Source organism: Chlorocebus sabaeus, chromosome 14, assembly GCF_047675955.1.
Source record: "Chlorocebus sabaeus isolate Y175 chromosome 14, mChlSab1.0.hap1, whole genome shotgun sequence".
Classification (NCBI taxonomy): Eukaryota; Metazoa; Chordata; class Mammalia; order Primates; family Cercopithecidae; genus Chlorocebus; species Chlorocebus sabaeus.
In genome coordinates this window covers 17,257,327-17,834,042 of record NC_132917.1, presented here as the reverse complement: position 1 = coordinate 17,834,042, position 576,716 = coordinate 17,257,327, and the positions used below count along the sequence as shown (strand labels likewise).

The 576,716-nt window shown below is 40.3% G+C and overlaps 5 protein-coding genes and 1 long non-coding RNA gene across 22 annotated transcripts; 2 read left to right on the top strand and 4 right to left on the bottom strand.

The window, feature by feature from the left end:
- Positions 1–178,298: 178,298 nt before the first annotated feature.
- On the bottom strand, positions 178,299–226,464 carry KCNS3 (potassium voltage-gated channel modifier subfamily S member 3). The gene is made up of 3 exons (XM_007971390.3): positions 226,325–226,464; positions 193,399–193,590; positions 178,299–180,308 (listed from the first exon to the last, which is right to left on the bottom strand). The coding sequence occupies exon 3, from the start codon at positions 180,247–180,249 to the stop codon at positions 178,774–178,776; it is 1,476 nt and encodes a 491-aa protein (XP_007969581.1). The 5' UTR covers positions 180,250–180,308; positions 193,399–193,590; positions 226,325–226,464; the 3' UTR covers positions 178,299–178,773.
- Positions 226,465–289,297: 62,833 nt separating this feature from the next.
- Positions 289,298–290,644, bottom strand: MSGN1 (mesogenin 1). Its single transcript, XM_007971392.3, has one exon. The coding sequence runs from the start codon at positions 290,583–290,585 to the stop codon at positions 290,004–290,006; it is 582 nt and encodes a 193-aa protein (XP_007969583.1). The 5' UTR covers positions 290,586–290,644; the 3' UTR covers positions 289,298–290,003.
- A 28,190-nt stretch (positions 290,645–318,834) lies between these two features.
- Positions 318,835–354,316, bottom strand: GEN1 (GEN1 Holliday junction 5' flap endonuclease). 12 transcript variants are annotated; one of them, XM_038006596.2, is made up of 14 exons: positions 353,995–354,255; positions 347,780–347,848; positions 346,600–346,786; positions 342,845–343,021; positions 341,246–341,356; positions 339,110–339,183; positions 336,628–336,719; positions 335,135–335,285; positions 334,788–334,824; positions 334,621–334,701; positions 333,549–333,679; positions 329,938–329,999; positions 327,575–327,718; positions 318,835–327,091 (listed from the first exon to the last, which is right to left on the bottom strand). In XM_038006596.2, the coding sequence occupies exons 1-14, from the start codon at positions 354,168–354,170 to the stop codon at positions 325,776–325,778; spliced, it is 2,808 nt and encodes a 935-aa protein (XP_037862524.2). In that variant the 5' UTR covers positions 354,171–354,255; the 3' UTR covers positions 318,835–325,775. The 12 variants fall into 12 exon arrangements, with proteins under 12 accessions (XP_037862524.2, XP_007969588.3, XP_037862525.2 ...); XM_007971397.3 differs by lacking the exon at positions 347,780–347,848 and adding an exon at positions 348,081–348,256 and having other exon boundaries at positions 353,785–354,107; XM_038006597.2 differs by lacking the exon at positions 347,780–347,848 and adding an exon at positions 348,081–348,253 and having other exon boundaries at positions 353,785–354,107.
- Positions 354,317–354,338: 22 nt separating this feature from the next.
- On the top strand, positions 354,339–441,409 carry SMC6 (structural maintenance of chromosomes 6). Of its 4 annotated transcripts, none has more exons than XM_007971395.3 (28): positions 354,339–354,576; positions 361,982–362,017; positions 362,131–362,258; positions 366,404–366,521; positions 369,723–369,828; positions 376,126–376,262; positions 376,816–376,877; positions 381,462–381,542; positions 382,578–382,679; positions 386,664–386,783; positions 386,884–386,982; positions 389,707–389,853; positions 390,748–390,836; positions 391,013–391,177; positions 391,649–391,827; positions 392,836–393,040; positions 399,399–399,513; positions 400,757–400,917; positions 405,170–405,305; positions 406,524–406,604; positions 408,030–408,200; positions 411,992–412,129; positions 413,111–413,256; positions 422,078–422,203; positions 427,156–427,261; positions 435,939–436,091; positions 439,999–440,096; positions 440,898–441,409. In XM_007971395.3, the coding sequence occupies exons 3-28, from the start codon at positions 362,136–362,138 to the stop codon at positions 441,010–441,012; spliced, it is 3,279 nt and encodes a 1,092-aa protein (XP_007969586.1). In that variant the 5' UTR covers positions 354,339–354,576; positions 361,982–362,017; positions 362,131–362,135; the 3' UTR covers positions 441,013–441,409. The 4 variants fall into 4 exon arrangements, 3 of the variants coding, with proteins under 3 accessions (XP_007969586.1, XP_037862522.1, XP_007969584.1); XR_005243249.2 differs by lacking the exon at positions 361,982–362,017 and adding an exon at positions 430,575–430,672 and having other exon boundaries at positions 354,383–354,576; XM_007971393.3 differs by lacking the exon at positions 361,982–362,017 and having other exon boundaries at positions 354,384–354,576.
- Positions 441,410–449,894: 8,485 nt separating this feature from the next.
- VSNL1 (visinin like 1) lies at positions 449,895–564,097 on the bottom strand. Of its 3 annotated transcripts, none has more exons than XM_073022794.1 (4): positions 564,028–564,097; positions 510,179–510,345; positions 456,693–456,908; positions 449,895–451,150 (listed from the first exon to the last, which is right to left on the bottom strand). In XM_073022794.1, the coding sequence occupies exons 2-4, from the start codon at positions 510,338–510,340 to the stop codon at positions 450,953–450,955; spliced, it is 576 nt and encodes a 191-aa protein (XP_072878895.1). In that variant the 5' UTR covers positions 510,341–510,345; positions 564,028–564,097; the 3' UTR covers positions 449,895–450,952. The 3 variants fall into 3 exon arrangements, with proteins under 3 accessions (XP_072878895.1, XP_007969607.1, XP_007969605.1); XM_007971416.3 differs by lacking the exon at positions 564,028–564,097 and adding an exon at positions 563,248–563,348; XM_007971414.3 differs by lacking the exon at positions 564,028–564,097 and adding an exon at positions 562,520–562,796.
- Positions 462,734–486,959, top strand: LOC140713411 (uncharacterized). The gene is made up of 3 exons (XR_012095489.1): positions 462,734–463,251; positions 484,532–484,616; positions 486,092–486,959. It is a non-coding gene; the product is annotated as an uncharacterized lncRNA (long non-coding RNA).
- Positions 564,098–576,716: the final 12,619 nt, after the last annotated feature.

Below are 576,716 nucleotides of genomic sequence, written 5' to 3'. Positions count from 1 at the left end.
CTAGCACCTCCAGTTTCCCCCTCCCCCCAACCCCTGGCAACCGCTATTCTATTATCTTCTTTTATGAGTTTCACTATTTTTAATTCCACATATAAGTGAGATCATACAGTATTTGTTCTTCTGTGTTTGGCATTTCACTTAACACAATGTCCTCCAGGTTCATCCGTGTTGTTGAAAATGACAGGACTTTTTTTCTTTCTATGCTCAAAATAATATTCCATTCTAAGCATACACCACATTTTCTTTAACCATTCATCTATCAATAAACATTCAGGTTGCTTCCACATCTTGGGTATTGTGATGCTACAATGAACACAGGAGTACAGATATCTCTTCCAGATCCTAATTCCTTTGAGTATGTACCCAGAAGTGAGAGAGACTGCTGGTTCACAGCGTAGTTTTAATTTTAGGTTGTTTTTTGAGCTTTTCTTTGGTATGTTTGTTTTAGTTTTTGTTTTTGTTTTGAGAAACCTCCGTACCCATTTTCCATAGTGGCTGCACCAATTCACATTCCTACCAACAGTGTACAGGGTTCCCTTTTTCTCCATATCCTCACCAACATTTGTCTTTCATCTTTTTGAGAATAAGCATTGTAACAGGTGTGAGGTGATATCTTATTGTGGTTTTCATTTGCACTTCATTGATAATTAGTGATGTTGAGTACATTTTCATATATCTGTTGTATGTCTTCTTTGGAGAAATGTCTATCAGTTCCTTTATCCATTTTTTAATCGGATTATTTGATTTTTTGCTATTGAGTTACTTGAGTTCCTTATGATTTGAACATTAACCCCTTATCAGATGTGGTTTACAAATATTGTCTCGCATTTTTAGGCTGTCTCTTAATTTCATTGATTATTTCCTTTGCTATGCAAAAGCTTTTTAGTTTCATATAATCCCACTCATCTATTTTTGTTTTTATTGCCTGTACTTCGGTTTCATATCCAAGAAATCATTGCCAAGGCCAATGTCAAGAAGCTTTATTCCTATATGTTCTTCTTCTGTTATTATTACTACTAGCACTACTACTACTGCTACTATTATTGCTTCCTCTCTGCCTGTCTTGTCAGTTGGTCTAGCAGTTGAACCAGAAAGCATTTATTTCTATGTTTTTTTTAACCTTCATAACACTACAGTACTAGTAGAGGATACTTAAAACATGATCAGGTTTATTTTCCTAAAATTTAACAGCTGAGTTCAGCAAACATCTATTGAATCTTCTCAATGTGTCAATAAGTGTGGTAGACAGATGCCTGTGTACATATAGATTAAGGAAGAAGCAAGCTATGGTGTGATTTCAATGGTAACATAAATGCCATGCAGTCCTCTCCCAGTTTTCCTTTTTCTGATGCTTGCTGCTCTGAATTCAACCATTTATGCACTATTTGTTTAGTTTACTCTCAGTCAAAATGTAAACTCCCCTGGGAGGGCTTTTTCTTTCAAAACTTCTGTTTGTAATGGAGGGACCTGAGGGCATTTTCCTGCAAGAAAAAGAGAGTGAGGATTCCAACAACTAAAGGAGAAAGGGGATGCCAGGCATCTAATCCAGTGACCTGGGGCCAGGTCAGTCCTTACCCAGCCTTTTTCAAGGGAAAGGCTACAAAAGCAACTGTCAGAGAGCTGCATTGCTGGATGGTATGATTACCTTAGTGAGGACCAAGTATGTGGCCCACCTGGCGCCTTCCATAGAGGATAAAGTCTGTCTTGTCCCTATCTATCCCTCTGGGGTCACATGAATCCCACCAAAGCTGCAGCACTAACCCACCCCAGGAGCTGGTAGGATATATGGCTCCTCTCCCCACTGCTGTCTTTGTCCTGAATTGGTGATAGCATTCTGAATCTATGAGTTTCCCAGTGTCAGCTCTGCTTGGACATTCTCCTGGGAACAAAGCCAGGCAGAGACACAGAGTAAGAACTGATGATGCCTCCTGCCTGCCATTGCTACATTTGGTAGCCTGCCAGTCTAATTGCAAGAGAGAGGTTCACCAGCTTCCAACTGCCTTCAGCTTCATTTCCAAAGAGCAATGCTGACAAGTGATCACCTCTGTGTCTCCTGGCAACAGCCAACTTATAAACACACACAATTAACCTCCCCTGTCATCATGGAAGAAATATGTTTAGATGGTTTAGAAATTCAATTTAATTTGGTAAGTCATACACCAGGCCTGGCCGGACTCCCATGGAGTCAGAGATGTATAAATAATGTCTCTTGCCCTCAAAATCTAGTAATCTATTGGAGAAGAGAGACTCAAACACAGAACCTGACCCTTAGTAGCACCTAAGAGAAGTCTGATTAAAAGATGCATGGAAGCTGTTTCTGGTGTACAGCAGGGTGAAATATTTATAAAAAGAGATGTTTTCTCAGTTGGAATGGATTCCACATAAAAAAGTGTGAGAAATTGATACTGACCATATTAAGTGTAAGAGAACAAGTTGCTGAAGGAGAAGAGAAAAGGCAGAGAAGGCATGGCATCACAGCAGAGGACACAGCCTACGCAGGACAGAGGGAGGAAGGCTAAGACTTACACACAGTCTGGTGCAGCGTAAGTTTGTGGAACCCACGTGGGAGAGATGAGGTTGGTGTGAAGGAAGCTGGGATCAGATTATAGATTATCAAGAGCTTTGAGATTCTGCTATGAAACAACTTCTTGCAAGTAATTAGTGTTTGACAAAGGTCAAACACTCCCACTGGTGTTTTAGGAAAGGCAATATGGCGGCTGGATGGGAAGGACTGTGATGCAGGCCAGATGCCAGGGAAAAATAGGAAACAGTTATCTATTTCTGAGACCCTGGCGGAGCCCACTCAAAGGCAAACTGCAAGGAGAGAATGGTCAAAGCCATGAGTTCTGAAAATAGCCTCTATCTATGTACATTGATAGCCCTTCCCTTGGAAAATGGGTAGCTGGTAGATTGTCTGAGCCTCGGTCTACATCCCAATGAATCCTGGCAAACACAGATAGAACCCTGGGACCAGAGACGGGCTCCAAATTCAACAGTCATGCATCCGCTGAGTTCCCAGGGGCCTGAGCACAGTGAGCTGAGCTCGGTGCCAGGAGAGTCCTGAGCTTTCTAGAGTGTTCCTCTTGACAGACAGATCTACCCAGTTCAGAGCTACCCTGTTACTCAAAATCCCTGTAGGAAGCTCCAAGGAGACTTGGAGCAAGGAAACACCACATTTGCTGACTCACTCCCTCATCTACAGCACAAATATTTGTGGAGTTCACTCCAATGATTAAATCCTTTCGACAAAGGGAAAGGACTTTACAGTGCTCTTTATTAGTTATTGGATTTTCCATTTCTCAATGCGAAGGTAGAGAAGAAGATGCAATAAAGGCAAACAGTTTGAAATTGATTGTTTACTTCTCTCCAGGGTAATTTCCTGGTAACTGACAAAATACACAGACTATTAGAAGCATTCATGGACTTATGGTAAAATCTTTTTCTTTGTATTTTTTAAAAATCTAAGCTACACTGTTTTGTTTTTAAAATGAGAATAATACCACAAAACTCATATGGTAGCTGTGAGCAGGTTCACCACCATGTGACAGTGGAAAGCACTGCATTGCAGAGCTCTAGGGGGCGCCTTTCACAAAGACTACAGTGTAAATGGTGCCTGCTGCAGCTGAGCAGTGCACAACCTGCACAACCATATGTGGCAGCCCTGGCTCTAAAAGAAGATCAGGGGAATTAAGGCTATGAAACCATTTATTAAACTGTAACAGCTGTTGTAATTATCATAACTATTGCCAGAGATATCTAAGGAATGCCTGAATCCCAACAGTGATCTGCCTCTAGCCAGCAGCATTACTGAGCCATAAGCAGCTTGAATTGAAGACCAGACAGCAACAAAATCCTGAACACTGCAAATGGAAAATCTTACAGGCCATTTGACCTGTGGAAGAAAGTAGATCAGGGATCCTGGGAAAATGGAGCAAATGCGAACAGTAGCAGATGTATGTTGTGTTTACTTCCCTCCAGACATTCTTCAAAGCATGTTACATGTATTGTCTCATTAAATCATCACTCCCACTCAATTAGTGGGTATTGTTATCACATCAATTTTACAGATGACAAAATGCTACGTAAGACATTAGGCATTAGACCAAGCTACTATGGTTTGTTTGAAGCAGTGGAACAGAGAGCTGAACCCAGGCAGTCATCTCCAGGGCCCATGATCTCAATCACCTCCCTGGTCTGAGCAGAGGACAGACCTTACTGCACCATGAGGCTTCTGATGCAGAGTCTGAGCATCAGCCATTCAGTGAAGGAAACAGACAAGACCAACAAATCAAGCACAGAAGGTGCCTTGAGCACTTCCTGGATGCTCTGTAAACTCCATGGGACCAAGGAGGAGAATATAAAAACACGACAAGGCTTCTGCCTTTCAGGAGCTCATGCTGTATCTAAGACAACACTACGGCAAAAGCAAAAACAAAACAGAAGATAATTAATCAAAAAAGCACATTCAATCATGTGGTAGGGGTTAAGCGTCCCTAATCCAAAAATCTGAAATCCAGAATACTCCAAAATCTGAAACTTTTTGAGCACAGACAAGATGCTCAAAGAAAATGCTCATAGGAGCATCTCAGATTTTGGATTTTCAGATTAAGGATGCTGGACTGGTATAACGCAAATATTCCAAATTTTTTTTAAAAATCTGAATTCCAAAACACTCTGGTCCCAAGCATTTTGGAAGAGGGAACTCAACCTGTACCAAGCAGAAGGATTTCTAATAAAAGAAAATTATTTTCTGAAAGGTGTTCTGAAGGGTCTGGAGCCTGATTAGGGTTTTGGAAAGAACCATTTGAAATGAGGTGGTAGAGGGAGGTGGCTCTCTCCAAATTTCTCTCTCGGTGTGGATGAGGATATGGATGAGTCATTGAGGCAGAGATACTACTCTGGCTTGCCAGAGATACTACTTGTAGAACTTAGTTGAAGAGAAAAGCAAATAATCTGGATATGGTGGCAATAGTTTCCGCCACAAGCTGATACTCATTTTGTCTTTGTTTTATATTGTTCCCTTGATGAAGGATGTGAGGTTTTTACATTATCATAAAACAACTAAAACCATGAATGATGTTTCATAATATATATAGCTCATTTTATGTACTTTTAGGTAATTTTATTATGTAATATTTATGTAGCTTTTATATTATACAATATTTATATCAGGTTTCAACAGTTATAAAATCTTCCCCTTCTTTGGAACTATATTAGTCCATTTTCACACTGCTGACAAAGACTGGGTAATTTATAAAGAAAAAAAATGTTTAATGGACTCAGTTACACATGGCTTGGGAGGCCTCACAATCAAAGCGGAAGGTGAAAGGCATATCTCACCTGGTGGCAGGCAAGAGAGAAAATGAGAGTCAAGTGAAAGGGGAAAACCCTTATCAAATCATCAGATCTCAAGACTTATTCACCACCCTGAGAATAGTATGGGGGAAACCACCCCCATGATTCAATTATCTCCCACCAGGACTCTCCAACACCATTGGGGAATTATGGGAGCTACAATTCAAAATGAGATTTGGGTGAGAACACAGCCAAACCACATCATTCTGCCCCTGGTCCCTCCCAAATTTTATGTCCTCACATTTCAAAAACAATCATGCCTTCCCAACAGTCCCCCAAAGTTTTAACTCATTTCAGCATTAATTCAAAAGTCCACAGTCCAAAGTCTCATCTTAGACAAGGCAAGTCCCTTCCACCGACGAGCCCGGAAAATCAAAAGCAAGTTAGTGACTTCCCAGATACAATACAGGTACAGGCATTGGGCAAATAAATCCGCTCCAAATAGGAAGAAATGGCCAGAACAAAGGAGCCACAGGCACCATGCAAGTTTGAGATCCAATAGGGCAGTCATTAAACCTTTAAGTTCCAAAATGATCTCCTTTGACTATATGTCTCACATTCAGGGCACGCTGATGCAAGAGGTGGGCTCCCATAGCCTTGGGCTTTGCAGGGTGCAGCTCCTCTCCTTGCTGCTCTCACAGATGGCATGGAGTATCTGCAGCTTTTCCAGGTGCCCAGTGTAAGCTGTCAGTGGATCTACCATTCTGGGGTCTGGAGGACGGTGACCCTCTTCTCACAGCTCCATTAGGCAGTGTCCCAGTAGAGACTCTGTACAGGGCTCCAACCCCACATTTCCCTTCCACACTGCCCTAGTAGAGGTTCTCATGAGGACACTGCCCCTGCAGCAAACTTCTGCCTGGACATCCAGGCATTTGCATACATCCTCTGAAATCTAGGCAGAGGTTCCCAAACCTCAATTCTTGATTTCTGTGCACCCACAGGCTCAATACCACATGGAAGCTGCCAAGACTTGGGGTTTACACCCTCTAAAGTAAAAGCCCATACTGTACCTTGGCCCCTTTTAACCATGGCTGGAGTGGCTGGGATGCAGGGTACGAAGTCCCTAAGTTGCACACAGCAGGGGGACCCTGGGCCTGGCCCATGAAACCACTGTTTGCTCCTAGGCCTCCAGGCCTGTAATGGGAGGGGCTGCCAAGAAGGTTTCTGACAAGCCCTGGAGACATTTCCCCATTGTGTTGGTGATTAACATTTGGCTCCTTATTACTTATGCAAATTTCTGTAGCCAGCTTGAATTTCTCAGAAAATGGTTTTTTCTTTTCTATCTCATGATCATGCTGCAAATTTTCCAAACTTTTATGCTCTGCTTCTTCTTGAACAATTTGCTGCTTAGAAATTTCTTCCCCCAGATACCCTAAATCATCTCTCTCAAGTTCAAAGTACAACAGATTTCTAGGGCAGAGGCAAAATGCTGTCAGTCTCTTTGCATTACAAGAGAGACCTTTACTCTAGTTCCCAACAAGTTCCTCATCTCCATGTGAGACCACATTAGCCTGGACCATATTGTTCATATCACTATCAGCATTTTGGTCAAACCCATTCAACAAGTCTCTAGGAAGTTCCAAACTTTGCCACATCTTCCTGTTTTCTTCTGAGCCCTCCAAACTGTTCCAAACTATGCCTGTTATCCAGTTCCAAAGTCGCTTCCACATTTTTGGGTATCTTTACAGCTGCACCCCACTCCTGGTACCAATTCACTGTATTAGCTACTTTTCACACTGCTGATAAAGACATACCCACGACTGGATAATTTATAAAGAAAAAGAGGTTTAATGGACTCACAGTTCCACGTGGCTGGGAAGGCAGCACAATCATGGTGGAAAGCAAAAGGCATGTCTTACATTGAGGCAGGCAAGACAGAAAATGAGAGCCAAGAGAAGAAGGAATCCCCTTATCAAATCATCAGATCTTGTGAGACTCATTCACTACCAGGAGAACAATATGGAGGAAGCCACCCCCGTGATTCAATTATCTCCCACCAGGACCCTCCCACAACATGTGAGAATTATAGGAGCTATAATTCCAGATGAGATTTGGGTGGGGACACAGCCAAACCATATCAGGAACATTATGATCTTACTTTGGAGGGCAACAGGCTCCACCATCTGCCTTCTCCCTAGTAACATGCTAGTGGCTGACAGATGAAGCCAAAACTGAATCATAAAAACAAGTGAGCATTTAGAGTTGAGAATGGAGCAAGAGGCTGGGTCCAGTAAGCCAGGGAAGGGATATAAACATGTCCAAGAATAAAGGGTCCAAATATTTGTAACAGAGGCAAGGACAGAGAACCAGAGATGAGAGCTCCAAACAGAAGCTGAACAGCAGCTGCTGGAGAGCAGACAGGAAGATGTCTGAATGTCTTCTTAGGAGCAGCAGGTGTTATTACTTAGAGCTGCACATCACTGCCTGCAGAGGTTTGATTCTTGGAGTACTAAGTACACAAACACAGCTAGAGAAACGATAGACTATATATTCCAGATGAGAAATAAAAACAAACCAATGAACACAAGGAATTTGTTGGGCATGCATTTGTCTATAACACTTTTTCAAAGCCCTTGCTTCAAAATTTCACTTCTCCTTCAGTCTGAAATATTTCAGGCTTTTGTGGAAACCCTGGATGTTTAATGAGAATTGTTTTGGTTTCCTACATGGCCATTGCCCTTGTTTCCTCCTTAAATCATCCCCACCTGGCTTAGGAGCTCTTGCAGCAAGACTACTCCACCCACCCCCCTTCCTTAACCATCCATAGACTCCCATACAGTTCTTCCTTGCAGTTTTATGAAAAGGTAGTTCATGGTGTCCTGCCATTACCTCCAATACTACTCCTGTCCTGATTCTTGATTATTTCAATATCCATATATATGATCATTCCTGTACTTAGGCCTTTCAGTTACTTGACATCATCTCCTGCAACGATCTAATCTCCAGCTTCCTTAACTCTCTCCTGTGGCCATATATTAGTCCTCGTTAACACTGAAGGGACCCGACCCTCTTCTCAATCTTAATTTTGGGAAGTTTCTCCCTGACTCATTTGCATGTCTTTGTACCTCACTTTCTCTAATACTCCTCTGTTATTAATCACCACAATGCTGTGACCCGAAAAAGACCTAAAGTCTTCTGGTCTTTTCTTTGCTTGGTTCTCCTTCCTCTTCCAAGCACTCAGCTTGGGTACTATGGTTCATCATTGTTAAAATCTCTCCCTTGTCCCCCTCTTTTTTGTTCAGTCTAACTTTGCTGCTGGCACCACGGGGAGCCTGGGCCTCCACCTTCCTTTCTCCCGATACCATGCTATGGTGAAGGAGGTATCAACCAAACCTGGACTGTGCTCTCCCTTAAAATTTAGGATCACAAATAACTAATTCATGACCAACACGTTGTGCTGCCTGGCAGCCCTTCTATTTTCCAAGTCCACTTTATATCCCCACACTGCTGAAAAACTATTTTGTGCTTCTCTCTCTTTGAACAACTCTAACAACTCATCTGACATACTCACTCATGGCTGATTACTCTGCTTCTTAATTCACTGAGGAAAAAGAAGCAATCAGAAGAAATAGTTCACAAGCTCCCATCATCACATCTTTCAAACGACCTACATTTGTACCCATCTACCCTGCCTTCCTTCTAGTTACTATAAATACCTAGTTCATGCACTTCCTGAGGCAAAATATAAAATTTAAGGCAAATCCTGTGATTACTCTGCTCAAACTTCTTCATAGCTTATCATCAACTCACTCAGGATTCTTTTAAAAAAAAAAAAAAAAATCAAAACCTTCATCATGATGTCCCCATTCTTCATCCTCCTCCTACCTCTGCAGTCTCAATTGCCCTTTACTCTTTCCATCCACAGGCCCCATTGACCTCTTACTATTCTTGGAACTCTGCACACATACACCTATCTCGGGATATTTGCACTTGCTTCTTTGCTTAAAATGTTCATCCTCCTGATATTCTAAAGTCTCCCTCTTTCACTCACTCCAGCTCTCTGTTCCAATGTTAACTTACCGAAGAGTCCTTTCCTAACCACCCAAATTTGGCACTACATAAAACTTGTCAATTTCTAACCTGACCTCCCATCTTCATCTTCTCCATGGCAAATGGTTTGTTGTTGTTGTTGTTATGTCCTCACACTTAGGTGTAAACTCTTTGAAAACCAATTTTTTGTTTACTGATGTTGACAAAAGTGCCTAGTATTGTGTCTGGCATTTGGTATTCAAGTACTATCTGTTGAACTAATAAATTAATCTGGTTTATAACTTTAGCTTTTCCATAAGATATTTTTCCAATTAAGGGTGCTGCTTCTTAAGCAAAAATAAAGTCTAGAAACCACTGATCTAGTTACAGAAGCTATTGCTTGGACAGATTTAGTCCATCACTTTGAAATATTTTGAAATAATAGCTCTATTTTAGGCATCTTGGACTCTAAACTTGGCAGTGACAGGATCACATTCCAAACAGAGGTCCTGATTTTCAGAAGTAAGCAATAGTTTCTCTCCCTTCACCATTTTGGTTTTTAAATTATCCTTTTCTGCAGCACAACCTGTAAGTTCCAACAGTGGGGCTGAGACACAATGATAAGGGCCTCCCCAAGCAGCATTGTCAACATGACAAGATTATAGGGTGGTATTTCTTACATCATGACTGGATGCACAAAATGAGTGCCTAAAATGAATGATCCTGGGGCTGGAGCCTATCATAAAGCACTTTCAGTATAGTCTCTGGTTATTTTGAAGACAAAATGACTGTCCCTTGTTGATTCATCCTGCCAAAACCAGGGGAAAGCTGTTTTGAAACGATAAAGCCAGAGAGACACATTAGTTACTTGTGGGACCTTGTTTTATTTCTCCAAATACACCTTAACCACTGACTTTATCATGCATTCATTTCTACCTACTATATACTGTAAGCTGCATGAAAACAGAAACTTAATGGGTCTTGGCCACTGCTTGCTCACAAGCTTTTATAACAGTGCCTGGCATAGAGTCAGTACTCAAAATCAGTTGTTGAATGAGTCAATGTATATATAAAACCTATATATACATTAATCTGCAAATATTTGCTCATTAGGGACAATGTATCATGCACAGGGAGACATGAAAAAGATACAATCCAGTGTTCAAGTGGGAGAAGCCAATAACACCAGCTCCCTAATGGGTAGAAACAAAACATGAATCTTATCCTTGGGGGATCTAAATTAAATGTGGAGTGAAGACAGACATGCAGACAACTATAAAACCAAGCAGAATGCAATAGTAGCAAATAAAGTTACAAGAAATGTGGGTGCACAATGGAAGGAACAATTAAGTGTGACTTGGAAGAGATAGGCAGAGAAGGTGTCTGTGAACGTGCAGTTGAAGCTAAGATGTCAAGGACAAGGAAAGCAGAAGGAATAGCAAAACTAACTGGGATGATCCTTACCTTGTGCCTTCCTCCAAAACGACAGGCTGAACGTCAAGGACTCTACAATACAGGAGTATTTTTTAATCTAATCCATTGTGAACTGGTACTTGTAATAAACACAGTCAAAATGTCAAGACAAGGTCAGCCTGTTTGTTGTAAAAGGGACTGATTGCTTGTTGTCACTTTCTGTATTTATCTCATTGTGAACCAATCATAAATTTGAGAGGCACTAATCTTGGAGCAAGTTGATGGTATCCACGAAAAAGTTGGGCAGCATGGCTGAGAGATCTAGAAGCAAGTAAACATTTGTCAAATTTCAGCAGCAAGCACAAGGATGGGCCAGGGTCAGCAACGAATAGCCCAAGGTATCAAACTGTAACCCTTACTCCTGTAGTTTTTAACAACTAGCAACTGTAAACCTCTGCTACTATAGAAGTTGAGCTACCATAGAAAGAGGGATTATGTGAGACCTTTAACACTGACATTCTATTAATTCATTACTCTTCCAATAATTTGTTTTAAGAAAGCAGCAAAAGTGTTGAGCTTTGGATCTGTGCCTAAGTTGTAGAGCAGCTATTTCCAGGAGTCCTGTGATGGAGAAATAGACAATGTTTCTGCATAGGAAATGTGAGGATCTCAAAGAAGGGGGTGTAACTCTAGAGAAAGGGTTTTACTCACAGGAGGTGGTATTCACCTGGACAGTAGAATTACTATTTCCAGCATTATTATTATATTTTTCAATTATTGAAATTTAAGCCTATATTTAAGTCAAATGAAATAGACCTGTCATGACTTTAGAAGCACAAGCACACACTGGTTGGTCTGGTCTGCCAGTTTTCTTTAATGCCCACAATATCACATTTCCTAAGCTTATAAGTGGGAGAAATTTCATTAGCAGAGGTTTCAAGGGAAAGAACTCTTTCCCTTCAGAACTCTGATGGAGGTCAAAGGAGTAAGTCAAGGAGTGAACTCTGAACTCTTCTACTCAACACTGTAATAGAGGTCCTGGTCAGTGCCTGAATTTAACAAAAAGAAATCAGAGTATAAAAATTGGAGTGTAAAGAAATAAAACATATTATGTGCAGGTGATAGGATTTTCTATGTTAAAAATACAAGACAATCTACATATTCATTATTTGAATTACTTAGAGACTTTAGCAAATTTTCTAGATACAAAATCAGTATGAGAATTCACTATATTGCTACATGCCAACAATATCTAGAAATTTTAATTTCTAGAAATGCATACTTTTATACTGGGAAGAACAAAGAAAAACCTTTGAATATCTAGGAATAAATCTTTTTGAAAAAGATATGCAAGATCTTTATGGAGAATATTATAAAATTCTACTGAAAGACTGTTGAAAAGAAATGAAAGTTAAAAGAGAAACACAATGTTCTTGGAAAAGGAGACTCAATATTGTAAACTTGCCAGTTCTTCCCAAATATATACAAAGATTCAACACAATTCCAATGAAAATCCATACAGGATTTTGTGTGGAATTTGAAAAACTGACACTAATACAAATAAGAAAGAAAAAAAGGCATTATCCAAGACACTTCTGAAGAATAAAGTAAATGACTTGCCCTACCAAATAGTAAGACTTGTTTAAAAAAAATGAGGAAGAAAGAAATAAGCTACAAGAATTAAGAAAAATTAGTACTGGTTTGGCTTAGAATACAAAGTCATAAATTTATTTCATGACAAAGTTGCAGATCCGTGAACAAATGAGAGATAGTTCAACAATAGATGTTAAAGTATTTAGTTATTGATATGGAAAAGCAACAGTAATTTGATCCCTACCTCACACTACACCCAGAATCTGATCCAAGATAACTAATTCCTTAATTGTAAAAGGTTTTGAAGATGTCAGAGAATTCCATCGTAATCTTGTAGGAGAAAATAATTTTTTAAACAAAATTATACAAAACATAAAAGACAGATTGACTAAATTTATCTAAGGTTAAAAACAAACTTCCATTCATCAAAGGACACTATAAAAGGAGCAAAAAGACAAGCCTCAAACTAGAAGAAGATATAACTGGCAAAGGTTAATAGCCAGGCTGTATAAATAACTCCACAGGTTAATTAGACGAAGATTTTAAAACAGTTAAAGAAAAGAACAAAAGACATGGAAAGGCATTTCACAGGAGATGAAGCACAAATAGCCCACAAAAATGTGAAAAGACTCTCAACCTCTTTATTAATGAGGGAGAAGTCAATTGAAATCTCAACAAGATACTATTTCAAATCTAACAGGTTTATAAAATTTTAAAGTTGGTCAAAAAGCTAGAATAATTTGAATAAGAAAATAAATAGTATTATATTATAATCCACAATATAAAATAAATATCCATTAGCCCATTCTGATATAAATAAATGATCAAATGAATTAATAAATACAGAAAAAAGATAATCTTCTATGTAGAAGAATTCCAAATAAATTATGAAGACAATCCACTTTAAAGAAAAGGGAGCAAAATTTCACACTCCTTAAGGGTGGGCTGCGCATAGCAGCTTCCTTCCAAAGTGTACAGTCTGGAATGGGGAGAAAAAAGAATAACTTGATAGTGTAGAAATCTGACAAATACCACATCAGATAGGTGATCAAAGTCAATATCAGCAGTCATAAATTATGTTGGTAGTATGTATTCTTAACATAATGTGATAAAAATGGCACTTTCACCAGCACTTTGGGAGGCCGAGACGGGCGGATCACGAGGTCAGGAGATCAAGACCATCCTGGCTAATACAGTGAAACCCCGTCTCTACTAAAAAAAATACAAAAATCTAGCCGGGCGAGGTGGCGGGCGCCTGTAATCCCAGCTACTCGGGAGGCTGAGGCAGGAGAATGGCGGGAACCCGGGAGGCGGAGCTTGCAGTGAGCTGAGATCTGGCCACTGCACTCCAGCCTGGGCAACAGAGCGAGACTCTACCTCAAAAAAAAAAAAAAAATGGCACTTTCCCTTTGTGATCCTCCCCTCAAAAACCTATGACTCCAGTGTCATCATAAGAAAAACATCAGACAAATAAATAATTAATTTAAAAAATAGAAAAGCATCAGACAAATTCCAATAGAGGGGCATTGTATAAATTACATAACCAGCATGTCTGAAAACTGTCAGCAAACTACAGCCTGCAGGTCAATTCCAGCCTGCCATCTGCTTTTGTAAATAACATTTCATTGCAACACAGGCATATCCATTCATTTGCACATTCTGTATGGCTACTTTTGCTCCACAATGACAGAGTAGTGTACTCACAACAAAGACCACATGTCTTGCAAAGCCAAAAAAATATTTGCTATCTGCTTCTTTATAAAAAAGTTTTCCTGACCCGTTTCATCTTCAAAGCCATCAAGTTACATGCTTCCAATTTCTCCAACTTTTCTTTATGCCACATTTCTGTGACTCCAGCATGAGAAAAATTCTTGCTTTTAATGGCTCATGTGATTATATAGGGCCCATATGGATAATCCAGAATAATCTCCGTACCTTAAAGCCTGTAACCTTAGTTATGTCTGCAATATCCCTTGTGCTGTGTAATGGAATATATTCATTGGCTCCTCGGATTTGAGTATAAAATTTTGGTGGGTCGTCTTGCCCGCCCTAGAAGCTTGCTTCCTGAGAAAGTACTCACCTAGGACAAGCATGACAGGTACACTACAGAGGAGCTGCTGCTTCCATTTCAGGCCCCTAGCCATGCAGAGGCAGCTGATTCATTGTGTTTCCTTCTTCTTCAATCTCACACAGCCTGGAATCCTTCACTCCAGGTAATAAGTACCAATTAAGTGAAACACATTTTATTATTCCTCCTTAGGGCACACCACAGGGTCATAGAAAGCCACAGAGCCAGAATTTGAGAAATATCAACTTTTAGCTATGTGACCTTTATGCAAATCACTTAACAGTTCTTCCTCTGAACAATGGAGGTAATGTTATATGTCTTAACCTTCTTCATAGGACTCTGTGAGATCATGAGATAGGGAAATGAAAAAGACTATTTATGGAGGCCTACTGCATGTCAGGCATTGTAGCAGATTCCTGACATTTATCTACTTGAATCCTAACATCAGCCTTGTAGCATGGGTACTCCTGCGCCTATTTCACAAAAGAAGAAGATATAGCTCAAAGATATAAGTTAATGAACTGAAGAAGTTAAGAAACACAGCTAGTAAATGGCAGAGCAGGGATTCATTCTCTCATTTGACTCAAAGTGGGACCCCTTTCCAGAATGTGTCATTACTCTGGAATGCATCACACATGAAAGAGATTGTGAGAATGAAAAGTCTAGAGTCACCGTGCCTCACACAAAGTGGGGCCAGAAGGGCTGTTTTTGCCCCCAACCATGGTCACCTTCCCCAGTATCTTAGAACCAGGTTCCATGAACCCAGTGATAGTACCATTTCAATCTCCTTGGTCATCGCAGCCACCAAGGACAGAGACAGTTCAGCAAATGTTCTGAACTCAGTTCACAATCAGTGGCAGGATGTCTGGATGTTCAACACCAAGCTCCTCTCTGCTATTAAATTTTATTTAGTTAGATTTTCCTGGCCCTATCTTCTCTACCTCATCTCCACCCTCTCAGACCACACTTGTCTCCCCTTAACACTCCTTCCTCACCTGCCTGGGTCAGCCAGCTCTCCCACTCAATCCTGCAAACTCTTTCTTATCTCAGTTTACAATGATAGTGACTACTACAATTATCACTGCTATGTCCACCATCATTTATTATGTGCTTATTGTGCATATTATTGTCTTTAGTGTAATTTAAACCTCATAATAACTCTATAGCATAGATGCTATAAGCCCATTGTACAGATGAGGAAAGTGAAGAACAATAAAGATAAATAACTTGTTCCAGGCCACACAGTTAAGAAATTGCTAAGTCAGAATTTAAGCCATTGTCCAAGGTCAGGAGTCCTGCTTAGCTCAAACCCCTGGCAATTTTGCTTTTAAAAGTAATGTTTATCCCACGAACTTTGATGTCTTTTCATTGTTGGAAAGACTCAAATGGACCCAAGGATTCCTTAGTGCAAGCTAGACATGGGAGAGTGCTTCCTGGAAAGTTATGGATTTCATAGGATCCAGCAAAATCATGAATAGGCAAGATCTGTTTCATCTCTTGACCCTTCTCTTCAGTCTCTTCTTTAGAGACCATGTAGTTTACTGGTCAATGGCAGGTCTCTGGGGTCCAACTAAACCTGGCTGCAAATCTCTGTTCTACCACTAAGTGGTTTCCATCAAGTTTCTTTATTTCTCCGTGTCCCTGAGTCTTCTTCTGTAAGACTGAGATAAATGTACACGTACCTCAGAGCAGCAGTTCTCAAAGTGTGGTCTTCAAGCAGGAGCCTCAGCAGTACTTAGGACCTTGTTAGAAATGCAAATTCCCAAGCTCGACTCAAAGCCTACCAAATCAGAAACTCAGTGGATTGGGTCCCAGCAACCTGCATTCGCAAGTACTCCGGGTGACTCTCATGCATACTAAAGGATGAGAACTACTGCCTTAGAGGGCTATTTTGAGCATTAAATGAAGTTATGTCTATAAAATGCTAAGCCTGGCACCCAAACCCAGAAACTCTGAAAGATCAGGGTACTTCTGATTCCTTTAAAAACAAAAGGACAGTGAACTGATGAATCACTAACACTTTAGTATGAACTAGTTTAAAGTATTTCCTAGGAAATGGTTGCACCTACAAAGCAGTGTGATTTAGTAGATGTTTTTTTCCCTCCTTTTTTAAACAAAACACAAATGGCAGAATTGGGGCTTAAAGAGGTGAAATATTTTCCCCAAGGTTATCTGGAGAGAAAAACAGAAATAGAATCCAGACTATTGACTCTGCACTTGCTTCATTTTCCAGCACCCACACTCCTGTTTAGCATTAAGTGTCAGTACCTAATGGGAACAGACTTCTTCGAGAGCTTATCAAGGCCCTCTCAGGGGCTCAGGCTGTTCACAGGGGCCAGGGCTGTCTCTGTGCTGAGAATCTGAATCTCAGAAGCCCAGAGTCTCTTGCTGGGGGAACTGGACTAATTGTTCTGCCCTACTTGACGAAGGCAAGAAAATGTGACCCTGATCTGCAAGAAGGCATTCATCTCTCATTCCTGCTAAAAATAAAAGAATTGTTGTAACCAAAACTCAAGCAAAGGCCGATTTAAACAGATCTAAATAGGTCACTCACTGTAATGTGTTTACTGTATTAGTCACCTAGTGTTTCAAAGGTGACAGAAAATACTTTCAGGTAAAGTCAACAACCTGGTCTGTGGTTAGTCCGAACTGACAAAATGTCCCTGTGTCAGGAAGACTGTGTGTTCACAGTACCTGTGCAACAGTGAATCTTAGGGTCATTGTAAAGTTGATATTTTTTACACCACATCAGGGACCAGGCAACACTCTAGATATAGGAGGTGGGGTCTCATGTGAAAGGTGGAATTAGCCACTGAGATAGTTACCACATCTGGCAATAGCTTAGAGAAAGGCCTGTGAGGACAGGAATAGGGGGACAGGCCAGAAAGGATAGCACCTGCCTTTAGCCTTGTCTACAAGCTCACCAAGTCATTTGAGAAGGTTGCATCTGGTGGCCTTCTGGGCTAAAAGCAATGTCATTCTGTGCAGGAGCCTGAAACTGTCCCAGAGATGTGGTGGGACAAGAGAGAATGTGCAGGTTCAGGAACTGCATCTGCCAGCCAGCGTCAGGCAGGTCTCGGGCCCTGTATCACATGATTTATTCCACTTTATGCATCTGTCATTTGTGTCTGTCTTTGGGCTACTTGGTGCAGTGTGGTCTTTGAAGAGTCCTAGCCCACCTCAGTGGGCTGGAGAGAACCAAGAGGAGCACCTGGTGTCTACACTGGTTGCTTGGTATCCTAGAGGGCACCTGGAGGGGCCTCAGGTGTCAGAGTAACCCTTAGAAGAGAGGAACCTCAGGAAGAAAGGGCCTTAGCTTTGAAACTCTGAGTGGAATTTTCTTTAGGGAAGTGGGCTCCTTATAATAGTAAAACCTCTAAATCTGGTGTGTAGGACAAATCTTAGTAGGTATATAAATTCCAATTCCAATTCTTGAGTTTTCAAAAATATAATTTAATTTCCAAAAATGTAGGCTAATTTCTTTGCACACTGTCCCAAGGTGACTGATAAGAGGAGATGCCCTCCTTAAATCTGTCGTCCTTGGGAAGCACCCAGGTTGATGGGAAGTACTGTTGGACAGGTGGGAAAATTTCCACACCAGGGTCTATCTATCTAGAAGTCACTCTGTCTCATCCCAGTCACAGGGTCTGTGGGGAGGAGGAAGAGAGGTTTCTAGTTGAGGCAGTGCAGCTCCTCCTTGTGCGTCAAACAACCAGTGTAGCTTAGGTATAGGGGACAGCAAGCTGAGACCCTCCTGAAATCTTCAGCCCGTGGATGTTGTTCACTTTCTAAATCTTTTCATACCCCAGGAAAAGTTGGAGATCTTCATGGTTTGGCATTCAAGGTCAAAGGAGGCATTGGCTGGGGCAGAAGGGATGTTTTTGTTGAAGTGGGAGGATCCAGTTCAGTCTGCTGTTCTGTGGTTGTCCCCAGTCTGAAACTGAGGTCAAGAATAGGGCCTCTCCAGGCCAGATCAGTGAGCAGAGAATCCTCCATCCTCTGTATAAAGGAAGGACAGAAGGATAGATCTCAAGAAATGGGGGGCTGGAGAGCAGGACAGAATAGGGACAAATGCAGTGAGCGGCTGAGCAGCTGCAGCTGGCATCCATGTTCCAGCTCCTCTACCAGCTACGCTGGTCAAGCCCCAGTGGCCAGATCAAGGACCAGATCCTGCTCACCCAGGAAACCTTCACTCCCTCTCCCTTGGGTAAGATCCAGCTGGTGCCTGTCTGCTCCTGCTGCAGGCAGCCCCATCATCTTCCTGCCTGTGCAGGTAGCCATCCCAGCAGTCCTCATCTCTGCCTCCAGCAGGTCTGCCCAGTGCTGCCCCTGCCTTCATTAGCAGGAGCTCCCACCAAATATCAAGTCCATGTAGTTCCTCCAGCTACAAATTCCTGAGCAGTAAGGTTCAGAGGTGCATTGTTTCCAATTCCATTTATGTTCTGATATAGTGGAGAATGCTCTGAATCAGGAGTCTCATCAAGGCCAGTTGTGTGACATTACACTAGTCATATACCTCCTTCGAGTTCCAATTTCCACACTGGAAAGATGGGAGAATTAATAATAAATGCTCTCCCTACAGGGCTATTGTGTGGACAAATGAAAGAATATATGGGAAAATGCCTACCTGTGTCTGGCGCAGGCTAAGAGCATCTTTGGTTGGAAAATAATATCTTTAGTGTTGTCTGGTTGGGAAGACAACATTGATTCTGTCAGTACTATATTTTTCACAAGTCTTTGACAAGTATTACTTTCAAAAACTTAGCCCCTGATTACTATTTGTGTTCTGGCATTTTCATTTTGAGAAGTGACATTAAATGCTCTGATTCAAACAGGTTCTTTTGAAGAATGCCTAGTTAGTTCTCTGCCTGGACACACATAGTGGTAGGCCAAGAGGCCAGAATTTGCATCCACACTTTGCTTCCCACTACACCCATATTCTCTAACTGTAGGCTGATGACTACCTTTACTAGAGTCACCTGGGAAGATTTTAAGAAATGCATATTCCAAAAAGAAGTGGAAGCAGGGTCTCAAAGAGACATTTATACATTCATGTTCATAGCAGCATTATTCATAGTAGCCAAAGGTTGGGAGCAACCCAGATGTCCACTGATGGATGAATGAATAAACAACATTAGGTATGCTCATACAATAGGATATTATTCAGCCTCTAAAAATAAGCAAATTCTGACACATCTACAACATGGATGAACCTTGAGGACAGTGAAGGAGGGCACAAAAAGACAAATACTGCATGACTCCACTTGTATGAGGAACCTAGAGTTGTCATATTTGTAGAAGTAGAAAATAGAATGGTGGTTGTCAGAGGCTAGTTGCGGTAGAGAATTGGGGATAGGTGTCTAATCGGTACAGAGAAGCAATTTTACAGCATGGAAAGATTCTAGAGCTGGATGGTGGTGATGGGTACACGACAATGCAGGGTACCACTGAACTGAATGCTTAACGATGGTTAAAATAGTAAACTTTATGTTATGTGTATTTTATCACAGTTAGAAATAGTAATAATAATTTGTCTAAAAGTAAAAGAAAATGCAAATTCCTCAACTCACTCTGGATTCTCAAAAGCAGAGTTTCTAGTGGTATACTCAGAAATCATCTTAACAAGTTTTACACATGACTCAGATACATACTTCAATGTGAGCACTGCTGCTCTGCAATGTGGCTCACAAGTAGCATCCGCAAAACAAGAACACATGTACCAAGGCATAAGCTGGACCACGTAAGAAACTTTAATTTAAAAAATAAATTTTAAAAGGTCCTATTGTTTTCATGCAAACCAGAGTGATGTGATCTGTTTTTCTTGTGCTCGGATTAGATAAACTGGTAGGTGCCTTTCAGTCCTAACACTTGGCAGTTCCTTCATAGGTCTAGCATTTTCTGGGAATACTTGCTGGGTCTTTCATCGTTTTGGAACAGAACCACTGCCTGGGGGTAAGGAGGTACTGCTGGCTCTTTGTACTAATTAAAACCCCTTTGACAAACAGGCACTCAGGAAGAAAGTAAAGGTATCTGACTGCTCTGGGAGGAATGAGCCTGCAGCGACCTCCTCGAAAGGGCCCACCACGCAACAACAAGTTTGGGCCTCTCTTCACTCAGCCCAGCACCCCAATCTGCCAACTTTACCTTCTCTGACACCTCCCAGAACTCTGGCTGCAGAAAGAAAAATTAATTGAGGAGGCAGATAAGAATAGCTGTGAGGTGACCTGTAAGAACACTTTGTTTACAGAGGTACACAGGAGATTCTCATGCCTTGGCTGGTGAGAAGAAAGAGAAGCAAGTGGATTTGAGATATATTAAGAACACAAAACAGTCAGTCTTGTCTTGACTGGACATTGGTTCCAGCAGAGCATAGTTGTGCCATGGACAACCTGCTTTCCATCCTAGAGGACATAAATGTTTCTCATGGACTAAATGTGGGCCACATGGGGACAGAAAGAGCTGAGTGGAGCCATCGTAAGTTCTACCCAACAAGGCTACCAGAGGGGTGAAGAGACTCCAGCAGCAAGAAGCTAGAGGGGCTGCTGACATTCCTGAAGGCTGAGGAAGGCACATATGACATCCTGGAAGAGAGATGCACCTGCTAAGACAAAGAATCACCTGGGAAGGATGTGTTCAGTAAAGGTGCCTCCAAACAGTCCATGACAATTTCCTGTAAAATATTTATCTTGTGATACAGAAACGTCTTGAAACCCACAATCTAAGAGGTTTTTCTTTTGCCTTACCTTCCTCCCTCCCTCCCTAACACCACCCTGAAGAAGCGTCAGAAGCTGGCTAAGATTGGAGAGTGGAGAGAAGGGAAGCATGAAGTAGAGAAATTGAGAAAAACCAAGTGCTACTTCCTTGATGCAGGTTGCAGACTTGAAGCAAGTCCTAGATAGGAGAAGGGAGAAGAGTGAACATCAAGTCATGTTAATTTTCATAATTTCATAGGCCTGGGAAATCCAATGTCTGAACGAAGACTGAGAGTGACTGCAGTGACTTCTACCACAAATCAGGAGAAAACCATGGGATTTGTGGAGTTTGTACCCAAGGGCAGACAAAGATCACCTGTTCCTGCGAATAAAATGTAAATAAACTGTGAGAGGCAAAATTAAGGAATTTACATTTTATTTACACTGCAAAGTGAAACTTTTGTAATATTTTAAGGAGAAAAATAATATGAAAAATTATATTTAAAAAGATCACCAGATGATATATGAATATATAATATAGGGCAAGAGCAGAAGCAGAAGCAGCATCAGGATGCTCGTACAGTACTCTAGTTGGGGACTTTGGTACCTTTGGAAAGAAGCTGTAATAATGGAAATGGTAAGAAATTACCAGATTTGAAATACATATCTAATTAAGTACTAATGGATTGAACCAGGGTCCTATGATTTGAAGGTCCCCTCCAAAACTCATATTGAAACTTAATCCCCAACCTGGAAGTATTGAGAGGTGGGGCTTTTAAGAAGTGACTGGATTGTGAGAGCTCTGATGAATAAATTTATTTACTCATGGTTAATGGATTAATGGGTTATCATGACAGTGGAACTGTTTGCTTTATAAGAAAAAGGAGAGAAACTTGAGCTAGCATGTGAGCACGCTCAGCCCCCTCACCATGTGATACCCTGCACTGCCTCAGTTCTCGGTAGAGCCTCTACTAGCAAGAAGGCTCTCACCAAATGCAACTCCTCAACCTTGAACTTTTCAGCCTCCATAACTTAGAAATAAATTCCTTTTCTTTATACATTTCCCAGTTTCAGGTATTCTGCTATAAACAACAGAAAACAAAGTAATACAGTGGGATAAGAAGGAAAGAGAAGAATCAAGGATGACTCATAGACATAAGGGTGGAACAACTGAGTAGATGGTGGAACCATTTGTATTGATGAAGACAAAGGAAAACCAGAAGAAGAGGGAGAGAGTGGATCAAAAAATAAGTTTTGTGCTCATTAAGGTTAAGATGTCTCATTAAACATCTAAGTCAAATGTGTGGCTGAGTATGACTTGTAGCTCACATCTGTGTATATAAATTTGACTGTTTTTATCTTATTGATATTGTTTATTTTCATGAGACTGGATGAGAGTAGAATGAATGCAGAGAGAAAGAGTCAGATAAAGAGGTAGTAGTAAAGGACAAGAAGGCAGGCCAATGATGTAAGGAAAAACTAGGAAAATATGTCATCACAGAAGCCTGGAGAAAGAGGAAGTGTTCAGTTCACTCAGCTGCTGCTAACTTAGAGGAAAATGAGAACAGTGTAGCATTCACACCTGGCTTTAGCTTTGGCAAGATGCAGGTCATTCATGACCTTGAAAAGTACAATTTTAATGAAATGGTAGGAATAAAAAGCATGAATGAAGAGAATTGAGAGTATACTAGGGAGAAAGAAAATGGGAAGACTGAGCCTAGAGAACTCTTTTGAGTAGTTTTGATGTATAATAGGTTAAAGTTTTTCAGGCTTAAGAGGGCTCATTTTTAATGCATGAAGGTTATGCAAATGGAAATGGTCCAGTGAAGAGGAGATAATTCCAAGACTTATATATTCAAAGAGGTGATGGAACCCAGGGCTTGAGTGAGGAGGTCTTAAATAGAATCAAGACCACCTCTTCCACTGTAATAGAAAAGCAGAAATTGGTGCATAAAAATCCAAGTCAGTATGTGGATTTAGTGAAAGTAACTTCCCAATGGCACCTATCTTCCAAAGAGTACAGATGTCCATGGTAACTTAGCAAAAGGAGGCTAGAGTTAATGGTGGGAGTGGAAGGCAGATTGGCATGGCATGCAGGGTGAGTGAGAATAAGAAAATGGGAGCAATGAGTATAGGTAATCCTTTTCAGGAAGTGTCTGTGAATGAGAAGAGAGATTGTGTGCTCACAGGATGGCAAAGTGGACTCATGGGAAAGGTTGTTTTAAGGACTATTGTTTTGTGTTACAATGGGAAAAGTATAGACATGCTGAAATGTTGAAATGTTCAACAAAAGATGGAAAGGCTGAATATACAGGAGACAATCTAAGGATGGATTTTCCCAAAATGTCAGGGTTTGGGCTACAGAACAGCAGTGCAGGTATTGATCTCAGGAAGTAGAAGAAACACTTCTAGTGTAACAGGAATGCTGTGGGAATAATGGAACAAATGCAGATGGGTTTCAAATTTGATGGAAAGATGTTATAGAATCTCCCTTTATAGCTGGTTCCAAGTGTTCTGTGAAGTAGAAGGAGTGAGGAGAAACAAAAATAAAGGTTTGAGAAAGTTACATTTTATAGTTCGCATTAACAAAAGGTATATCAAAACTAAAGTGTATTTGTAAAACAAAACAAGGAAGAGGAGAGGAAGCTAAGAAGGGAGGGAGAGAGGACTGAAGGGTAGCAACTTACGAATTTCCTCTGATATTTTTTATGTTGCAGATGGGAAACTTAATGGTGTTCACCAATAAGGAGATGTTATAAAATTTTGAAGATCAGTTTGTTCATGCTGTCACAAAATAGTCCTGTCAAAATATCACAATATTTTAGTGATGGAAGAGGCCTTGGAGATTTCCTAGTCCAATAGGGGATAGATTGGGGAAGTCTCACAGATTGTTGACAGAAGAATCAGAATTAGTAATACCTTATATGCCAATACCCAGGCTACACTGAACACCAACCTCATGGCCAGGCCAACAAAGTCAGGGAGTCATTCCAAGCCAACAGTCAACTGTCTAAAGTGAAGTGTTGATGGTGGGGATGAAGCTGCCTGCCTGATTCCAGGCTCAGCTCCTGACTCTTCCAGAAGGACTTCTCTCTGAATTCAGGCAGGCATTCATCAAGCCACCTCTGCTTTTTTCTGCAAAAGCCCACTTCACTGTTGGGTTCAAGAAAGTCCAACAGTGATTTAGTAGAATAAGGAAGCACACTGGAGTGGGAATCTATAGCTCCCTCATTTAATGAGTTTAACTCCATGATGATAAAGAGGTAGCTGTTAACTAGCCGGGCAGCCCAAGTTCTCTTTCTTTCTCCACTCCTTTGTTGGGTGACATGAGCCAGGTATGACTTCTCTGTGGTAATATAGTACATCTCCAGCTGCACTCTGCTGCATTGTTTGTGTTTCCAGAACACCTCAAAGGAATGCTTTCAAAGTTGGGGCTTGCTAGTATTTTGGGTATGAATAGGAAAGTTCTCAAGTCACCATGCTTTGATGTCTCCTTTCATCCCATTTTTTATAAGTCATAAAGACCCCAGTGTCATTTTACAGATGAAAAAAATTAAACAAGGTGACACATGGACCAGGAACACCAAAACAGCTCTGTAATGCCCCTGAGGACGCTTACAACAAAGAAAGGTTTTAAGCTAAGGCACACAATAGGGTTCATTATTTCACATAATGATACAAAGGCACTTTGGAACAAAATAAAATAAAATTGTGTTCATGGACTTTTCGGGATTTGTCATTTCCTTTTCATTTAGCATAATGGCAATAACCCAGGCTCCCATCAGCCAATATGGAAGATAGTGTCTCAATAGCCATAATGTCTGACAATGACTTCAGCACATCCAAGAACAAGTTCCTGTCATTATCTGAGAGCAGCTCTCAGACAAAGGGCAAAGCCTGGACCATTGTTACCATAGCCTAATGGGGATTCCATCTCTCTGGGAGGATGGAACATTTTGCTACCTTCTATGTAATAATAATAACCACACTTATTGTTCTGGGGAATGGAAGGCCTAGAATATGGAACCAAAAAAAAAAGAAAAAGACAGTGGAAAACTAATATATCATTAATGTGCCTTTGGGAAAGCTCCTTTGGCAACCACAAAAGCATTATCCAGCACCAGTTTGCAGATAAGGATCAATTTAATTAATTTTAAATGGCTTTGCACATTGATAAAGCCAGTGACAGAAGAAAATAGAAACTTGACTCAAATAAATTCTGTGGAAAGAGCTGTTGAGAATAGAAGACAAGCTCTGGAAATGTTCAACTTACTACCCTCATCAGTGAGTTTACGAATGGTTGTTAGTTCCACAGTCCTTTAAGTATAGTAAGTATGAAAAGCAAAGGCGGTTTCAAAAGACCCGAGTTCAAACCTTGGCTCTGCACTTCTTTAGTTGGGCAACTTGAGTGAGTTAATTAACATTTCTAAAGTCTCTGTCTATAATTTATGGACAATTTTCATAGCAGCCATTAATATATAATATTAGACTCTCCAAAAGCCTTCCCTGAAATTCTCTTCATTTGTCATCAATATGCTTGTGGTGAACCCTGGCTTCCTTGATTAACTGTTCAATCGTCTGATCCCAGAGTACCTATTCTAATGCCTGTAAGCATATGGAGAATGATTAGTGGACCCACCACAAAGCTATCTGTTTGTCTAGGCTATGCACCCAAGCATGGAACTTGAAGGATGTATAAGGTTCCATCTCTGGTCATTGGGACTTTTTAGCAGTGTTCAAGAGATAAAATGTACGGACATGGTTTTCCCTTTTAGTGTATTTCCATGGGTATGTACCCATGGAAAGTTAAATGTCACACAGGGCCATCTGCACTTCACGCCCTTAGAATGGCACACATACTAGTGTTGGATAAGATCAGAAGATGAGATAAGGAAAGAAGAAACTTCCTAGAGAGGAAAGTTGATCTCAAAAGATGAATAGAACTCAGATTATTCCTGGCGTACTTAGACTGAAGGGACAAAATAAAATAATACGAAGATGTATCTATACCTCCAGCCCAGTGCCCAGCAGATGGGAGGAGCCCAATTCTCCTAAATGAGTTCCATGTCCACTGAATTTCTAAAAACCATTCCAAACCTCCCCAATCATCAAAGAGGAATAATGGCAAAGACCCACTCTCTGGTCTCTGGGAGTTTACAGCGCTTGAGCTGCTGGCTGGGTCTGTTCTTAAGAGCCCTTGTACTGGGCCAATGCATGCCAACACCCCCATCCTCCAGAAATCACATCCAAAAATCTTATTTGGAATTACTTTTATACTCTTTTGCATTAGGGTCTGAGTCCTGGAAACTTTCTTACCAACCTAGGGCTTCCAGTGCCAAGAAATCAATCTGAGCCAATGCAGGATACAATTCTTATGTTGCTTATGTTCAGCAAGCAGCTGATGAATTAAAAAAAATTATTAAGACATGGTTTCCCCTCTTATGGAGTGCATAGACCAGCAATATACCCAGAACTATTCTAAAAGACCATATGAACTAAATGACATGCGGGAAAGAGCATGTGCCATTGAGGTTCAGTGAAGGAAGCAATCACATCACACAGCAATGATCAGGAGAGGTTTCCTGTAGAATTGGAAATGGCATCTGTTTCTCTTCCCTTGTCTATAAAATGAAGATAATCGTAGTTCCTATCGTGTAGACTGTTTATAATCATCAAATGAGTTATTCCATGTCAAAAACTAAAGATAGCTGCTGGCACATGGTAATTCTCAATAACTGTTCGTTACTTTTTGCTGCTAGCTGAGAATGAACTTGGAGGATAGGTAGTATTGTATAAATGGAAATGAAGGGTGGGAAAGTACAATTTATAATCAAAGAAAAAGTAATATCTATCTTTCCTCACTGCTTATCTCATAACCAGGGAGAAAGAAATCAGAGGCTGAAAAGCAGGAAAGTAAAAGGTGTCAAAGTCAAAGCCCAGGAAACAAAGCATTCTATTGGGAGTGAAACAAAAGCTTCACATGGAAGAGTGGGAAATGAGACATAAAAGCAGTGTGGGGAGGGCCTTGAATGCTAGTCTGAGAATTTGCACACATTCTTGGTTCCTGCCCAAGCTTCTATCATCCACATTGTCTTAATCTGTTAAGTCTTACAGATGGACCCAATTCTGAGTGTGGCATCACCACTCAGCCATTAGATGGAACACAGTCTTTACAGCATCAAAATGGTAAGCCTTCAGAAGAGCAAGGTAAAGTTATTGATCAGTGTTGTCTTTGTGCCTTTTCTTTTGTGTCTACTTGGGCTGAACAAATATTAGCTGAATTTGTCTGAGGACCCTTACTTCAGCATCTCTCAGCAAAATAAAGACCAGGCCAACTATGCAACTCAGGTGCCAGGGAAATGATGAAAGTACACGCATTAGCCATAAGTAGAGATGCATAGCACTTGAAACCAAACGCAAAACTCCTTTTCAGAGAAACTTTCCTTTGCTGGAGAAAAATAGTAAACAGAAGACAAAGCAACATGTCAGAGCATTAAAGAAGCGATGAGTGACCAGGGGCCAGGAGGGTAAGTTGACTGTTGGTGCTCTCAGAGAAGACCTGGGAGTAGAGGGTGTCAGAAAAATCAGGAAGGACACAGGAGTCAAAAGTGGCTTCATAGAGACAGAATATAGACAGGTGGAGAAAGACCAGGGAGGTAATAAATCTTAACCTACTCCATTCATTTATTTATTAATGAATCTCTATTGAACACCTGCTATGTGCCAGATACTGTCTTGGGCTTTATAACAGGAAACATAGTGAAGTCCCTGACTTCATGGGGCTTATGTGTAAGTAGGTGAGACAGAAAATAAATGAAAAGAAAAATATATGATACAATGTCAAACTGTAAGTACTATAAAGAAAAATAAAATTTGGTAGGGGAATAGCATACTATTGATTTAGTGGTTGAGGTGCATATATTAGTCTGCTAGGACTGCCATCACAAAACACCACAGACTGGGTGGTTTAAGCAACAGAAATTTATTTTCTCACAGTTCAAGAGGCTGGAAGTCCAACACTAAATGTTTATTCTAAGGCCTCTCTCCTTAGCTTACAGATTGCCAGCTTGTCATGGTGTCCTCATGTGGCCTTTTCTCAATGTGCTTGCATCCCTGGCATCTCTGTGTGTCAAATTCCTCCTCCTTCTAAAGGCAACAGTCAGATCATATTAGGGCCCACACTAATAGCCTCGTATTTAAGTTTTATTTTGTTTTTAATTGACACATAATAATTATACATATTTTTGCTGTACGGTGTGATGTTTTGACACACATATACATAGTAGCTTCATTTTAACTTCATCACCTCTTTAAAGATCCTATATCCAAATACAGTCACATTCCAAAATGCCGGGGCTTAGAGCTTTGACATATGAAGTGGGAGGGCACAATTCAATCTATAACAGGGGGGTCTTTCTGATGAAAGGGCATCTGAACAGAGACTTAGATGCTGTGATGGATTAAGCCATGAAGCTATCTGGGGCAAGAGAGAACAGCTTGTACAAAGCATGCTCATCATATTCTCAAAACATGCAAATGAGGTGGGCACGGCTGGAAAACGTGAACAAAGAGAATAGCAGGAGATGACAATGAAGAGGTAGCCAGGGGGCAGATCATGTGGGTCTGAGCAGCTGCATTAAGTCAGAATTTTAGAATTTGGGGAGAGAAAGATTTAGAAGGTTTTGAGGAGGTCAGTGACATATTCTTCTTTGCATTCTAAGAGTGCTTCTGGATTCTGAGTGGGAAGCAGACTGTAAGAAGCAGGAGTGTAAGCATGAAGATCGGGTAGGAGGCTACTCTGGTTGTCCCGGAAAAAGAGAATGGTGACTTGAACCAGGGATTACAGGGAGGTAGTAGTATTTATATCCTATCGAATTTCCCAGTCTCTAGAGTAGGGGATACATTCAGCTCTGCCACAAGACAGAGTTAGAGGCAATATCATCATCTTTCCTTTCAAGGAGAAAAAGACAAGTCAGGGGCTAACTGTAGACTTATCACAGATTTGAACTACAGGCATCTTTCAAAAGACTGGAATCTTAAAGGAACTACTCCACTCTATTATCTAAAGGCCCAATGCTGTGGAATGAATATTTTTGTCCTCACAAAATTCATATGTTGAAACGCTAATTTCCAATGAGATTGAGTTTGGAGGTGGGACTTTTGGAAGGTAGTTAGGTGATAAGGGTAAAATTCTTGTGACTGGGATTATCAGTCTCGTAAGAAGAGACAGGAGAGAGATGATCATTCCCCTTCTCTGCCATATGAAGATATAGCAAGAAGGCAGCCTTGCAAGAAGGCAGGACCAGAGAGAGGGTCCTCACCAGACACTGAATCTGCCAGCACCTTGACTTGGACTTTCAACCTCTGCAAGAATAAAAAATAAATGCTTATTGTTTAAACCACCCAGCCTATGCTATTTTTGTTATAGCAGCCCAAACAAACTAAGACACCCATTAACTTACGTAGTTAATGGTGAATCAGACAAGCAAATGCCAGCCTTCCCACTAATTTATGGAAATTTTTGAGATTAAAAAGCATAGCTAAATAAAAATTTCCACAGTCAACTCATAATTAGCCACACTAATGAAGCAGAAAGGTTGTGGATAATCCAAATACCTCCTATTTGTTGCTGTTGCATTAAATAGACTTCCCCATCATTCAATGGATTAACTCTCTTAACCTCTTTTGTTTATGTCAGGAGAGGTTATCTCTCTTAATGTCTTTTGTTTATGTCAATATGTTAAAATTGTTACTTGGCCAGGCGCAGTGGCTCATGCCTATAATTCCAGCACCTTGGGAGGCTGAGGCAGACTGATGACTTGAGGTCAGGAGTTGAAAACCCACCTGGCCAACATGGTGAAACCCCATCTCTACTAAAAATACAAAAATTAGCTGGGCATAGTGGTGGGCACCTGTAATCCAAGCTACTTGGGAGGCTGAGGTAGGAGAATTGCTTAAAACCAGGAGGCAGAGGTTGCAGTAAGCCGAGATTGCGCCACTGCACTCCAGCCTGGGTGACAGAGCAATACTCCGTCTCAAAACAAAACAAAACAAAAAATTGTCACTCAAGTATAGGGAACAGTAAATATCTCTTGCCAGTATAATTTAACCTGAATGATTCTCCTGACACAATCTCAACATTCAGAGTCCTTTAGACACAATAATTAATGTAATTTGAAGTTGGGTAGAACTTTCTAATTTTCAAAACAGTTTAACAATTTATCCTATCTACTGCTCAGAACTTTAGAGCAATTCCTAATTCCCTGTCCCATTATTTCTATTAATGGAATTCATATTTGGAGTCTAATTCTTGAACTTTCTGGGGAAGTATTTATCTCTTGGTAAGTGTAATGTTCCTTTTCTGGGTGTAGTATTTATTAACAAACAGTACCCATTTGTGGCCTTGTTCTCACTCCTGCTCTTCAAGTTCTGATAAACTAATTCACTGCCAGTTCATTCAGCAAGCATCCGCCAGTCTCTCCCTCTGATGGGGTGTCCCAAGGTCTTGAATGGGAATGGATAGGGAAGGCAACCTGAAGGAAGCATGCTACCACCCACAGACTGGTTTTTCCCTAGTAACGGAGCTGATATTCACACTCCAACTATCCAGGTTTTGTCTCCTTATTGATTGGTAACCAGTGACAAAGACAATAAACTTGAAACTTGAGATTGCTACTCAGACAATGTGGAAAAAAAGATCTATAAAACCCAATCAAAAATAATTTTAATATCCAAAAAATATTTGGTCCTGACAAGCAAGAAGAAGAAAAATGAAAATAATTAGAATTTGGCCATTTTAGAAGATCTTTTGAATTAGACTACAAGATGTTTAAATGTTTTGGCCAACAAGTAAAAGTCCAATGTGGGTAGGGATGAAGATTTATTTGAGTTCTAGAATTAAGTAGAATATACTTTATTCTAAATAGAGGCTGCATGACCAACCCCCTTAGGTTACAGAGGTTTTGCTACAGGTATAATTGGAGCCCAGGACTAGCTTCTGTTGCCAACAAAATTCCAGTCAGTTTGGGGCCACAATTCTTTGTTGTACAGACTCAAATGGCTGGAAAAGGTATCTCTCAATTGGCTTAGGGTGACACAATTGTTTAATTAGTGGGTACACATCTTTTAGCCAAGATAACTTAGAACTAAGTATGTAAATATATAAGAAAACCATACATTTTTAACATTTGAAAACATGAATTCCTGGGTGCCTCCTCAAACACTAGATTCAGAATCTCATATGGTGAGTCTGGGAATCTAGTTCTTACAAGCTGCCCCGGTGATTCTTAAGCATATTTTAGTTTAAAAACTACTGCTGCATATAGTTAGAACAATTTTTAAAAATTAATGCATAGCACCATAAAAGCATAAATATTAAATACCCAGGATTAAATTAGGACTTTTCAAATTCAGAATGGCTTTCTTTCCACCCATGGTGAAGGTGCAGGCATTTTATAAATGTCTCTTGCAGCTACCTTTCAGCCTTCAGGGAACCTCTGGCCCTGCCTCCTGTCTTCCTCTCTGGACACATTGACGTTGTTTGGTATTTATTTCCATATTAGGCTTTGTTTCTGTCTTTATATTTGTGACAAGATGAACTTCCTAATTGGCTCTGTTCCCAGCTTCTCCCTCTACTGCCTTCTCCACCGTGAATTTCAGTCCTTCCTTGGCTCCACTCTCTGCAGCCCAAGAGTGGATCCCCTTAGACCCGTATATCTATCCCAGATCCCCAGAAGAACACTTGCTCCTTCAATCCAATGAGAGGGGATTTGCATGGAATGGTCTTAGTGTAGCCACTATACTCTACCCTCTAGAAGATGGCCTGATCCCATAGCAAGGCATGAATACACTTTGAAGCTTCATTAATTAGTCACAGTGTAGTCTATGAACCAGCAGAATCAGCATCACTGGGGCTTGTCGGAATGAAGAAACACAGGCTCTATCCCAGAGCTATGAAAACAGAATCTGCATCTTCAAGAGATCTCCAGGTGACCTATATGCACATTGAAGCTTGCAAAACACTGTTTTGAGACACTTTTTTTTTTTTTAAGTGTTAAGGCATCTAAAGGGTCTTTGAAGGAAATAATGTATATAGTGGTCCATTTCCAAAACAAAGTGCTTTGAATCTGTTTAGGTCAGCAAACTACAGAAAAAAAAAAATAGGATATCCTAGGTCCCTGCTTGAATAGCTGATGCCAGCTTGTTGGCCCTCCCACCCCCTTAGTTGCCCTCACCCAAACCAAAGAAGTTTAGTCGAAGATGAAAGTGTACTAGCCTGCAAAATAGCTCATTTTTTTCTGTTCTTATCAGCCTGCCCAGCTACTTAGCTCATGAGTCAAATACTTAAGGAACCCCTAAGCTAACTAGAATTGCAATGTATTGTGGGCTGCAACAAAATGACAAAGGACAACCCTAAAGAAAGCACCTAAAGCCCCTACCCAACAACTGATATGCAACATCCAGGAAAACTGTGACCCCATAGTACTCAGCCCATGAGGAACCAGGGGAGGAAGCTGGGCCTTAGGGGATACATTGCATGTTGTAACCATGCTGGGTGTGCCTGCCTACCAAACAGCCCATCTTTCAAGACCATCATTAAAAAGTCTTGCTTCTACTGTTCTCCAGATCTCTGAGTCCATTCTTTGGGTTTAGATGGGCAAGTCTGTTTCTCACAACCTGGTGGCCCATACAGAGATCTCTGCACCTGCATGGAGTAAGACTCTGGCCAAGAGGGGAGACACGAGACACAAAAAACCCTCCAAAAAATCAATGAATCCAGGAGTTGGTTTTTTGAAAAGATCAACAAAATTGACAGACCACTAGCAAGACTAATAAAGAAGAAAAGAGAGAAGAATCAAATCGACGCAATTAAAAATGATAAAGGGGATATCACCACCGACCCCACAGAAATACAAACTACCATCAGAGAATACTACAAACACCTCTACGCAAATAAACTGGAAAATCTAGAAGAAATGGATAATTTCCTGGACACCTACACTCTTCCAGGACTAAACCAGGAAGAAGTTGAATCCCTGAATAGACCAATAGTAGGCTCTGAAATTGAGGCAATAATTAATAGCCTACCAACCAAAAAAAGTCCAGGACCAGATGGATTCACAGCTGAATTCTACCAGAGGTACAAGGAGGAGCTGGTACCATTCCTTCTGAAACTATTCTAATCAATAGAAAAAGAGGGAATCCTCCCTAACTCATTTTATGAGGCCAATATCATCCTGATACCAAAGCCTGGCAGAGACACAACAAAAAAAGAGAATTTTAGACCAATATCCCTGATGAACATCGATGCAAAAATCCTCAATAAAATACTGGCAAACCGGATTCAGCAGCACATCAAAAAGCTTATCCACCATGATCAAGTGGGCTTCATCCCTGGGATGCAAGGCTGGTTCAACATTCGCAAATCAATAAACATAATCCAGCATATAAACAGAACCAAAGACAAGAACCACATCATTATCTCAATAGATGCAGAAAAGGCTTTTGACAAAATTCAACAGCCCTTCATGCTAAAAACGCTCAATAAATTCGGTATTGATGGAACGTACCTCAAAATCATAAGAGCTATTTATGACAAACCCACAGTCAATATCATACTGAATGGGCAAAAACTGGAAAAATTCCCTTTGAAAACTGGCACAAGACAGGGATGCCCTCTCTCACCACTCCTATTCAACATAGTGTTGGAAGTTCTGGCTAGGGCAATCAGGCAAGAGAAAGAAATCAAGGGGATTCAGTTAGGAAAAGAAGAAGTCAAATTGTCCCTGTTTGCAGATGACATGATTGTATATTTAGAAAACCCCATTGTCTCAGCCCAAAATCTCCTTAAGCTGATAAGCAACTTCAGCAAAGTCTCAGGATACAAAATTAATGTGCAAAAATCACAAGCATTCTTATACACCAGTGACAGTCAAACAGAGAGCCAAATCAGGAATGAACTTCCATTCACAATTGCTTCAAAGAGAATAAAATACCTAGGAATCCAACTTACAAGGGATGTAAAGGACCTCTTCAAGGAGAACTACAAACCACTGCTCAGTGAAATAAAAGAGGACACAAACAAATGGAAGAACATACCATGCTCATGGATAGGAAGAATCAATATCGTGAAAATGGCCATACTGCCCAAGGTAATTTATAGATTCAATGCCATCCCCATCAAGCTACCAATGAGCTTCTTCACAGAATTGGAAAAAACTGCTTTAAAGTTCATATGGAACCAAAAAAGAGCCCGCATCTCCAAGACAATCCTAAGTCAAAAGAACAAAGCTGGAGGCATCACGCTACCTGACTTCAAACTATACTACAAGGCTACAGTAACCAAAACAGCATGGTACTGGTACCAAAACAGAGATATAGACCAATGGAACAGAACAGAGTCCTCAGAAATAATACCACACATCTACAGCCATCTGATCTTTGACAAACCTGAGAGAAACAAGAAATGGGGAAAGGATTCCCTATTTAATAAATGGTGCTGGGAAAATTGGCTAGCCATAAGTAGAAAGCTGAAACTGGATCCTTTCCTTACTCCTTATACGAAAATTAATTCAAGATGGATTAGAGACTTAAATATTAGACCTAATACCATAAAAATCCTAGAGGAAAACCTAGGTAGTACCATTCAGGACATAGGCATGGGCAAAGACTTCATGTCTAAAACACCAAAAGCAACGGCAGCAAAAGCCAAAATTGACAAATGGGATCTCATTAAACTAAAGAGCTTCTGCACAGCAAAAGAAACTACCATCAGAGTGAACAGGCAACCTACAGAATGGGAGAACATTTTTGCAATCTACTCATCTGACAAAGGGCTAATATCCAGAACCTACAAAGAACTCAAACAAATTTACAAGAAAAAAACAAACAACCCCATCAAAAAGTGGGCCAAGGATATGAACAGACATTTCTCAAAAGAAGACATTCATACAGCCAACAGACACATGAAAAAATGCTCATCATCACTGGCCATCAGAGAAATGCAAATCAAAACCACAATGAGATACCATCTCACACCAGTTAGAATGGCGATCATTCAAAAGTCAGGAAACAACAGGTGCTGGAGAGGATGTGGAGAAATAGGAACACTTTTACACTGTTGGTGGGATTGTAAACTAGTTCAACCATTATGGAAAACAGTATGGCGATTCCTCAAGGATCTAGAACTAGATGTACCATATGACCCAGCCATCCCATTACTAGGTATATACCCAAAGGATTATAAAGTATGCTGCTATAAAGACACATGCACACGTATGTTTATTGCAGCACTATTCACAATAGCAAAGACTTGGAATCAACCCAAATGTCCATCAGTGACAGATTGGATTAAGAAAATGTGGCACATATACACCATGGAATACTATGCAGCCATAAAAAAGGATGAGTTTGTGTCCTTTGTAGGGACATGGATGCAGCTGGAAACCATCATTCTCAGCAAACTATCACAAGAACAGAAAACCAAACACCACATGTTCTCACTCATAGGCAGGAACTGAACAATGAAATCACTTGGACTCGGGAAGGGGAACATCACACACCGGGGCCTATCATGGGGAGGGGGGAGGGGGGAGGGATTGCATTGGGAGTTATACCTGATGTAAATGACGAGTTGATGGGTGCAGCACACCAACATGGCACAAGTATACATATGTAGCAAACCTGCACGTTGTGCACATGTACCCTACAACTTGAAGTTTAATAATAATAAATAAATTAAAAAAAAAAAAAAAAAAAAAAAAGAGGGGAGACACATCCCACTTGATTCAGGTGACCCACACTGTCCCAGTGTCCCTGCACCCCATAGAAGCCATCGACAAACCCAAGACTGTTATTCAGGAGGCAGCAAAACTGACACAGGGAGAAAAGCAGGCATCGTGGCAATCAGGCAACATCATGCATGAGCCAAGTTAGGAACACTGGACTGTATGTACTGCCTTGGTGGTTGAGCATTGTTGGAGGTCAAGTGTGTGTGACTGAGATGTATCTTAAGACACAAAGCAAGTGCAGAGTCTCAATCCACAGCTCCGTTCTGCATGAAGGAAATGGCCGGAGATAGATGAAGCGATTCTCAGGGTGTGCAAGAAACTCCAGTTGTGGAAGCTGAGTACACAGGGAGAAGCTCAGACACACAGACTAACCATAAATGTGAAACAGGACTTCTCGGCCTAAGGAACAAAGGAAAGAGGGAACTAAAGAGACCCCCTCTGACATTCCCCCAGATATTCCATTGGGAAGAATGCCACAGGTCTGGAGGGATAACCCTCAAACTAGGGACAAGGAAAAGCAAAAAATAATAAAGTATTACTGTTTTATTTGGCCCAAAGAGCCCATTTATCAGCCTTTGATCTTTTGGCTTATGTTTGGCTCAGATGAGGATTGGGTGTGCCAAGCTTTGATTCTCTATGTAAATGATAAAACCCCATCCTCACAAGAGGAGATGTTTCCCCTTAAAGAGGAAGAAGAAGAACACAGTAGAGAACCCTCACTCAATGAAAAACCCTGGGATTCCCTAACACGCTCCTCCCAACCATACATCTCAGAAAGTAGAGGACAGGGAGATCAGGGAGCAACAGGAAGGCTAGAGGAAGAGAAATCTGGGGGTCATGAAGGAGCTAAACCCAATTCTCCCTTAAGCAGCTATCCAAACTTAAGGAAAAAATTAAAACAATGTAAGAAGGACATTGAGAACTTCCCTATTCCTTCTAAACAGCAGATGTCTAACATGTACCTTCTTAGAGAAGTTCTCATGGGACAGGGAGGAGTTGGATTTGTAAGTGTGTCTTTAACAAGTACCGAGGTTAGGAATTTGAAAAAGGAAGTAAGGCCACTCTTGGAAGATCCCCCACAGTTTAGCAAAGCAGCTTAATCAATTTTCAGGACCCACTTTTTATACTTGGGCTGAAATAATGTCAATCATAAATATTCTGCTTACTGGGGAAGAGAGGGAAATGATTAGAAGGGCAGCCATGACCATTTGGGAAACACAGCATCCTCCCGGGGAAGAGGTCCTGCCAGCGGATCCAAAAATTCCAAATGCGAATCCTGGATGCAATAATAATAACCCCAGGGACTGGGTCCAAATGCAAGACCTTAGGGAGCTAATAATTAAAGGGATTAAAGAGTCCACTCCTGGGACGCTGAATGTATCAAAAGCATTCAAGATTCAACAAGAAAAAGAGGAGACTCCCTCTGCGTTTCTGCAGAGGCTCAGGGATCAAAGGAGAAAATATTCAGGATTAAATCCAGAGGACCCAGTAGAGCAATGCCTTTTAAAGAAGGTTAATTATGTGACTAAAAGCTGACCTTATATTACTAAGAAACTGCAAAAGATTAATGGATTTAATGAGAAACCAATTGAGGAATTACTGAGGGAAGCTCGGAAGGTTTTTCTAAGAAGAGAGGAAGAGAGACAGAAACAAAAGTCAAAGATCATGGTTTCCACTATAGAGGAGGTAGACAGAGATTAAACAAGGACCCCTCTCAGAGGAGATGAGGGAATACTAGGTCTCAACAAAGAGACAGGAGGGAAATGCAGGAAAAAACTCCTAAGACTGTAAGTGGATGTTACAAATGTGGGAAACCAGGACATTTTAAGAGAGAATGCCCAGAGTGGAAAAAGGAAGAGGAGGTGATCCCCCTTATGACTTTTGATGAAGAGTAGGGAAGTCAGAGACTCCTTCTGAGTAGGTCCCACCAGGAACCTTTGATAAACCTGAGAGTGGGACCCAAAGGGGAAGAAATGACATTTTTGGTCAACACTGGAGTGGCTCACTCCTCCCTAATATACTAACCAAGGGGCATAGAACTCTCCAAGGAAAAGTTAACAGTATCAGGGGTAAAGGCGGGGGGGGGAGTTCAGGTTCTGATATTCAAGAAAATGTTCATTAGGTAGGGATCAGAACAAATTAAGGAGTCATTCTTACATTTTCCCAAAGCAGGAACTAACCTCCTGGGTGGAGACTGGATTATTAGATTAAGTTTGGGATTAGGAGTAGAGGAGAGACAAATAAAAGTAATGATGGGCCTCTTAACAGGGGAGGAAGAAAGTAAAATTGATCCCCTAGTGTGGGTTAAGGAAGGCAACAGGGGAGGATTAAAAATCACACTCTTCTCTATAGAAGCTGTAGGGAACTGGCTTGTGGATGCTGCTGCTAAGCAAGCCTCCCTGGAGGAAGAAGTTAGACTGTTTAGCCTAATCCCAGATATCTCTAAGGTGGTATTATGACCCCAATTTTCTAAAGAGGAGGAGGAAACACTGAGCAAGATAGGGGCCACTCAAACTGAGGATGGGAGGTGGGTGCTCCCTGATGGCAGAGAAATGATAAGCAAATTCGCAATGAGAGAACTGATGTCCATACTGCATAAGGGAAACCACTGGGGTCCTCAGGCCTTGTGTGATGCAATACTCAAGAATTATGGGTAGAGAGGGATTTATACCCTTGCTAAGCAAGTATGTGGGGTTGTGTGACCTGCCAGAGAATAAACAAAAAGGTAGTTAGAAAACAGGCTACCAGAGGAAGACCTCCTGGGTTAAGGCCATTTCAAAGAATTCAAGTCAATTTTACAAAAATGCCTAAAATAGGGAGACTAAAGTATCTACTGGTAATGGTAGACCACTTCTCCAGCTGGGTGGAGGCCTCCCCCAGCAACTGCCACTGCCAGGAATGTGGTCAAAATAATCTTAGAACAAATTATACACATATTTGGCCTGATAGAAAATATTGGACAATGGGAGCCACTTTATCTCAAGGGTGCTAGGGGGAATTATGGAAGGTTTACACATTAGATGGGATTACCACACCCCTTGGCATCCTCCTTCCTCTAGAAAAGTAGAAAGAATGAATCAAACTCTCCAAAAGCATATTACGAAACTAATCTTAAAAACTAAAGTGCCTTGGACCAAATGTCTCCCAGTAGCACTCCTTAGGATTAGGACAACCTCAAGGAAAGACTTAGGACTGTCCCCTTACAAGTTATTATATGGACTCCTATTTTTAGGTAGGACTACTGACCTTGGAAACCAAAGATCAGTTTTTAAGAGATGATATACTGTCCATATTCTCCACCCTGTCATCCCTTAGGCTGAAAGGACTTCTAATTCAAACGCTGCCTCTTCAGTTCATGGGTCACCACTTGCAGCCTGGCAACTCAGTGCTAATTAAGACTTGGAAAGAAGACAAGCTCTGCCCAAGCTGGGAAGGTCCCTATCTAGTGCTCCTGATCACTGAGACAGCCGTACAAACAGCTGAATGGGGATGGACATCTTACAGTAGGGTCAAGAGACTGGTAAAAGAACCCCTGGAAGAAAAGGAAAAGGGTGAATGGGAAGTGAATAGATCGCCTAAGGAACCCTTAAAGCTGACTCTAAGGAAAACCTAGAAGGAAGCTATAAGCAGGCTCTGTCATTGAGGGTGGATGTAATTAGAATTAATCCTACTACCAGGGGTGAGAGGGTACACAATTATTGGATAGAGCCTGTTGAAAGAAGAATATCTAATCAGACAGTCAGCATAACCAGAACCTCCATCCCCCAAACCATAAAGTTCGATGCCTCCCAAGCCTTAGGGACTTAGGCAACCAAAGGCAGCTCTCCCGAGCAAACAAATATCTATGTCCTGAAACAGGCTGCTACTGGGGAAAGCCCTTTGCCAGCTGGAATGAAGTCTGGTCGACCACCTAATTGCGAGACCGGGTGAGCCATTCTTCCCAAAATAAACCCTTAAAGAATAAAATACATTTGTGTAAGGGCCCACGCCACTCAACTGTAAAACTTTAGAATGCAATCCTATATTAATTACCATAAACAACCCAGCTACTCTAGACCAGGAACCTTGGAGGTATAGACTAGGAATAGATAGCTCAGGAAGCGATCGTGTGAGACAGTTAGCTTTCTCTACCCCGAGCACACCCAGGAGCCCCGAATCCACCAAAGCCACCTATAACTCCTGGTCCTATTACTTCCTTTAACCCACTAGACAATAACCCTAAGAGAATAAAAATAATTAAGGTAACTGACTTGAGGCAGACTTTAGAAATTATATGGCGATATAAATGCCTGGGTTAAATGGGTCAGATTTTCAGTACTAGCTCTTAATTGAAGCAACTGCTGTGCATGCTCTGCTGCATGGCCTCAGGCACAAGTGGTTCCATTTCCCCTAGGATGGGATACCAATCCTGAGGGAACGTGTCACGTGTTGGCTATATACCAGACAGGGATGCATGGGGAAATAAGATTTGCCAAAATCTATCATTGCTGTTTCCTGCCTTGCAGAGATCAAACCGTAGAGCAATCCCTTGGTTCTCCATAGGGAATATAAACCACTCCTCTTGCTGCTCTAGGCAGGAGGCAGAGTTCAATAAGCCAGCTAGGGAACTCTCTACTTGTACCCACATCCCAAATGTTACTGGTGAGTCAAACAAAGGCAACTACTCAGCTCTTTATATACCCTGGGCTGATGTCTGGTGGTGTTATGGAAAAAAGAACCTCTGTGACCTATTACTGTCCAACTGGACTGGGACTTGTGCCTTAGTTCAATTGGTCATTCCATTCACCCTGGCATTCCATAAAATCTCCCAAAATCCACATGGCCACCAAAGTCAGCGAGATCTAACAAATTCTTTTAATCCCAACATTTATATTGACTCAATAGAAGTCCCTAGAGGAGTACCTAATGAATTTAAGGTCCCAAACCAAATAGCTGCTGGGTTTGGATCAACACTCTTCTTGTGGTCAACTATTAACAAAAATGTGGATTGGATTAATTACATCTATTATAATCAACAAAGATTCATCAACTATACTCGAAATGTTTTCAAAGGAGTGGCTAGCCAGTTAGATGCCACCAGCTGAATGGCCTAAGAGAACAATTTGCACTAGACATGATCTTAGCAGAGAAAGGGGGCATATGTGTCATGCCGGATGGAAAGTGTTACACTTTCATTCCTAACAATACTGCCCTGGATGGAGCCGTCACAAAGGTGTTACAAAGGTTAACAACTTTAGCCAATGAATAAGCAGAAAATACCAGAATACCCCATTTACTAATTGGCTAAAGAGCTGGTTCGGGAAATAGAAAGGAATGGTAGCCTCCATTCTAATGTCCCTTATAATAGTGACTGGAGTCCTAACAGCTGTAGGGTGTTGCATTATCCCCTGTGTTAGAGGGTTAATCCAAAAATTAATCGAAATTGCCATCAACAAACAAATGCCCATAACATATCAACTATTATTAGAAACCAAATCAGATCTACTCTCTTATAATGAAAAGTCAACAGCTCTTAAAACAATTTAAGGACCAAAGGATACAAAAATAAATGTGGAAATGGGACCAATAGGAGTAAAAAGAGGAGGAGGAGGGAATTGAAGGAAATAATGCATCGATATGCATTGTAATCACCTGTAACTCTTGTTACAAATGCAAATTCCTAGAATCCCACCTTAGATATTTCTGACTCGGTAGACTTGAAATTTATACATTATAACCACTAGCAGCCAATGATCCTTGTGGGACAGAAACACATACCAAGGAACAAGGAATGAAGCCAAAGGTCACAGCTTGCCTCCTTGGTTCAAATGGGAATCAAGCCCGAGAGTCTAACATTGTGGCATGCGCTCTGGGGATGAGATGGTTCATCCAAGTCTTTGTCTAAGGAATATGGAACCCTCCACGAAGCATATGATTTATACAATTTCAAAATGAAGTTTTATTATTTTAAGCCCTGTAACTCTTTAAAGAATCTTTATTTTGCATCAGTGTACATGTATCTATATTTGGTTTTGCATACAGTTGTCCAGAAATGCATTTATATAATTGAAGTTTAAGTCAAAAAATGCTAAAAAGCTGGCAAGTGTTTAGTTTTTTTCACATTGTTTTCCTAGCTACTGTGTATACACCAGCATATTAAGCTTTATGTGCCATGAGAAACTGACTTGTGTCTTTAACAGTACTCTGATTGGGGATTGAATTACTACCTCTAAGTGAATGGCAGGACATTAAAAATGTATAGTTTCAATTATATTGAGATAATTACTCAGATGAATTAAAGCAAATATCAGAATTATGTAAAGATTAAGAATAAACTTCTATTTTTTCTTAAATTGTATGGGAAGAGGAAGGCAAACAAGCATGGCCTGCTTACTTCTGAAACAACTAGTGTGACTATGCTCAGCCTGTGTATTAACAGGCAAAGATATAGTTGAAGAATGTTAGCTCTTATTACTTTAAGGGAGGCATTTAGACAATGCCCTTGTAAAAAATAATTCTGCTTAGCACAAAGCATGTGGAAAGTGCTTCTGAGTAGATAGGCAAATTATTATTATTTTTTAATGCCAGGGTTCTTCTGATGAATCCAAGTTATTTTTTAAGAGTGTAAATGATTTGCTTTATTATTATTATACTTTAATTTCTAGGGTATGTGTGCACAACATGCAGGTTTGATACATAGGTATACATGTGTTATGTTGGTTTGCTGCACCCATCAACTCATCATTTACATTAGGTATTTCTCCTAACGCTATCCCTTCCCCAAGACCCCCCAACCTCCCAACAGGCCCCGATGTGTGATGTTCCCTGCCCTGTGTCCTAGTGTTCTCATTGTTCAATTCCCACTTATGAGTGAGAACATGTGGTGTTTGGTTTTCTGTTCTTGTGATAGTTTGCTGAGAATGATGGTTTCCAGCTTCATCCATGTCCCTGCAAAGGACATGAACTCATCCTTTTTTATGGCTGCATAGTATTCCATGATGTATATGTGCCACATTTTCTTAATCCAGTTTATCATTGATGGGCATTTGGGTTGGTTTCAAGTCTTTGCTATAGTGAACAGTGCCACAATAAACATACATGTGCATGTGTCTTTATAGTAGGATGATTTATAATCCTTTGAGTATATACCCAGTAATGGGATAGCTGGGTCAAATGGTATTTCTAGTTCTAGATCCTTGAGGAATCGCCACACTGTCTTTCACAATGATTGAACTAATTTACACTCCCACCAACAGTGTATTTCTCCACATCGCCTCCAGCACCTGTTGTTTCCTGACTTTTTAACGATCGCCATTCTAACTGGTGTAAGATAGTATCTCATTGTGGTTTTGATTTCCATTTCTCTGATGACCAGTGATGATGAGCATTTTTTCATGCCTGTAGGCTGCATAAATGTCTTCCTTTGAGAAGTGTCTGTTCGTATCCTTTGCCCACGTTTTGATGTTTTTTTCTTGTAAATTTGAGTTCTTTTTAGATTCTGTATATTAGCCCTTTCTCAAATGGGTAGATAGCAAAAATTTTCTCCCATTCTATAGGTTGCCTCTTCACTCTGATGGTAGTTTCTTTTTCTGTGCAGAAGCTCTTTAGATTAATTAGATCCCATTTGTCTATTTTGGTTTTTGTTGCCATCACTTTTGGTGTTTTAATCATGAAGTCCTTGCCCGTGCCTATGTCCTGAATAGTATTGCCTAGGTTTTCTTCTAGGGTTTTTATGGTTTTAGGTCTAACATTTAAGTATTTAATCCATCTTGAATTAATTTTTGTATAAGGAAGGGATCCAGTTTCAGCTTTCTACATATGGCTAGCCAGTTTTCCCAGTACCATTTATTAAATAGGGAATCCTTTCCCCATTTCTTGTTTTTGTCAGGTTTGTCAAAGATCAGGTCATAGATGTGTGATGTTATTTCTGAGGCCTCTGTTCTGTTCCATTGGCCTATATATCTGTTTTGGTGCCAGCATGATGCTTTTTTTTTGTTACTGTAGCCTTGTACTTAGTTTGAAGTTAGGTAGCATGATGCCTCCAGCTTTCTTTTTGCTTAGGATTGTCTTGACAATGCTGGCTCTTTTTTGGTTCCATATGAACTTTAAAGTCATTTTTTCCAATTCTGTGAAGAAAGTCATTGGTAGCTTGATGGGGTTGGCATTGAATCTATAAATTACCTTGGGCAGCATGGCCATTTTTCATGATATTGATTCTGCCTATCCGTGAGCATGGAATGTTCTTCTATTTGTTTGTATCCTCTTTTATTTCGTTGAGCAGTGGTTTGTAGTTCTCCTTGAAGAGGTCCTTCACATCCCTTGTAAGTTGGATTCCTAGGTATTTTATTCTCTTTGTAGCAATTGTGAATGGGAGTTCACTTATAATTTGACTCTCTGTATGTCTGTTATTGGTGTATAGGAATGCTTGTGGGTTTTGCACATTGATTTTGTATCCTGAAATTTTGCTGAAGTTGCTTATCAGCTTAAGGAGATTTTGGGCTGAAACAATGGGGTTTTCTAAATATATAATCATGTCATCTGCAAACAGGGACAATTTGCCTTCCTCTTTTCCTAATTAAATATCCTTTATTTCTTTCTGTTGCCTGATTGCCCTGGGCAGAACTTCCAACACTATGTCTAATAGGAGTGATGAGAGAGGGCATCCTTGTCATGCGCTTGTTTTCAAAGGGAAAGCTTCCAGTTTGGCAAATTTTTTAATGCATGTATTGATATATAATTTACATACATTAACATTCACCTTTTTTAAAGGTACAATTCAATAATTTTTGGCAAAGTTACTCCATTATACAACCATCACCAAAATCCAGTTTTTGAACATTTTTATATCTCCATAAAATCCTTTGTACACATCTATAGTTAATCCCTATTTTCACCCCCATCTCTGAATACTACTAATCTAAAGCAAACTATTATTAAATACCTTTATTGAGAAAATGATACTCTTCTTTCAGGTTCTGTTGGCTCAGTCATTATGGCAAGGAATATTAGAAAAATACTGCAGGAGAGCATTCTATCTACAAATATATCAGGATGCTTGCACTTAGTACCTAAATATGTTGAGAACAACAAATATTTGGCAACCTGTAAGTTTAATGGTTATATTTAAACCTAAAACAGAATGCGTGGGCTGAGAGCCAATATTGGCAGGAATCGCAATGCCTGAAAAGACATTTACTAGTAATTAAAACCCAGATGGAGTGTCAGCAGTTTGATAAATTTACCTGGAAGCAAACTGACCTCTGGTGAAATTTGTAACCTGTTTCAAATTGAAGCAAAATTGTACCATGTGCAGTTGACCAGTGGTTAAATGGTCTATATTTCATTGACCTACTAGCTGCTTTCATGTTATGGACTGAGACTTTTAGAGACCTTGGGATAGGATAAATGTATTTTGCATGTGTGACAGATGTGGATTTTTAGGAATTCAGAGGGTGGACTTAGAAGACAGGATAAAGACCTTCTCAAATATGTCCATCCTAACCTGTGATATGTTCCCTTACATGGCAAAAGGGAATTTGCAACTGTAACTAAGATGATAAACCCTGAGGATAGGGAGATTATCTGGGTGAGCCCAGCTAGTCACATTGAGTCCTTAAAAGAAGAGAACCTTTCCCAGCTGTGGTCAGAGATAATAGAGGGAAGGGTCAGAGAGATGCAAGGTAAGAATGCAGCAGGCAGCTGCAGGCTTTGAAGATAGAGAAAAGGGTCACAAGCCAAGGACTGTGGACAGCCAGTAGAAGCTAGAAACATGAAAAACAGACTATCCCACAGCACCAACAGAAAGGGCACACAATGCTGCCAACTCCTTGATTTAACCCAATTAGACCAATTTCAGGTTTACAAGCTATAAGACTCTAAGTTAACACATCTTGTTTAAGCACTAAGTTTGTGGCAATTTTTTACAGCAGCCATAGAAAACTAATACATTATATTAGGTGACTTAAAAACATCTCCAAAACCATTTCCCTTACCTGTAAAATTAGGATAATAGTACTGATAGAACTGCCGTGAGGATTTGATGTGATGACTGTAAATGTTAGGCACTGTGACTGGTGCCTAACGACTATTTAGCAATAGGCTCAAAAATGTATTCACCAAAGAGCTTCTAAAAAGAGGCAGAGGAAACAGTTCTTACCACAAGCCCGATGGCCCAGACTTTTATCTAGGGCCTGGTACCAACAAGATATATGTGAGCTTAGGCGACTCATATTCCCTCTCCCGGCTGCAGTTTTTCCAAATGAGGAATTTGAACAGAAGATTTATTTTTAAGGGTACCACCTTCTCTGACATGGATGAATAACATAAAAGAAAAGCCATAAAATTTTTGCATTCAAGTATGAAGAAGTAACAGATTATTATAGAAAGAATTCACTTTAACATTTAGAATGTGAAAAAGCCCTTTGAGGAAAGGGGAGGCTTGAGCTAGCTGGCTGCTTCCACTCCACTCTAGAAGAGAAAATGGTGGGAGCTCTGAAATATCCACTCCAAAAGGCTCCAAACCCCACATCCCACATGTGTGCATTCCCCTGGAATTAAGATCCCAGGCAAAGCCCTGGGAAGACTTTCACATAATAATCCCTGGAGTTATTTCAAACATGAATCAGGACACTTAAAGCATAACAAAGAGATAAAAGGCCCTTTTCTAAGTACTATTTGGAAGCAGTTGCCAAATGGCAAAATACCTTTGACTATTTTCTGTTACAGAGTTCTGTCACTGGGGGCTGTCGTTGGAAAAAGCAATGAGCCAATGAGAGTGAGTCTGGAATTTTGAGTTGAAGGAAAAGTTGTGTCCACGGTAGGCCCTGGAATATTTCTATTCAGCCTCTCTAAGGACAAACAGACTTTTTCCTTGACAGGTTATATCAACCCCAAAGTCTAAAGCAATGATCAGGTCTGAAGGCAAATGATAGCTTCCCACTGGAAACCAGGTTGTCTTAACAGGACAACCAGGGTTTGAGTTGGCTTTGGAAAATGTCGGGCCTCTGAAGAGGATCCTTTGGTAGTGGCAGAGTCGGCAGAGTCTGCCATAGGGGCCCCTCTGTGGGAACCATCCTGCAGGGAACAGGCTGCCGTGCTGGATAGAACAGGAGACTGGGCTTTTCCTTCTGCCGCTTTTCAGACTTTTTTTCTCCCTTCCTGGCTTTAGGGAGTCCTGGGCTGGGACATTCGCACCAGGGATTCTTGTAGCTTGTCAAGCAATTTAGTTGTTTAATTTAGACTTGCCTATTCCTTGGGTTAGAAATATTTAACTTTTAGCTCTCTTCACTTCCTGTGATTTAAAAAAAAAAAAAAAAAAAGGAAAAGTAACTTGGGATTCTTAAGAAAAGTACTTGAAAGGTGGGAGGAAAGGGGTATCTTTTCCTTATACACAATTATTGTGAATATAAATTCATAAAATTATTTGATGGGCAAACTGATAAAATTAGTTTTATTAACCATATATATCCGTTAGCTTAGGAGTTCCCTAGGAATGCACCCTAAGGAAATAATCATAAAAAGTATATTAATATGTGAAAAGGTGTTCATTGCAACATGATTTGAGTAGGAAAATGGCAATAACCTAAGTATTCATCATTAGAATGGCTAAATATATTTTAGCACAACCACACAAATAGAATATTAATCAGACATTTAAGATATGGAATATTTATGATACATACTATATGACAAATATATTAATATTTACATAGAGAGATTTGGAAAGATATCTAGTTTATAATTTAACTTAAAAGGCATGTTGGACATTAATAAATATAAGCCACTTCCACAAGGAATACTTATATTTCTGTATTAGATAAAGCTATAAGGTAATCTCAAAAACGTTAAGCTGATTGACAAAAGGTAATCATTGTATGTATTACAATTTCAATCAGCAACAATTATACCACAGCAATAATAGATTAATTATATCATGTTCTCAGCCCTGGAAGAAGGTTTGGTTCTGGGTATTGGGTTGAGGAGGAGGAGGGAGAAGGCATGGGAGAGGTGGCTGTAGAGATAAGAGGATCTGCTAAAGAGGGTCTAGGGAATGGAGATGTACAGTAGCCAGCTCCCAAAGGAGAGAATGTAAGATGATGCCTTAGAAACCTGCCAGAAGACAAAGGAAGGGGACAAGAAGACGCGTACCAAGTGTACCTGCCAGGAGCTAGTGGGTGCTGCTTCACCCTGACAGGATGGGGGATGGGACCAGGCCTGAAAGCTTTTTGACCCTTTGCAAGTTGCGTTCTTTTTATTCTTATATCACTGGGTACCTTCCCTTAATCCTTTATGGTTTTTCTGGTGTGTAATCATGATGGATTAAAAATGACCACAATTCTCTACCACTTCTCCCATCAAAAGGTGGAATCTAATTCTCCCGCTGTGTGATACTGAGCCAGCCACGTGACTTGCTTTGGCCAAAGGGCCATGAACAAACTTGTCTCAAGCAGAGGTTAATAGGTGCTTGCGCATTGAGGCATGTCCTCTTGGAGCTCTGCTTTGAGCTAGCCATGCTGTAAGGAAGCTTCTAGCCCCCTGGAAGATGAAAGGCCATGTGGACAAGGACCAAGGAGCCCAGGCTGGTCTTTGTGCTGGTAGGGAGAGCCGGCACCCCCTACCACATATGTGAATGAGGTCATCTTACACAATCCAGCATTCGATTCATCATCTGGCATCACAGAGGTGAGCCCAGGAGAGACCACAATACCCTGAAGTAGCAATAAATAATTTGTTTTAAAGCCAAAATTTGGAGTATTTTTATGCAGGCATAGATCATGGATATAGGGGTTATTAATGTTCCTTTTGTAAACTCCACTCAGTCTCAGTTGTGCTATGAAATAACAACACTGGTCATAAAAGCAGAGATTAAAACAGGGAAACAGTGAGACTGAGGCCAGACCATTTTACATTTACCACCAGTTCCCCAAACCTGGAAAGGGAATGCCCTTCCAGAGCTCCTTTCTGCTTGAAGCTTTAAATCTTTCAAAGAAATCTTACCTTACAAACCATTTTACCCTGTAAGGAGCTTATGAGAAGCCTTTTTGATTCATGAGCAGAGGAAAAAATTCCATTATTTAATAATGATAAAATTGGATGACACTTCTTAATCACTTGCAATGCAGTAGGACTGGAATAGGCACTGTCATCCTCATTTTACAGATGGAGAAACCGAGCCTCAGAGAATTTGAGTAACTTGACCAAGCTCACACAGCCAGCAAATTGCAGAGCCAGGCTTCAAACTCAGATTCGCTGATGATAAAACCCTTACTGTAAAAGCTACTATCCAACCCTTCCTCTCAAGTTGTGTGCCAATTTCCTTTTATTTTCCTGAACAATCCACTCAGATGGGAAATGAGTCACTTAAGTTTCTGAATCTGCTTTCTCACATATATAATTGAAGCAGTGACACTGCTTATCGCATCGAGTTTTGATGAGGATTAAATGAGATGGCAAGTGAAAGCCCATAGACAGCGTACCTGGCGTGTCATCAGCAATTAGAGGCAAATAGTTGTAGTGACAACAATGGCAGCAGTGAGGGCAGTGGAACCAGCAGCATGATTAGTCTCGAAGGGAATGAGAACTCACTGGTCTGGTTACATCAGTTGCTGAAGGGAGACAGTGTTTCAGTCTTTGACTTAGATCCACAATTCAATGTCTACTGCAAATCCCTCAGATGTGCCTGATGCTTGTGGTGTAAATCACCAAGACTCACACTTCAGCTTCTGAGGATGAGGGGACAGGGAGGCACCAGGAATCACTCCCACTGCAATGAACAGACCTGCAGTTCTTTGCTTATCAGGGCCCTTGTGAGCTGCTGTAGGATCTATATTCAATGTTTCTATTGGGCCAAGACAGGTACGGGGTCCCATGCAGAGTAGTGCACTGTGGGCTCTGTTGATCATCACCTGGATCCCAAAATTGTGTTTTGGCTCTCACCTGTTCACTCCCTGCCACCTTTACATTTATGCTGTTCAGATGAGCAGCCAGATGAGGAGATAATCGGGTTTTGTCTCAGAGATTGTGATGTGTGCATTGTCACCTTGCTTTTGTAACTGGGAACATTTTTTAACAGGAGGCAGAAGCCTAGAGTTTGCTAAGAGGCATGGGGTGCTTCCATAGCCCTGCCCTGCAGAAAAAGTACATGAATTTTAAATGCCGTCCAGTTTCCTCTGCAGCAGACAATTCTCCTGTCATCACCAAGAAAGCCTCAGGTGTCTGATACTCTCCCTCCCCCAAATATACAAGGCCTTTGGGAAACTGAAAGATTCCATTTATTTCCTAAAGCACTATATTCCCTTTATCATCCACCTACAACTCTTCATTCAGAAAATGTAGAGAGGGTGACTGTCAATGTATTGACAATCAAATGTCTTTGGAATCTAAACAAAATTGGCTTTAACCTCTAGTCCTCATCCTAGGGAGGTTCAATCTTCACCCCAAGACACCTGCAAATTCCCAGGGTCTAACATTCCCAGGGCATCTCATTTTCATTTCCTTGTCCTTCTGAACCTCCTCTTTGCTGGGCTCTTGAATAGCGCTCCCTCCCCTGCTCTTTCCACTCTAATCATTCTCTTCTCTCCTACCCACTGATCCAAAATAGAACGTCACCACTTTTCCCTGATTTCCTCAATGTTGAACTCTTGAGACAGCTGTGTGTATTGAAATTTTCTTAAACTGCTGGGCTGGGAGTAGAGGGAGATCACATACAAACAACACAGATGATCAACTTAATATAGAACACTTAAACCTTCCTGTTCTTCAAAAACCCATCTGCCGAAACTTCCTTGGGGGACTTTCCACTGATGATATTTATGTCTAATGCCTCCCTACCTCTTACAAAGGATAGTCACTGTTTTGGGAGGTCACACACAACCGAAAATTCCCATCAGTATCTTCTGCAAGAAAGTCCAGTTTTCTTTTGGTCTCCTTCTTCCTGCCTCCTTGACCAAGGGGATCCAAATTCAGACTTGTCCATCCATGTGTGTTTCTGAACAAAGGCATTTCTCCTCTGGAGAAGAATTCTAATGTCGTAAATTTTGGTTAATACTTTCTAGGGGAAGCTGCCTGGTGGAGTGAAAGAAGCTGTGAACTAGGAATCAGAAGACATTAGTTTGAATCCTGGCTCTGCTGTTTCCTAAGTTTTGGTTGAGAAAAATAAATCTCTCTGAGCTTCTTTCTTCTTTGGAAAAATGCATCTAATGAATCCCTTACAGGGGTCATATTAGGGCAAGCAAAAGAGTGGCTATAGAACCTAATCACAGTGCAAGTCTGTGCGTGATTCCGAAATGATTGTTATATGCTAGACAGTTTGGGTGACACATAGTAACTAATTAAATAATCTTGCCTCACTCTCATGAGCTCACACTTTAGTTGAGGAGAACAGGAGACAGAGACCCTCTGCAAGGGGGCCAGGAGCCCAGAGGAGGGGGAGATCCCTGCAGGGTGGGAGGGGAAGAGGAGGCTTCCTCCAGGGATGGGTGGTGGCTCAAGCTGGGCAGTGAAGGGTATGATGAGGGGAGCAGCAAGACCATTTCAAAGCAAGAGGAAGATGAGACATTGGGATCACATTTCCCATTTTCAGGAGATAAACTCAAGGTCTATGTGGGCTTCTTAAACTAGAGGGTAAACAACTTTTTTGAAATTCTGATGAAACCTCTGCATCCTGTACACAGAACATTTTGCACAGCATTTCAGGAGACTCACTGACTTTGACTCCAGGTGAAAGGCCCTTGGTTTCAGAACTTTATTCCCCCACTTCCTTAACTCTCATGTTTCCCTCTTTGAATCTCAAATTTTTCAACCTTAGGATGCATCTCCATTGATTTTTTCCTTGACTGTTTCTATGCATAGGAGATATTGCGTTTTCACATAGCCTAAGAAATCAGACCCCTTGTTTCATGCCCAAGTTCAGAACTAATTTAGAGAGAAAGGAAAAGGAATCAGGTAGATGAAGACCAAATATTACCCTTATTAGTGAGAAAAGATGTTTTGGATACTGTGGCTTAGAAATGTGTCAACCGTGAAGCTCCTAATACTGCCTGTCCCCAAGTTAGGCATTGGGCCAGCACACTGGAGGGAAATATTGAACCTACAGAGCACACAGGCTTATTCAGGATCACAACCATGCACCACTTGAGAAGAAAGCAAAAGGAGAGTGGATTCCTCTTGCTTGAGACATTTGATAAATTCTCTCTACACCTAATCAAGAAACATACAATCACTGTTTCTTCCTTAAAAAAGGACTCTCTTCTTCATGTCCTTTGCAGGGACAGGGGATGAAGCTGGAAACCATCATCCTCAGCAAACTAACAGAGGAACAGAAAACAAACCACCACATGTTCTCATCATAAGTGGGAGTTGAACAATGAGAACGCATGAACACAGGGAGGGGAATATCACACTCTGGGGCCTGTTGAGGGGTTGGGGGAAAGGGAAGGGAGAACATTGGGACCAACACCTACTGCATGCAGGGCTTAAAACCTAGACAGCAAGTTGATAGGTGCAGCAAACCACCATGGCACATGTATACCTATGTAACAAACCTGCAAGTTCAGCACATGTATGCCAGAACTTAAAGTAAAATTTAAAAAGCAAAAAAGAAAAAAAAAAAAGAACTCATTTGACTTACTTAGGAAGGAATAAGCCTGGAGCAAGACAGCAGGAATATCTGGAAGAAGGTCTGGTCTTGGTTATTGGGCTGAAGAGGAGGAGGGGGAAAGAGTGGGAGAGGTGGCTGTAGAAATAAGAGGATCTGCTAGAAAGGGTCATTAAACAAACTCATTAGACAAAAGAGTCAGTAATAAATGCATCTACCTAAAATGAGCCATTTTTTTCTTTTCGTCCTCTCTTCTTCCCTTTCATTCATTCATCTAATCATTCAACAGGTATGCATTGAGTTTCTAATATGTTGCAATTACCATGCTGGGGATAAAACGGTAAGGTAGGGACATGGTTTCTGCCTTCATGGAGTATTTTGTCAGAAGGATAAGGCAGACCTTGAACAATTAACCCTACCAATAATACATACTACACAATGTAATGTCAGAGCAAGGGCTGGAGGCTGAAAGCTCTGAAGGTTGTGTGGTGCTATGAGAGTGTAGCAGGTGACCTGACAGAGGTAGGTCGGAGAAGATTTTCCCAAGTGACACTTTAGCAGACCAGAATTTCTGGGTCTTTCCTTTGTCTCCTTGGCTTTTTTACCCCATCACCCACAGTGGATGTGCAGCCCCAGAACTTGCCTCAGAATATCTCCAAACACAACCTCTGACATCTGCTGTAGCTCCAAGTAGGTGACCATCGTAGGTCTCAGAGAACATATGTGTCATGTCCCCCTTCACAGGAAAATGCTTCTCAGATGAGATGGATGACTTGCCCCAACTCACCTTCCAGAGACGATTTGACAGAAAGTGTGTATTTTTGATGAGTTTCTATGGCTTATAACAGAATAGCTAAAACTGAATAATTTGTAAAGTAAAGGAATTTATTTCTTACATTGATAGAGGCTGAGAAGTCCAAGGCTGAAGGGCCATGACTGGTAAGGGCCTTGTTACTGGTGGAGACTTTCTGAAGAGTCCAGAGGTGGTACAGGACATCACACATCAAGGGGGCCAAGGGTACCCATGTGCTAGCTCAGGTCTCACTTCCTCCTCTTATAAATTCATCAGGTCTTCTCCCAAGATGACCCATTAATACATTAACCCATTAAGTTATTAACCCATTAATCCATGAGGGTAGAGCCTTCATGATTCAATCGCCTCTTAAAGGCCCCACCTCCCAACATAGCCACATTGAGGATTACATTTCAGCATGACTTTGGAGGGTGCATTCAAACCATAGCACCATGTAACATAGAAGTGGTAGATTATGGAGAGAGAGAATTGTGTTCTTCTTGTCCTGGATGCAACGTCTTGGATTCACAAATAAAGCCAGAAGGCAAGAGCATAGATGTACCAAATGAATTAATGGCATTGGAAAATACAAATGTTTAGTCAATAAAACACACACAAAGGGTAATAATAAACAGCTGCTGCCTAATAAGCTATCAGTGATTATAGAGCCAATATTTCACCAAAAATGTTGAAAATAATTTTATGCCAGTAGCTCAACAAAATATAGAATAGTGGATCAATGAATGACATGGATATGAAGCAGAGAGTTATGTGTGAAAGTGCCTACTTGGTTATGAAATCTGAACTGCTCATAATTCTAGAAGAGATGATTCCAAGGAAATATAAAAGAGATTCAGCATAAACCTTCCCATACCTCCTTTTAATGGCAGAATCAAAGGTAGACAGAAAACTGGTAACAAAGAAGAATTGCCCAATCTAGGCTGGATAACAGGGCCAAGCTGTCCTGCACTACGAAGTCCAGGCTCAGTGAGACAAAGACAGAGGCACTGTGCAGGCTGGCTGGCTGGGAAGGTAGCAGCACCCACTATGACCAGTGTGATCCAGGGCAGGCTATTGGTACGTCACCCTGAAGATGACATCACTCCACAGAGAAAATTCAAGAAGAAAGAGGATCCATGGAACAGCCTGGGTTCAAGATGAGGAGGAAAAAACACCAAGTTTGGAGGTTAGATGCAGATATAAACGGTCCTGTGCAGTTTCATTTGACAGTGTTTGTTTATGTCAGCACCCTTTCAGAAACCCTTGGGCTCTTTTTACATTCCCACAAGTGCATCTGTAACACTTTCAAATGAAAAGCATATTGCTTCTGGAGCTTGACAGATACCATCTGATAACACATGGGAGAAGACACTCCAGCGTGTCAAATAAAAAGAGTGCAGATACAAACAGATTTTTGGATACAACAAAAAAGAAGATACAGGAAAATGAAATTTATGGGATGTATTTCTGTAGCAAAATTGTAACCAAAGGAATAGGAACATCATGTTTCCATTTATACCTGAATTGGGAAACTATGAATCAAATAGACATGTGTGAGATGGTAAAGGGGATGGCAGTAGGTAGGGAGTAAAAATGAAATCTATTGATCAAAACCACAAAGAATTAGCTGAAAAATGTACGTATGGCAGTAGGTCAATGAAATATAGAATTTCTAATTTCATGCTTTTTGCCACACTGTCTTGAAAGTCTCCACTCGTATCTCCTGCTTCCCTTCTCACCCACATATCCCACTGTATTTCAGTCTGACAAGTTCTTAAATCAGGGGCTGAGAAAGAGAATGTGGTTTATAGCTTCTCAATACCACCAACCCAGTCATTATTCAGGAGTAACAACTGGGATATATTCTACTGTTGAGATATAAAAGGTTTTGAAAATAGAGTAGCATTCAATGCTCAAGCAGCTGGGATGTTTTATAACTGGAGAATAAAAATATCTATTACTTCCCTCGAAGAGACTCAGTAGCTGTATATATTGCCATATATTCTTAGTATCATAACTTGAAACTGTTTCACTAACTCAAAATTCCAGATAATTTCAGGATATATATCTTATAGAAATAAAAACTACTGAGGTTGCAGTTGGAAGAGACCTCCAATATCAAACTCCTCCAGTTTAGAAGGTAAAGCAATGAATTTATATGCATAGACTTTGGTAAGCCTATATAGTTTAAGATCTCCCCAAAATCTAAAAGAAATGCAATATGTTTTAGTTAATGACACTTGTAGACAATTGTCTTTGGGGAAGAAAAATGAGTGGACATAGAATAGCAGCTTTCTCCAGTTTATATTAAATCATGTAAGTACTTTAAGATTTCAACTTATTACCCCAATTTATTCTTAAACTAAAACAATTTTCATTAAAATGCCTTTGGTTCTGTTAATTTTGAAATTGAAAACTGCTTTTAAATGCTGTGGCTAGTAGGAGGTTAGATTGGCACAACCCATTTTCAGGTCATGAAACACTTACCTCTGACCTCTTACTCCCCTAGATGCAGAAGCTTCTCTTAAAGTGGATAGTTACTGGCTTGGGGATTGCATTTGCAATATGCCTAATATTTCAGTAAGATAAGATCCTCAGAATGCAATGCTAAGTAAGACCTAGCTTTGCACTAGAATCCAGAGGACTGGAGACTACAAAGAAGCTAACATGAAACTGCCAAATAAGAAAAGATAGTTATAAAGGACCAACTGAGAGAAAACAAAGCAAAACAGAAGCAAATCAACAACTAAATTTAAACAAGCTTGTAAATCAAATGAAACCTGATGGTATGAAGCCTTCCAAATTAACAATTTGAAAAAAAATTGCTCCAGATAAAATTAAGTTTATAAACAAATCCAAGAAAATATTAAAACATATATATTAGGATGCTTGAATTCATACACTAATTTCTTTGTTACCAAAAGTTCACCTTTTATCCAGAAAGGAGAAGAGAGAAGGAGCAGAGTAGAGGCATGGAGAGGGAGGGAGAAAGAAGAGGGAGGGAGAAAGAAGAGAGAGGGAGAAAGGTTAGGAGAGACATATCAGAGCTAAGGCTGACACCTAGATGGCTGTCCTGAAACTTACCCAGCTGAATAATTTTATATCTTTTTGGCCAGAGACAATTCTAGAATAAATGTCTAAGATAGATATTTGTAACAATAAGCATATGTTCTGAAGTTATAGATACTATGTGTCATTATTTCATTGCATACACAGGACTTTGCATTCAAGGAGAATTATTTCTCTAGGAAGCTCAAGGCATTTTATAAAATCTAATTCCAAGCAACCACTAGAGTAGGCATAATAATTCACTGTTAATAGAGAATACTCTCAGTTGGCAGGTAGAAATTTCTTTAAACTTTGAAAATAGCTATAGACCTCCCTTTCTCAGATAAACCCCTCTTTAAAATACAAGACTGTTGAATAAGCCATACTGCAGGAAACAATGCAAGCTTTGTTGAAATAGGAAAGAGCAAAAATCCGTCTCACAAAAAAAAAAAAAAAAAAAAAAAAAGATAAAAAAAGGAAAGAGAAATAGGACTCTGTTTAGATTTCTTACTTACTACTATGAGTTTTCAGAAATCTTGGATACAGCAAAGTATCAAATGTCAAAGTAAACAAAATGAGAAGCACTGTTTTAAAAACAGCAGTGAATTTACCAAATTATCTCCTTTTCCATCCCCAGATCCATTTCCACACTCTGCGTCCTGCTCTGTGCCCTAGGAGGGCAATCTCTAGGGATGCGTCTCTGGACCCCTTTGCCTTCCAGCTTCCTGTTGGGTTCAGCCACGCAGGAAGGGGCTCCAGCAGGCTGTCATGGGGCAGAAGCAGAGAGATGTGGGATTTCATTACCCTGTTGCCTCCCCGCTGGGCCACTGCCTGGAAGTGGCTGCTCTCCCTACAGCCAGAGGTCCTGTCAGGTGGCCCCATCCATGCTTCAGCTCTCATCGAGCTGCAGTCCCCTTTAGCCCTTTTTTTTTTTTTTTTGGCATGGCTTCACACTGCTGCCAGCCCTGCAGTGCTCACCATACCTTATTACTATTTCTAACACTGCCTACTCACTGAGAAATGCACTGGTTATTAATGACTTCTGAATTACTCCTTCAAGTTGGCCCTCTGTTTCCTGCCGTGGCTCTAATTGAAAGAATGACTTTGTTGTGTGTGTCTGAGTCTGTTTGGGCTACTATAACAGAATACCATAGACTCTGTGGCATGAAAACAACAGAATTTTGTTTCTCACAGTCCCAGAAGCCGGGAAGTCCAAGATCAAAATACTGGCAGATTTGCTGTCTGGCAAGGGCCCACTTTCTGGTTCACAAACAGGGTCTTCCTGCTGTGTCCTCACATGGTGAAAGGGACAAGGGAGTTCTCTGGGGCCTCTTTTCTAAGGGTACTAATCCCATTCATGAAAGTTTTGTCCTCATGACCTAATCACCTCCCAAAGGTCCCATATCCTAATACTATCATATTGGGGATTAGATTTCAACACATGATTTGGGGGAGGGCACAAACATTCAGTCTATAGTAATGTACTTTAATCTTATTACCAGGGTGTGCCAAGGGAAAAGCACCAGTAGTGTGCCCCGAGGGTGCTTATCTTTCTGAGATCAGCTTTTTCTTTTCCAAATGGGAAAACTATCTCATTGAGCAGAAATCAACGATGATCATGTCTACACCAGAGAAAAGGTGTTTGAAGTCTTGCAAATTCTGTGTGGTTGTAAGCAGTGAGAGATACAGAGTTTGATAGCTTGGAGGAGGCTCTGCAGAAGCAGTGGTGATGAGCAGGTGCACCCAGTGCACAGAGAATAAGAAAAAGAGCAAAACTGGCTGGAGGGGAGGGAGATATTGGGAGCTTATGAGGACCAGAAGCAATGCCCTTGAAATCTTCTGCCAAAGGAGTCTGCAGGTCCACGCTATACATGCTCAGCGGTGGCAGAGACCCTGCCTGAGGTGAAAGCTGATTCATTCTGAGAGAACACTGGAGACAAGGAGGGAGCAAGCTACGTAGACAGAAGAGATGATAAAATGAATGTCAACGGCCCCTCTTGGTTGAAGGACAAATAATAATTCCTTAGGGAAGAGAAAGGACCACTTGAACTCAACTCGACATCATAAAGTTCACCTACAGGCAAAATGTCAGACATCTGTAGTTAGCAAAATCATGTAATTTAAATGTTCAGCAAATCTAGTTGATCTGTAGCATCCTGACTGAGTCCTTCTCAAGCTGCGCGGCTGGTCTTAATAGCTCCCTTTTTAAAACCCAGAGAGGCTATACTTTTGTATCTGAAAATAGCTGAGGCCAGGTGGACTAGGCCAACCATCTGTTTATTTAATGGGTGCCCAGAAAGAGAAAGAATGTCCAACCCACTTGTCAGACAGAGGTAAGGGGACACAAAATAGGTCTCTGCATACGGTTATGCCTCCAGAAATAGGAAAGTAGGGAACACATAGAAGTGTAAAAGTTTAGAGCATGGAGAAGGCACAGATATCTCCTGTGCCAGCTTCCTCATCTGCCATTACACAGATGAGGAAAGCGAGGTCCCAAAAGGTTTAGAGACTTCTCCACTCTCACAAGATCAATGTTAGAATACACGTTTCTATATTCCCAGCACATTCCTGTCTAAGCAGGATAAATAGCCAGAATAACATATAATTCTCTGGGTCCACCCCCTGGAACAGTTGGAAGATTGTTGGATTCTTGCAAATATGAAGACCTCTAAGGTTGGTGAAGATGTCCACGTATCTTCAGTTCATATTGCTGCATGTACACACTGTTAACATTTCTTGAGAGTATATCAACTGAAGATACTTCACTTTTTTCTCCAAGACAAATCACAAGCTTATTGCAAGCAATAGAGCTTCCTTTGGATTTCTACACAAGGGAAAATAGCAATGGCTGGACTCAAACCTGGACCCTTTCATGGGGCCACCTAGTCAACTTGTTTGCTGCAAGCAGTTTGGCTGGTGGACTAGAGATTGTTTTGTGAAGTGAGACAACATTTAGTAGTCACATTCTTGTTTCATGAAAACACTTTCCAAAATAGCTATTGAGAAAGGAAACCATTCTTACTGAATGTTTACAAATCAACTTCACGATCACTTCACTTGACCTCCCTTGCCATCTGTTGGACCTCTGTGTGACCTCCCTCATCCTCGAGTCTGGGAAGAGAAGGCATTTGTTCCACATGTTCTATCTGAATGCTAGGAGCACTGTAGACGATAGGCAGGCTGAGCTGTTGAAAAAGAACATAACCAACAACTATGCTAAAGATTCCTGGGTTTTCCTCAAATTAAACACACACACACACACGCAGTTTTGAAGAGAGATATATCTCTTTAACCTCATCAACTAAATAGAAAGTCTAAAGTTTGCAAATACCAATGGCTGTCCTGGTGAAAATTGGCTAGCTAAACCAGGTGTCTATCAGGACCAGAATAGTGAGATAATAGTAGTAAAAGAACAGATCATACTGGTTAAGTCTAGAGTCAAATATCCAGGCAGACTCTTGGGACTGGATAAAGGCCAAGGACTTGGCTGAAGAATGAGGCCGTATAGCAGGCGAATGAGTTCAGAGGTAGGTCCAAAATACAGAAATAAGCCCATAGGGAAAAGACGACACATTCTAACATAGTTATCAAAACTTCCAAACGGAGAGTCCAAGTTCTCTTCTATTTCTCTAAAGGGTCAAGGTCAGTCAGGGGTTGTTGAAAGCACGAAAGGACTGGGGATAACTTTTTTAGAGAAACAGCAGGCAGCAGGTAGAAGAGAACTGGTCGTGGGAAGACTTCATGCTTTGTAACTTTCTGGCAAGGAAAGAGGGAGACTAGACAGTTCCTAATGCCTTTTCTACTTTCAATCTTCTTTGCTTCCTTCTGTGGACTTCAGGTTGTTCAGGCAGGTACTGATGACTGGATTCCACAGATTAGAAAACCAAGACCAAAGAGGCAGTGATTTGCTTCCAGCACTCAGCTAAAGAATGGCTCCTCACGAACTAGAGCCAAGCTCTTCTAGCGGCAGTGATGCCAAAAGAGAAGATGATAAGAAGTTTGAAAGAACAAAATTGGTCCTGATTCTATTGCTTAAGTTAGCCCCACCATCTCCCTGATTTCCTCATTTATAAAATAGAGTTAATAAAAGCTATATTTAGGATGGTTGTAAAAATTAAATAATATGTGTATAAGTTATAAAGCAACAAGGTATACAAATGTAATGTATGCTTATGTCTACCTCATTATTATAATTTTTTCAGAAGTCTTTAGTGAACAAAACTAGTTTCAACCTACCATAAAAATTTTCAGATAGATTACACCAGCAATTCTCACACATGCCTCAATTTGAAAACAAGTTTTTTTCTTCCACTCCAAAAAAATAAAACGACATTAACAAATAAAAAGATAATGACCACCTACTACGTGCAGGCCCATCACGTGCTGCACAAACTCAGACAATCTCAGTGTCATAAATGGCCTCCTCCTTCTTAGAAACAGCTAGAATATGACCACTGAAGAAAAGTGTAAGATGGCAGTAAAGAATTTTATCACAACAAGAAACATGACCCAAAAAGTCTTTGAATGTTTCTCGGAGTGGTGAGAATCAGCCTTCTCAGGCATTCCCAGGCTCAGATAAGTGATTCCCATGAATGCTCCTTAGACAGAGATCTATGACATAGCCCTTACATACAGCAGAGTATCTGTTGAGTTTCAAAAGGCTTAAACAAGGGATCTCAGTACTTTATAAATCTAAAGCTCAACAGGCACTATTTTTCATGTTTGCCTCAAGTGACATTATCACCACCATCACCATTAATCAAAGGTATCATATTGAGATGTGCTTTCTTTTGCATGGGGAACTTACGTATTTCTAGTTATCAGGGAGCAAAAGATAAAAAGTAGTTTTGGTGTACCCCTCCATTTAGATAGCAAAATGGTTCTATTTTTAGCTTGAGGATATAAGAGCCAGCTTCTCCAAATCCTCCAGCCTATCATTGTGGCTTAGAAGAATTAAGCAATCTCAACACTAGACACTTAAAGACATTTTTTAAATGTTTTATAAAGGCCAAAAAACAACTGGATGCCACATCCAAAAAGGGAAAACATAGAAGTGATGGCAATTGCCCATCTTTTTATTCTCTCATCCTGGACCCTGTGTTGAAAGATGCCCTTGTGATCTGAGCAGTTCTTCCTCACTGTGTGGAAGATGGAGGGGATATTTATGACCCCCTGAGCTGTGATTTGGTGGCTGCTGTGCTCCTCATATTTTCGGCTGCTGATTCCCCAGGTGAAGCCATTAGGGGTCCATTTGAGCCCCCCATGGCCACATGTACAGGTGGATACTTGACTTAGTCCTCTCATCACTATCCTGCCCTCCACCTGAGCTCCTCCTTCATTGATCTCTTGCTGGATTATTTCCTTTTAAAGCTCAGTCTGAAGGGGAGGACCTAATCCCTACAGGTTCAATTGCTTTTTCTTACCTAAGAAGACAGTTTACTTTTGGTTATACTACAGAGGAAAATGTCTACCTTGTCAGGTCTTAAGAATTACCATAAAATTCTCTCTAATTTATTGTACATTTTAAACCAAAACAGACTTAGACTATAACCTTAAGCATTAGCAGCCTTACTTGGAACTTTCTTCCAAAAGGACGTACCCCTCACAATCATCTGTAGAAATTTTTCCTATACAGGCTGACAAGTAATTTCCTTTTTCCCCACCAACTCCATCCTATGAGATAACAACAAATGTAATTTTATAAAGCCCTCTAAGCAGAGAAAAAAATATCAGTCATCACTTCTGCCTTAAACAAACAATGCACCCATGTAGCTGAATTCTTAGTCCTTTGATGTGTGGGTCAGATCTTGGCTACAAATGCTCAGAGCCTGGCCAGAAGTCAGCACTCCAGCCATGAAAAAGGGATTAGACTTGGGGTGCAGGGAGGACTTTTCCAGCTGTTCACTGTGATAGGGGTTTCTCAACTGGAAATAAAGCCAACAGGGACAGAGCTGCTGCAGTCACTCAGATTGTTCCCTCCACAAGGGTGCCTGACCAAGGGGTAAGGGAGATGAAATCAAGACCATAAGCTGCCCACCTTAAGCCCGGAAAAGCTATCTTTTAAAATTCACCCAAAGCCCCATTCACTTGGCAAAGCTTTGGTTCACAGAGCTGCCAGGCCATCCTCATTTAGGACCCAGGGAGGGTCACTGGACAGAACACGAGGCTACCAGCCTCCCGCCTTGCCTGACTGCCCCTACTCAGCTCAGCCACTCTCTCTGATCAGCCTTTCTAGAGGACTGGAGAGAAAGGAGGTAAGAAATGAGGAAAGGAGGGGAGAGGAGAGGAGGGTAAAAAAGGAAGCATTTTTGCTCAAAACTAAGAGAGATCATGACCAGCTGCATGCAGCACACCCTGGACAGTTTCCTAGAGTGTGTACTCTTGACCTTGGCAAACCGACCTTCAACACCACATCTGTCTCCAACCAGAGGCTGAATGGGATGCTGCAGCTCTGGTTGCCAGTATCTAAGACCAGGCCATCAGTTCGATGTTCCATCCTCACCTTTCTCTGTGCCATTTCCATGCATACACATAGCCCTCCCTCCCCAGCTACGCAGCCAATGCAGAAACCCAAGTAGGCTTTTAGAAAAGTTATAGCAAGAGGGAGAGCAGAAATTCTCTGATTGATGCAATATTCTTCTTCTCTGTCTACAGGAGGTATTTGTAAATGAGTGCTCACCTCCTTGTCTTTCAGGGAGTGACAAAATGGGAATAGGCTTGTTTGGCTTGCAAAGCCTTTCTTGGTCTGCCATGACCAGCCTAACTCATCAGCCTGGAAAAATGGTCTTCAAGTACAAGGAGGAAGTCAGAGCTTCCAGTATTTGTTTTCCACAACCCTCTTTCCCTGGGTCCTTATACCCAGGAACCACACAAGTTTCCTACCATGCATTTTCAGAAGCACTCATCCATTATAATTGGATTCCCCAGTTATCAATTCTTTGACAGAAGCTGCAGGCACCAGCCTGCCTTACTATCATTTACAAGTTGTTACCACCTACTACAGTCTTTGGAATTCTGCTCCCTAACCTTCCCTGCACTGCGCTGATGCTCTGACAGCACTACATTGCTCTTCACTCCAGCTGTCCCATGGTTGAGTCAAAACCTGCATTCTTCTCTGGTCCTCCCTTGCCTTGATCTCATTGCAATGCTTATCTCTACCTCCACGTGACTCTACTGAAACTATAAGCTACTTAAGTACTTAAGGAAAAGTATCATATTTTATTCAACTCTGAATTCCCAGCACTGAGCACAGTGCCTAAGCACAATTTAGATTTGAGTGAATTTAAATGAGAAGAACAAAGTGGTAGCTACAGGAGAATTTGCCATCAATAATGTTTTCTTCCTTACTTCCTTCTTCCCTTCCTTTCTTCCTTCCCTCCCTCTTTCCCTCTTTTTTTTCTTTCTTTTTTTTTTTTTTTTTTTTTTTGAGACAGAGTCTTACTCTGTCATCCAGGCTGGAGTGCAGTGGCAAGCGATCTCAGCTCACTGTAAGCTCCGCCTCCCAGGTTCATGCCATTCTCCTGTCTCACCCTCCCGAGTAGCTGGGACTACAGATGCCCACCACCATGCTGGGCTCTTTTTTTCTTTTTTTTGTATTTTTAGTAGAGATGGGGTTTCACCATGTTAGCCAGGATGGTCTTGATCTCCTGACCTCTTGATCCACCCGGCTCGGCTTTCCAAAGTTCTGGGATTACAGGCGTGAGCCACTGCGCCCAGTTTTTTTTTCCTTTTTCTTAAGAAACGCCTAAACTGACAAAGTAGATCCCTTTAGGCGGAATGAAAGACAGTAAAGATAGATGGCAACCTGGATAAAATGTTTATGGACGAGGAATACAAAATTGAGGGTTACCATAGTGTCTTAGTTGTTGAAAACAAAAAGCAAGTCTACAGTAAGTAAGGAGCTTCTTTAGAGGGGCAGTAGAATCCTAAGACACCTACAAATTGTGGATCCTAGTAATAGAGTTATTCAAGTGTTCAACTACTCAGGACAGGCTGGGTAGATAAGGAAAGTAAGAAAAGGGGGAGCTGATTGACTGGCAGGGAGCAGACAGATCAAGGAACTAGAGGTTTCTGGGAAACAGAAGAACAGGAGTTATGAAACAAAACATTAGTTTCTTGAGAGGATGAGACTGTGACCAGATCTCTGACACAAAGTGGTTCCAAGTGATGCCGAAGAATGTGTGCTAAAATAAAAGAGAAAAGTAAGGCCACCAAGTGAGAAGGTAAAGGAATGTAGGGCCCAGGTACAGGTCACATCACTCACATGGATTGTGAAGTCATGCAGGTCTTGTAAGGGAGAGGAAGCTATGGTACAGGCATTATACCTAAAGGAGCAGTATCTACCTATGGGGGAAGGAGAAAGGTCCAGTATGTACACGGAGGAAGTCAGAGCTTCCAGTATCTCTCTTCTACAACCTTCTTTCCATGGGTCTTTATGCCCAGGAAATATACAAAGGTTTCCTACCATGTATTCTCAGAAGCTCTCATCCACCGCAGTTGGACTTCCTGGTTCTCAATTTTTCATTTAATAAAGGCTGCAGGCACCAGCCTTCTTATCTTTCATTTACCAGTCGTCATCATCTACTAGAGCCTTTGGAATTATGCTCCCTAAAATTCAGCTATGGAGGATCATGCTCTCATGCCATGCAAGCCTAGAATGCATATGCTCTTGTGCCACAAAAGAACCCTGTTGAAACACCGGATCCCAGGCACCAACAGAGCAAAAAGGAAGAGGCATGGGAGCATGTGTTGTACAGAGCAGCTCTATCAGAAAATAGCGTGTTACAGAGTTGACAACATGGAGAGATGTGATAGGCCTGGGTCACAGGAGTGAGAGTAGGAGCTCACACCGTTGATCACTTGATCACAGCTCAAGGTCCTTCACTTCAACATGAGAATAAACATAGCTCACTTTTTGGAAGCTAACAATTTGATTAAAATATGGCAAACTATGGTGAGAAGGTCATCTGTTTTCAACTAAACTGAAAACACTGAAATTAAACATGTTGTTGGGAAAACATTCTCAAAAAATGTCCAGATATTTTAGTTCCTAGGGGCTCATTTCTGCGTCTTTACCATCTTTGATGTGTGTGGGTTCTCATCTAACCTGTTCTGAGAGTTTGTTAACAGCATCTCCTGGCTTTTACAGATGAGGAACTAATGCCAAAAGAGGGAAACTGGTTTACTTCAGATCACAGAGCAGATGAGGAGCAGGATCTGAACTAGACCCTATTCTTATAACCACTAATTCAGACTTTTTTCCAACAGAATGTGATCCCACTGGAGGGGAATAAATGATTCAGTTCTGCAGAAGTGGCTTTTTCTCCCAAGTAATTTGACAGCAATTATGTTTCTGTTATTATTGGACATTTATATTAGTGTTAGTATAAAGGAATACAACAGAATAGAATGACCAGAAATAGATCAACACCTTTATGGACCTTTGGTTACTACAAAGGCAACACTGAAGATCAATTAAAAGGGGGCGTTTTAAAATAAATGGTACTTTTTTCCATATAGAAAAAAGTAAATTTTGACCTTTATTACACACCATGCCCAAAATTCAATTACAGGTGATTGTGGGTTGACATTTAAAGAATAAAACAATAAAGCTTTAAAACACAACACAGGATGATACCTTTATGATCATGGTTTAGGCAAAGATTTCCTTAAAAGGACACAAAAATCAATAACCTAAATGGTAAAAATGGATAAAAACTGGACTTCTTTAAAATTAATAAACTTTCATTTATTAAAGACACTAAGTCAAAGAGTACAAAATGTTTGAAATACATATAACTGACCAAGAACTCATATTTAGAATGTATGAAGAAGTTCTATTATAAATCAATAAGACAAAGGCAAATAAGCCAATTATTTTTAAATTGTAAAGGATTTAACTAGGCACTTCATTAAAAAGGATATTCAAATGGTCAAGTATATAAAAATGATACTCAACATTACCAGTCATCAGGGAAATGCAAATTAAAACTCCAATAAGACACCACTGCATACTCACTAAAATGATGAAAATTTTAAAAATAGACAATACTAATATATTGTTAGAGGGAGTATAAAATCGATCAACCATTTTCAGCAAAATCAAAGTTATATTTATGCATATCCTATTATCCCTAGGTATACACTCAAAAATTGTACACATTTACCAAGTACTTGTACAAGAATGTTTACAACAACGTAGTAACATAAAACTGAAAAATCCAAATGCACATCAACAATAGATAGGATAAATTAGTCATGTTTTACAAAATTGAATACTTTTCAACAATAAAAATAAAAAATATTGTTGTACTTGTATTTCCCAGGAGATCCTCATCACAACTGAGCAACTGAATTAATGAACAGCCAGCATATCCCACAAGACCTTCATAGGAGAACACCACAAGGAGGAGGTGACCTTGACTCCTGCCCATGACCCTGAAGTTGGGACTGGATTTGTGCCATGCCCCAACAATCTTATGAGGCCACCTTCCTCTGGGGAGGGCTCATGAAATCCCTGGGAGCTTGGCAGCCCCTAAGAATCTCAGAAATTTGGAAGACTTAGAGGTCATCTAATGCATACTTTCAGTTTATAGAAAGAAAAGATGAAGCTCAGGAAAAGAAAGAAAATGAGGGTCACAAGCTCACCAGTGGCACTACATTACAACTGTCTCCTTCTCTTGCACACATTTGCCATTTGCAATGAGCCAAAGTCATTATGAAGTTGAAGAACAATATCGGTAATGGATTCAACTCACATCTGTGGTTAAAAGAAATAGCCTGTTTGATGTTTTATGTTTCAATATTCTGTGTACCAATAAAAATGCATAACTGCAGAGAGACTCTATATTGCCGTATGAGGGCATAATAGAGATTTACAATCTGCAAAGAAAATACCAAGATTCCCTGGCACAGAAAAAATCAGAAATTAAAACAGCATCATCAAAATCAAACAAAGAAACTTCCCAGCTGTACTAGCCAACCAATCAGAAATTGAGATAGTCCTTAATTCATTTTTTAATTGCTTGATCAAGGACCTTGGGAATACATTTACGAAAACTTAGATCATTCCATGCTCTGATCTCGCGACCTTGGTAGTGCTTTCCGGGTACATAAAATTGCGTGATTAAATTTACAGTCTGGTGTTCCTGCATCTGGAGGTTCCACATGCTGGAACTCATCCTAGTTGAGCAAAAACTAGTAAGTTGTTATTGACAGAGTAGAGAGTGATGGCCAGGTTTCATTCTGCTCCCACATCTACAACACGGCTTCTCAACCTCGGCATTGTTGACTAGATAAATGGACTGGATAGTTCTTTGCTATGGGGGTTGTCCTGTGCATTGTAGGCTGTTTAGGAGCATCCCTAGACTCTAGATGCCAGTTACACCTCACCCCCAGTTGTGACAATCAAAACTGTCTCCAGACATTACACAACATCCCCTGTAGGGCAACACTACCCAGGTGTATTAGTCCGTTCTCACATTGCTACAAAGAAATACCTGAGTGCCAGGCATGGTGTCTCACGCCTGTAATCCCAACACTTTGGGAGGCCGAGGTGGGTGGATCACGTGAGGTTGGGAGTTTGAGACCAGCCTGACCAACATGGAGAAACCCCATCTCTACTAAAAACACAAAATTAGCCAGGCGTGGTGGCACATGCCTATAATCCCAGCTACTCAGGAGGCTGAGGCAGGAGAATCACTTGAACCCGGGAGGCGGAGGTTGTGGTGAGCCGAGATCGCGCCATTGCACTTCAGCCTGGGCAACAAGAGTGGAACACCCTCTTGAGAGAAAGAGAGAGAGCGAGAAAAAAAGAGAGAGAGAGAGAGAGAGAGAAATACATACCTGAGACTGAGCAATTTATAAAGAAAAGAGGTTCAGTTGGCTCATGGTTCCACAGGCTCTATAGGAAGCATGGCTGGGGAGGCCTCAGGAAATTTGCAATCATGGCAGAAGGTAAATGGAAAGCAGGCACATCTTGCATGGCCAGGGCAGAAGAGAGAGAGGAGAGGTGCCACATACTTTTAAACAACCAAATCTCATGACAACTCTATCAGAAGAACAGCACCAAAGAGGAAACCCATACCACCAGTTGCATCACACCAGACACCACCTCCAACGTTGAGCATTACAATTTGACTCAAGATTTTGGCAGAGACACAGACCCAAACCATATCATCAGAATTTAAATCCTTGGTCTATCTGCATGCAGCTGAGATTTGACTTTCACTCATGAGGTACCCAAGAAACACTGACAAGTAGTAATAAAATAAACATTAAGAGCTACCATTTCCTTAGTGCAACCCACCTATATAAAAGGCACTGTGCCAGGTGCTTTACATGCATTATCTCATTTATCCCCATAATACCCTGAGAGGCAGTGGATCAGTCAATAGTCTCAGTTGCTAAAACAGTGTACATCCTAAGTGGTTTAAGCAGAAGTAAAATGTAATTTATGAGATAAATATAAATCTCACAAATGTAGATCTGAATCTCCAGGCATCCCAGAAGGTCAAACTAGAGCTTGGCAGCTGGGAAAGAGACCCAAGCCACACTGCAGGAATGCTCCAATAGGCACCTCACTGCAGCCTCCCAGGCACAGGCATCTAACACTATATTATGCCATGGCCTAAACTGTGTACACTGAGTTGGACCAGAATAAGGTGGCCTCAAGAGTCAAAGCCTCTGCCACTATAATCTCTAGAAAATTCACTGCTCCTCCTGTCCTTTTTCTCATTAGTACAGTTTAAACCAGTACCTCTCCCCAGCCGTTTGATTGGCAGAACCTTTATCAGATGCCTATACCAGAGCTGTAAGAGAAGCTGGAATAATGATTTTCTCAGGGAATTAGGAATGATGGAGATTCCTCAGACATGGAAGTGTATCCAAATCTCCTAAATGACTACACTACAGGTAGATGCCCATTTAATTTCTGAGGAAACAGACTCAGAGAGTTTAAGTAACGTGCTTACCATCTTACCTACTATGTGAATTCAAAGCAAGCTCTTCTATTCTTTAGCCAATATTATTTTCTATATAGTATCTATAGCCCAAGATCCCTACCTCTCCTTCAACCCCTGGCCTTGATTACTGGTTCCTGAGAAGTCCCTACTCTGAGATGTTCTGAGGTTTTTCCCAATCTAGATTTTTTGGTAAGCCATGAAAAAATGGTCTCTGGTTAGTACCTCCCTAAATCTCCTGCAGGAACCAGGATGCGAATTATGTTGGCTGTGGTAGAACTAGTAGTTTCAAGATGAATGAGGATGGGCTCTTCCCTACTTTGCCTGATGCCTTTAGAGAAAGCCTCTCTTCTACAGTACAGAGGAAAAGAGGGTACAGCAGGCTGCCCAACTGTGATGGACAGCCTCTGCTTTCTCCTGGTACTCAAACTTTTGTACAGTACTTCCTTTGAATGTGGACTAGAGCTGGTGACTCACTCCTAACAAATAGAATACAGCAAAGGTGAAGGTGAATCACTTACAAGATTACGATACAATATACAATGATTTCTGTCTTGCTCTTTCTCTCTGGCTCTCTCTGGTTCTGTTACTTTCTCTCAGGCTCTTTTTGAGGAAATCCAGCTACCATGTTGTCAACTGCCCTCTAGAGAAGTTCACATGGAAGGGAACTGAGGACAACCTCCATCCCATAACCAGCAAGGAATGGAGGTCCTCATCCAACAGCCCATGAAAAACTGAATCCTGCCAACCACTGCATGAACGACCTTGGAAGTGGATTCCTCCTCCCCTTCAAGCCTTGAGATAATCACAGCCCTAGATGACCCCCTGATTGCAGCCTTGTGAAAGACCCTGACCCAAAAGGATCAAACTAAGCCATGCTCAGATTCCTCCCCCACTGAAACTGTCAGATGACAATGCTTTAAGTTGCTAAATTTTGGGATAACTTGTTACACAGCAATAAATAACCAATATAGCTGCTGAAAAAATGATCTATGTCCTCATCTGTGACTAATATTGTTGATCATGCATTTCAACTATGTTTAATTGAGCACATATTTATTGAACATCTACTAACAAGTATTAGATATTGAGCAATTTCTAGGCATTTATATGTTCCCACTATGTTCTTAGTTCCTTGAGGGTGGGGATAATGTCATTTCTTTCCCCAAACACTAATTTATGCCTAGCACTAGTAGTCAGGGCATGGTAGCTGAGTAAACAACTGAATTTACCCCACCTTTATGGCTTTATTCCCATTCTACATTTCAGCTCCACTCAAGTTACCATGTTTTCCTCATGCTCCTTTTCTTATCCTCTAGGTCTATTATGTCCTCCTGCTTGCAATCCCCTTGCACTATCATCTCCCTGATTATTCTTTAAGATCCAGTTAAAGCCTCAATTGTCCAAAAAGGACCTTGCAAACCATCCTAGTCCTGAAGATCTCTTTCTCCTCTGAGATCTGTGGCACTCACAGGTTAAGACCTGATTGTTCTGATTCATAGATGTGCTAGATCAGAAGCTCTTCAAGGGAGCACCCTTTGCTTGTGCCCCTTCATATGTCCTCACTACTATTTGGCACCATGCTGGGCTCATGAAGCCTCAAGAAATATTATTTGAACAAGCGAGTGCCATTGAATCTGATAACAGCTATGCTTGGCCAAACACTCAAATGCTTTTTTTGCTTTTCCTTCCTTCATTTTTTTCATTCATAAAACATTACTGAGCTCATTCATATACTCATCACTCTGCAAAGAATCAGGAATAGAAAGATTAGAATAGAAAGACAAATCAGACACGGTTTATGTTGTCACATTATTTTTGTTTTCAATGCTGCAGCAACAAATTACTACCAACTTGGCAGCTTAAAGAATAAAAATTTATTATCTTACAGTTGTGGCTTAGAATTCTGACATGCATCTCAGTGGGATGAAGTCAGTATCTTAGCAATATTACATTCCTTTTGATATGGTTTGACTGTGTCCCCACCCAAATCTTGAATTGTAATTCCCATAATCCCCCTGGGAGGGACCAGGTGGAGATAATTGAATCACAGGGGCAGGTTCCCCCATTCTGTTCTCATGATAGTGACTGAGTTCTCACAAGATCTGATGATTTTATAGTGCCCTTGGCTGGGCACTCATTCTCTCTCCTGCCACCCTGTGAAAAGATGCCTTTCGCCATAATTGTAAGTTACCTGAGACCTCCCCAGCCATGAAGAACTGTGAGCCAACCTCTTTTCTTCATAAATTTCCCAGTCTTGGGTATATCTTTACTAGCAGCATGAAAATGGACTAATACACCTTTGTAGATGTGCCCTTGCCTTTTTCAGCTTCTAAAGGCTGCCTGTAATCCATGGCTCCATCTTCAAACCAAGCAATGGTAGGTTGAGTCTTTCTCATGCTGCTGTCCCTCTGGTTCTCTGAAACCTTAAATATTCTTTAAGGATTTGGTGATTAGCCTGGGATCACCTGGATAACAGGATAATCTTCACCTATCCAGGTTCTTAACTATAAACACTTCTACAATGTTTATTTTGCCAAGTAAGATAAAATATTTCCAGGTTCCAGAGATTACGGTGTGGTCATGGTTGGAGGCCATTATTGAGGGGGGAAGTAGCATTATTCTTTGGGGGTTATCACTTAGGGGTTATTAACACCCCCTCTTTGTCACTGCACCAAGTCAACCAACTTATGAATGGGTTTCCTGTGCTCCAATGGTTGTCTTATGGCTAGCAAGAGGTATACTGAGACTTAGATGTGGACTTACCATTATGGAAAAGCAGAATAAAATAGAACTTAGCTTAAAATAAAAGCCATATATGATGCAGATTTCAAGTTGTCTCTGCTTCTAATGAAAGCTGGAGTTGATCTGCTTGTTCCTGCATCAGTTGGTTTTCACCTCACAGTGTTTTAGTTTGCCTCCCTTGAAAGGAGTGGATGTGTTATACCTTCTCTGCAGCATCATTCTCTCTGGCCACCACCACTCTTTTTCACTACATCTTAAAATCTTTTGTTGGACAGTTTAAACGTTGTAGAGGAATCTCCTTGGTAATTCTATAGGAATCTGCCTGGAGCTTCAGTAGGAGGTTAATCTTGAAGATGAGTCCCCTGAGCATCCTGGAAACAGGACTTATACTGGGAAGCCCAGTAGGGTCTTGGTAATGCAGTGTTTCTACAGCAAGAGGACATTGTTCCAGCCAACCCACCATCTGCCATCACTACTGTTCAGAATAGGGCACCCTCCTCACCTCTTGCTCACAAGAATGTCAGGGCTCTCATTTATTGGCTACATCTCTAACTTCCAGAAAAGAAGGGGGATGATGCTTCTTATATGTACTAAAAAATTAAAATAAAGATACACAAGTTGTTCTCAATCCTGTACCCCACAAAGGTTGCCCAGAGTTCTAACAAACTTTCCCATTGTGATTGTTTCCATTTGTTCAGACCTGGGTCTTTTGGATTCCACATAAACTCACACTTCTTCTTCCTGGACAAGACAGATGAAGCTCCTTTACTCCAACTCAACATTTGATATGAGCACTGCTCTCCTCTCTACCACTTCACCCTACCTCAAAGTTCTCCACATTGCTATAGGTAGTCAGTAGACATCAATATTCTTCTAATTAAAGTGGAATGTAATCATACATGTCTGTAGGATTTAGAACTGAGGAATACCAAAATCTGGAAGCACCTTTGATACTCTCTCTTTTAATCTCCTAATAGAGAATGCCCCAGATATTTTATTCTAGTGGCTTTCTAAATTCAAAGACTGGAGCTTTTTAAGTTCACTACAACGAGTACATCCACACCTATGCTTCCCAAGCTCCTCATATGTTATGGAAATGTGACTAGATGAGGTTCTGTTCATTCAGTGAATTGAACCAATGTCAGTCTTCTAAGCACACAGGCTTCCTGCACATGCTCAGACTCATTTTGATTCAACCAATTAAAAAAGAGAAGCCTAAAAGGCTTTGCATTAGCCTAAAGTTGTCTCCATTTCATAAATTCCTCCCTCTAATCAATAAGAAAACTGTTTTGGTGCAGCAGAAAGAGCCAGATTTTCTAGCCAGGCCTAGAAGCACGCACCTGTAGTCACAGATACTTGGGAAGCTGAGGTGGGAGGTTTGCTCAAGCCTGGGAAATGGAGGTTGCAGTGAGCCAAGATTGTGCCACTGCACACCAGCCTGAGTAACCAAGTGAGACCTTGTCTTGAAAAGAAAAAGAAAAAGAAAAGAGAAAAGGAAAAGAGCTAGACTTTGGTACTCTTAGTTTGGGTCTCACTTCTACATACTAGCTTCGCAATTTAGGACAAGTCATTTAGTCTCTCTGAGCCTCTGCTTCCTCTCTAGTAAGGCAAGGTTAGAAAACCTCATCTCACCTGGTGACTATGATGGTTAAAGTTAGAGCATGTACAGACAGAGCAGCTGCAGTGCATTTTCACAATGAGCACTCACTCGATAGCAGCTATTATCAATATTGATTACTTTGCTTCTGTGGTGCTACACAAACTAACGAAGCAGCTCCTCCACTTGATACTCAGTTACATCTAGGAAGGGATGTAACAGGGCCACCAGAAAAGACTCGACTTTGCTTTCCAAAAGCCTAAGAGGCCTTCAGGCAAGGCGAAATCTGGCAGAAACATTGTGATAAGGAACATGACTCTCTGCCTCCACCCCCCTTAAAAAAAATTAGAGGAACTTCCCTGGGCCAAGCAATGGGGTGGGCACGAGCGATGGAGGTGGTGAGAAAATAGAGCAGGGAGATGGGTGGGGCCCAGAGAGAAGACCAAAAGGGGCCAGATGTGCTGGAAAAAAGACATTCTTAGCAAGGGCCATGGTACAGGTTTGAGATCCCAGTACATGATCGCAAGATTCTACAAAAAGAAACGAAAAAACAGACTGTGTTTTCCTAAGTCCCAGCCCTTCTGAGTCTTACCTGTGACTTTTAAAAATGCACACAATTGGCCAGACGCGGTGGCTCACGTCCGTAATCCCAGCACTTTGGGTGGCCAAGGCAAGCAGACCACTATGTCAATATATCGAGACCATCCTGGTCAACATGGCGAAATCCTGTCTCTACTAAAAGTAAAAAAAAAATAGCTGGGCCTGGTGGTGCACGCCTGTAGTCCCAGCTACTTGGGAGGCTGAGGCACAAGAATCGCTTGAACCCAGGAAGCAGAGGTTACAGTGAGCAGAGATCGCACCACTGCACTCCAGCCTGGGCTACAGAGCGAAAGTCTCTCTCAAAAAAAAAAAAAAAAAAAAAGGCACACAATCTCTATGAGCCTTAATTTCTGCATGTGAAAATCGAGGGTTTGAGATAAGTGACTCCCTCCATCTCTGAGGTAATAACACGAGTAGTAGTCATTATAATGTTACTGGGGTTTTTATGTGTTACTTTAAAATCTTTCTAAGAGTCACATTTTCCACATAAGAAAACAGAGTCAAAGAAGACGAGGAACCTGGCAAAGCTCACGCAGCTAGAAAATCGTCGAACTAGGACACGGAAAAAGATCCATCTGACTTCAAAGCTCTTGGCCTTTTCATCCCAATGACCTGTAATAGAAACTAAAGAGGCAGCACCCCTACCTGAGTTCCAAGGATCCTGTGGTTCGTTCATATCCAGATACCCAGGAAGCAGCTGACACACGGAAAAGCTGACCCTTCCTGGAGTGAGGGTGGCATCCCTGGGCAAATGCCCACTGTACCTCACTCTCGCTCAAGTAAGCAGATTGTCTGAGCCACCTGTGGAATTCAGGACTTTCCAGTTTACCTGAGGAGTGACCACCAGTGGCTGGAGAGAGCTGAAACCCCCAGCGCTTCTGGGTTTCTGACTGGAGCAGAGAGAATGATTCTTCCAGTGTTCCTGCCACACATCCTCCCTTTGTATCTGGATTGTGGTTCTGCGCTTGGGTGCAAAGCTATGGTTTATGAAGACCTCTCTCAGTTAAATAGAAACACCTTTTGAGCAGATGATGACCTGCTGCTATCTAGGTGTGTGACATAAGAAAATTTAAAATACTCTCAGCTTCAGCTTATTTACAAAGCAGAAAGATTTCCACATTAATCACAGGTGATAAGGAAAATTCAATAAGGATAGAGTCAATGCCTGGTTCAGAGGGAGTGACCTCTGAACTTTCCTAGCTTTCCTAGCTTGTGTGTCAGAGCAAGCAAGGGAGTCAGCCTAAGGAGTGAGTGAGTGGAAGTGTCTCTTTCCGCTGGTATTCTTTCCGGTATTCTCCCCAGCCTCTGGTAGAACTGGCCCCTACCTTCATCGAGCTCCCATAGCATGTTCTCGAACTCATTTCTTGCTTCTTGCTTCTTATCTTCTCAGACAGATAAGTCTCTACCATTGTATTGTGAGCCCTGAGGGTCAGGATCAAGTGGGTTCCTGTCTGAGTCTCCTACAGCCAAGCACGGGACCCAGCCAATGGGAAACGTGAGCTCCAGTAGTCCCCATTTAATCTCTGCAGGCCCACGTGCCCAGGGCCCAGAACCAGTGGGGCACTGAGAAGAACCCCACCTGAGGCTAGGCTGCTGCAGCAGGTACACCTGTTCTTCTAGGAGGCCACTGGATGCAGCACCCACCACATCAGCCCATCAGCCCTGGCTTCACATGTCAGGTGAAACCCATCATCCTGCCTAATCAACACTGTCTCTAGGTTCCACCCCTTCCCCGATGTTTGCGAATAATAACTTTTGAAAGCAAAATGTATAAAAATGGTTGTTGTGCTAAGCAATCTATAGTAGCCGGAAGAACAAATCCAGAAAAATATCGTGCTTGTGTCTTTTAACCTATATTTATATATTTACAGTGTTTGCTTTTGTCTGGAAAAGATACAAAATACATATTGTAAGCTGAACTGTGTCTCCCAAAATCGACTTATTAAAATCCTGACCCCCAATACTTCAGAATGTGACTATTTGGAGATAAGGTCTTTAAAACATACCTGCATACCCAATCACCTGGGCCACCCCAAAACAGCAGGTAAAAAGCAGAGTTGTTTAAGGTCTTTAAAAGGTAATTAAGTTAAAATGAAAACTTCAGCGTGGGTTCTCCTGCCCTCATCAGAAGAGGAGACTAGGACACAAACCCATACAGAGGGAAGAGCATATGAAGACACAGGGGAAGGGTGGGGCCATCTAAAGCCAAGGAGAGTGGCCCAGGAGAAACCAACCCACCAGCACCGTGAGCTTGGACTTCAAGCCTCCAGAACTATAAGGAAATACATTTCTATTTGTTAAGCCACCCAGTCTGTGGTTCTTGGTTATGGCAGCTCAAGCAGGGTAATACAGTACAGCATATAAAATGTTTCTTGCAAAAATGCATCCATCCATAAATATACCCTCACAGAATACTGATGTTCACTTTCTGTTGCTGTTTGCAAACACTGTGAAATATTTTAATTTGGGAAACAAATGGACTATGTATACATTTGTGTACCGACTAATAAAAAAAAAATGCATTCCAGTATAGCCAGAATTATTTTTGGTGTTGAGAACCCAAGCACCAAACCCCTATTGACTCTGACTAATCCATTATAGCGATAAGCCTGGAGACAGAAGGATTTGGGAGGAACACTGGTCCGGTTTCCAGAAAGGTTGGATGAGGAAGAAAATGGAAGGTGGTGGTGGTGGTGGTGGTAGCGTCCTACACCAAGATAACAAAGCCAGAGAAGGTGAAGATTTTCTGAGGACTTTTTGAGGAAATCACCTTGTCCAGTGTCCCCCGTGAACTGCACAGAGAGGGCGGTACAGTGTCATGAAAGCCACGGGGGTGGAATGTTTTGAGGAGGGCATGTTAGCAGCATCGAATGCTCGGTTCCCAGAGAGATAGGTTGGAGGAGGGCCAAAGGAAGATTTAATAGTCTCAGAGAGGCCTGGCAGTCTGGGGGCAGGGAGTGGCTGGAATGTGCCCTGAGGCACATGACTTAATCTTGAGCCATAGTTTCCCTCGTTATGAAACAGTTCATAATCTCACCTGTCACACAAGGCTTCTGAGATGATCAAATGATGTAAATCCCCTGTGAACAAATCATTAGACTGAGAGTACAGTAGTCCTCCCTTATTCATGGGGGATAGGTGTCAAGACCCCCAGTGGATATCTGAAACCACACAGAGTACGAGATCCTACACACACTATGCGCGAATTTCTTTTTCCATCTTCACAATTTCTCAAATAGATTTGTTCTTACTGCAGTTCTTCACAAACTCAGCATACGATTTTTTTCTTTGTTAAGTTGAGACCTTTCACCTTTCACTTAAAGAAAGCATTTCTCTTTGACATATTCAAATTGCCAGCATCACTACTTTTGCACATTGGGCCATTATTAAATAAAATAAAGGTGACTTGAACACAAACATTGCCATACTGTGACAGCTGATATGACAACCTAGAGGGCTACAAAGTGACAGGTGGGGAGTGTAGACAGCATGGAGACACTGGACAAAAAGGATTCATGTCCCTGGCAGGACAGAGCGGGACTACACGAGATTTCATCATGCTATTCAGAATGAGGGACAATTTAAAACTGACGAATTGTTTATTTCTGGAATTTTCCACTTAATATTTTCAGACTGCCGTTGACCATGGGTAACTGAAACCTCAGAAAGCAAAACCAGAATGCGTTAACAGAGTAGGTCTATGTTAGGCACAGCTGCAAGCACAGCTGACTCCTTGGGCCACCATGAGGACAATCAGTTAATTAGCCCTAGGGCTGACCTAACATAATATGACCTAATTTAGCCCTCTGTGCCGCCAAATGAAATCAGCTGCTTGCTTTTTGCTTTTATGAAACTGCTTGAAGCACTTTGAAATTATTTGGGATAAAGAAGCAAACAAGCTCTGGGTGGGCTTGTATTTGATAGAATTTCTCCTCTGGTTTAAAGCAGGATGGCCAGGTGACGCTCAGGCAAGAGACAACCCGTGCTGTCGGCATTGCAGAGACACACGGACAGACACACACATCCAGTGGCACTCACTCCCAGGCAGGACTACCGCCTCGGCCCCCCCACAACGCCTGTGCCACCCCAAAATTGCAGGTAAAAGGCAGAGTTGGTTGAAAGATGGAGCAGTGAGCCCAGGATAAGGGCCCAGTCCACAGAGGCAAGGAGAGCTCTTATGAAGCTCAAAACACGAATCCAGAAGAGGCAGCCGCTAGACCACTGAGCATCTGCACTTCTTGGAAGGAGCTCGCATTCTGCTTGGAAGGCTTAGTCAAGAGTGTAATTAACTTGCCAAGTGACCCTGAGTGAATCATTTCCCTTTCCTGGGCTCCTCTGTGGTGACAGAGAGCTACAACCCAGTCCCGGAATATCAGAACTGCCCACTCCATTGGTAGCTATCCCTTGAGCCATATTCTATCTCCCCTGGGATTCCCACCCTGGCCTCTGTGTAAGGGCCAAGTTCTGGTTTATTTTGACCACAAATGTTACTTAAAGTTTCTAAGACATGGCCATGGAATGCCAAGTCAACCCATTCTGTCAATTTGAAACTGAAAATGCCTCTCCAACTGTCCCTTCCTCTCCATCCCCCACACCCACTGCCACTTCCACAGGCTGAATAGCGTCATCTCTCTCCTAGACTGCGGTATCACCTCCCGAATGGCTTTTCTGCCTCCAAGCTCACTCTCTCCAATCAATTCTCTGCGTAAGCATCCAGAGGGATATTTCTGAAACAGAAATTTATTGCTATAATTTTCCTGCCTAAAAGTACCATATAAATAGCTATTAACTACAGGATCAAGTCCAAGTATGCCATCCATATCCTCCAAATTTTGCATAATTCTCCAGTTCCCCTTCTATGTTGTACTCACTGCATCTTGAGCTCTGCCCAACTTCAGTTTTTCACCATTTTCACACAAGAATAGGACTTATCTACTGATCCCTTTGACTCAAGTGAACCAATAAACAGCATTTTATTTGTTAAGCAAAGTAAACTTCCATTTTCCTGTACCCATTAGTTCCAGAATTTTAATGGTAAAGGCCACCTTACTGAAGTTAGCAAGACAGCCACCAGTCTGGGTCATTGGTTTGTCCCACTGCAGCACAAGACACATAATCAGAAGTTAATGAGCCCATCACTTTCTCATTAATTAATCACAGTACATGGTATAAATGCAGTTATATCAAAGCTCATTGTTTTTGGGCTCTTCTCTTGTGCATGTATGAAATTTAATCTTTAGAGAACAAATCTGTAAGATTCAAAGTCCAAATATTTCTTAATAACAGCTCCATTTCTTCAAAGAAAGGGATTGAATTCTCACAATGTACATCTTGAATATCAGATTCCTCCTTGCACACCCCATAAATAATCTCCTTTCAAACCACCTTTTATTTATTTAACAGACTTATCTTGAGATTTATTATGCAAAAGATTCCATCTTCAGTACAGCCTTTGTCTTGTATTATATTTAAGAAGAGCAATGAGCAATTGCAGAGACTGCACTTAACCTCTGTGAGATGCTGATCTGTGGGATTGTCTGTCCTGTGGAAAGAAAAGCATTTGCCTCATTTTCAAGGAAATCGTTTCCAATGAACTCCAGTGCCAATCTTGCCATCTTGTCCAAACTCCCCTGAGCAAAGTATCAGAGCAATGCAAACAAAGCTATGCAGTCAGGCTCTCTTGAAGCCAAGCCATAGAGGCCAGGTCCTGAGCCTCAGAGAAAGATGGCAGAGCCTCACTCAGGCAAGAGACCATCTCACCATGGGCTGGAGCGCAGATCTCCAGGAAGCCCAAACTGAAGCATCTCCGGTCAGACACAAGATTTGATGTAACACAGCTTACCTGGTACATAAATCACCAGTGTATGAGAGGGTCTCAGGAAAGCAGACAACTTCAAGCTACATTCACAGAAAGATAAGCCTTTGAATCCAATTTACCTTTAATTTGGGGTCAATTAATGCCTTTCATCAACTCCCATTGTCTTAGTTTAACAAATGGAATCATAAATTATACAATCGACAGCAATTGCACTTACTCGCAATTAGAATTTGTCAATGCTCTGCCCATGAATAATTAATACTAGGATAACCTTGATGGAGCAAGTGCACTTTGGAGGGGTGTTCTGAATATTTAGGAAGTCTCCATTGTGATCTCCATTTTGGGTTGAAATGATCAGCTGGTAAATCTCTCCAAATAGCATTCAACCCAGCAAGTCTACAGTGTCTTGAGCTAGAAACAAGAGCCAAGGCACAAATAATTCCAAAAATTTGTGGCTGGAAAGATTGTCAACAGAAGTATCGTGTGTTGGAAAGATTGTCAACAGAAGTATTGTGTTCTTGTGCACACCCACTGAATAAAACGCCCCATTTGATTCTGAACCAAGTTGGGGGAACTGTCTTTGGGAATCACATCTTCTTTCATCTGTAAAGTGAGAATAAAGAAATTTGTGACTCTTAAGTTCCATTTTGGATTTTAAATTTTTGAGACACCCAACCTTTTTTTTTTTTTTTTTTTTTTTTTTGAGACAGAGCCTCACTCTGTCACCAGGCTGGGGTGAAGTGGTGCAATCTCAGCTCACTGCAACCTCCGCCTCCCAGGTTCAAGCAATTCTCCTGCCTAAGCCTCCTGAGTAAATGGAACTATAGGCATGCACCACCACATCCAGCTGATTTTTGTATTTTTAGTAGAGATGGGGTTTCCCCACGTTGGCCAGGGAGGTGGTGAATTCTTTACTTCATAGTAAAATAACCAAAATGACTCATTTTCCAGGCAGATGACAGAAATTGTCAAAACCATTCCTATGTCCCCATCTGAGGTAAGAATGCATTGTCTGAGATCCTGGGGCCACCACAACAAAATGTACTGTAACAACTGAGTCACTATCTTCTACAGATGCAAAGAAATGCTTTAATTCTCAGCATTTCTGTGATATGTTTCTCAAACGAAGTTTTGATCAGAAGTTCTAACTTATAAGAAAATGAATTTTAAACACTTGATTCTTGCTGAACTCAGCCTGTGATACAAAGCGCTGACCTCTGAGGACTGAGGGGATCTTAGCCTCAGAACATTCCAACTCAAGGCACACAGAAGAGTTCAATTCAACAACTTAGTGGCTGCCTACTACCGAACAGCAAGAATATGCCAAGTGCTGAGCTCCGCACCCTGAAAGGATAGGAATAAGATATAAACTCATAGGCCAGGAAAGAAATAAACACATAAAAAAAAATTGCAATACAAGACAGGATGTGCCAAGGCTAATGCAGGAACACACCAAGGAAACAGAGATTCATTTTGACTGGTAAAATAGATGAAGGATTCATGGACTGGGGACCTGGGAAATATCCCTCAAATATATCCCCTTCCCTTCATTTCCACCACCAAGTAAGGTATAAGAAGAGGGTAAAGGATACACTGCAAACATGCAGAGATGTCTCAGGGAAGAGGGGAGGTACAAAGTCAGGGAGGGAATTGCAGGCAGGCCTAAACAGATGACCGTGCTGTCGCAAAGGACCAGATACAGCAAGAGGAGTTCACACCATACCTCATTGCTGACAAGGAACCAGTTGACATTTTAAATAGAAGACAGACATTTTAAATAGAAGATTCACAAAATCTAATTTTTTAGAAAAGTATTTGGGAAGGATGGTGGGGCTGAGGAATTAGAAGCATAGGGGCCACTTAGGAATGAAGTCAGTTAGAAATAGGCTTGCTAAGAGCCTGACATTCAGCAGCAGCTGGGAGACCATTGCAGTTTTATTATATTGAATCCAAAGCTGCCTCCTGGTAACTTTAATGAAGGTATTTTTTCTGAAATTTTATTCAGCAAAAAAGAAACTAATGTTTTATTGAGTTACACTTGATATTTCTTAGGTCCTTAATATAGAAGAAAAATGCAAACCATAAAGTAAATACTTATGTCAATCATCTGGAAATTTCAGTCCTCCAAACGTTTTTAACAGTATGGCTATTCCATGTGGAAAAATGGACTTTAGCCTGAAGTACACATGGCATGTCTTAAAACTCAATGAAGCCAATCCTGGGTCATTATCTTGTGGAAATATCTAACTTCAGTCATGCTACTCAGTCTTTAATTTCGCACTGTACAAAAAATGAAAGAGAGGGAGAGTGTGGGGGAATGGAAAAGGAGGAGGAGAAGAAAAAGGAAGAGAAAGAGTGAAAAAGAGGAGGAAAGAAAGGAACTAAGAGATAGAGACAGAGAGAGAGTAAGAGGGAGTGAGAAAGACAGAGAATGGACCGATGGACCAGGGTGCTAATATGAGAACAAGAGGCTTAGAAGAACAAGGCAGAAGGTGAGGGTTTATGGGCTTGACACCAATGGCCATCTGAACACTTAAAAGTTTCCAATTGCTAAAATCGTCATCCAGCATCTGCTACACACTTGCCTGAAGAAGAAACAGCTGATAAAGTGAGATTGTTTCCCTTGTTACTTGACCTACTTCAGAGGATTTTATGTATGGCACAGTGTGGGATCAGTGGCAATATGAACAGGTAAGATACCTTTACTCCACTACATAGAGTAAATTATTCCATTTTCCCCCCTTTCCATTCATACAGTAAGCACCCTACTGAGACATTTGTTACATTCCAGGGATAGTAGCAGTCTCTGGGAATAAAAATGAATGAATAAGGAAATGAAATAATGAATGAAGGAGCAAAAGAATGAATAAAATTATCCAGTTTGCATGCCTAGCATTTGTTTTGCTTTGGTTCCATATCATTAGAAATGGAGTAAATCTCTGAAGAATCAGAATAGAACAAACTGACTGATCTTTGACTGTGTAGCCTTATATAAGTCACCTAATGCCTCAGACTCTGCATTTTTTCATCTGTGAAACAGAGATAAGGAAACTTCCCTGCTCACCTCATAAAGTTATTGGGAAGACAAAAGGAGCCCATATATAAGAAAAAACTTTGTAATCACTAAAACACAGCATGTGATACCATTATAATAAAGGAAACATCTCAACGTTTAATTTGTGACCACTAAATGTAATTTAAGTTAGAGGTTTGAAGTTCACCTTCTATTCTTTGAAGTGTCAGTTCATTAAATTAGTAATGTAAACAAGATGAGGGAGGGGAAGCAGGCATTTAAGCCACTTAATTATTTTTAACCACAATTGGTGTGCTAATTATGGATCTAATTTGGCCATTAACCAAAGCAAGGTCTTTAAGGACAATGCTATTCATCTTGTTCTAGGTAGTTTGCGTATTTGAAAGAAATGAAAATAAATTTCTTTTAAAAATAGACTAATTCAGATTTCTTTTATTTGAGGTTGTCTTGTTCACCAAAGATCCCTCATCCTCCACCCCTACAAGGGTAGCCTCATGAGGTTTGATATGTAGGACTTCAGAAACAAAGATGGATAACCCGCAGTTCATTGACTCTACAAGTGGCATTTTCTAGGCTGTGAACCACTTGCCCTACATTATCTCATTTGACTCTTATCACAAGCTTCTTCTTCCTTGATGCACACATTGAACTTTGGTTAGAATTGAAAGGAGATGTCTCAATTATGTAAGGGAAAGGATTTCTAGAGACCCTGTGTTCTTTCATTTTCTCTTATAGGGAGACCCATTTTATGAGAAACAGAGTGGTAGCATGGAAAAGGTCAAGAACCAAAGGTTGACTTGGGTTCTAATAAAGCTGAACTCCCACTGACAGGCTTGAAAGCTTGGTTTCCCATTCTTCAAAACATTGATAAGAATGTATGACAGAGGTATTTTAAGGGTTAAATGTGTATAAACTGCGCAGAACAATTCCTAACAGAAAATCAACACTTAATAAGTGGGAGTTGTTTCCCTTTTCTGTCTATCTTCAGGGAAAGTTTAAGGATCAAATAGTCATTTAACAAATGTTTGTTGAATGCTTGCTCCCTGGCACACACTGCTCCAGGATTGGAGGATATACAGGAAAAATGCTTGAATCCCTATAGAAGTGCCACATAAATGTGAGTTGTGTAATTAAGTGGAATCAATACTACATGACTCTATCTGTCCCAAGAGCTGGTTAAGGTTAGGATCCAGAGGAAGACCAAAATGAAATTGTAGAATGGTCTTATGGAAATGAAAACTTGTTCTGTTCAGTCACATGGAAGTTATTATGGGAACTATCATCCTTAGAATTTCTCTATACTATGGTAACTGCTGAAATTGTCACGCATGGTAAATAGGGATTTTTTTTTTTTAATTACACAACCCTACTGTGTCTGTTTATGATGTAGAAAGTCACAAGTTTTTTTCTCACTCTAACAAACAAAACAAACCAGATAAGCTGCATCACTTTTTTTTCAAATATACCAGTTCAAGACACAAAGAAACACAAATTAACTAAATTTCAGAAAAGCACAAGTGCTTTATAAGAGAGAAGAGACCTTAGCTGTTCACATCCCTGGAAGAGTTCTGAGAGGACTTAAAAACAAAAACAAGAAAAGAAAAGAAAAGAAAAGAAAAACACACCATAGTTTGGGATAGGAAGAATCCAGCTGAAATTAAAAAACTAAATAAGAGTGTATATGGACTGGCATGACAGATTAATATTCTGAAGAACCCCATGTACAAAGTGAGATTGAATCCACCTGCCAAATCTTTCTAATGGTCTTCACTGAGTGCTCAGAGATAGTGTGCCAACAGCTTGGGACAGGTAAGGAGAGATCACCTATGAGATATATGGTACCTCCTCAAGTTACAAAGCAGCCCACCTCCAGAGGTAAGGAGCATGACAAGAGAGCTAAAAGATATTCATCAGAGGCACCAAAGATCAGAAGAAATGCCAGATATCTTGCACATATCTTAAAATATAAGTCATTTCAAGGCTTCAAACAATAAAGTTGCCCACAGAAGGTTTGGGCAAGCCAACAGGGGGAAAAAAAAACTCCCAAGCCATGAAAACTCAGGAGCTGTACTGGAGAACAAAGACAATCCTCTAGCAACTTATGAATCTGGCAGGCAGGCTATAAAGCAGAGAGTTTTCACACAGTTTGGAAAGCTGTCAACTCTACTGAAATTCATAAAAAGATCTTCACAATATTGGCAGTTCCAGAGCATAAATCCTGCAAAAGGGAGAATCCCAAACAACCCTCAAAATAACTAAAGCCTGCAGTGAGTGAAACAAACTAAAGCTGCAACAAAGCCCAGACCCAGTTCAATAACTGATCAGATTAATTTTGGCCTTCATTCTAAAAACACTGATAGAAGAAAAGGGATGCTTTTTCCTAGAAGTTATTATTGTTTGCCTCAGTCTTTACTATTCTTTTATACAAAATGTCTATGCTATGACCAAAGATTACAAGATACATATAGAAGCAAGAAAATGTGACTCACAGACAAGAGAAGAAACAGTTAATAAAAGCAGAACCAGAGATAGCCCAGATGATGAAATATCAGACTGGGTCTTGAAGGTATTTAGGATTAAAATGCTAAAGGAGCCTATGGAAAATGTATACAACATGCTTTAAGACAGGGACCAGTACTGGTTTGTGGCCTGTTAGGAACCAGTCCACACAATAGGAGGTGAGTGGTAGGCATATGAACATTACTTCCTGAGCTCCACCTCCTGCCAGATCAACAGCATCATTAGATTCTCATAAAAGCACAAACCCTGTTATGAACAAGGGATCTAAGTTGTGTGTTCCTTATGAGAATCTAATGCCTGATGATCTGAAGTGGAACAGTTTCATCATGAAACAATCCCCTCCACCCATATCCATGGAAAACCTGTCTTCCATGAAACCATTCCCTGGTGCCAAAAAAGGTTGGGGAGTGCTGCTTTAGGAGCTAAGTGGTTATAGCAGAAAAATACACTATTTATTAAACCAAATGAAAACACTAGAAATTAGAAATACTACATCAAAATAAAGAATCCAAGAGAAAACCTTGAGTGCAAAATGCACACAGCAGAGGAAAGGACGAATGAACTTGAAGACAGATCAATATAAAGTAACAGAAATGAAACTCAAAGACAAAAATTATTAAAAACGAAAAAAGCGAGCACCTGTGGCACAAGATGAAAAGCTGTGAGACAATATGAAAAGTTCCAAAACACATGGAATGAGAGTCCTAGGAGTAGAAGAAAAAGAATAGTGCAGAAGAAATATTTAAAAACAAAATAGCTGCAAACTTTTCAAAATTGATGAAGGACATTGACCCACAGATTAAAAACTCAACCCCAAGAAGGACAAATACAAAGAAAACTGTACCTAACACAAGTGTGAAAACATGCAAAGTCAAAGACAAAGAGAAAATTCTAAATAGAGCTAAAGCAACAAAAAGAACAACAATAAAAATAACAGTTGTCTTCTGATCAGAAACAGTACAGACCAAAATTAATAGAATAATAATCCTGAAGTGTTGAAAAGGAAAGAAGGCAGTCAACACATAATTCCATATACAATGAAAATATCCTTCAGGAATGAAGACTAAATAGGCATTTTTATTCACACATATGGGCTATGCTTGGTTCTGCTTTTATTAACTATTTCTTTTCTTGTCTGTGTGAGTCACATTTTCTTGCTTCTATATGTATCTTGTAATTTTTGGTCATAGCATAGACATTTTGTATAAGAGAATAGTAAAGACTGAGACAAACAATAATTACTTCTAGGAAAAAGCACATCTTTTCTTCTATTAGTTTTTTAGAATTAGTCCTGAAAAACTAATCTCAATTTAAAAAATAAAAAGTTTCCTACAACTGATGGAAAGTTAAACCAGATGAAATTCTAGAACTACGGGAAAGAATAATGAACCAAAAAGGATAAATACCTAAGCAAAGATAAAAGCCTTTTTTTGTTAGCTTCTTGAAATATTTTGATGGTTATTAACAGTTTAAAATATAAATAACAATATAATTGGTGCACAGCACATGCAGAGAAAATATGTAAGACAATAAGAGGATAAAAAGCAGAAGAGTGAATAGAAATATATAGTTTTACGTTTCTTAAACATTTGTTTAAAAGTATAATTTTACTTGAAGGTTAACTGTGATAACTTAAAGATCTATGTTGTGATATCTAAAACAACCAATAAAATAAGTCAGAAAAGACACGTTTCTAAAAGATGAATACAGACGTTTGCTCCTGGCTAAAACTGAGTAATGAGATAGAATTTTCCTTCCCATTTGAAGTTAAAAAAAAGCAGGGGACAAAATATATGGAATAAAAGTTCTCAGGCAATGCAGAAAAGCTATCGCTGTGCTCAACAACAACAACAAAAAAAGCGGAGCTCTACTATTGCTAAGCTTGAGATCTGGAGAGAATTTCCAGGCTGCTGTGCAGGAAAATGATCTGTAGAGGAGCTTGTCTCTAGAAGACAAAACAGAGGAGGGAGTCTGGAGAGATTTTTGTAGCTGGAGTTCACAGGGCAGGCCTCCAAAGGGGAAAGATCTGCACAGATTGCTCTGGAGAACTACAGAAATGAGAAATGATTTAAACATGTGTGTAAGGAAACTATAAGAGGAAGAATGAGCTAGAAGAGCAGAAGGAAGAATCATAAGAAAGAGAGCTTACATAGGACTAGGAAAATTCATTTTTCCACCAAAGTGAAAAAACCTCAGTATTTCCAGAGCACTGGGTAAAATGCTTAGATGTGTATGTCTTAGTAGTGGAATAAAATTGGCCCCAAACTAAAGGCTGCCCTGGCCCAGACTAATGAAACTTAAAAGTAGGACTTAAAGGATTAAATTTTGCCAAATAACAAATACATTCCAGAACAAAATGCAAGATTATTCTTTAAACTAATGAATGCCCAGCACCCAACAAACTCAAATTCACCAAGCTTGACATTCAATATAAAATTGCTAGACATTCAAAAAAGCAAGACACTACAATCCATAAAGGTGGGAAAAGTCAATCAATTGAAAAAGACCTTGAAATAACATACGTAATAGAATTAGTAGACAAGAACATTTTAAAAGCTAGTGTAGAAACAATGACCCAATTACAAAACGAGTTAAAGATTTGAATAGACATATCTCCAAAGGAGATTTACAAACGTCCAATAAGCACATGAAAAGATGTTCAACATCATTAGTCATTAAGGAAATGCATATCAAAACCACAATGGGAACCACTTTGCACCCACTAAAATGATTATAAGAAATTGGGGAGGAAAAAGGCAAATAACAAGCAAAGGTGTAGAGAAACTGGAACCTTCATGCAAAAATACTGAAAACCATTGAATTGTATACTTTAACGAGGTGAATTTTCTAGTAAGTGAAATTTGTCTCAAGTTTTTTTAAAAAATCATTCCCAATTTGAGTTCTTGAACAATGTGGCTTTTCAAGCGAGTAGCCTTCTTTCTAGAATTCACATTAGAATGGAAGATGAATCAAAAATAGCTTGAAAAAAGCATTGCATTATTAATATGCCAAGCCAGAATTTGTTAAACTTGCCAATCATAATTCTGAAAATAACAATCCCAAATGCCATAATCCAAATGTTGAAATCCCAAAAGATCAAAAGTCATCCATAAAGATCAAAATCCCTATAGTCTAAAATGCATAATGTCTAATTGAATCCCCAAACCATAATGACAGATTTGGAACTGAGTGTGATCAAGACCTCTAAAATAAATTTCAAGGTGTTACTAATAAAATTTGTTTTATCCATTCAGCCCTATGCATTTGACAGAAAATTCAGATGAGTGGATTGGCCATGCAATAGAGCAATAACAAAACCTTCAAGTTTAAAAATGTGTCATTTTCTGCACTGGCATTCCTTCCAGCTGATGATATTCTAGGAGCGTTTAGTGAATTAAAGTCACATTTACCTGCAGAAGCCAAGGCAGTTACTGACTAGTTCAAAAATAGTTACATGCATGGTAAGGTAAGAAGACACTCAGTGGTGTTGCTGTTCCATCACCAGTATTGTTTCCTCTAAATTTACAGTTTGTATTTTAGTGCATGTGAAATAGATTTTTACGTATGTAAAACAACATGAAAGCAAGGCAGAGAAGATGAAAAATTTTGATAGCGAATGTTCATGTCACAATATATTAAATCATAGCAGAATTTCAAAAAGATCAGTACCACATAGAAAATGAAGTGAACATATTCCCTGAGGAAAGCCATGCCCTAAAAAAACAAGACAAAACAAAACAAAACAGCTATTCATCACTATGTAAGACGTCAAAATATAGTTAATGATCATGAAAGTTGGCCAGTTCTTGTGGACTATCTCCATGCAGTTGTCCATGATCTATCCCTGTAATACATCTTTTATTCATATGTCAAATTTTCTTTCAAGTTTTTCTTTTAGTTTTATTTTCCCCACTATTTTAAATTGTCAGCATTATTTTTTACGATTTGCTATGCCATGTATTTTATCTTTATATCATTTCCAATACTGGAGGTACAGATAAATTTAAGACTTTTAGAGAATTCTAATTTGTTTTATGCATTCTTTGCAAATTTGACTCCATAAAAATGCATTACCACAATACTGACTTTGTGTGCAAGCATTATACATATATATAAAAATGTTGAAACTTCCTCAATAAATGAAGATATATCTTTTCTACATATCTACATGTGTGAAAGATAAAATTTCTCCAGGTCTCCGATCTTCAGGCAACTGAATATGTGATAGTGGCCCATTGCAGTTTTTTATCAGTCTCATCAAGACATTTAGGTTGTCCTTTATAGTATTTCAGATCACTGCAGGTACAAAGCTGGGTGCACACAATTACTGATGAAAGTGATATGTGCCTATACCTTTCCCATTTTGACCCATTTATTAATGTGGTTCATCTGCTCAAAACTGTTATATCTATGTAACTGTTGTTAGTATACTGGAGTGTTTATCCTTGCAAAAATGTGTAATTATTATCCATTTATTTGTGTAAAGTGTCCTATGAAGTGTTCTGCCATGTTTTATATGTTTGTCAAATAAATCCTCTTTAAAAAGTGTAAATAAATGTTTTTCAAAGTATTTTTTAAATTACCTTTTTTCAGAATTATATTTTTGGGATATTGATTTTTCAAGATTATGATGTTTAGATTTTAGACATTAGGGATTTTTATCTTTGAGGAGTTCAACATTCATGATTATAGCATTAGGAATTGAATCTTTTAGGACTATGGCCCAAACCCAGTTAAATCAACCATATATTTTTGAGTTAATACTCAGATGTGAAAATGGCAAGATGAATAAGATTCAATCATATAAACTGCAGACCAATTTCACATCTGTAATGTGCCTATTCAAATGGTCATTTATACTTACACTAATAAATAAATTTTAAGCATGCATTCAATTTTGAACCCAACTCTGGAAGTGGTAAGATATGAGTATAGTAACACAGTCACTGCTAAATATATATTAGAAGCACAGGGCACAGAGTTGGAGAATGTAGAAGAGAGATAGAAAAGCTGGGGACTCCAGATACCTTGGAGTAGAACTTACAATCCAGATCCCAATTTTTCATCTCTAAATTAAGAAGGTGACAGTATTATTGTACTAATAAATATTTGTGTGATTAACTCTAAAAAGGTTATTATAAATGTATTCCATATTTATAGAAAGTAGAGGAAACATTAGCATGTAGAGCAAAAATGAGCAAGTAGAGACATGAGAGAATGTTTTTAAGACACAAACATCAAGAGATGAAAAATAAAATAGCTGAAATGAAAAATACATTGACCAGAGTTAACAGCAGAATAGACTCTGTAGAAGAAGAAAGGATGATTGAAGTTGAAGACATAGCCATAGAAATTATCCAAATAAATCAGAGAAAAAACATTCAAAACAAGAAAAGAACAGGTCATCAGTGAACTATGAGACAATTTTAAGTAGCTGAATATACTTGTAATTGGAGTCCTCTAGAGTAGTAAGAGTGGATAAATAAAAACAGCCAAAATTTTTTCCAAACTTCATGAAAACTATAAAGTCATAGACCCAAGAAGCTCAATGAATACTAAGCAAAAGAAATATGAAAAATAACTACACAAAGGCATATAAAAATCAAATTACCTAGAATGTGTGATAAGTCTTGGAAGCTGCCAAAGGCAAAAGACACGCTAGGTACAGAGAAAGAAAAATAAAATTGACAGCAGACTTCTCATTAGGAACAATGTAAAATAGAAGACAGTGGACCAACTCTAAAATACTAAAAGAAAAAAACTATCAACCACTAATTCTATATCAAGTACATTTTTAAAATGAAAGCAAACTAGAGCTGTTTTTAGAAATACAAATAGTTAAGAGTTCATCACTAGCAAATCTGAAGTACAGAAAGAAGAAAAACAATACCAAATAGAAATCTACATCCACACAAAGAAATGAAGAGTACTAGAAATGCTCAAAATGTGAGTACATGCAAAATTTTTTGTAATTTCTGTAACTCTTTTAAAGATAACTGAATATTAGAAGTAATAACAATGTAGAGTTAGATTTATCTAAAATTAAAATGAGTAACAACAATAACACAACAATCAGAAAGAAGGGATGAAAATACATCTTTGTAAGGATCTTGTGCTATACCCCAAAAGGTATGGCATCTGAAAATGGTACAAGATATATGAGTCCCAAATAAAAGAAAAGAAAGAAAAAGAGAGGGAGAGGTGGTGAGTGGAGGGAGAGAGAAGGAAAAGAAAGAAAGGGAAAAAAAGAAAGGAAGGAAGGAAAAAATGAAGAAAGGAAGGGAGGGAGGGAGGAACAAAGAAAGACAAGAAAAAGAGAAAAGAGGGAAGGGGAAGAGGAAAGAAAGGGACAAACTATAGCAAATAGCACAACAAGGAAAATTAAAATGGAATCATAGAGTATGTTCAATTATCCCAAAGATAGGCAAACAGGAAAGGTAAACAAGTAACAGAGGGAACAGATGTTTTAAAAAACAGATAGACTGATGATAAATTTAACTCCAATCATATCAATAATCACCTTTTATCTATATGTGCTAAATGCCCTTAATTAGTTGTCAGATTAAATTAAAATGACAAGACCTAAGTATATGCTGCTAACAAGAAACACATTCTAAATACAATGACTCACATTTAAACATTTAATCCAAATTTAGTTGATTTTATATATGGTAAAATATAAAGACCAAATTTCATTCTCCTGCATAAGAACATCCAATTTACCCAGCACCATTTATTGAAGAGTGTGTCCTTTCCCCCAGTGCAAGTTCCTAGTGTCTTTGTCAAAAATCAGCTGGTTGTAAATACACGGATTTATTTCTGGTTCTTCATTATATTCCTTTGTTCTATGTGTCTATTTTCATACCAATACCATGCTGTTTGGTTTACTATAGCCTTGTAATATATTTTGAAGTCAAGTAGTGTAATGCCTCCTGCTTTATTCTTTTTGTTCATGATTGTTTGGGCTAATAGGATGCTTTTGAGTTTCCAAGTAAATTTTAGAACTTTTTTCTATTTTTTCTGAAAAATGATATTTGTATTTTGATAGGGATTGCACTGAATCTATATATTGTTTTGGGCAGTACATTTTTTTTTTTTTGAGACAGAGTCTTGCTCTGTCACCCAGGCTGGAGTGCAGTGGCACGATCTCAGCTTATTGCAACGTCCACCTCCTGCATTCAAGCAATTCCCTGCCTCATCTCCCGAGTGGCCGGGATTACAGATGCCTGCCACCAAGCTCAGCTAATTTTTGTATTTTCAGTAGAGATGAGGTTTCACCATCTTGGCCAGGCTGATCTTGAACTCCTGACCTCATGATCCACATGCCTCAAACTCCCAAAGTGCAGGGATTACAGGTGTGAGCCATCACGCCCAACCAATACAATCATTTTAACAGTAGAATCTTTAGGTTTTTCTAGATATAATGTTATATCACCTACAGAGGGATAATTTCATAATAGTCTCTGATGATCTTTTGTATTTCTGTCATATCTGTTGTAATATCTTCTTTCTCATTTCTGATTTTGTTTATTTAGGCCTTTTCTTTTTTTCTTGGTTAGTGTAGCCAACAGGTTTAGCCAACAGGTTTCAATTTTGTTTATCTTATTTTAAAAAACTTTTTGTTTTGTTGTTCTTTGTAAACTTTTTTAGTCTTTATTTGTTTAGTTCTGCTCTGAACTTCATCACTTTTTCCCTTCTGGGGAAACACTTTAGGACATTGGTCTTGGCAAAGATTTTATGGCTAACACCTCAAAAGCACAGGCAAGAAAAACAAAAATAGACAAGTGGACCTGTATTAAAGTTAAAAGCTTCTGCATAGCAAAGGAAACAATCAACAGAATAAAGAGACAACCTGTTAAATGGGAGAAAATGTAGGCAATTAATTATCCAACAAGTGACTAGTATTCAGACTATACAAGGAACTCAAATAACTCAAGAGTAAAAAAATAACAATAATAATCTCACTATAAAGTAGGCAAAGGATATGAATAGACATTTCTCAAAAGAAAACATACAAATGGCCAACAGGTATATGAAAAAAATCACTAATCAATCATCATGGAAATGCGAATCAACACCACAGTGAGATATCACCTTACCCCAGCTAGAAAAGTTATTATTAAAAAGACAATAGACTGGTCCCAGTGATTCACTTCTGTAATCTCAGCACTATGGGAGGCCAAGGCAGGCAGATTGCTCAAGCCCAGGAGTTTGAGGTCAGCCTGGGCAACATAGTGAAACCCTTTCTCTCCAAAAAAAAAAAAAAAAAAGCCAAGTGTGAAGCTGAGGCAGCAGGACTGTTTAAGTACAGGTAGGTCAAGGCAACAGTGAGCCATGATCACACCACTGCACTCTAGCCTGGGGGACAGAGTGAGACTCTGTCTCAAAAAAAAAAAAAAAAAAATAGTACAACACTGTGGAAAACAGTATGGAGATTTCTCAAAAACCTAAAAATAGAACTACCATGTAATCCAGCCATCCCCCACTGAATATTTACTCTAAGAAAAAGAAATCAGCATATCAAAGTGATACCTGAACTTTTATGTTTATTGCAGCACTATTCACAATAAAGAAGATATAGATTCAACCCAAGTGTCCATCAACAAATGAATAAATAAAGAAAATGTGGTATATATACATTATGAAATACTATTCAGCCATAAAAAGGAATGAAATTATGTCATTTACAGAAACGAGGATGGAACTGGAAGTCATTCTATTAAGCGAAAAAAGCTAGGCACAGAAAGCAAATATCACAAGTCCTCACTTGTATATAAAAGCTAAAAAAGGTAATCTCATGGAAGTACAGAGTAGAATGATGGATACCAAAGATTGAGAAGGGTGTGTGGGTGAGGAAACGGGGGTGATAAAAAGAGGCTGGTTAATGGGTACACACACAGAGTTAGATAGAAGGAATAAGTTCTAATGTTTGATGGCAGAGTAAGGTGGCTATAGTTAACAACAATATATTGCATACTTCAAATAGCAAGAAGAGAGGACTTGAAATGTTCCCAACACATAAAAATGGTAAATACTCAAAGTAATGAACACCACAAATACGCAGACATAATCATTACATTGTCTATGAATCTAATAAAACATCATATGCACCTCACAGATATGTACAAATGTTATGTATCCATTTAAAAAGCAAATAATGAAGACTAAAATATTTTAAAAATGAAATGTTAAAAAATATACCCTACAAATACTAATCAAATGAAGGCTGAAGTGGCTGTACTAAAATCAGTTAAAGGAGATTTTGAAGCACAAAACAATATATTAAAATTGTTAATTCTCCCCAACTAACCTATAAATTTAATTAAGTTCCAACTAAAATTCAAGGAGGCTTTTCCATAGAAAGTGACAAGCTGATTCTAAAATTCATATGGAATTCAAAAGACACAGAATAGTCAAAATATTTGAAAAAGAACACAATAGGAAGGCTAAGAGTAGCTAATTTCATGACTTATTATAAACCTATGGTGATCAAGAGTAATTTATTGACTTAAAGATAGACAAGCAGATCAGTAGAACAGAGTGGGCTTCAGTAATTAACCCACACATATATAGACAACTGATTTCTGACAAAGACCCAAAGGCAATTAAGTGAAGAAAGGGTACACTTTTCAAAAAATGGGTGATGAAAATATTGGCTTTCCATATATACACAAATAAAGGTTTTAGATCCATATCCCACACTATATGCAAAAATTAATTCAAACATGGATCTAAGAACAAAATTAGAACCCAAAACTAATGAACATCAAGAAAAACATGGGATAAAAATCTTGTTACCTTTATGTGCTTGCATAATTTCACTTATATGTGGAATCTAAAAAGGATGATCTCATAGAATCCGAACAGAAAGGTGGTTACCAATTCTACTATAAAGACACATGTACACGTAGGTTTATTGCAGCACAATTTACAATAGCAAAGACTTGGAAACAACCCAAATGCCCATAAATGATAGAATGGATAAAGAAAATGTAGCACATATACATGTGGGATACTATGCAGCCATAAAAAAGAATGAGTTCATGTCCTCTGCAGGGACATGGACGAAGCTGGAAGCCATCATTCTCAGCAAACTAACACAGGAACAGAAAACCAAACACCAAATGTTCTCAGTCATAAGTGGGAGTTGAACAATGAGAACACATGGAAACAGGAGGGGAACATCACACACCAGGGCCTGTCAGGGGATGGGGGGGCAAGGGAAGGGAGGGCATTAGGACAAACACCTAATGCATGAGAGGCTTAAAACCTAGATGACAGGTTGATAGGTGCAGCAAACCACCATGGCACATGTATATCTGTAACAAACCTGCACGTTCTGCATATGTATCCCAGAACTTAAAGTAAAATTTTTTTAAAAAAGAAGAAATTTAAAAAATAATAACAACAACAACAATAATAATAATAATAATAATAATGGTTTGTGCTCTTGGGTTGGAGATAATCCTCACAGAAACACAGACACGGGAAGTAAAAGTATGGCACAGAGATCAACATTAATTTAATGCAGTAAGATGGTAATTCGAAGCATTCCTTTATGGTCTTCCCCACTCCTGAGTCCACGATCCTTCAATCTCTGAGGGTTTTCTCCTTTAACCCAGTTAGCCTTCAATGCCCACTTCTAAGCATAACATGGCACAGGGGCTCAGATATAAACTTGCAGGGCAAGTCTTTCCTGCCCTTAGACCAAATAAAAGTCACCACAACCATCTAGAAAGGAGCAGAGTAAAGACAAGAGGTCTCCAGCCACCACAGGCACAAGCACAAATCAGTGTCCAGTTGCCCTTCTCTCTATGGTCCAGTGAGCAGCCTGTTTGTTGACTTGAATTGTCTGCTGGAATGAAAGTCATCTCTGCCTCAACATATTGCTTAGCACCCCCATCTGACCCACTCATGGAGGCAACCTCTCCATTCACCAGCCCTGTACATGAGGTGAAGGGGGTCCTGGAAACCTGGCTGGGAGTTGTAGCCTGGAATGGAGACCTACCCCTCACACATCTGATCATGGTGAAACTAGACAGAACCAGATGTCCTACCTCATCTGAATAGCCATGGACCCCTACTCCTATTACATTAATATAATAACTTAGACACTCTATATAAGTACCTAACTGATGGGGTTCAAAACATACTATCCAAAACATTGAAACTTGGCATATTATTTTAACCTGAAGGTATTTGAAAAACAGCCTGTGCAGGAAGGTCTCTGTGACCTTCTCCTCACCATCTATCTTAAAGCAGGTAAGTAAACAAAAAAAAAGAAAAGAAAAGGAAAGAAAAGAAAAGAAAAGAAAAGAAAAGAAAAGAAAAGAAAAGAAAGAAAGAAAGAAAGAAAGAGAAAGAAAGAAAAAGAAAAAGGAAAGAAAGAGAAAGGAAGGAAGGAAGGAAGGAAGGAAGGAAGGAAGGAAGGAAAGAAAGAAAGAAAGAAAGAAAGAAAGAAAGAAAGAAAGAAAGAAAGAAAGAAAGAAAGAAAGAAAGAAAGAAAGAAAGAAAGAGAGAGAAAAGGAAAGAAAGAAAGAGAAAGAAAGAAAAGAAAAAGAAAGAAGAAAAAGAAAGAAAGAAGGAAAGAAAGAAAGAAAGAAAGAAAGAAAGAAAGAAAGAAAGAAAGAAAGAAAGAAAGAAAGAAAGAAAGAAAGAGAAAGAAAGAGAGAGAAAGAAAAAGAGAGAGGAAGGAAGGTTGTTACCAGAGGCTGGAGGGGAAGGGAAGGAGTGGAGAAAGGGAAAATGTTGATCAAAGGGTACTAACTTTCAGTTAAATCAGAGAAGTAAGTTTTGATTTTTTATTTCACTGTATTTTGACCACAGTTAATAATAATGTATTGTATATTTCAAAATTGCTAAAATAATAGATTTTTAATGTCCTTACCACAAAAAACTTAGTGAAGTGACAGGTATGTTAATTAGATTGATTGACTCTTCCTACAATGTATAGGTAGATCAAAACATCACAATGTACCCCATAAATATACACAATTACTATTTGTCAATTAAACATAAATCAATAAAAAAATATCAAAACTATCAAAGACATGAAAAACAAGGAAAGACTGAGAAAGCATCACAGATTAGAGAGGATTAAAAAGCAAAACAATTAAATATAGGTAGTATTCTACATCGATTCCTGGAACAGAAAAAAAAAAAAAAAAAGACATTAGTACAAAAACTGAATGTCATCTGAAATGTCAGATGTCATCTGGTGACAGATGTCAGATGTCACCAGGTGACATTTGAATTGCCTTTAATTAATAGTATCATACCAATGTTAATTTCCTAATTTTGAGAAATGTACTATGGTCATATAATGTTTACAGGAGGGGAAGTTGGGTGAAGAATATACTGGAACTCTACTGTCTTTGCAACTCCTTTGTAAATGTAAATTTATTTCAAAATAGAAGTTTTTAAAAAGTAATAAAGAAACATAAATAATCTTATGCAAATAAATTCAGTAACAGATAAAAAGGAAAATCTTTGACAATATATTTTTATTAAATCACAAAAATAAAACATAAAATAACATATCTATCAACAAAATTAATAATAAATTTAGAAAAATTACAGGTTAAAAAGCCTAAACACTAGCAATAAACAACTGGAAATCAAAACTAAAAACTACAATTTATAACAGGTTTTAAAAACTTCAAAAACTTGAGCTAAAACTAAAAATATACAAGCACTTTTTACTGAAAACTACAATATATTGCTGAGAAAAAACAAAAGAAGACTGAAATAAATGAATAATGCTTATCAATTAAAAGACTCAATATTGTTAAGATACGCAGTCTCTGTAAACTGGGATACATGTTCAATGCAATCCCTATCAAAATTCTGCAGGTTTTTTTGGAGAAATTGATGATTTGATTAAATAATTTATATGAAACGACCAAAATAGATAGCACAACTTTGAAATAAAAGTAACAAAGAGAATATATAGTTCTTGGTTTTAAGACCTGTAAAATTAAAATAATCGGGAAAATAGGGAGGGAGGGAAGATGGTCAACTAGACATAGCCAAGAACTTCCCCCACCGGGACAAGCCAGAATATCAAGTAGACTGCCATACTCCAAACAGATCATCTGAGAGAAGGCACTGAAAATGGTTAAAGAGATAATACAGATGCTAGGGCTTAACCAAGAGGAAGCTAGGACACCTGCACAGAGTTGTCAAGTGCTAGGACATGCTCTAGGCCCTAAATGACTCCTAAGAAAAAGGGGAGTAGTGAAATAAATGTGTAGCAGCCCACTCTTGCCACTGACCTCTGGAATCATAGCTGCAGGAAGCCCCAAAACCCCATGGACATCTTAGTGGGCAGAGTGAACTGCCTGGAGAGTAGTCAGAGACAACCTGAATCTGCATAAAGCCTAGGTGGTCTATGTGGGGATGGCTGCAGACGAGCACAGAGCCATAGGCACCCATCCCCCAAGATTCTCCATACTCCTCCAAGTGACTCTGATCTGTTTAATCTGCCTGACCTGGAGAAAGCAGGGCTGCATTTCCCATGGTACTGGGGTGAGTCCGACCTGCACGCCCCGCTGTTCATCAGCCCCTCCTGGAGTCCATATCTGGCTGTGCTGACATGCAGCACAACCTTGGGTAACCTACCTGAGTGGTTTTTGCCGGCAAAGACCACCATAGAGCTTTTACTTGAGGTCCCCATCATCCCACTAGAGTGTTTTTGCTGATAGTCTCCTGCTAGAGTGAGTTTCCTCACCATCCCACCACTGCCCCACCAGAGCACATTCACCTGTGGTGCTCTGCCACCCTGCCTGATATGATTTGGCTGTGTCCCCACCCAAATTTCATGTTAAATTATAGCTCCCATAATCCTCATGTGTCATGGGAGGGACCCAGTGGGAGGTAATTGAAATATGATGGTGAGTTTTTCCCATGCTGTTTTCATGATAGTGAATAAGTCTCATGATATCTGATGGTTTTATAAAAAGCAGTTCCCCTGCATGTACTCATTTGCCTGCCACCATGTAAGACTGGCCTTTGCTCCTCTTTTGCCTTCCACCATGATTGTGAGGCCTCCCCAGCCATGTGGAACTGAGTCCGTTAAATCTCTTTTTCTTTATAAATTACCCAGTATTGGGTGTTTCTTCATAGCTCATGAAAATGGACTAATACAGTAAATTGGTATCAGTAGAGTGGAGTACTGCTATTAAGATACCTGAAAATGTGGAAGCGGCTTTGAAACTGGGTAATAAGCAGAGGTTGGAACCATTTGGAGAGTTCAGAAGAAGATAACAAAATGTGGAAAAGTTAGGAATTTCCTAGAGACTTGGAGAGCTCAGAAGACAGAAAAATGTGGGGAAGTTTGGAACTTCCTAGAGACTTATTGAACAGCTTTGACCAAAATGCTGATAGTGACATGGACAATGAAATGCAGGCTGAAGTGGTCTCAGAAGGAGATGAGGGACTCATTGGGAACTGAAGCAAAGGTGATTCTCGTTATGCTTTAGCAAAGAGACTGGTGGCATTTTGCTCCTGCCCTAGAGATCTGTGAAACTTTTAGCTTGAGAGAGATGATTTAGGGTATCTGGTGGAAGAAATTTCTAAGCAGTAAAGCATTCAAAAGAAAGGTGACCATAAAGGTTTGAAAAATCTGCGGCCTGATGATGCAATAAAAAAGAAAAACTCATTTTCTGGGGAGAAATTCAAGCCTGTTGCAGAATTTGCATAAGTAACAAGTCATGGTTAATCACCAAGACAATGGAAAAAATGTCTCCAGGCCATGTCAGAGATCTTCACAGCAGCCCCTCCCATCACAGGCCTGGAGGCCAAGGAGGGCAAATTGTTTCCTGGGCTGATCCAGGGTCCCCTGCTGTGTGCAGCCTAGGGAATTGGTGCCCTGCCTCACAGCAACTCCAGCCATGGCTAAAAGGGACCAAGATACAGGTTGGGCCATGACTCCAAAGGGTGCAAGCCCCAGGCCTTGGTAGCTTCCACATGGTGTTGAGCCTGTAGTTGCACAGAAGTCTACAATTGAGGTCTGGAAACCTCCACATAGATTTCAGAGTACATATGGAAATGCCTGCATGTCCAGGCAGAAGTTTGCTTCAGGGGTGGGGCCCTCATAGCAAACCTCTGCTAGGGCAATGCAACAGGAAATGTAGGGTTGGGACCCCCACACAGAGTCCTCCCTGGGGCACTGCCTTAGTGGAGCTGTGAGAAGAGGGCCACCATGCTCCAGACCCCAGAATGCTAATTTCCTGACATCTTGCACCATGCCCCTGAAATAGCTGCAGACACTCAATTTCAGCCAATGAAAGCTGCCAGGAGGGGGGTTATACCCTGCAAAGTCACAGGGCCAGAGCTTCCCAAAACCATGGGAGTCCATCTCTTCCATCAGTATGACCTAGATGTGAGATATGGAGTCAAAGGCAATCATTTTAGAGCTTTAAGATTTGACTGCTCTGCTGGATTTTAGACTTGCATGGGACCTGTAGCTTCTTCATTTTTGTCAATTTTTCCCATTTGGAATAGGTGTTTTTACCCAATGCCTGTATCCCCATTGTACCTTGGAAGTAACTAACTTGCTTTTAATTTTACAGGCTCATAGGTGAAAGGGACTTGCCTTGTCTCAGATAAGACTTTGGACTGTGGACTTTTCAGTTAATGCTGAAACGAGTTAAAATTTTAGGGGACTGTTGGGAAAACAGGATTGGTTTTGAAATGTGAGGATATGAGATTTGGGAGGGACCAGGGGTGGAATAATATGGCTTGGTTGTGTCCCTGCCCAAATCTCATCTTGAATTGTAGCTCCCATAATCCCCATGTGTCATGGGAGGGACCTAGTGGGAGGTAATTGAATCATAGGGATGGGTTTTTTCCCATGCTGTTCTCGTGATAGTGAAGAAGTCTCATGAGATCTGATGGTTTTATAAAAAGCAGTTCTCCTGTGCATGGTTTCCTGCCTGCTGCCATGTGAGACATACCTTTGCCCCTCCTTCATCTTCTGCCATGACTGTGAGGCTTTCCCAACCATGTGGAACTCTGAGTCGATTAAACCTCTTTTTCTTTAAAAATTAATCAGTTTCTGGTATTTCTTCATAGCAGTATGAAAATGGACTAATACACTACCAGAGTGTTCCCTACCCACAGCAACCAAGCTGCCCATACCAGAGCACTTCCTGCCTGTGGATCCCCTGCTGACCCTGCCAGAGCACTTTTGCTAACCACCTTCTGCCAGAGCATATTTGCTTGAGACCCTGCCATTGCCCCCTTAGGAAAGTGTTTTCCAGCTCCCTGCTGGAGCACTTCCCATCCTTAGCATGCCCACTGCCCCTCCACCACTAACAGAGTACTGTTGTAAGTGGTCTAGGAGTACCTTGGCTCCTCCAGCCCAACCAGGGCTCAATCTTGAGAGACAAGAGGACAAAGCTATGGGCCCAGTCCCAGCCACCCAGGGTTAGAGGACATAGCCCAGAAGTGGAGTACTGAGACTTAGCCATATGAAAGTATCCAGAAACAAAGTCATTCAACTATACCCAATTTGTACCATATTCAAATCTTCAAGGGCAATATGGAACATAGAAACAAAAAACCCCATCCAAAGGACAGCAACTAAAAAGGATAAAAAAAATCAGCCCTCATGGATGAGAAAGAACAAGCTCAAGAATTCTGGCAACTCTAAAAGCCAGAGTGTCTTCTTACCTTTAAAGATCACACTAGCTCCCCATCTATAGTTCTTAGCCAGATTTAAATGGCTGAAATGTCGGACATAGAATTCAGAATCTGGATATCAAGAAAGCTTATTGCAATACAAAAGAAAGTTAAAATGCAATTCAAGGAAATAGTAAAACTATCTGAAGAAGACATACCATTTTAAGATAAGACTAAAATGAACTTCTGAAAACGAAAAATTCACTATGTGATTTCAAAATACAATTGGAATCATTAACAACAAAATAGGCTGAGGAAAGTATCTCAGAGCTTGAATTCTGTTCCTTTGAAGCAATAGGCATACAAAAGTAAAGAAAAAAGACTTTTAAAAAATAAGCAAAATCACCGGGCACGGTGGCTCACACCTGTAATCCCAGCACTTTGGGAGGCTGAGGTGGGTGGATCACCTGAGGTCGGGAGTTCAAGACCACCTGACCAACATGGAGAAACACCGTCTCTACTAAAAATACAAAATTAGCCACTCATGGTGGCGCATGCCTGTAATCCCAGCTACTCGGGAAGCTGAGGCAGGAGAATCGCTTGAACCCGGGAGGCAGAGGTTGCGGTGAGCTGAGATCGTGCCATTGCACTCCAGCCTGGGCAAAAAGAGCAAAACTCCATCTCAAATAAATAAATAAATAAATAAATAAATAAAAACAAGTAAAATCTCTGAGAAATATTGGATTTTGTAAAGAGACCAAACCTACAACTCATTGACATTCCTGCAAGAGGAGAGAGATCAGGCAACTTAGAAAACATATTTGAGCATACGATCCACTAAAATTTTCCCAATTTCACTAGCAATGTCAACATGCAACTTCAAGAAATTCAGAGAATCCTAGAAGTTACTATGCAAGACAACCATCCCCTAAACACATAGGTGTCAGATTCTCCAAGGCCAATGTGAAAGAAAAAATGTTACAGGCAGCTAGTGAAAAGAGGAAGGTCGCTTACAAAGGGAGCTCCATAAGACTAACTGGACCTTTCAGTTGAAATTCTAAAAGCCAGAAGAGATTGTGGACCTATCTTCAACAGCCTTAAATAAAAGAAATTACATCAGCACAGACTCTTTACGGGTGTTGGGCTGGGTGACGGTCAGGTCTTTCCCTTCTCAAGAGGCCATATCTCAGGCTATCACACGGGGAGAAACCTTGGACAGTACTTGGCTTTCCTAGGCAGAGGTCCCTGTGGCCTTCCACAGTTTATTGTGTCCCTGGGTACCTGAGATTAGAGAATGGCAATGACTTTTAACAAGCATACTGCCTTCAAGCACTTTTTTAACAAAGCACAGCCTGCATAGCCCTAAATCCATTAAACATTGAGTCAACACAGCACATGTCTCTGCGAGCACAGGGTTGGGGCTAGGATTACAGATTAACAGCATATCAGGGCAGAAGAATTTCTCTTAGTACAGAACAAAATGGAGTCTCTTATGTCTACTTCTTTCTACATAGACAGTAACAGTCTGATCTCTCTTTTTTCCCCCACATTTCCCCTTTTTGTTTTTGACAAAATTGCCATCGTCATCATGGCCCATTCTCGATGGTCGCTGTCTCTTCGGAGCTGGTGGGTACACTTGCAGACTAACAACAGACAGAACAGGCACACAAGGATTAATATGAAATTTACAATAGAGGTACTTTCGATGGTCTTAACCCAAGAGACAGAGTTAAGATTTGTGAGACCATCAGCAGCTCTTGCTATTGCCTCAGTTTCTGGTACCAAGTTTAAATGGGCTTTTGATACTTTGAAAATTTGTTCTTTTAATTTGGAAATGTTTAAAGTGAGATTATCTTCTCTTACCTGTAGATGGCATCTAACCATGTCCCAGTGATGCTCAGACTCATTATAAACTCAGGGTGTAACACAAAAATCTGACATATTCCAGCCACACTATAACTGGAAACAGTGTTCTAAGCTCATGAGCCTATCTCTCATCCAAATGACAGTTTGTCTAAGATCATTAATTTGATTTGCCAATTTTTGATCAATACCAAATTGTGAATTCCACAATCTTGTAGAATTCTTTTGCCAATTGTTAACAGTTTACTGTCTGAACAGAAGAGCTCAATGCAATTCCTGCCACAGCAGCCATAGCTGTAACTGCAATTAATCCCATAATCACTGCAATTAAAGTAAAAATGAATCTTATAGATCTATTTAAAATGTCTTTTAATACTTCAGTCAAAATATGGATGGATGGTGAGGCCTCCCATGGTTGGTCCATGGATACAGGGATCCACACGCCTTCTCTTGCTCTCACTAGCAGAATATGGTGCTGCCAATTAAAAGTGGAATCAATGCAAGTAAACAATCTGCAATTTTCACAGGTTATAACTTGGGAGTCTGGTTTAGTAAGTATATTTCCTACAACTAGCATATAAGGGGGCTTTATACAACTTTGCAAAGGGACCGTTAGACTGGAATTTAGGTCAATAGTATAAAATGGCTTATGATCTCTTGTTTCTATAGTTCGATTTCCAAATCAAATTCTAATGCAGTATGAAGCCACAGTAATCCTCCATATGCAGAAGATTGAAATTGGACTCATTTCGTTCACCATATAAAAAATTTAACTTAAGATGGATTAAAGACTTAAATGTAAAACCTAAAACTAAAAACCCTAGAAGAAAACCTAGGAAATATCATTGTGGACATTAGCCTTGGCAAGGAATTTATGACTAAGTCCTCAAAAGCAACTGCAACAAAAATAAAAATTGACACATGGGACCTAACTAAACTAAAGAGCTTCTGCATAGCAAAAGCAACTTTCAGTAGAGTGAACAGACAATCTATAGAATGAGAGAAAATACAAGCTATGCATCTGAAAAAGATCTAATATCAAGAATCTATAAGTCACTTAAACAAATTAACAAGAAAAAACCCCGTTTAAGAAACTGGGCAACAGATATGAACAGACTCTTCTCAAAAGAAGACATATGTGCAGCCAACAAATATATGAAAAAAAGTTCATCATCACAAATCATTAGAAAAATGCAAATCAAAACCACAATGAGAACTAATTCATAAAAGTTAGAACGGCTGTTATTTAAAAGTCAAAAAATGACAGATATTGGTGAGGCTGCAGAGAAAATGTAACACTTATACACCGCTAGTGTGAATGTAAATTAGTTCAGCTGCTGTGGAAAGTATAGTGTGGATATTTCTTAAAGAACTTAAAACATAGCTACCATTTGACCCAGCAATCCCACTAGTGGGTATATACTCAAAGGAAAATAAATTGTTATACTGAAAAGTCACATGCATTTATATGTTCCTCACAGCCCTATTCACAATAGAAAAGACAGAATCAACCAAGATGCTCATCAACAGTGGACTAGATACATAAAAATGTTCATCAGTGGTGGACTGGTACACACATACACCATGGAATACTATGCAGCCATAAAAAAGAATGAAATCACGCCCTTTGCAGCAACAGGGATACAGCTGGAGGCCCTCATTTTAAGTGAACTAATATAGGAACAGAAAACCAAATACTGCACATTCTCACTTATAAGTAACAGCTAAATATCAAATACACATGGACATAAAGATAAAAACAATAGACACTGGGGACTGCTTGAGGAGGGAGGGTGGGAGGGGGGTTTGTGGGTTGGAAGGCCACTTCTCAGGTGCTATGCTCACTACTTGGGTAATGGGATCATTTTTACACCAAGCCTCAGTGACACGCAATTTACGTATGTAACAAACCTGCACGTATATCCCCAAACCTAAAATAAAAATAGAAAAGAAAAATAATGTCATTTTGTTGAAAAGAAAAAAAAGCAAACAGATCTTCTGATTTTAACCACCCTTGATGAAAACTTGCCACTGTCAAAAGAAAAGCATAAACCAACATTTTCTAGATGAAATCATTGAGGATAACTACCTTGAGAGCCTTTCACTACTTGCAAAAGGGTGGCAGTAAGGGAGAGCTGTGATGGAGGTAAGCACTGGATAGTCCTAAGATGCTAACTTTCTAGTTTACTCATTATACAAAACTTTATTGTATGCCTTTACTGAAAGATAGTCTTTTACATAAGACAAAATACAAGAAAGAGGAGGAGAATACGGGGTAATAATAAATAAATTAGACATGTGGTTTCTGGTCCTGTATAAGATATTGTATGCATATCATATGAAACATTACCATCCCCATTTCACAGAAGAGGATCCCACAGTTTGGAGAGTTTAGTTAACTTACAGCTACATAGATAGTCATGTGAAAAGGTGAAAATCAAATCTAGGTTAACCTGACTTCTAAATTCTGGCTTTTTTTCCCCACACTACATTGCCTTCCGGGACAGTCTAGCAGGGGAGGTGGATAACAGGAAAATACAATGCAATGTGATGAGTGCTAGATAACCAAGATAAGTCTTACTGGAATTAACTCTCCCTGAAGGAGCTTTGGAAGTCTCAAGAAAGAGGTGACATTTGAGTCAGGTTTTATTAATGATTAGGAACTCACCAGGTAGAGCCCAGAAAAGGCATGCTTGGAAGCCTGTGAAATGGACTTGAGATTGTACAGAGACTGACAAGGAGTTAGGGTGGTCTGGAATACAGAATTGGTTGGTTTGTTCAACTTCCAGAGCTAAGGGTGAACAGTCCATTTTGAGTCTAGATTGAGAAATGCTGTATGTCAAACAAAGGAGTTTATATTTAATTTTACAGACAATGGGGAGTCACTGGAATGCTTGAACAATGTTACTTTAAGATGATTTTGACAATGTATGGAGACTAGATCAAAGGAGAGAGATGGTAAGTGGGAAGATCTGGTAGACATATGGCAGTAACCCACTTGAGAACTAGATTTCCAGAAATGGAAGAGCATCAGTAGAAATGGATTGATGCAATGGAGTGAATACAATGTAGGGCATGAACTTGACTGGTCAGAGTAAATATCTGGATAAATATGAAGATGGAAGAACTTATCTCAGTGTCAGGCTTATGTGACTGTGTGAATGTGAGGGAATGTAGAAGAAACAAGTTGGGGTGGTAGGACACTAATTAGGAAAGTCAGTCTTCCCCTTCTGTTTACTTACCATGGAATGCTCACACATTTTCCCAGTGTTCCAATTTCAGCTTGTAGCATGAAAAGAACAAAAAATTATCTCTGATTACAATAAGGGCTCAGTTTTATTTTGGATGTCTCCCCTCAGCTCACCACTACTTCCTAGTGCCACATCTGTGATATATTCCAGCCAACAGAGCATCACATTTGATTTTGACATCCGCCTTTCAATACTATGTAGTTTTTCTCTGCTTGTAGGCAAATCTAAATGTGGCAGACACTGACTAGCTAGTCATCAAATTTGTTTTCCTTTCTTCCATGCCTACAGCTGGGCCATACTTCCTAGACTCCCTTGCTGTTAGATGTAGTGATATGACCAGATTCTAGCCAATAAAAACTGGAAAGACATGAGAGATGCTGTTGCCAGACCTGACTGTGAAAACTTACTGCACAGTCCTCCACTCTTATTTTCCTCTGTGCCAGCTGGATGTCAGAGTCCAAAGTGTCCTTGAAAGTCACATGTTGAAGACACCAGAGCTTCTGCAAACCTGAATGACAGTATGGTGTGTATTCTTCTCTCCCCAGCCCCATCTCCCCAATGCTGCTGCTGTTAGACTTAACAAAAGCTAGAAATAAACTTCTACTGAGTTAATACACCGAGATTTCAGGTTTTATCTTTTAAGCCACAGAGATCCTGGAGTTTATCTGCTGACTAAAACACCAATACTGCAACTCAGCTGATAATGGACTCTATCCCACCTGTGATACGAATCTGGGTTTCTAGCCAATAGCAGCTTTTAAATTCCATTTATTTGGAGACTACAAAATTAATTCACATACCAAACACCTGTTTAGCCTCCTACATACGGAATCTATGTCCACAAGTGACTCATACTACAGAATTTCAACCTGCAGTCTTTTCTCAGGCTGAGTTCTAGACTGAGGCCAGTGTTCATGGGGACCCACCTTGGGCACAGAAAGCCATGGAGACCTGGACAGATAACCAGATGGTTAGAAACATCACTCTGACTAAACCTTACAGAGTGTGCCCTCACACATATGTCATCTCATTCTGCTGGGGATGAGGGTCACCAAAGGCCCTCATAGCCACATAAGAAAGTTACCCAGTATAGGAAAATGACAGAACCAAGGACTGAAGGCTGAACTCTCAGTGGCTGAAGAGAGACAGAGAGCAGTGATCTATGTTCTTTACTTTTCTTTGTAACTTTTATTGACATATATATTGAGAAAAGTCCACAACTCTCTAGTGTGCCGTGCAAGGAATTTTCCTAAACTAAACACCATCACGTAAATCAGTATCCAGATTGAGAAAAAGAACATTACCAGTATCCCAGAAGCTCTCAGGGTTCCTTCGCATCACATTTCCCCAAGGGTATTCTCTCTCCTGACTTTTCACAACACAGCTTCATTCTGCCTGCTTTTGAACTTTATACAAGTGGAAGTACTCAGTCCATATTCTGTATCTGGCTTCTGGCTTTTTTTTAACTTTATGTTTGTATGGTTCACTCATGGTGTTCCACATGATTTGTTCACGAATAATGATGAATGGCATTTTATTGTATGAATAAGCCACAATGATGTACCAATTCTATAGTCAAGAGACCCCTTGCATCATTTCCAGTTGGGAGATATAAAAAATAGTGTGGTATAAACATTTTGTACATCTCTTCTGGTGAACATATGTAAGCAATTCCGTTGGCTATTTTGGGGTCATGTCCTGTGCATTCATTCAGCTTTAGTAGAAATGATTGAAAAGCTTTCTAAAATGGTTGTACCAACTCCTTGTTCTCTGAGGCAGACACCCTACAAATCACCAAAGTACCAGGAAAATGATGAGTTAATTTGGGGAGATACTGAATCTGAGATGATTATGGAACAGCCAAGGAGAATTAAGAGAAAATTGTTGACTCCAGGGATCTGAGACTCAGGAGGAGGATCTAGGCTGGATCCTTCTATTGGATCCTCCTCCAATAGAAGGAGCCCAAGGAAAGATGTGATCATCAGCAAAAAGATGACAAAGGAAGTCAGGTCAGATGAAATGCCCCAAGTATAGTGTGAGGCATAAGAAGGGAAGAGGACCTGGTATTCAAGAGGAAAGCAGGGGCAGAGAAGCTGGAGTGGGAGGGAGGCTAACAAGCACCATTCCCACTAACAGAGAGCAGGGTGTCATATGGGAGAATTGGGTTCACTCTGTGCTCTTTGGAAACTGACAGAGTATTTAAGGAGATTGATTATGTTACATTCTCTGAAATTTAGATTGAACAAAACTTTCTCCAGACTGTGCATTTACTCTGGCTTCATTACTAATTCTCCCAGTTCTTTCCTGTACATTTGGTATAGGAAAGCACAATCCACAGAGAAGAAATAGCTTCTGGCATTTTTCCTTTTAACAATAATTCAAACACCTCATTAGATTTGAGTTGGCTTTAGATAGTGTTCCCTGTGACAGTTTGACTTACTGCAATGGGGTTCAGCATCTTTATTATATAGGTAACTCTGAAACCTACAACCCCAACATTTCAGGCTGGTTTCTTTCTAACCTTAGTAAATTTCTCTATCATGTTGCTGATGGAATCTATTTGTTCAGGCACTTAAATGCTATATATCCTTCTATCTCAAAAGGCAGGTGGCTGCTCCCCATAAGATTGTTGTCTTTTCTGCAGGCTGTGATAATCAGATACATTTTTAAGAAAACAGATGTGTAATTACTGGGGCTGGCTTTTAGGCACCATGATGAAATTCAATTCGTTTGAAGATCGAAGATTAATGAAATATGGTCCCTTCTTTCATGGGCTTGACAACTGAATGTGAGCAAGAGGACAAACACAATTAGCTCTAGTACAATGCAGAATGATATAAATACTAAAGCAGAGTACAAGCAGCATGTTGTGGAAGGAAACAGGAGTCAGTGCTCCCCCTTTAATACTGACTGATGATTAGTATGAGCTTCCAAAGAAAGTAAAATTAGTTTGAAAAATGAGAGGAATTCTACCAATAGAAGGTGCCCAAGGAAAGAGGAAAGAGTACCAGAAAAATGCTAAGATGAAAAAGTAGACACTAGATATATTCCAAAAGAACCAGCATTTGGTGTGTGTGTGTGTGTTTTTTTTTTTTTTTTTCTTTGAGATAGAGTCTCATTCTGTTGCCTAGTATGGAGTGCAGAGGCACGATCTTGGCTCACTGCAGCCTCCGCCTCCCTAGTTCAAGCAATTCTCTTGACTCAGCCTCCTAAGTAGCTGGGATTACAGGTGAGTACCACCACACGCAGCTAATTTTTTGTATTTTTAGTAGAGATAGGTTTTCACCATGTTGGCCAGGCTGGTCTCGAACTCCTGACCTCAGGTGATCCCCCCAGACTCGGCCTCCCAAAGTGCTGGGATTACAGGTGTGAGCCACTGCGCCCAGCCAACAAGGCCAGCCAACAATGATTCTTAAAAGTGTAGTCCCTAGATAAGCAACATCAGTGTCAACTGGGAGCTTGTTAGAAACGCAAAATTTCAAGGCTCCCACTTAGGCTCACAGAATCAGAAATGCTGGGCATAAGGCCCAGAAACATGTGTTTTAACAAGACATCCAGGTGACTCTGAAGCACACTTAGATTTGAGAATCCCTGAAATAGAGGGTAATGTGCATGCAGTGATACGTTGTGAGATGAGGCTGGAAATGCATGGTGAATCTGAATCACGGTGAGCTTAGAATGCAAGCACAGGGGTGGAATTTTGTTGTGTAAGCAACAGGGAGCCAATGTAGAATTTTGAGCGGAGGAGTAGCATGATCAGAACTGTGCTTTAGAAAGAAAACTCCAACAGCAGGTGGGTAATGCATTGGCAAAAGGGGTAATTGGGCATAGGGAGCTAACACTTAGAAGCCTATACTTGTGAAATAGTTGTCAAAGAGAACATATACTCCAGTCCAAGGTGGTGAACGTAAGAGTCATCATTATCTTTATGAAAGAATAATTCTTTGGTTAAACAAATATTCACAATTTGGCTCTCTAATAGAAGATCCCAGATCATTGTACTTTTATTGTGGCAAGAAAAAAAATTGACATTCAAGAATTTACTCGGTATCATGTATTAAGTGTCATATATATTAACTCATATAATCTATGCATCAACCTTAATCTAAAAGGGTTAGACACTTTCCAACAGCATCCAGGTAGGAAATAAGAAAGGGAGACCACAGGGAGCTAATAATTGAGTTGGACGGAAAAAAATCCAACCCAGGACTATATAAAACATTTTTTTTTTCTGGTCCACCATACTGCTAACATTGAGCCTGGCTTCAATTTGACTAGAGTCCATCTCTATGACAGTATGGAGACATAGAAAAATAGACCCAGTTCTCGGCTGCAATTTTCTCAGAACTCTTCCACTTATCTGCCACCCAGTTTACCACACCCCCTTCAAAAAGAATCATGAACACTCCTCTATTATGCCAGCCACATAGCTTTCTCGGCCTGTTCGTCTATTGAACCTTAACATATTGAACTCTTCCCACATTGAAACTGCCTATGCAAAGTTTCATTTTTTAGTCACCTGGTAGTACTTTGGTAGAAGAGACACATAGAAATTGGAGATCATGCGGTTCAATCCCACCACCCCATTTTACATACATACAGGATAGAGACCAGCGAGGACAAGAAGTTGCCCAAGGCATTTATAGAACTAAAAGCAGCTATGTTTTGTTCAGAGCTCTTTCTACCTCACTACGATCTGTTTTGCGAAAATCTTCTTCCATCGTTACTCAGCAGTCAGCTTCTGAAACAGCGGCTTACACATAGTAGGTACTCAGTAAATATTTTCTTATTGAACAAATGAAGTCTGAATCAATGAATTCTAGTCAGTACTCTCCAGTCATACTTCATCCATCCTCAACTCTTCCTTTTTTCCCAGTCTTCAAAGCTTAACTGATTCCTCCTCCTTGCTGCACACAAAGACAATCATATCACCTTCCCTTTAACTGATGTGACACCAAAAAGGACACAATTTCATTCTTTAAATTAAAAAATCACATGCAATTATTTCTATGTTAAAAAGCTATGTCTGCTTTGAATAACTATGCAGAATGTGAAGGGATTTCTATTTTTTTTTAAAAAAAAGCAATTTTTTGATTTATAAATGCCTACAGCAAAATACAACACGCTGTGATAAGCAAGTACCCTGGGATGTACATTGAGAAATACTGTGTATATCAATTTGATTATTAGTAAATAGATGTTTTCGAAGGGACTAAAAATGAAGTTTCCTTCAAGAAGATTAAACTTCTTTGTTGGCAGCAGCTTAAACAAATATTTACACAGCTACATTATTTGACCTACCAACATTCATTATGTTAATCCATTAACTGGAATGTGCAGAAGTAGTTTCACTTATTCTCTTTTCTGGGGGAAAAAAAGTGAGTTCTTCTCTAAGTCTCTTCTGCTTAGAAAGCCTGGAAATGAGTTTGGATATTTCAGTGTGATTAGAATCTAATAAACAATAAGTTAAACGAGTTTTTCTTCAATGATTCAGGACTTTGTGGGACCACCACATCTTAATTTTGAATATATCTTGGCATTTTCCAACTTTGTTTCCTTCTGGTCGTTCAATCAAACAATATTCCTGAGCAGTTGCTATGTGCCAGACCCTGGGCTAGAGACTGGAGAGCCAGCGGTGCTTCCTCCACCTCCTACACCTATGCATTGACTAGGTTCCTGATGGTCAGGATTTTCAATATAGAGCAAATGGGAGATTGCTACTCTGACCACACCCTAAACAAAAACCAGTAAGAAGCTGGACTTGCTGGGGTATCCTCTATTTGAAAAGCACTCATTTTAGATCAGCTTGGTTCACATTTACTGAAGATGTGTTAGGTTCTAGACCCAAGGCTAAACCCTGAAGACACAGAATACTAGACTCATCCTCAAAGGGTTTAGTGAGGGATACAGATGAGTAAGTAGATGATTAACACTGAGACTGATCGGCAGAGAAGATATTAGGTCCAGAAGAGGTGCACCTAATCTAGATCAGAGAAGTCTGCAGACTTCCACTCTGGGAGAAGGTCAGAGAAGGCTTCCTGGACGAAGGGGCAGGGAGGAGTGAGTTAGCTAGGCACAAAGCGGGAAAGGGTGTATTCAGACAAAGCAAACTGCACAAAGACCTGAAATCTACTGAAGTAATTCTCCTTGACCTTGCAGAAATGATATTGAGGGCAGCAGCAGCAAGAATGAAGGCATCTCAGGTGTTCCCAGTAAGGAAGACCTCCTTGCCATCCTAGACTTGTTCTGTGCCGGCATAGTAAAAAGGGAGGAGGGCACCCTCTTCAAGGGTGTCAACAGTACTCGGTACAGCTGGGACTACAAGAGGAACTCGCTTTTTATTTTATGAATTTTAATGCAGATTTTCTCAAAGTGTAGTTTGAGACCCACATGCACCAGAATCACATGGGCTACTTTTTAAAAACTTTAAGAAGTGATTTCCAACTTTTTAAGTGGTTTTAAAGTTTAAAAACTTTAAATAGTGGTTTCCACAGGCCACTGTACACCTGCTCAGTCAAAGCTCTAGGAGTGGGTACGATAGTTTAAATTTTCTACAAGCATCCAGATAAGCATTGGCACATGAGCATTGGGAATCAGTTTTAATGAGATTAGAGCAGGAATTCTCAACCTTAGATGAACATCAGAATAACCTAGGGAGCTTTTAAAACAAAGGAATTCCCACTCCCACTCCCAGATTTTCTAACATATGTGGTCTTGGTTAGGGGTGAACATTGGCGTGTTTTTCAAGCACCACAGGTGATTCTAATGTTTGGCTAAAGGCGCTCCGATGACCATTTGAGAGTAAAATCAGAGATACTACACATCAAAATGTGTGGAACCTACTAAAAGCAGAGCTTTGGAGGAAAGTATTGACAATAAAGACTTATATTAAAATGAAAAAGGGTTTCAAATTAGTAATCTAAAATTTTATCTTAAAAAACTAGAAAAGTAAGCAAAACAAATTCGAAACAAGCAGATTAAACAAAAAATAAAGAGCAGAAATCAAGGACACTCTGAACAGAGACGACAAAAACAGTGAAATCAATAACTGGTGGTTTGACAAAGCCAGCAAAATTGATAGACCTATAGCCAGACGGCCTAAGGGAAAGAAAAAAAAACAAAAGTTTCAAATTTTAGGAATGAAAAAGAAAACATCATTACAGACCGTACAAACCATTAAAATATAAAAATACTACAAACAATTGTATATCTTAATCTCCAAAATTTTGATGATATAGACAAATTCCTTAAAAGATGCAAATTGCCAAAACTTCATGAGAGAAAGGAAGAAAGAGGGAGAGGATCTATTTCAAACTTACTCTTTTTTTAAAATTATACTTTAAGTTCTGGGATACATGTGCAGAACATGCAGGTTTGTTACATAGGTATACATGTGCCATGGTGGTTGCTGCACCCATCAACCCATCACCTACACTAGGTAGTTCTCCGAATGCTATTGCTACCCTAGCCCCCAATCCCCAACAGGCCCCGGTGTGTGTTGTTCCCCTCCCTGCGTCCATGTGTTCTCATTGTTCAGCTACCACTTATGAGACAGAACATGTGGTGTCTGATTTTTTGTTCCTGTATTAGTTTGCTGAGAATGATGGTTTCCAGCTTCATCCATGTCCCTGCAAATGACATGAACTCATCCTTTTTTTATGGCTGCATAGTATACCATGTGTATATGTGCCATATTTTCTTTATTCTATCATTGATGGGCATTTGGGATGGTTCCATGTCTTTGCTATTGTGGATAATGCTGCAATAAACATATGCCTGCATCTGTCTTTATAGTGGAATGATTTATAATCCTTTGGGCATATACCCAGTAATGGGATTGCTGGGTCAAATGGCATTTCCATTTCTAGATCCTTGGGGAATTTCCACACTGTCTTCCACAATGGTTGAACTAATTTACATTCCTACCAACAGTGTAAAAGCGTTCCTATTTTTCCACATCCTCTCCAGCATCTGTTGTTTCTTGACTTTTTAATGATCGTCGTTCTAACTGGTGTGAGATGATATATCATTGTGGTTTTTGATTTGCATTTCTCTAATGACCAGTGATGATGAGCTTTTTTTAATATGTTTGTTGGCCACATAAATGTCTTCTTTTGAGAAGTGTCTGTTTATATCCTTTGCCCACTTTTTGATGGGGTTGTTTTTTTCTTGTAAATTTGCTTAAGTTCCTTGTAGATTCTGGATTAGCCCTTTGTCAGATGGATAGATTGAAAAAATTTCTCCCATTCTGTAGGTTGCCTGTTCACTCTGATGATAGTTTCCTTTACTGTAGCATTTATTCTTAAAGAAAATAAATTATAATTAAAAAAACAAAACAAACAAACAAAAGCCTCCTGGCTCAGGGGGCTTTACTTGTAAATTCTGCCAAGTATTTAAATAAGAAATACTTCCAATTCTATACAGCCTCTTCTAGAATTACAATAAGAGACAATACTTCCAAACACATTTTATTGATGCAGGATTTTTTACTCCTTAGCTCAGCTAGATCTGGATTCTTCTCTCACAACCAGGAAAAATTAGGCACACAGACATAAAAGAGTGAGTAGAGTACAATTTATTAAGCAAAATGAAAGTTTTCAGCAAAGAGCAGGGTCCTGAAAGCAGGTTCCTGGTTGTCCCCTTCACAGTTGAATACAAAGGCTTTTATATAAAAGCTGATGGGCCTGGGTTCCCTATTTGTATAAGGTGCAAATTCCTGGTGGCTCCACTCCCTCCCCCAAGGGTGCACATGGGCCCTTATTCTGCTGTGGGCACATTCAGGCAAGACCAATAGGCAACTTCCCTTATCTGCACAAGACATCTGGTGTAAGCACTTGTGGGGCTGGTCAGGAGATTCTCTGGGGACCTGCCCTATCTGCCTGGGAGAGTTCTCTGCCTCCTGCCTCTGTCATTTCCCGAGGTGTCTTTAACAGACATTAGAATAGAGAGGAAGGCCAGTCTTAACTGCTTCCTGCTGACAGGGGGCGCTGTTTTGGGAAAACGACAATTAGATCTCCCTCAGAGGCCTATGTAAGGGTCACTGGTAAAAAGAAGTCATCGTTTGAGGCTCCAGTTACATGACTGTTTGGAGTTTGACGGTCTAAAGGTGAGAAAAGAAAAACTGGGTTATTAGAAGACATGCATCAAAACAAAACAAGTGGTGGCAAGGACCCCAAGGCTGCCAACATGCCCAGATTTGGGTGCTTGGGGCTTGGCTTTAGTTAGCTCCCTTGGTCTTAGTTTCCCAAACAAAGAAACCTCCAGGTTATGGGCACCCTATTTACTCCTATCACTCAGCAGGATTTGCAGGATAATTGCTCAGAATTAAAATATTGATCCAGATTTTCACAATACCCAACCCTTTTGTTTCTTCTGAGAGGCAGCCAGAGATCGCTGGTTAGTTCACAGGAATAAGCAGGGTTAGTCTAAAATGTAGGCAAAAACTTTAAAACAATGAATGAGATTAAAATGTAATGACAAATGTATGATAAGTTTTGAAACATAATTTTTCTCTCTCCAGTCCTCATTTTTGTCAAAAACAAATCATGATAGGACTGAGTTGTTTGCAAAATAAACTTTAGTCTCTTGGCTTGATTATTTGTATAAAGTGCAGCAAGAATAATTATTTGTCACATTGGCTTTTCAGTTGGCTTTGATGGAACTCTGTTCCACAAGGAATCTCAAGTAAGACCTATTACAGCTGAGCCCAGCCGGGCGTTTGTACCCTCAAATACCTATGAGTTGTGTAAATTCCTCTCTTCTTGAGGTCCCAAGAATATGGGGCTCCTGGGTCTGTTAGCAAGTGACATTGTTTACTCACAGCAGGTGAGGAACCCTGTGCAGGGACTGTGTAGACAAGGTATGAGGCCAGGTTTCCCAAAGGGCTCTTACTGGCTCTGCAAGTCAAGCTTGATTCCTTAAAGGGAAGCACACCCTTCCATTCAAAGCCTGAGTAAAACAATCAGTTTCTCCAATTGTGTCCTGTTGCAACAGAAAATGGATTCTTATTGCACTGATGCAAATAATTATATTGCCATAAGTCAAGAATACTCACAAATGGTTTCCAAATTCTGGAGAAGCCAGGCAGAGAAAAACAAATATGTTCCAAATTTCATTCACAGGAAGATACCTTACTCAATTATTAAAGACTGCTAGTAGCTCAAAATAAAAGTTTCCTGGACTCTGAAAAACAAAACAAGGATCAGCAACCCTTTAAGCAAAAAGATTAAAAAGATTACTTCAGTTTTCTGTCAGTTCAGTCCATTCTGTTAACCGTTGTTCTGCTTAATATTCATGAACATTTCAGTTCTTTGTGAGTCTTATATGTTCTTCCTTTATGCCAATGTCAAAATCTCCAAAGTTATCAGAAACCTGCATTGAGAGCACGTCAAATTCCTATAGCTGATTATAAACCATCTTTTGAAAAAGGCTCAAAGCAAGACAACAATTGTCTGTGAATGACAAAATATCCAGGGTAGTTGTAGTTACAGTCAAACACAATTGACAAAAAAATTTGCTTATTTCTGTGGTTTACAATAGTTTAACATAAAAACTTTAATTATGATTGATAGCATATACTCAGACATTAGAATTTTAGACACCCCATACAATTTTGGAACATATATTAATATTATTTACTAAAATATAACCTAAAGAGATTGAACATCACTTTGACAACCCCACATAACTAAATACGTCAAATAATCCTGTTTACCTCTCTGTAGCATCCACAAGGTAGGGGTCAGAAAAGACAATTTTTGAAGCTGAAGTTTGATTTGGGGAAGCCTATTAAATATATTAGAGGTTCAAAGCATTGATATTATGAAACAAAATTCCAAATTACCATAAGTCATTTATTTTAGCCAAAATGGTGACTCAAAAATTTTTTAAAAGGCAAAAACCTTTCATTATTGTTTACTATTACATGAAAATATTGTTCAAGGGAGAAAAAGCCAAATTTTATACTTGCATTAGTCTATTAATGTCAACCTCAATTTTTTATGGATCAATAATTTTTTTATTTTTATTAATTTTTATTTTACTTTAAGTTTCAAGATACATGTGTAGAATGGCAGGTTTGTTACATAGATATACATGTGCCATGGTGGTTTGCTACACCTATTGACCTGTCCTCTAAGTTCCTTCCCCTCACCTCCACCCCCTAACAGGCCCCGGTGTGTGATGTTCCCCTCCCTGTGTCCATGTGTTCTCATTGTTCAACTCCCACTTAAGAGTGAGAACATGCGGTATTTGGTTTTCTGTTCCTGTGTTAATTTGCTAAGGATGACAGCTTCCAGCTTCGTCCATGTCCCTGCAAAGGACATGATCTCATTCCTTTTTATGGCTGCATAGTATTCCGTGGTGTATATGTGCCACATTTTTCTATATCCAGTCTGTCATTGATGGGCATTTGGGTTGGCCATGTCTTTGCTATTAGAAATAGTGCTGCAGTATATGTGTGCATGTGTCTTTATAACAAAATGATTTCTATTTCTTTGGGTATATACCCAGTAATGAAATTGCTGGGTCAAATGGTATTTCTGGTTCTAGATCCTTGAGGAATCACCATATTGTTTTCCACAATGGTTGAGCTAATTTACATTCCCACCTACAGTGTAAAAGGATTCCTATTTTTCCACAACCTCACCAACATCTACTGTTTCTTTACTTTTTAATAATCGCTATTCTGACTGGCAAGAGATGGTATCTCATTGTGTTTTCGATTTGCATTTCTCTAATGATCAGTGACATGGAGCTTTTTTTCATATGTTCATTGGCCACATAAATGTCTTCTTTTGAGAAGTGTCTGTTCATATCCTTTTCACACATTTTGATGGGATCAACCCCAATTTTTTTAAATGAAACCTTATAGATATTTCTATCCAATCTTAATCATTTGACCATGAAGTAAGATTCTTATAAACCTTTTATAACCCTTTATAAATTTTTGTTAATATGTTCACACACAGAGTTTCTTTTACAAGATTATTTTTACAAACCTTCCACCATTTGTTTAAACCTCTAGCTTTATCTTATTATCTAATTCAAAACAATCCTTTAATCATTGGGAGAAATTTACATTCCCATGCCTTCTAATACTCTTCTACCAAAAATGCATTTTACTTTCCTTACACACCTTGCATATAAATCTATTTCCAGTAGTCTCAAGTACATGTTATAATGGCAACTCTTAGCAATTTTTAATTTTAGTGTAAAACCTGTTATTTTAATTATGTACCACGCACAGGTAAGGTGTGACTCTTTCCAGCATAGTTAAGGGTGTGGTTAATTCCATATGTCCCCAGGCTTTACCAGTTGTGAAGCAGGTAAGTCAAACAGTTCTCAAAGCCAAAGAAGCAGTTTATAACCTTAAAACATTTAGCAAACCTAGTATCTGACCCACATAATTTAGACCACATATTTACATTTTGAAGACATTCGTATTTTACCAACTATCTTCAAAACTGTTTTTATTCCTTAAAGATTAAAGTCACATTAACTAAAAGGCATTACAGCTTTTATTTTTCCTTCAAAAGAAATTTGATATAAGCACTTATTTTTCTTCAGGTCAGTCAATTAAAGCTCGTTTTTATATAACCATCCACACATAACACATATATGATGATTACACAGATGGACAGAGAAGACCCCGTAGTTGTAAGATTTTTCATTTGCCGAACTCCTAATTGGATTAGGGTGGAGCCTTTTATTTTTCCTTCAAAAAAATTTGATCTAAGCACTTATTTTTCTTCAGGCCAATCAATTAGAGCTCTTTTTTATATAATCATCCACACATAATACATACATGATGATTACACAGACAGACAGAAGAAGACCTCGTAGTTGTAAGATTTTTCATTTGCCAATCTCCTAATTGGATTATTGGCCTCAGGGTAGAGCCTTCCAAGAAACAGGGCTAGGAAAGTGTGTGGTCTAACAGAGCCTAATAAGCAGATACGGCTGGAAGACAGAAACGGATTCTGAGAGGGATCTATCCACTTTTAATTCCTGGGGTTCCTTGAGGAAAACAGAGGGTTTTTTGTTTTTTGTTTTTTTTACCAAAATGGGGTTTGTGGCTCCTTCTCTGCTTTTTCCCGAAGTCTCAGGCTATCAGAAGTTATCTCAGGGCCTGCCATGCATGCACTAAGAGTGGCAAGACAAAATGGAGAAAAACAATTCGGTTGATTGAGAAAAAAACAAGAAAAGTTCTTTCTTTTTACAGAAAAACAAGATCCAAGAAGAGAAAAATGTAAAGGCCTTTAAAAAATACCTATAGCTTAGTTATTCATTTTTAATTAAGCTGAGTGCTCCTTAAGAAAATCTTTTCAAATCCCTTATTACTTGACTTTAGCCATGCCGAGTGGCCAATATTTCTGACCTTTGAACTTTACCAAAGTAACCTCACAGGTGAAAACAAGAAGCCTCAACTATAGTTATGGCTTAACTGCAAGTATACGAGGTATTTTCAAAGAGGTGATAAGCAGTTTTTACAAAATCTAGGATCTTTATAGGTGGCTCAGAGAAAGGAATATTTAATAAAGGAAGCTGGAAGTTGTTCACGGAGTGAAAGAGAATCAGCAAATGGTAAAAGTCACGCAGATATTAACCAGAAAGTACTCATTCTCTATGCCAAGATTGAACCCAGGCCACCATTATAAAATGGCAGAGACCAAAACCAAATGGTAGTTACAGGTTGCCACGCGGTTACAGGTCATGCTCCCAAAGACATAAAACAAGATGGAGACCTGCAACAAAGTTTGTTACTGACCTGTTTGCCAGGCTGGCTTTGAACACTGGACTTATAGAGTCCTAGGTCTGCATTCTGTCCTAATGTAGACTTTATGACAGAACCATACACAAAGACACAAAGCACACCAGACTGGCTACACTTTAAGATTAGCCTCACACATCTTTTTTCCATTAATGAACACTTTATAGAGGATATAAACAGTGATTTTATCATTCATTCAACCAGTTTGCACAGGGAGAGGGAGGCCAGAAGTCTGACTGGTAAAAACTTTTACCCTTTTGCCTACATGTCAGGCTTCTGGGTTCTCTTCCACCAAACTCAATTTTAAGCCCAGCAGTTTAAGGTTTGGGGAAGTTAACTTGTTGCAGTTTGGGGAATGCATCTGAGGGGAGTATCCTGTGGTATGAGAACACCACTATATATCCTGTGGTATGAGGACAGAGGAGGAAAAAGGAAAAATAAGGCATTTTTTTCAAAGGCGTCCCAGTGATTCAGGAGGCATTCAAGAGAAGCAGAGATTGAAGATGATTGTTTACCCATCTAGAAAGAGGGGAACACGTATTTCTAGTTCCTTTTCCTTCCTAGTAAATACCTGGGGTATGTGAGGGAGAGAAAGAAGAGGCATCCCTCTCTCCTTTTTCCATCCTTATACCCCCAAGTTCTGGCAACCTCGAACAGGGTGCCACCTCTGGCTGTCAATGTGACTTTCACTCATGTTAATAGGGGACCTCGGGGGTGGGAATTATCCACCCTTACCCTTGCATAGCTTGTGCCTGTTGTCAGTAACCTTTGAGTTCCCCAGACCTTGTCTATCTCTTGGATGCTAGCATGACCTCCATCCATGAAACAGGAAAGAGCCTAATCCACAGGAATTAGTCATGCTAAGGTGAAGCTGTGGAGCTGGGTCCTCCTTGAACAAGGGAGTCCTGGCCTAATAAAATGCCTTTCAAAAGTGGAAAAAAAAAAAAAAAAAAAAGTCTCTCAAAGAAGTTAACACCAACAGTTTACGTGCGGGGGGGGGGGGGGGGGGGGAGGGGGGAAGATGCCTAGGGAAAAACTTCTTATGCAAATGGATTCCTCCAACTGGGAGATAAGCTTTTAATTGCTGTTTCCTCCCTCTTGGCTTGGCCAGTTGGCCACATGGGGCCCTGCCTGAGACTGCCCTGAGGCCCGGGCCTGGGCAGTGGTCATGGCTTATTCCCACCGCATGTGGCCATTGCATGTAGCATGCACATGTGGCAGACATAGAGCCATGCACCCTAGGCAGGAGGGGACAGGGACAGGGAGCTGCTGCTCACCTGTCCATCCCCTGTGCCAGCCTGTGGCCATTGAAGTGGGAGTAGGGAACATGCTTCTAAGAACAGATGGAAATTACATTGTTCTAAATTGCACATCCGATGGCTGGGGCAAGGGCTCATTCTACCCAGTAACAGCTTGCATCAGCCTTCCTAACATTGTAAAAGAGGAGATAGGTGCCATGACCGTCCCAAAAGAAAGAAGAAAAATGCCATAGAAAAGACTAGACTGGAACAAAGTCAACATTCCCAACTCCTGAGAGCAATCGGTGTGGAGAGGACCCTCCTCTGTAGATGTGCCATCATTCATTCTTAATTGGCTAATCAGAGATTCAGTTTTTCCTCTACCTTCAGAAAAATCTGAGGATAAGAAGGCTGTGAAATGAAAGTAAAAGAGAGGTTTTGGGGCTCTGCATTTTACTCATCCTTCTTCAGGTGCCCATATGGGCCACCAAGATGATGCAGGATTTTTTTACTTCTTAGCTCAGCTAGATCAGGTTTTTGTCTCAAAATCAGGAAAAATTCAGCATGCAGATATTGAAGGGTGAGTGGAGTAGAATTTATTAAGCAAAAGGAAAGTTCTCAGCCAAGAGCTGGGTCCTGAAAGCAGGTTCCCAGCTGCCCGCTTCACAGCTAAATACCAGGGCTGTTATATAAAGGCTGATGGGGCTGGGTTCCCTATTTGTATAAGGTGCAAATTCCTGGTGGCTCTACCCGCTCCCCACAGTGTACATGTGTGCCCTTAGTCTGCTGTAAGAATGTTCAGGCAAACCCCCTGTGCAAGTTCTGCACAAAACATCTGGTGTAAGCACTTGCGGGGTAGGTTGGAGATTCTCTAGGGACCCTCCCTTATCTGCCTAGGAGAGTTCTCTGCCTCTTGCCTCTATCACTATGAGGCAAGCATTAACCTGATACCAAAACCATACAAAGACATTATAAGAAAACAGGACTTCAGAAAAATATCCCACATAAACATATACACAAAGATCCTCAACAAAGTTTAGCAAATTGAAACTAATATATACAAAAAGGATAATATGTCATAATCAAGTAGGATACATGTCAGGTATTCAACTGACTCAACTTTCAAAAGCCAATCAATATAATTCGCCACAGGAATAGACTAAAGAGGGAAAAGCATATCATCATTTCAACAGATGCAGAAAAAGCCTTTGACTAAATTCAATATTCATTCATAATAAAAATTCTCAGGAAATTAGGAATAGAAAGGAACTTCAATCTGATAAAAGGCATTTTGTTAGTCCATTCTCACACTGTTATGAAGATACTACCTGAGACTGGGTAATTTATAAACAAAAGAGGTTTAATTGACTCACAGTTATGCATGGCTTGGGAGGCCTCAGAATACTTACAATCATGGCAGAAGGGGAAGCAGGCACCTTCTTCACAAGGCGGCAGGAGAGAGGGAAGTGAGAGCAAAGGAAAACACTGCCACTTTTTAAAACCATCAGATCTCGTGAGAACTCACTGTCTATCACGAGAACAGCATGGGGGAAACCACCCCCATGATCCAATCATCTTCCTCCCTAGACATGTGGGGATTACAGGTCCCTACCTCAACCCATGAGAATTACAATTCAAGATGAGATTTGGGTGGGGGCACAGACAAATCATATCATTCTGCCCCGGCCCCTCCCAAATCTCATGTCTTTTTTACATTTTAAAACCAGTCATGCTTTTCCAACAGTCCCCCAAAGTCAAAAGTCCTTTAACTCAAAAGGCCAAGTCCAAAGTCTCATCTGAGTCAAGGCAAGTGCTTTCTGCCTATAAGCCTGTAAAATCAAAAGCTAGTTAGTTACTTCCAAGACACAATGGGGGTACAGGCATTGGATACATGCTGCCATTCCAAATGGGAGAAATTGGCCAAAACAAAGGAGCTACAGACCCTACACAAGTCCAATATCCAGTGGGGGCCGTCATTAAATCTTAAAGTTCTGAAATGATCTCCTTTGACTCCATGTCTCACATCTGTGTCATGCTTATGCAAAAGGTAGGCTCCCATGGTCTTAGGCAGCTGCACCTCTGTGGTATTGCAGGGTACAGCACCCCCAACACCCTCTCCCTGGTTGCTTTCATGGGCTGGCATTAAGTGTCTGCAGTTTTTCCAGGCACATGGTGCAAGCTGTCGGTGGATCTGCCATTCTGGGGTCTGGAGGATTGTGGCCTTTGGTCACTGCTCCACTAGGCAGTGCCCCAGTGGGGGCTTCGACCCCACATTTCCCCTTTTCACTGCGCTAGCAGAGTTTCTCCATGAGGGTTTCGCCCCTGCAGTAGACATCTGCCTGGACAGCTAGGTGTTTCCATATATCCTCTGAAACACAGACAAAGGTTCCCAAACCTCAATTCTTGACTTCTGTGTACCCACAGGCCCAACACCACATGGAAGCTGCCAAGGCTTAGGGCTTGCACTCTCTGAAGCAATGGCCCATGCTGTAACTTGGCCCCTTTTAGCCATGGCTGGAGCGGGAGCAGCTAGGACACAGGGCACCAGGTCCCAAGGCTGAACAGAGCCGGGGAGCCCTGAGCCTGGTCCATGAAACCATTTTTTCCTCCTAGGCCTCAGGGCCTATAATGGGAGTGGCTGCTATGAAGATCTCTGATATGCCCTGAAGACATTTCCCCCATTATCTTTGCTATTAACATTTGGCTCCTTATTGCTTATGCAAATTTATGCAGCCAGCTTGAATTTCTCCCCAGAAAATGGGTTTTTTCTTTTTTACCACATGGTCAAGAGTTCCACATGGCTGGGGAGGCCTTAGGAAACATGCAATCATGGAGGAAGGGGAAGCAGGCATGAGAGAGCATGTGAAAGAAGAACTGTCAAACACTTATAAAACCATCAGATCTCGTGATAATTCAGTCACTATCATGAGAACAGCATGGGGGAACCACCCCCATGATCCAATCACCTCCTTCCCTTGACATGTGGCAATTACAGGCCCCTTCCTTGACAAGTGGGAATTACAATTCAGGATGAGATTTCGGTGGGGACTCAGAGCCAAACCGTATCAGGCAGGCATCCACATAAAACTTAAACTAACATCACACTTAATGTTGAAAACCTGAATTTTGCTGCTAAGATTGGGAACAAGACCAGGATATATGCTCTCATGAATCCTATTCATCACCATCTTCAAGGTTGTAGTAGTACCATAAGGCAATAGCAGAAAAAGAAAATGTTTGGACAAGAGCAAATAAAACTGTTTTAATTACAGACAACAAAGAAACCCCTACAAAACCACACACATAAAAAAAAATGCTACTATAATTAGTAAGGCCATGACATATAAAGTAATACATAAAATCAGTTGTATCCTTATACACTGCAATGAAAATTAGAAATTGTATTGTTTTTGAAAGTTTCATTTACATTACCACCAAAAGCATAAAATGTTTAGTCACAAATCTAACAATATTGCAAGATATACAGGTTGAAAACTACAAAACATGAATGAAACCAAGTGAATCTAATTAAATAGAGTGATATACCACGCACATAGATTGAAAGAGTCAATATTGTTAAGATGTCAACTCCCCAAAATCCGTCTCTAGATTCAGTGGAATTTCAATCAAAATCCCAGCAGGATTTAATGGACATGCTGATTCTAAAATTTGTATGGAAAGGTGAGGGAACTAAAATAGTCAAAACACTTTAAAAAACAATAAAGAACTAAGTTGGAGTTCTCACCATACCTGGTTTCCAGGATTACTATAAAGCACAGTAATCAAAATAGTGAGGTACCAGCACAAAGATGGACATGTAGGTAAACAGAACAGAATAGTCAGGCCTGCATAAACCTGCACATATATGATCAACTGATTTTTGACAAAGGCATAAAAGGTTGTTCAATGGAGAAAGGATTGTATTTTCACCGAATGCCACTGGAACAATTAGATACCCACTTGCATATACATATATAGTTTCTGATGACTTTGACAGGTATGAATGAATAGAGGATATGTGTGTGTGTGTGTATATATATATGTATCTTTATATATTATAATTTTTGTATAAGTTTTGTGAGGTAGGAATAAAGGACATATATATGCACATATATACATACACACACACATATATATAAGAGGTAGGAATATAGGACATACATATATGTGTATATGTACCCAGTAGGGGCAGTCATTAAATCTTAAAGCTCCAAAATGGCCTCCTTTGACTCCATGTTTTACATCTGGGTCACGCTGATACAAGAGGTGGTCTCCCACAGTTTTGGGCAGCTATGCCTCTGCGGCTTTGCAGAGTACAGCCCCCAGCCTCCACCCCCTCCACCCAGCTGCTTTCACAGGCTGGCATTAAGTGTCTCATAAATATGTGTGTGTGTCTGTGTGTGTGTGTGTGTGTGTGTGTGTGTGTATCCTCTCTTTCTACCTTACAAAACCTATACAAAAATTAACTCAATATGAATCATATACCTAAATGTAAAACCTAAAATTATAAAACTTCTAGGAGAAAATCTTTTTGACTTTGGATTAAGTAAAGAGTTCTTAGATACACCATCAAAAGCACAATCCATAAAAGAAAAATTGATAAATTAGACTTCATAAAAATTAAGAATTTATACTCTTCAAAAGACTGTTAAGAGAATGAAAAAGTAAACCACCGATTGTGAGAAAAAGTTTCAAGCTATATATAAGATAAAATATCTCATATATTCAAAATACGTTTTTCAAATTCTGCCAAACTTCTAAAACAAGAAAACCAGCAACCCAAATAGAAAACTAGTAGTGAGCAAAAGATGAGCAGAAACTTTACTGAGACGATATAGTATTACTATTGATAAAACTAAAATAAAATAAACTTACTGTACCAAATGCTACCGAGGATATGGAGCAAACAAAACATTCATACATTGATGGTGTGGATGCAAAGTGATATAACCATTTTGGAAAGCAATTTTTCAGGATTTTTTCATTGATAAATTTTATTTTTTAGAATGGATTTAGGTTTACAGAGAAACTGGGCAGATAGTAGAGAGTTCTATCTATCCCTGCAGATAATTTCCCCTTTATTAATATGTTACATAAGCAAGGTACAGTTGCTACAATTAACCAGCCAACACTGATAGGTTATCATCAACTAAAGTCTATAGCTTATTCAGATTTTCTTATTTTGTACCTACTGACCTTTTCTGTTCCAAGATCCCATCTAGGATACCACGTAATGTAAAGTCAACATGTCTCCTTCAGCTCCTCTTGGCTATGTCAGTTTTCTCAGGCTTCCCTTGTTTCTGATGACCTTGACAGCTTTGATGAGTACAGACTGCATATTTTGTAGGCTATCTCTCTATTGCAGTTTGCCTCTTTGTTGGAGATGATTTGGTTATGGGTTTTTGCAGGGAAAACCAAAGAGGTAAAAGTGCCATTTTCATCACATCATATCAAGAGTACATATAATCAACATGATTTTTGGCTGTTGATGTTAACTTTGATCACCTGGCTGTGGTAGTGTTCGTCAGATTTCTCACCTTTAAACTTACTCTTCTTTCCACTTCCCACCCATTTCCATACTGTACACTTTAGAAGGAAGTCACTACATTCAACTGATACTGAAGGACTGGGGAATTATGCTCCCCCATTTTTGTGTGAAATACTTACATAATTTATTTGGAATTCCTGTGCATGGGAGATTTGTCATCTCTTCTCCTCCATTCGTTAATTTATTCGATCATGTATTTGTATCAGTATGGACACATGGATAGCTCTTTTGTACTCTGGGTTACAATTCAATACTACTTTCTCTACTTTGTTTCTCAAATTGTTCCAGCTTTGGCCATTAGGAGGTCTTTCAGTGGCCCTTGTGACTCTTTGATATGTCCCCATCAATGGGCTTTTTTGTTTTTATTTCATTTTTGATACTGCAAGATGCTCCAAGTTCATTTTATATATTTCCTGTCCTAGTCCTTGAATCAGCCATTTCTCCAAAAATCTCTGGTTCCTTTTATTGGAGAATGAGGTATTAGAAACTAAGATTTGCGCACTAGGTAGAAAGGTTTGTATAAAGTTAAATTCACATTTACCATACAACATAGCAATCCATTCTTAGGCACTTACCTGACTGAAATGAATCACATGTTCATATGAAAACGTGTATGTAAATGTTTACAGCAGCTTTTTTGTAATTGTCTAAATATGATCAGATTTATACAAAACCCAAATCAAATGTACCTCACCGAGGGAATTAATATAGTTCATTTATACAATGGGATACTACTTAGCAATAAGAATGAATAAACTGGTTATACACAGAACAACATGTATGAATCGTAAATGCAGTATGTTGAATGTAAGAAGGCAGAACCAAAAGTCTGCATACTGTATGTATTAATCCATTCTCACACTGCTATAAAGAAATACCTGAGACTGGGTAAATATTAAATAAAAGAGGTTTAATTGGCTCACGGTTCTGCAGGGTGTACAGGAATCATGATGCTGGCATCTGCTCAGCTTCTAGGAAAGCTTCAGGAAACTTACAATTATGACAGAAAATGAAGGGAGAGCAGGCAATTCACATGGCCAGAGCAGGAGCAAGAGAGAGACAGAGGGATGTGCCACACACTCTTAAACAACCAGATCTCAGGAGAACTCACTCAGTATCATGAGGATAGCACCAAGGGGGATGGTGCTAAACCATTCATGAGAAATCCTCCCCCATGATCCAATCACCTCCTACCAGGTTCCACATGCAACACTGGGGATTAAAAGTCAACATGAGATTGGGTGGGGACACAGATCCAAACCACATCACTGTATAATTCCATTCACATGAAATTCTTGCAAAAACAAAACTGTAGAAATGGACAACAGATCAGCAGTTTCCAGAATCTGGGATTTAAGGGTGGTTGAATACAGAGTGCCACAGGGGAATTTGAGAGGAAGACGAAATTGTTCTATATCTTGACCGTGGCAGTGGTTACTTGACTGTACACATTCGTCAAACTCATATTCATGAATCTCACAAACTTTTGTATGCTGAAAAACAGTGAATTTACTATAGAAATTACTGTATGTAAATTATATCTTAATTTAAAAGTGTAATAAAAACTGTAAAACAACTATATATTAACATATAATGCTTGTGATATAAAGGCAAGTGAGGGAAAACATATGGTATGTTCTCAACTACTGAAATGTATAGAGATACAGATGAAGGGGGAAATTTTAACACAATTTTAGCGATTATCTTTGTGTGTAGAAATATGGATACAATTATTTCTTGTTATTAGCATTTTTCATATAATTTTATAATGATAAAAGCTAACTTGTTTAAAGGAAAACTATAAAGTTGTATATAAGTGTTAGGGACTTTTTAAAGTGACCATCTCTTTTCTTGTGGCTCCTTTTGTCTAATTCCCTTGTGTGCCTCATGCCTTTTATATGCCATGCAACATAGAGCAGATGTGTAGAAAGCAGTAAAAAGCCCTTATAATATGGACAGTTTCACTCGGAATGCCTGTCAGCTGAAAATCTCTTCACTGGGCTGAAAGTGATGCCCTTCCCTTTCATTCTGTCCCTGACCTTCAGTGATCTTCCCTCTGCTGACTGGGCATACACTCATCTTCATTTAACCACTGATGAAATCAGGCTGCCTCCTGGTTGTGACCACAAGCCTGGGGCAGCAGACGGAAGAGTGTGGTATCCTCTTTTACAGCTTATTCATTAAATCATGGGAAACTTGCCCAAGCTTAATATTTCACCAGTAGGGATTAGTTGAGGATGAATTTGCATTTCTTCCTCAGGGATCAGTGTTTAATAGTGTGTGTGTGTGTGTGTGTGTATATATATATATATTTTTTTTTTTTTTGAGATAAAGTCTTGCTCTGTCACCTAGGCTGGAGTGCAGCGGTGCCATCTTGGCTCACTGCAACCTCTGCCTTCCAGGCTTAAGGGATTTCCTGTCTCAGCCTACCAAGTAGCTGAGACTACAGGTGCCCACCACCATGCCTGGCTAATTATTGTATTTTTAGTAGAGATGGGGTTTCACCATGTTGGCCAGCATGAGATTGGGTGGGGACACAGATCCAAACCATGTTGGCCAGGCTGGTTTTGAACTCCTGACCTCAAGTGATCCCCCGACCTCGGCCCCCCAAAGTGCTGGGATTACAGGCATGAGCCACTGTGCCCGATCTTCATAGTGTATTTTAATATCCAACCTTGAGGTGATCCATATGTATCTGTTAAGTGGAACTAAAAGAGAACTCATTTATTCTTATCACCCCAAGGCAGGTCCTGGTGGGAGCTTCTGAATGGGAGATCTGTATATTTCCTGAGACATCACCAACCCTGGGCACCTTCTGCTCTACCCTACTTTTCCATTATTAATGGCCAGCAAATATGTATTGGACATCTACTAGGAGAAGAAATAAGACTGGGTCCTAAGGAAGCTACAGAATGAATAAAGGAGTTTTTGGCCACAGAAGCTCATGGTCTGGTAGGGATACATACACACAGCTATACACATATACGCAAACACACCAAATCTGAGCCCTCAGAGTAGGTCTCCAACCCACCTGAGAGCATCTACAAAGTTTCCCTAGGAGTGGTATTGTCTGGGCTAAAGCTGAAAGATTAATTAGAGTTTGCATGATGAAGAGGTGAGAGTCATTGTGGGTAGAAACATGTGGGGAGGAGCAGAGACACAGAAGAGCATGAGACAGCCTGGTCTCCACACAGACCTGGAGCACGATGCATGTCGGGAGTGCGGAGAGGCAGGAGAATGGAGAAGAAAAGCAGCAGCCACATTGTGACAAGCTTTATGTACTAAGACGAGGGGTTGGAATTTATTCCACAGGTGATCAAAAGTCATTGAAAACTTTTACACAGGGCCGTGACATGGTCATTTTTGTATTCTGAAATGTCATTCCACTAGAAGGATAAAAAAAAACAACAACAAAGGTAAATTAGAATTGGAGGTAGCAAGACCAGTCAGGATGCTATTGAAATATTCCAGTTGGGACATAGTGGAGTCTTAACCTACCCTTAACCTTAACCTAATTAAGCATATGATATATTAGAGGGATGTGTGAAAGGCATAATCAGGAGGAACTGATAACTTATTAGATGTGTGGTGGAGAAGACATAGGAAATAACTTACAGGGTTTTATTTTTCTTGCCTCTTTTTTCCTATCATATGTAACCTAAATTACCTGGTTTACATTTAAAAGTGAAAACAAAGCCCTCTTTTAGTAGGTGACCCCATACAAGCACAGAAGCTAGTAAATCTATTGGGTACTATGCTCACCACCTGGGTGACTGATTCAATCATACTCCAAACCTCAACATCATTCAATATACCCACGTAACAAATCTGTACATGTATACCCTCTGATTCTAAAAGTTGAAAGAAAAAAAAGAATCTGGAACTGAGCTTTAGGAAGGTCAATTCTAAGCAGTTGCAAGATGAACAGGAACACGACTGTGAACTTCTCACAACCTGGCAGGTATTGTATTGGCATAGCCCTAAGAAGGACATCATGGTGCACTACACTCACAGCACTGCAATGTCTCCTGCTGTGCCCAGTTCATATTCATTTGCCTGCAGGGAATTCTTAGAGTCTGCCCACCAAGTACGTAACAGAGTATTTACCCAGCAAAGGTGCAGAATGTGATTCTGAAATTGTGCTTGGCCTCAATGGGGGTTAAAAATGAAAACACTCTGAGCCAGTAAAAGGAGACATCAGCACACCTCAATCCAAGCTTCCATTTTTTCCTTTCCTAGTAAAGCTGTAAGGCCCTTGCTGGTCTGCAAATAATTTATCTGCTTCAAGTCCTGCCAAACTTTGGACCAGCTCTCTCCAGACACTAGACTATAAATGGCTGAGGAAATAACAGGAAAGAAGCAGGGTTGAAAGGCCAGTGGGCAACTGGTTTTCTTTAGCTCTGCTGAACTGAATAATCAGCCAAATGGGGTCAGCCCAGTCATGTGAATCCCACCTTTTGTTACTCAGCGAGACAACTCATGTGACCTAATCTCAGAGCAGTCACTGGAACTGGCAACGTTCTCAAGAGTCTAAAGCTCCACCGCATATATTCCTAAGAGCCACCAAGACTACTGTTTATTTCTTCTTAAGCCACAAAGAACATTCCACTGTACAAAGTCAGCTTATTACAAGTTTTTTTTTAAGAAAGGAAAAAAAAAGGAGGAAAACCTGGATAATCTCTCATTGGCCTGATCCCATTCTGTTGCAGAAGGAGGAAGGAATGCAGTGTGTGGCAGCTCGAGTGGCCCCTGAGAAGCTGGATCCTGGCTGCTCCAGAGGAGGAGCCATCTGTTCATAGGACTGGGTGGTGCCACGGGTAGGGTCAGGGGACAAAACAAACAGCTACGGTGGTTTCTTTCCAAAATCACTGCCTCGCCCACTTTTTGCTATCTGATACTACTGAGATGCCTATTTTCGGAATCAAAAGCACAGACAGCCTTTCTGGAAGCACCTGTTTACCTACTCAAAATAGAATAGAAATAGCCTCAAAACCCCTCCTCTTGCTGTCCTGAAGGAACATGTGAGTCAGACAGAGTTGAGTTGGGACCAGTTCCCAGGGGGGACTGTGGGGATGAGGCTCTATCGCAGTCATCTGGGCTTTTTCAAACTATACTTCCTATCCCAATTAAAGGGCTATGGCTACTTCCCTCACCACCTTTTGAGAATTCCTGCTGTTGTAAGCCACCAGTTGGTGTTGGCATAACCTTCATGTACGCATAGTGGGTGAAGGGGCTCTAAATAGCACTCATTGGCAGGGCAGCAGTTGGAGAAGGCTGTCTGTAGGCTGAAGTCTGATACCCATCTGCTGCGGTCTGAATATAGTTTGTTTGGTCCTACCAAGACTCATGGTGAAGTTTGATCCCCAGTGTTGGAGATAGAGCTTGGCGGGAAGTGTTTGGGTCATGAGGATGGATCCCTCATGAATGGCTTGGTGCCATCCTCGCAGTAGTTAATGAGTTCTCACTCTATTAGTTCCCATAAGAACTGGTTGTTGAAAAGAGCAGGTAATGCCTGCTTCCCTTTGCCTTCCCCCATGAGTGGAAGCTTCCTGGGGCCCTCACCAGAAACAGATGCTTATGCCATGACAGTCTGCAGAGCCATGAGTCAAATAAACCTCTATTCTTTATGAATTACCCAGCCTCAGATACTCCTTAATAGTAAAACAAATGAACTAAGACCCCATCCCTGAAAGAGGTGAGGCAAAACTGTAAACCCTATGTGGAATACAAAGCAGAAAATTAAGTCAGGACTCAGCAGGGTATTGGCAAGTAAGAGATCCAATCACCAAATTAAAACAGAGCAAGGACCAATTACAAAGCCCTATGTTGTTGTGTTAGTAAGTTTGGGCTGCTATGACAAAAATGGGTGGATTAAACAACAGAAATGTATTTCTCACAGTTCTAGAGGCTGGGAAGTCCAAGATCAGGTGCCAGCATGGTCAGTTCTGGTAAGGGCCCTCTTTCTGGTTTGCAGATGACCATCTTTTTGCTGAGTCCTCACATGGCAGAGAGCAGAGAGAAAAGCAGCAGCCTTTCTCCTGTCTCTTCCTGTAAGAGCACTAATACTATTATAAGGACTCCACCCTTATAACCTAATCATATCACAAAGACTTCATCTCCTAATATCATCCCACTAGGGTTTAGGCCTTAAACATATGAATTTGAAAGGGACATAAACGTGCAGTCTAAACAGTTACGTAGTATACCACAGACATTTATTGCTTAACAAAATCTATGTGCTTTCTTAAATTTCCAAAACTCCTTACAGTTAGCAAAGACCATGTAAACTAGTTCTAGCCAATGGGCAGTGAGCAGAAATGACGTGTGTCATTTCCAAGTGAAAGCATTTAAGAGATGAAGCTCACCCTCCAGCTCACTCTCCCTCTGCTAGGTAACCTGAAAGCCCACATGGTGTGGCTACAGGATGCATGAAACTGAGCTCTTTAAGTTACTGCTTGAAAGAAAATTATCCTACAGTGGTGCCAGACTCATGAGTGAGAAATAAACTTTATATGTTAAGCCACTGATATTTGAGGGTTGGTTTGTTACTGCACTAAATCCTAGATTAGCCTGACTAACAGAGATAACAAGCAAGAAGTCAAGGCAGAGACTTAGGCCTGGGGTTGTCACAAAATAGCTTTTGTCACTGAATCAAGGTGAAGCAAGAACCCAGCAAGAAACAGAGTGATGTCAGAGCAGCACTGAAGCCAGCTTGCCTAAGAACAGAACTCCTGAGCTCCTCACTTTACTTCCACCTTGGGACTGGGCTGCTCTGAGACCCTAGGACAGGTATAAGCTGGGGATGGGGCTGAGTGGCCTCTAGGACTATAAAATTAAAAATTTGGATTTGATGAGCTCTAAAACACTTTAAAGCTTAGACTATCTCTTATAGGACTTATGTGAGAGCATAGGAAGAACCTGCAAGACCACTGAACAGAGAGAATCTGCACTAGAAATAATATATAGAAAAGTCTGAATACGCAAGTTGGAGAGTTTCCAAAAACTTTGGCTGTGCCTATTTATCTAGTTATTCAAAGTGTAGTAACACCACACGGTTCTTCAAAGGTATTATATACTCAAACTATTTCTCCCTTTTTATCTCTGGGTAAGATGTAGAAAATTCCTCTGATAAGCTGGCCAACTTTGAAAACAATCGTTCTTAACACATGCTCAAAGGAAGACACCTTGAGGAAGCATGAGTTCTTCTCTTATTATATCAGATAATTATCTTCAGATATCAGCTTATCTGCACTGAATGAGAATTATATCTCCAAGAGTTTCTATATCTATCAACTACTAAGCTCATCTTCAGAGATGCTTAACTATAAAATTCATCACCTCTATAAACTATTATGCACTATTGATTTTTTTTTCTGTCTACGTACAAGTTTCCCATTTCCCTGTCACTTGCTGATTATCCTGGTCTTTTTTATATACCTAATATCTGAGTAGTTCAAAGACCTCACATTGAATTTGGTTTATGTTCCTCAAAAGGAACATTCTGCCTTTTATTAAAGGAGGATTGTCTGTGAAAATATAGCAAGGATGGCTCTTCTACATGATCTACCATCAAATTCAACTCACATTCTACCTTGTACCTTATCACTCCTTAAAATCATTGTACAATGCAGGATAGTGAAAAGAACATGGGTTTTGTTTCAGACAAATCTAGTTATTAATTCTCAGCTCAGAAATTCATTGGCTATATGAACCGCAGCATGGTTTCTGCCTCCAGAAAAATGGCATGCCAATACCTTACAGAATTTTAATAAAAAATATGTGCCTACTATACATTAGGTACTCAAAATAGTTTTTATTATTATAGAATGTTAGAGCTGAAAGCACCTTAGAGCTTATCTAGTCTGACTCCTTATCTTACAGAGGTAGAAATAGGGACTTGCTTAGATTACTTGAGGGTTTAAGAATCTCTTAGAATTTCACTACAGTGCTGCAGTTGCCCCTTCCGCTCCTCTGCCCCAGATTTCATCAAAGACATCCTAATTTATAATTCCAGTGGAGGTGTTTTCTTTGATATTTTGCTAGACCTCCCTGCTGCATTCATTGGCTGAGCATTTCTAAAAACTCTTTGCCTCTTTGCTCTCAGGGCTCTCAGGACCTCTCACTTTATTGGAATGCCAGGTCTATCTAGTGACATCTTTGTCCCCTTAATTCTGGTGTGCCAAAGGGTTTTATCCTGGGCCACTGTCTTTCATACTCCTGTATGGTTACACTCCTGTTTTCTATAACTCCTATGATAATAATTTGCAAATTTGGACCTCCATCCCAGAGCTCTTCCCCCAAGCCCTAGACAGTCAGCTCTGACTAGCTGCTCAACCATCTACCTGGAGCTCCCTCAGCCCCTTCATGTTCAACAGCACTGAAAGTTAATTCATTAGACTACCCCCAGGTCCATGTATTGGTCCTCTTATAGGCTCTTCTTCAGTAAAAGGCACCACCAATCATCCAAACACTCAGTCAAGAAACTTAGGACTCAGTTTTTAATTCTCTCTCTCTTTCCATGCCCTGCTCCTGTACTAAGTATTTCCAAAATCCATTCCCTTTTGTGCACCAACACCACTCTCGCTCTAGTTTAGGTCTTCATTGTCTTTCTTTGGAATTACTTCTGCATCTATCTTAGGTGGTCTCCCTGCTTCTGAATATATACCCCTCACACCCATCATCCACAGTAAGCAGAATAAATTGTCTAAAAACGCTACTCAAAGTGTGGGCCTCAGACAAGTGGATAGCTTTCCACACATAATCAAATAAGAAGCTTCTGCCAGAATGAAAAACTACATCACTTATCTTGCTGTTTAAGTTCAGTAGACTTTTTTTTTTTTTAATCTCAAGATTTACTCGAGGAAAGACATAGAGTGTTGATTTACATTCTGGCACACGCTTCTTACATCATCACAGATCAGCATGTGGAACAGGACTCATCTCAAAAAGTCCAGGTCCCCAGCATGGCATGTAAGAGCCTCTGTGATCTGCCACCTGCCGCCCTCTCCACCCCCTTCTGTCCCCTTGATCAACCTTATCCCTTCTGTTCCAGCCACACCAACCTTCTTATTGCCCTCTCCTTCTCCCTAACCACAACCTCTTTCCCCCAGCCAAGCCCACATTTGCAAGAAACTCAAAATGATGCATTTCCTCCAGGAAGCCTGTCACCATCAGCGTCCCTTTCTTACCACCTGCTCTACTTCCACTGCATATTATACATTTCATTTGCTATATTGATCATATTGTTTTATAATCATTTATTTAAATGTTTCTCCCACCCAAAATAGTAACTCCTTAAAGATAGGATCTGTATCTTATTCATCTCTATTAGTCAGAGTATATAATACAGTTGCTGCAGTAACAAATAAATCCTGAAATCTCAGTAACTTAACAAAATTAAAGTTCACTTCCTCATCACACAAAGTCCCATCCAGAAGTATCTCAGAAGATAGTTATCCCAGATGGTTCACTGTCATGTGATAATTCAGGAACCCAACTGTTTGATCTAAAGACAGTGCTAACTCCTAAGGCCTGACACTCCTTTTCTGGACCTACTGCTTTCAGCTGGCCATGATGAACGAGGAAGAAAAGTTAAGGTCATGCAAGCAGTCAGACCTGAAAATGGCCCTTATTACAACTGCTCAAATCCATTAATTGGAAGCTAGTCACATGGTCTCATCTGACTGCAGGTGAGCTAAGAAATATGGTTTAGCTATGTGCCCAGGAGGAAACGGAAACTTTCGTATGAGCCGCCAGTTGTGCCTAAGCCACATCATCCCTGAATTTCCAGCATTTATCACAGTACCAGACATAATGCTGCAGGTTCTCAAAACACACTTCTTTAGTGAATAAATGGCTGTGTTCTCACTTTTAGGCAAGTCTTTATTCCTCAATAGACTAGGTCCAGAATGAAAGATGGGTATTGATTGAATGAAGGAAAGAAGGAGTTTGGGAGAATGGGAGCTATGAGAGTCAGTGACAGGCACAAAAGTGGAGAATGACAAGTGAAACATCTTGAGGAGGGACTTCAGGAAGCCATGCTTGGTCTCAAGAGGACTTCACTCCACTCTCTTTGCCATTTCAGGCAACAACTCAACTGCTGATAAAGAACTTTCAAAATCTCTCCCTCATTTATCTGTCTATTTACATTTTTCATTTCTAGCAGCTTAAACTTGAAGAGTAAAGAGTCTTGCATTCCATTTCTAATGACCCCACATTTTTTTCTGTGTGCTTCAGTTCTCTGGGAAAATCTTTAAAGGTTACTCTTAAACTAAAGTAACTTTCCCATTTTTTAACTTAAACCATTCCCTCAAAATCTCTTGATCTCAACTTTATATGGCACTCTTTAAACAAAACATAAATTCAGGGCTTGAACATCTTAACAAGTGTCCCTTTAAAGGAATAGCATTTAATAGTAAGAGCTATTAAATAATCAATCCAAAGTTCAGAATGGTATTAATAGAACATGATGTGAGATGGATCAAAAACACATCACACTCTTGGGGTATGAAACAACCCACTTTAAACACTTACATGGAAATACTCAAGTCCTGTTCTCAGAAGGTGGATCAAAGGGTTTCATTCGGCCTGACCCCTCTTTGAAGAGAATTATGACTTCAAGCTCTTGTAACCTAATGAATGTAACATAATGAAACATCCAACCAAATAATGCCCATTAGATAGCTTTGTAGAAGCAGAGAAATTTTAATTAAAAGACTCCCAGTTTTGTGGAAATCAGACTATTAAAGCTATGGGACATGGAATCTACTCTCTAGTTACAAAGTTCACCAGAGTTAAGCTAGTCCAGCCAGCCACCCTACACACAAATCCCTATTCTTTCCCTAACCACTTTCACACTTCGGCTTCAGGCTTAGAGGACAGATCCTCATCTTTAACACTACATCTTGTCTGACTTTTTATTTCAACAGAGGCTTAGGAAACAAAGACTTGGACCACAATGTTTGCCTTCAGCCCATATGGCTAAGTCCGCATGGCACACTGGGGTGAGATCTCTCATGACACCTGCAGTCTGCTCTGCTCTCTGAAAGGCAACATTAAATAGTCATTTCTGCACACACTTCATTAATACATTGGCTTCTTTGGGAATTATTTGAATACTGATTATGTGCAGGGGCACTGGCTAGCATCCCTGATTATTGCTAAAAAGCAGAAGGCACACTTTAATGATCTTAGGATCTAATAAGGATAAAAGGCATAGACACCAATAATTGAATTTCAAAAATATTTACTGGACACCCGTTCATACCAAATAATGTACTAAGCCTTTGTAATTAAAGTTACATGAGAGTCAGGTTCACACAAATAATAATAACTGTGTGAATGAAATCTGTATAAATAAAAGCACCAGGGAGGTATATATGATGGTAATGGTAGTGGTAGTAATAAATGATAGCAAAAATAATTAAAATTAACACTTACTGAGTTATTGTGTGCTTAAAGGAAACCTTCTTGATTACTTTATTGTCATAGTAAATAACTATTTGTAATATTATTATCTCTATTATACAACTGAGGGAATTAAAGCACAGAGAGATTAAGTGACTTGCCCAAGTTTACAACATTAAGTGGTGGAGACAGGATCCAAACTTGGCATTCTGACTCCAGAACTGTGTTACGAATGTTTGAGATGTAACTGGAAATGGAATCAGTGACATCCCCATGGGGGAGATGACATTTCACTACCTCTCACAGATGAGTATAGAAAAATGAAAGAAGAAAGTCAAGTTTCTCAGGGAGGGAAACAGTGTGGGCAAAGACACAGAGGCATAAAAGAGCATGTCACATTCAGGCACTGGCCAGTTAGAGCTCCCTGGAGCACACAGATAGGGTCCATGCAAGGGAAAAACATAGAAAGATGAAGTGGAAGAAGAGGTGGGTAGAATTCCACGTGCTGCCATGTTTAGGAGCAGGAACGTCACCTTGCAGGCAATGAGAAAGTTTGTGGATTATGGGCCCAGGAAGGGATCTATCAGAAGCCCCGGCCTCCCTGCCAAGCTTGTGCAGCCCTTTCTCACTTCTGCCCAGCTGCTGATCATATTTGTTTCAGCATTTGACCAGTTCCCTCCTCTCCGTGACCATGGGACTCAACTCTCATTCTTTAAGAGTTTGTGGGAAACAGTCACCGTCTCAAATATCTGCTCCTTTTAAGCAAGCTGGAAAAGTTTACTTTTAACTGAAATTCACCAGAATAATGAAAACAACTGCACTTGAAAAATTACTATATAAAGCACCTTTAAAATAAAATAAATTCAGGGCCTAGGCTGTTTGACTGAGCCTCTTGAAAGGATTGATATTTATCTTTTAAAAAAGGAAATAGTATTTAATGACTACAAGTACTTAGAAACACAATCCAAAGTTCAGAATGTGAATACTACACATGCCAGGCAAAGTTAAAGTCCCAACTGTGGCTGACGAACAGTTCATTGCTTGCATTTTTCTGTCATGGGTGTCCTGTTTTTCTGGACCCAGTACTCTATCTCCAGAACCCAAGATAATGGAATCACTCTACTGTTCTTACCGTACGTGGATCTGCAGTGCCTGGTCTCAAAGACTCTCATCAGTCTCTGTGGCCTCTGTATTGCGATTTCTACAGATCTGGGAGGCTGCCACTCAAATGGTGATCAGGCATCTCCATGTCAGTCAAATCAAGCATGGAATACAATTGTTCTTCAATCTCTAGGAGAACAAGTGGGAGGCAGTGGCCGCTGTATCATCTCCTGGTAAACTAAAGGGATGCAGGGGAGCAGTTTGTCACAGGGGAGCAGTCTGCCCCTGGTGCTGGCCATATGGATGCCCTTTGTGGTACAGAATTTAAAAACAATAATGAAATCAAGTATTCTCCTGTGCTGCAAATTCTAAACAAAGACAGTGATGAAACCAGGCTCCCCATCAAGGTGGGCCACATGCACCGCAGGCTCCTTAGTATGTCACAAATTCCTCCGGCGACTGGATGGATTTCACTTGGGACATGGCTGCTGCTTTGGTCACTTTAGGTGGCATTCCATGTGGACTGAAGGCAGAGATTATCAAAGCACCCAGGACAACATCCCTGTTCTCCACCTTCTACTGAGAAATCTTTCCCTTAACTCCTCAAGTGAGAGTTAATGTCCTTTACTGCATTACGAAAGACCACTTTGGATGGGGAGTGGGGAGGTGTCATCTAATAATTAAGATGGGCAAATGGCCCAGACCCATTAGCCTGTGCATGTGTGTCAGTCATGGTCTATCTTGTGTGTCTATCATGATAGCATGTGTGTCTATCATGCCACTGGGTTTTAAACAAGGAAGTAGCATGATCACATTTGTGTTTCACAGAAATTGTTCTGATGGTTGATAGTAAAGGGGGCACTGAGCAAGAATCTATTGGGATGTGATGCAAAAGAAGATGAGATTATTTGGCTGGACAGACAAAAAAATCACATAAAATATTCTGTGATGCTTTTCATCTGTAACCCTATTAAAGCTGTGAGCCACAAGGTTCAGTCCATGAAGAATGCTACATGGAGGTCAACCTCCAAAGGCATTTTTAAAATAATTCCACTCTGTGTTTATGTCCTAACTCCCAAACTGTATTCTCTTCTCCACAACTTTTTCATACTCTTCTCTCTCTAATGCTTCTCATTTGCAAATAGCCCCTAGAAAAATCTCCTCCTGCATCCCCTTTATACTCTGTTCCTATTTCTGCCTCCACTCTTCATTCTCTGCCACAGATGTTCAGCGCGAAGAAAAACTTTTAGGAAACAGACTGGTAGGCGGGTGGAACATTTGACTGCCAATTACAGATTCTCCTTAGCAGAGGAAGAGTCTGAACACTCCCAGGTTGATAATTTTTATTCTATCACACATCCTTAATTAAGTGCTGACTAGCAGAAAAAGTAAGTGCCATAGGAATTCTGAGAAGTATCAATGTAAATGAAAATACTTAGCGACTTGTACTTATTTCTACTTTAAGCAAATTCTTCTGAGCTAGAAACACTTTGTATTTATATTACACACAGAATATAGCCACTTTATTTCTACTGGTCTGAATGCTCAAATATTAAATAATTTTTTATTTTCTATGCTAGACTATAATCATAAAAATGCCAAATTGTCTTAATAATAGACAGCAAAAACAAATATTTTCATTCATCTCTTGCAGTATTAAGACTAAATAAAAATATATTTGTCTAATTTGGTCATACATTATTTTATTTATTACTTGCAGAAGGTGACTGGAATCATTCTTATATACAGATAAACAAAGTGAGGTATTAAGAAACTGGGTTAAGGTCACTGGACTGGAAAAGCAATAGAGCTGGAATAGTAACATAGGTCTTCAAAGCCAAATTTTCAGCTCTATGGACTCAGAGAACTTTACAGATGTGGTTTCCTATATGCCATTCACCTGGTCTTGATTCACACACTAGGAAAACATTCATTAAGTACTGACCACAAGATATCAGCAACAGCGGAGGGTTTCAATGGATGCTGCTTTCATTAAGGGGCCCAGATACCTAATCATGAGACTGGCCTCAGGTCATTGATCCACTGTCATCCTTTAAGCATCTTTTTGTCTTCTGTCTTGATGACACCAAAGGCCTTTGCAAATGTAAGTTTTTCTATGAAGAGTAGAAAAAGAGGGCTATACAGCCTTCCTAAAGCTTTACAAGGGAATTCCTGAGAAAAACAGAAAAATGAGCCATACTTAAACTGGCTACTCCTCTGAGGATTTACCAGTAAACGATCCTACTGGCTCCAACATCCAAATGCAGCCCAGAACCATTAATGTGTATTCTTTAATTCAACACTTACAAAAGCTTGAGTAGTGTAAATAAATAACAAAACATGCTGCATTTAAAACCTGACTTCAGGGGATGCAGAATGGAGAACAGGCTGATTTAAATCTTTAGAACTGAGCTGGGACACAAAACCCACAAAAGAAGTTTGTCAGATGCATCCTCATTTGTCTGTGGCAAGAAGCAGCCAACTGAGAACAGGAAGTAATTTTCAATTAACCGGCCACACAAAACATGCCCGAGCCTTCTTAGCCATAATGATTCAAAAGTAAATACTATTTGCCTTAATGGGCAAGATGTCTTCAGAGCTTATTTGGAATCAAAGCTATTGTATAGCAATGCAACCACATCCCCATGGGTGAGAGTGCCCCTCATCCATGTGAGCACTCAGCTGCTGAGATCCAGGACACCTGCGGCCTTGGTTCAGAAGAGTAAGGGCTTCAGTAGCTCGCTGGCAGAGAAGATGCCAAGGTAAGTGAGGGAGAGAGTAAGGGCGGGCAGAGATGGAAAGAAAGCAAATACATTGATTCCAAGAAAGCCCCATTCCCCAGGCAACACTCAATAATGGATTAACAGGGGCAAAGGAGTTACAGAGAGTTAGAAAGTCAGCTCCAAATAGATCAAATATCCACACCACGTTACCTCTGAGCTCCTCCTCTGCCTCAATCCCCAGAGCAAAGTAAACTGTCAAACCATCATCTGCCTCTGCTCACTGATTTCATAAGAGTATGTCTAAGCAGAACCACCTTTAAAAAGAAAAAGTATATATAAACTCCCTGTAGGGTCGCCATGCCAAAACGAACAGCTCCACGGTGAACATGGCTTGTCACACCACTGCAGGGTGTCAAATTGAGCAAAGTACTGTTTATGGACAAAATGAAGCAGCAGTTTCTTTCCTCTTCTCGCTTTCAAATCTCATCTCTGATTTCTGTTTCAGGTATAGAGCTTGGCACTCTAAAAGAGGTGCTACTGTCGGAGCCTAGTCAGAATTCAAATAATTAGGGGAAAAATGTTCATCTTTATACGGTAACGTTATGGAGTTGATGTCATTGCTTTCATTCCATGACCTTAACATAAAGTTCTGTGCTTTATCTGGTCAATTTAGAATTGTTAAAAGTGCATGTATTAGTAGGTTTTCATGCTGCTGATGAAGACATGCCCGAGACTGGGTGATTTATTTAAAAAAAAAAAAAAAAAAAAAGACTCACAGTTCCACGTGGCTGGGGAGGTCTCACAATCATGGCATCATGGCTGAAGGCAAAAGGCACGTCTTACATGGCAGCAGATAAGAGAGAATGTGGCTGGACACAGTGGCTCACACCTGTAATCCCAGCACTTTGGGAGGCAGAGGTGGTCAGATCACTTGAGGTCAGGAGTTTGAGACAAGCCTGACCAACATGGTGAAACCTTGTCCCTACTAAAAGTACAAAAAATTAGCCAGGCATGCTGGCACACGCCTCTAATCACAGCTGCTCAGGAAGCTGAGACAGGAGAATTGCTTGAACTCGGGAGGCGGAAGTTGCAGTGAGCCGAGATCGCACCACCGCACCCCGGACTGGGTGACAGAGAGAGACTCCATCTCAAAAAAAAAAAGAAAAAAATAAGAGAGAGAATGAGATGCAAGTGAAAAGATGTGTGCGTGCACGCACGCGTGCGCACACACACACACACCCTCTGCAGTCACCTCTCTGGGATGTACACACACATACACACACACCCTCTGCAGTCACCTCTCTGGGATGCACACACACACACACACACACCCTCTGTAGTCACCTCTCTGGGATGCGCACACACACACACACACACCCTCTGTAGTCACCTCTCTGGGATGCACACACACACACACACCCTCTGTAGTCACCTCTCCGGGATGTACACACACACACACACCCCCTCTGTAGTCACCTCTCCGGGATGTACACACACACACACACACCCTCTGTAGTCACCTCTCTGGGATGTACACACACACACACACACACACACACCCTCTGCAGTCACCTCTCCGGGATGCACACACACACATACACACACATACACACCCTCTGGAGTCACCTCTCCGGGATGTACACACACACACACACACATACACACCCTCTGTAGTCACCTCTCCGGGATGTACACACACACACACATACACACGCTCTGCAGTCACCTCTCTGGGATGTACACACACACACACATACACACCCTCTGCAGCCACCTCTCTGGGATGTACACACACACACACACCCTCTGCAGTCACCTCTCCGGGATGCACACACACATACACACCCTCTGCAGTCACCTCTCCGGGATGCACACACACACACACACATACACACCCTCCGCAGTCACCTCTCTGGGATGTACACACACACACACACACACGCTCTGCAGTCACCTCTCCGGGATGTACACACACACACACACCCTCTGCAGTCACCTCTCTCGGATGTACACACACACACACACCCTCTGTAGTCACCTCTCCGGGATGTACACACACACACACACATACACACGCTCTGCAGTCACCTCTCCGGGATGTACACACACACACACATACACACCCTCCGCAGTCACCTCTCTGGGATGTACACACACACACATACACACGCTCTGCAGTCACCTCTCTGGGATGTACACACACATACACACGCTCCGCAGTCACCTCTCTGGGATGTACACACACATACACACGCTCTGCAGTCACCTCTCTGGGATGTACACACACAGACACACACACCCTCTGCAGTCACCTCTCTGGGATGTACACACACATACACACGCTCCGCAGTCACCTCTCTGGGATGTACACGCACACACACACCCTCTGCAGTCACCTCTCTGGGATGTACACACACACACATACACACCCTCCGCAGTCACCTCTCTGGGATGTACACACACACACACACATACACACGCTCTGCAGTCACCTCTCCGGGATGTACACACACACACACCCCCTCTGCAGTCACCTCTCTGGGATGTACACACACATACACACGCTCTGCAGTCACCTCTCTGGGATGTACACACACACACACATACACACCCTCCGCAGTCACCTCTCTGGGATGTACACACACACACACACCCTCTGCAGTCACCTCTCTGGGATGTACACACACATACACACGCTCTGCAGTCACCTCTCTGGGATGTACACACACACACACACACCCTCCGCAGTCACCTCTCTGGGATGTACACACACATACACACACATACACATCCTCTGCAGTCACCTTTCCGGGATGTACACACACACCCTCTGCAGTCACCTCTCTGGGATGCACACACACATACACACCCTCTGTAGTCACCTCTCCGGGATGTACACACACATACACACCCTCTGTAGTCACCTCTCCGGGATGTACACACACATAACACATACACACGCTCTGCAGTCACCTCTCTGGGATGTACACACACACACACACACACACCCTCTGCAGTCACCTCTCCGGGATGCACACACACACACACACATACACACCCTCCGCAGTCACCTCTCTGGGATGTACACACACACATACACACGCTCTGCAGTCACCTCTCTGGGATGTACACACACATACACACCCTCTGCAGTCACCTCTCCGGGATGCACACACACATACACACCCTCTGCAGTCACCTCTCTGGGATGTACACACACACACACACCCTCTGCAGTCACCTCTCTGGGATGTACACACACACACACATACACACCCTCCGCAGTCACCTCTCTGGGATGTACACACACACACACACACACATACACACGCTCTGCAGTCACCTCTCCGGGATGTACACACACACACACATACACACCCTCCGCAGTCACCTCTCTGGGATGTACACACACACACACACACACACACCCTCTGCAGTCATCTCTCCTGGATGTACACATACACACACACACACACACCCTCTGCAGTCCTCTCTCCTGGATGTACACACACACACACACACACACACACACACCCTCTGCAGTCATCTCTCCTGGATGCACACACACACACACACACAGACACCCTCTGCAGTCATCTCTCCTGGATGTACACACACACACAGAGACACCCTCTGCAGTCATCTCTCCTGGATGAACACACACACACACACACACCCTCTGCAGTCATCTCTCCTGGATGTACACACACACACACACACACACCCTCTGCAGTCATCTCTCCTGGATGTACACACACACACACACACACACCCTCTGCAGTCATCTCTCCTGGATGTACACACACACACAGAGACACACCCTCTGCAGTCATCTCTCCTGGATGTACACACACACACACACACACCCTCTGCAGTCATCTCTCCTGGATGTACACACACACACACACACACACACACCCTCTGCAGTCCTCTCTCCTGGATGTACACATACACACACACACACACTCCCTCTGCAGTCCTCTCTCCTGGATGTACACACACACACACACACACACACCCTCTGCAGTCATCTCTCCTGGATGTACACACACACACACACACACCCCCTCTGCAGTCATCTCTCCTGGATGTACACACACACACACATACACACCCCCCTCTGCAGTCATCTCTCCTGTATGTGTGCGCATGCGCACGTGCACACACACACACACACACACACACACACCCTTCGCAGTTATCTCTCCTGGATGGTAACATACACACACACACACACACACACACCGTCTGCAGTCATCTCTCCTGCATGTACACACACACCCTTCGCAGTCATCTCTCCTGGATGGTAACATAAACACACACACACACACACACACATACACCGTCTGCAGTCATCTCTCCTGCATGTACACACACACCCTTCGCAGTCATCTCTCCTGGATGGTAACATACACACACACACACACACACACACACACACCCTCTGCAGTCATCTCTGCTGGATGCCTATCTCCTGCTCCATTCTGGGCTGGCTGCTCTCTTGCCTGAATTGCAGCCTGGGATTTTACTACATCAGCCCTCTGGGAATTCCCTTCCCCTTTCTTCCGGTAGAATCCTGTTTCCTGGATCCTGTGTCTGTCTCCTTTGTGGTTTACTCCCTCCCTTTTATGAGGCATTATGTTGGTGCAATTATGGCAAAAACCGCAATTATCTTTGCACTAATGTATCTGTCAGTAGCTTCCTAATAAAGAGTGCACCAGAAAATTAAAGTTTAAGACATTTCATGTTTAAAATTATCTTTATTTTTACTTCATACTTAAGTGACATTTGGCTGAATATAGAATTATGGACTGGAAATTCTTTTTTCTCAAAATTTTGAAGTTATTACCACATCATCTTCTGGTTTCCCATTACTATTGAAGAAGTAACAGTCTTGATTCTTGTTTTGTATGCAAATTTTTTTAATTTTTTTGAAAACTTTTTAGATGTTTCCTTTATCCACAGTGCAGATAATAATTTGGCCTTATGTGAGTCTTTTTAAATTCATCAAGCTAGGTGTTACATGGTCTTTTCAATATGGAAACATGTCTTTCATTATTTAAATCTGTTCTCTTAAAATTTTTTCTGTAGTAATGTCTTCCTCTCTATTTTATCCTCTATTCTTTCTTTTTGGAAAGCTTACACTTTCAGTGTCAGAGATCCTAGACTGGTCCCCTATTAGCTTTTCTCTTTTATTTTCCAACCTGTTGTTCCATTTCCCAGTACATTTCCTCGAGTTAAGTTCCCAAACTTGCCAATGAATTGTTAAGAATTTGTCCACCATATTTTAAATTTCTTTTATCAGAAGACATTACATAAAATGCCTGAAAATTCTACCTAAGAGATACAACCAAAAGCGATTGCCAAATTTTTGCTCTCAACTGAGAAAATGAATTATAAAGTTGTGTACTAAAATGTAAGGAGTGTTTCCAGTAGTAATTGATTAATCTATCATCATCAGAGAAGGTTTTAATGCAATAATTGATATTTCTACATAATAACTAACTTTAAAAACCAACATAAAAAAATAGGACACATATGTTGACCTAGAATGTATTTACTCAAAAAACAGTCATTTCTAAATGAAAGGTATTATGCTAGGTTTCGTGAAGACGATAGACATGGCAATGAATTTACTTACATAAAGCACTTACATTAAGTGCCTTAGTAAATATGGAAATTAATACATGGTCTTTTCCTGACAGGAACTGAGAGTCCATATTGGTATAAGGGAACCACATTGTTTTTATTCTTGCTTAAACATAAATCTGCTATGCCTGTCATTTCTCTAAATTTCCATTAGATACAGGAACGCTCCTATTATTTTAGTACATCAAATCAGTCAGTCAGTCTGGTAAACAAACCTTTGTGTGCCAGGTTTGTGCCAGGCTGTAAAAATATAAAGTTGAGCAACAAGTGGAGGCTACTTCTGGGGATCTTGTGTCCTTTAGAGAGTAACAGGTTAGTGTAAAAAGAAAAAGAAAGATACACACAGTTGCACACAAAGCCCCTAGGTTTAACCATGAATAAGGGGAGATTTAAGACAGAGGAAGCTTCACTTTATCTAGCCTATGCTCAAACTCTATCTGTTCAAAGTTTCTGTCATTTTGTTTATTTGTGTAGCCAGAGGTGGAAGAAGAGGTAGATAGCACTGTTTTCGAAAAGGCACCCTAAGGGGCCAGGCACCGTGGCTCATGCCTGTAATCCAAGTACTTTGGGAGGCCATGGCAGGCGGATCACTTGAGCCCACAAGTTCGAAACCAGCCTGGTCAACATGGTGAAACCCCGTCTCTACTAAAATTTCAAAAAAATTAGTCGGGCATGGTGGCATGCGACTGTAATCCCAGTTGCTCAGGAGGCTGAGACAGGAGAATCACTTGAACCCAGGAGGCAGAGGTTGCAGTGAGCCAAGATCGCACCACTGCGCTCCAGCCTGGGCAAAAAACCAAAACTCAGTCTAAAGAAAGGTGGGGGACACTGCAAGGGACCCCCCACTTCTTAGGCACAGAAAAAAAAAAAAAAGCAAAAAGTTTCCTGTGGGTGAACTTAAAAGCAGAAGGATGGGAAGAAAAAATATTGCAAATTGTATCACCTTTAGGAAGATAGTTCTCAGCCTCGACCTAGAGTTACTTTGAACTGCCTGCAAATATCTGTGCATGTGCTTGGGGCAGGTGTGCGAGCGTCTGCATCCAGATATGGCTCTGCATCAATGAGTTGTCCTCAGGAGGCTGGCAGGCCACAGGAAGAGCACGCCCCAACTTCATTTGCACTAGTAAAGACCTCAAAGCAGAGTCAGTGAGCCAAGACCTTTTCCCCACTCGCACAACCACATTTGGACAATGAACTGTTAAAAACATTTTGTCCATTTCTGCCCTGTGTCAGAGGAGCTCGCAAGGTCAGATGCTTGGACAAAATCAATTTCTATGAGCAAGGAAGGGTGGTTTCCTTCAAGGTGGTAGAGATTTATACTGTGAAGGATGGAAGAAAAGGCTTTCTCTAGGAGACAGAAAAAGTAAGGCAACATCTAGGGTGCACCCATGAGGGGGCCTCTGAAAATATTAACCTTTCTCTTTTTCCTGTGGATAGAAGTAGCAATATTTAACCTCCAGCTTCAATATTATCGTCTTGTTATCCCAAGTGTTTAGTAAAAGCTATTACATTTTAGCTTTATGTTGATGGTACTGTGGGAAATACAAGGACAGGACAATAAAGAGAATAGTGTCATACCCATTAGGGTCATTAGGGCCAGCAAGGTATTCAGGAAGAAAAGTGATCCAAGAGGTCCTACAGGGGAAGCAAAAGGCTGACCACATGGAAGCATCTGGGAAATGCTCCCTGGAGTTGTGGACAACTGAGCTGTGTTTTGAAAGATGAATAGGAGTTAACCAGAAGAAGAATAAGATAGGGCAGATCATTTCTGTCATCCCAGGCAACCAAGTGGTATTTATAAATTCATCATTTCTCCTTCATCATCAGTCACAGGTCCCACTCAGTGACTCCAGAACAGATATGCACTGAAGTCCATCCAATGCATTTACCACCTGGCGCCATGTGGGAACTGAATTCTCTCAGTCATTCTCTGCGTAACTGTGCCAAAACATTACTGAAAACATTACTGGACCCTTGTTTGTACTCATTCATAACTCCACCTCACATGAGGGCACTGAAATTTGGGGGCAAACGACTCAGAATATCCTTTCATTAATTTTTTTAGATCATCAGAAATTAAACAAAATCTAGTTTAATCTCATTTTATTGTTGCATAAGGGCTATAAGCATTAAAAATTTACAACAATTTTCATGTTTTATGTATTCAAGTAACTAAAATAAAAACAAAGTAAGTGTCCTAGAGATCCTCAAGAATGATTTTTTTTCTTTAAAAGTGGCTTGTATACTGCTGAAATTGATAAACACCACGCAAGCTGCTTTGGATATTGAAAAGTGATCTCTGCATTGTTCAAGAACTAAAGACTTCCGCCTCCCTCTCACCACCCAGCTCCTCCCACCGGAGAGCCTCTAGGTCAGGATCATCTTCTCTTCTTCTGTCTCGGCTTACACTGCATGATTGTTAGCTCTGTGTGGTTCTACACAGAAGAAGAAGACAAAGAATGGCAGAGGAGGAAATGCAGAGGGCCCTGCCACACCCCCTGAGATTTTGCTGTCTGTGATGATGGAGGCTGAACCCCTAGAATGTACCCAATTATCATCATTGTGCCAAATCCCCAGAGTAAAAAACTTAGGCTTTGGTGATTTACACAGTATTACATGACTGCCAAAAAAAAAAAAAGCATCACTAATCCAAACTTGGATAATTATACTGTACCATAATAGGCAGATAAATCTAGAGGGAAGATGATTATTTTTAGGGTTGGGTACCATGAATTCAACTCCAGCCTCTGCCTTTTACCAGCTGTGTGTTTAGGACTTCTGAACCTCAGTTTCCTCATCTATACGGTGGGATAATAACATTGGCCATATCTGTTTTCAAGGATTTTTAAGAGAATTACATGAGACAAAAAGTGTTAAAAAAAAAAAAAAAAAGGGCTTGGCAGGTTGTAAAGTGCTCCATGCATTTGCATGTATAGATAACAAAAGGCAGACCTAGGAGAGTGGCCAGGGCACTCAAGCTAGGTGCTTCCTCAGGCCTGACCCGGATCCTCTCACCATCCCCAGTACCCCTGGCTGGACAAAACTGGGTTGATGCTGCTGACTCCTCAGTGTAACTCATCTGCACGTCTCAGTAGATCGGGATGACTCAGGAGCAGCTGAAGCATTTTCAAATGCACATCCCTCCTCAAATCCAATCTGAACCGGCCACCTAATTCTTTTGTTGTCTTTCAGCTTGGAGCACACTAGGAATGGCAATTATGAAATTTTAGAAGATTCTTTGGCACCATTAGAATGAAATTCATCTTCTGAACAAAGAAGACTTGCTAGCTTTTGCATACAAATAAAATCCACACAAAAGCCTGGGATAACTTCCATTTTCCTCCTTGGCAGAGTTTCTGTCCTCTAGAAATAAAAGTGATTCTAAAAGGCAGCATGCTTTGCAACTCTGTTCTTCTTCATTAGAAATAGACTGAGCCCTGTAGAGGGAATATATGGGGAAAATGCTATGTTGAGAATTAGCAGTGCTTGTCAAAATAATAACAGCCACTTATTCAATGCCTACTACATGCTAGATGCTGTCTCTGTCATGTCATTAAATCCTCACAACAGTTCTTTTTGTTTTTGTTTTTGTTTTTGAGATGGAGTCTCACTCTGTCGCCCGGCTGGAGTGCAGTGGCTGGATCTCAGCTCACTGCAAGCTCTGCTTCCTGGGTTTATGCCATTCTCCTGCCTCAGCCTCCCGAGTAGCTGGGACTACAGGCACCCACCACCTCGCCCGGCTAGTTTTTTGTATTTTTTAGTAGAGACAGGGTTTCACCGTGTTAGCCAGGATGGTCTCGATCTCCTGACCTCGTGATCCGCCCGTCTTGGCCTCCCAAAGTGCTGGGATTACAGGCTTGAGCCACTGCGCCTGGCAATCCTCACAACAGTTCTAAGAAAGGTACAGCCATCCCCACTTTATTTATTTTAAAAAAAAGAAAGAAAAAAAAAACTTGAGGTATAAAGAGGTGACTCCCTTATCCACAGAGACTGAGCAGTGAGACTGAATTCACACTCTGGTGTGGTTCCAAGCCCGTGCTCTTTTCAAAACACAAATTGAACCTTCTCTCAAAAAAAAAAAAAAAGGGAAGAAAATACTCGGCATTTCCCACCCTGGTGTAGCAGGGTCATGGAGTTCCTAGTTGGAAAGGTGAGGAGGCTGGGTTTGCTGTGAGGATCCCTGCATAGACCAAGCTTGTAAGAGCTGGCAGATTAGGCTTTTATTTTATTTTATTTTATTTTATTTTATTATTTTATTTTATTGAGACTGAGTCTTGCTCTGTCTCCCAGGCCACAGTGCGGTGGCATGATCTCAGCTCACTGCAACCTCCGCCTCCCGGGTTGACGCCATTCTCCTGCCTCAGCCTCCTGAGTAGCTGGGACTACAGGCACCCGCTACCACACCCGGCTATTTTTTTGTATTTTTTTTAGTAGAGAGGGGGTTTCACTGTGTTAACCAGGATGGTCTAGATCTCCTGACCACATGATCCGCCCACCTCGGCCTCCCAAAGTGCTGGGATTACAGGCATGAACCACCACACCCAGCTAGATGAGGTTTCTTTCACAATGACTTCTGTGCATAGGAAAGCATCGTAGAGCTTGAGAGGGAATGACGGAAAGCAGGTCCAGCTTTTAGAGATGAGGTACATGCACTGACAGAAAGGAGGGCACCTGCTATTGTCACCCCAAGCACAGGCAGAGCCAGGCCTCAGCAAAGTGGCAGAGTTGGCCGAAGTGGTCTCTCTCGGCTGGGTAGTGAGCTCAGTAAAAGGTACTCTGGACTTGGAGCAAGGCAGACTCAAACCCCAGCTCCACTGTTTATTAGCCTTGTGACTTGGGAAAGATACTGCATGTCTCTGAGCCTTAACAGGGTTACTGGGGCAATTAAATGTATTATCAGCCTTAACATGGAATCTGTCTCACGCAGGTGTTCAAGGCAGATGCACCACTAGACTACAAGGAGGAACACCTTGACTGAACCCACTCTGCCCCTGAGTTGACCCCAGAAAGCTGGCAGTAGAGTGCACAGGACACTGAATGGTTAAAACATTCCCCAAACACCCATTCATTCATTCTATTTCCACTGGATCAAGGGTTTCATATTTTGGTGAGGTATCACTGAAGCCCATGCTCTGGTAAAATAATTTAGAATGGCAAATAAAAAGCAGCTAATCTGTGTTTTCCTATAAAGTATAAATTAGAAGTGATAAAACTGTTAGGAGACACCTAAGTCATCTTGACTAAGGACACTCTGATGCATTTGTCAACTTTACAACCTTTTAAAAATGGGAACCTTGCAATTTTGAGCAAGTCATTTAGGAGACAGAACTGATTCCTCATCTTAAGCATTTCATAGCTTTTCTATTTGTAGAATTGAAAATACCACATAAAGAGGGAGGTCACATAGTTCAAAGTATTTGAATATACAATCCAAATAACCAGTGATTTGGGAAAAGACAGTAAATCTCTCACACACAAGAAATGAAACTTTAAAGTAATGGAATGGTTTCCAAGGACATCCTTCACAGACCCAGTTTGAACAGTGGACACCAGCTGTCTGGACAAGTTTTCACATACAGGAATGTACTGCTCCGTGAAGTCTCATTAAGGATGTAGCTGTGACTGTCTGTATCCTTCCACTCCCTTTTCCCGTGGTTGAGACTTCTGACAATCCAGTGTTGGCCAGCCCTACCCAATTCTCCAGAATATGCTAGACCAAAGAGGGCAGACTTGGGCAGCTATGGCCATTCACTGTTAATCCAGCCTGGTCTTCATGCCCCTCATCAGATGATGAGAAAATAGCTTTGTTAATTCTGTCACTGTTTTTGTTTTAACTCTTAGCTCAACATAATTTAAACTTACAGAAAAGTGATAAGATTCTACAAAATAGTACATTTTGTCCAGCTTGCCCTAATGTTAACATCTTACATAACCATATTAAAATTATAAGCCCAGGAAATCAATGTTGCTACAATGCTAGTAACTGGACTACAGACCAATATTTTTCAATTGCAAACAATGTTGCAGTGAAGAAACTGGTGCATATGCATTTTCCTAATATTGAAATAGGTCTTCAGGGCAGATTCCTAGAAGTGAGATTGCTGGATCAAAAGGTAAGTGCATAGTCTGTGAAGTGTTTATAGCCAGATTATCCTCCAGATGAGTTAAACCAGTTTGTGCGCCCACTAGCAACTGTGTGATAGCACCTGTTTCCATACAGTCTTGCTAACAGGATGTATTATTAGACTTTTAATCTTTGCTAATCTGATAGGTGAGAAATGGTATCTTGTGGTGTTTTAATTTCCATTTCTCTCATGATGAGTGATCTTGAACATTTTCCATTTGTTTGAGGGCCATCCGATTTGCTTTAATTGCTGTCCCAAGGAAAGGCGCAAAAGACCACCTTGGTCAAAATGTCCATCCATTCAGCTAGGTCAGGCAGAGAATGAAGGTCACAGAGACTCCAGTACAAAGGCTACAGACATAGGCAGCCACTGTCCCTCCACTGGCTCTTTCTCAGTGCCCTGGCAACATCCCATTCTGCTTATAGACACCAGGGGCTATCCTCTCCCCAGAAAACTGAACCTGTAGAAAGAACATGGGCTGAAAATCAGATCAACCTGGTACTACTTCCCACCTACATTGTTTTGGGCTAATTACTTCAACTCTGAGTCTCAGTTTCCTTATTTTTCAAATGGGCATAGATAAAATCTATATCACAGACCTGTTATAATGATTAAATGAGTCAGTGGACACAAAGCTTCTCCTTAGTGACTGACAAGCAAGAGATCCTCAGTGAACATTAATTCTCCTGAGTTACCTTTTCCTCCCACACAGCCATGGAGTTGCCCTGCATTCTGGAGTGTCCCTCACCTACAAACACCCACATCTGGTGCAAGGGGTGCCCATTGAAGAGGCCCAAACCCAGACATTTCTCCTTTGACCCCTGAAGCTGGCAAACAGGGTGGCTCTTAGAGACTACAATTTAGACACCATGTTGTCTGGATCAGAAAAACAATTGGAGTGGATAGGGGATATGGTTGCCAGATTCAGCAAACAAAAATACAGAAAACCCAGTTAAATCTGAATTTTAGACTCGATGTATAAAAAGTTACTCAGGTAAGATGCTCTCCTAAATTTAGGAACCTCATAATACTACTATAAGTGCATTCTTAAAATACGGTTATTTGATGGGCCTAGATTAGATGAATAAATACAAGACACTTAAATTAGAATTTCAGATAAGCAATAAATTTTTTGGTATACATATGTCCCACATATTACATAGGACATAAAAATTTATACTAAAATTTTTTTAGTCGTCTGAAATTCAACTTTAACTGGGCATTCTGTATTTTGTCTGGTGACCACGTTAGGAGACTTCCTCATCTCTCTGAAAATCACCTGCTTCCTTCCCCCACATGCACAGGAGGTATCCATTGTCTACTCTCTGCAGACCACGGGACTAGCTGGTGTCAAAGAATACAGAAGTAAATTACACAGGTGATCAAACCAAATAAAGAGAAATTTTCATGGATAAAATGCCTAGAAGTTATATCTCTCAGGACACTTTCAATTGCAAATGACAGAAACCCACCTCATGCTAGTGTATACAAAAGGTGGAATGTATTTCCCACATAGCTGAAAATGCAAGGGATACAGCTGACTTACGTGTGTCAAGATGAAAGAGTTCAATGATGGCATTAAGAAAATTCCTTTTCTCTACCTCTCAACTTCACTTTTCTGTCTTGATTTTTTCTTAGGCACACTTTCCCCACATGGTAGCAACCAGCAATTTCAGCTTATGTCATCCTTACAACCAATGATCCTAGGAAGAAAAAGAACTCTGCCTCCTTCCTGTTTGTTTTTGCAAAAGGCTCAGAAAAGACTCTATCTTAGTCAATTTTCTGTTGCTGTAACAGCATACCACTGACTGGGTGATTTATTTAAAATATATATATATTTTTTTTACAGCCCTGAAGACCAGGCAGGATATCCAAGGTCAAGGGGTCACATCTGGTGAGGGTCTTTACTGTAACTTAATATGGTAGAAGGCAACACATGGTGAGGGGGCAAGAGTATGTCAGCTCAAGTCTCTCTTCTTCTTCTTCTTATAAAGCCACCAATCCCCATCATGGGGGCCTACCCTAATGACTTTATTTAATCCTAATTACCTCCCCAAAATCCCACATCCATACATCATCAACATATGAATTTGGGGATTAAGTTCCAACACATGAAATTGGGGTACACATTCAAACCGTAGCAGACCCAAGGGCCTTGATCATTGCACTCTCCTGTGATTGACAAGTGGAAGTATTAGCCCCAGCAGAGAGCCTATGAATTGGTTTTCCAAAAGAAAGATAAAAGAGACATGGTCTTGGCCACCGAAAGAACTGGCAAAAAGAAAACATGCATGGGGATGCAAAATCTACAATTACTATATTGCTCAATAAAGTTTGTTAGTCAAATATTCAATAACAAAAGAGATTCTTGCTGTTACTCATTCACAAATAGTAGAAGGAAGAAATCAAAGGAAGGATATGACGGATGACTAACACGTGGCCTACAATATCTAAATAAAATACTTAGTATGTGTACGGGGGCAAGGAAATAATGAAATAAAGTAACATTTACCACCCTTTATCAGTCTACCTAAGGTTAAAATTGACAGGGGAAAAATCTCTACAGATGATTGGGCATTAGTAGAAAACAAAGTAATCTCAAGATTCCACCAAGGCTACTAATGACAACTAAACACATATTACTGTCAAACAGAAGGAGGGGGCTGAAGTCTGATTTCTCACCAAGTGAGAAAGCATTTATATGCCTGTCTAAACTTTTTCATAAGATGGCCTGACTCCCACAAATGCATGACTTTATAGATGTCAGCTTTTCTAAAGCTGCCTTCTCCTAATCTAATAGTTGTATCCTAGGGAGATTTTTCTGAATGGAAGAATTCAATAATTATTAAATATCGCAAGCTTGAAATTACTTGCTTTAATGGAAACAACATTTCCGGTGACCAGTCAGCCCTGAAATCAAACAAATAGTTCAAAATGATGGCTAGACATGGAGGCCAGGAAGCCAGTGAAGTGAATCTTTTGTATCTCAAAGGACATACTAATTGGAATTCATGGTAGAATCCAGGTAAGTGATTGCTAAGGTTTGATCCACAGATACCTCTTTCAAAACAGCAGAGAAAATGCCTTGTGGCTTTTGTGAAGGGAGCATTGCACAGAGAGAACATATGGTGCAGAAGGCAGCAGTTAAGGGCATAGAAAAATGTGGGAACTCTGGGGTTCATTGCAGTTCTGTATTCAAAATCCTTATCCCATGTCTTACAGAGTTTCTCCACCAATGAGAATAGTTTTTCTTTAGTAGCATTTGGTATATGTGATCTCAAATACCAGGTCAACAGTAAGGAAATGTTTCTCAAGCTAATTGCTTACAAAAATAGAGTACAGAAAATATTATACTTTATAATTAGAAGAAATAGTCATGTATTTATAACATGTAATACAGGAAAAAAACTAAGTGAAATCACATTTCAAGTTATCTCAGCAAAGTATTATTCAAGGAAACATATTTCCCCCTTATAAAGTTTGAATTCCTGTGTAAAGAACAAAATTAGCTTTCTCTTGTTTGTATTTCTCTGAAAATCTCATTTCACTTTTCCTGGGTCCTAGAGAAGGATGACATTTTAGATATAAAATCACAAGCTACCATCACTCTTTTGTTTTGGGTTTTTGGTTTTTTTGTTTGTTTAGAGATGGAGTCTTGCTCTGTCACCCAGGCTGGAGTACAGTGGCACAATCTCAGCTCACTGCAGCCTCTACCTCCAGGGTCCAAGTGATTCTCGAACCTCAGCCTCATGAGTAGCTGGGAGGCACCACCACACCCAGCTAATTTTCGCCTTTTTTTTTTTTAGCAGAGATGAGGTTTCACCGTGGTGACCAGGCTGGTCTCGAACTCCTGACCTCAAGCAATCTGCCCGCCTCAGCCTCCCAAATTGCTGGGATTATAGGCATGAGCCACTGCACCCAGTCACAAACTACCTTCACTCTAAATCTAAGAGCAAAAACAAGAAACAACCAACAAAACTCAAACTAAGGAAATGTCAATCAAAGACAGGTAACCAAAGAATCAACATTTAACCTCAATAATCCCTGGAGAGCCTCACGTAGCCCAGCCTCTGCATAGAGTCACAGTCAAAGGAAACATAAAGTGGGTAACAGTGGCATTAAGGAAAAATGTAGGTCTTTAAGAGGGGAGAAAAGCATCTTCTTTACACATCTCAGCACCCATGAAACTTCCCAAAAATAGCTTCAGATACTGTTTCCTCTTCCCCACCCCTCCTGCATGCAGGTCCTACACCCCAAGAGTCCCTTCTTTCTTCATATGTATGTAGCAAGTCATTCTGACGCCCAGTCCATGCACATTCCTGGGCCTGCCTTTTCCAACAATTAGTCATGTTTCTCCGATCCAAGGGAGCTGAAGATACCTCCCTTATCTACCTTGACTCCCCCACTCAGAAGCCACTAGGGCCTCCTTTGCTGAGTAGTTCTTCTCTTGCTCTGATTGTTTTCCTTATGAGAGACCCTCAGGCAGCTTTTCCCTTCATTACATGCTCATGCTCCTGCTCGATTCCCCCAGAAGTAAACAAGGGGGAGAAAGTCGAGAAGCAAAATTCTGGGAAAGAATTCACAGACTCCCCACAAAAAAAAATGGTGCTGAGTTGAAGGAAATGGGATAAACAGTACAGGTGAAACTACATGGAATGTCCCTGTGGAACAAAAACTCCTCTGGTTGCTCTGGATGGAAATCTGCAGGGAAATCTACCATGGTGTTGCTCCTAGATGCAAGAAAGGTAGGGGTGAGCCCAGGAAATAGGATTTCATGCAAAAAAAATTACATCATTGGCATGTACACTCATGTGAATAGCAGCATTATTCATAATGGCCAAAAATCAGAGGTAACCCAAGTCCATCAACAGATGATGGATAAACAAAATATGGCACATCCACACAATGCAATATTAGTGAGCCTTAAAAGAGAAGAAATTCGTGACACATGCCTTAATGTATGCATCAGCCTTGAAGATATTATGCTAAGTAAAAGAAGTCAATCACTAAAAGATAAATACTGTAGTCATTAAGCCATTACTGAGAGTAATCAAAATTAGAGAATGGAATGGTGATTGTCAGGATCTGAAGGGAGAAGGAGTGGGGAGTTGTTTAATGGTCATAGTTTCAGTTTCGCAAGATAGAAATGGTTCTGGAGACTGGTTGCACAACAATGTGAATAGAGTAAGTCCTCACTTAACCTCATCAATAGGTTCTTGGGAACTGCAACTTTATGGGAAACTGTGTATAACAAAGTCATTTTTTCCTTATCCCTGTTAGAAGCACATTGAAGGAAACGACATTATTTGAGGACCTTCTGTATGTCTTTTGCTTAAAGTCTCAGTTTCTAAGAGCCTGTCTTTTACTAAAGTCAGTTTCCAAGAACCTACCAAGGACATTAAGTTAGGACTTACTATATACTCAACATCACTAAACTTAAAACACTTAATAATGATTAAGATGGTAAATGTGATGTTATCTCTATTTTACCACAATTAAAGTGTTTTTTTAATCTCACTTAAAAAAAAATGATCAGGAAGATGTAAAGGATATGACTGTATAAACAATGTGCATTGACTGCGGAGAAGCCAGAGGCAGATAGACAAATTATGAAGCCATTGTAGAAGTTCAGTGGAGAGTCTATTTTTACGCACTATATAAATATCAAAATTTCACATGTACCCCCCAAATATTTATATCTGTTAGGTATTAATAAAAAATAAAAAACAAAAATTAAAAAGTTCAGGGGAATCATAGCAGAAGCACAGCCCCCAAGAAGAAAGAGGGAAGGGCTCCGTGCTGCACTGCCTGCCTCTTCCGCTGCCCAGCAACTGGAGGGAGGATCCAACTGAGAAGCTTCTGTCCCTCTGAAGGGCTGACAGGTCAAGTGTAGACACACTGCACACTCGATCACACCTGTGTGATTGGCCCAACTGATCAGAGAGACCAGAAAATCAACATTGTCCCCAGGTATAAATTGTGGTCCTGCTGAGCAAGCAAGGAGTCAGCAAAACTCAGGTCAGAGAACTAGCAAGTCCCTGAGCCACTTGGATGAGAGCCTGAGTACTAGTTCCTCAACTCCTTTGGCATCAGTGGGGCTACAATTTAACCACTAAATTGACCAGAGTGGCCCTTTCACAAAACCAATTTCAGATATTTATTTCTCATAGTTCTGATCATTCCACCCACACCCATATTGCAGGCTGTGGGTGGATTCCTACTGATCATTCCACTCACAGCCTGCAATATCAATGAAGCTTAGTGTCAATCCCAAGATCCCACCAGAAACACAGAGCAGCGACGCCGTCCAGACAGTGGCAATTATTTGTAAACCGAAATGTCTGGGTTCCCTTGAGGCTGTCTCTGCCCCTCGATTCATGTAATAAAGACACAAACCTAATTGCAAGGACCTTGAAGAACAATGTAGGACTATAGTAGGCTTTTGAAGAAACTTAAAGAGAAATTACTCCCATAGGAAACATGGCAAGATTTCTCGAAAGTCTTTTCTGACCATATCCCTTTTCCCCAAGAAGTCCAAGATCAAGGTGCAGCAAGTTCTGCTCCTGATGAGAGCCTTCTTCCTGGTTACAGATGGCCACCTTCTCACTGAGCTCTCCCATGCCAGACAGAAAGAAAGAGAGTGCTCTCGGAAGTCTCTCTTCTTATGAAGGCACTAATGCCGTCATGAGGATCCCACCTTCGTGACCTTGTTTAACCCTAATTCCCTCCCAAAGGCCTCATCTCCAAATACCATTGTATTGAGGGTTAGAGCTCCAACATATGAATTTTGCTGGGACACAAACATTTAGTCCATAAAGTACTTAATATATTTAATCCACAAAGTGGCAAAAACTATCTTTGTCATCAAAAAAGTTCTGTTTTGAACAGATAAGAATCATTGTAGCATTTTTGAATCTTTAAAATGCTTCCAGCTGAAGATTTTAAAAGAGGAGAGAAAACTATATTTTTAAAGAACTGCATGATTACTATGAGTCCAAAAACCCAGTCACTGAAGGCAATCAGTGGGTGTACCCTGAGGAAAAAACCTCACCGTCCAGCAGCCACCTTGTCCTATCCTCCCACGGCTTGGTGTTCTGCACTTCCTTGGATCTGTGAGTCTCTTCTGTGTTTTCTAATAAATTCTCCCCTTTTTTAAGTTAGCTAGAATCAGATTTTGTTGTTTGCCACCAAAAGAGCCTTACCAGACGCAGGGTTTCCTATTCAACTCCGTTAAGGTTATTAAACCGAAGTTGTGTGATATTAAGTGATATTCCACTGTGATCTCAACTTCTTTGTAAAGTGTAAATGATCTCCAAGATGCCTTCCAATTCTGGCAACCTATGATTTTTTGAGAGCTCAGAATGAGCCAATGTATATATTTGTGTAAAGTCACTCCACTGATCATTCCACCCACAGCCTTCAATATTGATGAAGCTTAGTGCCAATCCCAAAATCCCACCAGAAACACAGAGCAGTGAGGCAGTCCAGACACTTCCAATTATTTGTAAACCGAAATGTCTGGGTTTCCTTAAGGCTGCCTCTGCCTCTTGATTCATGTAATAAAGAAACAAATCTAACTCCAAGGACCTTGAAGGCCAATATAGAACTATAGTAGGTTTTTGAAGGAACTTAAAGAGAAGTTATTCCCATAGGACTCATGGCAAAATATCTTGAAAGTCTTTTTTTTTTTTTTTTGGAGACAGAGTCTCGCACTGTCGCCCAGGCTGTCGTGCAGTAGCGCGATCTTGGCCCACTGCAAGCTCCGCCTCCCGGGTTCACGCCATTCTCCTGCCTCAGGCGTAAGAACGCCATTCTTACGCCTCCGGAGTAGCTGGGACTACAGGCGCCCGCCAGCATGCCTGGCTCATTTTTTGCATTTTTGGTAGAGATAGGGTTTCACCGTGTTAGTCACGATGGTCTCCATTTGAAAGTCTTTTTGAACATATCCCTTTTCCCCAAAATTTGATAAGATGAAGCAGCTATTCCACCTTTCACTCTCCATGCAATGTCTTCATTGCCAAATGCTCTCCAATTTTCTTCCCTTCTCTGTGTGATGCACCACCCTTGCCCATGCACCCAAGCCATTTCCTCCAAATCCTTACATGTGATTAGGATTTTCCCCAGCATATCCTAAGTCCGTTGGTCATCTACTTGCTGCTCTGATTTTCTTGCAAGATGCAGCTTCCTAGAATTTTGGCAAATAGATTGCACAGTCATTCAACAAATATTTACTGAACTCTTAACCATATCCCTATAACTGGGAGGAAGAAGGTGCCACTGGGAAAATGCAAGATGCATATCCCATTCCAATTCCAGCCCCATTCCATATTTTATTTCTAAAGTTTAATGAGTAAAAATACATACACACATACATACACGCATACACTACTCCAGCTGGCAGTTAAAAATGCCCTCATTTAACCTAAGCTGCACATGATGCTGGTGGGATGCTGGTGTCAGAGCCTCAGCACAAATGTGACAGCTGTGTCATGCTAGACCAAAGAGGGAAAGGGCCACCACCATTTGCAAGGTGCTGGTGCTATCTGGAGTGCCTTCCTTGGCTGCCTGGAGGGAGATGCTGCTGTAACTTTTTCTAAACAGGGCTCTAGGGCACTGCTGACAGGTGATTTCAGCCTCCTGGCTCATGCAGTGCAACTGACCCATGTTTCATTGGAAGAATAACTACAGAAATGGCCTTATGGGGCAGCAAAGACATTTCTTCAGGAGGACTCAAGTTAAATTATTTAATGAAATCTCTTGCCCTTAGGAAGGACCAGGGTTCACATAATTGAACCTCAAATCTGAACACTTATATTACTCTCCTCCGAGAGGCAAATTGAGTTATTTTAAGCCAAAATGATAGACTTTTTGTAAAGTGACCTCTAGTTTTCTATCCTTGGCAGCCATCCTAATAAGCCACCATCATCTCATGCCTCTTAACTAGCACCTACACAGCCATGTGTTCTCCCCTCTTCTCCGTTCTCCACATTTTAAGACAAAATTAAAATCGATCATATCATCTTTATGCTTATAACCCTTGAACAACTGCCCTTATACATGTAGGATATAGACAAGAACTTGTCACCTGATCCACCAGTCCCTGCATGGTCTACCTAGTCATCTCCCAGCCTCACTCAGGCCCCACTGTTGCCTGTAGAGCTACTCCAGCCTTGTCTCTGTTCCTTCACTGCCCCAGCTTCCTCTTCCCAGGGCCTTTGCATGTGCTATTTCCTCTGCTGAGAACATATCCTCTATCCTTTAACTAGTTAACTCATATTCTTCCTTCAATCTCAATTTAAATCTCAGTTTCTATGGGAAGAATTTTTATTGCATATTCTTATACCAATCTTGATCATAAATAAAATGTTCCATTTATTTTTGCAGTTCTTTGATCAAAGTCAGTCTTTCCCATTACAGTATAAATTTATAAGAGCAAAGGCTGGGACTTTGTTTTGTTATTTACTTTTATTTTCCCACTAACTGGCACAAGACAAGAGAAGAGAAGGGAAGGGAAGGGAAGAGAAGGGAAAGGAAGGGGAGGGGAGGGGAGGGGAGGGGAGGGAAGGGAGAGAGGGAGGGAAGGAAGTAGAGGGAGAGAGGGAGGGAAGGAAGTAGAGGGAGAGAGGGAGGGAAGGAAGGAGAGGGATGAGGGAGGGAGGGAGGAAGCAAGGAGGGAAGGGAAGGGAGGGGAAGGGAGGGGAGGGGAGGGGAGGGAAGGGAAGGAAAGGGAAGGGAAGGGAAGGGAAGGGAAGGGAAGGGAAGGGAAGGGAAAACCTGACTTGAGAAGTGGTTTCCGGGCATCTGACTGGAGTGACAGCGTGGATGTGCTACCATCCCCTGAAACAGACAAGACCATAGGATCACCATCTTGGGAAGATGATGAGCTCAGTTTAAGACTTGCTGTGGAACATCCCAAAGGTGGGGTTCCACAGGATTTTTTTGTCTATCTGAAGCTCAGGAGAACAAGCAAAAACTGAAATATAAATGCCTGTCTGCCACTGCTGCACGAGTGGATGCAATGGCACAACAAAAAAAGAGCAAAGAAAGAAAAGCAGTGGACCAGAGGGAAGCTTGCAAAGAGCCCGTACTTCAGCTACGGGTAAAGACTGAACAAGCCTTTAGGAAGACAGAGACAGAATGTTCAGGATTACAAAGATCCAGAGAATAAGGTCAAAGACACCAAGGAATCACTTCCAGAAGGAGGGAAGGGCCAACACTGTCCAAGGTGACTGAGAGGCCCAGGATGGTGTGGACGCAGAAGTGTTCAATGGAGTGACTTTGATAAGGGCAGTTTCAGACCATGGGGGTTACAAGTGAATGTGCAGACAGGAAGGGAAAGCTATAATTATAGGCAATTCTTTGGAAGCTTGGCTTAGAAGAACAGAATGAAGGTGATAAAAAGAAAGCAGTGGAAGAGGATAAAAATGATTTGGGCATTTTTATAGGCTGAGTTAAAACAAACTAGCAAAAGAGGGAGTGGGTATACCTGACAGGAAAGGGGATGGTAGACACACAGAAGGTTGAAGAAAGTGGAAGGACTGGCATGAAGGGACAAACCACGATTAATTTCCAGAGCCTGGCACCACATCTGGCACCCAGGAGATGATCAATAAATATCGAGTGAATTAATGACAAACAAATAAACAATGGATAGAAATAAGTGATAAGGCTGACTTTGAGAAAGACTAACTTTCTTTCCCCAGGCTAGAAAGAAGGCAAAATGGGTGATGGTATAAGTAAATTGCTATGGATTATGACTAGTGTTGCAGCAGAAGCTTCCATTTTATTTGTTTTTTAATGCCATGCTCATGAGTTTAATCAGCTGTTTTGTTTTTGTTTTTCAGAACAAAGCTGATAGACTTACAAATGACTGTGTTAAGTGAATTGGTGGTAGTATGGGGTGATTCAAACAATCAGTTCACAAAAAGCTTCCATTTTGAATAAGGACTTACTCATTAGCAATTTGGAGGTGGACAGTGTTGAGAGATTGAGGTGTTTGTCACATGGTGACCCCAAATGAGATCCCCCTGATTTTTCCTGGCAACTGTCCCTTGGCCATCATGGATGCCACTGAATAAAACAGAGGTAGCAGTGTGGGGAAATCTGGTCTTCGAAGTCAGGAAGACTCAGGTTTAATCCTACTTAATTTGCCACTCATTTGACTTGGGGAAAATCACCTAAACTCTCTGTGTCTAAATCCATTCTCTATAGAATGGTGCTAAAAATTATTCTTTACTCATGGGATTTTTTGAGAATGAGCAAAGTGTCTACCACAGGAATGCTCAAAACTTGAAGATGATATGATTGCTGTTATTGCTGGTGACATTGATGTTGTTGTTGTTGTGATTTTACAGCTGAGAAGGAAACCCTCCTGCATTTATATGTTTTATTTATCAGAAAATTGAGACTACTTGATGACTGTCCCTGGGTGTGCTAGCACAGTGTCCTACCAACAAATTAAGAAGCCAGCTGGCAACTTCTTGAAACCATCAAACATGCATAAAGTAGTCTGATACAAAGTCAGAGAAGACATGAAGGACAGAAAGCCCAGGCTCCACACTGACAGGTAGCCAACTGGGTGAAACAGACACTCACGCAAAAGAAACAACCGAGCAAAGTAGTCAACTGCAGTGGGTATGGGGCCAACATTTGGTGCAGTGTGTCCCATTAACCCAGACAGTACCTGTCCATATAGGGATTTGGGTTCCATGCACACAAGTTGTGGCAGTCAGGAAAAGTGCTAGAGCAGCCCTGAGCCAACATCCTGAGAAATGCTTTGCTGAGGTCACCATGGGAGGACAGTGTCCAACGCAGAAACCACAGGGCAGGAGCAGAACTAAAAAGAGGAGTCAAAGTCGAGAGTCAGGGTGGAGACAGAAGAGGACCTGATCAGAAGCAAAGTAGGCAAAGCTGGATGATTGCAGAACGGGTGTTTCAAGTTTGCCCTCAGTTTTTGTGCATGCGAAACAAAGGGTCAGGACAGATCCCAGGATAGATCCTAGGGCCAGTCACTGTGCATGGAAACCACACATTTAGAATTTGGGGCTCTATCCAATTTTTCTTCTGTGAATTCCTTTTTGGTTTTTTTGTTTGTTTTTTTGTTCATTTTACTATTAATTTCCTGGTATTTGTTTTTCAGTTCCTAAGTTTAACAAAGTCCTTTGGGGAAGCAGTCAGCACATAAATGCATATATTCCAGTTATTTTCATTTTGTCATGTTAGATGGACATATCTTTGAAACTACTTTAAAAACCCTCCTAAAACAAGTCAGAGCACAAGTAATTAAATAATATATATTTTTAAAGGTACAGCTATGCATATTTTCCAACTTATTTCACATTTGCCACATTTTTTCTCATCTAATTCTTTTTTTTTTTTTTTTTTTTTTTTTTTTTGAGATGTAGTCTCACTCTGTCAGCAAGGCTGGAGTGCAGTGGTGCAATCTCCAGCTCACTGCAACCTTCGCCTCCTGAGTTCAAGTGATTCTTCCACCCCAGCCTCCTGAGTAGCTGGGATTACAGGCACGTGCCGCCACACCCAGCTAATTTTTGTTTTTTTAGTAGAGATGGGGTTTCACCATTTTAGTCAGGCTTGTCTCAAACCCCTGACCTCAAATGATCCACCCATCTCGGCCTCCCAAAGTGCTGGGATTACAGGCGTGAGACTCCCTGCCCGGCCCTAATCATTCTTATCTTCCTGTTTCTGTCACCTCTGTTCCAGAGAGTCCTGATCAATTCTGTAACCACCCCAAATTTCTTTTGGAATGAACTGGAAACTGAGGCTCAGAGAATAAGCATAAATGCCAATACTCTGGTTACTGCTATTGCTGTAACGAAGTGCCTGTTGTTTATTACAACCCAGAAACCATGTGCCTTTCCCAGCTTCCATGAATCTATAGCAGACTAACTTACAACCATGCAAGTAGGGAAAACTTCAGATCTTCCACAGTTCTTGACAAGATCATGCTTAATGATAATTCCCCACTCTTCTCACCAGTAGCCAAGAAAGTCCTTTCCACATAGCAGGGTCTCAGTAATAACAGGAATGTCAAGAAATAATGAGTAATCACTTCTCAGCTTACAAATTTGAGGCCATACTACTGGTAAACGTCAAAAACTCAGCCTCTTGAGATAATCAAAATTTTTTCAATTAAATCTCTAAATGACCATTAGTCAATGACTAACATTAGTATTGAATGTTCAATTATTATTTGTCAATTAAAAATAAAATAAAATTAGTTTTAAAAAAAATAGTTTTGAGCGTGTATACTGTAATACAGGTTGAAGCATGAATTCTGAGCTCAAACTGCCTGGGTTCAATTCCTAGCTCCCCAGTTCCTAGCTGCATGACTTTGGGCATGTTTTATAACTCCCTTGGTTCTTCAGTCTCCTGAATGGTAAAATGAGGACAATAGCACTTACTTCATGGTCTTGTTGTAAGAATTAAATAAGTTAATTTAGATAAAGCACTTAAAACAATGTCAGGCATATATGTAATATTATTATTGTACCGTTTCTATTCCAATTGCAACAGCACATTCCAATGTATCCAAACTACTTTTAAAACTCCAGCTTTATTAGATCTGCTGATTTCAGGCAGTTTCTTGAGATGGATTGAAACATTTAACCATCAGAAATGATGGCCGCTTGTCCCAGGACAAACCTGTGCAATTGCATTGTAGACATCGGGTGCTCAGTGAGGAAGGGAAACCCCTGTCAAAACTTTCATGGAATATGGTGATACTTCAGCACTAAAATACTGGTTTGTGAGGCAGTTATGTGGGGCCTACGTTGTTTTTAAAATGCTTCATTGTTTGATAAGGCAATATTAATTCATAAATGTCAGCAAGTCTGGAACTGCTCGAGGAAGCTCCCAAGACTCAGGGGTCTCCTGACTCATGATACACAGATCATGAGGGGAAGAGGGAAAAGGTCTGTACAAGCAACCTGTCAAGGGTAGAGGATGCTCTTGACCTCAGAGCAGCACTGGAACTTAATATCATACTGATATGCCAATATGAGTTTATCAGCAAAGAATGAGAGGGGAGCAAGTCATTGTAAATCTCAATCACCAACTGTCTACTCTATTCAGATTCACTAAACTAATGTCAAGGTTTCAATTCCGCTTATGTAATAAAACCTTAGCCAAGAATGCAATATTAGTCAACAAAAAAAGGAGAAGAGTAACCTTTTTTGAGCACCTACAATGTGTCCTTAATGTGTGTTATCTCAGCCTTGTAAAATGGGCCTTAGTCCCCTTTGTACAGTTGAGAAAAATGGAAGCTTCAGAGAGGTTAAGTAACCTGACTGTGGTCACAGAGCAAGTAAGTGGTGAAGCCAGACTCTGAACGAAGGTCTGACCTCCAAGGCCTGTGTTCCTTTTCTGCTACCCTTAAGCACCCCAGCCCTGGATGTCCATCCCATCAGACTATGAGCATCTTATAAGCAGGAACTGTGGTTTTTTTTTTTCACCACTATATCAGAGCATAAATATATAATATAATGGAACATAACATAGAGTAGCCTTTAATATATTTTTATTGAACAAATGAAATTGGATATGAGACAAAACCATAAAAATAATCTGATCCTCAAGGACAATCAATCACTCACAACAAAAGCTATAGGGTCCTTCCCTATTCCGCTGGGAAGCTGTCACAAATAACCATACAACTCTACAAAGTCCCTTCTGGACAATCTACCAAGAGCCACTGGGGCTGACTGATTGAAAGAGGGGCAATTATACTGGAGGTTCCAGGAATATGCAAGTGAAGCATGATCCATTTAAAATCCTATTAAATATCACACAGTATCTTATGTTGAAATGACCCCAAGCTTCCAGTGGGAGTTGATAACTCTTACTAAGAAACTTGGAATGGAGTCTGATCAGGCCTGTGTCAGTCACCTGAGGTCATGAACAGCCTGAAACATCCAGGTCTTTCTCTCTGTCGGGCTTTCAAGAAGTTGGACTAAACCCCAGCTGGCTGAGACTTTGGCTTGTCCTTAGAGGCTATCCTGGGGTACGCTTACATGAAAATGCTCTAAAATGCGGAAACACATAGATGGAGGGTATGAGTGGTAACTGGAGTAATGAACAGAGAGATGATTTGCCAAGACGCAAAGGCAGATGGTGGACAAAAACCAAAGCTGAGAGTCAAGAACCAGATTACACCCGATCCAACGGAAGCAGAAAGGGCCAAGGAAGAGAGTCTGGGTATACTGCTGTGAACCTTATGGAGGGTTACAGCTCACTTCTATGGGCTGCTAAGCTGTCTGACTGGCCCAGAGACAAGGGTTTTAAGGAAACATGAACCATTCCTGCACCCATCCCCAGCAAAGCCAACAGCAGGATCCTGGAAAGGATTCTAAAGTTTTGGCTTGTGCAGACCCCAGCAATGGGGCAAAACGGTGTCTGCAATGGTTCTGAAATCTTTTTCTTGCTAGGCAGTGAAGGGTGAAGCTGAGGATTCTGAACGTGCTGACTTTCCATGTTTCGTCTCCTCTATGACACCATACACCTTGTACCATGACTCTTTGCATCTGGAATCTGTTGGGGTTGGCTCAGAAAAGAATGGGCCAACTGTCTGACCCAGGGCCTTACAACGTACTCAGTCCACGATTAAAATGGCACATGCTGGAGTCAACATCATCTATAGAGAGAATCCCTTGCAGCAGTAGATTTGCTGACAGAATTTATAAATCCATCATTAGCTCTTCAGAAACAATGAGACTATTTCTTGCCAGCACTCAGGGATGAATGCATGTGCTGTGCATGCTGACAAACAGTTTTTACAGTTTATAAATACCAGAGCACGTGCTCCCTACTCCAATGGGAATATAGCTGGCTTGTCTGCTGCAACAAGGCACAATTTCATCAGATAATTGCTACTGGAAAAAGAGCTCTGTGTGTGCTTCATACAGCTGGCCTTACAGCACCATGGAACTTTGCAGTAAAATGTATACTCATGCTGGTATCTGGCAGGATTCATTTGGAAAGAAAGCTATCTTCAAATAAAGCTACACAATGCTTCAGGAAACAAATATTCTGCTCATTGATTTTTTTTTTTAATGATGTAATAAAGTCCATCGTGGACACACATGTAGTTGTTTCACCTCTTTATCTTTCTCATCAGAGAAGAGGGACCCCGATGGCTCCTTACTATGAAGTGTTTATGGGACATACTTGAATAATTTTTACATATTTACAGCCATGATCTTGTTCTTTCCTTTTCATACATTAAGACAGTGAAGCTTAGAAAGCTAAGGTAAATAGTTTCCCCATGCCCAGCTAGAGAGAAATAAATCTGGAACACAAACAGGTATTCTCGACTGGGTCCAGTGGCTCACACCTGTAATCTCAGCACTTTGGGAGGCCGAGGCAGGCAGATCACTTGAGGCCAGGAGTTCAAGAGCAGCTTGGCCAACAAGGTGAAACCCCATCTCTACTAAAAATACAAAAATTAGCCAGTGTGGTGGTGTGCACCTGTAATCTCGGCTACTTTGGGAGGCTGAGGCACAAGAATCACTTGAACCTGGGAGGCAGAGGTTGTAGTGAGCTGAGATGACGCCACTGCACTCCAGCCTGGGTGACAGAGCGAGACTCTGTCTCAAAAAAAAAAAAAAGAGAAAAGTATTCCAACTCCAGACCCAGTGCTCCTTCTCATCTTCAAATCCCTTGCCAATCAGTGACATTTTTTGTTTTGCAAAAACCTTTACAAATTTCACTTAAAAGTTGCTCCAATATGCTCTATGATTCTGCTATTTTAGATTTTTATTTCTTAATTCAAAATTCTCATCGTCTTTTCACACAATAATACTTCATAAATTACCCTTCTATTCACTACTGTAAATGTTTTGACATCGAATTGTTTTTGGTTTCATTAATATATTGCAAACAGAAAATACCTGGTTCTGCATGGGTACCACATAAGATAAGCCAAAGGGGGTCTTGCATTATAATAATATGGGAGCTCATTTATGGAATGTGTACTATATGCCAGGCACTGCACCAGATACTTTATGTAGATTAGCCAATTTCATCCTTACACTAGCCCTATGAGAAGATTGATATCATCCCCATATACAGATGAGAAGACTGAGGCTCAGAGAGGTTAAAGTGCTTGCCCATGATCATAGACAAAACTAGGATTAGAACTTAAGTTTGATGCAAAAAGGCATGCTTTTGTCCACTGTCCCTTTTTCCCAACCAGTAAGTTGTAATACATTGGTACATTAACATTAAACCTTGTAGCTGTGTAACTTTGGTGCAGTAGGCTGAATAATGGCCCCTGAAGACATTCATGTTGTAATCCCTGGAAACTGTGAATGTTATATCAACAAAGGACTTTGAGGATGTGATTAAATTGAGGATCTTAATGTGGGAAGGGTACCCTGGATTATCCAGTGGGGCCTAAATGTAATCACAAGTGTCCTTATAAGAGAGGCAGATGGAGATGTGACACAGAAGAGAAGGCAATGAGACTGTGGAGGCAGAGATTGGAATGATGTGGCTACAAGCCAAGGAGTGCCAGCAGCCATCATAAGCTAGAAGAGGCAAGGTCCAGATTCTACCCCCAAAGCCTCCAGCCAGAACCAGCCCTACCAACTCCTTAGGTTTAGCTCCTAAGATTCAGTTCAAACTTCTGGCCTCCAGAACTGGAAGAAGGTAAATTTTTCATCTTTTCAGCAACCAAGTTTGTGATAATTTGTCACAGCAGCCATCTGAAACTAATACTCTTATGAAAGTCATTTAAGCTCTCTACTAAAACACCTACCACACGTGGATGTTGATCAAATTGGGTAGCACCTAATAAATATTTTCTCTTTCTTCTCCTACTTTCCTGGAAAAAAAAAAAAAAACTGCATAAAAGTTTAAAAACAGGGATTCTTTACAGCAGAAGAAGGGAGCTCTAAATGGAAACCAAATAACTTGAAGAACTCAGACATTGATTATTCAGAGGGCAGTTAGTAATTGGTTCTACCTTCAGTAAGTGTGAAATAAGGACAAATGGACTTGAAACTGCCATTAGCAACATTTAAGTCAAATGTAAGCTGTAAGGTGTGTTCTCTCAGCCTCTGGATGTCTTGAAAAACTGAGAATATGTTGAGAATCTAAGCAGACATCATTTCAATTACTTTTTGAGGCTCACTACATTCCTGTGACTCTTCAGCATAACATTTGTAGAAATTCCTACTCAAACCAGGTGTTCAGAAATGCCATGTAACTAGAAAGTGATGGTTAGACAATACTAAGTCTAGCTATTTCATCGCATTAAGGAGTCATCATTAATTTTTAGTTTTACTAATGGCATTGCAATCACGTTTAGAAAAAGACTGCTCTTTTAAAGATACTTTGTGAAATATTTATGGATTAAATGATATGATTGAGACTTGCTTCAAAATAAACTGGGGAGAAGAGGAAATGAGTCACAGAGATGAAACAAGTTTCTCAGGAGTTGATAGCTGTTGAAGCTGGTGATGGTCACAGGAAAGTATATGATACTATTCTTGCAACTTCTGTATATATTTACACTCTTTTATAATAAAAGCAAAGAGCAGAGGGAGGGAGAAAGGAAAGGAGGGCATCAAAGATGAGGGGAGCCAAGGGGAGATGGGGAGGCAGGGGAGGGGAGGACAGAGAGAGAAGGAGGAAGGAAGGGAGGGAGGGGAGGAAGGCAAAAGGAGGCGATAAGAAGGGGGCAGGGAGGGAGGGTGGGTTCTGTGTCTGTATTCTAGTCTGGATTTGGTCTCTGTTGCTGCATGGCATACTGTATTAGGCCGTTCTTGCACTGCTGTAAAGAAATGTCTGAGACTGGGTAATTTATAAAGAAAGGATGTTTAATTGGCTCACAGTTCTGCAGGCTTTACAGGAAGCATAGTCCTGGCATCTGCTTGGCTTCTAGGGAGGCCTCAGGAAGCTTACAGTCAAGGCAGAAAGCAAAGCAGGAATGGACACATCACATGGCAAAGGCAGGAGCAAGCAAGGCAGTGCAGGGGGCAGTGCCACACACTTTTAAATGACCAGATCTTGCAAGAACTATCATAAAGGCATCACCGAGGCATGTGAGATCCAACCCCCTGATCCAAACACCTCCCTCCAGGCCCTGCCTCCAGCATTGGGGATTACAATTAAACATGAGATTTGAGCCGGGACACAGATCCAAACTATATCACATGCCTTATTTAGGTAAGTCATTCCTTTTCCTCATCTATAAAATGGGAGGGGGGCCAGACTGTCACATTCCATGGCTTTAAGCAGTGCTTAGACATCAAGGACCTGTGAGTTTTCTCTCTCTCAGCTCATCCCTCCTCTTTTTCCTGTGTTCTTAAATGCTTTGGCATTCTTCCTGAGAAGGACAAAGCAGCAGATGCTGAAAATGAACAAAGTTTAAGCCACCAGGTGATTTAAAAGCAAACAAAAATCATGCACTTTTTGAAGTTCAAGAGGTTTTCACCCAATATCATTCCAGCATTTTAGGGGCCTTCACTCCTCGCCACCAGACACAGGGAAATAAATGATCTTTGCAAATGTTTTTAATAGCCTAAGTTTTAAGGTAGTCAATCCCTTGGGCCATCAACAACAGGAAGTAAAACCTCATTGGTTAGGATTCTACTGAGAAGATAAGAAAAATCAGAAAGTAGTTTAAAATCGGTTTTTGCTATGCACATTTATAATGAAAGCCAAGTTAGAAGGGAACTAGCCATTTTGCAGTAACAAAGCAAATTATACAAGTGTCAGGGATATAAAGAATTCCAGCAATTGGGCCGGGCACGGTGGCTCACACCTGTAATCCCAGCACTTTGGGAGGCCGAGGCGGGAGGATCGCGAGGTCAGGAGATTGAGACCACCCTGGCTAACACGGTGAAACCCTGTCTCTACTAAAAATACAAAAAATTGCCAGGCATGGTGGCGGGCGCCTGTAGTTCCAGCTACTCAGGAGGCTGAGGCAAGAGAATGGCATGAACCTGGGAGGCGGATCTTGCAGTGAGCTGAGATTGTGCCACTGCACTCCAGCCTGGGTGACATAGCGAGACTCCATCTCAAAAAAAAAAAAAAAAAAAAAATTCCAGCAATTAATATATTCATCTCAAATCTAAGAAAACAAGCTCAGAGAGGTTCTCCCCCATCTCCTACTCACCCAGCCAGCACGCCCTGGTGCTAGTCCTAAATCCCCAGGCATCCTGGTGCCCACTTCTTCCTTAAACCAGACATGTAGTAGATAGGACCTGTTACAAGCTTGTCTAAGAACTTGAGAAATACCTTTGTGCTAACATGAGGCAAACCTTTAACAATAAATTGAACCAATCAAAAAGTGATAGATATTGGCAGTTCCATATGGTACAAATTACCCATTTCTGAACATTAGTTACAGGTTCTCCAGCAACATTAATCCGCCTCTATAAAACAGAACAGCGGTCTCACAGCATAGAAGCCCCAAGACAATGGCCCACCATAACCATCCAGACAGAAACAATAGCAAGTGCCCCTAAAACTCTGAGTTAAATACAAAATAAACACTTGAGGGAGATTTCAGGCATGTACACAAGCAATTGAGGACCAAAAACAAACAATGAAAAAAAAAACAGGAAGAGCAAGTAAAGTCACAAAGTTACCTATATCTGCATATTTAAACCTCTACAGGAAAAAAAAAAAAAAAGAGAGAGAGAGAGAGATCAGCACATCTAAAGGTGAAAGATCTTTTAAGGGAAGTAGGGTGGTCAGCAAAAGGGGAGAAAAGAGAAGCCCCAGAGGCAGAGATTAGTAGTGTATATGGCTGGAAAGTGGGATCTGGGAGGCAACAGACTCCGCCTGCTCAGTATCAGTGAAGGTTTTATCTCTAACATCAAACTGAACTCACCAGATCACCAGACTCAGAGACTAGCGCCCCAAACAGCTCAGGTGTCACCTCCTCCAGGAAGCCTTTTCTCTCTTTGCTCTCTGTCTCCAAACAGAGAGAGAAAGAGGTGAGTCAATTGACCCCTGTTTCCTGTTGGCCTGAAGGCCCCCAGAGGATAAGGATGGAGTCTCAGTTTGCTATTCCCGGAGGCTGCCCTGAACATACATCAGAGCAAGCACTCAGGAAATGCTGAATGAAAACAAGTGGAAGTTGAAACAATCTCCAGGGCAGAGGGAATGGGAAAGAGAAAATCGACTCAGGTGGGACAGGTGCCTGGGGAGTCAATGGCCTTCCAAACCTCCATAAAGAACTGCTGTGGATGAAAACAAATCTGAGGAACTGGAAGGAGAAAAAGCGGTCACAGGACAAGAAGAAAGAACTGGAAAGAATTGCAGGATAAAACTCCTCAAGTGGTCGGGTCTCCCACAAATGAACCCTGATACCCAGGACCAATCAACACAGAAACAGGCAGTGCCTCAGTCCCTGGCCAGCATCCCTGCGAGTGCATGTTCAGCCACTGACTCAAGCCTTGGAGAAAGAAGGAATCCAGCATGTCACCATGTGGGAATGAAGAGAGGAGCCCTTTGTGGATAGTGGGGAAACTGAGAGAGGCTAAAATAAACACAACAAGGCACTGCAATTTGTGGCATGGAGGCCTAGGGATGTGGCAGGGATTCTAACTGAAGAGTATGGCAGGGATTGGGCTGAAAAGGAGTTGAGGGAAGGGTTTGCAGCTGGCCAAGCCCAGAGGGAAGCCACCATCGCCACTCATGCCACATAGCAAGCCGCTCTCCAGCAATTAATATGAGACACAGGCAGAAACCCAGTTCCTACGCAGGTCCAACTATCAAAGCTCCCCTTAATCTACTTGCTCTCACCAGCGAAGAGACATTTCTAGGCTCTTACAGAGCCACAGTTTATGCTGTGTCTGCCATGCAGTGTCCTCAAGGACGGACCCTCAGAGCCTGTTCCAGCTTCAAGGGGCATTCTAGAAAACTGTCTTTGTAAACAAGTGTGTCTGATGTCTGGATTAGGAAAGGAAAGATACATAAGCCAGCATTTCCCCCTTTCAGCTCACATCCTTAAAAAGCCAAAGTTTGACAGCATTTGTGGCTCTTTGTCCCTTCATGCACTCTGTTCTGATGTTTCCTTAAATCCACTACCTAACACGGCAGAGCAGGGGGCAGTGAAAAGCACAGGCCCTGAAGTCAGCCTCCTGGGTCCAGAGCCCAAGCCCACTGCTGACTCTTGAACTTTCGCAAGCCACTTTCCCTGCAAATCTTAGTTTCCTCATGCCTTGAACTTACGCAAGTCACTTTCCCTGCAAACCTTGGTTTCCCATTTTAAAATGGGAACAGTAACAAACTTTTCTTCCGGGGTGTTGTAATAAATAAATGCAATTATACAGTTAGCTTATTATTACATTATTTTACTATTACTACTGTTACTATTATTACATAAGCAGTCTTCAGTTACCTCACCACTAATTAGAAAATCTTTGACAAACCAAGATCCCAAATTCTATTGCTGTGCCTCAAAACTATACTTACCCCAATATCAAAAATGCATTTTGGAGAAAAGATTTTTTTAATGAGCATGGGGTAACACACATGCATGTAATAAACCTCCAGATTTAAAAGTGGCCATAAACACTGTTTAGTTATATCCATCTCAGAAGCCATAGAAACATTAAGAGGAGTGATGAGTCAAAGAGTTACCTATATCTGAAAACGCCCTTCTTTCAATGAAATGCATCTACAAACATAACAAATCCACGTGGCTCTTCCATTGGGAAGATTTCAGGTAAAGAATCCCATAACCAGCCCCTGGTGGCATGCATGAGAGTCTCCACGCGTCTCCAAAATTAACACTTTAGCTAAATTCTCTCCACATGGGATAGAATTGCTCTGCCACTGTCTGAAAATGCATAGGTATGTCTTCTTTCCTTGTGAGAAGTTTCTACACGAGATGCAGAAATTACCATCTCTACGGCTATTGGAAAATGTTGGCTCATTTTATAGCTGCTGGCATAGCTTTTTCGAGAGATTTAAGTTTCACTCCTCTGGTCATAATGAATCACATCTGTGTGTTTGTACAACATTTCTCCCTTCTTCCATTCACTGAAAGTATTCCTGCCTGTGAATGTGTAGGTTGACTCTGCTCTGCAATATTTTTTAGGTAATGAGATTTTGTCTTAGCAGTATACATTATTATAAAATTCAAAATATATACTGAAGAAATATCTGTAAGGGCACACGCTTCATTCATATATGCCAATTTGGAGGGTGTCCCAAACACCTACATGTTTAATCAGTTTATGCTGACAGCACAATTTAGTCACGGACATGTTCTTCTATCTGCCAACTCCCATCAAGTCTACTGAAAAAAGAGTTAGCATATGCTTGGTACATACCCAAAATTCAAAACGTAAAGAAAGGAGGGCTCTTGGTACTCCAGAAAGAACATTTTTCTTCCAAACCAATCCTGAACATACTAAAATGTAGTTACTCAACATAAAAACACACAACCAAGACATTCTCCATACTGAATTAGGAAGTTTATTAGGCTCCTAGTTTCCATGTTTAGAACATGAGCATGGATTGACATGCATTGTCTCATTTTGTGGATCTCACATGCATGTCGTCTCAGTCAGCTGGACCTCTGATTCTACTCATGAGTAATTTAAAGTTAGCTCAATGTGAGTAAATGACAAACACAGAATGATGCAGAAGCTGTAGCCACAAACCCCACCCAATGCCGTTTGTCTTATATTCCAAAACCATATCACAACTCTCTCTTGTAAAAAATAAATTTCAGAACAAGGCATTTAATTGACCTCACAGAGAAAAATAAAGACAATTCTATCATTTCAGAATTCAGCAATGAATGTCCAACTATGGCTGAAAGGTACACCCTGAGAATTAAATGATTTTAACGAACCCATTGAGGTTTATAAAGCTGTGTTAACCTAATGTCGGGAAAGGATAAGAGAAACAGGCACAAACACCCCCACTCATTTTGCTGTGCAATTCTCCAAGGAGGTGGTGTTACAAATGTCCTCATTGTCTTCAATGCTTGAAGCGTCTGTGGAGTCGGGATCGCTTACCACAATGCCTACAGAAGAGAGACTGGTAATGAAGGCATGCATCCGCTGTGCATAAATATCCCTAATGTTAAAGTAAGGTAGCTCATGACACTTCTCTGGTACATCCTCACTGCACTGGTCCACATCAATGTCCTTTTGCTTCTGGTAGTACTTGGAAAACTTGTTGAAGATGATGGTGATGGGAAGGGCCACCACCAAAATGCCACAGATGATGCACGTGCTGGCGATGAGCTTCCCCGCCAAGGTGACTGGGTGGGTGTCTCCATAGCCCACGGTTGTCATGCTGATTGTGGCCCACCACCAGCAGATGGGGATGCTGGTGAGGCTGGATGTGTGGTCATCTTTCTCCACAGAGTAGATAAGCACAGAAAAAATGGAAATGCCCACAGAGAGGAAGAGAAGCAGAAGTCCAACTTCATGGTAGCTGTGCCTCAGTGTGGCACCTAGAGACCGAAGTCCTACTGAGTGCCGGGCAAGTTTTAGAATTCGGAAAATCCTCATAAGCCGTAGGATCTGGACCACCTTGCCCATGTTCTCAATATCCTCACTCTCTTCCTCCTTGGTGTCTACAGCCAACGTGGCATAGAAGGGAATAATGGAGACAAAGTCAATGATGTTCAGAGGGTTTTTCCAGAATTTCTTTTGACAAGGAGCGGCAGCCAGCCGGACGGCAAGCTCCCCGGTGAACCAGGCAATGCACGCGATCTCCACTCCTTCCAGCACTGGATCATCCACTTCTCCATCCTCATTCTGGAACTCCGACATGCTGTGAACGCACATGGCCACAATGGAGGCCAGCACCACGCTCAAGGAAGAGATAGCGATAAGCTTAGCAGACAGGCAGTGTGCTGGGTTCTCCATTCTGATCCAGATTTTCTTACGGAGCTGACCAAATCGCTGTGTGTCAAACTTCTCCAGCTCTTTCTCAAACAGAGACGACTCTTCAAACGAGGAGTCGGTACTCACATCATGGCTTTTCTGATCCCAGTCCTTCTCGTGGTTTTCCTCTTTGCGTTCCTGGTAGCGATTGCTGCAGCAGGAATCAATGAAGAGCTCGTTGATGCCCCAGTACTCGATCTCCTGGCAGAATGAGAACACGCACAGCTCCTCCATGACGTGCAGCTTCCCCGTGTAATAAAAATTCAAAACATATCTGAACAAGGAGGGATTCCGATCAAAGTAGTATTCCTTATCAGCCACACTGTAATCATCACACAGCTCCAGAATGGCCTCTTCAGAATGGCAAGTAAGCAGCTTCCCCAGTCTGGTGTGAGGAAACCGCAGGAGGGTGCTTTGGTCAACAGACTGCTTAAAGCCCCCCACATTCAGGTTGACAAGTTCCTCGTCCTGTCCAGGGCGATGGAAAAACTCACCAAACACCATGGTGGATACAGGAGGCAGAGTGCTGGCTGGCAAGGGAGACGAGGAAGATCAGGCTGCATCTGGAAAGAGCACAAGATGATATTAGCACTCTGTCCTGCCGTGCCCGGCCAAGCTTATTTTTAATCTGCCCTTTCCAGGATGATGGGCTACATTAAAAGCAAAGCAGGAAATGCAATAAAAATGAATACATTATTATGCATTATGATCAGAAGAAAATCAACACAAAACAGATTTTCCCCCTAAAACCTCAGGATTTGGGGAACCCATTTTCTTTAGGAAAGAGAAAAGATGACAACATAACTTTTATGAATGCTAATTGCCATTTCTGTGTTTATTAAGCATTCAAACTGTACTTCCCAACCTTGCCCCCCAAAATACAATGCAATTTAGATCACTTACATAATATAAGCATCTCCAGAGATTCAAGCACAGGCTCTTCATGTTTGGGAAAACTCAATTCAGATGTGATAGGCTAGTTGCTGCCAGGCTTGAAGCTCATCCCTTCCCATCCCTGGGGCTTGGTCATGCCCCCAATGCACACATCAAAGGGGGCTCAGCTCAGCTCTTACAAAGGATGTGAGTTTCCCTTTGCGTATCAATGTTTTACTCCTTTAAGAGAAAGCCCTACTCCCTATGTTTGGATGTGGACAATCAAGAGGATATAATTATCTCCCTGTGCTTAAGTACCTTATATCTTAAAGATATCATTACACTTCATGAGATGGTGTTTCAGGGACATCCACATGAAAAGCACCTGACTTGGGAAAACCTCTTTATGGTAATTGCACTATCAGTTTCCTGACACAAACGCGCTCCACCCCCATCTCCTCCTTCCCCTCACAGACAGTCCCCATGTGGCCCTAATCTATAATTATCTTTCCATAAATTGTCTATACTGGGTGAGCACGTGGCCTGTTTTTAGTTCTGACACTAATCAGGATGCACCAGGTCCATTTCTCAGAGAGAAAATAACAGCTTTTGATCCTCACCCAATGCAATGATGCTTCCTCAGAACAGATGATACAAATAAAAGGAGACTGTCATATACTGAGTCCCCACCTGATACTACTGGATGCCTTTACACATTATGTCATTCAGTCCTTCCAACACTATATGGTAGCTGGATAGAAAAATGGGTACTGCTCTCAGACTCTCTAGGTACATAATAGGTAAATGGTGGAGCCAAGATTTAAACCCAGGTTGAATTAATTCCAAAGTCCATGTTCTCTCCACTACATAGACTTCCCCTGCCTTCTTCCTTTTTATAATCTAATAATCCAACATGAGGCATGCTATGTGAGAGGTCAGTCAAGCATCTTTGGGATTACTGAGAAAAAAGCAGTGACCTTAGCTGGAGAAGCTTCATAGCAGAGGTAATATGCAGCTCAAAGGTTCAAGTGGAGTCCACCTGATATGGTTTGGCTCTCTGTCCCCACCTAAATCTCATGTTGAATTGTGATCCTGTGTGTTGGAGGTGGAGCCTGGTGGCTGGATCATGGAGGTGGTTTCTAATGGCTTAGCATCATCCCCCAAGTGCTACCTCGTGATAGAGTTCTCATGAGACCTGGTTCTTTCAAAGTGTGTAGCATCTCCCCCTTCACTCTCTCTCTCTCTCCTACTCTGCCATGTAAGACATGCTGGCTTCCCTTTTGCCTGCTGCCAGGATTGTAAATTTCCTGAGGGCTCCCCAGTCATGCCTCCTGTACATCCTGCAGAACTGTAAGTCAATTAAATCTTTATAAATTACCCAGTCTCAGGTAGTTCTTTATAGCAGTGTGAGAACAGACTAACACACCACCAAACTGAAAGGAAAAGGACATTCCCACCAGAGGCATCAAAGGGTAGACAGAAGCCAGATTGTGAAGGACCCTGTACATCAGTCCAAAGAATCTGGATTTTATTCTGTCAGCAAGATCACTAAAGGGTCTTAATCAACAAGTGGACATAGCTATGTTTGTGACTGTGACTTAGAAAGCCACCAATGACAGCAGCATGAAAGCTGCATGGGGCAAAAGCTGGGCCCAAGAGGACAGGGCTGCAATAGAACAGGTTAGGGGTGGCAAGGACATGGACACACACAGTGGCGGTGCATAGAAAGAGGAAGTGATAAACTCAGAAGAAGTTTATAAGATAGAATCTACAGGATTTGGTAACTGACTGGAAAAAAAAAAAAAAAAAAAGACAAGGAAGCAGAAAGGCCAAAAGAGGATGTGTTTTCTAGTCTGTAAAAGTGGGCAGACAGTAACACCATCAAAGGGAGCAGAAAGGCCAGGAAAGAATCTCTTTCCCCTCATATTTACGGAAAGGCAAGGTTGCCTGCAAGAGAATAAATTCCTCATCTGAAAAAAAGGAAGGAAATAATAAAGATTAACATGCAAATAAATAAATAGAGAATAAAATTGAAAACAGAAAAAAAATCAACAAAGCCATTGGTCATTTAAGGCAAGCAACAAAATTGACAAATCTTTAACGAGGCTAATCAAGAAAAACTGAAAGTACTTTGGGAGGCCAAGACAGATGGATCATTTGAGGCCAGGAGTTCAAGACCAGTCTGGTGAACATGGCAAAACCCCATCTCTACAAAAAATACAAAAATTAGCTGGGCGTGGTGTCATGCATGTCTAGTCTCAGCTACACGAGAGGCTGAGGCATGAGAATCACTTGAACCAAGGAGGGGGAGGCTGCAATGAGCTGAGATCGCACTACTGCACTCCATCCTCGGTGACAGAGTCAGACTATCTCAAAACTTAAACAAAACAAAGGAAAATAAAAAAATGAGAGAAGATTCAAATTAGCAAAATCAGCAATGAAAGAACAACACCACTATTGACCTTACAAAATGAAAAGAACTATAAAGGAATACTATGAACAATCATATGTTCACAAATTAGATAACCTAGATGAAGTATACGAATTGCTAGTGTCAACAAAAAGAGTCAAACCCTGTAAAATATTTAAAGAGATTTATTTTGAGCCAAATACGAGTGACCAATAGCCTGTGACATAGCCCTCAGGATATCCTGAGAACATGTACCCAAGCTTGTTGGCTTACAACTTGGCTATATACATTTTAGGGAGACACAAGAAATCAATCAATATATGTAAAATGTACATTGATTCTGTCCAGAAAGCCCAGAAAACTGGTAGCTGAGGTGGGGGGGCTTCCAGGCCATAGGTAGATTCAAAGATTGTCTGATTGGCAATTGGTTGAGAGTTAAGTTATTGTCTGATATGGTTGGGCTTTGTATCTCCACCCAAATCTCATCTCCAATTGTGATCCCCAAGTGTCAAGAAAGAGAACTGGTGGGAGGTGACTGGATCACGGGGTGATTTCCCCATGCTCTTCTTGTAATAGTGAGTGAGTTCTCACAAGATCTGATGGTTTTATTAGGAGCTCTTCCCGCTTTGCTCATCTCTCATCTGCTGCCATGTAAGACATGCCTGTTCCCCTTCTATCAGGATTGTAAGTTTCCTGAGGCTTCCTCAGCTCTGCAGAACTGTGAGTCAATTAAACACCTTTTCTTTATAAATTACCCAGTCTCGTGTATGTCTTTATAGCAGTAAGAAAATTGAATAATACTGTAAATTGGTACCACAGAGACTGGGGTACTCCTACAAAGATACCCCAAACTGTGGAAGCAACTTTGGAACTGGGTAACAGGCAGAGGCTGGAAGAGTTTGGAGGATTCCAAAGAAGACAGAAAGATGTGGAAAAGTTTGGAACTTCCCAGAGACTTGTTGAGTGGTTTTGGCCAAAATGCTGGTAGTGATATGGACAATAAGCCCAGGCTGAAGTGGTCCCAGATGGAGATGAAAAACTTATTGGGACCTGGAACAAACACTCAGTCTTGCTATGCTTTAGCAAAGACAGTAATGGCATTTTCCCCCTGCTGTAGAGATCTGTAGAACTTTGAACTTGAGAGAGATGATTCAGGGTATCTGGTGGAAGAAATTTCTAAGCAACAAAGTGTCCAAGATGTGACCTGGGTGCTCTTAAAAACATTCCATTTTACTCATTCACAAAAGATCATTTGAAATTGGAACTTTTGTTTAAAAGGGAAGCAGAGCATAAAGTTTTGGGAAATTTGGAGCCTGATGATGCAATAGAAAAGAAAAACCCATTTTCTGAGGAGAAATTCAAGCTGGCTGCAGAAATTTGCATAAGTAACCAGGAGCTGAATGTTAACTGCCAAGACAATGGGGAAAATTTCTCCAGGGCATGTCAGAGGTCCTGGCGGCAGCCCCTTTCATCACAGGCTTAGAAGCCTAGGAGGAAAAATGGTTTCATGGGCTAGACCCAGGGCCCCACTGCTCTGTGCAGCCTTGGGACATGGCACCCGGCATCCCAGTCATTTCAGCTCCAGTCATGGCTATAAGGGACCATGGTACAGCTCAGACTATGGCTTCAGATGGTGCAAGCCCCAAGCCTTGGTGACTTCCACGTGGTCTTGGGCCTGTGAGTGAATAGAAGTAAGAATTGAGGTTTGGGAACCTCTGCCTAGATTTCAGAGGATGTATGGAAATGCCTGGAAGTCCAGGCAGAAGTTTGCTGCAAGGGCAGAGCCCTCATGGAGAACCTCTGCTAGGGCAGTGCAGAAAGGAAATGTTGGGTTAGAGTACCACATGGAGTCCCCATTGGGGCACTGCCAAGTGGAGCTGTGAAAAGAGAACCACCTACTGTCCTCCTGACCCCAAAATGGTAGATCCACTGACAGCTTGCACTGTGTACCTGGAAAAGCCACAGACACTCAACACCAGTCCATGAAAGCAGCTGTGAAGAGGGCTGTACCTTGCAAAGCCATAGGGGTGGAGCTACCCAAGACCATGGGAGCCCACCTCTTGCATTACTGTGACCCAGATGGGAGACATGGAGTAAAAGGAGATCATTTAGGAGCTTTAAGATTTAATGGCTCCCCTGATGGGTTTCAGACTTACCCCTTTGGGGCCAATTTGTTTTGGGGCCAAAACAATCCTTTGTTTTGGCCAATTTCTCCCATTTGGAATGGGAGCATTTATCCAATGCCTGTACCTCCATTATATCTTGGTAGTAACTAACTTGCTTTTGATTTTAGAGGCTCCTAGTTGGAAGGACTTGCCTTGTCTCAGATGAAACTTTGGACTTGGACTTTTGAATTAATGTTGAAATGAGTTAAGACTTTGGGGGACTGTTGGGAAGGCATGATTGGTTTTAAACATGAGGATATGAGATTTGGAAGGGGCCAGAGGTAGAATGATACAGTCTGGCTTTTTGTCCCCACCCTTGAATTGTAATCCCCATGTGTCAAGGGAGAGACCTGGTAAGAGGTAATTGGATCATGGGGGCAGTTTCTCCCATGCTGTTCTCATGATAGTGAGTGAGTTCTTACAAGGTCTGATGGTTTGATAAGAGGCTCTTTTCTCTTCTCTCACCACTCTCTCTTGCCTGCCACCATGTAAGACATGCCTCTTCCCCTTCCACCATGATTGTAAGTTTCCTGAGACTCCCCCAACCCTGCGGAACTGTGAGTCAATTAAATCTCTTTTCTTTATAAATTACCCGGTATTGGGTATGTCTTTATAGCAATGTGAAAACAATATATTGTCTAAAGACTTACAATCAATAGGAATGTCTGGGTTAAGATAAGCAGTTGTGAAGACCAAGGTTTTATCATGCAGATGAAGCCTCCAGGTAGCAACTTCAGAGAGAATAGATGGTAAATGTTTCTTATCGGAATTAAAGAGACTGCACTATCAGTCCTAAGGTTTGTGTTGATGTTAATGCTGGTAAGCTTTTCCTGAATTCCAAAAAAGAGGAGGGTATAATGAAGCATGTCTGACCTCTCCTTCTCATCATGGTCTGAACTCATTTTTCAGGTTAATTTTGGAATGCCCTTGGCCTAGAGGAGGGGTCCATTCAGATAGTCAGGAGGGTTTAGAATTTTATTTTTAGTTTACACTAGAAAGACATGATCTACACAAACTAACTCAAGAAGAAAAAGGAAATCTGAATAAACCTATTTATTAACAAGTAAAGATACAGAATTTGCAATTTAAAAAATATTCATATGGAAAGCTCACGTACAGAGAGCTTTGCTGGTGAATTCTACCACAATCACCACCAATCTTTCACAAACCCTCCCAAAAATTAGAAGAGAAAGGCATACTTCCCAGCTTCTTCTATGAAGCTAGTATTATCCTAATACCAAAATTAGAAAAAGACATCACAAGAAAACTACTGGCCAGTATCCCTTATGAATACAGATGAATAAATCCTCAACAAAACATCAGCAAACCAAATCCAGCAACATATAAAAAGAATTATATACCATGAGTAGTGGGATTTATCTCAGGAATTTAAGGTTAACTTAACATGTAAATCAATCAAGGTAATATAAATAATAAAGAAATAATGAAAATGACATTATCATCTCAAAAGACACAGAAAAAGCATTTGAAAAAATCTAGCACTCTTTTGTGATTTAAAAAAAAACTCAAAAACTAAGAATAGAACAGAACTTCTCCAATTTGATAAAGAGCATCTATGAAAAACCCACAGCTAAAAACATATTTAATGATAAAAGACTAAAAGCATTTCTCTTAAGATAAGGAACAAAACATGAATGTCCAATCCCACCACTTCTATTCAACATCGTACTGGAAGTTCTAGTCAGGGAAATTAGGCAAGAAAAAGAATGAAAATGCATCCAGACTGAAAAGGAAAAGTTAAACTACTTCTATTTGCAGATGACGTGATCTTGTATATAGAAAATCCTATGGAATATATATACAAAAAACATTATAACTAATAAATAAGTTTAGCAATTTTGCAGGATACTAGATTGATACACAAAAAACTCTATCTCTGTATACTAGCAATAAGAAAATACAAATAAGAAATTAAGAAAACAATCACATTTTCAATAGCATCCAGAAAAATAAAATATTTAGAAATAAATTTAACAAAAGTGGCATAAATCTGTAAAATGAATACTACAAAATGTTGTTGAAAAAATTAACGAAGAAATAAATGAATAGAAAGACACCCAATGTTTATGGATTAAAAGATTTGCTATTGTTAAATGGTAATACCCTTTAAATTAACTCATAGAGTAAATACAATTCCTATAAAAATCCTAGCTGCCTTTTTTCAGAAATTGACAAATTGATTCTAAAATTCTAAAATTTAAGAAATTGACAAATTGATTCTTAACATACTTGTCAAAAACCAATCAATAAACTGAAAAATAAGCCCATATGGGCTTTTTGATTGATTTTTGACAAGTGTGTCAAGACAATTCAACAGGGGTAAGAACAGTCTTTTCGATAAATAGTATTGGAACAACTGGATAGCCATATGCAAAAAAAAAAACCTAAACTGGATATGTATCCCACACTATATATAAAAATTAACTTTAAATACATCAAAGGCCTGAATGTAGGTGCTAAAATTATAAAACTCTTAGAAGAAAATATTAACATAAATTTTCATGACCTTGAGTTAGGGAATGACTTCCTAGCTATAACACAAAAATTACAGTAAAATAAAGAAAAAATAGTTAAATTGACTTTATCAAAATGTAAAATGCACTTCAAAGGACACTATCAAGTCAAAAGTATCAAGAAAACGAAAAGATAACCCACAAAATAGAAGCAAATATTTGCAAATCATATATCTGATAAGGATATAGTATCCAGAATAAAGAACTCTTACAACTCAATAATAAAAAGACAAATAAACTCCTTTAAACTAGGCAAATAATTTTGATAGACATTTCTATGAAAACATATAAATGGCCAAAACGTACTTGAAAAGATGCTCAACATCATTAGACATGAGGAAAATGCAAATCAAAATTACAATGAGATACCACTTCATACCAGTATGATGGCTATAGTCAAAAACTAATAATAATGCAAGTGTTGTATTATGGTACATCAGGTGTTGGCAGGGATGTGGAGAAAGTGGAACCCTTGTGTGTCACTGGAAGTAATGTAAAATAGTACAGCCATTTTAGAAACAGTTTAAGCCCATTCCTCAAAAAGTTACACAGAGTTACCACATGACCCAGCAATTCCATTCCTGGGTATAGTCCCAAGAGAACCGAAAACATATGTTCAAACAAAAACATGTATGTAATGTTCATAGCAGCATTATTCATAATAGCCAAAAAGGGGAGATAATCTAAATGTCCATCAAGGAATGAAGTTCTGACACAGACTACAACCTGGATCAACTTTGAAAGCATTATGCTAATGAAAAAAGCCTACTAAAAAAAAGACAATAAAAGATCATATATTGTATGATTCCATTTATAGGAAATACCCAGAATAGTCAAAACTATAGAAACAGAAAATAGGTTAGTGGTTGCTGGGGGCTGAAGGTAGGGGAGATAAGTACTATTAATGGATTTGGGTTTCTTTTGGGGGTAATAAATATGTCTTGGAATTGGAAAGTTGTACAGTCATGAATATACCAAGAACCACTGCATTAAACATATGTTTTAAAAGGTAGATTTTTGCTGTATTCAAAGCATATCTCAATAATATTGTCATTTAAAAAGGGATTCCATCCCAGCACTTTGGGTGGCCAAGGCAGGAGGATCACTTGAGCCCAAGAGTTTGAGACTAGCCTTGGCAACACACTGAGACTCCATTTCTATTTATTATTTTTAAAATTATGATAAAAATAAGTGAATAAATAAATAGGGATTCTAGATAATAAGTAAAAAAAGAAATAATAGAATTTAAATCTTGCCATTTTGCAACTCATAATAAAATAATAGATCTAGGCAATGATCATCAATGGCTGATAAAATCCAGATAAAAAGCTGACGGGGAATCATAACAGAGATCAGAGTTACAATATCTGAACCCACTAATCAAGCCTAATGTAACAAAATAACTAGATTTTACTGAAACAAAATAAATATTTTAGAGGAATATGTTCAATAATACCAAAGGGGTGCAATCAGCAAAATCAAGACTGGGAAACCTTACAGGACAAATGACACAGATCAAATAAGAGGCATACAAAGCCAATATACAGACTTTGTATAGATCCCAATTCTAACAAGCCAAATGTTTAATATATATACAAATGTATATTTATTTTTTTTCATATATATATACACACACACACACATGAAAATCAGGGACTTTCGAAAACTGATATGGTCTGGCTCTAAGTCCCCACCCAAATCTCATGTCAAATTGTAATCCCCAAGTGTCAGGGGAGGGGCCTGGTAGGAGATGACTGAATCATGGGGGCAGACTTCCCCTTGTTTTTTTCATGATTGTTAGTGAGTTCTCACAAGATCTGGCTGTTTGAAAATGTGTAGCATCTCCCACTTCACTCTCTCTCGCTCTCCTGCTTCACCATGGTAAGATGTGCTTGCTTCCCCTTTGTCTTCTGCCATGATTTTAAGTTTCCTGAGGCTTTCCCAGCCATGCAGAACTCTTAATCAATTAAACCTCTTTCCCTTATAAATTACCCAGTCTCACTTAGTGCTTTATAGCAATGTGAGACTGAACTAGTACAAAAATCAACCAGATACTTGATATTATAAAACAATTATTGTTAATTTTTTAGTGTCCCAATAGTAACATAATTATGTTCTTAAAAGGAAACCCTTATCTTTTGGAAATACATACTAAAATATTTATTGATAAAATTACACAACATTGGGGATTGATTTCATAATAATACATGGAAAGGCAGGAGCACTGATCATACAAGATGGCTATGAGTTAATCACTGTTGCAGTGGGTGACGGGTAGGCACACAGGAGTTTAACATATTATTTTATTTTTGTACATGTTAAAATTCTTCACTAAAAATGTTTTAAGAAAAATGTACTAAGCATCTTTTTTCAGGCTATGCACTGTGGAAACTGCTTTCATATACACTACTATTCACTCTTTTATTCTCAACAACTGGTGCAGTACATAGACACTAGCAGGCAACGAGTACATGTAACTGAATGAATGAATCATTTTCTTTAATTCTCTAACAGCCCTAAGTCACAGACCTTAGACTCCCGTGTTGCAAATGGGGACATCTGAGGCTCAGAATTTGCCCAACGTTGTCCAGCTTTTATTGGGCAGATTCTTTTCACGATGCCTCAAATATGAGTATTTGAAGATTTTTTTTTTAAGTGGGAGGAGGTAGAGACTGGTTGATGTTCTCATTTGCATATTATGTCAGTCATACTGTAAGGACATTGACATTCACACGCTGAAGTCACATGGGGTCTCAAATCAGATGCATCTGAGGGTACAGTGGCATTGGCCACAAAGTAGAAGACCCAACTGCTATTTTCATTCTCTTCTTAAAGCTAAACTTAGCTTCACTGTATTGATTCTCCTCCCTACCATCAACCCAAATCACTCATGGTGAGAACACTATATATACAGTATTTGACCACTTTGACCCTCTTGGTGTTTATAAGATTGAAAAGAAGAAAAATATGTCAAAAATCCAAGATACTCACTGGCAGCTTAAAATAAAAACTACCATTGATTCAGTTATTTCCAACTGGCACCCTGTAAAGCTTTTTCAAAGCCATTAACCTCTTATTTGCCTCCTCTTGGTCCACTTCCTGCTCTTGTTGCTTCATGCTCTCAAACTCACCTAAGAAAATATTCTCAAAATTGTGTCTTTTCAAGGCTGACTCATACACATACACACAAGCTCATGACTGTCTCTGATAATGCACCTGCTTTGCTCAGAAAAGTAATGAAAGTATTATAATACAAGCCAATTTTTCTTACTGGACAGAACTGCTTTATGGTATCAAATTCATAAAAGTAAATAAAAACCCAGATTTGTTTTTCCTTCTTGTTTTGTATATGTCCAAAAATCTATATTAATCCTTTTACATCAAAGAAAAAAATACACCATTTTCAGTATTTAACACTGCCTTCTTTTTGGAACAATATTCTAAGAGTTTTCTTTTGTTCTATTAAATGTAAAAAGAAAGCTCATTTCGATTTTTTTAAAGAGTAGGTCATGCTAAATTCAATTTCTGGTCATGCTATGTGGGGATATACAAAATGGGAAAACCAAGCAAATGTAAACAGAATTAGAAACCTAAACTCAATCCACACCCGTGTCTCCTCCTTACCACCCTCCTACCAGGCGCCTCCCCGGTAAAAGTCTTCTCTTACAGCATTGTCTGAGCATGGTGAGGCTCCTACATGGAGCCATTACCTCCAGTAGCTTTCCAAGTGGTGCAGCCCAGTCCACTGAGAAGACTTTCTGTAAAGCGTAAGCCCCACTGGCCAAATAGGCAGGCAAGAAAACTCCCTGCCAGGTCTGTTCTGCACTTGACATGTTCTGACATCATGGGCCACAGTCAGACAGCACACCAATGACACAGGTCCAGAAAGTTTGCAGGGTCCCAGGGTGCTCTATTCCAGAGCATTCATAAACTGAATGCAACGTTTAAACATTGAACTTAACAAAACAAAAACTGTATCCTCTTATTCATGCTGAATTATCAGCAGTAACTAGCAAAAAAGAGGGAAAGACTAGGATTCTGAAAACTTGTGTCTGAGCTCCCTCTTCTTATGTGCATGACCTTGGGCAGGTGAAGCCTTGATCTATAGAAGGAGATTATAAACCCACCTTGAGGATAAAATAACAAATGTAAAAGTCTTTTGAAACCATAAAGCACGAGACACATGTAAAACTGTATTCCAAAAATAAAAGATTGATATAACGGTATTACTACCTTCCCCCACTTCCTTCCTCTATTCCCTTCCCTTCTCTTACTCCCACCAACTGGTACAATCACATTAAAGTTGTACTCACTCCCTCTGGATCTGTATTTAGTGTGACTGCTACTCTTTGGAAACTCCAGGGATCTCTGTAATTCACACAGCTCATCGCCAAGCAAAGAGCTGCTCAGAAGGCTGAGTGATTTCGTGAGCCAAGCAGCCAGAAAGCTGTCCTTTTTATAAAAAGCAAAGAATCGTAGATGATAGCTTTTCAAACAGAAACAGGAAAAACCTGGACTTTGCCACAAGAGGGGCCCCTAGCCCTGCTGCAAATACTCCATCACATCTCCAACTGAGCCAGGTTGCTTGGAACCATGCACATACAGAGGTCTGTCACGGGAAAACTCTGTTGCCCAGGGGAAGTTTTGGAGAATTTAGGCCCAGGCCAAATTAATGGTTCTCCCTTCTCCACCTCCCCACTGTATTCACCCTCTCCCATAGCTTATTTGTGTACACCTTGATTTTAGCACATATCACAAGGCGTTATGATGTTATCTACAATTGTCCTTATTCCCCACAAGTCTGACTGCTGCTCAGTCTAGACTCCAAGCTCCGCTGTGGAAGGAACCATGTATTATCCTCTTACAGCTATAGCCCGTTATGCTAAGTGCTGCCCATAATCTAGTAAAAGATACTTGCTTTTATCTGGAGGAATTAACAAAAGCTATTACTACTTTTGTCAAAGAGCTAACAGAATGATCTAGAACAGGCATGGCAAAATTAAATACCTCCGGTGACCAAACAAGTCAAACAAATGTGATGACTGGGGATGGTGGTGAGCTGTCCCCAAGAGGCAGAGGCTACTCAGCACTGGAATCCTTTTTAGGAACAGAGGTCCAGTATAGACGTATCATTCGGTCTTCCCAGGAGAACCTGGAAACCCTGATCCTTATGTGCAATATCTCAAGTTTAGTTAGAATTGATCCAACATGTTTTAAGCATTATGTGGCTCAAACAAAGATGTGCCTCTGGGCCAGGTACATCTGATGAGCTACCCAGTCTGTGACCTAAGCCAAACTCTGACCAATTCCAGTCCACAACATACATTTTAAGCCAGACTGGCTAACATGAACACAAATGGAATCTAGTTACAATAGCAGTAGTGTCATTCTCTCAAGTCTGAACTATAAATGTCAAAAAGAGAGAGGGAGGAAATGTGAAACACGGCATTTTCTAAAGTTGTCCAGTGGTGTCCCTTAATGTAACTCCAATCTAATCCTTCAAGACCAACACTTTTCTTCCCATAGTCGTCTGTCCCAACTGCCCAATCAATTTGACCATCCATCAGAAGAGTCTAACTTTCATCTTTCTCACTACACTGGAAGGCTCATTCTCATCTTGCTTTGATAAATAATGGTGCTTGAGAAAATAAGATAGAACGGCAACTCTTACCGTTGAGGCGGAGATGCCACACGCTCTGCCTTCATCCTGCCCGGTGGGATGTCCATCATCATCCAAGACGCTCTGCCCTTCTCAGCACAGTGGAATGTGTGGTGCACGTAGGCATTTGGTGGCCAAAAAGAAGGGAAGAATCCTGTTCTCTGGTTGTACAGGCCAAAGCAATCACCGGAAAATCACTCTCACCTGCAGAAAAAACCATCAGCCAAGCTGTAACTGCAAGGAAGAAATACACCCAAGACATTCTATCTCAGGATCAGCACTCTGGGCACTTTGCTGAGGACTCAAATCTGAAAGCCCCACCTAATTCTCAGCATGTGGAGGGTGGTCTCTTTCCCCTGTGGAACCATCACTGCCAGTGGACACGTGCTAGGTTTAAGGATCCTGGGAACTCAACAGCAGTGAAAGTCTTAGAACTTGGCTACTGGCAGAGGCCACTAAAACATCTAAAGACAAAACCAGGCACTATAATTAGGGCTGCAGTTACCTACTCCCACAAGGTTTCTTATAGAAGTGTTATTCTCCCAGCTAATTCATCAAGGATATACTTGTAAGCTTCTAAATGACTGCATTTTTTTTTTTTTTTTTTTTTTTTTTGAGACAGAGTCTTGCTCTGTCGCCCAGGCTGGAGTGCAGTGGCTGGATATCAGCTCACTGCAAGCTCCGCCTCCCGGGTTTACGCCATTCTCCTGGCTCAGCCTCCCGAGTAGCTGGGACTACAGGCGCCCGCCACCTCGCCCGGCTAGTTTTTTGTATTTTTTTAGTAGAGACGGGGTTTCACCGTGTTAGCCAGGATGGTCTCGATCTCCTGACCTCGTGATCCGCCCGTCTCGGCCTCCCAAAGTGCTGGGATTACAGGTTTGAGCCACCACGCCCGGCCTAAATGACTGCATTCTAATCCATTTCAAAATCCAACTTCTGGGTATTACTGCTATAACAGAATTAACACTGCTGCTCTAATTTGAAATCAATAGATTCAAAGGCTGGCCAAATTCAATGTTGCTTTATTTGCCCATTATTATATTTCACAGATCAGAAATGACACAGGTGTAATCACAGTTTCTGTGTGTGGTTATGTGTATGAAGTGTGTGTTGGGGGGATGTTTTAAGTTTCTGTCACAACAAACAAAAGCCAAATTTCAGTTTGTCTCTGAATAAATTTTAAAAAGCAAAAAAATTCCAGTTTCCACCCACATAAGCCTTGCCTCATGCTGATGCATTCCCATACATTGGCACTAGCTTCTAAGCATCCATCCATTGATTTTCATGTTTTTCAATCAACACCAGGTCCAAAAGGGGGAGAAAAAAAAGAAGAAGAAGAAAATATTGATTCTGAGCAAAAAAAAAAAAAACCATGAAAAAAGTGCCTCTGGCTAGGTCAGTCATTAAACAAAGATTCGCTGTGGTTTATGATCTGCTGGGCATTATCTTAGGCATTGGGATTATAAACCAGATGCAGTGCCTGCCCCAATCCCCCAAGAGCTCTCAGGCCCAAAACCAAATAAACAAGTGAATAGCATCCTAACAACATCAAGGGGCAATGGAGGGGGAATGAAGCAGGAACACAGTTTCCAAGTTGTCCCAACAACAGCAGAGCAATCCTTCAGCACATCTGGACTTTGCAGAGGGGTAAATTCCCACCGCCAACAGAGATGATACTGAAGAAAGATCCAGAAGCAAAATGCAACTCCACCCAAACTGAACTTATAAGATGCTACACTTAGCAAAGGAGGTAGAGAAATCTCAACAGGGTAAGTAAAATAAATTCAGGTGCTAAACTCCTCCTCCTTCGTCCTCCATGCTTTCCTCCTCCTCCCCTTCCTCCTCCTCCTCCTTTCTCCCTCCTCCTCCTTCGTGGCCTCTCAGTAGCATGTCCTTGGGTCAGCCTCAGTTCTCTGCATTCCAATGAAACACACAACTGCTGCTGAACCTTGGTAAAAGGATATAGCACACACATAGTCTTCCTTTCCCTATCAGATGCCTTTCCAACCGTAGCACATCTTAAGGGAAGGTAGGATTAATCTGGTTGAGAGGTAATTAATAAATCACTATATTAATTACTAAAGAAAAAATAACCAAATAATTAGGCTATGCAGCATTTCTAAGAATCCCCAAGCACTACCTAAAGTTCATTGCCCTGGCTTACCACAGGAAGGTCAGGGCCGGTCCAGGGACAGACTGAGAAGTTAGCCAAGTGTATCCTTTTTATAGCACTGGCACCTAATGGGCCTTTAGTCTATGTCTAATGAATAAATGACATCCCAGGCTGTCCCCTTCTCTCCCCCTCCCTGCAAAACTCAGAATTCCTGTGCCTTGCCCCATTTTCCATCACCATGATTCCAATCCAAAAAAAAAAAAAACTGGACTTTTAGACAAGATGTAACACCAGACAATATCTCTTGTTATGAATTTATGTAAACTAGCACCCCTCTAAGAGCACTCACATTCTAAGTGTGACTTCTCAACATAAAATTATAACTAGCATCTTCTGAGACCCACAGGAAGTCAAGTACCTTTTTAGGAGTTTTATACACATCTCCTCTGCCCTCAGCCATGATAAGTGGTATTATTCCCATTTAATAGGTGGGACATTGAGGCTCAGAGAAGTGACCTGTCCAAAGTCCTACACCTGAGGCGCACCACAGCCAGGAGTGAAACTCAGGTGGCTCTGCCTGAGATCAGTTAGTGTGGAAAATCAAGATCTCTCTTAGTTGTCGGGGAAGGTCAAGCAGGGATTGCGGGGAGTGAGCAGAACATGACCCAAGCCAGCAGGCAATGGGGAAGAAAAATGTGTGCATCCAACATATCCTCCCATTCCTGCCTAACAATCCCATCCAGTGTTTCCATTTCTCTGTGTTCCTACCAGCCCAATCCTTGTTGGCTTGTTCAAAAGAAAAGAGCATTGTTTGTGACTTAGCACTTAACAGGTTTCTGACTTTGCTGAGTGATTCAGCCCGATCCTGGAAAACACACTAAGCTCACTCAAGTATTGCCACCTTCTGCAGAATTCCCTCCTTTCTTCACAAAACTCTCTGCATCACCCTTGTACTTCCCTCCAGGGTGGCTATATTTCCTGGTGGGTTGACTACAGCATTCAAAAGTGAACAAGTGACTGCCTCCGTTATTGAGAGGGAAAAGGTAATGACTAAGTGGCATATTGGACTCTTTCGTCTTCCAGACACCTGATACCCAATCGTGGAACAGAACCCAAGGAAAAGCAAATGGACAGCAGACAGTCTACATGACTGAGAATGACTCCCTGAACCCTTCTCCCAGGTCTCAGAATCATAGGAATAAGGTTGCTCTCCAAAAACCACAAAATCAGTGCCTGATAGATCAAAGCAGACACTCCAAGTAACACTGCACCATAAGTCTGTGTCCTCTGTACTTGCACAGAATCCTGTGTGGCCCCATCACTGTCCTGGCCATAATCTTCTGAAATGTTGTCACACCAGTGCCACCCACTACACTGGGAGAAAGCCTCCAGTTAGGGACAGTATCCTAATATTAATCTTCATATTAATTATCCCTGTCACAGAGTAGTGCATGATACATTTTTTGAACCAATTCCTCTTCCCTGAGCCAACAAGACTAAATTAATGAAAAGAATAAATATGGATAATGAAAGGCAGCTGGTAAGTAGTAGAAGCAGAGAAGGAAAATGTGAAAGACTGAGGTTGGTTCCCAAGACCCATCCCAGCAGTGGTGCAAACAGAAGAGTCTCATCCTGAAGACTCAGCACGTCCAACTCAAATGGTGGGACATCTCAAGTGGGGTCTTGAGTTTCAAGACCTTGGAGTTTCAGGTATCTTTATAACCCCCAAAGACTTCCCTCTGTTCTGACTCCAGGCTCCCTGAGGTATCTCCTGCTGATCTGGGTTCCCACACACCTTGCTATCAGGAGCAAATGAGCTATACAGACAACACAAGTATCTACTCTGCTAGTTCTGTCTATGACTGTACTGGAACTGAGTAAGACAGCAAGAGGTCTATTTATGCAGTTTCCTGTGAGTTTCTATGCAAGTCAACCTCCTACAGTTTGATCAGCTCTGGGACATCTGAGAGTGAAATTCTGAAGTTGCAAGGCTAAGAGATAGCTGACTCCAACCTGTGATAATCTTACCTGGGAAATGGGACCTGTGAGTACCTTCCTGGCAGCCGGCTGGCTTATCTGGAGATATCCTGACCTTGAAAACTTCTATGGCAGGATGTCTCAGCCTCAGCACTATTGACATGGTGGGGTCAGGTAATTCTCTTGTGGGGGCTGTCCCATGCACTGTAGAGTGTTTAGCAGCATCCCTAGCCCCCATCTACTAGAGGCCAGTTATACACCACCCGCCCATCACAATGCTGTGACAACCAAAAATGTCTCCAGATACTGCCAATATCCCTTGGGGATCAAAATCAGCCCCACTTGAGAACCAGTGCTCGACAAGTAGAGTAAAAGAACCTCAGGCAGCTGTTTGGGAGCTGGAAGGTCAGAAGGCTTGGAATGACAAATTGTACTAATACTTCATCTGCTGACAGGGGCTGGGGATACCCTCCCAACACTTGTTCTTTCAGAATTCAGTCATGGCATTTCCAGTGTCATACAACCAAAACTTTAAAAATGAAGAAAGATAAAAGCAAGTTTAACCTTTTGTTGAAACTCAAACCATGCTTCATACAATTTGAGCGTAAAGGTTAGTGAGTCTGTCTTAAATTTTCCAACATTTTCAGTGCCAGAATGATATACTGTGCACGTGCACTAATCTAGTTTCAGATCTATAGCCTGCTGCAGCTTTCTGCAGGTAGTGCTGCTCCTGCTGAATACGCCCACTCCTGACCAAAGCTCCAACCCTGTGGAGACTAATTGGTGTCCCTGGAAAAAAATGCAAATTCATGTCAGTTTTGTAGTCTTGCTACCACTCATCAACCACAGACTCACTTTTAATAAAATCTGAAAGCAATAAAATTATATGAATAGTAAAAAAAGGTGAAACCCAACCCTACTTCTCTCTATCTGGCTTAACTAATGAAAATTGTCACCCAGTGTTTTGCTTAAATAAAATTAAAATATCATAATCATACTGCCATAATTGGATTTAGCGTGCTAGAAAAAAATTGTACTGATATTTAAATCCTATAATCCAAAGCAATCAGAATCAAACATCTTCCAGTTGATTCAGACAGGGCATTACTAAGAATATCCCTCCACTACTCACTCTGTCCAAATTTAACTCTGTCAAATTTCAAGAAGTACCTTAAGTTAATATGGCAAATCCTTGAATTAACATGATTTTTAAAAATCTGTCCCTAAAAGAAAATGAAAACTTCTCAGGGTCTAATATATTCAGGGACAAACCAGTAAGTGCTTTCTAAAGCAAAGTCTCTAAATGACTTTGGAAAGGTTAGTATAAATTATATTTTTCTTGGTCATTCAGAGTGAGTAAATGCCATACCAACTGCAGAAATCCCAAGACTTGACGCATGGGTAACTAAACACCACCTTCCTTTCCTCTTGCCCTATGTTTCTAGACAACCTCCCCCTGGGGAATGGAGGGGAGGCAGCAGGGACGCAGCTGTGTCACCTCCGCAAGAAAATCTAGAGAAAGGAAAGGAGAGACAGGCAAACCAGGAGCTTCCCTGGGGAAGGGTGTGCACCTCACAGAAGGAGGCACCACACAGCCACTGAGTGTTGACAAGGCTCTAGGGTCACTCTGAGTGGTCCATGCCACTGCTTCTGGCCCCAGAAAGGAACTGCACTGGCTCCATCCACCTTGTAGTCATCTCCCTACTGCATGGCTAGCTGGAGACAGAGGCTAGGGCTGTCCCGTTTGAATGCATCAAACGACTGCACTAACACAGGCAGATGAAGAGGAACTGAAAGCAAGCAGCTTTGGAGTGAGCAGGAAAGTATCGTACAATGATAGCAGCGAAAACTTCTTAAAGAAACCTTTCTGGAGGACATCATAGCCATGTGTATCACAAAATCCCAGGGTTTCGCATTTTGGAATGTATCCTGAAGAAATAAATCAGACAAGCGTTGAAAGATGCATGTGCAAGGTTGTTCACTGCATCATTAATTATTTGTAAGAGTGAAATGTCAAAGACAACCTGCACATCCATCAACAGAGGAATGATTAAATAGACCGGGGGTAGCCATGCAATGAATACTCTGTAGCCATTAAAAATGCTGAAATAATAAAAGTTACAGAAGTTAAAGCTTCCTTATACTAAGTCTGGCCCTGTGCTTTTTACATGTCTAAATCCATTTAATCCTCGTAGCACTCAGACAAGTGGTGTTTTTATTGCATTCATTTTGCAGACGGAGAAACTGGTAGAGAAGTTAACTGATTTTAGGGAGTCAACAGCTATTAAGTGGCAACTCTACAATTCGAACCCAAACAATAATGCTTCAAAGCCATTCTGTTAGCTACTATAGCTCGACTGCCTTTAAAACCATTACAAAGTCACAATATGCTAAGTACAAAAGAGAAATAATTATGGTGCAATATATAGCATGATTCTATCTTTCTAAACTACATCTTTTTAGAGTAAATAAGAATATATACCAAAATGTTAAATTCATTGTCTCTGGATGATGGAGTTTGGAGTGATTTTCACTTTCTACTTTCTACTCTCTACCTTTCAACATTATGTACATTTCTCACTTTAAACAAATAGGTATTATAAAATATTTATGAAAATAGTTATTTCTACATAGAAAAATAAAAGGTAATAAGCAGCTCCAGTCAGCATTTGGGCAGGGGAAAAGGGGAATGAAAGAGATATCAAATGAACATACAGATTCACGTGAGAAAGGGTCCCCAGCCCCCAGCCAAAGCCCTCCACTATCCTGAGATGCTGCTGTTCATTCATGGCTGCTTTATGATGGGCAGTATCCTGGGAACTACCAAGGATAAAAGATAACATGGATCTTGCCTTCAAAGCTTATAGGAGCTGAGAAGAACAAGAAGGAGGGTAAATGGGTAAATAAATAACTGTAATACAAGGTGCAGTAGTATGTCAGGCATGGGAAAAGGTACAGAGAAGGTATTGAGGAAGTTCAGAAGAGGTAGGGTCCCTCGAGATAAAAAGTGGGGATAGCTACATGAATAGGTAGCATTTGGAGCTAACCCTTGAAGAGCAAGTTAGGTATGAACAAGGTAAAGGAGCCAGGTAAGGGTAAGAAGGTTCTTCTCCAAGGAGAGGAAAGAACACATACAAAATCATGATGGCAGGAAAGTTCATGGTATGGACAGAGAGCAGAAAATGGTAGACTTCGGCTATAGGAGGTAGCCTATGACCTAGAGCTATTTATACAGATTATTTCTTTTAAAATATGAAGAACTCTTCCTGTACTATCTACATCTTTGTGAACTAGGAATACCAAAGTAAGAGATGTCTCTGGGAGAGGAGAATGGATTGATTGTCTGTGGCCATACAGAGAATCCGCGGCTACAAAAGGACCATACCCCAGGCCTCCTGAAAGATTTAGCCACAAGGAACCAATCCGAGACTACAAAGACCTCGTGGAGTTACTGCTCTTCCTAGAACCTTTAAAAAAAAAAAGTAGACACTTCCACTGGGTGTGCCAATCTACCAGGAATCCCAGTGATCTGAAATGGCAAGCAGTGAATTCCAATAGCGCCAACTGACATGCAGACAACAACAGAAACAGCAACATTCCATTACTTCATCCCACTCCTCTTTTGTATTCCATTTAATCTGTTCACTTAAGAGTCAGAGTAGGGGGTCTGTATTGAAATTCAGGAGGTCCTTGAATTTCGACAGAAAAAAAAATATTTATTTTCACCAATTATATATAACTAAAATTTTAGCAATTCCTTCCATTAAAAATGCAGGCATTGGCCCAGGGTAGTGTATATTACCAGTGCCAATGACTTCACACCAACAGAAGTGTGAATAATTTAATATCCTATCAGAGTTGTTGCAGAGATCTCAAAATATCATTGATACTCATTATTACTTTAGAATCATAGTAGTTATGGCCCTACTGCTAGATTTTAATTAATGAATTACTAAGCACATATATTGCTAACTCATAAATTGCTTTTACTATTTTGGTAATTGCATTTCAACATAACTGGATTCCTTTACATCCTGTAGGTTTCATCTTTTGTATTTAAACGTGCTATTCTGAAAAGGGGTCCATAGGCTTCTCAGACTCCCAAAGAAGTTCATGGCAAAAGGAAGGATTAAGAATCCTTTAGCTAGAGATCCTGTTAAAATGTGCATCACATCATGTCACTCCTATGTTCAACCCTCCAGTGGCTTCCACCCTACTCAGAGTCACAATGGCCACCACCCACCCTCCCCTAATTTCATTTGTCTAATCTTACTTCAGACTCCTCTCATCCTCTGTCATTCCCATCTGGCATCCTGATCTCCTTGCTAATGCTTATCCTGCCAAGTGAGGCACATCCTAACTCATGGCCTCTGCAGTGGCTGATCCCTCTGCCTGGAATGCTCTTTCTCCAGGTGAGACTGCATGGCTTGCCTCCTCACTTCCCTCAAGTCTTCACTCAAACAATATCTTCTAAACAACACCTTCCTCAGTTAGCCTATCTAAAATATCAATAACCCCCTAAAAGTTCAATCCCCTTCCTTGCTTTATTTTTAATCCATAGCATTTATCGCTTTCAAAAATATACTTAGACATATACTTTTTAATTTCATTATCTTATTTACTGTTTGCTTCTCCAGTCCAATATGAGCTCCCTTAGTGCAGGGATTTGCATCTGTCTTACATATCACTGCATTCCCAGTCCCTAGAACTTCATCTGACACATGTTAAATTCTTAACAACGTATTTGCTGAAACTATCACAAGGACAGAAAACCAAACACCGCATGTTCTCACTTACAGGTGGGAACTGAACAATGAGAACACTTGGACATAGGAAGGGGAATATCACACACTAGGGCCTGTCGTGGGTTGGGGGTCTGGGGGAGGGATAGCATTAGGAGATATACCTAATGTAAGTGACGAGTTAATGGGTGCAGCACACCAACATGGCACATGTATACAAATGTAAAAAACCTGCACGTTGTGCACCTGTACCCTAGAACGTAAAGTATAATAATTTTTTAAAAAAATTTTTTTGCTGAATTAATGAGTTGGTTGACATTTGCCAATAGCTTAGCTACTGGCTGCTTCCATTCTGTATCAAATTTTAAAGTCTCTCTTGCCCACTGCATTAACTGGGAGAAAAGAAATTACAACAAACGTGCTTTTGAAATGGTGGTCACCACAGAAGACAAGTAGCTTATTTATCAACCACTGCAGATGGCAGGTACATTTTTTCCCTTAATTAGGAGAGTTTTTATTAAAGACAAGATAGATAAGTTCTAACATACACACACATACGAGTTATTGGCTGGATCAAATTATATCATAAAACAAATACCAAAAAGTAAATGGAAAAATTGGGGATGTGGCATAAAATCAACAAAAGCATACTAACCCAGATTGTAATAGAAGTAATGCTGGCTGATAAGATCATCATACAGATTCTACCTGGCTAATATTAAAAGGAAATGGACAGTGTACATACTCATGAGTAACTGTAGGTGGCAAATCACATTAACACTGCTCGACTTAATCTACAATTGTTAAAATGTAAAATTACCCATCTTAAGGCATGGCTGCTCACATACTCAACTAGTAAAAATGCATTTAACACTAGTAAAGATCTAAAGGGGCAGGGCTGTCTTTGCATAGACGTATAAAATGCGCTTTACCCCATCCTGTAACCTGGAGGGCTTTGTTTTCATAAAAACCACCAGTTTTAGAATAATCTATCAACCAAAGTTAAGACTAGACTTTTTGTAGTTCTTATCAAATGTAAGTCAAGGACAAATAAAGTACTATTTTATATTAAATACATTCTTATATAGACATACTCAAAGCACTCACATTAACACACACACACACACACACACACACACACACACAAATATTAAAGTCTCCCAATCTCAAATTCCTCTAACGCAGCTTCTTGAAATTATTTTCTACATTCACCCTTCCTTTTACTCTACAATTCTTGACCTAATACCCCATTTTTAAGCATTTTTGCAAAGGGCAATTCCAGGTACCAAACCCAAAGGACACTTCCCAATCTGCATATCTGCATCTGTCCATAGCATTTGTCCTACTGACCTCCCCTGCTTCTGCAATTCACTAACACCATTTGCTGCATTCTCTCCCACTTGTCTGACTACTCATGTTTAGTTTCTATGAAACTCTGTGCCCTCTTCCCAAATTTTAAATCTGGGCTCACAAAATATTGATAAAATGCCTGCAGGAGAAAGGCAGGGGCCCAAAATGAGAGGAGGAGGACACCTGGCCACTGTAACTACCAGGGAGCACAGGTCCTGCTGAAGGAGGGCACTGGCCAACTGTTGTCCTTTATCTGTGGGTATCAGGTGGCCAGATCACCCAATTTGTGAAGAACACCTATAAATTTTATTTTTATAAAAATCCAATTTTTTAAATGTTGGCAACTATGGTTCTTCCTGTTTTAATATCATCAAGCAAGCTGAAGACACCTGCAGCCTGGGTACAATCTGCAGCCTCCAGCTTTGTGTCGTCTTCCACCCGGCCTCACCTACCACCATGGCCTCCTCTCTGTGCCTCTGCCAACGTCATCTGACAGTGGAGTCCAGATGTGCATCTCCAGCCCAGTCTCCATCCTGCATTCCAGACTCACAGAGCTGCCTACCAGATGTGTCCTTCTGAATGTCCCATTGGGGCCTTACAATAAGCACATCCACTTTCCCTTCATCCTCTACTCCCTTCACACCCGCTTACTCAGGCCAGACACCTGGAGATCACCCTAGGCCCCTCCTTTTTCCTGCCACGCAGGCCTGCTGGCAGCCAGCCAGCACTGAGGGTGAGCAAATACACATCCCATTGCCTCTCAAATCAATTTTTTTTTCTCTCCCTCCTGCTTTAATCCAGACACTTGGTATTTTTCCACTGGTCACCACAACAGACACCTAACTCTCCCCCGTGCCTTAGGCCTATTTCCATTCCCTACCCTCAAATTCTTCCTTCACACTAAGCTGAAGTTACCCTTACCATGCACATTGGATTGAGTTATACGCTACTCACCATACTCAAAGTCCCCACAGGGCTCTTTTGGCCTTCAGGGTAAACTCTGGATCCAGAATGCTTGAGCTGGTATCCTGGCTTCAGCGCTCACTAGCTGTGTGACCTTGGGTCAGTCATTTAGGTTCTTTGAGCTTTAGTTTCCTTATTTGTATAGCATGGATACTAAATATCAGATACCACAGAGAAGTTATGAGGATTAAAAATGAGATAATACAAATAAAACACTCTGTGCTTGGGATATAGAAATGTTCAATTAAATGGTAGCTATTATAAATTGTTATTATTATTATTATTCCTTATCCATTAGCCTTTCCTGTCACAACCCAACTGAAACTCTAGAACAATAAAGAATTAGTGAAAAACAGTCAGACACGGTGGCTCATGCCTGTAATCCCAGCACTTTGGGGAACGAAGACAGGAGGATCACCTGAGGTCAGGAGTTCGAAACCAGCCTGGCCAACATGGTGAAACCCTGTCTCTACTAAAAATACAAAAATTAGCCGGGCATGGTGGCACATGCCCGTACTCACAGCTATTCAGGAGGCTAAGGCAGGAAAATCGCTTGAACCTGGGAGGCAGAGGTTGCAGTGAGCCAAAATCGTGCCACTATATTCCAGCCTGGGTGACAGAGCGAGATCCATCCCCCAGCAAAAAACAATTAATGAAAATCCCTGAAAGTGCTCCAACTTCTCACAACTCCAGGTCTCTGCACTTGTTTGGTCTGCTCAGAACGTCCTTCAAGACTCAGCTCTATCATATTCTCCAGAACCAATCCCAGACCCCAGACCTCTCCCTGCCTCAAAATCAGGCTCCCTTCCACTGCACCCCACGCACCAGTACCTGCCTCCATCAGAGTACTTAACTTGCTGAAATGCAGTAGAACAATTTACTCATTGTCTCCACACTGCACTGTGAGCTCTGCAAAAGTAGGCCTATTTTTTCTTAATTTTTGTATCCTTAATGCCCAGCCAAAAGTAATGAATAAGCAAATGATCTTTTTTAATCCCAAGATCAATGCAGAGAACCAGGCATTAAGATGATTCCCCACTTATGAATGAGGAAATTGAGGTTTCAAATAGTTAAATGGAAAGCAGAGGTGGCAACCCCAGAGCCCACGCCCGCTCTCCAGTGAGCCCCATATTGGGGAGGCACATCGTACTCTTTGCTTCTGTAGGGGGTGGTTGTTGTCTGTCCTAATACACCAGGCTCATGTCCTTAAATTCAACTGTATTTTGGCTTTATCTCCCTAAATGAGTATATAAACAATACCAATGACTTATATCACCTCATGCCCTTTCTGTGAAGAGCTACAAAACATTTACAAAGCACAGGGATAAACAGAAGAGTCACACAGTTTGTTATGTGCTTATCTCTATAAAGTATGTATGTGCAGTCTTCTTTATTAGGTCCATTACAAAATAACTTTTCTGGAAAACATTTATATAGTGCTTACTTTGTGCTGGGCACTATTTGAAGCATTTTACTTTATGCTACCTAATACTAGATAAATAAATACTATTATTACTCCCATTCTGCAAATGCGGATACTGAGGCCACAGAGGTTAAATAACTTGTCCAGCCAAAAAGAAGTGGAGCTAAGATCTGAATCCAGGAGTAAGAGCACAGATTCTGTTACTACCACTTTCTGTTTCTATAATGTAGCTAAATTATTAAAATTATTCCTTGAGATTTCTTCATCTGTTGATAAATAGATGATAGATAGATAGATAACTGACAGCAAAAGGTAGACAGATGTAATATAATAATAGTACCTACATCAAAATTTGATTATAAGAAATAAATGGGCTAATATGTATATCACATTTATAACAGTGTCTGGCATATTATATAAGTGCTATATCAATATTTACTATTGTGATTTTTGTTTTGTTTTGTTTTGTTTTTTGTTTTTTTGAGACAGAGGCTCTGTCACCAGGCTGGAGTGCAGTGGTGCGATCTCGGCTCACTGAAACCTCCGCCTCCCAGATTCAAGCAATTCTCCTGCCTCAGCCTCCTGAGTAGCTGGTACTACAGGCATGCGCCATCACGCCCAGCTAATTTTTGTATTTTTAGTAGAGACAGGGTTTCACCATGTTGGCCAGGATGGTATCTATCTCTTGACCTCATGATCCACCTGCCTCAGACTGCCAAAGTGCTGGGATTACAGGCCTGAGCCATGGCACCCAGCCTATTGTTATTTTTATCACTAAGTACTGACAGAGCCCTGAGTGCCATCTAAGAAAGAACTGGAATTGTAAGTACACAGGAAATGCTCCCACTTATTTGATGCTAATTTGACCCGCTCTAGATAGACCTTGGAGCAAGACCAGCCTGCAGCAATACTGGGATGCCAGCAATTGGTCTGCAGGGATTTAGTTTCCTCCGCCCCTTTGAGAATATCCCTTGCTCCCTCTCTGAAAATAACATCCTCATGTTCTCTCCTTATACCCCTTTCAAACTAGTAGGAAAGGCTAGGAGATTAGTCTTTAAACTGTGGTATGAAGTATAAGACATCTGGACGTTTCCTACATCTATTAGGGTTCTTTCGACACAAGCAGCAGCAACCGGTTGCAGCTAACTCAAACAAATGCAACTTTTTCAGATGGCTATGTGAAGCTCCTAGAACCAAAGAGAAGCCTGAAAAGCCACACCTGGAAACAGGCAGGAGTCAGGGCCCTTCTGAGGAACCTGAAAGTTGAAATTACAGGAATAATCAATATAGTTAAAATGGTAATACAACTCAAAGCAATCTACAGATAGATTCAATGTTATTCCTATCAAACTATTAATGTCATTTTTAAAGAATTAGACAAAACTACTTTAAAATTCATATGGAACCAAAAAAAGAGCCTGAATAGCCAAAGCAATCCTAAGCAAAAAAAAAAAAAAAAGAAAAGAAAAGAAAAAAAAAATACCTAGAGGCATCACATTACTGACTTTAAGCTATACTACAAGGCTACAGTAACTAAAACAGCATGGTACTAGTATAAAAACAGACACATGGACCAATGGAAGAGAACAGAGAACGCAGAATTGAAGCCACATACCCACAACCATCTGATCTTCAACAAAGTCAACAAAAATAAGCCATGGGGAAAGGACTCCCTAATCAATAAATGGTGCTGAGATAACTGGCTAACCATATGTGGAAGAACAAATTTGAACCTCTACTTATAACCATGTACAAAAAATAACTCAAGATGGATTAAAGTCTTAAATGTAACACCTCAAACTATAAAAATCCTAGAAGAAAACATGGGTTTTCTTTCTAAAAAGCGTTTATTAAAGGAAATACCTTTCTCAACATCAGCCTTGGCAAAGAAGTTGTGGCTAAGTCCTCAACGTAATTTCAACAAAAATAATTGACTAGTGGGACCTAATTAAACTAAGGAGATTCTGCACAGTAAAAGAAACTATCAAAGAGTAAACAGACAGCCTACAGAATGGGAGAAAAAAATTGCAAATTATGCATCTGACAAAAGACTAACATCCAGAATCTATAAGGAATTTAAATCAACAACAAAGAACAAATAACCCCACTAACAGACACTTCTCAAAAGAAGACATATAAGTGGCCAACAAGCATATGAAGAAACGCTCATCATTACTCATGATCAGAGCAATGCTGGCAAGGTTGATGAGTAAAGGGAACATTTACACACTGTTGCTGGGAATTTAAGTTAGTTCAGTCATTGTGGAAAGCAGATTGGAGATTTCTCAAAGAACTTAAAACAGAACTACCATTCAACTCAGCAATATCATTACTGGTATATCCAAAGAAAATAAATCATTCTACCAAAAAGAAACATGCATTTGTATGTTCTTCATGGTCTAATCACAATAGCAAAGACATAGAATCAACCTAGTTGCCCATCAACAGTGGAATGGATAAAGAAAATGTGCTACATATACACCATGGAATATTATACAACCATAAAAAAGAACAAAATCATGTACTTTGCAGCAACATGAATGCAGCTAAAGGCCATTATCCTAAAAGAATTAACACAGAAATTGAAAATCAAATACCACATGTTCTCACTTATGTGAGTGGGAGCTAAATGTTGGGTAAAGATGGACATAAAGATAGGAACAATAAACAATGTGAACTACTGGTGGGGGAGGTAGCAAAGGGGGCAAGGGTTGAAAAACTACCTATTTGGTATTATGCTCACTACCTGGGTGACTGGTTCCATCATACCCCAAACCTCAGCATCAAGCAATATACCCATGTAAACAAAGCTGCACACATACTCCCTGAATCTGAAATAAAAGTTGAAAAAATGAAAAAAAGCAACTACAGGAATAATGTATAGAGGAAGAGATCTCTTCAGAGAGCCACCACAGGAAAGAACTCACTCTAGTGGTCTCTTCCATTCTCAGACAGTGTCAGACTGGCTCAGCCTACACCATCTGTCCACCCAATGGCTATACCGGGGCAGGGAGAAGAATCTGGCTGAAGGAACCTCTCGGGGGATCTTAACAGTTACTCACAAAGTCAATATTCAACAGTGCAGTATAATCACCCAAAGGGAATTAGGGAGACCCCAGGAAGATGAAACAGACATGTGGCCAAAAAGTCCACTCAACCTTTCCAGAATTCTTGATTCAAAAAAAAAAAAAAAAAAAAAAAAAAGAGTCTAAGGAATTTCAGCCATCAAGGAACAAAACCAATTAACTATCTGGGTGACAGAGGTCCCTCTCCAATGCCCCCAAAGTCACACCAGTACATAAGCCAGTGACATCATCTTGCTTCTACTTGCAATGCCCTTTCCCCCTCTGTGGATGGCGAGAGGGACTTTTCTAAACTGTTAAGTCACAGGCCATGCACAGTGGCTCACACCTGTAATCCCAGTACTTTAGTGGGGCTGAAGCAGAAGAATCATTGCTTGAGTCCAGGAGTTCAAGACCAGTCTGGACAACATAGCAAGATCCCATTTATACAAAAAAAATAAAAATAAAAAATGAGTCAGATGTGGTGGTACGAGGCTATAGTTCCAGCTATTCAAGAGACTGAGGTGGGAGGATCGCCTGAGCCCAGGAGTTGAAGGCTGTAGTGAACTATGATTGTGCCACTGCACTCCACTGGGCAACAGAGTGAGCCCATCTCTAAAAAATAAAAATAAATAAATAAAATTTAAAAATACATAGGTCAGAATATGCCAATACTCTATGTAAATCTTCAGTAGCTTCTAGCATCTTCAGGATGGAGTCTAAACTCTATCCTGTCTGTTTGGCCTCAGCATCCAACAATACACCTCATACCTCTGCCTTACTCCACCAAATTATCTACCATCCCCAGCTGCACCACACACTCTCCCTTCCAAACCTCGTCGAAGCTGTTCCCTCTGATTGGGGTGTCCTTTTCCCTTCTTTTCCAGTTAACTCCAGTTCTGTCTTCAAGAAATCAGTTCAAATGTCACCTCTTCCAGGAAACTTTCTCTCAATGTACTCCCTTCCTTCCCATATACACGCACCTTATGCTACACAGGCGCCTCACCTTTGTGCCTGCAGAACGGCATTTCTTAGCAATATCACTGACATAATGTGGCATCAGTGCCTGCTACACAGTAAACAAGTGGGAGATGTCCAAGGAAAGTTTAACTAAACGAACATTCTACTTAAAGGAAAAAACAAGGGTTTTCCTGCTCAAAAGGTTGTGGAGACGGCTGCTTGGGAGGTACCTTCTCACCATATTGGCTTTCCTAGGGGCTCCAGGACATGGCGATCACAATGTCTGACTAAGCTGTTGTTTTTCTATACCCCATCTGAGCACCTGACATATTGTAGCATTTCCAAAGGATTTTAGAAAAGTGTTTATAGATGCTAGAAGAAAAGAAGGTGGTTTTTGCCAAGCTATATAAGTCTTCAGCATATTTACAGCAAAACTCTCAGAGGGCCAAGTGTCTATTGCTGTAGTATGTTGCCAGAGTGACTATTTATTTCATGAGGTTAAAAAAAAAAGTTTTACTTAACTTTTTAAAAGATATAATAAACATGATGGTTTATATAGCATCTAGACCATTCTTTGGAAGGTAGTAAAAACAGGTTTATGCTTCACAAACATCCATATCCAGTCCCTGGAAACCATCCTGGGAGGATTTTTTAAATGCTTTGCCCAGAACTATCAATTATAACTAATCCTACACTTCATCAATATAAAAAAATTATAAAATAATGAGATCCCCAGGCAATGCAAGTCAAAAAAAGTTTTAAATTTGACTTATTAAAATGAATTATCACACCTATCCTTTCTCCAGCCCATTTTCTAAATACACCCAGCTCTCTGAGTTTCCAAGTTCTCCATATAAGAACGAACAAGGTAGAATTGAGCTGAGGAAGAAAAGGAGGTCCTTGGAAGAACACCCACACCCTAAGGCAAGCCCAGCAGTGACATTAGCCGGCTCAGGGCCAAGCCTCAGGAGGTGGTTGTAGGCGTCATCTCTGAACAGGTGCAGGCTTTCCTTCTGCCATGTAGAAAGTTCTCACTCCACAGCAAATACAAATGCACGCTTGGAAAAAACAAACCCCAGGCAATCTGGAGTAAAACGTGGCTTTCTTTACCTGATGTTCACAATCAAAGTTTCTGTGAGTTTCCTACCGAAGTCAGTTTAACAAGGGAAATTTGAAATAGTTTCACACTCAATCTATTGGGTGGTATCTGAAGAAGGTCACAGTAGAATGGCATGAACAGGGTTTATGGAGGGCTGTTATTGTCTGTTACATAAAAAAACATAATGTGCTCTTTTGTGGTCTGTCTACTTATATCAAATTAGCTAAGCAGTCCACATTAGTGAGCAGTGCCTCCTAATGGAGACACTAGGGTGTGTGTTTGTATGGATGGGTATGTGGTGCAAGTGTGTGGCCCCCTTCCCAGGAGAGAAAACTCATCTCCTCCCTTCTACATCATACAGTGCTCGGGTCCTAGTACTCAAAACCATATCACTGTGCACTCATTAGGGCTTACATCTGCTTTGGTGGGGCAGTCTGAAACCTAATCCTAGTATCTAATGATGTCTGCATGGAAATTGTTTCTGAGTTGCTCACATAACTTATAAATGAAGGATTGTAAAACGGCTTGCTTATGTATTCTTACCTCCACTGATGTGAGTTATAGGGATGACTGGTAAAAAGCAACTAAAAGCAAATCTACTGGAATTCAGGGCCACATTAAACTGTCCGTCCTGTAATCTGTACTTCAAACCCCCATATAAAAAAAAAAAAGACCCCTAGGATCATGGCAGAGGGGAGGCAGGACTAGACTGCAGCTCCGTACAGCATGCAGAGGCTTGCATTGTGAATTTTATCTTCAGATTGGCTGCAAGAACAAACCAGCAATACCGAGAGGACCATAGACCCTCTGAAGGAAGCAGACTGCTCCTGCAGGACCCAGGAGACCCGCAAATACTGTGAGTGCCCCAACTGCGGAAGTGGGAAAGGCAGACACTTCTCCCCCAGATACACACCCCCAGTGGAGAAGCTGAAGGTCTGTTTGCAGGAGAAGTTTCCAACTGTACCTGGAACTGAGTCAAGTTAGAGAGCCAAGCAAAATACAGAGGAAGCAGCAGAAAGGCCCTGGGAGCTCACTGGGTCCCCTAGCAGCCCATTCCTGTCTGGCACCACGGGGACCATCGTGAGGGTGACCAGAGGTGCAGCGGGTAAAACTCAACAAGGAGAAGGAATTCTCTAGGCAAAGTTTGTAAGAATTTGAACAGGGTGAGAAGTCCCCTGGCCAGAACTCAGGAAAGGGTGCGGATCTGGCATGCAGACTTCACGGGCCGGGCCAGGAAGAACTAAAGCCCCTTCTTTCTCAGCTGGGAGGCAGATAGCCTCAGGTAAGTTTCTAAGACCCTCTCACCCTCCACCTGGAAATAGACTCCGGGCTGTAGGATGGGACACGGTGGGAGTGGGACCAGCCCTTTGGTTTGCCTGGGAACTGGGTGAGGCCTGTGACTGCCAGCTTTCCCCCACTTAACTGAAAACCTGCATGACTCAGCAGAGGTAGCCATAACCCTCCTAGGCACACATCTCCAGTGACCTGGGAATCTCACCTCCATCCCCCTCAGCAGCCACAGCAAGACCCACCCAAGGAGAGTCTGAGCTCAGACACGTGTGCCTAGCCCCATCCCCACCTGATGGTCCTTCCCTAGCCACCTTGGTAACTGAAGATAAAGGGCATATAATCTTGAGAGTTCTAGGGCCCCACCCACTGCTGGTTCCTCCCCATACTAGCACAGCTGAAAGTGCCACCTCCTGGCAGGGGGCCAACCAGCACAAAAATAGAGCATTAAACTACCAAAGCTAAGGATCCTCATGGAGTCCACTGCACCCTCTGCTACCTCCACCGGAACAGGCACTGATATCCACGGCTGAGAGACCATAGACAGTTCACATCACAGGACTCTGTGCAGGTAACCCCCAGGACCAGCCCAGAGCCAGGCAGACTCGCTGGGTGGCTAGACCCAGAAAAGAGACAACAATCACTGCAGTTCGGCTCACAGGAAGCCACATTCATAGGAAAAGGGGGAAAGTACTACATCAAGGGAACACCCCATGGGACAAAAGAATCTGCACAACAGCCTTCAGCCCTAGACCCTCCCTGACAGAGCCTACCCAAATGAGAAGGAACCAGAAAATCAACTCTGGTAATATGACAAAACAAGGCTCTTCAACACACCCAAGCAAATCACACTAGTTCACCAGCAATGGATCCAAACCAAGACGAAATCCCTGATTTACCTGAAAAAGAATTTGGGAGGTTAGTTATTAAGCTAAACAGGGAGGGACCAGAGAAAGGTGAAGCCCAATGCAAGGAGATCCACAAAAATGATACAATAAATGAAGGAAGAAATATTCAAGGAAATAGATAGCTTAAAAAGAAAACAATAAAAATTTCAGGAAACTTCAGACCCACTTTTAGAAATGTGAAATGCTCTGGAAAGTCTCAGCAATAGAATTGAACAAGCAGAAGAAAGAAATTCAGAGCTTGAAGACAAGGTCTTCGAATTAACCCATCCAACAAAGACAAAGAAAAAAGAATAAGAAAATATGAACAAAACCTCAAAAAAGTATAGGATTATGTTACATGACCAAACCCAAGAATAATCAGTGTTCCTGAGGAAGAAGAGAATTCTAAAAGCTTGGAAAATATATTTGGGGGAATAATCAAGGAAAACTTCCCCGGTGGTGCTAGAGACCTAGACATCCAAATCCAAGAAGCACAAAGAACACCTGGGAAGTTCATCACAAAAAGATCTTCACCTAGGCACATTGTCATCAGGTTACCCAAAGCTGAGACAAAGGAAATAATTTTAAGAGCTGTGAGACAGAAGCACCAGGTAACCCATAAAGGAAAACCTATCAGATTAACAACAGATTTCTCAGCAGAAACCCTACAAGCTAGAAGGGACTAGGGCCTTATCTTCAGTCTCCTCAAACAAAACAATTATCAGCCAAGAATTCTGTATCCAGCAAAACTAAGCATCATATACGAAGAAAAGATACAGTCTTTTTAGGCAAACAAATGCTGAGAGAATTAGCCATTACCAAGCCACCACCACAAGAACTGCTAAAAGGAGCTCTAAATCTTGAAACAAATCCTGGAAACACATCAAAACAGAACCTCTCTTTTTTTTTTTTTTTTTTTTTTTTTTTGAGACGGAGTCTCGCTCAGTTGCCCAGGCTGGAGTTCAGTGGCGCAATCTGGGCTCACTGCAAGCTCCGCCTCCCAGGTTCACACCATTCTCCTGCCTCAGCCTCCCGAGTAGCTGGGACTACAGGTGCCCGCCACCACGCCCGGCTAATTTTTTGTATTTTTAGTAGAGACAAGGTTTCACGGTGTTAGCCAGGATGTTCTTGATCTCCTGACCTCGTGATCCGTCCGTCTCGGCCTCCCAAAGTGCTGGGATTACAGGTGTGAGCCACCGTGCCCGGCAAAACAGAACCTTTTTAAAGCAAAAATCACACAGGACCTATAAAGCAAAAATACAACTTTAAAAGCAAAAACAAACAAAAACACAAACTACACAGGCAACAAAGAGCGCGATGAATGCAATGGTATCTCACATTTCAATACTAACATTGAATGTAAATGACCTAAACGCTCCACTTAAAAGATACAGAACTACAGACAGGATAACAATTCACCAACTATCTGCTGCTTTCAGGAGACTCACCTAACACATAAGGAATCACAGAAACTTAAAGTAAAGGGGTGGAAAAAGGCATTACATGCAAATGGACACCAAAAGTGAGCAGGGGTAGCTATTCTTATATCAGACAAAACAAACTTTAAAGCAACAGTGGTTAAAAGAGACAAAGAGGGACATTATGTAATGGTAAAAGGCCTTGTCCAACAGGAAAATATCACAATCCTAAACATACGCACCTAACACTGGAGCATCCAAATTTATAAAACAATTACTAACAGACCTAAGAAATGAGATAGACAGCAACACAATAATATCACGGGACTTCAATACTCCACTGACAACACTAGACAGGTCATCAAGACAGAAAGTCAACAGAGAAACAATGGATTTAAACTATACCTTGGAACAAATGGACTTAACAGATATATACAGAACATTTCATCCAACAACCAAAGAATACACACCCTATTCAACAAATGGAACTTTCTCCAAAATAGACCATATCATAGGCCATAAAATGAGCCTCAATAAGTTTAAGAAAATTGAAATTATATGAAGCACTCTCTCAGACCACAGTGGAATTAAACTGGAAATAACTCTAAAAGGAACCTTCAAAACCATGCAAATACATGGAAATTAAATAACTTGCTCTGAAATGAGCATTGGGTCAAAAATGAAATCAAGATGGAAACTTAAAAATTCTCTGAACTGAATGATAATGATGACACAAACTATCAGAACCTCTGGGATATAGCAAAGGCAGTGTTAAGAGGAAAGTTCATAGCCCTAAATGCCTACCTCAAAAAGTCTGAAAGAGCACAAACAGACAATCTAAAGTCACACCTCAAAGAACTAGAGAATCTAGAACAAACTAAACCCAACCCCAGCAGAAGAAAGGAAATAACCAAGATCAGAGTAGAACTAAATGAAATTGAAAGAAACAAAAAAAAATTACAAAAGATAAATGAAACAAAAAGCGGGTTCTTTGAAAAGATAAATAGAATTGATAGACCATTAGCAAGATTAACCAAGAAAAGAAGAGAGAAAATCCAAATAACCTCACTAAGAAACGAAACAGGAGATACTACAACTGACAGCACTGAAATACAAAAGATCATTCAGGGCTACTATGAATACCTTTATGCACATAAACTAGAAAACATAGAAGAGATAGATAAATTCCTGGAAAAATACAATCTTCCTGGCTTAAATCAGAAAGAATTAGATACCCTGAACAGACCAATAACAAGCAGTGAGATTGAAATGGTAATTTTTAAATTGCCAAAAAAAAAAAAAAAAAAAAAGGCCAGGACCATCTGGATTCACAGCAAAATTCTACCAGACATTCAAAGAACTGGTACCAATCTTTTTGACACTATTCCACAAGACAGAGAAAGGAGGAATCCTCCCTAATTCATTCTATGAAGCTAGGATCACCCAAAACCAGGAAAGGACATAACCAAAAAAGAAAACTTTAGACCGATATCCTTCATGAACATAGATGCTAAAATCCTTAACAAAATACTAGCTAACCAAATCCAACAACATATCAAAAAGATAATCTACCATGATCAACTGGATTTCATACCAGGGATGCCAGGATGGTTTAACATACACAAGTCAATAAATGAGATACACCACGTAAACAAAATTAAAAAACAAAAATCACATGATCATCTCAATAGATGCAGAAAAAGCATTAGACAAAATCCAGCATCCTTTATGATTAAAACTATCAGCAAAATCGGCATATAAGGGACATATCTTAATGTAATAAAAGCCATCTATGACAAAACCACAGCCAACATAATACTGAATGGGGAAAAGTTGAAAGCATTCCCCCTGAGAACGGGAATAAGACAAGGATGCCTACTGCCACCACTCCTCTTCAACATAGTACCTGAAGTCCTAGCTAGAGCAATCAGACAAGAGAAAGAAATAAAGGGCATCCAAATTGGTAAGAAGGAAGTCAAACTGTCGCTGTTTACTGGTGATATGATCACTTACCTGGAAAACTCTAAGGACTCCTCCAGAAAGTTCCTAGAGCTGATAAAAGAATTCAACAAAGTTTCTGGATACAAGATTAACGTACACAAATCAGTAGCTCTTCTATACACCAACAGCGACCAAGTAGAGAATCAAATCAAGAACTTAACCCCTTTTACAATAGCTGCAAAAATAAAATAAAATACTTAGGAATATACCTAACAAAGGAGTCAAAACACCTCTACAAGGAAAACTACAAAACACTGCTGAAAGGAATCATAGATGAGACAAACAAATGGAAACACATCTCATGCTCATGGATGGGTAGAATCAATATTGTGAAAATGACCATACTGCCAAAGGCAATCTACAAATTCAATGCAATCCCCATCAAAATACCACCATTATTCTTCACAGAATTAGAAAAAACAATTCTAAAATTCATATGGAATCAAAAAAGAGCCCACATAACCAAATCAAGACTAAGCAAAAAGAACAAATCTGGAGGCATCACACTACCTGATTTCAAACTACACTGTAAGGCCACAGTCACCAAAACAGCATGGTACTGGTATAAAAATAGGCACATAGACCAATGGAACAGAATAGAGAACCCAGAAATAAACCCAAATACTTACAGCCAACTCATCTTTAACAAAGCAAACAAAAACATAAAGTGAGGAAAGAACACCCTTTTCAACAAATGGTGCTGGGATAATTGGCTAGCCACCTGTAGGAGAATGAAATTGGATGCTCATCTCTCACCTTATACAAAAATCAACAAGATGGATTAAGGACTTAAACCTAAGACCTGAAACTATAAAAATTCTAGAAGATAGCACTGGAACAATAACAAAAATTCTAGAAGATAACATTGGAAAAACCCTTCTAGATACTGGCTTAGGCAAGGATTTCATGACCAAGAACCCAAAAGCAAATGCAATAAAAATGAAGATAAACAGCTGGGACCTAATTAAACTAAAGAGCTTTTGCATGGCAAAAGGAATAGTCAGCAGAGTAAACAGACAACCCACAGAATGGGAGAAAATCTTCACAATCTATATATCTGACAAAGGACTAATATCTAGAATCCATGACAAAAACGAACTCAAACAAATCAGTACAAAAAAAAAAATCCCATCAAAAAGTGTGCTAAGGACATAAATAGACAATTCTCAAAAGAAGATATACAAATGGCCAACAAACATATGAAAAAATGCTCAACATCACTAATGATCAGGAATACTCCTGCAAGAATGGCCATAATCGAAAAACCAAAAAACAGTAGATGTTGGAGTGGATGTGGTGAACAGGGGCACTTCTATACTGCTAGTGGGAATGTAAACTAGTGCAACCACTATGGAAAACAGTGTGGAGATTCCTTAAAGAACTAAAAGTAGAACTACCATTTGATCCAGCAATCTCACTACTAGGGTATCTACCCAGAGGAAAAGAAGTCATTATTCGAAAAAGATAAATGCATACACGTTTATAGCAGCATAATTCACAATTGCAAAATCATGGAACCAACCCAAATGCCCATCAATCAATGAGTGGATAAAGAAACTGTGATATATACAGATATAGATAGATACATACATAGAGAGAGAGAGAGAGAGAGAGAGATGAGATGATAGAATACAATGCAGTCATAAAAAGGAATGAATTAACAGTATCTACGGTGACCTGAATGAGATTGGAGACTATTTTCTAAGTGAAGTAACTCAGGAATGGAAAATCAAATATCGTATGTTCTCACTGATATGTGGGAGCTAAGTTATGAGGATGCAAAGACATAAGAATGATACAATGGACTTTGGGGACTCAGGGGGAAGAGTGGGAGTGGGGTGAGGGATTAAAAGAGTACAAATAATGTGCAGTGTATACTGTTTGGGTGATATGTGCACCAAAATCTCACAAATTACCACTAAAGAACTTACTCATGTAACCAAACACCACCTGTACCCAAATAACTTATGGAAAAATAAAAACAATAATAATAATAAAAGAAGAGAAAAAATAATAAAATAAAAATTACATGAGAAGGCAACGTGTGCTGCTTTAAATCTAGAGAGATTGGGAGAAGAAAATTCAGTGCTCATCACCAAAAAGATGCACAATGCTGACATTCAATTTCTAATTACATCAAGAAGTCTGGGGAACCTGCTTAAAAAACAAAGTTCTCAGGTTTTGCATAAACTTTGACAAGACTCCTAAGTTCACATCTCAAAAGAGCCTACTTTATAGGAATTGTGGTTTAAGGAGAAGATAAGAGGGCATGAGAACACCGATACCTTTTTACACTGTGGCAAGGGTGGGTGGGTGGGTGGGTGGATGGATGGATGGATGGATGGATGGATGGACATTTAAATGGGTGGGTGGAAGAATGGGATGGATGGATGGACATTCAAATGGGTGGGTGGAAGAATGGGATGGATGGATGGATGGATGGATGGATGGATGGATGGATGGATGGATAGATGGATGGGACACACAGATGAACACTGCCATACATGGTATTTTCTTTTTATCCTTTTATCCCAGAGGAGACAAGCTTTGTCATGGAGGCTCAGGCCTGAGCCTCAGGGCTGAATCTCATCTTCGTAACATCTAAGCACCAAGGGAAAGAAGACTGGGGTCTTATGTCAGTGGCCGCATGAAGGTACCACACTTAGAAAACTCAGATCTTAAAAACCCCCCCAAAAAAAACACTGCCAAGAAGTGTTTTGTCTTTGAACTCAAAGACAAGAATAATGAAATGCTTTTGCCACAACATCTCCGCTCAATCCAAATCTACAAACAACAGTCTTTAACCATGAAGTTCTCCCATCTCTTTGGCCAATTACATTTTTATCTTAAGTAAATCATAGGAAATGCTTTTCAGTTCACCATGGCATGTCCATCAGGGCTTAGGAAAGCCAGTCCAGCCCATAGTGGAATAAAAGCAAAAAATATATAAGCATGTTGAAGCCCCAAATTTAGTCTACTGGCATTCTTTTGTCTCAATACACTAATTATTTGCCAGGATTTAAGCCAGCATTCCTAAAGTCCAGAGGCAGCAAATGACTTGACTGATCTTTGGAGTAACTTTCTGTTCTATGGTCCTATTTATACTCTTATTCCCTACAACTAGAAATTCATCACTGGATACTCTACCCTTCTTCAATGCCCCATCAGGCTATCTGTGATGGCCATTATTGATGTTTAGGCCAGTATATTCTGTTAAATGTGATGTGATGGTTAATTTTATGTGTTAACTTGGCTGGGTCACAGGGTGCCCAGATATTTGGTCAAACATTATTCTGAGTGTTTCTCTGAGGGTATTTTGGAAGACACTGGCATATAAATTGGTAGGCCTTGAGTAAAGCAGATTGCCTTCTATAATGCTGGCGGGCTTCATCAAATCAGCTGAAAGCCTGAACAGAACAAAAAGTCTGGCCTCCCTCAAACAGGAAAGAATTTTCCAGCAGCCTGCCTTCGGACTTCATTGTAACATCAGCTCTTCCAGGCTGTAGAGCAACTGCCTCCAAATTTGAAATAGAGTGTTGGCTCCCCTGGGTTTCCAGCCTGCTGGCCCATCCTGCAAATTTTGGACTTGCCAGTCTCCAAAATTGTGTGAACCAATTTCTTATAATAAATCTCTTTCTACACGTATGCACATCCTATTTGTTCTGCTTGTCTAGAAAACCCTAACACAAATGGGTTCTCAGAAAACAGACCAGATTTACCTCTCTTATCTTTTTAACAGATATCCATGCGTCCAGAGGAAGTGTCTCATGCAATGAAGAAAACCAGGTAACGAGGAGTCCCAGTGAAACACAAAAAGTGGCTCATAACCATGCCCAGGGCTCTCCATCAGTCCTTATCCCATCTACATTGTAAAGGTTACTGTCTCCTCACAGTAAACTGTCTCCAGACTTTATTATTAGTGTCTCTTCATTTAAGCTAATTTGAAAGCAGCTTATCCATGATCAACAGTGAGCAAATGCTTAGAATCCCACCACAAATGTTCCTACATCCCCATTCATCATTCTGCTAATTCAATTTATAAAAAATAATCCAAATTAACACATATAAATAATGTTATTAAAGACCATTGCAGGAAGATTGCATTTTTAAAAGAAATTATAAAATCACCAGGCAGTGAGAAAAAAAAAAAAAAAAAACAGGGAAGGACAAGTGATATGCTCAGTTACCCAGATTTGGGGACAGAACCAAAGCTAGGATTCAAATATCTAATCTTCTAGAAGTACTCAAAGTGGTATGCTTAAAGTTACCTAGATTTTGAGATAGAGCCAGAGATAGGATTCAAATGTCTAATCTTCTAGAAGTGCTATGTAACTACATACAGAGGTATATATGTGTTAATTTACCAAGGAGCTGGACTCACATCCCTAACCTCAGAAAAGGTTGCCTTCCACATAGACACAAACCTGCCCCCACACCCATCCTGTGTCTCTGCTCCCTTTCACAACCACGCTATATGTGTATGGTCTGCACTTCCTCACCTCCATTCACCTTTCAAGCCAGTCCAATCTCACTTGAGGTCCCACTTCTGCAACACACCTCCAAAAGAGGCTTCTGCTTCCCATGCTTGCACCTCTCCAGTCTGTTCTTCTATCTGTTCTTCACAGCCTTCCCAGGCAATCTTGTATAAATTTAAATTGGCTCGTGACACTCACCTTCTGCAAATCCATTTTTCACAGCCCTCAGAATAAACCATAAGACCTTGAACTTGACCTAAAGGGCACAGCTTGATCTGACCCCGGCTGGCCCTCTTCTACAACTTCCTCCCAGCTGTCCCCACCCTTGTTCTCCTGAAGTTCCTGAATAGAACAAAAAGAGGTTCAGTGCTCATTCCTGCCTTAGAATCCTCAGCCTGGAATTCTCTTTCTCCCACTCTTCACTTAATGGACTCCTTTCATCACTCAAAATGAAATGTCTCCTCTTTAGAAAGGTCTTTCCTGACCCTCTCATCTAAACTAGTGACTCCCTACCTTGTTATTCTCTCCCATGAAGTCCTTTAGAGCACTTACCACCACTTAAATTTTGCGTTGGTTTGTTTAATGTCTGTCTCCTCCTACTTCTCACCCCACCCCACCCCACCCCGGTTTCCTTTACCACAGTATACCCCGCACCTAGCATAGTACATAACATCATGTAAGTACTCAAATACTTGTTGAATGAATGTATGTACAGATTTGAATATATAATGAGAATGTATATATGTGACTATGTAAGTTAATCATTATGTCACCTTTGGTAAGCATCTGGTAAGTGCTCGGATGACTGATTGGTAGGACAGTCAGCAAGATACTTCATTCATTTGGGACTTCACCAAACTCACTGAAGCTGGCTGCTGCCAACATTAACTGCTTAACTGTAACATTATTGGCTAAAAGGATCTGGAGTCTCCAGATCCTTATGCCTTTATCATTCAATACTTGTGCAACTGAAAACAATATTTATACAGTATCTCCTCAAAGCAAATCATAGTGCAGGGCTGTGTGGGATTCCAAAGAGAATGAGAACTCTTGCCCACAAGAAAAATACCACAACCTAGTCTAGTAACTATTTTTAGCTTATTAAAGAGTTTACTTTTATAATGTGCAGATTTTGATCCTCTTAACAACTATGAAAAAAAGTATAATGTGCAGGTATGCTAAAAAGTTTCAAAAGATGATCTAGAGAAATGATAAAGAAAAACAGGGATGAAAATTCTAAATCAGCTTCTACACTTTATTGTACATTTTAAGCCTTGTTATTATGTTCATGATAATTGACTATTCACTCCAGGCTTCACCAAACAGCAGGCCCCTGAAAAAATAAAACAACACTCTCCTCTTTCTCCTCCTCCCCAGCTTGTACTTACTCCCCATCCCCTGCCTCCACTAAGCACCCAGGGTAGTCCAGACCGGTAAGCAAAGGCCAGGTCCAGGATGAAATTCAAACTCAGTCCCCCACTCCCCAAGGACTCTGGATAACTCGCTGTCCTCCTGTTCTGCTCCCTAGCTCTATACAGAAGCAAGGCAGAAAGATGCTGGACTTCAAGTCAGATGATCCCTGACTGTGTCCAAGTTCAAGGCTCACTTTGCCTTAATTTCTTCATCAGCAATATGGGCTTCCTAACTTCCATCCTGCCTATAGCTTATAACTCTCAGTTGCTCTGAGGACTAGTTCCTACAAACCACAGTATGTTGTACAAATGTGACCGAGTCATTGTGATTTTTATCAGGACTTAAGTATTTAGTATCTTGTATTGTTCTATCCTGTCTCATTGATCTGGAGTCTCCAGATCCATTACAAATTCAAGCTCAAAGACCACGTCATAGATTCTACCTACCTTCATTGCCTGTAGTACTGGGCACTTAGCACCCATACAATAAGTACTTGTGAATTGGTCACTGGTTGATTTACCTGACAAAAGTGAGTCATAGTGCAAAGTGTTCTGTGATTTTTCTGAATTTCTTACATTGATCAACATATTTTCTGAAAATCACCATAATGTTTCCCTGGCTCATGATCTTTATGGTTTATCTTCCTTTTTTCCTAACCAGCTGGGTAGAATTTCACTGAAAAGCAGACTATTTTGTCAAAGGCAAAAATAATATTTTGCTAATGCAGTCTTTAAGGTTCCTTTTAAGGCTGAGACATGGGACCCAAAAGTCACTTGATAACTGCAAGCCCCCTCTGTCACTGTTCAACAAACGCAGTCTGAGATCCCACTAAGCACAGGGTACAGTGTTGGAACTGTAGCAATAAATGAGGAAGACTGAATCTCACAGTGGCTCTGCAGTCAGACTGCCAGGGATAGAATCCTAGCTTCACCTTTTCCGGGCTGGGTGACCTTGTACAAGTTTCTCAGTTTGTCTCTCTCTCCTCCTCTAAAATAGGGTAATAATAGAACCTATCATCCTAAGATTGTCATCAGGATGAAACGAGTTAATACATGTAAAAGTTTTCAGCTTTTAGTGCCTAGTACATGGTAACAATAAATATTAGAGATCTAGATCAATGTAGCTAAACAGACCAAGACCCAGATTAACAAAATAACACATCAAGTCAAGGAGCCTTAAAGAAATACATATCAGAGCTGTAAACCAGGTCCCCACATCCTATTCTCTTCTCTATGATGTTTCTTTGTGGGTATTTCACACAGGTGGCACTCTGGAAGATCCACTTTCCTGACACCTGATAAACAGAGTCAGTAAACACACCCACCTTCTCCTCTGCTTCAACCTAATCTGCAGAGCCAACCTTCCTGCTAGTGAGACTTCAGGCCCGCCATTTCCCATTGGCCTCCTATCTGACTCAACATGCACCTGGGGGGTTCCATCTACTGCTGGCTCCCACAGCAATACTGCAGTGAAGAAAGCAAGCATCACATCCTCATGCAGTTCTTATGAGAATTAAATGAGATAATGCCTGGAAAAGTGCCTAGCAGAGTATCTGACATATAGTATGCAGCCAATAAATGTTATCTACTAAAAAATAGAAGAAGGAAAAGAAGGAGCAAAACTCTGTGGTGCCTACTGTCTCAAAGCTGACACACATTCCAACAGCAAATGCCAGACACAGGGCAGATTGAGATGGGTGGTAGAACAGAGGGATGCACGTCTGTGAAGAATTACAGTGAAGGGCAAAACCCACTGAAGACAGGAGGGAGCTGCAGTTCCCACTCTTCCCCTTCCTTCTTAAAAGAAGACGAGGATACTGTTGGTGCTTTGCTGGCAAACTCAAGCTCCAGAGCTTTGGGGTTTTAATAATATTTCAGAACAGAACAAAGACTGATTCTGACCTCCCAATTTGCCCTCATACGCTTGACCAGCAAAACCTTAGCGTAGCTGCATTCATCAGTGGCTCTATTCAGGCAATAATGGCTCAGACAAAAGATTCAATTAAAACAGATTCCACAAGTCTCCTTAGTATATTCACAACATGCTTTGGATTCAGAGTTCTATGGCACTTCCATATAACCTTCTCCGTGTCCCAATATTGACAATTCCTAGTTCGGAAATGACAAACATAATATTAGAACAAGAGAAGAAGGGAAGCTGGTGAGAAAGAAAGAACAGACTAGACTGGGTGCAGAAATCATATCATCCATTTGCTGTCTGTTCCCGAGTGCATCCTGGGGCCTGGCCCATGGCAAGCTGGTTGGAAATGCATACTGAACGAGTCAATCTCCTCAAGAAGGTCACAACCCAGGTAAGAAGTGGAGTCTACACATTACACCAAGTTCAGATAGAGAATCAAAGCCACCTCTTCGGCTCCAGATACGCAGGGAGGACAAAGCATGAGAGCATATGCCTTCAGCAAGGAGACAGGTGCGTGCTTCCTGTTTACCTGGGCAGATATTTGCAAATAGTCTAAGAAGGGGGGCAACTAGGAGTGACTTACACAGTTCTAAGTGAATGGTTATGCAAACTGCTTGAGCAAATACAGGGAAAGAAACAAGAAAGGCTTCTGAACTGGTTTTCCTCATCTGCCTCAGTATTTTCAGAAGGTAGGGTGAAAGACAAAAAACCCGAAGGCTCCGGGCCAACCGCAAAGCTACTCTCCAGGAGGAACGTAAGGAACACCTACCGCCCCTCCCCCCACTTCGCGCCTTGGCACCAAACCAGGGCCCCTGGGTCATTTTGGCAGGTGGAGGTAGCGCTTTGCTGCCCTCGGCCCCTGCCGCGGGCCACCCGAGTGAAGCTTTCGGCTCGGTCTCCCCAGACAAAACCAGGGGAGACATCAAGGATGCAAAAGGTGCTCCTTTCTCCAAATGAACAGAAGGGACAGAGCGGGGTGGGGGGTGCAGGACAAGCCCTGCAATGCGAAAGGCGCCCAGCCAGGCTCGCCGCGGCCCCTGCCGGCAAGGCTGGCTCGCTTGCTAGCCAAGGTGCCTCAGGAGGTCGGGCAGCCACCCAGAAGGGCGCGGAAAAGAGGAGTTCCTGACCCCGGGGCACCCATCCCCACCACTGCCACTGACCCAAACGCGGAGTCCGCAAGTGACTCCACACCTGTGCTGCAAGCCCCACGCCATCCCCACCCCAGGGCGCAGGGCTGCACAAGAGCAAGAACCCTGGGTTCACTCTTCCCTGCAACTGTCGCGGGGCGCCTAGCACAGCTGCAGGGCAAAGGGGAGGGGAGGAATGACAAAGAAGGCGGAGCAGACGGCCCGGGAAGCATTTACAAGAGCCAGGAAAGCGCCTCCTCTCGAGGAAGGGCAGGAACGGCTTCCCGGCCAAGGAAACGCCCCGGGGATACCCCTGCGCGAGGTGCCGCCTTTCTCAGGCTCATTGATACTCCCGCCTCCAGCTGGTCCTCCCCCATGGCCATAGCCCACCCCACTCCCCGAAAGCTGATCCTAAATACCTTCCCCGAGGCTTTCAAAGGAACCCAGGCACCGGTTCAGCAGCCCGCAGCTCACGCAACAGGCGGAGCCTTGGGGCTCCAGCGACGGCGGGCTCTGGGCACCAGAGCATGCGGACGCCGCAAGCCAGGCGCCCAGAAGCACAGAAAGTGCCCTGCGGCTGTAGACCCTCGGGGTCGTGCACCCGCGACCTGGACCACAGGGGACTGTGGCAGCAAAAGGTGGGGGAAGGCGCGGTAAAGTTGCAGGGTCGCCCGGAGAAGTCCCCGGAGCGCGCAGTGAGGTGGGGACGCCAGCCAGGTACCTGCAGGAGTCCGGGCGCATCCGGCTCGCTCAGCTCTGCGACGCCGTCCGCCAGCGCTGCAGGGATCAGGCCTCGCGGCGCAGCCCCGCGCCTGCCGCCGCGGCGGCGAGGAGAGCCGGGCGGCCCGCGTCGGCCGGTCTGTCCGTCGGTCCCGCCCAGCTGGAGCGAGGCTCCCGGGAGCTGCGGGCGGGGCGGGGCGGGGCCCGCCGCTCGGCCGCCGCCCCATTGGTCGCAGCTCCGCCAGCCCCTCGTTTCGGGCCCGCAGCCGGGCGCCCCTGGCCGAGGGCGCGGGCGGCTGAGGACTGCCAGGCTCCGACCGCTAGACAGGCGGACAGACTGATGGACCCAGACACTGCCCTGCAGGCAGCGCGCCCCCGCCCATGCCCAAGTGCAGAGTCACCCCGGAGTGGCCGGCGCTGTCCGGTTGGGAGCCGGAGCGCGTCCCGCACCTCCCACCTGCGCTCCCTCCTGGGCCGGAAGCGCTGAAAAAAGATGACCTCCCCCGCGGCCCCGGCGGTTGGGGCAACCGCCTCTCTAAAGTCGCGGCCCCAGCGACACTTTGCTAATTTGCCTGGATTTCCTCAGGAAGTCGCGAGGCCCAAACTTGTTTTAAAACAAAGTGCGAAGGAGAATACATACAGCTCCAGTTCCTGCCAATGTTTGCTACCGGTCCCGCTGCCTGAAGACACAGGCACAGTGCAGAACAAGATGCTCTGTCTCATTCCGCGACTCACCGAGTCAGAAGAGGTGCCTGGACATTTCCACCAAGCAGATGCGCCTCATTTGTAGAAGAGGAACCAGTCGGGTCCCCTTTCCGAAGGACGAATGGAAGAGGGAGTCAGGGGACGTTGCCTTCAGCCGACGTTGAGGAACAAACCACGACCTCGGCGAGGACAGCGTGTGGTCCAGAAGGCATCGCTGGCCTCGCTGCACTGAGCAAGAGCGCTCAATCAACAGCCAGGAGAAATGGGACGCTTCGGGACCCACCCCCGCGCTCCCCCTCCCGCCCCCAAACTGCAGATTTTTAAGTTGTGCAGACGTGCAATAATTCCTTGGAGCCAGCTGCTCCAAGCTAAGGCTCCCAGTGTTCCCTGGGTTCCCACCCGCAGCATGCGCCCTGCCAGCTGCCCCCAAGCCAGCACCCGCTGACCACTCACCTCAGGCAAGCACCTAGAGAGACGACGCAGATTCAAGCTCCAGGCCTTGAGCCAAGCGCTGAAGAGGGAATGGGGGCAAAGAGGTGGCAGAAAACACTTTCCTGAACTTATTGAATACCCTATGTTATCTGTGGGTTTTCTAATTGTTATTTGCTTAATGAAAAACCCACGTTGGAAATCAGAAAAAGGGAATAATCCTCACAGTATCTTGTGGGCTTCAAAGAAGTTTTCCCCTTAAAGGGGGTGTTGGTCCAGAGGAGAGGCTAACAGCAGGCAGGAAAGGCAGAGGAAAAGCTAAAGCATAAGGTGGTCTTCCCCTTGAGACCTGGAGCCCACCAAGCTCCAACAGTTTCATTTGACTTCTGGAAAGCAAAGTACAGATGCATGTGTCTGCAGAGCACTGTTTTGAGCCATTTGTCCCTAATTCCATGGTTCTTTGGTTCCTGCAGTCTTGCCTCCTCTCCTGTGGAAAAGGATCCAAAGCATTGGTCTACACTGTTATTTACAAGCAATTGAAGAAGGTAATTTTCTTACATGGTTCATCATCTTTAGCATAAGATCTAAGATTGTTCCAAAAATATATTTATATTTTATCAACACCTTAGAAGAATGCTCCCAGATCCCTCCCAGCAGTTAGCTATTTAATCATTTTTAAATCACTAAGTTTATCCAAAAAGTCCAGCATGGTTTACTTGAGAAGGAAATATGTTCAGAATCTCTAAGCACTGCAGAAGGCATCTGCAGTGCAGAAGAGTTGGCAGTGAGGTCTTTCTCCCAGGGTCTGGGTGGCACGTGTGAGCAGGCAGGAAGGCACACACAGTGGGGGCCAGGAAGGGCCCCTGTGCATCTGCAGGAGCTGAGGACAGAAGGGGTGGGCCTCCACGGTGGGCATGCAGGAGTGGGCACAGAGAACGGCCACAGATCTGAGAGTCAGAGAGACAGGACTTCCTCCCCTGCTGAGCCCTGCAGTGAGCCACTTCGTCTTTCAGCCCTGGTTTTCTCATCTGGAAAGAAAGTTCTTCTCTCTCAGGTAATCATGTGAAGCCAATGAAATAATAAACAGGACCACTTCGGATGACCCATAAGGCAGGTCTGCTCCCCAAAAGTTTGCTCTTGAATGTTGACGAAGGTTGAGCTAGGCACAATGGTAAATTCACACGCACAGTATGTAGCCCCTTCCCCAACCCCAGTCTCCATTACCAGGGGCAAGTTGTGACCTAACCGCCTCCTTTTACCCACACACTCATCTCCTGCCCAGTCTTTATGCCTGGTGAGATGACATCCCATTCCCTCTTAATTAACTGTGCTTATAGGGAAGCATCTGGATAAGCTATGCATTTAATCTGTGAGGAGTCGATCATTTAATCATCATTGACAGTAATGCTCATTCCTGTGTCGTTTCAGAGGACTTCTGGAGTGGATGGAGACACATGCCACCAATGGATGCATTTCAGTCTGTCTTCCGGGCCTCCTTTAGAAGTCTCCCTCTGTTACCCACCTATCACATGCCCATGTCTTCCCTCCCCACAGCCAAACCTGTCCCCAACTTTTTGTTCTCACTAAAGTCCAAATGACAGAAATCTAGCTGGATTAGTACTTACCTTAGCCTTGAAGGAAAGGAAAGTGCTCATTAGCTTCTTAAATTGGAACAGGTCTGCAGGTGAAAATGAAGATGTGCTCATCTCTGGCAGGAAGGTTGGGCGTGAGGTGTCTAGTCCTAATAAGCAGCGTTTATTTGGTGGGTGCCTCCCACTTGCCACTTTCTACACAGCCGCCTGAGTATCACTCCAGTTAGTCTGAGCATGTGAAACACCTGCAACTCCCTAGACCCACCATGCTTTTTCATGACTCTCTGAACACACAGCAGTGCCTCCTTCGCTAAGAACACAGTTCCCCACCACCAAGCTTTGCTTTGCCGAACAGACCCCTTCCCCTTAGGACGAGATTCAGTGGATAATGACATCATAATCATGACCCTCTGGGAAGCCGCCTCTCTCATCCTGGGTTGTGTGTCTCCTCTGCACACTCCCTCAGCACCCTTTGCCTCCCTCTTTCATAGAATCTACCATATGGGATTTTAACTGTTTATCTTCCACTCGACGATGAACTCCTTGAAGACTGAATTTCCAGGACCTTTTGTTGGATCTGCACATTTGTGAAGTGAATTACTGAAGGCTGCCCAGTTTCATCTGCTCCTAGTCAAAACCTAAATCCCTTATTTCTATGTTATCTTTTGTCAGGTAAAAATAAAACATGTAAACCATCATATCGCTGTCTTTGCTTGGCTGCCAGGAAGCTCAGAACTAAATTTACGTTAAATTAAATTTGGTTCTCAACCAGCTAGAATGTTTTTATTTCAGATTATTGCTACAATGATCATGCTCTTTTCACAAAATTATTGTATGCTCACTCTAACTGCCCTGTGGTATTATTTTCATATCAAAAGTTTCCTAAGGCCAGGGGTGGTGGCTTACATCTGTAATCCTAGCACTTTGGAAGGCCAAGGTGGGTAGATTGCTTGAGTCCAGGAGTTCAAGACCAGCCTTGGAAATATGGCAAAACCCTGCCTCTATAATAAATACAAAAATTATTCAGGCATGGTGGTGCATGCCTGTAGTCCCAGCTAGTTGGGAGGCTGAGGCAGGAGGATTATTTGAGCCTGGGATGTGGAGGTTGCAGTGAGCCAAGATGGTGCCATTGCTCTCCAGCCTGGGTGACAAAGCGAGACCCTATCAAAAAAGAAAAAGAAAAAATTCCTTAAATCTTTATGATCTTCATGTCCAAAGACTTGAATTCGGATTCAGCTCTGTCCCTGATTAGCTCAGTGATATTTCCTCTTGGGCCTTCCATTTGGGTTGGGACTATATGATCTTTAAGGCCCTTGCCAGCTCTAAAAGCTTTATGTTTCTATAGATAAAAGGAGACACTTTATAAATTATTAAAGAAAGAAAAACCCTGTTAGAGGCTATGTCTCCGGGCACAAAGGAACGCTATCCTCAGGTACTCAGAGTCACCCTCTGAAGGCCCTTGAGTTGCCCAAGGTGAGTGCCACAGAACACCTGTACCTGACCCTAGGCATGGAAAGGAAGGTGTTTCCTCCGTCACACTGGCAGGTGCTCATAACACTCTAGCATAGGAAAGGCTCTGTCTGAGAAGTTAGCCCACAAAAATATCTCAAGGGATGGCCTTCCAGATTGCTCATACTCTGGTCACAACTTGATTTTTTACCACATTTCAAGCTCTTCACACCTTTCTCTCTGCCTTACTCATTCCCCACCACCTCCCCTCCCCTCTCCTCGGCACTTTCCTCACATTCCAGCCCTACAGAAGTGGCCCATCTCTCCTCTGTGCTCACTGCATACCATCTGAGTCTTGCCTTTCTGATGCCTCATTCCTATAGTGCTTCCTTCTCCACCTGGAAAATGCCTGCTTAACCTCCAGGATCCAGTATATGTCACCCATTCTATGAGGCTTTCTCTGACTCGCAAAGCAAATTTAATTGCTTGCTCTACTGGGTTCCATTATACTCTGTACAAAGCTCCAATTACCGTTAGACTCCTGTACCATCATTCATGGTCAATATGGATGGATTAAACTGTGAGTTCCTTGAGGGCAGGAACTAAGTGGTGTTATTCATCTCAGTATCTTCAGAGCACATTATAGATGCTAAGCAAATACTTTGAGAATGAAAGGTGACCAGACATGGTGGCTATTGCCTATAATCCCAGCACTTTGGGAGGCCAAGGTGGGTGGGTTACTTGAGATCAGGAGTTCGAGACCAGCCTGGCCAATGTGGTGAAACCCCATCTTTCTAAAAATCCAAAAATTAGCCAGGCGTGGTGGTGGGTGCCTGAGGCATGAGAATCACTTGAACCTAGGAGGCGGAGGTTGCAGTGAGCCAAGATTGCACCACTGCACTCCAGTCTGAGTGACAGAGTAACGCTCCATCTCAAAAAAAAAAAAAAAAAAAAAAAGTGAATGAAAAGGGAAATGATTGGATGCCTGGATAGGTGACTGGATGGACGGATGAACAAAGACAACAGGGGAAGGTATACAGAAAAGCAAACCAAGAGGGAGCAAAGACCAGATATGTCATCCTCATGGTTCCTCTGGGGGCATTTTGCACCTCTTTAGTAGCCCTTCATTTGTGGGGCAGAACTTAAGGCATATCTTTCGTTTCCAACTAGACAAATGAAGAGTATCCCCATGGCAAAGAATGCTGGGCATACCCTCATGATCTTTTCTGCTTTCTCAGTAATAATATCTGCAAGTATTACCTGAGTACTAGAGTGACCAGCTCTTCCCAGTTTGTCTGAAACTGCCCCAGTTTTAAAATTCAAAGTCCAGCATTTCAGGAACCACTTCGTTCCAGGGCAAACCAGGACAGTTGGCCATCCTCCTAGCGATATTGCTGCCTAGGATAAAATCTACACAGCCTAGCCCCACACGCAGTGAGAGGAGAGCATGTACCTGACTTATTTCCTATGGGACGTCAGTGGAAGTGGCACATTCTGCTTCTGGGGAGTGTCCTCACAGGTAGAGGGGAGTGCCTTTCCCCTTCCCTCTTTTGCCTTCATGCTGTCTGGAGCACAGAGAAGATCACTGGATCTGGATAGACATTTGAACCCGCAGGTACAAGCCACATGATAAGGATGGTTAGATGAGTAGCTAGAAGGGGCCTAGGTTCTCTTAACAGCACTGGACTGCCCTCATTTATATGAAAGAAATAAACTAGCATCTCATTTCAGCTGTTGTTATTTGTAGTTTCTGTCACTCACATCCATCTTCAAGGATCGAGTTTCTGCCTGCTGAAAAGTGGGGATTCAGATGTCGTCCTCACACCTGGGTGCTGGCTTCTGAAGATCCCTTCTCTTCATGTTCCCGAGTCCCTTTTATTATGAAAATACCCTATGTTGAAGGCAAGAGTAGCCCATGGCTTCTGGCCCAGGTGCCAGGTCCTAGTCTGTGTGTCTGGTGCAGGTGATCATGGCAGTGAGTCCACTCCCTTCCACCTCCTGTATGCAGGCCACTGAGAGCTCCCAAGTCTAAGCCAGAGGAGGTTCTGATAAGTGCTAGGTACAGCTGAAGTTTTATTCCAAATTGTGAGCAAACTGGAGATTGTGTCAGAAGTATGCAACCTGTTGATGAGTTTCAGTGTGTTAAAGTTTTGGCATAGCACTCTTGAGTCTTCATGATGATTTTCATTATTAAAAGTTCAAATATATTTATGAATGAGATTCAAATAAAATGTTTAAGGAATCCCACAAAGAATGGAAATAAAGGAAGAAAGGATGATGGAAAGGAAGGAGAGAGAGAGGAAGGGAGAGAGAGAGACAGAAAGAGAGAGGGCAAGGGGAGAGAGAGGGAGGGAGGGAGAGAGACGGAGAGAGAGGAAGGAAGGGAGAGAGGGAGGGAGGGAGGGAGGAAAGAGGGGAGCGAGGGAAGGAGGGAAGGAGGAAGGAAACACCCTATGTTACCAGAATCAAGGCTGCTAGGACACAGCCTTCCTTCAGCCCTGTGGGAAAGAACTGGCAAACTCGCTACCCTGCTCTTAGTGATATAAAGAGGAATGACAGGTCTAGTGTGACCCAGGGTTGGGGAAGGGAAGGAAATAGGAGTGTCCATCATCGTGAGACAAAGGGTTCTCTAAGTGCTCAAGTGGAAAGTCATCACCCCTCAACACAGGCACCCAGGTTCTCCCGTGTGTTCCAGAAAGCCTGTGTTAAACCAAATATCATACACAAGAGGGCCACACATGGCATCACTGGGCTGCATCTGTGAGGAAGTTGACCCCTATCCTCTGAAAGAAAAGGGGCCTGGAGTCGGCTGTAACTCCACCCTGAACGTGCTCCTCAAGTGGAGGTGGGAGATGAGGTCAGGATCTGAGGCCCGCATGGGGCAAGGAAGGGAGCCCAAGGCCAGGCGTCCAGGCACAGGCTCAGCCAGGAGCCTGGGGACTAGAATGCTCGTTCTTAGCGTTTAAGAAAAGAAAAAGTGTGTTTAGACACTATTTCTCTGAATGTCTTTCTGTTCTACATATTATGTCTTGTTTCATTTTCTATTAAAATTTCTTTTGAAAAAAAATCACCATTTCTTTTCACAATAATGAGGAGGAAATTCTTCCATTTCAAAATATGGCGGTGAGAAGGGTTCAAAAAGTCGTTCTGGATGAGCATGGTGAGCAGTGAACGTCCCACTCTCTGTCAGCAGTAACTCACAGGTCATTTCATCTTGAATGCACCTCACTCTTCCTCTTTATGAACAACTGGAAATATCGAGGAGTGTTGGTCAGCTACACTGACTTATTCATCTTTATTTCCTTCTTTTATTTCCCTTGGATGCAGAGGGTTAACTTGACCATACTCTTCAGTAATGGCATATTGTCATCATTAGCACTTTCAAGGCCTCTCTCCTGGTTTGTTCATTTGTTTGTTTGTTGTTTCTTCGTTTTGCTTATTCCCTCTTCCACACTTGCATGGCCAACCCACTATCCATAGGCAGCCATTTTTTTTTTCCATAGATGAAGTCTCACTTTGTCGCCCAGACTGGAGTGCAATGGCGCAATTTTGGCTCACTCCAACCTCCACCTCCCCATTCAAGCGATTCTCGTACCTCAGCCCCCCGATTAACTGGGATTACAGGCATCTACCACCATGCCTGGCTAATTTTTCTATTTTTAGTAGAGATGGGGTTTTGCCATGTTGCCCAGGCTGTTCTCAAACTCCTGACCAAGAGTGATCCACCCACCTCGGCCTTCCAAAGTGCTGGAATTACAGGCATGAGCCACCGTGCCCAGCCATATAGGCAGCCATTGCCATTCTAACATGCTTATCAATAGCTTCTTTTTCCATGTGTCCCTATAAAATGCATATGACTGTTTTGAATGCATACTGTTTTAATTTATGTAAATGGTAATTTGTCCTTTATCTCAATCTTTTCTTGTGTTCCACTCCACACGGTGTGGTGTTTTTAGCTCCATCATTCTTGCTCTGGGTGCATCTGGCCTGTTCCTCATTATTACCATGTTATCCACATGCTGCCCAACACTCCTCAGGCACAGATGCACAAACTACCCCAAATGCCCCCTCCACACAAACAACACTGGGATGAACATCCTTGCATGTGCCACCTGATGCACATGGGGAGAATGTGAGGGGTATATGTACAGAGTGCAGGATTGTTGGTTAGAATGTGAACAGAGCTGATAAGAGAATATTGAAATGCTTCTGCATTGGCTGGTAAATACCCACGCCCCCAAGCCCCATGAACATCGTTCCTGTTGCCCCAGCCCTGTCCCCAGGACACTTCAGACTTTTCCACCCTCTCAAGAACTAAAGAGTTAATACCTGGAGCAGCTAGAACTTACCGTCTGTCTAGCAGTTGTTAAATGTTTGAATATCATCCCTGGATGATTGTCGCAATATGATTGTCTCAATCCTTATTTCTCTAGAGAACAGCTAAAAACAAAAACTTGCCAGTCCAATCTCCAGTCCAACCTTTAAGAAATAGTAGAGCTGCAGGAACCCTGCTGATATTTCAGTCGGCATTACCAAAGTCATGTTCTACTCTGCCTGCCCAGAGATGTGGGGGCCAGCAGGCTGTGACTAGTCTTCTGATGTCGGGACCAATGCAGCCAGAGGCAGTTGTCCCAGCAGGTGAAGAGCACTAGAACTTTAACTTAGCCCCATCCCTGTCTAGCTGAGTGACTTTGAGCACATCATTTCTCTGATCCTCGGCCTCCTCATTTGCAAGATGATTTGATACAGAGCAATAGAGGGGAAGGGAGAAGCTATATGGTGTCAGGTTCAGCATTATACTAGCTAAGTCACCTTGGCCCACCTGTGCCTCAGTTCCTCTCATGCAAAATGGGGATAATGATACTGTATTGTAAAGTCTGAAATTCCACGTACCACTGACATCTTTGAGCCTCACAGGTCTCCAGAGGCTTAGCCATGAGTTCTCATGCTCTCGCTAGATATGCCCCCACACGGTAGTAAAGGCTCCCTACCTGGCTATATCCCCTATCAGCTGGACCAGCTGCATCCCTAACTCAACCTAGTGGATTTTACCTCCCTGTCAGCCCATGAAACTACTCATAAAGCTGATCACATCCTCTTAAGGAAACCAAGAGGCACCTGACGCTGCTGTCGTTACAAAGCCTGCCTCCCACAGTCCCTATTGGTTCATTCTGCTCATGAATACCACCCCATGTGGCCCTGCATAGCAGGCAGCATCCTCCACCCCAGGGCTATGAGTATATGTGACTAATAAACTGCTTTCAGAACCACCTGTCAAGTGTCACGTGTCCTATGTGCAGTCATCCCATGCTATTTAGGGCAAAAGAATCCTCCTTTACCAATGGAATGACTAGGAGGTGAGCAGAGCAGATGCCTGTCTTAAAAGTTGTAAATTGAAGGGAATGATATACACAAAGCACCTAGCACCTTGCCTAGGTCTGGTAGAAGCTCAGGCAAACAAAAATAAGAGCAAACAAGAACGTAGCCAGGACAGGATGTTGGTGACAACCAGAGGTTGAAGCACTGCCAGAACCTGGGTGGGAATCAAGCAGGATCTCTCTTATGTGCTTTTGAAAAGACCTACGTAGTGCAGACTGATTTCATGTTTCATTGCCAAAAATGAAAAAACACATTAAAAAAAATATACTCCTATGAACATGCTCTTTTCTGTAGGACAATGAGAAATGTCATTCAGAATTAAATTGGTGACTGCTTGGACAGCCTACATTTTTCATTTCCAGGATCTGAAAGATAAGGTTGTAATATAAGACTGCTTTCTTCTCCAAATCCCCCAGAACCTGAAAAGGATGCCGGGTCTCTGGAATCCACGGCAGCAATGGGTGATGAGTCTCCAGCATCTGAGTGACAGCAGACTGACTGCTCTCAAGTCTCATCAATCCACATTGTAAGTCAGACTATGTCCCTTTGGCTCCATTTTCTTACCTATAAAATGGGATTTTGAACTTACTAATACGCCAGACATGAAGCTAAAGAAAGGAGCTGAAGAGACAGGATAAAAAAGACGAATAACAGGTTCCTCCCTGTAAGAGCTCGCAATTCAGTGGGCTGACACCATCTGCCTTATCCACCAGATAGAGTGTTAGGATAACAAGATAGCAGGATAGAGAGTTGAAAGATAAGAGCACTATAAAATGTGACAGGAACTGCCACTTGTCACTCAATTTCCATTCTGCCCTATCTTAGTAACAGAACTCCCATTTTTACAGGGCAGACATGTCCCCAACTAAACACATTATATTTCCCAGCCTCTCTTGCAACTAGTGTAGAGAGACCAACTTCTAGAATCAGATGTAAGCCTATGCAATCTCTTATGTTTCCAGGGAGTCTCTTTAAAAAGGGGAGTCATGCCCTTTTCCCTTTCTTCTTTCAACCTCCTCCCTAGAATGTGGATGAGGTGACTGGAGTTCTTGCAGCCATTTGCGGCCATGAGAACAATGGGTACACCCTGGTGATGGCAAAGTGTGAGCTAATGGAGTACAGGGCCCTCGCCTCTTTGTAGGGCTATTTTATCAATGTTGTATACTGCAAATCACTGTACTTCTTTCACCTGAGAAACAAACAGGTAACTTATGTATGTATGTGTGTGTATGTGTATATTAACACAACTGATTCTAATCTCGACTGATAGGAAAATATTTAACATTAATAAGTATTACACATAATCCCTACCTTATTTAGCTCCTAAAGATCTCATGAGATTTATTTTAAAACTAACATTCTTCAAGAATTTTTTAAACTTCTGGAATATCAAGTGATCTGGTGGTGCTGAGCAATGCAGGTATTTTCACAACTATCTTTAGGAAATTCAAATCAATGCTTGGGCTCAGGTCACTTTATGACTGAGAAGTCTGGAAAATTCTATTTTCTTTTGAAGTAGCAGGTGAACGTGTAAGACAATAAATCAGCTAGACATGACTTGAGGCCACATGTACCCTCATTCACAAGCATATGCACATGCTTACCTGCATGGATGGACACGTACTTTCAGGAAGTCACACTATGCATCACACGCATGCACAGCCACACACTTTCACATCCATACTCAATAGCAGGCTCCAGTGGATTTCCTGCAATTTTGAAGGCCCTGGATTTCCCCTTCACCAGAACACTAAGCGATTATGAGTTATTATTTTCAATAACTTGGTTATACAATGCTGGAAGTGGGGTGATGAGTCATAAAGAGCAAGAGCAAGAAAGCTTGGTAGTCAGTCCTTGATGGTGAAGGTGGATTCATGGAAAAGCAGAGAAAGGCAGATTCCCTTCTACACATAAGTTCCAGGGTCAGAAGGAGAATCCTGATGAGCCAGGGGCAATCTGAACATCCAGAGGCCTCACTTTCATGGAGGATACTGCCGTGAGAGTGTGAGTTAAGCTCCTCCCTGAGCTTCCGTCCTCCTCCCTCCAGGCATGCTCCTCCAGACAAGCAATTCTCAATTGATTCAATCATTGTTTGTATATTTTGCTATCTCCTTGAGCTCAGCCTCTAGCTCTGATCCCAGTCCTTTGAGAACCTCCTCAGTGCTGTTCACTATGCTCAGGACTTAAGAAAACACAAAGATGAAGAAGATATTGTCTCTGCTCTCAAGAAGTGACATTCTATCAAATAATTGAGAAATAAATATTGATAGCCAACTCCATAAAAATATATAGATAATTACAGGAGTTGATACAAATGATAGAACCTTGGGAAATTCTCAGTTGTCTCATCCACAACTTAAGAATAATAACTTCTGCCATCAGAAACTTGTGAGCTTAGAAACTACCCTCATAAATTATTTAGGGATTCCCTCTAGTACTCAGCAAACCTTTTACTCCGTGTTAATAAACTCTAGTTTATTCCACATTTCCCAGAAAACCCCATCCAAGTCTTCTCCACTCTAAACCCTGGAAATCTTCATACCGATTCAATCCTCAGGTCTCATTCATAGCAGAGAACTTGTCTACCTACTTACTAAGAAAATAGGCCAGGCGCGGTGGCTCACACCTGTAATCCCAGCACTTTGGGAGGTTGAGGTGGGTGGATCATGAGGTCAGGAGTTTGAGACCAGCCTGGCCAATATGGTAAAACCCCATCTCTACTAAAAATACAAAAATTAGCCAGATGTGGCGGCATGTGCCTGTAGTCCCAGCTACTCAGGAGGCTGAGGCAGAAGAATCGCTTGAACCCAGGAGGCAGAGGTTACAGTGAGCCAAGATTGTGCCATTGCACTCCAGCCTGGGTGACAGAGAGAGATTCTGTCTAAAGAAAGAAGGAAGGAAGGAAGGAAGGAAGGAAGGAAGGAAGGAAGGAAGGAAGGAAGGAAGGAAGCCACAGGAGGTGTGGCCCCTCAGTTTCCATCTTGTCTACCTTGAAGTCTCCCTTTTCTTCTGCCTTGAAGAAAGTTGCTTATACCCAAGTACTTTGGAGAGTCAAAACAATAATGACCAAGACATCCGAGACCATAAAAAGATAGAGTTTTAGGCCGGGCGCAGTGGCTCATACCTGTAATCCCAGCACTTTGGGAGGCCCAGGCAGGCAGATCACGAGGTCAGGAGATCGAGACCATCTTGGCTAACATGGCGAAACCCCATCTCTACTAAAAATACAAAAAATGAACCAGGCATGGTGGTGGGTGCCTGTAGTCCTACTCAGGAGACTGAGGCAGGAGAATAGTGTGAACCCGGGAGGCGGAGCTTGCAGTGAGCCGAGATCGTGCCACTGCACTCAAGCCTGGGTGACAGAGCGAGACTCTGTCTCAAAATAATAATAATAATAATAATAATAAATAGAGTTTTATTAAACAATCACTGGTCTGAATATGTTCCCCAAAATTCATGTGTTGAAACTTAATGGCCAATGTTATAGTATTAAGAGATGGGGTCTTTAGGAGGAGAGCCCTCATGGATGGGATTAGAGCCCTTATAAAAGGGCTTAGGGGAGTGATTTTACTCTCCTCCTCTTCCACCATGTGAGGAGATAACGCACAAGGGGCTTCTTGGAAGCAAAGACCAAACCTGCTGGTACCTTGATCTTGGATTTCCCAGCCTGAAAAACTATGAAAAATAAATTTATGTTACTTATAGTTTGCCCAGTCTCAGGTATTTTGTCATAGCAGCATAAATGGACTAAAACAATCACCAAGGAGCTAATTTACAACTGTAGCGTGAGTGTCACAGCCTCCTGGAAATCTACAGGCTTCAGAGTTGTTGCAGGACCACTTACTGCCTGCGTAGCCTTGAGCATGTAGCTCAACTTTTATTTGTTAATTTATTCCACCAACATTTTAAGTTCTATTGAGTGCCAAGTGCACTGACCAAAGATACAGTTTAATCATTCTAAAATGAGGGTAATACTAATATTTACTTACGAGTTTGTCCTGAGATTTCAGTGCCCCACCACGCATAATAGGGAATAATAAATGTGAATTATCTTTCACAGTTCTTCCTGGCCCTTAGTACCTATACTCCTTTTCTGTATATAAAGAGAAATTTCTCATAAACAAAACAAATTCCTAGTTGGATAATGAAGAGCATCAATATAAATCCTGAATAAACTTCAAGACATACTCTTCCATTCTCACAATGAAGTACTGAGCTGTAAGTAATCTGGTTAACTGAATTCTTGTTATATGTAAACTATCCCAGGCAGAGTCGGCAAATACTGTCATATGATGACAAGCAGAATCCCTTAGGCTAAAGGGCTAGAAACATGGCTTCCAAATATGGTCTTCCTGGCAGTCAGAAGAGCTATGCTTCCATTCACTCTTTCCACCAGTCAACAAATGTTTTCCTAACAATAACATTGTACCAGGCTGGGTGCAAAGAACTGATATTTTATTAAATGTGAATTTCAAGGGCACAGATTTAGAGGTACAAATTCTTTTTTTTTTTCTTTTTTTTGAGACGGAGTCTCACTCTGTCACAGAGGCTGGAGTGCAATGGCGCGATCTCAGCTTACTGCAAGCTCCGCCTTCCAGGTTCACACCATTCTCCTGCCTCAGCCTCCTGAGTAGCTAGGACTACAGGCACCCGCCACCACACCCAGATAATTTTTTGTATTTTTTAGGAGAGACAGGGCTTCACTGTGTTAGCCAGGATGGTCTAGATCTCCTGACCTCGTGATCCGCCCGCCTCAGCCTCCCAAAGTGCTGGGATTGCAGGTGTGAGCCACCCCGCCTGGCCACAAATTCTTAATTGTCTTTATTTCTCTATTGCTGAATTTATGGCAGCAGAAAACAATTTTGGTCATTCCAGGTAAATCTGGTAATTCTTAGAGTTAAACTCTGTTAATTCAGGCTCTTTCTCTGCCCCCTTCCTTCCCTTATCCCTTGACGTATCTGTGATCATAGAGGACTGTGTACCACCCAGCAACAGGGTAAGTGGAGTAAAGTCTCCACAATGGGCCTCTGCCCACACTGGCCTCTGCTGTGATGGCCTCCCCACTGCTTGATGCTCATCCTACAACCGTGACTCATCGCTGATGTCCACTTGCTCACTGGTCCCTCAGTTGTTTGTTGAATACATTCTGTTCCCTCATGGCCCTGACCCCAGTGCTTCTGGTCCATCACTTACAGCATTTCTGAAATACCTTTGCAGGGTTCAGAAACTCTCAGCCCCTTTCCCTTCATTCAAGGCACCTGTAAGGCACTTGGCCTCCCAATTCCAGACAGTTCACTCAGCTGTCACTACTCTGGTTCCATCGCCATGCTGGAAGCAGATATTGCTTATGAAAGTGGCATTGGTATCCTTTGCCATGGGATTTTCCAAACGTATCTGGGATTTCCAGCTTCCTCCCCTTCATAGGGCCTCCGCCAACTCTCGCAAGGCTAAATCCCAAAGGACTTCCCACCATCTCATGGCAAGCTCTGTGTAGAAAAACTGGTTCTTCAACTATTCTCTTTTCCATCTGTCGTTTGTGCCAGGATTTGACTCTTGAACTTTAATAATCAATCCTTTTCTCTCAAAGTCATTGTTTTGGGCTTCCAGAGCCTATTTTTCAAGAGTCCAAAGTGAAACTCTGACGTTTATTTCTTTTTGCACTCCTATAATAACAGTAATCCTCCCTGAAGCAAAAGGATGCCTCTGACTAAATAGAAGATTATGTACAAAAATCGTGGAATGGGAAGCACTCTGGTTAATATTTTAAAACATTATCTCACTACATATTAACCACACAACATGGTCCCTGCCTTGAGAAGCTGACAGTCAGTGAGAAATTTTCACCAAATTGTGAGTTAGGCCAATTGACCAGATCCAGTGTAAGTGGCAAAGACTGGCTGTAATTAGCAAAAGCTGATTTGTAAGGCAACCCATAGATTCAACTCTATTCCAAACATTTGTGGGGCCATAACCAGAGCTCAGGTAAAGGTCCCCAGCCCTTGAACCAACACTCTTGCTTTTTCATCTGGCTCCTTCCAATAGCCACAGGGATCCCCACACTCATCCTGAAGGACACCTCAACCCACACAGCCAAGATGTCTGTAAAGCATGGTTTGAGAATATGTTGTACCAGAAGGTTTTCATTTTTCTCAAATGTGTTACCATCTAGAGATAAGTTTAAGCTAATGTCTTGGCTTGGTAGTTCTGTGGACCATAAGAACTAATATAAATACAAAGCCCAAACCTGACTGTGAGAGTAGAAAAAAATTATTCCATCCAGAATCCAAAGTGGAATGGGCAAGATTTCTTGTCAACTCCTTTCCCCTCAGTATTGTGTCCAGGCTTTAGGTAAGGCTAGTAATTACTGTCCATATTCATTGAATTTAAAAGATTGATCAGAGCAAAAGATGGATGGGTCTTGAGGAATGCCAAGTCACTACTTTTTCTCAGGAAAAGGGAGAAATTTAACCTCATAGAAACTGAGATCCACGTTTGGCCAGTTAGCCATTCCCTCCCATGGCTTTGTATAACAACAGATGATGCAAACCTGGGGCACATGGTGGACATGGTTTGTCAGACTGGTGGTGGCAGTGCCTGTAGCAGCAGGTTTGATCAATTGGCAATATTTCTGCTTTTTGCTCCTTAACCATCCAGAGTGCATTTGATTCTTGACAATTCCCAATTATGGTCTTCTCAACTCTCATGAACTCTGCGAATTCCCAAGAAATTACCCTTTGCTTAAATTTGTCAGTCATTTTTCAGTTACTTGCAACCAGAAATGCAATCAAATTTGCCACCAGGAAGGCCTGTTTCTTTCCCTCTGCTGCTTTCTGCAATTCTGAATCTTATGAGCTTTTTGCCAAGCATTCTTTCTTCCCTATGTTGGGAAGGTTTGAATGATATTATTTGTGAGTTCTGTGAGTCTAGCCTCCTGCCTCAACGATATGCCCAGGCCATCAGCCACACCAGCTTCTTTAGGAGACCGGATCTTTGGTCATTCCAGATGACCCATGGTATCTCATTTTTTAGCTGATGCCAATGGTCTGAGGGTGGAACTAGAACAGAAGAGCCACATCTCTGTGCCTTTACACTGATTGATGGTAATGTTAAAACTAACTTTTACTAGAGCTGGAACCCAGGGACACATCACCTACACCTTTATTGCTAATAGTTCCATATTTTAAATAGGATATTGGACTTTGCCTTTAGATGGATTCTACAAATTCCACAATTACCACAAATGTTTTTCTTCTTTTATCCTGAGAGAACACCACCCCAAAGCCTTTGAAACAGGTGTTAGTACATCATATGAAAGGCTCATTAAGGTCAGAAAACACTGATGTGGAACCCTCGTCTAGCCATTTCATCAGAGTTCCAACTGCTTTTCACAGGCCTCAGTTTCTGTCTCTCTAGAGCAAGTTCAGAGGTTAATATTCCCATCCATCCACCCGTCCATCCATCCATCCATCCATCTATCCCTCCTTCCCTTCATCCATCCATCCATCCATCCATCTATCCTTCCATCCATCTATCCATTCATTTCTTCATCCATTCATTCATCCATCCATCTATCCATCCACCCATTCATCCATCCATCTCAGACCTGCAGGCGCCTGACAGTCTGTTCCCTGGTGAGAAACTTGTAATCCTAGTTTTCTGTTTTCTAACCGTCTAAATTATCCTCTAAACACCCCTTCCAATGTATCCACCTCTCTTGATTGGTGACCCTCATTCACTCAAGAGAGGAAACCTTTCTAGATCAGGACTTACTCCCGGTGGGAAAAGTGTCTGCCACTTATTTCTCAGAGATGCCAGAGAATTCTCACTTGTCAGGGAAGTGATATTCCTATCTTCTTGGGGCAGACTAGCACTCAGAGAATCATGTCTAATAGCCCTGCAACTCCTTCTATATAAAATAAAATGTACAGGCACCAACAAACCTTTCATATTCCAAAGCATTCTCTCAACCAGCAGCTGGAAAAGGGCTGGCATGTTGGGGAGGACCAAAATGATAAAAGTCATCATCATCATCATCACCATCGTCATCATCCTGAAAAAAATTAAGCCTGTTTCTTTCTTTTCTTCCTCAGTCATGGATTTCTGTGGTAATACTCACATCTAAAATCAAATCTGAAAACCACTGGCCCACTACTAAACAGATTAAGGTATTCCAAATCTGGGACCACTGTTAATTCATTTAGTTAGTGTCCCATAATTCACACATATTTTAATTTTTTCTGATATTTTTATCTCAATACAAGTGGAAATACATATGAATTTTAAAACTCACATGTGTCATTTATTTAATATGCTCCCTAAATCAATGCTTTGACGGAACTATTTTTTCAAAAGATCCTACAAATGTTGCATTGGATATATTTATACAAAAAAAATTCTAACTGTGTACCATACGTATACACACACGCATATATATATATATATATATATTTCTAAACCTGGCAACCTGTCTCTTACTTGTGCTTCTCCTGCATGCCCCCCACGCCACCCCACCCCCACATATGTACACAAATCCACAGCCTCAGGTAACCTGTGGTATCCAACACTGCTGTCCTGCAACCTGTCTAGGCTCCCTACATGACCACTGATTCTATTGGCTACTCATGTCCTCCCACCAATTCTGTCACACTGCTAATGATCTCTCCTCTCCCCTGAAGAAAACCAACTTTCTCTAAAAAGCCCATGTTGGAAGACACACATTTATAAAATTCTTGGCCTAGGTCACTTTCCCCTACAGGCGATCCCATGCAGATAACAACCTGATAAATTCATGCAGGAAAACAAAAAGTTCCAGGCTCCTGATTGAAAAGTTCATTCTCAACAAGGTACCAGTGCTCAGACACAGAACCCTCTCCAGGTGAGTCCCTCACTTCTCAGACTCCTGGGTGCCATTCTGCTCAGAGCTAAGATACTACAATGAGACCCTCCTTATCTCAGTTCTATGGAATGCTTTGATTCAGGGATGGCAGGATACTGCCTGCATTTCAACGATTACTAAGAAGCTTCTGTAATGTATGCTCTTAGCTCTGGAAAGGTGGGGCAGTCCAATTCAGTAGGAAAAAAAAAAAAAAACGCTTTCAATAAATCCAAGTGGCAGGATAGAGGGGAAGAGAGAGAGGAAATGGGAATACAAGCTAGATTCAACACAGTTTCTATCCTTGGTGCGCTCTTGGTGAAGTAAGGAAGTACATATTTTTAACGAGCAAGATGATTGACTTCCTTCTTCCTGAGTTCCCTTTTTTTGGATACCTTCTCTTTGGGTCAGGTCAGGCACATGTTAAGTTGGGATAACTGAAAGAAGGCTTTGTAATAATAACTAACTTTTTTCTTTCTTTTTTTTTTTTTTTTAAGATGGAGTTTCACTCTGTCACCCAGCCTGGAGTGCAGTGGCACGATCTTGGCTCACTGCAAACTCCGCCTCCCAGGTCCAAGCGATTCTCCTGCCCCAGTCTCTGAGTAGCTGGGATTACATGTACCTGCCACCACCCCTGGCTAATTTTTTTATTTTTAACAGAAACAGAGTTTCACCATGTTGGCCAGGCTGGTCTCAAACTCCTGACCTCAAGTGATCTGCCTGCCTCGGCCTCAAAAAGTGCTGGAATTACAGGCATGAGCCACTGACCCTGGCCAACCACCCCGCCAAGTGTCTGGTATCATACAGGGGGGTTAGGATTTCAACAAATGAATTTTGGAGGGACACACAAACATTCAGACCATAGCAGGGCTGAGCTGCCTGTGATCCTGTGATTTGCTGTCAGGGGTGTGTGACTCCCCATAGGTCAAGTAGATGCTATGGGACATAGCTCAGGTTGGGCCACCTGGCAGGCACCTCACATGGGAGGACTGCCCATCTGACACAAGGACCCTATCAGCAAGAGGCCCTGCCTGGGCACTGGGGGCAGGAACTGGGGGGAAGTGGAAGAGTTGGGTCTCCCACATGCAGAGACTAAGCAGGGGTGTTCTACGGTGAGCAGCCTGTGTAAACACTCCCCCAAATGCCAAAGAAAGAGGCAGACAAATCCAGTTTCTCAGAGAGATATCTTTATTAAGGACTTATGAACAGAAACTATGTCCCAGGTGCCATGAGATGGGATGGCAAGATGGGATGGTGAATCCCTGCGCCATGATCTTTTAGACCCAGGGCTTCTATACCACAGGGAAGGAATGTGTAGGACAATTGTAGTGGACCCCTCAGCGAAAGGCAAGAATGCTATGGAATCTGTCTAAAGGCAGGATTTACAGTAACAGTAGATAAAATAGAAATCTGAGAGGCATCCCCAGAACTGGGATTAATCAGAAATCAACACGGCAGGTTAACATCCAAGATGGAGTTGCTTTATCCTTTACAAAAAGGGAAGCCCTGGAAGCCCACTAAGGAGCTAGCCCACAGAGGACATCAAGAGCCCATTCTTTAAAGAAAATGTAGTACATATATACCATTGAATTACTATGCATCCATAAGAAAGAACAAAATCATGTCCTTTGCAGCAATATGGATGCAGCTAGAGGCCATTATCCTAAGTGAATTAACAAAAGGACAGAAAATAAAATGCCACATATTCTCATGTATAAGTGGTAGCTAAACATTGGGTATTCATGGACATAAAGAAAGGGGCTAGTAGAAGAGGTGGTGAGTGGAAGGGTTGAAAACTAAGTATTGGGTACTATGCTCAGTACCTGGGTGACAGGATCAGTTGTACCCCAAACCTCAGCATCACACAATATACCAAAGTAACAAATCTGCACATACCCCCGAATGTAAAATAAAAGTTGAAATTATTTTTAAAGAAAAAGACATGAAAGAAAAAAATGCATTCCCATCAGCCAGAGTAGCAGTGACAATCAGCACAGAGAGGATTACCTGTACTGACCTAGCTAGAGACTGGCCTTTTGTCCCTCATCCAGCAGTGAGTTCACACCAGCACACACCAACTCATACCATCTTGTACGAGTGTGTTACTGCATATCTTTCCCCAATTCCATGTTCAGTAGCACCACGTTGGGAGCTTGAAATCAGCTGTGATGGGACATTTACCCCTCAGAAACCTGTAAACACTACAAATCAGGGCATTTTTCCAGACAGCCTGTTGTCAACCATTTACCAGTACACTCCTGCCTGTCTGACCCAACCTGTGCTTCCACCCATTACTAGATTGACAGCTGACTCAGGGAGGAGGCAGGGGAGGAGAAAAAGGAGGGAAAAAAGCAGACTATGCTCCAATGGCCTCTCCAAGCCCTTGGAGCATGGAAATGGCTTAGGATAAGCAAGAACAGTTTTGAATGACATATGAGGTTGGCATTTTAAACTAGACTCGACTGATTTTAATAAATAAACAAACCAAAACCTATGAAATCTCCCAAGGAAGTGGGAGGGAGGAGTTGGTTGTATGCCAGTTGAGGATAGTGATTATAAGAAATATTCTGTGCCAGCACAGTGGCTCGCACCTGTAATCCTAACACTTTGGGAGGCTAAGGCAGGAGGATTGCTTGAGCCCAGGAGTTCAGACCAGTCTGGGCAACATAAGGAAATCCTGTCTTTACAAAAAAATAAAAAATAGCTGGATGTGGTGGTGAGTGCCTGTGGTCCCAGCTACCTGAGGGGCTGAGGTGGGAGGACCTCTTGAGGGCAGGAGGTCTAGGTTGCGGTGAGCCATGATTCTGCCACTGCATTCCAGTCTAGACAACAGATTGAGAACCTGAAGAAAAGAAAAGCAAAGCGAAAAGGAAGGAAGGAAGGAAGGAAGGAAGGAAGGAAGGAAGGAAGGAAGGAAGGAAGGAAGGAAGGAAGGAAAGAAGGAAGGAAGGAAGGGGCAAGGCAAAGAGAAAGAGAAAGAAAGGAGGGAGGGAGGGAGAGGAGGGGGAGGGAAAAAGGGAGGACGGAAGGAAAAGAGTCTGTGTTTACACCCAGTGACTAGAGTGTCCTCAGAAAGCCCTTCCATCTGTCTTCCTGCAGTACCCAAGGTGTTGAGCCACAAACGGCTCTAAAACACACACATTCTCAATACACACATGATTACACCTTACTCCTTGCCTGGTCACTGAGCTGCTTCATGGTGTTGGGTTAATTGCTTTCCTCTTGGAGCTCCCTCCTTCTCCTTGGGAAAGAGACAATTGGAGGAGATGAGCTCTCCTCTCCAACATGCAAAACCTCCTCCGTAAATTCCACACACGCACACTCTGCAGGACATCACATTAGTCATCACTGAGACTGACAGTCACTTTCCTCTGCAAATTTCATAACCAAGAGAGAAGAGGAGGAACAAAGCTGAGCTAGACTGCCACGGTGGGGGATCTGCAGCAGGAGAGCCCATGGATTTTGGCATTTGAGTCTGCAGTGAGCTAGAACATCCTCTTCTGTCTGCTTTCCCACATGCATGGTCTTTAAGATAAACTGTTTGCAGGGAGCACCCAAGGCTATATTTATTGATCAACATAATCTGGAACATAATCTAGGAAGCAATCTAGAGCAGGAGTTTAAAAGCCACAGCCACAAGCTAAGAAAGGTTGAAAAAAATCAAAAGAATATTGCTTTATAACAGTCACTATATAAAAAACACACTTGCACACACGTTTATAGCAGCACAATTCACAACTGCAGAAATATGGAGCCAACCTAAATGTCAATCAACCAACGAATGCATAAAGAAAGTGTGGTATATATACACAAAAGAATACTACTCAGCCATAAAAAGGAACAAAATAATGTTATTCACAGCAACCTAGATGGAGTTAGAGACCATTATTCTAAGTGAAGCAACTCAGGAATGGAAAACTAAATATTGTATGTTCTCACTTATAAGTGGGAGCTAAACTATGAGGATGCAAAGGAGTAAGAATGTTATAATGGACTTTGGGGACTTGGGGGAAGGGCAGGAGTGAGGTGAGGGATAAAAGACTACACATTGGGTACAGTGTACACTGCTTGGTTGCTAGGTGCACCAAAATCTCTGAAATTACCACTAAGAACTCATCCGTGTATGTTAGTCCATTCTCATGGTGTTATAAGGACATACCCAAGACTGGATAATTTATAAAGGAAAGAGGTTTAATTGACTCACAGTTCTGCAGGGCTGGAGAGGCCCCAAGAAACTTACGATCATGGTGGAAAGGGAAGCAAACATGTCCTCTTCACATGGTGGCAGCAACAAATGCTGAGCAAAAGGGGGGGAAAGCCCCTTATAAAACCATGAGATCTCGTGAGAACTTACCATCATGAGACCAGCATGAGGATAACCAGCCCCATGATTGAATTACCTCCCACTGTGTTCCTCCCACCACACATAGGGATTATGGGAACTATTAGGTTGGTGCAAAAGTAATATAATTCAAGATGAGATTTGGGTGGGGATAGAGCCAAACCGTATCACCATGAAACCAAAAGCTACCTGTTCCCCCAAAAACTATTGAAATAAAAATATATGTATTACTTCATAACATATAAAAGTTATATTGAATTCCAATGTTACCATCCTTAAATAAGCTTTACTTGGGACATGGCCACACCCTTCCATGTGCATATTATCTGTGTCTGCCTTTCAGCCACACTGGCACAGTAGGGTATTTGCAACAAAGACTGCATGGCCCACAAAGCCTGAAATTTTTACTTTCTACCTTTTATGGAAGTTTGGCCAACTCGCACTCTAAGACCACGGAAACCTTATTCCTCCATGACCTGCATCCACTTTCTTCTCTGGTTAACTGAGGAACTACCTCTTCTGATCCCTCAAAGCCCAGATTAATGACACTGAAGCATTATGGCTTCGAGTGCTTCTCAATACTGGAGGACTAAGGAAGAGCAGGACACTAAGATAGCAGGGCCTCATGCCATAAAGAATGAAATCATGTCCTTTGCAGCCACAAGGATGCAACTGGCAGCCATTATCCTAAGTGAGTTACCCCAAGAACAAAAAACCAAATACCACAAGTTTTCACTTATAAATGGGAGCTAAACGTTGGTACTCAGGGACATATAAATGGGAACAATAGACACTGGGGACAACTAGAGGGGAGAAGAAAAGAGAGAGACAATAGTTGACAAACTAACTATCGGGTACTATGCTCATTACCTGGGTGATGAAATCATTTGCGTCCCAAACCTCAGCATCACACAATATACCCATATAACAGACCTGCACACATACCTCTGAATCTAAAATAATGGTTTAGTAAAACCTCAAACTTTAAGAATCCCAGAATAAAACTTAGGAAACACCATTCTAGATATCAACCTTGGGAAAGAATTTATGACTAGGTCCTCGATAGCAATTGCAACAAAAACAAAAATTGACAAATGGGACCTAGTTAAACTAAGGAGTTTCTGCACAGCAAAAGAATCTATCAACAAAGTAAACAGACAACCTAAGAATGTGAGAAAATACAAACTATACATCTGAAAAAGTCTAATATCCAAAATCTATCAGGAACTTAATTCAACAAGCAAACAACAACCCCATTTTGAAAAGTGGGCAAAAGACATGAACAGACACTTCTCAAAAGAAGACATACATGCAGCCAAGAAATAGATGAAAAAGTGCCCAATATCACTAATAATTGGATAAATACAAATCAAAACTGCAATGAGATACCATCTCACATTAGTCTGAATGGTTATCATCAAAAAGACAAAAAACAAAATGTTGTCGAGGTTGCACAGAAAAGGGGAATGCTTATACATCGTTGGTGGGAATATGAGAGAGTTCAGCCACTGTGGAAAGCAGTTCGGAGATTTCCTAAGGAACTTAAAACAGAACCGCCATTCAACCCAGCAATTTCATTACTGGGTATATACCCAAAGGAAAATGAATCAATTTCCAGAAAGACACATGCATGCGTATATTCATTGCAGCACTATTCACAATAGCAAAGACATGGAATCAATCTAGGTGCCCATCAATGGTGGATTGGATAAGGAAAATGTGGTATATATATACCATGGAATACTACACATCCACAAAAAAAAAGAACAAAATCATGTCCTTTGCAGCAACATAGATGTAGCTAGAGGTAGTGAATGTAGTGAATTCACTACATAGATGTAGTGAATTAGCGCAGAGAAAATCAAACACGGCATGATCTCAGGCATAAGTGGGAGCTAAACACTGAACACACATGGACATAAAGATGGCAACAGTGGACACTGGGGACTACTAGAGGAGGAATGGTGGGAAGGGAGCAAGGGTTGAAAAACTACCTATCGGGTGGTCTTCTTGCTACCTCAGGGATGGGATCATTTGTACTCCAATCCTCAGCAATGCGCAATTTACCCAGGTAACAAACCTACACATGCACCCTTGAAACTAAAATAAGGTTGGGAAAAAACCCAAAAACATAATAAAAGTTGAAATTACCTTAAGAAAAAAAAAAAAAAAAAAACAGAAACGGGGGTAGGGGCCTGGCTCAGCCTGGGAGTCCTCACCTCTGACTGCTCTGAGCCAGGTCCATGTAACCTTCTGCCTCCCCTCCCCTCAGCACTCTGCCTTGTTGAAGGAGCACTGAGCAGCACTGCTTGCTTACTAAAGAGGAGGAAACTGAGATCCAGAGGGCCTTGTTAATCAGTCTTAATCTAAGGATAAACTAGGAACAGGATTTTTTTTTTCCAATCACTGACTTCACTGACTGTGAAATGGCTTTTTTTTGACCCTTAGTGATACACTGGGCAAATGAAACAACCTTTCAGGTCGTTTTGTTCGTTAAAAGTCCAGTTTGGTTTAAAATAAAATTTTATATTGACAGTGATCTCCCAACCATCCACAACTGTCACTTCCCCTGTCACTTGCTGGTCTGTGGCTGAAGAAACCTAGCATGGGGGACAGGGGTGGTTTGTGGCCAAGGGGACCTGGAGAGGAGGACAGGTATGGTCTGTGGCCAAGAAGACCTGGGGTGAAAGACAGGTATGGTCTGTGTCTGAGGAAACGTAGAGTAGAGGACAGGTGTGGTCTGTGCCTGAGGAAACCTGGAGTGGGGGACAGGTGTGGTCTGTGCCTGAGGAAACCTGGAGTGGGGGACAGGTGTGGTCTGTGACTGAGGAGACCTAGAGTGGGAGACAGATGTGGTCTGTGGCTGAGGGGACCTGGAGTCGGGGACAGGTCTGGTCTGTGGCTGAGAGGACCTGGAGCAGGGGACAGGTGTGGTCTGTGACTGAGGGGACCTGGAGTCGGGGACAGGTGTGGTCTGTGACTGAGGGGACCTGGAGTGGGGGACAGGTGTGGTCTGTGGCTGAGGGGACCTGGAGTCGGGGACAGGTCTTGTCTGTGGCTGAGGGGACCTGGAGTAGGGGACAGGTGTGGTCTGTGACTGAGGGGACCAGGAATGGGGGACAGGTGTGGTCTGTGGCTGAGAGAACCTAGAGTGGGGGACAGGTGTGGTCTGTGGCTGAGGGGACCAGGAATGAGGAACAGGTGTGGTCTGTGACTGAGGGGACCAGGAATGGGGGACAGGTGTGGTCTGTGACTGAGGGGACCTAGAGTGGGAAACAGGTGTGGTCTGTGGCTGAGGGGACCTGGAGTGGGGGACAGGTGTGGTCTGTGACTGAGGGGACCTGGAGTGAAGAACAGGTGTGGTCTGTGGCTGAGGGGACCTGGAGTGGGAGACAGGTGTGGTCTGGGCGTCCCCTTGCTGAACCTTGCCGTGGAGGGGCCTTGTTCTTCCCCAGTCCCCTGCCCTTTCCTTCTTCAGGGTGAAGACCTCTGGGATGTTGAGGCAGGAAGGAGAGACAGAGAGGAACAAGCCTTTTATGGTATGTGGGGGTGGGTATGTGTTATTTGGGGGCTGCTTCTTTGTTTTCACGAGATCAGCTACTGCTGTGGTCTTCTGTTAGCACTCACAGCTTCTCTAGTTTCCACCAATGGCTCCCATTGCCATTGCATGGTAGGTGTATGCTGGGCTTGCTTTTGTTGGTGACATGAGGGGGACAAACTCGCACTGAGGCTCACCTCAGAGGACCTGACAGGGCCTTCTCCCTGCCTTCCACTGAGCTTGGAGATTCCCTGTCTTCCACTTTCTCTTGCTGCCAGTGTTCTCCCCTGACAGAGGCTTTCTTAGGGGCAAACCTGCACTCCTGAGGGATCCAGCAGGGCCCAGGGAAAGTTATCATTCTGGCCACGCCAAAGGGTAGGAGCAGAGCAGCGTCATTGCGTTCCTCCCCCTCTGCCTTCCCTCCCAGTCCTCTTGCTTGCAGGGTTGGCTGGGGCAGGTCTGCAAGACCCCTGCTGGGCAGGTGTCCATGCAGGGAACCACACTCACCTTCCTACAATGTCCTATATTCATCTCCTGGAGCCTCCTACTTCTGGGATTGTGGTGGGCACCTTTCCTCTGCTGAGCCATTCTGCCCTCTCACTTACGCATGTCCCTAGTGATCCCTATTGAGCAAAGGCAAAGCCCCACTCAACCCAATAGCTAACCCAATAAAGCCGGTGAGATGGGCCTTGTCCCTGCCACTGAGCCACACTGCTAAGCGGAGGAAAATGTGACCTCCTTCAGGCCTGAGAATATCATTTGCCTTCTGCAAATAGGACCAGCTAATGTTATCAAGGAGGGCTTAGGGCAGGTTTTATTTCAGTAGGGGGCCTTTTCAGGGACGGGGACTAAAACAGGATCCCCTGAGGGCAGAAGCTGGGCACCAGTGGCTTCCCGAGGGCCTCCCAAAAGCCATTAGAGGGCAACAGGCTCCCCTGTGTGGCCATCGTCTGCTATTGCATCTGCACAATATCGCAGCGTCCGAAAATTAAAATGACTCATAATCCCACATGCAGAAATAATAATCCTGTTACGATTCTGTTGTATTTACTTCCAGGAGGCTTTTCATGAGCACAGTAAGTATGTGAGTCTACATCCCTCTTTGTCCACTTCACTGCCCAAGACAACTCAATTTTGCCACTCAGCCACTTTTAAAATATAGAGTAAATATTGCACAAAACAGTGAAATCATTGCTGGAATACTGAGAAGCAGTCACTTATTTTGCACTCAGTAGTTTCTCTTTCTCCTCTCCCTCTCACATGCACACACAATTTTTAGGGAGTCTTTATTCTTCCAGGTAGGAGTTGGGGGTAGGAGGAGAGCAGGGAGTTTCTTACATGCCCTCCTCAGTGTGTGCCCCAAATTTGCCAGATGCTTTTTACATGAGAACCTTAGAACGTAGAAACCTGCTAGGCCAGGTACAGTGGCTCACACCTGTAATCCCAGCAGTTTGGGAGGCCGAGGTGAATGGATTGCTTGAGCCCAGGAGTTCAAGACCAGCCTGGGTAACACAGTGAGACCCCGTCTCTACACAAAATACAAAAAAAATTTAGACAGTCGTGGTGGCATACGCCTGTAGTCCCAGACACCTGGAAGGCTGAGGAGGGAGGATCACCTGAGCCTGGGAGTTCGAGTCTGCAGTGAGCCATGATAGCACCACTGCACTCCAGCCTGGGTGACAGAATGAGACCCTGTTTCAAAAGAAGAGAGAAAGGAAAAACAGAGAAAGAAAGAAAGAAAGAAAGAAAGAAAGAAAGAAAGAAAGAAAGAAAGAAAGAAAGAAAGAAAGAAAGAAAGAAAGAAAGAAAGAGAAAGAGAGAAAGAGAGAAAGAGAGAAAGAGAGAAAGAGAGAAAGAGAGAAGGAGAGGAGGAGAGGAGGAGAGGAGGAGAGGAGGAGAGGAGGAGAGGAGGAGAGGAGGAGAGGAGGAGAGGAGGAGAGGAGGAGAGGAGGAGAGGAGGAGAGGAGGAGAGGAGGAGAGGAGGAGGAGAGGAGGAGGAGAGAAAGAGAGAAAGAGAGAAAGAGAGAAAGAGAGAAAGAAAGAAAGAAAGAAAGAAAGAAAGAAAGAAAGAAAGAAAGAAAGAAAGAAAGAAAGAAAGAAAGAAAGAAAGGAGGGAGGGAGGGAGGGAGGGAGGGAGGGAAGAAGGAAAGAAGGAAAAGAAAGAAGGAAGGAAGGAAGAGAAAAAAGGAAGGAAGGAAGTTGCTACTTTACAGATAAATAACCTCAGTTTAGAAGAATGAAATGACTTTCCAAGGTCACACAGCTAATGGTGTTAAGACCAAGAATTAAGCACCGTCTTTGATGACCCCAAAGCCCTGTTATCTCCGAGAGACTAGACCTGCAAGCTAGAGCTCCCTCCCACCCCTGGAAATGGTGTCATCAACTGACATCAGCTGGGACAGTTTCCAAAGTTATTTTTGATCAATTTTACACATTCAGTCAGAATGGCTCCAGCTCACCCTCAGTTGTCTCCAGACGGGCACTCACATTGCCCTCTAAGAAATCACTCCTGGGGCCCCAATAAATGCTCCTCAGTTGGTGAAGGATGTTCTAGATCCTGGAAATTCTCCCTGTAGTTGTACTTTAGCATCTGTAACAAGAGATATGATGCTGTGCTGCCAGGAAGTCCCACGCTGAGAGAAGATACCCCTCTGTGCCTCCAGCAGTCACCAACCCTGGCTCCAGTCAGACCCTCCAGGGCTCTGCAAAAGCTGCAGCTCAGCGACCACAGCCCTTGTAGGAGGAAGATTTCTTTAACAAAAAAAGCATGGAGCACCCAGGCTAGCGTGGCCCTCAGAGATCGTCCAGGCCGACACAGAAGCCCAGCTCAGAGAGGAGAGCACTCAGCGGGCTACAGATAGAGGCAGCTCTGCAATGCTCATGGTGGCTTCTTAAGAGCGTATCTGGTACGTGAAATGGAGGAAGAGCAAACCTTCCAGCGTTTGGCCCATCACTGGCAGCGAATGAAAAACCGGGCTCTGTGACACATTAATCATGGAGCCAGGCTGCTCCCTCCTCATCACTGGCAGGCCTGTGGTAAGTATCCATTAGCCACGAGCTGCTCCATGAGCCTTCCCTTCTCACAGGGAACCCAACCAGGATTAGCGGCTGAGAATGAATGAATGAATGAATGAATAAAGTGAGTTCCAATCAGTGTAAATTTCCTGAATGCCCCTCATGCTGGGACTGGGGGCTGGAGTTACCATATGTGTAAGACACCAGTTTGCGGACCCCAAGCAGGCAAGGCATTCTCTGTTTTATTCACTCATACAACGCTAGTTGTATTTACAGTCCCTTGTAATTAGCAGGTTCTCTTTTAAAGTTTTTAAATAAATAACATATTCCTGCTATGGAAAAATTCCCATTCTAGTAAGAGAGAGATGATTTAATGTACACAAATATATTCAGATTTACTCATTCCCTAGCTGATTTTTAGTCCTGGCCAAACATTTTACAGCTCTTTTGCTGTTACCATTTAATTTGCATAGCTGATAAAAAGTGGTTAAAAAACATATTTTAATTGGAAAGATATACATATATGTATATATACATATATTCTTACTCATCCTAAGTTTTTCTTTTCTGCTTAGCAAAACCAGTAGAGTTGCCAAATTGAACAAATAAAAATACAAGATGTCAGTTCAATTTGAATTCCAGATAAACCATGGGTATATCTTAGTGTGTATATTCCAAATATTGCATGTATTCCAAAGATTGCAATACTCCAAGTATTATCTGAAATTCAAATGGAAGTGGGCAGCCTTATTTCACCAGGCAACTCTTCTTTGGGACTGTTCTTGAATGTTGTGGAACATTCTGAGTGGGCTGGAAAGGGAAGCATTCAAAAGTAATCAGCAGATGGTCAGGGCCTCCTTGCAGGGCAGCTGTCCTGAATCCTGCTTTGCTGCCGGGTAAAGGAGGAGAAGCAGCTGTAATAGATTCTCCTGATGATCACACATCCTATTGAGACCAGTTCCATGCCGCTAGGCCAAGCAGAAAGCGGAGCTTCTCTGCAGAGATAAAAGGCAGAGAAGTTTCTTGCTGTGCCATGGCTCTGCATCGTGCTGTGAGGTAGGTAATTATGTGTGGCTCTTACTATAGGCCTGGAGCTGAGCAGACCACAAGGCCTCAAGGGTTCTGGCATCTTAGACAATAGAGGCCAGGGGATTAGTCAGTGTCTCTGTCTGTATCTCTGTGCACCTGCCTCCCTGTCTTTCTCCCTGTCTCTGTATCTCTGTGCACCCACCTCTCTTTCGCCTCTCCCTCTCTCTCTTTCTGGATGTTTGGTGAACTTCTCATACCTCTCAAAGCAGAAAGGAAAACAATATCCATGTATAGTCTTGACAGTACAGTTTGCTCTTTTATCAGATTAATTATTGTAGGAGCTTTTGGCTTTCAGACATGGGGACCCTACTGCAGGTTGGTAAGGTTTTTCTTGTCCACCTGGCAAGGAGGAGCTAGGAAAAGTGGCACCCAGAGCCTCACTGCCTCCTTCTCTTTGCTTCTGCACACACAGATGCAGACTTCATGATCCTCAAATGTGTGGGGAGCCTCATGTAAATGAGCCTAAGAGACAAGTATGTCTTTGCACATGTCAGAGACAAGTATCTTGACTTTTATGTAGTTGGTGAGTACCACAGATTTTGCAGGTACAGTCTTAAACTGCTCTCAGTTCTCATGGGGTGTTATGGTCACATGATCTCTTCTTAGTCTGGGTCACATCCAAGGATTCTATCTTTTGTAGGGAGAACTCCAAAGGGCCTCACGATTTCCATAAATCTTTGGTACCTTCTGCCTTTCATAGCATTAACACAGCACCATATGCCATCTGAAGAGTATTATTTTGCTGGGACCTAGAACTCTGGCTATGGCATAATTGGTGAATTTCACGTTTGGGTGGATGTGTGTATCTAAAGAATTGACTACCACGAAGAAACAGCTGTTTAGGGGTGACTAATGCGCCAAGAAGTCACCATGCATTTTCTAGAAACCACAAATGATTATAGAGAGAGCTTTGGACTGAGGCTTAACATCATATCATCTCTGCTCCTCACTAGCTGTGTGCCCCTGAAGGACACTTGGCTTTTTTGACCCTCAGTTTCCCCATAAGCTGGGGACAATGCCATGTATTTTGCAGAGGGCAGTGAGATGCATAGATGAAATGATAGTTGTCAAGTGCCCACAGTACATAATACTATGTAGCACCTGCCACATAGTATTATAGTAACTTAATTTTTGATAGACAACAGTTGAGCACCTTTGGGGTGCCAGGCACTTCCTGGAGGTTTAGGGGCATGGGTCAATGAGATGGGCTACCAAAATTTCCACTTTTATTAAAAATAACCTGCAACCCCCAAAAAGGGGTCGAGCATGCAGGCTCTGGGTCAGTTGCCTGGGTTTTCACCCTGGCTGCAGTTCTTCTCAGCTGTGTGAACTTAAAAGTTTTTTCCTCCTCTGTAAAGTGGGGGCTGGTGGATTAGCACCTGGAGGCTAAACAGGAAGAAGGGCATTTGGTAAGGAGCTGTCTGGGGCTCTTTCAGATCAGTTTGACTCAGAAAGAAAGACAGATGAGGCCCTGGCTGCCCAGTGTGGCTACACCATCCTCTCTGACCACTGGGGAAATGTAGGTTCCAGGCATCTCTCCTCAGCTGCTACACCTATATACAGGTGAGTGTCCCATGCCCTCTGAATAGGACTTGTCTGGTTGTGTTAAAAGAAAAACTTCAGCCGAATTAAATTTGAAGGAGTTTAATTGAACAACGAACAGTTTGCGAATCGGGCAGCCCCCAGAATCACAGCAGATTCAGAGGAACTCCAGTGCAGCCATGTGGTGGAAGAAGATTTGTAGACAAAAAAAAGGAAGTGACATACAGAAATCAGAAATGAGGTACAGAAACAACTTGGATGGGTTACAGCCCAGTGTTTGCTTTATTTGAACACAGTTTGAACACAACAGTTGTATGTATGAGTGGTTGAAGTATGGCTGCTGGGACTAGCCAAGACACAGCCACTGATACAGACACACACTCCCAAGTTAGGTTTTCAATCTTGTCTACCTATTAAGTTGGGTTGCAGTTTGTCCACAAGAACTCTAATACAGAGGTACACAGTCCTGGCCAGGCTCAGTGGCTCACACCTGTAATCCCAGCACTCTGGGAGGCTAAGGCAGGCAGATTATGAGGTCAGGAGTTCGAGACCAGCCTGACCAACATGGTGAAACCCCCGTCTCTATTAAAATATAAAAATTAGCCAGGCTTGGTGACACACGCCTGTAATCCCAGCTACTCAGGAGGCTGAGGCAGGAGAATCGCTTGAACCCAGGAGCCAGAGGTTGCAGTGAGCTGAGATTGTGCCACTGCACTCCAGCCTGGGTGACAGAGCGAGAGTCCAGCTCAAAAAAAAAAAAAAAAAAAAGAAGTACACAGTCTTTCACAGGCCATATTTAGTTTGCTTTAACAGTTGGTACACAGTCTGCCTTAAAAGAAGTGATAAGCTTGGAGTTTTGGATCTTCTCTGGGTTACTGATTATATTAAGAATCTTACTCTTGGCTTCCTCAAGCACTTAGGAAAAGAAAAAAGGCTGAGCTGAACACAAAAGCATCTCTCTTAAGGCTGGAGTAAAACCCCTATCCGAGGGATTCTCTGCAGCAAGTCCAATCCCATGGCTCATGAGGGGTGAGGTTGTATTCTCTTGTACTGCATCTTAGTAACGAATGTCACTTATTATAAGTGTACCACGGCATGGAAAATCAACTTGTTGGGGGCAGTGGTCCTCTTCACAATAGTATTCATGGAGAAGTGATCTATGTGGCTGGGTTTGAATAAATGAAGTTAGTTTTATTGTATGAATACTAACATTTGACATCTACCCAAGGATTTCCAAGCTAATTTGTTGCATTTATTTTGATGAGATGTGCTGGCCCCTTCCAGAAGTCCCAAAGTCTCCATCAGTTTTAAGGCCTAGAAAGTAAGTTACTGTCAAAACACCCAAATGTGGCTTCACAAGGGAGTCCCTAGAAAGAGTGGAATTTAGAGCTTATATAAGCAGGTTAAGGCCATATGGTAAGGTTGGTTTTGTTTCATGTGTTCAAGTTGTGCTTGTTTTGCATCAGGTGTTGTCTTGGGTGCTGGCAGTGAGCAGCTGATGTTCACAGGCTGCCTCTCATGTGGAGAGGGAAAAGCGTTGCCTACAATGAGACCATGTGACACAGAGCTCACCAAATTTGGTTCAGTTCAAACTTCCCACATGAGCTGTAGGTTCTCATGTGGGAAACAAGTATCCCATTCTGATAAGGTCAGGATTCTCTTTCCCACAGAGAGATGTCGACTTTACCGTAATTGCGCAACTTGATGTTGCCATGGATCCTGCCAGAGCTGACGTTGCTTCTTATCAGAAAAGCGTAGGCTGCCCCTACACCTCATGGTTTTCCAGAGAGATCGTGTGAGACAAATTACATGGAAGTAAGAGGAAGTCTCGCCCCGGCCCAGTAAAGGAGGCACCATGGTGCTCTGTGTCAGAAAGTGATCCAAGCTTATTGTGGCTCTTGCTATTTCTATCCATTTCCTTTTGCCATCCAAAGGAGTCAATTACCTTCATAGATCCAAAAACTAGTTATGTTGCCATATCAATGTCCCTGTCAACATTTTAGCTATTCTCACATTAGTCCATTTCAGTAATAGAGAACTTTTAAGTTTTCCAACAAGTAGATGACTTGCTAGACCAAGCATGAAGTGTTCAGGGAGGTTGTGAAAGTCAATAAGACTTGTCTTCAAGGTACTTGGGCTAGTGGGAGAACTTTAGGTGTGTATTTACCTGTAAGTTTTTCTAGTGTTTAGCAGTTTTTCTAAGTATAAAATTCAGCAATGGGCCTGTCTGTCTCCTTGAGCTCTTCATTTCCCATTGGAGTTCTACACTGTTATCCTCATGTGGCCAGTATGACCCCCAGTCCCAGCAAATAGAGGAAGTAATAAGAGCTACCATCTACTGAGCCTTTAATATGTGCCCCACACCGTAAGAACATCACAGGCATGAACCCAATCTCCCAATAGCCCTGTGAGGTGTTTTCCCCTTTTTACAAATGAGGGAACTGAGCTTAGGAGCTAAGTAAATAAATCTTACACAGAAAGTAGTAGAAGCAGGATTCAAGGCAACATCTTTCAGAGAGGACAAGTCCTTATCTTTAAACCTAATATTCTGCAGATGACAGAGAAAGGCATGGACATGTGGCTTCACTACCCTCAATTCTTACAAGAGATAATTATTGTTATTATGTATGTGGGCCAGTAAAAAAAATTATAGAAGCAAGAAGTCAGCTCACAATTTATAAAGTTGAAGTAAATGCATTGTAGTTTCATGTTTTCTCTTAATTCTGCACAAAACTAGCTAAAAATCTTTTAAATCAGTTACCAGAGGCAATACCTGGGTTAATACAAGCACTCAAAAGCTATGTAGAGTAGCTGCCTCTGAGTCACTTTTTTCTACTCTCATTGGCTTAACCAATGCTTCCACTGGATCAAGAAAGACTAGCTACCTCTTACTGGGTGCCAGCTCTCTGCTAGTTAGCTTATGCAGTCTATCCTCTTAAATGAATTCAAGGTACTCTAGAATTACCCTTGGCCTTCTTTGTAGGAGTTATGATGTTGAAGATGCAGAAGCTCAGTCACCTATTAGACGATAGCTTCTAGGTAACTGAGTGTATATAGGAATGAGATCATAACCACATTGATTTGAAGTTAAAAGAAGATCAAATCTACCAAGACTAGGGAGCCTAAAGTGTTTGTAAATTTATAGGGTTAAGCAAATCTTCTTTCCAAAAATCTCTGTTAAGAAGGAAGTTCCATTAATCCCCATGGACCTGCTTCAGATGAGCCAGAAGATCGCACGACAGCCTTCTCTGAGGCAAGTGTATAGTAGGAAAGTCCAGGAGATTCTTCAATTGAGCCTCTGAATCTCACCTTTAACTAGGATGGGAACTTGAGGTCCCATTAAAAAGCATGGTCAGATGGAGTTTGAAACTTCTCACTATGAAGTTTCAAGTGTCCTCACACCTATGATTTTTGGCTCAGGTGACTTCAGGGGTGGTTTCCATCTGGCAGATGGTTTTTTATACACCAGTCATGTGTGTATGATGCTGGTGCAGGATGCCCACAGGGCTGGCTACAGAATCAACATGACTGACACGAGGATCCTCCTGAGAGCTGGCTTTAAATTCGTTTTGAAGTATATCTGTGTAGTAGTTAAATTATACTTACCAGTATACCCTTAAAACAGATTGCCAGGATTCCAATCACTTGTGATTCCTGTCAGATTCAAGGTATTATTTTTACTGCTGTAAGATCAAGTACTTTCTACAAGTAGTGCAGGATGATTCTGATGGTGGACACAGCTATCTTGCCCTGTGGGTAAGATACATGGAGTTGAATTTTGGTAGCACTTACTTGAGAATATCTGGCTTTTTAACTTGTTTTACAAGGTGGGAACTATTCCTGCATTAGGGCTCTTATCTGGAATCAACAGATCCCCAGTTCTAATCAGGTAAACAAAAGTTCTTCATGTAGAAAATTGAAAATTCCAGGGTTAGAGTTGACACAAGGCATGGCTACATTAGTTTCTCCTTCATCTTTATTCTCAGAAAGACCCTCTCTGTTGTGGCAAAGATAAACCTAGAACAGTTTGAGTCCATCTTTATTGCTAAAGATTTTGGGGGAAATGCTTCAGTCCCAATGGTCGAAGCAAAAGTCCCCAATGGATCCCTTTCTAGTCCAGCCTCTATCACTTAACCATCCTTGAAACAACCATTATGGCCAAGTCTACCTTTCCAACTCCCATGGCGGGGTCTATAGCCTATTATATCCCCAGCAAGTACAGCAGGGAAGGGGTAATTCAGAGTGGAAGACGACAGAAGTAGGAAACAGATGCCCACCCAGATACCCAAGTGAATAGGGTGAAAAATATAAATGGAAGGCGTTTCACAAACTAGGGCTCCCCTCTCCTGTCTTCCTCTCATGGTTCCCCTCCATGTGTCTTCCATGTTGACTGATCTGTCACCTTGCCTCTGCTGCATTTACTCCTATCTGTCAGAGTTTCCATCCCTTTCTATCCTTAACATGATAAAATACAAGGTACTTTACCAACTCTATTTTTGGTAGTCCAGTAGTTTCCTAAGTTTTTCCTTCAAGGCCTGGTCAATGTCCCTACGTATTCTAGGAAACAGTTCAGGTTGTAGCTTTCTCATTGTGTCATAACCACATAAATGAGTTAGGACCTCATTTTTCTAGTTGTTTTAGTCTATCTCTCAAATAATCCTCCTTCCCAATGTCCATATACTATTGCTTGACACATTTTTTTTTTTTTTCCCTTTGGGACCAGGTCTTGCTCTGTCACCCAGGCAGGAGTGCAGTGATGCAATTATTGTTCACCATAGCCTCAACCTCCTGGGCTCAAGTGATCATCCTACCTCAGCCTCCCATGTAGCTGGGACCACAGGCCTGTGCCACCACGTCCAGATAATTTTTTTTTATTTTCTATTTTTTGTAGACATGAGGTCTCACTTTGTTGTCCAGGCTGATCTTGAACTCCTGGGCTCAAGCAATCCTCCCACTTCAGCCTCCCTATGTACTGGGATTACAGGCTTGAGCCACTGTGCTCAGCCCCATTCTTCTTTCTACAACAACCAAATTATATTAACTGAAGTCTAATGTTCGTGTACAAAAAGTAGGGTACAATGTATCTTTAAGATGGCATGTATTACTCCATGGACACCATTACTTGGACCATCCCCAAGAACATTAGCCCCCTTCTCATTGGGGCTGGCCACTTCAAGGACCTCTCTGAAGAGATGGGAGTGAGTCTTCACAAACTGTCCACAGCTGACATTGTTTCTAGGCACTATGAGGAGTGATGGCAACACAATTTTCATCAAGATTCCTCTTGGTGCAGAAGGTGGTTATTACAAGGATGGTAACTTTATTGAAACTTAAAGATAGATATCAACCTATATATAGAAACATGTAGGTGAGATATAGATGGACTCGCATGTGCTGGTACACCATCTAACATGGCCTGCCATAGCACAATTATCAGTGGAATACCTACCTTTCGTGGACTACTTGTCCAAGAAAGTATAATTATTGGTAGCATGAGACTTCATTACAACATGGACCCCGAGTATAGGATTTGAGATTCTAATCACCAAAATATGACTGTTTAGCAGCTTTCTAAAAGGAATTAGGTGTTTGTAGCACCACAGAAGAAAAACTTGGGTATTTCCTTGCATTATTATAGAAGTTAAGGACATAAAGGAAACTTGGAATTTGTACAAAGTTGATAACTTGGTGGCAATTTACACTAGTGTCCATTTCCATGTTACTGACGAGTTTATCACCAATTTCAAGTCACTGCCTAGTATAGTAGAAATTGAGATTCTCATAAAGAACTGTGCCTTAGCATTGCAGTTATCTTGTCTCCACTGTTTCCTTTTAGACTCATGTGGGAGACAGGCACGACGGAGTCACCGATAGTATTCACTTGCTTCTGGGACATCAGTGGGAGGACGACAGCTGGGGAGTAACAAAGCACACCATGACCAGCTTCCTTAGACTTAGCTTCTATTTCTCTGATTTACTTCAATTATATCTAATCTTTCTTACTTTCTATTAAGTTCAATAATGAGTTTCATTTCTAGAACTCTTTGGTTTTTTCATATATGCCTCTTCTCATTTGATAATGCTTTAGACTTAGGTTTGATACTATTTATATAGCTTTCTGAGATTACCGACTTTGTAAATTCTTATAGTTCTAGTTGAAATTTCAATCCTATTTACTGATTTACACTCAAAGATTTCTTTGTATGTTTTGTTACTTTGTATTTTGAACTTGAGTAGAGCTTTGCACGTAGTCTGTGTGGCCTGGTTTGAAAAATGTGTTTCCATAGAAGCTTTGCTTTTCTGCAAGGTACCCCAGGTTATTCATAACTGGAGGACGTTCTTCTTGAAAATGCGTTTGGTTTTCTACATTACACTGATTGAGAAACCTAAAACCTTAAATTAAATTGTGAGGGTAGGCTTAGTGTTATAAATTTTCAGGGGAAACTATCCTCTTACTTTCCAGTCATGAGACCTCGATTGTAGATGGAGAAACTTATCTTTTCTTACTGCTATGTGGGAGCAAAAGGTTTCTAGGTTACCCTTTCAGTGGGAATATAATACCTAGAGTATCCAGACTTCCTGCAAGGGTCCTATTTTTAATTCAAGCCTCTTACAGACTTGAGATGCTTCTGTCACTCTACAGGTACTAAAATACAAGTCCTTGGCTACTGGGATTGACACCATCTCTAACCCCCATTAGCATTCGAGCAGCTGCAGTGTCAGATCATCATTTATTGTTCCAGGTTTGGCTATTTCTTTCATGGTCTAAGATTTCCTTTATGGCCTTTGCAATCTCAACCTTGATCTTAAATGTATTTATTATATTATAACATTTCTAGTTGTCATGCAGTGGTCATTTTCATGTTTCTCTGTTCGCAATATTTCTGGACCTGAGTCTCTTCACCTATCTAAATGTCTGCAAGTCCGATGGCTCTGTGGTAGTCACTGCAATGAAGCTGAAAGGACTGTCAGGCCTGGATCCACAGGAATTCACTTTATGGGACAAACCTGCAGTTGTTACTAAAACAAGTGCAGTATTTGTGTTCAGTGTGAATACCTATAGAAAGGTAAGATTATTTTTTTACCACACCTATGTGTCTTGTCCACTTCCAGTGGGAACGATGCTATGTTCACAATTGTCTTCACTGAACTAGTTTGAAAATGACATTTTAACTAATGAAAATGATGTCCTTTACTTCCAACCTGGAGCAACTGATCCTGTGTGCCAGTAAGATGGTGTGAAGGGAAAGGAGGATCAAAGCAGAAAAGGGCTTTCTCCAGAAAGCTTTAATTTTTGGTCCTGCTTGTTAGGCAGGAGACTTAAATACTTCCCTCCTTTTCTTCCCCACCTGGAGTTTGTAGAAGGCAGCAGAAGTGGGTGGCAGTGGGGAAACTCCATTATAAGCTTTGCAGCTGGTGATGCCTGATGATTCAAGAACTGTTGTGTCTTTTCTAAGGGGATGCTGTTGTATTTTCCTTCTGGAAAGATGTGCCTGCCAGTATCTTCTCCATGATACAGTCACATTTCATTACCAACCAAAGAAGAACCGGGCACCCAGTGTTGAGCCAGGACTTGGTCTTATCGCCCTGACCATGAAGTTTTCCAAAAATAGATTCTTCTTGGCAGTATGGGAAGGCAATTCAGTTCAAGGCAACAATAACAAAATAATTTAGCCTCATATAACACTTCCTATCACTCTTACTTGTGTCTATTGTCTCATTTATTCCTCAACTACCTTAAGAGACAAGCAAGAACCACGGTAGTTTTATCAGTTAGAAAACTGAGGCTCAGTTCGATGAATATTACAACAAGGTAAAAGGCAAATATCCTACATGAACAGATCTTATGAGTGAAAACTTATTAATATCAAGTAGATATTAGTAATTGATACATAAAACTCACCAAAAAAAACCAGACTTTTTATATATTAAAAAGCCTATCACTAGAAACTGGAAATACAAATTAAAATGAGTTATTTCTTATCAAATTAAAATATTTGGTAATGTCTATTTTATGTCAGCTAGTGTGTGGTAAACAGCTGTCACATTGCTGATGGTGAAAAAATTTGGTAGCATCTTTACAGAATGCAACTTGATACTATGCTATAAACTATGCATGAGTTTATATTCCTTCTCCTAGAAATATGAGGAAATAAAATATATTCAGACTTATAGACAAATCCTGCCACTTCAGTATCTGTAACAGCAAACATATATTTAACATAAATATATAGTATGTTTCCTGCATAGATAACTCTTAGAGGTTTAGGCTTTTCAGATTTATGGTACATCAGGTGATAAAAAGTCTTAGCTATTAAGTTAACTCAAATAATATCTTAATGACTATTCAATCATCAAAGTGGGGAAGCAGTGAGAAGATAATGGTATAAAATAAAATTGTAGACAATATAACAAAAGTTTAGAAAAAGTGGTCTCTGATTGGTGTTAGGATTTCTCATCTGTGCATACACATTTAGAAGGAATCCTCAAACCTAAGTTTATTTCTTTTTTCTTTTTTTTTTTAAAGACAAAGTCTTGTTCTGTCCCTGGTTTTGATTGCAGCTGCACGATCTCAGCACTGCAACCTCCGCCCCCAGGTTCAAGCGATTCTCATGCCTTAGCCTCCCAAGTAGCTGGGACTATAGGCCCACCACACCATGCCTGGCTACTTTTTTGTATTTTTAGTGGAGATGGGGTTTCCCATGTTGGTCACACTGGTCTCAAACTCCTGACCTCAAGTGATCCTCCTGCCTCGGCCTCCCAAAGTGCTGGGATTACAGGCATGAGCCACTGTGCCAGGCCCTAAATTTATTTCTAACTTAATTTTTATTATATCACAGTTACTATTTTAAAGCTAAAACTTTCTATTCAATCTGTGAACAAAAGAATTAACTTCCAAATTGATTCTTATTGACTCATTGTATTCAGAATTCTACAAGAATGTAAAATACCCTGTCATAAAATATTTAAAAGAAGCAGTTTTCTTCAAGATTGAGCTGCTGTATTCTGAAGATCCACAACCAGAGTTATTTCTAGAGGATTGCTGGTTTACCCCAGGCCCAGATCCCAAGAGCAGCCCACAGTGAGACATTGTTAACAGGCACTTCAAACTGATAACAGGTGTGTTTGTGTGATGTTTACAGGTGAGGAAATTGAGCCCTCAACTTATTCGAATGCTTAGGGTATAAGTCCTAATTTATTTTCTTAAGCTACTTCTACATATTCCCTTTGTATTTAGCCTTTTTCTTTTTCCCTCAAAGCTTGTAGAAACTGAATCTGAAATGTTTCATTTCTTTCTCATAGAGGGTGGTGAATAATATAAGTTGAGATTGTTTTGAGTCCAGTCTGAATAGATTTATTTTCAACGGGAGATATCTTAGAGGTAAGAATGTATTCACTCAAACTCATTGAGCACAGCATACCAAGTACCAGTCTACATATCAGGAAGACAGTGGTGAACAAAAGAGTTTCTGCTCTAAGCCTACATTCATTGGGGAAGATAAGCACAGACATGATATGCTCTGAAGAACATGAAGCTTTTGAAAGGGTTGCAGTGACTGGTGAGTCCCATGGTTAGAATAGTTACACTCTCTGAGGAGGTGATATTTAGGTAGAGAACTGAAGAGTGAGACATTATCACAAATCACCTGTGCTATCTCAAATTCCTAGGAAATTAATAAAAATATTCTAAGTGTTAACTTTTCTGCCTCAAAGTCAGAAATTTGGCCACCTTAACTCATTGCCTATGGCTAATTTACTCTGAGAGTAAATTACATTGTGTCCTTGGCTCATAATGAGAATCAGTGTGAAACCATCATGTCTCTGAATCTTCAAGGAAACTATTGTTGAAGATGGAGGAATAAAATGGACTGGCCCTTATTATATCAGTTCTTTTTGATACTTAATGCCAGGAACATTTTCTTCTGTACTTTGTCTTCAGGAAATGAATCCCATGACACTATCTCCTTTCCTGCCTTGGCTGATAGGAGGCTCAGAAATGAACATTTTATCTACCCGGGATTAAACTTTTCTCTCAGTTGCTTTCGCTTTTCTATGTCAACAGTCTTTTTATCTATCTTTTCTCAACAATCGTTGAAATGCAAATTTTTTAATTCTCCATAAAGACAGTACATAAAGTCAACCTTTCACAGAAGAATTAAGATGTTTATATTATTCTGTTCCTGTAGCAGGCAAATGACCTAATATCTGGATAGTGAAGTCTATTTTTGGAAAACTTCAGACAAGGAGAAACATTAAGGCTATGCTCTTCAGATTAAAATCTAGACTTGCTACAAATGTTAACAGATGCCCTCTAGCACTGAATTCATAAAAATCTACACCTTATTTTTCACCCTTTTGGCTTCACTTTTTTAAAAACTGTACTTAAATTGACCTAAAAGTCTTTGGGTATGAGATGCATTCTCCATGTAGTTTGTTTATTTTTTCTTCCCATGTAGTTTCTTAAACATTTGCCAAGCTTTGTGATACAAACATTAGAAGACCTTTAAGTTATTACAAAAGGCCTATAAATCAATGTGCTTATCAAGTATATGAAGCAGAAATTCAAGATGCTGTCAATAATCATAGTAATTGGTTCTAACTTCCCTTTTGCTAAGGGGGAAAAAAAAAATGAGTAGATCCCAAAACTTCTAGGCTGGGCACAGTAGCTCATGTCAGTAATCCCAATATTTGGGAGGCTGAGGCGGGTGAATTTATTGAAGCCAGGAGCTCTACACCTGGAGGAGCAACACAGTCAGACCCCATCTCTACAAAAAATACAAAAATTAATAGGGTGTGGCGACATGCACCTGTGGTCCCAGCTACTTGGGAGGCTGAGTTGGGAGGATCTACTGAACCTGGAAGGTTGAGGCTGCAGTGAGCCACAATTGCACCACTGCACTCCAACCTAGGTGACAGAGCAAGATCCTATTTCAAAAAAAAATTATTAAATGACTGAAATGTTTAGAAAATTATTACTCTCAAGTTGTAATGGATCTCTATAAAACATGGAAAACATGAACTTTTCAACAATCAGATAATACCAATGGTAATATATCAAAATGAATTATTTTTGTTTTATTTATTCCTTGTCTTATTCCATGCCTAAAGTTATAAAAATGAAGAAACTGGCCTACCTATATACAATTTTTATCTAGTAAATTATAGATGGTTTATTAAAAGTAGTTATTTATTAATTTCATTACGAATTGGATCAGTCAGATGCAGTGACTCATGCCCATAATCCTAGCACTTAGGGAGACAGAGGCGGGAGGATAGCTTGAGCTCAGGAGCTCAAGGCCTGCCTGGGCAATATAGCAGACCCTCTTTTCCACAAAAAGGAAAAAAGATAAAGTGTAACTAGTTTGATTATAAAAATAGCTTGCATTTACATGTGATATATTTAATCTTTATTTTGCACACTTTAATAGCACTAGATTTTACAAAAGTCATAAACTCTCTTAGATGCAGTTAATCTGTAAAATGGGAGTACTAATATTTATCAGATTGATATGAAACTTAATGAAAATTACTTTGCTTAGTAGTAGGTGTTCCTAAATGTTTCTTCCTTCTTCCCCTTAATCTTTACAACTACTAAGCAAAAAAAATATATATACTATCTCTTGTCCTGTCTTGTCCATGTTAACACAGTGAGGAAGGCCTGGAACCCAGGTATTCTGTCCCTATTCCAGTTTATTCAATCATTTCCATCCATATACTATAGATTCTGGTACTACAGCAATAAACAAAGTTCCTGCTCTCATGAGGCTTCTGTTTTCATGGGAAGCAAACATCATGTGGTAGTAAAATAAAATAAAACAGTTAAAGAGATGAAAGTTGATGTGAGTGAGTGAGAGGCATTTTTTGCAGGATCACAGGGGCAAGCAAGCCTCTGCAATGGAGTCACATTTGAGCAGACATCTGAAGGCAGGAAGGCATGCTGGTATATGGAATGTTATTCCAAGCATCATCAATATGTTCTAGAAACAGCAAGGAGGCCAATGAATCTGGAATAGAATGAAGTGGGAAGATGAGATCAGAACAATAGGATTGGAGAGCAGATCCTGTACTGCCCCCTGGTTCCTTGTTCTTACCACACTGCTGTCCTGCTCCTCAGAGAATCTGTAGTTTTTACTTTGTATTCCAGGAACTCTTTTCTAGTACTCTTTTACCCTACCACTAACTCGTAGGCTTTATCAGCACTCCAATAATAATCTACAATGTGAGTTTACAATAGTCCTCCATTATATATTCTTGTCCACTGTCATAGTGAAGGTGTTGTCAATAATATCTCATAGGCAAGGGCACAGAGGCACTAAAGCACTGCCTGGCTTGTCCAGACCCAGTACACAAGAAAGTGATAGTTTAGAAATTCCAATCCTATTGCAACCTTTATGTAACCATCCTACCTCTTAATATATTCTTTGAATAAAAGCTCCATTTAGAGTCTTCTGTGACAGCGAGACTTAATTCTTTTCTGGTGTTTTTTTTAAAGCTATGCAAATGATGAGAATTCCATGAAACTGTCTTCCACCCCATGGATAAAATTTCTTCATGGATGGGAGTTTCCTTCCCATGTGAAGAGATTTGAAGTTAAAATTTTACCTTCATGAAGAAAGAAAATGCATTATTGGAAGATGTGAGTAGGTTCTTCATCTATGACTGTTTTGACACTTGATCAAATATGCCCATGGACAGGTTAAAGACCAAGTGAAAGCAATTTAATTTTAAAACGTCAGATTGGTCTAGTTGTGGATATTTAGACAAGATAAAAACTGGAATGAATTAGCAAATCTTAACTGAAAATGGCTGTAGCACTTTCTTTCATAAAATGGCCTAGTCTAAAAAGCCATTGTCATTCATTCCAGCGATGAGATAGATTACAAACAGCCATTTTATTTTAACTTATAATCTTTTTACTTCAAATTTTTCATGATAGGTCTATCATACATATAGCACATAAAGTCTGTTATTTATAACTCCATATATATTTGTATGGTGTGTGTGAGAGAAAGAGAGAGAGAGACAGGGTCTCACTCTATCGCCCAGGCTGGAGTGCAGTGGCATGATCTCGGCTCACTGCAACCTCCGTCTCCCAGATTCAAGCAATTCTCATGCCTCAGCCTCCTGAATAGCTGGAACTACAAGCATACACCACCATGTCCAGCTAATTTTTATATTTTTAGTAGAGACAGGTTTCACCATGTTGGCTAGGTTGGTCTCAAACGCCTGGCCTCACGTGATTCACCCACCTCAGGCTCCCAAAGTTCTGGGAATACAGGCATGAGACATTGTGTCTGGCCTGTAACTCCCTATATTTTGGAAGTACAATATAAACATTTGCATGTTAAACTACATAACCATTATATAAAACTGTTATCATATTCTAAAACTTTAGAATCACAACCTGTAAATCAAATGAAATCACAAGAGATTGAAGAATTCAGACTCTTGACCTTGATCTATTTAGCTAATATTACCTAGGAATAGATCTAAGTTAATGAGCCCCTACTATAGAGCAGGTTAAAATGGCAGCCTCTAGTTGAATATGGTTAGACCAAGCAAATTTCACTGGAAATGTTGGCTTACCAGGATAGTGCTTATAACCCTGGCCAGCTTCACTTACAAATGCCTCTTAATTCCTGCAGCTGTACTTCCACTGCAGTATGGCAATATGTGATGCAAAGAAGCCCATGTCAGACCTGCTAGGCAAAACAAGTACATTTCTGGCAAGCAGAAACTTGGTATGTTGCTTCATGATATTTCTCTATAACCAGATTTAGTACCACAGTCGAAAGTAGTTGGCCTATCTGACTAGAAGATCTAATACAGATAACCCTCTTTCCTCAGAAATTACAACAGATGGTAAGTATAAAATAAGTTGGCCAGGTGCAGTGGCGTACACCTGTAATCATAGTGCTTTGGGAGGCTGAGGTGGGAGAATTGCTTGAGACTGGAAGTTCAAGACCAGCCTGAGCAAGAGTGAAAACCCATCTCCATAAAAATTTAAAAAATTAGCCACATGTACTGTCATATACCTGTCATCCTAGCTACTTGGGAGGCTGAGGCAGGAGGATCTCTTGAGCCCAGGAGCTCACGACTGCATGAGCTATGATTGCACCACAGCACTTCAGCTTGAGCTCAGAGGGAGACCCTGACTCTTAAAAAAAAAATGTTATTGTTCAAGACAGGACATCAGATCTCCTACTTTCTTTTGGTTTAAAAGCTAGTTTTAAGGAAGGATCTGACTTTAGAAGGAGCAAGAAATTTAGAGATCTGAAAATGATGATTAAACTGTTTTTATAGAAAATTTTAAAATAGCAAATCCTGAAGCAAAGGTCCATAAAACTGAAGCAATTTTTCCAAAGGTAGACTCTTTTTGTTAAACAGGCACCAGAACTTTAGCCAAAGACTAGGGTAGTTTGAAAAGAATTTCCCTGGAATGATAGGCATATTTCTTCCTCTGTTTATCTGCAGAAAAAAAGTACGGCTTACACCAACTAAGAGAACAAATTTCTTCCAGAGCCATATCTTGGCCTCTTCAAATACAAGCTGAGCAACATTTTACCCAGAAGACAGTGACAGTACTGTTATTTTAGTAATCTTAATTATAGTTGTTATGGTTTTAAAACAAGAGTCATAATTATTTTCTGTCCTACTTCGGAGATAGTATCCACAGTCTTCTGTCTTCTGCGGCTGTTGACATCTGTCATTCTTTCATAGAGCATCTATTCTTCCTGGTTATTAAGATAATCCTTTTTCCTTGATTTTATACCTTCTCTAGAATGTGTCTTCACTGTTTCACAACTCTGAAAATTCATTTTCATCTATTCTGAATGTTCTCCCCCATTATATTTGAATATTGCACCTTCTTTATTTTCTCAAGTCTCTCTTTATGGAAATCCTATTAGATATGGTAAACATTTTTATTCTCCCTGCCTCCTAACCTCTCTTTCCTCTTTCTTATCCTAAATCCCTTTGTGTTGAATTCTGGGTAAATTCCTCATATCTGTCATCCAGTTTCTCTCTCTTTAGTTGTAACCAACCCGAGGTTTAACCCATTTGTTGCCTTTTTAAAAGTGTCCGTGACTATATTTTTCACAATTAATAGTTCTAATAGGTTTTTCAAATTTGTTTTGTCATGTATTTCTTCTTAGTCTTTATGTTTTGAAACTTACTTTATACTATGGAATAGGTTTTCAGTTATTGAAATCTGAAGAGTTGTAATCCTGTCTTCTATTTCTGTTGGTTGTGTTTGCTCATTCTTGTTCATAGTGTGTGTGTTAATTTGTTTTATTCTTTCCTCTTAAGACACTTGGAAGATCCGGATTGAAGCTTGTCTCTTTGCCAGGTTTATATCTGCTTCTGCTAAGCATCTAAGGGATATTATTGACCCAGAACCAATTTTAATGGCCATTTCTATGCTTGGGTTTCCCCAGGCCATGCAGGTAGTATACATTTGTACTCTAAACCTATACATGGTGCAGACTCATTGACACATTGCTTCCATAAGGCTCCAAACACACTATTTAGTTGTGGTATAACTAAGAATTCACAGTACAAAAATTACTGAATAATATTGTAAATGCCGTTTATCAGTTTTCAGTTTTTAGACTTGACTGATAAATGTACAGAAAAAATGAACTGTAATTAGATTCATAAATTTCTCCAGTGTAAAAATTAGATTAGGAGATAGAAATTGACATTTATCCTTTTCAAACATTCTTTCTTTCATATATATCACTTTAAATCATAAGGTAATTTCTAAAAGGAACAACTACAGTAGTTGTCTAGGCAAGGAGGAAAGCTAACTTTACTTTGCATTTTTAGCTCTTTCATATTCTTTGAACTTTATTTTTTGCTGTGTAGGTAATTGAAACATGTTTATAATAATTCTGTGATCTCTAGACTGCACTAAAGGCAACAACTTCTTTAAGTGAGCTTAAGTCTTTGTCTCCAGGATGGACCGTTTATAGGACCCCAGTCTCTCACATATTGACACACACTTACCTGCCACAGTGGAGGGAAGAAGTTCATGCACTGCAAACTATCCTCAGCTAAGCTTCCGACCTTTTTGAGGTGGGAAAAAAATTACCAGAAATCCTTAACTTGAGGGGAAGGAAACAGCATTGACTCTATCAGTCACCGCAGGGAGTTTAATTATCATCTAATCATCACATCTGGCCTGTGATGCAAGCTTTTGTACCCCGATTTTGCAGATAAGGACACTTATCTGGAGTTTACGAACCATGTGATTTTGCAAAGTAACTCCACAAATGAGCCCTTTTCACCAAAGCACCCGAGTTTCTCACTGTCCCTTTTTGAAATTAGAGTCATCAAGCTGTTCCTCTCGCCTTGGTACCAGATCTGTTCAAAGCCGGGCTCAGAGGAAGGCACCTGTCCTTCCCTCCCAGCCCTCAGCAGAGTCCAGGAGCGCCAGACCCCGAGGCTCAGCCTGAGCATCCTCTGCGTAACCCATCCGCTCTGCTCTTCCCTTTCCACAGCCCAGGTCTAGGTCTGTAGAGCGCCCGGTGCTCGCCTGAAAATAAAGTGCTCTGAAGGGATTCCTGGAGTTTTCCAGGCACTGGGGCCTCCCTGCGAGCGCGATCGTTTGCAGTTAGCACGGAATCCTGGAGGGGGTGCCCGAGGCCTCCTGCAAGCCGAACCCGCACCCGCACCTCCCAGGGCACTTGAACACCCGAGGAGTTGCGGGATCTGGAGCCAGTGGCTGAATGCCTGGTGGCTGGGGAAACTTACAGGCAACTGCTCAAAGAATATATAACCTCTGTTCTCAAATAGGATGAGCAGCGGCTTCAAAAAGTGGGGGAACTAGCATCTGCCTCCGGTACCTGTGCCCCCTCCAGGTGGGAGCAGAGACCTCGCGCTGCCCAATTGCTAAGGGTCCTCGGGTTTGTTAGACCAGCCCCCGCCTCAGAAGTGGAAGCTCAGTTATTCCTTTCTAGTAATTAAGATGCACAACTAACAAACAAAAACAAGGCTGTAGCGTTTCGCTGGCACCTTTTGCCTCTTTTAACTAGAGCCCTTTATGACCCAGCCTCTGGCCCTCTGGCCCCCAGGGGCGCACTTTGGCACCTCCAGCCTCGTTAAAGGGTGAAAAGTGGGCTCCAGGAGGCCTCAGACGCTCACCTGCGCGGAGAGGGCTTGGCAGAGGAGCACCAGAGTAGGAAGGACTCAAAGGATCTCTTTTGCAATGGCTAAAAACTCCACAGAAGTAGCTGCAGCATATTATTTGGTTGCAGTAAATTGCTTTTATATCCATATTTGAACCTCTGGGATCTTTGAAAAGTTGTTCCCCTATATGAGAAAACCAATCAAAATGCAGAGGCGTCTGCACTGCCATACGTCCATTAGCCGTGAACGGGGAAATGAGTCTGTCTCTCTCCCACACTGGTGGAGTTTATAATCGTTAAGTGTTAATCACAGATAGTACCTGTGCTCAGAAGCCTCCCAAGGAGTAATTCCTTGTATGTACATCCTCCCTCTGTATCTTCTATGTTTGGGGTCTTTAACTGAATGAGGGCAATGCAGCTGAGGGGTTTGGGAGAAGCTCTGAAACCAAATAGCCCTTTACTAGCCCGGAGCTCCGGGAAATTCACCTCACTTCTCTGTGCCTCTTGTTCCATCTGTAAAATGGAGATGGTGATGTCTACCTCGCAGCCTTGCTGGAGGTGTTAGGATGTGGCAGTTATGCACTGAAGTGAACCTGCTAGAACAGAATGTTCAGGGGCTGCTCAGGATCTGGAAATGCTGTCTTTTTCACTGGCTCTTCCAGAGCTTTGGAAGCTGGACCCAGCTTGCTTTCTCACCGCTTCTCCTGCCCTTTCACCCTACTCTCTGTTTCCATTAGGAATTCCATGCCTTCTCTCTTCCCACCCTTCTAGCCTCAGTTTATTTTGTAACCCCTAAATCCCCTCCTTCTGCACTTCCAATCCCCAGAGAACATTCCTCCATCCCCAAACTTTGGAGTAAACTCACTGTTGAAACCATACTCCTCTCTAATCAATTATAGAACTGAATCCCTCCACCTCTGTAGTATAAATCTCCAGAGGGCAGACACCCTGTATCTCTCTCAGGAACCAAGCACAGGCTAAGAAACATGCTATCAGTTTGTGAATTCTCATTCAGCAAATAAATTTGTCATCTTCACATATCTCACAGAAGGAGCCAAACACAAAGATGTTTGCTAAATTCATCCCCTTAGCTTCATGTTTCAGCCCTTGAGAATCTGTACCTAAACTCACTCTTCCTCTGTATGTCTCATTGCTCATCGCCACGGCTTTGATATGGTTTGGCTGTGTCCCCACCCAAATCTCATCTTGAATTGTAGTTCCCATAATCCCCACGTGTGGTGGGAGGGACCAGGTTGAGATAATTGAATCATGGGGGTGGTTTCCCCCATCCTGTTCTCAAGATAGTTCTTATGAGATCTAATGGTTTTATAAGGGGCTTCCCCCTTTGCTGGGCTCTTATTCTTCTCTCTCCTGCTGCCATGTGAAGAGGGATGTGTTTGCTTCCCCTTCTGCCATGATTGTAAGTTTCCTGAGGCCTCCCCAGCCATGCTGAACTGTGATTCAATTAAACGTCTTTCCTTTATAAATTACCCACTCTTTGGCAGTTCTTTATAGCAGCATGAGAATGGACTAATACAAGCAACATGCTTCTAACTGATTCCTGGCTTGTTCCTTTACTCTTGTTGCTCTGTGACTTGAAATGCCCCTGTTCCTGTATCAGGATCCAGCTTATCTATCTAGGTTCAGGTTTAATACCAGCTCCTCCCTAAAGCCAGGTGCCCCACTGAACAGAAAACCTCTCTCCATCTGTCTTAGTTCATTCCTGCTGCAATAGAAAATACCTTAGACTGGGTAATTTATAAATAGCATAAATGTATTGCTCATAGTTATACAGGCTGGGAAGTCTAAGATCAAGGCACCAGCAGGTTCAGTGCCTGGGGAGGACCTCATCTTTGCTTCCAAGATGATACCTTGAATGCTACCCCCTTCTCATGGTGGGAAGGACAAAAAAAGGCAAAGAGCTCCCTTGAACCTCTTTGATAAGTCACAAATCCTATTCATGAGTGCCCCATTGTTATGACTTCATTACCTGCTAAAGGTCCCCACCTTTTAATACTATCACATTGGACATTAAGGTTTAACATATGAATTTTGGAAGGACATATCCATACAAACCATAGCACCATCCCTGATTCCCACTGCGTTTTAGACACCTTTTAAAAATTATTATACCTTCTCTTTTTGCCTGTATTTTGATCATTTATGTATAGGCCTAGCTCCCTCCAGTAAATTTTAAGCTTTTTGAGAACAGAAACTGTACTTTGCCATCACAAGGTTATTATGAGGATTAAACACAATCACATGGGTTAAAAAAGAAAACAATGTTACTTGTGTTTAAATATGCAGCATTGAAAAAGAATGAAAAACATAAAAAAAACATAAATGGGCAGTATTGCTGGGCACAGCGGCTCATGCCTTAATCTCAGCACTTTGGAAGGCCGAGGTGGGAGGATCGCTTGAGAGCAGGAGTTTGAGGATAGCTTCAACAACAAAGTGAAACTCCTGTCTCTGCAAAATAAAAATTTTAAAATTAGCCAGACATGGTGGCATGTACGTGTAGTCCCAGCTACTCAGGAGGCTGAGGCAGGAGAATCACTACAGCCCAGGTGTTTGAGGCTGCAGTATGCTATGATTGCACCACTGCACTGAAGTCTGGGTGATAGAGCAAGACCTTGTCTCTAAATAAAGAAATCTGCAGCATCTTAGTCACCCTCTGCCCCTTTGTTACTCCAAGGCCTAGCACTGGGCTAGGTCAGTAATCTGCAATGTCTAGATAATTAAAAGAACAAAAGGGCTCTTAAACGCATGCCAAGGGAGCATGGAGCTGTCATGCTCCCAGCAAGTGTGATAGAATGGACATTGTTTGAGTATACCTAGCCGACAAAAGAGAATTCTGGCTTTCCCTGCTTAGTTCCTCCACCTTCCCTCCCTCAAGGAGAGCTCTAGTCCTGGGCAGGTTCTATGGCCTGAATGTGTCCCTGAAAATTTATATGTTGAAACACAATCACCAATATGATAGTATTAAGAGATGGGACATTTAGGAGATGATTAAGCCAGAGGACTCTGCCCTAGTGAATGGGATTAATGTCTTATAAAAGAGGTTCACACAGCATTCATCCCTTTTTTACTTTCCGCCTTCTACTGTGTGAGGACACAGCAAAAACACCCTCATCAGACCCTGAATGTCAGTGTCTTGATCTTGGACTTCCCAGCCTCCAGAACTGTGAGAAATAAATGTCTATTATTTATAAAATTACCCAGTCATGGATATTTTGTTACAGCAGCAGGAAGGGCCTGAGACACCAGGTGTGGTGCAGAACAAGGCCAGTGAGGTACAGGTACCTAAGGAGAGGTGACAGGGGTGAATAACGAGAGTCATTCAGATAGAATGGGGAGAAATTGTTTGCAGAGCTCAGGAAAAAAGACATGGAGAAAAGCCTACTGCTAAAGACAGGGTTTCCTTTTATGAACATGTAAAGAAGCACAGTGTAAAAAGTAAAACAAAAGCTTGAGCCAGGCGCAGTGGCTCACGCCTGCAATCCCAGCACTTTGGAAGGCCAAGGCAGACTACTTGGAGTCAGGAGTTCAAGATCAGCCCAGCCAACATGGTGAAAGCCTGTCTCTACAAAAAAATACAAAAATTAGCCGGGCATGGTGGTATGCACCTATAATCTCAGCTGCTTGGGAGGCTGAGGCAAGAGAATCACTTGAACCCAGGAGGCAGAGGTTGTAGTGAACAAAGACTGAGCCATTGTATTCCAGCCTGAGCAATAGAGCAAGACTCTCTCAAAAAAAATTAAAAAGGAAAAACTCGAGTATTAATTGAGCCACGTGGGTCACAATCTTAATTGCTCATTGCAAGCATGTTATTTCTTGTAGCAGGTGCGTTAATGGGGACCCAGATTGATAAGCACTTGAGTTAGCCAGTGAGCGAGGGGCTTCTCTCAGGTTGAGAGTCAGCTTCCCCCCGGCTTGAAGGCTATTCACACTCCTCTTGCTCATAACCCTCCTTTCCCTGCTCCTCCAAACTCACTCTGTGCCTCAGCCAAACCAGCCTATGTGATGCCCCAAGCCCTGGAACCTTTTTGGACCTGGACACTCTTGCACATGCAGTTTCCTCAGTTGAGGATGCCCTTGGCTCCCTCAGGTGCCCAGAGGACTTCAAGAGCCTCCTTCTGTGTGAGGCTTTCCCTGAGTCCTATAGGGAGCATTGGTTCCTGTCGCGTCTTTACCTGCGTCTCCCTTATTTGGCTGTGAGCATCTCATCTCTGCAACCCTTTATCCAGCACAGCACCATGCCAGGCCCACTGGCAGAGTCAAGGCTGAGATCTGACTCCATTTTCTTCCCTGTCCCCCGTTTCTGGTCTTGCAGCTCCTACCATCATCGTGTTTCTCTATTCTTTGTTGCAGTGATTGGGTCCTCAGCCCACTGCCTGACTCTCAGCAGTCCACAGAACACATCAGGCCTTTTGATGTCGGCTAAAATCCTTGGAACTTAAATTATTTAAATAGTATTCACTTTCTCTGTTAGGAAGTAAATTAAACATGCAGTAAAAGTAGAGATGGGATCTCTTGGGGGATGCAAATTCTTGAATTGTGAAGGGGAATAAAATTCTGCTCAAGGGTTTCTATTTCCACCACACTACACTACATGAAGATGCTGATTATTTAACCTGTGCGTACTAAATTAGACTCAGCATTCAGGAAGGTTCAATGCAAAGTCCTCCCTGAAGAACAGGCCCACGTTTATAATCGCAGCACTTTGAGAGGCTGAAGTGGAGGATCGCTTGAGCCCAGGAGTTCAAGACGAGCCCGAGCAACATAGTGGGATCTCATCTCTACAAAAATCAAAATTAAAAAATTGGCTAGGCACAGAGGCTCATGCCTGTAATCCCAGCACTTTGGGATGCCAAGGCAGGCAGATCCCTTGAGCCCAGGAGTTCAAGACCAGTCCGGGCAACATGGTGAAACCCCATCTCTACAAAAAATACAAAAATTAGCCAGGCATTGTGGCACTCACCTGTAGTCCCAGCTACTTGGGAGGCCAAAGTAGGAAAATCACTTGAGCCTGGGAAGTCAAGGCTGCAGTGAGCTGTGATCATGCCACTGCACTCCAGCCTGGGCAACAGAGTGATAACTTGTCTTGTGAGAAACAAACTCACCTGTCTAAACCCAAAGAATGGACTTAGAGACCTGGAGAACAGCAAAGTGAGACTTCTAATGATGGTCTTGCAAGATCAGGTGTCTGATGAGCAGGCACACCCAGCACAGTTTCAACAAGCAATTTATCCCCTACTGCGCAGGTCTCTCCGCTGGTTCCTCATAGGCTGAGCACTATGGGGTCACAATCTTCCCAGATGTCACCTATTGATTGTTGCATAGTGGCTTTAGGTGGTTTGTTTGTTTGTTTTTTAGGGTTGTCTTGCTGCATTTTGTTGCAGACCACAATGCATTGCAATTCTAGTTAGCTTACAGGCTTTTCAAGTATTTGACTTATGACCTAAGTAGCTGGGCAGGCTGATAAGAACAGACAAAATGAGCTATTTTGCAGGCTAGTAAACTTTTAAACTAAACTTTTTTTGGTTTGGGTAAGAGCAACTAATGGGGAGCAGAGAGGGGAAGAAGGGGGAAGTTGACAAGTAGGCATCAACTATCCAAGCAGGGACCTTGTATATCCTGTTTCTTCTGTAGTTTGCTGACCTAAGCTGATTCAAGGCACTTTGTCTTGGAGATGGACCACTGTATATATTACTTCCTTCAGTGTCAAAAAAAAGTAAAAATATATATTTTTTAAATAAAAACAATTAACCAGGTGTGGTAGTGCACCTGTAGTCCCAGCTACTCAGGGGGACCTCTTGAACCCAGGAGGCCGAGGCTGCAGTGAGCCTTGATCGCGCCACTGCATTCCAGTTGGAGACAGAGTGAGACCCTGTGTATTAGTCTGTTCTCACGTTGCTAATAAAAACACACTTGAGACGGGTAGTTTGTAAAGGAAAGAGGTTTAATTGACTCAGAGTGCCACATGGCTAGGGAGGCCTCACAATCATGGCAGAAGATGAAGGGAAAGAAAGCAAGATATGTCTTACATGGCAGCAGGCAAGAGGGTGTGTGCAGGGGAATTCCCCTTTATGAAACCATCAGAATTTGTGAGACAGAATTTGTGAGACTTATTCACTATCATAAAAACAGCACAGGAAAAACTCGCCCCCATGATTCAGTTACCTCCCACCAGTTCCCTCCCAGGACATGTGGGAATTAAGGAAGCTACAATTCAAGATGAGATTTAGGTGGGGACAGAGCCAAACCATATCACCCTGTCTTGAAAGAAAGAAAAAGAAATGTACCGTGGAGCACATTTCAAGGATGCCTTTCGGGGCAGAGTTTAGAGCACTTTTACGTTTTCCCAGGAAAATCCTGGGAACTAGATTAGAAGTTTAAAAACTTGGATTCTGGTGCCAGCTCTGTCATTTATTAATAGTTACGATATTAGGTCATGCTAAACCTTAATCTCCTCATCTGTAAAATGGTCATAGCAATCTCCATTTAACCTCATAAATAGTGAGGTATAGGTAAGAATTAAATAGGATAACATATGTGAAATACTTTGTAATCTCTAAACCAATATAAAGACACATCTGGTATAGACAGATCCAGACAGAATGAAAGAATATTCATGTTCCATACCATGTGGGAAGAAAGTGTAAAGAGTATCACATTTTAAAATATGCTCTCATTTATAGAAATCCTAATAAGGTGTTTGGACACCAAATACAAAGCTTCTTCAGATGAGACCATAGACTGGGGGGAAAGACAGACGTAGAAACTTTTCTGTTGTTTGTTTTGTTCACCGCTGCATTTCTGTTCCATAGACTCAATATTGTTAAAGAAATGGGTCAGGCATTATTCGAGCATGTTGGCATGTGCCTGTATTCCTAGTTATTCAGGGGACTGAGGCAGGAGGATTGCTTGAGCCCAGGAGTTCGAGGCTGCGGTGAGCTTTGATTGTACCACTGCACTCCAGCCTGAGCAACAGAGTGAAACCCCATCTCAAAAAAAAAAACAAAAAAACAAAAAAACAAAAACAACAAAAAAAGCAGACCTGGGCTCTGGGCTCTGGACTCTGCACCCTATTATGTGACCCTGGGCAAAGTTACCTTCCAGCCTATTTATTTATTTATAAAATGGGCTAATATTAGCTATTGTGCAGCATTAGCTATCAAGATTAAAGCAGAAAACGTATATAGAGGCCTTGGCACTGAGCCTTGACACCTCAGATGACAATTCCACACTGCTGTTTACTGGGCTGGAAATGGCCCATGGCTGTGCTTTCTAAATATACTTCTCTCTCATCGGCTCCCTGACCTCCAGCCCTGCCAGGCTTCCCCACTTAATTTAATGAAAAGAAACACAAGTCAGTAGCATTCATGTGGAGAAGAACATAACTAATGGAGAGAAGGTCAATAGTTGGCAAACTCAAGAGACAAACAAATAATTGTCCTTTTTCTCCAGCGTTCTCAGAAGTTTTTCTGCTTTCTTCTTCCTCGGAATTCAAGGATCTCTCTGAGACCAAAATATCAAGATGAAGACCTTCCAGGCTGCTCTAAGGACACTGCTTCAGCTTCAATATTTTACTGGCAAGAGACAGACTGTCTCAGGTTCCTAGCAGGAGGGTGAAAGAAGTGAACCAGGCTCTGGTTCCTGTCCAGCCAGCATATGGGCTGAGCCCACAGCATCAAGGCTCCTCCTGCAGCCTGGAGTGTGTAGGGATTGTCAGAGGAATCTAATGACACCCTAGTATAGGCACCTAGCATACTGAGCCATTGTAATAACCTTAGAAGCCCAAGTGCATTTGCATATGCATCTTCTTTTGCTGTTGCTTAAAAAAGCACCAATTTTAATGTAAGGGTAATTCTGTGGACTTGACAATTTGCAGAGAATTCCTCCACCCCTGATTTGGCCTCTCTCCCTTGCCTCTCTCCCAATTAGCTAGTATGGCAGAAACTACAAGCAGAACAAAAAAACCTCAGCCCAGTGTGAATTGTGGAACACTTTATTGAACACAAATGAACAGAAGTCAGATTTCCTCTGCAGATTAAGAAAGACTCTAGGCGCCAGTGGAGGAAATGAAGAGAATTTCTGTGAAAATGTTCAGGGCGGAGGCAAGAATTCAAAGGGAAATAATTTAAAGGACAAAACGAATAGTCCCTTCTGAAATGCTTCAGATGGTGAAAGATGAGGGCCCAGAGGGAGGGAAGCAGAGAAAAAGTGGAGAGGCCCCAAGGGTGAGCATTTGTTTAGAATGCTCTACCACTCCCAAGCCCTGTGCCTACAGCATCATCAGAGTGAGCTAGAAAAGAAGGCGATGTGACTGAGGGAAGGAGCCTGAGGTCTGGAGTTAGAGCTGAACTCACTAGCTAACTAATCAGACATGTGCCCCTACCTGACCAAGTGGTTTTGCATTGCTTAACTGGCCTGAACTTACTTCCTTGTCCTCAAAATATGAATAATGACCATCTCCTAGGGTTGTTAGGAGAATTACATGAAATAATAATTGTAGAAGTACTGACCAGAGTAGGCACATGTGAACTGTGGTTCTCTGCAAGTCTTTCCCTGTCCAAGCACCAGAAATAACTTTTTTTTCACAAAAATTATATTTGATATAGTAAGACATTTAACTGGTGTTGACAAATATGTTGCCAGAGTAAACATATAATGGATTTGGACTAGGTGTTTACATTTGGATATCATTCATTATGAAGAAAATGGAAATAGAAAAAGGCAGTTATTCTCAAGTGTCTCACGTGTCCGTGTCTCACGTGTCCGTATGAAGAGAATCCACCAACAGGCTTTGTGTGAGGCTGCTTATTTCAACTGGGTGCAGGCGGGCTGAGTCCAAAAAAGGAGTCAGCAAAGGGTGGTGGGATTATCGTTAGTTCTTATAGGTTTTGTGATAGGCGGTGGAGTTAGGAGCAATGTTTTGTGGGCAGGGGTTGGATCTCACAAAGTACATTCTCAAGGGTGGGGAGAATTACAAAGAACCTTCTTAAGGGTGGGGGAGATTATAAAGAACCCTCTTAAGGGTGGGGAAGATTACAAAGTACATTGATAGTTAGGGTGGGACAGAAACAAATCACAATAGTGGAATGTCATCAGTTAAGGCTATCTTCACTTCTTTTGTGGATCTTCAGTTGATTCAGGCCATCTGGACGTATACACACCTGCAGGTCACAGGGGATATGATGGCTCAGCTTGGGCTCAGAGGCCTGACACCAAATAACTCCCATGTTTGTGTTATATTTTGCTATGAAGGATAAGGAACATGAAAGCATGTTTGTAAACTGAATGATGGAATAGGAACAGAGACTCTAATGATGCAGTATAGTGATGGCTTAATGAAGAGGCACAGTGCTTTCAAAGATAATAGAAGATGACATCCAGAACACATGTATAGAAACTAATCATTGACATGGGAGAAAAGAATCAGAGCACAGATCACTGGATTTGTGGAGGGAGAAGATACCTTTGGTTTTGGATACCTTCGATTTGTTTTAGATACCTTCGGTTTGTTTTGGATCACTTCGGTTTGTTTTGGATACCTTTGGTTTGTTTAACAATGTTATGAAAAATCATTAGCTAAGAGTGAAGTAGTGAGAAGAGAATAAAATATTTAAGAATAGAGAAAGTGATACAAGATAATCTTCTGAGGAGTGTGAGAGTGAGTGTACAGCTAACTATAGAACTAGAGTAAATTGCTGATCCAGCTACAAGTTCATCTGATTTTACAGAAGATGAAGTGAAATCATCCAACCTGCCCAGTTGGTCAATATGTCTAGCCATGCTTAGTCCCTGCCCCCACTTCAACTACAGAAAATGAGGCAAGAGAAGGTGAAAAAAACCTGAGAAGACATTTTTCCCTTTTCCAAAAGAAAGATTATGATAGACGATGGATGTATTACATTTGCTACAGTTGCCACTATAAATTACCTCTCATTGGATAGACTAAAACAAGAGAATTGTGTTCTTTCACAGTTCTGGAGGCAAGAAATATGAAGTCTAAGTATCAGCAGAGCTATGAAGCCTCTAAGAATGAATCCTTCCTTGTCTCTTCTGGCTTTGGGTAGCCCCAGATTTTCCTTGGCTTGCAGCAGCATGAATCCAATCTCTTCCTTGGATTCTGTCATCACGTGGCTTTCTTCTCCCTTTATACAACTATGATCACAAGGTGAGGTCCCACAATAGGCCATCTGCAAGCTGAGGAGCAAGAAAGCCAGTCCAAGTCCCAACCATAAAGAACTTGGAGTCCGATGTTCAAGGGCAGGAAGCATCCAGAACTGGAGAAAGATGTGAGCTGGGAGACGGAACCAGTCTCCACCAGAAATAACTTATTCCTAATCTTGAGCTTTGCGCAGGCCAGATGCTTTGAAACACTCCCTGGAAGAATGAGGGACCTATTCCAGATATCCTCCTGATAAGGGAGGCGACTCCACTGGGGACTGGCAGGAGTCAAACACTCATATACGGCTGCCTATCCTGTACAGCAGTTGTGGCTGCAGCCTGGCAATCTGGGAAGGACTCAGTGGGAAAAGAGAGTAGAATGATAGATAACAGAGGCTAGGAAGGGGGTGTGGGTGAGACAAGGCTCTGGGCCACAGGACCCCTCCCAGGAAGCTGCCATCTTCTCCTGGTTTTGCACACACCTACCCTCCAGTGGGTCCTTTAGACGTCCTGAGGGCATACCCAGCTAATAGGTGAGTCTGTGACGTTAAGGGATATTTTGAAACTGAGGACAGGAAATACCTCCTAATTCATTCACAGTATTTGGTGCCCAGCACAACCAAAATTGCCCAAGCTATTTATAAACGATTGTTAATACTTGAGCTTGAAAAATCAAAGCCAAGAGCATTTGAGTCCCACTCATTTAAAAATGGTGAGGAAAATAGCATTTGAACCGGAAGTTGGTTTTTAGAACAGTTGGTTCTGCCTTACTCCAATACCCTCTTTCTCCAACAAAAAAACACAACCCACACATACACATGCATGAACACACAGGTGAACAAATACATATATATGTGCACACACATATGCTCTCACATGAACACCTGTACATGCAAGTGATAAAGTTCCTTGGAGAAAGTCTTCATATTGTTCAATGTTGTCTAGCTTTTTCTCTAAAATACCAAATACATGAGAAGCTGGTGAAAGTTTATATACATAGAATGACATCTTAGTGACTGTGCCTCACCACCACCCCCCAATCCCTGATGACGAGCTACACAGAAATAAAATTTGTTTCCTTCCACACACTACAGACAAAAATGAATTGCAGATATTTTGAAGAGCCATAAATAATTAATAAAACTCTAAGAGTATTTGCAAAACATCCAGAGAACACTTGGACAGCCTTGGAACTGGGGAAAATTAAGCAAGGGGGAAAAACACATAAGCCATGAAACAAAAACCAAATCTGATCATATAAAAATGAAAAGCTTCAAAAAAAAAAAAAGATACCATAATCAAGATCATAAGGCATCATCACCGGGCACCATGGCTCACGCATGTAATCCCAGTACTTTGGGAAGCCAAGGTTGGCGGATCACCTGAGATCAGGAGTTCGAGACCAGCCTGACCAACATGGGGAAACCACATCTCTACTAAAAATACAAAATTAGCCGGGCATGATGGCACATCCCTATAATCCCAGCTACTTGGGAGGCTGAGGCAGGAGAATTGCTTGAACCTGGGAGGCAGAGGTTGCAGTGAGTCGAGATCACGCCATTGCACTCCAGACTGGGCACCAAGAGCGAAACTCTGTCTCAAAAAAAAAGAAAAAAAAAAAGACATCATCAAAACAAATACAGTGGAAGTCAATATGTTAAGTGAAATAAGCCAGGCACAGAAGGATATTGCATGTTCTCACTCATATGTGAGAGCTAAAAAAAATTGATCTTATGGAAGTAGAGAGTAGAATGATAGCCTGGGCAACATGCTCTACAAAAAATACAAAAATTAGCCGGGCATGGAGCACATGCCTATAGTCCCAGCTACTCAGGAGGCAGAGGCAAGAGGATTGCTTGGGCCCAGGAATTTAAGGCTGCAGTGAGCTATCATTGCACCACTGCACTTCAGCCTCGGCAACAGAGTGAATAAAAAGGAAAAAGAGAGTAGAATGATAGGAAACAGAGGCTGGGAAGGGAGCGTGGGTGGCAGGAGGGGTGGGTAGGGGATAAAGAGAGGTTGGTTAATGGGTATAAGCATAGAGTTAGATAAACAAATAAATTCTAGTATGTGATAGCGGAGCAGGGTGACTATAATTAACAACAATGAATTGTGTATTTCAAAATAGCTAGAAGCAAGGACTTGAAATGTTCCTGAAATGATAAATATTCAAGATGATGAATACTTAAATACCCTGACTAGATCTTTACACCATTACACATTCTATGCATGTAACAAAATATCAAATATACCCTGTAAATATGAATAAATATGCATCAATAAAAAAGAAAAAAGAATACAATATAAAAAGATTGAAAGGAAATATTCCAATGCATAATATACAAAGAACTCTCTAACAAGAAGATAACAATAGAAAAATGGCAAAGAACATAAACTGGCAAGTTTTAGAAGAGGAACCAAAATGAACAATGGTCACATAAAATAAAGATGCTCCACCGCAAATGAGAGACAGGAAAGTTAAAGTCAACACATCAATGAACCATTTTTATCCATTAAAAATTCATAAAATTGATAACATCCAATGAAAATGTGAGGCAACTGGTTCTGTCACATACTACTAGGAGGAGTATAAATAACTACAAACTTTTATAAAAGTGACATAACAATATTTATTAAAATTTAAAATGTGCATACTCTGATCCAAGAATCCCATTTCTGGGAATTTTTCAAGCTAATGAACACATCAGTAAATAAAGCTAGTGTCTATAATCTTTGTTATAGCATTTTTATCATAAAAAATACTGAAAACAACTTAAAAATCATTGAAAAGGTGACTTGCCTAAGAAATTTTACAGAATCTGTTCTGTTGAACCTTGCTAGAACCTCTGTTTCCTGTTATACTTTTCTCGTGTGTGACTCAGCAAGTCATACATCTGTTTTCCCATCTATAAAATGAAGGTAATCATGGTATTTACACCACAGATTTATTTGTGCTAACTTGGAAGAATTTGTACTATATATTGTTAAGTTAAGGAATTTTCAGGTTTTTTCCTTTAACATTTATGTATGCTTATATTTATTTGTATATGTTTGTATCAGCAAAAAATGGACAAGTTATACATATTTGTATGTTTATATCAGCAAAAAAAAAAAAAATGGAGAAGTAGTGAACACATCTACTGCTTTTGTAATTTGTCACTAAAAAGAAAAAAAAATCACTAATAGAAAAAAGATGATAGGAGACATGTACAACAAATACTAATGGTTAATAACCATAGGTAGAAAAATTTAGCCTTAAAATAATCTCACTAGTTTTAAGAACCTCCTTAATTCAAAGCCCCCTTTTCAATGTCCTGTGCCATTCAAATGAGCTAAACTGTGGGTGCTACAGATGCTCACCCTAAGACAAGGCACCATGAAGACTGGGTATGTGTGATGGGTGCGTGTGGGGGATCTGGGGTTACGGGGAGGTAGATGGATAGCAGGGGAAGATGGAGAAGCAAATGCCTTTGGAGGGGTCAGAGACTGTTGAGTTCTAACACTGACCCTTTTACTTTTTCTTTATGGGATTCAAATCACTATTTATTTATTTGTTTATTTATTTTTTTCTGAGACCATCTCTTTATTTGACAAACAAGTAAGCAAAAGGACTAAATAAGGTCCTGTTCATACCAGGCCCAGGACAAAGGACAGGGAGCCCCTGCCCACCCAGCCCTGCTTCAGGCCCACCCTAAGGTGCTATCTCCTCCTCCTCCTCCTTCCTGTACCCTCCTTCCCTGTCACACAAGCTGTCCGCCTATGAAGAGGAGGCTCTGGCCTTTGGGATCTTCACTGTCTTAACTTAGCCTGTCTGCCTGTGACTTTCCATTTATCATGACACCAGTGCCTTCTGCATTTAAGTGATTTTGGTCCCTGCAAGAGCATGTTTTCAGTCAAACACAAACACACACACACATACACACACAAAATGAAACAGGAGCACTAAAGCCCTTTACTTGGCACAAATCTTTCTAAATAAGATTCCAGATATCACACTGGATCCTATACAAACTACAGGTTTTGCTAGCAACAGAAGGAAAGCTCTCAACACCAAAATGGCAGGAGATTAACTGTAACACTTTTACATTATTGAAAAAATGCATTTAAAATCACTGACCCTTTAAAATACCTTGAACAGACAGAGAAGGGCAAAATAATTTGTCTCTTTGCAAAGGATGAGCCTCCCAGAGATGGTGGAAAAAAACTGGAGGTGAAAGTCTCTGCTCATCTGGCAGGTAAGTGTTCCGGTGGCTCCAACAGGTCAGATGTGAATTCCCTCAGTGTTTTGCAGATCACAAGATTACCACGCTTACTACATAAAAATCACTCCACGCCAATCATTGTTCAATAAGATATCCAGGTCTTCAAAGCTCCTCTACTCCTGCCCGGGAGGGTGGAACCGGTCAGTTTCCCCGGACGGAGCTCATGCGCTCTGGGCTCTGGGCTCTCTGCCGCGGTTGAGGAGGTCTGTGAGTTCCCCGATGTACTTGATGGTGTACTTGAGTGTCTGGATCTTGGTGAGCGGCTGGCCTCTCTGGCTGTAGACAGGTGGCAGGTAATTCCGGAGGGTGTGCAGGGCATCTGCCAAGGTCCTCATCCTGAGCTTCTCCCTCTCGCTGGCTTTCCGCCTCCGCTGGACAGACATCCTGACTTTGGTGCCCTTCTGGGCCTTGGGGCCACCACCACCCTGGAGGTAGGCGGGCTGGAAAGCTAACATATTGTAGTCCACCTCTACCAGGCCACTGGCCCCACCAACACTGCAGCCATCGCTGCCCCCACTGCTGGCCCCGCCATGCTCACAGGGCAGCCCAGTCACAACAGGACAGGGAGAAGAAGAATAGGATTCCAGCGATGGAGCCGGGGAAAGGCTCTGAGAGGGGGAGGCCTGGTTCAGCTCAAAGGGCCCTGCCCTGTCCTTCCAGTCCCAGGAAGACAGCAGACCAGGGCTGTCAGAGGAGCCCAAGCCATCCTCGAGACTGAGGAAAGTCTCGCGCAGGTTGTCCATGCCTGCGAGACAGCTGCAGAAGGAATGGCTCCCTGGCAAGTGAGAAAGAAAGTTCTGCCGCCTGGCCAGGGAAGAGCTCTCTTTTATGATGGTGGGGGAGAAGTGATGAAGTGGGAAAGAGGGCCGTGTAAAGAGAGTTCAAAGGAAAAACCAAAGACCAAGATGGAAAATGAACTCTTCAGGTGTCATTTTCTCCTCATTGATAATTAGCATCTTCCAGCTAAAATGTCTTTAAACAGAAAGGCCTCCAAGAGAAGAAAAAAGGAATTATCTTGTTGTAACTAAACCAATTAAGGCTGCATAACTAGACTTAGCATTGTGCTGTGGAACTCATTAATGAGGGAGCCAAAGAAAACAAACCTGGGGCATCCGCAGCAAGGAGCGGGTGGCTGAGGACCCTGGTGGAGAATAGCAAAGTGACCCGAGAGGGCCTCCATCCCCTCCACCAGGACCTGCTAGATATTTCAGCACAGATGGGCTGTGTTGTTGGAGAAGCAGCATGGTCTAGGGACAAGGTAACCCCTCTGAGCTTTGATTCCCTAATGTGTCCAACACAGACAACAGCTTTTATTTCCTAGGGTTGCTGGGGGTGCCACACACATGAGGTACCCAGTGGATGCCACCTCAGTAAATTTCCCTGGGTCGTATAGAGTGCAGACATGCCCCCAACATGCCTACACTCAGAATGATGAAGGCCAGCAACTCCGGTAAACCTACAGCCTTAAAGAGCAGGAAACATCCTACCAGAAGCATAAAACCCTTGCTGTTACTGAGAAGATTTGGATTCCCCATAGCAAACAGATACCAGGAAACAGAAAACTCCTTTATGCCAGGGAGTTTGCAGAATACCTGGCATTTAGCCTAGGGAAAGTCTTTTTTAAAAAACCCAGCTGCACCTTGTTTTTTAAAATGAGTCACACCTTGCTTTTTGAAATGTATGGAGGAAGTGTGAAATTAACTAGGGAGCCTCTTTTCCCCACCACAGCTCCAAATGCCACGGAATGTGTTAAGTTGGATGGTTGTGCTAGTTTGCTTCACTTCCTATATGCTCTGCTAGACCCTGGATTTTGGAAAAGGGATCTCAGATTCCCCATTTGTCCCATGAACTTAATTTATTTTCCATGTGACTAATTCTACAAATTAGTGTTAGCATCAAGTCACAGTGAGTTAAATTGTAGAGTAATATTAACATGTCCTTTAACATGTTATTTAAGTCCCTTTGCAATTATTGAAAATAAATGTCAACGGCCTAATTAGAACATTTATGATATTTTTTAATTAGCAAGGCTCAAGGAAGAAAAATCTCTAGTAGGTAATCTGTAGAAGAATGCTCTGAATTTTACCGTTTACTAAAGAACCCTAAGTCGGATCTTGAAAAATAATATTAATGACTGTAATAAATATAACAAATGACTGTTGATCCTTTTTCTTCTCTCTTCTCTCTTCCAATTCTTGTTGAGAAACCCAGAATCTGCTGATACTATGCCAGGAATTTTATATATTTTTAAATTTTTCTTATTGCAATAGCTTTTGGGGTAAAATGTTTTTGGTTACATGGGTGAGTTGTATAGTGGTGAAATCTGAGATTTTAGTGCTCATGTCACCTGAGTAGCATACATTGTACCTAATATGTAGCTTTTCTATCCCCCACTCCCCTCTCACCCTCCTGAGTCTCCAAAATCTATTGTACCATTCTACATGCCTTTGCATACCCATAGCTTAGCTCTCATTTGTAAGTAAGAACATATGGTATTTGATTCTTCCATTCCAGAGTAACTTCACTTAGAATAACGGCCTCTAGCTTCATCCAAATTGCTGTAAAAGACATTATTTCATTGTTTTTTTTATGACTGAGTAGTATTCCATAGTGTATATATACCACATTTTCTTTATCCACTTGTTGGTTGATGGGCACTTAGTTGGTTCCGTATCTTTGCAATTGTGAATTGTGTTGAAGTAAACATATGCATGTAGGTGTCTTTTTGATAGAATGACTTCTTTTCCTTTGGGTAGATACCCAGTAGTGGGATTGCTGGATCAAATGGTAGGTCTGCTTTTAGTTCTTTAAGAAATCTCCATCCTGTTTTTCATAGAGGTTGTGCTAATTTTCATTCCCACCAGCAGCTTGTAACTGTTCCCTTTTCACCCCATCCATGCCAACATTTGCTGTTTTTTGACTTCGTTTATTACAAACCTATTCTGGCTGGGGTAAGGCAGTATCTTGTTGTGGTTTCAATTTGCATTTCCCTGATAACTAGATGTTGAACATTTTTTCATGTTTGTTGGACATTTGGATATCTTCTTTTGAGAAATATCTATTCATGTCATTTGCCCACTTTCTGAGGAAATTATTTTTTTTTCTTGCTGATTTCTTTGAGCTCAAGGAACTTATATGATTAAGCTTCATTTTTTAAAAAGACGCAAAAAAAAAAAAAAAAGACCAACATGTTATGGATGAAAATACTGACACTCTCAGATGTGAAGAAACTCAGTTAAGATTTCCCTGGTAGGAAGTGGTAGAGTCACTAGGGAGTGGTAGAGCAAAGACTCATTCTCAGACCCCAAAGCTCACTTTCTTTTTTTAAAATCTATTTTCACTCTTTCATGGGTTGTGGTAGAGGCGGGTGGCCTGAATGTGACTCAGAGAGAGGACTCCCAGGGGACACAAGGCAGCTGTGTGGGCTGCTGCCATGACAGGCTCTCAGTCCTTGTGGTCTATCTTCACAGTTTTCCATGTAACACTGCTTCTGCTCTCAGACTCCATAACTCTTTTTTCCCTTTCCTACAGCTTCTTTCTACAACTGTTAATTTCTTGAACTTCCATTTTTAGAAATTTCATTTCCTAAATGAGACAATATCTGTCAAATCCTTAGTGCACTGTAGACACTTAATAAAAGTAGTTCTTGTCATTATTGTTATTGGCTGTGTGTTGTCAAACCCACCAGCAAGAGAATGACTTACTGAGCTGTGACTCTTCTGCTCCTGACCACAGTTTCCCAGCCTTGTTGGCCCCTGAAACTATTCTTGGAGAAAAGAAGCTGCCTGGTTCCCATGTTTCTTGATGTACACTCTCTCTTTGGTAAGAAATAAAGCAGAACCAGACTTGCATCTATCTGAGAAGCATTCTGTGCTCAATCTGAGGGAAATAAAGGTCAAGGACAATGTAACACTGCAGTATAGACATTTGAAGGCTATAGTTAGGCTGGTGCTTTTCTGTCTTCAGTTTGAACAAAGCAACAGAACACTGGACAAGGCTAGACCAGACAGGCGAAATTTTTACTGGACCAAGTAATATCTGGCTGAGAGCATGGTGTTGTGGAAAGATGAGACAGAACTTGCCTCCTTTAGAGGAACTGACTCACCCCTAATGGCCTTAGTATTTTAGTGTGTAAAAGGAGATAATAACACTTTTCCTGTGTTCTTCTTCTTCTTCTTCTTCTTCTTCTTTTTTTTTTTTTTGACACGGGACCCAGGCTGGAGTGAAATGGCACCATCTAGGCTCACTGCAACCTCTGCCTCCCAGGTTCAAGTTATTCTTATGCCTTAGTCTCCCAAGTAGCTGAAACTACAGTTGTGTGCCACCATGCTCAGCTAGTTTTTGTATTTTTAGTAGAGACAGGGTTTTACCACGTTGGCCAGGCTGGTCTTAAAACTCATGGCCTCAAGTGATCTGCCTGCCTCCACCTCCCAAAGTGCTGGGATTATAGTGAGCCATCATGCCCAGCCTGTTCTGTCTTTTTTATCAAGAGTATTCATCACATGAGAAGGGTGTACCAAGGGATCATTAAATTCTACAAAATGCCATGAAACATGTTACTACCATGTGAATATGCTTGGTTAAAAGAGCACTGTACCAGCATGAAGGCATTTGGAGATATCATTGAGTCCATCATTTCTTTAAATCTGCATTCTACAGATGGTCAATGACTTGCTCACTGTCATACCCAAAGGCTGTGGCAGAGATGGAAAGAGAAAGCAAAGTTGCCTGACTCCCATATCTGTCCTTTTTCTTCCTTTGAAACTAATAGGATTAAGTGCAAAGCATTCATATCAGGCAGACTACATATTTCCCACATTACTGATTTATTAGGATAAATATTTTACTTCAAATATCATTCAAGCAACAAACATTTACAAGCTATAGTGACTATGACTGTGACAGATTGAAAAGAAGCCCCCAACCTTGAGGCCCACTCTCAAGAGATCTTGAAAAATGTTCAGGTCCTATTTTCCAAAGTGTAAGACACAGGTACAGGTTGTTTCATCTCTCAAATCCCAGGCCTTCATGTTGACCTCTTTATTGTAGCTACACCTACTAAGGAGGATCCCAGATTTGCCATACATATTAATAAGTGGTCTGTGTCTAATTTTCAGAATGATGAGCTTCTGAGGGAATGCTGGTCTTGTTCCTGACAACAGTCAGGACAACCGGGCATTTCACACTGGCCTCAGAGGATTGTAAACTCTACATTTAAGAGCCAGGAAGCTTTTTTGAGGTAGAGCCACTTCCAGGAAATTGGCAAATAGTCCTCAAAGGATAGACAGAAAACAGAAATCAAGAGGCTAATGGAATTCCTTAAGCTGCAGTCACCGGTGTTTCCATGCCATTGCCAGCCCATACAGCTCCTCTGTGCAAATTACAAAACAACCAAGCTCAGGCTTGTTTCAGCGCTGCTTGCCTCTTCAGCCCACAGCTTTGTGCAGGGTGTGCCCTCCTTAAGCATTGGCCCTGGGAGCCCCTGTGATGTGCCTCCTCTGAAATGTTAGCATTTTTAGTACTTTGGTGGCTATTCGAACATCAGTGAACAGATAAAACAGGGGGGTAGTGGCAAGAGTGCAGCAATAGGAGCCAGATTAAACCTGTCAAATCTTACATTTCCTCCTGCGTTATTGTGACCTGGGACACATGAATCAATCTTTCTTAGCTTAAGCGTCATCTTCATCTGTGCAATTGAAATACTAATACTTGCCTTATAGAGTACATGCTTTCAGCCAGTTTACACATTGTAAACTGTAAGTGTGGTAACTAATGTTGCTGTAATTATTAATCTTGTGCTTGGGCAGGGCACTGTAGCTCATGCCTGTAATGCCAGCACTTTGGGAGGCCGAGGTGGGTGGATCATGAGGTCAGGAGATCGAGAGCATCCTGACCAACATGGTGAAAGCCTGTCTCTACTAAAAATACAAAAAGTAGCTGTGTGTGGTGGCACCTGCCTGTAATCCCAGCTACTCGGGAGGCTGAGGCAGGAGAATCGCTTGAACCCGGGAGGTGGAGATTGCAGTGAACCCAGATCGCGCCATTGTACTCCAGCCTGGTGACAGAGCAAGAGACCATCTCAAAAAAAAAAAAAGAGAAATCTTGTGCTGGGTAAATTATTGGTTCCTTGAGTCAAGAGAAGTTAGAGCTACAATACAAATAGCCACAAAGATATCACTACCACTTTCTCTTGGCCTCAAGTCCCCCCTGCTTAGAAACCAAAAACCCCTCCCTTCAAATGTAATCTTTATTTTTTAATGGAACCAGAGTAGTGGCGTACCCAGGATGGGTGGTGGGAGCCTTCAGCCTCTGGTGTAGGCAATAAAGGGAGGTATCGTCTATATATAATTTTAAAACAGCGATAATGCTTGGCTAAAAGTTGGTCTTTATCTTATTATAACCATGTAGTGGCAATTCTAAACAATGACAATAATATAATGACTCCTCTTTAGGGAAGCCCACTCCCACCAACACCCCCATCCTTGGTGCACCACTGCCAAAGAGAACTTGGAATTCAGTCTAGACGTTTGGAACTGTCACTCAAGGCACCCATATCTTCTACTTTACTACGGAAATTTGAGTGAGTCATTCAACCTTTGCGGACCTCAGTTTCCTTGTGTGAAAATTAGGAATCCTATATATCGTGTTGCTATGACATTTTTAAAAATTAAAAAATTGAGACTTGACTTTGGAAAGTATAAAAGAGTATAGAGATATGTTTTGATATTACCAAGATTAACAAAAATACTTTCATCAATGCAATTATCTGCTCCAAACCCAGCCATTGCCATGATATATGACACCAGGTAAATCAGCATGGAAGGTGGTTCATGCTCCTTTAAAAGCCTGTCTTATGAGAAATAGCACTGTCTCAGACCTTTGAGAAGCATCAAGGTTGAGGGTCTATTTTTCTTGTGATCTCCTGGATCCCTGTTCTACATGAGGCAGTTTGAATGGGCTATTTGTTCGAGTTAGAGGGAGGACTCCAGTGAATTCCAACCCCTAATAATGCCTCAGAAAAGCCTTCCATAGATAAGAATTTGGTCAATAAACTAAGAAATCTAATCCTGGAGTCTAATTAAAATGAGAGTGAACCTTTATTGCATTCCTGCCATATGCGGAGAACCAAACTTTTCTCTTTCAGATTTGTTACTCTTAATTTTCACAGCAATTTTGAAAGATAGAGGTTCTAATCCACACCCTAAAGATGAAGAAATTTGTGTTCAGAAAGGTATCCAGCAGACACAGCAAGAGGATGGGAAAAGTAGAATGCGATCTAAATCTGTATGAATTCCAAATCCCCACTGTACTACCTAATTATAATTTCAAATTCCACTCTACTACACTATTCCCCAAAAACAGCTTCACACATGTAATGTAATCACTGGGAATAGGTACAAGATGCAAGGTTTGGTTCAAATCCTTTCTCTTCCATGAAGCTTTCCCTGTCTGCCTCAACCCTTGGAATTTCCCACTTCTCTGATCAATAGCACTTAGATTTGGCACCATTCGTTTGCCATTAATATTTACCACCTGATATTCTGGTTCTCTGTTCACGTGGATATGACTTATTTCCCTCAGCTACGTTGAAACTTCTTTGAAGATACAGATAATGGCTTTTCTATCTCTTAGTATGGTCCCAGGAGCTCAGAAGATGACTGGTCCTTTGGTCTTTGGGCTTTCATTTGGCACACACTGGGTGCCAAATAATGTACTGGGTGCTGAGGACAGAAGGTCAAATTAAAAAGCATTTGTCTTCAAGTTGCTCAGGGTATTGAAGGTAGTAATAGAGAAATAAACTACTTATGAAACACTGTCAAAAATGCTTTGATAAATTTAACTGTAGGGCACAATCTGCACAACTGTATGTGACAGCCTTGGGAGCCCTCTGTAACTTGTCTCTTTTGCAATGTTATCAGTTTAGTACCTCACTCGTTGTCCAGACATTAGTGGATGGATAAAAAGTGATATTGGTGACAAGAGGACAACCTTGGGGGCAGACAAAACCTGGGTCAAATCTTACAAACACTTAACATACAAAACAGGCACTCAGTGGAAGTCCACAAAAGTGAATCTGGAAGGCTTTCTGAAAGACATGACTCCTACAGTCTTTGTTTGTTTTGAGACAGAGTCTTGCTCTGTCACCCAGTCTAGAGTGCAGTGCAGTGGCATGCAGTGGTGTGATCACGGGTCACTGCAGCCTCAACCTCCTGGGCTCAAGTGATCTTCCCACCTCAGCCTCCTTAGTCGCTGGGACTACAGGTGCATGCCACCATGCCTGGCTAACTTTTGTATTTTTTGTAGGGATGGGGTTTTGCCATGTTGCCCAGGCTGATCTTGAACTTCTTGGCTCAAGCAATTCTCTTGCCTCAGCCTCCCAAAGTGTTGGCATTATGGGTTGTTATAGACCTGTTTTTAAAGTAACACTCATATTGGTTTTTAAAGATGCTTCTTAAAAAGCAGGGCTTTTTTTTTTTCCAGGTGAAAGGTGGAGAGAACATTCTAGGAATTACTTGAAGGCTTGATAGAGCACACATGATTTGTGCAAGAAATTGAGAGCTGTTCCATGTTCCACAAGGTCAAGTGGAGGCAAAGAGCGGACACTGGAGGTAAAGCTGAAAAGCAGAGCCTCATCTGCAATGATAAGACACTTGGACTTTATCTTGGAAATGACAAGGAGCTTCTGGTGGGAGTTATCAAGGGTGAGATTTGGTCAGCAGTGCACTGGAGCCTCACTCTGCTTGTTTGTGGGGAAGCTGTTTAAGTGTTCTATTGGTTCTCCAGGGTTCGCAGGGAAACAGAATCAATAGGATGGATGGATGGATGAATGGATGGAAGGAAGGTTGGATGGATGGATGGATAAATAGAGGTGAAGTCCCACAGTCTGCTGTCTACAAGTTGGAGACCCAGGAAAACCTGTGGTATTGTTCAAAGGCTTGAGAGCCAGAGAGGCAACGGATGGTGTAGATTCTAGTCAAGATCTGATGGCCTGAAAACTAGGAGCACTAAAGACAACTGAGGACAGGAGATTGATATCCCAGCTTAAGGAGTCAGGCAGAGAGATTACTCAACCTTCCTCAGTCTTCTTGTTCTTTTTAGGCCCTAAGGGGATGATGCCCACCCACATTGTCTACTTTACTCAGTCTACCAGTTCACATGCTAATCTCTTCTGAAAATACCCTCACAAACACACCTGGAAATAATGTAGAATCAGCTACTTGGGCATCCTGTGTCCCAGGCAAGTTGGCACATAAAATTAATAATCACCCGTGGAGCATGACTAGAGGCAGAGTATACCAGTAATATTCCAGGTGCTTAGCACAGATGAATCCACATTCATCCTCACAACAACCCTGGGGGTAGGTGCTGTTATCATCACCAATCCTGTTTTACTGATAAGAAATTGAGGCACAGAGGAGTTAAGTAACTTGCCCAAGGCCCCAGGATGAGAGCCTCGGCAGGCTGACTAGAGTCTAGACTTTTACCCACCAGTTGGAGGCATTTGCATGATAGGCCCTGCAGAGCTGTTGAAGCTGGAACTCAGGCTTGACCTGAGACTCGGTAAATCCTAAAAGATTGATTGATTCATTCATTGGCCCCATCCAATCATGTATCCAGTGTGTACAGAGCACCTGAGATTAGCCAGAGTCCTGGGTCCTATAGGGACTAAAAATATTTAGTAGGTTTAGACTTTTTATCATCATTCCTAAATTAGATGGTCGGACATGACAGGCATCCACATAACTACTCATTGCCCTTGTTAGCGAACAGGCCTAACTCTTATAGTTCCAAAGGAGTGCCGTGTGTGTTTGTGTTTGCATGTGTGTGTGTATGTGTGTGTTGGGGGAAGGTGTTTGAGTGTTCTATTGGTTCTCCAGTGAAGCTGTATGTATGAAGCTGTTTCTGGGAAATAGTGTAACCTTTAGAGACACCCCCTTCCTTGGCCATACCCACAGTTATCTCAGCTATGATAGCAATAATAATAACAAATGTCTCTACTGCTAAGTGCTGCATATGGTTTACTCCATTTAAATCTTATAAAAATATTATTTCTTTTCCCATCTTACTTTTTTTTTCCTTTTCTTTATTCATTTTTTTTTTTTCTTTTTGAGACAAGGTCTGGCTCTATCGCCCAGGTTGGAGTGCAGTGGCACGATCTCAGTTCACTGCAACCTCTACCTCCTGGGGTCAAGCCATCCTCCCACCCCAGCCTCCCGAGTAGCTGAGATTACAGGCATGTGATACCATGCCCAGCTAATTTTTTTTCTTTTCTTTTTCTTTCTTTTTTTTTTTTTTTTGTAGAGATGGGGTTTCACCATGTTGCCCAGGCTGGTCTCAAACTCATGAGTTCAAGTGATTCACCCACCTCAGCCTCCCAAAGTGTTGGGATTACAGGTGCGAACCACCATACCCAGCCTTCTGTTCCCACCTTAAATAAGAAAAAACTGAGGCTTATAGAAGTTAAAAAAAAAAAAAATAGTTGCCCCAAGTGACCAGATTTGTAAGCTGAAGAGCAGAATTTAGACCTAGGCAGTCTGACCCCAGGGTCACAAGACTTCAGGGAGTGATGTTATGTTCTGAGAGAGGAGATAGGTGAACAAGGTCTTTGGAAGGACACCTCATTGTGAGGTTTGTAGTTGCTTTACAACTTCGGGTTTGCAGTTCCAGAATAGAAGGCAGCTGTCATCCCCTCCCACTTCTAGTACTTCCCTGGCCTTAGGCCACATAATTATTATTATCAAGTAGCAGGTAAGGGTAATATTTAATTATGTTTTCCTAGAATTAAACACTTTAGATAGAACATTTTATTCTTTTATAAATAAAACCCTTTTGTATATTAATATTGATAACAGTAATACACTTTTCATTTTTTGAGTACTTACAGCACGTACTCTATGCTAGGAGCTAAAAATAAGGGCCTTGCATACATTTACTCATGTCATCCTCCACACAATCCAGTTAGGTAGGCATTATCATCATCTTACAAGGGAGGAAGCCACGCTCAGATGCTAAGGACCTTGCCCAAGGTCATGGGACACAGCTTCTTTCCAAACCATAGCCACACCCATCGGCTCTGCAGCTGCCACACCCAGAGCCACCTGCAGTACTCTCACCCATCCCTGCCCTCACTGCTTGTCTCTGAGAGACACTCAGACCCCGCTGGCTCTGTGCACCCCGATTTCAGGAGCTGTATTTCACTGTGGGGACTCCTGCCCACCCTGAGCTTTACATACTCCCCTGACTTTTGTACACTCCATAGTCCCTTCTTATAGCCACAGCCATACAGGACTCCACTGGCCAGCCCAGCCCTGGCCTTCCAGCCGTGTGACAGAGCCTGTGTGTCAACAGTTAGACATAAGTTGGGCCAGGAGTGGTGGCTCATGCCTGTGATCCCAGCACTTTGGGAGACCGAGATGGGCAGATCACTGAAGGTCAGGAGCTCAAGACCAGCCTGGCCAAGATGGTGAAACTGCGTCTCTACTAAAAATGCAAAAATTAGCCGGGGCATGGTGGCCAGCACCTGTAATCTCAGCTACTTGGGAGACTGAGGCAGGAGAATCTCTTTAACATGGGAGGCAGAGGATGCAGTGAGCCAAGATCATGCCACTGCATTCCAGCCTAGGCAACAGAGTAAAACTCTGTCTCAAAAAAAAAAAAAAAAACGTTAAAAACCTGGGCCCTTTCACACTGCCACAGCGTCTTGGCACTCAGTTAACATTCACCAGAAAACAGATAATTCTTGTGGGGCAAAGAGAATACAAGTGTGTGTGTATGTGTGTGTGTGAAGAAAACAACTAAGTGAAATGTGACATTTTCCTGTGTCCTTGAGCTAGTAAAGAGAACTAAAACTGGTGCTCTCCTGCATGGGTAGCAGCCTGGAGCTGCTGTGCTGTCAAGCCTGTGACAGTCTCAGCAAAGCCTGTGTGAGGCTCTTGGGACTGTGACTTTCATGTGACTGCCCTTATGCTAAGGAAATAGTAAAAGTAGTTGGGCCTCCTGATCTGACTTTATGGCTCATTGTAAAGCCAAAGAGTAACATTTTGGTTTTGATCCTTTTAATAATAAATTGTGGAGTATCATGCAATGTGTGAACAGAGGACTTTCACAGGCTGGGTATTTAACCCTTGGGCAGGACAAAGCAACAGACAAATAATCGGCAACAAAATAATTAGACTTAAATCAAAGGAGAGACGAGAGACAGGAGAGTTCTAAACTGCAGAAATCCTTTAGAACAGGAAGAGGCTTGTGGACTTCTCCAGTCTGACCAGAGGTTGTTTTTCTTCATCCCCTTCACTAGATGGTCATGAGGAAAAGCAGCGTTCTCTCTCCCAAACACCTGGGATGCTCCCTTTCTCCTCAAGCACTTCGGCTCTCTGGGCTCAGGACCCTGTCTCATCAGCTCGCTCCACAACCAAATGCTGTGTGAATTTTCTTTGCCAAATGAATGTGCACAGAAGCCAAGGCAGCGTGGTTTTCTCTAAAAAGAATCCATTCCGGGACAGCCATGTCCCTGTAGGGTCCCTGGCACCTGAATATAAACCTCTTTCTCTTTGGAAAATATTACTAAATATGTTAATTTGGGAACAAAATGCAGTCACCATGTCCACCCAAAATGGACAGTTATGCAGAAGATAAGAGGGTGGCAGAGAGGAGAATGTGAAGTGTGGATGAAGAAACATTAGAGAAGAGGAAGAGGGTAATAAAAAGAGGAACAGAAGTTCATTCTCCCTGGAGAGCATCAGGGCAGGATGTTGTGATTATTCTTATTGCAAGGAAATATGAGCAGCTTGTCTTGATTTAGCAATCTCAGAATGTCAACATTTATCCCCAAATAGCCAAGTTTTCTGTCACCGATTTGGGAGGGGTAGCAGCCTTCAGTGCTTCACCGTGGATTCTTCAGCAACTGGCTAGCAAGATTTAAACGAAATCTCATGTGTTACATTTACACCTACTCCCCCTTTTAAGTTGGATTCTTTATTACCACGGGTATTTGGGGTGGCATTTTAATACCCATGTCAAAAAGTTGAAAGCAATTTGCACGGAGTTTGTTCTCCAAGGATTCTCCCCTGTTCTTACCAGCCTGAGAAAGAGAAAAGTGCAATGTTACTTCTTCATTTTTCTTCAGTGATGACAAAAGTCCTGTTGTTAAAGTGAATACTAAAACTGGTTGTCTGCATAACGAGCCTGCTTATTTTCACAAACTTTAGCCTCTGTTTTTGAGCGTTTTCAATTCAGATTTCCATACTTGCCAGTTAACTGACACCTAAAAAGCTGATATGAGGCAAAGAAGAAATTGGGGGAAATATTTTTCAATTTTTTGATATGGGATAGTCAGACATGACAGGCAAAACATTATTGCTATGAAGAACTCACACAGATAAGAAAAACACAAGTTTGCCATTAGGAAAATGAACAAGGGCATAAATAAACAGCTCACAGAAGAAGAAATACAAGTGGCTCATAAACGTAGAAGAAAATGTTCACCTCAGTAGTAATCAAAGACATGTAAATGGAAACGACAAGGCAAGACCATTTTTCACCTCCCAAATTGGCAAAGTTGGCAAGAGGGTGAGGAAGTGGTCCTTCCCACACACTGCTCGTGGGAGAGTCAACTGGTTCAATTTTTAAAGTACCTTAAAGTCCAAAATTCATCTGAGATTCAAAAGTGCTTTTGACACAAGGACTTTATAGAGCTAAACAAAGTTACAGTCAAATATTTAGGATAAAAAATATTCACCATAGTCTTATAGTAAAAAATTAGAAACAACCTAAATATCTAGTAGCAAAGAGGTGATTGCATAAATTATTTCCTATTCATATGATGAAATATTATATAGTTGATAAAGAAATCATTATGAATAACATTTAATATAGAAAACTTAATTTAAGATTAAGGTTTTTAAGGAGGATGTATAAAATTAATACTTTGATCCAATTGAAAATTCTTTCTCATAGAAATATGGCTACGTGTTAAGAGTGGTTACTTCTGGTAATAGGAATTGAGAGTAATTTTTTTCTTCATTCATCTTACTTTCTTCTAGTGGTTAGGAGCCAGAGTTCCTAGGCTCCAACCTTGACTCCTCCGCTTACTTCACTAAATGTATAAGCAGGTAACTTCATTTCTTAATGTCTCAGTTCCTCTACTTGAAACAAAGGGATAATAACAACAGCTACTTTACAGGATTGTTGTAAAGATCAATATACATAAAGAAATGTCATAATACTGCCCTCAGACATAGTCAGTACTCAATTGTTGCTATTGACAGTTGTCAGTGTTTTCTAAATTAAAAAAAATTACTGACTAAAAAATTAGAATTTTAAAACCAGTGACTGGGCAAGGCTGGCCTGATTAGATCTATGTGTAAATGAAAAAGATTCAGGAATCGCAGGTGCTCTCAAGTTGAATCAAAGCATATGGGTAGTACACTTATTTAAATATATATATATTTTTAAAGGCAGACAGGAAGGAAAGGAGGGAGGGAGGAGCTTAAGGGGGAAGTTGACTGGGACATTGACAGGTAGGAATATAAGGGTTGCTGAGACCTTGTTGGAGGTCCGTGTTTCATTTGCAAAGAGTAGAAAGAAGTGGAGAAGAGACTCAGAGGAGGACAACAAGAAAGATGAAAGAGAAGAAATGTTGTTTCATGAAAAAAGGTCCCAGTCTTTTCCATCCCAAAAGTGTAGCTGCTGAGTAGTTGAAGAACTATGCTCAGCCCCCTGTGGACTGAGTGGTTACCCTCCATCTGCAGCAGGTATGAAGCCCATGGAAGCCTCCCGCTGTAGGGAATCATAGAGTTCACATTCACAGCATTCCCACACTTCCCAGATATCGAGAATCACCTGGGGAGAGGGAAAGCATATTTTTAAAAAGAGGGTTCCACTGGGTGCTGTGGCTCACGCCTGTAATTCCAGCACTTTGGGAGGCCAAGGCATGTGGATCACAAGGTCAGGAGTTCAAGACAAACTAGCCAAGATGGTGAAATCCCATTTCTACTAAAAATACAAAAATTAGCCGGGCATGGCGGCAGGTGCCTGTAATCCCAGCTATTCGGGAGGCTAAGGCAGAGAATAGCTTGAACCCAAGAGGCAGAGGTTGCAGTGAGCCGAGATACTGCCACTGCACTCCAGCCTGGGTGATAGAGTGAGACTCCATCTCAAAAAAAAAAAAAAGAAAAAAAAAAAAGGCCAGGCACGGTGGCTCACGCCTGTAATCCAAGCACTTTGGGAGGCCGAGAGGGACAGATCACAAGGTCAGGAGTTCAAAACCAGACCAGCCTGACCAAGATGGTGAAACCTCGTCTCTACTAAAAATACAAAAATTAGCCAGGCATGACAACATGTGCCTGTAGTCCCACCTACTCGAGAGGCTGAGGCAGAAGAAGCGCTTGAACCAGGGAGGCGGAGGTTGCAGTGAGCCGACATCTCGCCATTGCACTCCAGCCTGGGCGACAGAGGGAAACTCCGTCTCAAAAAAAAAAAAAAAAAAAAAAGATTCCTAGACTCCTCTCTTGGAGATTCCGACTTGGTAAAGTCAGAGCTGGGGCCTGGTAGTGTAACCACCCAAGGGTTCACCTTGCCCACGGCCTAGACAGAGCCGATTTATCAAGACAGGGGAATTGCAATAGAGAAAGAGTAATGCATGCAGAGCCAGCAGTATGGGAGACCAGAGTTTTATCATCACTCAAATCAGTCTCCTCAGAATTCAGGGATCAGAGCTGTTAAGGATAATTTGGTGGGTAGGGACCAGTGAGTGAGGAGTGCTGATTGGTCAGGTGGGAGATGAAGTCATAGGGAGTCAAAGCTGTCCTTTTGCACTCAGTCAGTTCCTGAGTAGGGGCCTCAGATCAGATGAGCCGGTTTAGCAAACTGGGTGGTGCCAGCTGATCCATCAAGTGCAGGGTCTACAAAATATCTCAAGCACTGATTTTAGGTTTTACAGTAGCAATGTTATTCCCAGAAGCAATTTGGAGAGGGTCAGAATCTTGTAGCCTCCGGCTGCATGACTCCTAAACCATAATTTCTTTTTTTTTTTTTTTTTTTTTTTTTTTTTTTTGAGACGGAGTCTCGCTCTGTCGCCCAGGCTGGAGTGCAAGCTCCGCCTCCCGGGTTCACGCCATTCTCCTGCCTCAGCCTCCCGAGTAGCTGGGACTACAGGCGCCCGCCACCTCGCCCGGCTAGTTTTTTGTATTTTTTTAGTAGAGACGGGGTTTCACCGGGTTAGCCAGGATGGTCTCGATCTCCTGACCTCGTGATCCGCCCGTCTCGGCCTCCCAAAGTGCTGGGATTACAGGCTTGAGCCACCGCGCCCGGCCCTAAACCATAATTTCTAATCTTTTGGCTAACTTGTTGGTCCTACAAAGGCAGTCTAGTCCCCAGTCAAGAAAGGGATTTATTTCAGGAAAGGGCTAGTATCATCTTTGTTTCAAAGTTAAACTATAAACTAAGTTCCTCCCAAAGTTAGTTTGGCCTATGTCCAGGAATGAACAAGGACAGCCTGGAGATTAGAAGCAAGATGGAGTTGAGTTGGTTAGGTCAGATCTCTTTCACTGTAATAATTCTGCAACAATGGTTTTAATAGTCACTTTTCTTAATATACAGGGAAGTGAAGAACTGATGACTTGGACAGAACAAAGACCTCCCAGGATACAAGAGCACTGAGCTGGTGGCAGGATGCCAAGAGCTCCTCCAGGGATGGCCACTTTGTTGAGATTGTTAAACAGAGATAAAACCACAGATACCGGGAGCAGGACCAGGTGATCTCTAGACTTTTATAACTCCTTGACTTTTCATACTACTAAAATCTCTCCTGATAAATTCTCTGCCTGCCATTTAAGACTATTTCTGGTCTGTCATATCCTAACCGTTCCAACTTTATGTCTTCCTGGTCCCCAGGCCCATTCTCTGTCTGACTCCAGGATAGTGCTACACTGTCCATAGACCACATTTTCTTTTCTTGGCCTTTGCCTGGCTTATGTCCCTCACTCAACTGTCCCTCCCTCTCCCTCGACCTCTCAGATTCTACCACTCCCTCTAAGCCAGGGCCAACTGCCTTCTTCAGAAACACTCTGCCTCCTCCAGTTCTCCATGACCAATTATCTGGATGCCCACAGAAGCTTACTATAGTGTCCTATATTTTCTAGTAATTTTTTCACTTTAAACATAGAAACAAGGACCTTAATAATTAATAATACAAGAATGCTGTCTTATAGTTTGTAAAAGATTATCACATCGATTACATCTTTGGAGCATCACAACAGCCTCATGAGATGGGTAATGGTTATTATCTCTGGAGAGTTCCAGAGAGAAAACCAAAGTTCAAAGAGGGAGTTTTTTTGTGCTTGCTTATGGTAAAACTACCAGCAAGTGGCAGAATTAAAAGACCATACCACCGGTAAAAGGCATAGTGGGGTCCCTAAAACTTGAAACAGAGGAGTTTAATGAATGGCTCTCTTTGTTGTCTATGCCCAAGGGAGGGACAAGACAGTGGACTTTAAAGAACAGCTGCACGTGGGGCTGTGACTGTCATCCACACACTCAGATAAATGGTTGGCTCATTATTGCAGCTGCTGCTGGCTTTAGGGAGCTGGACAGCTGTTGCCAGGAGATGGATTCAAACAGAACAGAGGAAACGGAATCCTGTGGTAATCACTGTGTCTGTATGTATGGACACGATGTTCTTTCTTCTCATAGCTCAAAATGTTCTAAAGATAAAATCTAATGATTTCTTATAGGAAGACTAGGTTTGGTGAGTACAAGTAAGAAAGCCAAGCAGAGACAAGGTAAGTGTCTTAACTCGCCTTTCCGGGGCATTCTTAAAAATGAAGACTATGTGGGGGCTGCACGGCCCTTTCAATCATTTGTGAGAGCACTTCTGATAGGCTCTCCAGAAGCATATTCCTGGCAGAGCGGGGCAACACTAGCAGTGTCTGTGCTAAGGACAAAGGGATTAGAGACAATGTCCTCACTCCCCTCCCCTCCCTTCTCCTCTCCACCCTTCCCTACAATACATACCTCATGGAGCTTAGCATTTCGTTCTCATGCAAAACAGCATGGACTGTGCCTGCTGATGACTCCTTGGCCTGTTTTCTCACTGATACATTTGTTATTCATCTTGTCACTAAAGCTTCCTGGTCCTTCTCCACCTTCCCTTTCCTCCAGTCTGGACTTTGCCTTCTCCATCTCCTTGGAAGACAGGCTGCTCATCCCATTGTGGTGCCTCGGCTGGTGTATGTTTTGTGCCTAGGATGAGTGGTGCCATCCCATGGCCTTTCAAATCCTAATTGTTTTTCCTGATCTACTCTGACTCCCGGCAGTCACCACTTTGTGGTCTTGATGGCCTCTGTTGTGCTTATAGTTGGTGCTGCACAGCCCAACACAGGATTTTCCTCCTATGGGAAAGTCCCCTCAATTAGACTAGAAGCAGGGACAGGAAGGATGACCTGCCCTTCTGCTGATCACCCTCAGCTGCCCAGCACTGGCTCTGTGTGTGTGTATTCAGCACCCACTTGCTTGAGAATATTTCTTTCTCTACTCTTTTAAACTCACTTTTCTGATTTAAATTATGCTGTTTTATGTTATGAACTTATAGTTATGAAATAGTTATGAACTTATATGGAGTATTTTCCATGCATTTTGATTAGTACTTTATCTCATAGCACAATGGACAGCACGAGGAGGTAGGGACTGACGCTACCTCTGTTTTACAGTGGAAGAACCTGAGGTTTAAAGAGGTAAGATAACTTGCTGCAAGTCACACGCTGGTGGTCCAAATGCCTTAACTGGTTACTACAATGCCTCGCATAAACCAAGTTAGGAGTTCTAGCATAAAGAATGTTTCAAATGAATTGGTGGGCTGGCGTTTGGGAAATAGTGTTCCTCTTTAAAGGCTGGGCTCTTGCCACCGTATCCTGGGGCCTCATCTGGGAATGGATATGGTCCAACCCAGGGTTTGGTCCTCCTTAGATGTTGAGGTGGAAAGCATTACACTGCTGGTGACAACCAGCTTGGGGAGTTCCAAACTCTAGTCCTTGCAGCTCTATATGCTGATTATTTGACCTCAGAGGATCTAGGAAACAAGACTGAAACTCACGTTTTCTCAGGAGATGTCTGTTTCCCGAAAAGCCACCTCAGGGAACCTAAAATCTGTGGGCACTACCTTGGAGGCCATTCTGTATTGGCGAAAGTGATTATCATTTTTCCTAATTGAACCAATTGTGGTTGAATGATGAGGTAAGTCAATCAATGAACTCTCTTGGGAAGCCTTGGCCAGAGTGTGAACTGGTGCAACTTGTTTTCAGAAGACATCTTTGCTGAAAATACATTCTGGCTGCAGCTGTTTTTTAGAGATTTAAGTGATCACATTACATCTTAATCAAATCCTTTGGCAGCCAGTGTTCTCCAGGTGGCTCAAGGCAACCTGCACAAAGCAGGCAGAACATGTGGCTCAGAGCCACCATTACCTGTGTCTACAGCATCCAATCCTGCCATGCAGAATGGAGGAGGTAGCAGGTACCTGCCTCTTTGGCCTGACTGGCATTTTCTGCTCCCCGCAGTGTCCTGTGCTGCACTTCTTTCCCACTCAACTCCTCTCATAGGAAGCCTGCTCTGGATGGCTTCGCCCTCCATTATTATTTTGAGACAGAGTCCCGCTCTGTTACCCAGGCTGTAGTGCGGTGGCATGGTCTTGACTCACTGCAAGCTCTGTCTCCCAGGTTCAAGCAGTTCTCGTGTCTCAGCCTCCTGAGTAGTTGGGACTACAGACACGTGCCACCACTACCCAGTTAATTTTTGTATTTTTAGTAGAGACAGGGTTTCACCACATTGGCCAGGCTGGTCTCAAGCTCCTGACCTCAGGTGATCGACCCTCCTCAGCCTCCCAAAGTGCTGGGATTACAGGCATGAGCCACCATGCCCAGCCAGCTTCACCCTCCTTAAGACTGATGTATCTTCTCTTCCCTACTCTTATCTCCTAAGATCCTGAGCTTTAAAATAGCTAGCCAAACAAAAACACCAATGGAAACTCTTTGGAAGGGACTGTGCTCAGTCTGAGCACCCAGAGACAAAATACCCAGCACACGTGACCTCAAAAGCCAGTACTGTGCTCTCTCACATGGCATCCACTGGCCACATGTGGTGATTTAACATGTGGAATGAAGTCTCAAGGCTGAGATGTGATGCAAGTGTATAATACACACTAGATTTCAAATAGTAGAAATAAAAAATGTAAAATATCATAAAAAAGATTTTAAAACTACATAAAAAGAAAAAAATTTGTGGCCAGGCACGGTGGCTCACGCCTGTAATCCCAGCACTTTGGGAGGCTGAGGAGGGTGGATCACAAGGTCAGGAGATCGAGACCATCCTGGCTAACACAGTGAAACCGCGTGTCTACTAAAAATACAAAAAAAAAAAAAAAAAAAAAAATTAGTCAGGTGTGGTGGCAGGCGCCTGTAGTCCCAGCTACTCGCGAGCCTGAGGCAGGAGAATGGCCTGAACCAGGGAGGCGGAGCTTGCAGTGAGCCGAGATCTCACCACTGCACTTCAGCCTGGGTGACAGAGTGAGACTCCATCTCAAAAAAAAAAAAAAAGAAAAGAAAAAGAAAAAAATTTCAAAAGAAATAAAAAGGAAGACAACAAAACAAAGCAAAGAAACAAAAGCATAAAATATCTCATGATTTTTGTATTGATTACATGTTGAAATAATATTTTGAAATGTTGTGTTAAATCAAATGTACTATGAAATTAATTTCACCTGTTTATTTTTATTATTTTGAAGTGTGGCTAACAGAAAAGTAAAGATATATGGTTGGCATTATATTTACATTACACAAAGGTGGTGGATAAATGTTATATGAGGAGTGGGGTGCTGCTATAAAGTATTATAAAGACACTGAAAATATGCTGTGGGAGGAGAAAGAAGGGAGAAATTATTTCACCTGGGAGACCCTGAAAAACTTCCTGGAAAAACTGGCATCAGAATTGGGTTTTGACATATAGAATTGTAAGAAAAAGGCCTGGAGTCCTTTTACCCAGATGTAGGGTGGGGATTTTGACCCCAGCCGGCTGGAGGACCCAAACAGATTCTGTGATGCTATTGTCCTCCAATTGGATTTGGTTTCCAAATCCAGTTGCCCATCATTATTACCTGGTATAGATTCCTGAGTCTGTCTCAGATCTCATGGGCCAAGAGTCATTGGGGTGAGGCCCAGACGTCCTTGTCCAGAGTTCTTCAAGCAATTGTCTTATAGCTCATTTGATCCCAGTCTGGGACACTGTGTTTGGAAATGCTGGGTACAAATGGTCATCTTTGGGCCTTGAAAGACCAGCCTCAGTGGGCTTTCCATAATCCATAGCTACAGGTAGCCATGGTACCTCCTGTCCTTGTATGTTCTTTGAGCAGAAGCACTGAGCAGGAAGCACCTGAAATGCAGAGCTTGGGAAAAAACAGCTCATGCCATGGGCTCCTAGGTTGGTCAGCCATTTCCCCTGTGGAGGCAGAACAAGGAGGACTTTGTAGGCTTGTACTTTCCTCAGTTACCACCTAAGTTACTTGTCAAATGGCCCTTCCTGCATACAAAGTGACAGGCCTGCCAGGAGTACTGATTCCACCAAAAAAATAAATAAATAAAAAATTTGCCACAGGCTAATATTTGATCACTCTGGACAGTGATCAAAAGCTTTTTATACTTTCAAAAGCTTGTTATAACTACAGTATTAAAAGGAGGAAGAAAGAATGACAGAGAGGGGGACAGATGGGGAGAGAGTTTGTTATCCTGACCGCGTGTGGTGAGTCTATACTCAAAAACACCATTATTTTCTTCTCTCCTTTTCTTCTGCAGCCCTCTACATCTCTTTCCCAACTACAGCAGAGTTTCTGTAAGTGTGGTCCAAAGACCACTGAATCCAAATCCAGGGGGGTGGAACCCAGTAATTTGTTTTTATAACAGACTCTTTAGGTGAGTTCTAGGAAGGCGAAATTTGAGAGCAGTTGCTTTAAAGGTTTATAATCCCCGGGATTACTTATCTGGCACCTGATCCAGTACAGGCTGTTCCTTCCCAAGGTGTTTCCCTTTTTGATGCTGGTCAAACTCATCGTCCTACCCTGTCTCATTTCTGCCCTGAGTGCAGCCTTGGAGCTCAATTTGAGTTGTGCAATCACTCACTGCCATTCTTACTGCGGCAGAGGGTACCTAGCTTCTTCATGGGAGCAGAAACCCCATTATGTGCTGGAGGCACACAGGGAACCAGACGAGGTCCCTGTGCCAGGGAGCTCACTGTCTAGAACAGAAGTCAGCATGAGAGAGGTCAGGAATAAGCTTCAGCCATGCAACGAAAATGGTGTATGTGGCCACGTAAATTGTACTGGTAAGAAGATCTAGAGATATAGGTCTAGATCTAGAGATCTAGGATATCTAGTTCTATAGATATAGGATCTATAGATACAGGAAGATATAGAGATCTAGATCTAAAAGGGCTGAGCTACAGAACGGATTAATAATGAAGATGAGTGCTTCCTAATAGGAGTACTTGCTCCCCAACTGGTATGCTAACAAAATTATGCCAGGTAGGGATCTTTAGTAACAACTGTCATTAGCAGGTAAACTATATGCTCCAGAATGGGGAATGTCAGGATGCAGAAAAGTTTCCTTAGGTAGGAGGTGAAGGTGTCCCCCAAGGCACAACTCAAATGCCATTCGGGAACAGTCTGGTCTCATGATAGTTATATGTGGGTATATATCCTTTCTGAGAAGAATGAGGTTAGTATGGATAGATAGTAAAAAAAAAAAAAAAAAAAAAAAAAAAAAAAGGCTGTAATAGAAATGGACTGTGAGTTGTACCATAAAGAACAATTGGCCAGGGCTTGCTGGGTAAGATTTGAAGCCACAGGCCCAGCATTACCTCCCACCGCTGTTGTTCTGAATGCTGGAACCCCAGCTGCATGGTTGACAGAGAATCATGGAGAAAACAGCTTTCTTAGGAGGAGCCCAATCCATACCAAAATCTCTGCTGGGTGCTAAGGAGGGGAGATTTCTGCATCTGTAGCCATTCTTCCTAGAGAGAAACTTTCCCAAGAGCTTCCTCTCTGAGGCTGGGGTCGATCTGGAGAGAGCAGAAAGGATGCCTTGAGCACCCTGTATGACCTCCAGCTGAGCACAATCCAGAAGTTTTTACAAGAAATGATAGTGGGGGATGGGAAGGACCATTCCCTCTCTGGACAGGAGGCGGGGTGGGGATTTGGGGCGGGGAGACTGCAGCTGGAGCTTTGAACCTGATCTCTCAACCTCGACAGGACAACTCAGCAGCCATCAGCAGCTTTCTTATGGCTCCCAATTTGGCACTTCTAAGGCCCCCTCTTTGAGGATGGGGGATGGACTTTCCAAGGAGGAAAGGAACTTGCAGAATTTTCTAACTGGTAACACACACTCAGAATGTTTTAGGAGAGGCTGTAGTCAGAGGCTGTAGCCCCCGTTTTTCAGGGGCCCTCTTGGTCAAAGTATGACTAGGTTGTTGTGAATGCCAGACAAATGTAGGTTACAGACATGGCCTCATTAAGAGTGCAAAATGATTTGCTCTTCAGTGCAGGAGCAAATTTCATAGGCCAGTCAGTCACCAGCCAGCATATTGGTTGTGCGCCTTTTCATGCCCACTGTACAGTGTGGGAAAGGGTCTGTGCTCTCTGCGGTTACCTGAGGTCCTGGTCTTGCCAGCTATCACTGTAAAGTCAGTTATTTCTCTGAGTCAGGGCTCATCTGGAGCACAAGGATAGTAATTTTGCCTCACTGGGTTGTAGTGAAGATTAAATGAGATAAAGCACCAGGCACATTGAAATATTCGTTAATGTGTGACTCATTTCCTTCTTTTACTTTAACATAGCAAAGCTGTAGTATTTTAGTAAATCTGATACCAGTTATTTTGCACTAGTCATTCTCTGAAACTCAGTTTTTTAGATGGCTCTCTGGGTTCCCTCTAGCTGCAAAAATATAAGTATCTGAGACTCTGAGTTTGTTTCCAATAGGCTTTCTCTGGGTTGGACAGACTCCGTTCCACAGAGCCCAGGAGGCTGCAGATAACGGTCCCAAACCAAGACACGCAGCTGTCGGGCTGCAGTGGTCTGTGTGAAAGATGAGTAGAAAGAGAGGAAAAAGAGCTCAAGAAGAGCTCTAAAAGAAAAGACAGCTGCAAGTTTGTCCTGGAGTAAATCAAATTGTGACATTTATTGGGCTATTTCCAGAATAACACCTGCAAGAAAACTGGAATGCAGGATTACCTTTTCCAAGAAGGATCTTAGTTACAATAGCCTACAATAACCAGTATTGTCTATTGGAGTCAGTGTGGCTTAACTAAAAGGTTATAGGTTTGGCGGTACACAGACCTAGGTTTTAGTTCTGTCGCTCCTACTTTTTATTAGTGATTTGGAGCAGGTTATTTAACCTCCAAGCCTCATTTTCTTCCTCACTTAAAAAAAGGTAAATAATATGAATCTTGCAGGGTGATTGTGCGGGTTAGGAAGAAAAGTGCTTGATATATAGTTGGTATTCAATAAATAGGAGCTATATGGCTAGGAGCACATTACACCAGGGCACATACCCTAGAGGCCTCTGGACCTGGGACCATCATTTCTGAAGCTTATAGCTTGTACAGGGTAGAGAATTGACGGGGGTTTGGGAGAAGGCAGCAAGGCTGGGGTGGGTAGGTAGAGAGCTGAAAAGAGATCAAAAGGTCTATAAAGATCTGTCAAACTTTAAAATGCAAATCCTGTTGTGACTCGGTAGAGACCAAATCTTTCATTATCACCTTTCTGAAAAGGGCTTGAGGGGTGGGGGGTGGGAAGGTTCATTAGTCTTTCCCTTCATGGAGTGTTTTGGTTTGTTGTGGTGTGGTTTTGTGGCCAAGCCTGGGTATGTGATAAATCTTTTATTCAACTCTGCCTTGGAAACATGGGTAGAGTTAAGAAACTAACAGCATATGGTTTTCTTTATGAGTAGACCATGAGTTCCTCAAGGAAAGGAAACTAACCCTTATGATAGCTCCTATAGTTTGCAAGACTCTTGGCATAGAGTATTTGCTTCTTGAATGGATGGAAGGTGTGGCGGGGGTCGGGGGTGGATGGATGAATGTTAATTCTGAGCATAGTAAGTCATCTTCACTGGCTGACAACTTAGTTCTCAGGGGTCTCCTTGCTCTATCCTTTACCGGGAGCCATGATAGGAGCAATCCTCATGATGGTCAGCTGTGGCCCTCTGAGAAACTCTGCAATCTCTTCCAATGGCCAAGGGTCTGTGCAGTCCAATCACTTAGGCAGAGTATGCTGCACAGCAGCTTTGCCTTACTGCTGGTCCTAAAGAGGTAGCCTCCTAAGTTCCACAGTTGGCAATTTATTTCTGGAGAGAGTGTGGAATTCCAGGCAAATCCCACAGAGGAGATCTTCAAGAGTAAGTGGGCCAATAATTATCTAGCACTCACTGTGTGCCAGTCTCGATCCATCTTGCCCCTACCACAACCACGGCCAGAATGAGAAAGAAGAAACCTCAGTGCCTTGCTTTCTCTTTCCTCCTTTCCTCTTCTCTTGCCCGCGTTATTTTCTCATAAAACTATACTTGTAAGTAAAGAGTGAGGTTTTTTTCCCAGAAAAAAGTATCTAGCAAATGTCCCTCTCTGGAATGCCCTAAAACACATGTCATTAATGACTCCTCCCTGGATAAACTCACTGATTCTCTAAGTCTCATCCAAGACCTGACAAGTCTTACCCTCCCACTAACTGGCATCCACAATAAAAGGCTCCTATCAAGCTTCTCAGCTCTAGGAGGCCCTATAAGGACCACCTGGATCTTCACCGACCACTCTCTTCTACATTCTGGTGCCCTCTGATACACTTCCCTTCTCTCAGCACTTACTGTATTTGTTATCTCAAGAATAAGTAAGTCTGGCATCACAGCTAAGTTATAAACATCTTGAAGGGAAGGAGCAGATGTTTTCCCGTATAGTCGGCAGTATGCCTATCCCAGGACTAAATCCATCTTAAGAATTCAATAAAAAATTGCAGCATGTTCGTGGTCAAAGCATGGGCTTTGTCTTTAGATAGATTTGGGTTGAAAAGCTAACTTTATGGCTGGGCGCGGTGGCTCACGCCTGTAATCCCAGCACTTTGGAAGGCCGAGGCAGGCGGATCACGAGGTCAGGAAATCAAGACCATCCTGGCTAACATGGTGAAACCCCATCTCTATTAAAAATATAAAAATTAGCTGGGTGTGGTGGTGGGCGCCTGTAGTCCCAGCTACCTGGGAGGCTGAGGCAGAAGAATGGCGTGAACCTGGGAGGCGGAGCTTGCAGTGAGCCAAGATCGCACCACTGCACTCCAGCCTGGGCAACAGACTGAGACTCCACCTCAAAAAAAAAAAGAAAAGTTAACTCTATTCATTGAACAAGTATGTATTAAATGCATACTACATGTTAGGCATTGTTCAAAGCTCTGGGAATATAACAAAGAGTAGAGCAAAGTTTATTCTCTTGTGCTGTTACTCTAGTGATAGGAGACAAAGAGAAAAAATCTAGTAAGTTGAAAAGAAAATAATACAGGGTGAGACACAAGTGTAAAGGAGTGGTGGCAGAAGTGGGAGGTGGCTACTTAGCTAACATGATCACAGAAGGACTAGCCAAGAAGCTAAGACCCGGGTGGTGATAAAGAGCTTACCATCCAGAGGTCTGTGGGAAGTCCACACAGAGTGGGCAGCAAGGGCAGGAGCCACAGTGTAGAGTGAGCTTAGTGTGTTTAAGGAAAGAAAGCAAGCCATGTGCCAAGGGCCAGGGGAGCAAGGGGAAGCAACAGAGGGTGAGGTGAGGGAGACAGGTAACCACAGCTGCTGAGGAGGCTGGGATTTAGAGGGTGATGAGAAGCCATGGGATGCTTTTACACAGGGGGTGGTTAGAATATGATTTGAGTTTTCAATAATCTCGCTGGTATGTGCACAACAGAAAGGCACAAGCGTTTTGAAGCAGGAAGATCAATTGGAAGGCTGTTTAGTAGTTCCTGCAAGACGGTACTTGCCCTTTGGAGGTAGCACTGCTACTCCAAAGGCAACTGGGAGATTTGTGTAGTAAGTGTGACCTCAGGCATGTTGCTTTCCTTCCCTGGACTGATTTCAAGAGAAGAAAAAATGTACTTAACATGATCTGCACAGGGCCTGGCTCATTGCAGGTACTGGGCAAAGGTGATTCAACTAAGACATGAACACTAAAAAGGAGACACTCTTACCTCATGCACCACTAAGAACGTGCAGATGGCCTAGTCCTCAGAGGACTCATCCCTGCGGTTAGAGCTTGGGTAATAAAATGACTGGAATTCTGCCTCTCCCCCTCATCTTCATTCCTTCCTCACATATGAAAACCCCCAGCCTCCTACAATGTTGACTTTAATAGTTATTTTATTTATTTATTTATTTGAGATGGAGTTTTGTCCTTGTTGCCCAGGCTGGAGTGCAATGGCGTGATCTCAGCTCACCGCAACCTCTGCCTCCCGGGTTCAAGCGATTCTCCTGCCTCAGCCTCCGGAGTAGCTGGGATTACAGGCATGTGCCACCATGCCTGGCTAATTTTTTGTATTTTTAGTAGAGACGGGGTTTTTCCATATTGGTCAGGCTGGTCTTGAACCCCCAATCTCAGGTGATCCGCCCACCTCAGCCTCCCAAAGTGGTGGGATTACAGGCGTGAGCCACCATGCCCAGTCTAATAGTTATTTTTTAATTCTGAAAATTAAAATAAATTCTGTGATAATTTCCTGAGTGTTCACAAGACAGCTTTTCTGGAACTCTGAACTACTCTTATTTACTAGTCAGTTTTCTAGAAATCGTTATCAGTAGAGGTTATTGCATCTCTCTGATGAGTGGGTTCTTTAAAAGTGCCACAGACTCAGAGAGATGTGGGGTTCACAGAAAAAGTCTTAACTTTTTCCAAAGAAACAAAGAGTGGAGAGACAGTGATGGAACTTTGGAGTTAGAGTAGCTCTGAGTTAAAATCTTGGTCCTGCTGTTTACTAGATGTTAACCTTGGATAAGTTCCTTAACTTCTCTTAGCCTCAAATGCAAATAGGGGATAACAGTGCTTGCCTCTCAGTAATTTTTTTTCTTTTTTTTTTTTTTTGACACTGAGTCTCATTCTGTCACCCAGGCTGGAATGCATGATCTTGGCTCACTGCAACCTCCACCTCCCGGATTCAAGGGATTCTCCTGCCTCAGCCTCCCGAGTAGCTGGAATTACAGTCACCTGCCACCACGCCCAGCAAATTTTTGTATTTTTAGTAGAGACAGGGTTTCACCATTTTGGTCAGGCTGGTCTTGAACTCCTGACCTCAAGTGATCTGCCCGCCTCAGCCTCCCAAAGTCCTGAGATTACAGGCATGAGCCACCACACTTGACCCTCTTAGTTTTTGTGGGGCATAGATGAGAAATTTTAACAATTAGGTGTGTGGCACATAAACATTTAATATACATCGTTTGTCTTTTCCCAAGATTCACTAATGCTTTGCATAACAGACTTTTGAAACTGTATAAGCTCACTTATATTGATTAGTGCCCAATGAGCTTTGTCTCTTTTTTCTTCATAAGTAGACAATTCCCTTCTCAAAAAATTATACACATTATAATGGAACACATCTTAAAGACATCAGTAATGCTACATTTATATATTGATATATGTTTCATATATATATTGATATGTATCCTCAAATGTGATTGAGAGTGAAGACAGAAGGAAGTGAAGCCAGGGGAGGTTTGCCCAGTGTAGCTAGTCTCTATCAGAACCAAGACACTTTCTCAGACCAGGGACTCTCAGGTTTAAGAAAATGTCCTTCGGTTTGTTTCAGAAGATGTAGACCTGGTTGTACCCAGTCCTTTGACACCTCCCATAGAACTATCCCAGCTGTGAAGCTGTGGGGCCTTCACAGCGCCTAGTCTGTGTTTGGACAATTATGTAACATAAGGCTTCTGACATCTGGCATTCAGTTAGCATTTTCAGTTTAATAAAAATGTAAATGTTAGCAATAATTACATCAGAGCAGTTACTGTAACCAGCATTGCTTGAGAACTAAAAGGCAAAGGGACTTGTAGTCTCCCCTCACCTGGGTGTTTCATAAATCACTTTCTCACTTTCAGATCGAAAGCATTTATTAAAGAACAGCCATTTCTAACTTCACGCACAGAAAGGCAGGTATCAGTTGGGTGGTAGATGAAGATTTAACTTATGATGATGCAAACACTATAGAATCTTTTCATTAGGTCTTTGATCAGATAATTCTAAATATACAAGCAGTTTTTACCATTTTGGGAGGTTATTTTCCTTTTTGGGTCTTGGAACAGAATAATGCTGAGGAAACTCAGACACTTAATCCTTATTAAAGTTCTTTGGTGCTTACAAAAGGAATTCTTCTACACATTAGCAAAGTATTCATTCTGCCCACAGAAGGGTCAGCCTACTTTGCTGATGACTCTCCCCTCCACTGCCAAGCAGGCAACTTAGTGAATTTATCTGGCCTGGGGCTAACTAAACTATCTATTTTGAAATCATCAAAAAGAGTCCCACCGTTTTGGACAATTGATGGGGCTGACTCTGCAGCATGTCAGTTTACAGGCAATGTGGCAAGTTCCTGAAAGAGGCTAATGCAAGCTGTTAGCTGAGCCTGATAAAAGCTTTGCTTGGCTAAGAAGGTGATAAACATTGCCACGTTAATACATAGATGAAAGGAGACTGCCTTCAGTAATACTATTTAAGCTGTTTTACCCTAAGTGCTACCAGCAGAACAGGAACAGCAGTTGATTTAGACTCTTCACCTTCAGAAAGCAAGCATCTTGGCAGGGCATCTTAAGGTGGCTAAAGGCGACTAGGTATCAAGCTAATCCACCCAGTTAGATTTGGTCTCTCTCCACAGAGAAATTTAGAACTAGGACCCTGAAATCACCACCAGTCAATCAGCACCCATTCACTTAACACTTTCTTTTTTCTTTTGTTGAGACAGTTTCGTTCTTCTTGCCCAGGCTACAGTGAAATGGCACAGTCTCAGCTCACTGCAACCTCCGCCTCCCGGGTTCAAGTGATTCTCTTGTCTCAGTCTCCCAAGTAGCTGGGATTACAGGTGCCCACCACCACGCCCGGCTAATTTTTGTATTTTTTGTAGAGATGTTGGCCAGGTTGGTCTCGAACTCCTGATCTCAGGCAATCGCCTGTCTCGGCCTCCCAAAGTGCTGAGATTATAGGTGTGAGCCCCCATGCCCGGCCTCACTGGACACTTTCTGTGCCAATCCCTCTGCTGGGTGCTATAGATTCAGAAGTACAATATGGTTTCTCTGCCCTGAGAATGTTCATAGTCTGGTGTGGACAACAAAAAAATGTAACCCAACACCAAACTATAGACAGGTAATATTTTAGAAGTCTATGGGGACTAGCAGCGATCCAGAGAAGCAACAGAAGCCTTTTTTAGAGAAGACCATGTTTACACTGAATCTCCATGGGTAAATAAAACAGTTGGTGAGGCAGAAGAGTCAAACCCTGGGCAGGGATCTGGGGGGGAAGTGAACAGAAATGATTTGATTACTGTGCTCAAAGAGATCTTAGTCTTATCCGAGGGAGAGATAGAAGCATTTTTAAACAAGGAATATTGTGCCTCCTACATGGTAGGCATCAGCTAGTACTTGTGGAACGAATGAATGAATGTGATAAATACTATGATGAATGTATGGGTAATTTCTTTGGGGACACATATAGAGCAATTAATTCGGCTTGGGATTAGAAAGTTATGACATGTGAGCTGGTCCTTAACAGATGAGGTTTATCTAGCTTTAGCAGCAAGCATTTCAGGCAGACATCCGTGTAGGGAATAACAAATGGTCTTAGGTGGCTAGAGCCAAGGTTCATGACTATGAATGCATGAAGCTGAAAAGACAAGTTGGGGCCAGGCTGCCTCAGCCTTGTGAGCCATGCTGAAGTACAAAGACCAGATTCTGCAAGGTTAAGTGCAGCCACTGCTGGTACAGGCTCCATGGCTGGCGGGTTGTGCAGAATTGTCATTCATGCATCTAGCAGTTACTGTGCCAAACACTGTTCCAGAATTCTGTGAACAGAAAGGACTTAATCCCTGGCCTCATCAAGTCTGCATTCTAGTTTGGGAAACAATGAAAAAAAACAAAACCCTAAACTCAACATTTATAATGTCAGGAGATAAAAAGATTAGGACTCTGAGATGATATCTGAGTCACTGAATGATGTGTGGAAACATAAATACAGAGAATCGTTTTCACTCACGAATTAGGAGATCTGAGTTCTAGTCCCAGCTTTAACCTTTTCTAGTTGAGTGACCTAGAAAAATTTTAAACTTACTGGGCCTCCAGCTGGCTGTTATACATAGAAAAGCCTAAGAACCTTGCTCAAAGTGGGTGCTCAAAAATGTGATAGGTGATCAGATGAATATTAGTTACCAAATTATATTTAAGCAAGCACATTTTTTTTCCCAGTAGCTCAAATGCCACATTAGGATCCCTTGTGTGATGATGCTAGAGTTGCCTTCTTCTGAAAACACATCTCCCACCCTCACACTGCCTCCTGCTAGCGTTACTGTGTCCACATGTTTTACCAAAAGGCAGTGCTTGGCTGCATTCAATTTGAATCCAAAATCTGATAGTGCTCTTTCCAAATGATAGTACCGGGCACAGCTACCATTGACTGAGTCTGTACAATGTGTCAATGGTGGCAGCGACTTGACAGATACCAAAACAACCTTATAGGATACCATTGATCACTGTATCCCCAGGGCCCAGCACAATGCCTGTCACATAAACATTTGAATAAATGAGTCTCAGAAAAGTTAGAAAATGTCTCCAGGGTCTCAGAGAAAATCTGTTAGCCGAAAAGAATCTGAAGCTAGGTATGCCTGACAAGATCGCTCAAGCCATGCTACCCAAAAGGAAAAAGTACAGTCCTCATTATAAAATCTAGAAGATGGAGATTATATATTTTTTAATTTAAATTTTAATTTTTTTGAGACACTTTTTCACCCATCCTGGAGTGCAGTGGCACCATCTCAGCTCACTGCAACCGCTGCCTCCTAGGTTCAAGTGATTCTCCTGCCTCAGCCTCCTGAGTAGCTGGGAGTACAGATGCACGCCACCAGGCCCCACTGATTTTTGTATTTTTAGTAGAGATGGCGTTTTGCCATGTTGGCCCGGTTGGTCTTGAACTCCTGGCCTCAAGCAATCCACCCAACTCAGCCTCCCAGAGTGCTGGGATTACAGGCATGAGCCACCATGCATCACCCGATAGAGATTTTATACAGAAAAAAAAAATCTAAAAGAAAAACCGCCAAGAACTTAAGATTGATTACACAAAGCCCAAAGTAGTTAGGCCAGAGCAGGGCCTTAGGATGGAGCCATCAGAAAGAAACCAATTACAGGATCCTAGCAGCTGGAGGCAGATCTTTGGCAGAGTATTTCAAAGGGAAGCAAGGCATCCTCAACAAGACAATGAAGTGGTTAGCAAATACGTAAGCAGCAACTTGTAAAATTTGATAAACAAGCGGTAACGTGACCACACCAAGGAACAATAACATGGAATGCTTTAAAAAGAATTGGTATAACGTGGACAATGAAAACAGAGAACTTGAGGAGGAGGACGTATAATTTTACACTTACGCCTGTTTAGCTGTATCAGCAGTCCCCAACCTTTCCGGCACCAAGGACTACTTTCATGGAAAACAATTTTTTTATGGACAATGCGGGTGAGATGGCTATGGGATGAAACTGTTCCACCTCGTATCATCAGACATTAGATTCTCAGTAGGAGTGCGCAAACTAGATCCTTGCATGCGTAGTTCACAATAAGGGTTCGTGCTCCTATGAGAATCTAATGCCACTGCTGATCTGACAGGAGGCAGAGCTCAGGCGGTGATTCTTGCTTGCATGCTGCTCACCACCTGCTGTGCAGGCCAGTTCCTGACAGGTCATGGACTGGTACCTGTCCACAGCCTGGGGACACCTGAGCTATATAGCAAAATGAACCTAGACTGGCCACTCCCAACTAATTGTTATTTTCATCTCATACAATCTCAAGAATGCCTCTAGATATTTTATTTACCTAGTCTAGATGGTCCTAAACTATCACAGCCACGATTGAACAAATCAGAATAAGCAGAACCTTGGAAATATGTTTTAGCAACGATTTTTTTCTCTCTGAATATACAAAACATTGCAATACAGTCCTTAAAAAGCTGTTGAGACGATACAAGGTTTGTAAAGAATCTAGTTGAATGCTTAGCACACAGTAGCTAATACACATTAGTTTTTTCCCCTTCCTCATTCTGGAATTGGGATTGTTTCCACTTTTTGGCTATTATGAATAATGACGATATGGACATTTGTGCACAGGTTTTCATGTGGATGTATGTTTTCATTTCTCTTGGGTATATATCTGGGAGTGGAACTGCTGGATATTAACTCTACATTTAACCATTTGAATACCAGACTTTTTCCCAAGTGGCTGCCCCATTTTACATTCCTACCAGCATGTTATGAGAATTCCAATTTCTCCACATCCTCATCAATACTAGTTATTATCTTTTTGATCGCAGACATTCTATTGGGCGTCTTGTGGCTTTGATTTGCAATTTCCTGATGACTAATAGTACTGAACAATTTTAAATGTGCTTATTGGCCATTTGTATTTCTTCTTTGGAGAAATGCCTGCTATTTTGCCCATTTTGAAGTTGTTTTTTTATAATTGAGTTATGAGTTCTTTATATACATCCCTCTAAGATACAAGTCCCTTACCACATTTATGATTTGCAAATATTTTCTCCCATCCTGTAAGCTGTCTTTTCACTTTCTTGATGGTGTCATTTCAAACAAGTTTTTAGTTTTGATGAAGTCCAGTTTGTGTATTTTCTTTTGTTGCCTATGTTTTGGGTATATTTAAGAAATCCTTGCCTAATCCAAAGTCACAAAGACTTATGTCTATGTTTTCTTCTGTTTTATAGCTGTAGCTCTTACATTTAGGTCCTTGATCCATTTTAAGTTACTTTTTAAATATCATGTGAAGTAGGAATCAAATGTCATTCTTTTTTACATAGATATCCAATAGATCCAGAAGACAGTTGGTTCAAAGACAGTTTTGTTTTCCCATTGAATTGTCTTGGCACTCTGGTTTAAAATCAACTGACCATAAATGTGAGGGCTTTTTTCTGAACTCTCAATTCTATGCCATTGATCTATGTTGACCTATACGTCTACCTTTATACCAGTACAACACATTCTTCATTACTGTAGTTTATATACTTAAAATCAGGAAGGGTGAGTCATTCAAATTTTTTCAAGATTCTTCTTGTGTTTCTGAAATTTCCATATGAATTTTATAATCAGCAAAGAAACCAGCTGGAATTAATAGGAATTACATTTAACCTGTAGATCAGTTTGGGCAGTATTGTCGTCTTATGTCTTCTGATTCATCAACATGGAATGTATTTCCATTTATTTAGAGGTGTACAGAAATACAGTTAAGGCTGGGTATGGTGGCTCACACCTGTAATCCCAGCACTCTGGGAGGCCAAGATGGGTGGATCCTTGAGGCCAGGAGTTCATGACTAGCCTGACCAACATGGGAAAATACCATCTCTACTAAAAATACTAAAAATTAGCCAGGCATGGTGGCACACACCTGTAATTCCTGCTACTCAGGTGGCTGAGGCACGAGAATCGTGTGAACCTGGGAGGCAGAGGCTGCAGTGAGCCAAGACGGCGCCACTACACCCCAGTCTTGACAACAGAGTGAGACTCCGTCTCAAAAAACAAACAAACACAAACAAAATGCAATGATCATTGCACAATTGGTCTTGTATTCTACAACCTTGATGAACTCATTTTATCAGTTTTAATAGTTTTCTAGTGGATTTCTTAGAATTTTTGATACATACAATCTTGTCATCTGCAGAGACAATTTTCCTCTTCAATCTGGATACCGCTCTAGAATTTTTGAGTGCGACCTAAATTAATGCAAGATTTAATATTTGGTGGTATTAAAGTCAATATTGCATAGATTTAAAACAAAAGGGGGAAAAGTGCTACAGAAGGAAAAAATAGAAAAATAAAAAAATTAGCAGGCAAGAAAACTGATTCCCACAGGATTATTAGTTAGCTATGTGATCCTGGGCAAGTTTCTAATCCTTTTGGATTAGAAATACATTTGATTTTCCAAATCTTCTTCCACTTGATATATGTGTGAACTTCTGGGCTTTGCTCAGTTTATTCAGCCATTACAAGCATGATTTTTACTAAACATACTGACATCTTCTCTCCTTTTCTCTTTTTGCCCCTCAAAAAAGAGACTAAGACACCAAAAGTGGAAGAGCACACTAAAGGTAGCTTCACACTGAGGGAGAATATAACTCTCAGGAAAGAGTTATAATGGAAGACTTGCAAGGCCTTCCAAGGTGGAAGAGCACACTAAAGGTATCTTCACACTTAGGGAGAAAATAACTCTTAGGAAAGAGAGTTATAACGGAAGACCTTGCAAGGCCTTAAAAGAATGCAGAGAAGTATAAAGAATTATCCTCTTGGGAACAAGCTGGAATATAAATACTTTAGAGGCTTGTGGAAGAAAAAGTAAAAATGAACAAAGAGATGAAGCATTTACTCTGTCAAGTACTATACCAATATTTTAAAACCACAATTAAAGAATAATAAGGACATAATAATGACATGCATTATCAGAAGTTTTCAATACAGAGGATCTTTTAAAACCCGAGTTTTAGGTGACATTTTTAAAATCACAATTTTGATTAAAATGGTGTTTCATGACATAGAGAACATTAAAATTTTTACCACACATGAACTAGATACCTTCCCTCTGTCTCTGCTATTAACTAAAATAATAAGTTATACTTAAGTGTTTTAAAGTTCCTTTCAAGTGCTTTGGAATCTTAGTTTTAATCTCTGGCGTAAAGGAAGAGGACTATCCAAACAAGTAACAGAGTTGGTTTCTTTCTTATGACATTGTAGAGAACTCAAAGAACTTTTTGCTGAATCTGGGAAACAGCTTTCTTCATTTTCAGCTGTTTTATAAGATCTGACACACTGTTCACTTTCTTTAATATGTATCTTAGGGCTACCCAACTTGTTGTGGCCACTTTCTTTGAACTGGGATGTATTTTGCTTTTGAGAACTGTGCTTCATTCTTTGAGTTGTGTACTTAGCTCTCCCAAACACTGGGGCACTTTGTTCATCAGAGGAATGTCTGTTAAGGCAAACACTCTTCTTCATTAAAATTTTCTGAGTGGTTTGCATATCAACTTTTCTACTATGATCTAAAGCAGTATTTGGTGGTCTAACATTGCAGGTCTTTACTACTGTGTTACTGATAGAATAAGGTACAGAAGTATTGACTTTATAGTTTTCCTGAAGCAGCTGGTCTCCTTTTAGAACTTTAGAGTCTCTGGATTCATTTTGCAAGGGAATTCCTGGAAGATCCTTTGAAAGATGTGATGTACAATCAGAACCACTGTTAGCAATATAAGGTTCTTTTACACTAAGTATGGACAAAGTTTTCAGGTTGACATCTGGTTGTAGACTATCCTGAGGATATGATGATTTTATAAATATTCGTTCCTTTAAAGGCAAATCCTGAAGACATAAATCAGTAATGCCAGAAAGTAGATGCTCTTCAGGACTAATCCTATCAGAATCCTCATCCAACACTTTCTTTATGTTTGCAGTATACCTTTCTGATTCACATGACAGTTGTTCTGGGATATTTTCAAAGCCACCAGGGATGGCTGATAGCTCTGATTCAACTTCTGATTTTAAACCGTGAGAAAAAGTATTCCTTTGAATAGCTGGAGAATTACTAAAAGATGTACCTTCCCAGTCAATAGTGCTCAAGTGTAGATCAGCAATCACAGATATATTATGAGATGAGGTACTGGGTTGACTAGATTCTGAAATCAGAGACTTACTGACAGCTTTAATCTGTATAGCCAAAGGTCTTGGAAAAGACATGAACTGTTCTTGTACATTCAAACACGGAGTAGTTTTAGGTAAAAGCAAGCTATTCAACGAGGCAGATATAGATTCCTGTGGTAATGCAGAATCAGGGGAAATCCCCAACTTTAACTTGGAATTCTGCTTACGAAAGATTTCACATGTGGGTTTTAAAGTCATGTGTGACTGAAAGCTCATTACTTCATCTGGTTCTGGCAAATTATTTTCTTTAGGCTTAATACCTGGGAAAAAAAAAACCATAATCAGCATTTATTTTCTTTGCTTTAACTTGGGTAAAAACAAATAAATAAACAGTTCAGAGAGAAATCTATATGAATTTTTTTGGCTTTTTTTGGTCTCAGTGCATTCCTAGATTATAAAATATTTCCCTCTGAAAATAATTGAGCTGTTTTCCTCACTGAGTTCTGGGAAATGAAGAAAATGTATTTAAAACCCGAATATGCTATAAACAGTAGCTGCTGACCAATTGGTCAGTATAACTATTATTATTAACACTTGGTTAAGTTAGTAGACAGAGCAGAATGTTTTATTCCTGGCTTTTCAGCTTTAAAAGAAAGTATGTGAAGACAAGGAAGAATACAATTCTTGACTCTTGATTTTATAGATTTTTCAGTAAAATTTAGACAGAGTAGATTCAAACAGAAGAGGTGGCTCTTCTATAACATTTGCATGTGGCATAAATAGCTATCAAACCCAAAACTTACATTTTTGTTTCTTCCCTTTAATTTCTAACTTTTGTTTTTGGTAAATAGCAACGATCTCAGGATATGCTGCTTCAAACAATGATTCTTCTTCTATTGTTAGCAGAGCAAATTCTCCATGTTGTTTATCTTCCATAGCATAATGTTCTAAAAGATTAAAAATACAGCAAAGCATCCTTAATTACACACTTTTTAAAAATCCAATTGGCCAGGCTTGGTGGCTCACACCTGTAATCCAGCACTTTGGGAAGCCAAGGCAGGCAGATCATGAAGTCAGGAATTCGAGACCAGCCTGACCAACACGAGTCCAGCCTGACCAACATGGTGAAACCCCATCTCTACTAAAAATACAAAAATTAGTCGGGCGTGCTGGCATGTGCCTGTAATCCCAGCTACTCGGGAGGCTGAGGCAAGAGAATCACTTGAACTCGGGAGGTGGAGGTTGCAGTGAGCCGAGATCGCATCACTGCACTCCAGCCTGGGCAACAAGAGCAAAACTCCATCTAACCAAAAAAAAAAAAAAAAAAAAAAAAAAAAATTCAATCTTTCCAGGTAACTAGGTTTACCAGGTAAAATAAGTCATTCACAAATGAACTATTCACTGCAAATCTTGCTTTATAACACCTATATTCTAACAATCTGTTGATAGCAGTACATAATTTATTTTCTTTTTGCCTGGCAATAGCTGGAGATTCCTTCTAAATTAGAATTTTAAATTCTCTTATTCTGAGATGGTAGCAGTAGCTGAAATAATAGAAAACTTTGTTTAGGTAAGGTTAGTTGGTTTAATTCAGTTAAGTAAGTGTTAAAATTCCAGGTAAGAAATGAAATAGATTCCTAAAAGTCAACATCAGCTTTCTTTAGTGATGGCTTCTGAAAAGAACATAACTGAAAGGGTCATCAAAAGCATTACTGCTTTCCAGGCCAGACACAGTGGCTCACGTCTGTAATCCCAGCACTTTGGGAGGCCGAAGCGGGTGGAACACCTGAGGTCAGGAGTTTGAGACCAGCCAGGCCAAAATGGCAAACCTCCATCTCTACTACAAATACAAAAATTAGCCAGGCGTGATGGCAGGTGCCTATAACCCCACCTACTTGGGAGGCTGAGGCAGGAGAATCACTTAAGCCCAGGAGGCAGAAGTTGCTGTGAGCCAAGACGGTGCCACTGCACTCTCCAGCCTGGGCAACAGAGCAAGACTCCGTCTCAAGGGAAAAAAAAAAAAAAAAAAGTATTACTACTTCCCAGATTGTTGTTTCAGAGGGTATCAATGTCTCAAGCCCAATCTAACTGGACTTACAAGTAATTAATAAATGAAAATAAAAATGTTCATATGTAAATTTACAGTACAGTGTATTTACAAACAGTACACTAGATTCTTGGGTTTATATGTGGGCAAAACTATAGAATAAGCCAAATTATAAAGAAAATACTGATAAGTTTAAAGCAGAAACAAAGAGAATGAGTGATTTTAAAAGTGTTCCTTAGTTAAACTAGCTCAGAGTACATTTTCTCCTGTAATAGCTCCCACGAGGATCAGTGAAAATGGGTATCTGATCCTCAGTTCTTGACAGGAGAGATGCATTGCCAAACTGAATTAATATAATTTTCTTTCCTGAAAATATACTACTTGGTGTAACTGTTTCTAAATACTTTTCAAAATTTTTCAACATTCTTTCTCTTACTGCTTGGAATGATTTATCTAATTCTCTGTAATTTCATTCTTCAAAGTTACCTACAGCTTAAACTTTCATTGGACAAACCTGTTCTCTCAAATATGATCATACAGTTTAATTTCAAAGCCAAACAGAAATCAACTTGGTGTCATTTTCCATTTTAAATTATCTGTGTTTCACTATCTCCAGTTTGGGAGCTAATTCAGAGTTCACTGTAATTCTATCTGTAGCAAAAATAAGAATAATTTGACAATAAAAAATTCCCACTGAAAACTAAGCAGGGTTAAAAAAAAGGAAAGAAGTGTATCCCAGGGGTTTTTTAGCAATCTCAATTTTTTCAGATGGACTTATACATGACATTGAATGACCAGAGCATCTGTAAAAGCATATTTGAGAAATATAAAAATTATTTCAGCATTACTTCCTTAAACATTACAAAAGAAATGTCAAATTAGGACATTAAAATAAAATCAAAGTTTATCATGTTTACTATTAGTCAAAACCTATCTAAAATAACACAGGCAAACTATGAAATCAACCTGTGGTGCATGTGATGGGTTTCATCTTTATTTTTCACACACATGCTGTGTGTGTGTGTGTATATATATATATACACACACACGTACAATATTTACTAGACATACACGGTCAAATATTATAAATGGAATATTTTGCTTAAAGTGAATACATACCGGGCTTTTCCCATTCTATTTCAAAACAATGAACTCCATTTCTGATTCGAGTCTTAACAATTCTGAAAAACAAATTCATTTAATGAAGTCTAATTGCAAAAGATATTTGGAAATTTTCCATTTGTAACCTGAATAATTTCCATAGTTTTTTTTTCCCCCCAAGTAAAAACATTTAAAGGAATTACTGCCTAGTCCTTTGACTAGTTTATTCAAAAGACAATATTGTTAGGTACATAGAGTTTATTATTATTAGATCTTCTAAGTCAATTGTTTCTTACCTTATTATGCAGTGTTCCTCACCTCCACAATAATGATTTTTGTTTTAAAGTTTGTTATATTACTTTGGTAAGTACAGTATTTTCCTACTAACTGTTCTTAAATCTCTTTTATTTTTAAATTCTGTGTATTATTATTCTACATGTACCTTATAAGCTGAATATTGCTGCGTTTTATTTACTTATCCAATATAATATGTCTTTTAATAGGTAAGTTTAATCTGCTTACATTTTTGGTGATTACTGGTATAGCTGCTGGATTCATTCATGCATCTTATTTTGTTCGCTGTCACCAGCTTTTTCTTTGTTCCTTCCACCTTCCTTCTTCCTGTATTCTTTTGGTTTGATAGTTTTACTTTCTTATTTTAATTGTGCTGGTTTGGAAGACAGATTATATTTCTAGCAGGTGTTTGAATGCATACTTTGAGAGTTTTGGCTTATCATCATCATCATCATCATGTATTAATCATTACATACTAAACAAATATTTATATATATAATTTTTTCTAGTCAGTTTATTAAATTATCTAAATATGTTTTAATCAATTCCCGGGCTGACCACTGTTTCTTGTAATTCACATCTTCCCTCTGTGTTCATTTTTTTTCTTGCTGGCGTATATCCTTTAACAACACTTTAAAAAAGAAATTATCCTTTTCTTTGAGTCTTGCTGTGTTTGCCCAGGCTGGAGTGCAGTGATGCCATCTCAGCTCACTGTAACCTCTGCCTCCTGGGTTCAAGAGATCTTGTGCCTCAGCATCCCAAGTAGATGGGATTACAGGCGTGTGCCACCACGCCCAGCTAATGTTTTGTATTGATAGTAGAGAGGGGTTTTTGCTACGTTGGCCAGAATGGTCTAGAACCCGTGGCCTCAAGTGATCCACCTGCTTTGGCCTCCCAAAGTGCTGCTGATCCAGGCATAAGCCACCAAGCCCAGCCCTTCAACAGCACTTTTAAGGAAGGTTTATGAGTGGTAAACTCTCTTAGTCTTCATATGTTTAAAAACGCTTTTCCTATGAATGATGTTTTAATGATTTCAAGGTTGTAAATTATTTTTACTCAGCACTTTGAAACATCACTCCAGCATCTTCTGGCATCTATTACTGTTATGAAAGATGTGTGCTATCAGATAGTTGATCTTTTTCCTTTGATAGTTCCCAGCAAACTGTTTATTCTGAAAAATTTCAAACCTTTATAAAAGTTGCAGAAATAGTACAATGAATACTCACATGCTATTACTGAGATTCATCAATTGTTAACATTTTATCACACTTGCTTTCTCCATTTGCAAGTTAGTTGCAAACACGTCTCATGGCACATCGCCCCTAAATACTGCAGCCTATGTAGAGTATTTCCCTACACTGCCACAAAAAACTATCACACTCTGGAAGTTTAACACGGTTACAACATACAGACCATATTCAAATTTCCCCAATTGTCCTAAAAAAAGGTCCTTTATGACTTAAAAACAATTCAGAATTCAATCAGGATCATTTTTCTCGAATTGTGTTGTCTCTTTATTTTAATCCAGAAAAACTACCTAGATTTTTTTTGTTTCATTTTTGAAGAGTCCAGCATAATAGCTCCACAAAATGGTTTTCACTTGGATTCATTAGAGTATTTCCTCATGATTAGATACAGATTAAACTTTTTTTTTTCTTTTTTGAGACAGCGTCTCACTCTGTCAGTTTGGAGTGCAGTGGTGTGATCTCAGCTCATTGCAACCTCCACCTCCCAGGCTCAAGCAATCCTCCCAACTCAGCCTTCCAAGTAACTGAGATCACAGGCGCTCTCCACCATGCCTGGCTAATTTTTTGTATTTTTGGAAGAGATGGGTCTTGAACTCCTGAGCTCAGTCGATCCACCGGCCTCAGCCTCCCAAAATGCTAGGATTACAGGTGCAAGCCACCACGCCCTGCCTAGCTCAAGCTTTTTTGGCAAAAATATTATATAATGTGGTATCTTTCTCAGTTTAACATATTAGAAAGCATATGAAATCAGACTATTGTCCTTTTATTGGAAATTAATCATTTAGTTAAACTGACGTCCACTGGATTTCTCCACTTTTGAAGGTATCATTTTTCCTCTGTAATTAATTTGTAGAGTGGTACTTGAGACTGTGACTATCCTTTCTCTCCAGCAATCTTTCATCTAATAGTTTTAACATCCATTGATGATTGTTGCCTGATTGGTTTGGTACTTTTTAAGATACTCCTTTTATTGTTGATGTCTACAATACGCCTTGGGTATTTTATGTATTGTGACTATAATTTGGAGTATAACTTTATCTGTCTTAAATTTTGGAAAACTCTCAGACATCATCTTTTCAAAATTACTTTTCAACCTTTTCTTTTATTAGCTTCTAGGAATTAATCCAAAACTACTCTTAAGCATTTTTTATATGAGAGTCTTTGAAAAGATTTCTCTTCCACATTACGAATTTTTTTTTTGACCAAGTTCAGCCTAGAGTCCCCTTTATTGCTTTTTATTTCATCAACTATTTTTAAGCTAATAGTTCACTTTTTATATCCATCCATTTACATACACTTTTATAATTTTGTCTTCTGTTGCTTACAGACGTATGTCTTCATCTTTTTGAGGATTCTAGCATTCTGAAAGGCCAACACACCCACCCCTTGCATAAAACCTGTCAGACTGTTTTAAAACTTAATCTAAAGTGAATTCATAACTTTTGATTTTTAAAATATTGTATTTCTTTATATGTTAAGCTTTCTTCTTCAATTCTTTTATATTTTATCTGTCTTTACTTCTATCTCTCTAGGCTTTTTGAGTGATTTCCAGTAGGCTTTCTGGGTTTCAGGCAGCATTTGGTTAGTTTTTATTGTCTACCCCAGCCTCTTATCTCCTGATAGGAACAGAGAAATTCCACCCTACCTACTGGGTTTCAAGAAATAAGCCTGACTCCATCAACATCTTGCACTTTTGGTCCCTGTTTTGTTTTTTTTTTTTCTCTGAAGTGATTTATCTCCTGGATGATACTGCTGGCTTCTAGATTTAAGGCTCTGCAAAACCAGTTTTAGGTCCTGCATTACCTTTACACGTTTGTTCCTTTCCTGGTCCATTGAAACAGTTGTCTTATAAAGGCTGGCTATATCCTTTTATGCTTGTTTCTTTTTATAATCTATTATTACTATGTGTTTGAAGTAGAAAAGTATGATAAAGCATGACTTACTATGTTGTTCTGATTATAAGCTTTTAATATTCCAGGAGGCCTTTCCTCCACCTTTACAAAAACAAGCTTAAAGATATTAGGAATATTTTCATTATAAGATATTCAAGTAAAAACACCATCTTCACCATACAGTTCTTTACATTACCGAATTGGCTGTAGTTGATTAGAGTTTCTGCTACCAAGCTTTCTTTCTATCATGTCGTAACGGGTCAAAAGTACCAGCAATTTCTCACATGCATAGTGATTGGGCCACTCCATTTTTTCAAGAGTAAATCTCTGTAAATATAATAAAAATAAAACAAGATTTTGTTACCTCTTGGAGACAAATAGCACTCCTAGGTGATATTAATAATTTTTCCTTTAGAATTAACATAAGTTAAAGTAGTATCAATGAGAATATTCTAGAAAGAATAAGCCTCCTAAAGAAGAATCATTATTGTATAATGATTAAGAGTGAAGGCTCTCGGTTTGAACACCAGGATGATATTTCTTAGATGTTGGGTAACTCACTTAACCTCTCTTAGCCTCAGTTTTACCATCTGTAATGTGAAAATATTATAACCCAGTTCACAGATTATAAAGACTGAGATTACATGTAATGCGTTAAACATAACAGCAAATTTAAATGTCTAATAAATGTTGGCTGCCATTATTAATGTGGCTGTCATTATTAATACTTGTAAGTACCCAGCTGTTGCAATTTATTGAACCACTCCATGTCCCTAGCCACTATATTAGGAGTTAATATAATCTCATTTAATCCTCATGGTGACTTCATGAGATAATATTATTTCTATTTTGAGAATAATACACATCCAGGGTCACACAGTAAATGGAATATGGTCCAAATTTAAATTTAGGTCATTAATTTCAGATCTCAATGTTTTTTGTAAATGATACTACCTTCCATAATTATATACTTGATCTTGACATTCTCTTGTTATTAAACCCTCTTCCCCCAAAATATCCTTGGATGCAATATATCCACGTATGCTAATTAAGGCATCTTCTAAAACAGCATAACTGTACTTTGTCTTATAGTGTGCAAAGTATGGCTACTGTATGGCAAATGAAAGATTAGAAATAAATGCCGAAAAAATATAAGAGCTGCCTGTCTTAAGTTTAAACCTCCTCTCACACCAATCAGAGTGAATACCTGTTCCTATCTTTCCAGCATATAACTTCATATGGTAAAGCAAGAATTTATTTTCAGATACCTGAAACAATAACAAATCAGGTCTTTGGTACCTGATAACCTTCACCAATTTATCCTTGTTTAAAAGGAATTCTTGAATAACCTAGCAAGAAAAAAGAAAATAGGAATTGAGACTTACACTTCTAAGAAAGTTTCTACAATTAATACAGTTGAATTACTGGATATTACCTCATGGAATGGGAATCCCTCACAACTGCAAGCTTTCCTGAAAAAAAAAATTATATATATGTTATTACTATAATCAGACAATTTTAGACTCTGAAATCATCTCAGCCAATCTCCTCCCATTTAATAAGAAATGTGAATTTACAGTATCCCGAACAGTCAAGCTTCTCTTTGAATAACTATTACATTACTATCTCCTAGGTTAGCTAAGTTTTCAAACAGAAATGAAAAGTTTTGTTAAACATATGACTAGTCTAGACAAGTGAGGAAAGATTATATGGAAATAATTCAACCAAAGGTATGTGTATAGGTCATGCCAGGAAAAATCATGAGTTTTTAAACACACTTACTTCTTCATATTGTTCTCTACTTCATTGAGTTGCCTATCATGTTCTGTGCGGTGCCAATCACAAGGGCAGCAGTATTCATAGTCATGTGGCTCACAATATTTATCACTTTTACATAATCTGCATCCGTTACGTTCATGATCCTTAGGTGAACCTTTATGGAGACCCAAAAAAAGTATATCTTTTGCCTTTTATAATTACTTTCCACATACATTCTTTTTGCCCGTATCTACATTTTCTAAAATTAATATTGCCTAGCACACTACCTAGCATATAGAAAGGTTTCAATACATTTAGGATGAATAGAGTAATAGACACCATAGTAATTCTTGGGCTCAAGTAGATCTTGAACTATTACTATCACATGACACTTTAGAAAAAATTATTCTTCTATTTGAAAGTGTTAATTAGACATTTGAAATTACACATTTACAATAATCAACAACAGAAAACTTTCTGGTTTAAGTAGAAGCTACATGCATAAAAACTAGAATGTAATTATTGGCAAAAAAAAGATTATTTACGTAATAGAATAGCTCTAATAGAATAGTTTCTTTAATGAGTGTATTAAAATAATATAGCAGTTAATTACCTCTGCTAGTGTCTAGATCTCAGTTACAGTTATTTTTTAAACTATCCTTGGAACATGAACAAATGATGACTGTGGCACGGGTGTGGAAATTTAATTCCCTTTAAAAGGAAAGTGTGATTACTTGCAACATTGTCTTGAGAATATGTAAGAGCATATATACTTGATATTACCTAAAATTGTCATTTGTAAGTTATCAAAAAACTATACAATAGCATCTTACTTATAAAAACATTTATTTTCTTCCATGATTTTATCTATAATGTTAATAAAAATATATTAAGACAATTAGATATAGCAGAATTTCTTTTAAAAGATTAGTTAACATGACATCCTATTCTCTTTTGGGAATGAAAGGCCTTTCTGATCCAGTACGTGTTCTGTGGTACCTTTTTTTTTTTAAACCAAGACTAATGAAGAAGATCTAAGCTATTTTCAACAATAGTAAACATTAGAAATTAGTTTTAAGTCACTATCTTCATACACAATTAAAATACATTATAGGACAATGAAGAATCTTTTAAGTGGATAAATACAAATCACCAATATATTAACAAATGGTTTCAGTTCCATTTTCCCTAAGACTTATTAGTATATATTTTTTTCTTAAAATGGATTTCTATATTGAAAACATAATTTTAAGATCTAATTAATTTGGTATCACAGTTTGAAACTGTACTTATCCTATATTTATCATCTACATCACATTATTGGTTTCAACAAACATTTACTGACTGATTACTACGTGTATATAACAAAACTGACTCCAAGGAATTCCCAATGTAGTGGAGAAGACAATGTAAAACCCTTCAAAGTATTATTAACATTGGTATGTAAAAAGTACTATGTGAACAAGAATTAAAACATAGGTATGAGATACTAATAACAATTCCCTATGTCTCCTTACCTGGATGGGAACATACAGAACAATGAGCCAGCTTTTTAGTGACTAGCGGTTGTGGACTAGTGTTACAAGATGTTTCATTCCACCGATTAAACCTTTAATAGAAAGTGGTTTTTAAAAAAAGGAAAAAAAATGAGGTCACAAAACCGATACGTTCTCAAGTATCAGGCTGATCTATTCCCTTTCACCTACCTAATTATTTTCCCTTGGGTGGTTGATAAAGTTGCTGGCCTAGCATGGGAAAACCCTTAGTCACAAGTTTTAAATGTGGCCCCAAGGCCCAAGGACAGCAGAACTGCAAGACAGGAGAGAGAGTATATGTGTGTGTGTATATCATATCTGTATCTCTTTAAAAAAAAAAAAAATCTATCTATCTATTTATCTATCTAATCTATCTCCAATCAGCTTTTTTTTTTTTAAAGAATCTTAAGTTAGGCAGCAATATGTGAGTAGACTGATTTGTAAATGTCTCCTTTTGATCTCTGTGTGCCACAGTACAAAACAGAATCATGAACATTTCTCTCTCAGAAAGAAGGGTAAAGAGTAATGTATAAAATTAAATAAAACATTAATCTTCTGGGTGAAAACTGTATCAAAAAGATAAATCATCTAAAATGATCATTTCTTAATCTCTTGTTCATAGAGCAAAACATTACCTGCTTCATAAAAGATTTTAAGAGAAATGTATATTACTATAAAGATTTCCACTAATTAAAAGTTAATTTTGTTTTTGGCTAAAGTTCCAGGTTACATAAAGCCACAAAGGATATGGTTAGGTATTAATCATAAAACATATGTGTTCTGAATTATGTTCCTCTACTCACACAAGTTGAAGTTTTTATAAAAAGCTAAATTATCTCTTCAGGTCATTGTGCAGTATCTGGTACTTAAGAGTTACTATTTAGCTTCTGGAATTTCTAACTCATTTACTACAAAGACCAAGTACAAGCCTGTTAAAAATTAGCATTAATTGCTTCCAGATGAAGAATAGCACTTCAAAAATTAAAAGTAACTGGCAGGAAAAGTCAGTATATAAAACAGAATAAAAGATGATTATAAAATAAATGTAATTTTATTATTTTCAAGTGTCAGCAGTGCTTATTTGCTGAAACTATTTCAATAAGAATGGTTTGGAGTTAGCCAGTTGTTATATTCACTTGCTTTTCCTTCTTTATATTATTTTTTACAATTCCCAAATGATTCCTTAACTCACCCCCATGCCAAAGTATACCTTTTCTTGCTTGCTTTGGCACAGTAATAACTAATGTCAATAACGGATTTATTGAAGTCTTAAGATTTATCAACAGTTTTACAGCTAAAAGAGAAGTATCATAGGAAAGAATACAGTGATTCGATGGTCATTCCTTTTTCATTTTTACCTCTTAACATTTCTTTTCAGGCACTTGCCATCTTGAACCGGCTGGAGGCCAAGACTATTTTAAGTTTCCCAGTGTCCTACTTCCTTTCTTATTGATTCTATACCTATCATCATTAATATTAATTTTTATAAAGCATTGCTTTCATCAGTAAATATAATTCATGTGTTTTTGAGACGGTAAATAGCATAGTTTGTTAACTTCTATATAGTCTGCATCTTGTTCTGAATCCTCCAACAGTAGAGGCTAATTAATGTTATTATTAAATATGTAGCTATAAAGCAAAGGCCAGTCAAGTATGATTTAGATTAATGTTGCTTATTATTAAATATTTACAACATGCCACAGACATTTAATTTATAGAAAGAAAAATACAATATCAAAGTATTAAATACAAAATTATTTTAATGTCATGTTTATCTTTACCTGTTGGTAAAAGGGTTTAAAATAGCTAGTGGCAAAATGCCCATGGTCGTACATAAATGCACTTGATATTGTATTAAATGTGTTTAGTGAGCTAATAAGATTTTTTAAAATGCAGTATAGTGGCTGGGCACCATGGCTCACGCATGTAATCCTAACACTTTGGGAAACCAAGGCGGGGGATCACTTGAGCCCAGGAGTTCAAGATCAGCCTGGGCAACATAGGGAGACCCTATCTCTACAAAAAAAATTTAAAAAACTAATATATTAACATGTTTAATATAAATAATATATATATTTTAAATGCAGTTTGGTGGCTGGGCACAGTGGTGCATATCTGTTGTCCCAGTTACTCAGGAGGCTGAAGTGGGAGGGTCACTTGACCCCAGCAGGTTGAGACTGGAGTGAGCAGTGATTGCGCCACTGCACTGTAGCCTGGGCAACACAGTGAGACCTTGTCTCCAAAAAAGAAAAAAAAAAAATGCAGTACGGCTTAGAACATGTATTCTCATCCTTCCTTTGGAAAATTTCAAAATAAATAAAAATAAATTATCTTAAATCAAAATATAGGTCAGTTTAAAAATACAAAACCCTTTTTTGGAAAACAATTGTTTTTTGTACTATTCGTTATTAAGTTCAGCAAGAATAAAAGCTCAATGTTGTAAGAGAAAATAATTATTAGTTACCTCTGAAGTAAACTTTGCCCTTTCAAAATCTGTATAAGTTTTAATGCTTGCTCTTTTCCAACTCCAGGGACTCCCTTTCAGAAAGTGGGAAAAAAATAATTCCAATGTTAATCACTAGGAATGGTTAAAAGTACATTAATTGAATGGAAGAGTCTGCAGCTGAAAGAAAGAATGAGGTAACTCTTAAATAAAGATAGGAAAACATGCAAGATACATTGCTACGCATAAAACAAAAACTGCACAATAGTGTATATGATCAGGATTTGTAAAGTAAATGACAATTACACTGATATCTATGTAAATAAAAAATTCAGAGTTATATACCAAACCACTGATGGTGTTTATTTTAGGGAAGGGAGGGTCATAATTTTAGAGGGCTTTCATTTACTATGTTAATTATTTGGATAATATTTTAATTTAACCTAACTCTATGTTTGTAATCAGGAAAAAGCAAGTTCATTTAATGACATGAACATTTAATATTCCAAAACCCAGACATAAACAGAGAACAAAGGAACGTTCTAACTCTTGAAATTAAAAACTTAAGAAAATTTAAAGTGTGAATTTCCAATATGCAAAAATGATAAGCCTTAATCTATATTCCTATCACAATTTCTGATTTAAACTGAGTCTTCCAGCCCCTATAAGTGTATGAATATGTCCTTATAAGCAGAGCTGTTATTTAACCAGTATGCACTAGGATTGACACACTCATGTTAACTGGTTAGTAAATAGCTACTGCCCAAGCATTCCGAGTGTCTGCCTGCACAGGAACGTCCCATCTAAGCTGAACACTTCCCAATCCACCTATACCCAGAATCCAGCTACTAAGAAGAGCGTCTATGGCACAGCAGGGATACCCAGAAGTCTCTTCCATCTCTATTGCCTATGTCTTTGGCATACACGTTATTAGATATCTTGAATATCACCCTTCTTGTATTAGCATTAGCTTTATCTTTTAAGTTTCTGAAGACAAATCAAGTTAGTACATAGTCTTAAAAATCTTTAAGTAGAACAATGGAAACACATAGCAGTTTTGGTTTTAAAAAACACAAAAGGTCAATATAGCTATGGCTAACACATAATTCGACCACCACTGTAGCTAAAGTTGGTTTCTGTGAGTTCAAGTCAGCAAATTTTTTCTTAAATCAAACATTGGGCTGTTTATAGATTTTAATTATGATATAATTTTATTTAGGAAATAGTCTTCTATTTTAGAAGGAGAATTACAACAAAATAATGGTTTGTGGTATTTAAAAGTTTCTTTCCTTCTGCTTTCTTTTCCTAAAAGTTTAAAAAATGTTATTTGATGATACAAATTATAAATTAGGCTTAATAATTTTATTATCCTACTGTATTTTCCTTTCTCCTGAGCTTAGATGGAAAAAAAATTACATGTCATTCTTCTTTATACTTCTCTTGGGAACAGAGGTAAAATGAGGGATTTGTAAGGCTATAGAAATAATCAATAGGAACATAATAAGGGAATTAAATAGTAAGATCTACAATACCAATCATTTTATATTTTTAAACACTACATTTAAGAAAATGGGATTATTCTCATAATACTTAACTCATCACTCACCTGTTATACCTATTTGTTACAGAGCACTAGATTGTGCATCTTAAGATATAAATAAAATATTTCCATGAACAAAACCCAGCACAACGCTGAGAGGCATGGAAATATGAATGGCTTATCCCAATGATCACATGACTTAGCAACAGTAATAGCATTGAGCATGTGCACAAAGAATACAGAACACCAGAAAACAGAAAAAAGGGGGAAAGAAACTAACAATGGCATAATACAAGAAAAGAATAACTCCCATATTTATTTAAAAAGATAGTCAAACATAAATGTGAATCTCTTAATCTAGAGTAACAGTTTACTGAGATTCAAGCTGTGGTACTACATTATTCTATTCTTGCTTATAATATTGTGTGTCACAAGTCAGCTTTTTAGTGCCATCTGAAATGCTGATTATTTTAGTCACTGAATAGCTTATTATGCCTGAAATTATATTTTAAATTCAATTTTTAATCAATATAGCCATATTATATTCATATTTATACAGCACATAAGGTACGAAAAAGACTTATGAATAGCAAGTAAATATGACAATTTCAGCTTACCTTTGGGAGATAATCACAACCAAGAAGTATTGCTAATCCAACCAGAGCATCTCTGTCCAAACCTAGTTTACTCTTGATAGTTGACATTGTGTAACAGTCAACATGTGGGTCCTAAAGAAAGAACAGATTTAGTTTAATCCTTAAAAAGTACATATTTACACATTAAACAACATTAAAAAAATAATTTGTCAGTGTTATCTTTAAATGTTTAATTATGCCAGGCTGGGCGCGGTGGTTCATGCCTGTAATCCCAGCACTTTAAGAGGCCAAGACGGGCAGATCTCTTGAGGTCAGGAGTTTGAGACCAGTCTGGCTAACATGGTGAAACCCCATCTCTACTAAAAATACAAAAAAGTTAGCCAGGTATGGTAGCACGTGCCTGCAGTCCCAGTTACTCGGGAGGCTGAGGCACAAGAATTACTTGAACCCGGGAGGAGGAGGTTGCAGTGAGCCGAGATCACACCACTGCATTTCAGCCTGGGTGATACAGTGAGACTACATCTCAAAAAAGAAAAAAAGTTTAATTATTCCAAAAAATTTATATAAGAAAACTATCCTGATCAGCAGAATCTTTATAGAATCTGACATTTCAATATATGGAAATAAAGTTGTAGTTTCAAAAATGGCTTAAAAATAACTATGTTAGCCAATTTTTTTCCATTTTATTGCTTTCTGGTGTCTAAAGAATACAGATTTCCATCTTACAAAATAAAACACTGTAACATATATATATTACAGAAAGTAAACATTCCCTGTAATTGCACTGCCTAAACTATCATTAATAGCTTGTTACGTATTATTCCAAAAAACCATCTTCTTTGATACATATATATGAGTATTTATTGTTAATTACATTAAGTAAAAGTAGGATTATATAAACATACTATTTTGAGACATTTTCCAACATTAATATGTCTGGATATCTTTTATGTCAATAATAGCCTTTACAATGACCGTACTGTATTACATCATATGGACTCTGAAACAGTGTTTCTCAATGGGGGTGCTAATATTAGCATTTTGGGAGGGATAACAGAAATGTCTGGCAGAAGGTTTAGTTTGGTTGGCACCAAGCCACCACATATCTATAGTCTCCTTTGCCCAAGCCTGAACTGTTAAACCAAAATGTCTCCGGGTGGTATCTCTCCAACTGGGAACCAGTAAGTGTGAAGTATTTAACCATGTCCCTATCAATGAACACTTGGGTTGCTTGCCAAATTCTTGTAATTATTAACAATGCTACAGTGAACATCTTTATATCTCTCTCTTTGCATATTTGGAGGTATTTCTGAGGATGAAATACTAAACTGGAAATTCAGGATCAAAGCAACACATTTTCATACGCAATTCATGATGTATTTTTGAAACTGATTTAGAATCAAACCATGTGAAACAAACAAGTCAAGTTCTTATGAGATAAATCTATATTTTGAAGACAATGAACTACATGGCAATGATTTTTAATAATAGTAAACATTTTATTTAGCAATTGCTATGTGCAAGGCATTACAGTAGGCATTTTATATCTAGTATTTCATTTAATCAGCCCTTTAATAAAGTTTGTAAACAAATGCTGAAAAAGAGAAAGAAAATAAACACCTTTGTATTCATAGTGAAATTCCTGTAAACAGTCTGGGCCCCATAAAGGAAAGTATCGCCATCATTGGTGAGGCAGCCATCGACATGACCACCAGCATTGAGATAAGCACACATGGCTTCAGCTTCCCCGGCAGCCTGAACCCAGGGGATTCCCAAGCATTCGAGCATATCGAGGCACTGAAAACAAACAGCAAGATGTTAGAGAATGTCTTCACTGCTCATTTGTTTACTATTAAACGTACTTCTGTATTACAAATATTAATAGTAGCTATTTTGGTGTTTTAAAAATTATGATATTTAAGAAACACTTGGAAATTTGAATAATGACTGAATATTTGAGGGCTTTAAGGAATGAACTGCCAAACTTTTAGGTGTGCTAATAAAAATTACATTGTGGTTATGTTTCTTTTTATTTTTTAGGAATCATCTTTTAGAAAAGATTAAATACTGGGAATGATACAATATTATGTCTAGGATTTGCTTCAAAATGATGTGTGGGTAGGGGAATAGATGAAACAAGATGAACCAAGATAACGGTTTAAGATTGGTAATGGGTTACTTTTGTGTTGATTTAAATTTTTCTGTAATAAAAAATTAAGATTTTAATGTAAATTACAAAGTAATCCATATTCACATTTCATTGTTATTATCGTCAGATTCTGAAAATATCTTTAAATAATAATTAATCACATTAAGATTTACATCTACAAAGAGCTGGGCGCAGTGACTCACGCCTGTAATCCCAGCACTTTGGGAGGCCAAGGCGGGCAGATCACGAGGTCAAGAGATTGAGACCATCCTGGCCAACATGTACTAAAAATAATTAGCTGGGCATGGTGGTGCATGCCTGTAATTCCAGCTACTTGGGAGGCTGAGGCAGGAGAATCACTTGAACCCAGGAGGTGGAGGTTGCAGTGTGCCGAGATCGCACCAGTGTACTACAGCCTGGGTGACAGAGCGAGACTTCCGTCTCAAAAAAAAAAAAAAAAAAAATTTACATCTACAAAACTTCAAAAATTTTTCTCACATGATGGTCAACCCAATATGCATACTTTCAAAGAAGATGATATCATACAGTTTTGGCTTGAATTTTAATGTTTGCATCTTTTTCTCATCTTGCCTTCCCTGTACAATGAAACTCTCATATTGTGGGAAACTGTGGAGGAGTCAGCTGTCAGTGTCCTCCTAGGAAATCAAATGTTTGTGCAGAATGATTACATCATTATGCTGATGTACAAATAATTTGCTGTGAGTTTCCTTTGGTTTATGATTTTAACCCAGCTGGGTAGCTAGTAGTCTAGTAGCCTTATAGCCTAGTTCATTCTTTCTTGTCATACACCATTCCTTTTTGTCATGTATCATTCTCTATCAGGGACTACTGAGTATGGTGGAGAGAAAAGGCTACTTACTTGTAGTTTCTAGAGACTGATAGAATAAATATTATCTCTTGCTTTGACTTCCATGCCACATTACATAATAAATACCTCTATCCACCAAGGTGGACAAGGTTCAAAAAGACAAAGTACTATGTTGAAAAATAGTGCTTTTCAGGACGCTGGCCCCGTGAATTTAGAGAGATAGTTTTGTGACAGTGTTGCTTCCACCTTACCCCTAGGTAAAAAGTAGCCTTTCATAATACAGTTATTTCAACTTCTTATACTATTTGCCACTTCAAATTTTTTCAAAGAACCAGCACAGAGTTTCCTATAAGGCTGTTGCAATTTTTCCCACTCTATGTCTCTACCATGTGGGGTGGAAGTGGTACTGGAGGAGGACTAATTTGTGCTTTTCATGCTAATACCTAAAAGATGGCAGTGGATTAGGAGGAAGCAGGGCCTAGTAACTGAAGAGTACAGAAATATAAAAATGACAAATAGGCAATACTGAACTGACACAAAATGCCTAAGAACACCGTAATTACTGCAGCAATAAAGAAACAGGAATGGAGCAATTTTCTTAAGAAGACATGGACATCTCTTTTTTTGTTTTATGCTGGTTCTTTAACACTCTAAGATTGAGGACCATGAATATTTCCAGGAACTGATTGACTCAGCACAGGTATTTTCTTCAACTGATGATAGTCATTAAGGTGGAATATTCACTAATTGAAAACTATTTTTAAACGTAAGCGTAGAAAATACAATTTCAGAAGAAGAGAAAAATGGCATAATTTTTTTAACTAAAATTAAAAAGAAAAACAAATTCAAATATGATAAAAGCTTATATCCTTAAAACACAAAGAACTTGCACAAAAGAAAAATTAAAACCTCAAGAGGTAGTGAGTGAAGGACATGATAGCCATTACCCAAAGGGGGACTAAAAATAGGTGAAATGTTTAACGTTACTATTAAAAGAAAAATGCATATTAAATATCTTTGTTGTTGCACACAAAATATTACAAAGACAAGCCTCCTAACATCCAATGTTCTTGTGAATGCACTGACACTGCTTCTCTGACATCTGTATTAGCAGAAATTAACCAGCAAGAGCAATAAAATCATTCCAAAACTTTCACCCATCAATCCAACATTGGGTAATTTTATCTAAAATTTCAAATCACAAGAAAACATTATATACACAAAAAATGTTCATCACACTTTCATGTATAGTAGAGAAAAACTAAAAAAGTAAATAACATACAATCGGGTGTATGATTCATAGCTTCATACATGTTGCACAACCACTACAAGTTATAATTTCGATTAGAGTGTGACAAAAGGGAGATATGACAACATGAAGCATTAAGTGAAAAGGCCAGGTTAAAAATCATGTGTACCACTACAACTCTTTACACACACTAGAAAACAGACACAAAAGGCTGGGCGCTGTGGCGCACGCTTGTAATCCCAGCACTTTGGGAGGTCGAGGCGGGTGGATTACAAACTCAGGATATGGAGACCATCCTGGCTAACATGGTGAAACATCCTGGCTAACATGGTTTCTATTAAAAAACACACAAAAAAATTAGCTGGGTGTGGTGGTGGGTGCCTGTAGTCCTAGCTACTCGGGAGGCTGAGGCAGGAGAAGGGCGAGAACCTGGGAGGTGGAGCCTGCAGTGAGCCGAGATTGCGCCACTGCATGCCAGCCTGGCGACACAGCGAGACTTCTCAAAAAAAAAAAAAAAAAAAAAACCAACAAAAAACACACAGACAAAAAAAAAAACCTTCCTATTGTTTTAATTATACATTATAGGCGATTTCTTTCTTAAGTTTTATACAAATATAAAATATAGCAACATTAAAGTAACATACAAAGAATACATTGTAATGTAACAATAATTAGTTTTTAAAATTACAAGCCCTAAGGGAAGCCAAATATGTATTCTGTATATGAACTATCATGAATTCTGAATAAGTGAAGTGTGAATGAGATCTCATGTATTCTGGGAATTCTTTAAGTCCTGAAGGTGTTATAAAAGGTAATATGATCAAGTTCCTACTATGTACTAGTTGCTTTGGATATACTTTCTCTTATTTTTATCTCATCCGGGCTGAGTATTACTGTTGTCATTTCACAAGATAGCGTACAAGGTAGAGACAGGTTACAAATTTTGCTCAATGTCTCAGAGTTTCTACATGCCAGTGCCAGGAATGAAACTCAGGTCAATTTCACTCTAAAAAATAAGCTCTTTTCTCTATGCACACTGGCTGGCTAGTCACAATAAAATTAATAAGTATAAAAGATGACAAACTATTAAGAGTAAAATGTACCCTTTAAATCAAATCAGAATTACTGAATCAAATCTGAATGCTCACCTCTCTTAAGACTGATTTAAAATGTGATCTCCCTGTTTTCTGAGACCACGATTTTCCAGAAGACCCATACCGAGTCTGATTCCTCTTGCTTATGACATCAGCTTTCAGCTTTGGTGGTTCCCCTTCCATAACAAACACCAGTTTTACATCCATTTGTGTTAAATATGAGATACGAAAAAATAAGTTCCTGAAATATATAAATTAGTAACATATTAATCATCATACACTCATAGTAAAAGTCAAAATAGTATAACATAAAGGCAAGAACATTAGACTAGTATCAAAAACTTTAATGTAATAACATTTTACTTAAGGTTTTAATTAAGAGTGGAAAACCACTTTTTTTTTTTTTTTTCTTTGACAAGAGTCTCATTCTGTCACCCAGGTTGGAGTGCAGTGGCATGATCTCATCTCAGTGCAGCCTCAACCTCCTGGCTCAAGCGATCTTCTTGCCTCAGTCCCCAGGTAGCTGGGACTACAGGTGTGTGACACCATGCCCGGCTAACTTTCTGTATTTTTTGTAGAAATGGAGTTTCATCATGTTGCCCAGGCTGGTCTTGAACTCCTGAGCTCAAATAATCTGCCCATCTCAGCCTCACAAAATGCTAGGAATACAAGTGTGAGCCACTGTGCCTGGCCAAAAACACTGATTTTTTCTTTTTTTGAGACGGAATCTCACTCTGTTGCCCAGGCTAGAGTGCAGTGGCGTGATCTCGGCTCACTGCAACCTCCGCCTCCCAGGTTCAAGAGATTCTCCTGCCTCAGCATCCCAAGTAGCTGGGATTACAGGCACCCGCCACCACATCCAGCTAATTTTTTTTTTTTTTTTTTTTAGTAGAGATGGGGTTTCTCCATCTTGGCCAGGCTGGTCTCAAACTCCTGACCTTGTGATCCACCCACCTCGGCTTCCCAAAGTGCTGGGATTACAGGCGTGAGCCACTGCGCCCAGCCAAACCACTGAGTATTTTTAAGCAACAAAGATTTATGATTATTCTAATTGCTATGTGGAAAATGGTTTGAGGTAGGGGTGGCCAAGAGCAAGAAACTAGTGAAGATGGCACTTCAGGAGTAGAGATGAGAGAAGAGGTCGGCATAGACTGAGGTGGTTGGGTGCCTCTGGCCACTGAGATAAGTTTGTGAACACAAAGTATATTTTGGAGGTAGAACTAGCAAGACTTACTGATGTGGCGAGAAGTAGAACAGGGAGAAAATGTCTCCCAAATCTCTGGCTTTTAGTATCTGAAGCATCCTAGTGGATACGTTAAGTAGGAGATAGATATGTGAGTCTGGAGCTCAAAGAGTATGAGGTACAAATCTGAGTCCTTAATATAAAGATGGTGAATCTAGACATGCTAAACAGATCTTGAAACCTCAAAATGTAAAAGAATAACAACAACAAAAGAAAAAAAAGGTGAAACAAAATCAAGACACCAAGACTATTTATACATCATACATTGATACTCTAAGAACTTTCACTATACCTGAGGTGGGGCTTCACGACGCTACCCATCATTTTTTTGACTGTCTGTGCCTCACACACCCAGAGACTCAGATCAACTGCAATGGTTTTCCCACCAAGATTACGCAAGGGAATGTGTTGCTTAACAGGCTCCAAAATTTGCCACAAGTCATTCACTCCCATTCTGGTGATTATCTGCTGTTATGTGAAACACACTTTACAAAATATTGTTAAAGAAACAGAAGCTCATAACAGGGATTCAAACAATATATTATAAGTCAGTTTAGGATAATTCATGGAGGATTATCCTTATTTCTTTAATCAGTCAGCTTTTCAAAATGAATCAAGAATACCTGAAACATTAAAATGATGGTAACTGGCTTTTTCCCAGCTAAAAACAAGAGCTAACAAATGCAGAGATGGGTAGAGAACGCAGGGATGCTGTAAATCATTTTTGTCTACTTGAAAATTCACTCCTTGATTTACATACTTGGAGAGTGGGACTAATTCTCTATCATACCTAGGAAAAACAAAAAAACAAAAGCAAGGAAGCGTGCAAACAAGCTAAAGAAAAATGAGGTTAATGAAGAAAAACTTAGAAAAGTGAGGGAGGAAGAAACGAGAGAAAATGAAGTTGGAGGAATACTGATAGACATACCTTTCTTAAAAGGGCGTTGGATTTTTAAATTGCAAGGTCACATCATGTTCATTGTAGAAAAAGAAAAAAACTTTTAATCACTTATAACTTTTAACCACCACCCACAGAAAACTAAAGTTAAATGTTTTTCCACGTACATGACATTTTAAAAACAAAATTGGTTTAAACTTTGCTACTGTTACCTGGTTTGGTATTTTCTATAGGCCAGCTTTTCCTTATTATACACCCATATTTGGTTTTCTTTCCCTTTGTTATTATTTGGTTATAATAATTGACATTATGTAGCATGTGCAATGAAAATTCAATCTGACGACACAAATATAACCCAGATTATTATCCTCTAAATAATGATCTTAATTCATTCCAAAAACACAACGTAGGAGACAAGAATATATTAAGTCAAAAGACTATCGCCTTTATGCAGAAACCTTCTGAATAAAAAGTACTGTATTGTCTGTACCTTTAACAGAGTTCTTTCTAAAAGTAAATTTTCTCAAATTGCATATGGATGCAAAGAAAATAAATGCTGGAAGGGTTGCTGTCTGTGACTTATCCTGTTTTTCTGAACCTGAATTTTACAGTGTGGCCAGTGGTGCCATAAGTATTATTCCTTTTTTTTTTTTTGACACAGGGTCTTGCTCTGTCACCCTGGCTGGAGTGCAGAGGCGAGATATTGGCTCACTGCAACCTCTGCCTCCCAGGTTCAAGTGATCTGCCTGCCTCAGCCTCTCAAAGTGCTGGGAATATAGGCATGAGCCACCGCACCCAGTTCTGCCATGAGTATTATTCTGTGTACTCATTTCTATGAAGTGTACAGTGACATCTATGGATGTCACTTTACAGATAAAAATATACAGACTTAAAGGGTCAAGAAAGTATTTGGTAGTAACAGTGACCCAGAACTAATATTGTCTATTTCACATCCTGAAGCCCCACTGGTTGAATGTACCATTGTGGCATTGATTCAGTTACTGTGAAAAGTTGTGGTTAATTCTGGAAAGAGTGGGGTACATATATTCTTAAGGTCATTATTATGAAGAGAAATGAGATTAATTATTAACCCATCAGAACACATTAAACCAAAAGTCCGAGAAGAAAGTTCTTGACAGTTTTGCTTTCCTTTGTGACTCAAGGTGCATACTGGAATAGATTGCCATCAAAGAAAATTAGGCAATTCCTTTGTTCTAATTTCATTTAAATGTGACCCTGACCCTAGCAGTCAAAATTTTAAATGCAGGTTATCTTCTGGTTTAGCAATATCTCTTCCAGGAATTTAAGATACGTTATGTGGTGTGTACGGATTTATATACAACAATATTCACTGTAACATTGTTTATAATAGTAAGACACTGAGAAGAGCCAGGTCTCCATGGAGGACTAATTAAGTAAATTATGGAATACTGAAACTAAATTAGATGATATCGCAAATAAATCAGTAGGATAGAAATACATGTACTAATAAAAAAACGGATGCAAGTTTTAAAATGAAAACAGGTATGAATATGTTAGGGATGATTATAGTTCAGGGATGGCAAGAACCACTTTTCAAAACATATCCCTTTGTGTTGTTTCATTTTTAAAATACCACATACCTATATACTTTTCAAATTAGAAAAAAGTTAAAAAATATGTGACCCTATTTATTAGGAGTTGGAGAAATAAACTAGAAATCTTTTTAGATGGTTTGCTTCTTGGCTAAATATTAAGTGACAAATTTAAACAGAATTCATGGGTCAAATTAAAAAGTACTGTTCTCCAAATTTACAAGTACTTGAATATTAAATACTACTTCAGTATAGCTTTTTGAGGGAAGAGAGATTCACATTTTCTGGTTTCCTTCAGATTGCCCAGAACCAGTCCTGTGGAGTTGGCCAGGGCACATATTTTCTCTGGCAACTTCCAGTTCTCAGTTTCAACATTCCTACCGTTTCTAATGATTCCTTTCGTTGGTTGACTACACATATACAAATGAATAGTAGTGAAGATTGCCACCTAGTGCAGTGATGTTTATGATGGCACACATAAACACACATTTATATATAGGACTATGATGTCAATTGTATTCTTTCTGAGGGTTATGGTTAAAAAAAAAAATGAAACAGCAACAAGGTAGACTCTTGATTTTATAAACTGCAGCCCTCTAAGTATTTCAAGTATATTAGGATCATTTTGTAAAGCTTTTAATTAAATATATTATTAACGGGGGGGCAGCCATACCTTAAAAAAAAAAAAAGCCCAGCACTGATTTGATTATTGGAAACCCCTAAGCAAGATAAAGAGGGCTTTCAACTAATCCCATAAATAATATCTTTAATATTACATGATTACTACGGTTAGAATTTAGTTATTATTTCATTTCTTTTGTTGGAAACGAACCTGGTTTAAAGAATGATTAACCATGGTTACTTCTGAAAGAGGAAAATTATGTGAAATGTACATTTTATTAGAAAGAACATCATAATATTTTAAGAATGCAATTAACCCCAAATCTCTGTTTCCATCATCAATTGTTTTCCATTCCTTATCACATGTTCTTTGCACCAGCTATTCCTCGGAAGTGATATTAAGAAGCAATGGTTAAGACTGTAAAAGCCTAAAACATTCCAAAACAGGACTGAATGCAATAGCTTTTAAGATATTAAAGTACAACTACACTGAAAGATAGAACAGATGGTTCTTGCATGAGGTCATAACGTGATGAGGTTATTTGAAAATGGCTCAGCATTAATTAAAATTTAAAAATACCACACTGGCTGGGCATGGTAGCTCATGCCTATAATCCTGGCACTTTGGGAGGCCGAGGCAGGCGGATCACCTAAGGCCAGGAGTTTGAGAACAGTCTGGCAAAATGGTAAGACCCCATTTCTGTAAAAATAAATAAATAAAAATTAAAAATACCACACCAAGAACTATGTATAATTTCATCTTGCTTTTTATTTTTTTTACTATGGTAAAATTTTAAATTTTTTTGGTGTGGGATTTGGTGAGTTCCCACTCAAATCTTTTATAATGAATAATTATATTGATGTCAATCTGTTCATACAATCGACATATATATTATATATCAAAAGAAGTCTAACATCTTCATAAGTTTTTAAGAATTAGCTGTCACACAAACCTACTTACATGAACCAATGACGTAAGAACAATATAGCAAATCACTTTATAAATCTATTAATGGCTTCAATTTATTTAGCTTACTTATTTGAATCAACAAAGTCAGAACACACAGCTAACAACTTTATAAGCAATGGACTTCAGATAGAAAGCCTAGGATTTGGGGTTTGAATATACCACTGATTAGCTGTATGACCTTGGGAAGACATTCAACCTTTCTACAAAATGACAGGTATTAAACCAGATGAATTACAAGATTCTAGTATGTGTAATCTAGTATCTAATATTTGAATCTCATGACCAACTGGTAGCATGGAATAAAAAAAAAATCACTCTATTTCAGAAAGTATTGCTTGGTATAATAGAAAGAACATAAATGTCCATCTTAAAGGACTTAAGAATCCACTTCCAGTTAAAACAAAAACAAGTCCTTTGATGTAACCATATGGTGCCCATAAATCAATTTAAGTTCCTAAAACTTCCTTAAAAGCTAATAAGCTTTTATTGGTTAATTATAAAACTGAATGAGGTGAGAAAAACACAGAACCTTGTTAATTTCACTAATGAATCAAATTTAAAGAACATAAAGAGGTCAGGGGCTTAAATGATGCATAAATACACACTTTATTAAAGCAAGTTTTCCAATTTAGTTCAGCTTTAGGAAAAACATTAGAAAATTTACTTTGGAAAAGCAGAAAATGCTCAAATTTCCCAATTTCCATTTAGATAAGTATATATTCATATAAAGATTGGTAAATGGTGAAAACTATTTCAATGCAAGATTTTAAGGGATTTACCACATAATCTCAGTAACTAATGCTGTTCTTTAAAATTATTTTTTCAATTTTATTTTCATATGAATTTAGCCTAAACATTGAGGCATAATTCACGCTTATCAATAAATACTTATTAAATGTCTACTATTTAACAGGAATGCTTTATAGGTGCTGGAGATACAATAATGGAAGAAGATCCAGCTCTGCATTTAAAGACCTTAGTAGGGTAGGCGAGACTGCAGATAAAAAGGGCGTAAGAGGTAAGAAAGCAAGCTATAGTTGTATTTAGGAAAAAAGGTCCCCCACTTAGGAATCAAGGAACGGTACCTGAAGCAAGTGATATGCAAGTAGGGACCTCCCAACTGTGTTTCCCATTGGTTACAACAAGGCCAGATGTTTTGGTCTATTTTGACTATGTCATATTTTTCGTAGATCCATGGCAAGGGCCACAGTAGGAATATAATATATATGTGATTACTTTTAGAAATAAAAAGTGACTTTGATAGAAAGAATTCCATTACTGGCGGCCAGAATTTCAACATCAATTTATTTGGAGGTGGGGTGAGGTGGCAGTCAATGCGTTATTTTCCCCACACAGAAGAGAACATTTTGGAGTATGAAACGTAGGTTACTTGCTAGGTCAGTATATTCGTGGGAAGGGTTGCGTAAAGACTGAAGGGGTAGTGTGGGGTTGAGAAGGGCGCTGGAACTTAAGCCAAGGAAGTAGGACTTCATTAATTCTGACATTTATTTAGGGAGTTTACACTTTAGTTTACCGTGGGGGGGGGGGGGAAGGAACGATTGTAAATAAACAACTACAATCCCTTAAGGTAATTACTATAACAGAACTATATCCAAAATGCAAGGTTAACACGGAAAAGGGAACACTCAACTGTGCCTATGGGGACCAGGGAGGGCTCGCCGGGTCGGCTTTGAGCGAGGCGTGGGAATTATCCCCATCGCATGCCCGGGGGGCGCACAACGCGACCCAGCAGCTTCCGTTAAGCGCCAGCGGCCGGGTAACGAGCAGCTTTCCCGGGGCGGGGTAACCCGCAGGGCCCGCGAGAGTGGAAAACGGGCCAGGTCGCGGCCTGGTGGCTCGGTTCGGACTTCCTACTTTATTCAAAGGGAGTCATTGAAGGCGTTTTCGGAAGAGCAGCGAACAAAGAGCTTACCCCTAACCCTGATGGTCAAAGGAACCAGCGGGAGGGCCCGAGCGGCGCAGTCTCTCCACGTCCCGCCGGACTTACCCGGACAACCCTTCCTCCTTGGCTCTGGAAGAAGCCCCTTCGTCATTTACCAGTTTGGCCTGAATCCTAACTATTGTGCCTCCAAATTCCTGAATTTTCTCAAAAGATAAAAAAAGAAAAGTCCTCTTTCTTTACCCAAGCAAAGAGTAGCGCCCCGGGTTCAGCCGCCGGGCCCGGGAACACCAGGAAGCTTTTCGAATCCGGCGCCGGGCCCGCGCGGCCCCGCCTCTTCCGGGAAGTGACTGACCCCTTTCCCCCAATGGGGCCCACTCGGCTTTCCCTTGCCGGCCCAACCGGCCCAGCGGACGCATGCGTAGACCCGTTGCAGGGGGTTGCTCAGTTATCTTTCCCTTTTAGTTAGGCAAATCACTCGCCTCCCCCGCGTCCGGTAACTGCGGAGCAGCGGATGCCTACCAGCTTCCCCCGCCCGCCAAGGGGCACTTCCGGCCTCTCAGACTCCGGCGGCGCGAAACCCCGGAACTGCGCAGGCGCGGGCGGAGTCCCGAAGGGAGGGAGGGCGGGGCGCAAGCGCGGTTAGTCCCGCGGTGGGCGCCGGGGCGCCCGGGATCCTACCTTCTCCTGTTGCAGGCGCGCGGTTCCCAGCGGGCCGGCGGCGGTCAGCCGAGGTCGAGACACCCGCAGGGTGGCCTTAGCGGCCGGTCGTACCACGGCAGCCCCGCCGATCAGGTTCCTTTGGGAGACTTCGAATTGTTGGCGGTAGGGTGAAGGCGCGCGCTGTCGCTTTCCCTTGCTCCGGGGTTCATCCTCCGCCCGCTGCCCCCTTGGTTGGCGACCCCTAGCCACCTGGGAGAGGCCGGGTCAGCTGAGCTGCGGCGGTGTTCATGGTCGTCCTTGCGGGCCTGGGCGGGGGATGTCCGTTCCTCGGGCGGGTCGGGCGGCGGGCGGCACCTTCGCGCGCTCTCCGAGGCGGCACCGGTCTCCTGAGCCGCGGGAAATCTGGCGTCGGCTCGGGGCCGTTGTCTCCCAGGTGGCGGTCCCCAGACTCCCCCGGGCTGTGGCGAATAACTATAAAGCGGGGAGAGGTCTGGGGAAAGCTGGGGTCGGGAGTGGCTCTTAGCATGAGTCTGATGATACCTCGCAGACGGCAACTGGTGTTATGCAAAGATCACTGAAGGGTGTATGCAAAGATCCCTGAAATCGAATTTGTCATTAAAGCCCAGTTTTACGAAAATGCAAATTGTATTATCTAGAAAAATTAACATGTATTCAAAGGTTTATTGATGGCATTTCTCTGCCCTCATTTCTTACGGAAATGAACCGGAGAAGAATCCCAATTGGGAATTGCGGAAAACGGGACTCTAGGGTAGAGAAAGGGTTGTAGAACCAATAGGGCTTGAGGTAATACTGTGAAAATTCTTAGAGCAATCATTTGGTGTTTAAGCCCTCAAGACAGAAGTTTTGTGAGCACTTATTACTCTGCATATTTCAGAGTAGGAGATTAAAAGCCAGTGTTTTAAAGGCAAACTTCTCAGTAATATATATTCAAAGGAAAAAATAAAAACCCAAATTTCCTGACTTTTATATGGTTGCTGTGTGAACTTTTAACATGTACGATAGTATATACAGTGGCATGCAGTTTGGTCCATGGGTGTGTGGGTAGATAGGGAACATGAGAACTTCTATTTAGATTTACTTTATTTCGTTTGATTTCTATGGAGAACATAGGGTATTAATTTTATGTTGGAATGTGTATTTCAAATTTCTTTTGCTTAATGGGTGCAAGTACAAAACGTTTGGAGACCACTAGTATATTGCCTAAAAAAGTGTATTTATATCACAAAGAGCCAGAATTGTGTGACTCTGAGCAGATTGGTACCACCTCTTGTAAGTTTCAGTTCTTCTTATGTAAGTTGGAAGAAATAATACAGTTATCAGTGCATCCTCTGTATCCGTGAACTCAGTCAAGGGTGTGAAAATATTTCAGAGGAAAAAAAGTGGATGGTTGCACAGACTTTTTGTTCTTGTCATTATTCCCTAAACAGTACAGTATAACAACTATTCACATAGCATTTACATTGTATTAGATTATATAAGTAATCTAGAGATAATTTTTAAGTATGTGGGGAGGTTATACGCAAATATGACACCACTTCATATAAGGGACTTGGGCATCTGTGGATTTTGGTATCTGAGTGAGAGAGAGGGGCTGTAATTTTGGAACCAGTTCTTAGGGATTGACTGGACCTAGCTGACAGGATTCTTAAGTATGTGGAGACAGAGAGGAAGAGAAAGTTATGTAGTTATTTATCGACATCTGTCTACAATCTGTATAAAGCACTTAGTATTGAGCCTGGCAAAAAGTACAAAGGTCGTGTTAAAGGTATTGCAGTGAATAACAAGTTTTATTCCCCAAAGGTTTATTTTACTGAGTGTATTTTACTGAATCTGTAGAATTTTATGTAAAACCTACCTAAATCTTGACTGTCCTTTTTAGACCTAAGTTAGGAAAGATAATTAAAACTGTACTTGGCTTACTTTTAGGAATTAGTAAGTAACTCAAAATTTTACCATGATAGCTTGCATTATATTTAAGACACAATTAAAATGCCACAGTTCTTTATACACAACCATAAGTCCAGCTGACTGAGGGTCAAGTGTAGTTGCTTAGGTTAATGTTGGCATTTTTGATTCACTATTTAAATAAGTTACATCTTTTCTCTCTGAGCATGCTTTTCTTGGTCACCAAATTCAAACTACTTCCAGTAGCTTTCTCAGCTCCACCCACAAATCCTTCTCTATTGCAGAGTATACTTTACTACCTCACTGGCCTCTCTATCTCAAATACCTTAGGAGCACTTCAAACTCAGTGTTTTCTTTCTTTTTTTTTTGAGACAGAGTTTCACTCTTGTCGCCCAGTTTGGAGTGCAGTGGTGCAATCCTGCCTCAGCCTGCCCAGTAGCTGGGATTACAGGCATGCACCACCACACCTGGCTAATTTTGTATTTTTAGTAGAGATGGGGTTTCACCACATTGGGCAGGCTGGTCCTGAGCTCCTTACCTCAAGTGATCCACCCATCTTGGCCTCCCAAAATGGTGGGATTACAGGCATGAGCCACTGAACCCAGCCCAAACTCAGTGTTTTCAAATAAAATAAATATTTCATTCTCCCTTCTTGCCAAACCTGTTCCATCAACTTATAATGGCATTTAGTATTAAGTGTGAAGATGAAACACAAAATGAAATTTTATAAAGCACACCCAATGTTTTGATTGACTTTAATAGTAACAATAGAGAATTTTTTTTTTTTTTTTTTTGGAGACAGCTGTTCACTCTTGTCGCCCAAGCTGGGGGGCAGTGACACGATTTCGGCTCACTGCAACCTCTGCCTCCCAGGTTCAAGTGATTCCCCTGCCTCAATCTCCTGAGTAGCTGGGATTACAGGCGTGCACCACCAAGCCCAGCTTATTTTTTTGTGTGTTTTTAGTAGAGATGGGGTTTCACCATGTTGGCCAGGCTGGTCTTGAACTCCTGACCTCAGGTGATCTGCCTGCCTCGGCCTCCCAAAGTACTGAGATTACAGGCATGAGTCACCGCGCCCAGCCAATAATAGTCTTTTTTTAAGTTTAATGAAGGATAGACAAGATGAAGGACAGATTAATAGCCAATTTCACTGTCTGTGAGTAATTAACTGTCAAATTTCAGTTTATGCCAGTAGGAACCTGGGCGTTAAAGAGGTTTAACTGGATTTTGACAAACCTGGATTTGGATCTGAGCCCTGCTATGTTAGAGCTATAGAAGCCTTTGTATGTTAGAACTAAGTTGTAGCTACAAATTCAAGTCGTTTACTTGTGACTCAGTCTCTCCTTTTGTAAAAATAAGGGCAATATTTATCTCATAAAGATGTTGGGGATCAAAGAAAATAGAAAGTGTTCTTCTCAAAAGCTAAGTTTGTGGTTATTCAACAAATGTTAATTCTACTCACTCATTTGTACTCACCAATTCTGCTTATTCAGTCTTTTAAATTTCTTGTTTTATCTCTTCCCTTTGTCCCTGATATTACCACTGCTTTTGTTTAGCAACTCATCTCTTCTGCTGCTATTCTTACGTTCTGTTTCATCTATCTTCTATATTGAGCCACAGGATGTTTTCAGTACAGAAATCTCAGTGTTCAGATTTTATTAACTGAAATGCTGTGCTTTATACTTCCCAATTTTGCTGATCCTAACATTTTAGATGGATGGACTTAACAAATTTTTTCACATAAGTATTTATACTATTTATTATCTAGTTAATCTCGTGTAATTTCATGATATATTCCAAGCAGTGTACTTAATTAAGCACATTCAAAATGAAGTTGTTTACTGTAGAATAAATGTCTGTTGTGGTAGGCAGAGTAGAATTGAGGATGTGGTAAACACAATCCAGGGCAGATTTAGAAGTAGTAGTAATTTGCCTTTTTAAAAAAATAACACTGTTTTTTTATTAAATTCTAGTTTTGTTACGTGTGTCACTACTCTTAGTTCCTAATTTAGTATTAATGGGAAATATGAATTATTACATACTTAATAAAATTTAGAATTCTGTTAAAATGCATGATCTCTATCAAATTTCCTATACATCTACATGCTATAATGAACTCTTGGTTATTAATTTTTCTTTTCTTTTTTTTTTTTTGAGATGGAGTCTTGCTCTGTCGCCCAGGCTGGAGTGCAGTGGCACAGTCTTGGCTCACTGCAACCTCTACCTCCCAGGGTTCAAGCCATTCTTCTGCCTCAGCCTGCCAAATAGCTGGGACTACAGTCGTGTGCTATGGCCTAATTTTTGTATTTTTAGTAGAGACGAGGTTTCACCATATTGACCAGTCTGGTCTCAAACTCCTGACCTCGTGATCCGTTTGCCTTAGCCTCCCAAAGTATTGGGATTACAGGCGTGAGCCACTGCGCCCGGCCATTAATTTTTCTTCTTGAACTTATTTTATTGATGGTCTTCATTGTCCCTGCTTCTTCTTGTAAGGGAGAAATGAGGTGTTCTTTAATTCTGTTTTTTTTTAAATTATAAATAAAGAAATATTAAAAACTATGACGAGCTTTATAGATAAATTGAAAATCCCAGAGGAGCCTTTTTTCTCCTTTTTTTATTCCAGCAAAATTAAAATATTTTTCTTTGCATCTGTAAATATGTCTCTTTAGCCTTTTGGAAACAATTTTACTGTTTTAATCTGTATCTGATGCTCTAGACATTCAAATATGTGTTTGAAAATCCATCACCATTAAATTACAAAGTGAGTCCTCTTTTAAAAGGTAGGATCCTTCAGTGTCTGTTAGATGCAAGTTACCCTGGCAACCTAATAGCAAACTGCAAATCCCAGGTCATGCTCAGCAAATAAAAAACATCGTCATCATGTAGTGTTTGGGTGTACTGTCTTCTGTATAGAATCTCATATTCCTTGTGAGAAGCACATCACATTTTCCCTAGTGCATTATCTGTTAGCTAATGTCTGAGTGCCTGCTAACTGCATAATGTTAGGCATTAATAAAAACAGTTTCTAAAAGGACATTAAATGTTGGAGACACCAAAAAGTAATGCTGTCTCTTTGCTCTTCTGTAATAAATAAATTACTGCTCAGTAACTGAGAAGGGAATAGAGGGTGGTTAGCAGAGAAGAAAGTGTTGGAAAAATAATGACCTGGTAGTATCTCGGAATTTAAATTAATAATAAACTGAAACTGATCTATGTTGATTCTTATTATTTTGAAAAATATGTTTGATTTTGAATTTTTGATTTTTATAAGTTTCAAAATATTAAATTGTAAAAATGAAGCTGAATATTACATAGATGTAATTGTAATGGTAATATTGTCTTAGAAGACATTTGTTTAGGTTAAATATCCTTTGGATGGTAAGTAATATACCCTTTAAATGATATTTGACTTCATAATATATAAAGTTCTTCATTGCCTTCAGGATAGGATAAAGTCCCAGTTATTTTCTATGGTTTACATAACAATTCAGCTCTAATGGGCTTGTGAATCACCTTAAGTCTTGTTAAAGTGAAGATTCTGATTCACTTGCTCTAGGGTGGGGCCTGAGATTCTGGATATCTGATAATTGGATATCTTCCCAGGAGATGTAGATCTTGCTTGCCGGTCCTTGGACCACACTTTAAATATGAGGAATCTACAAGTCCTTTTGTGGTTTGTTTCTTCCGTACTGCTCTAACTTTATTGCTTGCTAGCTGTGCCTTATAATTTATGACACTGTATCATGGACTTGCTTTTAATATCCCCCTGTAGCTGCACTTTGCAAAATGTGGTCCAGGAATCCATGAGACTCTTGCAAGGGATCTACAAGGCCAAAACTGTTTTAATGATAATAGTAAGATGTTATTTGCCCCTTTCACTGTCATTCACTTATGAGTGTACAGTGGAGTTTTCCACAGGTTACATGACTTGTGAGATGTCATTGCTCTGACTGATGGAATACATACTGTGTGTCCCTTGTTTTAAAAGTTGCTCAGTTTTGGCCAGCCGTGATGACTCACACCTGCAATCCCAGCACTTTGGGAGGCCGAGGTGCGCAGATCACTTGAGGTCAGAAGTTTGATATCAGCCTGGCGAACATGGCAAAACCCCATGTCTACTAAAAATAAAAAATTAGCTGGGTGTGGTGGCGCTCACCTTAATCCCAGCTACATGGGAGGCTGAGGCAGGAGAATCACTTAAACCCAGGAGGCGGAGGTTGCATTGAGCTGCAATCGTGCCACTGCACTCCAGCCTGGGAGACAGACTGAGACTCCATCTCAGAAAAAAAAAAAAGAGAAAAAAGTTGTTTAGTTTTAAGTTCTAATATAATAAATATTGGTAGACATAAGCAAAAGCTCTTTGAATTCCTTTGTAAAAGAGATTATAACCTTTGAGAACTGCTTCCCTCCATATTGGACTGTGGACACAGAGACTCAGATCTAGAACTTAAATCAGAGCTATTTCCTTAGCCACAGTGACTGCTAGGCTGGGGTTGCAGTTTCAATTTCCCATGTGGTCTCCAGTGATACTGCAGTGGGAGTGGCCTTCTCGCCTCTGGGCAATGGCAAAAGTCCTGACTTTGCGTTATGACACTAGCCAACTAGGAGAAGGAGTAAGTAACACCCTACTACTTCCTGTGTGGGTGGAAATCTAGGCTCTCTAGGTGGTCCCCACTGACATCATTACCATGGCTCCCTACTTGTCTACTTAGCCTTCTTTGACTCTACCCCCGTTAGGGTGTTGAGATGCCACCTTGTAGCCTCGCTAGAGTGGAAGTCCAGGCTACCCCCTTGGATTTTGCTTGCATGGGTAGGGGAGCCAGTTATATATATGGTACAGAGACGGTTGCTATGCTCTAATATTTGGGGGATTTAAGTACATTGAGCCTAGAACTGTTGTTTATATTCTTATAGCTTAGAAAATTTTGATTATGTTAGAGATTTTTCTCTCCATTTAGCAAACAATTAGATACTTAATCATTTTAGGTCTTAAATGTATTCTAAAGAAAAAAATGAAAGCAGCAATCAAAGAGGTCATAAAGTTTAATTTTAATCACAAACTATCAGCTTTGACTGGAGGTTCAGTATGCATATATTCAGCAAAATCATGTGTAACTTAAAGATGTTAATTTTCTAGGTTTAAATTTTGTAGATGATTGGCAAAAAAATAGACAATCAACCTGGACTTTTTTTTAGGGAAGAGTTAAAGGAAACCACTGGTGCTAGGCAATGTGCTTCAAAATATGATTCTTTGCGAAAGACAATTTAAAAATTAAAAGTTTTATCTGATTACTTTATAGCTTGTAAAAACTGGGGATTGCTTTGGATTAATTTCAGGAATCACCATGCCATCTCTATGAATAGATTTAGAAAACTAGAAACCACAATTTCAGAAAATCTTTTACTGATAAAATCTTGGCTATGAATACGTCTGAAGTAAAATCAACTAGTATAGAATATGCGGCTGTTAAAGCAACAGAAATTTACTATCTTATGCTTCTGTGGATTAGAAGTCCAACACAGGTCTCACTGGGCTAAAATCCAAATGTCCGTAGGGCTATGTTCTGTTTTAGAGGCTCTAAGAGAAAATCTGTTTCCTTGCCTTGTCCAGCATTTTTTGACTCATGTCTCTCTTCCTCAGTGCAAGATGCAAGACTAATTTACTTTAATTTTTGAGGTAAAAATAGACGGACATAGTACTTAAAGTTTAATTAACTTTGTTAGATTTATTTTAAGTTTAATATATATGGAACTTGATTTACTTCATTGTTGCTATAAATATTTGTTCAGACCTGATGGCCAAAAGAAAGGAAGAAAATTTTTCCTCTCCTAAAAATGCCAAAAGGCCAAGACAAGAAGAATTGGAGGATTTTGATAAAGATGGTGATGAAGACGAATGTAAAGGTACTTCTACTTTGGTAAGTGAAAAATTATAAAATTACGCTTTTTGATATGTTTTTCTTGTCACATTCATAATATCACATTGTATGATAACTTAAAATCAAGAAAAAGTAATATATTTTTTTAAAAGTTGAGGTAAAATCTGTTCTGGCTAATTTTGAAGGTTATGTTAATTATTAGAAAAATTAATAGAGAAAATGATCAAAGGACTGACTGTATAGAAAAGTGAATAAAATTGACAGACTTTTAGTAAGACCAACAAATGCCAAAAGAGAAAAGACACAAATTACTAATATCAGGAATAAAATAGGGGCTATCCACAGACCCTGCAGACATCCAAAGGAAATGCAGTTAGCAAGTCTACACACATAAATTTGACAACTTACATGAAGTGGACCAATCCTCAAAAAGGAAAAATTACTACAACTCACCCAGTATGAAATAGATCATTTGAATAGCCCTATAACTACTAAGGAGATTTAATTCATAATTTTAAACTCCTGAAAATGAAATCTACAGACCCAGTTGGTTTCACTGTAGAATTGTACCAGACATTTAAAGAAGAATCAACATGAATCTACACAGTCTTTTCCAGAAAACGTAAGAGGAGAGAACACTTTTCAATGTATTATCTTGATACCAAAACCAGACAAAGTGGGACCCCCCAAAAAACAAACTGTAAAACCAGTATACCTAACAGATATGGTTGCAGAAATACTGAACAAAATATTTACGAGGAGAATTCAGCAATGTAGTTGTTCCTTGGTATTCAAGCAGGATTGGTTCCCAGTACTCTGCTTCAGACCAAAATCCACTGATGCTGAAGTCCTTTATAATCTGCCCTGTGTATTCACATCTGCAGAATTTGCAGATAGGAAGAGCCAACTATATGTAAAAGAATTATATGTCGTGATTAATGGGATTATTTTAGGTATACAAACCTGATTCAGTATCCAAAAATCAGTCATTGTGATTCACCATGTTACAGGCTAAAGAAGAAAAATCACATGATTATATCACTCAGTGCAGCAAAAATGTTTGATAAAATTCAACACCTGTTCATGACTAAAACGCTCAGAAAAATAAGAATAGACTGGAACTTCCTCAATATGTTAAAGAGCACCCACAAAAAAACTGACAGCTAACGTTATACTTAATGGTAAAACATTGGATACTTTTCCCCAAAGATCAGGAAGAAGACAAAGTTGTTTGCTTTTATCACTTATTGAACACATAGTGCTGGGAAATCTAGCAGTGCAAACAAATCAAGAAAAGGAAACAGAAGGTATAGAGTTTGGAAAGGAAAAAAACACGCAAAAAGTGTCTGTTTGCAGATTATGTAGATAATCCATTTGTTCATTTTCTACATAAAAAATCTCAAGGAATCTACAGAAAACTCTTAAAATGAATAAATACATTCAGCAAAGTTATAGGATAAGGTATTTTTAAAATGCTTTACTTTTATATACTGGCATTGAGCACATGGACATTAAAATTCAAAATACTATTTTCAATCACTCAAGAAAAATGAACCACTTTGGGGCAATGCACATTAAAACAATATTGGGATACCAACACACCCGATAAAGATAAAATGGCAACAGTTCAAACTACTGAGAGCACCAAATGCTGACAAGAATGTGGAGCAACAGGAACTCTCATTCGTTGTTGATGAGAATGTCCAGCCACTTTGGAACACAGTTTGGCAGTTTCTTACAAAACCAAACATCCTCTTACCGTACAGTCCAGCAATTGAACTCCTCAGTATTTACCCAAAGGAGTTGAAAACTTACGTCCACACGAAAACCTGTGCTTTCATGTTTATAGCAGCTTTATTTGTAATTGCCAAAACTCCGAAGCAACCAAAATGTCCTTCAGTAGATAAATGAATAAATAAACTCTGGTACATCCAGACAATGGACCATTAGTATTAAGCTATTAAGCCATGAAAAGACATAGAGGAACCTTAAATGCATATTACTAAGTGACAGAAGCCAATCAGAAAAGGCTACATACTGTATGATTCCAACTATATGACATTCTGAAAAAGGCATTAACTATGGAGAGAGTTAAAAATCAGTGGTTGGTTGCTAGCGGTTGAGGAAAGGGAGGGATGAGTAGGTGGAGCACTGGATTTTTAGTGCAGTAAAAATAACACTGTACAATACGAAAATGGTGGAAACATGTCGTTATAAATTTGTTCAAATCTATAGAATGTACAGTAATATCAAGAGTGAACCCTAGTATAGACGGTGGACTTGGGTTGATAATGATGTGTTAGTGTGGGTTCATCGGCTGTAACACATGTACCACGCTGATGGTGGATGTTGATAATGAGGGAGACTATGCATGTGTGGGGGTAGGGGGTATATAGGATATTTCTGTATCTTCTTCTCAATTTTGCTGTGAATCTAAAACTACTCTTAAAAAATTAAGTATTAAAAAATGAAATACGTCTAAAGCTAACAAAATATGTACAGGACTAATATGGTGAAAATTATACAGTGCTGATGAAGGGAATCAAAGAACACCCAAATAAATGGAGATACATACTTATTCATGGATTAGACAACTCAATATAGAAATTATGTCAATTCTCCCCCAAAATGGTATGTAAGTTTAAATGCAGTTCTATTAAAACCTCAGCAAGATATTTTGCAGGTGTATATTTTATTCTAAAATTTAGGTGAAAAGGCAAAGGAACTAGTAAATACACCTTGGTACATCCATACCATAAAATATAGCTTAAGAATAAAAAGGAGTGAACTACCGATACAGGCAACAACAGAGAATTCGGCTGAGTGAAAAAAGCTAGTCCCAAGAGGCTACATTTTGTCTATTTCTATTTATTTAACATTTTAGAAAGGGCAAAGTTAATAGAAATGAACAGATTAGTGGGTCAGGGGTTAAGGTGGGATGTGGATGTGACTATAAAAGGGCAGCATGCGGAATCCTGATGATGATGGAAATATTCTGTATTTTGACTATGTCAGTGTCAGTAACTTGGTTGTGATATTGTTACAACCAAGTTGTAAGTTACAATGGGAGGAAGTTACAAGGTTGTGAAGTTACAATGGGAGGAAACTGAGTAAAGGGGACACAGGATCTCATTTCTTAAGGATTGCACGTGAATCTGTTATTATTTAAAAATAAAAATATTTCAAAAATTCTTCAACCATGATTTCCAGTATTCTACTCATACAAGGATGTAAATGTTTTCTACTGTTTAATAAGATGTATGTCCAGAAGAAGAGAGCCAGGGAGTTTTAAAGAAATCTTTAAAATACCTGGAGACTTGAAAATGGTCTTCAAAAAAATTAGAAGGCCTGATAAAATAAGGCTGATTTGTTCTGGTACTTAGATAACTACAAAGTGCAAGTGACTACCATTTGCCAAACTCTTGGTTAAACCATTTGTAAACCTTATGTAACTTAATGCTGATGTAATATTTACAGTATAGGAATTATTATTCCTGTTTTACGGACTCGGAAACTATATTCTTTATAACATTGCCAAAAGTCACACAGCTGTGATAATAAGTGACAGTCACAAGAAGAGCAGGCTTTACTTTTTAAGAACATGTACTCCGCTCTTTGAATTGAAATAGTATATGTCAGATAGTGAATTCAGTGTTGAATGCATGGCTGGATAGTCATCTTTCAGAGGTATTCTAAATAAAGTATATAGGAAGTTTTGCTATGCCAGTTGGGATAGCAGTTCTCAACAAAGGGGATTCTTCTCTCTCCCTTTTGTGTCTGCCAGAGACATTTAGCAATGTCTGGATATATTTTTGGTTGTCACAACTTAGGGACAGGTATGTGTTGCTGGCTTCTAGTGGATAGAGGCTGGGGATGCCGCTAAACATTCTACAGTGCAGAAGACAGACCTCCCCACTAACAGAAAATTATCAGACCCAAAATGTTATTGCCAATATTGAGAAATCTGGTGACACACTTTTAAATCCTTTAAAGATTTTGGAATGAGTACTGACTCATAGAAGGTTCCCATTTAATTTCATCTTATTCATTGAAGTTACCATTAGTCACTTTCTGTAAATTTTTTCATTGGTGATGTTGCTAGTCTTTCTGATGCCAACAATGCTTGAATGGTTATAATGAGTGAATTAGATTGACTATTTTCTCCTATTGTTTTTTATTCATAGACTGCAGCAGAAGTTGGAATAATTGAGAGTATTCACCTAAAAAACTTCATGTGTCATTCAATGCTTGGACCCTTTAAGTTTGGTTCTAATGTCAACTTTGTTGTTGGCAACAATGGAAGTAAGTGTTTTTTCCCTCCTCGTTTGACTTTGAGTAGTACTTTGAGATTAGAGTACATTAACTTTTTGAAATAGGTGACTATTAGTGCTAATAAGTGTTTTGTCTATAGATGTATAACTTGTGGTTATGAATATTCTTGGTATTTGCTGCCAGTGTACACTTAAAGAAAATATTGAGTTAACTCTAGGTTTGTTACTTAAGCAATAGGGATAAACATTTCCTGCTTATGTTTTTAATGTATTTATCTTATACCACAGAAGGGTAGACAAGCGATCCTTATTGCAATTGAGGCAGCCTTGTGTCTTACCTTACTAAACATTGTAATAGAGCACAAATGAAGTGACTTGGCAATCCAAACATAAAAGTAACAAATTCTTACCAGGTGGCCAATAAAAGCTTTAAGAGGAGGTGGTTTTTGTGCCAGTTCTTGAATGAAAATTATCGATTCTGTAGGTCTCATTGGCAAGAAGAGGCTGAGATGTTCCAGACAAAGGTTGCTCATCAGCTAAGGTTTGGAGGAGTAGAGGTAGATGTGTATAGGAAGTGGTGAATAACCTTATATGATTTATCGTATGGTGGACGGTGGAGAGAAGCAGAAGCTGACTGTGGAGAGTCATGTTCTAGGCAGTATTGTTGAGGATGTTGAATGTCATAATAAAGAGTTTGGAGTTTTAGTTTGAAGACAGTGGTGAACCAATTAGAGTTTTGTTTGTTGTTGCTTGGTGGTTTGGGTTTTTTTTTTTTTTTTCTTTTCTTTTTTTTGAGACAGAGTCTCCCTCTGTCGCCCAGGTTGGAGTGCAGTGGTGCCATCTTGGCTCAGGGCAACCTCTGCCTCTCAGGTTCAAGTGATTCTCCTGTCTCAGCCTTGTGAGTAGCTGGGATTAGCGTGCCTTCACGCCTGGCTAATTTTTGTATTTTTAGTAGAGACAGCTTTTCACCATGTTGGCCAGGCAGATCTCAAACTCGTGACCTCAAGTGATCCGCCCGCCTTGGCTTTGCAGAGTGCTGGGATTAGCAGGTGTGAGCCACTGTGCCCGGCCACAATTAAAGTTTTTGAGTAAAGGAGTGACATGGCCACAATTCATGAAACAGACTGACCACATTGTGGACAATGGATTAGAAGGGGAAAAATACAGGAGGCAGAAAGTTTCCAGGCAGTTCTGTGGTAGGTCTGCCAAGAATGTGGTGTTAACTCCTGGACTGAGAAGGTACACAGGGAGAGGAGGCTTACCAGAGTCTAGAATAGGAAGCTAGGTTATGTGTAGCTCTGCCGTCCCTTTTGTGGTTCTGTTTTTCTTACTTTATCATTCAGTCAAGAAGAAAATGTCTCTAGGAGAAATGGGAGGACAAGGGGATCCCTATTTTAGAGGGGTCACATGGGACAAGAAATAAATACTGGTGGGTTCTGAAGTTAGGTCTTTTAACTTTCAAAACAATGGTTTTTATTAATAAAAACTAATAGAAGAGGAAATAATGCAAACAGTGGAGGCAGTGCATTTGGTAATGAAGAAAAGGGAGTTAGAAGAGGAACTTTAAAGGCATTCCAGGAACTAAATTAGGTTAATCAGTGGTGTGTGTTAGTTACTTTGTATTACTTTGAGGAAGATAATGGGCTAATAAAAGTTGATTGGATTGGTTGAATGGAGTTCAAAAAATTGTTACCATATTCTGTGTGTGTGTGTGTGTGTGTGTGTGTGTGTGTATTTAAAGAGACAGGATCTCTCTCTCTCTCTCTCTCACCCACGCTGGACTGCATGATGTGATCATAGCTCACTGCTGCCTTGAACTCCTGGGCTCAAGCTGTCCTCTCCCCTCAGCTTTGAAAGTAGCTAGGACCACAGGCACATGCCACTATGCCTCCCTAATTTATTTATTTATTTTTTTTGAGACAGAGTCTTGCTTTGCCCAGGCTGGAATTCAGTGGTGCTGTCTTGGCTCACTGCAGCCTCCAGCTCCTGGGTTCAAGTAATCCTCCCACCTTAGCCTCCCAAGTAGCTGGGATTATAAGTGTGCACCACCACGCCCAACTAATTTTTGTATTTTTAGTAGAAACGGGGTTTCACCATGTTGGCCAGACTGGTCTCGAACCCCTGACCTCAAGTGATCCACCTGCCTTGGCCTCCCGAAGTGCTGTGATTACAGGCGTGAACCACTGTGCCCAGCCTGCCTGCCTAATTTTATTTTTTGTAGTGACCAGGTGTTACTCTTGCTCAGGCTGGTCTCTCTGGTCTCAGGTGAGCCTCCCGCCTCAGCCTCTGAAAACACTGGGATTACAGGTGTGAGCCGCCACACCTAGCCCTCCGCTTGTAATATTTTAGATCCGTGAGAGTATAAAGAAGTACAGTTCTCAAAGAGCTAGAAAATGAATAATATTCAAATTACAAATAACAATTGTTAAAATATTGTATAAAAACATGTATATGACTTGGCTGATTTTTTTCTACTTAAGTTCATTCAACAAATAATGCAAGTACTTATTATTTGCTAATATTAGGGATACAGTATTGAATGAAAGAGACAACATTCCTGTCCACATGGAGCTTACTTTTGAGGGATGTTAACAGTAGTTTCTGGCTGGGCCCAGTGGCTCACATCTATAATCACAGCACTTTGAGAGGCTAAGGCAGGAGGATTGCTTGAGAACCAGGAGTTTGAGACCACCCTGGGCAACATACCAACAGTGTGTCTCTATAAAAAAAAAAATTAGCTGGGCGTAGTGATGTGTGCCTGTAATCCCAGCTACTGAGGAGGCTGAGGCAGGAGGATAACTTGAGCCCAGGAGTTTGAGGTTACAGTGAGCAATGAGTATGCCAATAAAATGTCATAAAAATTAGATGAATTAATAATATACGTGTAAATAGAAGGATATATTCATTTATTAGGTTGATAGGCCAAGGTGGTACAATGAAAGTTTTAGGTTGGAAAGGTGTCAAAACAATTTTTACCATTTTCCTTTTAGTGGCAAAAATTTGATTCCTGAAATGTACTATTTTTTTGCTAATAGCGGCAGCTCAATTTTTCATTACATATATAACTTTTTTTTTAAGTTGTTGCTTTGCATGGGAAGAAAATTATAGTTGAATTTTAACATTTTATTTTAAAGTGAGTCTCATTCATAAATCTTTTTGCATGACATGGTAGGAGTCAGCTTTTTCCTTTTTCTTTTAATGAACGTGATTTCTTCAACGTCTGTTTCTTTAGGTGGGAAGAGCGCAGTACTCACAGCTCTCATAGTTGGTCTTGGTGGAAGAGCAGTTGCCACTAATAGAGGATCCTCTTTAAAAGGTTTTGTGAAGGATGGACAGAAGTAAGTGTTTGCTTTCTACCATCTATTTTCAATTCTTTAGTAAGAAAACAGTTACTTTAGATTCCCAGTTTACATAGACATGACTGGAAATGAAGTGCCTTCCCAGAATAGGAGCAGAGGTGTCCTATTTTTTCAATCCTTTCTTTTACCCCTTGTTGCCGGCATGGCGCACTGTTGCCTGTTATCCTCTCAAGACAGATAGCTTGTGTAACTTACTGCCATGTGCCTGGCCAACTTGCTTCTGTTACTTGCTGAAAGAAATGGCTGTGATAAATCTATGTATCCTGTTTAACAAGTGTTTATAAACCTTGCTAATTCCTGACTCTTGACCCAAACCCAGCATCAGTGAGTCCACATTGATACGATAGTAGGGAGAGCAAAATCAGTGACCAGCCAAAGTGTCCCTGCACAAAACTGTCTTTAGCTCTCTAAGAAGTCCCAAAATAAGAATTCTACTTTTTGACTCTGATTTTATACCCTTTACCCAAGTGGGCTGCCAGTGAGTTTAATTTGAGGACCACAGTGACAGATCTGTCTATCCCAGACCCTTAGTAAATAGTTATATCACTACTGTTTTTGGCTTTACATTTATATTTCTTTTTGTCATAAGTTGCCATCACATAGCTATATATGAATTGTCCAGTTTGCATCATCATGGACTCACTGCTTTTTGCCCACTAGCTGTTCTGTCTTCAGGCTTATCTCTTCATTCTTTTCCGTACTGCCCCAGATACCTCTGAAGGGATCTTTGTTTTTCATAACAACAAAGTGCCCTAAATGCTGTCATACATCTTCTAGCATGAGGCTACTCCCATTCCTCCTTCTCATGCCCAGTGCTGAGAACTTTTGAAACTTTCATAATTAACACTAATATCTTTTTTCTCATTCAGTAGACTTTTCCTTCTGCTCAGTGTTATATCCATTTCTCTTCTATTTTATTACTAAAAAATAGAACAAGGATAGGATGTGAATTAGACCTGCAGATTTCTTATGTATTCCTCAGAAGCCTTAGGAATCTTAACCTTAAGCCAAGATTCCAAATTGACTAAAAAAAAAAAGAGAGAAAAGATACACAGAAGATTATTTCCCATGCTCTATGGCCCTGGGAAAAAACTATTTGATAACAATTCTCCAGCATAGTTTCTGTCTCCACTTTATGGGGCCCCAGTCCAGCAAAGTCTTCCTTTCACCACAAACCAAAATGACGTTTGTAACAAAAAAATTAGTTATTTTAACACCTTTAAGTTAGTAGTATCAACTCTTAGTTCAGTTCATTATATTAAAAAAATTTTTTTATAATTATTATTATTTACTAGTCGTTAGAATCCATGAGAAATTCTTTTTTTTTTTGAGAGAGAGTCTCACTCTGTCTCCCAGGCTGCAGTGCAGTAGCGCAGTCTTGGCTCACTACAACCTCCACCTCCTGGGTTCAAGTGATTCTCATGCCTCGCCCTCCCAAGTAGCTGAGACTACAGCCATGCCACCATGCCTGGCTAATTTTTTTTTTTTTTTTTTTAGTAGAGAAGGGATCTTGTGATGTTGGCCAGGCTGGTCTCAAACCCCTGGGCTCAAGTGATCTACCTGCTTCAGCCTCCCAAAGTGTTGGAATTACAGGTGTGAGCCACCACACCCAGCCACAGTTCATAATACTTAACTATCCATTTCTTAGCTGTCCCAACAATCACCCAGTCTACTTGGCCAAATAGCACATTGAATTTTCAGATACAGTCTTTAGGAATAAATTATTTTTTATGCACTGTTAAATGTTTTCTCAGTTAAATACTTTTTTTTTTTTTTCTATTTGAAAAGTGCTTAGACCAGGGTAGAAACTTCTCTCTGAGACCTGTCCTCTGAACACTATTTAATAAAAAAAGACTAGCTTAAACAAATCACCGACTTTTAAGGACATGGCTGCCTATAGAGTGAAATAGTAATGTATATATTTTATTTTTGCTTTTCCAGTACAAAATTGGGGGAAATATATTTTAAAACACAGTTAGTGACAGCTAAAAACTCTAACCTTAGCTCAGTCTTCTATCTAAAAAAGTAACTAAAAGCAGAGTTTTTCCATATCTGTATTGTTCTTATCTATCCCCTCCCTCATTGAAAACATTTAGTATTTATAAAATTTCCCTTGGTTTTATAGTATCTGATTCTGTCATCAGTTTTTTGCAGAATCAGCTCGTTGAGGTTTTTAGTTCTGTTCTTACTCTATTGCACATCTAAAGTCTATGCAGGAGTCTCACTTTACCTGAAGAATGGTTGTCAGTGTAGTCCAGCACAAGTTTGAGATAGTTCTTCTAAGGAGTCTGTCCCTCCCTTCCCCCATCTCTAACATTACACTCACCATTTGTGACACCTGTGCTCTGGGCCTCCTTTCTTGGGATATTTCAACTCTCCTTGGAGATGCTTGCGTAATACTGTTAGGAGAAGTCAGAGAACTGCACCTTGAGACATTGCCTGGGACTCATCCTTCTAATTATCCACCAAGCCTTTGCAGTGACACAGGGACTGAATGAATCCTCCTAATGTATCTCTTCACATGAGAACCTTTCTCAGTGACCCAAGGCCTCATGCCCTTTGCTATTTAGATTCTCTTTAAACATATACAGTTTACTGTTCCCTCCCTTGGCCTTCATAATACCAACCCTGGTAGCCTTGGGGTCTTTGCAGTAGTCTAATTTTTGACATCAACTGTGGCACAAGGGTTATAGAGGGACAAAAACTCATTCTCCTGTTTTATGTTCCTGATTTATTTAGTCAAGGATACAGAACTTGTTACAGATGAGCTGGTGACGCAGAGAAGGAGCAGTTGTATCATCTTTTTGTATGACTTTTCTTTTTCCTTGTTCTCATCCATGTGCACAGCTGCCAGTTACTTCCACGTAGATAGATTCTTCCTGAGTTGAGAAAGAAGCTCAATTCTTACTGTGGTACTGCTTGTTTGTGTTGTCATTCTGAAAAAAATCTCACAGATAGTCTCTCTTTTCAGTTAAGGCTCTCCTGTATTTACAGGCATTGGGCTCTATGGCTGATTGACCCAAATTAAGCATCAGCACAGACCATATCAGTGTAAAGGGGAAGACTGCAGAGCTAGTGCCCAGCTTCGTTGTCTCTGTCTTCCAGCAGAAGTGGTTTTTTTGGTTTGTTTAGCAGTAATTATGAGGCTTTTTTATAAGTGTTATTTTTTAGAAGAATTTTGCTTTCTTGTATTTATTAGATTCGTATAGCAGGCCAGGCACGGTGGCTCGTGCTTGTAATCCTGGCACTTTCGAGGCCGAGGTGGGCAGATCACTTGAGGTCAGGAGTTCAAGACCAGCCTGGCCAACATGGCAAAACCCTGTCTCTACTAAAAATAGAATAATTAGCTGGACATGGTGGTGGGTGCCTGTAATCTCAGCTATTTGGGAGGCTGAGGCAGGAGAATCACTTGAACCTGGGAGGCGGAGATTGCAGTGAGCTGAGATCATGCCACTGCACTCCAGCCTGGGCGACAGAGCAAGACTCTGTCTCAAAAAAAAGAAAAAGAAAAGAAAATTTATATAGCAGTAGGATATCAGTGCCTCTGAAGTTCTCACTATACTAAAGATAGCTAAAATACAAGGAGTAGCCAGGAATGAAGATAATAAAGTAGGTGTTTGGTAATCAAGAGAGGTGTTTGATTATTCAGAGAGCACATATATGTAGTCATTTAAGAAATGTTTTCATGAGGTACAGTAACTTAATGCAGGTAATCATACTAGCTAATGAAATAAAATATTTGTTAGCTACATTATCAGAGGCCAGCCAGCCTTCCCCTCATACTTTAGTGGTTCTCAACCTTAACTGTTCATTAGAATCAACTTAGGGAGCTTTTAAATAATCCCATTAATTGTAATTTTTCTGAAGCATATCTGTCTTAATTGGGTAATTTTGTTTTTATAGAAAAACCACACCAATTTATTCAAGGTAGCTCTATGAAAGGGTATTTACCATAAAGATGCAAGGATATATATCCATGAAACTGCAGAGAGGAAATACTGCAGGGTCTCTTGAGGGACCAGACTGAGACCCTGTAAGAACTGAGTAATTGCATCTCTCGCTGTCTCTGTGTGTCTTGTCTCTGGGCCTCTGTCTCCCTCTCCCTCCCTTTGGTTTGTTCTGCATCTCTCCTCTCTGCACCACCCTCACAATCCTAACTTAATTGGCTGTGCTTCTGTGTGTGCACTATGCTTTGCTCTTTCCTGTCTCTCCTTAACGAAAAGTGTACAGGTAAGTGAGTGTGTTTTTCTCTATCACTGTCTCAAGTATGTGTACTTTCTTATTCTTTTGCTAATCTTTGTTACTGCGTGTCTTCACATGTGCAGGCATTTATAAGTCTTACTGTCCTAGTCTGTGGGTGTATGTGTGTAAGAAAGTGATCTTATGTTTTCTGTGCCTCTGATTCACTGCCAGTATCTGTGAGTATGTATGTCTTTTTATTAGTCTGCCTAGGTAGTTTCCAAAGAGCTTATCTGTTCTATTCAGACTTTTCTATTTTCTTATCAGAGTATAATGCCCCAAATTGGTTTCTCTAGATCTAGAGGCTCCATAACTTTGTGGCTCCCAGGATTCACCATCTCTTGACTTGATCATTTCTTAATTTGAATTTTTTAAAACCTTTTTGTTTTGAAATAATTGTAGATTTACAGAAATGTTGCAAAGATGGTACAATTTTCTGTATATCCTTCACCCAGTTTTCCTTAATGTAGATATCTTACGTAACTAAGATGCATTTATCAAAGCTATGCAGTTAACATTGGTACAATATCAACTAAACTACAGACTTTTGAAATTTTTTAACCAGATTTTCTTAGTTTGATTTTTTAAAGAAGAAAATCTGATTGCTCAGCTGGTAAAAATGTCTATATTTAGCTCAATCCCAAGAGGATAGGATGGAAAATTATATCTTTGCTAAGCCCTTTCTGCTAGGGCACTTGTACAGAAAAGGATGGGTGAGCAACAGAACAAACACTTCAGTGTGTCTACTGTCTTAGCAGTAGTTCACAATGAAGCTCATCTGGAATATTTCTTCCATGCATTTCCCACAGATGGGAACAGTTTTTGAGTATGATTACAAATTCACAAAAACAAGTTTGTTCTATTAAAAGTTTCATTTAATTACCAATTAAAACACTTTTATATTAAAGGACTTCAGCATTTTGACAGATGCTCATATGTACCAGGTAAAATATCTGCTTTTATGTCTAAGGAAATTATATCTTTATTAATGTCCTTTATCAGCATCTTTGTTTTTCTACCAAGTCTTATTTTAACACGAGTTGTAGTACACAAATATTCTTTTTTTTTTTTTTTACCCCTATAAATCTTAAAATATGCATGGCTGTAAGTCCCTAAAACATCTTTAAAACTTTAAAAACTATAACAGAGCCTATTGGTTAGGCAGATTTATACTCATTATTTTTAATGCCAGTAAAGAAATTTTGGGCTTTAGTTTCTTTTTTTTTGAGATGGAGTCTCTCTGTCGCCCAGGCTGGAGTGCAATGGTACGATCTCAGCTCGCTGCAACTTCTGCCTCCCAGGCTCAAGCGATTCTCCTACATCAGACTCCCGAGTAGCTGGGAATACAGGCATGCACTACCGTGCCTGGCTAATTTTTGTATTTTTTGTAGAGATAGGGTTTTGCCATGTTGGCTAGGCTGGTCTCAAACTCCTGACCTCAAGTGATCCACCCACCTTGGCCTCCCAGAGTGATGGGATTACAGGTATGAGCCACTGTGCCCAGCCTAGTTACATTTCTTGATATCAAATGGTTTTATGTTTTATTGCCAAGTACTTGAAAAATTAAAATTACCTTTCTTAATTCTAATCCTCTTTGAAAATGTTACTACTTTACCATAATTTTTACTTCATCATTCTTTAAAGGCCTACTGTCAAGCATGATGCTTTATATAACTTATAGTAGTCAGGCAGTATAATGTTGATGACGTGATTTTTACAGGAAAATATATAACTTATCTACATGTCTTGAAACAACCGAAACTTAATGGTTTTTGTCAAATGTGCTATATGGATAGAGTAGTCAGTCAATTATTTTTTATGAAGCATCACTTATTCTCAACTTAATTTTGTTGTTAGGCACAGTATCGTTAACGTTATGCTGTAGTGAACAGTCAGTGTCAGCTATTGATGTAAAGCTAATTTGCAAATGAATTGGCCAAATTATTTGGTGGTTTTGAAAATTTTGAAAATTGTGGCAACCTAGTATTGTAATTACACTGTGTCTTCATGTAACTTAGCTTAACCTCATTGTTTCAGCTCTGCAGATATCTCAATAACATTGAGGAACAGAGGAGATGATGCCTTTAAAGCCAGTGTGTATGGTAACTCTATACTTATACAGCAACACATCAGCATAGATGGAAGTCGATCTTATAAACTTAAAAGTGCAACAGGTTTGTTTTGATTCTCTTTTCATTTATTAGGAAATACTCAATTAGAAAGAATTAGATGACTGTTGGTATTGATTAAACTGTCTTCGTTGTAACATGATTGGTTGTAAGTGTATGTGTATTACACATGATTGTTTTACCCCAGGATATTATGTCACCAAAAGCATGATTAGCAGAACTGGGGATTATTTGAAACAGGTTGTGCCATTTTGTTTTCACCTACAGACTTCCTGTCACACCAGGGTTTTTATAAATGGTTAGCAAAAGTGCAAAATGACATAAAAGAAGAGGTGAGCATTTAGTTTTTGAAGAGTGATGGATGAGGAGCAAAATATGTTTAGTTGTGGGAACAAGATAAGCACCATTATTGCATGTGGGTACTTTTTCTTCCTCTGTACTTGTGCCGTGTTCATTCATGTTTATACATATTCAATGGTACCTTTCTTGATGATGCAATGAAAGCTAATTAATATTTATATTTTGTAAGTAACTATACATTTTTTCTGTGTTATGCCCTAGAAACAGTTTGGTTATTTCATATGTTTCTCATAACTAGGCTCCGTGGTTTCCACTAAGAAAGAAGAGCTGATTGCAATTCTTGATCATTTTAACATCCAGGTAATTGGTGAATTTGTGTTTCAGATTAATTCATACAGCTTGTCATTTTTTAGTGTGATTTCACTTGTGTAGAAAAAAATTTAAATGGCCTCATATGAGTAAGTTGACCACAGGAAGCATATGTGTAACTATTATCAGTGAAGTTGTTTAAAATTTACTAATTTGGCCGGGTGCGGTGGCTCACACCTGTAATCCCACACTTTGGGAGACTGAGGTAGGTGGATCACCTGAGGTCAGGAGTCCAAGACCAGCCTGGCCAACATGCTGAAACCCCTTCTCTAATAAAAATACAGAAAAAAAAAAAATTAGCTGGGCGTGGTGGTGGGCACCTGTAATCCCAACTACTAGGGAGGCTGAGGCAGGAGAATCATTTGAACCCAGGAGGTGGAGATTGCAGTGAGCCAAGATTGTGCCACTGCACTCCAGGCTGGGCAACAAGAGTGAAACTCCATCTCAAAAAAAAAAAAAAAAAATTATTAATTCAACACAGGATTGTCAATACATAATATAACACCTTTAATTTGATAGAGCAGTCAAGAACATTTAGTCTATACTACTCTAGGCTAAAATTTATCTTAATAAGGATGTCAGGTTTCTTTGCTTTTTGCTGTCCTAGTCAAAATAGCATCATTGTTCCCTAAACTTAGTTGCTAAACTCTTCTTTTTTTTTCCTGGATGAGTGTTTAGCTTCTAAAGTTACTAAATTCTTAAAGAAAATTTATTCTAGAAAGATAAAGCATTTCTCTATTTCGGAGCTACTGATCACACTTGTAGGGGAAAAGACTTGAGTCCTTTCTGCTAAGATACTTTGGCTGAATTAATTGATAATAGGGTACACGTAGTTCTGTAAACATTTACACTAGAATTACCTTTAGAAGACACCTAATCCAGGCTGTTTGTTTTGTAGATGAGAAACTGGGAGCTACCAAAAATAAATTTATATTTAAGGCTGTCTAGACGTGGTTACTGGTAGAACCTGGATTTGGGATCCAGGCATCCCAGTTTCATTCTACTGCTCTTTCCATTGTGCAATACTGCCTCGTTACAGAATTAAAAACTCCCAAGATTTGTGATCAAAGAAAAAGAACAATTAGGAGTCTGGGTCTCTTTTCCACTTTGGTTTAGAACAGAGGGTACAGAACTTTCTGTGATGGTGGAAATGTCCTGTATTTATGCTGTTCAGTGGGATAACCATTAGCCACATGTGGTTCTTGACTACTTGAAATTGTGACTAAGAAATTGAAGTTTTAATTGTATTTTTTTAAGTAGAATAAGCGACACATGGCAAATGGGCCTGCTGCGTATCAGACAGTACAAGTTTAGGAAAAATAATTCTTAAAATCTAGAGAAAAGCAGGTACAGCAAATGAATTTCAGACTAGAATGCAGGACAATTTATTAGAATCAGGAAAACCAAGAGTTAGAGTTTATAGAATCATAGGTGTTGGGAGAATCTGAAGGGCATTCAGTATACTGTATAAATACTGTGTATTTACCCTGTGTAGAATCTCCACCAGGTTTTCCTGCACAGGTTCTTGAAAGGATAATGGGGAAATCACCTCTGTCCAAGGCTGCTTCCTTCTTCTGTGGACAGCTGTATTTATTAGAAAGTTTTCATTATGAGGAAAATTGAAAAAAAGTGTATTTCTCTAAGCTCTCACTTCCTTGGGGAATGTAAAACATGTTATTCTCTGTTGAAATATTTAAAGATTCCTGGTCCTTTTTCTTCCATGGTTTACTTAATGTGTAACAAAAGATTCAGTTTCATTGATTAAAATGCAGAAGATCTAGAGCCATGCCACAGGTAGATGTGGAGCACCTGAAGAGTGGGTAGCTCAAATTGAGGTATGCAGTAATGTAAAATACACACCAGATTTTGAAAACTTAATATAAAGGAATAACTTAGTTTTTTATATTGATTACATGTTACAATGATAATATTTTGGTTATATTGGATTAAAAATATGTTATTAAATTTCACCTATTTCTCTATATTTTTAATGTGGCTCCTAGAACATTTAAAATTGTATGTACGGGCTGGGTGTAGTGGCTCACATCTGTTATCCCCACACTTTGGGAGGCTGAGACCGGTGGATCACCTGAGGTTGGGAGTTCGAGACCAGGTTGGTCAACATGGTGAAACACTATCTCTACCAAAAAACACAAAAATTAGGCAGGCATGGTGGCACATGCCTTTAGTCCCAGCTATTCGGGAGGCTGACATGGGAGAATTGTTTGAACCCAGGAGGCGGAGGTTGCAGTGAGCCGAGATCACGCCACTGCACTCCAGCCTGGGTGACAGAGTGAGACCCTGTCTCAAAAAAAAAAAAAAATTGTGGGTGACTTGCATTATATTTTTTTTAGACAGTGTTGGTCTAGAATACCCAGGAGGGAAGAGGGTATTTAATGTCTTTAAGTACCTGATCATATTTGTCTTCTCTGCCTCCGTTTCTTATCCTCTTGCTGAAGTTTACCTGTTTTTGCTTTTTGCTTTTTTCAGGGTTCTGACAGATAGCGCTTTTTTGGTTTGATTTTAGAGACTGGGTTTTGCCATGTTGCCCAGGCTAGTCTTGAAGTCCTGGCCTCAAGCGATCCTCACACCTTGGCTCTGGCCTCCCAAAGTGCTGGCATGAGCCTTGGGACAGAGTCTCACTCTGTCGCCCAGGCTGGAATGCAGTAGCATGATCACGACTCCCTGCAACCTCCACCTCTCAGGCTCAAGTGATCCTCCACCTCAGCCTCCTGAGAGCTGGTACTACAGGCGGGTACCACTACACCCGGCTAATTTTTGTACTTTTTGTAGAGACGGTTTTCACCGTGTTGCCTAGGCTGATCTTGAACTCCTGGGCTCAAGCAATCCACCTGCCTCAGCCTCCCAAAGTGCTGAGATTATAGGTATGAACCACTGTGCCTGGCCAAGATTCTTAAATAATCCCAAGAGTAGTATAAGAAGTAGGAACTCCATTTCAAAAACAGTGAAAAAGGTGTAGAGAAATGAATATAAACTTTGGTGAAGCTTTTAATTGAAAGTTGATGTTAAGATGTTTGTTATTAGAGCTACTACTGCATTAGGTCTATTAAGCGGTCAGATGCAGTATGAAATGATGAGCTAGGGGTGCTTTGTGAAAAAATATGTGGTAGATGGAGTCTGGTCTGTATAATAAGAAACATGTCACGTGTAAAGTTTTGTTTATAACTACATAAATGTGTTTTATTATCTTAGAAGAGAGGCCCAACATTTTACTTAAGAGAAATGTTTTAACCATTGGTATACCAACAAATTACACAACATTTATTTCAGACAGTAAACATGAAGGGTTTAAAGTTTTTTTCATTTATACGATAACCTTAAGATTATTTTTAACACGTAAACTGGTTTGTTAGCAATTGACTAACATTTAACATGTAAACTTATTTGTTAGTAATTGAATAATGACCCTGAATCTTTTTGAAAAAAGTTGTATTTTTTCTGTACTTTTCCAATTTATTTTGATATCTTAACTTGTTAGGTGTATTAGAGTTCTCTATAGGGACAGAATGAATAGGAGATATATATGGTTTTAAGTATTAACTCACATGATCACAAGGTCCCACAATAGGCTGTCTGTGAGCTGAGGAGCAAGGAAAGCCAGTCCACGTCCCAAAACTGAAGAACTTGGAGTCCAATGTTTGAGAGCAGGAAGCATCCAGTTTTAGGGAAAGATGTAGGTTGGGAGGCTAGGCCAGTCTAGTCTTTTCAAGTTTTTCCACCTGCTTTGTATTCCAACCGCCCTGGCAGCTGATTAGATGGTGCCCACCCAGATTAAGGATGGGTCTGCCTTTCTTGGCCAGTGACTCAAATGTTAATCTCCTTTGGCAATACCCTTGAGGACACACCCAGAATCAATACTTTGCATCCTTCAATCCAATCAAGTTGACACTCAGTAATAACCGTCACGTTAGCCAAAGGTAGTTTCATTCAAGCAATGACTCGTTTCCAAAAGATAGAAAGACTTCATTATTTTCATTTGTTTTACAATATCCTCATGAAGGAATAATATGAAGAACTTCTATAAGAAAAATAAACAATACTTGTTATCATGATTCTGATTAGAAATAACTGAGTTGGACTGTGTTTAAATGGAGTAACTGACTTGTCCAAGGCTACATAGGAAGTTAGCAACAGAACTCAAACAAGAACCCAAGGTGGCTGACTCCTTACCATTCTAGGACTCTTCCCATTCTGCTAGCCCATGATTAAACATTGGCATGAGGGTGATATTCTATACAGCAGGTAAGAAGTGAAAAACTTTTTAATGAAAACACTTTTTCACAGGGTTCTTGTGCTTGTGCCCTCATGTACTGGTAGAATATTGAATTTTAACTATACCATGTATGTTGGTATAATGAAATTTTAAATTATTTTTCCTGCATTATACATTTCTAATTTTTTTTTTTTAGTATTTTTATCCTAATGTTATAACCTTTGGCTATTGCTTGGCCTTCCTGATGGCACCATAGGTCACTTGTAATGTATGTTTCAGTTTTTACCTATCTTTAAAGCATTAAAGTAAAATATTCAAAAATGACTTTTTGTTTGTTTGAGGTGGATAATCCAGTTTCCGTTTTAACACAAGAAATGAGCAAGCAGTTCTTACAGTCTAAAAATGAAGGAGACAAATACAAAGTAAGTGGCACCAAGGTAATATAAACCCATTTAAAAAGAGTACCTTTAGGCATATTGTAAACAATATTCTTGCTCACATAATGGAGTCTGAGTTTTTTTTTTTCTTAAAGCCATCTGTTTAAAGTAATTCAATTTCCTAGATTAGGAAATTGTTAAGTAAGATGGGGGTATAATTTTTTTAAATCTTTGTTTTTACTTTTTGGCTGTTAATTCTTAATCTTTAAGGAAATACAGGATAATAGTTGCTCCCACATACATAATAACTTGTAAATCTTTTTTTTTTTTTTTTTTTTTTTTTTTTTTTTTTTTTTAAAAGACAGAGCAAGGCTCTGTCTTCCAGGATAGAGTGCAGTGGCGCAATCTCGGCTCACTGCAACCTCCACCCCTCAGGTTTAAGTGATTTTCGTGCCGTAGCCTCCCAAGGAGCTGGGGTTACAGGCATGTGACACCATGTCTGGCTAATTTTTGTATTTTTAGTAGAGACGGGGTTTCACCTGTTTGGCTGGGCTGATCTCGAAATCCTGGCCTCAAGTGATCACCCGCTTTGGCCTCCCAAAGTGCTGGGATTACAGGTGTGAGCCAGTGTGCCTGTAAATCTTAAACTATTAAAAATTTTAAAAGCTAACAAAATACTTGACTATACTGCTAAATATTCTGTGTAGTCTTTTGAGTGAGTTTTGGCATTTCTTATTCTAAAAATTTAAGATGTACTAAGACCAAGGATGCCAGTCTTTTCAGCTGTTTTTGCTTAAATAATGGCAATAGTGAAAATGAGCTTATTATCACACCCTGCAGTGTTTTCTTTCATGGAGTTTTAGGACCTTTTGCAAATGAACATGTGGATGTGAGCATAGTAGGTTCAGTAAATTTGAATCTGAAATGTATTCTTTTGTGTTTGTGCGATTGCTTGTATTTTTAATGTCTTTTTATATCATTGATCTAAAAGTTTTCAGAGACCAAATTTTTCTTTTTCTTTTTAACAGTTCTATGGAAGTTTACAAACTCCTAATTGCGTTTTTTTGTTGTTGATAATAGTTCTTCATGAAAGCAACACAACTTGAACAGATGAAGGAAGATTATTCATACATTATGGAAACAAAAGAAAGAACAAAGGAGCAGATACATCAAGGAGAAGAGGTTTGTAAACAGTTAATGTAAATCTTTTTGGGATCAGCCAAATTCCTATAGTAATAGGAATTCCTATAGTAATATCATTACTGTAGTAAATGATACTGTAAAACTATGCATCTGTATATTTATATAAAACTAGTAACATTTTTATAGCACTCTGAAGTAATGCAATGTAGTGTTTATATTCTGGGCATTAATTAGCTGTTACTTTTTAATTTTGTAATAATGAGTACATACATGTCTTACTTTCTCTATTAGATTATAAGCTAGAGAACAGGGTGGTATCTTACATACTTATCCTCTGATAATATGACTAATGGATTCCACAATAAGGTATGGTAGTTTAAGTAGTTTAAAAACTATAAGTAGTTTAAAAACTGCAGTATTTCTTCTGGGATAATAAGCACAAGCTTCAAACTGTTATTAAACATAGTATGCATTTATAATTATATACTGTAATCTACAAATCATAGTAATTATAACTCTAGTAAAATGTTAACATTCCTTAAGCAACTGGTAGGTTGGTAGCAGCTGTGACATCCTTACTCATCAGGCTTGGCAGCTGTGCAGATTTGCTTGCACTTTAAATCACTTATTTCAATTTGTTTTTAAATCTGTTATATTTTGTTCTTATACTTTCTTCTTCGGATTCCTGAAGATCCAACTTTCTGTGTGATAATCAGAGACCTCAAAATTTTAAGGCTTATGTTATAGCTGTTTATCCAGTGTATTAAGTCCCACCAATTTTATGTAATTCCATATATTGTTCTTTTGTTAGTTTTATATAACCTGTTGAATTTTCATCAACTTTGTAGCTTGTCCTTTTGAGGTAGGATTGTACTAATGATTAAAGTCAAATTCATTATATTATACTGACCTTTTTACTTCACATTTTTGAAGAATGCGTATTTTAAGTTAGGTCTATAGTTAAGTGTTTCATTAAATGAAAACTCAAAAATGAGTATATTTATTTTTATTTCCCACATTATCCTTTCAAACCTGGGTTATGTGGTGGTGTTTAAGGAGCTACTATAAACCACAAAAATACTAAAGCACACTTTCTTGGAATATCAGTGTTATTGGGGAAGGGAAATACTTGTATATTCAAACAAACTGTACATACCATGTGTTACATTTATTATTTTTAATATAAATCAGGACTTGAAATAAATTTGTTTGTTTCAGACCACTTGGGATTAAACACTTATTTTCTCCATGGTATATACAAAGTATGCCAATAACAATTAAAGATATTGTAATTATGAAGTATAAGGAGCACTTCCCTAAATTATGTAGGAGAATTCCTGATGCATAATATGCACTCAGAAAGAACTTTTCTCTTAATTGGTGAAATAACCTATATTCTCAAAATAAACTCTTGGTTTGAATAATTAAATCTTTAAGAAATAGTATGTAAAGGCTAGAAGCTAGAATAATCATTCAGTTGATAAATATTAAGTTCTTACCATGTGCCTTGTAGCATCGTGCTTTGGCCATGGTTATATAGTGACAAATAAATAGGATTCTTGGGATCATAGACCTAGTTATTCAGCAGGAAACATAGATGGTAAATAATTTGAGTATGGTGAGGACTAGTAAAAGAGATGGAGACTAGGCAACAGCACCTAATAGGGTACTGGCAGTGTCGGGGGCAGTCATGATCGGGGAGTTATTATAAGGAAGTGATGCCTAAGAAGAAAACTGAAGGATGAGTAATACCAGGCAAAGGATGGTGAGGGTAAGACAGGATGTTCTAAGAAATAGTGTGGTTAAAGCCTCAGGGGCAAGAAAGTGAAGTGTGTGTTCTTTTAAAAAACTAGAAGAATTCCAGTTTGGCTAGAGTGTAAAACACAGGTGTGAGAGATGAGAGGCCAGGTTGTGGAGGACCTTATAAAATTTAGGGGACAATAGAAGACATGAAAATGGATGACTTCATTAATTGTGTATTTTCAGTAGATTACTCTGCTGTACAAGAGAATAAACCGCTATAAGGAGAGAAGAGATGTGGAAAGATAGATAAAGAAGCCATTATCATTGTCCAAAGAGATAATGATGGCTTAAGTTAAGGATATTGGCAGTAGTAGGAAAGAGAACTTTGAAATGATGTAGGCAAATGTTGTAGTGGACATGGAGAAGTAAAGTTAAGACAGAGTCATCAAAGGTGACTGAATGACCTCCAAATTAATTACTTCAGTAGTAGAGTAAGTTTATTGAGATAGGAAGTTTGGGAAGAAAAGCCAGTTTTTCTTTTTTTTTCTATTTTTAAAGAAAGCTGAATTATATTTTGAACACATTAATTTTGAGGTTTTCAAATTAATTTCCACATTAATTTCCAAGTGGAAATATGAAGTGGGAAGTTGGATATGTAAATTAAGAATACAGAAGTCAAGTCTGGCCTCAATAAAAATTTGGGAGTTGTCAGTGTGCTACTAGTATATAAGCCAAAAGAATAATTTAGATTGCTGAGATAGGGGAAAAGTGGGGCCAGGCCTGAGCCATGAGAAGCCAAGGGCAGAGCGATTTTGAGAAGGAACAAGTCATGACCGTGAGATGTACCTGTGGTCCGACACTACATGAATTGAAAAAACTCACTGTATTTAATGACATAATCTTCAGAGATGACTATGGCAAGGTGGATTTCAGTAGCAGTGAAAACAGTAGCCAGATTTGTGGAACTGGAAAGTGTGAGGCGATGGAGGAGATAGAGACAATTTTCATGAAACTGGATAGAAAGGGAAGAAGAGTTTTAGAGGAGGAGGTGCTGCCAAGGGATGGGTATTGGTGGTTTTGTTTGTAAGTTGGAAAGATGAGCAAGTAGCGATGAACATGAGTCATGAAGAGGGTAACGTGGAAACAAAGATGAAAAGATGTGATGGAAAATCTGGATTTAGACTTTTGAGAAGATAGAAAAGGGGTACAATCCAAGATAGAGGTAGAGGATGGTATGGGTCTTAAATATGAGGCCACCTTTCTTTTGTTGCAAAAGGAAGGGATGACTGCTTTAGATTTGTAGTTAAGATTGTTGAGGGAGTTTCTGTCTGATGGCTTCTAAATTATCTGAAGCTGGAGAGGGGGAATGGATGAGGGAATGTGGTGGCAGGGTATATGAGGTTTGAAGAGAATGATAATAGATTGAAAGAATTTTGTAGAATGGGAAAGTGCATTAGATAGGGAAACAAAGTAAGGTCTACAGTGTTGAGGCCCTAGTTGACTCTGGTAAGCATGAATGAAGGGGAGAGGCTGTCTACCCAGGTGTACAGAATATGAGATCTATAAGCTCCAGAAATTGTTTGAATATCATGGTATTTGATATTTGGTGATTTTTAATTAATTATTAAAAGTGAACTTAGTTCCTGGCCAACATGGTGAAACCCCGTCTCTACTAAAAATACAAAAACTAGCTGGGCGTGGTGGTGCTTGCCTGTAGTCCCAGCTACTTGGGAGGCTGAGGCCGGAGAATCGCTTGAACCTGGGAGGTGGAGGTTGGAGTGAGCCGAGATTGTGCCATTGCACTCCGGCCTGGTGACAGAGTGAGACTCTGTCTCAAAAAAAAAAAAAGTGACCTTAGTTAAGAAAATTATAACTTGTTTGATTTTCAGAAATAAATTTCTCCTGATCCTTACATTCTCTTTGGAATGCCTACTAGCTATACTTTGAAGAACAGACCATCATGTCTATCAGATAGGGAATAAAGAGGGAAAATGGGCAAGTGAGTTTTGGGATTTCTCTATATTTGCGTAGTCCTGAACTTTTAATTCCTTTGCTCTTCATCTGAAGAGTATTTGGCCATTTTTATAGTGCAGAAATTCACAAAATTATTGGACTTATTAAAAGTATACCGAAGAATCAAGAATAAAAAAAAAAAGTTATTTTTAAACAAATCTTTGTGTAGTAGTTGTTTAGGCATTGTTTTTAAAAGAAATAGATTTGCAAAAACGTGTTTTTTCAACATTAATAAAAAATATGTCCCTTCTGTTTTCTTTTTTTAAGCGGCTTACTGAACTAAAGCGCCAGTGCGTAGAGAAAGAGGAACGTTTTCAAAGTATTGCTGGTTTAAGTACAATGAAGACTAATCTAGAGTCCTTGAAACATGAAATGGCTTGGGCAGTGGTAATTATCACTTAATTACTTGTTCACATATATATGGGATCTGCAGAATATATTTGGTTATTATTGTTAATCTTATCAATATGCTATATAATTTTTTTAGGTCAATGAAATTGAAAAACAATTGAATGCTATCAGAGATAATATCAAAATTGGAGAAGATCGTGCTGCTAGACTTGACAGGAAAATGGAAGAACAGCAGGTAATTACAGTTTTTTAAATGCAGATTTAATAGGTTGAATCATATGAAATTGCTGATATTAGACTATTTATGACCCACTAAACTGGCAGTTTCAGACTGTATATTTGCCTATATTTGAATTTATTGGTTAGATGAAATAGACCTAAACTTGTTTTCAAGGCCTGTTGTGGTAACTGTCTTTTGAAAAGAATATTCTATCTATGATAAGCCTGTCTGAGGCTAGGGCTCTAGAACTCATGCATATTGTCAGTGGAACTTTGTTACTGACAAGACATATAAGAAGAGCCTGAAGCTTTTACTCTTCAGTTCATTAAGGAGTTTAAACACAAACAGACCTGAGAAATAAAGGAGTACTAGAATAATATAAATTAGAATCACACTAAAGGTAGGTATCAGAAAGTATGAGAACTCAGAACTGAAAACAATGCCCAGAGATTGCTAAGGGAACTGAGATTTATGGTCCAGAACCAAGATGGCCTGTCAGAGGATTTCATATAGGTGGAAGGCAAGTGGGATTCATTGTTAGGTCTGTTAAGGTTAATTTCAGCCTGACATCTAAGAGTGCAGGTAGAAACTACCCTATCTAAAATTCAAGAAAGTCACCAAAGTCTTCCACATGGGCCTAGAGGGCCTTCTTCTGTAAAGAAGTTGAGTGTCGAGTAAAGGCAGTCATTGTTTGTTGGGGCTTTCCATGTGGACCTTTTTACCATTCAGCAGATCCACTCTTTATACTCACTGTTTCTTTTTTGAACAGCTTTATTGAGATATCATTCATATACCATATAATTCACCCATGTAAAGTGTGTAATTGACTGGGTTTTAGTATACTCACAAGGTTGAGCAGCCAGCACTGTGGGGCTTCTCGTGCTGTAATGCCAGAAGCAGAACTCGTAGTTTTTTTTTTCTTTACTCCCCTTCCCCCACAAATGTACTCAATATGTCAGTGTAGCTTGCTTACCTCTTAGCATTTTCTCTATTTTGCTTAGGAAATTTCTTTCTGGCCCCCAAGCTTGGCTGTGGTGTAGAATGTAATCTTTCCTAGCTTGCTTTTTTCTGTCTGCCTCTAAGATGAGCAGATTGATCTTTTTTTCTTTTAAGGGTTATGACATTAATTCATCAGAGGTAATAGATGAATATGTAAAAATAGGTAAAGATAGGACACTTAGTGATTTGTGGGCTAAGTTTCTTACTCCCTCTTCAGGCAGTAAGTGGAATTTCAACGCTTTCCACCTCTCACCTTAAATTTTCATTTCTGAGAGAATATTCTGAAATTTTCATCAAGTATGTTTCTCTTCTCACCCTCATTTCTCAACTTATCATCAGGTAAGGCCTTAAATACTTTCCTCCTCAAGCATTTCGCCGTCTAAGATGGAATCCAGTCTGAGTAACAGCTGCTCACCTCTTTTTTAAATGGGAAAGGAGGATCATAAGGCTAGGTGATGTTTAGTTTAGTAGGCCTTTTTCTCCGTTTAAGCGTTTGCATACTGTATGTAGTAAATGGCAAATTTCTGGAGGGTAAGGACTATCTTATTTTATCTTTATATCCTTTCCATCTTGTCTTACATAAAGTCTTTCACATTGTGTGTCCTTGATTATTGCTTGTAGAATGACTATTAAATGGAAGATTTCTGAAGAAGCAGTGTCTCAAGCAGACTTTAAACTTTTGTTAATTTAAAACTGAAAAATAATATGAATTATGTTTAGTTTGTATAAAACCTGGATCCAGCTTTCATTTTTATTAAAAAGCAATTCCTCTACTCATTGTCCTTGGGTGCTTTCATGTTTTAATGGCAGAGTTGAATTGTTTTAGGAGAGACCATGTGGCCCACAAAGCCTGAAGTGTACACTATCTAGCCTCTTATAGAAAGGTTTGCTGACCCCGATCGAAATAGTGCTCATATTTGTTCCTTCTCATCAGTCCCTATCGTTAGCATTCCATTTTGGTCCCTAATTGTCTTTGATCCATAACACTATATTAACTTCTTACTGAAATCTTTTCCTTTGATTTTTCTGTCTACCCTGTGTGCCAAGTGCTTCCAGAGTAATCTAACACGCAGATTTAGGAGATAAGAGACAGACTTAGGCTGTCTTCCTGTTTTCTAGATTAAGTTGTAAGCTGTTCATTGTAGAATGCAAGGCCCTTCTACCCCTTCATCTCATCTCCTACCATTATCCTATGAATTTAAGCTCTAGCAATATTTAATTTCTAAAATAAGAATACCTTTGTACATGCTCTTTCATCTGCCTCTTAACACCCTTCCTCAACTTATTTCCTGGTACACTTAGATTAATTTTTAAAATCTCAGCTCTAAATACTACTTCCTCTTTGAAGGCATTCCTGGCTTTTTCTGGCCAACCTCTGGTTTGTTTCTCTGTGCTCCCACAATTAAGAATAAATGTACCCTATTTTAGCATTATTGTATACAGACTGTATCATCAGTTTGTGTTCTGTTTTTCTGCTAAATTATCTCTCTCTCTTTTATGTTATCTGAGGACATTTGTTATCATGTCTTTGTATCCCTAGAGGATAGCACATTTGTTGGATAACTAACTGTGGGTTAAGATCAAATTATATTATAGTATTTTATATAATGTTATGTTACTATGTTTATTTGCCTAATGTCTTGAGTGAAGTTAAATTTGTTATTGGTATATGAACTATAGATAATTATTTTTAAAAATTCTATCGAAAAAATATACTTTAATAATGTTATTTTCTTAAAGGTCAGACTTAATGAAGCAGAACAAAAGTACAAGGATATTCAAGACAAACTAGAAAAGATTAGTGAAGAGACAAATGCACGAGCACCAGAATGTATGGCATTGAAAGCAGATGTCGTTGCTAAGAAAAGGGCCTATAATGAAGCTGAGGTGAGAGAAATTTTCTAAACTGGAATATTAAAAGCCACATAGCAAATATAAAGATTGTTCTTCTATCTTTTATTGTTATATTTTGTTTTTTTGAAACAGTCTTGCTCTGTCACGCAGGCTGGAGTGCTGTGGCGCCATCACGGCTCATTGCAGCTTCTACCTCCTGGGCACACGCTATCCTCCCACCTCGGCCTCCTGAGTAGCTGGGACTACAGACATCTGTCACCACGGCTGGCTAAATTTTTTTGTATTTCTTGTAGAGCAGGATTTCACCACATTGTCCAGGCTGGTCTTGAACTCCTGACCTTAAGTGATCTACCTGCCTCAGCCTCCCAAAGTGCTGGGATTACAGGTGTGAGCCTCTGCACCCAGCCTCTTTTATTTTTTTATTATTATTTTTTTGAGGCGGAGTCTCACCCTGTCGCCCAGGCTGGAGTGCAGTGGCACAGTCTTCGCTCACTGCAACCTCTGCCTCCCGGGTTTAAGCAATTCTCCTGCCTTAGCCTCCTGAGTAGCTGGGACTATAGGGGCGTGCCACCACACCTGGCTAATTTTTTGTATTTTTAGTAAAGATGGGATTTCACCGTGTTAGCCAGGATGGTCTCGATCTCCTGACCCCGTGATCCACCCGCCTTGGCCTCCCAAAGTGCTGGGATTACAGGCGTGAGCCACAGCACCCAGCCTTCTACTTTTTAAAGTAGAGATTTTGTACCTGAGTTGAAATTAGTGATGCTTTGAGATTTTAAAAAATGTAATGGTTTCAAATGGCCATTTGGTGCTTCATTTTAAAAATATATTCCTGTACACATTCAGTCTCTGAGGATTTGACAAAAGTGGACTTGAATGGGATATTTGTTTTCATTTTAGCAAAGCGTGTCTAATTTTTTTTGTTAGGTTTTATATAACCGATCCTTAAATGAATATAAAGCATTAAAGAAAGATGATGAGCAGCTTTGTAAACGAATTGAAGAACTGAAAAAAAGGTAGGATAGTTACTTTGAAATTTTCATGACTCTTATTTTGTAATAAAGTAAGGTAGATGCATTGGAATATTGTATTTTATGTATTGTTGTTAATGAAATTTTATTACATTGGCTTGTGTTCTTTAAATGTTAAGCTGTTCATTTAACATTTTTCACTTTGGGTTATTTACTGTTAGCACTGACCAATCTTTGGAACCTGAACGGTTGGAAAGACAAAAAAAAATATCTTGGTTAAAAGAGAGAGTAAAGGCCTTACGAAATCAAGAAAATTCAGTCAATCAAGAGATCGAACAGTTTCAGCAAGCCATAGAAAAGGACAAAGAAGAATATGGCAAAATTAAGTAAGTTGCAACATCCTTAGAATGATTTTTTTCAATTACTTTCACATCATATAGTTTTGTTCTTATATGAAGAGAGCAAATATGGTTGTTTCTTCTACATAATAAGGGATCTTTTAAAAAAGATTTTATTTTTATGTTAAATACCTTGCAGAGCAGGGCTAACTCATAGCCAGTGCACCTATAGCCAGCTGGATCTTTTAAAATCACTTTTCAAGACTTCTTATAGTTGTAGAATTGAACAATTTCTGGGATTCCTAGCCCATCATCGTTGCATTACTTTTTTTATGCCAAGTTTTGAGGACTCCAGACTGTTTTTCTCTGGTAACACAATTATTTTCAAATAAATAATTCTGCTTTTGGTTTTTAGGGTAGCTAGGTGGGTCATTCACTGGGATGTAGGTGTTATGGGCAAAGGTTAAATGTTTCTGTAAAACTATCACATATCTGTCCTGTTCTGCTTTTGTTTTTTAGGCGAGAAGAGTCAGATGTGAAGCATGCACTGAGCTACAATCAGAGGCAACTGAAAGAATTGAAAGATAGTAAAACTGATCGACTCAAAAGATTTGGCCCTAATGTTCCAGCTCTTCTTGAAGCCATAGATGATGCTTATAGACAAGGACTTTTTACCTATAAACCTGTAGGCCCTTTAGGTATTTGTCTTAATTTAGTGAGGTTATAATAAACTTTATAAATAAGTTTTTATTTTCAGAATGATTGAATGAAGTTTTCAAAATAAAGTGATTTCATTAAAAAAGATAAAATGATGAAATTATGTTAAGCTCTGTAGCTTTTGTTTTATATTTTTAGAGCATAAAATATCCAGAAGGAAGAGAACTTTGGAAAAGGAAAAGTAATTACAGAATTGAATAATTTGGTTCTTGTTTTTCTGAATAAATAAGTGAATGAACTAATATAATTGATTATTCAGAAAAAAAAATAATAACATCAAGATGAAGGAGCAGTTACCTGAGTTTTGGTAACCTTTTTAAAATGACTTTTCTTTCTTAGTTTCTCTTTTGGTTGGACAGCATGATTTCTAAGTTCTCTTCCAACTGTAAAATCTGTGGTTACTTTACTCTTACATATACATGGTACTTAAAAAAATTTTTTAAGTCACGTTTTCTTGGAGGGTTATCTTTAATTCTGAAAATCATTAGGTGAAAATGCTTATAAATATATTTTGTTAGTAAAGTATTGCATTTAAATATTGTAGTATTGTCTCTTTTAAATGATATGTACCTTTATACCAGGATCCATTTCAATGGACGAGGCTTTTTTTTTCCATCCCATTAAGGAATTTGAAAATCCCTTGATTTTCAGAACCCCATTGAAAGACTAGAATAGTATAAACTGAATATAGAAAAGCCACCGTTGGTTTACATTAGCGTGGGACAGTTTTTTTCACAGGATTTGGTGGATTTTCTCTCCATTGTATCCTGTGGGTATAGGGGATTTCCCATTCAGTTAAAATATTATTTAAACTGCTTTATATAAAAGTATGTTAAGTCATTTATAAACTATGATTAAATGATCTGTAATGTCATTTAAACAGCTTTATATAAAAATATGTCATTTATAAACTATAATTAAAGAGGAGTGATGTTAATATTTCAAAATAAGTATTTATGAGCTCGTCTGTAATTTTATCTCACTTTTAGGAGCTTGCATTCATCTTCGGGACCCGGAACTTGCTTTGGCTATTGAATCTTGCTTAAAAGGACTTCTGCAGGCCTATTGTTGCCATAATCATGCTGATGAACGTGTCCTTCAGGCACTCATGAAAAGGTTTTATTTACCAGGGACCTCACGGCCACAGATAATAGTTTCTGAGTTTCGGAATGAGATATATGATGTAAGACACAGGTAAGGCATTAGTAATTGAATATGTTTCTGGCTTTGCTTAATCATATGTAGGACTGGAAAGAGTTAAAACACTTTTAATGTTAATCATATCTTTACCCCTGATTTGTAAAATTTCATCAAGCCACTTTAATTTCTGTCTAGGTATTAGTTCTAGGCGTTAGAGAAACATAGATAAATATTCCCTACCATTGAAGTTCTTATATGTGGGAGACATTACAGGGAAACAGATGTAGTTATGGCTTAGAAATTATACCCGTGAGGAAGATGATATGACCAAATTAAGAGGGAAGGCCTAAGGAAGAACATTGGCGCTCATTACACACAGTTAAATTCTGAAGGTGTTTCACAGAATCCATAAAGACAGTAATTGTGTTCTTTGATGACCTTTCAAGGGAGCTCAGTACCCAAACTGGCCTCTTTGCTAACTGCTGGCTAACACTTTAAAAATGAATGTAGGCCAGGCACGGGTTCATGCCTGTAATCCCAGCACTTTGATAGGCCAAGATGGGCAGATTGCTTTAGCTCAGAAGTTCAAGACGAGCTTGGGCAACTTGGAGAGACCTGTCTACCAAAAATACAGAAAAAAAAAGCCAGGCTTGGTGGTGTGTGCCTGTGGTCCCAGCTACTTGGAAGACTGAGGTGGGAGGATCGCTTGAGCCTAGGAGGCGGAGGTTGTGGTGGTGATACAGTGAGCCAGGGTCATGCCATTGCACTCCAGCTTGGGTGAAGAATGAGACCCTGTCTCAAAAAATATATATATATATCTCTATTCCCAGATTACATTTTAAAATTTCTTTTCTCTCCCATCTCTACTTTTTAAAATAAACCTTTTTAATTAAGTCTAATGCTGTGTATCTCGTATTTGGTAAATTTGTGTGTGTAATTAACTCATGTTAATAGGTAGACAAGAAAAAATTCAGAGAGGAGATGAGAAATCATCAGTCGTTTAACTGATGAGTTTGTCAAGTGATAGAAAAAGTTAATTGCCTTGTAGGCAAATAGAGTTCTGTGTGTAAAACGTGTGGAAGCATGACATTGGGAGTTATTCTGCAGAAAATAGCATTTGCATTTTTGATAGGAAGAAACAGATTAGCAGAGAGATTAGGACAAAATAAAGTTTGTTAATTGAATGCAAGAGAAGGAAAAATCAGGATGACTTCTAGGTTTCTGGCTGGAGTGACTAGCTGAAGGATGCCATCAATTGTGAGGAATGTCCTCCTTGAATCTGAACTGTCATTTTGGGACCAAAGAGAATAGTCCTGGCCATTCTGGCAGGGCCTGCTCTGTGAACTGCCATGAGGACTCTGAAGAAGAGTGCCTGGTGCTGCCTTGCTGGCACATTGTATGTCCCAGCCTGTGCTTCTAGTCACTTAGCCATGAAACACATGTGACAAGGGATCCAATGTGTGTGTCGTAATGCCAGTTTTCTTGGAAGTAGGTGAGTTTATGTGCTGAGAACAAGGGTCTCAGGAGTTGGTAGGAGGTACCTTCTTTAAGGGTTTAGATTGGCTGCCAAGGAGAATGAGAGAGGAAGCTGACTCAAAGTCTGTTAAGATACAAAAGCCTAGTGGCTGCAGGATTTTTCACTGATAACGTTTCTTTAGAGATGAGTGGAGGGAGAGTCTGTACTGTTAGGTAAATATTAGAATGTTTTAGAGTGGAGAGGTATTACAGAAAGGGAAAAGGGAAGCAGTTGAGTGTATTGTTGACAAATTAGTTTAAAGAAAGAGAGGACTGGGAGAAAGTGTTTAGACCCACCTTAATAAAGTTAGAGAACATACTTAAAGGCATAAGTCTGGAAGGAGAGGAGGTTGTGGTAAGAGTGAAAAATTCAAGCTGAATGGAACAGGTCTAGGGGATGACAAAGTCCGTGTTTTGGCTTCAGGAGCAGGTAGCTGAAACGCAAGTTGTTGGAATAGGGGAAGAAACTAGATTGTAATCCTTTTGGGTATTGATAGGATATTGACAAGAGTCTTGAGTACGTCTAACATTCTGTTAACTGTACCTGCCTTGTAAATATTTTGAAGGGGTGAATTTTTTGTGTGTTTGAAGAACTTTTTCGGTATGAATTATGGTTCAAATGCTAAATTTAAAAACTGGCTGTATTATTTTAATGTGAAAAATAGTAAAATATTATTAGAGTTTATAATGCATCAGATACATAGGACTCATTTCAGTCATTTAGGCTTATGCTATATAACCTTAACAGAGGTACCTAGGAAGGTGCCTAGCTCACCTTTCCTATAAAGATGGTCTTGTTTCTTCTTCTCAGAGGACATAGAAGCTACTAAACTACTCCTCCTGCTATTATGCCTGCATTTGTACATCTTGCCCCCATCTCAAGAGAGATTCTTTCTGCCTGAGGCTAGTCTACTTGTGCCTTGAATCACATACTTTCTTGCCTGACTCATTAACCATTTAAAAAAATTATTTCAGCCCTCCTGAGCCTTAAACTTTCCCATTAAATTTTCTGTTTTAAACATGGTAGGTCTCTGATTTGTGTTTCTCCTTTTAAAAACACACCCCTCCTAGGGGAGACTGCATTCACTCATAGACTTACCACTCTAGGTCCCTAAATGTTAATTATATTCTCCAATTATTTCCTTGTTGCTGAATCCAGTTGATATTTACCTTCTCTCAAGCATTAGATGCTATCAAATACACCTTCCTTCAAACTTCTTATTCCTTTTGTTACTATGACACCATTTTCTTGGTTCTCATACTCTTTAGGTATTTCTCAGCCTATATGTGGGCTTTTCTTCATCTCCTTCTGGTGCTCCCTACAGCTCTCTTCATAGTCTGTTATATCTTCTCACTTTATATCTTCTTATATTTGGAAAATTAAAAATACACCAAATTTAGACCAGTCACAGTGGCTCACACCTATAATCCCAGCACTTCAGGAGGCTGAATCGGGTGGATCATTTGAGCTCAGGCATTTAAGACCAGCCTGAGTAATGTGGTGAAACACCGTCTCTACCCAAAATACAAAAATAAACTGAGCATGGTGCTGTGTGCCTGTGGTCCCAGCTACTCAGGAGCCTTAGGTGGGAGGATCACTGGAGCCCTGGAAGTCAAGGCTGCAGTGGGCTGTGATCGTGCCACTGCACTCTAGGCGACAGAGGGAGATCCTGTCTCAAAAAAAGTAGAATAAAAATACACCAAATTTTAATCATGTTTTTTTCCTATATTTTAACTTAGTGATGTTTTTCCTTTTACTTGACTTTAGAAATCACACCTTTTTATCAAATGATTTAAATATAATTAGGATGGAAAAATCATTTTGTCCTGTAACTCTGCTTACCAGTGAGGCCTATTATACTTGCCTAGATTTTCTGTGCACTTTTTCCTTTGTCAGTATGTTTTGTTTAGACTTTCTGCTTAACATTGTTTGTGAACCTATGTCCTATTATCTTCTTCTTGTCCCTTCTCACCAACATCTCATTGCTAATGTTCGTTTCTACTTTTTGCTCTGCTAGACTGATTTTGTATCCTCCCTCAACATACTATTAATTGTAATATAAGCCAGTATGAAGTAAATCCCAGGGATGAATAGCCAAAGGAAGAGATAGTCGTGACTTGGTGCTTTAGAGCAAACTGGTAGTAACAACTTCATGTAATGATGGCCTGTGGCTGCCCAAAAATGGTGACTCCTTCCTAGTTTCAAAACCTGTGCTCTCCACAGGCTGGCGAGAGTCTGCATTTCACCAGAACTGCCTACCACATCCTCCCCTCTTAGACTCCTACTCCCTTTCTTTATCTCCTTATTCTCTACTTGGTGTCATTGACTGCCTGACGTTTCTAGAGCATCCACACGCTATTCTTTCTTATCCTTGTTTTTATTTCCACCTGAAATCTGTCCTAAAAAGCCATTTACCTGCTACTGTCTCTTTTCTCTGCTTCCCTTTTCAGGAAAAACTCAAAGGAATTGTCTATGTCTCTAATTTCTCTCTACCTTCTTTCTTGAACCTTCTCCAGTCAAACTTTATAATTTCATCACATACCAAAACAGCTCTCATCAAGGCATCAGCAACCCTCACTTTGCTTAACTCAATTAACTCAAAGTCATTGCTATTCACTAATTTTACTTACTGGCAGTATTTGCCCTTGATCCTTTCATTCTTCCTGAAACCCTTTTTCACTTGGCACCAAGGGCCTCAGTCTTCTCATTTTCCTAATTCTCTAGGCATTCGTTTTTGGTATCTTTTGCTGCTTCCTCCTTACTGCTGACTGTACCAGTGCTCCAGAACTCTTCTTGGCTTGCACTTCTCCCTAGGTGAACTCATCTGATTTCATGACTTTACAGATCATACATTGATGACTGTGAAACTATGTTTGTAGGTTGCCTTTTTCTTCTGAACTCTAGGATATAATTTACTTAATATGTATTTTCCACTTATATGCCCAATAAGCATTTCAAACTTAACATGTCTGAAAGCCATACTCCGGATTTCCACCCCAAAACCTGCACTTTCAGTAATCTCCATCTTCATTTCCCTATTGCAGAGTCATTCTTGATTCCTTTTTTTTTTTTTTTTTTTTTTTTTGAAACGGAGTCTCATTCTGTTGCCCAGGCTGAAGTGGCGGGATCTCAGCTCACTGCAAGCTCCGCCTCCCGGGTTTACGCCATTCTTCTGCCTCAGCCTCCCAAGTAACTGGGACTACAGGCACCCGCCACCTCGCCCGGCTAGTTTTTTTGTGTATTTTTTTAGTAGAGATGGGGTTTCACCGTGTTAGCCAGGATGGTCTCGATCTCCTGACCTCGTGATCCACCCGTCTCGGCCTCCCAAAGTGCTGGGATTACAGGCTTGAACCGCCGCGCCCGGCCTCTTGACTCCTTTCTGCTACCCCACATCCTACTGGCTGTACTTTAGAAATATATCCAAGATCTTACCACTTGTGTGGTGCCTACACTGGCTCACGCCATCATCATGTTTCCCTTGAGGATTCACAGGCTGATCTCCCTGCTTGTGGTTACTTGGCACCACAGTTTCAGTACAGCAGCCAACGGAAAGTCAGGTCATGTTGTGCCTCTGCTCAAAGGACTCTAAACTTTGCTGTTTTCCTTATCACAGGCCTGACTTAGGCTTGGATGATCTGTCCTCTCACCATCTTTCTTATCCTGTCTCTAGAAGCACTTCCCTCCCTGATCTGTCCACTGTGGCAGTCTGTCTCCTTGCTTCTCTGACACACCTTTTAGGGTCTTCATGATTGCTCTTCCCTCGTCTGGAATGGTCTTCTAAGGTTACTTACGTGACTATCTCATTTCCTCAGGTATCTGCCCAGTGTTATCTTAGTGAGGCTTTTTCTAGTCTTTTTGTGTGTGTGTGTAAAAAAGCACCATAAGCTGCCTTTCCCTTCGTTCTTTTTCTTTATTGTCTGTCGTCCTTCAAAAAAATGTAAGCTCCATGACCAGGGTGTAGTCTGTTTTGTATACTGCTCCCTTTATCCTCTGGAACAGCACCTGCCACAAAGTGGGTGTTCACTTAATGTGTTGAATTAATGGATGAGTAGGTATAAAACATGCATGCAAAGATACTTTGTTTTGGAATTCTAAGACTAGAAAAGCACTAAGAATGCTACCACCATCTCCTCCTCAGCCATTCATTCTCCTGTACCTCCTATTCTTAGTGTGTTCGTTTTTCAGTGCTATTAATAGCTTACATGTTTACATTTTAGTTGAAAGATTGGCTCTTTCATGAGCCCAAATTACAATTCCTAAGAATATCTTTTCTTTCATATTTCCTCTGTGTTGGTAATAAACTTTGCTTCAATTTTTCTTTTCTTATATCAGGGAAAAAATTGTTTAGCTGTTTATAATGAATTTTAAATAATTGACTTTTATGTTTATGTATGATAACTGTATGAGATTTAAGGAAATTGTAATTATTAATTATAGTAGGCAGCAGGGCATATTGATTAAGAATCTGGACTGTAGAGCCGAGCTGCCTGGTTTAAATCCTAGCCCAGTTACATAACTATCTTCGTGACGATGGGGAACATACTCAACTCTCTGAAGCATCCTCATCTGAAAAAAATGTGGAGAGAATAATACTATTTATCTTATGTGATTGTTAAAAGGAATGAATGAGCTAATATTTGTAACATGCTTAGAACAGTGCCTAACATATAGTATTATATAAATGCTAAATAAATAAACCTCTATATATTTGAAAACCTGTGTTTTCAAATGTTACCAGGTATTTGATATTGTCTGGTTATTTATAATCTCCCCCTGTTACAAATATATATGGAAATATATGTACTCTATTATATGTATATATATATACACAATTTTCATATATATATTTATAATTAAAATTTGCTAAGTTAATCCTTCTGTCTTTTTGTCTCCTAGAGCTGCTTATCATCCAGAGTTTCCAACAGTTCTGACAGCTTTAGAAATAGATAATGCGGTCGTGGCAAATAGCCTGATTGACATGAGAGGCATAGAGACAGTGCTACTAATCAAAGTAAGACCACCAGATCTTTGCTGTATTTTATGTTATTGTTAAATTTTTAAAACTGAAGATGATTATATAAATTCCAGTTCTCCTTTGATCATAGAGTTGTTGATGTGTTTCACTGTTGTACTTTTACCTGATAGGAAAATCGATAGGGTAATATAGAAACTGATTGATTTGTATGTTTTCTGCCCCATGGAACTTTATAACTTTTGGCTGTTCTTTATAAAATATTTCACAAACACATATTATTCTTTTGGTGCATGGTGTTATAAAATTTTTTTGTTCATTCTTGTTTAGCTGCCAAATTTATTCTTTATTTGCCCTTACAGATACATATATTATTATCATTCTACTTAAGTATTTTGCTTGATATCTTATGACTTCTTTTTCATATAACTTTGTACTCTGTTAGATAAATCAATATTTACTGTTTATCTGTGTAGGTATTTTTATGTGCTTGTTAGATTAGATCACCATATTTTGTTTCCTCTGTTGGCATAAATTTGCTGAGAAGGGACAAGGTGATTTATATTGTCTTGTTATTTGAAACAAATTTGTAATCAAGACAAACAAAAGTCTTTTTTTCTCATTAACAAGCTAAGAAGGGTCTAGATAACTCAAATGTGTGTGTGTGTATATATATACATATGTTCATATTGTAATTATTTGTGTGTTCTACTCTCTCATATTTTAGAATAGTACTTGAAAAAATAAATAATAAAGCCCTGTTGTAAAGGTCTGTCCCCAGAGAGGTTGATTAGGCCTTAATTAACCTAATCTTCTTTCACTTCCTCCAGGGCTTAAATATTTCCAGACTTTCCATACATTTTTCAGTATAGTAATATTTTATTGGAATTTGCTATTCATTCATATCTTTTCTAGGGTGTAAAAGTCATTTAGAAAAAATAATTAGTATGAACTGGTCTAAAGTCTGTATTTTCACATTAAAAAGCACTTAAAATAGTTTTAAATTTTAAATGGATAATACTCAAATTTAAAAATAAATATACACCAATTTGTCATGAAGCATTGTTTACTAAACTGTTTTAAGACTTTTTAAATAGTTTTAATTCTTCTAACCTTGAAAGTGTTAAAATTCTTATATTTAACTTTATAAAATTATTTGAATGTTTTAAAAAGAATACTTGAATCATATTAAAATAATAAGGATGAGTAACATTTTAAAATTCTGTATATCAGAAAAATTTTCACATCGTTTTAAAAAATTTATTTTTTTCTATTCTTTTAGAATAATTCTGTAGCTCGTGCAGTAATGCAGTCCCAAAAGCCACCCAAAAATTGTAGAGAAGCTTTTACTGCTGAGGGCGATCAAGTTTTTGCAGGACGTTATTATTCATCTGAAAATACAAGACCTAAGTTCCTAAGCAGAGATGTGGATTCTGAAATAAGGTTAGAGTCAAGTTTAACTTTACTGTATTATTCCCACTGCTTCCTTTGGGGTTCATTTTCTTTCATATTACTCTTCCAATGGTTGTTTCAGTGAGGACTGGAGTAATCTATCTCAGTGCTTAGTCTTCAAACATCACTTAGCTAGTTATAGAATTCGAGGTTGACAGTTATCTTGCATCATCACTTCGACAACAGCATTCAGGACTGATAATCCAGAACATATTCCCTCAACTAGCTCATTTGTATACTATTTGTTGCTTGTCCTCAAGGAGATAGGAGCTTGACTCAGAATGTAAATCAGCTACATCACTGTGCTCACTGTTTAATTTTGCTGATTTGTCTAAGAGAGGATACAGCAGACTGGTTTACATTCTGGCTCAAGCTCCTTATAATGTCCCTGATTGGTACTTTGAGTTGCACAGTTCTAGAAAGAAGATCAATTGACATGATTAGAACACATGCCTAGGAAAATACAGCTGCTAGAAGAGACAAGTTGAGAAGTTAAACGGAAAACTAATAAGAGATTCAAGAACATGCAAAAAGACATTTTGGTATCAAAAAACAACCCCATGATTGCTTAACTGAATTCATTCAATTGATGAATTGACGTTTTGGGCCTGAATTAATGACTCAGAAGATCTTCAGTAGAAGAACTTAGGACTTAAAAGAAATATCTAAGAAAACTGAGCAAAAAAAAAAAAAAAAAAAATTATAAATGACTTGTATGTGTAGGGGAAATGAGAGTTTTGTTGAAATAGATTTCTTCTAGTCATTTTTATGTGATTATGAGAGCAGAAGAAAGGAAAATAACCATAATACCATAATGGATGTTGGAAAGTTTAGTAAAACTTCAATTAGCAATAGAAAAAGTTGAATGACTAGCACCATGGTGTTGTGGCACTTGCTTTTGTTTATTATCTTAATGCAGTTTTCAGTTATAAAAGTGCACATAATGTGTAACTAAGCCCTTAGAATGATTACCAGGGTGGTTCATAAAAAAAAATTACCTATGAATTTTTGAGTTGTTAAAACGCTGTAACATTTTAATGTAATCTTCTGAAGTATGCTCTTAAAATTTTATTCTTTTATTTGTTCTTCAAACAACAGATATTTAATGGCTATCTGATATTCCAGTCACTAATCAAGGCACAAGACACATAAGGAAACAAAGTATTGATATACATAATTTCTCTACTGGATCTTAAATTAAGGGGAAAATAGACTGTAAATGAATACTAGGTTAGGTGGTGATCAGTGCTGTGGAGACAAATAAAGCATAGTATGGGGCAAGAGAGTGACAAGTATACTATTTTCGACAGGCTTTCGGGGAATATGTATTCATCCTACACAAACAACTCATATACTCAGCTCAGGCTTAATATAGTTTTCATTAGGTAACATGTTCTCTATGTAAAAACTCATTAAAAAAAACTAAGGAGTAACATTATATGAAAATGTATAGGCCGGGCGCGGTGGCTCAAGCCTGTAATCCCAGCACTTTGGGAGGCCGAGACGGGCGGATCACGAGGTCAGGAGATCGAGACCATCCTGGCTAACACGGTGAAACCCCGTCTCTACTAAAAAATACAAAAAACTAGCCGGGCAAGGTGGCGGGTGCCTGTAGTCCCAGCTACTCGGGAGGCTGAGGCAGGAGAGTGGCATAAACCCGGGAGGCGGAGCTTGCAGTGAGCTGAGATCCGGCCACTGCAGTCCAGCCTGGGTGACAGAGCGAGACTCCGTCTCAAAAAAAAAAAAAAAAAAAAAGAAAATGTATAGGAATTAGTTTTACCCAGTAAAAAGAAAGTTGTAAAATTTATTAGTTTTACTAATGCAGGTTACATTGATTGCTTCAGTTTATTCTATATGTTCAGAAAAATTGTATAATAACAATATTGTCTTGCTTATTTTGTTGGTTTTCATTTTTGATTTAGGCTGTAGTTTCTAAAGTTTGTTTACCTGGCAATTTTTTTTTTTTTTTTTTTTTTTTGAGACAGGGTCTCACTCTGTCACCCAGGCTAGAGTGCAGTGGCAGGATCTTGGCTCACTGCAGCCTCTGCCTCCAGTGTTCAAGTGATTCCTGTGCCTCAGCCAACTGAGTAGCTAGGAGTACAGGCAAGCGCCACCATGCCCAACTAATGTTTGTAGAGACAGGGTTTCACCATGTTGACCAGGCTGGTCTCAAACTCCTGGCTTCAAGTGATCTACCCACGTCCACCTCCCAAAGTGCTGAGATTACAGGGTTAAGCCATTGCACCTGGCCGGGCAACTTTTATTTTTATTTTATTTTATTTTTTGAGACAGGGTCTCACTCTGTTGACCAGGCTGGAGTGCAGTGGTGTAATCTCGGCTCACTGCAACCTCCGCCTCCCGAGTTCAAGCTATTTTCCTGCTTCAGCCTCCTGAGAAGCTGGGACTACAGGCACATGCCACCACACCTGGCTAATTTCTGTACTTTTTGGTAGAGACAAAGTTTCACCATGTTGATCAGGCTGGTCTCAAACTCCTGACCTCAAGTGATCTGCCCGCATCAGCCTCCCAAAGTGCTGAGATTACAGGCGTGAGCCACCATGCCCAGCCATATTTTTTTTTTTAAGCAAACTTACTATTTGTTAATAAAAGTTTAGGTTTATATATGATAAAATAAATATTTCATATTCAATCCTGAGGAGCCATATTAAATGTTCCTCCTGGCCCCATTTTTATCAGAAATTGCACTATTCCTTTCCCCATTTTTATCATTTATTAAGCTAACATTTATTGAGCCTTTTTTTTAAATTTAAAAATTCTAGCAAGGTAGCATGGTTATTTTACATACCAGTAAATGTTGTATATACTATTATCTCATGTACCAGTAAAAAGGAAATAAATACTAATTGAACCACAGACTGCAAAATGGTTTCAGATTTCAGAGATGTTAAAATGTGGAGAAATATGCATCTCAGTGGAATATGGCCCTTTCCAGGAATTTTCCCCCCCAGACTAGGGAAAAGTTGTTCTTAACTGCAAAGGTAGTTCTCTTCCACCAAGCACACAGCTTTGGAAGACAGATACTTGGATTAGTGAGGAAAAGATCACCTCTGAAGCCAGTTGACTCTGCCATATGGGGACACTTTTTTATGAATTTGGAATCCGGTACTTTATTTATTCTTCGTATCTTTTTATTGTCATCTTCTTCTTCCCCTTCACTCCTCACACATTCGTAGTGTTTATTCACCAACAGAAGTATTAAGCTATTAGTTTTATCTGTTTTAATCACTCTCTGTGCCTTTTTGTGTTTCTTATCTTCTTCCCTAGTTGGTCCACCTGATGAAGAATTAGATAATACAATTCAGTTATCTCTTCTCCCAGATTCACTCTTATGCTCCTGTAGTACTGTGGATATATAATACAGTGTCCTGTTCACATTTTAATGTTATAGTTTATTTCCGGATTTTTTTTTTCAGAGTCACATCTTAATTCTGTTTCTACTTCTGTCTACCACTATGCATAATTCTGGCACACAGAAGTCATAAGTACATTTGACCCTTGAACAGTGCAGAGGTTAGGGGCACTGACCCACAGTGCAAAGTCTGTGTATAACTTTTGACTCCCCAGAAACTTAATAGCCTACTGTTGACTGGAAGCCTTACTGATAACATAAGTAATCAATTAATATATATTTTAGATGTTATATGTATTATGTACTATATTCTTATAATACAGTATATATAGTACAGTATATTATACAATATACTACAAATACAGTATATAGTACCATATAGTGTATCATATATTATATTCTTACAATACAGTTAGCTACAGAAAAGAGTATGTTAAGAAAATCATAAGGAAGAGAAAATATATTTAATATTAATTAAATAAAAGTAGATCATCATTAAGGTCTTTATCCTTATTCTTCACATTGAATAAGGTGAGGAAAAGGAGTGGTTGGTCTTACTGTGTCAGGGGTGACAGAGGCAGAAGAAAATCTGTGTATAAGTGGACCCACATATTTCAAACCCTGCTTTGTTCAAGAGTAAACTCTACTTGTTAAGGAAATAAGTAAAACTTGATTCCTGTTTAGAATGTTTTTTGAAATGTCTGCAGTAGATTTTCATGATTAATAGCTTGGTAGGATTATAGAACTAGTTTAACTGAAAAGGATTTTGCACATAACTTACTATAAATAAGGCTTTCTTTGTAAAGGTCTAAAGTATTTGTAATATTGAGAAAAAGATTTGAAGTATTTTTTATCTTCTCATTACCTATCAAGTGACTTGGAGAATGAGGTTGAAAATAAGATGGCCCAGATATTAAATCTTCAGCAACATTTATCTGACCTTGAAAAAGATATTAAACGCAATGAGGAACTTCTTAAAAGGTGCCAACTACATTATAAAGAACTGGAGGTAAAAAAATAAACAAACATTCTTTGTTTCTTTTCAACTTACTACTACCAAGTTGATTTTAAGATCCCATTATTAACTTCGAGTAATTCTCAGACCTTTTGGCCTCAAGCCCCTTTACACTCATCAAAGAGCTTTCATTTCTGTGGGTATATCTATTAACGTTTACATTTTTAAAAATTAAAACAAAATGTAAGAATATTTATTAATTCATGTATTAGTCTGTTTTCACGCTGCTGATAAAGACATAATAGAGACTGGGTAATTAATGGACTCACAGTTTCACGTGGCTGGGGAGGCCTCACAATCATGGCGGAAGGCAAAAGGCACGTCTTACATGGCGGCAGCCACCAGAGAAACAGAGCCAAGCAAAAGGGGAAACCCCTTATAAAACCATCAGATCTCATGAGACTTATTCACTACCACAAGAACAGTAGGGGGTAGCTGCCTCCATGGTTCAATTATCTCCCATCAGGTTCCTCCCACAACACATGGGATTATGGGAATTAAATTCAAGGTGAGATCTGGGTAGGCACACAGCCAAACCATATCAAATCATTTAAAAATAATAATAAACTTAGTTAACAGAAATATTTTTTATTTAAAAAAACAAATTTTTGAAACCAAAAAGATTTTGTGAGAAGATTGGAATATTTTTGTAAGTCTCTAATGTTCAATTTAATAAAAGTCAATTAAATAGTTGTATCAGTTTTTGCATTCAGTCTGTTGTGATATTACAAATCATACATTTATAAACCTTATAAACACTCACGAAAAAATGCTATTAAAAATGGCAAATAATGTCTAATTGTTTTTATGAAAATAGTTTTGTCCTCACAGACTATCCGAAAGGATATCAGAAACCCCCATAGGTTACTTGGTTCATACTTGGAAAACCACTGGATTAGAATAATCATTCCATAACTTGAGACTTTGGATGTTTCAGAAAAATTTTTCTCAATGGACTCAACAGTGCCATCATTTAAAATGCTAAGATGGATTACTTACATCTCTTTTTGGATTAGTATATAAGAGTGATATGGCAGAATTTATATGTAATTTCTTTTGGTTGATTTAATACTAATGTACCCCTTTCATTAATTATGGAATCCTTCTGTATCATCAACATTGTAGAGCTTTGTAGATTAATACATCCTTTCCAAGGTTTTTGGTTTAAATTTTTTTTTTTATGTTACTAAAATCCAAATACTTTTCTTTTAGATGAAAATAAGAAAAAGTAATTCTGAAATTCGGGAACTTGAGAACATAGAAGAACACCAGTCTGTAGATATTGCAACTTTGGTAAAATACTTTTTTTCAATTTAAATGTAATATTAAAGGATAAAGCCACCATTCAGGTTAATGGCATCAACTCAGCTTTTTAAAAAAGTTCTTTTAATTGAAGCTACTCTTTATGATTGCTGTCTCCATTCACCAAGAAGGTAAAAACTACCTGGTATATAGCCTTCATATTTTTTAATGTTGTGTGTATATATAACTTTTATGCATAATAATTGATTTTGTCTTCTATCACATGCAAAAAAGCTTTACCAAACTTAATTATATTTCTAAACAAGGGCCCATCAAACCCTGCTACTGAGCATAGTGTTTTTCACATAGGTACTCTCAGAGTTCATCAGTATCAATATGAATGGGCACAGATGTCAGATGTCAGGATCATCTTTTAGTCAGTTCTAATTGGTGTCTTTTTTTTTTTTTTTTCTTTTTTTCAAATCAGTATTTTTCATTTTAATTCAACACATTTTTTACTGTATTTTTTTTTTCAGGAGTCTATGACACTTAGCTTTTTCTGAGTTTCAGCAAACAGTGAATTAGATAAATTGCAGTTTTGTTAAAATGAATAAATATTTATTGAGTGCTCTGTATCAGGAAGCATATTAACTGCTAAGGAATACAACAGTGCACAAAATGGAATAAGTCTCAGTGCTGGTAAAGTTTTACTCTGATTAGAATTTCTCTTCATTTTTTACTAGTAGTCTTGTTTTTCACTTTCTGCTTTTTATTTTTCTGCTTTAATTCCTTTTATTGATAAACTAAATTTCGTTTTTATTATTATTATTTTTTTGAGATGGAGTATCATTCTTGTTGCCCAGGTTGGAGTGCAGTGGTGCAATCTTGGCTCACTGTAACCTCTGCCTCCCAGGTTCAAGCAATTCTCCTGCCTCAGCCTCCCAAGTAGCTGGGATTACACAGGCATGTGCTACCATGCCCAGCTAATTTTTTGTATTTAGTAAAGATGGGCTTTAACCATGCTGGTCAGGCTGGTCTCAAACTCCTGACCTTAGATGATCCACCCGTGTCGACCTCCCAAAGTGCTGGGATTACAGGCATGAGCCACTGCACCTGGCCAACTAAATTTCTTAAACATACGGATAATATCTTATTTATCTTTGTTTACTTAGCATCTAACATATTCTCTGGCACAAGATATAGTATAGTTTGGAAAAAATGAATAGATAGAATGAAAGTTATTCTTTTTGATTATGATCTTAAGCAGAATATTGTCTCCTAAATATTCAGCTTGTTTTCCTCTACTTCCTAGTTTACCATTAAGAGTATAAAAATATTCTAGTGTTCTTTCTATTTGTATTTGATGTGATTTGCATATAGCCTATAGTTTCTCCTCTCAGAATTATTTATATGTTTCTTCTATTTGAAAGCTTAAAGTGTTTTAATTAACCCTATATGCTGTTTAAATTTTATCAGGAAGATGAAGCTCAGGAAAATAAAAGCAAAATGAAAATGGTTGAGAAACATATGGAGCAACAAAAAGAAAATATGGAGCATCTTAAAAGTCTGAAAATAGAAGCAGAAAATAAGTATGATGCAATTAAATTAAAAATTAATCAACTATCAGAGCTAGCCGACCCACTTAAGGTATATATTTTTGATATTCTGTTATGTATGTATTTTATGGTTTAGTTTTATATCCACAGTGTACTTATTAGGTATTGGCCTAAAATAATTTCTGGTTAAATGTAAATATAGTAGCATAAAAATCGAATATAAAGAATGGTGGGAACCAAACTTTCATGATTAGATCAATTAGTATTAAACACTTCTGTTCATGCCTTTAGGAGAATAAATCACCAAATTTCCATTTCTCCTAGAGGATTATAGCTTTTCTTCTTTTTTTTTTTTTAACCTCTTTATGATTTTTAAAAATCAGAACCAGGAGCAGAGACATCTTGTACATGTAGAATGTCTCTGTGCTTGCTTGTTCTGTTGTCCCAACTTTGCTTCAATAACTCAAAGATTAGTTGCTATAAAAGCCAACTTGAAATAAAGTACTACTCATCTCTTGTTTGTCAGCTATCTCATTATGTTCCAGGCTGAATTCAATTGACTTTATTTTTAGCTCGTATTTTTTGAGACAAAATTGACCATGAAGTTTTTCATAATATTCCCTTATTATTCCTCGTAAATCTGATCAACAGAGAAAAAATAAACTGAAGAAAAACAAATAGACTGAAACAAACAAACAATATCTTAGGGACCTGTGAAACTATAACAGAATAGCTGACATTTGTATTGTTGGAGTCTTAGAAAGTGAGGGAAAAGAGAGCATGACTGAAGAAGTACTTAAAAAAATAATGGCTAAACACTTCCCAAATTTGGCAAAAAGCATAAACTTACAGATTAAAGAATGTAAGTAAACCGAAAACAAGATAAATCCAAAGTAATCTGCAATAAGACACATTATAGTGAAACTTCTGGAAATTAAAGAAAAGATCTTACAGATAGCAAGAGAAAACCTTATATAGAAAAGGATTTTTGAATGACAGCGTATTTCTCATAAGAAACCATGGAGGCCAGATGGAAGTGGCGTATTTTTCAAGTGCGAAATGACCTGTCAACCCTGTGTCCACCAAATATATTTCCAAGCAATAAAGGAAAAAATCAACGTATTCTCAGATAAAGGCAAACTTAGAGAATTTGTTAGGAAAAATAAAAGAGGGAATCTTGGAACATCAGGAAGGAAAAAAAATGAGATAAAAATAGGAAAAAATGCAATAGACTTTACTTCTTGAGTTTTAAAAATTATGTTTAGAAGGCTAGCAAAAATTATCTGAGATAATTCTAAATGTATGTAGAGGAAGGTATTTAAGACTCTTATATTTAAAATGGGGAAAAGAAAAGGGATACAAAAGGGAGGTAAGATTTCTATGCTTCTCAAACTGGTAAAATAATTATGCCAGTAGACTGTGATGTTTGGTGTATATAATATAATACCTACAGCAGCATCTAAAAAAAGCTGTACAAGGAGGTGCACTAAAACATACTACAGATAAGTTGAGATGGAATCCTTAATGTATGTTGGAGTAAACACATGAGGCAGGAAGGAGAAGACAGATAAACAACAAACAGAATGCAAAAAATAAAATGACAGACTTAAATTTAGACTTACCTGTCTAAATAAATGAAAGACAGATATGGACAGAGTAGATTAAAACATGATTATATGCTCTCTATAAATAGCTCACTTCAAATACAGCCATATAGGCAGGTTGAAAGTAAAAGGATGGAAAATGGTATATCCTGCAAATAATAATCAAAGGGAAGCAGGAGTAGCTATATTAAAATCAGATGAAGTGGACTTCAAAATAAAATTACCAGAGACAAACAAGGACATTATGTAATGGCAAAAGGTTCAGTCCACCAAAAATACATAGCAATTCTAAATATGTGTGCAACAAATATTAGTGTTGTAACATATGGGAAGCAAAATCTTATAGAACTTCAATAATTGATAGAGCAACTATACCAAAAGTGAACAAGGATATAGAAAAACTCAACAGGATCTAATCATTATTTATATATTGTTCAGTAAAATTTATCCATTTAAAGTGTATAGTTCAATGATTTTTCATATATTCAGAGTTGTGTAACCATTTCTATCATTTTAGAACATTTTCATCACCTAATAAACCTGTACTGATTAACAGTCACTCCCAATTCTCTCCTATCCCCATCCCCTGGCAAAGACTAATCTACTTTCTATCTCTATAGATTTGCCTATTCCAGATATTTCATATGAGTAAAATCATATAATACGCGGTCTTCTTTTACTGGCTCCTTCAACTTAGCATAATGTTTTCAAGTTTCATCCATGTTGTAGCATGTGTCAGAACCTTCTTACTTTTTATTGCCTAGTCAAGTTCACATTTTATTTATGCGTTCATCAGTTGATGGACATTTGGGCGCTGCTGCTACGAACATTCATGTACAAGTTTTTGGGTAGATATGTATTGTCATTTGTCTCAGATACCTGGGAATGGAATTACTAAGCTGTGTGCTTACACTGCATTTTGAAGAACTTTGAAACTTTCCAAAGTGACTGTATCATTTAACGTTCTCACCAACAGTGTTTGAATGTCCCAATTTCTCCACATCCTTATCAACACTGGTTATTTTCTGCCTTTTTAATTTTAACCATGCTAGTGAGTGAGAAGTGCTATCTCATTGTAATTTTGATTTGTATTTTCCTTATGGCTAATACTGTTGGTAGTTTTCATGTGCTTATTGGCCATTTGTTTATCTTTGGGGAAACGTCTCTTTAAATCTTTGCCCATTTTACAGTTGGGTTATGGGTCTTTTATTTTTGAGTTGTAAGAGTTCTTTATTCTGGATATGTGTTGGCTGTTTTTCATGATATAGTAAATGTTTTAATTCATTTTTCAGTTATTCCTAGTATATAGATACATTACTGAATTTTGTATTGACCTGTATCCAGTAACCTTTCTAAATTCACTTATTAGTTTAAAATTCTTTTGGAATTTATATACCATCATCTGTTTTTGTATAAATACAGTATTATGCTTTTTTTTTTTCTCTGATTTTTATGCTTTCTATTTCCTTTTATTTTAATTGAACTAGCCAGGACTTCCAACAACTGTTGACCTTTAGTACAGTGTTGAATGGAAGCCATGAAACTAGAAGTCCTTACCTTGCTCTTGTTCTTAGAAAGCATTCTATATTCATCATGAAGTAATAGCTACTATTTGCTTTTAATTGTCCTGTTTTTGTTGTTCTTCATACTTTCCCTCTTCATGTCCTTCCTTTGAGATTACCAAGTAATTATGAGTGTTCCTTTATCTGTTCTCCCAGTTTTTTAGCTATACCCTTTGTTTTATTTTTCCAGTGGTGGCTGTGCATTACAGTATGCATCTTTACCTTATATCTACTACTGTTTGTTTTTAAAGTGATCTTGGGATGGCTTCTTTCCAGTTGTATTTTATGCTCAAAATTGTGAAGTTATACCAGATATGACTAAATAAATCAGAGTTAAATTTTTTTACATCCTTGCTTTTTCCTCGACCCACCTTTTTTAAAACCAGGTATCCTTTTTCAGGTGTCCTCTGTAAGTACCTAACACTTGCATTGTTTTAAGTTTTTAAAGGCTAATGTGGATTCCCCAAAAAATGCCTGGTTTATTAAAATAAAACTGAAAGTACCTTAATATATGGGGAATTCAGATAAGAATTTGAATTTAAGGTGACTTCCTAATTTGGGAAACTCCTCACTTGTATTCAGACCCATATGGATAAAAGAACACTTGCCTCTTCAAACAGCATAATCCTAGCCACTTTATTGAGTTGTTAATTATCTTTATACCTATGCTGGAAATTTTTTTAAAACAGTCTTTTATTTTGGCTTTGTTCAAACAGGATGAATTAAACCTTGCTGATTCTGAAGTAGATAACCAAAAACGAGGGAAACGACATTATGAAGAAAAACAAAAAGAACACCTGCATACCTTAAATAAAAAGAAACGAGAACTGGATATGAAAGAGAAAGAACTAGAGGTTTTTCACCATTTTTTTCAAGTTATTTTGTTTTCAGCCTGTCATGATTATTAAAGTGTGTTTTCCCTAATGTCATGTTTCTAAAAACAGACAACTTGTCTGAATTTGTTTCATATAGAGTAATAGGTGTTTGGGTGAATCAACAGAAGAGACTTAGGGACCCTCAAAGTGTGAGGACTTAAATAGGCAAGACTCCAGCAGTCCTGTATTATGCCTCTGAGTACTTTAGAAAGTAGCACTGTCTTTCAGCTAACATAGCTCCTTAGATGCCCACTTTGGCAAGCGGATAGCCATTGTGTGTCCGGAAAAGGCACCCCTTCCAGAGAGTAGTTGGGCTGTGGGCTGGGCTAGATTTTAGCTCCTACTAGACGTGTCTGTTGGCAACTAGAGTGGCCCAGTGTTTAGAGGAGAATAAATTGAAGGCCATCTTGTCCTAACCAGAACAGATGGATTCCAATTTTGCACGTATATCTTAAGGAAAATGATCTAAACTCTGTAATTCATTTTCTTATTTGTTTTCCTCATTTGTTTAAGAATAATACAGAAAGTTGTGAATATAAATAAGTACTATGTGTAAAAGTGCCTTGTATTCTTTACCCCATGAGGGTCTTTGTGTTTTTAATACCATTGGTGCTCAGAGTCCACCCTAAAGGACGTGGAAACCTACATCTCACCTTGGTGCCCTGGGTAGCAAGCTTTTCGAAACTGCTACATTAAATTTGTTTCACTAAGAAGTTGTGGAGATGTTGCACCTTTTTAAAGTTATACACAGCAATGCAATTTTCTCTTGAGGTCATTCCTCTGGACTTTATCTGCAATATAAAACCTAGATAAATATAAATAACATTGATATTAAATGTAATTAAAATACATTTCTTACACGTAAGTTCAGAATTTTACTTTGCATATTTTGGCACAAGTAGTGTAATGAATTGTTATATCAAAGAAGAGTTTTAAATATTTAAACATCTATTTTCTTAGGAGAAAATGTCACAAGCAAGACAGATCTGCCCAGAGCGTATAGAAGTAGAAAAATCTGCATCAATTCTGGACAAAGAAATTAATCGATTAAGGCAGAAGATACAGGCAGAACATGCTAGTCATGGAGATCGAGAGGAAATAATGAGGTAAGTAGCTGGTAGCTTTTCTGCTTTACCATATTATTCATGCATATCATCAAGACAAAAAATGAAAAACATATACACGTCTTAAATTTAAATGAAGTGTTACTGTAGCAAATACTTATAGCTGAAGTAGTCCTTTATGTGTGTGTTATTTTCAATAAATAGTAACCTTTTTTCTTCTGAACTATTACAAAACTCATTATGGAATTTCATTTTAACATAAATGCTTTTGTGTATCTGTAAGTTTCATATAGACATGAAAATGTTCAACTTCATAAGTAATGAAAGAAATGGAAATCAAAACAGAAGCCATTTTTCAAATACATCAAATCGAATAGGATGAAAATAACGCTAATATTCTAGGTCAGTAAGGTTCAATGAAATGGAAATTTTTATCTTACTGATAAAAACGGACGTTCTTGATAATTAGAGCACAGGTTCTGAAGAAAGAGTTATCTCAATTTAAATTGCATTTCCACCACCTACTTATATGACTTTGGCAAATTACCTGTCTCTCTGAACTTTAATTTTCTCATTCACACAATGGGGATTGTTCTGAAGATTAAATGAAATGATCCGTAAACAATATGTAGGAAATATAGTATATTAGTTATCATTAATGTCTTTCTGAAAAACATTTAGTGGTATGTCAATGTATTTTGTCAAAATTTTAATTGACCAGGTAATTTTGTTGCTATTACATACTCCAGTGGGGTATGTATGGTATTTTGGTACATACATACAATGTGTATGAGTGAGAATATGCAAGATTTGTTGTTCTGTGCCTGGCTTATTTCACTTAATAAGTGACCTCCAGTTCCATCTATGTTGCTGTAAACAACAGGATTTCATTCTTTTTTTTTTTTTTTTTTTTTTTTTGAGATGGAGTTTTGCTCCTCTTGCTCAGGCTGGAGTGCAATGGCATAATCTTGGCTCACTGCAACCTCCGCCTCCCAAGTTCAAGTGATTCTCCTGTCTCAGCCTCCCGAGTAGCTGGAATTACAAACAGGCACATGCCACCACGCCCATCTCATTTTTGTATTTTTAGTGGAGACCAGGTTTCATCATATTGGTCAGGCTAATCTTGAACTGCTCACCTCAAGTGATCTGCCTGCCTCAGACTTCCAAAGTGCTGAGATTACAGGCATGAGCCACCATGCCTGGCCTCATTCTTTTTTATAGCTGAATAGTATTCTGGGGTGGGTGTGTGTGTGTGTGTGTGTGTGTGTGTATGTATACACATTTTTCTTTCTTCATTCATTAATGGACATGTGGGTTGATCACATATCTTGGCTATTGTAAATAGTTGCTGTTTTGATTTAGTGATATATCTTGAAGATCTTGTATCAGTACATAGATATTTCCTCAGTGTCTTTTATAATTTCACTGTATTTAATAATCTCCTTTTCATGGATAGTTGAGTTTTAATCTAATCTTTTGCTATTGCAAATGGTGGAACACAATAACTGAATGTGCATTGTTTTATATGTACTCAGGGTTGTTTTTTTTTAATAGTATAAGCTCCATATGGTCAGATTTCCCTTTCTAGGGATTGTACTAATTTTGCATTCCCATTAGCAATGTATTAGAGTGTCTGTTTTCCTACAGCCTAAACAGTGCGTGTCCTTAGATTTTTTTTGCTGATTTCCCAAGAAAAAGAATTAACTATAATTTTAATGTACATTTCTCTTATATTGAGTGAAGTTGAACATCTTTTCATTTATTTATATTTATTTTTCTGTAACCTTTTCATGTACTTTTTTCTCTTTTCAGTACATTATGCAGATTTTTTAAATTAAATTAATTTTGTGATATTTATGTATTCACAGGTAGGTTTTTTTTGTTTTTTTGTTTTGTTTGTTTGTTTGATTTTTTGAATTGGAGTCTTCCTCTGTCACCCAGACTGGAGTGCAGTAGTGCGATCTTGGCTCACCACAACCTCTGCCTCCTGGGTTCAAGTGATTATCCTGCCTCAGTCTCCCAAGTAGCTGGCATTACAGGTGTGCACCACCACGCGCAGCTAATTTTTTTTATTTTTAGTAGAGCTGGAGTTTCGCCATGTTGACCAGGCTGGTCTCGAACTCCTGACCTCAGGTGATCCACCTGCCTCAGCCTCCCAAAGTGCTGGTATTACAGGCATGAGCCACCACACCTGGCCACAGGCAGTTGTTAAAAAACCATACTGTTTTAATGATTGTGGCTTTATGATGTTCTTTCTGATTTTCATTGTTAATTTTTCAGTGAATTTAGTAACCTGAGCAAAAGTTATTTATTTTTCTGTGGAAAATCAATTTTTAATTCCATAGTCTGCTAGTCACTCACATATTACATTTCTCTTTCTATTAGTTATAAAATAAAATAATTGTAGTAATGATTTAAGAAGCAACGAGCTCAAACAAAATGTTAACCCTAGTAGATTTTCCCATTTGGAATTAATAGTGTATTGAACAGAGAAATTGCCTAGATCCAGTTGCCATAGACATGCATCCATTATTATAAATACAGTTGGCTCTCTGTATCCACTGGTTCCATATCCACAGGTTCAACCAACCACAGATTGAAAAGACTGGGGGAAAAATCTCAAAAACAACAAAAAAAGAATACAACAGTAAAAAATAATACAAATTAAAAAAAAATACGGAATACAGTAAAACAACTATTTACATAGCATTTACATTGTCTTAGGTATTATAAGTAATCTCTAGAGATAATTTAAAGTATACAGGAAGATGTATATAGGTTATATGCAAACACTGTGACGTTTATGAAAGGGATTCATGGATTTTGGTATCTGCACAGGGGTCCCTGGAACCAGTTCCTTCGCGGATACTGAGGGATAGCTCTATCAAAAATCATAAAACTTCAAACATTATTGAAAAGTCATATATATTTAGCATGTATACATGCACACATATGCATGCACTCACATTTCTTTAAATTTTTTTTTCTGTACCATTCAAAAGTAGGTTTCATATATCATGACCCTTTACTTCTTAGTACTTCAATATATTCCCTAAGAATAAGAGTATTATCTTACATAACCACAATGCTGTTATAAAGTTCAGGAAACTTAACATTGATACCTGTAGTCCAATTCCGATGTTGACAGTTCTCCGTGTCTTTCCTACGATATCAGATGCAGTCTAGGGTCGTGTATTTCATTTGTCATACTCTTTTACAGAGTGCTCTTTGTTTTGGTTTTATATGATATTTTTTCTCATAATTAGGTTCATATGTGTTCTTGGCCAGGATGCCACAGAAATAATGATGTATCTTTTTCTGGATATCATATCCAGAGGCACATAATCTATCTATTTCTCTCTCTCTCTCTCTGTCTCTCTCACTGATGATGTTAATTTTGACCACCACATCTGGCCACAGGCAGTTGTTAAAAAACCATACTGTTTTAGTTATTGTGGCTTTATGATGTTCTTTCTGATTTTCATTGTTAATTTATTCAGTGAATTTAGTAACCTGAGCAAAAGCAAAAGTAAAGGTGTTAATTGGTTTTTCCATTATATACCTTACTGTTTTTTCCTTGCAACTAATAAACATTCTGTGGACAGACACTTTGCAACCCTGCCAGTATCCTGCTTTTTATCATATTTTCATCCCTAGATTTATCATCTGCTAATGATTCTTACCTGAACGAATCTTTACTATACTGCTTGCAAAATGAGGATTTTTCAATTCTGTTGCATCCTTCATATTTATCAGTCACTTGTAAGGAAGAGCCTACGTTATCTCCAATTTATCTATATATTAATTTATTTACTTGCCTTTGCAATATGGACTTTGCAATTATTGCCAAATCCCCTCTGCAAGATGTGTTTACGATTTTTTTTTTCTGGTATTTAGTAAATTTGCTGTGTTCTAAAGTTACTTGGATTAGGTTTTTCTTTCTCTCTTTACTGTTACAGTTATTAATTGACTTGATTTTGAAATGTTTTTATTTGCATTCAGTTTCCTTGTTAATTTAATTTTACAGACTTCTGTTTTACTCAATGAACTGTAGTCATTTATAGTCCATGTTTATTTTAAGAGTTTCTTTTTTTGAGACAGAGTCTCACTCTGTTGTCCAGGCCAGAGTTCAGTGGTAGGATCTCGGCTCACTGCAACCTCTGCCTCCCGGGCTCATGTGATCCTCCCGCCTCAGCCTCCCAAAGTGCTGGGATTATAGGCATGAGCCACTGCATGGCCTATTTTAAGATTTAAATTGTTCCATCTTTGGTCAAATGGAGGCTCTTCAAGCTGGTTCTTGCATTTTCTTAACATGCTTTCCTTGTTGTTGTTTTTTTTTAATAGCATTTTTAAACTTTGTGACATAACAAAATGTTTCAAGCTCATTCTATACCTGACCCAGCCTTGGAGTCAGTCACTTCTCCAAAGAGCGCTGGTTCCTTTTTTTAAGGAATGATACCTAAAAACAAAATTTGGATTTTAGGGGTGCTAATTTTTGCTGGAGTAGCATTTCTTCCAGTACCTTTCAGTTAACAGAACTAAAAATGTGAGTTTGCATTGGTGTCTCCAGTGGCAGTCCAATCCCACAAAGGGCTTTTTAACCTTAACCTATTCCTTGTTTCTGTCTCTTTTTCCTCCACGGAAGGAACTCTGGCTCTCAACAACATTAATATTTACTCAGTTCCACAATATATATCTACAAAAAGAAAATTATTGAAAAACATTCAAGATGTGTTTGCAGTTATTTTTTCTCTACTATTTAGTAAATTTACTCTGTTCTAAAGTTATTTGGATTAGGTTTTTATTGTTGTAGTTATTGTCTTGATTTAGAAATGCTTTTGTTTTTGTTTGCATTCAATTTTAGATTTCTCTAATCCTTGTTTATGTAATTTATCTTCGAGGGGAATATGTAGAAATTAACATGTTTTCACAAGTCAAAGCCATAAACAAAAGTATATTCAGGGACGTGTTCTACCTTTCATCCTTTCCACCCCATTTCTCCTGCCCAATCCCTATAGGCACCAGTTCTTTTTCATTTTCTATCTTTCATGTTTTTTATTTGTTTGTGAAAGTAAGCAGGTTCATATGTGTTTTCTTTTTCCCATGGTTCCTCTACTTTTTTTCACAAAAGGTAGTCAACCATCTTGCTTTTATCATTCACCAGTATACCTGAAGATCACTCTATATCAGTTCATTGAGATCTTCCTCATTCTTTTTACAGCTTCATTGTACTCTGTTTTGTGAGTCTGCACACACACATTGATCTGTACCATAGTTTATCCAATCATTCTGTGTGTGTGCATTTTGGTTATTTCCAGTATTTTGCAGTTACAGATAATGCTGCAATGACTTATCTTGCACATGCACGCACATTTGTGTGTATGTGTATTATTGGATACACTTGTGGCATCATATCAGTGCTCGAATCTGTATCTTCACAGTAATTTTCCAGAAGTGACTTTACTAGTTTGAAGCATAAATGTATAAGTGGTTTTGTTAGATATTTTCAAACCTTCTCTATAGGGTGTGTATCATTTTTGCATTTGTGCCAGCATTGTACAGGTTGAGTATTCCTTATCCAAAATGCCTGGAACCAGAAGTATTTTGGATTTTGGATTTTGGAATATTGGCGTATTGATGAGATATCTTGGAGATGGGACCTAAATCTCAACACAAAAATTCCTTTATGTTTTATATACACCTTATACACATAGCCTGAAGGTAATTTTATGTAATTTTTAAATGATTTTATGCATGGAACAAACTTTGTATACATTGAATCATTAGAAAGTGAAAGTGTTCCTATCTTAGCCATCCATGTAAACAATCTGTGGTTGTTTGACATCACTGTCATTCCTGATTCTGAATTTATATAAGCAGTCGTTTTCTTACACTTATTCACACGTTAAGTACTTACTAAAAAATGTGACATATATATCTAGCATGTATGTATGTCATACATGTACAGAAAAGATATATCACAGCTGAAGGGGGCTAGGAAGGTCTCTTTTCCCTTGGGGACACTGAATAAATAAACTGCATTGTGTGCCTATATTTTGACTGCAACCTGTCCCATGAGGTCAGGTGTGGAATTTTTCACTTTTGGCATCCTATCAGTGCTCGAAATGTTTCAGATTTTGAAGTATTCTGAATTTCAGATTTTTGGTTTGCTTTTTGGGACGCATTCTCACTCTGTTGCCCATGCTGGAGTGCTGTGGCACGATCTTGGCTCACTGCAACCTCTGCCTCCTGGATTCAAGCAATTCTCCTGCCTCAACCTCCCAAGAAGCTGGAATTACCAGCACCTGCCACCATGCCCAGCTAATTTTTGTATTTTTAGTAGAGACAGGGTTTTACTATGTTGGCCAGGGTGGTCTCGAACTCTCGACCTCAAGTGATCCTCCCGCCTTTGCCTCCCAAAGTGCTTACAGGTGTGAGATACCATACCTGGCCAAATTTCAAATTTTTGGATTAGGAATGCTCAACCTGTATGAGAGAGGATACTTTTTCCCCAACTTTGCCAACAAAGTGTATAGTGTATAGTTAAACTTTTTAATTTGTGCCTGTCTGATGGCTGAGAAATTGTATATTAATGTAACTTTAATTACATTCCATCATTATGAATAAAACTTAACATTTTTTCATATATTTAAGAATCATTTTTATACCTTGTGAATTATCTATTCTTTGTAAAAATTATTTTTTGTAGTGTTTTTCCCCTCAAAGTTTAAGTTTTTAACATATATGTGTGTATTAGGAGTATTAACCAAATATTACAAATTTTTCTCTTGATTTCTTTTTTGAATTTGCATATATATTTTTTGCTATGAAAAGATTATTTTTATTTGGTTCACTTTGTCATTCTTTGATTACATCTGGATTTTGGGTCATAGTTAAAATGCTTCTCTCTGCATCTAGGTTATGGAGGTATTCACCTACGACTTTTTTTCTTATTCCTTTTTCCACATGTTCTAATTACCTATGATTTTTTAGTACTTCTGTATGTCCATTTTTTACATGATATCTGTGATTTTTTTTTGGAGTTTATTCTCACGTATGATGTGAGGAATAGGTTTTGTCTTTTTCCACATGACGATGCAGCCATTTGAAAAGTTGTTTGTTCTCTTTGGCTTGAGAATGGCGTGTATGAATATTTTCTATGTTTTATAAGTTGATAAGAATTTGTCTTTAGCTTTTATGTTTGAAGGGTAGTTTGGCCTAATATAAAATCCTTAGCTCATACTTTTTCTCCTGAGCATCTTGTTTATGTTGGTGCTTGTCTATTATGTCCTGTAACTTGTCCAGAATGTTAGAATTCAGTGATTCTTTCATTGTTAAACATTGCTTTTTCAATATTTAGATTTAAGTCTTTTAGTTCTTAAAAATTTTGTTGAATTTTACTTTAAAATATTTTGTTTCATTGTTTTGGTTTTGTTTGAGGCCTTTAGTTATAATGTTGGATATCTATATCTTCTCTAGTTATCATTTTGTCTAACCCTTTTGTCTGTTTTTTTTTTTCATTTTGCTTGATTTTCTCATTTATGTTTTTTTTCCATCTATGTGTTTTCCACGTTTCTCTTTTCTCCTATGCGTCTTCTCATTTTGTCTTCATATCTGTGTGTGTTCTTTTTAGGAGGAGGTTCTAGCCCTCCTACCTTCCTGTCTGTGGATTCTCTTGCTTTACCTACTCCTCTTGTCTGATTATTACCTCCTTTTGTTTATCTGTTCTTTCAGTTCTTTTGTCTGCTTTGAGGTATTCCTTCCTGGGAGCACTTGTCTGATGTTTGTGTTTGTTTGTTTTTATTCTTTAAGACAGGCTCTTGCTCTGTCACCCAGGCTGAAGTGCAGTGGTACAATCATGGCTCACTGCAGCCTTGAACTTCTGGGTTCAGGTGATCCTGTGCCTCACCCTCCTGAGTAGCTGAGACCACAGGCACATGCCACCACACCTGGCTAATTTTTATTTTATTATTTGTGGAGATAGAGTCTCGCTATATTGTCCAAGCTGGTCTCTAATTCCTGGGCTCAAACAATCCTCTCACCTTGGCCTCCCAAAGTGCTGGGATTATAGGCATGAGCCAATATACCTGGCGTCTTTTGTTTTAATTTATGATGTTCAATTATAATTTTCATCTGCTTTGTGGCAACACTGTTCTAATAAGTTTTCTTTGTCTATAGGGGAGTTTTGCTGTTCTTCATATTTTCCCCATAAATATCTGGATGCTGTGCCAGCGTTTTTTGTTACTTATTTTTTTAATTAGTTGAATTTTTCTGGACCAGTTATTTGAAGGAGAATGGGAAGGGTAGCTGTGGGAGCCTCAACCAGCATTGCCTTTCATGCTAATTCAATTATAGGCTTGCCACAGTAATAGGCTGTTGCCTTTTGTAATAGCACTTTGAGTAGCCATGCCATCTCTGCCTCTTTGATCTTACCTTGTTTAGGACAGGGGAGGGTGGATTCTAATGCTGGCTTGAGTTCTTTTTTTCTTTTATTGGCATCTGTTACTGAAGGAAACCTTTCTTCCAGTGTGACCCCTTCCCTTTTTGAAGGTGTGTATTTGCTGGCATTCTCTAAGATCTGCTGCCTCTAGGCCCCACCAGGGTACTTGTTCACACACTGTCTCTGCCTCCTGTAGGGCTTGGACCTTGTTCCTTCCCTGTCCGGGTAGTACTCTCTCATTCTGTACCACCCTTTCATTCTGGGAGTGTAATTTCACTGGAAATTTATGAAATTGACTGCTGCTAGGTCCCCTTAGTACTCTCTGCCCCTCCCTATTCTTCCCAGTTAAATCTGTTTCAGATTCTACTCTTACGTTTTTTACGTGTGGCATATTTCTTACGTAATATTTTGTTTATATAATAGGCAGTACCAAGAAGCAAGAGAGACCTATCTTGATCTAGATAATAAAGTAAGGACTTTAAAAAAGTTTATTAAATTATTGGGAGAAATCATGGACCACAGATTCAAAACATATCAACAATTTAGAAGGTAAGTACATTGGAAAACATTACTATGTATTGTACATTTTTGTGTTTCTCTGTTTTCACATTATTTATATAATTCTGTTATAGCAAAGACTATTAATGCTTGCTTTGTTATTCAGTTCTTAGGATTCTCTAATTTAATCAGACAATTCTGAATCTGCAAGACTCTTTATAGTGAGCTTATCCAACTGTTCCACTCTGTTAGATATTGTTTATGCTTAATAGGTCCTTTATGCCTAAATAGATCCTTTGAAAGGGAACTCATTGGTTCTAAAATAGCCTATTTTACCCTTGGCTATTGCATGGTTTTAATGGATACAAGCATTTGGTAGGAACTTTAAAGGTAATACCTCAGTTGATTTACCGTAATCTACTAGAATGACGTAGCTCCATGAATGCAGAAACTCTGTTTTGTTTACTGCTGTATCTCTAGTTTCTATAACCATACCTGATACATACCAATATACATTGGTTGGATAAATGAATACAGAATTAGGGAAACTGGATATTAGCATATCCAGAGATGTACAGACTCACAGAGATACATTGACTCCAACTGATAACAAGTGACGGAAATAAACAGAGGATAGTTGATAGGGAGGAACAGCACTTTAATGTACATGAATCCGAGACAGCCCTAGTCCTTCCATTTGCCTCTGTTTTTCTCCAGGCAAATTCCCTCAGTAATATGCTTTTTAAAACTGTCTTTACACCAAAAATTCTACCATCTTAAGCCTGTACAAATTAAAAAAAAACAAAACTGTACCTAGCTCTTATATTCCTTAGTGAAACCATAGGTTAGTTTTTGAAATTCCTTTTTCGGTTTTACAGGCATATTAGTAGGACTTGAATTAAATAGGACCCATTTATACCCTTTTGAGGCTACTTTTAAGCCTTGTTAGATGAGATTAGAGCAGCCATTGGTTGTGGGCTAATTTTTTCCTACCTCTGAGGCAGTGCTATTCTAAGTACTCTACCGATACTTTGTGAATCACGAGGTCTTCACTGTAGCCAATAAGAGCATGAACTATTCCTGGTCATGTGTGAGCTGTCAGAATTACTTCTATTTCCTTTGGATATTTCTTTTCCCAGCCTCCAATGGTGTCCTCAAACCTATGCACTGACCAGTACTCAGCTCAAGACTGGAACAGAACCCTTTGTAGATCCTCTGAAGTTTATTTTGCCTCCCCAGACTCCCAGCTCCAGCTCCTCAAACAAGAGCAACAGCTCTACTTTGGTTTCTACTCCCTTGTCCTCTTTCGGTGAAGAGCAATGTGGGGCATTGGTAGGGTTCAGTGTTTGTTTCCTATCTTTCAGAGATCATTTGACTAGAACTGCCTGTTCTAGGGGGTTGGAAGAAGTTAATTGCAACCCCCTTGGATGTCTTTGAGGGATTCAGTGGAGGAAGTGACTGCAGATGTGGTGGAAGTGGCAAGAGAACTAGAATTAAATGTGGAGCCTGAAGATAGCCAGAGTCTGAAAACGCTTGTTTTATGTATTTTGTCTCGTTTTTTAGTTTCAGGCAGAAGAATAAACCCAATCTCTATTACTACATAAATCTGTTCCAGATGCAGTAGGATTTATTTTTATATCATTACTCAGAAATTTGTATTTAAAAGGTTTTTTGCAAAGTACTGGTCTTAGAGTTTACAGGCATACCTCATTTTACTGCAGTTCACTTTATTGCACTTCACAAATGTTGCATTTTTTACAAATTGAAGGTTCAGGGCAAGCCTGCTTCAACCAAGTCTGTCAGCACCATTTATCCAACAGTGTATGATCACTTAATGTCTGTGTGTCATATTTTGTTTAATTTTTGCAATATTTCAGACTTTTTCGTTATTACTAATCTGTTGTAGTGATCTGTCATCAGTGATCTTTGTTACTGTTGAAATTGTTTTCGGGTGCCACAAACGGTGCCCATATAAGACAGCAAACTTAACAAATGTTGTGTGTGTTCTTCCTGCTCCACTGACTGGCCATTCATTCCCTCATCTCTCTCTGTCCCCTTGGGCCTCCCTATTCCCTGAGACACAACAATATTGAAATTAGGCTAGTTAATAGCCTTACAGTGACCTCTGAGTGTCCAAGTGAAAGGAAGAGTAGGATTTCTGTCACTTTAAATCAAAAGCTAGAAATGATTAAGCTTAGTGAGGAAGGTATGTCAAAAGCCAAGATAAGCCAAAAGCTAGGCCTCTTGTGCCAGTTAGCCAAGTTGTAAATGCAAAGGAAAATTTCTTGAAGGAAATTAAAAGTGCTATTCCAGTGAACACACTAATGATAAGAAAATTAGACAGCCTTATTGTTGATATGAAGGAAGTTTCAGTGGTCTGTATAGAAGATCAAAGCAACTGTAACATTCCCTTAAGTCAAAACCTAATCCAGAGCAATGCCCTAACTGTCCAATTCGATGAAGGCTGAGAGAGGTGAGGAAGCTGCAGAAGAAGAGTATGACACTAGCAGAGGTTTGTTCATGAGGTTGAAGGAAAGAGGCCATCTTTGTAATATAGAAGTGCAAGGTGAAACAGCAAGCACTGATGTAGAAGCTGCACATTATCCAGAAGATCTGACTAAGATAACTGATGAAAGTGGCTACACTAAACAATGGATTTTCAACACAGACAAAACAGCCTTGTATTAGAAGATACCATCTAGGACTTTCATAGCTGGAAAGGAGAAGTCAATGCCCGGCTTCACAGGACAGGCCAAATCTCTTATTAGAGGCAAATGAAGCTAATGACTTTAAGCCAATGTTTATTTACCATTCTGAAAATCCTAGGACCCTTAAGAATTGTGCAATCTACTTTGCATGTGCTGTACAAATGGAAAAACAAAGCCTGATGAGAGCACATTTGTTTATAGCATCATGCATTACTGAATATTTGAAGCCCACTGTTGAGTCCTACAGCTCAGAAATATTTCTTTGAAAATGTTACTGCTCGTTGACAGTGCACCTGGTCACCCAAGAGCTGATATGATATACAAGAAGATTAATGTTGTTTTCATGCCTACTAACATCCATTCTGTAACCCATAGATCAAGGAGTAATTTTAACTCTCAAGTCTTTTATTTAAGAAATCTATTTTGTAACACCGTAGCTGCTGTACATAGTGATTCCTCAATAGATCTGAGCAAAGTAAATTGAAAACCTTCTGGAAAGGACTCATCATTCTAGATACCATTAAGAACATTTATGATTCATGGGAGGAAGTCAAAATATCAACAATAGTGTAAACAAAACTTTTGTATGCAGTGGGAAACCAAAAAATGTGTGTGACTCACTTTATTGCAATATTCGCTTCTTTTTGTGGTAGTCTGGAACTGAACCTGCAGTATTTCTGAAGTATGCCTGTATTACCTTCATATGATTCTTCACCACTGACATATTTCATATTGTTTACTCAGTACTCAGTCTTAGGAGGGGAGTAAAAACGACCTAATTTTTAAAATTGTTATGTCTTTACTCTGGAGAACTTTGCCATTTTTTTTTTTTGAGACAGAGTCTCGTTCTGTCGTGAAGACTGGAGTGCAGTGGCTCGATCTCGGCTCACTGCAAGCTCTGCCTCCCAGGTTCACGCCATTCTCCTGCCTCAGCCTCCCGAGGAGCTGGGACTACAGGCGCCCGCCACTACGCCAGGCTTATTTTTTTTATTTTTAGTAGAGATGGGGTTTCACCGTGTTAGGCAGGATGGTCTCGATATCCTGACCTTGTGATCCGCCCACCTCGGCCTCCCAAAGTGCTGGGATTACAGCCACGGTGCCCAGCCAGAACTTTGCCATTTTATGACAACAGTATCTTTTAGACATCCCATGAATGGAGCAATAAATGAATACATATCTGTATTGAAAGAAAAGTTAATAGAAAACTCTGAAAACCAGCTAGCAGTGGTTGCTGTGGCAGCAGAAGGAAACTCAGGCTATCAGTGATTTCTAGTGTGGGAATTTAATGCAGTTCAGGAAGGGAAATAGGAAGGAAAAGAGTACCAGAGAAGTGAGCTTTAGGCTTACTAGGGAGCAAAGATGTTATGAAACCACGGCCAGTGACTTACCACACAGATCTTATTTTCTAAATACCATTCCCCGCTAAAAGGAACCGGGGCTCCATGGAGAAATGGCGGATTCCAGAGCTGGGCAGGGAAGGTACAGACGTACCTCATGCTATGGCAGAAAGGAAGGAGGGGCTCAAAAAAAAGGGGGAGTCATGATAAAAGGACACATGATCCAGCTCGAAGGGGGTGCCCACTGGAAAAATCTAGGACAGTTTGAGGATCTCAATAAGTATAGTAATAGATGGTGTGAACAATGTAAAAATAAAGCCAATGAATAAGACTCCCTAATCTATTCTGATACATAGAAAGTTAGATAAGGAAATAAAGAATTGAGGAAGAAGGGAAAGTTCCTTACAGTAAAATGCCATCTAATATGTAGAGAAGGAAAGATAGAGTTTGCATTGTGCCAAGCAAAGTGTAAGGCATTAGAGGTACCCAGTGCTTAAGAGAGTGCCCTTAGCTTTTTTGCTACTGTGAAATTGGAAGGAGGCAAAATAAATAGATATTTTGTCCATTTATCTTGTCACCATTAGAGTTAATCCTCTCAAGGACAAAATATCTTTGTAATGTATTAGGGTAATGCCTTAGATTATTAATTAGTTGAATGACTGATATATTCCTAAGCACTGACTATGGTATAATGTGTTAAATGTGAGATGACTCTTTAATTCATTTCATTAATTTTTTTTATTATAAAAGTAAATGAACTGGTGAAAATGTAGGGACATAAATGAATATAAAGACACAAGGGAAAAAATATTACCTAAAACTCAACTAGTAAGTGAGTAACCAATGTTTACATTTTGGCATATTTCCATCTGGTTTTCTAACATGCTTAGATCATGCTGAATATAGTTTTAAAAAACCTTTGCCCTCTTATTAATGTGCCTAATTTTTAAATTTCAAGGTGTTTGACTTTACGATGCAAATTGTACTTTGACAACTTACTATCTCAGCGGGCCTATTGTGGAAAAATGAATTTTGACCACAAGAATGAAACTCTAAGTATATCAGTAAGTATCTTAATTCTTTTCATCCTAATCATTAGAAAAACTAGTTATTTCTTTTCTTTTCTATTTTTGTTGGGTATTTTTTAGAGGCAGAGTCTTACTCTGTTTCCCAGGCTGGAGTGCAGTGGTACGATCATAGCTCACTGTAACCTTGCATGGGCTCAAGTGACCCACCTGCCTCAGCCTCCCAAGTAGCTAGGACTATAGGTGCATGCCACCATGCCCAGCTAATTTTTTTTTTTTTTTTTTTTTCTGTATAGACAACGTCTCACTATGTTGCCCAAGCTGGTCTTAAACTCCTGGCCTCAAGCAGTTCTCCTGCCTTGGCCTTCCAAAGTGCTAGGATTATCGGTGTGAGCCACCATGCCTAGCCTGCTGCTTTTCTTTTGATAAAACATTGATAAACTTTAACCTGTTGTCTTTGATTTTTAACTTAAGGATGGTCTTTGCCAACGTGTTGAATATAAATTGATCTTACTAAATAAAGCTCCCAGCGTAGATTTTATTTGTAGACAAACACGTTATTTTCTTAGGGTGATAATTGGGAATTTTTTTTCAGTGACAAGTATTTACCTTGTCTTTCTACTCCACTAGTTTCCTTTTAAAATTTATACAGCATTTTAAATTATTCGGGACTTTATGGAAAGTACATAGTCTCCAGTCTCCTATAAGGAAGCAAAGAAGGTTCTTCCCCACTTAATTGTGTTTTTACTCTTTACTTCTGAAGTTGTCCCTAGATCTGGCCACTTTTGAGTAAAAAAAGCTACCGTGTTCAACTTGATTTTATGGGTTCTTTCATAGTCGTGTGTTAAAAGGGAATATTGAGATATGGCATTAAAAAAATGTATAGTCAGGAGGCCAGGAACAACTACCCACTCTAAATGTTCTGGGGCAGAATTTTCAAATAATTACCTACTGCTGTTAGTTACCATAAATCTTATCCTTTCATTTTAGTACTTAGAATAAATGTTAAATTTTTGGAACATCTTTTTTGTTTCAAAGCTTTGCATTTTAACCATATTAGAAAGTTAACTTTTACTCTCTCTTTAATTTCTACTGCTAGATCATGGGTAACTCCTCTTTACCCACCTTTGGTTTTTAAAAGACCCAATTATTAAAGATATAAATTGAAAGTATTGAGAAGAATTGTGATTATTGATAGGGAAGGTAGTATGTCATGGTAGTTTATTGTTCTCACTGCAGACTATAAAAAAGCCAGGGAAATTACAAAACTTTTATTTTTAAAAAGACGTTGGAAAGCTGTCTAAAGAGTAATGACTAGACAAATTGGAATTCCAAGGGATAGGGGAGCCTGTCCAAGGTAAGCTGACAATTGCTGGACATTTTCTTTCCTGGGAGCGTTTGCTGATTCTGGGCTTTCAGTAGTCTAGTACTAGGAGGAGGGAGGAGGAGGAGGACTGACAAAACAGTAGAAACTTGGGAAGGGAACTGCTAGGCACCTAACTAATATTTCAGTCAGTCAATTCCTTAGTTCTGATGTTGTGCACAGTTGGCCCAAGGAACAGTTATGAATGAAAAGTGGACTAAGTCTTAGGAAAATTGCAATTTATGCCCAACCCAGCTTTCTCCCTTATTGACTGTGAGCCCTATCATACCTGAAGCCTAATATAAGGAAAGGGGGCCCCTCTTTAGTGAAATATTGTACATTTGGAGGCACCATTGATCTTTTACACAAAATATCAAGCATAAGATAATAAAGACTGAGTGCCTACACCCTAAGATCAGGAAGAAAGCAGTTCTGTCCACGTTCACCATTTATATTCAGAAGTAGAACTAAAGGTTTTAACCAGTGCAGTTAGCCCAGAAAAAGAACTAAGACGTGTATATTGGAACAGAAGAAGTAAAATTCTTTTGATCCACAAACAATATGGTTATCTCTGCAGAAAATCTGATGGAATCTACAAAAAGAGCTACTAGAACTAGTTGAAGTTATAACTAGCAAGGTTGCAGACATAATCAGTATGCAAAAATGAATTACAATTCTATATACTTGCACCAAATGATTAGAAATTGAAATTTTAAAAAATACTATTTATATTAGCATCAAAAATATAAACTACCTAGGGAAAAATCTGCCAGAAGATATTCAAGACCTGTATACTGAAAACTACTAAAATAGATGCTGAGAAGCTAAAGAAGACCTAAATAAATGGAGAGACACAGGGTGTTGCTAGATCAGAAGACTCAGTATTATTAAGAAGTAAGTTCTTCCCAAATTGATCTACAGACTGACTCGACTCAGTTTTCATTAAAATGCCAGCAGACGTTTTTGTAGAAATTGGCAAGCTGATCCTAAAATTCATATAGAAATGCAAAGGGCCTAAACTAGCCAAAACAACTTTGAAAAGGAAGAATAAAATTGGAGGACTTATCAAATTGTACACTTTAAATATATGAGGTTTATTATATTTCATTTATACTTTAAAGCTGTAAAAATTACCACATATATGAAGAAGCATGGAAAGGTGACTGATAATTTTTTTTTAAGTAGAAAATAGAACCAGACCACCAGGTGATAGTTACAAGAGAAAGCAGACTAATATTTTTAACCATGATTAATTTGTTAAAGAACATAGAGTTAATTGTAAACAAAATGGACAAAACAGATTGAACATTGAATTGGAATCCACAATTTCAATACAGAATTGGAAGCTACAAGAACATTCTAAAACTGAAAAGCGTAATATCTGAAATTAAGAACCCATTGGATGAATTTAACAGCCAACTGGACACAACAGAAGACAAAATTAACAAATCAAGGCAGGTCAAAGGGAAATGTCTAAATTGAACAGCATAAAAACAGAAAACACTGAACAGAGTTTGAGATATGAGGAGCACAACCAGCAAGTTTAACATAATTGGAGTCCCTATAGGATAGAACAAAGAATGAGCAGAAAGAATATTTGAAGAGATAATGTTTGAGAATTTTCAAAACTGAAATACATCAATCTAGATTAAGAAACCTCAGCAACCTATAAGTGAGGTAAATATAAAGAAAACCACACTTAAAATCTATAGGATAGTCAAATAGCTGAAAACCAAAAACAAAGAGGTAACCTTACAAGTAGCAAGAGAGAAAATATGCGTTAGTTTTCAAAGAGCAACAATAAAACCGAAGGCAGACTTTTTAATAGAAATTGTGGAAAGTAAACGTTACCTGACAGACTTTAAAGTGCTAGCAGAATTGTTTTTAAAAACTGATATCTAGAATTCAATAACTAGCAAAACTTTTCAAAAATGAAGATGAAACATCTTAGTTTTCAGACAGACAAAAGCTGAAATAATTATTCTTCAGTATGCTTGGCCCACAAGAAATACTAGAGAACATCTTCAGATGAAAGAAACATGGATGGAAACATGGAACTGCAGAAGGAACAGAGAGGAATGCAAAAGGTAAATCTGTGGGTAAATACAAAACAGTTTCAGCTGTCTAAATCAACAATAATAATATCGTTGAATAGACACTCAAGTCTTGAGGGGCTTAGAAGCTGTAAAAGTCAAATGTATGACAATAGCACCAAAAGGGAATAGAAGTACATGGAGTTCTAAACTGTTGTAAGGTTCTTGTACCTTTCAGGAAGTAATACCAATACTAATTTAAGATAAACTAATACATCAGCGATACATATTGCAATCTCTAGAGTAACCACTGAATTTTAAAAGAATGTATAATTTTAAAGCTCACAGAGACCAAATAAAAGGAATGGAAAGCAAAAATACTCAATTAAATGAAGGCAAAAAGGGAAGAGAAATAAAGAACATGTGGAACAAATTGGAAGGAGATGCATGACTCAAATATAGATACATCAGTAATTACATTAAGTGTAAGTGCACTAAATTATTAAATCAAAAACAGGCTGAATAGAAAAAAACTAACTATATGCTGTTTATCAAAATACACCTTAAATATTAACATAAGGACAGAGAAGATCCTAAGTAAAATATGGTAAAAGATACACCATGAAAACATTAGCCAAAGGAAAGCTGGTTAAGCTATAATAATAACAAAATAGACTTTATGCAAGAAATATTACTAGAAGCCAAAAGGGCCACTTCGTAGTTATAAAAGTTATTTAAAAAAAATTTTAATTTGTATGTACCTAATAACATAGCTTCAAAATACATAAAAATTGGGAGAACTAAAAGGCAAAGTAAAAGAATTGACAGTTATAGTTGGAAATGTTAATAAACTTTTCTCAGTAATGGATAGAACAATCAGATTAAAAGTCAGTAAGGCAATATAAGATTTAAATTACACAACCAAATTCACATAATTGGTAGAACTATAGAACATTGTGCCAAACTACCCTAGATTGTATATTGTTTTGAAGTACATGTGGAACATTTACCAAAATAGACCATTTCCTGGCTATAATGCAAATCTCAACAAATTTCAAAGGATTGATGTCATACAGAATATGTTGTAAAGTGGAATGAAATTAGAAATAACAGAAAGGTAACCTTAAAACGTAATGAATGTTAGAAAATTAGGCAGCACATTTCTCTATAATCTGTAGGTCAAAAAAGAAATCAAATAGAAATTAGAAGATAAATTTGAATCAAACAACAATAAAAAGAAAACATCAAAACTTGTATGATACAGCCATAGGATTTCTCAGAAGGGAATTTATAACTCTAAATATATATATTAGTAAAAATGGAAGGCTGAACATTAATGATCTAAGTTCTATCTCAGGATGCTAAAAGGAAAAAAAATCCATTATAAATTCAAGTAGAGAGAAGGATACAATGATAAAAGCAGAAGTTGGATAGTAGAAAGCAAATGGACAATAACAATGAAACAGAATAGACACCTGAGGAAGACCTTACCTACACACATAAGTCATATATATATGTAATGACAAGACTCCACTGCAAGCCTGTGAAAGAGGGTGGTCTTCTCATGAATGGTGTGAGATTCAAATTGTTGGATATCCTTTTGGTAAAATAAACAGTAAGCGGCCGGGCGTGTAATCCCAGCACTTTGGGAGGCTAAGGCGGGTGGATCATCTGAGGTCGGGAGTTTGAGACCAGCCTGACCAACATGGAGAAGCCCCATCTCTACTAAAAATACAAAATTAGCTGGGCAGGGTGGCGCATGCCTGTAATCCCAGATACTCAGGAGGCTGAGGCAGGAAAATCACTCAAACCTGGGAGGCGGAGGTTGCGGTGAACCGAGATCACACTATTACACTCCAGCCTGGGCAACAAAAACTAGCCGGGCGAGGTGGCGGGCGCCTGTAGTCCCAGCTACTCCGGAGGCTGAGGCAGGAGAATGGCGTAAACCCGGGAGGCGGAGCTTGCAGTGAGCTGAGATCCGGCCACTGCACTCCAGCCTGGGCGACAGAGCCAGACTCCGTCTCAAAAAAAAAAAAAAAAAAAAAAAAAAAAACTGTCTCAAAAAAAAAAAATTAAAAATTAAAAAAAAAAAATACACAGTAAGCAAAGTTTGACCCCCTAACTTTATGTAAAAAAACTAATTTAGAAGTTGATCATAGACCTAAATTTAAAACAATAAAGCTTCTAGAGGAAGAGAATGTCTTCATGTTTTTTTGAGATTTTTTGAATGGGTGATACAAAAAGCAACCTACTGAAAAGAAAAGATGGATAATTTGGACTTTATTAAAATTAAGAACTTCTCTTCATAAAAAAGTAACATTAAACAAGTGATAAAAGAAGCTACAGACTAGGATAAGATTTATGATGCATACATGCAACAAAGGACTTATCTAGAATTTTAAAATAATAAGTAGTAAGAAAGAGACTGATGTCTCTTTAAAATGGTCAAAAGACTTAAACAGAAACCACTTTTAAATATCTAAATGGTGAGTAAACACATGAAAAAGTGTCGTTAGTCATCAGAGAAATATTATTTATACCACAGTAAGTTACTGTCACACCCTTATTATGATGATGAAAATGAACAAGACTGGCAATGTCGTGTGTTGGTGAGGATGTGGAATTGCAGCTCTCATATATTGCTTGTGGGAGTATAACTTGGTAAAACTAATTTGGAAACCTCTCTATCAATGTCTGTTAAAGCAGTTCCATTCTTGGGCATAAACCCAAGAAAAAGTCAGTGCTTATTTTCTCAAACAGATATATTTGAAAGTGTTCAAAGAAGTTTTACTTATCATAGCCCAAAACTGAGCAACCCAGTGTTTACCTAGAGTCAAATGGATAAAGTTGGGTATATTCAAACAGTGACATGCTGTTCAGTAATGAAAATAACAAACTGCTGTTACACACACCATAGATGATCTGACAATGGTGAGTGAAAGAAGCCAGTTACAAGGGTGTACATAGTGTATATAAATATGAAGTGTATATACAAAAGAGTATATGTAACATCTACATATGAAGTTCAGAAACTGTTAAGATTGATTTTGGGGGATTAAAATCAGAATAAAAGTTACCTTTTCAGGGATGGTAGTATGATACAAATAGTTTGCTTAGATGCTGGGAATATTCTTGTGTCTTCATCTCAGTAGTGGTTACCCAGGTGTGTGTATGTATTCATGTAAAAATTGAGTTCTACGTTTTTGTGCTGTTTACTCTATAAAAACTATTACTGTAATAAAAAATGGAGAAAAAGGAAAGTGTTAGAAGTACTTGAATAATTTATCTCCAGAGCTAACTATACAAAACAACTCAAGCTAGACTTTCTGATGTTGTCATCTCTGTTGTTCAAAAGAATATCAGATGAATCTTTAACTTATGTGGCCTTCATTTTACTAATAAGGAAAGTGACACTGAAGTTCCATGATATGTTAGTAATAGATGAGAGGGTAAAAGCTAGATCCCCCAGATTTACCTAGGGCTTCATTTATTAAATTGGTGCAAAGTACGGTTTTGGGGCAAGATTGCATCTTGGTGTTTAGTCCTTGCTTTTATATGGGAATTTTTATTTGGTTGATTGTTGGTTTGGTTTGTTCAGACTTATGATAGATGTAAAATTTTAGAGTATGTTTAGAATTGGAATTTTTACCTTAGAATATTCATAATGTTAATATTAAAAAATAAATGAATGCTCACTTGAGAGCTGTATCATTTTTCAAATAGTGAATTAAAAAATATAGGAAGTTATATGTCTGCTATTGATATGAAACTAGTTGTTTCTCTTTTTTCACCTTGTATGCATATACGTATATCTGGAATTTTGTCAAAAAAAATAGAACCCTTCCTAATGTTACTGTATATTATCTTCTCAGGAAATTATGTGAACGATTTGCTGTTAATTTTATTAGTTGCTTTCTTATTGTTTTCATAGGCCCTTATTTAGTAAAGAATTTTTAAAAGATTTTAGATTTTAAAAAAATTTAAAATTATTTAAATTTTAAAAGATTTTATTTAGAATTTATAAGAAATACAATACAAAAGAAATACATTTTCTTTTTTTTGAGACAAGGTCTTGCTCTGTCGACCAGGCTGGAGTGCAATGGTGTGATCTTGGCTCACTGCAACCTCTGCCTCCCAGGCTCAAGCGATCCTCCCACCTCAGCCTCCCAAGTAGTTGGGACCACAGGACTGTGCCACCACGGCCAGCTAATTTTTGTACTTTTTTTTTTTTTTTTGGTGGAGATGAAGTTTCCCCATGTTTCTCAGGCTAGTCTTGAACTCCTAGGTTCAAGCAATCCTTTAAATCTTTTTTTTTTTTTTTTTTTTTTTTGAAACTTAGCTCTGTCCCCAGGCTGGAGTGCAGTGGCACGATCTCAGCTCACTGCAAGCTCCACCTCCCGGGTTCACGCCATTTTCCTGCCTCAGCCTCCAGAGTAGCTGGGACCACAGGCGCCCGCCACCACGCCCAGCTAATTTTTTGTATTTTCAGTAGAAACGGAGTTCCGTCATGTTAGCCAGGATGGTCTCGATCTCCTGACCTCATGATCCACCTACCTCGGCCTCCAAAAGTGCTGGGATTACAGGCGTGAGCACCTGGTCCTTTAAATCTTTTAAAAGATGTATTTCAATGCATTTCTTCGGCCAGTGTAAGTAAGCTTTTTAAAGTTGGTTCTGTCCTTTTGACATTCAGTAATTACTTTTAATGCAGCTGAACCACTAGGTGTCACTATAATTCAAGTAACAAAAAATCTCAGCACTTTTAAATGTTTGAAGCTTAAGTTTCAGGGCCCGGTGTGGTGGCTTAAACCTGTAATCCCAGCACTTTGTGAGGCTGAGACGGGAGGATTGCTTGAACCTAGGAGTTTGAGACCAGCCTGGGAAACATGGGGAAACCTCATCTCCACCCAAAAAAAAATACAAACAGTAGCTGGCCATGGTGGCATACTCCTGTGGTCCCAACTTCTTGGGAGGCTGAGGTGAGAGGATCGCTTGAGCCTGGGAGACAGAGGTTGCAGTGAGCCACGATCACAACATTTATTAACATTTTTTAAATTATTAAGCCTTTGGAATTTTGGTATGTTAGATTCAGTTATGGTGAAAAAAGTTTTCAGTTTTATTCTCTTGCAGTAGAGCAAGAAATACCATTATGTGTAACTGTTTTACTGTAAAATATTTTGAATGGAATGGATATTTTCAAATCACTAAGTCATTTTATTCTCATCTCCTTTTTACTGTAAATCTATTATTTGTATTGTAAAAAATTTAATCTGGCCTTTCATTTACTTAGTTTTTTGTTCCTTGTCAACTCATTCTCTTCAAGGTTCAGCCTGGAGAAGGAAATAAAGCTGCCTTCAATGACATGAGAGCCTTGTCTGGAGGCGAACGTTCTTTCTCCACCGTGTGTTTTATTCTTTCCCTATGGTCCATCGCGGAATCTCCTTTCAGATGCCTGGATGAGTTTGATGTCTACATGGTATTGTTCAATTTTAAATTGTTTTTCATCTGTTTGTTTGTTTGAAACATGTGTTTCTAAAGGAAGGAAATCTTTCTTTACTTTTACCCCTAACAGAAAAGATCCTGCCCTGACTTTTTAGTCTGTGACCAGTAGTGGGGAAGAACTAAAGAACTGGAATTCTCTCCCTTGCTTCCAGGCACACAGTACCCCTAGAAACCCCGGAGGGGTCCTCCTCGCCCAGCATGGATATCCGTGCCCTCCATCATATCGGCGTTTTCTCCCTCACCCGCTCTCCCAGCTTATTTTCATCAACCCATAAATATATTCAGGCTTTTTGTTTTAATACAAAATTGTAACCAGTTCACCACCCTGGCTTTGACTCACCCTAGCCACTGTTTACTGTTCCATCATACCCGCACATTTCAGAACAATGTATAGAACATAAGGGAGCAAGAACTTTTGAATTTCTGGTTAAAAAGCATAGGATTTGAGACCTACCTCTGACAGGTAAAATATCTCTACTTATTGGGTCTCAGTTTCTTCATCTACAAAACAATATTATTACTAATTCCTACCTCTCAGGGTTAGACTGAGGCTCAAATGGTATCTTTCATACATTATACTTACTGTGGTTCAGGCATATAGTAAGTTCTCATAAACTAGCAATTATTTTCTTCTTCATATCTCATTGTTTCCTAAATCTACTGTAATCTGGATGTAGATGACACTACTCTAGCAAAACTTGTTTAGCAAAGGTTATAAATGAGCTTTAATCTTACCTTATTTTTTGAAGTATTTGACACCACAGACCTATCCTCCATACCTTAAAATGTGTCTTCTTACCAGCTGCCGCCCTCTCTTTCCTGGTTTTCCTGTTTTTCTATTCTTTGTTCTTAATCTGCTACGCTGCCTCCCCTAATTCTGGTGCCCTTAAATGTTTGACATCTTTGTTTGCTCGTTATAGTGTTATTGATTTTCCTGAATTCCATATCTTACTTCCCCCTACACATATACACATATCACAGTCCCCAAAACTACTACCTGCGTATGGACAGATACCTACCCACTCATGGCACCACATCCTGTACCCTCCTGTACTCTAGACCCAGGTGCCCTACTACCTGTTAGACATCACCTGGTAAACAACCAGTATCAGAAATTCAGCAGGCCTGAGGTTGAATGTGCCTTCATCTCAAAGCCTCTTTCTTTGCCTGAATTCCCTACCTTGATTAATGCAAACTATCATTTCCAACGCAGTCACCTACCTTTGACACCTGTGATTTATCTTCGATTCTTCCTTGTCCAAGGAAGAATCTGACTTCTGTCCTCTTCTCCTTTAAAACCTCTGTTTGGTCTCTGCCCTCTTCTCCTTTCTCACTGACATTCTTCCTCTCATCCCCCTCTCTTCGCCTCGTGCCTGTGGTGATAGCCTCTTCTCCGGACTCCCAGGCTTTCATGTGGCTCCTTCTTCGGTCCATCTTCCACCATTTTGGCAGGTTTACATTTCTACAGTGGATCTGATTGTGGTCATTCATCTATGTAAAACCCTTTGGTGGTTATTATATATGGAATAAATGTTTAATTCTGTAGGGTAGCTTTGAGACCCTTCATGATACTGTATTTGCCTACTTTTCTCAGCTGTTCTAAGCTGTTTGTAACTCTGCAAATATGGTGCCTCTGCCTAGTACACCCTCCTTAATCACATGTCACTCTACTCATCTTTCAGGACATTGTTCAAATGCCACTTTTATGAGACTTCTGTGACCGCCATACTCTGTCAGGCAGGATGAGGAACTTCTCAGAGCTTCCTTTGCACCACCTTACATCAACTCATAATATATATTACTTTTATATTTTTATTTAAGATAAAAATATAAAAATGCTTTATATTATTATATATTTTATACTATTTTTTATTCTGTTGTTATCTATTTTTATATCTGAATCCCCCACCAGATTGTAACCAGTTTGAGGTTATCAGCTATGTCTTAGATATTTATGTCTCCTAATGCCTAGTCTATAATAAACACTTAGTAAGTGTGTATTCATGAATCAGAATTTATACCTGTGAGTGCTGTATAATCCCTTCAGTGTCAATTTTTTTCTACGATACTATTGCTGAAAATGGGTTAGATATTCCTCCAAGAATTGTCTTTAGAGCTAATCACGACTCATAGAAGATGATTATTCTTTCCAAGCAGTGTTTTTGCCCAGAATGGTGCTGTGCAGTCTTATCACCCATCTTGTATATCAGATTTAATTCTAAGCAGCGCCTTTCTCTTTCAAAAACTTAGAGCTTCTTAATCAGAATGGCACTTTGCCCCAATGAAATTATTCAGAAGAATGTACCCAAGTTCTGTGAGCTAATCCAAGGAAAACAATATTTTTTTTTTTTGGTACTTTAGCAGTTTTGTTATAAAATAATAGGCCTTCACAGCAGATACGCCTGATGGAATTTTTATAATCAGAGCCATTGAGCAATATAGCCGGGATCTGTATCCCCTTTTGACTCCACAGCCCTTGTTCTAAATCACCATGCTGTATTGCCACATACAGTTTTATTTTTGATTTATTTACTTATTTTTTTCAGAACATAGTCTCGTTCCGTCACCCAGGCTAGAGTGCAGTGGCATGATCTCAGCTCATTGCGACCTCCGCCTCCTGGGTTCAAGTGATCCTTGTGACTCAGCCACCTGAGTAGCTGGGATTATAGGTGCTCACCACCATGCCTGGCTAATTTTTGTATTTTTTGTAGAGACTGGGTTTTGCCATATTGGCCAGGCTGATCTCGAACTCCTGGCCTCAAGTGATCCACCTGCCTCAATCTCCCAAAGTGCTGGGATTACAAGCATGAGCTGCTGCACCCGGCACCACATATAGTTTTAAATTAAGACCTTTAAAATATACGTGTTCATGTGTCAATGATTTCAACTCTTAGGAATTTTCAAGGTGGTTGAGGAACATTTTGATTTTCTTTTACTGTTATTTAACTCAGAAAATGTAGCCACAGGTCTAGATCATTTAATCCCCAAACCTATTATAACTAAGCATTATTCTTTTTCTCTACCCTGATGTGCTATTTAACTTATTTAAAGATACAATCGAGAAATTGGTCTGTAAGTTCAAACTGGTTTACATTGTACAAATGGTAGAGGTAATGGGGAGAGGCAGACTTTTTAAAACTTAACCTTTATCACTGAGGGAAAATTTGAGAGACTTAATGAATTTGAGACTAGCCACTTTTGTTACCATTACCCTGAGTTATTAACCATTACTGTGCAAATTAGATTTATTCTCAAACATTTATTTGTGTCAGGAGAATATTTTCTGATTATTTCAATTGCTACACGTATTTGAGGGAGGGGGGCCATGCATACAAATATTTTGACTATAGAAATTACCTGAAAGACATATTTATTCAGTTATTGTCCCCTAAGAGTTTCTCTTTTTTCCCTTAGAGATGGGGTTTCACTTTGTCATTCAGGCTAGAGTGCAATGGTGTGATCATAGCGTACTATACCCTTGAGTTCCTGGGCTCAAGTGATCCTCCTGCCTCAGCCTCCCAAGTAACTAGGATGACAGACATGCACCACCATGCCCAACTTTTTTTTTTTTTTTTTTGGTAGAGACAGGGTCTCACTATGTTTGCCCAGGCTAGTCTCGAACTCCTGACCTCAGTTGATCCTCTCACCTCCACCTCTCAAAGCACTGGGAGTACAAGCATGAGCCACTGCAGCCAGCCAATTTTCTCCTAATGGTTTCTGGTATTTCTTTTCCAGTATAATAGATTTATTGGACATCATAGATAATGTAATGACTGATCCCTGGATGAAAATCCAGGAGCTTGTATCAGCCCACAGAATGCTGCTTTTACAGAAATGTGACTTACACAGTAGCAATCCTAACTTTTGCCTTTGTTTTTCAGGATATGGTTAATAGGAGAATAGCCATGGACTTGATACTGAAGATGGCAGATTCCCAGCGTTTTAGACAGTTTATCTTACTTACACCTCAAAGCATGAGGTAACTTTTTTAAACTTTCTAGATACATATCAAGTATACAAAAGGGGGAAAGAAATATTTTACAATTTTAATTTTTAAAATACAAATACATACAAGACCAATGAAAATAAAAATTAACTCCCCTCCTAGTTCGGGAGATTTGGGATGTTTTTCTCTTTTCGAGATATTTAAATTTTACTTGTATTACTTCCCTTTCATAACTGAAGCAAATTGTTACTATTCTGAGTCTGCTTCTTTGTAGTTATCATGACAAACTAAAGTAATATAATTTTAGTAATTCTGTTTGGACTAAAATGATTTATGATTTCTCTAATCTTGCCTCTTTTCTCTTGGTGACTTACAAATGTCAATCTTTCTAAACAAAGAGTTCTACTCTGCTGTCAGTCAGTATTTATTGGGTGCCTACAATGTGTCAGACACTATGTCACTTAGAGTTGATATTCTGTCTCTAAAGTGGCCATGTGATTATACGGGGATATAAATTTGTGGTTGGGAATGTTTAGGTAACTCTTCCTTGCTGGAAAATAACAGAAATTTAAAATAGTTGATATATAAATTTCTTTCATTTTCTTTTCCTCCAAACTGAAAATCCATGGAATCTAGCAGGAAGTTAATTTTTAAAATTGAAAACAAATTATTTCCTTATTTCAAATGATGTTTCTCCTAGAACTCTAGATATTAGACATATCCCAGATAATAGCCAAATATTTGGGTTTATATTTTCGTGAGGTAATATTAGAATTTTTTTTAACTGGTAAAAGGTTTCTTGGAAATTTGAGTAATTGATTTTGCTTCTTCCAGTTCACTTCCATCAAGTAAACTGATAAGAATTCTCCGAATGTCTGATCCCGAAAGAGGACAAACTACATTGCCTTTCAGACCTGTGACTCAAGAAGAAGAAGATGACCAAAGTTGATTTGTAACGTAACATGCCTTGTCCTGATGTTGAAGGATTTGTGAAGGGAAAAAAATTCTGGACTCTTTGATGTAATAAAATGAGACTGGAGGTATTCTGAAAGAAACTCCTTTATATATCCAACCACAATCAAACGTATAAATAAGCCTAGAAAACCCACTACAACCAGCAATTTAAGATTACTATTACTTTAAGAAAATCAAAAAAAAAAAAAAGGAAGAAAAGAAAATCAATTTCATAGTATTGGTTTTAAATCTTTTTAAGTTTTTTTATACCATCTATTTTTATAGATTCTTTTTCAGAAATAAAATTTTGTACATATATACATGTACATATCTGTTTAGTTTGGGTTCATTTCTATAGTATTTTGTAAGAAAATAAAAGTTTGAGCACCTGATTATATTTAGTTCTGCTTTTCCAGATATTACATTCTATAGTTACCAAAAATGGATGAAGGGAGGGATTTCTCATTGCAGAGGGTGGGGTGCAAGGGCAGTAAGACACTTGTACGGAGCACTGAAGCTTTGCCAATTCTCTACACATGCCTTTTTCTTAGTCCTTTGTCCACCCTACCAAGAGCTTGTAACCAGTATAAGAACTGGATAGTAACAATTTTTCACTCTGACCTCCAGCATGCTTGCCTGTTTTAAAAGCCCTCAGTTTGCAGTCCAGGCACTCTTCAGGCTTGTCCTTAGCTGAGAGGACACAGGCTAGAGGGACTGTGCAGACCAGGCTGAGAGAAGGGCTGGAAAAACTGGGAGTGGAGGGTGGATCCTCATGGAGCAGGAGAGTAGCTGGTGGCTCCAGGATCCTGAGGCCATGCAGTTGATGGTGAGCTGACATCAATTCTAAGACTCATCCTAATTTAGGGGTGTTAAAAAGTGTGCTGCTTAGAATGATTAAATATAGTTATTGTAAAAAATTATATTTATGAACTTTTTATTTTAGAAAACATGAATTTTATTGCTCCCCGTATTCTTTGTTTGATACTAGGATTCATGCTAAACTTTTAAAGAACATATTGGATATCAAGAAGCATTCCTTACATTAGTAGCAATAAATATTAGAATAAATGTTTATGAAACTGAACTATTTTCAGAAAAAGGGCAGTATATTAAGAGCAGGGACTGTTCTCTAGTTACTGAGGAAAACTGGATTTTGTTTGTGTTTTTGGTGGAAGAAGAAGTTTAAGACACTTTAGTTCTTAAATTGAGGTTTGTTGCCAAATGAGAAGTTCACAAACTTGGGCTTTCTAATCTGAGAATTTCCAGGAAGAGGAAAGTGTGTGCTGAATATTTTAAACATTTCTCACTGATCATACAAAGTCTGATTTTTAAATTTACATTTATAATGCCTTTGTATTAAAAGTATTTTTAACATGTGCTTTTCCAAATTAAAAATGAAGTAGAGTATACCAAATACATAAACTTCCATTAGCTAAGGAACTAATGTCTGAATTTTGTTATAGTTTTGAATGTTGTGCTCTTTAATACAGAACGGGAAACATAATCCTCAGGTATCCCAGCATCTCTTGTTGAATTGAAGATTATTCATTGCTTTGGCCTCACAAAGTTTTGGTTTCAACTATCATAAATGAAAATATCTTCCTTTAATGTTCTAAGTAGTGATAATATTATTAGAATGAAAGAATAAAAAGAAATTGTTCTTTTAAAACATGTGTAACCTCTAAAAATAAAACAATTTATATGTATTAAGGTCATGCTTTTGTGAATTGGGGAAAGTAATTGACTAAATTGATCCTCTGTGAATCGTGACCTAAATACATCATACAGGTGACTCTTCAACCCCTAGTTTGTCATCAGTGCAGCTATCACTGAGGGAAGTTCCAGAAAATAAGAAAGGCTTACTTGGATCTTAAATCTTACCTTCTCAAATCTTTGGGAGTAGAAATGATTAAAATCATTCTTAAAGTGACAAATATGATGAGTTTTCATAAACCAAAGTGTAAAAAATATAGTTACTGAAATTAGTAATCAACACTAAAGATTCAGTAATTGCCTTCTTAAATATTTTCCAAGTTTTCATGTCTCATTTCTTCCATTTCCTAGTGCTTTTTTTTTTTTTTTTCAGGGGCCGGGGGGCATGTCTTCCTCATGTCTGGGCTGTTTATGAGACCAAAATGATTAAATTCTGTGTAGAAAGCTGTTGGCTGGTAGTCATGAATTGGATTAGAAATGTTGGGGACTGATGAAAACCAAGTGATCTAGAATATCTGATTAAAAGTTCTCCTGAGTACAAACTAGATGTGGGGCGTGGGGGAGAAAATGTTTATAAACTTTGTCCTGGGGCAATACTTTTTTGGTTACATTTATGACTTAGCTATGCATCTACATAGATGCCTTCTACTTTAAACAATTCGGATTTTCAGGAGAACTTGGTTTGAAATTTACAGTCCTAAAAGTGTAGTTACCAACGTTTCATGGCTTGAACTAAATACCCATGGACTTGAAGATATATCAAAATATTTGTAGGAACAGGTTTTGTTATTTAAGGGTTGGCAAAGTAATAATGTGGATGTAAATAAGCTGTTTCTTTGAGTCAGCAAATGAAATTTTCTAAAGCGTATATAATATTGGTAGTTAGCATATTAATTTTAGCATTGGCATCTGGATAGAATCCATGGAAACAGAAGTGGCCTGAGTGTACTCACTACTTACAGCAAGCTTAACAGGACTTCTTCTGCCTAATTTTTCTCCAGTTTGAAAATGCAGAGATTAATTAATTAAAAAATGATTAAGTTCCTGCCATGAGCTAGGGACTGTTTTAATCACTGAGAAGACTGTAGTACTTAAAATACTACACACAGTACTTAAAATACTACTAAATCTGTCCTCATGGAGTTTGAAATCTAGTTAGACATAAGCGATACTGTACATCATCTCAGTGACTGCTAATTCTTTTGAAAAAAGCAGTGTAAGGATTTGAGAGAGCAGAGAGGACTGGTATTTTTTGTTTTTTTTTTGTTTGTTTGAGACGGAGTCTTGCTTTGTCACTCAGGCTGGAGTGCAGTGGTGCGATCTTGGCTCACTGCAGCCTCTGCCTCCCGGGTTCCAGTGATTCTCCTGCCTCAGCCTCCTGGGTAGCTGGGATTACAGGCGCACGTGACCACACTCAGCTAATTTTTGTATTTTTAGTAGATACGGGGTTTCACCATGTTGGCCAGGCTGGTCTCGAACTCCTGACCTCAGGTGATCTGCCCACCTTGGCCTCCCAAAGTGCTGGGATTACAGGCATGAGCCACTGCACCCGGCTGGTATTTTGAATGGAGTGTCAAGGCTACAGAAGGCAATATTTGAGCAGAGGCCCGAAGCAAGTGATAGAACAAGCTGTGAGGAGGGAAATGTGCAAGGCAAAAGTTCCAGGCAGAAGGAATGAGTGCATGGGGCTTAGAGATAAGAATGAACTACTTGTCTAGGAATTGTAAGGCCAGTGTTGATAGAGCTTAGTGAGGAAGGAGGATTGGTAGGGGGTGAACTTCAGAGGTAGGCAAACAGAGATCATTTGAGGCCCTAAAATTATGGTAAGCAACAGATATGGTGTATGCATTTTAAAATAATCCTTTGGCTGCTGTGTGAATAGATTAAGGTGGAGCAAACATTGAAAGAGTATGAGCAATTTGGAGACTTGCAGTGGTCCAGGTAAGGTTGGGCATGGTGACTTGGACTAAGGTGGTAGAGACAGAAACATTCAGATTTGAAATAGGCAGAAGACTTGCCTATGAGAATACTGGAGTTGTGAGAGAGAAATCGAAGATAATTTTCTTGGGGCGTGAGGCCTAAATAGCTGGATGAACAATGATTCATTCACAGAGGTAGGAACAATGCAGAAGTGGAGGGAGTAATGGCTGCCCTGTGGAGAGATGAAATCTCTGGGCTGAGTATGCAACCTTGAGATAATTCTTCAGATACTAACCAGCTAGTTAATCACGTACTTGATGGGAAAATTTACATTGGTAAATGTAAGAACTTGGAAAATAATAATATGACTTAGGATACTGAAGACCTGCAAAATGCTGGGAAAAAATTCAAATTGCATGCCCAAACTATGTCGGAAACTTAATTGTTTTCGAAAAAGAAGCTCAGGAAACAGTGTGATATTGTACTTAGAAGCTCTGATTGACCATTTCTTGCTAGACCCCTGTACATCCTTTGCCGTGAGGCTCTCTGAAGACGTCTGTTTAAGCTTGTGCTTTACTTCTTGATGTGATTTCCAACTGTGTGGAAGAAATAAGTGTCTGGCCTCTAAGAAAGTAGTTTATATTCATCCAGAGACTGTAACACTGAATGAATGAATTACAGGAAAAATGAAGCCTTAAAGCAGTATGATTTCCTTTTTAAAATAGTTTAGAGTTATTTACAGAATGAGAGGAAATACGGAAACTTAGGACTTATAAATGCAGAAAGAGTTGAGACTAGACATATAGAAAATCAGACACTTGGGGGGTTGGCCAGGTGTGGTGGCTCACGCCTGTAATCCCAGCACTTTGGGAGGCTGAGGCAGGCAGACCACTTGAGGTCAGGAGTTTGAGACCAGCCTTGCCAACATGTGAAACCCTGTTTCTACTAAAAATACAAAAATTAGCCAGGCGTGGTGGCATATGCCTGTAATCTCAGCTACTCGGGAGGCTGAGATGGGAGAATCTCTTGAACCAGGAGGTAGAGGTTGTAGTGAGCTGAGATTGTGCCACTGCACTCCAGCCTGGGTGACAGAGCAAGACTGTGAAAAAAATAATAGAAAGATGCTTGGGGGCTTTTTCCCTTCAGACCAGCAGCAGGGCTTAAACAGCTAATTAACATGGTAATTACAATGGCAGTTGAGTGTAAGCTAGAACCAGTAGAACCCAGGAACACTTGGTTAAAGGAAGCCCATAGTTAGTCCTGTCCGAAGGAACCCCAGTAGCTGGTTAGGATATCAAGGTCAGCGAGGATTCAGGTTGCTGAGATACACAATGTGTGATTAAATGGAACTTTCTTACAACCAACAGAATGCAGTAAAAATGATACTTTGTAATTCCCAAGGCTGGGCCAGAAAGGCAATGAAAAGGAATGAAAGTCCGGCCTTGAGCTCTGGAATACCCATGCGGGAGCCCTGTGCTGGCATGGAGGCAGTCTGACTTCCCTGAGGCTGCCACAGTGAGAAAGCCTACGCTAGCCCCTGTGAAGAGAGCCTGAGGCTGCATGGACAGATGCCCTGCCAGCCCTCGGTTGCTCCAGACCCTCTGTTTCACCATATCTCTAAAGCTACATGACAGATCCCAAGCCAGGCTGCCCAAGTGAATCGTTTGAGAATTCATGGCCCACAAAAACTCAAGAAATAATTAAGTCATCATTTTAGGTCACTAAATTTTGTAGTGATTTGTTATACAGTGATAGTAACTGGTATCTGGAAGCATAAGTACCAAAATAAAAGTAAGCTATGTGGCACTGGGTGGAAGGGCCTCGAGGAGACTGTTCATGAACAGCCCCTAAAGGGCCTTGCAGAAGCTGTTACCAGAAGCCTGAAGTCTCAAGGATGTTTTTGGGGAGAGCTGAAGGAATTGAGTGGGAGAAAAGGTGTTTGGCAACACTGATGCCATGGTAACATGGAAAATAGGAGATGTACCTAATAAGTAAGGTGATCTAGCCAAGCAGATGTCTAGACAAAGGATGAAAAGGACCCCTTGGCTGCTCTTTGCTGCCTGTGACACGAGGTGGGAAGAGAGATGAATGAAGAAAAGCAATTACATATAAAGGAGGTGAGACTGTTTCTCATTTGCAGACTCTCTTCAAGGTGAAAACTGATTTTCAAATATGAAATGGCTTCAGTGCAAAAGTCAAATCCAGGATGGGACTGTAAGGTCTTCTGTGAGGACCTCAGAAAGATCTAAGGCAATGTTTTTAGACCTTTTCAGACAGGCAGCAGTCTGCCTTCTAAAGTTGTGCCTTTCGGGTTCCCTCCATTAAACAGTAGGGCTTCTCGGATTATTAGGGGTGTTCTACAGCAGTCTCCCAATGAGCCTCTGCTAATGGAGTGGATTTCATAAACTGACACTTGAGAAACCCATAAGGTTTTTAAAATAAGGTCAGCTTAGAAGAGACAGTACAAAATGAGGAGTCTTTCTACTCCTGAAATTGTGTAGGCAGGCAGTAGGTTGAGAAAACTACTCAGCTGTAAACACTTTTTTTTTTTTAAATGAAGAAGGATGGCCCAGAGGGTAGAAACAAGCACAGAAAGCAGAGCCAAGAATCATGGAGAGAAACTCCCAGGGAATAGGACCAAACCCTAGTCAAGGACCTTCCAGGGTGTACCTGGCTGGATTTCAGAATTGCCATAACCAGAGATTGCCGTGCGCTTTCCCTTCCCCGCTTTTTGGATAGTGTGTGTGTCGCAGTTATTCCAAGCCTGTACCACCATTGCCTAGTGTGTGTGGAAGGGAAGAGAGGAGGTAATTCTCTCTCAATTTCACAAGCCTTTGGATCACGAAGAATGCAACTCAGTGTGCTATCATTGAAGAACCACATCTGAGGAGCTTTATATGATGAGCTCTTGGGCCTCAAGCCTGACCCGGAAGTCATAATGGTATGAGACTTTTGTGGTTTCTTGAGAGGGGATGAACAATCTTGCATGGGAAAGGATGTGAACTGTGGCCACAAGGTAGACTGTAGCCGACTGTTTTCCAAAGATGATGGCAACAGTATCTTTTATGCCACATACTCTCTAGAAACTTACCTCACCCCATCAAGAGATGGAGTCTGATTCCCTTCCTGAATGTGGATGGGCTAGTGGCTTTCTTGTTACCAGTAGAATACTGTGGAAATGATACTTCGTGACTTCAGAGGCTAAGTCAGAAAAGGTAAAACTTCCAACTTTGCGTGAATACTTGTGCTGGAGACCACAGCCCCTGTGTAAGTAGCACCACTCCCCCGAGACTGCAGGCGCAGAAATCCCCAATCAGCCCCCAGCTGCTCCAGGCCTGTTTCAGCTCTGGCTGCCACCTGACTGCAACTACGTGAGAGGCCATGAGGCGGAATCATCCATTTGAGCCCTTCCTTTTCAATTTTCTGGCCCACAGAAAGCCAGGAAAAATAATAAAATGATTGTCTTCGTTTTAAGCCACTAGGTTTGCGCGTCAGGTTGTTATGGAGCAATAATAACTGAACCCACTCCCATCACCACCCAATCCTATAGAAACCATTATAATGTGATATTTCCTTTTATTTTATGTGACCTTAGAGTTCTTTTGTGAGAATGCATCTTTCATTTATATATGAATGTAATACTGGGAAATATATTTTGCTGCTTTTCCCCCATTCAGCATTTTTTAAATGTCCATGTCACTGTGTCCGTCGGTCTGTTGTTTTCAGCTGCTGTTTAGCGTGCCATAGGGTGTATCCACCGTATTTTCCTTACCTGTTTCTCTAGTGACAAACCGCTACATTGCCTCCAATACCCATCTCGCAACTATCCTGGGACAAGTCCCCTTATAGCTCTCAGTGGGAGTTTCTTGGGATAATACACCTGGAGTGGGAATGCTGGGACATAGGGAATAGTATACTTGTAGCTACACGCTGCTGGCCATCTCTTCAGCATCACTGCACCAGTCCACACTCTCACAGCATCAGGGACTTAAACGAATAAGAAGATGCTTGCTTGCTGGCCCAGCTTCCACATTTTATTTATAAAAAGAACCAGTGAGTCTGCTGGAGGGTTTGTTTTCCATCACTTCCTTTCATGAAGGTCTTACTTCAGATGTCACCTCACCAGCCTGTGGGAAAGGGCCACCAAAGTATCCCGTCTGTCTCCTCCCTGTTATCCTGCCCTGCCCTTCTTCATAGGTGTTATAATTTGGCATTTGTCTGTGTGTATTTAGTGTGTCTCCCTCACCACACAAGCATGATGTTAGGTGCACAGTAGGTGACCAGTGAAGATTTGTTATGAATGAATTACTCAGGGCCTGGTTTAACCTGGTGCCATTCCGAAGCACTCCACAGCTCCTCACCTGCCCTTCCTCACTTAGTGAGGAAGGAGTCTTGAGATGTACTGCGCCTCCCTGATCCCTCCCTGCCTACAGTTTGGGCTCACCGTGCACAAGGGTGAAGGGCATTAGGACATTCTATTCACGTGTAGGACTATCTTCTCAGGGCAGAATTTTGGTTCTATCCGTGTTTCAGGTACCATTGGTGTCCTAAGTGTTTGTAATGAGGTCACCATTTCTTGTTAAATGAATGAATAGAATCATTAGGCCCTAGTTTAGTGTTATTTAATGATCCTAAGACAAATAAAGAATGATAAAAAATGCATTCAATAAAAAGTACTTGAATAAATAATATAGCACTAAACTGTCTGTTACTAAAGCCACTAGCTGTATGTGGCGAATTACATTTAATTATACAGTATAAAATTCAGTTCCTCAGTCATGCTAGCCATACTTGAAGTGCTCAGTAGCCATACGTGCAGTTATAGCCAGTGTGCTGTGCAGATGTAGACCTTCCCATCATCAGAGAAAGTACTATTGGGCAGTGCTGTGTAAAAAACTCAGCTCTCTAGGGGCGCATGTTCTGAAAATGCAAACCTGCTTTTAGAGGTTTTGATGGAATCTCTTTTGCCTCTTTCAAGATCAAAAGAGTCAGAGTTCTATTCTGTTATTAAAAATAACTACTTCTGTGTTTTTGCCTACTTTAGATTTGGGAAGACAGATGTCTTCTTTCATACTGACTTATGTTGGGGGACACCCGCCCGCAGCCTACCTACTGTGTGTGTACAGCTCAACATAGTTGCATTGAAAATACCTACTGTGTGTGTACAGCTCCACATAGTTGCATTGAACATACCTACTGTGTGTGTACAGCTCCACATAGTTGCATTGAACATTAGCACCAAAGTCACACTGAGATAAAATTTATTGTCAGAGAATGAACATTTTTTTTCGGATGAACAAATCTGTTCTACTTTTCACATGCCGTGTTCATTGTCCCTCTTTTGGGAGCCTGGATGAAAAGCTGGAAAGTTGCTTTTTTCCCTTTTGTTGTCATTAATTCTTCAAATTCCAAAGTTGTGTATTTAGAAGTAGATTTAGTAAGTTGTTGCTAGCATCTGCTGCTATTTTAAAATTATAAAATAAGAATTAGGGGGAAAATCAATTGTTATAAATTTATTTGGGACATTTATTGCCACCACATTGGAAGCCTTTGAAAATTCAAACAGAAACCAATACACTTCCATCTTTTTTACTTCCGATAAATAATATCTTTGTGTATATGTATATATAGATAGATATACTTAATCAATAAGTCATTTAGCAGGAATTTTACATTTTATACTGCATTCATCCAAAACAGCTCTTTCCAGATTGATAGGATGCAAATGAGGTAAGAATTAAGGCAAACCCAAAAGGCATGCAAATGTAGTACATTTATATTCACTGATAATACAAGCTCTTGTGGTGTGTGGACCAGACACAGGAGCCAAGGGTTCCTCTGTGTCTGTCCAATACTATTTTACAGGAGGGTAGTGACATAGCTTATAATTAAGTTACATTACCATGGGGGTCTCAGTGCTACTAACATTATGTAATCAAGGAGATACGAGCATTAGCAAAACATGAACAAGAAATCATGTAACTCTTTGCAGTACATTTCCGCCCAGGCTTTGGAGGAAGAGGGATTTTTATGAAATGATATTACACATATCACATTGTGGCAGGTTGTTTTGTTTTGTTTTATATATGCTTTTAAAATTCATTAGCAAATGACATTCTCATGCACACAAGTGTTTCAAACACAAGAAGCAAGTCCATTTATAGGTAGTCCAAGCAATATTTGTGTGTGTGTGTGTGTGTGTGTGTGTGTGTGTGTGTGTGTGTGTGTGGGTGTGTGTGTGAATAGCTGCAGACTGAATGGAACATTGAGACTTTTGTGCAGTCCATAGCACTGACATCAGCTCATTTCTGGATGTCGCACTGCAGAAGTAATACAATGGAAGGGTCGCTCTTTGCAGCTTCTTTGAATTCATCCAGTGTAATCTGGTCATCTTTGTTCTTATCCATCTTGCTGAAAATCTTGTCTACTCGCTGCTCAGGCGTCAGGCCATCCTCGTTCATTTTCATCATGATCACAGTGCCTACCATTTTGTAGATAGCCTTGTGGAAAAGAGCATTGTAGGTGATATTACCAGAAACCCAGGAGGACAGAGAGCTCTTCTTGCCTCCCCTTCACCTGACTGGATCCCACCTATTCTCCAAGCCTCGGCTTCCCTTTCCCCAGAGGAGTTTCACTCCTTGTGCTCAAGTTTCTGTGACAACCCATACCATCTGCCCCATCAGAATACATCTCGCCTTTATTAAAATAACTGCTTTGTCTTCCCCACTAAAGAGTACATTCTATGGAATTAGAAACCATGTGCTCCTGCAAGTCCAGGGCTTGGTACAATGCCTGGCACATCATAGGTCTCAATAAATACTGATCAAATGAAAAAGCTTTAGCTGCTGGAACATGGGATGTGGGGCAAGGGGCAGTAGGAGGGAGGGCCAGGTGAAGTGCTGAAAGATGAAGCTGGAGAGAGGGAAATGAGAAGCAGATCACAGAGTTTTCCTAGGATAGGATAAATAATTTAACTTTATTTCAAATAACTCCTTAAATGCTACTGAATAAGAGATGACATAATCAAATATGGTTGAGTCTTGTGACCAATTGGATATAGAAGAATTTGGGGTGGTTCCCAGGTTTCTGGCTGGAGGAAGTGGTTAGAAAGGGTGGCTCAATGGTGAGATTAGAAATGATGGATTAGGAATAGGTTAAGGGAGGAACACGATGGGTTCAATTTTAAACATTCTGCATCTAGGTGCAGAAAACAGTCAGAAAGCACTAGCCTTGGGGATTTAGGAGAAGATGAAATGTGGGGCCAACCGATTAGAAACTTAGAATCTAGCAAGCCAACCAAGCCAGGTGTACCATTAAAGGTGAACTTTGCAAGAAGTTACTTTAGGGAGAGTTGTGGAGCAGGGACTCTGTTTATAAGTTAAAGAGTAGAGTGAGAAGATTTCAATTATCCAGGCCAACTAATTGTATACAATCAATTCTTAATATGGAATTTCCAAAGTATAAATTATTTTCTTTCTTAGAAAAGTGCCTTAAAAATAAATGCCCATCTATACAAAGACTTGCATGAGAACATTCACAACAATATTATTAATAGCCAAAATGTGGAAATGACCCAAGTGCTCATCAACTGTAAACAAATAGGATACAGCTATACAGTAAAAAATACATACTATTTCAGCAACAGAAGACAATGAATATGCTACCACATGGACAAATCTCAAAAATTTAAAGAAGCCAGACGCAAAAGGCCATATGTGATGTGATTCCATTTGTGTCCAATGCCCAGAAAGGCAGCCAATTCCATGGAGACACAGTGATGTGCTGGTTGCCAGAGCCTGGGGTGGGAGCAGGCCTTTGGGCATGAGGTATCTAATTGGGGGAATAAAAATGTTTTACATTTACATTATGGTGATGGTTGCATATCTCTGTACATTTACTAAAAATCATTTAAGTTGTACACTTAACATGGGTGAATTTATGGTCTGTAAATTATAACTCATAAAGTTGTTTTTAGAAATGCCAATCAGAGCAAACCACTAACTAGAAAGTGCTTTATTTAACAAGTTAAAATCTCCACTGAGATAAAATATTTTGTGTGTATTTACTTTTGTAGCTAGATGGTATTGCGGTATCATGGAACACTTTAAGAAAGTTGTCTCTAAAAGAGGCAGACTTTCCGAAATTTCATTTTGTGGATAATTGGTAGACAAGATCCTGACTAGTCTAGAAGCCAGAGTGGTGCACAAGGGAAAAGCAGGGAAAGTGTACCGTGTCTGGAATTTAAAAAGAGACAAATGGTCCATCCATACGTGAGCTGCCACTCTCACCCTGGCCTTTAAAAGGTGAAATCAAAAGCCCTTACATGAGGCAATGGATATGAAGACAACAAGACGAGTGCACTATTAATAAAGTCAGGGTAATAAGAAATGTAAACACAAGAGGTCCCTCCTGGACCTCAGGAAGCAACTCTGAAAATGGCAGGATCTCAATAATTGTATCCATGATGCAGCCCTGCATTTGGGACTGTGAACACGACAACCAAGAAGGGCCGTTTCAGATGCAGACTATTACAGGTAATAATATCACAAAGGCCGGGCATGCCAGACTTGGAACTCGTTGCGAACCTGCCCCTGTGGTTCCCAGCCCTGATGGACCTGTACTGACTTGCCTTTCACTATAACTAGAAAACTGGACAAAAATAAAAGAAATAGCTGTGTTCAGACTTTACAACTGACACTGCAAGACTGTAATTCCTAGGAGGTGGGAAACAAAGTAGATGAACCCTATGATCTCAGCCTGGAATTCCTTCCTGGACTGCAGCACGAGGAGGAGGGTCCCAAGCAGGGCTGTCTCACCGACTGGAGGAGACAACAGTTGGAGGCGGAAGGTGAAGAGAGCCAGAAGTTTTGGGGTAGAGGACCAGAGAGGAAGCTAGGCAGAGAGAAAACTTCAGAAATCTGCCTAGGAGGTCTCCTCGATGTTTGTCTGGAAACTAGGCTGCACACAGAGGCTGAAAGTCCACAAAGAAGTTTCTGAACAATAAGCTGAACAACTCTTGGTGCTCACACAGGCTTGCAGAGCATTCTAGTTCTTAATGCAAAGAGCTTGCTAAATGCCTGGGCATTCGGGAGGGCTATTGTCCATTCCTCTTCTTTTTAAAGCAGTTTCTTGCATGAGTTTTCTATAGTCACTGTCTTTACTTGTTCCACTCCCATTCTCCTGGGCTGCTCCAACTCCTCTGAAACTATTCTCGGTGAGTTCACCTATGGCCTCCAGGTTTCCAAATCCAATTGTCAATGATTACTTTTCTCCTTTCACTTCTCCTATCAATACATTTTGACATGATTGCGCGTTCCATTCCTTCCCCGCAAAACAGTGTGTTTCCCTTCCAGGACTTCTCACTTTTCCTTTTTCACTTTGACCTTATTGACAATTCTTTCTCCATCTCCTTTACTTATTTGCCTCATGTTCTTCACCTCTAAACATCAGGTTGCCCCAGGGCCTCAGTCCTCTGGAAACCTCTTTTCTATTTATATTCTCTGTCTAGTTACACTCTGATATATCTTCTTTCACTTAAATACCTGAATAAGTATCACCACACACTGGGCTGGTTCCAACCAGCCAGAGTACAGAAACCTCACTAAATATATGCGAAAATCAATAAGAACCCGAAAATGGTCACAAGTTGGTCACTGGGCTAACTTACTTCAGAAAACCTACTCTCCATCTGCTCTAAAAGCTTAAAATTATAAAACTGCCTCAAAAAAATCACACTAATTTACATATAACTTACCTGCCTGTCAAAACTAATCTCGGCACTCTATAAATGAAGAAACAAAATACAGACACTATAGTGTAACATTCATAACGTCTGGGAACCGATAAAAATTATTACACGTGTCACGAAGCAGGAAAATGTGACCCACAACCAGGTGAGAAATCAACCCCTGAAAGCTCCCCATGAGAATGCCGTGCTGAATAGAAGTAAGGAAGAGCTAGAAGCAATGGGGAGAAATGTGAAAGAACTAAGAGAAAGAAAAGCAGCCGCTGACAGCCAGGAGCTGGTCTGGACTGACCGCTGACAGCCTTGGTGCTGCCGGGAGCTGGCCCGGCCCTCACACTCAGGTTTCACACCAAACATAACCAATGTCACAAAATGCCAGTGACCATGATGGAGCAAGGCAAAAACAAGACCACTCTGTCATGAAATCTGAACACAGACCCAAAACACCAAGCATCTCTGCTTCCTGCTATTATGAGTGACCACTGATTCTTCACCCATTAGAGCATTGAGTCGGTGTGTGTGCCCCCCTCCTAGATACCCAATCACAGAAGTGTCCCCACTCCCTGACAGCACCCAATCCACAGTAAACCTCTGCTTCCCCAAACCCTCCCCAAATCACCCTCCCAAAGTGCAGATCCTAGAAGTCCTTTCTAACACCCTCCTGCTGAATTGCACCAAGATTCCCTCACTGCAAACAGTAATAAACTCAACTTGTGTAAGTGTGGGTATGTCCTTGGGGACTTTGGCTGAAGGGCATTGACAAGGATTAGAGAGAAAAGTTTTGGAGAGAAAGGGATTTGGTGGCCAATGAGGGGAAATGACAAGAAGTCAAAGAAGAGAAAAAAACTTGGAAAAACCTACTCTGTAGGGACCTTATAGAGAGACCTTAGAGGGAGCCAAGTTAAGTGTGGAAGATGGACAAAAGATTAAAGAGTGAGAAAGATGAGAAAATCAAGCCACGTATTTAGAATTATTGTGCTGTATCTTTTCTGATAACCTGTTTGAAAAAATATATATTTAATTGAATGAAGGGAATACAAATAAAGAACTAAGATGTTAGTTTTCTGGGTATGTTTGAAAGGGAGTGGGCACTGAAGATAGAAGGGGAGAAGCCAACAGAGAAGAAGAGACTAAATATGTGGAAAGAGAGGGTGTGCAAGTGAACAAGGCCAGCTTCCCAGGCAGCGGGTTGACGAGTGACTTCTCTCTGAAGCTGGGAGGAGAGTGAGAGTGCTGTGGGGACTCTGGGGCTTTGGCTTCTGTTTCTTGCAGTCATCCCATTTTCTTGTGGGGATCCATCCCGCCTGATCTCAGCTCCTGGTGTCTGGATGGGGCATCCCCCCAGCTCCAGGATGGAGCACCTGGCTCTACCTTCCGCAAGTGGTAAATTTCTCTCCTTGGTCAGAGTGGCTGGTGCAGGGGTGGGAATCCATGCTAAGACAGTCAATCAAAGGAAAGCTACTGAATCATGCATCTGCTCTTGCATGCCTGCCAGGCTCCAGGCTGGGTCTGGGTGCTGGGCATGCAGCCGTGAGGGCAGAGCCTCCTCACAGAGCTTGCATTCTGCCGTATATTCCACTCAACAAGGTAATCTGGGGCAGGGACAAACGTTGGGACAAAAACCCTCTTGGTAAGGGTTAGATTGCTTTGGTGTGGGGGTGGAGCGGGCATATTTGGGAAGGGATGTGGGAAAGAAGGCCTCTGTGGGAGGTGGGATAGGACTGGAGATGGAAGTGAAGTGAGGGAGGAGCCCCCAGAGGCCAGGGGAGAACATGTTGGGCAGAGAGAGAGGAAAACCAAGAAGACCTTCACATTGGGAGTGCAGTATGCAGGGGGTGGCATGGCAGAGGAATCCTGGGTTACTTACAAACACAATGGGCAAAGCCTGCTTGCTGTGGAATGATCAGAACCTGGAAGGATGTCCCGGGAGCCCCTGACAGCCTCGGAACCCCACTAGGTGCAGCTGGAGTGAGGCAGAGCAGAGATATGCCAAACGCAAGAGAAACTGAGCCCATGACATCCTTTGTGCCCAGTAAGACAGGTTCACGGGAGATCCGATAGTGAGTGAATGGCGGATGACAATGCCACTGTCATGACAGTACGGGCCCCACGGCTTGGTTCTGGGACCTCCCCAGCAGTGTGCTGCAGTGGGAACAGAAGCGGGAGAAGTCCAGGCGTGGCGTGCAGCTGGTAGGGCTCAAGCAGAGAGAGAAGGAACCACGAAGGCCTGCACCTAGGAGGCTGCCATGGGGTCTCCTTCTGTGCCCGCCACCCGCCAACCACACCCCAGGCCTCACCTCGATGATCTCCAGCATCTCCACTCGGGTGATCTTGCCATCACCATCCAGGTCATACATATTGAAGGCCCAGTTCAGCTTCTGCTCAAAGCTGCCCCTGGAGGTGATGGACAGAGCGCAGATGAACTCTCGGAAGTCAATGGTGCCATCTCCATTCTTGTCGAAGGTTCGGAAGGCATGCTGGGCAAACTTGGAGGCATCTCCATAAGGGAAGAACTGCAAAGGAGAACACATGTAGTCAGGTGTCGGGAGGGGATGGAATTGGGGCTACGAGTTAGGTTCCTAATGACAGCACCACAGGCGCTCCAGGGCGTTGTTAGAGCCTCACCCACTGGAGAGCGGTTTGGCCTGACTGTCAAGGGCAGGCATTAGGGGAAGCTTTCTCACAGCAGGTACTCAGGTACAGGCACCTCATTGTTTCCTGTGGGTGAGGCTGGTGACATGTGGCTTTCAGTCGATGGGGCTTGGAGTCGGTCAACAAGCACCACCTGACGCTAGTGTTGCAGCATCTCTGCTCACTGCCCCCAGGAACAAGACTGAGGCAGACAGCAGTTTCTCTCCCCACACAGGCGGTGCTACACGAACTTCCATGTTCCTTTAGATAATGAGAATCCAGCTTCATCGCTGCCCAGTAGGGCCAGAGGGAGGGTGCCTGGACCTGGTTTCTCCTGCCACCAGCCCTCGTCTTGGGCCCACACTTATCCCCTCCCTGGGTGAGGTTCCAGTTTCTGACTTCTTTTTGCAGGGATTTTTCTTTTGCAGAACAGACATTTAAAACCCATTAAAAATAGAATATGACTGGGCTTATTTTCGAGAGACATAAAGAGGTTTCTTCACAGAGCCAACTGTCACCAGGGGTGTGTGGGAGGCAGAGAATGGACACAAGGAGGAAAGGGAAGCAGAGACCACAAGGAGGGAAGGCCATAGGGAATCAGTAGGTGATGGCCTCAGTTCCCTTGGACATAAGCCTAGGCCAGTCACAAACAGCAGGTAGTACTGATAATTAACAAGGAAGAACTGCAAAGCCCCAAATACAACCAAAAACAAACCGTGTGCTATTTTAAAGCAGAGAAGTTATGTATGTGTTTCTGGATGAATAAATCTGGATTCTGGGCTCTACAGACAAGCACTACAAGGTCTACAGAAGATTATTGAGGATGCTCATTGATATCCCTATTCCTTCATAAGTTTTGCCACCTGCTAAGTGGACCAGGTGAGCAGCCTTCATACAGATGGCCTCTTTGCCCACTCTGGGCTATCCACCTCAAGGAGCCCTTGGTCCATCTTTCTCACTATGCATCCCGCCCTGGGTCCTGCAGAGCCCTGCCACCCACTCCTCCTGCACCTAGAAGCACATTGGAAGGTAGAAAATTTCCCTCCAGACATAAGACATACTTTAACAGAGAAGGATTCTATACATGGGGCCCAGGGAACAGCCAAGCATTCCAGGAGGAAGAAAGTACCCATTACTTATATTTCGGTAGTACCCACTGCTAGGCACAATGACCTGTTCCAGAGACTGTTACTCTGTAACAAATCACCCCAAAAGCTAGTGGTTTAAAATGACAACAATCATTTTATGATCTCACGAAATAAACATTTGAGACCCATTTCTTTTTTTCATCAAACCTATCTTTTCCTGGTTACAAAGGACAATGTTCTCTTATGTTCCCTCATCCCCTAAACATATCTTTCATTTCTGTTATCCTTCATTTTTCATTATTCATCAAAATTCACTGAGTTCTTTTTCATGTCGGGCCTCGTCTTGGGTACTATGGTCTCAGAGGGCAGTACCTCAAGGTCTCTGTGTTCCGAGACTGCACAGTTAATGGGGGGACTTTACTCAAAACTGACTTGGTCATGTTACTTGATAAGAACTAGAACAGAGGAGAAGGCAAAGTATTACTAAAGCTCAGAAAATGAGTGTTCATTTCAAGGAGGGAGTTGTAGAGGGAAGGGCTTTCCTTCTTTGAACAGCTCAGCATGACCCCAGCCCCTCACCCCCAACGCTACTTAGGTGCTTGGTACCTGAGGACAGGCTGCCAGGTGCTGAGTTTTGAACTAAACAATGTTGAACCTGAGAACTTCCAAATAGGCAAGTTTGCTCCTCCTGTGCCTTATGCATGAGTGGTCCTGATCCCTTTCTAGAGGGTGCCGTTTGCTGATGTGTTCATCTGCCTCGCGATTAGGGGCCTGGGTGGAGCTGGCACCTGTGAATCTGACTTGGAGTGGAGCAGAGCGAGCCCCTGGGCAGGTTCCCAAGTCCCCTTAGTGCTGTTTACCCGCCAGCATTTCTATGTGCAGTTGGCATGAGACCAGTGGGCACGAAACCTCCATTCATGTAGGTTGCTGGCAGTGTAATGCTTTAACTATCTTATGTCTCACAGCCTACTTTAATGTTAAGGGATATTTCACAGTTTTATCTAAAAATAGCTGGGCATCTTAGGTCAGTATATTAAAAATTAATTTAGGTCTAAAAAACCTTGAGAGAAAAATCAATTGTAAATTTTGAGCTATAAAAGTTACATGTGCCTTGCAGAAGGTCTGTATACTGACTTTTACAGCCAACATGTTTACTTTAGAACTGAGTGTGTACTCAAATTTCTGGAGGGGTTGTTTCCTTTAGGAAATTTATCCTATCATGTTCTGAGTGCTTTGAGTTTTTCTAACTAGGAAAATCCTCCTTATTTTGACAAAATAATTCAACTCTAGATGGATCATCACAGAGAAACGAAGCCGCATTCCCTTCAATTTCTGTAGGAAGAAGTCAGGGTCTTGAACTCAGATTTACTTTTCTCGGAGGACAACAGGGCCTGAAAAGCACAGTATTTTTCTTTTTTTTTTTTTGCATACTCTTGCTCGATTTCTTTTTAACTCAATGTATTTTGCTTCAACTCTAGTATTAAATTTTGACATGGAAGTAATATCTGATGGCAGTAATAATCTATAAATAATATGATAGATACAAAGAACTTTGAGGTTGAAGAATTATAAATATATATACACACTCATATGTATACGTATATACATATATATACACTCATATGTATATGTATATACATATGTGTGTGTATTAGTGTTCTCTCACTTACTTTTCATAACAAAATCTGACATTGTACATTCCATTTTGTGGACGAGGAAGTGGAAGCCCGGAAAGGTCAAAGGCATTTGCCTAAGATTCCTGGCTGTCTGCAGCAGAGGCTGGATTTGAATGCAAATCTTTCTGACCGTTTCTGCCACACCTTGAGATTTATCTTAATCAAGAGTTAGCTGAGGAAATAAACTTAACTCCATATTTGATGAAGCAACCAAATTTGTTGCATTATGTAATTATTAGCATCCATTGCCTCCGAAGCTTGAAATTCTCTGCTCTGAGTATTTTCGCCACCTTCTGGCAGCACTTATGTACTGCAAGGAAATTACTAAGATGCTACTGAATTATTTTCTGACACATTCTTTAACTCAACATTGAGCAGCTGCTATGTGTCAAGGACGGTGTTAGGTGCTGGCAATAAAATAGAAGAAAGACGTAGAGCATTAAGGACAGTGGGGGGGAATAGGCATTAATCAAACCAACATATAAAGAAGTATAAAATTATACTGTGATAAATTACAAGCGTATGGAGCTGCGAACAAAAGTAACGGGCATGATATTGTCAGTTCGAAGCTTTAAAACATTCGTGTGTGGTCCTTTCCCCCCATCCTAATATACAGGTTGCTGACAATTCATTGTTCTTCATCATAGCTGTGAGTTTCACAGTCTGAGACTTCTTGGGATTACACAGACCTTGACTGCTCCCGGTTGTACTCTACACCCTGTCCCTGAACCGACCAACCCACAGAAGAAAACCCCAGGAAACACTTGAGGTATTTTCTTTCCCCAGGCAGACAACAGGAGTCTTTGCATGGTTTAACCAGCTTCCTCCTGAACAGGGCAGGAGCTTTTCCTACAGACAGTGGGCCCGACTCTGCATTTCTTTCTTTTCAGTAATCTATCTAGTTGTGAATATCAAAATGTTTGTTTCCTCTAAGAGGTGGTGCATGAGAACCAGACACATTAGACTCTGGGCCTCCAGGGCTCCACCCAGCGTGGGCACAGAAAGGCTGTGTGATCTACAAACACTGTGCCTCTCTCCAGTGACATAACATTTCCTCTGCACCCCCTCTCCCAGCCCTCCCCAGCACCATTGCTGCCTGGATAGCTTATCCTTCCAGAGAAAATATTGCAACATTTCCCACATGAACCTCTCCCCTCCAAAGATCCCTGGTTCACTGCCTCAATGTGATGGAGGAGGCAGTTCCCCAAGAAGTTCTCCAGCCCAACCCTTGGGTGGGGGTGGGGTGGGCACAAGCAAGGCCTTGGCCAGGACTCGCCCTTGCCCATGCAACAGCTGATGTGCTGTGTCAGGAGAGGTGGTGGCAAGGCGACTTCGGAGGATGCCTCTTTCCAGGGCTCTGTCCAAGGCCCAGCTCCTGGCTAATGCTGGGCAGCCCTCAGACCTCAGAATAGATTTCTGCCCATTAGTCTGCTGGAAATAGAGCTCATGATAGGAAACAGGGCTTCAAAACACCAGAAGAGTATTCTTGGACTGCTCCGCTGCTCACAGTCTTGGAGAGGTCTGCCACCCAGTCCCTCGTAAGACATTGTTGCTTTTCAAACACCCTCACTTGGGTGTTTGAATTTTGTTCTCAAATTTCAAAGGCCTATTTCGCCTGACCTGTGAACATACAAATACAATCACCCTGCAATACAGTTGCTCCACCTCCAAGGTCATCTCCCCTTACCTTGCCGGAATTAGCCAGTGTCTTCTAGCCTGTTCTGGATGACCTGGTCTTGTACCCACCTCTTCAGGCCCTGCTGCTGAGACAGTGGTTACCGTTTCATGAGTGTCTCTCATGGAACAAGGCCCTAAGCAGGTCCTTCTCACAGGCCACCCCAGGTGATTCTTTCAGCAAGGGTAGGACTTGGAGGAGGGTCATTTTTCTGGGGTAAGTAATTGGCATGAGGTCACATCACTAAGGGGTGCAGGGGTATCAAACTCAGTGCCATCTGAGTCAAAGCCCTGGTTCTTCCCAGCACCAACTGCAGTCTCCTTCTCCTCCCACACTAGCCCTGCAGACAGACCCTCAGTCTCTCTGTTCTGGGGTCTTGACCTTCCTTGGCTACGCTGTACCTCGGAGGCTCCCTCTCCCTCGTGCACTGTCAGGCTGCTCTTTGCTTTAGGCCTGCTGGGCTTGTCTACCTCCTGTGGGAGCCGCCAAGGACAGGAGCTGTTCAGATGAGCTCACCCCTAACTCCTTGCCCTGGGGGCTGAGGCCCTAACTGGGATGGTCAAGCCTTTCCAGCAGACCTCCTGCCAATGGGCAGAAGGTTAGTGATGGGGTCTCATGTGCCCTGAGATGCTGACCATATGCCTTTGAGAGGTCACTTAATATTTGGTTTTGGCTTTCAGCTCTTCACATTCATGAGGCCTCCCCCCAGGAATAGGACCTCATTGTCGTGGTACATTCATCGCTTCCTAACTTCCCCTACACTGAGGCCCTTCCATCCATCGTCACCACAGCTCCAGGGGAAACTTTGCACACCCATGTTTGGTCAAGTTTCCTTCCCACACCCGTCAATAGCATCTAATTGTTCTCAGAAGAAATAAAAAGACTGTTTCCAGGCCTCAGAGACCTTTCTGGGTCTGGTCCCCGCCTCTGTGTCCAGCTTCGGGGACCCCTGGCTCCCTTGTCCCCGGGCCGCTTTCACTCTCTGGGGCCTTGCTGTCTCTCCCTCCCTTGCCATGGTCATGGAACCTTTGCCGTGCTGCTGCTGTTGTCTGAAAGTTCCTTTGTTGCCCTTGGCCCAGTGAACCCCTGTTCATTCTTTAGACCTTGATTTGGTCTTGGTCAGACCCCTGTTACACACATGCGTGTCACTGGGTCCCCTCTTAGGGAACATTTGTTACAATTGTGAAGAAATGTTCACAGGATTGTGGATTCGTGCCCTTTTTTCCCTAGTAGACTGTAAGCTAAATGGGGCCGAGAATGACCTGGTTTTGCCATTGCTGTAATCTCTGGTGCCTGGTACAGGGCCAGGCACACAGTAGATGCTCAGTAAATGTCTGTTAAATAAACAAGTGACTCAGCAAGCAGATCGTTTCGAGGCCTTGATAGACAGGGCAAATCTACCCACTGACCAGTAGAAGGGTTGAAATGTGCTCTGGAAGCTGCCTGAAGCCGGCTGTGCTGCAGAAGGCTCACCACTTGGCCTGCAAGCCTGTTCACATTACTACTCAAGCAGATGACTCATGAGGAGATGAATCAGCCCAGAGCAGCACTTGCACTTAGTCACGTGGATGGGAAGAGGAGAGACATTTTCCCTTAATTAGAAATGGTGAGTCCAAAAACTGTTTCCTGCCAAAGCATTCATTCAACAGATACTCACAGAAGCCCAATTGGTGCTGGGCTCCATGCTGAGCTTTGTGAGGGCAGGAGGGAGAGTGAGGAGAGGCAACCACAAATAAGAAGATAGAAGGCCTGGTCTCTGCCCTCAAGCAGATGTGACAAGCCAAAGGTAGGTGCAGCCTGACACGTGAGCTCCTTCCACATGTAGGCTCTCCAGAAGGAGGTTAAAGACACCCTCAGCCACCCCCACCCTCAAAGGAGTCACACAGATCCTAAGGTTGCTTCTCAGAGCGGCCCCATCCCTTGTCCTCTGGGTAACAACTTCCATTCTCTAACGTCACTGCTTCTTCAACATTATAGTCTTTATTACAAGGCAGCCATTATTAGCCTGTGATTCTTGTATAATTACTTTTATTTGAGAATAAAATTACTTTTGAACTAAATTTCTAGAGAAGGGGTTTTGCCTCCTGGGGCAAGATAAGCAATTTTCACTTATGTCCTAGACCAGATCTCTCTGTTCGCACAGACTGCCCCAGAAACGTCATGAACTCCCAGAGAATTTCTTCTGCTTTTTTGTGAAAAATGAGAATCAGGCAGTAGAAATCCAGCCTCCTTACCTTCCAGTCTCCTTCACATTACAATGCTCACTGGCCGGGCGTGATAGATCACGCCTGTAATCCCAGCAATTTGGGAGGCTGAGGCGGGTGGATCACGAGATCAAGAGATCCTAAGACCATCTTCACCAACATGGGGAAACCCCATCTCCACTAAAAATAAAAATTAGGCCGGGTGCAGTGGCTCATGCCTGTAATCCCAGCACTTTGGGAGGCCGAGGCAGACTGATCACGAGGTCAAGAGATCAAGACCATCCTGGCTAATATGGTGAAACCCCATCTCTAGTAAAAATACAAAAAATTAGCCGGGCGTGGTGGTGGGTGTCTGTAGTCCCAGCTACTGGGGAGGCTGAGGCAGGAGGATGGCATGAACCCAGGAGGTGGAGCTTGCAGTGAACCGAGATTGCACCACTGCACTCCAGCTTGGGCGACAAAGCGAGACTCCGTCTCAAAAAAAAAAAAGAAAGAAAAGAAAAAAGAAAAGAAAAAAAGAATGCTCACCATGGGAAAAGCCGCCAGAATCATCTCTATGTTAAAGATGGGATTATATTTTGTTCTTCACTGTATACTTACTGCTCTCGAATAAGGCTCTGGTATGCTGTAGGTGCTTTATAAGTGCTACTATATTCGGATGGGTAAAGGAAGCAATTTATTGCAGAGGAAAAGATGCTGGTTGAGTGACAGAGTATCTGGGTGTGGCTAAGGTCAAGTCATCTTGCCTCTTGGGACTTTCGTTTCCCTGGATATACAATGAGGGATAAATCAGATAAGTTTCAACGTTTCATTTAGCTATAATGTTTTATTTAGTTTTTCTGATTCTGGAAGTAAAATTTTTAAAAAAGAAGGGATGTTATTTTCATGACTTTGGATTTGTCATTGAACAAAGCACCTACCACTCCCTTTTTACCTAATGCCCTAATTATAGGATGAAACTTTGAAGGGTGAATCTCTCTCTTCTGTTTCTCTGTCTCATATTTCTATCTCTATCCCTATGTCTATGTCTAAACAACTATATCTAGATCATGTCTTTTTCTCTATTTCTATCTCTGTACCTACACATAAGTTGAAGTGTCTATCTCTGTCTCTCTATCCCTATTTCTGTCTCCATTGGAAATGTCACAGACCCTGAAGGGTACTTACTAATTGCTCAGATTTTAAAATCAAATGAACTATCTTTATATTTCTGTCTAATACACCATTTGCACTACAAATCGGGTCAATGGCATTTTGATTTTGGGTAGGGGATTATTCTAGTACTTCTCTTCCTAGTAAATATTGAGCCACCAACCTGTTAATCTTTGTTATGAAACCAGGACGTCAATAACAAATTACACTTTGGAAATGGTGGTGAGTTTCCATTTAGAGCCAGTCTGCCAGATTGGAAAGATTGTTTTTATGAATTTGAAACTAGGTAAGTGGTGAGGATCTTTGTAGGTGCATGGGAGCAGCTTGGTTGCTATAGGGAAAGTTAGAATGAGGCCGCTCCCTTCGTACTGTCTTCACTTGCTCCAACCCAAGTGGGTAGAACAGCAGATTTCACGACTGGTTCTAAAACTTATTTGATCTCCCTTCCTCCTCCAGAATAAAGTGGTCTATCCAAGGTCAATTCTCATTTCACCCTGCACCCAACTCATTTCACAGCATCATGGTGGCAATGATGAGAACACTGAGCCTGGCTTCATCTCAGTTAGAACCCTATTGGAATGCCATTGGCCACCAGGTCTGGAATCCTGGGGAGAGAGCTATTATAGCACAGCTGGTGACAGCAATGGCAGTCAGAGCCAGGCATGTTCTATCTGCAGAAGTTGAACACATTTGAAACAAAATTATAGCTAGATAGGAGGAATAAGTTCTAGTGTTCTACTGCACTGGAGGGTAACTATTGTTGACAATAATTTATCGTATATTTCAAATAACTAAAAGATTTTGAACATTTCCAACAAGGATAAATGAGGTAATGAATATGCTAATTACCCTGATTTGATCATTACACATTATTTACAGGTATCAAAATATCATCCATATCCCACAAATACATACAATTATTATGTGTCAATAAAAATAAAATAAAATAAATAAAATAAATGGAACACATTTGTCAGAAATGAACAAATTGAGGGCCATTGCCTAAGAAGGTGGGGCTTCTCTTTTCTGGAGGAGAGGAAGCTTCCTACCAACTCTAACATGCTCTCCTAAATGTATTCCTGTTCTGCGTTACTGTAATATCTTTAACTTCTCCCCAAACTATATGAGCCCCACATGGTCCCATCTCTGCCTCCACAGGTATAGGATAGGATCTGGTTGCAGGCTAAGAAACAAAGGAAATGCATCATGTAGAGAAGTAAGGATGCTATGCTGTGGTGAAGAGTGTGAGCTTCGGGGTTGCATGGGTCTGGTTGAATATCAGTTCTGCAGTTCACTACATGTGGGACCTGGTCTCAGGCAAAGGACTTTTCAAAGCCTTAATTTCTTTTCTTTTCTTTCTTTCTTTTTTTTCTTTTTCTTTTTTGTTTTTTTTTTTTTTTGTTTGCTTGTTTGTTTGTTTGTTTGTCTGTTTTTGAGACAAAGTCTCGCTCTGTTGCCCAGACTGGAGTGCAATGGCACAATCTTGGCTTACTGCAATTTCCTCCGCCTCCCAAGTTCAAGCGATTCTCCTGCCTCAGCCTCCCCAGTAGCTGGGTTTACAGGCATATGCCACCCGCCCAGCTAATTTTTGTATTTTTAGTAGAGACCAGGTTTCACCATGTTGGCCAGGCTGGTCTCGAACTCCTGACCTCAAGTGATCTTCCTGTCTTGGCCTCCCAAAAGTGCTAGGATTACAGGAGTGAGCCACCACACCCAGCCTTAGTTTCTTCATATAAAAAATGGGAAAGGATAGAGGAGAACTGGCTGCTGGGCTGGGCTCTTTGGGATTTAATGGGGAGGACACTGGAATAGAGTCAGAATGCATGGGATTGGGTTCCAGTTCTTCCACTACTGAAGAGTAGTGTACCTAGGGGCACTGGGCTTCCCTTCTTTGAATGACCCTGGTGGCAAAGCTGTGAGGATTAGGATGATGTGTGTAAGGCACACACATGATGTGTGCAAAGTGTTGGGCTCATAATAGGTATTCAGCCAATGAAAGATGCTATTATTATTGTTATTATTATTTTAGTTTCAGCAAGGCTGTGTTCTGAATATGTGCCAGTAATATGAAAACTAAGGAACATTTGAAGAGTACATATATTCTTTAAAGGAAATGACCAGAAGAGGAAATTATCTTCTTTCATTCTTGTATAGAAAACAATATATTAAGTGGTCAGTCAATCATCATCCACTATGTGCACCATATGTGGCAGATACTAGGCAAGGTGCTCAGAGAGATGCAGAAAGGCAGACGCTGAGGCCAGGATCTGCATGTGGTTAGGGAGGCAGACAGAGGCACACCCAAAGTTAATGAGCAGCGCAAACCCAGCCAAGGTGGCTGAGACAACCAGTGACAAGAAGGTGGGTTTCCCCTTGCAGGACGTGTAGGATGCATCCTGGTATACCTCTGTCTTCCTTTTATTATCGCCAAGCACAAACAGAACCCTGGTCATCCGGAGTCCAAATTTGCTCAAAACCAATATTTCCTTCGAAGCAATGCATTTTGCAACACGAGATGTTATGAGGAGTTAAAGGCCTCTCTCTCCCCTGAAGGGCAGCTGGGGCAATAGATCCCTTCACCCATGCCAGCCCCTTAGCAAAATAATAGAAAGACCAGAGCCCTGCGGGTATCTGGGAGGGTTTATTTGGAATTGCCACAAGATGCAACAAGAGTCAGAACTCATGGACACAAAGAACAAGAACATAAAACCCACACAAAAGGGTGGCCACGCCAGGGCATCAGAGACCTCACACTTCCTTATCCTCACTGCAAAGCATTTGAGGGAGAGCAGGGGGAGTCGGCAAAATACTTCCCTGGGAAGGGGCCCTCCTATGCTGCTCACTCCTCCCAAACCCCAACTCCTTGATTATTCCTTTCCCTAAGAAGTAACTGCAGCTCATGTGATCTGATTCTTGCCTCAGTGGTCAAGAAGGATCAACTTAGAGACTAGATCTCAGGGCAGAGGGGAAATCTCTGGAGAGTTTGCTAGCAGAGCTCATAGCTAGGTTCCTCCCATCCTACTGAGGATGAAGAGCAGGCGCTCACACCTGGGTGGGCAACTTGGACTTCAGCGCCAGGTCTGGAACTCGCTCTACTTTCTAATCGTGTCCTGTAGGGCGTAGGAACGAGGAGCAGGCTGAGTGTGCATGAGTCCAGGTTCCAATCATGCCACTTACTGGCTGTGAGATGCTGGGAGAGGGATTCAACCATCTGGGCCTGTTTCCTCTTGTGTGCAACGAGGGAGTTGGCTCCCTCTGAGCCCTAGGAGTTCTACCAACTCCTGTGGTTCTAAATCTGCAAAGTCTTCAACATTACACTTGAAAAAAGACATTGGTTTAATTAAACTTTGCAACACTTACTATGTGTCAGGCACTATGTAAGCACATTACCCATATTGAGTCGTGTAATCCGCCAACAATCCTATGAAGTAGGTTCCACTGCCGTCCCTATTATGTGGATGAGTACACAGAGGCATAGGAATATTATGTAACCCACCCAGGGTCACATACCTAGTTAGTGGCAGAATTTGAACTCAGGCAATTTGGCCTTGGGGCTATATAGACTCTACATATCTCTCATCTACCTAATATAGGAACACAGACCCCCAAGAGGGCAACATCTGAATTCTACTACTAGTATCACATCTGCATGCATTCTAGTGAGACAGAGGCAGCAAAGAAACTAAGCACGTGGGGTCAGCACCTCTTCCAAAACTCCCATAGGCCAAGTCACTTAGAGAGTCTTGACTTGACCGCTCAGCATTATCTAGGGCCGTGGGGGAGTTATGTGAGACCACATCCAGTAAAGTGCTGCGTCAACCTCAAGGACTCAACATAGGTCATTCTGTCTGTGATTGGAATATTTACCAGGAGCCCAGTGCTGTGGGCTCAGTGGGCACAGTATAAACCAGACACAGTGCCCTGCTCTCACCGGTGTGGGCCAAAGCAGATCCCCTGGGGATCTCATGAAAATGCAAATTCTGCTTCAGCAGGTTTGGGTTGAGGCTGGGGTTTGGATAGCACACACTCCGTGATGCAGAAGCTGCTAAAGGGTCCTCAGAAAGCAAGAGTGTAGCCTCCAGGCACTTGGGATTTGGAGGATGAAGCCCAGGCAGGTTGGAGAAGTCAGAGGAGGCATCCTGGGGTGGGGTCGGGGACTGGATGGTAGCTGGAGATGGGCCGTACCTGTACAGTTTTGTGGTGTTGTGGGGAGGTGCTGTGGGAAACAGAAACACAGCCCAGCCTGGGCAGATGCCCAGAGGTCAGCTGAGCCTTTCTAAGGGAGAGCAAGGGCCCAGCTGTTGCTGAGGAGACTGCTGGCTGCAGCCCTGGAGCTGCCTCCTCCACCCCTCCTGGTTTATGTATTAGATTTCACAGCAGCCCTGACTCTTGATGGGGAAGCTCTTCTCGCACATTTCCACATTTATCTCTCTGAGTCTGCAGGGAAAGCAGAGAGCAGCCTTCAGACAGGCTCCTCGGCCTCCCATGGGCCAGGTTCATGAATAAAGATGCCTCCCCTGGGAGAGTTCTCCCAGCCTTCCCTGAGGGAAGGGGAGGGAAGGGGAAGAGCTGGGTGGGCAAGAGGGGCTGGAGAGGAACCGGACAGCCAGCTCTGGGGGGCGCAGGCAGAAAGGACTAGATCTGGGTGGGCGATGGCCTATGGATGGCACCTGGAACACTGGAATCATTTCTCCTCTCAATGCCTCAGTTTCTCTGCCTGTAAATCAGGAGATTGAACAAAACAGCTTAAGGGTACTCATTCCAGGTCTGGCTTTCTGTGATTCTGTCATAAAGAGAGGCCAATGTTTTGTGACTGCCAAAGAACTCTCCAAACACAAAGCCTACTGTGGGTACCTTTGAGAGTAGCCCTGTCCGATAAAAAGATACCATGAGCCACAAATGCCAATCACATAAGGAATTGGAATTTTTCTTATTACAAAGGTAAAAAAATAGTTTTTAATAATAGATTCTATTGAACCCATTATATTCAAAATTTACATCATTTCAACATGTAATCACTATTACAGTTATCAGTGAGATATTTGAGTTTTTGGACTGAGTCTTTGAGGCAGGTACATGTGTCGTTACTCACAGCACAACTTAATTCCTGCCAGCCATATTCGAAGTGCTCAAAAGCCACATGCAGCCCGTGGCTGCCATACTGAACCCTGCAGCTCTTAGCAGTGCAGACAGTGTGAAAGGGCATGTACCGGCTGTTGCCATAAAAGATCTTCGGGAATACGTACATGTCATAGTGTGAGCATCCACTGGTCAGGGAAGCAGGGGCTTGTGTGTTAACCTGGAAAACCATGAGCCTCTGAGCACAGGCTGCAGCCTTTTCCCACCCTTGGACTCCCCAGCCTTCTAGGCCAGTGAGTGTGGCCAGAGAGGTGGGGCCTTCTGCTTGCTTGGAGCTTGGTGGAATCCATGTTTTCACTCCACATCTAGGTGTCTATTGCCTTCGTACCTTAATGACATCTTTCATTTTCCCAAGACACTGGCTTACTATTTCCCCATCTCAGGTACCATATGCCAGGGAGTGCTATGGTAATTATACTGGCTTCATATCATAATTCTAAAATGTTACTCTGGGGAGGAGCTCTTTCCACCAAATCCTGACACCCGCCCCCCACCCCACATGCCAGATAAATTAGTATTTTTCCCCTTTCTCTGAAAAGCGATAGTGGAGGCAGTTTGGCTTAAGGAATGAGAGAGGGCCACAGAGCCACAGTGACCACGTCAAACTCTGGCCTCATTGCTGAAGCATGGCCTTGAGCAGGGCACTTTTTGTGTAAGTCTCGGTTTCCATGGGTGTGGAAAGATCAATCCCATGGGTAAACGGCATTTTGTAGTGTTAGGCACATGGAAGACACTTTTAAAAAGGTAGCTTAGTTTGCTTCCTTCTGTCCTCAGCATTGTGGATGTCTGTTTTGGAGATGACATGACAAAAAGTCCTTTTACCTGTTTTAATGTAATTCTCACAACAGTCCTCTGAGGTGGGGCTCACAGATGAGAAAACTGGCACAGACTGATGAAGTAACTTTCTCAAGATCACAAAGTCAACAGCAGAGCTAAAGTGTGAACCTAGAAAATCCAACTGCAGAATCCTGGTGCTAATGTCCTCTGCCTCAATGCTACATGAGAGGCAGAACTCCTAGGAGAAGGGGCTTTTGAGCTTAAACTCCAAAAGCAAGAAGCAAAAGCCAGGATGCTAGATTTTAGGGTGGCCACGATGATGACCTGAGCCCAGATCTTGCTGAGGCAAATCCCATCAGCAGAGATTTAGGAATTTTTACATTTTGCCTTCCACCTGTCATCAGCCATCCTGCAGCTTCCCCACCACCCACGGCTTGCTGTCGGGATTCTATTTTCTGGAGCACCATTCCCAGCAGGCCTCTGAGATTCCTGGCCCAGGACCAGAGCCCTGACTGTTCCATCTCTGAGTGTTCGTCTAGGAGACACACACCCCTGTCCTTCAGCCCAGTCCCTCTGGTGGACCCTTCCCCTCCTTGTTGGGACCTGTGGTTGCAGCAACCAGGGAGATATTTAATTCCCAGTTCTGCCCAACAGCTTGTTGCTAAGCAGCTGGTGCACGCCGAGATGTGTGGAAGGAAAACCTCATGATGACAAAAACAAACCCTCATGTGCCCCGAGCCAAGTGTATATGTATGTATGTGCACATGTACGTGTGTGTACATGTGTGTATGTACATGTGTGTATGTGTGTTCAAAGGAGCTGGGGGTCAGGCTGCCAGTTAGAGCCTGACCGTGAGTCAGAACCAAGCAGGAGCAGTAACTCCCTGCAGTGGGACCCATGGGGTGAGGAGGCTCTGGCTGGGGTTTGAGGGGTTCCAGGAGGATGTGGAAGCAGCACTGAAGCACTAAGTGGGTGGGATGGAGCTGTGTGACTATGGGAATGAGCTAACCATATTCTCTTCTTTAGCAGTTGTGATATCAGCAAAACAAAAAACAAATACACAAAAACACCTGCTTTCCTCCTCACCCTACTACTACCTGAGAGGCGCATTCTTACTCTGCTGATCTCAGAGGAGAGATAAGGGGAGGGGAAGGGGCATAGTTAAGCTTTGCCTCAGCCTCATTTGTACAACGAACACATTGCAGGGCATTGTCTGCACCTTGGTAAATGTCACACATAGACTTTTTATTTGTTGCTTCTTTCCTGGACACGTGTTGAGAAGACCCCTAAATACAAAGGCTGAGATGGGAAGGGACATCTTTCCTACTGCCTTCTCTCCTGGTCAACTGCATAACAAACTTTGCCTCAAGTCTTGCCAGGACCTCTTACATAATTTGCAGGACTCAGTGCAAAAGGAAATGTAGGGCTTCCTGTTTTAAAATTATTAAGAATCAAGATGGCAGCAGCAGAGCAGTAAGCCAAGTGTGAGGTCCTTCTGAGCACAGGGCTGGGCACCTGCCAGCCCTGAGTCTCGCCTGCACACTGCTGTTAGAATGAGCGAGCGCATCTGCAAGTCTAGGCCTTAACCTCTCTACTGCACGCTCTTTGATGCCCTCCCCGCCTCCTCCTCCACACTCTAGGATGAAAGTCACTCTGCTTAGTCCAGTCCCACAAGGCCCTTCTGGGCTTGGGTCCTGCAAACCTCTCCAGCTTCATTTCTCCACCACCCTCCCCTCCTCAGACACTCTAAGCTAGTGCCGATCCATGGGAAATCTTTCCAGAGTGTTCTTGCATGCTTTGCCCATGCTTCTTTCTTGTCCCCTCACTCCTTGCTAGTTCCTGTTAGTTCTTTATCACTCAGCTCAAGGAGCACTTCTCTGAACTATCTTCTCAGCCTGCTCTTTGCTTTCCACCCCATACTCCAACTCTCTGCCCTTCCTAAACTGAGTTTAAGGGCTTCCCCTCTGAGCAATGACAACACCCTGTATCGATGCACAGGGTCACTTGTGCCTTGTCTTGTCACGAGCTGTTTTATGCCTGCCCCCATCTCTGCTCTGACATCCTCCTGGGAACGGTCACGCCTGATTCATGTCTGTATTCTTAGTGCCTGGAACACAACGGATATTCAATAAGTATTTCCTGACTAACTCAATAGGTGAAGGTGGCCTCTGCTAGATCCATCACATTCAGCTCTTACTTTTAATTTTTTTTTTTTTCTTTTTGAAACAGAGTCTCGCTCTGTCGCCCAGGCTGGAGTGCAGTGGTGCAATCTCAGCTCACTGCAACTTCTGCCTCCTGGGTTCAAGCAATTCTCATGCCTCAGCCTCCAGACTAGCTAGGATTACAGGTGCACGCCACCATGCCCAGCTATTTTTCTATATTCTTAGTAGAGATGGGGTGATATGGTTTGGCTGTGTCTCCACCCAGATCTCATCTTAAATTTTAGCTCCCATAATTCCCATGTGTCATGGGAGGGACCCAGTGGCAGGGTCATTCCTATGCTATTCTCGTGATAGTGAATAAGTCTCACAAGATCTGATGGTTTTATAAAAGGGAGTTCTGCACAAGCTCTCTTACCTGCTGCCATGTAAGACATGACTTTGCTTCTTATTCACCTTCAGCCATGATTGTGAGACCTCCTCAGCCATGTGAAACTGTGAGTCAATTAAACCTCTTTCCTTTGTAAATTACCCAGCCTCAGGTATGCCTTTATTAGCATCATGAGAACAGACTAAGAAACAGGGTTTCACCATGTTGGCTAGACTGGTCTTGAACTCCCGGCCTCAAGCAATCTGCCTGCCTTGGCTTCCCAAAGTTCTAGAATTACAGGCATGAGTCACTGCAACCGGCACTTTTCTTACTTTTCATACCAAATCATCCAAGAAGTATTTTTAATGCTGATTTCTGCATTTCATAATTCTTCTCCAAAGGGTGATTTATTCAATGTATAACTGAAGGAGATTTGCTGTGTCTATTTTTTAAGGCACTTTAATGAAAATAGCAATGTTTTTTTCTTATTCTAAAGATAATACACATTTATGAAGAAAAAATTTAAAACACAAATTAAGAAATAATTAGCCAAAAACCTACCACTTAAAGTTATTATTAAGAGTGACCAATGTTTGGTCGGGCGTGGTGGCTCATGCCTATAATCCCAGCTCTTTGGGAGGCCAAGGCAGACAGATCACGAGGTCAGGAGTTCGAAACCAGCCTGACCAACGTGGTGAAACCCTGTCTCTACTAAAAATACAAAAATTACCTGTAATCCTAGATACTAGAGAGACTGAGGCAGGAGAATCACTTGAACCTGGGAGGCAGAGCTTACACTGAGCTGAGATTGCACCACTGCACTCCTGCCTGGGGGAGAGAGCAAGACTCCATCACAAAAACAAAAATAAAAACAAAAAAAACACAGTGACCATTGTTCTAGGAGTTCATTGATTCAATGTGTATTTATTCAACACTGACAAAGTTTCTCGCAATGGGGATATAGCAGTGAATCATACAAAAAACCTTACCTGGCCAAGCGTGGTGGCTCACGCCTGTAATCCCAGCAGGCGGATCAGTTAAGGTCAGGAGTTCGAGACCAGCCTGGCCAACATGGTGAAAACCTGTCTCTACTAAAAATACAAAAAATTAGCCAGGCATGGTGGTGTGTGCCTGTAGTCCCAGCTACGGGGGAGGCTGAGGAAAGAGAATCGCTTGAAACTGGGAGGCAGAGGCTGTAGAGAGTTGAGATCATGCCACTGCACTCCAGCCTGGGTGACAGAGCAAGACTACATCTCAAACAAAGCAAACAAAAAAAAACCCTTACCTTCATTCTAGTCATTAAGTATGTACTTGTGTATGGTTCTGCATTCTGCATGTTTATACATACATGCATGTATATTTATAATTCTAGATTTATTCATTTGGTGCTAAGTCATGAAAACCTTTTCAGGTCACTGGCTTTAAATATATGACCCCTTTTTTAGTGGCTGATTAATATTCCATTATATGAATGTTCTATACTTTATTTAATCAAATCTGGAGCCTCTGACAATGGTTTAAAACATCTTCACTGTTATTCATACCTTAAAATGTTTTATTTGTAAAATTGATCTGGGTATCTCCTAAACATGGACTATTGGTGAAGGAATACACAAATCTTATTTGTGACCCATATTGTCAAACCACCGTCCAATAGTTAACCAGAGTGCTAATGTGTGATGCACCCTTGACATTGCCTCTGATACCAGAACAATGATACAATATTATCCAACCATTTTTGCATTTCTCTGATTTCTAGTGAGGTTCACTATCTTTTTTATATCCTTTGGAAAGATCATATACAAGCTTGGTTTTTTTTCCTGTACAAAATTTAGATTTTTATATAATCAAAGCATCAGTATTTTCCTAAATGGAGTTTGGTTTTGGTGTCATTCTGAAAGTCCATCCCCACACCGAGATTCAGAATATTTCCCTATGTTTTCTTCTAATACTTTCCTCTCTCTCTCTCATTTACCTTTGAATATTCACATTTAATTTGTGAATATAATGGCTAGACAACTGTTATAAGATTTAACGAAAAGTCCATTTTTGCCTTTCTGATTTAAAATGTCATTTTGGGCTGCACACAGTGGCTCACGCCTGTAATCCCAGCACTTTGGGAGGCCAAGGCGGGTGGATCATGAGGTCAAGAGTTCGAGACTAGCCCGGCTAACATGGTGAAACCCCGTCTTTACTAAGAATACAAAAATTAGCCGGGCATGGTGGCACGTGCCTGTAATCCCAACTAGTCAGGAGCCTGAGGCAGGAGAATTGCTTGAACCTGGGAGGCGGAGGTTGCAGCGAGCTGAGATTGCACCACTGCACTCCAGCCTGGGCACCAGAGTAAGACTCCATCTTGTAAAAAATAAACAAATAAAATAATAAAATGCTGTTTTGCCCCATATATGCAGGTGTATGTTTGATATATTTGAACTAGTTATTATTTCTTTCTTTGGTTGTCAATTTATTCCTCCGTTAATAGTATAGTGTCTTAATTATTGCAAGCTTATAAAAGATTTTAATATGTAGAAGTTATCCTCTTCTCTTTTCTTCTTTTGATTATTATTGAAAATATATTCTTCCAGAGGAGCTTTACAATAATTAGATCAAGTGGCAAAGCAATGAAACAAAGCAAACTGTGATGAGATTTTGATTGAGATAGCTTTGAGCTGCTACATTTATTAAGGAGAACTGGCATCTTTGCAGCACTGAGTCCTCCTGTCCAAGAACAAGGAACATCCACTTACTTATTTATGTCTCCCAACTGATGAGGTTTCTGCAGCATGAACTGCCACCTCCGTTTCTCACAGAGCTGCAAGCCCTGTAGCTTTGGAGTAAGGGCACTGAGCCTGAGGGAATGACTCAAGAGGGCACTCTGGGCTAAAATCCCAGTGATAGTGGCAGGAGGCAGCCAAATCTAGGCAGATAGGGTGGGTCCATGGTGACACCCCACTTCCAAGGTACATACTTAATGACTAGAAGACAAGCTAAAGACAGCTGAAAGCCCGAAAGCCAAGCTACAAGTCAAATACATGGACCATTGAGAACCTATTTTCTTGTTTGGCTTGCTTTCCTCTGATTAACCCCAGCCTTCACCTATTTTACATTTACCTACCCTTTCCTAATTGCTTTTCTACACTATCGTGCCCACCTTTGGGTGCTGGCTTCACTTTAACCTTTTTTGCATATTCACAAACCAATCAGCATGCACTCCCCATTCTGAGTCCATAAAAAGCCTGGGACCCAGCCACACTGAGAGAGAAACCACCTGACTATGGGGGTGGGGGACCACGGCACTGTGTCCCCTCTCAGCTGAGAGCTGTTAAAAAAATTAGCCAAGGAGATGCTGTAACCTGGCCTAGTTCCGTAAGGAACTTACTGAAATTCCCTTTTCTCTATTTCTTCTCTGCCTCAGTACATGAAGGAGTGGAGGAGCTGGTTAGTAGTAGAGGAAGGGGTGAGTGCCAAGTGCTGATCCTTGACACATCGTCCCGCCCCCAGTCCCTGCCTCCTAACTGCAGCCACAGACAAGGCAGCCTGTGCTGGGGAGGGAAAGAGAGCACTGCACTGAGCTGGAGGTGGATTTTTTTTAATTGAGTAAGGCTGTCTTAAATACCTGAAATAAGTCTGTTCTGATAACCAATAACAGAGTGACGCTAATTTAGGTAATCTTGCCAAAATGCTGTCAAAGCAACTATTACAAAGGAGATAATAGTTCATCACAGCACAACTACTATATGGAATTATAAGGAAAAAATAGTTTTACATTTGTATGTTGAGGAGTAGAGACTTCAGGAAACCTAGTTTCCAATATCAAGCCCACTCCAGCTGCTACTGGCATGGTAACCAGGGTACTTTTAACTGAGCCCTGTATTAGTCTGATTTTCACGCTGCTGATAAAGACATACCAGAGACTGGGCAATTTACAAAAGAGGTTTAATTTGAGTTAGAGTTCCACATGACTGGGGAAGCCTCACAATTATGGCGGAAGGCAAGGAGGAACAAGTCCCGTCTTACATGGATGGCAGCAGGCAAAGAGAGAATGAGGAAGATGCAAAAGCGGAAACCCCTGATAAAACCATCAGAGCTCGAGAGACTTATTTACTACCACAAGAACAGTATGGGGGCAACTGCCCCCATGATTCAATTATCTCCCACTGGGTCCCCCAAAACACATGGGAACTATGGGAGTGTAATTCAAGATGAGATTTGGGTAGGGACACAGAGCCAAACCATATCCAGCCCCATAGTAGACATTTCACACAGGTGTTCTCATTTAATTATCTTAATTATTTGAGTATTTCCTGTTGCTGCTGTAACACATTATCTCAACCATTTTGTTTAAAGCAATACATTTATTATCTTATAGTTCTGGGAGTTGGAAGTCTGACATGGGTCTCTTTGAGTTACCATCAAGGTGTTGGCAGAGCTACATTCCCTTCTGGAGGCTCTAGGGGGGTGGATTCCACTCCCTGTCCTTCTCTGGCTCCAAGAGGCTGCTTGCATTCCTTCACTTGTGGCCCCTTCCTCCTTCTTCAAAGGCAGTGGTGGCAGACGGAATCCTCACATTGAGTCACTCCAACCTTCCCTTCTGCCTCCCTCTTCCATTTTAAGGACCCTTGTGATTACATTGAGCCCACCTAGATAATACAGAATGCTCTCCCTATATTCAAGTCAGCTGATTAAGTAAGTAGATAGAACCTTAGTTCTATCTACTACCATAAATGACCTTTGCTATGTAACATAATATATTCACAAATTCTAGGGGCTAGGACATGTATACCCTGGGGTGAAGGGGGGACACATTATTCTGCCTATCACATTTGTTGCTTTTCACATTTTATGCATGAGACAAAAGGCACAGAGAGATGAGGTGACAAATCCACGGTTTCCCAGCGAGTGAGCCTCAGACCTGGAGATAATCCAGGTCTGGAGATAATCCCACCTGTCCACACAGACATTGTTACCTAAAAGCATTGGGTCTGAAATTGATCAGCCAAAATCAACCCTGACTTTTAACACAGAAACAAGTGTAGGAGACTGTGCTCTGTGTCTTCCTTGAAGTTTCCTTGCAGAAATTAGTGTTCCTGATCTGCTCCTTTAGTCCTCATGATAATTCACCACAACGTGTTTCTATCACAGAATTCCAGTTTGTTCTTGGCCTTGAATTTGGCCTATGGCATGTTTGGACCTACGTTACCTTAAGTTGTAGCTAGCTACGTTATGAATCTAACAGATATTTCCCATCAAGTTTACTCTTAGAAGCCATCCTCACCAGGGAATCAATTAACAGTCACTTTTGTTTCCTTATTATTTAATGTAAGCTATCAATTATTTAATTTATCTGGAATTTATTTGGTGTCTCGTGGAAGAAGAGGATCTAAATTTATTTTCCACTCTCTCTTCACAAAAATTCAACCAGATATCCCAGGAGCCTTTAGTCTATGACAGCATTTGATCATATTTTCCATTCTTATATATGCTAGGGGTTGCTCTTTTTTTTTTTTTTTTTTTTTTGAGACAGAGTCTTGCTCTGTCGCCCAGGCTGGAGTGCAGTGGCACAATCTAGACTCACTGCAAGCTCTGCCTCCTGGGTTCACGCCATTCTCCTGCCTCAGCCTCCCTAGTAGCTGAGACTACAGGCGCCCGCCACCACGCCCAGCTAATTTTGTATTTTTAGTAGACACAGGGTTTCACCTTGTTAACCAGGATGGTCTCGATCTCCTGACCTCGTGATCCGCCCGCCTCGGCCTCCCAAAGTGCTGGGATTACAGGTGTGAGCCACTGCACCTGGCTGGGGTTGCTCTGATTTAACTGTTCTTGCCATTTTTCTCTTGTGGCATCAATACCATACTGTTTTAATTACTGAAGCTGTAAAGCATGTTTTCATTTATGACAGAACAAGTATCCCACTTACTTACAAGTCAGCTGGTCTCTCTCAGCTATTTATTCTTACAAGTGGACTTTAGAATAATTTTAAATTCATATTTAATCACATCTATTCAATTTTTTTAAGATATTGATATAATTATGAAGTATTTATAGCATTTGTAATGTTAAACTGTCCTTAAACTCCTGGCCAAAAAACAAGCTTACCTGATTGTGCTGGATGATCGCTTTAATATGCACTAGCTATGAATTACTGAGACAGATAAAAAAGAATCCCTGGAGAATCTCTAACCCACCCCACAAGTGTTTATACCAGATGCTTTTGTGTAGATGAGGGAAACTGCCAAGGGCTGGTCTGGACATGGCCACAGCGGATTGGAACCCTCCTGTGCACTGGGAGGACCAGCTGGAAGTTCACACCGTTTGCAGCAGGGAGGAGTCTGGCCTCTCCTGTTCCTGTGTGGGGACCTAGGATTTGATCTGTGAGGCAAGAAATTGTTGGCAAGGCCCCCTCTTGCTTTGCCGAGTTTTTATGTCTTTTTTCTTTTTGCCCAATGAATTCCGTTTTCCTCACATTTCTATGTGTCCACGAGCCTAATCTTTCCTGGTCATATGACAAGAGCCTGGTTTTAGTTGAACTAAGGAGAAAGTTCTGCAACATTACTAAGATTCACTGAAGATCTTTCTTTTTTCTTTCTTTCTTTTCTCTTTCTTTCTTTCTTTCTTTCTTTCTTTCTTTCTTTCTTTCTTTCTTTCTTTCTTTCTTTCTTTCTTTCTTTCTTTCTTTCTTTCTCTCTCTCTCTCTTTCTTTTCTTTTCTTTTCTTTTCTTTTTTTTCTTTGAGATGTAGCCTCGTTCTATGGCCCAGGGTGGAGTGGAGTGGCGCGATCTCGGCTCACTGCAAACTCTGCCTTCTGGGTTTAAGTGATTCTCCTGCCTCAGCCTCCCAAGTAGCTGGGATTACATGCACCTGCCACCATGCCCGACTAATTTTTGTATTTTTAGTAGAGACAGGGTTTCACCATGTTGGCCAAGCTGGTCTTGAGCTCCTGACCTCAAGTGACCCAGCTGTCTCTTCCTCCCAAAGTGCTGGGATTACAGGCATGAGCCACCGTGCTCAGCCTGATTTTTTTTTTTTTTTTTTTTTTTTTTTTTGAGATAGAATCTGAAGATTTTTATGTTCGTGCTCAGATGTAAAATTGGTAAAATCTGGTAGGGTGCCAGAGGTAAAATCTGGTAGGGTGCCAGAGGTATTCCAAAGCTGCCTGCTTTGGAATACCTCTGGATTTGATGTCTGTGATAGATGGGTGGAAAAGGAAGGCAAGGACAGGGACACAGAAAAATTGAGGAGAATGAGGACATGAGGCAAACTTCACTATTAGCCCCACCTCTCTCATTTTGACTCACCAGGATCTTCCCAGCAGCCAGAAGAATCCAGTCTAAAAATCAGTAGCCTCCCCTGGAACTGTTAGTTTTGGCTGGGTGTGGTGGCTCATGCCTATAATCTCAGTGCTTTGGGAGGCTGAGGCTGGAGGATCAAAGTTTCATACCATCTTGGTCAACATAGCGAGACCCTGTCTCTACAAATATTTGAAACAACAACAAAAAAATTAGCTAGTTGTGGTGGCATGTGCCTATAATCCTAGCTACCCGGAAGGCAGAGACGAGAGGGTTGCTTGAGCCCAGGAGTTCAAGGCTGTACTGAGCCATGATTGTGCCATTGCACTCCAGCCTGGGTGACAAAACGACATCTCCTCTCTATTAAAAAATAAAACAAAAGAGGACAGGCACGGTGGCTCATGCCTATAATCTCAGCATGTTAGGAAGCTGAGGCGGGCAGATAACTTGAGGTCAGGAGTTCGAGACCAGCCTGGCCAACATGGTGAAACACTGTTTCTACCAATAAATACAAAAACTATCTGGGTGTGGCGTTGTGCACCTGTAGACCCAGCTACTTGGGAGGCTGAGGTGGGAGAATTGCTTGAACCCGGAAGGTGGAGGTTGCAGTGAGCTAAGATTGTGTCATTGCACTCCAGCCTGGGTGACAGAGTGAGACTGTGTCTCAGAAAGAAAAGAAAAGGAAAGAGAAAAGAAAGAGAAAGAAAGAAAGAGAGAAAGAGAGAAAGAAAAAGAAAGAAAGAAAGAAAGAAAGAAAGAAAGAAAGAAAGAAAGAAAGAAAGAAAGAAAGAAAGAAAGAGAGAAAGAGAGAGAGAAAGAGAGAGAGAAAGAGAGAGAAAGAAAGAAAGAAAGAAACTGCTGATTTTTATAGGGCTGCCTGGTAAGTGAGATTCCCTGTTAAGTGATATGCTAGGTACTGTTTTTAAAGTAGCTTTCCTACATCAAGTTCATTCTTGTATATAACAATGACCATACTGCTCATGACTCACCATTATGTAACCATAAGTCTATTATAGTTTTCCTATTAACTTGCTTTATTCTACTCATCAGCATTTGATTACACAAATATTCTCTTAAGGCTTTATTATGCTTGAATGTGAGAGGAAGAAGTTGCATTCCTTAGAAACAATGTAAAATTCAAATTAGCCTTCCCCAGTGAGATTAAATGGAGAAGTTTCATTCTACTTTTTTTCTGAATTTATCAGGGGCTTAGTCTGTACTTTTTTACACTAGCAAATGAAGGTTGTATGATCTTTGCAAATTTTTTTTTTCTATACACCCGCTTTGATTTCTGAGGCTTAGAATCAATTTGTAGCGTCACTCGATAAAATACAATAGTGGGTGTGGAATTCTTTTTCTCAAAAGATAATATCATGAATAACATAATGCTCACCTACCCACCCACTTTCTCAGGGGAAGAAAGATGACTGCATTCTGCTGTGGCCCCTTGGTTTTAATTAGAGGCTTTGTCTGTGCGTGAGGAATCCTGGGCTGGAGGCAGCGCAAGTCCCCCACCTAGAAGCCTTCCACGTGGGAGGCGCACTGAAAGCACAGCAGATCTTCCCTGAGGATGAGAAGGCGGGGCCCCTCCACCTCCCATCTGGATCCCCTCCAGGTTCCTGCTGGTATTTCTGCCACTAGCCTGCCCTTCTTGCTTTGCCACTCCCTTGTCCAGACTGCTTCCAGAATGAACCACTTAGAAAATTCCATGAAGCCATCCTACCCATGCTACTTAAAACCCTTCACTGGTTTTTCATCACTTTCTGGAGTCAGATTCCCATGAGAGGGGCCTGGCTCACGTCTCCAGGGTTTCACCTGTTCATACAGTGGCACCCTCACTGCCTGATGGACACGTTAGGCATGAGCAAAATGAACTTCTGTGTTTCCCAATATGCCTTCCAGTATATGACCTGTAATTTCTTACCTCCATGCTTTCCCCATTGCAGGAAGGCCTCCCTCTCAAATGTTTTCTATCCCCTGGCATTTTCTTACAGATGCTCTAGCACTCAGCTCATATAGAAAGCTTGAACTCCAAGCTAGGGCAAGTGCCCTTCACCACACGTTATTGTAACCACTTAGAATGGCCCTGTAACATCCCTGGGGGCCTTTTAAGGGGGGATTGCTTTTTATTTTTTTGTAAGACTGAAACAAACAAATTCTTTGAATCCCTGGTGTCTAGTACCGTTCCTGATCATAGTATATGCCCAATAAATCTTTATTCAGTGAATGAATATGTTACCCTCATTCGTCAGGTGAGGAAATGCATAAAGGGGTAGGCAAATGATGGAGCACAAGGAGGGAGCCCTGGATGGGGAGTCAGGACCATGAGTTCTAATATTGTTTGTGACCTGGTTTCTCTACTTTCCTGCCTAGAAGCTACCTTTTCTAAAAAGGCAAACATGGGAAAATTGAACAAGTTGAGGTCCACTGCTCAAACTTTCCCACCAAAATACCCTTAAGGGTAGAAAATACCTGGGACCTCAGAAAGCTCAGGGGCTGCTGAGTCTGAAGTTTCGCATTTGAGTTAACAGTCATGTAAAACTTGTGTTACATGCCCTAAAATGTCTCCTTTTAAAAACTGAAATGTGTTTGCAAAACCCATCAGTTAGTTAACTTAAAAAACTACCCCTCAATCTCCAAGAAAAATTAGCATGCTGAGGAGATGGACCAAGATTGCCTGCTCTCTACCCATGCCCAGGCCTCCACCATGGGGTTAACTTGGTTAAAGACAGATAAAAGAAGGAAGAATACTGATTCTGGATTCAGAGAAGACTAGATCCAATGTCAGTTGTGTTACTTATTAGCTGGAGTACTTCAAGCAAGCTGCCTAACCTCTTTGGGCACTGGTGGTATTCTCTGTAAAACTGGGGAGATGGCAGCCCCTTGGGCCTTGTGAGGAGCCTGTGAAGCATCCTGGGAGAGCCTCTGCCATGGGGCACACAGTGGTTATTCGGTATTGGTTCTCTTCCTTCACCCCGACTGCCAGATTCTCTTTGCAAGCTTCTCTTCCTACCCTCAACCCCACCACCAATTCACTGGATCATGAGGGAATGCTTACAAGCAGCAGTAGGTCTAAAGTGCTGGGAGAATTTTCCAGTGACATATGGAAAAAACATATGCCTGGAGCCATTCCCTCCTCTGCCTTTCTTACCTAAGCCCACTGGCCCAATTCACTTAACTCCTCATGTCTAATTTCTTCATGTGTAAATGTGGATAATTAAGGCATCCTTGTAGAGCTTTAGTGAGGATTAAATCAGTTAATATGTGTAAAAATCTAGCAGGGTGCTTATCACGTTAGGTGCTCTGTCTGTGGGAAATATTATTATTACTCTTACAATAATGGTTATTGAGGGCCCACATTCACAGAACCTGGGCAGAGGAGGCAGAAAGACGCTGTCCACTCAATGATGTCTACATTTGAATACCTGAAGTCTGTGAATACGATACCTTACATGGCAAAAGGGACTTTGCAGATGTGATTAAGTTAATGACCTGCAAATGTGGAAATTATTTCTGGATTATCCAGATGAACCCAATGTAATCACAGGGTCCTTAAAAGAGTCAGAGAAGGGGACGTGACAGTGTAAGCAAAGCAGGCAGGGATTTGAAGATGCTATGCAGCAGAATGTAAAGATGGAGGAGGGGCCTCGAGCCTCGGAATGAAAACAGTCTCGAGGATGTGAGAAAGGTAAGGGAATGGATTCTCTCCTAGAACCTCCAAAAGGAACCCAAGCCTAATGAAATCCATTTCAGACTTCCGGCCCCCAAAACTGTAAGATAATACATTTGTGTTGTTTTAAGCCATCAGTTTGTAGTAACTTGTTAAAGCAACAGTAGGAAACTGATACACCAGGCGAGTACATCCTTGAGCACAGACAGCAACAGTGACCACCAAACTCCTCCTCTGCTTACCAGACACCAGGACAAGAGCTGGTCCTTTCACACTTCCCTTACCCCTCTCCCCATATTCTTTCTCCAGGTACTGCGGCTTTCTGGAGTGGGAAAGGTGCTGCCATGCTTGAACTGTGCCACTGGAAACCACACCTATTCTTCCCCGGAGAAAGGTAGAGGAAAAAGTGTAAGGTGGGGGTTGTGTGTGTGTGTGTGTGCGTGCATGTGCATGTGCATGTATGCAGGTGAAGGCATCTCAAAATTGGAAAAGTACCACATGATGGGGGCAACAATTCAGCCCTGTTCAACTCCTGCATGCCCAGCTTGACAAGCTGAGGATGAACAGCAGTTGCCATGGAGACAGCATCCCTTCTACTTGCTGCCTCCTTAGTGCTGCTGTTCACCGTGTGATGCAGTCACCACCCAGCCCTCGGCAGCACCACACCCTGGCAGGGTCCCACTTAACACAAGGCTTGGGGCACTTCTGCTGTTTCACCTCTTTCTAACTTAACTGAATGAACTCTAGAAGCCAGGAAATAGGTTTGGGAACAAGGATGAGAGGCCTCAAGGTACAATGGACAGAGTACTGGTCTCGAGACCTCTTTTTTTTTTTCCTTTTTTTTTTTTTTTTGAGGCAGAGTCTTGCTCTGTTGCCAAGGCTAAAGTGCAGTGGCATGATCGTGGCTCACTGCAACCTTCGCTTTCCAGGTTCAAGGGATTCTCCTGCCTCAGCCTCCCAAGTAGCTGGGACTACAGGCATGTGCCACCATGCCTGGCTAATTTTTGTATTTTTTAGTAAAGACAGGGTTTTTCCAAATTGGCCAGGCTGATCTTGAACTCCTGACCTCAGGTGATCTGCCCGCCTTGGGCTCTCAAAATGCTCGATTACAGGTATGAGCCACCTCGCTGGGAACCTCTCAAGCCCTCCTGCTGAAGGTCTTTCCCTCCCCTGAGCCCCAGGTTCCCCTTCTGTCTGATGGACAGGAAGTTGGCCGGAATGACCCCTAGGAGCCTCTCCCACAGCTATGAGATTAAGTTCATGGGGAGATCATAAACTTAGACAGGGTGGGGCTCAAAGGAACAGGGTGGAACTCAAAAATGGTCAGGTTGATGGCTATTTCTCAGTGACAACCAGCTTTTTCACTGTACGGCCAACCCCCCAAGGGACAACTGGGTATCAAAGGAGGCCATTCTCTGTGTTACACTCCCCATCTTTCTCAGAATAGTGTCCATACTGAAATTAGTAAAGGGAGAATGGATGAACAGCTCACCCCCTGAGGCCTATCCATCAGGACTCACTGCTGTTAAGCTTTGAGGGCCTTTCTTCCTTTACCATTCCTCTGGGGCTGGGTAGCTCTGAAGTTCTGCCAGTGGGCAGGAGGGACTCTGGGGTCCAGATGGCATAAAGTCGAAGGAAATCCTCAAACCATCCTTATTCACCAGTTAACTTTTCAAGAATACTCAGCCAGCCCCTGACTTCCAAGAAGTCGAGACATACACACAAGTAACTGCAATCCAGGGTGACACTGAGCTCAAGCTTGGCTGTTTAGGAAGCAAATTCATTTCCCTCCATCAGCTTACACCACCTACCACTGTGCCGCCCATCAGTGTTTGGAGAAGTACACTCTATTCTGCCTCTTCTTTGTAGGACTCGTCACAGTGCTACAGAGAAGTGTCGCTGGATCAGGGCTACATTATGCCATTTCATAACCCTTCATGATAAAGAAAGTCACCGATTGGAGCTCATCAATTAGATATGAGAACCCAACAGGAGCCACAAAGCTGGCTGTGGGGCCACCCAGAGTCAAAAAGTCACATGGAGCCTGCTGGGCTTCACGCTTGTATTGATGTTCACAGTATGTGAGGGCCTTGTTCCTGTCACCACAGCCTCCCAAGGGAGAATGTCACAGGTCAAGGGAACAGCTTGAGTACAAGACTGGGGGTGCAATGTTGCAGAATGCCTGGGGACTGTGAGCCACCCATGTGAGCTAGTACACAGACTACAGCAGTGAGGAAGGAAAGTTAGTGGGCCCTTTGGCAGACAGTCTTAAGTCACCTTTCTACTCCACCTTCCCAGTTTTTCCTTTCTGTAACAACTGTGCTTTTGTTCAAGTCCCAAGCCCTGCAGGGGAGGATCCATTCCCTTGCCTTTTCCAGGAAATAGATGATAATTGGACTAAAATGAATCATGATGATCTTGTTCCTTGCTTTTCATTATTATTTCCTGTCCAAGTGGTATAGTTTAGGCCAAAGAGACAGATGAGTCAGTCTTCTGAAGGTGGGTGGGTAGAAGGCACTTTTTGGAAATCTTTTGATTTCTTGATTAAAAAGGACTGATGCAGCTGGAACCTTTTCCCTATCTCTGGCAGACTTGAATGGTAATGTGAAGTCTGGAACTGCAGCAATCATCTTGTATTCATGAGGGAGAGACCAAGAGAGTCTCAGAGATGTTCAAAAGTCATGAACCAATGCTAAACAAATGTCCAGCTCCAAACTTCTTTGTATGTGACAAAAATAAACTCCTGTCTGTTTAAACCGCTGTTAGTTGGATTCAGTTAATTGTAGTCAAATATCTGAGACAGGCCTAGTGCAAGGAAATGGAATTTTACCTTTTCCAGAGGCAAAGGGAGTCAGAGGAGGTTTCTTTTGTTATTGTTTAGAATTTAGTTTTATATGAACAGTGATGGGAGCTGCCCTGATTTGATCATTCCACAACATATGCATATACAGCTCAAAACATCAAATTACACCTCATGAATACGATTACTATGTGTCAGCAAAATATTTTAAAAAGTGATACTCCGTGCATGTTGTGAAAACTTTAAGTGATAAAAAAGTAAATAAAATAAGGCACGAGGGGCCCCCTCACTCTCACCAATCTCAGTTCCTGGAAGTAAATGCTATGAAGAGAGGGGACAGGGAGCTATGTGTATATATTTTACAAAAATCAGATTATTCTGCACATCTTTCTATTAATATATAGGGTTTTGCAATTGGCTTTTCTTGTTTAATGACATGTCATGGATACAGTAGGTTTTTGAGGAAATGTAGGATATCATGGGAGCTGTAGTTAAGAAAGATGAAGACATTTATTCAGTAGTCTAGAAACTGGCCCAAAACTGTATTACATAAAGCTTCTGCTCTCTCTGGAAAAAAGTGGGGGGAAACAGAAGTATTGGTAACTTCCTAAGTGTGGGCATATGCTAGGCATTTTAATTTAATTCCAACTCCTCTGTGAGATTATTCTCATCTTACAAATGAGGAAACAGAGGCTCACGGAAAATTGGAACCCAACTCTATCTGACCCAAATCTTCTGGTCTCTCTATTTCACCAATGAGTGGTTTTGCATTTTTCCACGGGGTAGCCACCATAACTGCCCATGCTTTCTTACTGCTAAATGCAAATATTTGAATTCCCTTAGGAAAGGCATAATGCAGAGTGATTGCTCAGAGAGTCTCTTCCTGGTGGTCCCTGCTAAGAAGACAAAATGCCCTGGATCTGACCCTGAGGGGATAAATGCCCCTTTTGGGGTTGACCAAAGCTGACTGAGTGAGGCAGGGACAAACTGGAATGGGTTTGGAGGAAAACGGGGACAGGACAAGAGAACCAAAGGAAGTGCCGTATGGAGCCCAATGGGCTGGCTTCCCTGTAACTGCTGAGCAAAGGCAGAGGCGGCTCCAAAATGCTTGGGAAAATGACAACTGGCAAAATCCATACTGAGGGGTAATGATGCTGTCAGAGGCACTGCCTGGTGCTAAGGGCTTGGAAGTTCTGCCAACAGGATTCATTGTGAATGTGTAATTTGCTGAACATTGTTAAGCCAATGTTTCCCCCAACTGGGGATGACAGGCAAGTGTGCCTTCAGTGCCCCCTCCTAAGAGCTGCCGGGTCTATGTTGCCACACAAGCAACAGTGGGGCCCCCGAGTCTTATGGTGCCCTCAGCTACACCTCAGAGGGCCTTGCCCACACTGAAGGACTTCCTGGTGTGATGCCCTCCCCACTAGCGCCCTTCTCCCGGAATTCTATCCCAGTTCAGGGCCCAGCTCAAATCTGACCTCTTTCAGAAAGCCTTTTCTGACCAGCCACCTCCCCATGCGTGTTTCCAGCCCTCAGCTCATTTCCCCGACCTTCCTGGACTTCCCTTTCAAAGGGAGCTGAGCACAATTTGCCTAATACGGCAAACTGTCTATCTCTCTCCTCTTGACTTGGGGGCTCTTCTGGAGCAACATCTGTCTGAATCCTTTCTAATTCTTGATCTCCCTATATGCAACCATTTAAATGGCAGAAGCTATTTACATTTCTATTGGATGAACAGATGAACAACTGTGTCATTTGCTTATGGACAACAGTATGAAAAGTGGAAAGATGGGTGAATGAGGTCTGGCCCAGTGGGTCTGTGCAGCTCAGGGAACAGCCAAGTATTCCCTTGCATATGGTTCCCACTCCAGGAAGAAATCTGGGTGTAATGATGAGTGAAGAGTGCTCAGCACAAATAAAACATTGGACTGACTGTCCCAAGAAGAGTCCTTAGAGATTATTTAGCTCTGACATCTTTTGTGATGAGGAAACAGGCCCAGAGAAGGGAAACATCTGTTATGAGGATGCATCACCAGGGTCAGTGGTGGGGCTGGAACTGAGGTCCAGCCCAGGGCTCACTTCTGTTTGCTGTCCTGTGGCCATCATTTGAATTTGAACATGACGGTCTCAGGGGTGTAGATACATGTATAATTCATCAAATGTTTTCCAGGAATTTCACTGTACTTTTTCCAAGTAACTTAAAAAATTGCTTTCAACAATTCCTGTTTCCTATCTTAACTAGTATTTTCCATGCACTTGCTAAATAACCCCTTGCTGAAGATTTGAGAAATCACTCCTGCCGATGACAGCTTCACACAGCCATATCCCTTCTTGTTCCACTGAAATTGGCCTTCCTGGCTATTGGTGGATGGTGATGAATTGTGGGGGAAGATGTTGCAGTATGCAGTCTGAGCTCCAAATAGAGAGAGAAGAGAGGGGAAGATGGGAACAGTGATGGGGTGAGGACAAAGAAGGATAGGGATGGCCTAGGGAGTTAAGGGAATGAAGAGGAGATGGGGTGAGGAGGAACTGAGGAGAGGAAAGTTCCCCCACTGCACTGTACTGCACTGGAAGCACCTTGACCCAAGGTTGGGTATCTTATTCATCTCTGTGTCCCCAGAACTGGGGACTGAGCTCTGGGCCTGACTCAGAGAAGGGCTTTGGAAACTCTTCCTTGAGTGAATAAATGTACTGTAGAATGGGCACATCCACCCTCTGGGAAATGAAGGAATTGCTGTCACTCAGAGCTGCCTGTCCCCTTCCAGCAACATGTTAAAGCCCAGTGGCAACTTCGGATGCATTTCAGAGTCATCTTGGAGCTTTTTCAAAGTATAGATGTTGGTCTCCTCTCCTTTACACTGAATCAGAAGAGGGAGGGATGGGCTCCATCAGGTGAATCAAAACTGCATACTCCTGTGGTTGGGGACCACTCTGTCACAGTCTTCCTCCTTCCTTGGTCTTTTCTGGAGATGACCTTGCATTGAATGCACGTTCATCTCTTTGTCATACCTGGGTTCATCCATTTAATAAGGTTTGATGGAACTGAATATCTATGTGGATTTTCCCAACCATAAGAACCATTACCCAGCATGCCACAGTCAACCCCAACCTCAGCCTCCGATGGAGAACTGATGGATGTGCATGGGGGTGGAAGAGGCCTTTACACTGTGGAGCACTTAGGGAGGGGGGCTCCCTGCTCAGCAGCTTTGCTGGTCAGTCACCAAGACAAGCCACAGAAATCACCTGGCTATCAGGTAGCCTCTGGGGCCACCTCTGCTTCCCTTCTTGGAGATAAGAGGTTTCAGCCTTCAAAAAGGACCATGCTGCAAAGAGATTCTTTTCCTGAAGGGGGTCAAAATCAACGAAAGTCAGAACTTCAAAACACATCTATCCCTCTCCTCATTCTCATGGTATGCATAGGCACATGCATGTGTGTGAGCAAAAGCACACACACACACACAGTGCATGAAGAACATGGCTTGTTAAAGTCTTCCCCCTGACAAATGACAAAGTCTTGCCTTGCATTGACCACCTGTGTGTGTATCATATATTCTGATCTTAATTTGAGAATATAAAGAAAGTCCCCTGAACAGGCCCTAAAATCTCACCACTATTACTTTGGCTTTCCTGATAAACTACAAATCCCTTAGCAGGATTAAATATAACCAGTCCCTGATATGTTAATATCCATAAATTGATGAGAGACATTTGGCAGAGCAGGTTTGGGTGAGGGCAGGACAAGGGTATAGCAGTGGGGCATGGGGTGGGGATTACAGAGCAAAGAGCAAGGCATGGAGCAGTGGAAGTGGGGGTGCTAGAGACTGAGCTGGCTCCTTTCGCACTTTGAGCCACCACTGTCCTCTTCAGAGAGTTCTGGAGTTGGCCCAGTCCGGGGAGTTTGGGAAAATCCTCCAAACCTCCTCTTAGTCCACTCTTCGACCAAGTTTACGACCCCCTTCCTGGATGGAGCCTAACCCCACAGCAGTCATATGTGAGTGCACTACCCCACATTTAGTGATGTGGCATGATCATCCTTCACCTTATCTCTATTCAAGCTTTGTCTTTCAGCATAGTCATTGCAACCCTCACCACAGAGCTGGGTGTAAGGCATTGCTATCTCCATCATTCAGATGAAGTAACGGAGGCTCAAATGGTTTATGTCATTTGTCTAAGGTCACACAGCAAGAGTCAGAGCTGGGAAATGTGAAGTTAGAACCTATGCACAGCTTAGCCATTCACTAGTTGCGTGACCTTAGACATGTTACTTTCTCTCCTTGTGCCTTGATTGCCTCATCTGTAAAATGGGGACAATAATGGTATCTAGTGCAGAAGGTTGTTGTATGAACTAAATAGATAACACAGAAAACATGTATAACATAGTACCCAGGTACACAATGAAATGCTACATAAGCATTTGCTGTAATTATTGTTCTTGTTTTTGTTCAATGCTGTTTCCAAGGGATCCTATCTCTTTCTCTGTTTCTCTCATAGCATCTATTTAACACATAGTAGGGTCTCAATAAATATTAGCTCTCTTCTTTCTCCCTTTCCTTTATTTTTCTGAAAACTACCACCAGGATCAAAAAAATGTCACAACTGCTTGGTCTATCAAGCAAAGATTTTCGTCTTCCTTGGGAAAAGGAGCCAACCCTGGCACTACTGGATCAAAGCAAGCAGAGTTCAGGGCCTTGAACTGTGGCCCTTGCTTGGCTAGAGTTCAGAGGAAGGTTCCCTGGAGATGGAGAGCCAAGCCCCTGTCATTTGGATGCTTCCAGTCCCACGTCACTGACACATTGCAATCCGCATCATGTTCTCTGTCCTCAACAGGGCTGTTCTGATAAAAGGCTGACTAATGGGCAGGAAGGGGGATGTCTTGCCAATGTGCTTGTTTCCATAAGATTATGGATGTATTTTTAGAGTGGCTGAGAAATATCTAGGATCTTGTCTTGCAAGATGATTTTGCGGACTAGGACTGGGAAGAAATAAATCTTAGCAAGAAAAAAAAAAAGATTGCAAATGCTTCCTGCTGCTGGGAGTTCCTTCTTTTCATCACCACCTGGTTCACTATATTCAGATATGGCTTGAGTGTTATTTCTTCTGAGAGGCCTTCCTGGAGCCTCTTCCAGCAGCACCCATTTTTCACAGCCTCTTGGGCCACATTCGTCTCACTGTATTATTATTGCCAGTCCACTTGATGGACTCCTTCATTGATTGAGCTCTTTGAGGGCAGGAGCCATGGCCATTGATTCATTCCAGAATCCTAATTTGAGGCTTTTATAGAGTAGATGCTCAGTAATGTTCAACAAATACATGGATGGATGAAGTACAAAGACCAAACGGTCATTCTGTATCAGTAAATCTGACTGTGAGTGTGACTGCAGGCCCAAGCTCCTGTGTTTCAGCATCTCTCACGCTAGGTGTTTGTCCCTTACCCCATGTGGCACTGCCTGATGCCACTGCTGACCTGCTCATTATGTGATATTCAAGTAATGCAATTAAATAAATACCTCTGTTGCCAGACTGACACACAGCAAGAAACAAAAGTCCTAGTTACAGTCAACCAGTCCAGTGGTACAGCCTGCAGGCCTCCACGTGGGGATAAAGACTGGGGAGTGGGTGCAGGAAAAGGGTAGAGATGATGGCAGTGGGGGTGTTGCATAAGCTATCAGCTTACGGATAACAATTTCTCTTGTTTTTAAAAAGAACCCCATCACCTACAGCATATGAAGTGATCAATTGGTGGAACCTTTATGGTAACAGTATAATTCTCTCCATTTGGATGAAGTTTCTCTCAGTCCTCAGGGCCTCAGAGCAAAGCCCTGGGGAAGCTGTCAGGTCCAGCCCAGGCAGCAGAACAGAGTATTTTAGCACCAACCACTCTTGATAAAGCAGAAGCATACAGAGTGAGTCCATTCCTGCTTGTCAGGGCCTCAAATCCCATCTGCAGGGAAGGAAGCTCACATAGCTGCACATCTTGCACTTGACCTTCAGAAGAGAGGCTGATGACAGAAAGAAGCCCTCCAAAAATGTACCCACTGGGCAGAGACTGCTAGCTATCCCCATTATCCAATCTTCTGTTCTTCCACAGTAACTGACTTTTAACTGAACATGTGGCCACCCAAAATGAAGGCTACTTTTCCAGTGTCCTCTGTGGCTAGCTGTTGCCATGAGATTAGGTCTTGGGCATAGGCTGAAGTGATGTACACTGTTTCTGGGTCTTGACCCTAAGGAGAAGGACATGCTCCCCTACTCCTCTATCTTCTCCTTCCTACCAGCTTATGTGACACTGTGGTGAGCCAGGTAAGGTCATGAATTACAGCAACACCCTAGGAAGGAGCACAAAAACAGAAAGAGACCGAGGCCTTGAGGACTCGCAGAGCACAGCTACCAAACCGGCTTGGACTTTCCTCATGAGAAAATTAATCTTCAGTCATGTTGACACCATGTGAGTCTCTGTCACACTCAGTTGAACTTTGATCCTAACTGAGGCACTCATGTCAATGAACTGAATATATATATGTGCATGTGTGTATGTATATATGTAGAAAATCAGACACACATGCACACACACACACAGTCAGCAGGTTCTTCATATCTCCTCGATTGCAAGTTATGAATTCAATAGAATTTTAGTCCTTCAAGGGAGTCATTCATCCCTTTGAATGATAAACACATATTAGCATACATTGCTAACACAAAATAGTGGGACATCTACAACAGCTTGGAAATCATAAAACTAAATGGCGAGATTGATTCTTGGGAAAATGGTCATTTTTGCCTGATATGTATTATTATTATTCTCTGTCAACCAGAATCCCCATTTCCCCAGCGCCTTCATCATCAGTCTTGTCACGAAGACTTTTGTATCAAGATACGTGCTCCAGGTGTCTAATGCTACCCACTTCCAAATGTCACCACCATTCCCTTATCCTAAAAGCTGAACAGACAACAGCCACAACTCTGTTCACCCCCAGGATATCCCCTGCCTCTTCCCAGTTGGTCCGGTCTTATGTAATCTTTCCCAAAGCCAGCTAGAGCCTCATCCAGTGGGTTACCCTGGCAACCCAGCTGTGTCATCTTGAAAGATGTCTCCGGGCACCAGCTTTGGAGTCTGCAAGAGATTTAACTGGGGCTGAACCGTGAAGCCACGACATATTAGCTTTAACACGATGTCATCATTTATCATGCTCCTGGTAGACATGTCACATTTTTTAAAAGAACATGGATAAAAATAAGTACTACCTTGACTATGCAGTGAGATTTACTTAGAAAGCAGACACAGCTATCTATTTTCAGAGACCAGCTTTGTCTTTTATGGTCTTCCTTGCATTTCTTCTAAAAGAAAATCATTTCAGTGTTCACATTTTTCTCTGAATATCTCATTACAAACTCCAACATAAGCAACCTAATTTCAAGTCATCAGATAGCCTTTTACATTCTGGGCATGTCAAGTTTTACAGTTTATCTTTTCATTTCCTCTTTGGAAAAGTAGTATTTAAGGAAGTTCATTGACGACTCTCTTTTGCTGGTAAGAACCTCCCGTATTCATAAGAAAATTAGCTAGCTACTTGACTCTCAGAGTGGGGGATGTTATGTTATTTTGTTATGTTGCATATTACTTATTTAAACATTCTGTATTGAAAAGGTTCATTGAGAATCTCTGTAGCTCATTGTTCTGGATAACACACTTTAAATGTTTCATTTCTTTCACTTATTCTTTCAATTGAGTTTCAGTTAAGCTATGAAACAGAGTCCTTTATTCATTTACTAATTTATTATATCTTCCAACTAATTTTTGTTATTGAGTGCTGGGGATACAGAGATGACTAAGACACAGTCCCTGACCTTGTGGGTAGCTGGACAAAAAAACAGCCACAATGTCAAGGGAACTGTGCTATAGGGACAGGCATGTCTAGCAGAGATTGAGTGACAGCTGCACGTGATTTCTAGAATCTTGCTGTTGGAAGGGAACTTAAGAAGTCACATGGTTCAACTCCCTCTCTTTACAAAGAAAGACATTGAGGTCACACCTGCCTCTCCTACTTACCGACCACTCTTCTCACTCACATTGAACTTCATTCTGTCCCTTGTACAGGGTGTTCACTCCCATCTCTGCCTTTGTACCACATTTTATCCATTTTTATATCTCCAGATCAAAGTAGGAGGTGGAGACAAAAAAAATGTTTCATGTCACCTCACAAATACTCTTTGAAGGTGGTAGAGCAGGGATTACTAACCCTCTTTAATAAACTGAGATTCTATAACCCAGACAGGTTTGTAACTGGCAAAGATCAACTTGCTAGCAGCAGTCCTCACCAAGCTCAGCCCCATTCTCCTTCATATTAAGTAGGATGCTTTCTCTTGCAAGGAACATTAAGACCCCACTAAGAGGGGCCTTGACACAAAGGGTTAATTATCCCATACAGCATGTGGCCAGGTCCTGTTTCAGGACTAATTCTGTATCTCAGGGATGTTCCCTGAACGTCTGCCACGTTCATCTTGGAAGCCTTATATCCCCTCACCATGGGAAGTTAGCTGTAGCAACTCCAGGCATCACACACAGACCCCACAAAATCCAGCAGTCTTGTCTGGACGAAAGAAAAACCTTTTCCTGAATCGTTCCCAATCTCAGGAGACCTTTTCTCAGATCCCTTTTGACAAGGATTGAGTAACTTACCTATGTCTTTCATACAAGGTAGACCAGGAAAGCATGTAACTGGATTTTTAGCCTCTATTTTGAGAGGTAGGCCACTGCTAGAGAGAAGGGATAGTGACCATCCGGTAGGTAACCAACAGTGTCTGGCGTGTCATTTAGTCAAGCTCCCTCCCTTTGGCTCCTCAGTGCCAGGCATGAGGACCTATGATCTCAGTTTGTGGTCATGAAGTCTGCTTGAGAGGGAAGTTGTGATTCCTCATGGTGGGCTTCTCCACCCTCACAGTCATAGCCCACCCTGGTTTTCTTCTGACCCAACTCCAGTGCTGTCAACAAGGAGCCTAAGTTAGAAGTGTAGGCACTGCCAGACCCTCAGCCCCCTGGCCCTCACCACTGCTCTGGGAAGCAGGTGAAGCAGGTCATCATCCCGTTTGTCTGATGAGAAAACTCGGACTTGAAGGGTGAAGGACTTGCCTACAGCCGAACAGCCGAACAGTGCAGAGCCAGGACTCGGACTCATTTCTGTCTGACTCCAGCCCCCGACTCTTCACTTCTCTGCACTTTATCCTAGAAGCCACTTGGAACCATATCAGACGTTTATGTCAATGTTTTAAATCTGAAGACTATAGGAAAGGAAAGCACACAAACCACTCTTATTAGTGGGGATGAGGATCACCTGAGATTTCCATCAAGGCTCTCTCTACCAGGTAAAGAGCGTTGGCAATGGAGTCTAAATGCTGGGTTTCAATGCTGTGTGACCTTGGGATAGTTACTTAACTACTTTGTGCCTTAGTTTCCTCATTTATAAAATGGAGCAAATAATAGCACCAACCTCAAATACCCTTATGAGGATGAAATGAGTTAATGTATGCAGAGTGCTTGGAACAATGCCTGACACACACTGAGCATTCAATGAATGTTGGCTGGTACTCTCTGTCTATTATTCATCTATGCATCTAGTCATGCTTCGATTTGTTTTAGAAAGGACCTAAAGTATCTGGTTTTCTATGGTGTTTTATGTGGTAAAGCCAATCAGCCTCCCCGCCTGCATTCCCAGGGTGTGATTCAACCTGCCTGGAGCCACAGTAAATTTGATGGCTGCAAGGGGATAACAGACACCTTTCCTGCCACCTCCACTCCGGTATCTCCAAATGTCAGGATGCTTGGTGTCAAATGTGATCCTGTCACTCTGGGTCAGCCCTCAGAGGGGGCTCTGCACGTGCCCCTAACACTCTGCCTGGGGGTTTTGTTGAGGGAAAATTGTATTCTCAGAGAGCCTTTCTCTTGCATCAGCGTAACACCTTCAAGGCTGTTACCAGCTGCTGCAGAGGGGCTCAAGGAGCAGGAGGTTTCCTTCTCTGCTGGCTTACCCTCCCGAGTCGCTGGGAGGATTCCCTGGTGCCTGCACCAGGGATAGCCTTTTCTCTTCCTCCTTAAACTTTTTTTTCACACAGAAGCAGTGGTGACTGGGTCAGCCTGGTAGGGGCTCTGGGGAAGGCTGGGAAGGCTGGTTCACATGGAGGCCAAGACAGTTTCCCTACCACCAAGGTGGGTAGTCCCCTGGAGCAGATCCTAACTTGATGCTGTGCAGAGAAGGATCTTTGCTGTACAATCAGACAGCAGCGCCAGCTTCCTCATCCCCATACTCTGTCCCCAGTCATAATTAGAGTGACATTTACCACTTATTGAGCAGTTGAATGACAGACACTTGTAAAGTAGATATGAAGAGCCATTGGGCAGCTGCAGAATCTAAAATGAGGGAAGTGAAGGCCATTGCTCTAAAACTCACAGCTCCCAAGGGGCAGAACCTGGATTCAAACCCCGTAAGAAACCCTGTGTCTTACTCCAGGGCTGCTCTCTCCACAGAGCAGCTGCCTTTTCAGCTATTACTTAACATGTATTCTAAGCTGTTGTCTCCGCCTCGGATAGAGAGAACGAAGCCCAAAACGACAGTACGTATAGCTTCATCACACATCTTTGTGCCATTTAGTAATAAAAAATATACACAGAAAAAAAAAAAAAACGCATCCAAATGAACAAACATAGGACATCAACCATCTGGTACTGGTCCCTAAAAACATTGTGAGCCACATTGATAAAACAACCCATTTGTCTTTGCTTTCAGACCAAAATGTTTTGAGTATGCTTCTTTATTTCAGATTGAAGGTATTTCACTTACAATATTGGGGATCTGACCACAAGGGCCACCTGTAGCAGCCAGGCCCAGCTGGTCCTCATGGGAGCACCGTGTTACTGTTTTTACCCAGAAAGTTGGTCAATCCACTTCTCTCTCAGCAAGTCATCACCAGCTTCTCTCTGTGGAAAGTGGCAGAAACAAAGGCCGAGGAAGGGCCTCTTCCCTAAGCGAGTGGAGGGCTCAGGGCAGGCAGCTCTGGCTGGGAACGGTACCAGGATGACACCGAAAGAATAGGCTGGTGAGCTGGGGTCGGCCTCGCCCATAGGGGCTGCTAAGCAGACAGACCACATGAGGGGAAATCCCAACATGCCCCTGAGCAAGGAGGCGCCTGGCATTCCGAGATCAAGGCCCTTCCCACCGCCTGCTCCTCTGCTCCCCTACTCATCACCTGCTCAGTGCAAGGAGTGTTTTCACCCTCCCTGTCTGTCTAAGTCATTTCTGGACATCAGCCTCAGCTCCTGCACCACACCTTCTGCCCCGCTGGATGCCCCCAATCTGCTCTCCCTTCCTGTTCTTTGAGCTCCCAAGGCCCCAGCTCACCTACACCCACACTTAGCTCCTGGGCTGTTGCTGAACTTGCCAGTTTTGAAGGCTTTATCTTCCCAGATGGCCTGGGATGTCCACAGATGTCCTACCTGCTGACCCCCTGGTGTTGAGTCTAGTACTGTACACACAAGGTACAGATGATAAATTCTTCATGAGTAACTTGAGTCATCTTGAGCTCTAAGTCATTCTCCTGAAGGCACAGTGCAAGCTCCTGCATCTTCATCCCTTGAGTCACTGGGACATTTATGAGGAAAAATGAAAATTAATTTTTCCTTCTTGGTATTGTCCATCATGTTGTTTTAAGAATACAACCCCAGGCCACCACTTTTCATGGTCCTCTAACACGTTCAGCAAGGTTTGTGGATTAGTTGTCTATGCAGGAAAACATGTGATCACCTTGTATACCATATTCAGGACCTTAGGACTTCTGTGGCATTTGATGCCCTCTGTGACCTGGCTCTACCCATATCTTCATCTCACTTTCCCCCTGATACTTCTTTGGTTACTTGACATTTCAGCCAACAGAACTCCGTGCTGTTTCCCACACCATCCCCTTGTCTTCCTGCCTGCTACAGTCAGAGTGTTTGTGTCCCCTGCAACATTCATATGTTGAAACCTAATCCCCAAGGTAATGTTCTTAGGAGATAGGGTCTTTGGGAGGGGACTAGGTGCAACCCTCATGAATGGGATTAGTGCCCTTACAAAAGAAGCCTTGGAGAGCTCTCTGGCCTCTTTCACCATGTGAGGACACAGCAATAAAGAGTCATTTATGAACCAGAGAGGGGACCCTCAGCAGACACTGAATCTTCCCTGGTCTTGGACTTGCCAGCATCAATAACTGTGAGAAGTGTATTTCTGTTGTTTATCACTACTTGGTTTATGGTGTTTTGTTACAGCAGCTCAAATGAGCTGAGATGCTGCCCTTGTGCCCTTTCTTAGTTTGTCTCTTTGTTAGGAATGACATCCTTGCAGCTACAAATCTACCTAAATTTCAAGGTGTCTTGAAATCTTCAGTGAAGTTACTTATACAGAAATTTCTTAGGCTAGAAAATCTTCACCTATGTTGGGGCAAATGTTACTTTGTATCTCTTCTAGCTATTTACACAGATTAAGAGTTTCTCGTAGGCTGTGAGGCCCTTAGAGGAGGGTAAGAGTCTGACTCAAATTCCACACACTCCATAGCTCTTGGCTACGGACTTGTTTTAGACACCATTCTACAGTTGTTTGTTGAAGGTGGAAGACAACTAATAGCTTCTCTGTATTACTACAAAGGGATTCCTCCCTTTGACATTTTATTTCTATTTTATTTTATTGTACTTTATTTTATTTTATTTTATTTTCTTGAGATGGAGTCTTACTCTGCCGTCCAGGTTGGGGTGCAATGGCGTGATCTTGGCTCACTGCAACTGCCGCCTCCCAGGTTTAAGCAATTCTCCTGCCTCAGCCTTCCCAGTAGCTGGGATTACAGGCATGTACCACCATACCTGGCTAATTTTGGTATCTTTAGTAGAGAGAGAGCTTTGCCATGTCGGCCAGGCTGGTCTCAGACTCCTGGCCTTAGGTGATCCACCTGCCTCAGCATCCCAAAGTGCTAGGATTACAGGCGTGAGCCACCATGCCCGGCTGCTTTGACATTGTAGACAGGGAAAGTTGGTTGTAAAATAGGCCAAAATTTGTCTATCACTCCCCCAGTTATAATAGGACTGGATTTCACCTGTGTGGGGAGAACCTGACCTGGAGTTCAGGGCAGGGTCAGATTCACAGCAATATCACAGTAGTCATGAGGATGGAGCCACAAGCTTCATAACAACCCTCAGAGAGAAACAGTCAATGGCCCAGGAATCCTTCCAAGTGGACACCAAAGATGGAAGAATCAGTAAGACAGAGAGCTTTCTTCCAGCAGTTGCTCCATGGGCCACTGGAGGGCAGGGGTAACTGATTCCCACCTAGGTGAGTCAGTCATTCACAGACCCAACGTGGATCAGTGATAGCCAGACTCAAATCCAGATCACCATTTCAAAAGGTTAGAAAAGTCCAGTAACATAAAACAGCTTTTCACTGAGAAATCCAGACATATTTTGCATGTTCAAGTCCAATTCTGTAACAGAAATGGGCTGTTTCTTCCTCTTTTTTTTTTTCTTTTATTTTTTTACACGGGGTCTTGCTTTGTCATTCAGGCTGGAGTTCAGTGGCACAATCTCAGTTCACTGCAACCTCCATCTCCCGGGTTCAAGCGATTCTTGTGCCCTCAGTCTCCCAAGTAGCTGGGATTAAAGGTGCATACCACCATACCCATCTAATTTTGGTATTTTCAGTAGAGACGGGGTTTCTCCAAGTTGGCCAGGCTGGTCTCGAACTCCAGACCTCATGTGATCTGCCCACCTCGACCTCCCAAAGTGCTGGGATTACAGGCGTGAACCACCGCGCCCGGCCTATTTATTTATTTTTTTTGAGATAGAGTCTCACTCTGTCATCCAGGCTGGAGTGCAATGGCATGATCTTGGCTCACTATAACTGCCGCCTCCCAGGTTCAAGCAATTTTCCTGCTTCAGCCTCTCCAGTAGCTGGGATTACAGGCATGCGCCATCATACCTGTCTAATTTTTGTATTTTCAGTAGAGACAGAGTTTCACCATGTTGGCCAGGCTGGTCTCAAATTCCTGACTTCAGGTGATCCACCCACCTCGGCCTCCCAAAGTGCTGGGATTACAGGCGTGAGCCACCCCTCCTGACTGCTTTGACGTTTCTTCTATTGCAATTAGAAATGGAGTGTCCTTGAACAATCTGCTGCAGAGAATAACTAATGGGACAGCAAGTCCTTCTAGCTTTAAACCCTCATTCAAGGGCTTCAGTGTTATTTGTAAAATGGGGGAGGGAGTGGACTGAGAGACTTCTAAAGGGCTCTTTCCAACCTTATCCTGAGGGCAGAGAGGTTGAGGTGTCATCTAAGAGCATTTCTTCAGGATGCCACAGTCACAATAACCACTGATATCTCTCTAAATGACACCTGCCCTACCATGGGAAAGCAAAATCCCAAGGTGTGGAAGCCATCCAAAATAATTTCACACCCTTGGAGACAGGGGAAGGTTATCATTTTGACCCCTGTGGGGTAATTGCTGTCTCTAATGCTGGTAGCTAGCTATTCCCTGAGACAATATCACCATAATAAAATACTGTTGGAGCCTCACATGGGACCTTGTTTTCCCAGAACTCTAGATGATTACTGTCTTTTCCTTGAGATTTCAGACCCCAGCTCTTGTCTTCCACATTAATTCAAGTTGAATGCAGCCCCAATCATATTGGCAAACATTCCAAGTGGAAATAAATGCTAAAAATTGCAACATCCTCACCAGCCCTGTCTGGATGACATTATGTATTTCATGTAATGTCTATTCCTTAAGGAATTAAAACCCTTCTACATATAGCTCTGCCCAACAAATTTTTAATAAAGTCTGCTCGTAAATACGTCTTAGTAACAAACAGAATCTGAATCTTTAAAAACTGGTCATCCCCAAATCTTTTTTGAAATGTTTTATTTTCAAAATTATTTGAATCAGACATTGAGAAGAAACAGTATTCATCTCTGTCACATTTTCTTTTGATAAAATATCTGATGAGAGAGAAAATTCTTGATGCCACAGCCCAATAAACTGGACTATTTAGCATCTGGAAGTCCTCCTGTGCCCAGGTACCTAAGACCAAGTCACTGGTAAGCCTTACCTGTGCAAGACGATTCAATGCTTATGAAGCACTTTTGCTCTCACCACCCTCCTATCTCAACAAGAACCCATGAAATAAGCAAGGCCCAGAGTGTTATTCTCATTTGACAGGTGAAAAAACTGAGGGACAGAGTGGTCTGTGAATTTATTTAACAAACTTTAAGCATAAAGGACTTTCCCAAATTCACATGACTAGTATATGGCAGAACCAGGTGCACATCCAGCCTTCTAATTAAAATCACACTGCATTTACCTGTATTCAGGTTGCAGGACAGAATGTCCTTGCTAAAAGTTGGGACGGATGCACACCAAAGTCTTGGGAACACAGAGGGAAGAGACTCTTCTGGCTTTGGGAATTTGAGAGGTAAAGAAATGATTTCCCAGGGAGAAGCTTTTGAACTGATCCTGGAAAGATGGCTAGGATGGAGCAACATGATGTGTATTCTGCTCCACAGCAAGGTAAACTGGAGAACCTCCCAGATGCCTGCTCCTGAATGTGACCCAGAGGATGCAGGAAGCATAAAAATGTGGCAAGAAGGTTGGGCTGAGTGACCCAGGTGTTTGTCTCCATTCACCACTTTGTAACCTCAGCCACATCTCCTGACTTCCCAACCTCTATGGCTTAAAGTGAGGGAAATGCTGTCTCTAAGGTTGATTTCATAGGCCTTGGTGAAATCAAGTAAGCCACTGGTCAGACTGACAGGGATTAGAAAAATCGGAAAGGAAGGGAATGAAGAAGACAAGGGAGAGAGAAGAGAGAAAAGAGGGAGTGAGAAACAAGGGAGAGATCTATGGCAGAAGCCCCAGAAATGTACAAGCTTTTTCTTCCATAGATTGTTTTCAGGTTGTTGATCTCAGCAAGGCTACCAAGAGGTTTTTGATTATTTTTGATTTTTGCATTTTTGTTTCAACCTAACATACCTGATCCAGTGGGCCTCCTGCCAACACAATAGGCACAGGGGCTCTAAAACACAATAATCATTTTTAAATTCAAATTTTTATTGTCCTAGTCAATGAGATTTTTTAGTTTCTAGACAGACTGATGGGTCCTCATGTCCAAATTTACCTTCTTTTGTGGATCAGCTTGAATGTCACCTTCCTAACCAGCCCTCTCTGACCCTCCAGGCCCTTTCTTGTCTTTCCTGGTCCTGATCACAGTCAACCCAGTGTGATGACTGTTCATATGTGTATTTTTTTTTTTTTTTTTTTTTTTTTTTTTACCCCATCTTGACTATAGGTTTCTGGATGGCACCAGACCATAGCCACCTAGGCAGGGATATGTGGTGTTTTCTGTTGCAGACCCAAGGCCTACATAGCCCTTGGCACGTAGGAGTGGAAAGCAGGGGCTGCATTTTATCCCACTGGAGACTCCCTCTTTGCATTAGCATGGAGCTCTAGAGAAAATAAAGCTTGATTGGTGATTGGTGGGCCATAAATGAATCAGACAAACATCATCTACATACTAAAATCCAGTTTAACAGAACAAAGCCTGGAAGCTTTTGTTTGTATTCTCATGCCAGTGAAGTTTGTTTGAAAGTATAACTTAGAAGGGAATTCATCTTAGTGCCAATTAAGACTCAATAACTGCTGTTATGGAACCTAGAATGTTAGGTCCACCAATGGTTAGAAACACTTTTAGTGACTCTTATCCTTTCTTGGGACTACAGAATCCTCAATGAATCTGATTAAAGCTACCTCAAGAGAGTTTATATACAAAATTTTACATGCAACTTCAGTGTGGGCACAACTCCTGAAGCCTATTTAAACATACTTCCAGTTTAAGACCTAGATTAGTGTTTTTCAAAATGTCACTTATATATTTTGTCCTTTAGAACCACCTGAAAGGTCTTACTAAGAATCCAGATATTGGGTCTGTAATTCCAGTGAACTAGCAACTCTGAGGAGGGGGCCTAGCAGTCTGCCAATTGAGCAGTCAACCCAAGTGATTCTGAGACGCGTTAAAGTTTGAAAGCCACCTACATAGACTGATACTTTCATTTGCACAGATGCTGAACTTAGAACCAGAAAAACAAAGGCACTTGTTCAAATCCCACTGCAAACAGTGCAGACCTTGATTATATACTTTATTTCATATTCTATAAGACAGAGGTTATGTACCTAAAATCCTATAATTATTATATGTTTGTACACAACTTTCAGGAAGAATGCCTTTTATTCCACATAGTAGTTTTTAAGCCCAAGGGCACAATTTAAAAGTAGAATTTTAAAACCATACAGAGAATTATGGAATATTTTCATAGTATCTTATTAACTAGAAAAATATTTCTTATTCTATTAAAAGATTTTTACCATCAAATATTTAGGTACTAGTCCTATAATAGTATTTAGTCTTATTTTGTTGTAATACATATTCCTGGGTAGCTGTATCAACAAAATTTTGGTGAGTAAACTTGTATTTTCAATGCCTTAGGCCTCGAAAATTTCTTATTGAAGGGAATTCCACCAGTATTTTGTTGTAAAAATATAGATGGTTTGGTGAAGTGAAAAGCATTACTCAAAAATAAGATACACCAATTCCTCCAGGCTCTCAGCTTGCTCAGAGCAATTGAGGGCAATGCCCAATAAACTGTACCTGTCCCACAAAAAGCACAGAGAAAATGGGTCTCAAGTGAATGAATGAACCAATGGACAAGCCTGCTCTTAGCTAGAAAAGCTGGAAGCGTGTTTTCTAATGACCAAATTACAGAAACTCCTCAGGAAATGACCACCTAGAGGGACAGAGAATGACTTGGTAGGAACTCTTTTGTTATATGCAAATGTATTTTATTAAAATTCAAACTGTTAAATCAGTGATGATCAAATTGGACTCTAGGGCTCTCTCACCTGTCTCAGGTGCACCTGTTAGTGGCCTAAGACTTTTCTAAGAAGAAAACTTGCAGCAATGACACAAGCTGAGGCTCAGGAGAGGTGGGCCAGAGCCCAACAGAACATCCCTTGGGTGCTCAGTGGCCTCTGAGGACTTCTCCCCTCATCTGCAAAATAATAAGCCATCGAATTGAGGAAGGAAGTCTTCTATCTGGAGGAGGGGCATGAGGATCAGGACACAGAGAGATTGGTAGGAAATGGGTGAAGAAGGCCTTAAGTGCCATCTTCATCCTATCTGGCAGCAGGGGGCTGGGGAAGGGTTTGTGCTTAAGGGACACAGAGTTCAGTGTCTAAGAATCCCCCAAACCCACCAGAATACACGGTAGACATCACAATTTGACTATGGCACATTTTCCTATTGAAATTTCATAGAGCCTCTCACCCTCTTCTGTGCACCATTTGGTGCTGCCATCGTACGTGGCCTGTGAAATGAAACCTATTTTCATCCTGGCTCTCTAAGTGTAAATGAGAGGATCGTCAATCAGGACAGCAAACACAACTTTTGATAGGCCATAAATAGTTTTCATTTCCCTTCTTTCCTTTGGGACTCCACTGTATGAGGTGATAAAACAGACCTTATTATTTCCACCTTATAGACAGCGAAACAAATTCAAACCAGCAGAGATTTGGTAAATGTAACACAGCTAGGAATGACTCTCACATCTGTCAGATTCCAAATCCCTTTTTTTTTTTAAACAACTCTGTGACTGCCTTTTCAACTGAACCTAAACCAAACCCAAATGTTTCCTGATGAAAATAATCTTGAAAGTCAAACTCCAAACATAAATTAAAATCCACTTAGGGCTCTTTGCAGGATTCCTCTAGGTTTGTTTCTTGATATCTTTAGTTTTGATGTCATAGTGGCTAAGCAAAATAGCAAAGGCAGCAGTTCTCCAAGGAAGAGGACCCTGGGATGGAGACACTTCTTCCCTACACACTTGCTTTCTCTTCCCCTGGGTTGATTTTCTCATTAAATTACGGCCAATTCTGTGAAAATACAGTTAAAATTGCAAACTGCTCATCTTAATTTGTGATGGATTGGCAATCAAAATGATTGTTGAAAACAGGAAATTCCCATGGGAGGTGATCAGGTACTTGGTTCTTGGTGACCAAATGCAAATGCTTTCTTCCCAACCTATCAGCAGCAGTGCTGTGGTGGGGATGATGAAACATCTGTTATAACTTCTGTGGCCAGAGACAGAGAAATCCCTATGTGTGCAGGGAGTTCCAGACATCCGGGGCAGAAGGCATCTTTCTATCAGATGTAGAGGGTGCAGGGAACGCACGTGACAACAGAGAAGGAATAAGAATTATATTCATTTGCTCAGGCTGCTATAACAAAGCACCACAGACTAGGGGGGAGCTTAAATCAAGATATTTATTCTCTCACAGTTCTGGGAACTGGAAGTCCAAGAGAATGTGTTGACAACCCAAGTGCCCATCAAAGGGAAAGTGGAAAATAAACAGTGGTATATTTGAACAATATAACGTTATATACAGCGGTCAAAATAGTTGAACTGTAGTAACACTAAGACATTAAAAAAGCAAGTCTCAAAAGATTCTAAAGTAAATACAAATTTTAAAAAATACACTTCATAGGATTACCAACAAATGCAGCTTCTCTCTCTGGCTGGCAGATGATGGCCATCTTCTCCCTATGTCTTCCCGTGGCCTTCCCTGTGTATGTCTCTGTGTCCAAACTTCCTCTTCTGATGACACGTCACACTGGATGAGGGCCCACTCTCATGACCTCATTTAACTTTATTATCACTGTAAAGGATCTGTCTGCAAATACAGTCCCATTCTGAGGTATTGGGGGTTAAGACTTCAACATATGAATTTGGGGGAATATAATTCAGCTGATAACAGGCAGCAAGCTTGAAAAAGGAAAGAGCTATCTGCTAGGGGACATTTTGTTTTCTAAAAGGCTAATAGAAAAGTTTTCCTCTCATCACTGCATTAATTAACTTCTTGTTTTAATATTCCATTTTGAAATCAACCTCTCTGCTTTCTACTCTTGCCCTACCACCAAACATTTCTGTCATTACAGCTTACATTGTGGTGAATCACATCTTTCCAACTTGCCTGTGAAATTCAGGAGGGCAGGGAGGACTGTCCCATAGTCATTTTATATGCCTCCATCACCAGGCTGCCTGAGAAGGAGATGCACAGCCAGCACTTATTACATTCAGGCAAGAAATGCTTACCCATACTTGCTCTGTGGCAGGCCCTGTGCTAGCCGCTGGGTCTTACATTGATTGAAATGAGGTGACTGTGTCTGCATGACTAAAGAGTGAAGCCTGCATCTAGCTGGGAGGGACCATGTTCAGATCTGTGTTTTACAAATCTCACTCCAGCAGCTGTATGGTGGATGGGCTGGAGGGGGTTAATGAGGAGCTGCCCTGGGAGTTTGGCGGAGAGGCAGAGCTGCGTGCTGCAGTGGGAGTCAGCATTCCTGTCTTTGAAGTCTGTTCCACATTCAGTTTGTGATGCTGGGCAAATTGCCTCATTTTTCTAAACCTCAGTTTTAAATGCTTTTAAACATATATCTGCTGAAGGAGTTCCTTCACATTTGGGATGCAAGGGCTTCTAAAGTTGGGAGACTGTGGCCCCTGGCCTTGCAGCGGAGCCACTCCCGTTATCCTGCCTCTCCTTAAACACTCATCAGAACTTGTTCTTTAGCAACCGAGGTGACTTCCCCCTGGAAAGGGAAATGGGTCAAGTAGCAAGAGGGGATGTGCCAGACTGACTGCACACACAGGAGGGGAGAGGCTGCAGTCAGCTTTGCTCCCTTAGTTGCATCCCAGGATGTCTCAATCTCTGCACCAAAGATAGAAGGAATCACTGAATGTGCCCATTCACCAGGATAATGACTGTGTCTTGCTGAATATTTGCATGTTTTTCCAGAAGCATTGAAATAAGCTTTTTCTCATCAGCCCATCTTCTGGGCCTATTACATAATCCACATCTTTTTCCATGCTTCTCCTTTCCAGCTTATCAGATCTGCCTTTCTTTTTTCTGTGTACGTGGCATATTTCTGCTGTGGTTTTTTCTGTCCTTGGACAACTCTAGAAGGAGAAAAAGACTGCCTGCTTTCTATTTGATATAAGCGTACAGGCTGAGCTGGAATAAGAGGTTGCCAAAAACCTAGACCTAAGTTCAGAAAGTCATATATTCCCCTCCTGGAATAAAAAACCCACTCTAAGAGTGAGATGGGGAGGTGGGAGATAATTTTGGTGCATATACATCAGTTGTACCATAAAACGCTGAAGCATGCTTAATGTTTACATGACCCCTCACCTTGAGGCTGGTGCTTTTTCAGTGCTACATACTTCCAGTGTGTAAATAAAATACCTCATTTCCTGCATTTCAACTATTTCTTCAAAGGCAATACCTCTCTCATTTTAAACAAATAGTGAGGAATGTGGCACACAGAGCTCTCTTAATCGTCGGGTGACAGCTTGCATGGCCTTTAGTGATATGAAAGTGACTTTGACAAATCTTGTTTGTCTGTACTTTCCTTGGGGTTGAGAATAGAGACAGTCCCGAGGCATGGACTAGCCCCTAGGTAATAAAATAGAAGATGTGACATTGAAAACTAGGGAGAGTAGTATGGCTATCTAGGAAATACATACTATCCTGTTTCTCTGCAAAAGCAATGGACATCAATTGAGTAATAGATGCACCTTCTCAGCACTTCTATAGAAAGGATCTTGGCATGCTAATAATTGATTACCCAGATCTTCTTAGAAATGTCACAGTGATCCTAAAAAATGCACACTATTTATTCTGTTGATTAGTGAGCTTTTAATGATGCAATAAACAATTGCAACAGCTATGACTTTGAACACAATACATATCTAACCACATGGCCCTACCCCCATCCCATTCCTTGGTCTTCCCCACTTGAAGTAACTATTCATTTCAATCTTGTGTTCATCACTTCCCCGCTTTCCTTTTTATATAATTTTATTGCATTTATTGGTAATCCTGTAAAGTGTGTTTTTAAAAATTTGTATTTGCTTTGGAATCTTTTGAGACTTGCTTTTTTAATGTCTTAGTGTTGCTGCAGTTCAACTATTTTGACTGCTGTATAATGTTATATTGTTCAAATATACCACTGTTTATTTTCCACTTTCCCTTTGATGGGCACTTGGGTTGTTTCCCAGTTTTGCCATTGTTAATAGTGCAGCAATGAGCATTCTTACACATGCCCCTTCTTGTACAGTACAAGAATGGAATTGCTGGATCATAGGTTATGGGAAATGTTCGGTTTCAGGAGATAACGATAATGCTTAATATTTTATATAATCATTTCACATACACATTTATACATCTGGGTGATTCAATATTGCTCAAATCAACATTTGCCAATTAAATGATATAAAGCAATATTTTTCTATTTGGTGTTTTAATCAGAAAAAGTTTTAAAAATGTATTTCTTTTACTTGTGTAACATTACATAAGTATACATGAAATGGAATGTCTTAGATCAGCCCAGTCTAGAACCAATACAACTTGTAGACTCAGACAAGCCAAAACAATACTACTGCAGTAGAAATTGTACCATTTATGGGACTGTTCTGTGTAATGTTCAGGGAAAGGTTAGTTTCTGAGCAGTGTACGGTGTTGAGTTATGAGTCCATGTTGTAGACATTGCTGCCCAGAGGTATGCTACACCCCACCTCCCCCTTTCTAAATGTGCTATTGTGGGAATCTGGGTTCTTATCTGGATACAGGAGCATCTTTTTTGGTAAAAAAAGAGAGAAAAAAAGCCGTCTTGTGTACTTTTTCTTTAACTGGGAGAAGTACACCTACCTTTAACAGGACAAACAATGTTGTAGTTAGCAAACCATCAATAATTATCAGTAAACACTCTTCTCTTAGCTTTTTATGGTTCTTTCACCAGATGCTGTCATTCCTTGAGCTCTATTCAGCGCTTTGATTTAACAATTACTCTTTTTGTTCAGAAATTGCTTATTTTGGGAACAACATATATACATTTGCATTTTTAAATGTTAATTTTTCTTTCTGAATGGAAAACAGCCAGTTGAAACAAACTGGCTACTTAGAGTTATAATTCCATGTGAGGGTACATTTCATGAAGGCCATAGTTTTGGCCTAAGGAATAAAAATAAGGTTGAAAAACAACTTACCTTCACATAGAGCTGCTGAAATTCCTCAAGATTCAGCCTCCCGCTTGGACAGTCCTTGAGAAATCCTTTGTACCACTGCTTGAGTTCATGCTCATTAAATTCTGTGCTTTTCACCAGGTCCTCCATCACTTCGGGGGCCAGTTTGCTATTCTGCTTCCCCATCCTGCCTGAAGAAAAGCAAATTAATTCAATTAGCGCCGTGGCTGTGATCATTTCAAACTTGGTTAGGAGCCAAGCTAGAGTTCTGAGCAGTCCCATGGCTGGAACTCCCTCCAGTGTGGCTGATCCATATCTCCCCAAGTCTGCCTCCTTCTACTTGGTATTCTAGAAAATATACAAGTGAAATAGACTCTTCTGACAGTTCCAAGGGCTGTAGGGTTCACTCTTCACCTCATTGTGTCATCTTTCATATGGTGTTGACTCCTAAATGGAAGGCAACCATCCCTATTTATGCTATTCATAGTAAGCATGTGGAAGTTGTTTTTCTTTTCCTTCTACAAATTACACTTTATGAACCCTTGTTTTCCAGGTGTTTAACTCTACATTTAGTTTAATGGGATACTCAGTGGGATTACTGACAAGAACAATGAGAAGACTTTATAACTAAATGATCAATAAGTGGCTTGGAATATCCGATCAGCAATATTAAGGAGTCTCAGTTGGTCTAGTTCAAGTTGGAGCTTTTTTCCCCCAATAAAAACAGCTCATTTCTATTAGTCACATTAATTCTCTGTTTCTCCTCTCATAATTAGATACTTCCTACAATATTGTCTTCAGAGTTGACAAAATCTTGATGATTTTCTTCTAGGGATTGGTTGGGGAGTTTTTGTTGATATTGTTCCAGACTGCTATTATTTCTGATTTTGAGTTAAAGTAATAGTGCATAAGATAATGTTACCTATATCCATTAAGCACCAGGTTGTGGTGGCCAACATCACAGCAGGGAGTAGGGAGACAGAGCAGGCTTGAGATAATTCCTGATTTTTCTTCCTGATTTGGCCACTTACTCTATGTGTTACTTAGGGCAACATTAATCAACTGCATTATCTTAAACTTATTCATTAATAAAGCAGACATAATAATAAAGCTCTTTCAGATTCATTGTGATGGCTAATTAAGAAATAAGTAGGTAAACAAAGGCAATAAAATTCCAAAATTAATATAACTGTTCAGGAAACTTAAAGATAATTTTAAAATTTTCTCTTTAATGTTGCTTTATAATAAATAATAAACAATAAAACTATTGCTAATTATAATAATAAAAGAATTAAAACATAAATTAACCCCAGGTTGATTTAAAAAGTCAAGTTAAACTTGAAAATTGAAAAATTTCCAGAATCAGGAAAGTGTCAGAAGATCTTTCAAATCCAGTTAGAAGAGACTGAGTTAGGGTTGAAGAATCACCCAAATGAACCCAGTCCTTCACTGTGCTTGAGACAAACTCTCTTTCAGGCTGCAGGCACGTCTACACTTGCAATAGCCCGGAAGGGGTAATCTCATCGCATACTTTATTGTTATTATTTTTTACCTTCTCCTAAAACAGATTCCACACCCATTGTCAGTAACTTGCCCCAACATTGGCCAATTCTTTCACTGCAATGAAACTAAACCACCCTTGCTACTTCCAGGGAAATTTCCAGTCAGCACGATCTCAGCAGCACAAAATGCAGTCAGATGATACCATTAAGACGACCGTTTACCCTCCAAACTCTTCAGCATAAGGAAAGGGCCCAGTATCAGCAACTCTGCCCTTTGTCACGGTGTTTCTCTAATTATTTTTCTGAATTTCAAGTTCCACGTCTCTTATTAGCAACTGTCTCTTAATTGTAAGTTACTGTGGAATTCCATAGCTGGGTGTGGAAATCAAGTGGGTACTCAGGTGTCAGGTTTAATTAATGTGGGTAAGAAAACTCTAATTCATTGTTATCCTGAAAATCAAAAGATGTCTTGCGAAAACTTTTCAGTACTTCACTGTGATTTTTTTGGTAGAGAGTTACAAACCTTCATTCTTAAACTAGAATCTCACCTAAGAAAAATAGCTACTTAATATTGAGTGCTGGCGAGGGAGAAGGCACTTAATGGAACACCTCACAAACTTCATCTCCTGCTCAGCAATCACTGAGTAATCAGGATTAGGGGAGCTCCCTGAGGCTCAGAACCCTTATGGTAACTTGTATAAGAGCATATAATTAATGCATGGCAGAGCTATAATTTGAACCTGGATCTATAAGACTCCAATGTCCAAACATAGACAGGCTGGTGGATGAAAGGCATTTCAGGAGAAGGAACAGGAAGAGCAAAACAGGAAGGTTTCAGATAACTGAATCAGTGCTTAGAAGGGATGAAAAACGATCATTTTGCCATCCTGGCTGCCTCGTTTGGAAAAGACTTAAATTTACCAAACCACAAGCTCAGAAGTGACTTTCGTATTAAAAACCACCTCCCCCAAGTGCCTTTATAAGTTCAACGATGTATCAGCTTCTTTGTCAGGCAAGGAGGCTTGGCTTCTCCATGGGTCACTTGTGATGTCTTAAACTGTTCCAGTTGACTTGGGAGAGGGTGGTCTATTACACACACAGGAAATAATGTCGGAACCGTGAATCACAGTTTGGAGACTCAAGTGCATAACTTCATGCTTCTTGTATGGGTCTGCACCATCACTCAGGTGTGTCTGGCAATGGTTGAATCATACAGAAAGTCAGGTTCTGGCCTGGCTCAGAATGGCATTGCCTCTGCCCTCATAGGCCTCATCAGGTCTTGCCTGGATTAAAGATTGGCCTCCCCACTGGGCTGCCTGACTCCAGCCACCCTCCCTCTGCAAGCTGCCTGAGTGTATTTCCAGAATACAAACCTCATTGATCTACTCTCGAAAACCCTCTGTACTTCTCCTTAGTCTCCATGATGCAACCTCATCTCCTTAGCGTGGCTCAGGTCCTGCCTACTTATATCCTCATTTTCTGCCAATCTGTCTTTTCTCATGTGTCAGTGATTATGAACTATCATAGGTTCCAGGATTGCATGCTTCCACACTTCCACGGCTCTGCATATGCTGTTCTCTTCTCCTAGAATGACTTTCCCCTGTTTTCTGCTCAGCAGACTTCTTCCCCTTCTTTAAGTAGTCTCAATTTATACACCACCTCCTCCATGAAACCTTTGTGGACTCTCCATGGCAAACTTAGGCACCCATTCTCTTAGGTATCTCCCTTTCCTTATAAAAGCTTCCATGATCATTATGTATTTCTCTACTGGATTGTTATTACAGTTTCTTGAGAGAGAGGACTATTATTTATTTATTTTTGCCTCTTGGTAACTCCTATTAGGTGCTCAAATAATATTTCTTGAGGATATGAATAAATAAAGGGTCTGAGATATTTGGTATGTTTTCTTTCCTGAGAAAATGTCTCATAATCTATATATGAAGGAGAGTCAATGCATTTACAAGTATAAATATAAAATGCAGCTGGCAGATGGGATAAATATTTCACTTAACTGCATGGAAAATATTCAGCGCCCCCCCCCACCCCGGAGTTTATCTTCATCATTAAATTTTGAATACCTTGCAGGTGGGACCCATGTCTTTTATCTCAGTATCTTCAGTAACTGACATAAAGGTGGTTTTTAGTAATGTGTGGTAAATGAATGAAAATGCAGTTAGATTAATACTCTCCACCTATGGTCCTTCTGCTCTAGGCTGCAGTGATATGGGTCAAGCAGTATCTTTCATTATGGGACCAACATAACAGAAAGAGCACAAACAGTACATTTTATCACATTCCCAATAAAAAGATTCCCCTACACCATGTGAGGGGGAAGCAGGCTGGCTCTGTCTCTAATTTACTCTGTGATCTTGGCCAAGATCCTTTCTTTCCTGGTTACTCCATTTCCCCATTTAAAAAATGAGGAGTTGGACCAGATGATCTTTAAGGCCTTTCCAACTCTATCATTCACTGATTTGCCACATAAGTTTTGTAAATATGAAAATATGAGTCAGACTTCCTATTGGCTTGTCTCAACACATGCGGGCTCTGTGGATTCTTGACCTGAGAACCGATCAGCATTTAAGTGTTTGTTACCCAAGAAGGGAGGGGACAGAAACTGGAGTGTATTACTTTTAAGCTGGAGTTTCAAGCTATAATATTAAAGCCAGCCCATCCCCAAACCAAAAGAATTTCTCACTGCTTGTGTTGTCATAGAGAGAAGTTCAGTGCTAGGCACAAAACAGGACTGGTGGAAGGGCTTTGATGGACAAGAGAACTTCAAATGATAGAGCCCTTGTGGACGAAAGCGCAGCTTCACTTAATGGCAAATGATGCCCAGAGAAGATGGCACTTTTGTACACTAATTTACGAAAGACTTTTGTGCAACAACATTGACCCATATAAACTATTGACCCCTTTTTTTTATAGCATTAAAAAAAGCATTTTTAAAAACTCTGTAAAAAAGAGATTACGATTGTTTCCTTTTCACTGATGAGAACTTTGAAGGCTAGAGAGATTAAGTAATTTACCCTAGCTAAACCAGCTAGTAAGGGCTTAGCAAAGAATGCATGCAGTTCTCTCGCACCCCACTGCTTTCCTAATAGAGGACATCGTCTTCTCTCACTTGCGGGATCATCTCAAGGATACTGCAACTACTTCCCAACTGGGGAAGTAGTTTTCCTGTCTTGAATTTTGCTCATTTCTCATCCATTTCCTACCCTGTCTTGATAGCAGGTTCCAGAGCAGAAGAGGCAGAGGATTTAAGAATGCTCTTAGAAGAGGATCGGAGAACTTTGTGGATGAGGAAAGGGCCTACGAGGGAGCCAAGAAGCACCCATGAGCATCTTTTTTCCATAAGCCCTATAGGTATTAAAGAGGATTTAAACAACAATGACAACAACAAAATATATATATATATATATATATATATATATATATAAAATATATGTGTGTGAGGGTGTGTGTGTGTGTGTGTGTGTGTGTGTGTGTGTTGCCCTCAGCTTGTCTCTTACTCACTGTATCTAAATCCAGTCTTCCAGAACATACCAGGGCCTGTTGAATAAGAAGAGGCACACAGAACTGCATACCCAGCTCCTCCCAGGTAATCTAGCAATCAGCCTGGCTGAATCTTAGCAAGATTCATTTAAATAAAGACTGAGTGGCTAAAATGGAGCAGTCCCACTACGTGTGCAAATACATAGCAGGATAAACACAGCAGTGGGAAAACAACCTTGGAAATAGGGCCCAGAGCGAAGGAAGAAAGGGCTTTAGGGACCCAGGTTGGAGACCTGCATGTAATGCAAGTATGGAAGGAGGCTGCAATGGGCTGGTCAGTGACAGATTACTTGGGTCAGTCTTGAATAAATCTTTTCTTTGGGTCTTAGGCTCTTCACTCATATCCTGAAACAACGGCCTTTGTAGAGACTGGCCTTCTCATGTTCAGACTCCCACCTGGAATGCCCGTTGTGCATTTTTTCCCCATCTATCTAAACCTTGCTCCTGCTGCAAGGCTCCATTCCAATCCTGTTTTCTCCATGATACTTCTCTGCCAACTCTTACTACTCTTCTCTTTTCCTTCTATTTGATATTGTGGTTTGGGGTCGTTAATGACCCATGGCATAATTAACTTGATGGAATCAGGTAGAAAACTCTCTGCGCAACTAAGTTTGGCAGATGTTTGTAAGAATCTTCTAGGAGAAAAGTTCTGTGCTAGGTAAGGTGGGATATAAACAAAAAATATGATACCAATCTTAAAGGGCTCAGACCTGGGTGCCAGAGACATTACAAGTCTTGGAATATGAAGCATGATGAAATGAATACTCATAGCAGAGAGCTACAGAGTACAGAGGAAAGACAAATTGACAAATACTGACCAAATCAGGCAACTTCACCTGTCACTGGCCCCCAGGTGAAAACTCTTAAGCAGTCTTTCCTAAACTTGTCTGAATACAAGAATCACCCTTGGTTCTTCCTTAAAAATACAGCTTAGTGGGTTGATCCCTTGTAGGGAAATGTGTACATTTAACAAGCAACTCAGAGGAATATGATCATGAGTCAACTTGGGAAATGCTGCTGGAAAGCATGAATAAAAATCGAAGTACATGATCTAAGGAGTACACCCCAAACCAGCACAAACATAACCCAAGGTTTCCCTGATTCCTCACTTTCCCCGTCTGGCATTCCTGATGTGGTTTCAAGATCCTTGTACTGGGGACTAGCATTAAGAATTCCAAAACTGGCTGGGTGCAGTGGCTTATGCCTGTAATCCCAGCACTTCGGGAGGCTGAGGTGGGCAGATCACCTGAGGTCAGGAGTTTGAGACCAGCCTGGCCAACATGGTGAAACCCTGTCTCTACTGAAAATATAAAAATTAGCCAGGTGTGGTGGTGGGCACCTATAATCCCAGCTACTCGGGAGACTGAGACAGGAGAATTGCCTGAACCAGGGAGGTGGAGAAGGTTGTAGTGAGCCAAGATCACACCATTGCACTCCAGCCTGGGTGACAAGAGTGAAATTCTACCTCAAAAAAAAAAAAAAAAAAAAAAAAAAAAAAAAAAAAAAAAAGATTTCCAAGATCACACAAGGGAAGACCAAAGCTTGAAAAGATTTGCCTGTGGGCTCCTCTGCTTTAGGCCCTTTGGTTTTAGGTTGGAGAGTTTGAGGCTCAGGAAGGTGATGAATTTTCCCAGATCACATGGGCAGCTGATGGCAGAGCTGGGATGAGAAGTCCATCCCCCAATATGGATGGGTGTCCCCCACTCCCCACCCCCACAGCATGCTGTCCCTGTATCTAACACTCAAAGCTTGTAAGCCACTACCCATGTTTATCTCTGTGCAAGGATGTTGAAACAACCCCCAGCACCACCCGCTTGGATCCTATAAACAACTGACATCAGATTGCTAGTTTCCAGAGACTGTTAAAAACAGCCTTGGAAAACATGCTTCAAAATTGACCAGCATATTGTATGGGTTTTTTGGTTTTTTGGGTTTTTTAAATAATAAAGCCAAATATCTGACACTATGGCTCTTTCTGTTCCCCTCTTCTTCGTCCTCCAGAAGCCAAGTACTCACAAGCCCCCAGCAGCATTTCCCAGTGGGCAGGGAGGGTGTGGACCACAAGGTGGCATTTCATGCTGTGTCTGGGGACCAAAGTAGCTTCTGGAAAGAAGAGAAATCCTTTCTTACAGCATCCTCTGATGACATTACCTCAAAACCTGAATCTCATGGAATTATAGCTGAGGTTTCACTCCGTAAGCATGAAACAGGTGGGGGCCACAGACTGCATCCCTGGGGACTCAAGATAAGGCAAAAGTATTTTTTTGATATGTAATAAGTGAGGTAAAATATTTTGACAGCAGTGGCAGTAGCAATGTTAGGGCGAGTAACAAGAGTTCTGTTTGCCAAAGTATAATAAACACCTGAAGGTGAAAGCAGAAGTGGGCCCCAGGGATCAATCATCTGATCCAACCTCTTTGTTTTCCAGAGAAGGCCCAAGGAGGCTAGGGGACTTATGCCAGAATTAGCGAGTTAGTAACAGAGCCTAGCCCTACCCTGGCTACCAAGTCTCAACAATAAGACTCATGCCTGCTGCAGTGCCCAGGCCTCTGATCCTTGGGTATGGAGACAGGCTGAAGATCCTAAGCCCTACAGAATCATGTCTTCTCATTTGAGTAGGGTGTGAGGAATGGACTTCCTCCGTAGGTCTGCCCCAGCTGCTCCCAGTGAAGTTCCCACCTGAGCTGTCTTTCTACAGGGCAGGGGCTGAGAGCCTGAAGTGGCTCTGGAGTCTTGGCCAAATGGTATATCCCTGACTCTAGGCTAGGTGCTGCCAGCGGACATTGGTCTTGGCTCTCACTAGGTGGTCTCAAGCTAAAACCCACCTGGAAACTTGGGGGCCAGATGCCCAGGGGCTCTGATTTGTAAAGGGTCAAAATGGCATAATCAGCCCTTGGGCATCAGATGCAGCTGCCATCTTCTTCCTCCTTTCCAAGGCACAAAGAACATTTCCTGAGTGCCCGGGAAGTAAGACTTAGACCCAAGCCATACTTGATACCCAGATGCTAGTCTATGACTTTGGAAAAGTTTCTACTCAGACTCAGTTTCCCTTGTATCCCATTTTGTGAGTTTCCTTCTTTTTGTCAGGTTCTGATGTCTCTTTTATTTTCAACTGGAGTTGGCATAGTATGGAAAAAAAACTGTGTGCTGGAGTCAGACCTGGGGTCAAATAATGCTCCTGCTTAATACAAGGTGCATGAATTTTGATAAGTTAATTAGCCCGCTGGAACCTCAATCTCCCCATTTTTCAAGTGAAAATAATGTTATTTGCTCAAAGCGTTGTTGTGAGGATAAATGAGATAATGCTGATTTTTTTCCAACAGTGCCTTCTATGAGGCAGGTGTCCAAAAAACAGTAACTATTATTATCCTCATCACAGGACCCAGCCAACTGGGCTGCTCCAGAAGATGGAGAAGGGGACAGTTCAAGACTCAGGCCTAGACAGCAGGAGTCATCCTAACCTCAATACATGACACCAAACCTGGCACATGTAAACAGGAGTACACAAATTGTGAAACACAGGGAATTTTACTGTGGCCTTGTTGATTCTCCTTCCTTTACATAAAAGTGCATCATATCTGACTTGACTGAGGAAAGTCATCTGATGACCTCACAGCCCCAACTAAGCATCGACCATTGAGAGAAGTTTCCATCCAATTTCTTGCTCACCCACTGAACAGAAGTGTGAGCTGATTAATAGCTGGTAACCTTTCATCTGGGAGTGTTTCAAGCAGTCACCACTTTTCTGCATCTTATTTTTACTTCCCTATGTGTCCTATCTCTGACCATTCTATGTATTTCTGAGAATTGGTTTCCATGAAAGGAAATGGGCCATCTTTGGCAGTGTTAGAACCTCACTTAGTTCTGTGAGGTAACAGAGGAAATGCTTTCATTAATAATCACAGCCTTCTGTCCAACAGATTGTGTTCTAGGTTGTGCTGCCAAGTCCCAGTGGGGAGGCACTGTGGCCCTTATCTGAGAACAGCAGGGAGCTGCCGAGAGAGAAGAGCAGACCTGGAGTATCCCGCTTCACCTGCACATTCCCTGTCGTAGGGTTAGGCCTTCATCATCAGGAATGCAACCCCTGTCTTTGCATTCAGAGAACTTGAATATTTGGGGGAGGGGGTGAGTGGCATGCACCAGTGTCCACCAATAGTAGTCAACTTCCAACTCACTCATCTTCTGACGATCAGGTTGGTGCTGTTTCCTCTCTGAGATCCATTTGCACTGACCATGTTCCTAAGTTGTTATCTCTACAATAATTCTAAAAAGATACTTTAATTCATGTTATTTAGTCTTAAAAACAACTTTGAAATTCTCGTATGAAGGTGACTTTATAGAAGTAAAATGTTCTAGTTGAAGGAAACATGAGCTGAAAATGAGTCAAATCATTCATTTATTCAGCAAACTTTTACTCAGTATCATCATATGATTCCCAAATTTTTCTTTAGGACAGATCTTTCCAGGTCTTTAGGGGAGATCCTAAAAAAAAAATTGGGAATACTAGATAATGTATTTATCTGCCTGCTAGACACTTCCACCATTGTATTCTACAACCACATCAAACTCCACATACTATGCAAACATGAATTGGTCCTCCTTTTTCTCCTAAAACATCCTTTTATTCTTTGTTCTTCTCTGAGTAAGTGGCCCTGCCATCTTCCCAAGGTTCCATGCAGAATCTGGGTATCATTCTGAACTTCTCTATTTCGTGTTTCTATATGTAACCTATCAACAAGTTAAGAAGTTGGTAGATTCTACTTTTTAACTCTTGATTCCATTTACTTTTCTCTGTTGCCAATACTTTGGTTCTGGCCATTATCCTATCACTTTGAGTAGTAGAATAACTTTCTAACTTGCTTCCCTATCTACAGTCTTGCCCTCTTGAATTACATCTTCCATACTATCACAGCTGGAATAACCTTTCTAAAACACAAAACCCAATCATGTCACTGCCCTGCTTAAACCCTTCAGTGGTCTCTCATTATCCTCACTCTGAATTCCAACTGTCAGCATGGCTTCCCAGACCTGTGCACTTGGGCCTATCCTTTCCTTCCAGCCTCCCACCTTCCTCCCTCCCTTCGCCCCTCCTGGCACCTCTTCAGTTTCCTCTCTCCTCATATTCTCACCTATGCTCCAACTTCCTAATATCACGCCAAACTTCTCTGTGTTTTCTTTTGCTGTTCCTTTTGCTCTGAGGGCAGTTCTCATTAGCTACACGTTGGTTCTCTAGTGAACTCCCACTGATATTTCAAGATATAGAGGAGGCACCTCATTTTCGGTGACTTCACTGTCTGGCTACTTCTTCTTTTGCACATTGCACAACTGCTGTTACTGCATCACCTGCCACAGTAGTATCTGTATTCCGTGTCTCCCATCTCACAGATGGGGGTTCCTCAAGGGTGGGTGATTGTCCGGTTCACCTCAGCACTAGTTCAGAGCCCACTGCTGAACAGATACCCAGGAAATGTTGTTGAATTAATTAATTACTATGTAATCCCTCCCATTAACAGCTAGAGCTTATCAGTTGAGTGATAAGAGATAACCTATGCAATGAAGCTTAAAGATGACTGCACTAAGTGCCATTAGGGAGAGAAAAGCAGTGTCATGAGGGAGAGAGAGGGAACATGCTTCTTTCTAGGAAATCGATAACAAAGTTTCTTTGAGAGATTGGGTAAAGAATATTTTAAAAAGTGGTCCCTCGAAAATATCTCAAGGAAATAATGACACAAGCCTGCCGAGACATACGTACAAAGGGTGTTTACCCCAGCATTGTTTAAAACCATTTTTAAAAACCGCTTTTAACAACTACCTAAAGGTCCATCACAGGAAACTGGCTAAATAAATTTTTTTAGAGCAACGAATGGAAATTATGAAGCCATTAAAAGTGATAATGTATACCTGCATTGATTGATATGGGAGGATATTGACTCAATGTCATTTATTTAAGTGAAAACACATAAATATACAAATAAACTGTATATTTTCAAGGATAAACCCTTACCTGAGGACATACATTAAATACAATATAATGGAGGAAGGGAATGGAAGTGAGTATAGCAAACAAAGGGTAAATTAAAACTATATGAGAAAACACAAGGAGGACTTTATATAAACAATGTTGACATTGAGCCATGATATGAGGAATATGATTAACATAAGCAGCACTTTAGGAATAAAAATGAAAGAAAAAAGGAGAGATAATACTGTAATAAATTGTTAAGTGAAAAATGCAGGTCACAAAACAGTAAGTGTAGCACCACTTGCTTTTGCTTTATACACACACTTGCTTGAGCTTGTGTGCACAGGAAGTTTGATCAGTTCGTAATTTATATCAAAATCTTAACAGTGGTTATAACTGCTGGTGGTATAATGGTGGCATTTCACTCTCTCATTAATACCTTTCTGAACTCTTTATAATAAGCATATAACATTTATAAGCAGAAATATGTGCAAATGTTTTTATTTCAGCAAACAAATAAATGCACAAAATGTCTTTCATTCACCAAACTAATAAAATCCTAACAAAGCCCACTTCTTTCTATAGCTTCTGTGTTTCATTTTCTTTCCTGATGCAGCTTGTAAAATGCACTAGATTAAGAGTGAGAAGCACTTTTACAATTTGCAAACTGCCTCCAGGGTTTGTTCTTACAATGACCTGGTGAATTAGGTGAGGCAGAAACCTTCATAGAACTTGTATAGATGAGAAAATTGAAGTTCAAAAAGGACACAGAGTTTTGCAAAAGTCACACGGGAAAACACTGGCAGAATTTGGACTGAAACTTAGCTCTGGTGCTTGAGGGAAAGGTGTGGTCCCATGAACCAATCAAAGCACAGAAAACTCACACAGGCCTTTGGGAGGCCTGGAAAACTTCCCGAGGATATTAGCTGGTTTTGTGGTCAACAGTTTCAGGTTGAGGTCCCAGAATGGTGGGTTTTACCTTCAGGGAAATCATTTCCTTATTTCCTGGAAAGGCAGCAGATAAGGTTGACTAGAGATGTTAATGTTCCCAAAGGCTTCTTGGATCTTTACTTTGTCCTTTGGGTAGATTTTTTGGACTTCATTGGACAACTTTCTGGACTTCATTGGACAACTCTAGATCCAACCATCGGTACCCAGAAGTGGTGATCTATGGAATTTCTGAATTTTCTATTTTTTGAATTTGAATATAAGTCATTGTAACGGATAGTGCTTTAGCATTTACAAAGCTCTCTCCTATCTCACATCTTACATAAACCTTGGCATTGTTAGCATCAATCTCACAGAAGACAAAACTGAGTCTCAGAGAGGTCTGGTGACAGTAGATTCTGATGGTCAGGGACTCTGACTCCCAGCGCTGTCTCCCAATCACAACTTCTCCAAGGTGCTGAGATGTCAGCTCAGGGTTCCCCTGAGATTCTCCTCCATATTCATCACTTCACCCAGAGCTAAACGGAATGAGCCTCAGAACTAAAGGTCTTTGACCTACCTGTGAATCCTAAAATACTGCTGTTAATTCATTGTTTGTAAAGGGAGTGGCTCTAACTGAAAGCACCACAAGAGTTCCCTTTCCAGGATTCTTTCATCCCAGGCCCCTCCCAAAGGCCTGTGTGGGTTTTCTGTGCTTTGATTAAGTTCATTGGACCACACCTTTCCTAAAGCACCAGAGCTAGGTTTCAGTCTCAGCTTTGCCAGTGTTTTCCTGTGTGACCTTTGCAAAAAGTCTGTGTCCCCTTTGAACTTCAGTTTTCTCATCTACACAAGTTCTGTGAAAGTTTCTACCTCAACGAATTTGCCAGGTCATTGTAAGAACAAACCCTGGAGGCAGTTTGCAAATTGTAAAATTGTTTCTCGCTCTTAATCTAGTGCACTTTCCAGGCAATGTCAGAAAAGAAAACAAGACCCAGACTATATAGAAAGAAATGGACTTTGTGGCTGGGACCGGTGGCTCACACCTGTAATCCTAGCACTTTGGGAGGCCAAGGCAGGCGGATCACGAGGTCAAGAGATCGAGACCATCCTGGCAAACACAGTGAAACCCCGTCGCTACTAAAAATACAAAAAATTAGCCGGGCGTGGTGGCGGGCATCTGTAGTCCCAGTTACTTGGGAGGCTGAGGCAGGAGAATGGCGTGAACCCGGGAGGCGGAGCTTGCAGTGAGCCGAGATTGCACCACTGCACTCCAGCCTGGGCGAGAGAGCGAGACTCCATCTCAAAAACCAAAAAAAAGAAAAAAAAAAGAAAGAAAGAAGAAAGAGGGGGGCTTTGTTAGGCAGGGACAAAAAGAGGGAGTAGGTTTTCAAATCCCTGGCATGAGGGAGAAAACACACTTGTTGATGAGGAGCCAACTGAAGATTCACAAAAAAGAAGCTGGAAGAAGAGGAGTTGCGTAGAAGGAGAAGCACAACCAAGTGTCCCTTTTTAGAGTTTTGGGAGCTGGATGGAAAGAACATGTTTACCAAAGGTTGCGAGAGGAATGCTGACCCTCTCCTGTGAGGTCCCTGTCTTTGATGTGTTTCCAGCTCTGATTTAGGCTTACCCTGTCCTTGCTGGGTCTTTGTGAAGTATCCAGCAAGGCTGGAACAAAGCACTTTATTGTGGTGCATGAAAAATATCTTTGCTGAGAGGGACAATGCCAAGGCTAGGGAGACTAAAATTAGACCTTCCGGTGTGTTTCACTTGGCAGTTGTATGGCCTCCTCCACCTGCCTCCCTCCCAGCCGTGGGCCTTCTGAGAGCATAGGTAGCCTGTGCTGAAGGAGAGGAAGTGCTGCTTCCTCTGGCACCCTGCGGAGATGACAAATGCTTCTGGGCCTGTGTAACTGTCACTTGGAGTAGTTATGTGAAGTGATACTTAGTTTGAAGGGATATGTTTCTACATCAGCTAATTTGCAAATAAGGATGAAACCATATTGTGTCTCCCCATTAACTTAATGCCCCTGCATATTGAAACCAAAAGAAAACCTAAAAACAATCCTATGTTTGAACCTCACATTTGCCTTTGTCTAAGAATTTACAGCTTCACCTAGTAACCATGGCAGAATCCAAAGAGCCAGTTATCAGTGCCTTCCAACATACAGTGGAGTTGTGTTGTCTGCAGCAAAGACCCGGGCCTTCTCATTAGACAAACAAGGTGAGATACTTGCTAGAGCATGTCTACTAGCTGGGGAGGGAAAGTTACTGAGTTTTTATTATCCTGTTCATTCAGCATTAAATTGTGTATATTAATAACTACCTCAAAATGTTAAATAAAATAATAAATCCATACGACTGATATTTTAGCAGTAATAACAACAGTTATATGATCAAGTGCTCACTATGTGCTCATGGATTACCTCACTTCTTTACAACAGTTTTATGAAGTAGATACCATTATATAATCATATTACAGTTGGGGTGAATGAGGCTTACAGAGAAGGTCACACAACAAGAAAATGGTGGAGTTGGGATTTCAACCCTGACAGGCCCTTAGCCATTGTAAACTATTCTGTCAGATTAGAGATGAGAAACAAGAAAGTACTTTTCTGTGAATAAAACTATTATTTCCACATAAGAGCTCATCGGTCTCCATTTTTTGCCTGGGTGCTGCCTTTATGTAACATTTTTTTCCCCAAGTGAGGGAGCTCTGGAGTCCCCTGAGGCTTGGTCAGTTATCTCACAATTGCCTGCCCCTGGTACCCAGGGGCATGAGAAAGGACTTGGATGCCAAATACAAGAGTAGTCATTGAAAGAACAGGGAATGTTTAGCTTGGAGAAACAAAGACTCAAAAGAGGACATTTAAGGTCTCCTCAAATACATGCAGAATTTTCAGGCACAAAAATAGACATATAGATCAGCATAACAGAATGGAGAGTCTAGAAATAGATCCAGCTATACAGACTCACTTAATATATGATCAAGAAAGCTTTTCAGAGCAAGGGGGAAATAGAGGAAATATAATTTATAAGTGACATAATCACCTCTTGATAGCAATTTAATAAAAAAAGTAAGAACTATATCATATGCCATCTTTTAAAAAATCATTAACATTTGGAATAAAAAGTTCAATATAAAAATTATCAAAGAAAACTATCAGAAACCGAAAATATAGACAAAAGGTTAATAGCTATGTGTGTGGATATAATGTCATGTGCCTCAGAGTGATGGTTCAGTCAACAATGGACTATATATATATCATGGTGGTCCCATAGAGTATAATATATTTTTACTGTACATTTTCCATGTTTAGATATATTTAAATATACAAATACTATTGTGTTACAACTGCCTACGGTACTCAGTACAGTAACCTGCTGTACAGGCTTGCAGCCTGTAGCCTATAGGCAGGTGTGTAGTAGGCTATGCCGTCTAGGCATGTGTAAGGATGCTCTATGATGTTTGCACAATGATACAATTCTTAGAACATGATTCTGTCATTAAGTGATGCATGACTGTATTTATATGTAAAGCAAATACCAATGATTAAGGAAAACACCATAGACAGAAGACAGAAATGATCAAACAGTATGAATAGATAATTCATACCACAAATAGTAAACTGACAGAAGTATGTTTAACCTGATTATTAAGGTCAAGATGGACTCTCTAAATGAAAGCAAAGGCAGAAACTATAAAAGAAAAGACTGATAGATATAACTACATAAAGATTCACAGTTTAGGGAATCTAAAAAAACAGAAAAAGTAAAAATAACAACATGGGACTACATATTCAACACACGTGTCTTTTAAGTATTGAGGTTGCTTAAAAATAAATAGGAAGAGGATTATGCTAGCAGGCTGAGAATATGAACAAAAGATTAAATATCAATGGCCAAGTTTATACCTACAAATAATCAAATACAGCAAAATTGTATGTTAATATAACCCACCAGAAAACACTAGAAATAAATAATTAAACATAAACTTTTGATTCCAGGGGAAGGCATCTTAAAGAAATAACCCAAGAGGAAAAAGTTACATACACACACATATTTATTGCATTTTCATTTTAATAATAGTAGAAACTCTAGCACTATAACCATTTCCCACTAGGGAAATGGATAGTAAATTATGGCACATTAACTCAATGGAACATAAAATTGTGAATGCAATGTTGAAACATGGCAAATTACTTATGATATGCTAAGTGGAGAAAGCAGAGATGCAAAATTAAACACACTCTATAATTACAACTAGTTACTGCAAAAAGTGAAGACAATTGTTTTCCTCTCTTGCTCCTTACAAATGAATAAAAAGTGTGGACTATATGCAGAAACCATGTTATGTATCAGGATATGGAGATGAAAAACAAACGGCTTATTTCCTGTACAAACCAATGACCCAATGAGACGGACAAATAATACGCAAAAAAATTTATTTATAAGTTATAATACAGAATGATAAGCATATTTCTATAATGTACAAGTTTCTATGGTAACAAGTAAATGTTAAATAGAGATCTCTTATAGGTTATCGTATTAACTTATATATTAAAATATGAGAACTTGTAAAGATATTTATGAAATCGGGCCAGACGCGGTAGCTCACGCCTGTAATCCCAGCACTTTGGGAGGCCGAGGCAGGTGGATCACGAGGTCAGGAGTTCAAGACCAGTCTGGCCAACATGGTGAAACCCCATCTCTACTAAAAATACAAAAAATTAGCTGGGCGTGGTGGTGCATGCCTCTAATTCCAGCTAGTTGGGAGGCTGAGGCAGGAGAATCACTTGCACCTAGGAGGCGTAGGTATCTGTGATCAGAGATTATGCCACTGCATTCCAGCCTGGGCGACAGTGTGAGACTCCATCTCAAAAAAAAAAAGATATTTGTGAAATCTACTTAATTTTCCCTATATTAAGTTGAGAAGGTTGAGGTCCAAAGAGAGTAAGTAGTCTAGAGTCAGAAAGGTAGAAATGTACTTAGAAAAAGAACCAGGTTTCTTAACTCCCACTATCGTGTTATTTCAATTATTTTATGGACTGTCTTCAATGTAGTCCTTTGTATTTTAAGCTAATGATGGATACCCTTTCATTCTTATTTTCTTCTGACTTTAGGAATCTGAATTCCTCCTCTGCTTTCCTCCCGGGTTGGGAGGTGACCAGCAACCAGCCTGCATTTCTACCTTCCCAGTACCTGCAATCCAGAAGGAAGAGGTTCAGCTCTTGGCCATCTCCTACAAAAAGTTTAATAGGCTGGGCATGGTGGCTCACGCCTGTAATCCCAGCACTTCGGGAGGCAGGGCAGGTGGATTGTTTGAGCCCAGAAGCTTGAGACCAGCCTGGGTAACATGGTGAAACCCTGTCTCTACAAAAAATAAAACAAAATAAAATAAAATAAAATAAAATAGAAAAGAAAAGGAAGGAAAGGAGGAAGGAAGGAAGGAAGGAAGGAAGGAAGGAAGGAAGGAAGGAAGGTAGGTTAAGAAAGCAAGCAAGCAAGCAAGAAGGAAAGATTAGCTGGGCATGGTGGCATGTGCCTGTAGTTCCAGTTACTTGGTAGGCTGAGGAAGGAGGATTGCTTGAGCCCAGGAGGTGGAGGCTGCAGTGAGCCGTGATCACACCACTATACCCCAGGCTGGGGGACAGAGTGAGACCCTATCTCAAAAAACAAAGTTTGCTAGCTTAGTTTTCATGAAATAGTGAAGTCTTTCTTAACTGGCAAGGCTCCTTTCCACATCCAACCCAAAGATTACAGCATGGAAAATGAATGGGCAGAAGAGAAACAAAGGAAAATCCCTGGGTATTCACCTGGGGCCAGTGACTGGCAAGGATCCCAGGGTGTATGGACACCTTTATTAAACTACTTGTAAAATTCTATGGACTGTATTTAATAGCTTTTTTGAAAGGACTAACTTGAATATGCCCAAAGAATTTTCAGCTGGAATATTAGCCAAAATCTGAATAAGAAAGATGAAGGCAAGAGTTAAATTGGTGACTTTGAGAAAGCACAGTTTAAAATGTTAGGGGGCAACACTTCTGAAACCATGGTGCAGAAAGGAACTTAGCTTTTGTGAAAGAACACAGTGGGTCAGGAAGGAGTGTTTCACATGAGATGATAGGGCTAAAAGTACTGTATTTTGGCCCATATAAAATCATTTTCAGGGGTAGAGAAAAAGTTATCCGTTAACTGAACTCTGCTGACTTTTTTACAGAAATATAAAGATCAGGGTGGGGGGAATCAAAGAAAGACATAGGATAGGATTTGCCAAGAACCTATGGGTCAGTTATGACTTGGAGGAGAATAGAATGGGTGTCAGGACAAGCTTCAAAACTGGAAGTCAATGGAAATTACCAGATGCATGAGAAATACAAAGAAAATGTGAAGTCAAATCCCAGTAAATGGCTTCCTTGCTGCTAAAATTAGGTTGCTTGTAGAAAACGCATGTTTGGCTTTTGAGAACTGCATTCAACCACTAAGCAAGTGCTGCCAAGCAGAATCCTAGAATCGCTGAACTGAGAGGGAACCCAAAGATCCTAGTTTAGATAAACTCTTTCCTTTTCCAGATGAGAAACAGGTCTAGGGAAGACACAAGCTTTCTCTAAGTGTGTAGAAATATCTGTGGCAGATCTCGTTCCAAAGCCTCATCTCCTGATTCCAAATCCAATATTCTCTTCAGTTGCCACTTTTACCCAAAGTCTATCAGCAAAAACACCAAGTAGGTATCAGAAGAAGTGGGCTTACTCAACTTACAGAGAAGCATAAGGCAATGGAGTATATGGTGGGCAGGACCTCGTCTGTCTCAGTAATTCAGCAAAGTGTCATGAGTTTGCAATCCCAAGTCTGAAATTTATGGGTCAGGCTATGTTGCTCCATTTCTTCCCCTAGTTCTAATTAATCAGAAATTCTAATATTTCTAACCATGAATTCCTCTTCTGCTCTCCATTTCATTTACTGTATCTCACTTCAGACACTCTTCTTTTTTCTTTTTTTGCAAAAACTATCTAATTAGTCTTCCTATTTGTAGCCTATACCCTTCAAATTTAGTCTTGACATTGCCTCCATAGTAATAAATATCTGACCATTTCAGGCATTCAATGCCTTATTGATGCCTGAAGAGAAAGTCCCAGTTCTTTTGTAAGACCCATAGGGGTCACCATGATCTTGTTTATGCCTTTCTCTTCAGTTTCATCTCTTACTTCTCTTACTTCACGCTCCCAGACTTAAAACCTGACTAAATTTGCATTTTCCAAAATGTATCAATAGTTTACCAGGCCTCTGTCAGCATAGTACACACTTGTTGAATAGCCAAATGAATGCACAAATGAGTCAAAAGAGATTTAATAAAGAAATTTCTTAATGATGTTGATTACTTTGCTAATTTATCCTCCCTAGTCATAAGCTCCTCTGAGGATGAGTACTATGTCTGTCCTGTAGGCTGTTACATGTCCAGTATTTAGCAGTTGAATAAATGAATGAATGGATGATGAATGAATAAAACATTCCAGCAGAGATTCATGTGGCTATTAAGGAAGGACAGAGAAGACGATCAAACACATTTGTGGGAATTAAGAGAAGCTTTACATGAGAAGCAACCTTTGCAGTGGATGAATAGGGACTGCCAGGCAGGAATGATAGATACAAAGAGATGTGAAAGAGCATGTTATGTTCAGAGATTAAGTAGTAAGAGAATACCACTGGAAAGCCTGAGGTGGGCAGGATAACCTGAGGGAAAGGGTGAGACAGAGTTAGATTTAAATCTTAGCCTTAACTCTCACTACCTGTATGACTCCAATCAAGCTATAAAACCTCTCTTATGTGAAGATTAAACACGGAGTAATAGAAATGAATACTGGTTATTGTATGGCATAAAACAGGAGGCTCTCTCCCTTTGCCTCCTTCTTTTTCTTCCTCCTTTTTTTTTTTTAGTGTTAATTACTGGGTTTGGCATAGAGACCCCTAGTCTTACACAGATTTAAATCCCAAAACCTCTGCCCTAGATGTTCTTTGTGGACAACCAGGTCTTATTTACATATCTGTATCTCATTTATTCTACTGCATGTGCCAGACAAATGTAAAATAAAAACAAGTGCCTCCAGCTCAGATGAAAATAGGAAGGACCAATGGAAGAAGGACTCCACTTGCTAGTTAGTTTCTAAAGTTTTTATTCATCTGCTATCTATATCAAAATAATTTGACACCTCCATGTCTCTCCACAGAAATATCGTATACTTTATTGTCCAAAAAGCATACTTTGAGAGTGAAAGGAGGTACTATTATTTACACCAGGACAACAGGTATCGTTCAGGACTAGCTTAAGAAAATGGGGATGCACGTTCTTTCTACCTCTCCAACTTTATCTCCTGTCAACCTCTCTGTTATTTACTGTGCTTCAGTCATACTTACTTTGTGATCTTCTCTAACATACTGAGTTCCTTCTCATATTAGAGCCTATATGTGAACTTTTCTCTCTCTCCTTAGAATTCTCTTTTCCTAAGATTCTTTATGGCTGACTTCTTACCATTCAGGTCACTGCTCAAATGTGACCTTTCAGATCTTTCTGGCCTATTTAAACAACCTCTCCCATGACACACTCCTAGTGACTATCTAATTACCTGTTTTATATTCTTTGTAGCTCTTAAAATGATCTGAACTTATCTGGTGTATTTGTTAATTTACATGAGTATTTATTGACTACTTTCACTAGAATGTAAGCTCCAAGAGGGCAGGAACCTGGTCTGTCTTGTTAGCACTCTTTGTACCTAGAATTGTCCCTGGTGCTGAGTAGGTGCTTAATAAATATTTGTTCAATGAATATCTTAATTTTTGATCATTTTAAAAATAGGCTATCTATCTTGATAATAACAACTTTTGGTATTAATACATAAATGTGTTCATTTCATATATTAATGCAAAGAAGTTGTTTCTGTCAAATTGGTTGAAAGAAAGGTCAACTTTAAGTTCCTATAGCTACCTTGCCTGCTCATGAGCTCAGTAGGGTTATGCATCAGTAGGTAGGGTTCTTAGTTATTACCAACCTCAAGGAAGAACTGAAAAAACAACCTTAAATCAGATTGAAGGCTACAATGTTGTTTAAAAAATTATTATTAGTTGTGTTAGGTTCCAGTTAGATAGCATCCTAGTACCTAAAGGAAAGTGTGATTGAGGGTTACAAAACCCCTAGGAAGGTTGTCTGACCCAAACCATAGCTAAAACATAAGCTCTTGGTATTTTGCATATTTTTAGATCATAAGTGTATTTCTTTCCCTTCTATTTTAAAGTGCTTTGGAAGTTTTTAATCAACCAAGTTTGAAAAAGGGAAATATTACCAGTTTATTTTGGGTAAATTAGTTTTGCCTTTTTTTTTTTTTTTTTTTTTTTTTTTGAGATGGAGTCTTGCTCTGTTGCCTAGGCTACAGTGCAGAGACGTAATCTCGGCTCAGTGCAATCTTTGCCTCCTGGGTTCAAGCGACCCCAACCTCCCACATAGCTGGGATTAAAGGTGCCACTACCGAGTCTGGCTAATTTTTGTATTTTTAGTAGAGATGGAATTTCACCATCATGGCCAGGCTGGCCTCGAACTCCTGACCTCATTATCCACCCACCTCGGCCTCCCAAAGTGCTGGGAGGCCAGTGCAGTGCCACTGCACCTGGCCTAGTGTTGCCATTTTTGACAATCAATTAGCTTTTCTAAGGCTCAGTTTCCTCATCTATAAAATTATGATACTATCACCTGACTCAAAAGGCATTTGTAAAATTAGAAATAATGTAAGTAATAAACCTAACACAGTGGCTGATATAGGAGATGCTTAGTACATAGTATCTGCTTTTATGGTTTATTTTATCAGATTGTATTAATCTGTGTATTCCATTTGCATTTGGAAATAAGTTTTAAAATAATACCAATCCATAAATATTCACACTCACTAAGAAAAATCCTGATGCCAAATACTATAAACCGTTGGTGTTAATATATTTAATATTTAAATTTTCAGGTATTTCATAATGGGCCTAAATATCTCATTAAGTCAAGTGGTTTATAAGTGTCTGGGAGCACACGTTCAAAACATGATTGGTATAGGGTTGGTGGTGTGTAAATCACTAATAAGTGATTCTCCCAAGCATCTACATTTAAGCAGTTTTGTTAATCTTTATTCTACCCTATGCATGTAAGGACTCTCATAAACGATTTAAAAACACAGCAAAAACTACAAAGCTTTGCTTATTTTGTGAACAATGTCCCCCTTAAAAAACACATCTCCTCCTGCTGGTAATGGAAGTGAAAAGAGAAGAGGTCAATCTCTTCACTGTATTTCATGAAGAAAATAACCTGTTGGACACTCAATTTGGAGATTTGTCAAGATTTCAAAATGTCTCCTTTACATTATGCCAGGTATATGAGACTGAGCAGAAAAGATCCCTCATCAAATATTCCAAAATAAAAAGTTTAAAACAAGAAATTGGAATTCCGAATTGGAATGCTTACTTAGTTATAGTCTGAGTTGGTGCTATTTCCCCAAAGTAAGAACCATAAGCCAAGAAATATCACTAAACTATTATGGAGCTCTGGCGATTACAAACTCTAAAATGGTCTTAAAGGGATGTTTTCATTACCTGCTTTCAGTAATTTCTTGTTAAAGAATTAAAAATAGAGACTTGAAGAAGATCAGAATATGTAATTATGAGGGATAATGGAATAGAAATTCTAAAAATATAAAGCTGATACATTTTTAAATAGGGAGAGTTTAAATAATAGTGGAACACAGATGAAGAGGAAAAAGTAAATTGGAAGTTAGTTCTAATGAAATTATCTGGAACGGAGCACAGTGAGGTAAGGGATAAAAAATATGAAAGAGACATTAAGAGATAATGAGGCTAGAATGAGAAGTTCCAATATAGAGCTATTAATAGCTCCAAAGCAAGAGAAGAGAGTAGGAGAGAAATTAAACCATAGAGTTTTTCAGATTTGAAAAATTCAGAATAAAACATTTTACAAATTTCAGAGTAGGAGAAATAAAACAAGCCCACATGTGGGGACATGACAATAATTTTTTTTAATTTTTAATTTAATTTAATTTAATTTATTTATTTATTTAGAGACAGAGTCTCGCTCTGTTGCCCAGGCTGGAGTACAGTGGTACGATCTCCACTCCCTGCAACCTCCGCCTCCTGGGTTCAAGCAATTCTCCTGCCTCAGCCACCCAAGTAGCCGGGATTACAGGTGCCTGCCACCACGCCCAGCTAATTTCTGTATTTTTAGTAGAGACAGAATTTCGCCATGTTGGCCAGACAGGTCTCGAACTCCTGACCTCAGTGATCTTCCCACTTCGGACTCCAAAGTGCTGTGATTACAGGCGTGAGCCACCATACCCAGCGACAATGAAACTTAAGAACATAAAAGTTGAAGAAAATTATCTTAAAATCTATCAGAAAGAAAATTTTGGTTAACTTAAAGGAAGAGCCATTAGTCTAAAGTCAGCCTTCTCATCAGCCACAATTGATGCCAGAAATCAATAGAACAGCTGCAAAATGCTAAATGAAAAAAAATCAACTAATAATTATATGCCCAGTTAAAATTTATTCAAAATGAGAGTAGGATAAAGACATTTTCAACTACATAAAAATTAGAGAAAATACTAATTACAGACCCTATTATTAAAGGATGTACTTCAGGAGGAAGGACATTGAAACCAGAAAGAAGTCGTTGTAAGAAGCAAAGATGAGCAAAGAAATAGATGAAAACAGTTGGTAAACAACAACAAGGGATGTTTTGGGATTAAAAACTAAGGTGCAACAAACATACTAGGATGCAATGACATGGATGATGGGGGTTGTGTTTTGGAGTTAAAACATGCAAGGTCCTTCACTTGTTTAAAGACAAGTAAAGATACTTACTGACCTTAAAATTTGTTAAGTAGCCTAGGTAACATAGCAAAACCCTGTCTCTACTAAAAAAAAAAAGAAAAAAGTTGCCTGGCATAGTGGCCTGTACCTATAGTCCTAGCTACTGGGGAGGCTGAGGTGGGAAAATCACTGGAGGCTGGAAGGTTGAGGTTGTGAAAGGAATAAAAATTAGAAACTTAATAAAAATTAGAAACTTAAGTTAGGCCATTTTGAAACTTAGAAAAACAACCCACTCAGACCCACCCAACACCAGATGGCCCCTTAGTAAACACCCAATATCCCCGGAACGCAAACAGAAAAATAATTCCAGGAAAAACCCCTCATACGAGCCCACCCCAACCAATCAGAGAACTAGCCTACCCCAACCAATCAGAAAAGACACACCCTGCTCGCACCATAGCTGGCTCCAATCATTTTGAACCTTAAGCCTTGTTTGAATCTCGCGCCTTAAGCTTTGTTTGAATTTCGCGCCTTGTTTGAACCGGTGGTGTTTGCCTATATAAACTACCTGTAACAAGCAATCGGGGTCCTTTGCCACCTTTGTGCAGAGGACCCTAGCGCGCTAGTAATAAATCTCTCTGCTGTGACTCCCGCGTTGAGTGGTCTCTCGAGACGACCCCCTATCCCAGGAAGGAATCTAAACCTAGGTTCCAACAGTTGCAGTGAGCCAAGATTGCACCACTGCACTCCAGCCTGGGAAACAAAGTAAGACCCTATCAAAACAAACAAACAAAGCCGAACTGTTAAGTATAAATATTAAAAAGGTAACAAAACAGGTATCAGAACAGTGGTAATTATAACTTCTAGGTAAATAGAAGAAAGGAAGGAAAATAAATAAACCTTAATTCAATAGAAAACAGAAAAGGAGGGGAGAGGCCAAAAAATAGGCCTAGCATATATTAAAAATATAAGAAGATAGGTGGAATTCTAAATATATTCAATCATCTCAGTAAAATCCAGCTATATGCCATTTATAAGGAATCATCTTAAAAAAGAATAGACTAATTTAACTTTTGAAAAGAGAGGTAAAATACCTACAAATTATCAAATAGAATCCAAAAATGTATTTAAAATATCACTATCAAGCAGGGGTTATTCCTGGAACGCAAAATGATACATATTAGAAAATCTATTATGGTATTGACCTTATTAGTAAAGAAGTAAAAGGCCTTTTATTAGAAAGGCATTCAACAAAATCAGCACACATTAATGATTATTAAAAAAAATAAAAAGAAAACTCTCAATAAATTAAGACTGGAAGGAATATCCTTAACCTGATAAAGGTTCATACCAAAAAACCTATAGCAAAGTGACATTAAAAAAGTGAGACTCGGGCCGGTCATGGTGGCTCACACCTGTAATCCCAGCACTTTGGGAGGCCGAGGCGTGTGAATCACGAGGTCAGAAGAGCGAGACCATCCTGGCTAACACGATGAAACCCCATCTCTACTAAAAATACAAAAAATTAGTCGGGCATGGTGGCGGACGCCTGTAGTCCCAGCTACTCGGGAGGCTGAGGCAGGAGCATGGCAGGAACTCGGGAGGTGGAGCTTTCAGGGAGCCGAGATGGCGCCACTGAACTCCAGCCTGGGCGACAGAGCTAGACTCTTTCTCAAAAAAAAAAAAAAAAAAAAAAAGTGAGACGCTATTTACATTAAGACCAAAATCATATAAGATGCCTAGGAATAAACCTCATGAAACTGTACCAAAATTTTATGGAGAAAACTATAGAACTTTATTTTTAAAAATTTGAATAAATTTTAAATATACCTGGAACCCAAATCATCTTAATGCATCAGTTCTGTTCTCATTTGTATAAACACTCAATTCAATTCTAACAAAAATCCCAAGTATATTTTTTATGAAGTTTAACCAAGTGAAAAAGCAAAAGGTCAATAATATTTAAGACAACTTTGAGGAAGAGCACGGATACTGTTCTACTCCATTAAATATCTAAGCTTATTATAAAGCCACACTATTTAATACAGTGTGGTACTGGTAAAATAATGGAAAAATAAAAAATGGCAATAGAACAGAGAGCTAAACATTTGGGACTTTACATGTGATAGTGGGTACCTAATACAACAACAGAGAAAGAAAAATATATTCAATAAAACTGTGTTAGGATAACTGAATGCCTACAGGGCAAAAATAAAATTAGATCTCAACCTCACACCAATCTCAAAAATACATTTCAGTTAGATTAAAACCCAAACTTAACACAGTATTTTAAATCATGGTAAAAGTTGATAAATCCAACTATCTCAAAATTTAAAATTTGTTTTTAAGACAAAATCAACCATAAACAAAATTAAATAAGTGACAGGCAAAGAGATAATATCTGCAATTTATATAACAAATAATTTGCATTCAGCATATATAAGGAATTCCAAATGATGGATAAGAAAAAGACAAACAATCCTATTAAAACTAGGCAAGGCCTGTGAATAAGTAATTTACAGAGAAGAAAACCTAAATGGCCACTAAAGATTAAGAAAATGAAAAATTATGAAGGACCATTTTATATAATCAGTTTGATTAAAAATTTAATATTATGATACCAAATGATTGCAAAGATGTAGATAAATATGAACTCTTCTAATATACTGCTGGTGGGAATGTAAATTGGTATATTTTCTGTAGAGAACAATTTGGCAGTATTTAATACAGCAGAAGATGCATATAGAGCATGATCTGGCAGTTCCATTTCACTATATATCTCACATATATACACAAGAAGCTATGTGAAAAAGATGTACACTCTAACTTTGTAATAGCAAAAAAGGAAAAGATAGCTAAATGTTCATCAAATAGGGAATAAATAACAAGATACAGTCACATGATGAAATACTGTTGGGTAAATCTGTTCTCATGCTGCTAATAAAAACATACTAGAGACTGGATAATTTATTTAAAAAAAAAAAAAGAGGTTTATTTGACTTGCAGTTCAGCATGGCTAGGGAGGCCTCAGGAAACTTACAATCACAGCAGAAGGGGAAGCAAGTACATCCTTCTTCACATGGTGGTGGGAGAGAGAAGAATCAGTGCCCAGCAAAGCAGGGAAGACCCTTATAAAACCATCAGATCTCGTGAGAACTGACTCACTATCACTAGAACAGCATGCGGGAACCACTGATTCAATTAATTCCACCTGGTCCCTCCCACGTCACGTGGGACTTTCGGAACTACAATTCAAGATGAGATTTGGGTGGGGACACAGCCAAACCATATCAGCAGTTATAATAAGTGAATAATATTATATGAATAAAAAATGATCTAAAAGTACTTTTTGATTGAAGCAATTTGGTGAATGATACAGTATGATGTCAGCTACTTAAATATCAAAAATGGTACTGTATAGATCTACGTGTTAAGTAAAAATAAAAGTGTTCATGAAGAAAATACATATCAAATTAAATAGAATGATTGCTTTTGAGGAAGAAGTTAGGTGAGACTGAGAATAGAAATGAAAATAATTTCAAAGTATGAGAAGGCATTAATATTTGTAACTACTGGGTAGTAGATCAATGGATATTTATTATATAATTCCCTGAATTTTTCTGTATGTTTGAAATTTTTCCCAATAAAAAAGTATTTTCTTTTGAAGTATTTTATAATTCAGACTTCTCCCTAATCCAGACTAACATTGTCCTAGGTACTTTACAGTGTTGAAGATTAACTAATTAAATGGCCATCTATGATTTTAGATAATCTTTTTTCTTCTAGCTCTTACCATAGAGAGTAATCATGTTCATCTCAAAGGAAACATGGTAGAATATTAAAGAGAAAATTGTCCCATAACTCTAAGAATTTTTCTAGTTTAAAGCATGTCCATTTTAAGTTTAGGAAAAAACACATTTCTCTGATACTCCACTGATAATTCTCAAGTGATTTCATTTTCATGACATACAAATTTGTTATGATACAGAAATTCAACTAAATTGAAATTCAAGTTAATTTCCATAATCTTATGACTACTTTGTTGATACTACAATTGCATCTGTGATACTTTCAAGCTAGTTTTTTTGTGCATTACAACTACTTGTTTACTTGTCCGACTCCATTAGACCCTGACTGCTTTGAAGGTGGGACTCTGTCTTGCTCATCAACAGTTATAACATGTGGGCATTCAGCAAGTGTTTTAAAAAATAATTTTATAAAGTTTCTATTTTCATCTGTGAATTGGGATACTAGGCACAGCCATTTAACACAAATTTGTAAGGCAACTTGAGAAATTCTGATCTTTAGAGGTTCTAAAATAGAAAAAAAAAAACAAAGTTGGAAGAGGAGTAACACTTTGAGTCATCTGGTTTTCTGCCATTGTACTAAGAAGACACAATGAGTATATAATCATTTGTAGTTGCTGCTGTTGTTGTTTTTACAGAATCCTAAGCATAAGTATTGGAATAATTTCTTAAAAACCACTCTGAACAGTCTAATGAGATGGTGTAATAAAGGTTCATTTAATGATAAATATGCATCTCATTACAAAAATGAAACACAATCTTTGGCCATCTCTCCAGACATAGTTCCTTTCAGCTTATAGGCTCTGAAAATGCATTTTAGATTGGAAAGACTCAAGGAAAGCACAAAGGGGTTGCCAGACCACATAGAAAAACTTCTACTTAATGATCAGAAGTGTGGACCAATCAGCACCTGTGAAAAGAATGGCGGGGAAAGAAAGAAATCTAGGCCAGAACAAACAGAAGAAAGCCTTGTTTTCCTTTTTGAAACTTCTCTTTTCTAATTCATTTTTTCTGTTTTATTTTATTTTACGATGCTTGACACATTTTCTAAACCTAACTGAAATCCTTTCTGAAACAAGGAAAGAGACAAAGAAGGGTGTGACTCTGAAAAAACCTTGATGTCATTAAAGGAATTGATTTTTAAGAAGACTATTTAGAAGTAAGAAGATAAATTTTATCTATGTCACCACTATGTAAAACAAAACAAAAAAAGAACATAGATAAGAAACCAGAAAGAAAAACACCAAATAATCACAATACCTACCTTTGAATATTAGGATGATAATTTTTATTTTTCTACTTTAATTTTTTCTAGATTCATGATCATTATCAAATATTAACTTTATAATAACACTGTTTTTTGTTTGTTTGTTTTGAGAGGGAGTCTCGCTCTGTCACCAGGCTGGAGTGAAGTAGTATGATCTTGGCTTACTGCAACCACCACCTCCCAGGTTCAAGTGATTCTCCTGCCTCAGCCTCCTGAGTAGCTGGGACTACAAGTGCGTGCCACCATGCCCAGCTAAAACTGTATTTTTTTTTTTAAAGGACTTACACATTCAGATAGTGGACAGACAATTCTCAAATATTTAGCAAGTACCTATTTACCTTAATATCTGAAGAGCTGTCTTGACTGACCTAAACTTAACAAGATGACTGACCAATATTTTCCATACCCTGTATTCTCTCCATACAGTACTGACTGATGCCACACATAGCTAAACATCCCCAGCTACAATGAATTTGCAAACAAGCCATGCTGCGGAGTCCAACAGGCCTGAATCTGCTGGATAATGAAGCATATTAATGAGCTCTCAAAGCCTCACTATCCTCTTCTGTTAAATGGAGATAATTTTATAACCCTGCTGGGTTTTGCTCTGAGGATAATGCATTATGTAATACATGCAAGTGGTGCTTGATTTATTTTCGCGATGAAGTACTTTCCCTTCTCCCTTTATCTCACTTTTCTGGTTATTTCTTGTCAAATATATTGAGCATATTGGTTATTAATATGTCCCATCCCTTTTTTTTTGTTTTTAGCATAAATGGCTCTATTCATACTTCAAGTTCAAGGAGGTAATGTTAAGCTGTTTTTAGGCAGAGATGGCAATCAAGGTCGAGTCACTGACCCAAGAGTGGCACAGTACAGGTCAGGTGATAAGACTAGTAGGGTTGGATATTTGGAAGAACTCTGCAAATAGAGGTAAAAATAATCAGACTTGCCCCTTCATGGATTTGGAATAGAAGACAGATGGTACCAGCTCATTCATCAATAGTAAATGCAAAGCTAAACTGCAGAGAGAAAAGCTGAAATGCTATCTATAGTTAGAGGAACATCTTGAATCCCACAGGACAATAAATCCCTTGAGTTCTGCTGGTTCCTGATGGCTCTGGAGGTCTAGTTCTGATGTTTATCCTTAAAATAACTCCTCTTTTAATCACAATGTTTATAGGCAGGTAAATCTGCCTTAGTGCGATGTAGGCCCTCATTAGGGATAGACTCTGGTTTTTAAACCTAGGGGCATACTTAAAGGGGAGCAGAAAGAACACTTGCTTATATAATCTCATTGCCCTGTCTTAATGCCATCATTAGGGAGCAAACACTTTTTGCTTTGATTTCTAAAGAATGTGAAATTCTTAAAGAGATCATGTTAATATTAGCTTTGTTTCTTATTTCAAAAAAAATGCTCATCTTGAAAAACAGAATTTGTTCTGTCAGTTGCTGGGGTGAAGTCTGAAGTTGGGGGAATCCAACAAATTATTGCCAAGGGTTTGTGAATGCAAATGAACACTAAGCTTTGGAAACTGAATAGGGTGTCTTTCACATATTGCATTATTTTTCAAATTCATATCAATTCTATCACTATTAATAAAATATGAATTAATTTTAACATTGCTAAATTTACAGTAGCTATTTGTCACTGTGTGTTCTTTTGATCAACTACTAACCTTGGGAACTTGAAAAAGTTGTTGGCATTACAAAGTCTTAGAAGTATAAAGCAGTGCTGCTGAAAAAGATTGGGAACACTTGACACAAACTGTAGCCCTGAGGAAACCTCAGTGGAATTGAATGGTAATTTGGTAGTCTGGGGGCATTGCAGACCGTGTTGACTGGTGAGAGTTTGGTGTGAGTCATATTTTTATTCTGATAAGTACCTATTTAGAACAATGTAAAGAGAGTGCCATTTTTTGGATTAACTTCTTGGCTATATTGTTAAGAGTCACCAAAAAAAAGAATTAGATACTTGGTGTGGATTCTCTGTCTGAAGAATTATACCACCATTTACCCAATGATTCATAAACAGTCTCTCTCTCCTCTTTTTCTCTCCTCACAAACACAGCCATGCTCCCCTATGATCTACCTCCTAAATTCTCTCAGATTTATACAAGTCTCTGAATTTGTGCTATATCAAAAGGAACATCACCTGTCATCTGGGCAACTGCAGTAGCCTCCAAACTGGTCTGTTTCCATCTAGCACCTTCCTAATCCATTCTCCAGAATTACGTTTTGAAAATGCAAGTCTGATCAAATCACTTCCTTTCTAAAGCTTCCAACAGATTCTTACTGCTCTTAAGATGGAGTAAAATTGCTTAATACTGCTTGGAAGATTCTTCACAATCTGGAACCTGGCAACTTGCTACCTAACTCTTCAGCCTCATCCTAGTATCTAGTGCTATTCATCCAAGTCCCTTTTTAAGAAGCTCCAGTTTTTCAACAGGTTCACTATCCAATCCAGCCCTTGTACATGCTAGGACTTCTGTGAGGAGCACTCTTTCTGTGCCTCTCTTCACCTGGCTGACTCCTACTCCTACTTAGGATATCAGCACAAATGCCACTTTGTCTCTGTCCTAGATTCCATAGGCTGTTATTTTCTTTGTTATATATGTCCACAGGAGCATATTCTTCACCCCATTTTTCAGACTGATCAATTTTTAATCATCTGTTTATTGTGCCTTCCTTACCATAAGCTCTATCAAGGAGTCTTTTTTTGCTTCTATCTCTTTTCCAATAGAGGGCTTGACACATAATAGGCACTCAATTAATGTTTGAAATGTTGAGTTGGATTAACTGTCATACTCTTACTGAAAAAAGTTTTGAGGACCAAAGAAGCAACTTAAGGAATCTATTGAAAACAGATTTGTTCTCCTATGTCTAAAATTTCTTAGTTCATAGTCTATCCTGTTTGTAGTGGCTCTTACCCTGTTCTACCTCATATGTTGTAATCTGAATCTCAGTTATGAACCAGGCATTATGGTATAGAGGATACAGAGATCTGTCTTCTAAAGCATACTAAAATATATTGCAAATTTCTGTGTTAATGACATCTTTTGACATAATGGAAGTTTACAATTCTATGGAATCAAATATCCCTATTATTTTACAGCTTCTTGATTGCTTATTTCTCACTATATCTAGGTTATACAAATGTCTCTTAGATTTTCTTCTGAGGTTTTAAAAAATTGAAGTCTTTAATATGCCCAGAATTCATTTTATGTAATGTGAGATAGGAGTTCAAATGTGCTTATTTCCAAGTGGTTAATCAGTTGTGCCAGTAGTACCATCTATTAAATAAGTTACATTCTTCCCTCTGAATTGAAATGTCACCTTTGTTGATAATTCATAAAGTCTTATAAAAATGAAATACCTTTGTGGATACTCTATTTTGTTCCATTGGTCTACTTGTCTATTCATATACCTATTCTATATTATTTGGTTATAATGCTTGTGTATTCTGGCATCTGGTAATACAAGCCTACCCTCACTCTTTTTTTAAATACCTCTAATCTTGAGAATGCAGTCTTCCAGAAAAACTTGAAGATCATGTAAAACAACTTAAAAATGCCCAAAATAAAAATCCTTGTGGCATTATAATTGTTTTATATACATATATATGATGCTTTCCTATTGTCTTTTAATTTTTAACTGTATTTTCTGTTCCTCAATAAGATTTATAGTTATACATAGGCACTTCGTCTTTCTTCTGTTTTTGAATCCTAAATATTACCTTGGTTGCTACTGAACATAGAACTTTTTTTCTAATTTTCATTTCTGAATATTTGTGATTAGCTAAAAGAAAAGATTACTTATTTTTGTAATTTATCTGATATCTAGTCTCCTTGTCCAGTTTTTATTAGTTTTTGTTTTTCCTTGAATCTTTGGATTTTCAATATATATAATCAGGAAAAGAGGTCAGTTTAATTTCTTTTCTGATGTTTATCTTTGTTTACTCTGCTTATTTCGTTTTTTTATTATACTGCTTTTGCATAGATAAATAGAAGTCTTTTTCTTTTCTATGATGAGGAAGGATATAAATATACAAAGATAAATCTGTATCTACTCCTGAGAAAACTGGCTCATTGCTAGATTTTTGCCCTATAACACTTAAATTACTTTAAAATTCTTATAAGTAAATGAATGTGATTTACCTATGTCATCCAGTAATAATAGGTAGAACTGGAAGGATATTAGATAAATTCTAGTTTACCCCGACTCATTTTACATATGAGGAAACTAAAGCCCAACAAAAGAAAGTGATTTGAATAAGATGAAGAGCTAGAAGCGAAGCCTAGGCAAGAATATCAAGGTTGCATGACCTCTGTAAAAGATGTAGTTGATTAGAACCTTAGGCATGAATTTAAAAAGCCATTGTTTTGTGTGCTGCTTTTAAAACATTACATTTTAAAGAACACATTGAATATCAAATATTTATTGTATCTTTAAAATTTTATTACTAGTATGGCAGAAGCTTCTAGTTTCCTCCAAGACTATTTTCCTCTTCTTCTTTAGTAATAAAACCCCTAATTTTCAGCAAGGGTTATGTTAAATGTGACTAAATTCTGGCCAACGGCATGTATGCCAATTTTCAGGTGTGACTTAGGGAAGTGTCCTTAACAGGGAAGGGTATGAAATTCATCTCCCTTTTCTCCTTCCTACTGGTTAGAAAGCAGACATGTGGCTGCAGCCATACTAGATCATGAGGTGCAAGCTACCTGCTAAGGATGGCTAGCCAAGCAAAAAGGTTGAAGGAGTGTGGGTCCCTGAGAAGTCTAGGTGCTAGGTCCCTGAAGCCACCCTGTCAGGAATTGCCTACCTCTGAGTTTCTTTATATGAGTGAGAAATAAATTTCTCTCTTATTTAAGCCATTGTTATCTGGGATCATCTATCATTTTAAGCTGAACTTAACTCTGATTTGCCAAGTAAATTAGGAGATATAACAATGAAAGTGGAAATACCTTAAAGATAATCTGCAAACTCTTGCTCCAGAAAAAAAAGCACATCATAGATGTTTAATATCAGAATTATGGTTATGACCTGAAGAGCTTTGAATTTTAAATTAAGATCATGATAATGACAATGATAACAATAACAATAGCTGTGTATTGACTATTGCAGGGAGACAGTGGAGAGGAGTTAAGAAATGGGGGTTGGCCGGGCGCCGTGGCTCAAGCTTGTAATCCCAGCACTTTGGGAGGCCGAGACAGGCGGATCACGAGGTCAGGAGATCGAGACCATCCTGGCTAACACTGTGAAACCCCGTCTCTACTAAAAAAAAATACAAAAAACTAGCCGGGCGAGGTGGCGGGCGCCTGTAGTACCAGCTACTCGGGAGGCTGAGGCAGGAGAATGGCGTGAACCCGGGAGGCGGAGTTTGCAGTGAGCTGAGATCCGGCCACTGCACTCCAGCCTGGGCGACAGAGCAAGACTCCGTCTCAAAAAAAAGAAAAGAAATGGGGGTTAAGTCAGACTACCAGATGTGCCACTTTTTGGCTATGTGACTGTGGGCATGTCGCTTACTGTTTCTAAGTCTCAATTATCTTTATAATGGGGATAATGAAAATTCTTAGCATGGAGTTGTAATCATTAGATAAACACATGTAATGAAGTCAGTAAAAATTAGCCTCATGCAATATTATTGATCTTATCATTAAAACCCACCATTCCTACTACCTTTAAAGGCCAGGCATCAAATGACATCTATGTGGCAATATTTGTAATTTAATTACCACAATAATATCATCACATAGGTATCATTATCTACATTTCACAGATAAAAGGATTTATAGGACTCAAAATATTTTGTGACCGAGCTGGAATGGAACCTAGGCTTGATTATAAAATCCATATTTCTTTTCACAATACTATGCTCATTTGATTAAGATTTTATAACTCTAAAACATTATGTCAGGACATATGCATTTCAAAGCATTCTCCTGCTATCATTGTATAGTTTGGTTCCTGCTTCCTCTGTTAATAACAGCATTCCTACTCCCTTTGCCCTTTGTCAAGCTAATTCCTAGTCTTGACATCTCCAAAATTCATCTCACCTCCAATCCTCACCCTAGGAAAGTTTGGTTCTGTGTGCCCCAAAAATGCTCCTGCAGTGTTCTGTGCTTCTTTCGTGGACTTGTAGAAGCACTTGGGCGTGTCTAATGACCTACACATCTACACCACAGGAGATCAACCACGGGTTTGGGAAGACCGAGTAACACACAGGTGCTTGTAAATTTCTTTATCTAGAAACTGCCCAAGGGAACTTTGCATGAGAGGGTGAGCTTCCCTTGGAGATTTACCAACATCAAAAGCTCTGTTGTCCTCTGTTACTGGAGCCTTGTGAATGAGGAATAAAATGGGAGAGGCTAAATCCTGGGAGGAAGACCCATAATCCTCTTTTCAAAAAGAAATGCAGTAATAATCCTCCTTTGTCAGGCCCAGCATTGGTAAACAAGTGCTAGTAACAGTCTCAGGAGGCAAAACTGGAAATCCAGACCTCAGTGGATTTTCCTGGAGTCTATTATTTCAAACAGCCCCAAATAGGTCTCCCTGTTACACTTTCTTACAGCATTACTATTTTCTTCCATAGCACTTAATTAATCTTAATTGTAAGTGATGCCATTTTGTGATTATTTGTTTAATATCCATTCCTCCAACTAGACTCTAATCTCTATGAGGGCAGGAATTATGGTTGTTTTAGTTCACTTAGTGCCAGGCAAATGATGTCCAATAAATATTTGTTGAAAGAACAAATGAATTGGTGAAATAGAGATAGTACCTCATACAAAAGCTACCTAGTGAATATAAAAACAAGGTGAGTAAAAAGAGCATCGATTCAATTTGGATTTTAGAGACCAAATTTTCTGATTTTAGGCAGGTTGCTACATCTCTGTATCAATTTCTTCACCTCAAGTAGGGATAATATCTATTTCATTGGATTGTTGTGAAAATGAGTGAGGTAGTATGCGTATAAAGCGCTTGGCAGAGTCCTTGTCAAAGAGATGATATGTGCTAATGATCATTAACAAACATGACATCCTTTAAAAAAAGCCATCTCTTCATCTTTCTCCTTTGCTGGATTAACTGAGGAGACTTTTGGAACACCTGAATGTTCTAAGGTGTAATAATCTGTGAAAAGTGAAAAGACCTTGAATGAATAAACTCAGGCAGATGTAAGCTCCTTTTGCCCCTGAAATGTCTTTCTCCTTTGGCCAGAAATTCTCACCTTCCTATTCCATCTCTTAGAGACCATTTGGTGTCCTTTGATTCATGCAATGTCTATATATTGAGAATCTATAGAATGTTAAGCACAGAACTGGGCTCTGAAAATAATACACTGGTGAAGTAGACAAGAAATGTTCAGCCTAAGAGCTTTATTTAAATGTGAATAAGTCCTAGAAAGAACTATGGGACTTAGTTATACACATGCCACTGTGAACAATGGTAACTACCTGGTTTTGCACATTTACCGTATCCCCTACTCTGTCCTAAGTATGTTATATGCACAATCCTATCTAAACTTTACAAGGACTATGTGAAATAGACTTAATGGTTTCTGTTTCACAGGCGAGGAATCAGAAGCCATGGAGCTTCTGATGTAGGGGTTTGAATTAAGGTCTGTGTGACACTACAGCCACAATTTTCCTTCTATCATGATGTCTGCCTACCAATGACTTTTTTTTTTGAGACGGAGTCTTGCTGTGTCACCCAGGCTGGAGTGCAGTGGCGCGATCTTGGCTCACTGCAAGCTCCATCTCCCAGGTTCCTGCCATTCTTCCCTTCAGCCTCCCGAGTAGCTGGGTCTACAGGTGCCCACCACAATGCCCGGCTAATTTTTTGTATTTTTAGTAGAGACGGGTTTCACCGTGTTAGCCAGGATGGTCTCGATCTCCTGACCTCGTGATCCGCCCACCTTGGCCTCCCAAAGTGCTGGGATTACAGGTGTGTGAGCCATCGTGCCCAGCCACCAGTGACTTTTAATGGTCCAATTGATTTAAGAAGTGATGAACTGGCATATTTAGTAATTTACTTCCTTTTATTAGATTATACCCATATATGGTTGTTCAACTGAATAAGCATGGTTCTTATAACAATTGATGTAAAAGCAGGGGTTCATAAATGTTACATTTTCACTGGAATATCGACAATGCCTGCATTTGCTACAAAGATCTTTTAAAAACTACCTTTAAAATGGAAGTAAAAGTCAGGGTCCAAGAGTTCTTCTTTTAGACCTAGGGTGTAAAACTCACAGATCCTGAACGACAATATGTTCGTATTGGTTATTTTGTTTGATACCATGTTTTAAAAGGCAAAGAAGCGAGGCAGGTATTCTGCTTGGTCAAAATACCATCATTTTAATACTCATGTAACACCTGGCCCATTTCATTTAGCTCCTGCTTTAGACCATTAGCTTCTTGAAAAAAGATATTTGTCTTAAGGATCTTTATGTCTCTGGGGCTAAATTCAATTTCTGGCATACAGCAGAAGCAAAAGAAATGTTTGCTAATATGAGTAAGAAAAAAATCCTATGGTTAAGAGTTTCTTCCAAGTATTACAGTAGGGTTGGCTCTGGTAAGAGACAGGACAAACTGAGCAAATGAAATTTGTCATTCACTACCTCCTGGGAACCCAAGAGCCTTCTTTTTAGTTTATTTTAACTAAGCTCTCTTTTGAGAAAAAATGATTAGAAATTTATTTAAGCTAAAACATAAATGAGTTAATTCTGTTTTAAAGCACCTAACGATGTTCCCTGAGGACTATTTAGGTATATGGAATTTTGAGAAATTCAAAGATTAATGAGGCGCTGAGTCTACATTCTAGGAATTCATAGACTGTTCAGGAATACTACTACTGGATATGATGAAGATGATAATGATGATGATGGTATCAGTAGTAGCAATGATCATACAGGCAAAGCATGGCATAAAAACTGTATCAATCAGTACTCCAGGATCTCAGCCTAGACTTGGCTCTCTTTTCTGTTTCCTGCTCCAAAACAAAGTGACAAAAATAATGGACTTCTGGGCAATTGCAGGTGGGTTTTGATTAGAAGAAGCTTTTCAGAGTTTCTGAAAGGAATGCAGCCATCTGCTCATAAAGCTGGCCCTGAGAATTACTAACTAGTTTAGGTGAATTTTCCTCAATGTTCTAAGTGTTATGACCCCTCAGGCCTAGTTTCTAGGGCCCAAGCCTCTGCCATAAAAAGCAGCAAACCTACATTCAAATTTCTCACTCTGCTAGAGATGGGCAGAAATCTATGCTGAGGACACTATGCAGCCTGTAGTCAGAGTTATGTGCACAAAGATTTTCCTTTAAGTGGTATTTTAAAAGTTAAAATTTATAACAATAAGAGAACAGTGAGCGAAACCTTGTTCATATATACGATGGAGTGTAATCCAAGTATTTAAAATATACATTTGCAAAGAATTTTAATTGAAAAGATCATGTTTCTGCTATAATGTTATGAAAAATGTAGAATAAAAATTTTAAAGAAATGAGCAGTCTCTATTAGCAAACAATGAAAATGGAGGAAAATATAACTTAGTAATAGATTGCAGGTGATTTTTATTCTTTTTTCTGTTTTGTTTTCCAAATTTTCACAATGAGCGGATATTATTCTTTTTACTTAAAAAAGGCAAATTCCCAACCCTCACTGAGGCTCACTTAAGAGCTGTTATATAGAGTAGCAACTTGAAGGACCAGGTATCTGATAAATGAATTACCTGGAATGCCAATAGCAGTCCTCTTTAGTTCTAGTGCTTAGAGTTTTGTTAAGTGAGTTTATAAAACTAGAAAAAAAAGTGTTCTGAAAGAAAAAGTAATGTCTTCTTCATTTAATTATAAAAAAAGAATTGTGTACTTCTAATCCTAGACAACCACAAAATGAATATTCTCACTGTTACAATGAAGTGATCTCAACCACCATGATAACAATCAGTGGTATCCAAGCTAGATACAAATTCAAAGAAATGACTTTATTCCTAATTGTCTACCATAGGAACCAACAATCACAATTCAGACAAGATAGCTGGAATACTGAGTAGATTTTTAGCCTTCCCTCTATTATGTCATCTCTCAGTGAGTTTCCATTTACAGATGTATAACCTCATAGACCTATTACAAAGATTTGGGTACCCCTTACCAGCAACCTCCAGTTGGCATTTGAGGAGGTGATTCTCAGATAACGTAGAGGTTGCTCACTTTACATTCTCTAAATAAGTAGTCACAAGCAGTACACTGTCACTGCACTATAAGCCCTTATAAATACTGTGTGTTGAATTCATCTACCCATTGTTCTACATAAAGTATCCATTAACTTCATACATGGTTTTAGATCTACCCAGTGCAAAAGATGGTCTGTTGGCTATGCTCAGTTCCCTGCTTCTTTATTATGAATTTATTTAACTCCTCAATTTAAGAGCTCTTGGATTGAGGACAGCAAATACTACTAATTCTTTATCAAAAACAAACTAATAATAACCATCAATGAGTTTCAAATAAAAGAGAGGGTTCTGCTAAGCATTTAATGGATATTATTTCTAGTCCTCACAACAATTTTGCAATATACATTATAATTTGGATTTAACAAATAAGACTGGGGCTCAGAGAGATTAAATTATTTGACTAAGGCCATGAAGACATTAAGTAGTGGAATTAGAATTCAGATTTGATTCTGACATATAGTCCAGTATTTTTCCATTTTCCCATGTTGCTGATGTTTGATCTTTAGATTTTTTTTTTTCAAAACTTCCATTTTACACCTTAAGAACCAGACTTTGAGGAATGAAGTAACTTGCCCAAGTTCATATGAAAACAAAACAAACTCAAATCTGAATCAAATTAACTGCCCTTGTTTTTCAAAATTATGTTACCACTGCAACATAACAGCAATCACTGTTAATACAATGTATGCCATATTTTAATTTTGTCTATTAGTTTTAATTGGTATGAGGTTAAAGATATTTTATAATATTGTCATTTTTCTGAATTTGAGATAATTTTGAAGTTACAGATTTTCTTCCTTTTCATATGGGAAACTGCAGAACTGTAAACATGTCAGTGGGGAAGATTCAGAGCCATCAGTCATTAGCCACTTTGGCACAACTGTGGTCAAATATCCATCCAGGAACAAAATGGGAATGCTCTCAAAAGATCAGTTGCCAAAGCACTTCAAGAAGTTTCCTCTTAATAACAAGGTCAACCTTCTTGGTCTACTATTCAATTTTTCCTTTTTCTTTCCTCCCTCCCTCTTGCTCTTTCTTTCTCTCTTTCCCCCTCCCCCTCTTTTTATAGGAAACTAATATTCACTGAAGATCTTGTATATGCAAGAGACTGTTCTAAGCACTTCCAAAGACATTATGTTTATCCTTACAATTAATCTCAGGAGTACGATTTTCATTTTCCAAAACTTAGACAACTTGTTCAGAGTGATAAGGCCCAACTTTAAAGCCACATCTCTTTAATCCACAATATACTTCTCTCTAGTGAGATGCAGTCATGTCTCACATAAACAGGCTGCTATCTTTTCAACAACTGGGATGTACAGACTTAATTGACACCCTGATTCAAAAAAACTATAAAAAATACTTAGGAGATTTGAACACTGGCTTTATATTTGATGATATTAAGTGATTTTTTTTTTTTTTTTTGCTGTGTTAATTGTATTGTGTATATATGTAAACTATTACACACAAGATGATATGTCTAAGATATGTCTTAATTCTTTCAAATAAACCCATTAGAGAGAGGAAGGATGGGGACAGAAATGAAACAAAGTGGCCTTAATACTGATTAACATTGGGTGATGGGTACATGGGAGCTTATTATATTATTCTCTCCAAATATGTACGCTTTCCCTAATAAAAAAATTAAAAAAATAAAAAGACGTGTGTAGGTTGGTTGTAGTTTGGTAGAACAAGAGGATTTTGGGTTTGAACAACACATTTATCACTTAATATCTATGTGACCTTGGGCAAATTACTTTCATCTCAGAGACACAACTTCTCAGTCACAAAAGAAGCTTACCTTGCAGACACTTACCTTGCAACGCTGTAAGTAATGAAGTAACATGTGTAAGTATCCAACACAGAGCACTGTACATGCTGTTTTTTTGTTTGTTTTTTGTTGTTTTTTTTGAGACGGAGTCTCATCCTGTCGCCCAGGCTGGAGTGCAGTGGTGCGATCTCGGCTCACTGCAAGCTCCGCCTCCCGTGTTCCCGCCATTCTCTTGCCTCAGCCTCCTGAGTAGCTGGGACTACAGGCACTCGCCACCACGCCCGGGCTAATTTTTTGTAGTTTTTAGGAGATACGGGGTTTCACCATGTTAGCCAGGATGGTCTCGATCTCCTGACCTCGTGATCCGCCCGCCTCGGCCTCCCAAAGTGCTGGGATGACAAGGGTGAACCACCGAGCCTGGCCTTCTTCTTTTCCCCCCCCCCCCCCCCCCCCCACAAAATTGCTAGCTATTATTATTATTATAAGGCATACATGATCTCTGCTTTCATTTACTTGCTCTTGAGACCTAGCCTGGAGATAACTTTCAATATTCAGATTAATTCAATTTTGGCTAACAGCCAAAGACAAGTGATATAGGTAAGCCCTTTATGTACATGGTCTTTTACTGAGCACCTCTTTGGAAGAATGTCAGCTCTCCCAGTTTCTCCTGTGCCACTGGTGACTTGGATCTAGATCAGTTTCCTCTGTTCTCTTCCAGTTCACATGGATTTCTTCTAACACCCATACCAGCAATTCTGGCCAAGGCCTCTTGTTTTAAGAATGAATCATATACCATTTTATATTATTCCTTGTATAGCCACTTTATCAAAGTATTGGCTATATTATTCTCTCATCACTGCTGCAAATATGCTCTATCATGCCTCCCTTCTCCATCCCAAGATGATATCTTGGACTGATTTATATTTTTTCAGTCACTTCTAGTTATCAGAAAAGTTGTTGTTTCTAGATATTAAAAAAGTTTAGTCTAATTTAAATATAAATTTCCACTATACCAATTCAGTCTTTCCTTAACTAGGATTTCAATCTAGCAGTGGGGAGAGGGGGTAATCTGTTCTCTTGTCCTGCTTGCTTTCCTCTTCTATTATTTGCTCTGCTGCTTCTAGGGAGGGGGCAGAGAAGGGGACTATATAGGAAATGGACAAGGTCTTACTTGACTGGTGCCTGTGTAACCTGGCGCTCTGTGAGTCTGATGCCCAAATGCTTTGCCATTACCCTGGGGTGTTTGAGGACTCTTTAACAACTCCTGACTGGGAAGTTCCAAACTTCACAATTTACTGATGGGTCAATGCACAGTTGACTTACTGCTCCACCTATTCTGCTGGCCTCAATGATACAGCTCTCTAAAGGGGACTTAGACATGTATCAGACATGATTTCTTCCCTCAAGAAATTTCCAGTTTTATGTGAGAGCTGGCATGTATACAGCGATTATGTGTTCAGATGTGCTAAGAGGACTGAGAAGTAACTTTTGGTTGCATTCCCTTAGGATGACTGGGTTAGGATATCTAAGGAAGTTTCAGATTTTTATCATCAGAGCAGCTCCTGCGAAGTGATTTCCATAGTCCTTGAAGAAAACTCATCTCTGTTCATGAGTTCAAGAGCTTATCCAAGACAGAGTACCTGTGTTTGCATGCACATGTGGGTCTCTTTTGTTTCTCCTGTTGGTCTTACTGTCTTTACATTGTTTGGATCTGTATATGCATGCTGATTCCTGGAAGGGAAGTCCCAGTTACCCTCACAGGCTTTTCTTAACCCCAGTAGGATGAAAATCTTATTTCCAAAGCTTCCCTGCTAGAACAAACACATGAGCTTGACTGTGGTTGCTTTTGTTTCCACAAGGGTCTCTTTAGAAGCCAAGACATGCTCACACCACTGAGAAATGGCTGTGGGTTCAGGTTCTACAACCACAGCATAAGAAATCCAGAGGCAAATTTAAACGATACAGATGTGTCTCAATTTAGGCTTTTCCTTCTAGATTATTTTACTTCAAAATCATTTTTTCAATTTAACTGTGAAGACCTAGTTATCATAGATCTATCATTCTATCCCAGGACCTACAGTAGGGGCGGGGAGAAGACAGGGGACTTATTTTAGCAGATATAACCATAATATAATAATTTGCAGAAGATCAATACTTTGATTATAAATCACCTTTTTTAAATCTCAAATTTTAAAGTTGAATGATATAAACAATAAATTCTTTATTGTCACATGCTATTATGCAATCTGTGGAGTATGTTCACAATAACTCATAACTAGAAAGGGTAGGTGATATCATACTTATTCTCACATGAGGAAACTAAAACTCAGAGAAGTTAAGTAAGTCTTCCATGGCTACACACTATGATGCCTAAAGCAAGGGGGTGATGCCTAAAACACACATCTAATGACTACTAAGTTTGTGTACTTTCTATTACATAGTTCGGCTTTTGTCTTTCTAAACCAGTTTTTCCATCTGAGTTCTTCAGAATGATAATGAAATGTTGATAAGTATATTTTCACATAAGTTTCCTGTACAAACAGGTGTGGAAATACACGATTAATCAAAGCTAAACAGATTCAGTGGTTTTTACCACAGGACCACTCAGACTTATTATTAACATGAAAATGAGCACTGGGAATATCTAAGAGTGGGATGTAGTAAGCATTTTCCCCCAAAGAAGCATTTCAAAAAACTCTTTGTTTCTATAAAGATATATTTCCAAAACCCTGATAGGTATTCTTACCGCTGAATTTAAACCATCCTCCCTTTCAACCATGCACTTGATCTAGAATGAGAAAATTTCAATAGGGCTTCCTTTTTAATGCTGTCTTGTAAGTAATGATTTGTTATAAAGCTATTACTCTTAAATATTTTGCTTAAAACTGCACAAAACAATCTATTACAGTACATTGAACATATTGTGTATATACCATGTATGTATGTATGTATCCATCTATCTGGATGTATGTGCATCTCTACCTCACCCCTACCTTGAGTACCATTCTCTGCACTTGGTCAATCTGCGTTAGTGCACACTTCTACAAACACTCAGGAAATGAAGGTTCTGATAGGCTAAACCTGATCTGAACATGTTCTGCAACATGTGTTGTGTGTATGGCCCCCCTTTTCTGTCATTTATTTGGTGTTATTTGAGAAGCAATTGTTTGATAAACAAAAGATATGCAAGTGATATCGCCAGATCCTGCATAAGAGTTGAGGTATAGGCATCTCCTGGAGTGTTTAACAGGTGCTCAGGGCACCATGGGGGAAAAGGTAAAGGAAAAGAGAGGATAAAAATCAGAAGATAATTAAGCACTGTCAGACGTCCTCTGACATTATTTATGAAGAGCACCACAGAATCACTGGAGCTGGGGAGGACTGTTCATCAACTGAACGTTAGTCACTAGAGGCTCTGAAAACTTTAGCAGAAGACATGTCTTAAACAAATGAAAGAGGTTTTCTAAACAGATGCAGGAACGCAGGCCTAAGGTAGGGCATTGATTCAGTTAGCACAGCCTTTCTAGGACTGCACTCACCATGCTACCTGGGATAAGTGTATGTTAGCTGTTATTTAACTATGAGCCAATTAGGACAAATATACTTGGAAAAAAATGCAGCAGGACATCTAGAACACTAACCTAGGAGAAACGGTGAAATGTAGACTGAGAAGGTGGTCAAAAAAGATAAGATGTAGGCAGGAGAAAAGATTGGGGTGTGCAGGGGGAGAAGGAATTATTTATGTTCCAAGTTCTTTCAGGTACTATAATATAATATATAATACATTATATATAATATATAATATATAATATATATAATACATTACTATATTAGGCCTTCAACATTCATGTAAGATAACTGCATTATCCCTATTTTCACCAGTGAGAAAATAAACTCAAAAGATTAATTAGAACAATAACCCTACTCAATTCTATGAATCATCCAGGAGTTGTCTTATTATACAAAGAAATCTCAGAATTTAGGTGCAAGTTTTGTAGACTTCAAAGAGAGAAAACGATGCCCTTTTTTATCTACAGATTAGAAATACACCTGAAATTTCCTAGGAAATTGGGCAGGAAATAGAGGAAGAAGGAGGGAAATCCTGAAGGAAATTGAAAAGGCTCTTTGAGGAGTAAGAACAGTAAGGCCATTTTGGATTTGATGTGTGTGGGGATGGGGGTTGGGGGAAATGTGCAGAGGGGCTAAAAACATTTTTTTTTGGTTCAGTAGGAAAGAGCAGTTGGAAGTTACCTTTTCTTTATTGTAAAAGCCTGGGAGAAAAGAATGAAAGAGTAGCTCATAGAAGACTCTTCCCACAGACACACATCGAATGATTAGTCATGAAATGGGTTGGAAAAATAGAGGAGGTGTGGGGAGAGCATCAGATAGAAATCCTGTTTTGGTATTAAAAGATAGAAGTATCACAGTATAATATTTAACCAAAAAAGCAGGGCTCCTGAAATGTTTTTTATTGAAGTTCAGTGATGAACTGTGGGTGCAGGTTGGGGGAGAAGGGAAACATGTTATTTAGCTACACTGAATAATAATTCGTAGATAATCTTAAAATATATCCAGTAAGGAAATAAACTTAAAAATTTCCTTTCAGTTCCATATTCAGGTCACAATTATATGCTGGCATTATATAGTAGGGTGATGATGATAAAGTAAAGGCATAATGGAAAGGGGACGCATTTAAAGAAGGAATAAAGGAAATAAAATTTGAAGTCTTAGTGGAGGCATTTATTTCATTCTGAAATAATTCTGTGCATTCATACCACCTTTTCATTTCACTTGACTTAAAATTGCATTTATCGGTCTTCTCCATTAGGCATAAATTCTTGAAGGCTGGGATTGTATCTTACTTAATTTTGTTCTACAGTGACTACACAGAGCTTGGCACACTTACTCAATAAAGCTAAGTTTTATGAGGTAGGGTAAGCACTGTAAACTGTTCACTATTTGATTCCTTATTTAGAAGTTCTGCAATGAATGGAGATTGCTTCAACTCAGTGACCAAAGTGTCTTATGAGCTATTGATTTCTGATTAAAGTGATGCTAATGATAAGGATAAGTATTATTTATTATACATTTTCAATAATAAGCCATTATATTCTTTACATATATAATCTTCTATTTTCTGTTCAAGAATCCTGTGAATTACTATTAGAAACTGAGGCTGAGAGTTTAAACAATTTATTCAAGGTCACAGAACTAATAAACTATGGCCCTGGGAATTTTTGTCTAAATATTAATATACCTAGCTTGAGAACTTTGTACTTCCGCTCATAATTTTCTCTGAGCCAACTGAAATCACGGTTAGAAGTTTTCCCATTCACAAACTAAAAATGAGGAAAGACCAACAGTTTAGTGGTTTTCATCTCACTCTGAAGAATCAATACCTTTATAATCATTTAAAAGAATAACAATTTTATACACAGGATTTAAGTTTACTTCACAATTTCCTTTCATTTTTCATAAAATTTTTCATATGAACAAGAAAGCAAAAAACATCAAGCACTTTATATAAAGTTACAGAAACTCTTGAACTTCTGGAATTAACAAAATTGATAGTCTTCCATTAACTCATAACATCAAATGCCAAGAATTTCAGCAAACAGAACTTGCTAATTGAACGTGAGCCTTGTGCAGCACTACTTGATACATTAAAAGCAAAATATTATATTAATAAGATTTCAACTTCATTAATAATGCTTAATGGGTCTCCAACGAGACATTTTACTCAAAATTTAAAATTAGACTTCAAGAAATCAGAAATAAACACACTAATCACAAATTACTAAAACCAATGAAAAATATAAAACACTAGTCTCCTGTAGCACCAGGGTTTACAATTTCAAGAATTCTTGAATTGCAAAAAGATCCTAAAATATAAGATAACAGAAATATTAGGATCTGTTGATTTACATTAGAAAAAATTCACCCAGGTTTCAAAGTACATTTAACATGTTAATGATTTGCCCAAAAAAAACCCAAAAACTATTTACATAAAGCTTCTCAAAAGTTCATAGTCTTTCAGAGCCTAATAAATAATAAACAAGATCCAAAAAAACGAGGAAAAAATGTACTTAAAAAGTGAGAGATTTCTATTCTCAGAAAAGTACTATATGGGCAACAATGAATAGGATTCTCTCTATGGATCGATGATAATTGCAGATAAATTTAACTGATTTGTTAACACTTTGCCTTTTATGAGCAATGCCTCATAAAAATAAAATCTACTTTAAGTAAAAGAGACCTACTTTCTACAAAAAGTTCAGTAATTATTGTATTAGGTACATTGAGCTTGAAGACCACTTAGTGAATGAGAGTATTCCAAGTCTAAATTGTAATTTAGAACAAAAGGAAATAGAATGCTCACCTGGAAATAATCCAACAAATCCTGGGAATTACCATGCATTTAAAAAAAAGAATAAACAATTGTTGGTTACACAGCAGGTCATCTGTGTTAGGACTGCAGTAAATAAGTAAAGAGGTGGAGAAATTCAGATAAAGTGTAAGAATTGTGAAAATCACCCGATCTGCATGCTTTAAGTTAGCTGATAGGGGTATAGAACGGCTCTTGAATGTATTCACAGGCACCTTATTATTAAAGTGTCAAACCTCTTTGAAGATTCCTCAGTAATTTACTATTCCATTTCTGTTTCATTCATTAAATAGTTTCTAAAGCATCTCCAAGACCCTTCCATTAGTAAAAGTTCTCAATGATTTAAGCTGGGAGCAACACAAACTATTTTGCTTCATTTTAGAGAGCATAAGTTATCTTTAGAAACAAACTGTAAATGAGAAATGCAATGCTGTGGTCCCCTCACAGTGTGAACATGTTAAAATAATTCCATAGTTCAAGGGAGCATGATCTAAGTGGAGCACATAGCTACCACAGTCTAGATTTATATTCACTCTTTTACTTATCAATATTCTTATTCTTGTAAATAAGTAAAAATACTTTATCTTTTTACTTATTAAGAGACAAAAAGGAGAATACACATGTAAATAGACTTAAAAGCATTCTTAGAGGTATTAATATAATGCTTTAATATCTTTACAAAAAATAAATCATAAAATAATTTTTTGAGATAGTGTCTCACTTTGTCACCCAGGTATAAAATAATTTTTAATATAGTTTTTTCTCATTATAAACAAAGATATTTAAAGAAATGTTAATTGTGCACATGGTTTTAGTAGAAATTTAATTTGTTGATATAATTAACAAAGTACATGCAACTGATTCTTATTAGAACAAACATTTAATTGACAAATATTGAGTTTCCACTATAAAAGACATTGTACTGATATTGTGGAAATATTTTAAAAGGTCATTAAAATCATTGCTCTTCTAGGCAGTGAATTCAAATTGTAGGGGCACCTTTAAGATAAAAAAACTTCCTGAAGATACTATTTTTAAAAATAGATTGGAGGGATGGATTAGGTGACTTACATGGATCTTGTCCAGCTCACATATTCTATTAATCATATGAATTAACCATTGGGACAGCAAAAATATCAATCATTCTTTAATATATCTCTGTACCATTTGATACTTTAGGAAAATTAATATGTTTATATTCGCTATACATAATGAAGATGGACATTGTCAATTTCAACCTTAGATTAATTAAATGTGATCATTTCTGTGAAGAGAGCCTTCCTATTTTCCTAAATAATCACTAATTTTAGGAGCATAGAAATCACTCAAAACAAAGAAAAAGACCTTGAGAACAGTGAAAATATATTGCTGTTGTCAATTAGGAAACCACATGTTTTATACTGATGCTGAACTGTTATTCTGTGAAACTCCTTAGGGAGCTTCTCCACAACATTTGGAATTCATAACTACATGCAACCCAAACAGAAAATCTATAGCTTGCCCAGGACGATATTCCTGATGCTGTAATCCTATCACATGTGACTCACATGTAATGGGGAGGTGATTCACAGTGTAGTAAATCAAAGCAGGGCACTTAGCAACTACAAATCTCCACATCTCTGGGAAGGCTATCTGGTGTTCAGAATACCTTGGAATGGGTATTCTGCAAGGGTGTATGAATGGGTATATCAGCAAGATCAGGTAACATCTAACTAACCCAAGAGCATCTGTCAGAAACAGACTCTATCCAAGACAGAGCTCATCCCAATTCAGTAAAGATTTACCGACAGACGAGGGGTTAAATTAAATTGTTAATTGGTAAAGGTGTTGAGAAACTCACCACCTTGCTTCTTAAAAGCTTCAACAACTTCCAAGAGTAGTTACCTAATCTTTGAAATGAGAAACTCCAACTGGGCCTTCCTCTGGTTTTGCATTCCAGTTTTCAAGCTCCTCCTTTCCTAATGCCTCAGCTTTTTTCAGGTAAGAATCCTTAGTATTTCCGCATTTGTGGTAGTTGTGAGTATCTTTCTGAGTGCCTGGGAGATTACATTTCTGGAGAAGAAAACAGGAAGGCCTAGACTATCTTTAGGAGGCGTAGAATGTTATTGTATAGGCACTCAGGGAATTTTTATGGAAGAAAGGGAGAAAAGAAGGAGGAAATGGAGAAAACAAAAGAGGAAAAAAAGGAGAAAAAACAGGAGGAAGGTGGGAAGGCCAGTTAGGCAGGTCATCTTGTCTGCTTTGCAGTCCTCATCCAGCAAGTGAGAGCAGAAACTGCGCAAGAATAAAACAAAAGATGTGCCTGAGGAAAAGCTATGAAAATACTTTAAAAGCTTTAAAGGATGAAAACGTTGCACTACTCTCCTCTACAGCACAACTTCAGGTTAAACCAGTCAAGCCTTCTTCCTTCGGTCTTTCTGTCCCTTCCCTTTCCCTTCTCTGCAGGTGGCTTTATCTGGAGGATTTCCAGGAAGGCTGGAGACAGGCATCTCTAATTTGGGTTCTGCCTCCTAGGAGCCAGAGGAGAGTTGGCAAAGTCCACTCTGGGTTTACCCTGCAGTTTCCTCACTCCACGAAGTCCTAATCTCTGCAGATGCAGTGGTTTTGGAGGAGGATAGATGGGGAGAAAAGTGGCAATGTAACTGCAGTGTCTTTGAAGGCTGGATTCCCTGAAGAATTTTGGGGAACAGAGCAGGGAAAGGATGGAAATGGGCCCTGGGCAGTTCTCAAACAGAAACTGCATATTCTGATACGCTAGTGCTTCCCCCAAACGCCAAGGATTCGAAAGAAATTGACTGAGATGCAGAGGAGGCCAGAAAAGCCAGACTAAACATCTAATGAGGTGGGGATAGTAGAGGTGAGGGGGCAATAAAAAAGAGAGAGAAAAAGACCTTACAAAGACAAAGAGAGGCAAAGAAGAGAAATGAAGTGGTATAAAAAGGGACCCCTAGAGACAATCTCAAAAGACGTGCTGGAGAGCAGACAGTTATTTATTTGAAGTCTGCAGCAATGTCACTGAGACTGCTGAAAATGAAGGAGAGAAGGAAACATTTACACTCAACATTACTTTTTAATTGTTTATTCCATAGACTAGAACTTAATTGACTTTTCTCTAGATCCATGGTTCTGGGCCTCAGTTTCCTCATCTACAAAGCAAGGGGTTTGGACTAGATACCTTACAGGGTCTCTACCTAACTTGATCCTCTCTGTCAACCTACGAGCCAGGAACTCCAAGACCAAGGATTTATTAGTTTTGATACCCAATTCCCCCCTTTTTCTTCTACCATCCCTCTTTATCAATGCAGTGCCAACACCTGCACCATTCATTGAACTGATGCCAACGCTCAGTGATGACAAGGAATATGGCTCAACTGTGACAAATGATTAGTCCTTCTGCCCTGGAGTAAGGAAAGAAGGAATAGACAAGGCAGTATGATTTATACTTTGGATTTCCAATGAGAGGTTCTTCTCGAATTTTCGGTTACAAATTTCATGCATTTAAATAAATTATAAATTCCTTTGAGGGGTTCCAAATGGTTGGACTGATCAAAGGCCAAAGGGCCATATTTGATGCCCCCCATACCTGATTTGAGGGAGAATTTATTTCATTTCATCCCCAAAATTGGATTTGCTTATTTCGTGGAAATCCAGCACGCACTAGTCATGCTTTTTTCTCATCTTTCTGCCTCCCATTCTGCCAACCTGCTTCAGTGCAGCATTTTCTGGGGTTATTAAACACCCAAGGCTTAATGAGAGTGCATTCATGAGTAAGTTCTTCAATGATGCAGGATCACCCCCTACTACCCACACCCCCCCCACACACAAACACACGTAGGCAGTTTAAATGATAGTGGGGGTAAAATGTGTTTTCACAAGAGTTTCATTTTAAATTTGTCTCAACCTGAAATTCCTTTAGAAATTAAAATAGATATTAATACATAGAAATAAAACTCCCCAGCTTCTCTTGCCTTCAAGTGGAAAGTGATACACAAATAGTATGTACTTAGTGTTTTCCACACCCACCAACAATTCTATTTTATTTTAGTTTCCAAAATATGGACAGGAGGGCAACTCTAGAAAAATGGATTCCCACTCTGGCATCTCACAGGGCACTGATCAGGCAATGCTAAGCACTCATCATTTCCACAACACAGGGAGCATCAGCCTCTCCTCGCTCCTTCCCCATACACATTCTCGTACCCCTGAGGGTATTCAGCATTCTGATTTCCACTTGGGGTTTGACCTTGCAAAGACCCTTCCTTCTTCCAGTTTCTGGGCAAGGAACAACCCATTTTAACTTAAAACACAAAACGACCTTTTATCCTTTAAAGAAATACTACCGAATGTAACACACCTTGATTTACATTTTTTAACCCCAGATTCCGGATGGCGAACGCGGAATGCAAAGGCAGGTAACTAGTTTGGGTCTGACAGTCCCCATTCAGCGACCGAATCTGTGACTCCGTTCAAAATCGACAGTGCGGTAGAGCATCTTTCCCTTTTCTGCCCATTCACCATTGTGACGAAAAATCAAAAACGAAAAAATTATCTACTCATTTCTGAATACTGAGAGAAATGTGCTCATTTAGCTCCTGACTCCGTGGATCTTAAACACTAACATCCTGCTCAGAGATCAACCATGATTTCCACACCAATCTCATCCACTCAGTTTTACTTAGCAAACACCTTTGCTGCCCTTCCACGGTGAGAAAAATGGTGCACCAATCCCACGGATGACAGGTTGCTACTCGACTGCACCCGCTCAATAGTTTTATCAGCAACTGGAAAACTTCACAATCGGTCAATTAGCTACTTAAATCTGTCTAAGACAAACTAAGAAAGCATCTCAGTTTCACCTGTCTTAAATCTAGTCTAAGACAATCCCCCAAACACGCCGCATATAAACACTCCCCCTTCCCCCACCCACAATATTCCAAAAGATCCCCCGTGGACTAACAGCACATTCAGATCGCCAGCATTAAGCAAGGCAATTGTCACCATGCATTTAGACGCATCTATGCAAAGCAAAGTATGTGACAATAGCCAAAGCATCTCTCTGACAGTTGGTTGCATTACACATGCAGAAATGCAACGAAGATTGTATTTTCCACTTACAGTTATAGCGCTGCGCACGGTCACTTAACGAAAATGATAAAACTCAACAGTTCTTTTTAAATATATATATTTAATTCGGGTAAACGCTTAAGCGTGTGTGGTTCTCTCTCGCTCTCTTTTTCTCCGGAGCTCTGGGCTGCTTAAATCCCTCTTGGATAGCGCCTAGCAAGCCCAGCCGCTGCCGCAACACGCTCGGGTAAATCTCTGCTGCAGATTGGGAATCCCATAGAAAACCTAGGGTCCCTGGAGCTGGATGCGCAGGCGCGCGAGCTTCCGCCTCTCCAGGCACCCCCTCCCCTTTCCTCTCTTCCCTCCTCCCTCAGCTCCGCAGCCCCAGCTAGGAGAACTCGGGAGCCTGTGACCAAAAGCCGCCTGGCGATGGCGCATGCTCAGTCGGAGGGGCTCGGAGTTTCCGCGGGTGGATTCCACGTCTCCAGATTTTAGCAGTAACTCAAAACGAAAGTAGATAGGAAAAGGGAGTCCGACTATGCGAGCAACCTGCACCTGGACGGGCGCGAGGGAGTGCGGGTTGGGCTCGCCACGCCCCGCGGTTACCGAACCTGGTGGCTGAAGGCCGAGGGCAGAGATGGAACACGGTGGAGCCGCTTTTCCCGCAGCTCTCTGTCCTAGCCGGCCCCCGGCCCACCCTTTGTCAGGCTGTAAGGTGAAGGAGAAAACTGCAGAAATCTCCGAAGGAAGACTTCCCAGCAAGCTGTGAGCTCGTCTACCTGGCTTACTGAAGGAACGGTTATGGTGGTCATTTTGTCATGGGCCATTTCATCCGAGGGTCTTCTGCAGGAGTATTGGGAGCCGGTTCCTCCAGCACCCAGTGCCCCGGACAGTCTGAGTCCAGAACGGCGCTGGAAAAATGTGTGTTAAAAGGAGATGGGATCCGAGGCTTCTTGCCCTGTGTACCCTGAGGCAAGCGCATTCTGTATGCACTTAAGTGTTTTAAAAATATGCTTTGCATCTGGGGTGGGAGGGGGTGGGTGAAAGGGCGGGAATGAACCATTTTGCGAATCCACGTTTAAGGGCTGTGATTAGGCCATGGTATAAAGCCCCGTTTGTGTCCTTGAACAACTAACAGGTTTGCCAGTCCTCCCCCGGCTCCCCATTGGCCTGCCCCAAAGCCTAGAAGGCTTGGCAAGGAGTAGTGCCCAATAAATGTTTGGTCGGTCGCTTCCCTACCAGAAAAGCAAGGAGAATTCCCAGATGTTCCCAACCAGACCAGTTTCCTCAAGTGTGTATGTTGAACCTGCACTCATTCAACAATTATTCACTGAAGACTTTACAAAACTATTAGAAACTCTTTCATACTTTGGGAATAAGTGAGGTTAACAAAACCCCCCTCCTGGGCTTTACATTCAGGTGGGAGTTTTATTTTCAAGGGAGGGAAGTTTTGGGGGCGCGATGAAGTTCGACGTTCTCCTTAAAGCAGAGCGCTGTACAATTTGCACAGCGTCTTCACACACCTTATCACGTTCAGGAAAACTATAGAGTTGACCTACCCTTCGGTGCTGGGGGACACCAAGAGCGTCTCCCGTGGCAAATGAGCTCTAAATTGACAAATCTCCAGCTGCTCCTGGTTCCAAGTCGAGGAGTCCAGCTTTGAACAAACTTGAGACTACTTAAGTGGGCACCAGGAGAAACTCTGCCAGACAAGTCTGTGGCTATCGACATGCTAAGTGAAGGCCTCAGGCAGTGTGACGCCTAAGCCTCATTCACTGCCAACCTGGCCAGCCCGAACCCAGGAACTGGACGCCTAGGGGAGGTTGCGCAGAGAGGGGACGCGCTCTCGGGACTCCCGGGACACCGCCCGCGGCTGTCCCCTCACTGCAGGGCTCTTCCGCTGGTGCTGGTGACCGCGGAAACCCGGAGCGCGGAGTCGCGCGGACCAGGGCGCGCGGCCCCGGCGCGCTGCGGCAGCCGAGGACGTTTAGAATCTGGCGGGCTCCAGCCCTTGGCTCTGGAGCCGCAGTGCGCACGGCGCTGCGGGACTCCCGGGCGCGCTGGACTGCTCCTGTTTCCTGGGACCGGCGGGGGGAGTCAGTTCTGAATAAGTCACTTTTTCTTTTTAGCTAGAAAAACGACCTTCAAGGCTTTCAAAATCTCGTCTTTGGTCACGCTGGGTTCTCTGGTTTCTCTCTCGAGAACAGCCTCCGCACTGTAATCTGTCTGCATCAACCCAAAGGGTCATGATGCCATTTCTCCGCTTTAACGAGATGTACCTATTTATTGCACCCTGGAGGTCTCTTTAGTGGCGGCATTCGATTTTAGATAACTTACTTGCAACTTGTGTTTAGGAAAAAATGTACACTGATACTTTAAACCATGCTCTGTTGTAGGGTACGATTGACATCGATGCTTGCGCTTTTGTAAAGCAGCTTTGTCTAAGTGGGCGGGCAGATTTTTTAAAGTTCCATTTGCACTGCAGCGCTGTTTGCGTCCTAAATGCGATATTGTAATGTTTAATATCCAGCTATTATGTAGCTTTTTCTTTTTCAGCTTCTAATATTTTGTTGTGGTTTAATTTTTTTGGCTTGCCTTTTAGTCCAGTTGTGTATACGAAGTCACAGTAAGAAAGCCAATTCTAGGACTCCTAAGGGAATTATCGTTTAAATTACAGAAGGCAAATCCCCTCTTTAGGATGGGAGAATGTACTTGAAGGGAGGAGTGTGGGAGGGTCCCTAAGAAGTGAGGGAGCCCGCTGTTCCTCCTTCAGGCATTTGCTGATGGCACTGGTGATCACAAAAAGGGAGACTGCGCTGCCGGGCGCTCCTGTGGTAGAGGGACTGGAGCACTGCCCCATGCTGAGTGAAGAATGCCATCAGCTTTACCAGTTATCCCGTTACCTAAGGCCACGTCCCCAACTCTACAACTTTTACATACTGGATTTTTTTTGGGGGGGGGGGGGCAGGGGGTATAGAGGAGGCGGAGGAAGGTGCTGTAGGTAGGGGCTTGTTTCTTTCTTCCTGTGTATCTGGTGGAATCCGAAATTAACCAGAAATAACTGAAGATCTATTTTTCTTCCTTCAGTTGCAAATTATGTTCTTTATAGAAATTTCTAGCCTTACTTCCACCTTATTTCTTCCCAGATTCAAACAAACAAACGAACAAACAAAACCAACAATAACTTTTCAGGTGTACAACACTCCATATAATATTCCCACTAGCTTTGTGACGTGGACGAATTGAAAATGGAGAATGATAGTAAAAGTGTGAAATACTAATAGTGTAACAGGTCTAAGCTCGTAGTCCTGGGAACTCATGGTAATATTATTTATTAGAAATATTTGTGTGTAAAATATATGAGCCAAGAAGGGTGGAACTTAAGGCATAGGGATATTTTTTTTTAAATTGGAAGAAAAATTGAAAGTCATTATTAGAAAATGAAAAGAGACAGGAACTGAAGAATGGATTTATACTTGTTTATTCTTAAAGAATAATGATAGTAATTTACTTCTATGGATAGCATATCCTTATTCCAAAAGCAAAGGGTATTATTAATCATTACAGAAAAGATGTGTTATGTAAGATAATTATGTTATGTAAGTTTTTGGTGTTTTTTTTTTTTTTTTTTTTTTTTTTTTGAGAGAGAGAGAGACAGGGATCTCTCTCTGTTGCCCAGGCTGGAGTGAGTGGCAGGATCATAGCTTATTGTAGCCTCAAACTCCTGGGCTCAAGTGATCCTCCCGACTCAGCTTCCCAAGTAGCTGGTACTACAGACACACACCACCACGCTTGGCTCATTTTATTACATTTTTGTAGAAATGGACGTCTTGCCATGTTGCCCAGGCTGGTCTGAAACTCCTGGTCTTAAGCAGTCCTCTTGCTTTGGCCTCCCAAAGTGCTGAGATTATAGGCAAGAGCCATCTTTTCCAGTCCTATTCTGACTTTTTAAATTTTTTTTTTTTTGAAAGATGTAGATAGACCAACAAAATAAAATAACTTCCCTAACGTCAAATAAGAAGTATCTCTTAGAATACAGCCCTACAGCATTTTTTTTCTGACACATAGAATATTTCATTGTATATGTCTGTGCCCCTTCTACATGTTTTTCTAAAATACTGAAAAAAATGCAAGACCATGATGCAGCGATTCCCATGCAGTTAATGGGCAAGTTTTAGGCATCCTTCTGCAGAGAAGGGAATTAAAACTCTAAAAGTTTTAACGAACTTGATTGATCATGTCTCTCAATCCTCCTCTGATTTCACTCTGTAATCCATGACTGGATCTAAATTCAGTCTGAAAGATCACTCTGTGTCTATAGACACTAACTTCCTTAAAATTTGAACAATCCACAATAAAAATTGCATAAGGCCCTGCCGGATGAATCACCACGAAAGATTTGAGTTTCCTGGAAGTTTCTTGGGGCCTCAGAAATAGTCATAGCAAATTTAGGTAGTGTGCAGTCTCAAGAATAGAAAATACTTTATTCTATTTTCTCTTCTACTATTTGGCCTGACATATAGATTCATAGCAGTGCTCTGAAGCTGGAAATTTTTACCATTATCATTAGTGGCAACACTCCATAAATGATGATAACAGAATTGCACTGTGCATGAGACCTGTTTTTTTTCATTAATGACTTTTTAGGTGTCTTTATTGCTAGGCTCTACTCTTTTTCAGTTGTGTGAATAGCCATTGCAGATAATATCATGGATCCATTTTGGGGGACCTTGGTAGTTGGAAACCATTGGGTCCAGAAGGGTCTTCAAAAACCCTTCTTGCCTAAAGCAGATCTTACTGACGTGTTTCTCCCTTTAATCTGTGTTTTCTTTAATCTAGAGTTTTTAATTAAACTCTCAACCTCAACAGGGAATCTTAGCATAAAATTTAAGAGAAAATACAAATAGTGATTTTTATGCCCCCTCAGAGACAACCAACTAAAACAAACCCACATTTTTTTTAACCAAATAGTTTAAAATTTTTATCCTGCCTGAAGGAGGAAAGAAACAGTGGGATCCCTCATTTATTTATTTGTATTCTTACCGCATATATCCTTTAGAGTTCATTTTATCATTTCTAAGGCTGTGTTCAAGAAGGGAAAGAAGGATCACTGGTGTTCTTAAATCCAGACATTCACCCTACTCTCCACTTTCTCCTTTAAAACTACCTATAGAGCATCTTCAGGTTAATTTGTTACAGATGCCTCAAACTCAACATCTCCAAATGATTTTCTCCCCTGCCCCTCTGCCTCCTTGGATCTGTTCTTCCCCCTGTGCTGCCTAGCACTTTGACGATGCCCACTATCAACCTAGTCCTCTAAATTAGAACCTTGGATGTTATCTTCGGCTTCTCCCTTTCTCTAATTCCCCATCACGTCGTTAACTGAATCCTGTGAATTCCATTTTCTGAATGTCTTGCAAATTCATTCCTCACTGCCACTGTATTAGTTCGGCCTCTCATCATCTCACTCTTGGAACACTGTTCTTTCTCATTCTCCTAACTGTTGCAAATAAAATTGCCTCACTTCCTTGAATAAAATCATTAACTGGTTTCTCACTTTAAACAATATAAATTAAAATTCCTTAGCGCAGCATGCAAGATCATTTTCTGGCTCTTGAGAGCCCCATCTCTTGCCCCATCTTTTTAGTGCTCTATGCTCAACCATTCTGTGTTACCTGCAGTTTACCAATTATGTAATAATGTTTCACTTCTCCGCACTTGTCCATATACTCTCCCTTTTCCTGGAAACTCATCCTTCCCTTGTCTTGCCTTTAAGGGTCTTATTAATCCTTCAAATTCAGCCAAAAAATTATTTACCAGCAGAAGAATCTTTTCCTGCCACATAGCAGACAGTTTACAGAATTGTTGTGAAGATTAACCGAGATAGTATATATGAAAATACTTAACTAGGAAGCTCTATTTAAACATAAGATACTATATAATGACAATACATCTATTAATTATTAAATAAAAGCTAATGCCTGCTTTTCATTTCAAAAGGCAAAATAATGTTACATTGATATGAGAAAAAACTCTCAAATAATTTTGATTGCATTTAAGGTTCTTAACTGTGATATGAAGAAACTTCGTAATTTTTAAGCATGAGTGTCTTCCACCTTGATTAAATTATCATCATGCAAATAATCCACAAAGTATTTGAAAGCATTTATTAACGAAGTGATTTTTCAAGGACTTTTATTCAGTTATTCTTGTTTGTTTGTTTTTCTGGACATTAGGCATAAATTACAAACATAAAACTATATTAAAGTATCTGCTATTTTATAGCTTTTAAATGATTTTACTATTCTTATGTTATTTGATTCACAAACAGAGAGCATTACCCCCATATCATAGGTGAGATCAACTCCTTAGAAAGGTCATATTACTGAACATTATGAACCTGATCAAAAAAAAAAAAAAGAAGAAGAAGAGAAAGGCCATATTGTAATGCTTTCTAAAAAGTGAAGTGGTATAATGTGACGAAACTAGGTAGGGGCAACCCAGTAATGTAATACTAGTTATTCAGCAACTACTACCCTCCGATGCTGAAAAAAAAATGCGCTACTAGTTTCTATCTTTCCGAGTTTCAGGTTCTTGCTTGGGATGACAAGAACATGCAGTAATAGATTATAATTTAGGAAGATGAATTACCAATACATACACTACTAGAGGAGAAAACCAAAAATATTTGGCTTACTTTGTTTTCCTTGATTAGGAAACCAGAGTATATAAAAACAAAAAGTCAAATAGTGTTGGTTATTCCACTACTAGTTCATAGTCTAAAATACCATGGAAAATTTTGCACTAAAATTAAAAATTATATACTTACTAAAGCATTTTATTTTTTTATTTTTTTCTGAGACGGAGTCTCGCTGTCTCCCAGGCTGGAGGGCAGTGGTGCGATCTCAGCTCACTGCAAGCTCCGCCTCCCGAGTTCACGGCCTTGCTCCTACCTCAGCCTCCAGAGCAGCTGGGACTACAGGCGCCCGCCAGCACGCCCGGCTAATTTTTTGTATTTTTAGTAGAGACGGGGTTTCACTGTGTTAGCCAGGATGGTCTCGATCTCCTGACCTCATGATCCACCCGCCTCGGCCTCCCAAAGTGCTGGAATTACAGGCGTGAGCCACCGCACCCGGCTGCATTTTAAAAATTTATACATTTTACCTCAAAACTCAGAGGCATCAAGGAATTCATTTTTATTCATGTTGCTTGAAATAAAACAAAGAAGGAAGAAATTCTATTGGAAAATCCTATGGAGTAGTATTTCCGAGGCTATCTACTGATATTTGGTGATAGAGATGTGGTTTACTGTGTCATTTCAGACTGGTTTGGTGTATTTTGGATTTTAATGAAAGAAAATTAAAGCGAAATCAGTAAAACGTCATTTATAATTAGAGCATCTTCAGTTTTCTACACTGTACATAAATAGAATTTCCTTCTTTCTTTCTTTCTTTCTTTTTTTCTTGTTGTTGAGACAGTTTGTCACTTTGTTGCCCAAGTGGCCAGAGTGCAGTGGTCCAATCATAGCTCACTGCAGCCTCAAACTCCTGGCCTCAAGTGATCCTCCTGCTTCAGCCTCCCAAGTAGCTAGCACTAAGGCATGCACCCCTATGCCTAACTAATTTTTTAAATTTTTTGTAGAGATGGAATCTGGCTAGGTTGACCAGATTATTCTTGAACTCCTGGCCCCAAGCAATCCTCCTGCTTTCACCTCCCAATGTGCTGGGATTACACATACATGATTTTATTTGAAAACAAAATTTCATTGCTAATTTTTAATGTTTAAATCACAGAGGGACTAGAAGAGTCATAACTAGGGGTAAAGAGAATTGGAAGAAAAGTTTTTACAGTCACATTAGAAGAAATAAACACTTGAACTAGAAAAGTAGCAGTGGAAATGGAAAGTATGAATTTGGTATTGTTAGAGTAGGATCAACAAAATTTGATAGTTGATTATGTGTATCAGAGAAGGTTAAGTCAAATGCAATTATAAGATTTGGAACTGGAACATTGGGAAAACGGTATTGATTTTAGTAAAAACAGAAGTGCAAGTTTGGAGAAGAGGAGAGCAAGAGGATTGGCTTAACTGCTAGACGTGTTTCCTGCATTTGAAAGGCTGTTGGCACATATAGGTGGCGAAGTCCAGCAGACCTCAAGAAATTGCAGGTATGGAACTTGGGTGGGAGGTCTGCGCTAGAAATATAGAATTGGTGGTTATTCATGTACAGGTAATAGCTGTAGCCAGAGAAGAGATTTGATTGATAAAGGAGGAGTTTAGAGAGAAGAGACAACAAGAGTAAAACTTAAAGAACCACCAAAGTTTAGAAAAAAGGAATTTGGAAGAGTTGATTGTGCACTTGTTATTCTCCCTACATATTTGTTTGCAAATTCCTAGAAAGTAGTAACAGTTTTACTGATTTTAGTATAGTCAAACAGCACTTAGAATATTGTCTGTAAGAAAGTATTTGCAAGATTAAAATGATGATGTGTATTTAACCCAGATAAAGTAGGACATGGTCTGTTAATAACAAAAATAGTAATTTGTTTCAAATATATGCATGTTGGTTAAATTGTTTTAGAAAATTTTAATATTTAATTAAATTGATTAATAACTTTTCATATACACACATACATATGAACATATATATGTTTATCATTATCTGTCTATCTAACTTTTTATTTTCATATTTGGAGTCTGTAGTAGATATTTTTGGAGAAGTATGCCTAGCCCACAAGTCAACAGTTCCCTTGCCTCCAAGAGAGTCTAAAGAAACAGGTTCCTGACTGCTGTTTGTTCTGAACACTAGAACCTAGCTAGACCAATTGGGTTTTTTTCTTATGAATTTTTTTTTTCCCTGAGGTGGGGGTCTCGTTATGTTGCCCAGGCTAGTCTCAAACTCATACAAAATGACTGATATCCTTATAAGAGAAAAAAACACAGAGACCCAGAAAGACACAGGCAGGGAGAATGCCGCGTGAGTACAGGGGCAAAGATTGGAATTATGCACAAGCCAGAGAACACCAGAGATTTCCAGCAACCAGAAGCTAGAAGTGGCATGGAACCAATTCTCTCTCAGAACCCCCAAAAGAAATCAATCCTGGTGATACTTTGATTTTAGACTTCTGGCCTCCAGAACTGTGGGAGAATACATTTTTGTTGTTTTAAGCTTCCAAGACTGTGGTATTTGTTGCAGCAGCCCTAGGAAACTGGTGTAGAGGACAATCGCATTTAAATACAGCATGTGGGTGTTAGGTTTACAGGAAAGAATATTCTGGCAGTGCAATAATAGAGTTTTCTTTTCACAAATATACATCCCCCCCTTTTTTTTTTACTGTGAAAATTGCTGAAGTTTGAATGAAGAGATGTGGATTCAAAAACCAACTCTGCTACTTATTAGATGTGGTCTTGGGCAAATTACTTAAGTTCCCTTCATGTTCTGATTTCCTTATTTATAAATTGGGAAAGATTAAAAAGTGAGCTCTATGGTTCACAAATTCAAGATATTGGGCATCTAAGAAATTCTGGATAATAAGTTAATAGTGCTAATTTCCGTCTAAGATGATATTGAGCCAGTTTCTTCCAATGCAAAACTAAATTAAATTCATGGTTTTAGTCTTATTTAAAATAATTTCCTTAGAGACCTTTCATTATTGTTGCTCATGGAAATCAGATTAGGTATACTGATCACAGTACCACTGCTAGAAGTAATTCAAATTCTGCTTAAGATTTCCTAGGCTAATTTATGGATGTTTGAATAAAATTCAGTATTAATAGCACTGTAATGTTAAACAATATTTTGAAATTAGACTTATATAACACCTTGCCAATGATCCATATAATGTCATTTTTAATAGACTATTTTTTAGAGCAGATTTAGGTTCACAGCACATATAATGTTTTTAGAAACATTCATTGACTGAATTCTGGTTGTATAGATTGTAGTACAGTATTAGAAGTTCAAACATTTTGATTGTGGATTGGTTAAAAATAAGACTAAATAACATTATTTAACATGTTATATATCTTAATATTCGTAAGGGACATATCCTAAGGCTTTCCCGACTCCCCAGTATGTGACTATTACTCTAGGACAAAATTACTTTGTGGTAAATGGCCATACTTTTGCCTGTGAGTATTAAATCAGATGAGAAATAACAACAGCAAAGCTACATTCAGCTGCACATACCACGTGATCAGCTGACTAAACTTACTAATTTAGTTAACTGCAAGCAACAGCTTTACAGTTGCATAAAATTCACATTTGTGCTTTAGCAAAATAACATATTACTACCTGTCATGATAACCTTCAGAGTCATTTACAAATAGATACAGCCCAAAGATTAAATCTGTAATGGTTACATTCTATGGAAATCCTGCTACCTGAAAACTTTATGAAAATTTTCATACATCATTGTACAACTTGAAAAAGAAGTAGTTGAAACTTGACAGCATGACCATTTTGAAAGCTGTTTGAATCTGATGGATTAAGGCCCATTTTAAATGAACTAAAATTTACTCTTTGGTATTTATGCCTTCAACACTCACTTTTAAAAATAGGCCTTTATTAAGACTTCTAAATAGATTGAAGCTGTTTCTCCCATTATTGAAGATAACAGATCTATCAATCTAAGAGAATGGACCATTAATATTATTTATGCTTGTATTCTTTTTATCCTAAAAAACGTGTGGATAATTTCTCACTTTAGTCTACAGGAAAGAATATAGTAACTCAATATATGTCTTTTTCTTTTCTTTTCTTTTCTTTCTTTCTTTCTTTCTTTTTTTTTTTTTTGAGACAGGTTCTCACTCTATTTCCCAGGCTGGATCCCGTGCAGTGGCACAATCTCGGCTCAAAGCAGCCTCAACCTCTTGGGCTCAAGTGATCTTCCCACCTCAGCCTCCCAAATAGCTGGGACCACAGGCATGTGCCACCACACCTGGCTCATCTGTTTATGTCTTTAGGAACATCAGTATTCATCTGAGGAGTCAGTGCCTCTCGGAAAGCTGCCAAAATAACTTGTAGGGTCACTTAAACACTAATTAAAGAAATCTTTACCCAGGAACATTAAGGGAGTTAAGATAAAATGTTCCCGATGTTGTCAGGTGAGTGTGCTTTTTATTTCCTTCTCTGAATATTTCTTTTTGGTCCCTGCTATAGCAAGGCGTATGCTGTTACTTGGTGGCACATTTTATTCAAATAGTATAAATGAGCAGAAAGGTGCCAAAGATGAATGTCCTGAGATTTATGATAGAATCTTCTCCGGAGAGAAGAGAATTGTACTCTTTGGTAGTTATGGTGACACTCTTCTTCTGTGAGATGAACTGGGAATGGGGCAAGAAACAGGCAGTATCAGTCAGTGATTTCTGATCAGATCCTATGCCTGGAGTTAGATGAATCTGAGCAGGGCAAGATCCTCTCAAAGATCTGACTTACTAAGAGCATGTCCAGACAAAAGTGATCCCCCAACCTGTAGTTTATAGTATTCCTAGAGCTCCACTCAAATTTGTACCCCCAAATGACGAATTGTACAATGGATTTCCACAGGAAGATTCAGATTACAATGCGTTGCTTAATTTGTATAACTGTGAATTTTCTACTTATTCTTTGAGGTCTTGTTTAAATCCCATGAATACTTCCCTGCTTATCTATCCCAGGGTGATATTTTCTTCATTTCAATTTCTAGTAGTCTTAATATGAATGGAATATTCAATGAAATATCACCAGGACACATAGTTCTTCTTTTAGATTTTAGTATCCAACAATATGGTAAAGCTACTTATTACAGAAACTGTATCTTATATATTTATTTTGTATCATTCAGAATGCTAAGTTCTTGATTCATAATAGAGCTCAACATTATTTGGTTGATTAATTACTCTTTCTCTTTAGTTTTCATTCTCAGTGGGTTATTTTTCTATGATTTTACTATCTAGAAGAATTAACATTCCATTGGAAATTCTGATAATTGGGAAGATTATTTTTATAACTTGATAATTTTATTTCATAATTGATATTATGATACATAATTCTATACTTACAGAACCAAAAACAGTAGAAAACAGTTGTTTTTATAGTAATTCTAAAGTGAAAAAAATTTAAGTAATTTTCTTTATTTTTTATTGTTAGTTGACAAATTATGAATGTGATGTTATGGTAAATGTATGGAGAGAAAAGTTGACATGTCCCAACAAGTGATTATATTTCTTAATATATAAGGTATTTTATAATATGTTGGAATATACTATGAAAGTATTTAAGAAAAAGTGACTGTGTGTTTAAGTTAATTTTCATGAATATAACATGATTAGATTGACGAATGAAAACACATAAGACTTGACAGGGAATTTCTAGATTTGTATGACTGGGAACAGTTTTTAGAATTGGCAATAGACACTGGTGAATGTGCTTTTGGCAACTAGTATAATCATTTGAAAGCCAAGAAATATGTTTATCTTCTTTCTTAGGTAGTGGTCCTCCTTTTTTGCTACTGACAAATGGAGGTTGCGCTAGACTTTATTTTATTTTATTCTTTGAGTCATGGAATTGTTCTGTTGCCCAGACTCGGATGCAGTGGTACAATCATGGCTCAGTGCATCCTCTGACCTATCCCGGCCCAAGCAATCCTCCCACCGCAGCCTCCTGAGTAGCTAGGACCACAGGTGTGTGCCACTATGCTAGGCTAATTTTTAAAATTTTTTGTAGAGATGGGTCTTCCTATGTTGCACAGGCTGGTCTTGAACTCCTAGCCTCGAGTGATCCTCCTTCCTTGACTTCCCAAACTACTGGGATTAGAGGCATGAACCACCATGCCTACCTGACTTTATTTTTTCTCTAACTGTTCATTAGGTAGCTTCCCTGAAACTGATCATAGCTTTCCAAGGTCTTGGTAAAAATTTAAATAGTTTTTCCCTTTCATTCTTTTTAAGGAAAATTCCACATATGTTTTTATGTTTTAAGAGTGATTGTCTATATGGAGACAATATTGATTTAATGATTATTTGTCACCTACCTGTACTTAAACTAATTTTTGTGAAATTAGTTCCCAAAATCACAAAATTAACACTTAGCATATTAATCAATCAATAAAATATCTTCAAGGAGTTTCTAATTAAAAGTATTTAGATGACAGCAAATCTCAGTAAAAATTTTGGCAGCTTGCAATACAGTCAAAATGAGACTACATTAAAGCAGGGATCAAAATTTGAGATCATTTTTTAAAACCAAGCCAACCACACTAGTAGAAAGAGGTAAGAGGTTTATTTTTCATCAAGTGTTAAGAGGTTTCTATGCCCACAAAGAATTTATAGATATCATCTGATGGTATATATAAGTAGAACAGAGCATAAATTATATCATTTTTCCCATGATGATATATAGTTAGAACAACATTAATAGTGGTGAAAAGGAGGTGGAAGAATGCAGTTCTGATGTTTCTGCCCTTCATAACCATGCCAAATCATTTTAATATGCATATGAACATGAAATCATCTGCATTTGTAATCCTTATCTGCTGTGGAACTCCATTTATGCTTTTTCAACTAGCAGTCTAGAGCAATAGCACTTTCTTCAACGCAATATGTTTAAATCCAGATTTCTCACCTTCATCCTTATGATATACTTTCAGGCAAGTTCAACCTCTCTACTCTCCTCTGACATTAATTATATGTTTATTTTTCTAATCAACTGGGCTTGAAACCTTGAAATAAATCACAGATTTCTTACCCTCAAAGAAGCTGTAACAAAGTTCTAATGAAAATTTCTAAAATATATTATTCCTATGGTCAATACAACAATACAGGTTCTTAACATTTCTGGTTATATTATTTCAATGTCTTCTAAACTAGACCAATTTTTCCTAGAGATGGTGTTCTCTTGCTTCTGATTCATGCTAAATTGGCTACTATATAAATTTTTAAAAATTATATTTACATATATCATTTTCCTGAAACAAACACACAAATATCATCTTGCCTGTGGCATGAAGTTCACCTTTTCTTAGCTTTGGCATGCAAGGTTCTGAACACCCTGACCTCAGTCCCTTTCCCTCCTCCCATCCTTTTTTTCTCTCCATTTCCTCCCTTCCCTCATTCCTCCCTTCTGCCTTTCCTCTCTTTTTCTTTCATTCTAAAAATAGAAAACACAGATAGAGAAGGATATCATTCATAAATGTACAACATAGTGAATTATCACAAAATGAACACACCACTCAGGTGAAGAAGTGGAAAGCTAAAGCATGATAAATTTTG

Coding starts and splice junctions, on each gene's coding strand:
- KCNS3 (XM_007971390.3), bottom strand. CDS start 180,249: ATGGTGTTTGGTGAGTTTTTCCATCGCCCTGGACAGGACGAGGAACTT.
- MSGN1 (XM_007971392.3), bottom strand. CDS start 290,585: ATGGACAACCTGCGCGAGACTTTCCTCAGTCTCGAGGATGGCTTGGGC.
- GEN1 (XM_038006596.2), bottom strand. CDS start 354,170: ATGCGTCCGCTGGGCCGGTTGGGCCGGCAAGGGAAAGCCGAGTGGGCC. Junction 343,022..346,599: donor TTAAATCAGTCTTAAGAGAG/GTGAGCATTCAG, acceptor GTTTGTTTTCAG/TGCCTCGATATGCTCGAATG. Junction 330,000..333,548: donor AATCAACTACAGCCAATTCG/GTAATGTAAAGA, acceptor TTTGTTTTTCAG/AATTGTTAAGACTCGAATCA.
- SMC6 (XM_007971395.3), top strand. CDS start 362,136: ATGGCCAAAAGAAAGGAAGAAAATTTTTCCTCTCCTAAAAATGCCAAA. Junction 376,263..376,815: donor TAAACTTAAAAGTGCAACAG/GTTTGTTTTGAT, acceptor TCTCATAACTAG/GCTCCGTGGTTTCCACTAAG. Junction 427,262..435,938: donor ATGAAACTCTAAGTATATCA/GTAAGTATCTTA, acceptor ATTCTCTTCAAG/GTTCAGCCTGGAGAAGGAAA.
- VSNL1 (XM_073022794.1), bottom strand. CDS start 510,340: ATGGGGAAGCAGAATAGCAAACTGGCCCCCGAAGTGATGGAGGACCTG. Junction 456,909..510,178: donor TTCAGCAGCTCTATGTGAAG/GTAAGTTGTTTT, acceptor TCTCCTTTGCAG/TTCTTCCCTTATGGAGATGC. Junction 451,151..456,692: donor AGATGCTGGAGATCATCGAG/GTGAGGCCTGGG, acceptor CTTTTCCACAAG/GCTATCTACAAAATGGTAGG.